Source organism: Ursus arctos, unplaced genomic scaffold (genome assembly GCF_023065955.2).
Source record: "Ursus arctos isolate Adak ecotype North America unplaced genomic scaffold, UrsArc2.0 scaffold_4, whole genome shotgun sequence".
Lineage (NCBI taxonomy): Eukaryota > Metazoa > Chordata > Mammalia > Carnivora > Ursidae > Ursus > Ursus arctos.
Genome location: NW_026623056.1, coordinates 49,586,126 through 50,037,402, shown reverse-complemented (window position 1 = coordinate 50,037,402; position 451,277 = coordinate 49,586,126). Strand labels below are relative to the sequence as shown.

The window sequence follows — 451,277 nt, the reverse complement described above, 5'->3', positions numbered from 1 at the left end:
ACTTGTTGGGCTCCTGGAGGAGGCTGGTCACCAGAGAGACCAAGTTATAATTCAAAGCTTGGAACCTTCAGCCCCACTCCCCATCTTCCAGGAAGGGGAAAGGAGCTGGAGGTTAAGTGAATGATGAGTCACACCTACATGATGAAGCCTCCATAAACAACCCCAAAGTGTGGTGTTCAGAAAGCTTCCAGGTTGGGGGACACATCCACATGTCTGCAGGGTGGCACACTCAATTCCACAGAGACAGAAGTTCCTGTGCTTGGGACCATTCTGGACCTCACGCCTATCTTCATCTTTCTGTTCATCTGTATCTTTTATATAAGAAACCCATATACATAAGCATTTCTCTCAGTTCTATGAGCTGTTCTAGCAAATGATCAAATCCAACAAGGGGGTCATGGGAAACTCTGATTATAGCCGGTAGGTCAGAAGTACAGGTGACAACCTGGAATCTTTGGCATCTGAGGTGGAAGGTGGGCAGTCTTATAGGACCGAGCTCTTAACCTCTGGGGTTTGTGCTACCTCAGGTTAGCATTAGAACTGAATTGAATCATAGGACACCCAACTGGTGTGGTGTCACAGAGAATTGCTTGATGTGTGGAAAACCCACACACCAGGTGTCAGAAGCATGGTGAGTGAGGTATTAGTGTGAGCGTAAAGAAGAAATACAGGAGCAGTTTTCCCAGAATATATGTAATCTATTCTAAATCTAATGGGTTTAGCACTGCATACTGTTATAACTGAAGAGACAGTTAGTGAACTGGAAGTTTCACCCTGAAGGTAAACACGAAGAGATAAAAGGATAGAAAATAATGAAAAGGCTATTGAAGACACTGTGACATCAGAATAAAGATAGACACTGAGCAGTGGAGCAGAACATGAAGTCCTAAAATTGCCCCATAAACTTGGGTTTATGATAGAGCTATCACTGCAGATTACTGGAGAAAGGAAAGACTGTTTAAATGAATGATGCTAGGACTACTGTTTATCCAAGAGAAAAAGTGAAATTGGATTCAACCCTGACACCATATACATAAATCAAATCTAGATGGACTCATGTTAATAAAATGAATTCCAAGGGAACCCTTGGTTTCACATAGATGTGAAAGTTGGTGGGGATGGGGAGGGGAGAGAGGGTGTTTCAGTGGTTGTTTATTGTGGACAAAATCACTATAAAGGTTCACTAGATAAATCAAGAAAAACACACTAGCAGAAAGATATCATGGTAACCCACCTGATTCATTTCTCCTCTGTCATTTTTGCTATTAAAATGTCATTTAATGCCAGATATCTGCCATTCCCCTAACTGGCAGTGCATCAGATCTCCATAGCATTCTTGAATTGAATTCTCCGGCCCCATCTTGGAGTTACTCAATCAGAACCTCTGGGAGGTAGTACCCAGGAATTTGTATTTTTAATAAATCTTTGCAGGGAATTCCACCAGAATTGGGAACCACCATCCCAGATCATTATTAGGTCTAAGAATTCATCGAGAAAATAGAAGTTTCAAGACAGGAATGCCATCAAATCTCATTGTAATGATGTGGCCCTGCTTCCATCAGATTGTATCTCCCCATTAGCTCTGGATCTCCAAATGTTCCAGCATTTGGCTTGGGGCCTTAGTTTGCTGACTTTTTGTATCTGTTGCCAGAAAGAAAGCTGACTTGGGAAACAAACTTATCAGGTTGCTTAGGAAGTAAAACAATCAGAGTAAAGGAAGTTCAAATTCAGTCAGATCTTCTATATATTGTCAGTGTCTACTGTGCCAGGTACTGTTTGTGGTCCTGGGGCCACAGTGGTGAATAGGAAAGATGCAATTCTAATCCCCAAGAAGGTGATAAGAGATGAATAAAGCATTTAAGAGGAGTGACATAATGATTCTGACGACTTTCTGTGTGGAAGCAAGACTGAGGTGGAACAAGAGAAAATGCCAAGAGAAAAGCAGGTTAGAAGACTATTACAGTGGCTCGGAAGAGAGATGATTAGCTCAGACCAAGGTTGTAGTGGTGGAAGTGATGAGAAGGTTGGTTAAATGATTAGATTTGGGGTATATTTTGGAGATAGATCCCTCCAAACTTAGCAATGAATCAGATGACAATGCAATAAGGAGGACGATGCTGCCACTTACTGAAGTGGAAGAGGTTATAAGGTAAAAGGGGTTGGGATCCAGGGCACAAGAGGAAGACTGATCCATAAGATCAGGGACAGTGGGAAAGTGAACTCCCATGGGAAAGGCAGCAGAACTGTCTGGAAGCTTTGAGTGTCATCTGAGATGTTGGGTCATTAATTGGAATTCTTAGTGAGTTCTTAAATAGCACCTAATTTAACTCTACTGAAAATGTCTTTTTCCTATAAGTGGATTTTTCCCTTATCTTTTAACTTATGTAAATAAATATTATTAAATACCACAAAAATATATGTAACATACCTATAAATTAGAAAGCATAAGAATTTTTTAAAATTTTATTTATTTGAGAGAGAGAGACAGAATGAGAGAGAGCACAAGAGGGGGTAGGGTCAGAGGGAGAAACAGACTCCCCGCTGAGCAGGGAGCCCGATGGGGGACTGGATCCTGCTACTCCAGGATTATGACCTGAGCAGTCACTTAACCAACTGAGCCACCCAGGTGCCCTATAAAGCATAAGAATTTAATGCACATCTATGAACTCTTCACTCTACCTAAGTTGGACATTTGCCAATAACTTACATTACCTTTGTTCTTCTTAATCCTATCACCTGGTTACTCCATATGGTAAATTTTGTGCTTACCACTCTTTCTTTAAAATTGCATGTGTACTTTTTGATCTAAACAATTCTTGGTTTTCCCTGTATTTGAACTTTATAAAATGACATCTGGCATTTTTAAACTCACCATTATGTTTCCAAAGTATATCCACGTAATTATGTGTGTTGATTCATTTCCCATGCTTAACTGTAGGCTATACTATAATGTAGTTATCCATTTTCCTATAGAAACACATTTTGGATGTTTCCACTTTTTTGCTATTACTAACAATGCTGCTGTGAATATTCTATAGTATCCAAGAGTTTCCCAAGTGTGTATATTTAGGAGTGGAAATTGCTGGATCATAGGTGTGTAGGTTTACTTCTACAAGATTGTGCCAAATTGCTTTTCCAAGTGGTTATTACCGATTTACATTCACACTAGTAAGGTAAAGGAATGCCCATTGATGCATGTACTTTCTAGAATTTGGTAATGTTAGACTTCCTTAATTTTGTCAATTTACTGCATGAAAAACAGTATCTCATTGTGGTCTCTTTTTTATTTCCCAGGTTAGTAGGAGACAGAACATCATTTCATATGTTTATTGGTCATGACACTTCCTCTTCCATACTCGTGTTTCTTATCTAACTTTACTTTTCAATAACCCATCAATCCTATCTCTGCCACTTCACGTTGAAGGTAAAACAAGAAGTACTGTAGGTCTTTTACCTGTAGTTAAGCAGCAACTGACTCGCTTCTCTCGTTCCACAAAATGCGGTGGGAAACACAATGGAGGAGGGTGTAAAGGAAACCGCAGACTGTCAACTCTCCGGACCACTAGAGTCTTTTCGTGGGCGAGCCCTTCCGGACCAATCAACATTTTCTCAGTCCATACTGTATAAAAAGAGCAGTACACAAATCTACAGCAAAGGCTCAACATTCATGGTCATGAATTCTTGCGCACGTTTCCCAAGAGCAAACTATCCACAAAGGCGCCCCAACATAGACACACAAACGAAAACACACCCACGTGCTCTGCTCTTCTCCCGCTGATCAAGTTTTTTGAAACCGAACAGAGAAAAATTGTCTTAGCATCCTGTTTCACACTTTCGTCAATAGCTTTTCGGCAAAAAAGAAAAGAAAAGTAAACAAAAGGTTTTGAAAAAGTTGAAAAGATAATCTTTTTGGTGTTTTTTCTTTCTTTTTTTTTTTTTTTTTGCATTTTCTTGTCTTTATGCTTTTGTGAGGATTTATTTTGAGTTACCAGACAGAGCCTGCTCATCAGCGCTTGTGTGGAAACTGCGACCAGATGGGCGCAGTGGCTGGGGAGGCGGGGCGGAGGTGTGACGTCATTGCCGCGGGGCGGAGGCGACAGTGTCTGAGGAGAGGCTCCGCGTGCGAGCAGCCAGTGCTGGCCGACCTCCCGGCTTGGAGGCGGCGAGAATACCTGCGACTGCCCGCTTTCCCTTGGTGGTCCGCTCACAACTAGTCCCGCCTGGAGATGGCAGATGATCTTGGAGACGAGTGGTGGGAGAACCAGCCCGCAGGAGCAGCCGGCAGCCCAGGTACCCATTCTGCCCGCGCGGGTGCGGGGCCTCCCCTGACCCCCCACCCTCACCCCTGCGTCCTTCGGTGAGCCTCGGCTCGGGCCAGCCTCTGACGGTCACGGCGTATGGCCCCTCGGTGGTGTGCCCAGCTGTGGGAGCGTGGGACCACTGCGGAGGAAGTGGCGCGACAGCCTTATTACTAGGTGAAACAGTGTGACTTTAACTCAGGTCTGCCCGCCTCTCAGGAAGGACACTTTTCCAAGCTTTTCTTTTTACATATTTCTTAATAGATAAGAGATTTTTCGTGAATTCAGGGAGTTTGCGTGTAGCGGTTAAGGGTAACTCCTGGGTTAGGTCAGACCGCTTCTGTTTAGATCGCGACTCTGGCCCCTCTAATACTGCTTCGGCTCCTTTTCCTCACCTGTAAATTAAGGATAATAATGCCAACTTCATTAGATTGTTCTGAAGATAAATAAACATAATACAAATGAAGCACTTTAGCACAGTGCTTGGCACATAATATGTGCGAGGTACATATAAGCTATGGTTTTTCTTGCTATCATCATTATCGTGTTATTTGAACTATTAAAGCCTGAAGGAGGTTTAGATAGAGATCATCCTTTTGAACTCAACCATTTTACAGAAGAGGAACATGAGACCTAAAGATATCAAGTAACTTGACAATTTCACATAGCTAGTTGGCGTCAGAAACAAGACTAGAATTTAGTTAACACAATTCAAACAACTTACTATGCTACGTGTACCCACTGCTAATGCAGTGAATATTTTATCCTTAAGTAGATAGCATTAAGTAACTCCTCGCCACAGGCTGACTTTGAACCTTTCAGCTTCCATGAGGCTTAATATACAGTTATGTTTTTTAATCATTCTTCAAAGTCTACCTCTTTTCTCTACCAGATTCTAAGATTTTTTAAGGACAAAACCAAAGTCTGATCCATGTCATGTAATCCAGCAGGCCCTGTACATGATTGACACTTGGTACATATTTGTTGCAAACATTAATTCTGAAATATGTGTTGTGAAGTGTCCATTAAAGCTGCAAAATTCTACACCATTGTTTCCAGAAGGGTAGCCTTCAGGTACAAACTGAGTATATGTCATTTTTAAAAAGGTAGCCAGTGTAATACTTCCTTCATTAAACTTCCTGACTCTGTTGCTACTTTGTTTCTAGGAAATACCTCTTGAAGTGTAGCGTTCCACATTTACTTTAGTAACCCTTCCCACCCCTCAACTCAGGTGTTTAAAGCTGTATTTTATGGTGTGATTTAAGTATAGAAGTTATTTAAGAAATAATTGAATTCCTTTTGAGTGGTAAAGGGGATCCTATTTTTTGATTCTAGCCCTGCCTCTTGCCTATTACCAGCCGTATGTCTCTCAAGTTAGTCACCCTTTAGAAGGAAAGAAATTAACATGTATGAGTGTCTATTATGTGCCAGATATTTTCATAAACACAAATTCATTTAATCTTCATAGTATGTTTACAAGATAAGTATTACTTTCATTTTTATAGATGAGAAACTGAGAAAAGTTCTGTAATGTTCTTAGAAACCCACAGAAAGAAGGAGATCTGGGAAGAGGTTACAAAGTGTGCCTGAGTTTCAAAGTCATACTTTATCCACTTTTACAATGTGGGTTTACCAGGCCTCAGTATCATGATCTGTAAAATGAGGGGTCCCTAGAGATCATCTTTTTAAGGGTTTTAACCAACCAACAGTTCTAAGCATTGGATCTGTAGCCTTCTTCATGTAAGTTACCAGGATTCCCATCAAGATAGTATGTTAGAGTCACCCTGCGCCTTAGATTCCTTCTAGCTCTAAGATTAACATTTCAAACTTGCTGACTTTAAAAGTATCAGGGGCATTTGCTTTGTTAACTGCTTTTAAGTATAGTGGGTGTATAAAAGTCCTTAAGATATGCTTGATTATTTGTCAGTGATTTGCCTAAATAATCTGTATAGTATATCTAATTCAGAAGAAATCAAAACTGAACCAATTCAGATTTCCTGATCTACTTATGTTAATGGGGGAAAAGATCAGCCTAAAATGTGTGAACTGTATTTTGTTTTGAAGGTCATAGGAGAAATAGTGCCTTAAGTTAGAGAAAAGAAAGATAGTTGTAATGATGCCTTTATTTCTGTTGTGTGCTATGCTACTTGCTTATAAAAGTAAACATCTTTCCTTACCATCTGTTTTCTATTCACACTTATGGTAGCAAGAAGCACTTAGCCATTTATTCAACAATCTACATCTACAACAAAAGTTCAACATTCATGCTCATGAATTCTTATGCATGTTTTCTAAAAGCAAACTATACAAACGTACAGATTCCCAAACACTGATGCACACTATGTATAACATCTGTCTAATATATCCGGTTATCTATTTATTGTCTAAGGAAATGTAGTTTTTGCTTGTCTCATGTCTTAGATGTGATAAGTAACTCAGAGACTCTTACTAACGCTCTTGATCTACATATGATCCTTTTTTGCATACATCCTTCGCTATTCAGGACTTATACTCTCGTGCTAGAATCCTGCATTGTACTGGAGCCCAACATGGGACCTGGCACCTGGTGTTTGGGAGATATTAGCTGAATAAATGCATGCATGTGTGCTAGATGCTACAGAGTTCTTGGTGATCATGTATGTAGATAGCCTTATAATTTCTCACCCAATTAAATATTTTTTAAGAATGAAAGGCCATGCTATTAGAATTTTTCTGGGACTGTCCTAGTCTACCTGGGATGTCACCCTATTGACATCATTGTTGGTAATTGGAGTCATGGTCCAGGATAAGACAACTTAGAGTTGTGTTTGCTGAAAAGTGTGCAGCCAGTGTGCTCAGGTAACAGAGCATAGGGGTCATCTAATGGCACCTGACATTTCATTTTACTTATTTCCTTATTCCCTGCATACCTTAAGAAATTATTTGAGGTGACTTATAGTAAACAATACATGCATTAGAATCATAATTGCAAAACCTTAATGCCAAAGTGAACAGATACAATGCCTGAGGTTTCATTTAGTTGACCGGACTGGGTACTTTCTCAGTATGTTGCTTGAAAATTTAGAATGTCATTCCCAGCAGGGATTTTGTTACTTAGGGAGCAGAGCCAAGAGTTTTTGCAGTTGGAGTTGGTCACTTGATCATTCGCTTACTGAAGAGAATATTGATTGTTTTCCCTTTTTATTCCAATAATATGCCTATTAAGTACCAGGTCAAGTGTCCAGCAGGTAGCGGGGTATATGAATCTGGAGCTCCAGGGTTGAGTCAAGGCTAGAGATGAGAGATTTAGGAATGACTGGCACGTGTATAGTTTACTTTTTTTTCCCAAGATTTTATTTATTTATTTAGAGAGAGAGGGAGCAGGGGAGGGACAGAAAGAGAGAGAGAGTCTCAAGCAGAGTCCCTGCTGAGTGTGGATCCTGGCAAGGCTTGATCTCAAGACCCTGAGATCATGACCTGATCTGAAATCAAGAGTCAGACACTCAACCGACTGAGCCACCCAGGCACCCCTACAGCCTAATCTGCCAAATCCCCAGTCTCTATTTTTTTGAGGAGGGTTTTTCAAATGTTTCCCTAGCTTATTCTGAATCTTTGATTTCATCTCTTACCAAGCATCTAACTAGAAAACTGAAGTGTGAACACACTTCTATGTAGTGTAGGGAGACTGTAGATAATAATACCAACTTGCATTTGTTGAGTGGTGGTTATGTGCCAGATATTATTTTGATTGCTTTATGTGTACTAGTTCATTTAATCTTCACAAGTACACCATGACATACTTACTATTATCCCCATTTTATAGGTGAGGAAATTGAGGCACTAAGTGGTTAAGTGATTTGCCCAATGTATTTAGTTGGTAAGTGGGGAGGCTGTGACTCATAGGCAGGCAATCTGAAACCAGTCTGTGCACTTAAATTTCTCGAGGATAATTGTTCTGATTATCAATGGTAAGAATCTCATCTCTAAAATAACAATCCTTTATCAATTAAAAGAGGCTCATAATTTATAGACCCTTTTGTTTATATATATCATTTTTATGAAATTGTGTCTATTAACTCTTACTCTCCTAAAGCTTCCTCTTCTAAAGAGCATTGATTACTCAGAGATACAAATAAGCAGGTTTGTATCATTGGGCTTTAAGAACAATCTTCACCAGGAAGTCAAACTTGATCCTAGAGCTCAAGACTCACACTCCTGTCTGTCTTCTTGAAGTCTGCTTGTTTACTAGGAATGTTGAAGGCAAATGAAAGCCAACTACTTACACAAAGAAAGGCCCTCCTATCCGATCTATCAAGTCTTAGTCTTTAGCTCTAAGACACCCTGAATGCTCTTTTTCCATTTCTCTCCTCTGTTAACTCCATCAGAGTACATGTTATCATCCTCACTTGCCTTAACTACTGCAGTAAATGCCTAACAGGGCTCCCGGTTTCTGTCTTGTCCCTCTTTGGACTCTGCTTCAATTAGCAGCCAGAGTGATCAGATCTCATTCCTGCGTAAACCCTCCAGTGGCTTCCATCTAACAGATGTAATACAACCCAGGTTACTTATCAGGACTGATATCTGCCACATCTTCTACTACTTACTCCCCTCTAATTTATGCTCTTCCACCCACACCACCCTTTATTTTGTACCTCAACAGGCCAAGTTCATTCTGTCTTTGCCCTTTGCAATAGGTGTCCCTTTTTCTTTCTGGGCTCTCCTGTATTTCAAATGGCTAGCCTTTTCTTAGAACATGAAGACCTCAGTTCAGACATCACCAAAAGAGAAGTATTTCCGGGTCAGCCAGTCTAGAGTAGCCAATCTAGTTGCTCTGTTACATTATCACTTTATGGTAATTCTCAGCAGAGCACTTATCACCAACTATTATTTGCCTTGTTAAAATATTACATTTGCTAATAGATTACATTTCCTTGTTAAATTATTACATTTTGGTATGATCCCCCATACTAGGATATAAGCTTCATGTGAGCAGGGATTTGTTTATCTAGTTCTTTGCTGTATACTCAGTGCCTAGAGTAGTATCTGTGTCCTTGGAAGGCACTCATTAGGAATTTGCTCATTAAGTAATTGATTGTTAATGTTTCATAGCCACATCTTGAAGACCTCAGAATAGGAGTTCCACATCTAAAGAAATTTAGTTCACTGGAAGAATTGTCAAAATCTTGCTCAGGCTTTTGACAGATTTGACAGGTGCTACTTCTCTCTTTCTGAAAATACATTGAAAATCCTTGTTGTGTAACTGTGTCTACTAACCCTTTATTCTAACCATATTTGAATTTAGTTTTATAAATTTTGTTTTGAAAGGGGAAAACAGACTTTTGCTTTCTAATGAGCTGATAATTCCTAGTAGTGACAGCTTTTGTTACCTAGAGTCAATGTGATTGTTCATTTTGTTTGAGATTGCTGAAATGAGCATTTAAATTTTTTGTTGTTGTTGTATTATCATTTTATGGTATCTCCTTCAAATCACATTGCTTTATCTATGCTGAATTTCTCCTAGAAATGATGAAGTAGGGGAATACCTTGGATCTTTTAAACCTGAATTATTCAAGTGTTTGATTTCTTCCCCTCTTCTCACACCGTTAGACCTTTACAGTATTAATTTTACCTATAGGCAGCCATGCATAGTAGATGTAAAGTAGTAATAAAACATTGCCCCTGCATATAGAATTCAGACTTGGAATATTTGTAGTACATTTTGATAACATACAACAGAGAATCAACTTCAAAATCATTTATTGAACTCTCATGCTTGGCTCTATTTTAGACATCGTAGTGGAATTAGAGGATAAACATATGCTTGCATTGTGGAATTTATATATCAATGTGGTTCAACCAAAATGCAAGTAATATTACTTTAAGACAGATGTTCAAGGGCAAAAAACAGGGACAGGATAAATTTTTTAAAATGAGAGGAAGGAAAGAAGAAAGAGCACATGCTACATCAATAGTCAGTGTTCTGTACTTGAAGACTGTGTAACGAAATGGACCCACAGAGAACCTACATAGTCTTTTACTTTATACAATTTCAATGGTTTTTACAAGTAATTAAACAAGTGGTTCTTGACAACAGTTGTAAGTGTTTAAAGGTACAAATTTATGCATCTTTCTCCAACTACATGCGTAGTAGTTCTGCTATAGTTTGGCTAAATGTCTGTGAATCTCTTGAAAAATACCAGGAATTTGGAAGGCCTAGAAATACTTCCATTTCCCCTCTCAGATTCAACAGCAACATTATTTTGTGGCATAAATCCTTTCACCTGTTCTTATCTGATGTTCTTTAGTTGAACACTTTAGTGCATTCATAGAATTATACATTTTACTAAATGTGTCACAAACCGCTTGAGATATAGTTTCCCTGTTTTCATCAGCTTTTAAAGAATTCTTAGTTCTTAAATTACTAGTATTTTTTAAATTAGTTGATTAAGCTCTTAAGCTCTTGTTCCTGAGTTCCTTGCTAGTCTAATTCACACTAGACCAGAGATCAGAAACTTTCTTTGTAAAAAGCCAGATAGTAAGTATTTTAGGCTTTGCTGTCCGGTCACTGTCACAACTACTCGACACTGCCATTGTAGCATAAAAGCAAGCATACGTAATAAATATGTAAACAAATGACGTATGGCTGTGTTCCAATAAAACATTTCTTGTAATTTTCACATTTTGTAAAATATTCGTCTGATTGATTTTCTATTGTTTAAAAATGTAAATACTATTCTTAACTTGCAGGACAACGGAGACAGTGGGCTGAATTTGATCTGCGGCCTGCAGTTTGCATACCCCTGCCCCAGATTCAGTGTCAGAACCTGAGTTGTATGTCACATGTCCCCTAGAACAGGAATTTGAAACATATCCCAGAGAAAATTGTGTTTTACAACAAATACTGCATTACTTAGTCCATCATTATCAGTCATATATTAGATCAGTCACATTTCTGTTAAAAATCAGATACTTTATTCCAAGTAGTTAAAAGGAGATTAGTTCAGAAATCACTGAAGGTAAATAAATGAAGGGCTGAGGAAACCCTCCCGCAATAAAGTATCAGGTTATTAAAAGTCTTGTTACAAATTGAATTTGTTTTTATTCACTTGGATTTTTATCTGCTTTCTTTAAAAAACTTAGTAAAGTTCCTCCAGAATTAGGATAGCTCCTTTTATTTTTACTGATTTTCAGAGGGGCCACATTTCTGCAGAAATAGGATTATTCTCAGGAAACAGGATTCTTTATGTTTCACTTGTGTTATAGATCAAATGCCATTTTATTGAACTCCAAATAGTATTCCCAGTTCTAAGCTACTTATGCATTTTTATTGTGTTACATATTGCTTTAAAATAAGTATGATTTTTGGTTGGCAATCCTCTTGTTAAAATAGACTTTGTTATTTTAAAGACTTTTGTCTTATTGGGATTAGAACTGTTACCATTTAAATATGGGTTTCTGATGCTTGCCATAGATCTGTCACTATTTTCCGACTCTTTTTTAGTACTTTATACAATATCTTGTCCTTCTTTTTTTGCTTCTCCTGAATTTATGCCAGCTTGGCATGAAAATTTAATAAGTCTCCTAACCAAGGAGAAAACAATGTAAAAATATCGAACATACAACATATTTTGTGCTCTTCCTTCAAGGTAAAAACGTTCCCAGGGTCTTTTGTTTTTCTGGGAGTATTTCATGCTTGTTTTTCCTGTTTTACGCTTCTTTTCAGTCTGTTTGGTTTCCACTATAGGAGGTCCGGTGTTATTTCTTTCCATTAGCATAATTATCAGTCTTGAATGTCAGTCACCTGGCATAACTGCTTTTCCTCACCCTGTCATATACCACTGCCATCTCTTAGCAATTTTCTCACTTACGTCTTGACTGAATGGTCCTTCTTTCTGTCATTCATTCATCCTCTGTTCATTTAACATTACCTGCATATTGCAGACACAACACTAAGCACCCTACACATTTTCCCACTGCACCATTCACCTGTTACTACCCTGCACTTCCTTCTGAACTGTTTTTCTTGTATGTTTGTGTTAGAATTTCATCACCTTTCTTTGTAGTCCGCTTCCTCCCACTATTTCTCTTACTCCTTTTCAACTTAGACTTTTCCATTTCAGGCTTTTAATTCACGTGACCTTCCCTAGTTTCTTCCTCTGCCACTTGCCTTTTGGGACTGCTGCACATCATCCATCTCTTTGGCTTGCATTGCTCAGTGCTACCCAGACTTCCAGCTCCTTCTCCTCCTTGAAATTGGAGTGAGTCCAGGGATATTTGTACAGTGACATGAGCACATTGAAGCAGGCTTTGCTGGATGAGTATGGAGAATGGCAGTTCCTTTGCTTCTATTCTGCTGGCTCCATCCCAGGATGCTGGCTAAAGCACTGTCCTTCCAGGATTTCTTCCAGGATCATGTCTCCAGTTCTCGGTGCAGGATCACAGAGAAGCTTGCATCATCCTCTTCATAGAACTTTTTTTTTTTCCCGACTGAAGCTTTGTGCAATATAACCGTGTCTTGTGTCAGAAATGCCTTGTCTAATAACATTATTGTGTTGCTCTGTTCACACTGAATTACAGACATACCTTTCTCTGAACTCTGTGAGAGAGTTTTAAGTGTGATGAAAATAATTACTTTAGTTTAATACTGTCAGAGGCCTGAGTCCCATCTTGTAGATGACTGGTCAAATTCAGTCATGGGTTATCAGAACTGGAAGGAACCTGAAGAATTATTCCGTTCTCCTGTTTTACATATGAGAAACTCAAGACTCAGACTGATGAGTGCCAAGCTCATTGTCAAATGAGTAAAAAGCTAGGATTGGAATTTGAGTCTTTTGCTGAATCAACTGTGTTTTTCTGTAGCACTGATTCAGAGAAGTGATGTGATTAAAGAATGTCTGATGAGATGATAAATTGTTGTCTTTGTTTTTTTTAAACAGCTAGGACAGTGATTCTTGTCTCCCTAAAAGGTCTCAGTATTAGTGACCTTTGACTCTTAAAAGTCCTGATTGCTTTAGAAAGCAAAAATACCCATCTACAGTGGTTTTCGTGATAAACCTAGCAATATGATTCCATGGCCTGTCAACTTACTAAAGAAGTGAGACAGAAGACTAAGTGCCAGCAGTCAAGTGTCCATATTATACCTGTGATTATCAGGCCCGTCACACAAAGGATGTGTTCACCCATTACTCATTTTGTTGTTCCTTTCTTCCTTGTACTAAGAATTACCACTTTTTTTTTCTTTCTCCTCGTGTAAAGAAATCATAGTTTTAGACCTTAAAGTATGGTTTTAATTGTCCTGCCATTTTGATGGAAATAATCAGATTTTCTTGAAGGAGATTAGGAATTCTTGCTAGCATATCTTCTTAGCAAAATATGATTCAATAAAGTTCTGTGAAATGAAAGAGTTCCTTCTGAGTTCACCAGAAAACTTTTGAGCTGTTCTCATGAATTCAGTCCTATCCCATCCTAATGATAGATGGTCCAGCTTTGGGCTGGATTTTAAGTAGAATGAGGTATTGGAAGGATTTGGCCTGTTTGTGTGTATATGCATATACACACATATAGGTAAAGTAAATGTGAATGTGCTGCTCTTTCAGGATGCTATTCACCAGGTCCAGCAAACTGTGAATGAACTATTTGTCATTTTGCTGCTTCACCATTTCTTAGAGAGATGACCTTTCCTCTTTGGCCTTCATACTGGTACTTTTAGGTTTCCAGGTATTTCTGTAGGTGGATGTATCCAGATAGTGCATTGGCATGACTTACCTCTTCCCTCCCATGTGGAGAAAAGTGTTAGAGGTGACAGTCCTTATGATGTGTAGCTTCCCACAGCCAGTGTAGTGACTGGGCTTATCCATAGGCCCTGGGGGAGCTTTAGGGAAAAGCTTAGTGTTGACTGTAGATTTTGGTTTAGGGATCCGTGTTGGGATTCTCTGCTTGCATACCTCCTTGATCTTGAATTAAACAGAAGAACAAAAGGTAATTAATGGTACAGTTTGTGGAGAAGCAGACATTGTTCAGCTTGGAGTATTTGGCTTCTTTGGAAGCACTAGGTTCTGGGGCTACATCAGATTAAAGACCGTCAAGTTGAAGAAAAAAATTTAGTAAAGCAATTCTGCCAACATGTGTTGAGTGTGTGCTGTGTGCAAGGCCCTCAACCCAGTAGATAGCACTAAATACAGAGATAAATTGCTTTTTGGCAATCATAGTATAGTGGGAAATAAGCAAGAGGAGTGTCCCAAATTAATCTCAAAGGGTCATGAGATTGTCAAAGAAAGATTAATTTCAACCAAGGGGGTCTAAGAGAGCTTCATGAAGAAAGTAGCATTTGACTTGGGCCTCTAAAGAATTAGGATTTTTAATAGCAGGAATGGGAGGTCATTCTAGAGTAAAGGAATACTTTTGGCAGCAGGATGAGGGAATAATTTTTGGTAGTGTCCTTGAGATAGGAAATCGGACACAGTTGAGAAGTGGAGTGACTTCAAATTAGGTTGTATTTGACAGGTGAAATGGGACTGTGGAGTGGGCCTAGAGAGGGAAAATTGTACCTGATTCTATAGACTGTACGTGCTAGAGGGGATGGAGAGGAATAGGAAGGACAAAGGCTGGGGGAAGACATATTGTGGAGGTAGAATTGTATTAATATTTGTTCCTGTTAATATATGGAGAGTGAGAGAGGAGTCACAGGTTGACTGATCTGGACTGGAAGGGTGGTTGTGGAGTGTGAAAGAGTGTGATTGAGTTCACATTCACTTAAAATTACACTCTTATTTTCATTTATTAAGGAAAAATACTCTTGGATAAGAATACTTGTTAGTAAAGAGATGGGAAAAAGTTCTCAGCTGACTGTAGTTCTCCCATTATAATCCACAGTTGCTGGTGATGATTATTTTCTCCCTCTTTGGTTTCATCATCCTTTCTTTCCTATGAGCTCAAAAATAAAAATCTTTTGAAAATGCATTGCAGTTTTCATCATAGATTACTAATATTGGTTTTATGGTAACCCTTCTTATATTGTTTTTCATTCTACAGAAACTTGTTTCCATGTTTTTATTGTACTGATAAAGTGCAGTTAAGTCTCTTTATGTAAACATTTAGTTAATTAAAATGCCCTTTAACTTTTAAAGCAACCATATTTAGACTTTCAAATAAACAGTATGTAGACTTAGCTAAAAATATGAGGATTGCTAGAAGAGTTTTTGGACTTTCGTATTATTGACTTTTTAAAAAATACTTAATCCTAAACATGGCAAGTGAGATGTTCATACTCTGGTATCAGTCTCCTCCTTATGTAGATGGTATTCCTACCTTTCAACCTGTCCTCATGGTCTCATCTTCAGTGCTAAAATGCTCATTCAACATTTTTTTACCTCTCAAGTAGGCAGAACCTTTTTAAAAAAGAATAATAAAACCCAATGCCCAGTAAAGGTGTGGTGAGATGGGCGACCTCAGTGATGATTACAGTAGTAGTTTGGTAGAGTGTATCAAGATACCTAAAACTCACACTCTGTGACTCATTCGTTTTATCACTAGGAATCTTTTCTAGGAAATAATCAGAGATGTAGGCAAGGCTATTCATTTTTTGCATTATTTATAACAAAAGTTTACACTATATATTATACTATAATGACATGAAAGTATTATACTGTCTTGAAATGATACTTTTGAAGATACAGGAAAATGCTTATTCAGAAATGTTAAAAGCAAGATTAAAATCTATATATGTGCTTCAACTATGTATGTTTGAAGAGAAAATACTAGAAGAAAATATACCAGTGGTGTCAGTGGATAACTGGTTAGTGAAGTTATAGGTGTTTTTTATTTTTCTTCTATTTTCTATATTTTCTACATTTTCTGCAACAAATATACAATTAGAAAAAGCATAAGTTATATTAAGAGATTTAAAAAAAGAAGGAAACACTTCAGAGATCAGAACATTTATGTGAATATCAACCATATTTTCCCAACCATGAGCAGTAGCAGCTGCAAATGAAATCAGTGATGGACTAATTCAAGTTATCTGATCTTGTCACCATAGCATTAATAACAGCCTTTCCAAGATAGGTTTCTGCAATGTCCTTTTACTTTGTCAAGATTTAGATTGGTTCCCCTATTGTACAAAAATCTGTTGGAATCCTATTTAAATTGTAGATTCCTGGGCCTTCCCCCTAGAAATTGTAATTCATTTGTCTATGGATGTGCCCAGACACCCTCATTTTTAATAAAATCTCAGGGTGATTCATCTGATGCAGGTGGTCAGCCTGCCACACTTTGAGAAACAGTGCCATAGTTGAACCTCCTTTAGAAGTAAGTTTTAAGTTGTGGGGTGCCTGACAGGCTCGGCTGGGGGGGGCGGGGCTTGGACTCTTGATCTTGGGGTTGTAAGTTCGAGTCCTGCATTGGGTTTATTTTAAAAATTACTTAAAAATAAAATCTTAAAGGGGCGCCCGGGTGGTGCAATCGATTAAACATTCGACTCTTGGTTTCTGCTCAGGTCATCATCTCAGGGTCATGAGATCCAGCCCCATGTGGGGCTCTGGGCTCAGCATAGAGTCTGCTTGGGTTTCACTCTCCCTCCCCCTTTGCCTCCCCCACACTTGCACACTTTCTTTCTTTTTCTCTCTCTCTCTCTAAAATAAGCAAATCTTTTTTTAAAAAATCTTTAAAAAAAAGAAAAGAAAGAAGAAATAAGCTTTAAATTTTCTTTCACCTGGAACTCTGGCCTGCCTGGGTGTGGGAGGTTCAATGGTTTTCATCAACCTGTGAGGCTTTTAAAACACTGCAGATGTCCACATCCCATCTTAGAACCTTTTGACTCTAATTGTCTAGGAGTGTGGAATATGGGCGTGTGAATTTTTAATGAGCACCGCAGGTTATTCAGAACTGAAATCCCTGTGATAAACCAATTGGTATGGGACACAATATTGGTGGGGCTTGTTTGTTTTAAGCTATGTTGTTATGCTTTGGTGAAGACAACGTGGCTTGGGATGATGGTCATTGGTAGGGGTCAGTTGCCAGAAAGTTACTGGACTCCCATTGTTTCTAGACCAGTGATGGTGCAAGCCAATTTTATGTTTTCTTGTTAACTCTGATTTCACTACATAGTTTTTACCACTAGATGGCAGCAAAAGCTAGTTATTTTATTAGAACACGCCTAAATGTCATTCGCCAATCTTCTAAAAATGATGCTGTGGGTTTTTTATTTTTTCCTGTATGAATTTTATATTTGGACATATTTCAGTAAATGAGGTATGGAGCTTTAAAATATGTCATCTCTTGGATCATTTTTATAGAACATTATGTCAAATAGAAAGTTTTATCCAAATTTGGAGTGCATATTGCGGGCAGAATCTATGCATATGTCTGTTTAAGACCACACAGTAAATGTTCTACTCAGAGTTGGAGGCTCCTGGGTTTCATCAGAAAGCAGATGTCTTGGAGGAGATTAAGCTAGTTGGAAAGCTCATTCATAGAAGAAAAGATTTTTTTTTTTTTCAATGTTTAACTCAGTTCAACATGGAGATTGGGATTTGGAATGGATTACGGGTCTGAAAGATGCCAAATTTAGTGACGCAGAGGCATTGGTTTTATCTAGGGAGCAGTAGAAAGAAAAGGAGTATATGTGTGGAATGTATTCACTAAATTCTTAAAATGTTGGTTTATTTGGTCCATAGTTTCTAAAAAGAAACCCAAGCAATCTACAAGACTCCCTGGTTACAAGTCATTAAATGACATTGAGCCTTTGTGACCAAAAGAAGTGCAGAAAGGTGAAAATGTTTTCAGTTTTATTTGAAGTCTTAATTACATAGCCTAATTTCTCCTTGATGCTTGTGCTCTTTCATATTATCATGGAGGATAAGCATCTGAAAGCATACCAGAACAAAATCAGCATTTATGGGGAAGCTATTAGATCTTAGTTAGACAGATGGAGTCAGGATGTTCCCTTTTCTGTAAATGAAATTAATTTTGTAAGTACTTAGAACTTTCTGAAGATATATTGGCAACATATTGTCTAAGAATAGACAATATGTTCCCTCTGGAGTGTTCCTGACTCCAAGGACTGCACAGCCCCTCAATACACCTTTAGCTCTAGAAGTTGAAAGTCTCAAGGCTCCCAAAGACCTCCTATCATTTTTATTTGTGGTTATTGGGGTGATACAGGGTGGGGGCAGATTCAGTGCTGCCTGACTCCCTCAGGGACCCAGCTGTGTTACCAGAAAAACAATATTTTGTATTTTTGTTTTTATCTCTTTTTAATGGGAAAGTGCATAAGTGACTATGATAGATGTGGTGATGAAAAGGAGGAAATGATGAACTGGAAAAAAATCTTTGAAATATTATTGCCTTCATTTCTTTTGTCTTTTGTATTGTTTGGTAAATCACGACTAATTTGTATAAAGAAAAAAAATGGAAATGACAGATAATGAATCTGGCAGATAGCCTAGAGTTTCATAAACTTCTTTGGCTTTTTTCTCTTGATTTTCTCAGAACTTCCTCGTTATACAATAAAACGTTATCACTATAGATTTTACAGTTTTATATGGTAAGAGGGCCTTCAAAAGGAAAGTCTATAGTTGGATTTGCTCATTCCTATTAACCTCCTGTGAGAAAACATTTGGTTTTAAATAGAGTTGTAGTGCTATGATTTCTATTAAAGAGTTGTCTGGTTTCTGAGGAGGTTAGAGGAAATTGATGCCTTTATTTTATAATGTAATATGGTTTATGGTCATACCTAGTTACATCCCAATCTCTGTGTGGTAATTACAGCATGGGAAGTGAGGAAAATCCAAGAATAAACACTGAAATACAGTTTTCAAAAATCTTTCCTAACCTAGTTGCTTCCAGTTTGTGCCCAGACACATAGTATCACATATAGAAATAGTATGCTAAAGTAAAATATACTAACCTTGAACTGTTGTCTTCCTTGTTTGTCCCCTTTCTTTTCTTTTTTTTTTTTAAGATTTTATTTTTAAGTAATTTCTACATCCATTGTGGAGCTCAAACTTACAGCTGAGATCAAGAGTCGCAAGCTCTACCGACTGAGCTAGCCAGGCGCCCTGTCCCCTTTCTTTTTATTCCTCTGTCAGATTTTTTATCTCAGGTTTTTGTTTTTTTCTTTTTTGGTACTCTTCCAACCCCTTCTTTCTTATTTCTTCATTTGCACCCATTTAAGTTTTTTCAATTGTTCATGGGCTTACATTTTATAATAGCCTTGGGTTAGCAGTTAGAGCAGAGGCTGTGATGCCAGATAGACTTGGGTCTGCATTCTGGTTCTGGTACCAACTAGCTCTGTGTCCTGAGGCAAGCCATTTAGCTATTTAGACTTCAGTTTCCTCATCTGTAATACTTATCTGGGGATTTGAGTATTACTTTCATGTTCTTTGGGGAGTAGGAAAGACCCTGGCCCATCAAAGTTCCAGATAAGTGTTTGTTGTTACTAAGGGTAATGTTAATGTTAATGTTATTGGAGACATGTTAGCAAGCATAGGAGTTGAGGCAGCCGACCAAGCAGTACTGTGTCTACTGGGCCATGTTTCTAAGCAATTCTGACCCAGAAAAGGATCCCTTCACACAACCTTTTCCTTCTTTATCCTACTTGGTCTGGTCATCATCTTTCTTTTTTAGAGTATCTGAAAACATACTATTTTCTACTTTTTCTTCTTTTCCTATCTTTTAATTGAAAAAGGAAATGAAGTCCTTTGGCCCTGACACTGTGAGTCTATGAAAAGAACAAATGCAAGCCAGCTATGACCACCAGGTATGTTGTTAGCCATGTGAGCCTTTGTTGAACACCTACCAGCAGTGTTTAAGTCCTGGGTAATGTAGTACAGTGGTTTTTGAACTTTATAAGCCCAAGAATGAACCAGGCAGATTGTTTAAATGTGGATTTCCTGCATTGGTTTTCATACGTCGAGGCATGTGGAAATCTGTGGAGTCCTGAGTGATTCTTACAAAGGTGATCAGTGACTGCATTTAAGAAACATTGATATAAGAGTTTCAAAAATAAATGACAGTGGATTCTTGCTCTCAAGAGATTATAGTATAGGAGGGATAACAAATAATTATAAAAAAGAGGCAAAATAAAGTGCTATAATAGAGGTACAAACAGAAGTATTTTGGAAACTCAGAGGAAGATTGTGAAAAGTAAGGAAGGTTTTCCAGAGGAATTGGCATTTGAGATAGGAGTGAGATTTCAATAGGAGGAACAAAGAGAGAAGTTTATTCTAGCCCTAGGAATAGAATGAGCAAGGTACAAGGTAAGAAAGCTCAATGGTATGTGGAAGGATGGTCAGTACCGTGTTCTGGTGAGGATACAGGGATTATCCAGCTTCAAAGGGAGTTGAGGCAAGAGATGGAGGCCTGCTAGAAAGTTTGGACTTTGGATACTCAGTAATGTAAGTGTGAAGTGAGTGCTATTTTTGGTGGTGGTGGGGTTGAGAGGACTGGAGAATTGCCATGATTAGGAAGTATTGTAGAAAGATCACTAGCAACATGAGTGAGTATTGGATTAAAGATGTGATGGGTTAAATGCAATAGATAACTGCCTTATACTACGATCTGTACTGAGGTCTGGATTTGGGGAGTAGTAGCACAGACACAAGGGGGAGGGCAGAGAAAGAAATACCAGGGCAGAGTGGCTGACTAGATCTGGGGAGTAAGCAGAAAAGTGGAGAATGGCTCCCAGATGTTGAACCTTGGAACAAGGAAGGTAGTGGACCATCATCAGAAGTAAGACAAAAAGCAACCCAAAAGCAGCAGTGCAGTGGGGTGTGGACACATGCCAAGTTTGAAGTGTAGCTGGATCTTCCATCCACTGTTCGGTAGGCACTGAAAACTTGGGAGATCTTGCTTTGAGAATCATCATGAGAGAAATTGTTGATACCATTCAAGTGGCTAAGAACCCAAGGGGAAAATGTAATTCCTCTTCACCTGCCAATCTCTTATTCTACGACAGCTAATTCTACATTCCTTTCCAGAGCCTGAGAAGTAAATTTTATTGGGCCCTATTCTGTGCGTGCACACCCACCCCCAAATCTCCCCCCTCCCACCCTCCACTTCGCCTGGCCCTGCCACAAGGCTACCAATCTTACTGTTAAGAGTGTAACTAGTTCTGAGAGCAACCCTGTACTGGAGGCATTTCTTCCCAGTTCTTGAACGATGCATAGTGATTGAATTGTTATCCAGGCACTGATTGGCTAGCAGGGGGAAAGGAAATTCTGTCCCTGTCCCCCAGTGACCAGGCTGGTCCCTCTGCCATTGTGTCTGGGCTGAGCAGACAGATTACATAAATTTGTATTCTGGGGGGGAATCTGCCAGTCCTTGGCACAGGGGCGAAGTTCAGTAATTACAGGATGGCTCCCCCTAGAGCACGTTTCCTTCCTCATTGGCAGTCTGAGAAAACTTGGAGTAGGGCCATAGTTGATAGATTGGCCTAAAAAAATAGTAATAATTGTCCATTGTTCTCCCCAGTCCACTCATTACACTTCTTAGAAGCTAAAATCAGCGGCCCTGGCATTTATATTTTCCAAAATTTTTATAATAAATATGTATTATTCTTAGAATCAGAAAAAAGTTTTATGTAAAAAGAATAGTGTTGCTTATGCCTGTCACTATGAGAGATGTCATCCTTCTTCACTGAGATCCTTACCCAGTGACCACCTCCTTGTTACCCTGAAGAGATTGATTGGTGTTTAAATGTTTCTTGTGTTATGGACCTTTTGGGGATCTGTCGCAATTTTTAGTTAACTCCTCTTTCTATAAAACTGTAATTTTCTGAAGCCTAATATCAATGAATTCAGGTAAGAACATCATTAAAAGGCAAAGAACAGAAAAGGGATAGCCCTTTCTTTCTTTCTTTCTTTTTTTTTTTTTTTTTTTTTATGAGAAGGAGAAAAGCAGCCAACTCACTAATAATGAAGGATAGTAATTTGTTCTTGAGGAATTGTGAGTTGTTTGCAGAGTGGCTGCATTGAAGCAAGTGTTTTTATGCATGTAATTGTTTAGGAGAGATACATTGAAGACCAACTTGAAGACTTTCTCTAAAATGGCAATTTTATTTGTGATGTTTCCTTGGTTTACAGTTATTTAATCCTGAATTTAGGGACTGACAAGGTTGAACCCTAACACTTTTCCCCCTGAGCTGGGAAGATAAATAGTGCTGCTTCTTCTTCTTCTTTTTTTTTTTTTCTTTAAGGTGATTTTGGGACCATTATTCTTCCCTTTTAAAATATGGTGTTGCTTGAGAAACGGAAATCCTAAATTAGGGTATACCATCCAGGAAGATTTTCCAGTCTTCTGTGAAGGCAGAAGTCCCACTACCCCTGGGCTAAGTTGGTGGTGCTTGTCTTTATGGCGGCTAGACTTTGATCCTTTGATTGCCTTTTCTGGAGGTTTTGGGTCACTGTTAGGACCATCGAGGCAGCTACTTACTTACAAGCTTTGATGGGCATGGTCGTGATGCTCCCTCTGTGGATCATTTTTATTCACTTCTGATGCTTTGCTCTCCAGCCACCTCTGAGCCAATCAGGTACCTCATACTCCAAGCTCATTCTGCATGCGTGGCATTTTCCTGATGAGGAGGAATTATGTTTCTCCTTGGCCTTGTTTTCTCCCAATGCCCTAGCCACAGCTCATCCCCAAGTCCATCTTCCCCATGCCTGCCCATTTATGTGAGGTGTGGTCTCTCACATTCATAATCTCTTATTCCCCTAACAGTAACCTCAGGGAGATGGGAGGAGTTGGAAGGGGAGCCAGATCCCTCTGGACTGTGGTGGTCATGGAAGGTTTCAGAAAAGGTAGGGCTTGAGCCAGACTTTTCAGTGTAAGTCACTTGATGAGAGAAGAGAAAATTATCCATGTAGAGCAGTGGGGAGGAGGTAGAGGAAAGTCCTGTGTATATTTAGGGGCATTTCAAGTGTTCTGGCTAAAACGGCAGACTTTTGAGACAAGAGTACAGGGATGTAATGTTAGGCAACCTGTCTATGTCCTTAAGTGGAGAGGTTCAAATGCAATTTATTGCATTACACTTATACTGCGGTAGCTTCTCAGAGTGTGTCTATGGAAAGAGAATGGGACAATATAACTAGATTTGTGTTATAATGGTCTCATTCTTGTCACATACTAACAGAACAACCTGAAGCAGTTTTCCTTACATCTCAGATTAAAATTTTTCATCTCTAAAATTGTGAAGATACCTACTTTATAGGGTTGTTGTGAAATAAGTGTATAAAGGATTAGTTGCTTCCATTATCTCACTTTTCTGAGGTGAGATAGAATGCTTCCTAGCATTGTATTCAAGGCTTTTCACAGTCTTAACAGGATCAGGCCCTTCGAGACTTACCCCTGCTGCAACCATCTCAGCTGCAGCTGCACTGCACTGCTCATTGTTCCTTGAACATTGTTTTCTTCCTCTCCTATCTGCCCTCACACCTCTGCTCTTGTGGGTACCTCCCTGGCACACCTTTTGTCCTCTCTTTATCCTCCTCTCCCTCATCTCCCAGCCCCTGCTCGAGTCTCATCTATTTATGAAACTTAACCCCCAAACCTTGCCCCCAGAATAACGTGTTCCTCCTCCAAATTCCTGTAGTACTTACTATCCATAGAATTCTGTTTCTGTGTTCTACTCTTAATTACCTTTTAAGGTAGTTCTCAACTCCCACCCTAGATTCTAAATCTTATACTTGCATAACTGCCTTACACAGCAATGAGTAATATTAGGTGCTTCATAAATATTTTTGGTTCATTCTTGTAGCTAATTTGTTGAAGAATGAAGAAAGCTTATATTCTAATAGAAGACATTGTACCTGTGGTTATAAGCTACTGCAGAGGGAATTGGAACTTCTCAGAGAGGACTCTTTGGAAAGGTCTAAACAGTAAAGGGTTATCTCTTAAGTTCTTAGGAATCCTCCTGAAACCCATTTTTCACCCACTAAGGCAAATGTGGTTGGTTCTCTAGACTTTTCTTTACTTCTCTTGAAGGCATGTGAGAAATGGAAAGCTCATCTGAAAACTCAGGTTTATAATATGTCATTGAAAGAAACAAAGGTACAATATATTAACACAAATATAAATGTCAAATACACACGTGCTTTGGGCTGATCTGTCAAATTAGTGGAAACAATCCTTATGCAACTAGAGTCTTCAGTGCAGATTTTTAAAATCCTTTGAGGCTTATGTTTAGTCAGATTCAAGATTTTCATCTCTACATACCAGAATAAGACTTTTCAAATGAGCTGTTAAATTTTTCCCACAGCAAGTCCTGTAAAAGAGGAACTGGCTTATAGAGTTAGTCCATCTCCCTAATGTAGTGGTTCTCAAATGGAGGTGATTTTACCCCCCAGAGAACATTTGGCTATGCCAGGAGCCATTTTTGTTTGTCACAGTTGGGGGGTGCTGCTTGGCATCTAGTGGGTAGAAGCCAAGAATGCTCCTAGACATCCTGGAGGGCACAGGACATCCTTCCACAACAAAGAATCATCAGATCCAAACTGTCAATAGGCCTGAGGTTGAGAAAGTTTGCTCTAATAAGAAAAGAGTTGATATGTTGAGGATTAAAAGGCTAATTCATAGAATCTTAAAGAAGAAAACACATCTTTGGAGACCATTTAGTAGTTAGGACATCTACAAGTGGGAAAATGAGGAAGAAGATATTTAATTCCTGAAAGGAAACTTATGCAGATAATTGATTTATTTATTTATCCAACCTTACTTCCCAAAGGAATTTTAAGCAATTTAAAAAGAGTATCAAGACTTGGGAGAGAATTCAGAAATCACTGGAAATTAGAACTAGATATGATCTTAGAGATCACCAAGTCCAGTTCTCTTTATTTCACAAAAATTAAATGACTTTTCTAGGGCCCCACAGCTGACTGGGAAGGGCATGAACTGGAACCTGATTTTGTTTGCTGGCCTCAAATGTTCCCTCCCACCCCATCACTCCACTTCTCTAAATCTTTCCTTGGTCTATTTCAAGCCTCAATTGCTCTGTGAAGCCTTGTTAATCTAGTGTAGTCCTGCTTAATCTCTAGTTTACTGTGTGAATTTAGTTTGCACTTGATTAAATGTTATCTAATACTCTTTTGTTTCTTGTCTCCTTTCCTTGCTCAGAATAATAAGTGCTTTAAGGGCAGTGCATCTTTTGTCTCCATACCTACCCCAGTGTCGGGTAGAAGGTGGGCAGTTCAGTACGTCAGTATCAGTGGATTAACCACTTGTGTCCATGTGGTGCTTTGAAGAGAAGACACCAGGCATGTCACTGAGACATATGAGTGGCATGTCAGTTAGTGAACCCATTCCATCTTCGCAGAGGCCTAAGGAATGCAAAGTGAAACAGCTTTGGAGGTCTGTAGGGCCTGTATACATTGTTAGTTATGCAAAGAAGACTAGGTTTTCAAACGCAAAATAGAACTCAGAGGAAAAAAAAAATCCTAGATAACGTTACAAAAATATCATACAGGACCATTTGGCTACAGGGGGAAAAGGAACTTACTAAAATAAGAAAACTAAAAAAGCGTTCAAAAACTGCCTTAATCGGCAAATTTTATTTCTCTTGATCAATAATTTTCTAAAAAAAAGTGAGATTTTAAAATGAAGCTACAAGTAAAGAAGATTTTCCCTAGGATAGCTGACTGTAGCCCAGAATACATTTTTATGGCACCATTTTAAATGTAAAAACTGGTATCCTGATGGAATGTTGACAGATTTATATGTGCTACCATATGAATAGTGTTAAAATTCATTATCAAATGATAAAGTACTTTGAAGTGTTGACCAATTAACTGGCTGGACTCCCTAAGGATTCCTTACCCCACAGTGTGGCCTTTGGGGGATGCCTGCTCTGATATATTTCACTGCCCAGTGGAAGGGTCCATCAGTTGGAAAGGAAAATGAATTTAAGGGGGCTTAAGATTGGGGACTTTATTGAACCACTTATCTTCCTTGCTCTTTCTTGGCATTTGCTCCACTGTGCCCTAAGGTGAATGGAGTCCTTTGTTTTGGTTCATCCAGGCTGCTCTCTCTAATGTGTGTTCTGGACCATTCCCAAGAAATGCTGTAGGGTTATGGAGGGCTTGGGATCTGAGGGAGAAACAGCTTGTAGGTGTCAGACAGCCTGCTACTGCTCGGCTAAAGATTCAGGCATCTATGCTTTGCTACAGTTGTAAAACTAGGAACTTTCCTACCTTGTAAAATGGTAGTTTTTATTAAGCTTTTCTTCTGAATGAAAAGAAAACCTGGGGCATGAGCTTTCTATTTGTCATGCCAGCCACTAGAGGGCAGAATAGTCATACTTCCTTGGACAGGTGTAATTCATTCTGATAGAGCAGGACTATCATCAGAACGCATTTGCTAATGTTTATCAATGTAGGAATTTCTAGAACAGTGGAATTCCTACTTTAGGGTGCATACTAATCAGCAGAGGAATTTGTTAGAAGTGCAGCTTCCTGCGTCCTACCCTCGGATATTCTTATACATGTATCTTGGATTTTACTTTGAGAAACACAGATCTTAATGTTTTGGGCATGCATTTTTGCCTGATTATGTTTTCTCTTAGGATTGCAAAGCAAAATGATTTTTGGAGGGAAAAACAATAACCAGAAGTCAAGGTATAGGGAAATTAGAATGTTGTTAAAGATCTTTCCCTGCCTTTGTCTAATAAGTTTCAAAGGAGACTCACTCTGTAAAGATTCAGAATCAAAGAAGCTACCAAAAACATGTTTTTGTCTGGAGTTCTACGTCAGTCAATAAAGATCATCAAATCCTTAGGCTTCAAGTCTAAGAATTTTTTAATGAAATATACCTTTTATGAGCATCTTATTGTACAACTTAATTTTTATCCTTTGGGTGTCATGAAGACCTATGTCCTAATGTCTTGGCATTGTGAAGTATAGTTGTGAAGACCTTCTGAGTAGATTTATGTAATCCTGTCTTCATCTTGAACATATAGAGAACTTCCTTTATATGTAAAGTTCCAACTATAATAATATACATTGTCCTAGTAAGGGTGATGGTTTTATTTTTGCCATTGCCCCCGGGGAACAGAGGCATCCTCAGGGAAAGTTTTACCACTGTTCTTAAAAGGACAGAAGAATATGGAAAATCATTTAAATCTATGGTAGGATGCTATAGCTTAAAAAATTAAAGAGATAGGGGAACTGAGTAAAATGAAAATTGGTTCTGAAGCTGCGACTTCAGATGAAAGGAAAGGAAAGGAAAGGAAAGGAAAGGAAAGGAAAGGAAAGGAAAGGAAGATGTTTTGTCAGATCTATATAAAAACCATCTTCTATGAGTCTCTCATGGGCCTCCTTCTTCCAGGAAAACAAACTTCCACCCTCATTTATCTCGTATAAAGATTTCCCAGTGTCAGTTCCTTCCTCCTTCCTAGCTTTCAGTGTTCTTCTGTGATTATATACAAATGAAAAAGAAAGTTCTATAACCTTTCAAACATACACACGGATATAAAAATTTAATTTTGAGGGGCACCTGGGTGACTCAGTCAGTTAAGCATCTGCCTTCAGCTCCGGTCACGATCCCAGGGTCCTGGGATTAAGCAGGGAGCCTGCTTCTTCCTTTCCCTCTCCCCCTGCTTGTGCACTCCCTCTCTCTCTCTCCCTGTTAAATAAATAAAATCTTTAGAAAAAAATAAAAATTTAATTTTAAATTAAGGACCAAAAGTCTAGAATGTGTGAATGGGAAGATGTTCATTTTTAATGTGTGATTTTATGGAAAGGGTAAGATGCTTTTTTTTTTTCCAGAAATGATGCTGTTTTTACCATAAATTTTAATTAGTAACACTTTTAATAATCTATATATGTTATTAATATGACAGCGTTCCTAAATTCTGATGGTGATGTGAATTATTATACTGAAGTAATCCTCCCAGTAGAGGAACCTCTAAAAGAGGTTCAGTTCCTTGAAAGTCCAGTAAACTTCTAGTAATGTTAACCACTTGGGATGCCTATTTGTAGTAAATATCTAGAGCAGATGATGAAATGAGAATTTGTGCATTGTAATCATGGAGCATAGATCCTGTGGTGTTAACTTTATTGTAGAGAATTGTTCTGGCTCATATGAGAAACTGAATCCTTACAAAAGGAATGAACTATTGAAGAGCCCAGAGCTTTTCATACTGTTAGTTACAGGTGTGCCAGAAATGAATCTCCCCTCAGCAGTTGGGGCAGCATATTTTCTCTCTGTACCATTATGTGACAAAGGTTGGGAAGCACTGCAAAGACTTTGTTCTTTCACTCTTTCTACTTTCTGTCACGCTCCAAAATGTTACTTGTACCCCCTCGTGATTATTATCTAGAAACGTATCTTATGCAGTAGCGTTATCAGTGTCTACTTTGAAAGATGTAAGTATGTAGTTTCTTCTAAAGTTCTAGCCCAGGGTCACTTAAAAATAAAAATAGTTTTGGGACGCCTGGGTGGCTTAGTAAGTTAGCATTTGTCTTTGGCTCAGGTCCTAATCTCAGGGTCCTAGGATAGAGCCCTGCGTCAGGCTCCCTGCTCAGAAGAGTGTCTGTTTCTCCCTCTACCTCCCCCCAGCCCCCGCTCCTCTTTCTCTCTGTCTTTCTCAAATAAATAAAATCTTTAACAAATAAATAAAAATAGTTTTGAAAAACATTTAGACCATCATGTATTTTGTAATATAGTTGGGTCACTGCCGATTCCCAAGATAAATGTGTTTAAACAGAAGCTTTCTCATTCATCACCAGCCTCAGCTTTCATCCAAATTTATTTAATGATGATGCAAGCCCACAGCATTGGTGTTGCAGTTCATCACCATGGAAATGTTTCTGTCAACAAATCCTCGCTTTGCTATCATGAAATTGATTTTGCAGGGAAAGGGAGGATAATTGTGGAAGATTCCTTTTACTTCTAAAGATCTTCACAGTTTGTCTGGGTGTCTAAATGAATTGTGTTTAAAATTAGTAGCTGGCAGTAAAATTGACCAAACTAAATTAACAGTTATAAGGTTGGAAAAGGAAAACTGGTAATGAACTATTTTGTCTGATTTTTTTTTTTTTTTTTTTTTTTTGAGTGTGACTTGGGGACCAGATTTGTAATTTAAAATGTTCCTCTGAAAACTATTGTTCTCTGCTATGGAACTATAGATCATTTTCAAAGAGTCCTATAAGGTAGGTATCAGAATTCTTAGGATGCTTGGAGTTTTTCTCACTTACCTTGTAAATGGCATAACAATAATCACAGAAGAAACTTTCCTCAACTAACATAATGTATGATTTTTAAAGAAAAAAATACACCTTTTCTATAACTTATGTTTGAAACCATCTTTGGCTTCTATTTGCTTGTTTAGAAGCGGGGGGGGGGGCGGGGAAATGCAATTACATTGTAAGCTTCTGAATGTAGCCGATTTACAAGCAAGGTAGGAAACACCTACCTTAAATAATCCAAACTATTTTGGGATCCAGATAGGAAAGAAAAACAAGAATGACATTTTTGCTTTGAAGCAGTGTTCAAGAGCATGTATCATAGTGGCTGATTTTAGGTTTGGATGATACATATGTTTTATGGGGGTTTTCACCTGTAGTAGAAATACAGTCAACTCTTGATTGTCGAGGTAACTTGTGTTTTCAAATGTGCTTTTTCTGGCTTCCTGTCACATTTCGAAGCCTTTTACTTTCAGCTCATATGTGCTTCTAAAAGCAAATTATTTAATATTATTTTATTAACTTAGTGTCAGTAAACATTTATTAGGTTCTCAATATGTGCTAAGCACTTTGCTGGGCACCAGGGATACTGAGGTACATCTCAAGCAGGAAGTTAAGTTAGCTCCTGAGAGAACTTACAGTTCACTTTAAAATCAAAGAGACATAAATTTTATTTATATGAACCACTTCCTCTTCCTCTAAAAACATGTAATCAGAAGTTGACTATAAATTGGAAGTGGGAAGTACGTCCTACTTGTTTTTAAGAAAGAATTAATAGACCTTATGAACAGGAAGTAAAATTCTATTATACATGCAAAAATATAACACAAAATGACCAAAAAAAAATTCAGCAAGCAATGGTAAAAATAACAAATTATTTACTGCTTTAAAATGTTAAAGTATTTCATCAAGACAAGTTGCAGTGAAATTAATGTGAGTTATGGAAAATGAAATACATTAAGATGTATTTATACAAGTGCAGACTAAATATTTTCCATACAGGTATGTAAATGAAAAGATATACAGTAAGTGCACACTTAATATGACTATTGCAGGCAACAGTTAGTTTCAGATACTCCTGGATAGTTCATGCACAAACCTTCCCAAAGTACAAGTTCAGTCAGTCTTTTGGGGGATGTGGAGGGATAATTAAAAAGGACTGAGTTCCTTGCAATAACATCACTATAGACTGGATGAGGGTGAGAGTCGTCAGTTATATATATTACTTACTGTAATTTGTGATTGTCGAGGAAGAGATGTGGCTGTTGGTGTAATAGTAATACTGCTGGTGACTTTATTGGTTGTTTTGTTTAGTGCCCCATTAGTTAAGCCTTGAGTTCGGTTATCCTGTGGTGGTGTTGAAGGGCTGGCAGGTCTCACGGGGCTGGCTACAGCTTGCATGTAAGGGCTTCCTAAGTGAATGTGGATTTTATTATCCTCAGTAGTTATCACACTTGAACTGTTGCTGTTTGAACGCTGAAACTGCCATGATGACTGTCGGTCAGGGGAGACTCTGAAAATCGCATGCTTGGCACTGATTTCTATCGGCTCTGGGGAACGTCCCTGCTCAGGAGAGCCTGCTGAACCAGTCACAGCCAAAACCTGAATAGGTGACATTGTCCTTTCCGGAGTTATAGAACCACAAGACTCTGGAGTCTGCGCTCTGGCAAAGGTTGCCATGGTAATTGGGGACATGCTTTGCTCTAAATTCATGAGGCCTTCAGCAGAAGTTTTGGATTTCACTGGTGTTATGGAGGCATTTTGGAGGATGGTTATCCTTTGCTTTGGGGTGCCACAGTTTGGTATCACTGCAGTGCTTGTGTAAGAGTGAGGACTCTCTGCAGTCGGACTTGTGATTTCAAGAGTGGCCGTGTTTTGGACATGGTCTGGAGTAACTTTTATATGAAGTGGTTGCCCAGGCGTGTGGCTTAGGACTAGATCTCCAGGTTGCATGAAGTTGCCATTGGGTTTAGTTTGTATTTTTCCATTCTGAGGATGGGTCTCCTTAGATTTCATCCACGGAATCCATAGTTTCCTGTTAACAGGACAGGGAGTAGATGAATTGCATTTGAAGGACAGCACGGATTCGTCGTCATTAGGGTCCTCATCGTGGTCCTCACTCTCCTCATACAACTGACCATTGATGACTGCTCGTTCCAGAGGAATGAGACTCTTGTAATCGGGCGGCTCATTGTCTGCTACTTCTGTCTGAACTTCTTTAGAAAATACTTGAGGGTCAGAGATGATTCTTCCATTGAGACTAGGCCGGAGGCTCTTACTAAAATGCCGGTACCTCTCTAACTCTTTAGTGAGGTTTTCAATCTCTCTTCCTAAATCTCTGTTCCTGTTTTCTTGTTGATTGAGTTTCTTTTGCAGAACTGAATGATCTCCTTGGAGATGACATATCAGGTCCTCTGTTGCCATGTATTCATGAATTTTCTCTTTCAGTGCGTCCACTTCTCTTGAGAGGTGCCCTGATTTAGCTTCTTCTTCTTGAAGCCTTTTGAAAAGCCATTGTTCATGGCTGGACTCTGTCTTTTCTGCTAACTTATACTTGTCAAGTTCCATTTTAACATGTTCCAGCTCTTCAGATAAAAATTGAGCTTTATCTCGTTCATTAGCATACCTTCGTTCTAGAGTCTCATACTCATCTTCTGTTTTCATAAGGTCATCCTCAATGGCTTTCATATCCTTTAACTTCAGTCTCAATCTTTCCACTTCTTGAGAGAGCTCTTTAATCTTATTGTTTTCTTGGTGTAATGCTGTTGTGGACTTACTAGAATCTTGATTTAATTTGTTTTTTAGGAAGTCTTTCTCAGTTGCTTCCAGTGATTGAAGCCTATTTTTCAACATATTAACTTTGGACAGGAGATCATTTCCTTTCTCTTCTTCTGCTTTCAGTTTGTTCTTTAGATCGTCTCTCTCCTTGGTGACACTGTACATTTTTTCTTCCACATCAGTTTTGGACTTCAGTGCCCTTTTTGTTTCCTCAATTAACTTCTCAGTAACTGTTGTCACTTTATTTTGCTCCATTTGAAGCTGAGAAGAAGCAGCTTGTAACTTATCTTCAGTTTGCTTTAATTTTTCACTCATTGTTTTCCTTTCATCTACCAGCATCACAGTCAACGTTTTCAGTTTAGTTAAATCCTCTTTTAGGGTGAATTCTGTCTTTTCCAGACGACTTTCAATGGCTTCTAGCTCTTTGATCCTTACTTTTAAACTCTCCAGTTCTTGAGACAACTGCTTTGTGGTCGTCCTTTCTTTTTCTAAATTGCATTTCAGAGAGTAACATTCTTGTTTGCTTTTGTTGAAGGCATCTTCTAATTTGTCCAGAGCCATAATCCTTTTATTGAGTTTTTCAACCTCGAGTTTGAAGTCTTTACTCTGTGATGTTTCCTTTTCGAGCCTCTTATTGAGATCTCTGCACTGCTCCTCCATTTTTATGAGTTCTTCATCCTTCCCTTCCATTTCTAGGACACGTTTCCTGAGCTCCTCCACCTCAGCCATGATACCGCAGTTTCCATATTCTCCCTTGTTGATTTTTTCTTTTATATCTTGCAGCTCCTCTTCTGCTTTTCGTAAAGACCTGTTTGTCTCTTCTAACTCATCAATTTGCCGGCTGAGTGCTGCCAGCTTTTGTCGAAGCTGGCGATTTTGGCTGTCTTCATTGGTGAGCTTTGCCATAATTGTTTCTTGCTTCTGGTGAAACTTTGTGGTCTGTGTCTGCAGTTCTTTCTCTAGTCTGGTTGCCTTCTGCTCTTCTTCCTGAACTCGGGTTTCAGCGAGGGCTAGTTTAGCATGTGTTTCCTTTGCACTTGTGGTTAGGTCTTGGATTTTCTCTCTTTGAAGGGCAAGCTGTGCCGTCAGCCTTTGTTGTTCATCCACCACCATCAAAGCAAAAGACTTCAGTTTGGTCAGCTCCTCTTTCAGGGCGGTGACCCTCTTTTCCTTTTCTTGCTCCTTCTTCTCCTGGGACTTGGTTTCTTGGTCAATCAGCTTTTTTAATCTGAAAAATACAAGAGTGCATTCTATTTTGTGATTGGTGCTTTAGTAACTTATCAGCTGTGATTAAACATTTGTGTAATTTAAAAAGATTGATCAGCTATACAGAATATGGAAAGGAATTCCTGAATTTGATTGGAGAGGAGAATCTTGTTAGTTATCTTGCTTTTTTGCTTTCACTACTCCCTCTCCCCCCACCCCTTGTTGATTGGTAATAGTTGTAGTTCACCAGGAGCCTTAGTGGAAGAGTAAACGTAAAAATAGTTGGTTTAAATTGCTTGTGTAACAGAACCAGTAGACAGTCTAGCCTGAAAGCTGTAAGAACAGAGTTTCAAGGTGACCTGGCTTCAATACTGGCCCTACTCTACCAGCTAATTAACCTAGGCAGTTATTTAATGTCCTTGAGCTTCAGTTTCCTGATATGAAAAATGTAGGCAATAATTGTATTATCTCAGTGGCCGTTTGTGAAAATTAAATGAGATAATTCTTCTAAGATTCTCATAGTGCTGGCACATAGTAAGCATTTGGTAAGTGTTGGTTATTCCTGTTGTCCTTATGAATGTGGCTGTGGTTACATTTATAAAAAGTTTTGCTTGAACAATTATAATATGTGGCACATTAAGCTTGGTGCTCAATTTCTTGATTCTTAATTGAGATAAAATTTTATTCACATTGCTTGGAAGTTATACACTTCACTGATGGGCCTTTCTACCAATTAAAACTTGGTTTACACTAGCATAACTTTGTGCCAGGAATCACTCACCTCACATATATCTTTATCCCCATGGTGACTGGCAGTTGAATGAGGGGAACTGAGAGGCATCTGAAGGGGTTTAGAGTTTTCATAACATACTGCAAGAGCACAGGATTTGATAGGAGAGAGTTTATTGATTAGTGTCAGATGCTAGAAATGATGGAGGAAAAACTATCAGGAACATAATAGTTCCCTTATAAATGAAGATTCTATTATAATGTTAGTTTTTTCTTTTACGTTTTAAATTTGTTGGCATAACAGGATGTCATTTTACATGTAATATAAATGATCTCTTCCACACACTTTTCTCCTCAGCAGTGAGGTCATAGTTTTAAATTTGTGGCACTCTTAATTACATTGGGAATGGGCTGATTATAGAGGATGTAATTACAGCTTTGCAGTATTGTTATACAGAAGCTAAAATAGAATGGAATCCCTGGAGTACTGAACTAAAGGACATGTCATGGGTGAAAAGTTTGTTTTCTGATCAAGCATAGACAGTTTATAATGTTTTACTATATCTTTTCTATGAATTAATTATCCAATGCATGTCTTTAATTCTTGCCATTAAACTTTATTTTTGAAAGTTGTTTAAGGATTTGTAAGGACATTTTAGAAGGAAACTAATTTGGAAGAGTCTTCTTGGAAAAGTCTTTCTTGAGATCCTAATCTGCTCTTTTCCTTAATTATGCTACATAAGAGGAACATGTCTAAAATAATTGTATGATGTAAGATTTCCCTTTTTTTTTTTTTTTTTTTTTTGTGGGGAGGATCCACTTTTATTTTTTCATTTAGAGAACCTGACAGGAGGCTGGTCTGAGGGCTGCAGCCTGTGAAATTCTAAAGAAGCTGAGCTGGATGCTGGGGTGAGGTTGATGATGATCTCGTCTACAGTCTTGGGAAGAGGCTTGCCCATGGCTTCTGGCCCTTTCCCACTCCCTATTTGAGACACCTGAGAAGAGAAAGATGGTGTCTCCTTCCTGAATGGTCATGAGACTTCACAACCCACTGGTAGATATGTCCACAGGCAAACTGCTTTGTGGTGAAATAGTTACAGAAACTTTGGCAAAGTGCTTCTTCCTCCCGCTTTAGCATTAGAATCATATTTAACAATGCGCTGAGCATAACTGCAGTGAAATATTTTCCCCTTTTTACATCACAGTTCTTAGAGTTTTATTAGAGAACAGTTTCACAAAAACTTTTCAGGATTTGTTTGCAACTTATTAAATAATACCATGTGCTATTTCATTTTCAGAAGGACATATATTTTCTTAGGATATAAAAAAGGGAAGATTATTTTGCAGTGAAATGAAAAAAGCATAAAAATAGAATGGTGATTAGTGAATCGTGGCAGAGCTGTAACTGGCAAAAAAAGACTGTGAAGAAGTTTAAATTGTTTCCATTGTGTTCATTGTTTTTGGCAGTAAGCATGATGCATCTTTTTCATCATGGTTGCAAGGTCATGTATCTTTGATGGTTTCTGGAAATCAGCTGGCATCCCCTTCTGTTCCCAAGCCCCAATACTACAAGGGAGGCACATAAAACTGATAATTTGAGTACATTTGCTCTCAGCAATTCCTTGCTACTTGTTTCCTAACAACTTGCTATTTCCCTGCCAGTCCCATAAGCACACCATAAGTCAACAGGCTAGTCAGGTAAGGCCTGTCAGGGAGGAAAATAGGAGTTTATATGCAGAAAAGAGTCATACTCCCAACCATCAACTCAGGAGCTTAGGGCCAGCAACCAGTGAGAACTGAGGATAGGAGAAAGGCCCTGACAGAACCTTCTCAGAGCCAGTTGGGTGCTGTAATGCTGTTACACACTGTGTATGTTTGTGTGTGTGTGTGTGTGTGTGTGTGTGTGTGTGTGTGTGTGTGTGTGAAAGAGAGAGAGAGAGAGAGAGAGAGAGAGAGAGAAGGAAGCTGATTAATACTACTGAATTGGAATTAGCACTTTTGGTATAGTCAAAGGGCTTACCCTAAATCATTCACTATTTCTTGCCTTGTATCAAGAAGGTTGAGTTTGAGGTTAGTTTATGGACTTGAAGAAAGGCATTTCTATGGAAAGTTAGCAGGTCCTTATAGGATTTGAAGCTGCAAGCCTGGCTCATACACAGTGCCCTAAATAAGGAAACTGATTGTCATACTGCTAATTACTAATGCAGGGATTTGTGTATGTGTGTGTGTGTGTGTGTGTGTGTGTGTGTGTGTGTGTCTTTTCTTTTTTCAAATGTATATGAATGCTTTCAGCAAATATTTGCCGTTAATTGTATTTTAGTCATTTGAGGTCCACGATCATGTATCCAAAACTTTTGAAGCTGAGTGTCTTCAAACTTACAGTTTTTCAAATTTTAGAAAGGCAGTAAGGAGCATATGTCATATATAACAGCTCCAGCAAGGCCTGTGGCACCACCTCCTAAGCAAACCTCTAAATACTTCTGCAGTGAACCATGTGAATAGTTATGCTAAGTGGGATAATTAAAATAATGAATAGCTTCACCTCTGTTCAGGCTTTGCTGCTAGATGATGAGTTCAGAGAAGAAGTTCAGCCACAGTTTGGAAAAGAATATTGCATAGTTCTTAGATTTTTTAAATTGCAGACAAGGGATTGTGGATGTGGAAAATGAAGGTATAGACTGTTGGTATCTTTTGGTAAGGAGGGTATGGAATTGAGGGTCTATGCCTGCTTTCTTCTTCAGTTGGATTGGGTTTTAAATGAAATAGTACCTTAATTTTCTGTCTCCATTATTTTTCTTTGCTTAGTAACAGGTTTTAGGCAGTGATGCTGACTGATCTTATAGGCTAATACAGATTGTCATTGACTGGGTTTGCTAGCAAAAGCACATAAATTATTTTGACAGCTTTTAACCAGGGTATATATAGTCTTGAAACTGCATAGACCTTGAGATGCAGAATGCCCAGATACAAAATTCATCCCCTCAGGGCTGTGTAGTCAAATTATTGTTCCTTTTTTCATGAATAGATCCAATTAACACACCTTTATATAGGGATGTTTGCATAATCTGTGCTAGGGGTTTCTCTAACCTCAGCACTATTGGCGTTTTGAGTCAAATGATTCTTTGTTGTGGGTGGCTGTGCTGTGCATTGTAAGATGTTGAGCAGCATCTTTGGTGTCAGCTCACTAGGTGCCAGTTGCAGCCCTCCTCTCCCCATTTGTGACAAACAAAAATGTCTCTAGACATTTGTTGCCCAGTGACTGGGGCATGAAATCACCCCTAGTTGAGAACAGTGAGTGTGTGTGCTTATGGACATTTATATTTTCAGTCTATCATTAGAGTCAGACTCTCCATCATTTTGCCTTACTCAGCTTTAGTTAAGCAGGTACATCTGAAAGTTCCCACCTGAGTTACACGTAATACCTGGTGATTATATCTTCCCTGCAAATGGCCGTTCTTTACCAGTGCTTCTCAGTTTAAGGTGCATTTGAATCACCTAGGAATCTTGTTAAATTTCAGCTGCCAATTCAGTAGATGGGGATGGGCCTCAAATTTTGCATTATATGAAGCTCCCTGGTGATGCCAGGACTGACTATGGGTAGCAAGGCTTTATTATTTACATGTTCTGCAAAAACAGTATTATGACTGAATATTAATTCAGCCAGTTATTCATTATTGATTATATCCCAATTTGTGGACATAGCTTCTACTCCTGACCTACAGGGCCATCCAGTTTTTTCACAGAGAACATCAGGTAGGAGACCAAGACTAAATTAGCTAAAACTTGTCCACACTACTGGAAAAAATGACTCAAGATACATATCACAGGTAGTGTATGAGTAGCTGAATTTTCACCTAAAAAGGGCAGTAAATAATTTGAGTTCCAGTTTGTGATTTTCCTGACCCAGCCCAAAGCTTTATATGCAGGAGACTATACTATAACCACCATTCTTTTTTAGTGTCGATGAGGTACTGCCAAGCACTGAAGTAAGTCTGCATCTGTTGGCTCTAATTCACATGGTAAACTTATAGGTTTTGGGATTATAATCTCTATTTTACAGCCATGAAAATTGAAGCTCAGAAAGGTCAGGAAGGTGCAAAGCCCAATGCCACACTGCCTCTCCAGCAAAGAACACAAACTATTACAATACTCAACCTGGTCTACACACAGTGTTTTTTTCAAGAAACATTCTCTGTGTTGGAGAAACTATCAACCTAAAGAAAAATTCTCTTAATCAGTGTGCTTGCATTCTTTTTAGTTCATATCTCATAGAGCAGCAGTTTCCAAATGTTTGCTCTTCAGTCTCCTAAAATAATTTTACTAAATTGTACAACTAGTTTGTTCATATAAAGAGTAGTCATAGCACTTCCTTTAGCAAATATTATCTACCTTTTCTCAGCTTGTTGAGATATAATTGACAAAACTGTAAGATATATAAATTAAACAACATGATGATTTGATATATATATATATATATATATATATATATATATATATATATATGAATTGTGAAAAGATTCCCACCAAGTTAACATATCCGTCACCTCACATATTCACCTTTTGTGTGTGCGAGAATGCTGAAGTTCTACTCTCTTAGCACATTTCACTTATACAATACAGGATTATCAACTGTAGTCACCATGTTATATATTAGATCCACAGACCTTACTCATCTTTAACTGAAAGTTTGTACCCTTTTTCCATCCTCTTCCTGTTTCCTGCCCCACCCCCACCCCGGCAACCACCTCTCTGCTTTCTATTTACATAAAGATCAGCCTTTTCTTTTTTTTCTTTGATCCCACATATAAGTGATACCATGCAGTATTTGTCTTTGTCTGTCTGGCTTATTTCACTTAACATAATGCCCCCGGGTTCTCTGTGTTGTTGCAAATAGCAGGATTTCCTTCTTTTTTAAGGCTGAATAATATTCCATCATATATATATGATATACATATCATATATATATATATCACATCACATTTTCTTTATTCATCTGTTGTAGACATTTCAGTTGCTTCCATACTTTGCCTATTGTGAATAATGCTGCAGTGAACATGAGAGTTGAGCTATCTCTTCAGGGATAGTGATTTCATTACCTTTGGATATATACCGAGAAGTGGGATTGCTAGATCATATGGTAGTTTTTAAAGATTTCTTGAAGAACCTCCATATTGTGTTCCATAGTGACTGTACCCATTTACATTCCCACCAACAGTGTACAGGAGTTCCCTTTTCTTCACATCCTTGCTAATATTTGTTACCTCTTGTCTTTTTGACAGTAGATAAGATGTGAGGTGATATTTCATTGTGGTTTGCATTTTCATTTCCCTGATGACTAGTGATGTCAAGCACCTTTTCAGGTACCTGTTAGCCATATGTATGTCTTCTTTGGGAAAATGTCTATTCAGGTTCTTTGCCCATTTTTTTAATTTATTTGGTTTTGTGCTATTGAGTTGTAGGAGTTCCTTATGTATTTTGGATATTAACCCCTTATAGGATATATCATTTGCAAGTATATTCTCCTATTCCATAGGTTACCTTTTTGTTTTGTTGACAGTTTCCTTGCTGTGTAGAAGCTTTTTAGTTTGATGGCGTTTCATTGTTTATTTTTGCTTTTTCTTCCCTTGCCTGAGGAGATATATCTAGAAAAATATTTTATGGCTGATATCAGAGAAATTACTACCCATGTTTTCTTCTAGGAGTTTTATGGTTTCATATCTCACATTTAGGTCTTTAATCCATTTTGAGTTCATTTTTGTGTATGGTGTAAGAGAACGGTCCAGTTTTCCCAGCACCATTTATTGAAGAGACTGCCTTTTCTCCATTGTGTATTTTGCCTCCTTTGTCATAGATTAATTGACCATATAAGTATAGGGTTTTTTCTTGGCCTATTCTGTTCCACTGATATGCCTGTCTGTTTTTGTGCCCGTGCCATACTGTTTTGATTACTACAGCTTTGTAGTAGATCTTGGAATCTGGGATTGTGATACCCCCAACTCTGTTATTTCTCAAGATTGCTTTGGCTATTCAGGGTCTTATGTGGCTCCATACAAATTGTGGTATTATTTGTTCTAGTTCTGTGAAAAATGTTGGTATTGTGATAGGGATTGCATTAAATCTGTAGATTGTTGTTAGTAGTAAGGACTTTGTAATAATATTGGTTCTTCCAATCCATAAGCACGAATATCTCTTTCCTTTTTTTGTGTCATCTTCTATTTCTCCCGTTAATCTTTTATAGTTTTGGAGTACAGGTCTTTTATCTCCTTTGCTTTTGGCATAAAATTCAAAAAGCATTGCTAAGACAGGGGAGGAGATTACCCACTATGTTTTCTTCTAGGAGTTTTATAGTTTCAGGTCTTACGCCCAAATCTTTAATCCATTTCCAGTTGATTTTTGTGTGTAATGTAAGATAGTGGTCCAGTTTAATCTTTTATATGTGAATATAGAGTTTCTTCAGAACCATTTATTGAAGAGATCCTTTCCCTACTGTATATTCTTGGCTCCTTTGTTGAAAATTAATTGGCCATATTGGGATTTTTGGGGGGGGGGCTCTCTTTTCTGTTCCGTAGATCTCTGTGTCTGCTTTTTATGCAAACACTATACTGTTTTGATTGCTGTAGCTTTGTGATATAGTTTGAAATCAAGGATGATGATGCCCCCAGCTTTGTTTTTCTTTCTCAAGATAGCTTTGGCTATTCAGGGTCTTTTGTGCTTACATATGTATTTTAGGATTGTTTTTTGTATTTCTGTGAAAAATGCCATAGGGATTTTGATAGAGATTACACTGAATCTGTAGATTGCTTTGGAAAGTATTATTCATTCTTCCAATCTGTGAACATGGAATATCTTTCTGTTTATTCCCATTTATTTATTTCGATGTCTTCTTCAGTTTATTTAATCAGTGTTTCACAGTTTTCACTGTGCAGATCTTTTACCTCCTTGGTTAAACTTATTTCTAAGTATTTTATTTGTTTTGCTGTTATTGTAAAATGGGACTGTTTTTCTTAATTCGTCTTTCTGATAGTTTGTTCTAAAAAGATTGTTAAAAACTAAGTGCCTCTTCACACATTTTAAAGCTGCCATCTACAAATTTCTAATCGAGGTTTAAATAACTGCAGAAGATATATATTAATATTTGCTATATAATCTAAAAGTCACCATTGGAAAACCAGTCACCTAAATCAGACATTCGGGGATAGTCTGACTTCATTTTTCAACTTAAGTAAATGTGTAAATACGTATCTCTTTGGCAATCATTTCACTCCTAAAAGAGATGAGGCACAACAGCTTGCCCTGAGTTGTTCCCAGATGAAGAAACAAGCACTGCTTCCTCCAGTGGTTCTGAAGCTGTTGCTGCTCTGCTCTCGTGGGACTCTCTCAGGAGTAAGTCTTTCTATAGTTGTCCCTTTGTCTGTGCTGTGCTCCAGAGAAGTTTCCATCCCAGGAAGATGCATTTGGTAAAATTTTAAGTTGGAAGACTGTTTTGAAAGGATTGTTGCAGAACTGAGAGCACAAGCACTTTTTCTGGCAGATCAGTTTTGGAAAGTATATTTGTGTGAATTGTGGATGTAGACGTTGATTCCTTTAAAGTTTTCCATGCTTATACTGCTGGAAAGTCTTTGTGTACCTTCGGGGTAGGTGTACCCCAGTCTGAAGACTATTGTCTTAGGGCACTTACATTCATGTTCACATACTGATAGCACAGGATTATAGGAATATTCACTGAATCCTGTCCAATAAAAACAGGTTGTGGAAGCTGGTTTTATGGACACAAATTGAGGTAGTTAAATCCAAACTAGCTTAAAGCAATGTCTTATTACAGCTTTTCTATTATGGCTTAGAACTGTTATAACTTACTGTGGTTTATCACTATTATTATGTGCAGTACCAGTTCCTTGTTTTTTCAAAAATATCACATCTGTCATCTTGAATGTTCTTTGGTACTAACCATAAGGCTGGTTCTTTATTACAAATTATACATTCAGAGGGTCTTTTTAGTTTTTATTTACATACACATATGTCAGCATACATGTGTGACTATATTTTATCTCCCCTGTGTGAGGCATTGAGTGTTAGGAATATTGATCATATAACACATATGAAACAGATGGTTTGTCTAAATGTTCTAATGCCAGTCATACCCATAATAATTCGTAATTTTCACCACTTTTTGATTTTGTCTTATTTATGTGCATTACAGTGAACCCTACTAAAATATAAGCTTCTTAATAATCGGGCACATATCTGATTCATTTGTTTCTTCTACAAATATGTCTACCACAAAGCCTTTACATGTGGAGGGTATCAAATGTTTTATTTGTTTACCAAAATGAGTGGTTTTTGAATGAAGGAAGGAATGAACAAATATACTTTCCTGTGGAAAATACTGTAGCATTGTCCTGAATAATTTTTATTCTTTCTTTAAAAGAAGATGCTCTAGTGTTTATTATGTGCATGGTTTTAACTTTTTAAGAAAATGAGGTGTAAATGGTTTTCCCATTGGTGTTTTCCAAGTACATTATTGGACTTTAGAAAGAATTGAGCCTCCTTCAGATTCCTACATTAGAACTATATGTGCTTGCTTGTTTGAGAAGAGAAATTGGTGGTAAATGTCCACCCTAGCCCCTCACTCTCCTTTGGTTATTTCATCTCTGCAAACAAAGGAGGAGTTCTTTTATTTTTTCCTTACAGTCCAGAGCTCTACCAGACAAAATATGTTTATTACACAAGCAATGTTAATCAGCAACAGCAAATGAAATTAGAAAGGAAATATTCATCTATAATCTGGCCACCCTAATACATCAATTATATTTCTACTTTTCCAGATTCTTCTCCAGTTTTTCTGACACCTGGCCCATATAAATAAATGTAGGGTCATTATCAAGCAATAAAACCAATTCCACAAGCCATTAATGGCATTGTGTTGTTTCTCTTAGCTGTAGAAATCAATATGTAAAGTAGGGAACAACTTCAGAGTCTGCTTACCTTCTCATCTGTCATTTTTAGGAGACACGTACTCGAGTCACTGTATTTATTATTTGGATCTTGAATTTAAATTTTTGATGTTATGTATATGATAAGACTTTTTCGTTTAATTTGCAAACAACAAAGGACTATAGTTCATACTGGGGCTATATTGAGATGAACAGGGGAGGGTTCTTTCCTGTTCTCAAAACATTTGTAGGCTGTTGGGAAAGAATGAGCAGGTAGTTCCAGTGCAATTCAGTAAAGATTCCAGGGCAATAGTTCTCAAACTTTTTGGTCTCATGACTCATTTATACTTTTAAAAATTATTGATGACTCTAAAGAGCTTTTGATTATATGATTTATATCTATCAATATTAATTGTATTAGAAACCCAGACTAAGATTTTGTTAATGTTTGTGTATTTATTCATTAAAAATAATAAGCCATTGTATACCAACATGTTTTATGAAAAATAACTTTTTCAAACCAAAAAACTAGTGGGAAGAGTTGCATTGTTTCCTGTTTCTGCAAATTCCAGTCTCTGGCTTAACTGAGGACAGCTGGTCTCAATTCTTTTTCACATATTCTATAAGCTGTCAGAACAGTGACCTCACAACACGTCATGTAGCCTCTAGAGAACTCCTTGTACTCTTGTAAGAGAATGAGAGTGAAAAAGGTACTGTTACTATAAAAATAACTTTGAACTTGCAGAGCTCTTGAAAGGGACCACACTTTGAGGACCATTTCTCTCGAGGACAGACAGTTGAAGCATAAATGACAAATATGTCTTTCTCTGGAAAAGCATCTAGTTTGGGCTGTCAGCTTCTGCAGTGAGTGAGCTCTTTATTTCATCCAGATTCACTGACCTAATCACTGCTCCAGTGTTTCCATCATTAATAAAATTAGTTGTTTGTTCCCTACCTTGGATTGGTAAAAGATCTCTGCCTTTAATATCTCTTTCCCAGTTCTTAGAAAAATCCTAAATGACAAAACTGTCTCCATAAGACATTTGTGTTTTGTTTGAAACCATAATTTGAAATAAGGTCATGGAAACCACTGAATTGCCTGGTTTTTAAAATGCATCATCCACAGTGCTGTGCAGACCAGCTGACATTTAATTCATTTCAGATCTTTATGAAGCAGTTACAGTGATCACCTACCATGTGCAAGGTACTGTGCTTGTTATTTGTCAGTTTCCGTTTTTCTGTCAAAACCTGGAAACCTGTATACTTGCATAGCTCTGGTCATAACTTATAATAATTTCCCATCAACAAACACATAGTGTGATGATAGCAAATTCTGTTTGGTCTTTTCTTAAGATATATGAAACATTGGACCTTTCATTCTAGTCCTAAGTGTGTAACTTCACTTTGATGGGCTTCAGTTTCTATATTTGCTTTTATTCTCCCAGAACTAGTTTAATACATTATGTTTTCTTCCCGACTTAACATGTTAATCACTAAAGCAGAAACTACATACATCACACTGTTTTATTCATTTTCGTATCTGCTCTAACGGCTGGACTTTGATAGTGTGGTTATGATTATATTCCACCATATCTTTTAGCAATTCTTATCTAATATATAATTTTAATTGTTGCATTGCATTGATAGCAGCTACATTCATAGTTAAATAACCCCAGAGCTCTAAGCAGTTTGCAGAGTAATTATATGCGAGTTTTGGAAAGCTTCCTTAGGTTGAGATAGGTTCTTGATAATCAGGCCTATAATTTACGTTTCTTTGGTCTACTCCCTTTTTCAATGGGACTTTTCACTGTTTAGTCTGATTTTTAGGAGCACTCATAAAACTATCTATGACCAGTCTTTTGTGCTGCTTCCTTTTATTTCTCTCACAAGTCAAAGGTTTTTTAAAAATTACAGCTACAGCATACCATAGTTATAATGTAATGCTCAATTCATTTGACTTGGTCAGCAAGATCTAGAAGAACAGTAACACTTTTTTTGGCATCTGCTAGCTGAATATGAGTGTACATCTGTGTCTGCTTTATGTCCTTGTTATTGAAGATCCTGTCATCATCATTGAGATCATTTAGAGACACCATAAATGGGTCCAGATCCAGCAAGCTGGATACTACTTTCCTTCATTGTGAAACAAGAATTGGGGCATGAAGTGACAGAGGAGGTTTTAGCTGGTGTCAGAGGAATATATTGTAAAAATGGTGCACCGTGATTCAGGACTTTGCATTATCTGAACAACTTTTTTTTGGATCCCCAGGGATTAGAGGAAGTGAAATAATAAGATGCAAATAGTCAAATGACCTATTATAAGGAGCTTGTGAGCTTTTAGCAGAAAATCAGGATCCTTACAGAAGCCAGTGAAACCCTCAAATTGGACAGAGGTACAGGGGTTGGAGCAAATCTCACTCTTTCTTAAAAACAGGAAAAAACCAAAAAAATTGAGTGAGACTGAGTGTCTCCTAGAAAGAAAAATTGCTGAAAGGTGTGGTTTCAGAACCAGAAAAAGGCCACTTTGAGAGCTCACAGGCACAGAGCTTGGGGAGTAAGGGCACAAGGAGAATATTTTCATTTTGAGACCATAGAATCTGGGCTAGAAAAGACTCCACACCCAGTCAAAGGGCCAGGTGGAGACTTGGAAAGGTGCTCAGTTTAGGCCTGGGAGAGGAAATAGGAACATGGAGGTGATGGTAAGGACAGCACATGTAAATCTGTACTAGGATAATTACTTAGAACCTGAGTTATGTGTTGTCTCTTCAGTGCTATATTGGAAGTTAAGGAGCTTTCTAGAAAGAACCATTGGATAATGGATGTTCACTTAATACCACTAGTCTTCTGCCTCTCCATCCCCCATTTTAATTATTCATATTAAAAAATATCTACTCAAATGGATTTTTCCCTTTGCTTTGCATATATTATAGCTAGAAAGGAGCTTTTAAAAAACCAATTACTGTGAATACACTGCTACACTAAAGAGCCTATTCTTTTTGTGTTCTTACCCCCTCACATACTCTGAATGAGGTTCTTAATTATTGAAAAAGATCCCTCAGATCAGTATTTTAACACTTTCTCTTTTTCAGACTTTTTATTTTGATTGCTTCTGTGCCAAAAACAAAACAAAACAAATACACACACACAAACTTAGCCTGTCTTTCATCAGATTGAGACTTCAGGTCCTTGGCTGACTGAGTTTTAGGTGGGCATCTCCCTGATCTTTTTAGGCCCACCTGGGCCAACCATAGCCATGATGCCTTCCCCTTGCTGCCTTGTCTCTCTCTCTAGAGAGAAGCATTCAAAAAACTATCCAGCATGTGATGCCTTTATTCCTGAGACTGCTTTGTCTGGGACACAGCATACAGAGCTGCCTTTAAGTTTAAGCTGGCGATGGTGGTGATAATATTGGGCTTGTTCTCAGGTTCCTAACACTTTAATTGTTTATCATTCTTTCCAATCCTTCCTCCCTCTTTCTGTGGTTGATTTTGTACTCTTTCTGATTTGTGTTCTTCTGTATCTTATCCTTTTGCGCTAAGGTAGCCTTCTTTAGAATAGCGCTGATGTCCTCCTTACTGCCCCAGCAGTAGATGGCAGTAAACACTGCAGGTAGGTGAGTGGCAAGGGACAGGCAGAATACCTGACAGGGAGCAAGTGTACTTGCCAACAATGCAGCACCAATGGAAAAGAGGCAATAGAAGGGAGGTAGGGTAGTGCTGGGGGAGAAATTCAGATTCTGGGGTTCAATTTTCAAGCCAGAGTTGAATCTTGGCTTTCCTGCTTCTATCTAGTATGACTGAGCAAGCAATTTAACTTCTACGAGTCTCACTTTCTTCATCTGTAGAATGGGGATAATACTGGAGACTCCCTCATAATAGTGTTGTTCTGAGGATTAAGTAAAACAATCCATATAAAAGCTCCTAGCATACTACCTGTCACAATATGTATCGGTTACTATTAGAAGTAGGAATCTGTGATGGTGAGGCAAAATAGAAGAGCACCTCAGCCACAATGGACTGGCCTAAAGTAGGAGTCACCTAGGAGAAAGAGTCAGAATGCATACTAGAATGAAATATATGATTACCTAATCTGTTTACCATGATCTACTTTCAGGCCTTTAATGGATCTTTTCAGCTACACACATAGTTAGCCACATTGACTGCCATTTTAGGCCAGGATTTCTCAGCCTTGACACCATCGACATTTTGGGCTGAATAATTCTTTGTTATGGGGGCTGTCCTGTGCATTGTAGGATGTTTAGCAACATCCCTGGCCTCTACCTACTGAATGCTGGAATAAGCCAGTAACCGCCAACTCAGTTGTCACAACCAATAGAGATCTCCCAACGTTGCAAAAAACCCGGGGACAAAAATCATCTTTAGTGGAGAACGACCATTTTAGGGCATAGGTAATTTTTGGAAAACTTCTATTAGATCTCTTTGTTAGCTTCTCTGGTATTCATACTCCTTTTCATTATCTTCTGCTCAAATGTATTTGGGATTAGCCAATATTTTCCATTTCTCTTTGGTTTACAGATCTGCTCCTCTTCTCCCTTCATGGAAAAGAATAATGTTGCGAATGTGCATTATTCAGTGAAATGCCAGCATATCACAATGGATGCTAGTAGTTCACCTTCCCAAAGCTTCTCTAATGTTCTGCTCATCTTACCCTTGTTTTTCGTTCCTTGAGTTTGAACATCCACTTTCTTTGCTGGGATCAGATACTCTTAGACTTGTCTACTTTGGGTACTCAGAGGCAGTGTGGGCTGACTGATTTGGTGCAGACCTGGAGGGAACAGTTTTTTTCTGTATATGCTGCTTCCTGCCAGGTATGTTTTCCCTAGTGAAAAATGTGGAGAAGACTGCTGAGGATGTTTTATAATGTTTTTTGTTGAGCAATTCAGAAAAAAATATAAAGTAACAGGTTGAAGAACACCCAAATCTGTCTGAGAAACAAGTTGTTTGAGGTTTTCATATTGTTATATAATTAACTTTGTAATTATTTTCTCAGTTTTCACTCTAAGCAAATCTGAACTTCAGTTTTGGATTGTAGATTAGCATTCTTAAGTATATAATACATATTTAAAAATATGTTTATTAAAAGGTAAACTGTGTCTTTCTCCCACCTCATCCTTCATCTACCCATACCCTTTTCCCAACCTATAACCACTGTACATATTTTCTCTTATAGGCACATCTAGAATGTCTTTATATGAGTAAAGAAGCAAATACAAATAAAGGTTCTTATTCTTCTTTATACAAGAAATAGCATTCTGTAACTGTTCGTCTGTCACCTTGATTTTTGCAGTTAAACATTTTCTTGGAGATCTTTCCATTACATCAGGATTCTTAAGCAGGGGTAGGAAAAAGGAATAAAAACCAGCATGACTGCTAAATAAAATCTTTACAACTCATGCTAAAGAAATTAAAATCTGTAGGCTTTTTTTTTAATCGAATAATATAGAGGGAGTCGTATACTTTTGCTGTTTTAAAACTTTTAAAATAAAAATTTAAAATAAAAAATAATTTAAAGATAAATTTTAATAGTAATATCATTTTATTATAATTCTTATAACAGCACTTTGACTATTGTATATCTGTCTTTAAAACATCTGTGTGTAGCATCTGTATTTTCTTAGTTGAGAAACTGAGGCCCAGGCAGACTGCATAACATGCAAGGCCATTGTTAATGGTAACCCTGGAACTGGAAGACTCCAATTCCCAACTACTATCCAGTGCAGGATTTAGCTTATTAGAAACAGACAAGCATATTGAAGGTCCACTCTTTGCCACTTGATCTTACTTAATCCTTATAACAATGTTATGAAGTATTATTTCCATTTTATAGATGAGGGTACAAACCAAAAAACTAGAATATAGTCAAGTTAAATAATTACCAAAGAGCACTGACTGCAAAGCACGTGTTCTTTTCACTTAAGCCAGGCTACATGCTAGAAAGCCGAGTACTGCTTTGAAACATGCATCCCATGGTTTTAGTGTTCATTTGTTCATTCCTGTACTCTCCACCCCAACCCACCTTGGCTCCTTGACTCCTCCTATCTTTGCTCACTCTGCTCCAGGCACACCACCTTCCTTGTTCCCTGAACACAACAGGGCCTGTGTTTTTTGTACTGGTTACCTCCCCAGGGAGCCACTCATCTCCCTCATCTCATCTAGTACCGTCTGGTATACTGTATTTTACTTATTTGATCATTGGCTGTCTCTCCTACTGGAATATAAACTTAATGTAAGTGGGTAGGTGTGTATATGTGTGTGTTTTATTCAATAACTGGCCAGTTTTTGTCAGTTTTATTCAATGCTATATTTTTAGTTCAGGAGCAGTACTTGGTACTTAATTGGTATTCAATAAATATTTGAACAAATACCTATTCTACTTTTGAACTGAGTACTATGTTAAGGATTAAGGTTGTAACTGTAAGCAGTGGACACATAGTAAGGACTTCTTTCCCTCCACAGTCAATGAATAAGTACCATTTATTGAGCAATTATTATATGCCATGTACCATGCTAGTCCTGGCAACAGTCATAGGAGGCAAGTATTATTGTCCTCATTTCACAACAAAAGCAATTAAGGCTCAAAAGTTAGATAATTTGCCAAAGGTTCTGCTGGTTAATTGGCAGAACCAGAATGCCAATATAGTTTTTACTCCAAATCCTGTTTCTCACCACCATGACATACATCCAGAGCTCCGATCTCATATATCTTATGTACCAGCCTCTCCACTCAGTAATTGTGTTGTAATATTCTGTCTGTCAAAGGCACAAAAAATCACTGCCACTTAAAATCCTCTGTTTTGTTACAGTATTTCTGTGTAGGTTCATGATTACTTTGAGCCTTGATGATGAGACATTAACAAATATTCTCTTAATCACTGTAATAATAAAGCAAGTTTAGTCATTTGGCATAAATTCATAAATATTTTTGGATGGTTTAAAAAATGTGACTTTGCCAGTAAAAACATCTCATGTTCCCCAGAGGAGGTGGGTTTGTCATAAATACCATTTCCGTTGAACATTTCAAGGAACTTAAAGTTCTCGGAAAATATTTTTAACAGACAGCCTTTTCTCAGGCAGACTTCAAGGGCATAATACTATATACCCTTAAAAGTGTGAGTGCATGTGCTTTATCTTATTAAGAATATTTATATGTATTTCTCTTATTATTCAAAATTCATTTGTATTTGAATGTTTCTTTTGTGTCTTAGTGGATTGAAGTAAACAGACATGGATTGTTTAGAAGAGCATTCTGATGCAGCTGCAGAATTTTCTTTGTTTTTAATCTCCATTAGTCCCTTTTTTTCTCTTCCCAGATCACAGGTTATTTTCACTCAGATATTGCAAATAGGTATTTTGGAGGATTAGTATATTCCTTTCCCTAAACATTTATTCTTTGGTGGGTTGCTTTTCTTTCTTGTATTTTCTCTCCTTTAAAAAGTTACAAAGAGCATATCCTTTTCCAAATCTTATTCTGAGCCAAAAAAAAAAAAAAAAAAAAAATTTTTTTTTAAGCCCCTAGTTCCTGTAAGTCTTTAAGAAAAAAAAAAAAAGAAAAGGCTTTCCTCTTTTATTTGGCTTTCATACATTAATTCACTGGTGTTCAGTTTGTCAGATTTAACATAAAAGGCCAAAGCAGAGAGCAGTCATGTGCCAGAATGGATGAGTTCACTGGTTTTCACCTCCTTGTAGTCTGGCTGCCTTTACAGAGGCAGTGGCTAACGTGGTATGCTTGGGAAACCAAACGTTTCCTAACTTGTTAGTGGGAAATTAAAACTTCAAAAATTTAGAAGCCACAACAATAGAGGCTTATATTTTATTGTGACTACTCAGTCACACGGTTTGCCATGAGAAATAGGCTAAATAGGAGCCACAAGAGTAAAAAGTGAAAACATTTTGATCCCTAGAAAATTCTACCCCCACCCCTTCCATTTTAGTTATAGTAAATCAGTAAATAAGGGACCAAGGAGCTACAAACATTTAATAGCACTGAATAGTAGTCACAGGTCAGGGCAATTGGAGGATGAAGGTTGATGCTTGGCTTGCCTTCCTGCTGAGCAAACAGTCAGATCATGAACCACAGCGAACATCCTCCATCTACCCTTACCCACTTTCCCTAGCTCATGAGGATGACTGATTTCTGTCTTCTCCATGATGTTTTAGAGAGCTAGAGCATGGGCCATACGCTCTAGCAAGTTTAATTACAGATAGGTGGGAACATTTTAATCTAGAATCCCTTGGAATGTAAATGACCATTTTTCTTGTGGTCTGTGTTTTGCATCCCCTTGTGTGCACTGTAAAAATTAAAATTATTTTGGTCATCTAAGCCTTGTTTAATTTTCCCTGACTGACAGTTACAAGCGTTTGGGTTAGATTTTCCTTTTCTGCCATTCCCGAGTATTGAGAAGACAGAATGCATGAACACAGAGTTTGACCCTATTTTCTCTTCTCTATGTTGGGTTCTTTTCAGATGAATGTGTCCTAGAGAATATTAACCTTATGTAGTAAGGGGCAATTCAATCAAGGTGTTATAGTGGTTAACAGCAGAGCTGCTAGAGGTGAAAGCAGTGACTTTACACTCTGCTTCCCTTGGCTTTGGGTCTGCTACTGATTTTGTTCCTCAGCAAGTTTCATCCATTTAGTTCTGTTTATCCCTGTGAGAAATCTGTTTGTGGCAGAATTAAAGAAAAGGCTGTTGTTGTATACCTTGTATATGGGCTATATGAATACCCATCCATTTCTGCCCTGACCATATCTGACTTAGTGATTTGAATTTTAAGAAAGGTCAAATTATTTCAGATTTGCAGTAGTTGAAAAAGTGTTTTTGAAAATACTGATTTCACTATTCTTCACTTTTAAAGTTCACTCATTCACAGCCAAAAACAAAGAAAAAAGCCAACCCCAATTTCCAAACAACAGAAAAGCCACTCTCAGAAGAGCTGTGTATGTAATGGACAGGGAATGCTGGACCAGAATGTGCTACTGAGTTAGCTCTATGACTTTGCCTTATCTGCCTATCACCTCAGCTGCAACATAGGGAAAGCTATACAATTTGATCTCTAAGGTTTACAAAGTCTTTGATGATGCTCAAATCTCAGTTCCACAGAATAAAAATCCCACAAACCTTTAAGCTCCTCTCCTCCCTTCTTTTTTGTATAGCATTGTGTACAAATTCATATGTTAAAAATGTATATTTTGTTTCATCAGAAGAGATTTATGACTTATCAAGGTCCCAATGGTTCATAACTACATGGGACCTTAATTAGAATTTCATGGGATTCAGATTTATTTTTGGTTCTTTATATGTCAAGTACTATCATTCAAGGTTATATAAGTATGCTGTAAAAATAAAGAAATAAATCTTTGCAGTGTCTGACACTTAAAATGTTATGCTAAATTTGAAAGTACACTAAAACTAAAAAATTAACACCTAAGAAGAAGTACTTATACTCTTAGGATTCTTTATTGTCTGTGGCTGTTCAGCTCATATTATAAGATTTGTCTTACCCACTTTTTTTTATTTGTGTGCCTCCCAAGCGTGGTAGGACTTCCAAAGTAAAACAGGGAGATTCCAGGCTAGCTTTTAATAAGCCTTTTGCTCTTTAGGCCTGTACTCAGCATCTTGTTTCTTATTTCAGGTGACTAAACACCCTTTGGAAAGCTCATGGGGGTGTCTCATAACAGGGATTCCCTTCTAGCAGGGAAATCAGAATAAAAGATAACCTTACTTTTCAGAGTAGCTGAGACACATGGATTTTCTCCAAAAGACTTAATCCTTTACTTCACTTTACGGCTGGGTATAAGAGAACATGAGCTCTTCCAGACTGCATCCTACAAAGCATCCCCTCTTTGGTGCTGAGGCAACCTCTTGTGCCTCAGCCTGTGGAACCCTATTTATAGTCCAGATGATGATAGAGCACCATCCTTGTGGGCAGACTGGCATAAGTAGAAGAATTATAGGTACCATTTACTGAGTGTCTACTATGGGTCCTGCATTGTGCCAACTGCTTTATTGTCACATTTAATCTTCACTTTAAGGAGATGACTTACTCTCTACATAAGTCCAGGTTGTTCTGAAGGCCATATACTGGATTTAAAAATCATAGTTTGGATGTTGGGATCCTGGATCAAGCCTTTTTTTTTTTTTTTTTTTTAAAAACACAAAAAACCTCAGATTCTCTTTCCATAGTAGACTTCCAAGAAATAAATCTGCCATCCTTTTTGGAATGCTCCATTCAGTAGCTTCCATTTATATTTCAGTTCCCTCTTTTTCTGTGAATGTTCCCTAACTTGTCTGGCTGACGCCCCCTTTCTAAGTCCCCAAAGCCCTTACAGTTTTGTGACACAAATACTTTATATTGTTTTATACCACTTCCTAATTTGTTTTTGGATATTGGTTTTTCTCTTGAACTAAGTCTAAGCTCCATGAAGGATTTGGTACCTCTGTATCCCCCTTGTGGGTTTGAATTCAGTATGTACTTGATGACCAAATGATTGAGAGGTGAGAAGAACCATTTCTTAGGGGAGCATAACTCTCTCTTGGGCTGAATGATACCTAAAGTTCTCAGAATTTGCTTATTATTAGAGCAGAAGAAGTAAAGTTTTGTTCCTCTTGTTCCTGTCACTTTTGAGGAGGGACAACCATTTAGTGAAATGAGGAATTCACTTGAAGACAAATTTAAATAAAGTCCAGATGGGGGAAGTCCAGCCAAAGAATCTTAACTTTGCCTGTGATTCTTTGCATCTACCCAGCCCAATGAATTTTATGGGATTGTAAGAAGAATTTTGTGAGGCATAATTTTAGGGGAAATGAGTAGAACCCCAAATCACTTGACAGAATTGTTCTCACCTTTATCTGAAAGATCTGTCTTGCCCTATTTATCTAGTTCCATGAAAGCCTAAAGGATAATATGCAACCTCAAACATAATGTATTTCTTTTAATAACATGAATGTTTAACTATCTTGATAATAAATGAATCAATATTATTTTTAAAGAATGATCTTCCCTTTAGCTGCAAAGGATTACTTCTCACAAAACTCCAGAGTGATTTACCTCCTCTGCCATTTCCAACTAACAGACTAACAAACCAAGGCTAAGGGACTTGGATAGCATCTCTATATGGCCCTTTGTCTTTAGCAAGAAGGAACTTTCTCTGCTCTTCTCAAGCTTCTAGGCCAAGCAGCACCTTCCTTTTCTTCACATGTAACAGCAGCAGTCGCTTGAGTCTTGTCAGCCCAAATGTGATGAATGTTTCACATTCCTTTTATGATTTCTGCTCAGAGATTTGTTTTTTGTTTTGGTTCGCTTAAAAAAGAATTTTTTAAAAAAAGAATTTTAAAAAGGGAGAAAAACTTAGTTCACCTTTAAACTTTTGTTCCAAGACTGACAGGCCATGAGATACAGTAAATCTGGCAGATTTGCTTCTGTCTGAGCCGCCCATCTTGAAGGGCTGACCTCATCTTTGAGGCTGTTCGTGGTGCAATGGTTTGGAGCTCTCACAGACTCAAATACCACAGTTCTGTTAATCTTTTCTCTGTGCTTAAGAGTGGACTTTTCCCCTCACATTCTTCCCATTTTCTTTAGCTAATTTTTCTATAATGATATGACCAGTAGTTTATATTTTTATATAGCCTTTGGTTCCAGTTAATCAGAGTACCCTTAGTGTTACTGCTTATTATTCTATCCTTCCCCAGTATTGAGAGATGCTTATGGTAGATGAGTGTTTCCTTTTTGTAGGTTTGTGGAAGCCGAAGCTATAGGAGGTTTACCCACGGAAGAGATAAGAAGACAAGATAGATAATAGAGACAAGAAGAGTGGAACTTGGATTTATGAACTATTACTCTTTAGTCTTACCATTGAGATAACACTCTTTGTCCATGCCAATTTAATATCATGAGTAAGTATGCAAGCAAGCTTGAAGATTGACTCTGTTCTGGTTGGTTTTGTTTTTTCTTCAGCAGTCCCACATTGTTCACCTTTACCTAATTTTTATGTACAGCTGACCTGTCTTACCTGTGTTGCTTTATCAGTCCATTAAAAAAAGAACAGGGACAGAACCATTGTGCAAGAACTGCTGGTGATCTTAGTCACTGTCAGCAACATGGGGCCCATGAGTGTTAGTAGGTGTACCTGGGTTAGTGACATGGTGTGGTGTGTGGAGAACTTAGTTGCTGGGCCTGTTGTCCTGCCTTGTGCTTAGCACAGTGCCTGAAAGATACTCAGTAAATGTTTGCTGCTGGGGAAGAGTTATAAGCCCTAGGCTGTCTTCAAAAGTTGACACTGGAATTAGCTAACTGATACTAGAGAAAAATCACTCCTTTTCTGTAAAACCTGGCAGATTCACTGAACTACCCACAGAAACTTCAGAATCAAAGTGTATGCTTCAGAAAAGGTAATCTGGTTTCTAGTTATGGCAAGGACAAGCTGTTTGGGCCCAATGACTGCATCTTGTAGGCCTTCGGCTGAGGCACAGAGATTAGGGAAAACAGGAACCTACCCTCCCTTAAGGACAAAAACCACTACACTCTCCTCATCCATATTTTGCTTGCCATCCATTCCATGCCCCACAGCTATTCACGGTACTCTTTCACCACCTTTATTGTCATTATTTGGGGGAGGAAGTTAAAGTGAGGCAGGCGGAAATAGGCAGAAAACAGAGAAGCATTTGACTTAGTCTGCCTAGATTTCACTGCTTTGACTTAATCTGAGCCTGATTTGTTTCCTGGTTTTTGTGTTTGTAGTCAGTTCTATGTGATTACTTCAGATAGTGGCAGAGATTTGTTTTAGGCTACTAAACCGAATCTCGACAAAGAGGCCCTTCGTAGCCCAGTGTCAAGAAATACTCTTTTCTTACTAAGTAAGGAGCTTCTAGGTTGTAATTTATTTGTTCGTACATTTATCCAACACCTTTCTTGTCCCAGTGACACACCTACTAACTATAGGGAGGTACTTTGCCAGGTGCTAGGAATAAAGTTGGTTGCAAAATTGACCCTCAAGGAGTCCCAGAGACAGATAATAGACAAATAAGCAGTTAATATGTAATTTAAAGTCATGTAGCAATGCATTGTGTGAAGGAAAGTAAAGCAAGGTAAGTATCACCAGGAGCTTACAGCCTTCATTAGTTACTTCCTCTGCAGTTTTTGAGGAGGTTGTTTTAAAGGCATTGAGTCACTTTGGGTTTTGAAAGGGAACCTGCGAGCTGGGGAGGTATGGAGAGTGCAGAATGCTTAGTTGGAAGATGCTGAGAAGAGGTCAGTTGTCAAGTTGTGGTTCAGACCTAAATGTCTTTGACACAGAGCATAAATTCTTTCAGGGGAGCCGCTCAGCTTCTAAGCAAAGTGAGCTCTGCCACCGGAGGACCTTTAAGTACAGTTGTTTTCTTTGTCTTCCCTTTATCACCTCCCTTCCATTGTAATAGCCTGGTTGAACTCTACAGTTTTTAACTCCCTCCTTTCCCCTTGCCTTCTTACTGCTTATACTTATGAACAAGAACTTTGAACCTTTCTGCTTTCTTTTTTTAATGGGTTTTATATCCAAATTAACACCTCTAGTGCCAGGGCTTCTTCTGGGGCTTCTGCCCTCATCTTTTCCTAGCACTAATTTAAGGAGAAAGCAAAGGCTGTAGTCCAAGAATGCAGGGGGCCCTGGCTCTGCCTCTGAGTAACTGTCTCTGTGCCAAGTCACACTGTGAACATCACTTTCTTTTGTAAGGTGAGGCATTTGGATCAGATGGCCTCCAAGGGTTCTTACAGCTATAAAGCTCTGTGGACATTCCTTGCCAGAGAGAGTATGTGTACATTCTTGGGGGCCTAGAGCATCCCATTGTCCGTATAGAAAAACTTACAAGTTTCTTCTCAAACTCACATCTGTGGAGTTGATGTTTATGTTCTCTTCTACTGCTAAAACTGTCCTTTAGGCTAGAATCAGAAGTTATAAACAAAAACAAGTTGGGTTAGGCTACACCTTTACCTGCCCTAATGGTACACTTACATACCTAATTCTTTACATACTTCCTTATCCGCCCCCCCCCACACACACACACATACACCATTCCTCAAGTTTGTCATTAAAAAATAGTAGTTGTATCTTTAAGAGTTAATCTGATTTTGGAGCGAATAGGGAATAGGAATGTGAGGATGGTCAGACTGGAAGAACACTGCTAATGTGTTATTCTCTGTTTTGGGGCTCAGAATTAACACTGCTCCTGTCCTATCTTAATCTGCTAAAGCATGTGAGAGAAGAAGCATGAAAAGGGAATGCTTCTCCCATATCTGAAAAAGAACCAAGGGACTTTCCTTGGAGAATCTTTCCACTTTTGTTTTGCTCAGCTTTCCCCATCAGAGGTAATGTTAGTACAGAAGACAGCCAGGGAGAGAGCATCTCAACTCTGCTTTTTAAGAAAAAGAGGGATGTAGGAGGGCTTACAACAGTGTTGGAATGATCCGCTAGGAATTAGTGCACCTAACATTCGAAGTAGAAACTGACCAGCACATATTAAACATAAGTGATTGAGTTGGCGGGCCTCTAAATACTGTAGTGATGGCAGAAAGAGCCATAGAAATATTTCTTTAAAGTGTGTGATGCTGGCTGCTTATGCAGTGTCTCTTCATCTTTAAATCCTTATTTAAAACATGATTTACAGAAACTGACCAGATTAAATTGAAGCTACATTCATAGTCAAAGACATACTAAGTAAACTTTAAAAATCATTTAAAATTAATGACATACCCAAGAGAATAAGGTAAGATGTGTCAGATTTTTCAAATATAATGACCGGCTATGTGAACATCAGATTTCAGAACATGAAGCAGGTAGAGACCAATACTGCCTTACATCTTCTGGTTATTATGCCACAATATCCGGTTGTTGTTTTTTTACAAGTCGTTGTCCTCCTGCCTCCCTTCCTTTTCCCCTTAAAGAGGAGGCTATATTTTTTTCTCTATTCACCTTGTAAAAGCATTCACTTTGCCCTGAAACATTAGATATAGACAGAACATGACCTAAGAAGAAAATGGAATTTTATTCTTGGTTCTCCATTTTCACTCTTTTACCTCAAAATCCATTTATTACCAAAGTCACTTTTTTTTTGGGGGGGGGGGCAAGGGGCAGCAAAGAACCCTAAAATAAAATTCATAGCTTTTTGAGAAGGTAAATTTATGGGAATTGCAACTGGACTTGAAAATTAAGAAGTTCAAAGCTTGATTTGTGTTTTCATATTGGCGCTTTTCTATAGACTCCATCACAACATTAGGAAAATATCACAAAAATACCAGTGCTTCACATTTAAGTTTAATTGCCATAAAGGGACAAATGAATTTATTAAGTGTAAAATTAATATGTGCTTTATTTGGAAATGTAAAAATTTACATTCATTCTATCGAAAACATTTTTTCTATCGTATAGATTGTCTCAAGGACTAATGCTCATTCAGAGAGCCCAATGTGTGATAACATATCCACGATAAATCTTGTTTAACTTTCAGTTTTAAAAGGGTCTTAATGGGTGATTTGTTCTTTGAACCATGCTTTATAGTTAATAAATGGAAAAAAGTGTGGAATATTGAAGTGTGTCATTTAAAGATTTTTAAAAAATGATGCTTGCCTATTTAAAAAAAATGCAGACCCTGGGAAACACAGCTGTTAGAGCTTTAATAGAGGTTATGATTTTCAACAGTTGAGCTATAGTTTATGGTGCAGATGGCACTCTGGGTATAGCTGAAACAATAATTGATGGTTTCTGTTTCCCTGCTCTTCTATCAGTTCCAAAAGAGTGGAATACCTTTTTACCAAAGCAAGAATTTTTCCGTTTCCAATTATAGCCTATATCAAATAAACAGCTTTTCTATTGCATATTTCATACTTCACAGTGACCTGGGTGTTGGCCCCTCTTTCTTCTCATTATGGTAGGCTTCCCTAGATTTGAAATAATAGTTTTAGGGAAATCCTACTTTTCTGTACTAACCTACAGTTTATATAGCCTATCTTCAGACCAAATAACATATAATTTTTCTTTTAGAATCCTGAAACCAAAATCTTGCATTGCTCCAAACAAAATTAGCAAACAAAACAAAACAAAACTTCTATGAAGCAAAAGTAGTAGGCACCAATATTATATGCTTTAAAATACTTAACCACAGGAATTACTAGAAACAGATAAATCCTGAATTTGGGGCATATAAAAAATGCTGTTTCAAATTATAAATAAAATACAGAGGCTATTGAAAAAGGGAAATAATTGTCATACATTTCTTAAGTTTTATTTTACAGTATATGTTCAGAACAAATGAAGTTTGAGTGATAAATGATTTTTTCATCTATTCCAATGTTTCAAACATGACATAGCATATTTTCTTTTTGAACTCTTCTAATTTTTATTCTGAAAAGCAAAGTAAAATATGCAGATGTTCATCCAGGTGTTCAATTATCATATGGTAACGGTTCATTTATAGCAATAGCTTGTTCAGGGTTTAGATGTAACTTAAAGTTAAAAATGCCACTGATTAACAAAATTCTTCTACAGGCTTTACCTTTTAAATTAGCATTTCTACATAACAAACTATTGTCCAAAATATTACTCTAGAGAAACTAGCATTATCTTTAATTTTCAGTGCAGTTTGTCATTTATCCATTGATTGGAGTTGAAGTAAAGAGTTGGGACTCAAAATTATGAGTTATGTACATGTACAAATTGACAAATGGCTTTTAAGACAGATTAGAGTTTGTAAGATTTTTTTGAAGCCTAAAAAGTGTGTAACTTTTTAAGTTAGATTCATCCCAATTACAAGATGTATGTCTAACAGGGATTTTCTAGTCTTGAAGATTCACAAAGGGGAAGGGGTGAGAATCGGCACTAATAAATCCACTACCATGTGGCAGTGTTTCGCACTCTGCTCTTCTAAGACATAAGGGAATTCAAGTCCGAAGAGAGATAAGATCAGGAGATCGAGTTGTGGTATTACAATATATCCCCCCCCCCCCCCGCCCTTTCCCAGAGATTTCTCAACACAGGCAGGATTCAGTTGTGGCTCACTTGGAGAAAAGTATGTAATATATAGTAACTACCGCAGCACTCATCATTTAAAATCAAATCCCAAATCTGCTTTCTCCTTTGGAGTAAACTTTCTAGGTTTTGTGTGAGTTGGAGAAGGTTTGAACCTAGAGTTCATTGGACGCGCTTTTCGAAACCTGTCTGCAGTTCGTGATGCTGTTAACTTTAAAAGCCACCTACAGTCCTCCTGGCTCTCTGACAGCAGTGCCCCTTGCTGGAGCTGAGCGGCTCTCCCGGGCTTACCTGAGCTGCCTGCGCCGGGGCCGGGCGGGGGCCGGAGGGGGCCGCAGTCTCGCGGCGCTGCGAGCGGGCTGTGCGCGCTCCGGGAGTCGCCCGAACAATGCGAGCGGGGCGCCGAGCGCGCCCGGCCTAAGGGCGTTACGTCACTGCGCTGCCTTATAAGGCGCTCCGCGTGTGCGGCGCGGGCGGCGGAGGCGCCGGTGACAGCCAGATCCGCAGCGGCGGCGACGGCGCAGCAGCGGTATTGCGCCCCAGCTCCGCCGACGCTCGGACCGTGTGAACGGACAGTCGGTCCCCGGTTCCCCGCGGTGGGGAATGGGCGGCGGGCCCGGGACGCCGGCGCCCCCCTGCCTGGCTAACCAAGTCATTGGGAGTCATGGTCGATCAGTTAGTAACTTTTCTCCCTGGGGCTTTAAAGCTCCTGTTATTGCTTCAGATTCTTAAATGCACATCCTGTTATTCTTATTTAAACTTTTGTAAATACATTTTTGTTACATTTGTTTTCCTGGTTGCTGGGGGGAGGAGGGGGAGGGAGCCAGAGGCTTTTTTTTTTTTTTTTTTTTTTGGTTTTGGGTTTGTTTTTTGTTTGTTTGTTTTGTTTTTTTGTTTTTCTTGGAGACAACCCGGGGGTGATTTAGACTTTAAACCTTCTCTTTCCTTTTTGTAAAGAGTAGGGGTCCTCAGAGGATAGTATTTTATTTCCTGATGATGTAACTACCAAACAATTCTTCAAGTGATGATGGGAAGGCCAGATGAAATCTTATTTTTTCAGTGTTTTTCCTGAAAGAACCTCCTAGTTCCTCATTTCTGCGTGCCTGTGTTTTAACGAAGTAGTTCAAACTAATGTTTATTTGTCAGGGAAAGTATTTATTAAAAAAAAATAAATGTTTTGTGCTGTACTTTCAAGGCAGAGTATAAAAATAGAACTTGAGGACCAGTTCTAATCCATTTGTTCTCTTCTACCAGCAAACAAAGGCATGAGAACAAAAAAAGAAACCGATCAAATATGACTGAATTAAGCCTCTAGTATGGGGCAGATTTACTTTTATAAATTCTTTTTCTGGGAAATGAGAATTAGCCTCCTAATTATTTTGCACATTAACAAGAGACGTAATCTCTGAAGTTGCAGCCAACTAGATGAATCTGCTAAGTAAATTAGGGACGTGGGTGCCTTATTTACAAGCTTCAAATGAATTGAGTAGTTTAATGACTTGAGTCTATTTAACTCTTTTTAAATAAACATTAAAATAGGATTGCTTCTTATTATGATGTACATAGGTTATAGAGTTACTGTTTTCATTTTGTCAAACAATAATGAAAATAGTTTGTTACTTTTCCTTAGTTTGGAGTAGAGAAAGGCTGGTTGTAGAGAACATATAGTTAGTGCAAATGGTGAAAAAAATACAACGCACAAAAACGTGTGTCATCTTTGCTTAACTGTGGGCTCACTTAGGTAGTTCTTCTAGATTACTCTCTACTGAGAAGCCTGTTAAACTTCTGCTTTTTATATATACTATTTTGAGAAGTCAATGAGCTTAAAATTTTAAATTTGATTTGCACTTTCATATTAACATTTTAGATATTGGTTTGTTAGTTTTGTTATTCTACCTAATAGTGTTGAAGTGTATTTGAATCTTTTTATCTCATTTTCCCTGTACTTATTAAATATGTTTTTGAGACTTTTATGCTAGATTGATTTATTACAAATGAGATAAAATGATTGTTGTGCAAGTTGCATAAACACCGCATCTCAGCTTCAAACTGGTAACAAAGTATCTATCCAAAGCCAGCATTTTTGTAACTGGTTTTGCCTCCTTTCCCCTCTGATAGGTACAGAGGTTTCCTAACATTGGACTCTTCTTTCCCATGTTTTTGCACTCGTGCTTTGCATTTATTTCCATATTTTTGATTTCCAACTTCCCCTGTAAAATATGTCAGCATAATTTCCTCCTTTTCTTTAACTGCAGTAGCTGAAGAACAGAGAAGTTAAGTGGATACAACATTTTTCTAGGGTTATGAAGCGAGAGAAAAAAGAACTAGAACTCCTGCTCCTTGTGTGCCTTGCCTGGTGCTGTGTTACTCGTGGAAGCCGTTATCTCTGACCCAACTATGACTCAGCATTCCGACTGAGATCATGGTGTATACCACTCTTCAGGAACCAATAATAACATTTGTTGAGCTTTTAGTTCATGCTAGTCACTGTGCTTAGTGTTCTACAAGTACTCCGTCATTGTAAGGTAGTATTAGTCATACTCTTCAGATGAAGAAACACATTTGGAAGGGTAAAATGGCTCGATCAAGGTCATACTGCTAATAAAGTAACAAATGTAGTGATTTGAACCCATGTTTATATATATAGCCTTAGTCTTCTCTTAATGATTTGCTCAGAATCTCTCGGAAGTGTCAGTAATGAAATGCTCGGATTAGTTGAGAAGTTTCTAGAAAACTTTATTGTCCAGACTGAATGTTGAACTAGGAAAACCAAGACTGACCTTTGTAGGCCACCCACCAGAGCCACCCTAATTATGCACTGAATAACCCTAAGGAGGTCATTCACGTTGGAGTCATCATGGATTTGTATATTGACTAAGACAACTTTTTTGAGGATGTTGGCAACAAGTTTTGGTCTAATAAAATTAGAATATTATGACAAATTTCCAACAGATGAAAGTCAAGGGTCTTGAGCAGGGGGGATCTTTATCTGACACAGGAGCACCCCAAGTCTTGTATTGGAAACTCCAACCAGCCATTGGTATTATGTTCTACTGGCCACATGAGTCCACAAGTAGACTTTTATTTCCTCTCCCTTCCTATGAACATTCTCTTTGAGATGTAATTTTTATTTTCTTGGCTTCTGACATATATTTATCAAAAGAATAGGGTTATGACCATTGTGCCTCAGTCTTGGCTGAGAAAATTTTACTTCCTTTTTTACTGAAAATTTTATTGTCCAATTGCTATATGAATCTTCTCATTTTTTTTTTAAATTTTACTTATTTATTTGACAGAGAGAGACAGCCAGTGAGAGAGGGAACACAAGCAGAGGGGAGTGGGAGAGGAAGAAGCAGGCTCCCAGTGGAGTAGGGAGCCCGATGCAGGGCTCAATCCCATGACCCTGGGATCATGACCTGAGCCAAAGGCAGACACTTAATGACTGAGCCATCCAGGGGCCCCTGAATCTTCTCATTTTATAATCCAAAATTTCCTACAAATAAGTATAATTACAAATTAAAGTCCTTTCTATAATGAGTAATTTAAATTTATGATCTAAATCAGTATAGCTTTAAGTTGTTTTTCGGAAATGATTCAAAGGAATTTTTCTTCCAATCTAATTGCTTTCTAATGAGGAAGAAGGGTTGTAGGCAACAAGGGTGGAAACTAGAATGTATTGATTTAATTGAACTATACGAATCACTCTTGTTAGATTAGTCAGAAACAGTTGAATGTCAGCAATTTCTCATGGTTCAAGTTAATGCCAGGAGTTCAATACAATGACCACAGCAACCGATGTTATTAGCAATGTACACAATATTGTCATTTAACTGTTTAAAAATACCATTAACATGTTACTAAGCATGTTAAAGCCAGTTTCTCTTTGTGAAGTGACCACTCGTACTTTCTTTCATGTCCTGTCTCCCTGCCTTTCTTTCTTCTTGTGACTGATGAAGTCTTTTCGTCATCCAAATAAGTACAAGAGTGTTCATAATTAACTGCACCTTTCTTCCAGCTGCGCACAATTTTTACTACTGCTTCTTTCATCAGTTCAGGGGTGATGTGCACTGTTCCCTGGAAGCTCTGTTGGAATTTATGGGATAGTAACACTAATTTTGAATGTGATATGTTTAGTCCTTTGCTTCTATAAAATAATGTATGTGAAAACACTATAACACACAGAGGAAAACAGTTCTTCTCACGGGCATAGTCCTATATAAGAAACTGAGCATAGTAGGGACAGATCCAGGATGGCATGGGGAAAGGCAGAGTTCTGTGGTCTTGCATTTCATTAGGCTGCAGTTGGATTGGTCAGAGTGTGAGCCTTTGGCATTAAAGTATTCCACCTCAGGGAACATTCTGATACCTCACTGGCAGGCTTCTTGCAAAGCAGCTTTGTCTGTGAGCATTGGGCTAGCCTGCCCTGTGTCCAGTGCTGATCTCTCCTCTGCTGCTACACAACTTAAGAGGAAGGGACTGAGCACCACTGGTGGGCAGAGGTAGAATGTAGAGCCAAAAGGGAAGTCTGAGGGCAAAAGCACCTTCTCTCCATGCCAAGAACAATCAGCTTCCTTTTTTCTTTTTTTTAAATAGCATTTTATTTTATTTTTTAAGTAGGCTTCATGGCCAACCTAGGGCTTGAAATCACAACCCTGAGATTAAGAGTCACACACGCTACCCATTGAGCTAGGCAGGCACCCTAACAATCAGTTTTCTAACCTGTTCCTTTCACTCTTCTTTCTGTTGCCCGGGTGTCTTCTGCCTAGTTTTGTACATATAAGTGCCCACACAAAATCTACCACATCTCCAGGCAGCACAGCACTTGCACTGTGCATCTAGAGCCTTTCACCAACAATTAATGGGTTACACTGAACCCGGATTTGCATAGAGACCCAGTTGCTGTTATCTGCAGCCCAAATCTCCAGTCCCCTGTAGTCCTTGAAGTTTACAGAAGCCCTTCAACTATTCCTATTCATACTTCGGCTGACTTTGATTTTACAACAGGAACTAATACCCTTGAGAGCGAAGTCAGGCTGATTACAGCAACAGTGTCAGTGGTAATACAGTAGTAATAGAGAATGGGAAACCTGTTACTAACATGATTTTTTGTGGCTTTGAAAATCAATTTTAGAACAGTTCAGCGCCCATGATAATTTGGAAAATGCAGAAAAGTAGAAAAGACATTTTACATCTAGTCCTACCTCATGAATACTGCCAACTATTAACAATTAGATGTACAATTGACCCCTAAACAGGCTTGAACTGCATGGGTCCACTTATATGCAGACTTTTTACAGTGCAGTACTGTAAATGTATTTTCCTTATGATTTTATTAATAATATATTTTTCTTTAGCATACTTTATCACAAGAATGCAATATATAATATGTATACAAAATATGTGTTAATTATGTTATTAGTAAGGCTTCTGTTCGATGGTAGGTTATTAGTAGTTAAGTTTGGGGGAGGCAAATTTATATGCAGATTTTTGACTGCACAGGATTCAGTGCCCCTAATCCCCACATTATTTAAGGGTCAACTGCACTATGTTCCCTTTTAATCTTTTTATAAACATTTATAAAACATCTTTGTTTTCCCACTATGGGCCATATGTGTGTATTGTGTCTTTTTATCTTTGTATATTTTAATCATATTCATTGCTTTTCTGTAGACAGTGGGTGATTTGAAAGCGTATATTTGCATATTGTCCCTAGAAAAGGTGGTCACAAAGCCAACCACTGCCTGCTATAGTTTTTTTCCTCAACAAGTGAAGCAGCACAGTCTACATTTAATAGAGACTCTCCTGTTATTCCAGGAACCTCCTGTTCTTGGGTTACACGGGATGCTATGACTTGGCTATGGGACTCCAGTGAGCGTGCCAGTAGGTGAGCAGAATGACTTGGAGAGAATAAAGAATTGATAATATGACGCACCATAAGATTATTAAATGGGAAGCTGGAAAAGCCTGCTCTTTAGGTCTAGTCCATTTGCTTATTTATTTCTGCAAACATTTTGCGTTTCCTTGGTAACTAATAATAGTTTTGAGAAACTGTTAAACTCACAAGTATTACTGCAGAAGTAAAAAAATCCTCGAATCACAGAAATTAGAGACAGAAAAGACCTATTAGGTCATCTTTTTTGTCCCTTGCCAGTACAGATTGTTCTCAGTGCTTTGTCCAGTCCCTCTTTAAAGGGACCTTGTCTAATAGTTTGTACCCCATGTTTTTTTTAAGTAGTTCATTTTTAAAGAAAATAGTCCAACAGACTCTAATTGTGGAGCTTGATTTCAGGCTAAATATTTATAGAGAAAGACCTATGGGCTCAAAGTACAGTTGAACAGATTTTATTTGTTGGAAGTTACTGGTATAGTTTAGGATGTCATTGGAATAGTTGATTAAGGGTGAAAAACAGATGGTAAGTTGACTTTATGTGTTTTTGTTTATCCCTGGATGCTCAAATATAGCAACACATGAGGCTAAACTTTTAATATAAACTCACTGAAATGGGTCTAGAAGGCCCGAGGAAATAAAGCATTTAGAAAGTAAAGTTAGAGTAAATGGTACATTCCAAGATTATATTTATGAAAGAGACATTTTATACGCTCCCTTCCTGTCCCCAATGCTGGTTTGTCCATTATTTACAGGTAATTATTGCTTGATATGAAGATGGCTTCTAGCTGTAAAATCCCCTCAATCAAGTAATTTCTTCCAAACCCCAGAAGGACAGAATAAAACTGTCTCATAGAGCAGTTACTGATGGTGTTATAGACTAAATGCTTCAATTCCCTGTATTATGGCTAAAGATCTCTTCATTGGGAAAAATGATGAACAGAAAAATAAGAAATGTGCTTTGAGTTTTATTTCGAAGGATGATCGTTTCCTAAAAGCTCATGTTAGGGTGTAAAAGGCCTTAGAAAATACTTACTTTACTTATTGCCATCCCTTGTTCCCCCTTTTTATTTTTTTATTTTTATTTTTTAAAGATTTTATTTATTTATTTGACAGGGAGAGAGACAGCGAGAGAGGGAACACAAGCAAGGGGAGTGGGAGAGGGAGAAGCAGGTTTCCCGCCAAGTGGGGAGCCCGATGCAGGGCTTAGTCCCAGGACCCTGGGATCATGACCTGAGCAGAAGGCAGATGCTTAAGGACTGAGCCACCCAGGTGCCCCCCCACCCCCTTTTTAAACAGATGAGATAATTGGACCTCAGAGAGGTTAAAGGACTTGTCCTGAGGTCAAAAATAAATTGGTGACCCAGCCAACTATGTTTTACAGGTCTGCATATCTCTTTTGGGAAACAAGAAAAATAAAAAATGGCTTAATTAAACAATGTCATTAGAAGTGTCAGAAAGAATATGTCTGAAATTATAATTAATATTAGAATAATTTACCCAGATTTATACTAACTACAGAAATAATTTGGAACATTAATGAGCTAGTTATCCACTTTATGGGTGAAAAATATAGTATTTTTGTTGCATTTCTTTTAAATTGAAGATCTGTGTATGGCTGGTAATCAACTCAGACCACTAAGATTGGCCATGGGTTGACAACTCCAGCCAAAAATTTAATGGAGAGATCCGAGCTTTTAATATTAATTCTGTGCTCTCGTTTAACACCGTTGTCTCGCATGCATGCCAAATGGTCATTCTGTACATGAGAAATGCTATTACAATTTATGTCACTAGACATTTACATCATAAAATACAGGTTGGAAGGGATGTCGAAAGTCTTGTGTTCACCCTTAGATTGAATTCTCTCATGAGTGAGAACTTCAACTTTCTTTCCAGGAGTTGGTGCTTGCACGTCCAGTCGTCCATCATTAGTCAGCACTGAATAGCTCCAGGGATTTTTTACTTCCTCAACAAGTCCGTTCCATTCCAAACTGAAAACTGGCTTCCTCTAACTTCTACTGACTATTCCTGGTCTTTCCAGGGAGTCATATTGAATACATGGCTTTGACATGACAGTGTTTAAGATATTTGAAGACAATTTGTCCTGAATCTTAAACTGTTCCTATCTTTATAATTTGAGTCTTTTCATACTCTGTCTCTAAAAGTTTGGTGCTCAGAGTGAACAAATTACTTCAGAATATCAGGATTATCTTCCCTTTTACAGACTGTGTGTGAAGTCTTTTGCATTTTCTTAGCATTTTCTGGTAACTACATCAGACTACTGTGTCATTGAGCTTGCTGATCACCAGCCTCCTAATGACCAACTACCTACCTAAGTATTTTCATCATCTGCTGCTTTTATGATACAAATTAATCCCTTCTATCCTCTGCTGGTTTTGTTTGTATTACATCTTTGTTATAATAACAACAGTAGATGACACATTTAATGTTTAATAGATGCCATGCAATATATGTTTTACATGTAATATCGCCTTTGATCCACATAATGACCCTGCAGGATAGAGAACTGAGGAACAGAGAGATGAAGTAACCTGTCCAACATCACAGAGCTAGTAAATAGAGGCACCAGGGTTTCAGTTGTAGACTGACTTCAGCAAACTCTGGTAGAAGTCATATTCAGTGTCTTGTAGTAGGATTTGAACTTAGGGGATAAAGACTATAACAGAGAGGCGTAGAACTTTGTGTCTCTCTTATCTGCCACCTAGTTCACTGTGCTTGCACTATGGGATGGTAGAGTGAGAATAGATCTTGGAGAAAATCTGGTCAACCACCTCATCTTATAGTTCATATAAATGAAAGTCACACTGTGCAGTATTCTGTTCAGAAATACCCAGATAGGGCAGAGCTCAGGCCCGAATATGGTGTCTTTTCTACTAAAGAACTCTAAGGGATTTCTGCTTTGTACAATTTTCTCTCTCCTTGCCTCCTCTTCCCTTCTTCCCATCCATCCATCCTCCCTCCCTCCCTTCTCCCTCCTTTCCTTCCTTCCTCTCTCCTTTCCTCCCTCCCTTCCTTCCTTCCTTCCTTCCTTCCTTCCTTCCTTCCTTCCTTCCTCCCTCCCTCCCTCCCTCCCTCCCTCCCTCCCTTCCTTCTTCTCTCCCTCTCTAATTGTTTGTGGCACTGTAAGCATTAACACAACAATAATATTAATAGAAACCACATTAAAATGATCGCTTAAAATCCTATAATACCATGTTTTAAACTTTTTTCATTTATTGCCAACTTCTGAATCTATAAGTTCTTTATCTTTTTAGATTATGACATAAATTTAAAACTTTTATCAACTATATTCTCAATCCTCTGATTTAAGTTTCACGGCTCAAATATGCCACTTCTATAAAGAAGATCCAGGGAATGGGAAGGGAGGGGAAAGGAATTACTACCATTTATTGAGAGCCTACTATGTGCCAATCACTGCCTTGCCCTCTGCCTTGATATCTCAGATCTCCTTCCTGCTTTTTGAGATTTTGTATGAGGGCTGGAACAATAATACGCCATACAGAGTAGATATTCCATAAACCTTATGAATGAGGATGAATAGAAGAGATTGTTTTGAATCCAGCAGGAGAAGGAGGTAATGATCATTCATTCCCGATTACTTCCATTCATTGACTGTTAGCTTTTGACTCATTTTATGTGCCATTTATTTAACAGCTCCATTGAGACAAATGCATGTGCAAGATGCTATGGGATACAATTTACAGTGATAGATTATGTCCTTGTGCTTTTATATCAAGTGAATACTAATTAAGTCTTGATCTAGAAACTATTCTTTCTTTCATTTAATCAAATTTCTTTAATTCCCTTGACAATATTTGCTAAGGAAATTTCCCCTTGGGGTATATTTAACTATGCAAATGGGAAAAACTTTGTCATGATACTGCTCTGACAGTCCACAGAGTTGAAGAATAAAAACTTCAAGAGCAGAGTCCCTTCTCAAGCAATCAGCTACGGCCAAACAGTGGCTTCTTGGCAATCATAACTTAAAATAGTGCTGATTGCTTTTTAAACATAATTCTAATGAATACTATTGAGTTTTAAAACATGCAGAATCAACTTTCAGTTACTCCAAATGGTTACTGCCCTAGTGATGCCAAAATGTCTAAGTCCCAACCCAGTTATTAGCACTGGAAACTGGAGGATCACTGATGTTGACTCTCAGTGACCTCAAATTTAGACTCTGAGATTTGTATTCAAGTGTTGATGTATTCTGATAAGATTGACATAAGTACAGGTTTATCGTATGATTGATTGTTAATTTGTGTCATTACTATACTATGCCATTTAGAGTATGCTGTAAATTAATTTTTAAGTATATCTTATAATTATCTTATAAATAACCCAGTTACATTTCATCATCTTACCTTTGTTTCTTAGAAATTAAGAGTTCTTTGTTAAATGCAAGGGTTTAAACTTGAACAGGAGTTCATAAACTTACAATTGGCATTTCTTTCTTTTTCTAAATATATAACGGACTCAAAATAGGAAAGTGGCTTAGGTCTCAGTTCACCTCTGAGAGGTGCTAACTTTTGGTTAAAAACAGTCTCCATCCAGGCATGCATGTATGCATCCCTCTATCCATCCATCCATTTGTCCTCTATCTATAGCTACCATTTACTAAAAACCTATGGAACAGATGTCTCCCTGCTCAACACACACACACACACACACAACACATGTACACATGCAGGCTTTCCTGTACACTCACCAACAATTACAAGAGGAAATGGAAAACAGTGGAACTCAACTGTTTAGATCAGGAATGGGAATCTATTTCCCAAAGGCTAAGTGGAATATCTTTTCATCTAGTCATGGTGACCTTTAATAACTAATACCACTTTTTGTGCACAAGGATTATCAGCAGTCATTTATGCCAATATGTTAGTAGTAGGATGGGCGGGAAGGTGATTGGCATTGATGCATGGCTTCTACATGTACAACATTTAAAAACATTTATGCTCTCGAGAAGATAAAAAGGCTTGTATTCTTCAATTAGGTAGTGCCAATGAGAAAATATTATTAAAATTCCTGGAGGAGGAAGAACACCTTTGTTCATAATATTTGCTTATTGCAATATAATTAAGTAGGTAAAAAAGACACAATATTTCCCCCTCTTAATTGAAGAAGGTGAAATATTTAAAGGGAATACTGTGTGGGGGGCGTGTAATTTATAGTTACATAAGAGTTAGGCCTAGACTGCATCTACTATATTCTTTCAAGAGGCACTCAGCAACTATTTTTTAAGCATCTTCTGTGTCTATTTATCACTATGCCGAGTTCATGGCAAGAGAGGCAGAGAGTATAAAGCATGGCCCTACCCAGATTTTGATGGGGTAGATAAACAAATGAACAAAAGCCAAAAAACAATTAACATTAAGTTGGGATGCTAAGTTTGGTGAAGGAAGAATTTTTGTAAAAGTATCAGTTAGGTCTAGAAATATCTGGAAGTTCTTCATATCAGAAGTTAAAGTTCATCTGGACCTTCAAGGGTAATTAAAGAATTTCAGGAAGGAGAATGGTAGAGCAAAGGAACCCTGGATTGAATGGTGTCACTGACTGGCTCTTGTTGCTCACTGCTGACCCTCTACAGGGAGTTGTGCAAGTGGTAGATATTGCAGCCCTAGAGGAGAAGGTGATCACGTAGGATGGGGCCAGACTATAAGTGGGTCTTCTAATTCAAGCACTGTGATTTGGATTTCAATTTAATGTTATAGACAACATGGTGCCATTGGCAGTTTTTGAGCAGTTGAGTAATATATTGAAAGCAATTTTAAATGAATCATGACAGTGTTGTTTTTCAATTGTATATTGAAGTGTAATATATAAATATGTAATAGAATCAAGAGTGCTGCAACTTTGTCATATAGTAATGCGTCTTTTAGGTATAATCTTTGGAGAAGTGAGGGTATGGAGCAGCCTCTATTTTGAAAACATTTTAAAGGTCTTCTCTGAAAATCAAAATAAAATAGATGTATGATGGTTTAATTAAATAAGATAATTTATTTTAGTCTTATTGAATATTAGCATGGCTGTTCAAATAATGGCTCTCTTGAGCTATTTACTTGACTAGTAATTATAATTTATCAAAGATACTTCCCAGAGAAAAAGTCAGTAGTTGGATAAAGATCTTCCAAGGCTGCTTATCTCTCTCTCTCTGTCTGTCTCTCTCTCTCTCTCACACACACACACACACACACACACACACACACACACACACAACTCTGAATATGAATCACCGAATGAATGAATGAATGAATGAATGAATTGATTTGTTTGCTTGTTTGTCCATTCATTTTAATGAGGCAGAGGAGCCTGTGTGATCCATTATTGAAAACGGTGGGAGGGTCTTTATGTTTTAGGTACACCTTCTTAACTATTTAGCTATCAGTAATTTTATTTGCTGATTGTGAATGATAAAGTTAAGAAAAGAATCTTCTCAGAATGCTTTTTTGTTGAAACAGACACTTTTTCATCTTCTAAGGATAGAAATTCTGATTGTTTTCTTTGGGTCAGTTTCAGTATTTCATGAATTTTATTACTTAGAATAGCTGTGCTAAGAACTATAGTTCGTTCCTGCTACCTCATGATTTCATTGGGCTTTCATCTTTCTGTTGGGTTCATGAGTTATTTAGAACTGCTTCTTAATTTTTAAACATGTATTTTTGGGTAGAGGGAGAGATCTTTTCATCACTCATTACATTATGGTCAGAAAATACAGTCAGTGTGTTATCTACCTTTTGACGTTTTTTAAGATTTGCTTTATGGTCTCATTGGGTGGTTGGTTTTCATACAAGTTCACTATCTGCTTGAAGAGAGTGTAGTGTGTATTCTGTAGGAATTAAGAACAGTATTCTCTATGTAGTAAACTTGCTTATTGTGTTGTTAGAATCTTCTACAACCTGACTGATTTTTGGCTGCTTGATTTATTAACAGCTATGAGAGGTGTGTTAGAATCTTCCACTATGATGATGGATTAGTCTGTCCTTGTGTTTCTGTCAATTCTTGCTTTACATATTTGAGACCATATTTTTAGATGCATGTAAGTTCAAACTATTTCTCAGAAATGGAATTTCTTTGCATAAAAATAATGACTATAGATCTTTCCACCTTAAAGTCCCTTTTGTCTCATATTAACATAGCTGTGTAACCTTTCTTTTTGGTTAGTAGTTGCCTGATGATATCTTTTTTCCAACCTCTTTTCAGCTTTACTATATTCTTATGTTCCAGTGAGTCACTTATAAACAGCATGCAGTTGGGAATTATTATTCTTAGAATTGTTTTAATCCAGTCTGACAATCTTTGTCTTTTAACATGACCATTTAGTTTGTATTACAGTGATTATTGATTTATTTGGATTTACTTTTGCCATCTTACCTGATGGTTCTATTTTTCACCACCTTTTTTACTGTCGTTATTTTATTTCTTAGCTTCTTTTGAATTTTATTTTTACTTATTTTCTCTTTCTTTACTTTGGAAGTTAGACACTATTCCTCTTCTATTAGGAATTAATTGGCCTGTAAATTCTACCTCACAAGTTAAAGTTATCAGGCTAAAGCTGAATCAGCATTTTAATCCTTCTCCAAAAACTTAAATCATTTCGGAATACTTTAATTCTGAGGATAGCCTCCAATTTATAATCTACTTGTCTTATGTTGTCTTATATTTTAGTTTCTTTTTTAATTCCACAAGATTTTATTACCATCTTTTATTGTTATTTTAATCAATGTTGGTTTAGATGCACCAACCTATTTACCACTTTCTTTCCTCATCATTCCTTCTTTTTTTCCAGACTTCCATCTGGGATCACTTTCCTTCAATCTGAATGTATACTTTTGAAGTTCCTTTAGTGGAAGTCTGCTCTTTGCACACTCTCTCTTTTTATTTATTTGAATGTCTTTATTTTACCCTTGTTCTTAGGAAGATTTTTACTGAGTGGACACTTCTAGGTTGATACTGTTTTCTGTCAGCACATTGAAGTTATTATTCTACTTACTTCTGGCTTTCCATGTTAATGTTGAAAAGTCAGTCATTGATCTACGTGTCATTCCTATTCTCTCTGGCTGCTTTTTTGATTTTGCCCTCATCTTTGATATTCTGCAATTTCATTATGATGTACTCCAGTACAGATTTCCTGTGTCCTTTCTGGGTTTCATTGAGATTCCTGAATCTGTGAATTGGTGTCTTTCTTAAGTTCTAGAAAATTGTCAGCCAATGTTAACTTGACAAATATAGCTTCTGAATAATTTTTTTCTTTCTTTACCTTGTAAAACTGAGACACGTATTAGACTGTCTTACTCTGTTCCTCATATCCCTTTAACTACTTTTTCAGTTGTTTTATCTCTTTAGTTCTCCTGGCTGCATTTTGTAATTTCTTCAGATTTTTCTTCTAGTTCAGTAATTCTCATTGCTGATATGCAATTACATTTTTCATTTATAAAAGTTTCACTTTTTTTTTTTCTAATTTGTTTAGTCTTTTATAGTCTGTTACTTTTCTAACTAGAAATTTCTAACTAGAAATTTCAATCCCTTTTTTATCTTCAACATATTAAGTATGGTTTACATGCTGTCTGATAATTTAGATATCTGAAATCCTTTATTTATCAGCGGCTCTGATTCTGTTGTCTTTTCTCTGGCTTTCAATCATTGTGCATTATTTTTTAGTGTGTTCAGATTTTTAAATATGAACTCATATATCAGAACTCTATTTGTGGGAATTCTTTGAACCCTGGGTTGAAGGTGGCTTTCTCTAGGGAGGATTTACATTTGTTTTTGCCAGATGCCAGGGGGTATTTTCAGTCTAGAATCTCTAGACCCAGGGTTTTTTGTTTTTTGTTTTTGGACCACCCAGTTAGTATGAATTTGGGCTGCCAGTTCTCCTGTGGGCCAACTTGTTACTATAAATTCTCAGTGGAGTTTATTTCTCCCTCTATTCCAAATGCTATAGTTCAAGGAAAGCAGTTTTCCTAAGAGTGCCAGAGGTTGGTTTTGTTTCTAGGTCACCTTTACATTCATGGTTTAGCTTTTTGCAATCCCAGCTTTATGTAGGGTTGAGAGGACCCTGGGCTTTCTCCTCTGTGCCCTCTGATGCCATAAAAACTAAAATATAAGTTCACAGAATTCAGAAAATGCTCTCAAAGCAATAGCTGGTACTTTATTTACCTTGCTGAGTTTTCACTTTTATTCAGTCTTTAACCTTCGAATATTCCTTAATAACTTGTTGTCTCAAGGATGCATATTTTTAAATATTTTATTCATTTTATTTAGCACTTCGGGTGTTTTGGTGGTGATGATATTGTTTAGGAGTTTTTTTTTAGTAAGACGAGCTTAGAGTAGCTAATCAGTTTCAACATTGGAATTGGACATTAGCACAATATAATCTAATAGTGAAAATCAACCTGAAAACTATGTAGGAAATATTTCAGATTAATATGTTAGAGCCACTTGTTTGTTCCTTTATGCTAAGAAATGGAGTTTTAGCTTACCTCTGCATTTCTATTCACTATTCAGTATACTAGTTGGCTACCAGTGATTTTTCAGATGCCAAATAATATAAACATTGTCTCAAATATAAGCTCAATTTTTAGCAAAACATTTTAACTTTTAGTCTTTGTTAGGTCCATACATTAATAGGAACATAGGTCTGCTGTCTAGAGTAGCTATGATCCACTTGCACTTACTAGTTACATTTATATCAAATTAATTATTTTCCTGATTTTTCACACTTAGTTTAGGCAAACACATATTAGTCGGAGCCGAGTGTAAAGAGAGATAGTCTAAGAGAGTTAAAGGAAGCTTCCTCTATACTTTTACTGAACCACTGTGGGAAATTGGGTATTACTGAAGTCTCATTCCAAGTGCTTCAGAGAGAAATTATTCTTATGGGAATGATACCACTTTCAGGAAGGTAGCCCCATCTTACACTCAGGAGCTTTTCACAGAGCACTAGGCAAGTCTCTAATTTTGTATAGAATAACATGTAATGTAAGATAGCTTTGCATCTTGGAAGAACTCCCACGATATAGTGACTTTAATTTGTTTGCCTCCATTGAGAACTGTCCTGAAAATAGCGCTCCAGGTCCTCCAAGTAGTCTAGAATGTGAGTAACCAAAAGGAAATGATACGTTAGCTAGGGTGCTTCCAGCCGCAATCACAGAAAACCTGGACTCCCTTTGCCTCAAACAATGGCAAAATATATCATCTTATAACAAAAAATCCAAACTTGGGACAGGCTTCAGACATGAGATGTTGCCTCTGCCATCTGGTTTCTTTGGCTCTGGCCTTTTCCCCTAGGTGGTTTCATCATCACGCTTGTAGCAAAATGGCCTCAGCAGTTCCAGGCATCACATCCAGAGGAGGATCACATGCATCACCCAGAGGTAGAATAGGAACCATCTTTTCTGGGTTCTCCTAAGGAGCTGGCAGCCCTTCCCATAACTGTCTCCACCGCCCCATCTCCAAAGTCTTGTCCTTTTATCTTATTGTCTAGAACTGTCAGAAGAAAGGAGAGTAACATAGACCAATTAGATTTTACTCCTGACCTGGACATAGTGTCAACACTCATGTAAGTCATGTGGGTTCAATGGATTATTATTACAAGTTCTCTTTTGTATAAATTCTGAGTATGCTATTGACCTATAATTATCTCTATAAAGAGTATGGAGACCCCCATTGATGCTAACCCCAGAAAGAGCTGCAGAGATGCTGTGCTCAGCACTTTTCAGAAATACTGACAGACTGGGTGAATTGCACGAATAAACTCATTCAGCAGGTCTGGACCTTCGTATTGCTCTCTTTAAATTGATCCATGACCTATACCGTACATAGTTGTGAGTGAGTAGCCCATTGTTCTATTAAAGTGAACTTTAAGGCCAAAATAAAACGTTAGGAAACTCTCATATTTGAAATTCTATTTTGTCCTGATGATGTATGACTTCTTTTTTTTCTGGCCAAAAAATTAGAGGTGATTAGGATTAAAGCTTTATGGCATTTAAACCTATCCATCTTCAAAACTAAAACGTTACTATAGTTTTGGGGAGGAAAAATCCCCACTGATTTTCCAATCCTTGCCATTATTTTATAGACTCTTTATCCTTAGCCTTTAGTAGCTAAGAACCATTAGATGTAGTGCTTTATTTGTAAAGTCAGAAATTTATTGTTTCCTGTAGAAAGTGAATATTAATATTGTGTCACTTGTTGATCTTTTTCTTTAGACATACGCTAGCATTTTTCTATGGGCTAAATTTATATTCTGTTCTTATAGAATATTAAATCTGTTTGACAAAATGAAATTAGGCCTCTTTAACTCCACTGACTCCGTTGAAGCTATATGTGGAAAATTGTTTAGCTCACGTGAAGAGCATTATATCTCTAATTTTAGGGTCAATGTAATGTTTCATGAACTTTGAGGATATGGTGTTCGTGCTTCTTAAGAATCTCAGCTTTAAGTAATAATGAAATTCGTCATTAGCTCATGTTTCTATATGTATAGTTGTGATGTAGACGTTCATGTAGTAAGCCTACTTACTTGCTTTCTTCCTAGATTGTTCCCTGCTCTTAATTCACTATCATTCTTTTAGCCTTAAAAAATAGAAATTAGTTTTAGAATGGAGACAAAATAGTAGTAACAAAATTGAAGAGATTCAATGGATAGAAATGTTATTAAGGGTTCTGCTGGCAATGTTTTCTGATTTTGCTAAAGCCTAAACTTCCTGATTAGAATAAAAAGGTCACCTGCCTAATGCTATTTATTGGGATGTTACCATATTTTATTGTCAGATCATTGCTTTTTTGATATGATTAGGTGACCAAATTTGTTGTAAATATCACAGAAACCATATTTCTGTTCATGTATTTTTATTCATCTTTGTTCAGTAGTTAGATAAATGTGAGGGCATGCATGTACGTACAAGTATTTGTTACATGTGTGTGCATTTGCCTTATTACTGTATTGCAGTTGCTTTATCCTCAGCGAGGAGTTGGAGGAATGAGATCCTGAAGATGATTTTCAGGAGGAAATGACTTGGAAGTTTTTAACAATTGGGTGAATAAGTCTGCAGCCCTCATCCCAAGTCAGATTTTCATGTTTTGTGACCTTGGTTAGCTTTCATACAATAAAACCTACAGGCTGTTCCCAAAGAAGAGGTGGAGGGCTACAATGATGACTGTGGCTTAGGACTGACAATGCCTTACTTAGATGAATGCAGGATGCCCTGTGTATCTGTTCTTTCAAGGTGTTTCGATGAGCATATCTGGGGTCTATCAAGACACATCCTTTTGCTTTCAGTTGTCTCCATTTCTAACAACATTTTAATTTTTTTTAAAGATTTACTTATTTGAGAGATAGAGAGTGTGAGCGGGGAGAGGGGCAGAGAGAGGAGACAAGCAGACTCTCCACCCTGCAGGGAGCCCAGTGGGGCTCCATCCCAGGACCCTGAGATCACGACCTGAGTGAAACCAAGAGTCGGATGCTCAACTGACTGAGCCACCCAGGCACCCCAGTAACAAAATTTTTAGAATCTAGGTATTTTTTGAATGCTAAGTTAAAAAATATGTTGTCCATTTTGTAGAATTTCAAGTCTTCTCTCCAAAGATTAGATCATAGCTAAGGTATGAGGTTTTATGGATTGTTTTCTATCATAGCAGACATTTAAGAATTATGTAGTTTGCCTGATGAAAGAAGATAGCTACTTGTTTTAGTGTAAGTTATCAGAGTTGGCTGTCTTTGTAAAGTAACCTCTAACTGCTTTAATCTGCACATGGAATCCTTTATGCTTTGTAGATAACTGATTTATATTTAAATAGAAGTAGAGTTCTGTGCTAATTGAAAATGAGTTTTGTTGACCAACATCCCTTTATAGAATACGTAGGTATTTTAAAATAAAATTAGATTTTACCACCAACCCCAAAGGCATTTTGAAGGTAAAAAATCTACTCCCTCTTTGCTGAATCCACAGATTTTTCTATTAACTTCTTTACAGCTCTCTTTTTATTGACTATACATTCAGCATTCATTTATTAAGTACCTACTACGTTAAATGAAACGTATTTGATGGGAGGAAAGCCATTTAACATAGAAGCAGCATATATAATCTTCAGTAAACTTAGTTCCTTTCCTCTCTGCTATTATATCCCAAGTTTTGTGCTATATGGTGGAAAATAAAACAAATCACCTGCTTCGAGGAATTTATAGCTGGGGTTAATTGGAGAGGTGTTAATATGGAAGGGGAGATAGACGTTAAAAACTAAGCGAATTACACAAGGTGCATAAATAAAGTGCCCTTTCTGTGCAGAGGAAGAAATTCTACATCTGGAAAGGTGTGAGAGAAGGTGGCACTTAAAGAGTTCAGGTAAAGTCCCATCCCATTTGCTCCCCTGTTGCGGATGCTAAAGATGTACAGTCACTAAGGAGCAACTGGTCTGGTGTCAGGTCTGAACAGGGCAGGAAGGTGGGGGCAGTGGGGTAGGGTGGTTTCCACTGGCTACATTACTCTCGTGTGCTGTTCTCATCATTCCATGAATAACCATTTCTTCTTATTTGTTTTTTATGCTTTTAAAGCCTGTGTTGCTTATGGGTTCTTTTGCTCATGGAAGAAATTTGTGATAATTTTGAATTTAGATAGATCTTAGGGCAAATTTTGTGTTCTTCCAGCAAAAAGTGAATACTTTAATCTTCAAAATGCAGAAGTTTCCCCATTTTGAAAAAAGACTTTCAAAGTTTCATTTGTAAGATATTTCCTCATAGAAACAATGTTACCAAGTAGAGAGTTGATTCCTAGACTAGTACAAGGAGGCTTACTAAACCCATAATAAAGCCGAAAACCTATATTTAGGTTGTTGCAATGGTTTGGTGATATTGTAATACAGTAATATCACAGCTCACAAGATTTATTCATAATGTGATTATTACAGCATGTGGCGGGGAACAGTATTCATGCAAATGTGTAGAGTTTAAACTGTATTTCGGGTCAGCTAACTTTTTGTGGACTAGCTCGGAACCTATGTTTTACATAAAACATGATATTTGTTAGCAAATGTGTTCCAGGTTCCCACTTTGGATTCCAGGTGAATACCTCCCTGCCATATCCATGGCAGCCCTTGGCCAGCCAGCCTGAAGAAAATTAAGTAGCTCTGGAAATACTCTTGCCCTGCAGGTGTCATCCTTTTGAGCAGAATGTGGGCTGGCTTTTTATAGAGAGGGAACATTCACAAGTCAGGTGTTCATAACCCAGAGAATGCCTGTATGCATTTTATGTGGCCAGAATGGTTACACTTAATGTATTTTATTCTTAACTCTCCCAGGTTCAAGCATGATAGCATGTTCTTTTGGGCAACTTGCAGTTACCCATGTTCACTACTGGAAAAGCTGAAAACATCCCCCTTTAAATAAAGGATGAATCATAATTCAACTAGGTTTGCAGTTGGCTTCATAGAGTTAGTGACTTGTTTTGTTTTTTTAAACATATCCTAAAACATGATTGGTAATATTTGTGGGTTCTTCAAAGTATTCTTTTCCTTTCTGCTCATGGACAAGAGCTTATTTTTTGGCCTGTCTCCTTTTCCACAAGAAGCAAAGATCCTGGTATTGTGTGCCAGATACAGTTTAAGGAATTTAGTTCAACAATAACATTACTATTAATGTTTTACTATTTACTATTTACTATTAATTCAGAGCAATATTTCTTGACCTATAGATGGATTTTAGTAAGCCAAAAGAGGATAATCAGTGCAGACTGAAATAGGCGTTTGTTTCTTCTTAGTGTTACATATAACACCAGACTTCCACATTTTATCTTCCTAAATCTCCTTCATCTTTGGTAGAAAACCCCTTCCTCTTAACTAATCTCCATGGTGTTTTCTTCTCTTGATGCAGGGCAATCAATCCCCAAGCAACCCGAGCCCATGGAACAGGTGCAGGTGCCTTGTTAAAAGATGGTGGTTAAATGTTGGGTAAACTCTAGCAGTGATTGTTGGAAAAGAAAAGAATGTTATTATTTGCTGAGGGTTTGACAAAGAAGCCCCTCGCCTATGTTTGACCAATCTCTAAGCTGTAAAGATAGGCTTTTTGTAGAGGAGACATGCGGCTCAGTAGAAGAGAGAACCATTTGCTTCTATAGGTAATTGTTATTCTGTATTCTAAGGCATGAGTCACAGATGTCTTTATGATTACACATTCCTCCCAGCATATGAGAAATACACTTTAGAGAAAAGGAAGTTAAGAGAAAACAGAAGTGTGAATAACTGCTAATGGTGCTCTCTCTGGCTCCATTCCGTCTGCCATTTCATCATACATAAAGGGTAGTTCAGAGATTCTTTCCTGGCAAGTAAGTGGCAACATATGTTTGAAACAGTGAATGGAAACTATAGGGAGAAAATGACAGGCATATGGCAATAGGAAGGCAAGGGAAAATTTGTTGCCCTAATGTTAGCCACGTAATTGGTATGGTCTTCCATAGAAGGGCTGTTTTACTTTAAAAGTCTGCATGCCCCATTAGTACAGCATTTCTGTATGTGGAATGTATATATTTTCTAGGTTTGTTTTGTTTTGTTTTTTTCATAAGTGGCTGTCACATTGAGCTATTGAAGCTCCATACAGAGTTCTTGAGAGAAATGTTCCCAAAGGGGGAAAAAGTGGGGAAGCACTTAAGAACAATCACTTTGAAGGGCTAAGAACAGAGGAATGGGTCCCAAATTCTGTCTTCAAGCATTCTCTTCTTTTAAATAATTCTACAATGACAATGTTTATAATTCATTTGTTTCCATAGCAACTAAATCTTTGGTCAATGGGTTGAGATTCCAAAAGTTACCTTAAAGGACACAAGTTTGTTACACATTGTGAAAGCACAGTGATTTACTTTTCTTTTTTAAGATTATATTTATTTGAAAGAAAGAGAGAGAGACAGAGCACCAGCAGAGGGAGGGGCAGAGGGAGAGGGAAAAGCAGACTCCCCCCCTGAGTTGGGAGCCTGAGGTGGAGCTCAGTCCTAGGACCCTGAGATCATGACCTGAGCTGAAGTCAAACGCTTAGCCAACTAAGCCACCCAGGCACCCCAGCACAATGATTTACTTTGAAAAAATAATTTTCTTAACAGAAAAATATTAATGTACACTAAAGGCACTGAAGTCCATTTCCACTTGTATGTTATACAAGGCTATTAGTTAGGAAATGTGTTTCCAGTCTTTAAAATTTAATTATAGTCTATTGTTTTATTAGAGAAAAGTGTTAGAAAGAAACATAATTTTTCAGAACAAATTTTTTTTTCTTTTATTTGCTCAGAAATGATTATGACAGTATCATTAGACTTTGTGTTTCTAAGATTTAGTTAACTGCTTAATAAGACTTCTGTTCAGGGCACCTGAGTGGCTCAGTCGGTTGTGTCTGCCTTGGGCTCAGGACATGATCCTTGGGTCCTGGGATTGAGCCCCAGGTCTGGCTCTCTGCTCAGCAGGGAGCCTCCTTCTCCCTCTCCTTCTTCCTGTGGCTCCCCCTACTTGTGCTCTCTCTCTCTCTGTCAAATAAATAAATCTTAAAAAAAAAATTTTGTTCAGATTGTGGGGAAAAAATCAAATGGTGTTATTATTGATTTGGGACTTGACAATGAATGATGTTATCATGAACAAAGGACTTATTAACATGTATGTATCTGTAAATATGATTTAAACATGACAATTCTGCAAAACCCAACTGTTTCATACCTTCTCTCACAATATCCTACTTTACTATGACTGGTATAATTGGTATGATTTTTTACATCTGGTCTCATGCTTTAAAAATGGGGATACCTAAGAGAGTAATCTAAACAAAATGTTTTATTTGTAGTTACAAATTTCTATATACAATTGACCCTTGAACAAGGCAAGGATTAGAGGCACTAACCCCCTGCACAGTCAAAAATCCACACATAACTTTTAACTCCCCCCCAAATTTAATTGCTAACAGCCTGTTGTTGACAGGAAGCCTTACTGATAACATAAACAGTGATAAACACATATTTTTTTAATGTTATATGTATCAGATACTGTATTCTCAAAGTAAAGTAAGCTAGAAAAAAGTATTAAGAAAATCATAAAGAATAGAAAACATATTTGCAGTATCAAACTGTATTTATTGGGGAAAGAAGTCTATGTGTAAGTGGACCTGCACAGTTTAAACACAAGTTTTTCAAGGGTCAACTATATATTTACATGTAATATAAAACAGAACATGGCAGAGAGAATACATGACTAAGTTTTATAGCCTGCCCACTACCAATTTTTGTACCACTTAAAAGCTAAGAATTCTTTTTACATTTTTAAATAGTTGAAAATGTCAAAATAAGGATAATATTCCATGATATGTGAAAATGACATGAAATTTAAATTTTAAGTGTCCATAAGATTTTATTGGAACACAGCCACACCTATTTGTTTACATATTATGTATGGCTTCTTTCCTCTTCCAACAGCAGAATTGAGTAGTTGTAACAAGACCGTCTGGCCTGCAAAGCCTTAAATATTTACCACCTGGCCCTTTATTGAAAACGTTTGCTGGGGTGCCTGGGTGGCTCAGTCGTTAAGCGTCTGCCTTTGGCTCAGGGCATAATCCTGGTGTTCTGGGGTCGAGCCCCACATTGGGCTTCTCCACTGGAAGCCTGTTCCTTCCTCTCCCACTCCCCCTGCTTGTGTTCCCTCTCTCGCTGGCTGTCTCTCTCTCTGTCAAATAAATAAAAATCTTAAAAAAAAAAAAAAGTTTTCTGACCACTATTCTATATGTTTAGTAATAAAGTTTAAAACAAAGCAGGCAAAAGGCAACCACAAGTTTACATTTTTATATATCTCAACTAATGTGTGTTAATTTGTCTGAACCAAATTTTGACTTTTCTGTACTGTTTTTTTTTTTTACATCTTGAATAATTTATATTATCTGAAGATTAATATTATTGCCAAGATAATGGATGAGTTTTGGTGGAGTACTGAAGTGATATGCTATATTTGAGGGAAAATCTAGAATAGTGAAAATAGGAAAACAAAATTTAGTTTCTGAGACTAATGGGAAGCAGTGAGGTTCTAAACTGATTATATCTAGTTTTCTATTTTCCTATCATACCACTTTCTCTTATTCTACCTTGCCCAGAAGGAGGATATCAGGGACGGGTGGTGAGGATCACAGGAGGATTCCATAAGAGCCCCCCCCCCCCATTGCATGTCAAAGCATTCTGATTAAGTGCATGTGGCAAAACACACCACCATGAAAATATCCAGCGTTCATGACTAAATGAAGTTTTCCTTGTCTCTAATCACCTTGAATAATTGAGGACTGACTGTATTAAGAAAAGATATCCTACCTCCAATATGGATTCCTCATACTAATAGTAGGTTTAATATTCTGGGTTTTTTTTTTTTTAATTTCTTGAATTAGCCATCGAAATATATTTTAAATAGACTTAGTCTAATTTATCAGACTCTCAAAACAGACAGAAGGCTTGGTTTAAATGTTGCTTATTTGAGAATTTAGATGTGATACATTATTATTTTTGTTGCATATTTGGACAGTTTAAAAAAGATTGTCAAGAAAAAGTAGCTGTATTTCTTTATTGTAGATAGCATTATTTTTAGAGGTGTGTTGTGAGTATATGGAATGAAAAATATTTCAAATAAATTGTTCCACATGGAATTACACAATGCCCAGGGGCTATGTTTGCTCTGATTCTTTATGTCTAATCTCATATTTTCCAAAATCTCCTCTTTTAAAAATAGAAACCTAGAAAGGTCAGCTGGCAAAATTTTTCTTTTGTAGTGATAAATTTATAACAGATGGACTTTTGACATGCATATACTTATACATAAAAATGTGTATACATTTTTCACATCAATGTAGTAGTTTTTGTTTATTTTAATGTGTCTTGGTCTATCACACAAGAATATCAGAAAAAGGTGTAATTAAATGAGAAATATTTCATGAACACTTCATCTGAGTCTTTGAGTCTGAAACTCTCATAGAAGTTTAGGTATATTTCAAGCTGCTCTGTTGTAAGATGGGTATTAATATTAAAATGAATCCAATTTCTGTTGGTATTTCAGATCACCTGGGAAGGGCTAAACACACACAGAGTTAAAATGTAATTACTCCTTTTATTTAAGGCCTGAGAGACAGCTACAATGGATGTGTTTTGGTTCTATTAGATGGAGATTTTATGTGTGAATTTATTTAGAGGAACTCATTTTTTTCCATCTAAAAATAGTATTTTAAGAGAAGGTAGTTTCTGGTGTTCATTGATCTTTATTTTGCAGCATTATATATAAAAATTCTGTTCAATCATATTTTGCTTAAAAATTTTATTTATTTATTTTAGAAAGAGAGCTCGCAGGCACACAAGTGGAGGGAGGGTCAGAGGGAGAGGGAGGAAGAGAGACTCTCAAAAACACTCCCCGCTGCACAGGGAGTTCAACACCAGGCTCAGTCCCAGGACCCTGAGATCGTGACCTGAGCTGAAACCAAGAGTTGGACACTTAACCAACTGAGCCACCCAAGTGCCCCTGTTCAATTTTATTTTGAACGTAACATTTGAAAACTTTATAGTTTTCAAAAACAGATTGCTGGCTTCCAGTACCAAAATTATTATACTTTGCAGATGTTAAGGACATTTTTGCTGTGATACATCCTTTTAGCCTTATTGAGCATTACTCATGCACTGGAGTTAAAAATGGAAATCACATATTTTAAGACCATATAGGAAATATTCCACCTAATTCTTTATACAAAGAAGTTGTCCATGAATTATATTGACTGTATAATTAAAATAATTAGAAGTTACTGTATATAAAGGTTTTAGGTATTTGTGAAATCTGTGTGGTAGCTGTTGTGATAACTGCTGTTGCTTTTTTCCTAGCAGTTTCCTAGCCTCTATTGCATTCCTCAACAAAATATTTCTAAGATAAAGTGTGAGGAATAACACTAAAGGTGCACTATTCCTGCACCTGAAATTCCTGAAATTGTTCCTGAAATTGTTATGATGAACATTTTGGACTCCCATCTCCATCTCTAATGTGACTCCACTATGGTCCACCTTCAGCGCATCTTTCATTAATGCACATTAACATCCCAGGGATGATAAGCAAGGCTCTACAGTCAGACTCCCTGCATTTGGTCTTTAGTTCTTCATTTACCAGTTATGTAACCTCTCTGTGCCTCTCTTTCCTCATCTATAAAACGAGGATAATGGGAGTACCTTCCTCATTCAGTTGTTGTGAATATTAGAGTTATGGCCTATAAGTACTTAAAGAAGCACCTATACATATTAAGAATTCAACTACTTAGCTCTCATTATACATTCCTAAGATACCATCTGTGGTGTCCTGGTTGTACTGGATCTTCCAAACCCTCTTAATTCTATAGTCAGAACCAAATTGGCAGTATTTTAGGATGAACTAAATGTAAATGTACATGAAAGCTTTATGAAAATTTAGAATCTAACACCCATCTACAACAGGACTGGCACATAGTAGGCACTCAGTAAATATTTAGAGAATTAATGAATTAAAAATTAAAAATACTGTACATATATAATCGTGATGTCATTCTTAAAATTCATGACTAAATTCTAAATCAAAGCCATTCAGTTCTTAAATTTAGGAGAGATCATTTAACTCTCATCTATGTTAATGAGGTGTGAATAACAAAGATGGTGATGATGAGGATATTAATAATAATATATACCTGGCATTTACTCTGAGTAAAATACTAAACACTTTATATGTACATAAATTAATTCATTTAATCTTGGCAGCAATCTATAAGGTAGATATTGCTATTATCCCTATTGAATAGATGAAGAAACTGAGTCTGAGAGGTTATAAATAACTAGGCTTCAAACCTAGAAAGTTTGGCTCCAGAATCCATGCTCTTAAGTCTTTGTTATAAATAAGCTATAATTTCATAATAGTTATTTAGTCCAATCTTTTTTTCCCTACTTACTGCTTATCAGAACAACCATATAATACCAAAAGTACTAGTCCTTGCCTAGTCCTGCCTCTTTCTGCTCTCCCACACAAGTCAAAAGCACTGATACTCAGGGGCGCCTGGGTGGCTCAGTCGTTAAGTGTCTGCCTTTGGCTCAGGTCATGATCCCAGCGTTCTGGGATTGAGCCCACATCAGGCTCCCTGCTCAGTGGGAAGCCTGCTTCTCCCTCTCCCACTCCCCCTGCTTGTGTTCCCTCTCTCGCTGCCTCTCTCTCTGTCAAATAAATAAATAAAATCTTAAAAAAAAAAAAAAAAAGCACTGATATTCAAACTGTGCTGCAGACTGGAGTTACCTGGGGGTTTTCAGTGCTTTTGATGCCTAGGTCTTAGAGATTCTGACTTCAAAGATGCACACTGGGTATCAGAATTTTTAAAAGCCCTCCTGGTAATTCTAATATTTAGCACGGTTTTAGTCCACTGGTCTAAAGGGAAATTAAATTGGTGTGGGCCCTAGAGCATGCCTGAGGAGTCAGGACATAAAGGTAGTAGGATCTGGACCCTTGAGCATCCAGGAGTTGAAACTCAAGCCAGTTTGCATTGTTTCTTGTTGAGAGTTGTTTCCTTTGCACACAAGGAATACTGGTTGGAAATACCAGGTGATAGTGGATTCAGAATTTACCCAGGGAATAAGTTGTGTATACTATTCTTTTAATTTGTTAAAAAAAAAAAAATCAAGTGTTAGCATTGGTTTAGTTTTGGGCCTTAAATGGCCATTGAAAATTCTAAGGAAACTTATTTGGAAAAACAAAATGGCTACAAGTGGGACTAGGATAGTGCTTTCTTTTAGGGTTATGAGCTTATTGCTCCAATGAGAAGAGTAGACTAGCTTTACTAAACTGTTTAGGAAAATTGATATTTATTTCAAATGTTTATGGCTTATCATCTCAGAAGATTAATGCCAAATCCTCAAAAATGTAGTGACGAGCGATGACTCATTTGAGCTCATGTCAAAACAATGCGCTTTTGTAATTTGCCTGTCTCTGGGGAAGCTATTAAACACTAAACAAAATGCCTCAGAATGAAACTGATTGAGGTTTTAAATTATGTGCTTTTGCTTGGCTATTAGCCAGAGTTCTTTGGGAAAACTCACTGCACATCAAGAGCTGTGATTTGTGCTGACAATGATACTACATAGTTTATGCTGCTTCAGTACCAGTGGTGTGTATTCTAAAGTTAAATAGTCAAACAAAGCTCAGTCTTTGTGGTAAACAATTTGTGTTAACTCTACTCTCTGCCATGTGATTTTTTTCTTTGTAAACTTTGGATGGGATATACCTAATGGATAAGATATTTTTGTCTGGATTATCTTGTTGACAAATAGCAGAGATTCCAACAGGCTAAAGAATAGTTATTATATATATGTATTTTAAGATTTATATATTTGTTTCCTTGTAAATAGTACCATATATCTTGTCTCTAGTAGAGCTCAGCATAGTGTTTTGCATGTAGCAGATACACAAAATATATGTTGTTGATAATAATGATACCAATAAACAAAACATAAAGAGTGGTTTTTAATTTCCTATGGTCTGTCTGCCAGTACTACATGAGGCTTTTTAAAAGTCAGTGTTAAGCTAACTACATTTTATTTTTCAGGAGCAAAATATTTAAATGACTGGCTTGCTTTCACTGACCTCCTAAGTAATGAGGATATCTACAATGTTAGATTAGATATTTTTTTTAGATTGGATAAAGAAACACTTTTATTGGGGTGCCTGGGTGGCTCAGCCAGTTAAGTGTCCCAACTCTTGATCTCGGCTCAGGTCTCAATCTCAGGGTCATGAGTTCAAGCCCTACACTGTTTAATAAATAAATAAATAAATAAATAAATAAATAAATAAATAAATAATAACAGCAAAACTTCTATCCGTATAATCAACTCTTAATATTAGTAACCAAGATATTCGTAGTACCATGTGGCACTTTTTGAGAGGCAGTTGGGGACATGGTCTCCTGACAACCAAATGTATGGGACCACTCATGACCATTTATATCACATTCAGCACACCTAGGAAAGAGTAGGTGCTCAATAGATATTTGCTGAATTGAACAGATGGTCTACTCATACTCATCTCTTATGCTGTAAGAATCAGTTTCTTTTTTTTTTTTTTAAGATTTTATTTATTTATGTGACAGAGAGACAGCCAGCGAGAGAGGGAACACAGCAGGGGAGAGGGAGAGGAAGAAGCAGGCTCCCAGCCGAGGAGCCCGATGTGGGACTCGATCCCGGAACGCCAGGATCACGCCCTGAGCCGAAGGCAGACGCTTAACGACTGCGCTACCCAGGCGCCCCAAGAATCAGTTTCTTTATGGGGCACCTGGGTGACTCAGTAGGTTAAGCATCTGACTCTAGATTTCTGCTCAGGTCATGATCGCAGGGTCGTTGAGATCAAGCCACATGTCAGGCTCCATGCTGGGCATGAAACCTTAAGATTCTTTCTCTCTCTCTTCCTCTGCCCCTCATCTCTCCCCGACTCGCTTATGCCCTCTCTGTCTCCCCCCAAAAGAAAAAAAGAATCTATTTCTTCACATGCAGTTTCGTAAAAGGACATGGAAAAGGTAATGAAAATTAAATGACTTCAGGTGATTCTATAGCATGGTGATAGATATCTTCCCTAGGGAAGTTATCCTGATGTGTATCTAGTTATCAGCAAGTTGCATTTGAAAACTATAGTTTCAATCCAGGGAAGAAACCTTAGATTACCATTAGTTGTTACCAGTAGACACTGACTGCCAGAAGGGTTAATAAATCAGCAAAATGCCAGTTAGGGATTCAAGCTAAGTTAATAGCATGATCTTATTTTTGATTAAAAATGTAGTATATCCACATCTTATGCTTTCTGCCATTCTACTTACCTGTCTTGATAAAGGTTTAATAACCAGAGTCGAAGTTTTCACACAGTGCAAACAAAATGGTAATGAGATGACTTCCATTGGAAGGCAGTCAAAAATTTAGATTGTAAATTACAAACATTAAAATGGAAGAAAGGCTATATTAAAGTCATAATTAGTGTGGCAGGGCAAACACATTCTTGTTCACCTAAACTTAGAATTGTTAGAATCAGAGTCTTGAAGGAAGTGCTTGTACTCAATGAACAGTGCACTAGAGGCTGTATCACTTCAAAGTTAAGAATACATAGAGACAAATTTCAGACTGCTCTGTTCTGTTCACCTCCTTGCCCGTTTCTGCCTATGCGTCCTTAAGCACCCTATTTCTCTTCCCTAGCCTCAGTTCCTTCATCTGTTAAATACTGCTAATAAGAGTACCTATTTTTGTAGCGGTGTTCTGAGGGTTAAGGATTGGGTGAAAAGCACTTAAAACAGTGGCTGGCATATAGTAAGCCTGGTGTGTGTGTGTGTGTGTGTGTGTGTGTGTGTGTGTACATGTGCTTGTTTTAAAGCATTTGCCATATTGTTTGGGTGGGCTATAAAAGAAATAGGTTTAGAAGAATTTGACAGACTTATGGAAGAAATCCAGAATTGTCTATTAAGAGTAATTTGTCTTTTAAGGTTGCATCTTCACAGGCCCCTTACATGGCTTCCTTGGCTGCCACCCTCAGGGACAGGGACCCTGGTTTAGTTGCATCAGTGACCTGACCCAAAAAAGTATTTGTTTTTACTAAGATGCTTCACACAGAAAACTATGCAATGCTTCTTTCTTATTTCCCAGGCTGAAATAATGAAATAAGGATAAAACTATAGTCCCCTGCTGCTTCATTTACTTGTACTAATTTGTCCTAAATGAAAAACTCTTCATTTAGTAATAGAAAAGTATGGCTTCAAGTAATAGAAACAAGCCCAAGCTAATTGAGTTAAGCAAGATCTTTGGCCAGGAAAAGTAACTATTGAGATATGCATCTTGTTTTTCCAAACAAATGCTCCTACTTCAGAATCTGAGTAGGCCTTAATTCATTTACCTGGTTTGAGTTGCCCAGTTTTCAGACAACCACTCTACATTTCTGGCAGCAACGAATGTTTTTGTTATTGTTACGCTTAATGATAAGTGTGTGGTTTTTATTCTCACTATAAACAAAGGTCTGTGAGGACCATAGACCAGATTGTTTCACCATTACAATGTGCCTATTTTGTTATTTCCATCATTTGCTAGTATTTTGTTCCTAATCTTGGAGTAGATCTTTCAGTAGGGAGAGAGAAAAACTGCTTTCCAGTCAAGTATTTATTTATAACTACTTTAAGTAGTAGAACCTGCCTGATAAAAATTTATTCAGTTTCTATCAGGGCAGTTTTTTGGGCACTGTTTTTTAATGACCAGATTAAAATAGGACCTTTAAAAATAGGTTTAACATGCTCCTTTAAAATAGGATATTCCATTAAAATGATGTCAAAGAGTCTTCCAAACATTAATTTTTGTTCATTTGACATCTTTCTGTTCCAAACCTTGGAAGTCTAAAGGTTTTCTTTTGCAATTTTCCCTTATTTCTTTCTTCTTTTTTTTTTTTTTTTTTAATGGCTGCTCATTGCTTCTCAGTCAACCTGAAATTCAGGCTTATTTTAACTCCCATCATTGCCTGTAGTGAATACCTCCTCCTTGCCTCCCATGCCCACTTGTCTTCTTTAGAACTTGGCAGTACTTGTCCTCTGTTATTCCAGCATCCTTAGTCTCATTTGGCTCTTTTCCCTCAATTTCATTGTTTCTACAAGTGACCAGCCTACCTCTTCCCTTACAGTTCCTGACAAGCTTCTTGAAAGAATATTACCACACACAGCGCTCACCACCCTCTTTGGATACTTGAAATCTGGTTTCAGCACCTGCCATTCTGATGGAATTGTTCTCTCAGAGGTCATTGGTGACTTCATCATCAGACACAGCAGTCTGTATCCTCTCCTACTTCATCCTCTAACATCATCCTCTCCTACTTCCCAATGCCAGTTAACACAGTTAACTGCTTACCCACTCCTTGAAATGCTCCCTTTGGCTTCCAAGACACTGGGCTCTCCCAAATTCTTTTTCTGTATCACAGACTGCTTCTTTTCCAACTTCCTTGGTGGCTTATCCTCCTTTTCTTATACTCTAAATGTTGGCACTTGCTAGGAAAAGCCAGACCTTTGCTTTCTAAACTACTTACTCCTTGGTATTCTAATCTGTTCCTACTGTTTCAGCTTTCTTCTCTACACTAAAACCGCCACATCTTTAAGATTAGCCACTGCTTGCCTGACTCCTTTCTAGCCCCATCTTGCAGTTACTCCTAGAAGTCCCACCAGTTTCTCAAGCACAGCATTCCAAAACTGCCTATCCCAGCCTTTCAATTGCTGTTATTAGGACCAATCTTCTTGTCACCAAGGCTTGTAAGAGTTACTGAGTCTGGTCATTTCTACCTCTTACATCTTCAGATTGTGTAACATACTTCATGTTACAAATTAGAAGCATTATTTTTCCATTTTTCTCTTTGAGGTATAATTTGTATTTAGTAATGTGCACAAACATTAAGTCTACAGAGTGGTAAGTTTTTACATATATAAATACCTGTAAACTCTATCCAGATCAAAATATAGAATATGTCCAGGGTCCTAGCAGGCCTCCTTGGTGCCACCTTCCTATTGATATCCCAGGAGGCAACCACCATTTTGACCTCTGTTACCATAGATTAATTTTGTCAGTTTTGAACTTAATGTAAATGGATTCTCATATTAGTGGAAATTCAACTTCATATAAATGGAATTTTATATTGCCACCAGAAAGACATGCAAATTCCACTTGCTGCACTTCCTCATCACCACTTGATGTTGTCCTTTTAGTTTTAGCGTTTCTGGTAGGGGTATAGTGCTATCTCATTATAGTTTTAATTTGCATTTGTGTGATGATTAATAACATTGAACTTTTCAGATGCTTATTTGGATATCCTCTATCATGAAATCTCTCTCTTTTTTTAAGATTTTATTTATTTGGGAGATAGAGACAGAGACAGTGACAGAGATCACGAGCAAGTGGGGAGGAGAGGGAGAAGCAGGCTTCCTGCTCCACGGAAGAGGGAGCCCGATGTGGGGCTCGATCCCAGGACCCTGGGATCATGACCTGAGCCAAAGGCAGATGCTTAACCAACTGAGCCACTCAGGTGGCCCAATCATGAAATGTCTTTTAGGTCTTTTTCTTTTTTATATTGGGTTGTCAGTCTTTTTTTTTTTTTTAATTGATTCAGAGTTCTTTATATATTCTGAATGTTGGTCTTTGTTTGTTATACATATGTCCATATCTTCTCCCAATCTGTGGCTTGCCCTTTCATCTGATTATTGTTGCATTTTGATTAACGGGAGTTATTAATTTTAATAAGGTACAGTTTATTAATCTTTTATGATTGTTGCTTTTTCTGTCCTTTTCAAGAAATCTTTACCTTCTTCAAAATTGTGAAAATAAACTGAGGCTCAGAGAGGTTAAGTGGTTTGTGCTAAGATTGTGGCAGGCTGTTAGTTGTCTTTAAAACATCAATTGGCTCTTTCTTCTTGGCCATATATGGCTGTCCATCCAGTCATTTCTAGCTTGCCCTGTTTTGGGAAGTGGCTATGTGAGTTTGGATTAGATCAATAGAATATAAATAGAAGAGATCGTCATCTCCAACTTGAAAACAAGGTATCTTTCATGTGTTTTACCTTTCCCTCCACCCTCTTCACCCCCACCATGTACTGTAACATAGACATAATAGAATTTCAGTTCTGATCATATAGATGAAGACAATACTCTGAATGATCCCATGGAACAGAACTCATTTAAGTTTATTAAAAAATATTTAAAAATTATTTTAATAATATAAGTAGCTCAGATGCTACCTTTTCCTTCAAGCCATTCCTGCTCCTCTAATTAGTATTCATCTCCCCCCACCCCTCGCCTGAATGTTTTTCTGCTCCTGAGGACAGGGAATATTTGTTTGGTCTACTGCTTTGCAAGTGGTAAGCATTTGGTAAGCATTTTGAAATAAATGAATAAATAAACTAGATGATAAGTGAATTTTTCAGAAGCTAAAACTATATATTTAAAATTAAGAAATATTGATCTGGTCATGCAGTGAGTGTAGCCTGAGAAGTTCTCTCTCCACATTGGTTCTGTGCCTTTGCTGCAATGAGGTTCTGACTCAGGAGTTCTTAATCAGCAGATTGGCTGTGCTGTATCACTTTCATCTTCTGTAACATAGCGTATGCACCTGGATATGTTGGTACTATTTACTGGCATAGTATGACCATGACCTCATTTGGCCTTTTAGCACACAGGCCCTTTCTGATTGCTATACAGTGAGAAAAGGCTCACATGGAAAAAGAGATGCTATTTTCTATTTGAAGCAAATGATTTGACTTAGACAACTACGTGACAACTGGCTTTACTTGGATTCTCTTGGCACTTTTAAAGAACATTTGAACCGTATTTGAGATGCTGTTGTGTTCCTACCTTCAAATACAACAGTTAGAGATTCTGATTCAGTATGTTTGAGGTTGGGCCCAGAAATACACACTTTTAAATAGTTCCCCTGGCAACTCTAATGATAACTTACTTAATTTTGGGAACCAGTGGAGGAGAAGGGCTAAGAGCTCAGATTCAAAAGTCAGAAAGAATCCTGATTCTTCTCTATACTTAACCAGCAGTGTCACTTTGGGAAAATTTTGTAGTGTCTTTAAGGTTCAGTTTGATTATCTGAATATTATGTGGACAATAACAGGACCTACTTTCAAACAATGTTATGAGGATTAAAGTAGATAATCCATCTAATATGCTTAGCACAGTGTTTGACAGTTAATATTCAGTAAAATGTAACTAACCATTACTAATATTATTGTCACTAATTATCAAGTTCTTTATAAGGGATCTTTCTTGGGACACCTGGGTGACTCGGTTGGGTGTCCAACTCTTGGTTTCAGCTGTGGTCATGATCTCATGGGTCATGGATCCACACTCAGCATTGAGTCTCCTTGAGATTCTCTCTCTCCCTTTGCCCCTCACCCCCCCAAATAAATAAATAAATATTTAACAAAAAATAAGGGATCTTTCTTTGTATTGTTTTTGTATAGAGTGTACAAAATAGAATCTACTATCTCTACAAAGAAAGGATTATGTGTGTGGGTGTGTGGTCTTTCTCTTAATGAGTTCTCAGTATTAGGTATTTAAAGTTCTGTATGGGCTTACTCTGACCCCAGTTCCTCCTCCTCAATAATTCACCAAGTAGCCATTCTGTGCTTTTATTATTATTATTATTATTATTATTATTATTATTATTATTGAGGGACTATTACTGTTGTGTTTGTACATGCACACCCATGCACACGTGTGTGTGTGTGTGTGTGTGTGTGTGTGTGTGGTGTATATTACCAAAAGATGCTTACTTGGAAAATTTAAGAACTGAATGTTCTAGTGCAGCATTTCTCAATTAGATAGTTAACATGTCATAATTTAGGGGCTGGAATTGAGACTGTGGTTAAATCAAATGCAGAGGGCCACCTTTTAAGTTCTGGTCTCTCCTTATAAAATTCTCTATCTGCTTCAACATCAGAAAACAGAACAGAGCTAATCTGAGCTAGGGTTTGGTGATGCTACCTACAAAATAAACTGAGTTTTGATGTGTGTTGTGTTTCATATATTCAAGGAAGTGTGATGTGGAATCCTTGGGGCAGAAGGGAGGAACTGGGAGTGGGGAGAGTCATGGTATCCAAAGGTTTTAGAGCCACTCCCTTGCACTTAGTTATTTGTTATGAATTTACTCCCAAAGGTAACAGTAAATAATGAAAAGTTAAACTTTGGAGCAGAAATACTCTTTCATGGCAGGGACAAGATCTCTTTAAGTAAAGCAGAAACTCACCAGGGCAAGAGAATGGGTGGATTCACCTGAAGAGCCTTCTTTACATAAAGAAGTATTAGTGTTGCTAAGAATAGGGTGTCAAAAAAGGAATAAATAATCTTTGGGTCCATGTGTTGTATGCCTTTCATCTGCATGGATGAAAAAGTCCTTAATTCTGCAAATTTTGGTTAACTCTTATAGCTGCTATCAGTTCTAGTTAATTTAAGTAACTTTGACTTATTTTTTTTTATTATGTTTGCATTCCACTGTCTATTGAATTCTCAAATAACCTGGAGAGTAGGTGATGAGAGTCGTGGTCTACAAGTCTCACACTTCAGTGAACTATTCACAGTGAGTGTTCATTTATCATTGTCAACGAAGAGCTGTCGTCATCTGACCGGAATGGATGAGAAATTTCAGTTGTTGGGACAACAAGAGTATTTAGAACTGAAATTTCAATTAGAAATGAGGTTGATTAGTTAACAGTTAAGGGCCTCATTTTGGGGTCAGATTACCCTCATTGCTTTTTCAAGTATTAGACATTCTTAGTTATTTAGAACTCATGGAATTCTTAATAGAGTTGGTTTACATATAATTTCTACTCTTTCACTCATATGAGTTTAAATCTTCTCTAAAAACCTGTATGGATTTCGGAGGCTTAGAGAGGATTAAAAAGCTATAAAATTTTAAATAACTTCATCCAGTGAGCATGTTTACCTAAATGTGTCATCAAACTTCTCAGTTTTCTGGTTAGAGAACCGGTTTGGGACAGGCTGACTCACACTGTCGACTGATAGAATGCAAACACATTCAGAATTCTTCTGGCGAGACTAATGCAACAAAAACAGAGTTCTGTGAGCTTTTAGAGGTGAAGTGTTTCATTTCTCTAATAAATCTTCCTATCACTAAGAGCTTTCAAAAGAAACAAATACATGTCTTCACAGTTGTTAGGTGCTGGGTGAGGTGGCAGAGGCATACTACTGTATCCAATACCCTGTGCCACTGTTATTTTACTTTGAACTTTGGTCTTCTTCCCTAATTTGTCTACTTACTTTTTTTAATTGAAGTATAATTAACATGCAATGTTATATTAGTTTCAGGTGTACAATATAGTGATTTAACTTTTTTATGTATTGTAAAATGATAACTTTAATAAGTCTAGTTACCACCCATCACTATACAAAGTTAATACGCTATTATTGACTGTCTTCCTTCATGCTGTATATTACATCTCCATGACTTACTTATTTTATAACTGGAAGTTTATACTTCTTGATCCCCTTCACCCATTTTGTCCCCCAACCCCCAACCACCAATCTGTTCTCTGTATCTCTGACTTGGTTTGGTTTGGTTTTGTTTGTTTTGTGTTTTAGATTACACGTGTAAGTGAACTCTTGTGGTATTTGTCTTTCTCTGTCTGATTTATTTCACTTAGCATAATACCCTCAAGGTTCGTCCATGTTGTCACAAATGACACCCCTTCCCACTCTTGAAGGAAATAATTTTTAAAGGTAATCTGGGAAATATTAGTAGTCTGCCCTTCAATTAATAAAAGCAATGCTCTGGAATTCTAGATATTATCCCCATATGTAAATAAACATTTTACTGGGTTTGTATTTCACTTTTAATCATTAGATCACAAATTCTTTGCCTAAATAGTTATTCACATTCTTTTCAATTACCCCTTGTGCAAGGAAGGTAGCTAGCAAGAATATTTCTGCCCATTTTGAAGATTAAAACATCTGTACAGAACTCAAGTTTTTTTATTTTTTTTATCAAGTTTGCTCAACAAATTTGGGGGCAACTCCAAAGATAGCCAAAGACAGTGATATTCTCTAAGACAGTGATACTCTCTATGTAAGGTTTGCTGAGTAGCTCTTTTCAAGGGTGAAGGGATGGAGATTGGAATGTCTTCTTGGCAGAGTTCAGGGTACAGTCAAAATAAATAGACGTTCCTGTTCCTTTCTCTTTTCCAGGTAGTTATATCTCATTGCCATTTGTTCAGCTGTTGCTGTAATTAACCAATTTTAGGCTGGGCAAAAGAGATTAGGTAGCACGGTGTACACCCACACCTCTTTTTCTGAGATTTAGGATGGAATGAGTTTTTCCATTTACTTTAGCCAAATGGACACATACTTCTCCAATCCCATTTTGCTATAAAGTAAGTCTTTATCAGGTAGTTGTACAGTAATAGAAAACATGGAATCCATTTCTGAAGGCCCTATCCCCCTTCGTATTTTGCTTATAGTTGTTGTTTTCTGGTTGTCGTTAATATTATTATTGTTATGCTCTTTCCAAACTTGACTCTGGACACACCTAACATAATGCTTTGTGTATGCTGTGGGTGCTCTGACAAATTCCCGATGGTGGTTGAGATTTTTCTGCACAACGCATTTCTCTTGGTTTCAGGATAAAGAGGAAACATGGGGTAATGGCACAAGGTCTGCACAACCTAGCCCTCCCCTACTCATCCTCAACAGAGACAATTCCACTAACTTGTCTTTTTCATTCCTTTGTATTTGCGGGTGCAGTTTTCTGCCTGAAATATCCTTTCCCCTCTTCTCTGCTTGATGAGAGTCTGCTCGGACATCAAGTTAATTGCTCCCTGATAGGTTAGATGCCTTCCCGTTCCCTCCAGGAGGAATTAATCCATGCCTCAGATGGGATCCATGAGTACTCTGTATACGCTTCAGTTGCAGCCCACCTTTAACTACCTCATACTACTTATGTTTTCTACTCGGGCCTCAAAGACAGGATCTATATCTTACTCTTTATTTTTGTCCCCAGTTCTTAGTTTCATGCATAGTGTTAGGTTAAATGAATGTCAATGAGTGAATAAATGGATAACAGATACCCCCTTTTTCCCTTTCTCATATAGAATAAAATGCTCTTTCTCCTTTTTTTCCCCCAAAATAATCATTTGCCTTTGATCATTTCCCTTTGGGATATCCCCAGTAGCCTATTTCCAAGTCTCTAACCTTTGGTTCCTGAATATGATTTGTCATTAAAGGGCCTTCCTTTGTAAAGTTTTAGAAAACAGCTAACCTGTATCTCATGAGAAATAACCTTTATCATTAACAGTTTTATCCTTTTTATGGCTGAACAAAACTGAAAGGATATAACTTGACTGATAGGGATTGTGTTGAATCTCTAGATCAATCTGGGGGCTATTACCCATATTACAGTATGAAGTGTTTTGATCCATAAATATGGGATGTCTTTCCATTTATTAGGTCTTCTTTCATTTCTGTTAACATTGTTTTGTAGTTTAAGAGTTCAAGTCCTAAGCTTCTTTTGTTTAATTTATTCCCCAAGTGTTTTTTTCTTTTGCTGCTATTGTAGATGGAATTGTTTCTTAATTTAATTTTAGTTTGCTTGTTGCTACTGTACAGAAATACAAATGATTTTCGTATATTGATCTTGTATACTGCAACTTTGCTGAGCTCATTTATTAGTTCTAGGAGATTTCTTAGTGGATTTCTTAGGATCTAATTATTATCATTAGTATATCATTGTATTAGTTTAATATCCAAAGCAAAAGATGTTCAGAGATTTTTCATCTTTCCTAAAAGGCAAAACACCCGTTTTATTTTGTAGGATTGTATGTTAGCTATTTTATCCACACCTAGATCTAAGTTTTTATGATGATTTTTAAAAATATTTTATTTTTAAGTTATCTCTACACCCAACATGGGATTCAAAGTTACAACCCCGAGATCAAGAGTCACACGCTGTACTGACTGAGCCAGCCAGGCACCCTTTTTATGATGATTTTATGTGCTACTTTATATGTTTGTATCTTCTATCTTAATTCGATATTTTGAAGACAAACTTTATTTCATCTATCAACTGTGTTAGCATATTAAAACTTATCTGTTAAGATATAGTTTTACTGTAAGATTTGGAGTAGTTTAGAAAAGAAAAAAGTTATCTATATGATTTTCTCTGAAAGAAGAAGGTGGCCATAGATGGACAGTGATTCGCATAGTCATATAGTTTTACCTTTTATTTTGCTTTATTTCTGATTCTCCAGAAAATATCTAAGGACAATTTGGAGTTCATGGATCATGAACTTCATGTTCATGTCCTTCACCTCAATGACAGTACCCTGTCCAAATAAGCATCCTCCCTTGTATTTGGGAAAGCATAAAGAAAGTGTATATCATCTTTTGCTGCTTTGATTCTTCAGGGGTCATTTTGTTCACTTCATCAGGCGACTGCTGCAGATAAGTATAAATTTCATTTGAACTGCAGGAGCTGCTGCTCTTGGATCAAATCCCTGCTTCTGTTGCTTTTACAGCCTTGCTCTGCTAGGAAATCTGAAGGCCTGGGGAAGGTGCTAACAAGTACTTGGGTGGGATCTGTAAACCTGACTCTAAGAAGTGTCTCAGTGCTGCCCTCCTCTTCCCACTGCAACTACAGTCTTCTGTGATGTCTTCAGGGTCCTGCATAAAGACTTTTTTTCTTGTGGGTTTTAGTTCCTTATTATTCAAAAAGCAAAAACTCAAAGTTACCAATGACTGACTTATTTCTGAAAGATTATTGGAATTAAGAGGCATCTGAAGTCATTGAGAATCAATTCGTTGAACAATGTTTAATAGACCCAAAAAAGGGAATATAATCTAAAGCCCATATATGGGGCCTGGCTAAATGAACTGCATCTATAAAATGAAATAATATGCAGCCACTTAAAAAAAAAAGGTAGGAAGAATATAGTATGATCTCCTTCATGAATTGCTGATATAGGCTTATAATATTTTTTTAGAAAATGCACAGGAAACTGTTAACTATGGATTACTTTGGGGAGTAGGAAGTGAAATGAAAGGAAGGTCTTAATTTTCATTTTATACTTTTCTGTTCATTTAAATTTTCTATTTTCATATGTTATTTGTTCACTTATTTGTTTTTTAGTTATTTCAAACACATATAAAATTAGAGGTAATGGTATAATGAACCCCCATGTGTTCCTCATGCAGGTTCAGTTTCTATCAACTCCTGGCCAGTCTTGTTTCTTCTGTACCACCCTACTGAACGGTAACAGAATATACCATTCTAAAATATGCCTCTTTGGCATAAAGATGACTTTGAATTGATTATTTTGAGAAATAGCAGATGCAGAAGTTCTGAAAACAAGAGTAGAGTTAACCTTTTGTAAGAGAAATTTACACTTATGGAGGAACTCTCTATTTGTAAGGTATCTCTCTCTCAGTACCAGGAAGAGAAGGATGACTAAATCACAAGACAGTCTTACCAGTGGAGAAGGCACCTTACCCTTGCTTTTTGTGGTAACTTCCCTTAACAAGCTGCTTTTTGCTTTTTGCTTTTAGCTGAAGATGGTATTTAAGGTTCCGGCTTAAGTCATCTTGTAGAGTTACTCATTATCCCTGGTTATTTCCCATGTATATACTTGAGGTATACATGTTAATAAACTTCAGTTTGTTTTTTCTCATGTTAACCTGTCTTTTATTACAGGGGAGGTGGGGGTCTCAGCCAAGAACTCAGAAGGATAGAGAGGAAATTATTTTTCTTCCCCTACAATATGCTCCCTACTCTAAATTATTTTGAAGCAAATCTCATTCTGTCATTTCATTTTAAAATATCTTCAGACTATATATCTGAAAGAATGATTTTTTAAAATATACATCACAACACCATTAACACACCTAACATTAGAAATAATTCTTTCATATTCTGAAATATTCCAGGGTTCAAATTTTCTGATTCCCTCCACCCCCCTTCTATAGTGTCTTCAAATCAAGATTCAAATAAGATCATCCATTACATTTTCTGGAAATGTTTAAATTTCTTTTAACTTATAAACTTCCCCTTGATATTTTCCCCTTGCATATTATTTACATCATTTGTTAATGGAACCAGGCTGTTTGTTACACAGAATTCTCACAATATTGATTTTGCTAGTTGTACCCCTATGTTGTCATTTTATTGCTTTGGTTTAAAAAAATATATATTTACATATATATTTGATTTTGAAGAAATTTAATGTTTCTGTATTCGTTCAGCGATGTAGAAAAGATGGAAGGAAGTTCCTATCTATGGATCAATATAAAAACATTTAGAAGCATGAAGCAGAATAACACATTTCTCTTGCACCAAAGAGCAGGGGATCTTTGGGAGAGGTCTACACTAAAAACAACAGCTCCTTTGAAGTCCCTATAGCTGCTGCTACCAATTACAGTGTTCGTGTTAGTGAGTATGTTTGGAGAGAGTAATACATTTATTTATTCTGTGAATACCAATTGGGCACTGTCTGTGAGGGGCTAAGGCTATAGAGATAAACAAAACAAGAAGTCTTTGCTGTCCTGGAGCTTAGACACAAGTGTGTAAGTGGGGAGGAGACAGACAAGAAGCCATGATAAACAGGCTTCTTCATCTCGTCTGTATTGTGTCCAGTGCTTATCATTCTGATTCAGTATATATCTGCTGTTATAGGGTCCAAAGAACATGTGTCCTCTTTCCTCATCATATATATCCTATTCTCCAAAGCTGGATTTCTCAATCTGTCTTCTCCATTTCTGGATCAACCATGTTCTAGGGCCTGTTTCTTATTTCTTGGTGATATTGAGGTGATTATTCAGAAAACTGACTAGATGGACTTGAGCTTTGCAGGTTTTCAAGGTCTCCACCATTCCCTATTGCATACATCCAGCCTGTTCCTCTCATTTATCTTACCCTGTTGGCCCCTGAGGGCATTTGAGGTTGAGGACTGTACCCCCCCCCTTAACCTTTTATGTTTCAGATATATTTTAAATGAAAGTAATTACTAATGAATATAGCATCTGTGAGGAAGTTTGAATGGGCTATCTTCAATTTAATAAAAGCAGAATTTGAACATTGTTTCTGAAACATTTTAGAAGATGGATTCATCTGAATCATCTATATTTGTATGTTTATACTATCCCCCCTCCATCCCCTTCTTTGATATGTATCTGAAGTACAAAGAAACTAACCAACTTTTTGCGGGTCCTTTGCACGATTTGGTGGGTTATGAGTGCTCAGCCATCGTGCAAGAAAAGTTTGTTCTGAAACCACAAATCTCCTTGGGTTCCTGAGATTTCTCTCTGGAACTGAAAGTGGAAACTAAGTGACTGCCCATCATGTCTCCCTAACAAACAAAATAAAATCAGTCTCAAAAAATACAGGCCTATTTAGAGGAGACAGGGAAGCATGTTTCAAGATTAAACTCTTCCAGTTTAGAATTCAGTTCCTGCCATCCAGAGATTTTTGTGATGAAGTTTTATCTGATTTGCTCTGTTTTGTTATTATTGAGGCATGACTCACTTAGAATTCAACACAGATGAAAATTAAGGAGTTATTTTTTTTTCCTTCCAACATTTTTGTTATTCTGTGCCTCTTACTTTGTTTATTGATAAAAATCTTAGGCCTCAAAGGAATGGTGAGAATAAGCCACTGAATTCTTCTGCATGAAGAAGCCACAGGAGTTCTCCATCTGGGTCTCCACAAATAAACACACAAAAAGACCATTCATTTAATCGAAATGCTGTCCTAACAGCTTAGACTATCATGTTTGAAAGTATGGCTATAGAACAACTGGCATGTTCTTGAATAGATTATTAGCTGGAGTTTTGATTAGTTAGCAAATCTGTTTAGAAAAGAAGTAATTTGACATAAAGCAAATGACAGATGTGCTCCACAGGGAAATGCTTTTTCTTTTTAATTGTCATTTATATTGGGTCCTCACTATTGACACTACTGGTAAATATTTGATTTTGAGATCTCTGATATCTTTGAAGGATATGTTCACTAAACAGTGTTGTGGCAGCCACATGTGATTCTCTTTTTTCTGTATTGTTTCTTTACTGCATATATTCCAGTGTTTGTTATGGCCTGACAAGCCTTGAGTGTCATTATTTTCTCAACAACAACAACAAAAATGCATTATATAGGGATGCCTGGGTGACTCAGTTGGCTAAGTGTCTGTCTCTTGATTTCAGCTCAGGTCATGATCTCAGGGTTGTGAGATCAAGCCCTGCTTCAGGCTCCATGCTGGGCTTGGAACCTGTCTCTCTCTCCCTCTCCCTCTGCCCCTCCCCTTTTAAATGCATGATATAAAGTGACAAAACTATAAACTAGAAATCACTTATCTTTAAGAAAACTCAAACTCATCCTCATTAATTCTGCTAACATGTTTCTTCTGAAACATCTTTTTTCCTTTTTTTTTTTTTTTAAGATTTTATATATTGAAAGAGAGAGCGAGTGTGCAAACCTGGGGAGGGGCAGAGGGAGAGGGAGAATTCCAAGCAGACTCAGCACTGAGCATGGAGCCCAGTGAGGGGCCAGATGCAGGGCTCAGTTCTATGACCCTGAGATCATGACCTGAGCCGAAATCAAGAGTTGGATACTTAACTGACTGAGCCATCCAGACGCCCTTATATCATGCATTTTTGTTGTTGTTATTGAGTAAATATGACATTCAGGATGTTCTAAAACATCCTCTGAAGAAATATGAATTACCTGTACTCCAGGCATCTCAAATATTTCAAGCTGTTACTGGGAAATTGTTAAAATAAATGGGAAAATGCTGTGGGCATAAATATATGTGCATGATAAATAGGAAATGTGAGAAAGCGAGAATTTGCAAGTAGAAATTGAGTTAAATAGGAGAAATTGGTATGAAATTTTCACACACTTAGAATCAACTGAATTTTTAGAGGCAGAATTTGACAAAGTGACTTTTGGATTCCACAATGTTAAACAAATCAAACTTGTCAGGACCATGGAAGGCCAGTACTGTAAGTGTTACAAACTATTGTTGAATCTGTCATGTGGTGGGAAAGGTGAGCCAGGATTCTGGATTTGGACTCTATAAAGCATGGCATGGGGGGCGCCTGGGTGGCACAGCGGTTAAGCGTCTGCCTTCGGCTCAGGGCGCGATCCCGGTGTTATGGGATCGAGCCCCACATCAGGCTCTTCCGCTATGAGCCTGCTTCTTTCTCTCCCACTCCCCCTGCTTGTGTTCCCTCTCTCGCTGGCTGTCTCTATCTCTGTCGAATAAATAAATAAAATCTTTAAAAAAAAAAAAAAGCATGGCATGGGATTGTATGGAGAGAGGAGGGTTCAGACCTTAAAAAGAAGCAAACAGAAACAGTCTTTGGAAGATCAGTGATGCTAGGCCATCCAAACCTGAATTTGGTAGGGAAGAAGAAATATACTGAAATGATATTGACAACAGCAAAATACTCTTTCAAGAAAATGTTAGGTTTGTATTTTTGATGATAGATTAGAATTTTTTTCTTCAGAAGTAACACATCTCTAAAATCAAAGCCCAAGTCAGTGGGAAAATCTGATTCATGTTACTAACATCCACTTTACATATTTTTTGACATCAAGTCATGTTTAAAATGAGGTCAGATTCAAGATTAGTTCCAGGCAAAGTTATAAAGTAAGAAATGGGTACACTCCTTCATTGCTAGTAATAATGTAAACAATCTATTTATAGGACAAATTAGCTACAGTTTTCAAAATCCTTAAAAGGTTCATAACTTTGACCCACATCTAAGGATTTATTCTAAGGCAACAATTAAGAAGATATAAAAATTAATTGAAGTATGAGGCTATTGGTCATAGTGTTCCTTATAAAAGTGAAAAAGTGGAAGGTATCTAAATGCCAACAATAGGGAATTTATTAAATAAATTACATCTGTATGATACAGCAGAAGTCATGCTCTTGAAAATTATGGTATAGAGAAGTAGTTGGTAATTTAGGAGGATGTTCATGATGTTTTTGTTAGTGAATAGAAACAGGGTACGAAAACTGTGAAAAATATGAATTGAGAGAGTTGTTTTGGTTAATGTTTCTACTGTTTTTCAACTTTAAAATCCCCTTTTGGGATCTTTCTTTCCTCCAGTGCCTTGATAAAGGATCTGCCTTCTTTTATATCTGCTTTCTCTGGGATAATCCCAAAGCTCTCAGGCTTGTTCTTCTTCACCTATCAAAATTGGCGCATATGTATATATATATATATATATATATATATATATATATACACACACACACATATATACAAACACACACACAGATTATTCTCCACAGCTAGACTAAGTGAAGAGAATTAATCCAGAAGCTAATTTATGGTAAGATATTAATGTAAAATTATGGTTAAAGTTTAACAACTTTTCTTACATTTCAGTCACTTATTCAACAAATATTTATTGTACTTCTCAATACTTTGGACCTTGCAGGAGACTGTGAACTGCAGGAGAAACTGTGAACAACACAAATCAAATATAGGTCCCCTTACCTGGTAGTGGGAATATTTGATTCTCCACAATCATTTTAGGCCAGAAGGTTTGATTGTGTGGGAATGTTGTGACATTGGCAGGCCTGAAGAACAGTGGAATCTTCTGGTGCACTTAGAGACTGCCCTATTGCATGAGTCTTAATTTCACATACGTGCTAGCCTGTGCTCTTCATAATTCCATTGCATTAACATTTCTGCTTTTTCTAGGTAAAATGATTTCTAAAAGGGAGAACTAGGTCTCCATAGTTTAAAAGAAAAAAAAATTTCCTTGAGTAGTGTATTGCTCGCTCAGTGTTAGATCATTAGGCCGTTTAGTAATACCTCTACTCTGAAGGAAAGAAGGTATAAGCAGCTTTAGAGAATGATCCCTCCTTTGTGCAGCCTCAGTGTTCTCTGTTGTCATCACACCTGTAACACAACATTACACTGTTTTTATGTCTGTCTCTTCTATACTGAAGGGTATGCCCCCTTGAAAGCTCCTATTCATCATCACGTCCTTACCATCCACTCAGTATAGGGTCTAATTAAATGCCTTCCTGAAAATCAAAAAAATGCCCAGTGTGGCACTGAGTATGTAAATAAACTACCTTAAAGAACGGCAAATTTGAAGAAAGATGCTAGTGCTTACTGAGTGCTTCCTGTGTGTTAGACACCATACTTAGCACTTCCTATGCATTTTGTGATTTAGTAATTCCAAAAACTATGAGATCCATATCATTTTTTTAACAGATAGTGAAACTGAGATTAAATAGGTTAAGAACTTTGTTCAAGGTCAAATAGCTAGTGAGAGGATGGGACCATGGCGCTTAGACTTTTGTTATTCTAACTCCAAAGTCTATACTTTTTAATTCCAATAGCCTACACCCTTCCAAGATAATGCTTTTTTGTGCAAGTGATGTTTACTCCTCATTTACTCATCATTTATGCCAGGCATCTCCATCCTCATAGCTGGCTGTTTGGCTTTATCTTCTCATAAGGGAATAATATACTTGCCAGGAAAATTTATCTGCAAGTTGCAAATGCAGGGTACAGTTTCATTCTAATGTTCCACCTTAATTTCCATTTATGAGGCAAAAATTTCCATTTTGACATGGTGTAATGACTTCTTTCTCTTTGTATTTTATAGTCAGGTGAACAGAAGTTTGAGGTTGCCTTTCCCCATTCAATCTTTGGCTTCCTGTTCTGTAGGGCTGTTGAACTAGTAGCTGTGAACTGGTTGGATGTGTTTATCCAGTGCTTACTGTATGTCCTCCATTCTACTAGGGTTAAGCTGGCTGTTGAATAATTACAGTCCTTACTATCCTTTTTGCCTGATTTTCCATAATATTGCAACAGTAGTGTCAGTACCACAGAGTGAATGCTTGAATCTTCTTTGAATCATCTACATATTATTTGTGAGTGTCTTGCCTTTTCAACTGTATTATTATAATTATGTCTTAAAATTCTTCTGGACCCTCCACAACACCAAGCACAAAACTCCAGTATATAGTAATGATTCTAGGGAGAATAGCACCAAATATGTTATCAGGAGAGCTAGCTTCTAGTCTGGCTTTACTACTATTTAACAGCAAGATTTTGTCCTTTCTTATGAGGACTTGATGAGCCTCACTTTTCTCAATTCAAAAGTCAGAAGGTTGGTCTAAATTATTAGGTCTTTTCTAGTTTAAATTCGGGATTCAGAGACTTCTGTATTTTTTTGTAGTTATTTGATTGATCGATTCTTTGTAGTGGCATTAACAGGAATAGAAACGTCGTAAATTGACCTGGATTTGCAAAGATGATACTAGGTTCAGTTTTGAATATGTGACATTCGAGAAGGGTATGGTGTACCTAAATCTAGATATTGTTTAAGAATGGAAATACAGACTTGGATTTGAAGTTGGAAGAGGAACTGTCATTCTCCCTCTTTTGATAGTAAGAGTTAGAATCATAGGGTTAAAGTAAAAGGTACTTATTTAAATCAATCACATAACCATAGGTTTTTAGATCTGAAAGAGAAATACACATCATATGGCCTATCCCATTTGTTTTATACACAAGATTGGAGAAATGGAATTTTCCCAAAGTTACACACTAGCTACAGATCTAGTCTGTAGACCAGAGTCCCCTATCTCCAAGCCTCTGCTTCATCCCTCACTGTTTGTTAGGTTTCCTCTTTGACTGCTTTGTAACATGTATAATATTCTTTTGTGAGTAATAAATTCACTAATTGTTCATCCAAATACAGACCCAAAATTATTTGTAAAATTTGGCTCAGCTTTCTGGGAGAGAACAGCAGTCAAAACACAGTATCATTACTATATCTGAATTTTGACCTCTGTAATTAAATGGTATTATATGAAAAGCACTGAATTGTGTACTTATAAGGTACGATTTTGTGACATCTGTTGAAAGCTAAGTTATGGTGTATCATCCTAAATTGTGTTCAGTACCTTTATGAGGTAATTAATTTCTCTGCATCCCTGCCCAGATCCTCTGTTAGGTCTGGAGTGTATGAACAGTTGTGATAATCTATAGAGTTATGATACTGAAGTAAATGTTTGTGGTGGGTCTCCATTTTGTTCTGATAAAGAACTGGATATCCATGACAAAGGTCAAATGGAGATCTGGCATCTATTTCACTACTTGCAAGACATAGTCTCAAGAATATGTAATATAATTCCTTGCCAGAAAACTGGAAGGAAATGATTGCATTTGAGTACAATGTATTCTATAACAATAGTTTAGTGTGCATGAAATTTAAAACTGCTGGTTTTCTAAATATGATTTTTTAAAAGTAGATTTAGCTTATTTATTTTTTAAAACATTATACCCGTTATGTCATACTTTATGGGATAATCTTAAACGCTGAGATTTAAGACCAAAGAAGGTAAAAATTCTAATGGCAATGGTTGCAAGATATTGAATTCTCCAGTAAAGTACTCTAGTTTAATGTGTTTGTTGATTTCTCCTGAATGTTCTATTTTCATGAGCATTTCATGTTATTATGTCATTTTACTGTAAAGGTGCCTTTTTTCCCCATCCATCATGATTTCATAGTACCTTAGAAGCATCAGTAACAAGCCTTAAGGTCTGCAGTGGTGTCTCTGTTTTCCATATGCACAAATTAGTCAAGGTTTTATATATATCTACCTCCTTCACATAGTGCCGCCCACAGGACTTGGCATGTAGCAGGCATTTAATTGTTGTTGCTGGGGGGGGGGGGGGTTGTTTGTTTTTTGGTTTTGGGTTTGTTTGTTTGTTTGTTTGTTTGAGTGATTATATGAATGAATGGCATGCAGTACAAACTAGCTAACTAATTAAACTAACTAAAAAATTAGATAAATAAACTCATTCATTTACATATATATGAGGGAGGTATCCAAAGCCTCTAAAAAAGAAGATTTGATGTTTTTGACAAAAGCCTTTAAAAGTACTCACATATAGGGATGCCTGGCTGACTCAGTTGGAGGAGCATGTGACTCTTGATCCTGGGGTCACGAGTTCGAGCCCCACGTTGGGTGTAGAAATTACTTAAATAAATAAACTTAAAAAAAAAAAGTACTCAGATACTCTCAGTTAACAGGAAGGTCAATATGGCTCAATTTTTCAGTTACCTTGTCTGATGCAATCTGCAGAATAGGCCTGTCATAATAGAGAAGGGATGATGATGGAAATCTTTCTTTATAAAGTTCCCTCAGCCAAAGGAGAGGTAGAAGTGCTTTGTTCTTTGCTAAAACCTGAACCAGAAAAGACTTAGCCCAAGGAGTGGTCAAGGCAGCAACCCTTGAAGCTGGGTTCCTGGTGACTTTCCTTGAAAGACCATTCTGCCTCCTGAGCCACTGTTTTACCTAGTAACATTTAGGCAGGACAGGAATAAGAAATTAATTCTACCTGTGACTGCTTCTTCACTATGTGGCTTTGGAGAAGCCAGCATTTGAACTCCTGCTTTATAAAGTCTAAGAATCAGTGCTAACCTATTTGGCCAAGATATTATGAAAAGTAATTTAAGGCTTTAAAAAAAAATTCACTGTTGAAGCCACATTTTTATACAGAGTTGCCGTAGTATTTGTTTCCACTTTAGTGGTTACTTCAAGGCCCGAAATGCAGTAACATGTATGGTTAATATACATGGTTTGTTTTTGTATTCTAAAAAAGAATGCATGGTTTCAAAAAAAAAAAAAAAAAGGAAACTTTTTTTTTTTCTTCACAGCCTTTTCCCCCACTGAAACTGAAAAAGGAAAAAGAAATTATGCAAGCTTTTTTGAAAGTACAGACAAATTTGGCATTTCACTTATGGGAAAATTTTGCAAAATTGTACTGACTAAAAGTGATTTTTGTTTTGGCTTTCCTGTGAAGCCATCCAGAAAGGTCAAAAATTACTGGCATTGCTTTTGTATAAAACATTTCACATAGACTCCACTTGTAATTCAGCCAAGTACATAATTCAGGTCATCGGTGACACACATATCCACACATTGGAGCTGGTCAGTGAACAGAAAGTGGTCATGAAATGTGGATAATATTACTTTATGGACAGACCAAACTGCACAGATTACAGCAAAGGAAACTTTGCATTAACATGCTTGGGAACGGTTTCCTGAGCTGATCCCTCCCCCATCCTCCCTCAGTGGGAAAACCAATTGTTTACTGATTACCACAACGACATCATTTGGCAAACATTTTGGCCTAAACTCAATCTGTGACATCAGTCTCCTTTAGGGTTTTCCACATAAAACAAATTCTCCAAAGAAAACACAGAAATTGAGCCTAAATTTGAAATCCATTATTACACCCTTTAAGGTCTCTTTAACTTATCTCAATTATGTATTTCTTAATTTTTATTTTATTTCCAAGTAGATATTATCCAACACTTAACAACTGCAAAATATTCACAGTGTCTTTTCAGAGTTTCAGTCAGATAGTCCTTTCTAGTTATCCTCACCCAACTCCCTTTTTATGGGGGGTATGATGTCTGTCTTTGTTTCTCTGTACTGCGGGTCACTGATTTGGGAGTGGTTTCCATCACTTTGTTTGAGGAAGGAAGTAAACATTATTCTTTGACCCCTTCGGACAAGTTCATCTTGCTTTTGTGAAAAGTGGCCGTGTGCTGAAGAGGAAGTACTCTCACTAAAGTTAGAAGGACTCCGTGATGGTGCACATGTTTTGTCATTTGTCAGAGAATGAAACAAATGAGTGGTATTTCACTCTTATGTAAGCACCTACTCTGCATGTATTTGCTTGAAATTATTAGAGTTTTCCCCCACTTTTCTGTTTTGTTAGGTGGGTTCATGTGATATTTTGATGCAAATGGCCCTAAAGCAGGTTGAAATCCTGAGGCCCACAGTCTCCCTGTTGAAGGTGGGGGAGCAGGAAGGACCAGTATAACAAGAGTGCCAAGATAATGGGAGTTGTGATGTTGTATGGGCAGAGTAGGGCAAGAATTGTAGGGCAAGAATTGTCTGTGTGTCATGTGAATTGAGAATAGGTTTAACATTCTCATATCCAAAGAGTTCCATCTGGAAGCTGTTCCTTGGCAAACAGAAATAGGTGAGTATTCTCATATCTTCTGGAATGGCTGCTACACAGGAATGAGAGTTACTCCAGTCACTTTTTCCTATTTTTGGTAATAGCATGTTCACTTTCATTATTCTTTAAGATAAAGAAACTTTGTGTCCAAAGGGTAAAAAACATGATCTTTTAAATTCTTCCTCTTAAGCCCCTTTGATAGATGTAGAAATGCCATTCTTAATATATTGATTCCATGGGATACAATTTACATTCATCTCACTGTTTTCCTTTTCCTTTAGCACATGGCCTTTATTCCCACTGAATTTTTCTCCCCATTTCTCAGCGTTGTTCTCTTTGCTCTCTCTTGGTTTAAGTAATCATCACCTCCCAGCATTACTTTCTGGATAGTCCTTCTAAGCCTTCTACCAGAAGATAGTTGAGGTACAACAGTAAGTATTAAAACTGTACCTCAGACAGCCCTCTACATTCCTACCCTAAATCTGTATTGTCTTGCCTTCTTTGTTAATGTGGTAACCCCCTGGGCAGGGACAACCAGTACCTCTTTGTTCTATGGCAGGCAGCACTCTAACCATGATCAATAAATGTTCATAATAATGAAAGATGAAAGGAAGTATCTGTGTTCAGCAAGTTAGTGCCAAATAAGTATGGAGGCCAAATGAGGCTACGGGTGCCAAACCACAGGGGTTCAAAATAATATTTAATATAACATTGTCTCATTGAATAACAAATCTTACATTGTAATGTCTGAGTCAAATCTTCCCTTGGTGCCAGACTTCTCATACTCCTTTAATCTTTCCCTCAAGATATTTCAAGTTCATGAGGCTCAAGGTAACAAGACACCCCCTACCCCCGACCATGTAGTGAGTAGAAAACAAACCTCCTGATGAATGTGGAAAAAACGTAACTGGATGTGAGGGCCATGGATTCTCTGGGAATCTGACCAAGTGTCTACCATGAAGTGCACTGAAAAGAAATGAAAGTTTGCCATTAACCTAGCTATTGTGTAACTTTAGTTACCTAGCTAAAATATGAATTAGAAGTCTTTAGAAAAAGCACTAAGGCTACTAATATTTTAGAAAAGGGAGGTCACAAGTAATTATTTTTTTCTGCATCTTTCTGTGACTATTAGAGTGCAACACCATCAGCTCTGTAACTCATAAAAGAAGTACACATGGAATAACAAAAGTGAAATGACAGTTCAGTGAAATTTGACATTACAAAGATTGGTTATTTCCTATCTTTGTATTATAGAGCCTTAATTGTCCTTTCTATTTCAAATGGATACTCATACTTTCTAAGGTGATTCAGAACAGAGGGGAAAATGGAGCAAAATAATCTGCCCTTCATATGGTTATAAAATGTTTACCAACCAATCTCTCCTTTTTTGCAGCCAAACTTCTCAAAATAATAGTTCACATTTTAAGCTTCTTTGTTCTCATTTCTTATTTATTCTTCAAAGCATTGTGATTTGGTTACTGCCCTCACTATTTTATTGAAGGGGCTCATTAAGTTTCCCAGTCTCTTCCTTGTTTCTAAATCCTGAGATATTTTCTTCTCCTCTTCCGTATTACTTGAAAGTCTTTCCTTATTTGGTTTCTTTGCTTTCTTTCTCTTCTGATTCTTCTAACACTCTACCATTCTTTCTCATCTTTCTTTCTTGACGCCTTTTCCTCCAGAAAACAGCCAGCCATTGGTTTTTCTAGAGTTCCTTCTCAGAATTCTCTCTCCTCACCATATCAGCACTCATAGCTTCAGCTATCACCAGCTGCAAATCCACACCACCAGCCCAACATTTTCCAGACCTGTATTTCCAATTGTATGTTGTTTATTTAGATACATCATTCTCCCCACCGGACATCAGAATACCACCAGGTACCTCGTACCGGACGTGTCTAAAACAAGACCTGCGCCCACTTTTGAACCATCTCCTTCACCAACAAAAAGCTGTGCACCATTTCTATATTTTGTACCTTGGCGAATAGCTGGGAGTGCTTCTCAAAACTCCCTGATTTCTTCCTCTGCTCTTCAGTCTCATTAGTCACTCATTAGTATTGACTGTACATCATAAATATTTACTTGTTCACACCTTCTTCTCTCTAACCCCATAGCTATTGGAACATATACCTTCCCCCATTCTAAAGCTCCTGTCTTTGCTCCTTGTTGCCTTAATGGTTCTTCAAGAAAGCATACCTGTTCAACTCATTTCTCTTCTCACAGTTTGTCATTTGCCCCTTCTTGCCAACAGTATAAAATCCATCTGCTTATGGCTAGCCTTTCCTTTTCTCATCCTGCAATTACACCCTGTCTATATTCATCTTGAGTTCCCTCACTACCCATACTATTTTCTTACCTCTATGCTGTGACACTTATTTCTACCCCTGCCTTGTATATAGTTTCCATTCTTGTTTGCATAGGGACTAGACCCCTGTTACCTCACCTGTGCAGTTTTCACAGGGCACTCCCTTGCAGAATTAGGTGCCCAGCATTTATGTTCCCATAGTTTTTATCATACCTGGTTATTCTTGCATTATATTCATATTATCTTTAAACATATCATCTTCCTCCCTCTGGACCATGAGATCTTTAAGAGCAGAAGCTCTGGCATATTCATCCTTGTATCCCTGGTATAATGTTGAGCCCATAGTGAAAGGTTAGTAAGAGTTTGCAGAATGAATCATTGTCTTGTCCAAAGTAGCCTTACCTTTCACATTCCTGTTCTAGTAAGCCTATGAATTCATCACTCTTCTCCATGTATTCTTTATGTTTTCTCTTTTCTTCCTCCAACTCCAGTATGGTTTGCCTATGAGATTTTTCTGCCATTAAAAGCTGTTCCAGGATTCGTCTATGAGATTCTTTATGTTTTTCCATGACTTTGTCCAACTATAAAAGAAAATACATGTATAGTATGTTAACTGCAAACCCTTCAAAATACCACCATCTTTCATTCAGTGTTTTAGAAATGTCTAAGTTTTAGAAGGAGAAATGAACCACGAGAGACTATGGACTCTGGGAAACAAACTGAGGGCTTCAGAGGAGAGAGGGGTGGGGGATTGGGATAGGCTAGTGATGGGTATTAAGGAGGGCACATATTGCATGATGCACTGGGTGTTATATGCAAATAATGAATCATGGAACACTACATCAAAAACTAAGGATGTACTGTATGATGACTAACATAATAAAAAATTATTATTAAAAAAAAGAAATGTCTAAGTTCGACTAAGTAATTTGGCAATGGATTTCTGATCTTTTTGTTTGTTTTTTTATCATTACTCTCGTTTATTGATACTTTTTGATGCATTTCAACACAAATATAATCTTTTTATTGTCATTGGTTTTTTTTCCCCCAGAGAGAATAATTGGTGCCTCTGTAGATATCAGAATAATTTCTCCATAGCCCTTTTCTGACACTTCCTCCTCTTTCCAGAAAAACCTTGTCAGAGGAATGACATAAAGAAAAGGAATCCTTGCATAATGTTTGATTCTGAGACAACCTAACTGGTCTTCTGCCCCTGCCCTCCCTATAGTAGGCCTGTTTTTCATCATATTATGCATCAAGGTGTTTGCATATTTTAAAAATTCTTATTAATCAATTATCTGTTGGTTATGTAGTATTAACGTGAACAGATGTCAACACCAAGTCCTTTCCGCTTTCTGTGGCCTACTTACATCACTGTTCTAAAATGATCACGCTTTGGCTGACTTCATGTGTTTGTCTTCCCTACTAGGCTGTGAACTCCCTGAAGGCAGGGCCTACATTGAATTTTTAAAAATTCTTAGCATATACATAAAAAACAATGGAATCTTGCCATTTGCAACAACATGGATGGTTGTAGAGAGTATAATGCTAAGCAACATAAGCCAGTCAGAGAAAGGCAAATACCATATGATTTCATTTGTATGTGGAATTTAAGAAACAAAACAAAGGAGGGAGGGGACAAACCAAAAAACAGACTCTTAACCATAGAGAACAAAGGGTTACCGGAGGGGAAGTTGGAGGGTGGGGAATGGTGAAATAGGTGAAGGGGATTAGGTGTTCACTTGTCTTGATGAGCACAGAAATAAATCCATGCTTACAGGGTCAATTAATCTATGATAAATGAGGCAAGAACATACAATGGGGAAAAGACAGTCTCTTCAACAATTGGTGCTGAGAAAGCTGAAGAACTATATGCAAAAGAATGAAACTAAACCACTTTCTAACACTACACACAAACACACACACACGCACAACCTCAAAATGCGTTGAACACCTAAGGGTGAGACCTGAAACCATAAAACCCCCAGAAGAGAACACAGGCAGTAGTTTCTTTGACATCAGCTGTAGCAACATTTTTCTAGATATGTGTTTTAAGGCAAGGGAAACAAAAGCAAAAATAAACTATTGAGACTACATCAAAATAAAAAGCTTTTGCACAGTGAAGGAAACCATGAACAAAACAAAAAGGCAACCTACTCAATGGGAGAAGATATTTAAATATCTTGATATCAAATATCAAAGATATTTGATAAGGGGTGAATATTCAAAATATATGAAGAACTTATACAACTCCCCCCCCCCCTGAAAAAAAAGGTAGGGGCAATCCCATTGAAAAACAGACAGAGGACCTGAATAGAAATTTTTCCAAAAAGCCATTAAAATGATCACAGACACATGAAAAGATGCTCAACATCACTAATTGAGAGGGAAATGCATATCAAAATGACAATGAGATATCACCTTATACCTGTCAGAATGACTAAAATAAAAAAGACAAGAATAACAATTGTTGTTGAGGATATAGAGAAAAAGGAACCCTAATGCACTGCTGGTGGGAATGTAAATTGGTACAGATACTGTGGAAAGCAGCATGGAGGTTCCTCAAGAAGTCATAAATAGAAATAGCATATGATCCAATAATTCCACTACTGGGAAAACAAAAACACAAGTTCAAAAGTATATATGCACCCCTATGTTTATTGCAGCATTACTTACTATTATTTATAGCAAAGATATGAAAGCAGCCTAAGTGTCCATTGGTAGATTAATGGATAAAAAAGATATCACCATATATATTATTTTTTAAAAAAAGCCACAATGGAATATTATGCAGCCATAAAAAGGGATGAGGGGTTTTTTTTGTTTTTTTGTTTTGTTTTGTTTTTTTGTCATTTGCATACTATGGACAGACCTAGAGGATATTTTGCTAAGGGAAATAAGTCAGACTGAGACAAATACCATATGATTTCATTCATATGTGAAATCTAAAAAACAAAGCAAATGAGTAAACAAAAAGCAGAATCAAACCATATATAAATACAGAGAATAAACTGATGGCAGCTAGAGGGAAGGACGGTAGGGGGATGGGCAAAATGGGCCAGGAGGAATGTGAGATACAGGCTTCCAGTTAAGGAATGAGTAAGTCATGGGAATAAAAGGCACAGCATAGGGAATATAGTCAATGATATTGTAATAGTGCTGTATGGTGACAGATGGTAGCTACACTTGCGGTGAGCATAGTATAACATATGGAGATGTTGAATCACTCTGTTGTACACCTGAAACTAACATAGTATTGTGTGTCAACTATACTCAAATAAAAAAGAATTGTTTTAAAGACCTTTGTCTTTTTTTCATTTTTACTTACCCTCCGTCTTCCTTTCATTTCAGGTAATTTTGGAGATGCTATGGATATTTTGAGGGTCTTGATAATAGGAAATTCATTGGCTTCACAGTCACTTTTATGTATAGTCTAGCTATTGTTAGCCATCTTAGTGTAGGAAATGCCAGCTTACCCAGCTATTGTTAAATAAGGGTGAAAGGCCAGAGATTATTTTCCAAAATGAATATGTCCTTTGGTTCCCAGCACTGGAAGTTTGTGGATTGACAGAAGAAAGTTTCAAAATATATGGAGCCAGAAGATAGTCAGTGAAAATTTCCTTTTTAGTTCCTGGCTTCAGAATTTCTACTTCTATGTAAGCTCATTACTTCCATGTAAGCTCATCCATGTATTAAAGAGTATGTTAGATATTTAACATTTTTATGTACTTTTTAGTGATATAATGTCACCGGATATGTAGTCCACAATGTTACTGAAATGGAATTCCTTTATGTTCTACCTGCCTAACCTGTACTCATCCTCTGGGTCTTGGGTTTCCTGATTCTTCTATCTAAATTTGATATTCCATTATACTCTCTCATAGTGCTTTGTGGTTTTCACTATATAAATCAGTATTATGTGTAATTGTATACTTGTTTGTGTGATCATTTGTTGTCTGTCACTCTGTTAGACATTAAATACACCAAGGACATTAGGCACAATTATTTTTATTCATTAGCTCTTCAACAAAAATTAAGTAAAAGAATAAAATGAACTCTGAAAGCTAAATTTTACAGTTACTTAAAATAAGTACTTTAAGAATTGCCCTTAGGTGATGATAATAGGGTATGCAGATTCTTTTATTATAGTACCTTGATAAATCCAAAATGTTATATTTTTCCTTGCTATCTTTTTTGGAAGAACTAAGAATATCTTAGGCAATTAACTCTGTCTTTCTTAAGGTAACTTCTAGTATAGAACCCTAGGTTGGAAATGAATAGGAGGTTGAAACTGTTGTAGACTCTGCGTTTTTACATCTTCCCTTTCTCTTGACAACCCAGCTGCCCCCTCTCCCCATTCCTGTTCTTTGTTCTAGCTCACAGGCCTCTACCAGTTTTTTCATCTTAAGTCGGTATTCCTACCATGTGATATAACTCAGAGCAGTTAGGTCTTCTAAGCTATTTTGCCTTAAGAATAGATAAGTCCCCTTTGGTTTACTGTAGAAATGGTTGAGATTTATACATTTTTCAAAAAGAATATTGTGAAGAAAATAAAAATTCAGGGGATATTAATACCTCAGGATGGGAAAAAGCAAAAGAATAATTATTTAGCATGCAGATCCTTATTCTGCTATAACTTGGGTACGGCCATGGATGGTCTCAGTAGGAAAACTGTCTAGGGAATCCTATTTAAAATTCTCCCTTATTGTTTATTCTCTGGGTACTTCCCGTTCTCCTATTATTCCTAGATAGAAGAAGAGGGTAGACAACTGGATTGTAGGGTAGGTAGAGTTATGTGGGCTTCAAGGAATGGGTAGACTCGTAGCTGAGGAGAGCAATCTATAAGGCAGAAGTAAAAGGCAAAAGAAGAAAAGGGGACACATCATGGAAGTGGGAATGTGAGAAGTCTGTATTTGTAAGGGAGTATTTATGTGTATGTGTTGTGAAAGTAATCAAATAAGATTGGATTTATAAGGGGCTAAATTGTGGGTAACTTTCAGGGACAAGCATTTGTAGAGAGTCAGGGTATTTCCAATTTTGCATGTGTGCAATAGGATTATTGTGAAACTAAAACTTTCCTAGTGATTTTAGCATAAGTTAGGAATCATTCTGTTCATTTCACACTGAGGTGTTGAGGGTTTGTGCCGTTTGTGGAGTTTTGTCAGGATATACTCAGTTATCATCAATTTGCATTTGCACTTATATGAGTTGGGGAATTTGTGCCTAATGCTGTTTCACAGTCACTATGTTGGGAGCCAGGACACATTTTTAACACTCTTGACTTGAATGCAGCTTCAGCTCCTCTTTCTAAAATTTGGATTAAAGTGCAAGTCAACAGACTTTGGGTGGTCTCATCCTTACCCCTCAGAGAAGCAGATCCATATGACCAAACTCCTTCACAATTTGGCAAGACAGTAGTCATCTCTCATGAGACACCCAAGACGAGAATAGCAAGGACATTAGAGGTCAGTCCTGAGATAGGTTGCCAGAACTTATGTGGGGGAAATTTGTCCAAAACTTGGTTTCAGTCTCTCCAGCCTTAACTCATGCTCCTAGTTGTTTCCTTTTTATAAAAATGAAAAATTATGAAATTTTCCACTGAGGTCTCAGAGGAAAAAAGGAGAATAAAATAAGGATGCCAAAGAGTTTTAGAAATGTCAGCAAGTAAAAGAGCAAGCAGTGCCGCATCTTTGTCCAGTGGTGGCCATGTTGAGACTTTTCATCTTTGCTGTTGTCATTGCTGGGCACACTTGATGAAGGAGAGATCTTTGCTGTCATTAAGCTTTTGAAGAAAAAAGAGGATAGCACTCATCTAAAACATATGCTTTCTAAAACTCCATATCTTGGACAATGCTTCAGGTGATTTCCATTCATGCTCAAAATTTCTGTGACATAATACCTCAGTGTTTTTAAAGAAATTAACCTCTATGCTTGAAGTTTATCTGTTTTTATTATAACCTGTATAGCCTTCAAGTCCCCATATGTGTTGTCCCTTGTGTGCATGTGTATGTGTGCACATGTGTGTGTCTGAGTGTCTGTGTCTCTGTGTGTATGTGAGAGAGAGAGAGAAAATCTCTTGTATTTGTCAGCTTTCAGCCTGATGTTAAGAAACAAACCTAGTGGAAACATCCTATCTATGATTTGTTCTCCTTTTCTTTCCTGTAGAACATGCAGTATTTATCTGCCTTGGGTAGATTTTAAATGTGTGAGAACATAAAACTGTAAATAATCAAAAAAGAATTATACGTCACGTTCACCTTCCAGGCCTAGTGCTTGGCTGGCTAGTGAACTTTTCCACCTTCCAGGTGCACAGCCCTGATGTGATACATACCTCATTCATTGGTTTTTCATAGATGTCCTCCTGCCAAGGGGCAGATTTTGCTTGAAAAGCATCTCGCTGGAGAGCCTCTAACACCTTTTTTGGAGTGACAAAACCATACTGAGCTTCCAGCAAAGCCAAGTCCATTTTTTCAGCCTTCAAAATGCCTATGACTTCATCTCGAGCCTGTAGGAACAAAAGCCATTTCAGAAAGCTTGCTTTATCTACCAGCAGTTTCTGAAAGTGATTTCTTCTGAGAGTTGAGTGGTTTTTTTCCTTATATTTCAAATATAAACAAATCATATTTGTTTATAGCACCTTTTACAAAAGGCAGTAAAATTATGTCCCTTCATCCTTCTTATAATCTAATTACACGTTAATACTGTTTTCAACATGAGCAGTATACAACACTGAGGGGACCCAACATTTTTTATTGTTTGAAGTAGTTAACATGATACCCTTAATTGGACTGACATTTGCATTTTAAGGGGTAGGAAATAAGACTTTCCTATATGTGTGGTAGCTGTTTTTAGTTTTTTATGTAGGTTAATAATGTTAGGGCAGGTCTAGGAGCCAATTTACATGGGGTATAAATGTGCCTCTTGTTATTTAAGCCAATCTGGAAGTCACTGTTACTCATACATGCCTGTGTACTGAAGCTCATGAGCAGCATGGGCAGAGGATGTGATCTTTCACATGATGCATGCCAGTTGCATGTCATAATGACAGCCCTTTCAGATATGATTAATTGCCCTTTCAGTTGGCAGAAGAGAATTCTGTATATGTGTACTTTCTTTCATCTACATACAGGTATGAACCACAGCTAATCTATTTCCATGGCAGCATACACACCAAACTCACAAGCAGCCTTCTCTTTGAACTTGGAGATAATTCTAACCCAGCTGACCTGCAGCTCTCCTTCCAGAATGCTCAGAAGAAATAATAGGTCATCTCTTGAGAGGTCTTCTCCGTCATGACCGATACCACCGTGTGACTTAGGACAGGGAAGAATTGCATCTGACTCACTGGTGGGGTCTTCGTCTTGCTGTTTCTGCTTCATGTCCTCAGGCCCTTGGAAACCATGGTCTTTACTATGTCTTGGAAATTGCTTTTGGGCTGAGCCCTCTGTGTCATTGCTTCTGGAACGCATTCTTTAAAGCCTGGAAAGAAGGAAAACAATTTGTACCTCTTAATGGAAGTAGAGTTTTAATATGGGGACCTATTACTGCTTTAACAGGTCTGCACTCTTTCTGTATTTACTACAGCCAAAGACTCGATCTTTCTGAGGTCTACAGCAGAGAACAGCATTAGTAGATTCATAAATCACAGTTTTATTTACACTTCTGTTTTTAAAATCAACATTTTAAAAAAGGTGTTCTGCTTTGATTAAGGCCACTATGTCCATGGGTAAACAGACTATATTTGAACTTCATCCACCAAGTATTTCAAGTCAGGCATCCAGGTCATACTTCTGACCACAGCCTAAGTGTTTACTTGAGTTAAGATGTACTTAACATAATTGTAAAATGGTAAATTTGCTAATTGTTCTAACTTTCTGCAGATTCACATTATAGTATTTCCTTTGGAAGTTTTAAAATTTTTTTTGAAATTTCTTAGTCTTTGGTGCTTTAAAACAGAAGCATCAGAATTACTGCTAGAAAATCTGTTGGGTTACTTTGTTTTGACAATAAAGTCTAGTATTAAAGGAATGAAGGCTTGGTCCCTGGCTATATCCCTGACATTCTGCTAAAATTACAGATCTGTCCTTGGATACATCAAGGATTTATAGCTAGGACACTCATCTTCAAAATAGGAGCAATCCTGCCTATAGTAGTTGGCCATTATGGAAACAAAATAAATTCATATTTGAGGGACACATTAGCTCACATCTGATTATATAATTATCCAAATTAATTTATAAGAGCAAGAAAAATTGTTCCACCTTTGAGTTTTAATGAAAAGACAAATATCAATTGAGCTTATAGTCTACTTTAATGGTGTACAGAGTATTAATTTTACTCCTAAAATCTTGAAACTTTTATAATCTTAGTGCCTTGCTTTTAGGTTATAATATTTCTTTTTTTCCCCATACAGTCTATAATAATATTTCTTTAAAAAGATAATATTGCTGGGACACTTGGCTGGCTCAGTCAATGGAATGTGTGACTCTTGATCTTGGGGTTGTGAGTTCAAGCTTCACATTGGGTATAGAGATTACTTAAAAATAAAAATATATATATTAAAAAAATAGTATTTCTTCAAAGATCTGTAAAACTAAAGCATACAGTAAAGTGTGGGAAGTATAATGAACCACTACATGCTACCACACAAATTCATAAAATCTTAATTTACTGTATATGTTAGAAAACAATTTTTTAATGTGAAGTATTATAGATACAGTTGAAGCTCCCTGTTTATCTCTTCCTTAACCTATTCTCTATGCTTCCCACCCCAAAAGTAACTATCTTGAATTTGGTATGTATTCCCATACATGTTTTATACTTTTTTTAAACATGTGTATATATATATTGCTGAACAATATGTAGTATGGAGATTTGCATATTTTCAAACCTCATCTAAATAGCATATTGAATATATATTGCTGAAACATGCTTTTTCATTCTGTATTTTCTAGATTCTTCCTTGTTCCATTTTACTTTAGTTTGTATATTTTGATTGCTATATAGTATTTCATTATGTGACTAGTCCACCATTTACTTATACATTTTACTCTCAATGAATGTTTAAAGAGTTTATTTTTCAGTATTAGAAAAAATGCTTCAATGAATATTACATTTTTTTCCTATGTACATGCATTTCTCTGGGAATATTCTTTAGGACATAGGAGTGGGATTTTAGGACTGTGAAGTATGTGTTCTCTCAACATTACTAGGGATTATTGCTCCTCTAAGCGGAATACCAATTGACAGCAGAGTATTGTTTCATATCTTCATCAACACTTCCTATTATTGAATTTATAGTTTTTCCCATTTTGATAAATGAAATGGTATCTGACTTTTTAATATTCCATTGTATATATTTAATTTGCATCCTATAATTTTTAGTGAGATGGGCATCCTTTTTTGTGTTGAAAGGCCATTTAGGTTTCTTCATAAATTGCTTGTTCATGATCTTTGCTCATTTTTCTTTTGTGTTGGTTGTCTCTCTCTCTTACAGATTTGTAGAATTTCTTTACATATTATATACAATTACCATTTTGTTGATTATATGTTTTACTATTACCTTTTCTGGTCTGTAGCTTACATTTTCACTTTATTTATTGTATTTTATGGTATGGAAATTTTAGATTTTAATTTAGTCAAATTTATCAAATTTTAAATTAGTTTTTCTTTTCTCATAATTTGCATTAGAAACCAAAACTTGATCAGTGGCAGTATAAAAGAGTGTGAAGACCACGGACTCTAGGACCATACTCCCTGAGTTTAAATCCCTACTCCATTATTTATTAGCTGTAAAACTTTGGGCAAGTAACTTACTACCTCTATGCTTCACTTTTCTCATCTATACAATGGGGATAAGAGTAGTAGAATGTTTGTAACCTAAAGTTGCTATGAGGATTACATGTCAACACATGTCAAGTGTCTGCAACATGACTGGTATAAAATTAGCACTCTAAATAAATATTATCTTTTATTAACATTATTATTAACTTTATTTTTATTACCAAAATTGTAAAGTGAATCTATATTACCTTTATAGTTAGGGGGAAAATTCAAGAAGAAAAGCAAGTATATTCAATTATCTCTTTCATCTAATGAGATGTGAAGTATGAATACAGAAGGAAAAAGAAAAAGATTGAAAGAATAGCTTTGTGTTTTTGCTGGGTACTCTGTTTAATAAGTGATTCTTACCAGGGGCACCTGGGTGGCTCAGTCAGTTAGGCATCTGACTCTTGATTTCGACTCAGGCCATGATCCCAGGGTAGTGGGATCAAGCCCCATGTCAGGCTCCACGTCCATGCTTAGTGGGGAGTCTGCTTGAGAATTCTCTCTCTCCTTCTCCCACTGCCCCTCCCCCACTTCAAGTGCACACAGTCACTTTCTCTCTCAGATAAATAAATAAATAAATCTTAAAAAAGAGAGAGAGGGAAGTGATTCTCAACAGCCCCAGACTGCTGGCACCACTTGAGAGCCCTGAGTGTCAGAATAGTTTAGAAACCGTGAGGACTTCTGAGCCAGCCAGCTAGGCTTTGTTCATCCCTCCACTCATACTGCACCAAGCATTTATTGAAAGTCCACTGTGTGTCATGTACTAAATTGGTTATTTGTGGTATGGCTTCCTTACTTCCCTTAATACAAATGATACACTTTTACTCAAAAGGTTTATAGAAAAAATTCCTAAAACTGGGTTAATGAGAAGTGCACTGAACTAGACAGAAGTCAAATGAAAAGAACTCAGTCACAAATCAGCTGTGGAACTTAGTTAAAACATTGACCCTTTGTGAGCCCAGTATCCCTAGTTGTGACGTGAGGGACATAGGGAGGTGATGTCAATAACCCCTTTTCCCTTTGAGATATAATAATTCTTGCCAGTATGCCTTTCTTCTAGCATAGGCTATGAATAGTGTATTTAGAAGAGATGGATTTGTGGATCTTCATCTTATAGAAATCCACAGAAATCTAAATGCTTCATGTGGATGTGCAGTAAACGAGGTCTGATGATTTCCACCAAGAAAGAGGTTATAGTTAAACAAGATCCTGGCTAATAGAATCCAATACTACATTAAAAGGATTATCCATCATGACCAAGTGGGATTCATACCTGGGATGCAAGCGTGGTTCAACATTCGCAAATCGATCAGCATGATACATCATATCAACAAGACTCAGGAACCATATGATCCTCTCAATTGATCCAGAAAAAGCATTTGACAAAATACAGCATCCTTTCCTGATTAAAACCCTTCAGAGTGTAGGAATAGAGGGTACATTTCTCAATCTCATAAAAGCCATCTATGAAAAGCCTACAGCAAATATTCTCAATGGGGAAAAGCTGGAAGCCTTTCCCTTAAGATCAGGAACACTACAAGGATGCCCACTCTCGCCACTATTATTCAACAAAGTACTAGAAGTCCTTGCAACAGCAATCAGACAACAAAAAGGGATAAAAGGTATCCAAATCGGCAAGGAAGAAGTCAAACTGTCTCTCTTCACAGATGACATGATACTCTATATGGAAAACCCAAAAGAATCCACGCCCAAACTATTAGAAGTTATAGAGCAATTCAGTAATGTGGCAGGATACCAAATCAATTCTCAGAAATCAGTTGCATTTCTCTACACGAATAATGAGACTGAAGAAAGAGAAATTAGGGAATCCATCCCATTTACAATAGCACCAAACACCATACGTTACCTTGGAATTAACTTAACCAGAGACGTAAAGGATCTATATTCTAGAAACTATAAATCACTCTTGAAAGACATTGAGGAAGACACAAAAAGATGGAAAAATATTCCATGCTCATGGATCAGAAGAATTAACATAGTTAAAATGTCCATGCTACCCAGAGCAATCTACACTTTCAGTGCTATCCCGATCAAAATACCGATGACATTTTTCAAAGAACCGAAACAAATAGGCATTAAATTTGTATGGAACCAGAAAAGGCCCCAAATCGCCAAGGGAAAAACAAAGCTGGGGGCATCACAATGCTGGATTTCGAGCTGTACTACAAAGCTGTGATCACAAAGACAGCATGGTACTGGCACAAAAACAGACACATAGACCAATGGAACAGAATAGAGAACCCAGAAATGGACCCTCGGCTCTTTGGGCAACTAATCTTTGATAAAGCAGGAAAACACATCCAGTGGAAAAAAGACAGTCTCTTCAATAAATGGTGCTGGCAAAATTGGACAGCTACATGCAAAAGAATGAAACGTGACCTCGCTCTCACACCATACACAAAGATAAACTCCAAATGGATGAAAGACCTCGATGTGAGACAGGAATCCATCAAAATCCTAGAGGAGAACATAGGCAGCAATCTCTACGACATCGGCCAAAGCAACCTTTTTCAAGACACATCTCCAATGGCAAGAGAAACAAAAGATAAAATGAACTTGAGGGACTTCATCAAGATAAAAAGCTTCTGCACAGCCAAGGAAACAGTCAAAAAAAACTAAGAGGCAGCCCACGGAATGGGAGAAGATATTTGCAAATGATGATACAGAAAAAATACTGGTATCCAAGATCTACAAAGAACTTCTCAAACTCAATATGTGAGAAACAAATAAACAAATCATAAAATGGGCAGAAGATATGAACAGACACTTTTCCAATGATGACATAGAAATGGCTAACAGACACATGAAAAAATGTTCAAAATCATTAGCCATCAGGGAAATTCAAATCAAAACCACACTAAGATACCACCTTACACCAGTTAGAATAGCAAAAATTGACAAGGCAAGAAACAACAATTGCTGGAGAGGATGTGCAGAAAGGGGATCCCTCCTACATTGTTGGTGGGAATGCAAGTTGGTACAGCTACTCTGGAAAACAGTGTGGAGGTCCCTTAAAAAGTTAAAAATTGAGCTACCCTATGACCCAGCCATTGCACTACTGGGTATTTACCCCAAAGATACAGACGTAATGAAGAGAAGGGCCATATGCACCCCAATGTTCATAGCAGCATTGTCCACAATAGCCAAATCGTGGAAGGAACCGAGATGCCCTTCAACAGATGACTGGATTAAGAAGTTGTGGTCCATATATACAATGGAATATTACTCAGCTATCAGAAAGAACGAGTTCTCAACATTTGCTGCAACATGGATGGCACTGGAGGAGATAATGCTAAGTGAAATAAGTCAAGCAGAGAAAGACAATTATTATATGATTTCTCTCATCTATGGAACATAACAACTAGGAAGATCGCTAGGGGAAGAAAGGGATAAAGAAAGGGGGATAATCAGAAGGGGGAATGAAACATGAGAGACTATGGACTCTGAGAAACAAACTGAGGGCTTCAGAGGGGAAGGGATGTGGGAGAATGGGATAGACTGGTGATGGGTAGTAAGGAGGGCACTTATTGCATGGTGCACTGGGTGTTATATGCAACTAATGAATCATCAAACTTTACATCAGAAACCAGGGATGTACTGTATGGTAACTAACATAATATAATTAAAAAAACATTAAAATTAAAAAAAAGAGGTTATAGTTAAAAGACAATTCTTAAGGAAATAATCCCAGTGCTAATTTTCAGCTGAGAATTGTTTTTCTAAGTTTGCACAGCTAATAACTGGCAGAACTGGGATCTCAATCCAGGCAACCTGGCTCCAGAACCTGTACTCTAAAAATCATGCCATAATGCATTGTCCTGTACTGCCAAAGACAAACAGTTACAGACACATTGCCTGGAATGAATATAGACACCCTATCTGAAACATGCTTAAAGTCTTGCTAAGTAATTACAGTACAGATGAACAATGATCTGTGATAGTAGTTATCACAGATTCTTCCCTAGATAGCCAAGGAAGAATTCATTTATTTGAGAAAAGCAAAGCATAGAAAAGTATATTTTTTGTATAGGGATGGAAGGTTGAGGATCTGTGGGAGATACGACTGTGGAAAACCCCATTATATGTATATTTATGTATATATAAATAATGTTTATATATTATGCTATGTACCTTATGAAAACATGCATATAGTGTATGATATGAAAACATCCAAAAATGAAAATGAAAAATAGTAATTAAAAAATAAACATATCTAATTATTTTTTCCTACCCCACTGGGTTGTCTTGAACATTCCAGGAAGACCCTTGTTCTGGCCTGTAGGAATAATGGCAGGTTCTTAACATAGACTAGATATATTTAAAACAGATATTGTGCTAGCTTCAACAACACATATACTAAAAAATTGGTAAAACAGGTAAATATTAAGTGCCACTTCATTTATAGATACATTCACCCATGAAGGACAGGGCCACCCATTTCTTCTGTTATTAATCTCCATTTATTTAGGTCTCCCATAGGGTATTTGACCTGATGTTTCATACATCATGGGTATTCCACAAGGCGACTGGTTTCTTCTTCTACTTTGTGGCCTACATCAAAATTTAGGTGGTGGCTAAATACCAATAGTTAAAAATTTTGTGGTTCATTCTGCAGCTTACGTCATCTTGAAGCTCACCTAGGCCTTGATGGTCTAAGATGGGCTTATTCACATTTCTGTCTGTCAGCTATTTGGACTAGTAGACCTCAGCTGGATCATCTTATCTCTGCTCCACATGGGCTCTCAACCTCTGATAGGCTAGACAAGGGTTCCCCACATGGTGGTCTCAGGGCAGCATTTCAAGAGTATGACAGCTGAAATTTTAAGGCCATGTTCTTATTGTCAAGAGAACGTCACAAGGCCAACCCCAATTCAAGAAGTGGAGTCAGAGATTTCACCTCTTGATTGTTGGAGCTGCAAGGTCACATTGCAGAGGAATAGAAAGAGTTGGGAAGTCAACTACAGCCATTTTTTAAAAACTGTAGGTGTACAACACTTACAGATTCAGATTTTCATGAAAATTGAATAAATGTCTAGTTTTTCTTTTGTTGTTGTTGTCGTTTTTAAGTAGGCTCCACACCCAGCATGGAGCGCAACCCAGGGCTTGAGCTCACAACCCTGAGATCAAGACCTGAGATCAAGAGTCAAATGCTTAACCAACTGAGCCACCCAGGCGCCCCTAAATGTCTAGTTAAAAGGGGTAAAATATGCTTTACTTCTTTCAGTTTCTTGGAAGCATAAGGTTTTGTGAGGGGGGGGCGTTAATGATTTCTATTGTGTATTCCTGTGCTTTCTCTTACCCACATATTCGTATGGGGAGCAATAGCCCTTTTTTTAAAAAAAATTATTTATTTGAGAGAAAGGGAGAACGCTTGAGCATGAGCAGGGGAGGGGCAGAGGAAGAGAGACAAGCAGACTCCCCGAAGAGCAAGGAGCCCAGGGCTTAATCCCAGGACCCTGAGATCATGACCTGAGCCAAAGTCAGACACTTAACCTACTGAGCCTCCCAGGTGCCCCAACAGTAGTCTATTAATAAGAATCAACTTGTATTCTTCTGCTAATCAATAAGGATTCCTCTGGATTAATTTTACCCAAGGTGTGCCTTCCAGAATTACAAGATAGTGTAAGCTTCTATTAAGAAAAGTAGTTTAATAAGCATTTCTCATAAGTACCCTTTGAGTTAAAGGCAAGCCGAGCTGCTACAGAAAACTTGAATGAAACTCTGTATATATATCCCAGCTTCCTTTGACTCATTTTGAGGTGGGTTAGGTGAAATCTTTCAGGAAACCACAAGTGCTTTGGTAATGATGATATTTATAAATGATAAAAAGGAATGACCTAAAATATTTTGATACTTTGCTTATTCTTTTTTAAAGTGATTAGAGTTTTTCGAAGACTGATAATCCTCTTTGGGGGCTGGGGTTGGTGGCATCAACATTCTTGACGGCATGCACATTGGATTTGTGAACAGGTCATCGTGTGCAGACTTCTGGTCTACTGAGGTGTTATATGTCTCCACATGTTTACAGTGGTGGAGTTTCCTTGCCCTTGTGCCAACAACCACAAAATGATCAGTAATGAGAAGTAATTAAGTATGGAGAGGAAGAAAACAAAGACATGAATTTCATGATACTTCATGCTTTATATTATCAGTGACTTCATTGTTTGTCTTGGCAAAATTTTAATGCATCTGTGCTTTGCCCAGGGGTGTGTACTGAGGAAAAGAAATATTTTGTAATAGCAACAGTGGTTTGGGATTTTCAGGTTACCCTCCCCCCCCCCAAAAAAAGGAATGGAAAGTTGCTTTTGTTTATACGAAATAATGATGCCTTGCTCTTTTCATAAAGTGCTAGCAGTAACATAATGTCTAATGGTTTTGGAAAGAGAAATCCTGCTTAGTTGTCAGTTTAACACAGTGCAACACATTATCTGTGACTATCATAGCCATAGAATGGCAGCCCTCAGGAGTGTAAGAGAGTGATAGACTGGGATTCAGGAAACCTGGCTTCTGATCTCAGCTCTGCTTTTAATTAGCCAGACTCTGGGTTGTCACTTATAAAATGAGGATGTTGGGCTAGGTTGGCCCTAAGAGATCATTTAGGCTGGAACAAGGACCAGGGGTTCTTTCCCTTGACCTCTATCCTGTTCCTCACGCCCTAACAGATCCCCTGACAGTAGGATTGGGGCTTGAGACTAGATGATCTCCGAGGTCCTGGGGCTTCCCACTTTGGAACTCTGTGATTCTCTGTTGTGTTGTATCTATGGATACAAATACAGTTCATTTGGCCCTGAGAAGCAGATTCTGTTTTGTTTTCCTATGTGGTGACCTCGGTCAGTTTTTCTTGGGTTTAAGCTGGTTGAAATCATGGTGGATCTTTGGTAAGGATGTGTCTATGCAGGAGAAGGACAAGTAAAGAATTTGCAGCTATTTACTTAATTTAGTTAAGGAAATAGCCAAATGTAAATAGTGGCTTATTCAGCTTCCAATACACACAAACTTCTAGCCAACTCCTTATTATAAAAATTAAATTTTCTTTCTTCTCCTACCGATCGGTAGGAGAATAAAGGGGAGAAGAAAGGGGGGGTTAAATAGAAGGGGGAATGAACCATGAGAGACTGTGGACTCTGGGAAACAAACTAAGGGCTTCAGAGAGGAGGGGGTGGGGGGAATGGGATAGGCTGGTGACGGGTAGTAAGGAGGGCACGTATTGCATGGTGCACTGGGTGTTATACGCAAGTAATGAATCATGGAACTTTACATCAAAAACTAGGGACGTACTGTATGGTGACTAACATAATATAATAAAAAATATTATTAAAAAAATAAATAAACCCAATACAAGCACAAAAAATAAATAAATAAATGTTGATTTTTCTTAATCATTCTTTACTAATTTTAGATATCAAAAAATGCTTACTATACATAATCACCCGGTGCTGTTTAGACATAATTTTGTCTCCATGTACCTGTTTATTTTCCTCTTTGAATGTTGGAAAAGAGGACATTTTACTTGTATAAAGGAAAAGCCTCAATAAATGAAATTATTTTTGGTCTTGATCACTTACTATGATACTGAGTTAGCTGATCAAAACTCCAACTTAGGGAAGAAAATAATAGTAATAGCGATAGCTTATTCCGTATTTACCAAATATAGGCCTGTTCTAAATGCTTTCCTTTGATTAACTCAGTTAGTCTTCACAAAACTGTTATTCATCCTCATTTTGCAGAGGAGAAGACTGAGGCTTGTAGCTGTTAGGTAATTTGCTGAGCTCATACAGCTAGAAAGTAGCACATCCTAACTTGGGCAGACTGGACCCAAAGTGCCCAGCAAATTACTATGCTCTGTCTATTTAGGATCTTATAAGAAGACACACATAGTAAAGGAAAAAATCCTAGTTCAGCATTAAGTTATTCACAAACATTTACGAAGTACCTACTGTACAGGTATTGTGCTAGGTAATTTGTTCTAGTTTATTTTTATACCTGGGTATGGCATAGGCAGAGCATAATAGAAGGAGTATGAGATTGTGGAATTACAAAGGTCTGGGCTTAAATCATAGCTTCAATAAGTTAGCTCTGTCTAGACCACACGTGGTTACTAAACCTCCCTGAGCCTTCAAATACAAAATGGAAGTAAGGGTACCTGGTATAATAGATTTATTATTCATGCTTTGTGAGCAAAGTCCCTGTTTATGTCTGTATTCCTAGTTCCCAACAGATTTGTACATCAGCAGGAATTCACTGAATGATTGAATCATGCAATCCTCAGCAGAGCTGGTTGGCTCTGAGTAGGAACTGCTTCATTGTAAAGATGATTCATCTGGCTAGAAAGTTAGAAAAACAGTATCAGGTGTACCTCTTTTTGTTGCACTTCATTTATTGTGCTTTGCAGATACTGCACTTTTTACAAGTTGAAGGTTTGTGGCACCTCTGTTGAGAAAGTCTATTGGCACTATTTTTCTAATAGCAGTTACTTTATGTCTCATGGTCACATTTTGGTAATTCTTGCAATATTTCAGGCCTTTTCATAACAATTATATTATTATGGTGATCTGTGGTCAGTGATCTTTGATGTTAGTATTGTAATTATTTGGGGGCAGCTCTAACCCACACCCATGATGAACTCAATCAGTGTATGTTGTGTGTGTCCTGACTGCTCCACCAATCAGCCATTTCTCTGTCTCCCTGTCCTGAGGTCTCCCTATTCTCTGAGGCACAGTATTGAAATTTATCCAGTAGTAACACTATAATGGCCTCTAAGTATTCAAGTGAAAGGAAGTATTGCATGTATCTCTATAGAATGACTAAGCTTAGTGAGGAAGGCATGTTGCAAACGGAAAGGCTGAAACCTAGGCCCCTGTGCCAAACAGTTAGTCAAGTTGTGAATGCAAAAGAAAAGTTCGTGAAGAAAATTTAAAGTGCTTACTCTAGTGAACACATGAATTGATAAGGAAACAAAACAGCCATATTGCTGATATGGAGAAAGTTTTAGTGGTCTAGTTAGAAGATTACGCCAGCCCACAACCTTTTGGTGAGTCAAAACCTTGTCGAGAACAAGGCACTAACTTGTTTGAATTCTCTAAAGACTGAGAGAGGTGAGGAAGCTGCAGAAGAAAAGTTGGAGGCTAGTAGATGGTTCATGAGGTTTAAGGAAAGAAACCATCTCCATAACATAAAAGTGCCAGGTGACGCAGCAAATTGTCCAGAAGATCTAGCTAAGATCACTAATGAAGGTGGCTGCACTGAACATCAGATTTTCAGTGGAGATGAAACAGCCTTCTATTGGAAGAAGATGCCATCTAGGACCTTCATAGCTAGGAAGGAGAAATCAATGCCTGGCTTTAAAAACTTCAAAGGACAAGCTGACTCTTTTAAGGGCTACTACAGCTGGTGACTTTAAGTTGAAACCAGTGCTTATTTACCATTCCAAAAATTCCTAGGGCCCTTAAGAATTATGCTATAAATGGAATAAAAAAGCCTGGATGGTAGCACGTCTGTTGACAACATGGTTTACTTAATGTTTTAAGCCCACTGTTGAGACCTACTGCTCATAAAAAGAGATTCCTTTCAAAATATGACTGTTCAGTTGATCTGTGTGTCTGTTTTTGTACCAGTACCACACTGTCTTGATGATTACAGCTTTGTCATTGATCTTGAAGTCCAGAATTGTGATGCCACCGGTTTTGGTTTTCTTTTTCAACATTCCTTTGGCTATTCGGGGTCTTTTCTGGTTTCATACAATATCCATGTCCATTTTTGACTCTTGTGTTCTTTACAGTTACTGTTCTGATGCTCTTGCAAAATATAGTTCAGCTTCAGGAAGATTCACAAAAAGGACCTTTGACAAATACAGGTTTCTGGTAACCTTAAGATCATAAAACTAAACTATGAATTTCCAGAACTTATGAAAAAGCTGCATTTAAACAGAACAAAAAGTAATAACGTGGAACTGAATGAATTCAGGAAAATGATGATTGGGTTTTTGTTTGTTTGTTTTTAAGAAAAAAGGTGAGCGTTTTTAATGACTCCTGTTCAAAACACTGTTGTTCCCCCCCCCCCAAGTTTGCTTTTCCACATTTAAGGAAATTTTTTCTATTAAGATATCTGCAGGGGCGCCTGGGTGGCTCAGTCAGTTGAGTGTCTGCCTTCGGCTCTGGTCCCGATCCCAGGGTCCTGGGATGGAGCCCCACGTCGTTGGGCTCCCTGCTCAGTGGGGAGCCTGCTTCTCCCTCTCCTTCCTGCTCATGCTCTCTCTCACTATCTGTCTGTTGGTCTCTGAAATAAATAAATAAATAAATAAATAAATAAATAAATAAATAAAATCTTTAAAAAAAAAGATATCTACAACTTACAGAAATTTGATAAAAATGTTCTTTTGTAAACAAATTCAAATACTTACCTTTTCTCCATACCTGTAACCCTCCAGGATTCTTTTAGGGCAATCATAAAATATTTTTATTTCTTTTATGGCAATTATAAATTATTTGCATAAGTTCAGTGGGAATCTTGTTTTCCTTGTAACAAGACACCATTGGAAAGTTTGGTTCTATTACCAAGGCTTTGACTGGAATGGCATTTTTTTTTTCAGATTTTATTTTTTAAGTAATCTCTGCACCCAACATGGGGCTCGAACTCACCACCCCGAGATCAAGAGTCATGCTCTTGGCACGACTAGGTGGCTCAGTTGTTAAGCGTCTGACTTCAGCTTGGGTCATGATCCTGGGGTCCTGGCATGGAATCCCTCACCGGGGCTCCCCACTCGGCAGGAAGCCTGCATCTCCCTCTCCCACTCACCCTGCTTGTGTTCCCTCTCTCGCTGTGTCTCTCTCTCTGTCAAATAAATGAAACCTTAAAAAAAGAAATGAAGGGGGGGGAAAACATATGACTGTTCATTGACACTGCATCTGGTCACCCAAGAGCTCTGATGGAGATGTGCAATGAGATGATTGTTGTTTTCATACCTGCTAACACAGCATCCATTCTGCAGCCCATGAATCAAGGAGTAATTTTTTTTTAAAGATTTATTTACTTTTAGAGAAAGTGTGAGCAGGGGAGGGGCAGAGGGAGAGGGAGAGAAGCAGACTCCCTGCTGAGTGGGGAGCCCAATGTGGGGCTCTATCCCAGGACCCTGAGTTGATAGCCTGAGCCAAAATCAAGAGCCAGACACTTAACCGAGCCACCCAGGTACCCCTGATCAAGGAGTAATTTTGACTTTCAAGTCTTATTATTTAAGAGATAGATTTTGTAAGACTATAGCTGCCCTATTTAGTGATTCCCCTGATGAATATGGGCAAAGTACATTGAAAACCTTCTGAACACCATCAAGAACATTCATCATTAATGAGAAGAGGGTATCAACATTAACAAGAATTTGGAAGAAGTCGATTACAACCCTCATGGATGACTTTGAGAAGTTCAAGACTTTAGTAGAGGAAGCAACTGCAGATGTGGTGGAAACAGCAAGTAGAATTAGAAGTGGCATCTGAAGAAGTGACTGAATTGCTGCAAGCTCATGATAAAACTTTCACTGCTGATGAGTTGCTTCTTACGGATGAGCAAAGAAAGTGGTTTCTGGAGATAAAATCTACTCCTAGTGAAGATGCTGTGAAGATTGTTGTAATGACAACAAAGGATTTAGAATATTTCATAAACTTAGTTGATAAAGCAGCAGATTTGAAAGGATTAACTCTAATTTTGAAAGAAATTCTAATGTGGGTAAAATGCTGTCAAACAACATCACCTGCTAGAGAGAAATCCTTCATAAAAGGAAGAGTGCATTGTTGTCTTATTTTAAGAAATTACCACAGCAATCCCAGCCTTCAGAAACTACCGTCCTGGTCAGTCAGCAGCCATCAACATTGAGGCAAGACCTTCCACCAGCAAAAAGATTACAACTCGCTGAAAGCTCAGATGATGGTTAGCCTTTTTTAGCAATAAATAAAGTATTTTTTAATTAAGGTGTATACATTATTTTTTTTAGACATAATGCTACTACACACTTAATAGATTACAGTATAATGTAAACTGGAACACCAGAAAATTTATTTGACTCACTTTATTGCAATATTCCCTTTATTAGGGTGATCTGGAACTGAACCTGAATCTCTGATGTATGCCTGTACTGAGAAACTAGTAAGTAGCTCATATGTATAGACCTCTTACCACAGGCCAAGTGCAGTTGTTTTAAGTGCTTTGTTTTACCTTATTTAATCTTAGAGTTTTAGCCTGAAGTAAATGCTGTTAAGAAAAGGCTTGGTAAAGGTAAATTAAGGGTGGAGACTCTTACAGGAGATATCAAAGACAAATGACTATCAGTATCAAGGTAGTGCCGGTGCCTATACAAAGTACAGAGTGTGGGTGTATGTGCACACACTGTGTGAAGAAGTGACTCTAGATCCCCAGGACTTACCAGAAATCTCCAGTTAATGTCACTGAATTTTAAAAATGTTTGATCATATATACCCTGACCTTAGGCCTCCCTTACCCCCACCTTCCCACATACACACATAAAATGAACTGAAGATACACTGTATGCCATCTGTTTATTTGACAGCGTATTTAACAATCATTAGTTCTGATTTTATGTATGTGACATCTTGTATGTAGCAGTGTCATTTAAATTCGGTTCAGTAGGAAATTTGAGGTGAATTATTCTGATGACAAGATGGCTACATAATGCAGAGTGAGCCTGTGCTAACTGTAGGATGCTCATCTCCAAGGGACAGAGCTGGCAGTGATCCAGGGCCTAAAATTTGAATGTATTTAACATCCCGTACTTTGCTTAATTTAGGGAACATGCTGTCTGCTAGCTTTACATTTCCACTTGGATTTCCCATCTTTCTGCATGGAACTATTCAGCTATAACTTAGTTCCCTCAAAGGGGAATGGAAAGAGATGTAGTAAGATTATGGGGTTCCCAGCAGAGCTGGTTGAGCCCTTAATATTAACTGTCTCATGGTAAATGTGATTCATCTATGAAAATACTGGCTATAAATAGATGTTAATAGTGCCCAGTTGCAAAACAGCCAGGTTGTGCTAGCATGGCCACATTAGGGAAAAAAATCTTGTTGAGTATTTTATTTGGTTTCTCTTAAAATAAAAAATAAAAATTTCTTTCCTTTTATTGCCCTAGCCACCCACATTTGAAGACACTAAATTCAGCCAACTGCAGTAAAGCTATCTGATGGCTAAAAAAAGACACATTGAAAACCAGATAACCTAATTTAGCATTGGCCCCTTTATTTTTTTTTTTTCCTTCTATTTTCAGTAAAAGTCATTGAAACATTTCCTTAATGGTATTTTTCCTTGTAGGGAGAGCATGGACAAGGCTTCAGAGACAGGAATGGAAGTTGGAGGTCGGGGTGGGGGGATTCAGGCCCATATTCCCAACAATTCTGTGTCCTCATAGAAAGTCAAAGTCACAGAAAGAGAAGAATCAAATATAAGGTTTAGAAGGCAGTGTAGTAGTCATCTCATCCATCCCCACCACAGTAGCCAGCAATCAGTGTTTTCTCTTACCACCTGCTCAGTTGTTATGCAGCTCTAAGTGTCAGAAAGTACTTCCTTGTGAGCTGAAATCCAACTCCCAGGAACTTCATGCATTTATCCTGCTTTTGCCTCCAGAGCTAAATCAAACAAGGCTATTCCTTGTGTCACACCATTCTTCGTTCAATGGGAAGGGCTCTATTCTTTTTTCCAAATGAAACATTCTCAGCTTCTTCAATGACTTCTCATACCAAGTTGCCTAGTCTGTCACCCAGCATATGGTCTCACACACACATTTTGATTATACCCCATTAGACCTACCTACTCTTCATTAGGCCAGGTTGTTTCTTAAAGAAATGCATGAAATAGTCGGGCGTAATTTCCCAGATATTAAACACAATGAAAGTAGTGAATTGGTGAGTGTATATATTTAGGGAAGATCTCAGTAGTTCTTCTGATGTTGGATTTCAATTTGAATTTTAAGTGTAGATCTAGAAATTTGATAGTAGACATTTATTGAAGACTTATTCCAGTTTAGCTTATCAGGTGAGTGCTTATAATAATACTTTCATGTGTACATTGCTTGATACATGAGTAGATAGGTGATTATCCTGTTTTGCAGTATAAGGAGTATGAGATTCAGAAAACTTAAATAACTTTGGCTAATAAATTTGGATCAAAGATGATGCAAACTTAGGCCTTCTGACACCTCTTTCTCTCCAGGCTCATGCTAAATTAATCAAAGCTCACACTTTTTGTTGTTGTTGTTGTTGTTGTTGTTGTTTTAAGCTTGTTCTTTGGTTGGGGCGCCTGGGTGGCACAGCAGTTGAGCATCTGCCTTCGGCTCAGGGTGTGATCCCGGCGTTCTGGGATCGAGCCCCACATCAGGCTCCTCCGCTATGAGCCTCCTTCTTCCTCTCCCACTCCCCCTGCTTGTGTTCCCTCTCTTGCTGGCTATCTCTATCTCTGTCAAATAAATAAATAAAATCTTTAAAAAAAAAAAAAAAAAAAGCTTGTTCTTTGGTTGCTTGTCCACTAAGTGCTGTAGTCAGAAAAGCTGCTACACTGTAGATACAGAATAAACAGTCTGCCAATGAGGTCTAATAGAGCAGACTTACATCATGGCTTTTCTTAGCTGTGTGTTCTGAAGAAAGGACAAAAAGAAATATAAAAATCTCAGAGTATAAATAGTTGATTTATCCAAATTTTCCATTACAAATCAGTGGCTCTTTAAAGATTCTTTTCTCATTTAAGGTTGACACAGGGTTGGGAATGTTTTCCAGATCTTTGTGGAATAGAACAGAAAAAGAAAATTATTTAAATATAGTCCAGATTAGCTTTAAATACATTTCTAAATGCCACACTCACAGCACTAGGTCAGAGCTCTTGAAAATCATATGATTCTTTTAACAGTTTTCAAACTACATCACTTTTCATATTTTTTCCAACTCTGTTCTCTGGTTTTTCTTAGAAGTACAGTGATATTGAGCCAGTCATTTAACCTTCCTATTCTCTTTGAATTTTTGTCCCTTTGGCTCTTGGAACGAGTTTTGTCAGATCCCTTATTCTGCAGCTGAGGCCCAGGGAGGTTAACTGATGTGCCCATGGTCATGCCTAGAGCCAGCCCCAGAATCCAGATCTTGCCTACAGCTCTGTTGATGTTTCCACAGCAACAGTACATTTTCGGAAACCGACTCCTATTTCTTCCAGCTCTGGGAAGATATGAATCCTAAAAGATACAAATGCATCTTTGAGAGTACCCAAAGTCTCCCACAAATTTTATTTTTCTCAACCTTTTCTTTACCCACTAGGTGACTATAGGCCTGAGAATGCCTTTAAGGGCTTCTCTTGGCTAGACCAACCCAGCATAATAAAGAGCTCAGAGGTGAACAAGAGGTTCAGAGATCGAAAGTTCACGTCTGTAGATTTTAACATGACTTTTTTCTTTTCTATTCTTTTATCTAAGGACCTGTGACTAGAATAGTGACTAGAGTAGAGAGATTGTTATAGAGAAAAATGTTGCAACTGGTAAAGTCCCTGAGCTGTGTTCAACCTTGTAGTGATTTTACTTCCCCTTTCCCAACATTTCCCTGTGCTCAGTATATCTTCCTGTAATTTGGGGGAAGTTTAACTCCTTGCCTCCCAGGCATAGAAGTGTAGTCTGACACATTTATAATTTCTCTTATTAGAGGAAAAGAAGGAAACTGACTTTTGTAAAACTCCAGTTCTCTGCCAAATGATATGATTCATACTTTCTATTCTTTACCTCTTTTTAAAAATTCAGATACATGGAGTTAGTATTATTCTGCTTGTTTTACAGAAAAAAAAACTGAAGTGTTGAGAAGTACACAGCTTAGTGTGGTAAAAATATAGGTTCATGATTAAATACAAAATACCAATAAATACTATAAATCATGTCCACTGTACAAAGTGTTTTGGGAGCATTTGAGAGGAAATGACTACTCCACCAAAGGGACTCAGTGAAAGCACCTCAGAGGGAAGTTGGGCCTTGGAGGATAGGTGTCCAAGTCATATGTACAGATTGAAGATAGATGAAAAACACAGCATGTAGTGAGTATCAAATCATCCTTATGGCTGAAGCCAAGGAGGTGTCCATTGGTGAAAGGTGAGGATAGAAAGGTGAACCTTGGGCACGTGTAAGGCTGTTCACCACAGGGCTGTTCATAGTAATGAAGATGAAACAACAAAGTATCCAACAAATAGTAGAGAATAATTAAATAAATCCATGGAATATACAGTACTGGCCATTTAGGCCACCAGCAAAAGTCAAATTTTCAAAGAATATTTAATAACATAGGAAAATATTTTCAAAGTATAATGATATGTTTAAAAATTTTTTTTTTGGAAGAAGAGACTAATTTATTCAGTCACACTGCTTTCACATTTTAGAGGCTTTTTTCAGAAGAGAAAAAAGGATGAATGAGACGAAGCCTTGAAAGTCATTAACAAAGCAATAAAAGGTTACCTTAGTAGTAGTTGATGTGATTATCCCTGGGGTATAAAAAAAGAAGACCAAGGAAATTTGAATGTGGACTATGTATTAGATGATGTTAAGAGATGATGTTAAGAAGTTATTGTTAATTTTGTTATATGTATTGATGGCATTGTATTTATATGGGAGAATGTCTTTTTTTTATTTCTCCAGATACCTAATGAAGTATCTAAGTGTGAAATGACATAATATCCTGGGCTTTACTTTTAAGTACTCCAGGAAAAATAAAAGCATGGTGTAAAGTAAAGTAAATATGACAAGGTTTTGAGGATTGTTGAAGATGGGGATGGGTACATGGGCTTTACTATATTCTTCGTACTTTTTGTATATTCGGGAATGTTCATAATAAAAGATTTAAAAAGAAAGCATCAGGGACAACATAGTATTGGATGCATAAACATTTTAAGAAATGATTCTTTTTAGAAAGAAAAAAAAAGAGTGCAATGTGAAAAAAAAAAAAAAAGAAAGGAGGCATCAAGGATTGTGTGTCAGGCAGACAGGGAAGCCGAAAAGTGGGCTATATCCCAGGAGCAAAGCAAAAATTATTTCAAAGAGGAGAAAGTTGCTGTGACCTCATTTTAACAGCGTTGACACTGGTCAGAACAGTTTTGGAACTCCACTTTTTAGTTTTTTATTTTGGAATATCCCTCAGCTATGGCAAATTCTGGTCCATTGAAAACTGAATTTGACTTCTGATAATGGGGAAAAGTTTTTGAAACCAAATCTAGTGAATCAAGTCAGAGTTTGGGTCAATTAATACTGTTTTTGGTCAAGGAACCAAATGTGACCTTAAAATAATGGGGTTAGCTTTTGTACGTGGCCTTTGAAAGGGTTTTGAAGACATTTCCAGTGTATGTCAGCCGTGGCACTCTTTCAGAATAAGCTTTATAAAGGAAAATCTTTGACAAAACGACATGTTTGAATTTATAAATTAGGGCTTTTGTTTTGTTTTTAGTATTCCATCTACTCTAGTTACGTATCAAATCTTTGGTGTCCTAGAGCTTCTGGTTGTTCTTTAGAATCCCAATATAAGCAAAATAGTAGGAAATAGCATGGTGTACGGGAGGACGAGGAGCACAGTCTTTGGGGCCAGCCAGGCTGAATCACAGCACTGCCTCCATCACTGCATGCTGTGCAGTTTGACCCAATTTACTTCATTTCTTTAGGACTCTGTCTTGCAGGGTTATTGGGAAGATGTGAGATCATGTGTGTGAAGTACTATGCCCAGTGCCTGGCATATGACAGGAATGTAAAACATCCTGGTGGAGATACAATTATACAATTTTATCTGTTGGTTCATCGCATATGCCTTCCCTCTTATGATGAGATAAGAAATAACTAATGGATTTTAGCATCATGAGGAGAGTATATTACTCAGCCTTACTTGCTGAACAGGGGTAGTTCTTTTAGTCAATGCTAAACTGGTATTTTCAGAGAGTGAGTAATTTCGTGCCTTGCCAAGCTGGAGAGTGGCAAACTGAAGAAATTGGGTTTGGCCAGGAACTGGTGCCTGTTATTTAGCAGAGAGGCAATAGGGAATTATGATCCTGGCAGTTTGGAGGGGCTTAACATAAAGTGACTGGCTTCTTGGTCCCAACTGGCCATAACTATTCCTCACAAGGTGATGAAGAGCACTGATTCAAAAAGGTATGCTTACCCATGTTCTCATTAGCATGTCTCTTCTACCAACATGACTTTTAAAATCATTTCTAACACAGCATTACACAGCAGCAACACAAAACTTACTATCTTGTGGCTGGGCACTGTGCTAAGGCACTTTATACTCATTATTCCCTTTTTTGCATGCACTATCAGGCAGGTACTTGTAGTCTGTGCTTTATGGGAGAGTTTCAAGAGGTTAAGTCTATCCGCTTCAGACCACAGAACTGGTAAGTGACACAGCAGGAATTCCAATTGGCTTCAGAGCCCACCCAGTCTTTGCAAGCCTACATTCTATTGCCTGAATTCTTTCTCATTTGGAATAATGCTCTGTTTAAACATGGGAGACACACCTTCTCAGCATTCATGGTACAATTTTGACTACGTCAGCAAAATTGAAAAGGTCAGTCAGCTCAAAGGACCTGCATCATGACAAGGTGATAGGACAGGAGAACATAGCACCAGGAAGAGAGAAAAAAAATGTCTGGACTTGGTCTGAAATGAGGGCACAGTGTGAATTAAGGTCATGCTCCTTTGCTCCTCTCCATTATTCAACTTATTCTAGGTGGTAGGAAAGAAGTTGTTAATAAGGCTGGAGGTCTGCATGAAGGAGCATCAGAAAGCATCAGGAAAACCACATGCAGCCACACTTGCCCTGGGTAGTGTGGCTTTGACTAGACCCTGTAAGTTTGGATCAAACTGCTTTCAGGATTCTTCAAATTGACATCTGGGCTCTCCTCATGTCCTCTGCTATATGGGTCAACCAAGCCGTTTCTGAAGCTTCTAGGCCCATTATCTGTATGAAGGAGTGCTTTTCAGTGCTCTTTGTTTAGTACAGAGCCCCCATTCCAGCTCTGTTGAATAGATCTAGACTTCAGATGCTCCAGAGTCCATGGGGTTGGGATAGATTGAGCTTGGGGTTTTTACCCACCATGTGTGCTTCCATATAGCCCTTTGTTGGGAAGTGCCCAAGGCAGCCAAGAGTGCATGTTGATCGAGGAGGTTGGCTGCTGCTAGGAGTTATAAGTAAATAAATGGATATCAGAAGCTTACAACTAAGGGGGAGAGACAAAGCTTCATTACCCTCCCTTGAGCATGTTGCTTTGGATGTTTTGGTAATGATTGTGAAGCATTTACACACAGACTAAACTAAGCTCTTTGTGTTCTTTGTGAGGTGGAGAGCTTGCCAAGTCAATTTCAGCATGCAAAGCCCAGACAATTATTCTTTTGGCACTTATGGGCCACCCCTGTTTCTTTGGGGTTGGGGGCGGGCAGCCTAATGACACAGGAAGGCTTTATAAGGAAAGAGAAGGCACCTTTATCCCATACTTTTTAGACAAGAACCCCCTCCCCTCCATATCAGGGTTCTCATGTCCCTACTTCTATGCTAAACCTCTGTCACAGAGCCAACAGAAGAAACCCGTGGGCTCAGAAGTGCCACACGCACTTCCGTGCCCACAGTGTGTGACTCATTCATAGCTGTTTTCATTTCTTCTGCTTAGCACCTCACCATGAAATTGTGTATTTCTTTTATAAGTGTGTGATAGTTGTATTTCAAGTGATAACCTTGGGAAAGATAAAGTTCTCGAGATTATGGTCTTCGTTCATTATATATTATATGCTTTGCAGCAGTGGTTCTCAACATGTAAACCTTTAACCCCTGGGAGCTTTCAAAATTGTCAAAGGGTTCTTCCAATCTGTATTCCAAAAACATTCATATTGATGTGTTCCCAGAATAGCTATGGATACTATTGTGATTGATGGCATACAAGTCATTTAAATATTTTCTGAATTTGTTGTAGGCCTTCTTGGTTATATCTTTTTTCAGTCTGTCAGTAGGAAAAGCTACAAGTACTGTGAATGGGGAATTAGGAAACTTTTTGTTATGAAAAAGGAATTCTCATCCTGGAAAGGATGGATAAACAGTGTTCAAAGGTCTTTGTTTTAGCAGCTAAATGTGAGGCTCCTGTTTTTTTGTTATTGAACCTTTCAGTGCTATGATTTCCCTGATCCACATGGTTTCATGTCTGGATCAGAATTCCCTGTGAGTTGCACTTGCAGCTGAGGAGTGGGCTGAAGGCATTTCGCCCCACAGACTGTTGATCTTAAAAATTAAAGGGTGCTTTTTTTTTTTTTTTTTTTTTTTAGTGTCATTAGAGACTTCTTGTATCCACCCTACTCTCTTTGATACGAGTTACAGTACATACCATAATTACTTTCAGGTGAGAAACGATTTCAGTTTGCCTTAGTGGTGGCTACATGCTGAGGCCTGCATCCAGAGTGTTCTTTTTTTTAACCTTCAGTAGAGACTGCTGCTTCCAGCACATTGGCTATAGTTTTAAATTGAAGTTTGCTGGCTCTATAATATAAAGCACCAAATTGCCAAGTGCAGGCACTTTCTCCATCAGAGGAATGCAGCACATTCATTGCACAGGTGCTAACACTTGCCTTCCTTCTGCTATGAGTGCTTTATTATTGTTGTTTTCTTCTCCCTTTTCTGTCAGCATTTCCCTTTTTTAAATAAAAAAATTTAAGTAATATGTCACATATGTGAAGCACTGAAAATGAGGAAGCAGGCATAAAGAATAAAAAAATTTATCCTTAATCCAACCATGCTGAGATTCCTACTCTTCATCTTTTTCTATTGCTTCTTGTAGGCTTTCTTCTTTTCTGTGTCTTTTATAATGTGCTTGTTGTTTTGGGAACAGTAGCCATTGTCATTATTCTTCCATGCCACAATTTCTAATAGCTGCGTAGTACTTCATTGTATGACGGTGCTATTATTCATGTAATCATTCTCCTCTTACTGAATGTTTAATCATCATCTTCTAGGTCCTTCCTTCTCTTCTCCCCCCACTTTCATCTTGGAGCCCTATGGATCTAGAAGGAATCCAGAGGTAACAAGGAACCTTGACCACTTACCTCGACTTTAACTGGCCGGAATCCATTAGAACTGTCCTTGGCTCAGAATAATATCTGTTGGTTGTTTTAAATTCATGATTTTGGACTCTGCAGGATTTAATCACAGTTCATAATTGCTATTCTATCTCCTCTCTGAATTCTTTCCCCTTTACCAAATTAAAAATATGAAATTGTTTGAACGCTTTTTAATACAAGGTAAAAATTTTCACAATATATGTAAATCAAACCATCATGCTGTATGCCTTAAATTTACATAGTCATGTATGTTAGTTATTTCTGAATAACACTGGGAAAAAAAGAAAGTAAAAAAAATATAAATACAAAAATCCTAAGAGGGGTGGCTCAGTCAGTTAAGCATCCAACTCTTTATTTTGGCTCAGATGATGCTCTCAGGTTCGTGAGATCAAGCCCGGAGTTGGGCTTCATGCTCGGCCAGGAGTCTGCTTGAGATTTTCTCCCTCACCCTCTCTCTGCCCCTCCCCCACCTCTCTCTCTGAAAGAAAGAAAGAAATCTTTGAAAAAGAAAGAAATCATAAGAGACTATTAGAGTAGACCACTGTATTACCTCTTCAAGCCCTGAAAGTTGAGAATTTGGAAATGAAATTGAAATTGGAATAGGTATCCAAGTAATTCATCTTTAACAGTGAAAAGACATTTATTTTCACAAGTGTTTTTCTCTTCGTGGAAGAGACTGCTATTACGTTTACAGATTACTTCATTGCATAGACTTTAATTCAAAAGATGAGAATCAGGCTTGGGGAATATATTTCTGACAAAAATAAAAGCAAAGCTGTGTAGACATTGGTGATGGTAAGATAAGAAATATTTTTTCCTTTTAAGGCAACAGCATTCTGTTTCTGATCTCTAAAGTGACTATGTCATCATGTTAATATTCCTTTGTTATCAAGAGACAGTACTTTGTGTGTAAAACATGGTTACCAAGCAATGTACGAAAAGTTAAATTGTTACATGGCTTAGGATGTGCAGAGAAGGACCAAATTGGCTTAGAAAACTGTCTCAGAATCATAAAACATCTTCAGAGTTGGAAGAGCATGGAGATGGGTTTGCCTGGCTCTTCCCAGCAGGCACTGGGGAGGGGCACCTTCTCTGTACAGCCTCCCTGACAAGCAGACATCTGCTCTATGATTGTTCATTTTTCATAATTATATGGTCTTAACTTGGCCAATTCTTTCATGTGTCCCGAATTCTTTTGCCATTTTATTTCCCAGGATGCTGTTATTAGGTGAATGCCATCTGATAATATAAATTATGGTGAGTAAATTTCAAAGACTTGGGAGGAACATTTCCTAAATATGAAGCAAGGAAACTCCCCCCCCCCCAACCCCTCCACCAAACTGAGTAAATGACCAGAGTGATTTATCATTAAGGGTACAACTAAACAGGGATGCCTGGGTGGCTCAGTCGGTTAAGCAGCTGCCTTTGTCTCAGGTCATGAGTCCAGAGTCCTGGGATCGAGTTCCACATTGGGCTCCCTGCGTGGCGGGGAGCCTACTTCTCCTTCTGCTTGCCACTCCCCCTGCTTGCTCTCTCTCTTTCTCGCTGGCAAATAAATAAATAAAATTTTTTTTTAAAGTGTACAACTAAACAAAAGTTTCCTATTGTAAGCTCCTGGTTCTACAACTGCTGAGGCTAGGCCTACAAAGAAACCTTAAGCTGTTTCCCCAAACTCTGTTTTGATGTATTAGTAGTATTCTGTTTGTTTTTAATAAGATAACTTTAAATAAGACCTTTCATAATTGGTTATTGGCTTCTTGCTTAATTATTTAAATATCCTTTAGATTTTTATCCTTCAATTTTTTCTGAATGCTTAGTTGTATAGCACGGTTTGGTTCTTCATTTGGGGAAGCCAGGAATCCATGACTATATTTTTACCCATAATACTATCTTAAATAGGCCACTTCACTCTCAGTGCCTTTCATCAGTTGAAAGAAGGAAAAATAAACAATAGCAACCTTGGGCTCTTTCTGGGAGCACTAACATAGTTATTTGTTTTACTAAAAGGTACAGAGGAATACAAGGTGCTTAAGTTAGTATTTCCTAATCAAAAAGGTATAATAACACACTTTAAAGTTGATTAGAGTTACACAATACATTCGTAGTGGTTCTTTAAGCAATTCTATAGCTAAACTATAATTTTTAAGTCTTCTGAGTTCTGGGGATCAGAGTGAGACTAATTTTGTCTGTAGAAATAATTTCTTCCTTTGGTATTGCTAATCTCACCCTCCAAACCAGTCACAGTGATTACCAATGACATACTTAGCAGCTGGGTATGCCCCATACACCCACATCTTGGGAAGAGGGGGGTATCAGCTGATTTCTGTTGTTGTCATTGTTCTTTTAATTTACAAATGTTCTTGACTATGTCATGAAATATTATCTGGAATAACTTTTTATTTTATAATCAAAAGTAAGTCTCTACTTTTGACTTATGTATTTTTGTTACCTGCTTTAGAAGATTGGGGTTAAGGTCATTTTAAGGTATTAGTCATTGAGTCATTAGGTTAGAGAACAAAAGTCGGTGAAGTTTACAAAGCACTGTAAGTCAACAAGGAGGCACCTACTATAATTGCAGATAAGACTTTTTCTACCTTTACTTCCTTATCTATATCTTCTATTGCTGATTACCCTGGTTTCCCTGTTTCATAATGTACATCAGAAATAGACTATATTATTGGAAAGGAGGAAAACAGTATCAGAGTTCCTGCTAAACTTTAGAAGCTTTAACATCATCTTACTGAATTTTCATGACAACTCTTTGATAGACATCTGATTATTCTCATTTTTACAAATGGGAAAACTAGAACTCAAAAAAAGTTAAGTAACTTGTCCAAGGTCACACAGTTAAGTGGCTGAGCCATGGTTTACCTGTCTTGTTCTTGGGACTTTTGCACTTCTCTTTATTACCTTCTGTTTTCACGAGTTTCCCCTGGTGCCTTCCCTTGCCTTTCAGCTACAAAATGCTGTTCATCAAATAGTATAATTAAAGCTGAAAAATGTACTGTTCCCAGCAGGAAACAGATCATGGCTGTGTGACTATCCCTATCCAACACAATTCCTGATATCCACCTCTCCAGACGGAAAGAGGGTTGGAAGCAGCCCACATAATTCTCTTTATACATGTTTAATACTTGGCTACTTAGTAAATTCTTTTTGTTTGTTGCTTTTTAATTTATTTTATTATTTTCCCCAGGTTTTTTTTTTTTTTTGAGATGTAATTGACTTATTAGTTTAAAATGTACAAGTAAATTCTTTATTGTTTTCCTTTCTTTTCTTTTCTATTTTTTCTCTTATTGAATAGAATGATGAAGACTTAGGTGATACTCAGAATAAAGCCTTGTTTTGGCTCAGGATTTTAAAAGGAAAGAAAGAAAAAACTATCCATGAAGATAATAGTGGCCCTAGGGGGAGACTATCACCCAGGGATTACAAGGTTTAACTTTGCCCTTAGAATAATTAAAAACTCATTAATAGGATTTTCAAGGCCCTGCTTGGTCTGGCTCACAATTTCACCTCAGACTCTTCCCTTCTTCACTCTTTCTGCTCCAAATATGCTGGCCTGCTTTTAGTAGCTTATACCTGCCGTTATCCCTCCTACCCCTGGACCTTTGCCCATGTTGTGTTTGCCTGCACCTCTTTCCTCTGCTATTTATTTGGCTAACTCCTCCTGCTCAGCCCTCAACCCTCAGCTCTAGAAACACTTGCTTGAGAAGACTTCCCTGACCTTTTTGACTAAGCCATAATTCCATTATACACTCTAGTGGCACCATGACTTCTTTCTTGCGCCACTTAACAGCAGCAATTTTACGTACATCTGTGTTATCTAAATAATTTCAGCCTCCTCTACTGGACTGTTAATTCCATGAATGCAGTACATACTGTCTTTGCTCACCCTTATATTTCTGGTACTTTGCACATAGTGCATAATTATTCTTTTGAATGAATGAATGAATGAATCAATCAATCATTGATTTTGTCTCATCATCAAATGGCCAGATTTTATTTTAACCTAGTCTCCATGCCAAAATTCACATGGACTTAACCTAGCAGAGTTCATATATTTACAAAGCTGTTGGATAGTAGACAAGCAATGGATATAATGGATGTAATGTTGGATATAATGACATTCAGTGACTGATTGTCCAAAAGGTGCCCTTAGGTCAGAAGCCAGCAAACATTTTCTGGAAAGGGCCAGACAGGACATTTTTTAGGCTTTGTGGGCCATTCAGTTTCTGTCAGAACTACTCAGTCTGTCCCACCAGAAAGCAGCCATAGAGCAATGCACAAATGAGTGGCCGTGACTGTGTTCCAATGAAACTTTATTAACCAAAATAGCCATATTTTGCTGACCCGTGCATTAGATGTTGTTATGAAACATTTATGAGGGATTCTATGAATAAGTTGATCAGAAAGAGTAATTCCCCAGGGGCGCCTGGGTGGCGCAGTCGTTAAGCGTCTGCCTTCAGCTCAGGGTGTGATCCCAGTGTTCTGGGATCAAGCCCCGCATTGGGCTCCTCCGCTGAGAGCCTGCTTCTTCCACTCCCACCCCCCTGCCTGTGTTCCCTCTCTCGCTGGCTGTCTCTCTCTCTCTCTCTGTCAAATAAATAAATAAAATCTTAAAAAAAAAAAAAAGGAAGAGTAATTCCCCACCCCTTTGTATGAAATTTGTTTACAAAGTCATTACTTATCCCAGAGGGATATGTATAATTGTGCATAAGATGTAGGGTCAACTCTGAAGCTGTTACATAGAAATTAAATAGAAGAGAGAGATGTGGCACAGACACCACCAGAAGCTGTGAGAGCTGTGATATTACATAGACCACAGTCTCCTGTAGATGTGATTTCTTCATTGATTTAATAAGGAGAATAAGAAGCAATTCCTATTTGAGATCTGGTGTTGTCTCTGATTACAAAATTTGTGCCCTAAATCAAACTAGGACAACTTCAGTGGAATTTTTTTTGGCTTTAGCTAGATGTCTAAATTATTTTTATAATGAGCAAATTACGGTATTACATTGAGGAATTTGAATAGTTTCCTCAACTGTTCTTCAGCAGTCATTTTGTTCAATCCAGGAAACAGAAGAATTTTCCTGCTGATTTTACCCCCAAACCCAGAAATTTCCAGCTCTTAGAACCTGTTGAAAGAACTCAGGATCTGGGGGGTGGGAAGGGGAAGAAAGAATTCAGTATCTGTGTGGATCCTGGTTGGCTTGGTCATTCAGGAACAGAAGCCACTTGGAATGGATCATTTATATTCTCAGTTTATTAAGCTTCCAGTGCTAGAAAAGACTGGAATAACAGTTCTTATAGAAATAGATACACAGCTTTCAAACATATACAAACACATAGAACTATGGAGGAAGTACAAATTTCCTCTTCCCACCCCAAATTTCCTTATAATGTCTATGCTTACTAGTTTTTTGTGTTTTTTTTTTTTCTATTTACCAATTTTGAGTGAAGAAGAAAGAAACACCTAGGTCTTTTACTAAATTTCTCATTAATCTTCCTGAGAGGAAACATAAAAAACTTTCTCATGTATTTAATTTGAAGAAGTTGAGGTAGTTGAGAATGTTAATTTTTACATTTTGAATTGTTTTTCTTCTGCATAGTGACAAAGAGAACACTATAAAAGTGTATCCCCAAAATGGGCAAGAGAATTATACATAGATTTGGAAAGAATACAGAATGACATTTTGTTGATTTTTTTTTGGGTATTGAACTGGGTGGTATATGAAGGTAAATTTTCCAACAACTGCTGTTTTTCCTGTGTCAGAGCTTTCTTTTTTTAGTAACATTTTGATGGATATTTTTAAAGGTAATCCATACTTCCTGCTTGAAGTTCAGTGTGGTGTTTATGAACACACTTGAGGGTATTAAATAATATCTTTTTGTATTTTCTTTTCTACCTCCTCTATGTCAAATTATAACCAGACATTTATTTGCTCCTCTTACCCACACTATTTCTGTTTTTTTTTTCTAGATCTATCATGCACTAAAAAATCAGGTTATGAATGAGGTTCTAACGTGTGAGTAGTATTGTTGGTGTGGAGGTTTTGAGAGACCCATTTGAGGTATAGATGCTTTTACCTCTTTTTGTCTGTATTGAAGTTGTATAAAAATTGTCCCAGAAAGGTAGCAGTTTATCTGTCTCTATTTCATGACACACATTACCTTTGACTGGGGTCCTAAATCTCTACATTCAAAAGAATAAATCCAGCCCGTCTCTTCTAAGAGGACTTTATTAGCATGTTTGTAAGGGCCCTCCCCATTGTCCTGCTCATAGGAAGATGCTATAAATATCTTTGAAACACTTCTTACTCATCATTTCTACAGGAAGGCTTTTTTCATAGATATGAAACTACAGTGGTAGCCTTCCTAGGAATTCAGTTGATACTGATCGAGAACTACCTTAAGCATCCACATGAGCAATTGGCCACCTTGTTCAGTTATACCCTTTTATGGGGACTTGTCTTCTCTTTGATGCCATGGAATAAGAAGGCAACAAGGCACACCTCCCACACTGACCTGCTCTGTGGCTAACCAGGACCTCCTTTCCCACATAGTAGACCTCTTAAACCTCCCCTGCAGTCTTCCTAGAAGTCACATTCCATATTTTTGTTGTACTCTTAAGAAAATTATCATGTGACCCTCAAAGAGGAATAGGAGATGGCATCTTGGTTTATAGCAGCCTTAGGCTAAGTAAGCTCTTTATGAGGAATCAGCTCACTTATTCCTTCAGTATCTCTGGGAGGTATAGATACTTTTTTTCTTCGTATTTTATAGGGGAAGAAATTGAGAAGTGACATACAGCCTGATGTCACATAACTAACAAGTAGCAGAACAGGGCTTTTTGCCCATATCATCTGATTCCACAGCTCAGGTTCTTTCTAGTAGCTTACAGTAACCCCAAGAAGGAAAAACAGATTTCATGGCAGATGTGCTTTGAGCCAATATCTCACGTAATCCTCCCATCTACCCTGTGAGGTAGGTATGTAATTGTTCCCAGTTTACACATAGATGTGTGATTATGTGAGATTAAAGAACCTACTGATGATAGTTACACATCAGTTAATGGCAAAATCAGTACAGGAACTCACACTCTACTTGGCTGTCAGCTTCTCTCAACCTCAATTTCCTCATTGTAAAATAAGAATAAAAATGGCTCCAATGTATTAGGATTATTGTAAATAAATGAAATAATGTCAAAATGAAATAATCCTTATAAAGTGCTTAGCATAGTGCCTAGCACATAATAACCCCTCAATAAATGTTAGCTGTAGTTAGTTCAGGACAGCAAAAGCAAAATCACTTTGAATAGAAAAATCCTGCCATTCCACTATTTTATTTGATTCTTACAAAGGTTCTGTTATATTAATAGTAAATGAAAGGGTGTCTTCTCTCACTTAAAACAAAAGTTAGCTCAAGTGCTGGGTAATTTGTCCTTCATCACCTAAGCTCTATTACACAAGTAGTTTCAAGGTCCCTTCCAATTCTGTAACTGTACCATTCTAGTGATGGAGAGCTGTTTTTTCTATTAAGAAATCTTAAGTTAGAACTCAGATACTCTCTACAGTAATGAAGTGGTATGTTCACACAGAGGACAGAACAGATCCCATTAACAAAGCTGAGTACAGACTTTGATGTCAGAGTTGTAAATGACAAGGAGTATAAACAGTGAGGCCTTTGGAATATTTGTTTCTCAGGAAAGATACAGCATTTTTAAGATGGAAAACAAAGCCCAGATAATTGATTTTTTTTTTTTTTTAGCAAAGGCATTTAAGAAAATATTTGTTTTGTGCTTGGGGATAATAGAATACAAGTAATTATTAAACCGGAATTTAGTGGCCCAATTTGAATCAAGAAACCAGTTCACCAGAATAGTTCCCAGAAATGCTTGAGGACTCTAACAAGATATACAGCCACAGTCAGAAGATGTGTTGCTTGTGAAAGCCTATGAAAGTTTTGTTTCTGTCATATTTCCCTGGAGCTCTGTTAGTTTTGGCCTGCCTAACTCACTGGTGATCATAAAAATTACATCCTCAAGCATTGATGGTCAAGATCTCTCAGTACCAATATGTGGAATCACTTCATTTCATATGGGGCATGGTTATATACCTTCCTCATTAGTATATCCTGGAGGGCAATGACATGGAGTTCCCGATGGCCAGTTCCCCGTTCTCACTTTACAGATAGGACTGTTAATACCTTAAGCAACTCCCTCACCGGGAAACTGCTCCCCCCTTCCCTGGGACTAAATACATCTTCTTTCTCCTCCTTTGTATCCTATGTATACCTCTATCGTAGAGCTTGCTACATTGCCTTATGGTTTGTTTACTTGCCTGACTTCCTGACTAGACCCTGGAGTCCTTGGCTAGGCCTGCATGGTGCCTGGAACTTTGGAGTTGCTCAGTAAATGTTCAATGACTAACTGATTGACCAATCTAAAGAACTTATCTTTAAGCTTCCCGTTTCAAATGGGCCTTTACTATCAATAATAGTTTCATTCATTTCTTTGTTGGCTCTGCTTCCTAAACCATGATTCCAAACCTTTTCCACTGTTCCCATTCCCCCAGCCAGTCTTGACCTTCATAAATTATCATCCTTTGTTTCTCCCCCTCCCTCCAACCCCTCCTAACCTCTCCCCTTCTTCATACATTTTCTTCTCTTCGTGCCTTAAAAGGATGTTCCTCTTGGTTTCCCAGTCTGTCCCTTTATCTGAGCTTTGGATCATAGGCATCGTCTCTGGAATCTTTCCCTATCAGATACCTCCTTCCCCTTGTGTACCTGCAGTTTCTTTCTCTTCTATAACTTCATAACATGTCCAAAGATCCCATTTTCTAATAAAATCTTTGCTTTCATTACTCTCCTCTCTAACTACCTGTTTCTCAATGAACTCAATGAGTTCATTGCCTGAACTCATGCTATTAGTGTCTTAACTTCCCATCCCCTACCTATAGTCCAGATTCTGCCCTCACTAGTAGTTTCCTAATTTCCAAATCTAGGAAATTCTTCTTAGTTTTCATGCTCCTGCCCAGGAGTCTAGCTGGATTTAATAATGCTATCTTTCTCCCAGCTATCCAGGCTAGAAATCTCCAGGCCATTTTCCACTCCCCCTTTCTTTTTCTTTTTTCTTTTTTAGTAATAGGATGGATTTTTTTAATTTTTATTTTTTTTAAGATTTTTTATTTATTTGACAGAGAGAGACACAGCGAGAGAGGGAACACAAGCAAGGGGAGTGGGAGAGCTGGAGAAGCAGGCTTCCCGCTGAGCAGGGAGCACTCCCCCTCTCTTCTTAATATATTCCCCTCCGTAAGAATAAAAGTACTTGTGTTTATATTTGTAAGTTTATTTTTCACATGCTATACAACAAAAGCTGCTGCATAAAGCAGCAGAGCGATTCTAAAACATTCACCAGGGCGTTCTGATTTGGCAGTGTGATGTTGGTACAAGCAAAAGGCCAAGACAGTGAGAAAGTATGGAAAGCAATGAAAGTAGTGAATGAACCGCATGTATGTAGTGTATGCACAGCAGCCTATTCTTAAAAATTCTGATTTCCACACATTCTAAGCACTTACAGAAAGTATCTAGGCCAAACCAATCAAGACTTGGAGCCAGAATGTTCTGGTTTTTCACAAATAGTTATGACATTTTTTTAAATGTTAACACAAAATTTATGTATTATGTATTTACATATATATATAGGATCCTCTTTATGTTTCAGTGTGGTAATATCAGAAGCCTCTAAAGGAAAAAAGCAGTGCTTTTAATCACTTCGTCAGTACGGTCATGTAATTGGAATTTTCCCCCTCTGGGCCTCCTGTGAACCTCTGCAGTGTGGTTCCACCCTCACATTGGAAGTTAAGCTGTTATAGTCAAACTGCCCATCACTGTCCTTGTTCTTTTACAAAACGGAGCCGTCTGCCCCCTTGATCTGGTTTACCCTTATACTGTGTGAGTTTGGCTCTTTTTTTTTTTTTTTTAATAGAATGAAGAAGGTTTAATTTGAATTTAAGAAATAGTAAGAGAAAGAAAAGTAATCAGCTTCCCAGTGTCTGTTTTACTTGCCCCCACTTGGTCAGAGCCATGAAGATAAGAACTATGGCTTGTTACACTGACCATGAAGAAGTCGTGTGTTACTGAGGCCCAGCAGGAAAAGTGCTTACATAGGACTTGATCCTACCTTTCACAGAACTTATAGAGAAAGGAGATATTTGTAAACCTAGAAGAATTGTGCCATGCTTTATGTACCACAGGAGAGTTTTCCCCAAACTTTAAATATTCAAGTTTTTGTATAAATATAAAAAAAAAAAAACAAGAAGAATTAGTTTACTTAATTTTTGTCTGATTTTAATTCATTCTATGGGTTGCATCAATTCCAGGTGTTAATTTTCTCGTGCAGACTGACAAGTTGATTTAGTAATCCATTGACCAAAAGGCTATAGCCCATAAAGAGGGTTTAGAGAAGTTAGGAACGAAATTAGTTGTAATAAAAACACTTTATTTTTAATAGACTCCAAAGATAGAGCAATAGTGAGTCTCCAGTGAATTATCAAGTCAGCTTCCAGAGGGTATGGGATAATCATGTAGAGAACAATGACAGGAAAGGATTGTACTAATATAATTTTTTTAGAATTACGCAACAATAAGACTATGAGCATGGTTCCCTGGCTGAGACCCCAAGCTCATTTACTGCAGTAGGAATAAGTTTCGGACCACCCTTAGGAGGTGCGGAGGAATGGCATTGTGCATGCATGTCTGTGCCTCTTGCAGAAAGAATGTTGGGATTATGCCTAGTTTTTTCATCTTTCACTTTTTCGTGCCTCCCTCCTTCCTTCATACGTTAATTGTCCACAGTGTGCACAGTGTCATGCCACTCGTTATTACGGTGATGGACTCCACCATGACCTGGGTTAAATTCAACATCGGAAAAATATTGGTAACCCACCCTGCTGGGTACCAGAGGCAAGCAGTTCTTTTCTCTCCAAACAAAATCGTTGAGATTGTCCGTGTGTTTTTCTAGCTAGATTAGTTGCCTTTGCACACATGGTTTTAGTTATTCCTCTCATGAATGCTAGGAGATAGGTTTTAGGATCCCCATTTTACCGCTGAGGAAACTAAGGCTCAGAAAAGTGGCAGGACTTGGATAATAATAATACTAATGTCAATCCAAAAACTGTAACTCCCAGTCCAGCCCTCTTTCCACAGCTGCTCCTCAGTTATGCAGCCCAGGTATTTGAAATATTTGGACACTTGTAGATGCAGCATTTCTGGTGAGTAATATAAAAGCCCTGCGGCTGTCCCAAGTTACAGTGTGAAATGAGATTGCCTCCCCCTCCTCCCTAACTCCTGCAGGTCTTGCCCAAATTATTCTTGGGTCTCTTCCTCTATCCCTCTGTCTTTCAGTCATTTTGCCTCCCTCCTAATCATTAGCTTACGCTCTGGGGTGGAGGAGTTGGGAAACTGGGATGGGGGAGGGGAGGACCACTTTCACATTTAAGGGCTATTGTTCATGCTTCCTTTTGAATGATGTAGTAGTTTCTGTTTCTCATTTTATGTTTGCTTACTGTCTGAATCCATGTCAATTTATGTGCCCTTGGCTCTGAACCACCGTTTATATATTTTTGTGTTGTTAATATTTTTAATTGGTGTTTTTAAAGTAGATGTACTCTGCGTGTTTGGCAGACCAACAAAGTGGAACGTAAAAAGAGTTGGTTTTTTTAAGTAACCATATAAGGTGAAAAGTCCCCTTTTGTGTGGGTGCATGTGTGCGTGTGTGCAGATTGCAGGTTTTATCAGGCACGATATTCGTTAATATTTATTGTAACAGTTTACAGTGTGGCCCCTTGAGTCCCTCTGGATTATGCACAGCCCGAATGAGGTAACCTTGGAAAATGCAATAAATCTAAAGTTGAAACCACTTTAATGGGAAGTTGCTTGAAAGTTGTAAAGTTAAATTGCCTCCTTCAGGATGAAGGAGGTAGTGTGGAGAATGCCCCAGGGGACCTGGATTTGCCTCTTACTGGTCTTGTCCCCTGTGTTGGAATGCTGGGTTTGGGGTTGGATTACTTTGTTTTATTTAAAACCACTGACTATTCTTTTGCCGCAGTACTGCATGGCGTGTTAGGCCCGTGGTAGCATTAATATATGACCTTTGATCTCTTTTATATATCTGGGGCAACTCTTAACCCTACGTATGTATACTCAGGTGCTCAGAAGTAGAATTTTATTAGTCACAGAATCTTAACTTTGCAAGGAGACTGGGCATCACTCAATTCATTTTTGCTGGGCCCTGTGTGAACCCCTCCAATTATATGCAGCTGAATACTGACCAAGGTATCTCATGCTCTGGGTTTTAGAAAGTTCTTCATCACATTGTTTTGAAATGTGGTTCCCCAGAGCCAACACCTTTGGTCCTGGTACCTCTTTTTAAAGCTACATGGAATAAATATTCTCCTTCCATGATATTTGAAGGTGTTTTGAAAACAGTGACAGTGATCTTGTCTTGTCCCCTATTTAGTTGTCAAATATCTCTAGATCTGTCAAACTATTTTCTTATGTCCTAACTCATTTGTCTGTTTGTAGGGTACAAACTTTATGTTAGACACAGCTAGAAACTAGGGAAGCATTGAGAACAAAATAGGCTGTCATTCCTGCATTTGGGGAACTTCTGGTGTAATTAATAACAGAATGTTAAGGGCTAGAGAGGGGCACCAAGTCAGCCTTGGGGATTGGGGATTGAGGGTATCTTTCTGGAGGATGCATCATATAATCAAAGTTCAGAAGAATACTGCGAGTCCCCCAAGGGAGCAGGATAAATGAGAGAGGAAGGTATTCTAGGTAGAAGGACAAGCTTTTGGAAAGGCTGAAGGTAAGAGAGTATGTAGGAAGTTGAGGGAAGTGAGAGTGGTTCAGTCTGGGTGAGATACTGTCTGGGGAGGCAGTGAGTGGGGATAAAGATGCAGAAGTGCTAGAGCAGAAAGCAGGACTGACAGGTGGTGGGGTGGGGAGATGAGGTCAGACATTACAAGAAAATAGAGAATGATAGTGCTGATTAGAAAAGGTATTTATTGTTCTCTTGGTTACACAATAACTATGGGAAACATAGGTTCTAAGATGAGGTCATATAGGTTTGGAAATATTTTGCATATTATGCTTTGTTGTTAGAGAAACAATGTATTCAATCCTTAATTAGGATTAGACAGACATGGCTCATTCAGTAGCAAGACCATCTCCCCAACAATATATTTGGAGAAATAAGAGGAAGAAAGAGATAATACAGTTTTAACATTTTTATTACTGTGAGAATATTTGGGTGACTTCCATACATAGAACAACATCGGTAACAGTAATAGTAAACAGTTATAGAGCACAATGGACCTGGCCCTGTTATACTAACAAATTTAATACCCACATGAGGTAAATGTTGTCCCCAGATGCAGAGAGTTTAAATAACTTGCCATAAGTTAGAAAGCTCAGTATTTGATTTAGATCTTAAGAACATGTGGGGGAAGATTTAGGTTATAGATAAAGGACATTTACTGAGCCTGCAAAATTATGGCTCCTGCCTGGTGTTGATGGTCACAACCACATACTTACTGGTGTGGTCGTGATCAGTGTAAAAGCAAATATTCACCAATCCACAGTACATGCCTTACCCAAAGGCATTGCTGTTTAGAGGAGATCACACTCCGGATGGCTTTCAGGAGTTGGCCTGCGTTTTACTAGCAGTTGTGGCTGCCTGCAGCTCCAGTTGATTTCCCTGCCTCCTGCCACTGTCAAAGAAGAGTTTAGCCTGCCTAAAGACGATAGGAAAATTAGAGTAACAGTGAATCAGGTAAGATTTGAAATACCCTTACTTCTAGGGAGACAGAATTTCCTAGCAGTGTTGCCAGGTCAGGCCAGTTAATGCTGGCAACCATGAATATACAGTTGCCCCAGCTTTCAAGCATGTGTGATTTTTCTCTAAGGTTGATTGATTTCTGTTTTAGGTGTGTGCAGGCAAGTGCTTCCTGGGGACAGAAGGGATAAAGATAACTGAGAGAGGTTGAAGTAACGGTCCATGGAGTGATGAACCTATGCTGCGAGATAGGAAAAAAAGTGAAAGTAGGAATGGGTTGGTCCATAAGGATCCAGCAGAGGAAAAAAGAGTTTAGGGTCCCTATGGGTCCAGAAAGAAGTGAGGTAGGAGCAAAAAAGAAGCATTGGAAAGGTAGCAAAGAATGTTGAGTGAGTAGGGTATTTGAATTTTTTTTCAAAGAATACGCTTAGCAATCCTCCTCTCCTTGATCAGTGTTCTCTGAATATACATCAGTGTGTTAAGGACTTAACTGAAATGTATCATAACCGAAAATGTAAAATAGGCCAGGACACAGCTGTTAGGTAAAACCAAGGTGAAGCTGATATCTTGATTACACATGATTTTTTAATAATCTTCGAACCCATGTTTGAATATTTGAACATGGTGATTTTTCTGTTGCATGATTACATAAAAGCAGAGGTCATAGACTAGTTCTGTGATGCAAATTTACATTGTAGATTTACATGCCCAGTGGGAGGTGCCACAAGGAGTTATACACAACGATAATTCTCAATCCTCTGACTCATTACAATTCAGTTAGATTCTGTATTTACTCATTACTGTTTATCTTCATTAATAATCCTATCTCTAGCTGGATTACAAATTCCTTGGGAATAGGGGTAATGTCTGTGTCTGTCTCTAAGTTTCCCTTTCATTACCTAGCTCTGTATGAGGTATGTGGGGCTCACAGACATAGGGATCTCTAGTTGGATCAGCACTTAAAGAAGATCAAGACCAATCTATTTCTGTTACAGGTGAGGCAATCAAGGGCCTGATCTGCTGAAGATTTGGGGCAGGCTTAGTGAGGAGACCTGAGCCCCACCCAAATTCCCATCTCTGCTTTTTGTACCATATCATGTCCATGCAGCTCACTGAATCAGGTTCTTGCAGTGATCTGTGTGTGTGTCAGGAACCAAAAGTAAGTGTTCCCTAAGCTAGTGCTCCCCAACCTATGTTTCCTATTATGACTCACAGAGAAAATGGTGATGTTTATTTAGGACATTAGGGTAAACAGAGGATGCTTTTAGAGTGCAACTGAAGCAGAGTCCCTAAGAACAGTGGCCCAGGTACTGCCAGGCTGCCCAGGGGGAACATATCTTCATACACCACTCATCCACTCCATTTCTAGCAACTATTGGAAAACACTTCCCTAAGTTAACGTTATATCACTGGGATACCAGTTCCATAGTGCACAGGTACAATAACTTCCCTGGCTTAAAATTTCGTGTATGAGCATTGTTCTTCAAACAAAAAAGAAACATGACTCTCTTTATTTATTTATTGGAGTACCTAATATGTTTACAAAAATCTGTATCTGTAAATAAATTATGATAAATTATAAATTTACAAAATATATTTATAAATGAATGTATTTTCTAGAAATTACCTTGGAAGATTACTCTGGTCCAGGAGAATATGTTTTCTGAGGAAATATAAATTCTACTAATCAAACATGTCAAACTAGTCCCCACTGTGAGAGGAAGGATATGAACTTATTAAATTGTGAAACAACAAATATATTAGTCAGGTATTTTTCTTTTGAAGCTAAGTAGTTCATGACCTTCTTTCTTGTGTTCTTCATATATGTGGGAGTTTTATAATTTTTTATCAGTGATGAAAGGTTGGAATAAGTTTTTATCCGTGCAGGCTGTCGCATTTATCTGTATTGCTCACTCGGGTGCTATGGCATGTGCTCCTTCCAGCATTGTGTTTTCTGTGGAAATAGCACATGTTCTCTCAAGGTCGTGATTGATTTTCCAGACCTTTAAAGTCAAGATAAATAATAAAGTTGTAGCTCTGCATTTCTCCCAGATATTTGTCTGAATTTGTTTATATTTTAACAGAGAAATTGGTATTTACAGGGATATCTCACACAATATCTCTTAAAACAGATAAATTTAAAAAATCACAATTCATAGGTAAATAAGTCCTTAGAGAAATTGTTTCTTCACTAGCGAATAGATTGGGAAGACAACTAAGCAGTCTGCATAGACTGGGCTTGGGAGCTTGAAAGGAAGAACTGGGAGTTTAAATGGTAGACTCTGGGCAGATCTCCTAGGGTAAAATAGGCTCCACCACCACTAGCCCTTCCTTTCTGCACCTCCCATCCCACCTAGCCAGAAAGTCTGCTGATACAGATACTACTCTGAAGCTTCAAAATGCCATTTGAACGTGATGACATCTTGAATCAAACTGTAGATATGGAGGGCAGGGCACTGAGTAACAGTAATAATGGTAGCGCCATTTATTAAATGTTTATAAAGTTAATAGTGATCAGCAAGCCTAGTCCGTCAGATTTCAGCACTAGGCTGCATGGTCACTCTTCCTGGTAGAAGGGTGGATCAGTTACTGAGGGTCATTGGAGGCAGAGAAGAGGGCAAAGAGAGGAGCTCAATGAACCCGGAATAGTTGTTTTTGATCTCAAGTCTAGGACAGGACAGGAGGAGCACAGCTCAGTGTAAAATGAGATGCAGTTTTTAAAATAAACATGGAAATGGATTACTACTCCTTCCCCTTCCCACGACTAGGGCATGAGTACAGTGGTACATTTGAGCCGGGCCTTACTGGCTCATGACTGGTAAATTTTCAAGAACTTAATGAACTGTTTATTAAAAGCAGTCATTATTGAAAATTAAATTATTATAATTGCAGTTAAATGAGTTCTTCAAAACAAAGATAACAAGTGCTCAAAATTCATCACTTCCTAATTATTTTACTACATTGTGCTCTTGAGGTTATTTATGTCTGTTCTCTTCCCAGCTCCATGTTCAGTGATGTCATTTTGGTAGCTTGAAATTAGCCATCATGGGAATACTTGCACCATGGAAATCAGATGTTGATCAGGATTTTTTTTTCCAGAGAGCCAGTTGTTAACTATTTACCAGCACACCACTGGAAGTTATGATTATGTGCCAACCAGTGGGAAGTACAAATGTGGTTTTTAATCTTAGTAGAACTCAGTCTGTTGTCTCTAGGTTATAAATCTTCATCCTACTCTTTGCTGCTTTCCTAGACTGAGGTTAATTCAAAACAAAGGCCTCATGAATTTCCAGGTTCCTTCCCCTCTGTTTCCACTGCATCTTTGCCTGCTAGCCATTAAAGCTAGTATCTCAGCAAATTGTGATAGATTACATTTCTGTCCATCTCTGAATCCTGTGTAGAATATACAGTCAGTCCTTTATCAGTTATTAATAAATGATGTGGTATGCCCTTCCATAGGATCTAAACATACCAGCTGTAGCACTTTCACAAACTTGCACCTCTCCTTAAATATAGGAAACAAGTTACTGGGTTTTTTGGCAAAGAAAAGTTTTGCTCCCCCTCATTTTCCTTCTCTTCTTTATCTTCTTCACTTTCTTACTCTCTTTTCCCACAACAAAAAATCACAACAAAATTGTGATTTTGTTGTTGTTCTTATATAAAGTTTTAGGGCACAAAACTAGATATAATTCAGTCTAGCAGATTTCTGTTTCTTTGTAAATGATTGCTGTTGTGCAGGGCCCATCAAAATAATTTGGAGACTTAGAATTGCCCTAATAAATGTACTGTGTTATATTTGAGAAACTATTTGGAGAGTGGGATCTCTGTTAAGTTATATGGATCACCTGTGCTCGATGTAACTGCAGAGTGAATTCAGTGGAGCATGCTATACTTGGACAATACAGCAGTTTACTTGAACTGAATTAACTCAAGCAGGCAGAGCTCTGGCCTGCCTTGATGGAGACCCCTGAATAGAAGTTACATGGACTATGCCTGACTGAACTTCAGTACTACCCCAGATGCTGCACGGGTGGAGGATTAAATGGCTGCGAGGTGACCATCGTGTTCTCTTTTGGTTCCCTTTTGCAAAGGAAAAATTGATGGGGGAAAGAATGTTGGGACAAGAACAGACCAAAAACGGAAGGATAAAATTCTTAGACTCTCTTCACACCCTCAGAAAGACACTGAAAAGCTTGGCTTAGATCTGGCAGTGAATACAAGCACAGGACTCTTGAAGTATATTCTTGGCTTTTACCATTACCTCTGACTTTGAGCAAATCAACCGACTTCTCTGCCTGTGAAATAATATTCCCTCTGACATAAATACTTACCCCATGAGGTTATCTAGAGGATAATATTAGTAATAATGTCTTGTGTTTACATCATTCCTTTCAGAGGGCTCAAAGCATTTTATACACATTGAGATTGAAGCTTCTTATGAGAAATGAATATAAGTATTTAATTTTGGGGAAATGAATTTAGGTCATAAGAGGCTGGGTTTAACACATTATAGGAAGGCGTGTTTTCCATAGTGATCTACTGGGTCAAATGAATTTTTTTTCTAAAAGTCCCAACTTTCCTCATTGTTTTATGAATTGAGGAAATACAGTGAGTCCATATACATGGATGGGAGATCCTACCTTTATGATTAGAGTGGTGGTCTCTCGTGACATATCCAGAGCTTAAAGAACAGTAAGAACATCTTTGATAACATTTTTTTGGATCCTGGTTGTAGCATAAAGACACCTGGGAAATCTTAGCCCTGAACTACAGAACCCCAATAAAGGATTCCAGAGTTGGAAGATGTAAATATGGGAATGTTTTTTCTGTTAATTTCAGCTCAATTCAACCAATATTTCTTGATTGCCTATTATATACATGATTTTGAGGGATGTGATGAAAGAGACATAGCATGTGCAGAAATTTAAACTGGCATTAGCAAAGCAAGGGGAATGATAATTACAAGTAGTTGTATGCAGTATTACGAGGGAAAGTTAGAAAAGTATCACAGTATTTTAGGTTTTTAAAGAGGGGAAAGATTATATCTATCTGAGTAATCACAAACATTTATTACCTGTGTACCAAGTAGTCTGCTGTTCATTGGAGAGACCCTAATCCCTGCTCTGGAGATCTGGTGGGGAAGACAAGTACAAATAGGTGGTTTTAGCTCATCCTAGTCAATACTGTAATCAAAGGTCCTTAGCCCTGCATGGGAATTTAGAAAGGCTTCTTGGAAGGCAAGACTTCTCTTAAAGCCTTAAAAATTGAAATGAACATGGGAAGGTAATTACAGGCTAGACAATTAGCATGTCCAGAGGTCATCAGTGTTTAGTCTTCTTTCAACAGAAAATGGCAAACTATAGAAAGTTTGGTATTATTATAACCTAAAGTTTAATTGGGGGTAGTAGTGAGAAATAAGTCTTAAGATAAGGACTTGTCCTGCTGTCTTGTTTACTGATGAATACTAGTATGAAGTGTAGGTCATTAATAAATACTGTTTAGAAAAAAAAAACTGAATGAATGATATGTTGGGTTTAAGTCACTGTGGGCCATCCAAGTAAATAAATACGGCAGGCATTGGGTGAGAATCTGGGCTGGGAATACAGATTAGGAAGTGGTATCAGTGGTATTTAAAATCAAGAACAGATGAGACTGTATAAGTAGAGTATATGGAATGAGCAGAGCAAAGTACCAAAGGTGAAACCTTGAGGAATACAAATATTCAAGGGGCAAACAAAAGTAGAGAAACCCATGAGGGAGTCTAGAATGGAAAAGTCCAAGAAATTAGAAAAGTGAAAGAGAGACTTGATACATGTTCATCAGGTAAGGCATTTCAGATTTATCGGTGTTCTCATGAGAGTTTTCAGTGCAATGGTAAGGCAAAAGCCAGATTTTGACTTCTTTTTGGGTAAATAGAAAGGGTGAAAAAGTTTAGAGAGTGAGCATAAATCTCTCTTTCAAGTCACTTGGCTTAGAAGAGAAGGAAGGGTGTGGTCACTAAAGGGCAACCCAGGTTCAAGAAGCAAAAAAAAAAAAATTTTTTTTTTAATATGATGAAAAATTTAAATAGGCTTCTGGACTTAGGGAAAAGAGCAAATAGAGAGCGGTTGAAGATTGAGGATATAGAGGATAATTGACATAACAAGGTTCTAGAAGAGATGAAAGAATATTGAGACCATGTGTAGAGAGCAGGGACTTGAACCAGAGGAAGGTTACCTTATCCTCTGGACTGGAAGAGTGTGTGCAAGGATGGGTTCAGAGATATCAGGGGAGGGGGGAAGGATGTGGAAATAAAGTATGTGTAATTGTCTCAATGAAGTAGAAGACGATGTCATCTGCAGAGAAGGATGTGGCATCAGTTGGAGTCTTGAGCGTGATGACAGTTTAGAAACATTGCTGAGTGAAATAAGAGCAAGCTAAGCAAGGATGAGTAAGAGATTGAACAGAATTGATGGCCTACTTGAGACTGAGGATGCAAATTTATAGTGACACCACTGTGAAAGCTGATTTTCTCCAACTATGTTCAGTAGCTGTGTCATAGAAATATAGAAAGTATATTTTTTAATTGATCCAATTAATCTTGTAATGAGGTTTTGGAACAAGGGAAACAAAGTCAGAGGTCCAATGCATTTGAAGATATTAGTGAAAAAGTGGTATGGGTCGTGAGCCTTTCTCTCCCAGTTGTGTTTAGCAGTGAGGCCAAGATTGTGTTTAGCAGTGAGGCCAAGAGAGGGGTCAAGAAACTATGGTTTTGGGGCGCCTGGGTGGCACAGCGGTTGAGCGTCTGCCTTCGGCTCAGGGCGTGATCCCGGCGTTCTGGGATCGAGCCCCACATCAGGCTCCTCTGCTATGAGCCTGCTTCTCCCTCTCCCACTCCCCCTGCTTGTGTTCCCTCTCTCACTGGCTGTCTCTATCTCTGTCAAATAAATAAATAAAATCTTTAAAAAAAAAAAAAAAAAGAAACTATGGTTTTCCTGGGATTGAAGAGCAGAGGTGGTGAGAACAAAGGCATGAGAGGACTGGAAAAATCAGAGATTGTGGTCATCTTCAGATATTACATGGGAAGCAGTTCCACTTGATAATCAGTTCCAGGACATGACCTTGGATGTGGTTGACCCTGGATGTGAAGAAGGTGAGAAATTGGATGGATTGTCTAGATGGATGGTAATGTCACCCAATATGGTGAGTGAAGAACGGAGATGTTAAAGATAATAGCCAAGTGCCCTAGTCTTGAATAAATGTTGCAAAGGGACCAGGAGATTGGTAAGGGGACATCAGTGTGATATAAACCTCAACAAATAGGGGCTGTTACACCAGAGGCATTAGGGGGTAATGGTTTAGAAACATCTAGGTTCTACATCTAGGAGAAGAAATAACACTTTTTGAGTGTCTGCTATTTGTTGGCATTGTTTTAAATGTTTGGTTGAACCATAAGAATTTGCTGATATTTGAGCATTTTGAGCATTTGCTGATATTTGAGCATAAAAATGGCAGTTTCATATTGTAACCTCATACTTCGCACGTATTAACTCATTCTTTCTCACAACGACCTTCTGAAGTACATTACCACTTAGCAGCTAACGAAGCAGAAACATAGAAATAATAACTAACTTGCCCGAGGTCCTCTGATAAGTAGTAGAGCCCAGTTTCAGACCTTGGTGGTCTCACTCCAGAGACTGCAGTCTCTCTCTCTCTCTCTGAGTAGGGAATACCTACCTTACCCCCACTGCCCTTTAAGCCTTGCAGTGTGCGAGGTGTGTGAGACCGAACTCCTCTTGCTTATAATAATAAATTGAGATAAATTCCGTAAAAGAAATGAACATGGTTTCCTAGTTATTCCTGAAGTCTCATACCTATATGCTTTGTGTTTCCCTACCTCTTTCTCTGTGTTTTTCCCTTCACTCCCAAATCTCCTAATGGCAGAATACTTTCTCCACCTCCTTGCCTAACTGAAACCTAGTATGTTCATGGTTTCCTTTTAGGAGTTTACTAATGGACAAGCAGGGGAGGGAATTCTAGACATTACACACTACAAGGTTACAAGATTCTGGAAAAGAGCAAGGAACACAGTTCATTCAGAAAACAAGACATTCTGTATGTGGGATATGGATCAGAATGGTAAAAGAAGTAGAGTTTGTAAGAGAGAGTGACAGAAGTAAAGTAAGAAGCTGGGGTGAGTGAGTCTTGAAGGACTTTTTACCACTTTAAAGAACTTAAACATTATCCTCTGTGCTGTAAAGAACTTAAACATTATCCTCTATGCTGTACCCAGGCACTGAAAGATTTTAAGCAGCAAAAGACCATGAACAAATTATAGATAAATGTCAGCGAGGATGCAGTTAAAGGGGGAAAAGATTAGAGGAAGAAAGATGAGCTAGGAAGCTGTTGCAGTCATCCATGTGAAGGAGTATATGCTTAGCAGTGGTCCTAGCCACGTGACTGAAGAAGAGGGGTGTTTTCACAAGATACTTAACAGCAGGAATTGGCAGGTTTTGGTGTCTAAGAGAGTGTGGGTTACTGGAACCGATAACTGAGATCACCACACAAGAAAAAGCTGACTTGGAAGGAAAGATGAGAAGTCCTTTTTTCTGTATATTGAGTCTGAGATGTCTGTAGAACCCAGGTAAGAATATAAGTCTTGGATTCAGGAACCAGGTCTCACAACGGATGCAGATGAAAATATGTTGGCATCGCTGGATCTATCTGAACCTCACTTCTACAGTTGCTACTTCCCCATTAGTATCTGTCCTGTAGCCACTCCTAATCTAAGTTACTACAAGAGTGTGGGAACTGTGTCCTAGGTGGGCTATAGCTTTGAGCCGTTTCCTTCATCAGGGCCTTACTCTGTGGAGTTATGTGAAGGCCTGGGGTAGAGTCTTGGGGAGCAGAGTAGCTTCCTAGCTTGAATGAATGATTGATCACTTTGGGCCCTCTGGATTTAGGTCATCCTAAAAAGCCACCTGTACAATCTTTGGTGGGTCTTGTACAAGTAGAATCATATAGACCTAGTTCCTAGCCTAAGTATATGTAGCCTAGATAAAAAATGTGTGTTAGGCATATAATTAGCACACTGACAGGGAGTATATGCAACAAATGGGTAAAGTGGTTAAATATCAGTAATATAGTCTGGCTAAACAGTACATGAATCAGTATAAATATTATTAATGAGAGGGACCTGGTTCTGACAGGAAAAGGATAATAATAGTGCAGAGACAAAAAGGTACAGACAAATATGCAAAGTATGGGAAATATTTTCAAAAATATCAAATATCAAAAAATTCAAAAATATCAAATATTTTCATGGGTTTATTAATTTGATAAGGAATAGGAAGAAATCCAGTCTTTGCTTTCCCTTAGGTTGAAATAAACTTGACCCAATGGGAGTACTCTAGTCCTCTTCATTTGCTGAACTTACTTAGATTCCAGGGATTTGCATGTGGAAAACTAATGCCATGGCAGGATTACCAGACTGTAAATTCATCAAGAAGTCTGATGATATCATAAACCGTGAGAAGCCAGTGTCCTGCAGCAGCATCAGAAACCTCCCAGTTTGATTTAGCACTAGTAATCCATTTTATTCCTTTCCATTAGTTATTACAATAATAACAGATTGGCGACACAGTCCCATTTTCTGCCTCTAGTGCTGTCTACTGCTGGGCACAGCTGCTCCCAGTCATTCTTTCCAGTGTAAATAACAGTTCATGTTTCCACAGGCTGTCGCGAGATCTTTCTATGCTTGTGAAATAAGCCCATGTCACCACCCTTTTGGAGAAGATTGAAGGTACCAGTGAAGCCAGGGAACTGCATAAGAAAGCCAGAGTTGCACCCCCTCCCTAAGATATGTTTTTTTGCTCTTCAAGACATTTAGATTGACCGGGTGTTAATGATGTGAATTTCCATGAGTGTGGGGCAAGAAAATTCTATCACTTTCATCTGTCCACGCAGGCTTTTTACTTTAGAACTTTTTCTTTCATGTTAGATGTAAATAATGAACTCCTTTGTTGTGAGAGGGTATGTTACAGGCAGTAAACACTTCAGCAAAGAGCATCTTTTGATCTTCACGCCTATGGCAATAAAAGCCAAGAGCCAGAAACAGGCCAGAGAATTTGGAGCAGAAACCACTAAATGCTTCCCTTTTATCTAGTCACAAAATTAGGTGCAGAACTATAATAGTACTGGATGGAATGACAATTTTTAAGAAAGATGAAGGGCAAAATGAGGCTACCTATAAAAAAAGCTGAAGTTTGGGGCGCCTGGGTGGCTGAATCAGTTAAGCATCTGCCTTCACCTCAGATCATGATCCCAGGGTCCTGGGATTGAACCCACGTTGTATCAGACTCTGCTCAGCCGGGAGGCTGCTTCTGCCTCTCCCTCTACTGCTTCTCTTGCTTGTGCTTTTTGACTCTCATTCTCTTTCAAATAAATAAATGAAATCTTTTTTTAAAAAAGCTGAAGTTTGGATTTCAAGATTTGTTTAGAACTCAGTGAATTCTGTGAGAAATTAGAGACATTATGTAAACACAGCATAAAGAAAATGAATAAAAATGTTTCTCTCTCTTCCTGTGATCTCTATAAGGAATTAGTGGATGTGTTAAAAACTTCTAAATACTGGTTTGAGAAATCATTTTTAAAAAGAGGTCAGTAAGTAAACAATGATTTTTTTGTAAATGCAGAGAAACATATTTGAAAAACAGGTTTATTTTAATACCTGAATTCTGTAAATCCCATTTCAATATGAGTGTTAATTCAGTCTTTCCAAATATTGAACTATATATACATTCATATAAAACAGAAATATAAAATACACAGGTCTAAATACATATGCAAATTTTGTTTATTTTGACATTTTTTAAGATTTTAATTATTTGTTATTCATTTGAGGAGGAGGAGGAGCGCAGGAGCAAGAACATGAGTAGGGGAAGGAGCAGAGGGAGAGGAACAAGCTGACTCCACGCAGAGTGCAGAGCCCAAGGTGGGGCTCCATCTCACCACCCTGAGATCATGACCTGAGCTGAAATCAAGAGTCAGGCGTTTAACTGACTGAGCCACCTAGGTGTCCCTATTTTATTTATTTATTTTTTAGTTTTGTTTTGTTTTTAATTTGAGTATAGTTGAGTCACAATGTTACATTAGTTTCAGGTGTTATTTTGACATTTAAAATCCTACTGCCAGATCTTATTGGTAGACATTTAATGTCTGCTTAATTATATGGTACTTACCAACATCTCTGCCTTCAGTCTTAGAGAATTCATACTCACTCACATCCTGCAGCTAAGTAATAGACTGAAATTAACACCCCCCCATCATGGTTAGGAGAATAATGGACACACTACTCACTTGAGACAGAAATGCCTTTGCACTTAAACTAACCCTGTTTACGTGTACATCCTTCCCCAGTTTGGGTAGTAGTGAGCAAGGCAGAAATTTTGGATGCAGGCATCCTGTCAGATGTTTAGTACCTCTTTTCCTAAGCCTGGTGTTTGGGGTCTGGCAGGGGTGGGGGTGTGTGTGTGCACAGATTTGCTCTAAAGTTTAGCTGTCCTTGATTAATAATGTATAATTGATAACTTGTAAAGCATCCTACATAGTTTACAATTGTATTTTATCCCAGTTTCTTGTGGTCTGCAGTTCCAAATAGCAGGCTGAATAGTTCTGTGATAGAAGGAAATCTGAAACTATGGACCATATTCCTTCCAAGCTTAGGACCAAGAAGGTTCTCTGAATATTTTTCAGACACAGATTGGGGAACTGTGCTCCATTTTAATGGTCTTTTAATTTGAAAGTTAAACTCAGTCCTTCTAATTGCTTGTAGATATTGGACAATAAGAATATTTCCATTGGATGATATGGAGAGGACAATTTATCATTGAAAGATTTGTCATTTTTATCTTAGCTGAATTGGGTGCCAATATATACAGTTTGTGCTTTCATGCACAGGTTGATTTATTATGGTGTGGACCTGCAGTTTTTAGTGGGCTTCGTAAAGCTGGATATTTCTTTGTAACTTCAGTAAAGTTTTTTTGTTTGTTTTGCCTTGTTGACTTTAAGGCTAACACTGTCAGGTCAAACAAGTTAGAAAGCAAGAATAAAAACCCAAATTAGGAGGAAAGAGCCTATCATTTTCTGACATATAATTAAAATTCATTCAATTATATTCAGCTGAAGATTATATCTTACCCCTCAGGAGGCGAGATGAACTAATAATGAGTGCATGAAGCAAGCTTCAAGGAGATAGACAATGGACATTGCAGTGTTCTCTTTTCCACCTCTGGGCATCGGCTCAGGTGTCTGGCACACCTGGGTGGATTCAGCTCCACCACTTCCTAACTCTGTAAACGTGAGCATGTTCTTCAACCTTTTCAAATGTGTAAAACCAGAAAATAGTAGCATCCTTACAGGTTTGTTAAGACAAGCCTATGAAATAAGAACATCAGTAGTAACAATCAATAATATTGAATGTCTGCTAATGTCCCAGGAACTGTGCTGAATATCTTAGATGATCTCAGTTAAGCCAGTGAAGGACTTTTTACTTAGCAGGCTTTCAACTTGCACCTGCTTCTCCTCTTCCCCATCCCAAGTTTGCCAGATGCCTTAAGTGAAAGTGATATCTCTTACTTGTCCATGTATTACTTCACCCATTCATTTGTGCATCTATCCAACAAATGCATAATGAATTCCTTTTAGTTCCAGAAACTATTCTAAGTGCTGGAGATACAGCAGTGAGTGACCAAAAGAGACAGTCTCTGCTGTTGTACATTCTAGTTCAGGAGACTGACAATGGACAGGCAAATGAATTTTAAAAATATAATATTTCATGTAGTAATGAGTGCTATGGAAAAAATAAATAAGCTAGAATAAGCAGATAGAAGGTGACCCCAGTACCAGGAGACACAGAGAAAAAGCAAGTTCTATTTTAGATAGATTAGTCTAGGGAAAGAGACATTTCAGCATTTCTGAGTATATTCATGTCACGTCATACCAAAAGTAACATTCTTACTCAGATGTGGAAGTCAAATATACAGTGAGTTGTAGGAAGAAAATTTTAAAAAATCAACAACATACGTTATTGCATATTTTCTTTGGGCTAGCAAGCAAACGGTAATACAGTGTCTTATATAGGTATAAAGCTCTTAGAAAGTAGAGCATAGTGAGGCTATATAAATATGTGCTGCTATTTGAAGAGAGTAAAAAGGACCTGTGACCTTTACATATAGTACACATTCCTGCTTATAACTAAACAACAATCATACAGAAATCATACATAAAGATAGAAGCGTATGGTGATATGATGTCATTAGATGATATGGGTAAATTATTAAGCCATGTCAAAAACAAATATATTGACAGCATGAACTTGGGAACAGTAACTCCACAAGGGAACTGCAGCTAGATTACTAGATTGCTGGGTCTAGGCTTTTCTCCAAAAACTAACAGTCTCAGCCCAGTGGTTTTCTTTTAGCGCTTTAAAGAAGGCACGTATTGCAAGGAGCACTGGGTGTTATAGGCAAACAATGAATCATGGAACACTACATCAAAAACTAATGAAGTACTGTATGGTGACTAACATAACATAATAAATAAATAAAAATAAAGAAGTCACTTCATTGTCTTCTGGCTTGCATAGTTTATGGCAAAAAGTTGCTACAATTCTTATCTTTGTTCCTCCTTACATAATGTGTCTTTTCTTTTTCTTTCTTTTTCTGACTGCCTTCAGATTTCCTCATTATTTTTAGTTTTCAGTAGTTTGAATGTATTATTTTGTTGTTGTTTATCCTACTCAGGGTTCTCTGGGTTTCTTGGACTTCTGGCTGATGTCTTTCATTGTTTTTTAGAAAAATTTTGACATTGTTCCTTCAAACATTTCTTCTGTCTTGTTCTCTTCTGTTCGTAGGGTTTTTTTTTTTTTTTGGTTTCCCACCCTGCCCCCATCTTTCTCATCAGAACTTGGTGGAAGTCCCAGGAGGAGAGTCTGGAAGTGGGTTTGAACACCCTTATGATTGTAGCTTCTAAGAATCCTGTATTCTCACTCTAACCTATAATTGTCCTTTAGCAATATCTTAAATATTTAGCAGAATTCTTAGCTGCATATAGTAGCTGGTGTCTCTTGCTCTGTGTTCTGCCACAGGTGGTGAGCCAGTCCACAGGTTCCAAATTTCTTTGGAAGATCCTTAGACTTCAGGCTGTTTACCCTATGAACTCAGCTCTCCAGGCTCAAGGAATGTTACATTTTATATTTTATTCGGCTTTTTCTTCTTTTTAGGGTGTGGCATTCTTTCCAACTTTCTATATGCTAGGTGGAATCAGAGTTCTAGTCCGGTGATTTTTAAACTCTTCTATTGAGGGGTGCCTGGGTGGCTCAGTTGGTTGAGCATCCGACTCTTGATTTTGGCTCAGATCATGATCTCAGGGTCATGAGATCAAGCCCCACATTAGGCTCAGCACTCAGCAGAGAGTCTGCGTGAGATTTTCTCTCTCTCCCTCTGTCCCTTACCCCACTCACATTCTCTCTCTCAAATAAATCTTTTTAATTAACTAATTAATTAAACTGTTCTATTGATGTGCTTCAGGAATTCTATAAACATGTGGTTCAAATTTTATTTTACAAATATTTTACCTGTCTAGAAATTTTAATAAATCATTAAAATGTCTTATATACTGAAGTCATCATATTGGAGAACTACCAACTTAAATAACTATGTTGTTCTGTTAATTTGTTTTGTTGGGGTTTTTTAAGACTTCATAAAGTCTGCCACCAGTTCACATTAACTTGAATACCAGCATAAACTTGAATAGGAAGGGTGTGTCTCTGCATACCCAAAAGCAGCCCCATGTATATCCACACATGTAAAATTGCAAAAGCAAAGGTCACTATTGGTAAGCGCAAATACACAACAGTCAATTAAATGTCAGACAGTATCAATAACACCTACCTTCACACACACACTTGTTACTTATGCAGTAACAAGTGAGTGGCTAGTATGCTACACCATGACATTACAGTATGAGCACATATTGTTCTTTTCTTGATATACATATAAATGTAAGCAGTTTTTAAATATTTATAATAATTCTACTTTGAGGCAAAAAAAGTCTTACTATATCTGTTTCAAGCCTTTCAATTAATTAGATTGGCTTTTTTAAAAAACTTTAATTTTTATAAAAGTGAAAACTGCCTTTATCTGTTTAAATAAACAGGTTCTGCATAATGTTTGGTTTTCAAGAAAGAATTCCACTGCCAAAATACACATGCCCTCACCCTAGCCCCCAAAATAAATTTAATTTTCACTGGCTTGTTAGAAAGAATAATAATAATAATGGCAAACACTTAAACAGAACTTACAACAATTCACATACTTTTCTAAGAATTTTACATATATGTTATTTAATTTAATCTTTATACCAACCCTATGAAGTAGGTACTGTTATCATCCCCACTGATCACATAAGGGAAACAGGCACGTGGTATATATGAGAGCACACAGTTAATAAACAACACACCCAGGAGTCAAACCTAGGCAGTCTGGTTCCAGAGTGTGGGTTTCTCACCGTGAACTGTACTGGTAGAATGTTAAAGTGGAAGTCTGATTTCACTGTGAATTTTTCTTTCTTTCTCCTATACGATATATGTCTCTCTCTTTCTCTTCCTTTCTCTCACCCCACCCCTGTCTCTGTCCCTCAGTCTCTCTTCTTTTCTCTAGCTATACTTCCATTTCTTTAAGTGATAAATGTGTCAGTTACGCTTCGGGGTACGATGATACTTAATAAGTTAACTACTTTTAAAAGTACTTTAAGGGTCAGAAAGTAAAGGCCAAACGACTGTAGCATAATTGTGGAAAACAGCTTGGTTTGGGTCTGTTCCTATTTTCTTTTCTGAGTGAATTTATGATATTGTGTATACCAACAGTCTTATCCTACTGTCTCCACTTGCTACTGTGGACATTTTCATTTATTCTTCATTGAACAGATTCTCACTGAACATTCCCTAGGTGCCAGAGGCACTGGGTGGCATGGACTGGGAGATTAAGTAGCTTAAGACCTGGCCCCCTGCTTGTAGGCATTCTCTGCCCAGGTCACAGGTCTTGACGCTCCCAGTTGAAGTGTTGTGTGTGCTTAAGTGACAGTCAAAATTTTTGCTTTGAAAGAAAAGCCCCTAAAGAATAGTATTTAATTTTAATAGTTATTGTTTGGGGCTTGGGCGTTTTTAAATGAAAAGTTAATATTTCTAGGGTGAAGAAATTAAGCAAAGTGACTTTTATTTTTTTAAGTTAAAGCAGCATTTTAGAACAGTCAGGTCATTGAGAATCATATTAAGTCAAACCCTTAGTAACTGGAACTTAAAAGGACTTTAAAATTACTCTTGAGGTATGCCTATTGGTTTTATTTTTGCTGAACATGGAAGAATGGAAAGGAGAGAAAAGCCACATTGCATCTAATGCTGTCATACATTCTTTCCGTAGTCCCAGGTATCTCCATTCTGAAAGTCACCTGGTAGTCTACCTAGATGTAAAACATTTCAAAGCAGTCAAAAATGGACACTTTCCTAGAAAGCCATATTTTGCAGAAAACATATTTGAAGGGTGCCTGGATGTCTCAGTCAGTTAAGCTTTCAACTCCTGATTTCGGCTCAGGTCATGATCTAAGGGTGGTGAGGTTGAGAGCCCCACATTGGGCTCCATGCTCAGCAGAGAGTCTGCTTGGGATTCTCTCTCTCTTCCTCTGCCCCTCCCCATGCTCACACTCTCTCCAAATACATACATACATACATACATACATACATACATACATACATACATAAAATCTTACACACACACTTGAAATTTTCCCGTCTTAAAAGACTAGATCTATGAGCTTGCAGTTCTTAAGGATTAGATGGTAGTATTTTTTTTTTAAGATTTTATTTTTAAGTAATCTCTACACCCAGCATGGGGCTCAGACTTGCAACCCTGAGATCAAAAGACCCATGCTCCACTGACCGAGCCAGCCAGGCACCCCCTAGGTGGTAATATTAAACATAAATATATACTTAGAAAAATCATATTTCTTTCAAAGACTGGCCTTCATTATTTAGTATATACAGCATAAATTGAAGATATTCTCTACACATACTTAAGAAAATTCCCTTTATTCATAATTTGACAATTTTTTGCCTTTTTGTTGGCTATTATTTTTCTATAGGAAAATTTTGCTGAATTTTTTTCCACATAATGATAGAGAAACCTAACCACATTGTGCAACCTTGTTAAATGAATGAAAAATGTGAACATTTTCATGATAGTGTGATTTGTTACTATAGAGCATTTCAGAATTACTAGTGCTAAATATTAAAACCTGTGTCAGTTTGAGATAAGAGCAGTATACATAGGATCTACTACTTCTGGTGAACTTCTCCAAAAGTCATTTTCTAATTGTTTGGTTTGAGAGTGCTAATGAAAGTGGTCCTGATGAGTTTGCAGATGAAGTGGAGACCAGTGTAAGTTACTGTAATGACCTGAGTCCAGGAGAGCCAGAAACTGAATCTCCTGAGTTGAGAGTAAATGTTTACCAGAGGCTCCACACCTTTTACTCCAGCCAACAAATGTGAAGAGAGATGGTCAAATGTGGAGATTTTCTGCTCTTTCTTGTCTTCTTGATAGAACAGCATGGGCACTGGCATGGAAGGATGAAGCAACCTGGCATGAACTGTACCCCGTTCTGTTGTAAGGACCATAGGGCCAAAGGAGCAGGTGGGCAACATAGCATGGAAAGAAAGTCTGTCACACACTGCGACTGACCATCCCAGAGACAATGGAAAACCAGAGAAGAGATTTGGACCAGGAAATAACATAACATGAATGGCTTCACATTTTTGAAAGGTCCTTCCAGCGGCTGAGTGGAGAGTAAATTAGAGAGATCTGAGGCAGGGGAACAAATTAAAGGTATGTTGCAGTGCTTCAGTATGATATGAGGAAGGCTTATAGGCCGTGCAAGTGGAGTCAGAAAGAAGTTGGATGGATTGAATATAAGAGGTGAAGAAAGATCGTAAATATGCCTAAATGATTTGTTTTCATGGGCCTTTGAAAGGAATAAAATTCTTTGGTGTCCCCATGGAATACACTTCAACAACGAAAAAAAATTGTTGATTTTAACTTAGAGATCCTAAAATGTATAGCAAAAATAATAAAATATGTTAACCAAGCTATTTAACTTCTACATTTTATCAGAAAAATAATAGAGTGGAAGCTTTTGAATGGAGCATGACGCAGCTGAGATCAGGACCGTTAGGTGGGTTTCTTTATGGACCAGTTAGCATATTTTGTTTGATGGCCTAATCCTAGCCAGTCATTTTATAAATGTGGGTGGAATAAGGAGGAAATTATTACTAGAAAGCCAGTTCAAAGCACATTATATGCATATATACATCATTAACCTAAAAGAAAAAAAAAAACTGCAACAAAAATAGAGGCCAAGCTTTCCATGTGCAAATTATTATGTCAGCTGGTCCTCTTTAAGATTAATATTTCATTTTGAAGTCCCTCATAATTCCACCTAAAGTCATTCATTACATAAAATAAGAAATGGACATTTAAAAAGAAAACACATTTTTAAACCTACCTCTGGAAAATATTAGAAATAAATTCTTAATAGTAAAGTATTTAGAATTTGTATACTCAGAATAGTACATCAATATAAAATGGCATCTTCAGTAATTCCCTTGTGGGAACAAAATAAAAATTCTCAAATCTTACCATTTCCTAGAAACTATTTAAGATGAGAAAAAAATAAGAATGACCCCAAATTCCACTGTGTTCTCTCTTTATGACCATCTTTTGAGGCAACACTAAAAAGGCTCTTGATATATGGCTCAAAGTTAAAAGATGCTAATCAAATTTATCAGAGTGGAAAGATTCTAAAGATATTATATCATGTTCACTTTTCTAATTGAATAATTTCTGTGTGGGAACTAAAGTTCAAGGTGATGAGCCAGCCTTAGAGTCTAGTCATTCATAAATAGAAATGGTGTGTTTTTCTTTCCCTGTTGTTTTTTTTTTTAACTCAATCTCATGAAAAATAAGAGAAAATCCTTTCTTTATGAAAATTCCTCTGAAAATGGCAGTATTTTAAAAAGGGAAAGATTAAACCTGTCATTTTTGGGGAGTTACATATCATCTATACACATCACTACAAAAGTCATTTAAATACTGTTAGCTTTTTATTCTTGCAACCAACATTTATGGAACAATGACAATATTCATAGCACTGGTCTAGTGCTGTGGAGATATAAAGATGAATGGGATGTGGTCCTTCCCAGCCCTGAAAGAGGGCACAGTTCAGTTGGGAGACAAGATAAGTTCACAAATAACTATACTAAGAGGTTGAATTTGTCTAGTGCCCCTCCCCCAAAAAGAGATATAAAGTACTATAAAGAGTGAGGTAGAAAACTCATTTGTGATTAAGAGAATCTAGAACATTATCCTGAGGATAACGGCATTTAGTTGAGTCTTAAAGAATGGGTAGGAATTGTTAAAACAGCATTGTAGGATAGGGAATTCTGAGCAAAGATTACTTAGAAGTTGGAAAGTAGAGGATATGTCTTAGAAATAATGAGAAGCCTACTTCAGTTGAAGGAGTATGGGTAGTTAAGTGAGATTTACAGTACCCTAGAGCTTTGGAGGTCTTTGGCATTTATTGGACACTCGGAGCAAGTTTAGCTAAATGGTTAAGAGTCTAGGAGCTAGAGCCAAATTGCCGGGTTTTGAGACCTGGTGCTACTAAATTTTAACTGTGTGCCTTTGAACAAATTATTTAACCTCTCTATCTCAGCTTGCTCATCCATGATATCTGAAACTCTTACATTAGGTTTTTTGAAATTCAGAATTTTTCAACTTTTAGAAAGATCATTTGTGCAGTAATTAGATGAGTTAGATAACCTCCCCAACACGGTTTGAGGCAGTGCCTCATAAACAACACATTTGTTTTTCCACGGCAGGTGATATGAGAATTTATAAGTGAAGTAAAAATGATAAGTGTTCTTTTTTTGTTTGTTTTTGTTTTAAAGATTTTATTTATTTATTTGACAGAGAGAAACAGCCAACGAGAGAGGGAACACAAGCAGGGGGAGTGAGAGAGGAAGAAGCAGGCTCCCAGCAAAGCAGGGAGCCCGATGTGGGGCTTGATCCCAGGACCCTGGGATCACACCCTGAGCCAAAGGCAGACACTTAACGACTGAGCCACCCAGCCACCCCAAAATGATAAATATTCTTATATGCATTTAGTTCAGGTTTTATACAAATGAATTTGTTACAAGCTTATTTTTAAAACTACTGGATTTCACTACTTTTTCAGTAGATTTCGGAATTGTACGTAAGGGATTTGCGGGCCTATAGTAGTAACATAATTGTAAGATGGTTGTGAGAAGCAAACATGACAGTATATGCACCAATCCTGGCACTTCGTAAGTATCCATTGTTAATCTTTTTGCATTATTGGGTGCAAATGACATGAGACAGTAAGTGGCATGTCCAAGGTCTCTAGCAATTCAGCAGTATACCAGGATAGGAACCACCCAGGCCAGTGCTTCTTTCTTATGCCATGCTAGAGTACTCTCCGGTAGTAGAAAGCATTCAATACTGGCTAAGTACTATGTATCCTTCCAGCCAAATGAAGTATAATGAATATTGGTAGAATACTGAGAAGGAAGAGTTACTGGGCTTGTTAATGAGATATAGGGGTTAGAGAGGAGGCAAAGATGATCCCAAGAATTCAAGAACAAATGACCTCCTCCGTTTGTGTGGGTACATACACCCCAAACTGTCAAAACATTGCCCCATGCATTGCACTGATGAGCCTCACAAGAACTCTGTGCTGACGTATGGCGCTTATAGCTTTTTGACACCTGGCCCTAGTTCTTTCACACCTCCTTACATTTAATCATGCTGCCTCCACTGCCACAGCTGTAGCCTCCTGGCAAACTCCAACTTAATCCTCAGGACTAAGTTGAATTTTACCTCTTCAGTTAAGCCTTCCTTAAATTAATTAGGAAGAGTCAAACCCTCCTTCCTTCAGGCTTCTTTGGCACTGGTATCTGTCAGTCTGTCACAGCATCAGCAGGTTGCTATAGCTCCTCATCTATCTGTATATTCTGTCTCCCTACTCATTCTCAATATTATTCTCAGCACTCATAATGGTACACAGTTGGCATTTAATACAGATTTAATGAATTTACGAATCCCCATTTTACAAGTGGAAAATTCAGAGTGCTTCAATAGCATGTTCAACACTGTGCAGTTTAGTTGGAATTGGGAGTTAAACCAGATCTACCTGATTCCAAAGTCCATGTTATTTTCTCCTCTTCCTTCTAAAGGAAGAAGTTTGTGTAGGTGTTTATTTACACATGCACAGGGAATAAATACTAGTGAAGGTCCAAGCATAGTGATTTTTGTATTATATTTTTCTGACAAATACAATATGCTCTTTCAGTCATTTATAAATAAGTATAAATAAAGTTGACATTTTTTTAATGGTTGCTAAATAGTCTTATTGTTTCTATAAACCTAATAATGATCATTGGCTTAAAACACTAAAACAATATGGAGAGATGAAAAGAAGTTGGTAAAAATCACCCAAGATCCACTACACAGAAATAACCTCCAATAAGATGTTAATGAGCTTCATTCTAGGTATTTCTCATGCATTCTAGACCTGTGTTTGCAATTTATATAAGTGGGATGTGATGGTATTTCTAAAAAAAAAAAATAATAATAGAAGGAGATTTTTACCTTCAATATACATTTTAGTGTAATCTTCTTAACTTAAAAAAACTCAGACATGGGGAAACTTTCAGGGCTCTGGACCAATTGTTCACACTCTGCCTAAAATTCTGTCCCCCAGAGCCACTCAGCTAATATTCTAGACTCCTAGCTTTGCTCAGGGCTGATATTTTCAGTGAATCCCACCTGACCAGCCCACCCCCACTCTTCCAGTCCTCTCTCAGACTGCTCTTCCTTTTTTTTTCCTACAACACTTACCACCTTCTAATCTGTAGTATCATTTAATTGCTTATTGTATGATTTATTATCTGTTTCTCCCACTAGAATATCAGCTCCATAGAGTTGGGGATTTTATCTTTTTTGTTCATTGACTTATCTGTTTTGTCTCTTGTACATGTTGTTCATCATATACATGAAGAGATACATGAAGACTTAGAGCAATGCCCAGCACACACGCATTCAATAGAAATTTGTCAGATGAATGAATATGTTACAGAAGAGTTCTGAATACAATTTTCTGGCTAGTTAATTGAGACTTTGTCATCCCCTTACTTAGTAAATCTATATGAGCTAATACGTTTTTTACTTTTTAGTGAACTGGACAGTTATTTAGAGCTGCAGATATCTTCCATTTTCACTGAAAAGACAACTCATTGGCCCTGGCTATTCCTGTATGTTTCTGAACCTACTACTATTAGGAAGTTATTACATAGAAACTAAAGAATTTGGCTGAGAATATATGAAATATATTTCATATTGGAACATATAGTATCCTGCACTAAAGTGCATCATAGTTGATTAAGACCTTTTGTTCTATGGACATTTTAATCATTCTAGAGTCTAGGATGCTTCATACTTAATCAGAATTCAGAGCAAATAATTCTCCATGTTTTATTTTAGTATTACTTGGTAGTACTTGTTGTATAATTGGAAAGATTCTATTCCTATGAAGACATGTAGAAATTTGGGGTAGAACTTCATAGAAGTATTTTGATAATGTACTTTAGTATATGTTCTTTAAAATCATATGCAAGTGCACATTTTTCCATTTATTTGCTGTACAGTGATGTCTTTTCTTACGCCAGTCATGCTTATTATACATTTCAAATCCACCAATTTGATCTGAGGCTGTGTGTTTATCAGTGAGTGCAAAATTTCATTCAGGTAATTTTTAAAACTATTTTTGAATCATCAAAATGTTCAATCATGGAAGCAACCAGAGCACTGTTCATTTGCATGACTCTTGTTAATGCCATATGTAGCATTTCATAGAATGATCCTTCCTCATTTTTCAAAAATGTGCTTATAAAATTTGTGATGACATTTGAACAGCCCAACTCTATGAAATGGTAATTTATACAACAATAAAAAATAAATAAATCCATGTATTGTGGGCTTGTAGTTGAAGGCATCTGTGTTAAGCATGTTTTTTACTTCAAAGTATCATATACAATGCTGTATGATACTGTGTAGCACAGACTGTTTTGAAGTATCCTCCCATTAGCTGTGCTTTGTACCCACTCTAAGAATATGAGGGATGATACTATTCTATGTCCCTCAGAAATGATAAACACAATAATGAATATATCAAGAATGCCTTTCTTCCAGAGGATTCAGACATTTGTACAGCCATTATGTCACTTGCTTTTAGTGCCTTTTGAAAAGAATTTCTCATGGACATTGTTTTCTAACTTCTCTGAATTATTGGAATAGCCAAGAAAGATGTCTCTAGAATTGATGTAGAGAAAGTGAAGCATCACATTATTTACCTAGAATCTCCATTCCCAGCTGTTCAAATCAGTATTCCATGTGATTCTACAGTAGTCTTGAGAAAAGTTGAAATCAGAGGATGAAAGCAAAGGAGAACAGACCATCCAATGGAATGATTTTAGAATGTAGATTAACTTGCCAAAAGAAGTGAGAGCACGGATTTGGTCTGAAAACAGGCTGGAGGAAGATAAGAGAGGGAAAAGACAAAAACAAAACAAACAACAACAATAACAAAAATGCCTGTACTACATTTTGTAAATCAGTTACCTAATAGATTTTCTTTTATTGTTGGCTAATCTCTTGATCTCTGTGACATGTTCATCAGCATGAAAAAAGGATGTGTGTGTCTGTATATGTGTGTGTTCAGTACAAAGCACATGGTAAAATAAAACTTAAGTTGTATATTCAGGTATGAAATAATTGATCCGTATTTCTTCTTGGCTTAAGCAAATTTTTTTAAAGATTTTATTTATTTGTGTATTTATTTATTTGAGAGAGAGAGCACTTGCAGAGCCAGGGGAGGGGCTGGGGGGAGGGAGAGGGACAAGCAGACTCCCACGCTGAGTGTGGAGCGTGGGGGCCGATCAGGACCCTAAGATCATGACTTGAGCGGAAACCAAGAGTCCGGTGCTAAACTGACTGAACCACCCAGGCGCCCCTTAAGCAGATTTTTTAAAAGTGAAATTGGAATGTGATTGTTTGGGAGCCAAAAATGCATTCTTTGAGTACAATTTTACTAGTAGCAATTCATTTATTTATTATGTAGGATGTCTTGACAAACCAAATTAAAGGTTATATTTTATCTTCTCCACAAGCAATCTAGAGCCAAGAATGAAAACCACACAATATATTTTTAGGATTAAACCATTTATTACTGATAGATAATGGCAGAGCAGAAACAGAAGGCACCAGTTAGTCTGCATTAGCTCATGAGCCCTGGATAACTTTTTTGTGAACTCTAAAAATTTGTGAAATTCTATCACTTGCATTAAGTTTCTGATAAATTTCTGATGTGGTCAGTTGTCCTCTATCCCTGGTCACTGCAAGTCCTTCTGCACACTGCCAAGGGGTTTCTATTCTCAGAGGATATTTGCCAAGAATTTCCCCCTTAGGGTGCTTTTTAGAAAGAATGAGCACCTTAGCCAAATAAACTATGCCTCCTTTCAGGCCAACCACTTAAACCACTATGAGGGAGGGATCCCTTCATGTAGAAAGGAAAGAGTTGTGTGGTAAGAATAGAAAAACCTGTTTTTTACTTAGAATCCTGCCTGATTGAGAAGCTAAGTATATGACAAAATCAAGAATCATATATACAGCTAATATTTATTGAGGGCATTCTGTGTTGTCAAACACCAGCCCAAAACACAGTGTACAGAATAAAAATTAAAATAGTCCCATAATTCTCTGCATTTATGAAATAATGCATTTAGATCTGGGTACCATATTTTAAAAGGAATATTTAAGAAACAGATGACCACAGTGATAAGGAATTTGGACAAATGGGATTCCAGAGTTAAATAAGTTGAGGATACTACTCTTAGAAGAAAAGATTTAGTGGGAACAAAGTAAATCTTGTTAAATAAAAATATTTAAAGGTTTTGCCATGAGGAAGGTATAGGGGAAGGGGATGCAGGACAAATGTAGTTAAGAATAGCAAATTCAATGTCTTTTTCTTTTTTTTTTTTTAAGATTTATTTATTTTAAAAGGGAGAGCACACGTAGCAGGTGGGGGGGGAGCAGCAGAGGGAGAAAATCTCAGGCAGATTCCCTGCTAAGCGCAGAGCCTGATGGATGCAGGGCTCCATCTCAGGACCCTGAGATCATGACCTGAGCCAAAATCAAGAGTCAGAGGCTTAACTGACAGTGCCACCCAGATGCCCCAACTGTGTCTTAAAAAAAAAAAAAAAAAAAATAGACTACCAAAAGTAAAGCTCAGTAAGACTTGGGTTAATTAGAATAAAGGGAGGATTGAGTGAGAAATCATCCTAGGTGAGGTCATAGTTTCAAAATAAGATTGAGAAGTACTGTTTTAGAACATTTAAAGAGCTCCAAAAATGGAATCAGTTGTCTAGTAAGATAATCAGTCTCAAGAAACAAGGTAGCCAAACCATGCTTTTTAAAAATAAGTCTGAATTTTCTCTTAAAATCATAAGAAGAGCTTTGTTTCAAAGGCTATTTCTGAGTCCTATTGCATATATACATGAAGCACATTGAAGGCTAAAGCCATTGTGACCACAGAACTCATTTGTATCACAATGCTTTAATTCTTATATGACCTCATAAGATACAGTTTGCACATGGGCCAAAGTCAATAGAAAGCAATGTATTCCCAGATGAATTGATTGCTATGAGACATTAGAATTTCTTTCATATGTGTTTTAAGTTTTATAAGAGTCTACAGGGTAGAAAATTTAAATCATTTTTATTTTACTAAGAACCAAATATCCCAAATGGATCAAAATTATAAGATGTAAAGGTAACTTACATCAACAGGATGGTTGATAAATGGGGCCTATGTATCAGTATGTAAATTGGTTGTGATATATCTTTATCAGATGGTTTTTCATGAAGCTTACTACATTAAATATATGGCCCTCCATTCCATGGCCATAAAGATATACCACAGTAAAATAAAGAGAATAATGATATATGTGTGCTTGGTGGCTTTTGTACTATTTAAAAGAAAAGAAAAAATCTATCACCAGCACTGATTATTTTTAACAACACAATTTGAGAAGTGCTCATTAAGGTTAGTCTTTCTAAAAATTCCTAGTGAAAGAAAACAGAGGTGGTAGCTACATAAGTTGCAGAACTTACTCGAGTTTGGTTGATCAGTATGTTTACGTTTTTCTAATGGGGAGAATTGAGATGTTAGTTTGTCAAAGAGAGGAATTACAGGTAGCAGAGGGAGAGGGAGAGAAATTGAGATAATATGAAGTGGTAATGGATATGGGCCCAAGAACTCTAATAACAAGGAGGAGAATGGCTCTTCCTCTAGTTAAGTGGCTGTCAGTGGGGGATACCTTTGCCCTCCAGAGTACATTTGGCAACTCTGGTGACAGTTTTGGTTGTCACAACAGGGTTGGTTGGTGCTGTGGCATCTGGTGAATAGAGAGGCCAGGGATGCTGCTAAACATCCTTCAGTGCACATGACACCCCCCACAACAGAGGGATTATCCAGTCCAAAATGTGTATAGTGCCATGGTTGAGAAATCCTGATCTAGTTGAAAGAGGAAGAATGTACTAGGAAACTGTACAAAGAAATATGTAGGTACAAGAGATTTAAACTAAAGAAGCTTGAACCCTGTAGCCTTAATCTTATTCAAGTAGAAAGCCACGTGGCTGACAATTCCAACAGTTTTGTTATTAAAATGAATCAAAAGTCAGAATTGGGGTGCCTGCCTGGCTCAGTCAGCAGAGCATGCAACTGTTGATCTCAGGGTTGTAAGTTCAAGGCCCATATTGGGTATGGAGATTACTTAAAAATAAAATCTTTTAAAAAAAAGTCAGAGTTACTTTAGCACCATCTTAAGACCTCAGTTATTTTCTTCATGGGTGCATGTAATAAAAGTATTTTGAAATTCCATTTTAAATTGCATGCATATGTCCAATGAACAAGTCAGCAAAAATGCTTTTGTTAACTTAAAAATAACACTCTAGCAGTAAACATTTCATTAACTTGATCTGGCAAACAATAATGCACATAGTTTTAAAACAAAGCTGCCAATCTCTCATCCTGTTGGACTCTTAAAAGATTTTGAGGCTGGTATTCTTCCAGGCAATTATTCTGTTTCTGAGGAATAGCTATATTTTGCTAATTGAATCAAAGTAAAAAGAGAGCTGGTACACCAGGATGCAAAGATAAGCTGTAATTTCATTGTTGGTCAATACATGCTTCATAATAATCTTGTTTTTACTTGTTCTATTTCAATAACTTTTTTATTCTATAATAAATTAATAAAAACTTAAAGAATTATTATGAGATCTTTCGATTTTAATCCAAACCATACTTTTTTTTAGAAGTCTGAAGTTTCAGTCTTCTGAATTTTTCTTATAAGAAAAGCTTTATTTATTTATTTATTTATTTATTTATTTATTTATTTATTTTAGATTTTATTTATTTACTTAAGAGAAAGGGAGAGAGCACAAGCAGGGGGAGCATCAGAGGGAGAGGGAGAAGCAGGGTCCCCACTGAGCAAGGAGCCGATGTGGGGCTCCGATCCCAGGACCCCAGGATCATGACCTGAGCCAAAGGCAGATGCTTAACCGACTGAGCCACCCAGGTGCCCTGGAAAAGCTTTGTTTTATTTTATTTTTTTTTAAAGATTTTTATTTATTTATTTGACAGAGATAGAGACAGCCAGCAAGAGAGGGAACACAAGCAGGGCGAGTGGGAGAGGAAGAAGCAGGCTCATAGCAGAGGAGCCTGATGTGGGGCTCGATCTCATAACACCAGGATCACGCCCTGAGCCGAAGGCAGACGCTTAACCGCTGTGCCACACAGGCGCCCCAAAGCTTTGTTTTAAAAACCATTTCTAGGGGCACCTGGGTGGATCAATTGGTTAAGCATCCAACTCTTGGTTTCTGCTCAGGTCACGATCTCGAGGTTATGGGATCAAGCCCCACAACTGGTCCCACGTTCAGTGTAGAGACTGCTTGTCCCTCTCCCTCTGCTCCTCCCCCCACCTGTGCACGCTCTCTCTCTCTCTCTCCGTCTCTCAAATAAGTAAATAAATAAAATCTTTAAAGAAAATAAAAGCTATTTCTAAAGTCATATTGCACATTTTTTAGTACAGTTCTGACTAGCAGCTAGATGGTACAAATGAAAAAAATTCTTACTATTTGCTTCCTGCAAACATGGAAAAGTGGAATTGTCTGGACTGCCTCTATAGTTTTTACAGAAACATCTGTTATAATAACACATTAACTCCCACCATTGACCAGTTATTTTTGAGACCAGTTCTTCCATTTTGTGATTTATGCCTTGTCCCAAATCTGTCCGGAGCCTTCATTCCCCTGGCTTCTATCTTGATTTCTGTTAAAACTTGTTTTGGAGTACCAAGTAATTGGGAACTGTCTGTGTTTCCAAATATCTATATGGAATTGTTAGAGGTGTGGTATAACTGTGTTTATACAGAGCAGGTACATTTTGTCATGGATTACAAAGGAAAAATTAGGGTTTTTGGGTTTTTTTCTCAAATTCTTCAGTCTAAAATCAGAGTAAACTAGCTTAACATTTAGCTATTGGTTCACACTTTGTAGAACACTTTCATATATGTTATCTTATTTGGATCTCACAATAACTGTATGAAGGGAGTATTATGACTATCTTGGACATAAATGAACTATAAATTTGAGATTTATGCCTCCAAAGCTCACAAAGTCCAAAGTGAGCCTGTGGAAATTAACAGCCGGGTGTTCTGATTCCTGCCTTGTGTGCTCCATTTCCTAGTTCTGTTCTGTGTTCCTAGGGACTCCAGGCCACATGACTAGGATTCTGGGTAACAAACATAGGGGTGGGAGGGGGACCTGAGGGATGAAATGGGAAAATCCCCCAGATAGGAAGACTATCTCTTCCTGTCTAATAACCCATTTACTGTACTCCTCCCCCATTTTTCTGGAGCCCCAGGACCACAACACCTGTTTTGGCCAGTTTCCCCAGTTGACTCCAGCTCTTGATTCCATTCCTTGGTCTAAGCTGTGACCCTGTTCTCTTAATCCTCCTGTTCCTGCATTTTTCACTGCTCCTGAAAGCTGCTCTGCCTTTATAAAGAAACATCTTTAAATGGTGGAAGTGAGTTTCTTAAAAACTCATAGCAGTTTTTAAGAAATATTCATCTATTTAGTCTCCTCCCTTTCCTGCAGAAAAGCATTTAAGGTACAAAGAGTAAGGTAATCATGTTTTAATATTGTAGTATGTTATTGATATTTTAATATTAAAAGTTAGGCATTAATGTGACAGAAAGGAAAGTGGAAATAACAAGCTTTTACTTATTCAGGCTAGTTTTACCAAAACTCATGACTATACATAGTCAGTCTCAAGATTCCAGGTGAATAAAGAAACTAGAGTAGTTCTAGAGCACTTGGCACCAGCTTACTAGTGGAAGAGTGAATCATACCTAACAAGAGCAGTAATGCCAGTGTTTTATTTCTGGATGTAATATTAAGAAGGCTGTCTTAAAATCTCATAAAATTATTATTTTTGCAATTCTGTTTTTTCGTTTGTGTGTTTGGATGTGAGAGAGAAAGAAATACATTGAACTAATATTTTTCCAAGCAGCTATTACATACCGGATACTGCTCTAAGCACTAGATACACAGTGATGAACGAAACAGAAAGTGCCAGCCCTAATGGCATTTCCACTGGAAAGTGAGTAAGGTGGTCAAGAGAGAAGAGAAAGGCAAAAACAGATATAGACGTCATATTTCCATATCAGAATTTGAACTAGCAACCACAGCTGAACCATGGTACATCAGAGAACTTAACATTGATTCATTCACCCACCCACTCACCATCCCACCAGACTTAATATGAGAGCTTTTAGGCACTTGCTAAGATCTGAAGTGATAACAAAGTAAACAGGGGAAAGGATGAGCAAAATGGGTGAAGGGAAGTAGGAGATATAGCCTTCCAGTTATGGAATAAATAAGTCTGGGAATAAAAGGCACAGAATAGGGAAATATAGTCAATGATATTATGATAGTGTCGTATGGTGACAGATGATAGCTACACTTGTGGTAAGCGTAGCATAATGAATAGAAAAGTTGAATCACTGTTGTATACCTGAAACTGATATAACATTGTATGTCAACCATACTCAAATTAAAAAAAAAAAAATTTAAGTGAGCAGGGAGTGTTCAATTCCCCTAATCCCAATCACACCTCCTCTCAAATTCAAATCAACAAATACTTATTGAAAACCTGTTATGTGCTCCAACAGATTTTTAGTCCTGGCTACAATTAGAATTACTGGTGAGGCTTTTAAAAATACAATTGCTTATGTTCCCCATAAAGCCAATTAAATCAGAATTTTGGGAGTGATATCCTGGCATCAGTATTTTTCCAGAGCTTCCTGGTATAATTCTGATATACGGTCAGAGTTGAAAACCCATTTCCCATCTGATGCCCAAAGGGAGAAAAGAACAAAAAAGTAAGAAAAAAAAAAATACAAACATGCATCCATGTTTATAAAAGATACTGTCTTTCTGGAATTCCATAAAGAAGGGGAAGAGGAGCAAATACTTGTACCTTCATATTTTTATCTTGGGATCTAGCCCTGCATTGGGCTCCCTGCTCAGCAGGGGGTCTGCTTCTTCCTCTGCCTTTCCCCCTACTTGTGCTCTTTCTCTCTCTATCATTCACTCTCTCTCAAATAAATAAATAAAATCTTTTTAAAAATGTCTATGTTACCCAAAGCAATCTACACATTTAATGCAATCCCTGTCAAAATACCAACCACATTTTTCACAGAGCTAGAACAAGCAATCCAGAAATTTATATGGAACCACAAAAGACCCAAATAGCCAAAGCAATCCTGAAAAAGAAAAGCAAAGCTGGAGGAATCATGATGCTGGACATCAAGCTATGTTACAAAGCTGTAGTCATCCAGACATTATCAGATAAAGGGCTGGTATCCAAAATCTATAAAGAACTTATCAAATCATGAACACCCAAAGAACAAACAATCCAATCAAGAAATGGGCAGAAGACATGAATCGACATTTCTCCAAAGAAGACATACAAATGGCCAACAGACACATGAAAAAATCCTCAACATCACCCAGCATCAGGGAAATACAAATTAAAACCGCAATGAGATACCACCTCACCCCAGTCAGAATGGCTAAAATTAACAAGTCAGGAAACAATGGATGTTGGCAAGGATGCAGAGAAAGGGGAACCCTTCTACAGCGTTGGTGGGAATGCAAGCTGGTGCAGCCACTCTGGAAAACAGTATGGAGGTTCCTCAAAAAGTTGAAAATAGAGCTACCTTATGACCCAGCACTTGCACTACTGGGTATTTACCTCAAAGATACAAATGTAGTGATCTGAAGGGGCACCTGCACCCCAATGTTTATAGTGGCAATGTCCACAATAGCCAAACTATGGAAAGAGCCCAGATGTCCATCAACAAATGAATGGATAAAGAAGATGTGGTATATATATGCAATGGAATATTACACAGTCATCAAAAAATGAAATCTTGCCATTTGCAATGACATGGATGGAACTAGAGGGTATTATGTTAAATGAAATAAGTCAATCAGAGAAAGACAATTATCATATGATCTCACTGATATGTGGAATTTAAGAAAAAAGGCAGAGGATCATAGGGGAAGAGAGGAAAAAATGAAACAAGACAAAACCAGAAGGGAGACAAACCCGTCCAGAGAGAGAGAAGTTTGGGCTCTTAATCTCAGGAAACAAACTGAGGGTTGCTGGAGGGGAGGGGGGTGGGGGGATGGAGAGGCTGAGTGATGGACACTGGGGAGGAGGGTATGTGTTGTGGTGAGTGCTGTGTGTTGTATAAGACTCATGAATCACAGACCTGTACCCCTGAAACAAGTAATACATTATATGTTAATTTAAAACAAAACAAAAAAACAAAAAACAGGGATAAGGAGAAAGCTTCCTCAACTTTCCTCCACCTCCTCACAGCCAATTTGTCCTCTAGCCGCTTCCCTGTATCTGTCCTTTCCTTTCTCCAATAGGATCTCCTCCCTGTCTACAACTCATTTATTCTTCAGCCCACACTTGGGCTCCCGCCACAGATGTCATGGTCAGCACCCTCATAGTTACACCCAGTGTACACTTTCTCCCTTCATTTATCTTCACCTTTCAACAACATTTAACACTATAGATCACTCTGTCCATCTTGAATAATTTCTTTCCTTGCCTTCTGTGACCCCTTTTGTTTTCTACTTCTAGGACCGCTTTTGCTCAAACCGCTTTCCTGACTCATCTTCTGTCCACCTCTTAAATATCTTTACTTCCCAGAGTTTTATTCCCAGCTCTTTTGCTCTCCATTTTGTCAGATAATTTTGTTTATTCTTGGCCTTAGCCCCTGGTATGTTGGAGTCAGCTCCTAAGGACCAGTTATACACGTCTTTTCTCAGTTTATTCATTGATCATCATGTTGGTAGCTTGAAATTGACCAAGGTGGGAGTATTTATGCCACAGAAATCAGTAAATGCTGCAAATCAGGGAGGTTTGGGTTTTGGGGGTTTTGTTTTTTTTCTAAGAGCTAGCTTAATAGCACACCACTGGCTTTAGTAATGATGTAAATGCTGCCAAGTCTCAAACCTGTGTCTCACACTTTCTGAGCTCCAGCCAAGATTTCCAACTGATTTCTGGCCAGTTCCTTTTGAATGCCCAAATGAAACTCATTTTCTTCTTCCAAACCAGCCCTCATCTGCACTAGTCCATGCTTTGGCTAATGACCCCACCATTCTCCTGTCATCCTTGTAGGAAGCCCAAACTTCTCTCTCTCTCTGGACATGTATCTAATTGATTGGGATGGATGGATGGATAGATAGATAGATAGATAGATAGATAGATAGATAGATATCTCCACCTTGTTTCACAGAAAATTTAAGTTATCTGAACAATACCTATGATAGGACAGGACAGAATAATTTCTCTCACAGCGATAGTAAAGGAGGGGATCTGGGCAAAAGAGAAATAAGCACAAGAAAAATAGATGAACTCATCTCTCACACTCAAGTGAGATGGGTGTGTAAAACACAGGCCACGAAGTCCAGCCAGCTACATCCTGTCAGTTAAGTCAACATCCTGAATTGCTCTGGATCCATCTTTGCCAGCAATGCAGTGTCACAGCCTCTCTATCCACCTTCCCTGCCCCCAGACTTACTGCTTTCCCACCCTCCCATTCACTTCCCATAATGCTTCCAGAGAGGTGATTCTTAAATCCAAATCTGATTCTATCATACCGTCTTTCCCTTCAGCTTAGAAACTTAAGAGTAGTTCTCCACTGCCGTGGGACAAAGTCTAAACACACACCCAGAGGAAACCTCTACCAGATTTTTGGTTCATCCTTTGGTTCATCCCAGACATCACTCCTCTTTGAAGTCTTCCCTGACTCCCATAGGCCTTCTTCCACTCTATATTTATATCCCTCATAGCTGTCTTATTTGATTCAATTTACAGTTGTGGAATGCTTACTTTATGCCATTAATTGTATTTGGTATTGAAGATACAGACTTAGATAGTCCTTGTGTTTTAAGGACCTCTAGTTGAAAAAACATATTTAAGCAAAGTGTGGAAAATGAAATAAGCTCTACACAGTAGAAGAGATTGCAAGGTACAGAGGTAATAGGAAGAATAGGAACACTGTCTCATTGCACATATCACATTCTAATGTGATTATTACTTGTGTTTCTCTCCCATTGGAATGGGAGGCATATATATCCCAGGTACCACAATGGGAAGTACAGAGTAAGTGTGCAATGATAGGTGTTTGTTGGATGGTTGGATGGATGGATGGACGGATGGATGGATGAAAAGAAATTTCAACAACTGCCTAAGATTATTTAGAAGATTATCAACAATTCCAGCGGCCCTTACTTTCCTTATCGTGTTACCAATTTTATTTAGAATTGGGTGGATAGAGGTATATAAATATGAGAACATGTATACCTTTATAACACTATAAGCTAAATCTGCCATGGGAACTTCTGTTTGTGTTTCAGCCAGTTTTGAATCTGTTAGCTGGTCAGGGAGGAGCTCAGGGCCTAGCCTTTTCAGTCAGCCCTTTGCTAAATACATCAAAGAAGTCTGTCTCTTGATGGTTCATTTGCTTTACATCTTGCCAGAGGCTCCGGCAAAAGGTCCCAATTAAAAGATCTATGTGTTTCTGTGGTCTCTTGCTCAGCGGTAAGGGGAGAATCCCCAGGGCTTCATCACTTCACCAAACAATGCATTCAGTTAATCCTACTAGATTAAAACAAAAAAGCCCCACACATTCTAAAACTTTATAGTTTGGTTTCATCCACAGTTGCATCCCCCTAATCTCTGAAGGACTCTGTTTATGCTGATATAAAAATGTCTAGACTCTAGTACAGTGGTTCTCAGTCGTGGAAAGAAGAAAGAAAGAAAGAAAGAAAGAAAGAAAGAAAGAAAGAAAGAAAGAAAGAAAGAAAGAAAGAAAGAAAGAAAGAAAGAAAGAAAGAAAGAAGAGGGAGGGAGGGAGGGAGGGAGGGAGGGAGGGAGGGAGGGAGGGAGGGAGGGAGGAAGGAAGGAAGGAAGGAAGGGAGGAAGAAAGGAAGGAAGGAAGAAGGAAGGAAGGAAGGAAGGAAGGAAGGAAGAGAGGGAGGGAGGAAAGAAAGAAAGAAAGAAAGAAAGAAAGAAAGAAAGAAAGAAAGAAAGAAAGAAAGAAAGAAAGAAAGAAAGAAAGAGAAGGAAGGAAAGAAAGAAAGGGAGAGAAAGAGAAAGAAAGGAAAAGAAAAGAAAAAAGAGAAAAGAGAAAAGAAAAGAGGGAAGGGGAAGGCAAAGCAGTCAATACCAGACTCCACCTTCAGAGAGTTACTGGCTCCTAGCAGGGCCCAGGCATCAGTATTTTTTTAAAGTGACCCAGTTGATTTTAATGTGTAACCAGGATTTGAGAACACTGAGTCAAGACCAGTGTTCTTAGCCTAGAATTTAATTCACAAGACTCCCGCCTTCTTATCCTTGAGGTCTGTACCTAAATGTTAACTTTCTCAATAGGGTTTTACCCATTACCCTGCCACTCAGAGAATTTACCACAATCTGAAAGTAACTTGTGTATTTATGTTTTTCTGGTTTATTATCTGTCCCTCCTACTAGGTTAGGATAAGATATTTATTGGCCTCTTCTGTTGAGTGAATGTGAGCTATAAATCTAAGAATATGTGTGACTGCTGCGATGCTGAGTCAACAGAGGGGAAAAGGGAATTGGAAGAAAGAGTAAAAGCAGGTGAAAGTTTAAAAGCAAGTAATACTGTATTTAGAAGAGAATTACAGAAAGCCTCAGTAAATGATTCAAGTCAAGACATAGTTCTAAATTGCAGTACCACAGATTGCCTACCTGTAACACTTCTTTATGACAGAAAAACGAAACACCTCTTTATTCACAAAGTAATATATGCTTGTAAAAAATTCAAATAACACTGCTGAAAGTGAAACTTCTAACACCCCCTCCCCCATATTCCAGGAGTAACCATTGGTTATAATTTAGTGTTTATCATTTAAAGTATTTTATAATGTGTACACAAATAATATACAGGCTGGTTAAAACAGAATTGAACACTTTCAAAAATGTATTTCTCAGTAACTAGGTTGTATATAAATATGTAGTCAAGGCCTGGAGCTGCCCTGTGGCAAGACATCTGTGAGGGTAATGTGATGATTTAGTGCAAACTACATTTTCATAAGATAATCTAGTTACTGAGTGATAGATTTTTTTTAAAAGCGTTCAGCTTCTTTTGAATCATCCTGTATTTTACACACATACAAACACTCACACACACATTCCAAAAATGGATTCTTATTGTACCTATTAATGAAGGTTCGTTGTTTTAGAGGTGAGTTTTCCTCCCAAAATTGAGACTTAGATTTAACTTGTTTTAAGTGGGGACTCCTGGGTGGCTCAGTGGGCCTTTGGCTCAGGTCATGATCCCAGAGTCCTGCATCAGGCTTCTTGCTCTGCAGGGGGCCAGCTTCTCCCTCTGCCTGCCATTCCCCCTGTTTGTGTGTGTGTGTGTGTGTGTGTGTGTGTGTGTGTGTGCGCGCTCTGTCTCTAACAAATAAATAAATAATTTTATAAATAAATAAATAAGTTGTTTTGGGTGGTGATAAATTTAGTGGTACCTTCTTATTTTATCACCTTTCAGCTATTTGGAAACATACTAGTTTAACAGCAAATTATGCAGGCCAAATCCAACCCTGCACCTATTTTCATAAATGAAGTTTTATTACAACACTGCTATGCTTATTTGTTCACATAAAACCTATAGCTACTTCTGTGCTGTAATGGTAGAGTTGAGTAGTTGCAACAGAAACCATATAGTCAAAAAAAAAAGAAGAAGAAAAAGAAAAAGGAAAGAAAAGAAAAGCAAGAAACCATATAGTCCACAAAATCTAAAATATCTACTATCTGGTTCTCTAGTTGGCTAATTCCTACCCTAGTTGATCAAAGAGATTAAACCATCAGTAAGCAATCAGAACAAACCATTTGAACCCAGTGTATGAGAATATGTTGATTCTACACTTCTAGCTAAAAAAAGAGTGGAATGTACTTGTCTGATTGCTTTTAATAGGAAGGAGGTTGGCCAAAGCCTTGATAAGTGATAGTGAGGGAAGGAGTGGGGAAGCATGTTCCATCTAGCTGGGTCCTGTTTTCTTGTCAGGCAGCTCCCATCTTCTCTCTTTCTATTCTCTCCCCTCCCAAAGAGAACAGTGCTCATTAAAGATGTGGCCAAGATTTTCAGAATACCTGTAGGTTGAATCCTTTGAATTTAAACCAGTCTGCCTTGTCTTTGCTGCCAAGCTTTATAAATCATTTGGCTGAACAATTAAAGGGCTGGGCCCCTTGTTGAATGCTGCTCCAGGTGCTGAGGGGTGAGACCGCCCCCCGCCACTCAGAATGCAAGGTGGGGACCCCACAGGGTGATGGCTGTGAGAGAAGCACCACAAGCCATTTGGTTTTCATCTCCACTGGGCTTATCTATTCTCCCCCAATCCCAAATTTTGCTGGAAACGCCCCTCTCTGGAGATTGCATTGCAAATCTTCCAGTGATAGGTCTCTGAATTTGCCTTAGTCAGCTTTGGAAAAGTGTGTTGCCATAATAGGTGGAATACATTATGACAGGTCAGGCTTGCTGGGGACTGACCACCTCCTCCCTCATTGCTCTGTCTTGGTCTCTAATGAATGCCTCCTTCCTGTGGTACTGGTGTTAGTGAATTCACAAGTTGCTATCTCTTGGGTAAATCATGTACTGACTGGCCCTGAATTTGGTTTACAGCATCCCTCTCAGATTATGAATTATTTGGAGATTGGGTGCCCTTCTTCTACCCCTTCTTTCTTTTTTGCATCCCTTGCAATTCCTTATTGTTTGAACCATTGCCACTACTGAAAATAAGTGTTAATGTATTATATCCCAATGAGCATTGGCTTTTAAGCTTGTATGGTAGAATGTCCCTATAATCTCGGGTGTGAACATTCACATTTTCTAGAACCACCAGTTCCTACCTGCCACTTTATCCTTGCTTTCACAAGATTCACACACAGCTACATAGTTTCCTCATCATTCAGAGTGGGGATGGAGGTAGCCAAAAATTTGAATGATCTGTAACTGAGAACAAATAAGATTTTGTGTCTGCCTTGTACAACTGAATGTTTATCTGTCCATAGTATCTGTGTGATTAGCCTGAATTTTTAATGGTGAAATTGCAGAACTGAGAGGGACCTTGAAGATCATCTAATTGGGTAGATATAGAAGGGGCCTGTACAGCTAGAGTGACTTGTCCAAAATGATAAAGCCTAGTCCGTTAGACCTTAGATAGATGGCTTAATCTATAGTTACACATCCGACCCATAAGACTTCCCCTCTAAAGAGCAATTTAAACAAAGAGAAATTCCAGAAACTTCAGTTTGGATTCATATTGCTTTCTCTGATGAGTATGTGTGTGTTCTGAGGCTCTCTCTGCTGTCTGTAAATCAGACATTCTTGCTGGGTTGCATCAGATTCCAGGCGACATGATTGATGAAGAAAGGGCAGAGGAGAGATGACGTAATGGCTAGTGCAGCATTTACCTGCAAATTATCTCTAGCTGTGTACAGCTCAGTGTCTGTGTGACTCATGTACGGAGGCACTGCCATCCCTGTTATTCAGCACTGTAGCCTCACACTTACCTCACCCTATGTTTCTCTCCTTTTCTTGCCAAATCTGATTAGAAGCACTTTTGTTTTAAGCCAATGTTTATGAAGCCATAAGTGGACTTTGTACCAATGACCATGTGGAGAAAATAAAAGAATATTAGAACAAGAAAATTACATACTGGCTTGATCAAATCAACTTGATGTCTCTCTTAACTTACTTCCTAGCACCTATTATGTGCCCTCTACTGTCACTGCTGATAATTTTCTTCCTTATATGGCTAAGTTGTCTCTCAGCTTCAGTTTAACAGCTGACAGCAAACAAACCTATAGCAAGTGCCTACCTGTATCAGTGACTATGGCACATGCTTTCACATGTTCTTTTATTTGTAAATCTCAAAGCAGTTACTACTTGTACCCATTAGAGAGGTAAAGACACTCGCCCAGTTCGCTTAGCCAATATGTGTCAGAATTGGGACTGGAATCCTGGTCTCTTGACACCAAATATAGTACTTTTTCCACTACATCACTAGTGTCTTTGATTTATGTACTCAGGGAATTTCTGCAAGAAAAATGTTCATTTATCTCAGGTTGATCTTCATACTTGATATTGTATCTGCCTCAGTCCTTTGTTTATCCTTGGGGCACTAGAAGTCAAGAGTATGGGCATATATATGTTTATTGAACAACAGCCACTCAAGTTGTATGGTAGAGTTGTATCATATAAACACTAAATTTGCATGAATTCAACTACACCTGCTCAGAAAATGAATATAAAAAGAGAAGGAATCATAATTTACATTGTGCAGACAGTTCTATTCTGGTTATATTCAATGAATCCATGACTAGGAGTGAACCTGAGTTTAGGGGATGTGTATTGATTTTCCTCAGCCTGTGTCTGTTCCATGTTTTCTCTCAGAGTAAGCATCTTGCCTTGCTCAGTGTGCTGTTTTGTACAACATGTATCCTGTTGTTTCTTATGTACAACATGTACCCTGTTCTTTCTTATAATTCAACCAAGGATGGTAAGCTGTACCAGTGCTGGAGGAAAAGGCCACCTGGGTTATGCTTACTAAGAGATAGTATGTTGGCTTCTAGCATGGGGCCTTCCTAGGGGATTTTCAAGGTAATTTTGACACAACTTGATTTTTTTCCTTGATTTTTTCCCATATTCTTTGAAAAGCCTAAACCCCAAGTAAAGTCCAGCTCCTGTAGATTAACAATGGCTTGCATAAACCAGGCATGAAAACTTTTGTTTAGGTTGAACTGAAACTGTCTTGGGCTCAACAACATCGTGTATATTGGTGGCTAAACATATCTTCCATTTTCTGTTTGTTGTGCCAGGTTGGAAGGACTAATATCAAGCAGATCAAATACTCACTATGCCCATAAGAGAATAGTGTTGTTACTGAAACCAAGGGAGGAGAACCAACAGGAGGAAGAGTGTGATGAGATCACCCGAAAGAGTAATAGGGAGAGACAGAGGATTAAGAAAACCCCATTGAATATAGTCACAGGTGATTTTTGAGAGAATAGTTGTGATCAATCGTAAGGTCAGAAGCAAGACACAAGGAGTTAAGCATCATCTAATATCAGATCAGAATAGTCAGCAGGATATCATGCATCCAAGAAAGGGGCAGCAGAAAGAGAGGCCTGGGAATTGAGATCTGAGGACACGGGGTTGGTGACAATAATACATAAAAAGTAGGATTTGGAGGTTAAAAGCAGAGGCATGTGTTGTCATCAAGAATTCTGGCTTCTGAGCTTGTCTGAGATTCCCCCACTGGTGCTGGTGGAGAGCCAGCCTCTGAGGAAATAGAGGCAAGGAGAATTATTGATGTCTTGTGGCAAACAGCTTCTCATATCCCCCCACCCATTCCATATTGGATTTTATGCAGTTGTTACTTTTCTAAGTAGTTAGGTTCTAATTTTCTTGAAATTTGGGAAATCAAGCCTTGGGAAATCTGCAAGGCTGTCGCTGGATTGCAGAAGAGAGTGCCAGAAGTCAGCATTTGTAAATTAAAAGCCAGTAAAAGTTCAACTCTCATGAATAGAAAAATCAACTCATTCATAATACCAAACCCTCATCATATTCAAGGAAGTGGAGTTAAAACCAAGGCACCTCCCTTTCTTTCCTGTATTTGTGTAGCTAATAGCACCTTGCATTGTTAAAAGTGAAATCCTGTTGGTGATAATTTTCTTTCTCTCAGATTGCTCACTTTGTATTTTTGATTTACTATTTAGTGTGAACTCCAGGAGACTGCTTGACTACTGTCACTAAGAAACAAGCTGTCTTGGAGAAGTGAACCTGGGAGGCTAGGGTGCTCAATTAGGACAGAATCTCACAGTGGGGCCTCTCTGTCCCCACTCTATGTATATAAGAATTCCCTTGAAGGCTTATTAAAAATGTAGGTTCCAAGGCCCCACCTTAGACCAAATAAATATTAATCCATGATCAAATGTGGCTCAAGGATATGCATATTAATAAACAACCCTGAGGATTCTTATGAAACCTAAAATTTAAGAGCCACTGGATTAGGAAATGTGTGTATGGTGTAATAAACCAAATCCTAGAAAAGCAACCATTTACTAAATCAAATTCTTGTAATTCTAAAGTTAGATGTTATTATTATAACTATGGCTATGCATATTTGTCTTAATGAAAATTTATAAACCTCTTTGAAGCTCTTAGGAGAAAAATATAAAAACAAGGTACATGTAAAATGTTAGCAGTAGTAATAAATTAAACACCCTTGGATGTGAGAAAAAAGAGACTGCTATGAATTCAGAAAGGCTGTGTGTTTTGTGACATTTCTATCATTTCCCAAGAAGGGGAAGAGGTAAAAGGAGGGAAAAACACAAAGAAGCTTTCCTTGGCTTTGAAGATCCTAATCCTTTGTTCTACTTGCCTCCAAAATACAGCTGCTTCCTACTTACAGTCCCTTTGCCACAGGCCAGCTGTGTCTCATTCATTGCCACCTCCACTACTGCTTTTTCAACCCAGAACGAGAATAAAGAATAGTAGAAAAGAGAAAAGCAAATTAATATGAAATAGAGTTGAAGTTTTACAGAAAAGAGGGAGGCGAAGTTACTGGGTTCTAAAAAGACCTAACACCTTAGATCAGAAAACCCTTAGCCATAGCTCTCTGGGTGAAATCATTTGTCATAGTTATCAACTGTGTGGAACATAGGTGTATTTGGGAAATTGAGGGGTAAGGGCAGTAAGAGAGACTGGCTCCAGTTCCACTGTCCCTGTTGAAGTAACTTCAAACTAATCTCTCCCCCAGCCCTCATCTGTTCTTTGGCTCTTATTTAAATTTTGTTTTTGTTGTCTTTGAATTGTTTTCTTTGTATAAGTCATTTCTTAAATAATCCCTAAATTTCTTTGTTATTGGAACTGTTATGTACTTCACCAACACACTGCTTTCCACCTTCCCCATAATCATCACTACTACCCACAGAGGGATAAATTTGAGTCCCACCTTTCACCCCTTTTGATGAGGTGCTCATCTGTAATTTTGTGCCCTAAAGTCTCCTTAAAATGTATATATATTTTCTCTATATAGTCATGGAATCCATCGTTCAAATCCCAGACGTTTTAGCTTTATCCTTTTTCTATTTTTAAAACTCAGCTTTGGAATGATGAGAATCCAGCTTGTTTATCTTATATCTTCTCTTTCCAAGAAAATTCCAACTTGGGATGCACTCAGCCCTCAGCATAGTAACTCCTAGAATTTACTACTTCAGTTAAGAAATTAAAGCTAAGATTAAATGTTCCTGACTCTGTATTCAATCAAATAACCAAATTAATCGTTATACCATGGCAATCAAAGTAAGCAAGCATTCTTGATAGGTAGACCATGATGCATTGTCTTGAACTGGTGGATTACTAAAGCCCCTACAAGCTCTTAAAATTGAGCTGTCTCTAATGTGTATTATGAAGGATTTTTAAAAAACTGATTTTGGGGGGCACCTGAGTGGCTCAGTCCATTAGGCATCTAACTCTTGATTTCAGCTCAGGTCATGATCTCAGGGTGAGATCATGTGAGATCAAGCCCTGCATAGGGCTCCATGCTGGGTGTGGAGCCTGCTTAAGATTCTCTCTCTCCCTTTCCCTCTGTCCCTCCTCCCCTCCCCCAAAAAAGAAAACTGGTTTTTAAAGTATTTTTCTTTGGTCTTGTTTTGCGTACTCTTTATCCAAAATCTGAGCATATTCATCTTCATAATTCTTTCAGTATTTATTTACTGGCTTTCTTAGTGCCTTAGCTATTGTTTTCTATATGAGATTTACACCATCTTGTGGCCTATAATTCTCCCTGACTTGCTATGTTTCTTGTGTCCTTGGTATTCATTAGCCTATTGTCAGATGTTTGAAATGGGAAGAAAAGGAAAAATCACCTGTCATTTTCTGCTCCAAAGACCTTTATTACTTTTCCTCTTTTCTCTTCATGACCATTTGAGTCAATGATTTGAGTCTCTCAGACTTAGCCTCTTTATCTTTTATTTACTGAGATCAGAATATCCTATTGCTTAAATTTTTCATTTGACTAGAAAACCACGTAGAACACAGCCTTAGTGGCGTGTCCACAAAAATGATTTTTACCATGTTCACTGATCCATTTTGTATGAAATATCAAATTCTGGAGATCCATGCTTCTACATCCCCTACCTCAAAAAGATAGTGCAGTGGGAGAAACCAGATGACAAAGGATACAATCGTCCGGTTAGGAGAAATCAATAAAAAATCCATTATACAATGAAGAAGGGAATTAATTAATGACAAAATATACTTTCAGTTGGGTGGCTAAGGCACAGAGAAGCCTAGAACTGGCCCAGAATGTATACAGGTATTGCTGTATTTGCAATTCAAGGCCAACCTTCAAAGTGCTTTAAATCAGACAAGTGCTTCACTGATGGAAGCTAGAGTGTCGTGTAGGCAAAATGGGCCTGTTGCTTTGATAGTCATTGTTATGAATTATATAATATAAGACTGACAGGAATCATTGGAAAAGGTATATTATGTTAAAAAGATAGATATATTAACATCTGCTCTTAACAGGGAATTGGCAAGAGTTGGCCACTGAGGGAATAGAGTCAAAAGTCTGTTCGTATCTCTTGGTGAGCAGATTCTCATGACCTGTCACTCCCTGGGTATTGTATAGCATGGGATTATTAGTTTTCTAGGTAGTGAGGCTCTAATTTTCTTGCAATTGGGGAAACTGGGTCCTCCCTGGCGATTAGGGGTTGGAGTTGGTTTCCCCAGCACAACCTGGCCATGGGACCTATAGAAAGGATGTTGCCCTTCTCATCTACTAAGTTAGCATAATATTTTCCACCTTCTCAATCTTTGTACTAACATAATTACAATAAATTGCTGCTGCTCTTGAAGATAATCTCTGTTCTCACATCTGGGTTTAAGTCTTTCAGTAAAGCTGCTTAAGCAGTGGGGAGGAAAGAGCCTTTCCATAAAGTTAAGGTCTTTCCTGATAAAGGTAACTACTCCACCCCTGCTTCCCAATTAGATCCCCTGCCAGCAATAGCATAGACTTGAGCCAGTGCCAAATGTTTTAATACCATAAGGACTCACTTGATAAAGGCTGTGCATGGCAAAGAAAAAAAACAGCCGAAGTTCCCAAACTCAAATTTTCCAAGATTTCCATGTGAGATGCAGCCAGGGCACCCTTCATCTAATTGTTACCATGTGTTGCTGCAGTCATTGGTACCCTGCAATTCTCATTCTCCAGCACTTCTAGAGATTAGAAATTACAGGAAGTGCTAGCCATTTCAAGATGGAAATTTACTCTAGCTGCAGAGACTTTGGTCTTTGTGAAAAAGAAGTACAATAGCAAAGACAGGGAACAACTGTGAGACTGATATTGTGATCTTTCCAAATAATTAGTGAGTAATTATTAGTCAGTTAGCAGCATTGAGTGTCCCACATCATTGTTTCATTAATATTTAACATGTGTTTGCTAGCTCTACTTCCCCTATTGTTATAAATTCTACATAGGAAAAGGATTATTGTCTTGCTTGGGCACAGAAAGGAAATGCCAGCACTAAATAGTTGTTGGGTATCTGCCTAGTTGAAGCAAAATGATTTCATAGATCCCTGAGCAAAGAGAGATTAATTAATGATTAAGAATTACAAAGTACTCAGACCTTTCAGAAACCTGGAATACCTGTATAAATACAGGAAAGAGATATTTTTCTCTATTTGATTGACAGTGATTTTAGATCTCATTTATGTAGTTTTAGCTTCTGCATCCACCAAACTTTTACCACAGTTGCTAATGAATAATAACATTGACTGACTTAAGGAAGACTCAAAAGGAAAAATGAAAGATCTATGGCTGTTAAATATTGAAAGTCTCTAAAATGAGAATTCAGGTTGAGTGCAGGGACTGTATTAAGCAAGGCCTGTTTTCAACTTGACCACTCAACACTTTGCCTCCTGTTTAAAGAAATTAATGGATTTTAATGAAGCCTACTATATTACTTAAGAATATAAGATTCATCTTCAGTTCAGTTTATTCTCCTGTTGTCCTGAAACGAACTAAAGGCTAATAAAAATTTCCAAATAATTTCTGTGAGGAAGTTAGAGCTCACAGGAGTAGTAATAATATTGAGGGCATTAAAAGCAAGAACAGGACTACTTGCCCATGTTAGCAACCTGAGCAGTCAAAGGCATTAATGGACCATGAAAACTGGAGAGCTGGGGTGACTGTGGGTCAGAGCTAAGGTATATAGGCAAGCACAGTATAGGAGAAATTTTCATCACCTCCACTACACTGAGCCGTTTCTCTTGATAGAGCAAGCTCTTAGTTTCCCCCGGTGTTAATCTGGCACCTTTCATGAATATCAGTGTTCGCTTTGGAAAATAAAAAAAGCAAACAGCCAAAACATCTAAGTGTTAAGGGGGAAAGAAAATCAACAGAGGAAATTACAGTAGCAGTTGATACAGTGGCACCTTTTTCTTGAGTCATATGAGGTGAAGATATTTGAGTTTGCGGCTTTGACAGTCTCTTAAGGCAGTAGCCAGAGGTCTTGGGAGAGAAAGTGATATGCATACACTGCCACCGATTAGCTATGGCCTTTATACACACATGTGTCCACATTTTCAAAACTGGCCTGTTAAAAATATATATGAGAATCAAGTGATTTGAAAGTAAGTACCGCTTCCGTTCCCCATTGCTTTTGCTCCCAGTTTGCTATTTCCTTTCTAACATTAATTACTGTGTTTCTGAAGGAATTGGTGTTTCCTGCCTTGGTATAGTTTCTGTTTGTTTTGGATCATCCATCACTTGTTAAGATAAGATAGTTGCCATGTCTTTTTGGAATCTAGCATATCAAGAATTGAATATGACACAAGGTTCTCATTTTCTTCTGTCTCTCATTTTTAGGTAAGTCATCTGATTGGAGTGTCATTTCATTTGATGAAATTTTCCATTTCACCTGGTAAAGTATTACTTTTTTTATCAGAGGATGTAAACTTTCATTTTTGTGATTTCTCATTCTATATTTTCCCACAACACTGACCTCCATAGTATATTCTGTCTAGAAGGCAAGGAGTGAGAGTCACAGAATGAGAGAGAGAGAGAAAGAGAGAAGGTGGCCTGGGACACAAGGGAAAGGACATACAACTAAATATATTTATATGTAAAAAAAACAAAAACAAAAAACCACTATTGAAAGAAACCTACCTTTTCGTAGCTATTTTCATGAATTTTGCCTGTTAGAATTTCAGGAAGTAGAAGAGTTATTAAGTAGTCCCCCCTTACCTGCAGTTTCGCTTTCTGTGGTTTCAGTTACCTGTGGTTAGCCACAAGTCCAGAAGCAGATGATCTTCCTTCTGACATATAATCGGAAAGTCAACCCAACAACTATTTAGTGCTGGCATTTCCTTTCTGTGCCCAAGCAAGACAATAATCCTTTTCCTATGTAGAATTTATAACAATAGGGGAAGTAGAGCTAGCAAACACATGTTAGATATTAATGAAACAATGATGTAGGACACTCAATGCTGCTGACTAATAATTACTCACTAATTATTTGGAAAGATCACAATATCAGTCTCACAGTTGTTCTCTGTCTTTGCTATCGTACTTCTTTTTCACAAAGACCAAAGTCTCTGCAGCTAGAGTAAATTTCCATCTTGAAACGACTAGCACTTCCTGTAATTTCTAATCTAGAAGTGCTGGAGAATGAGAATTGCAGGGTACCAATGACTGCAGCAACACATGGTAACAATTAGATGAAGGGTGCCTTTGACACCCATGACAATGTGTACATCATTCACCTCACCTTGTCTCATCAGTAGGCATTTCATCATCTCATGTCATCACAGAAAGATCGATTATTATACAGTAAGATATTTTATGAGAAACCATATCACATAACTTGTATTACAGTATATTGTTATATTCTATTTTATTGTTAGTTATTATTGTTGATCTCTTACTGTGCCTAATTTATAAATTAAAGTTTATCATTGGTGTGTATGTATAAGGGGAAAGTATATACAGGTTCAGTACTATCCACAATGGGGCTCTTGGAACATATCCCCTGTGGATAAGATGGGACTACTGTATATTTAATTGTGTTTAGAAAGGATTGGGCTTACTTCAGAGAATCCAACCAAGTTTAGGGTAGTGGCTTTCCTGCTGTATTTGGTGAAAATCTGACATTCCTCAAAAGGTTGCTCTACATCTTGGGAAAAGCATTCCATATCATCTGAGAGAGCTTTTCTTTTGAATCGTTGTTTTAAGTCCTCAGGTATTTGTTCATTTTAAAATGCAGTTATTAAGTAGAAGCAAAATACACAATTTTAGAAGTACAAAACCAGGATTCTGTGTCACAGAGATGGTACCAGGGCTTATAGTCCATAATAATAGAAGACTGAAGCCTCCAAGAGTGAGTATAATGAGAGGGACAAAAGGACACATCATAACATCACATGGCTTTTCCCTGATGTTCTAGATCTTTTCACTAATAAGAATGATATCTGTATTTGGTACACTTCCTGCAAAAGTAGATGAATCAGGAATCCTAACAATTTGTTTTCCCTTGGGGGAATGTTTGTCTTTCCACAGAACCATGCACATATTGATCTATTGATAGATCTATTGAGCAGAGACTGAAAACTGTACTGCCAGCATCCTGCCTTTCCCAGTGTTTCTTCTGAAAGTCTTGTTTTCTTCTAGAGATTAACTTGATAAAAATATATAGCTTAAAATACCCAGAGAACCAGTAAGATGCCGTATTCCTTGGATTCTGCTACTGTGTTATCTCTTCCCTCTCCATAGTTTTAAATTTTTAAACTAAATACCTGGTTTTCGTAGTTACAAATCTTGTTGAGACCATGGAACATTGGTATTTATTGTTACTAATTGAGAGGCCTTGACAGTCCTTGGATATTGGATTGAAGTAGTGATAGGATGACATTGGCATTCTGTTCAAAAAGTTTAGTGGCTAAAACAAAGTTTCTTCTAGATCAGAAGTCTATTCCATCTCTACCTAGAGATAGGCCCCACCCAATAGGTCCAAGAGCATATAGGGTGGGGACAATTTCTATTCTGCAAAACATTCTGCTTCTGGTTGAGTGAATGAGCGGATGGATGACTTTTTTTTTTTTTAAAGATTTTATTTATTTATTCGACAGAGATAGAAACAGCCAGCGAGAGAGGGAACACAAGCAGGGGGAGTGGGAGAGGAAGAGGCAGGCTCATAGCAGAGGAGCCTGATGTGGGGCTAGATCCCATAACGCCGGGATCACGCCCTGAGCCGAAGGCAGACGCTTAACCGCTGTGCCACCCAGGCGACCCAGATGGATGACTTTTTAAATGAGAGTTTTAATAGTTTAATATTAGAGATATTTTTAAATGAAGAACTTCCCATTTTAGTAACAATTACCTTGTGTTTGGCAACATATGATATTGTAAGGATGCTTTCTCATACTAAGATTCTGATAATTCCCATATTAGTAATCATGTGGGTAAATTTTATTTCTTTTAAAAACCTTTGTGAAGGGAATGGTAAGTGGGAAGCAAGGGATGACTAGTATCCTTTAACTCGAAGTATTCAAAAAAATTAAAAATAAATAAAGGTGTTAGGATTTCTAACACTCTCATCTGTCTTTTATATTCCAAAAGGACCAAAATATCTAAAAATGCTTTCTGCCTTTTATATCTTTACACTAAGAAGGAAACTGGTAGACTTAATATGTTGTCAGCCATTCATAAGTTCTGCTAGATATGAATTATATAAAAATATATTAATTTGTGTGCTGTTTTCTCTTTTTCTTTCCTGAGAATTTCTCTGGTTTTCTCATTAATGTCATTAAAAGCCCAAAACCAAACAAAATATTTTTGTATTTCCCAAGAAATCAGTTATCCAAAGAAAAGTCCAGCATTCTCGTATTTTATAACTTTGGAGAAAATCAGGAGTTTTTTTTTAAGATTTATTTATTTATTTGAGAGAGAGAGCAAGTGGGGGTGGGGGAGGGGCAGAGGGAGAGAAAGTCTTAAGCAGACTCCACGGAGCCTGAAGTTGGGCTTGATCTCACAACCTGAGCCAAAACCAAGAGTTAGACACTTAACTGACTATGCCACCCAGGCACCCCAAAAATCAGGAGCTTTTTGAAAAATAACATGTCACTTAGTAGAGGGTAGGAGCATCTGGAAATAAGAATCCTCCCTGATATTATAAAGACTGGGAGAAGTTCTGATGCTTATGGAAGAATTTAGACTCCCCAGCCCCATGCCAAATTAAGTATTTCATACACTTAATTTAGTTTCAGTTCAGCTAAACTGTCATCAGAAAAGGCAGACACATGTGTTTTCCTCAATTATAAAATGAGTTGATATCAAGACCAAGACACCAGTGATGGATTGATTTCTGGATCCCCTAAGCATATTCTAGTAGTGGTCTCATTTCAGGCCCAATAAGTTGTGTTAGATAAAGTATGCAGAGATTGTTTGAAATTAAATTTAATAGAAAATGGAATGACCATATTTTTTGTTTCTTTTCTAAGTTCCTTCTAAGTAGTTGAATAATATTTTTAAAATATTCTCAGTCTCCAGTTCATTGCTTCTAGAATTCTCATGGTCCTTGAAACTAAATACTGTGATTATTGAGGTAAAAGTTCTATAGCTGTAACTGACATTACAGAAAAGAAACTGGCTCTTAAATTCTCTGTGCCTCAGTGTCCCCTTCTGTTTGCCCCCAGTGGACTGAAAGCCCCATGAATTTAGAGACTGACTGCTTTTGCTCATTTTTATACCTGTCACTGTTGCCATACTGTCTGGTACCTAGTAGGTACTCACTTAATATCTGATTACTTAGGGGAAGTACCATCAAATGTAAAGTCTCAATCACATGTGAGAGTTGTAAGGAATAATGAGATGATGTGTGAATGTCTGTGTGTGTGTGTGTGTGTGTATCCCAAACATAAGTCCTCAAAAATATTGTTTTTTAATCTGATTCATGCTAACCAAATTTACCAAAAAAGACTATCTTTCAAACTAGGATACCCCTGTTAATTTGTAGTGGATAACATCTTATACCTGATTTGAGAGCTAGAGTTGTTTCTATCCTTTAGTCTCTCCCTATTATTGATCAGGGTATATGTATGTATATACAGGGATGTATATAAGGCACCTAATTACAACTCAGAAATTGTTTGAACATGACATGAGAATAAAGGGAATAAATTAAAACAGGCTGATACTTCCCTTTCTTCATTCTAAGGTTTCTTCCAAATAATACCTCCCTTTGATATTTCCAGATACACTAAGAAGGTTTTATAACCCAGTTTGTTTTCTCTTAATCTGTGGGAGCCCTAATACCTCAGGCCAATCATTATCTGATTTTTTTTTAACATAGTTAATTTACTCCAAATGTATCACACTAATCATTTTGATTAAGAAGTGCCACCCAGGGGTGCCTGGGTGACTCAGTCAGTTAAGCATCCCACTCTTGATTCAGCTCAGGTCATGATCTCAGAGTCATGAGATTGAGGGCACCTCTCCCCCGCCCCACCCCAGGGTCAGGCTCAGCACTCAGGGGGGAGTCTGCTTGAGATTCTCTCTCGCTGTGCCCACCCACAATGCATGCATGCTCTCTCTCGCCCAAATAAATAAATAAATAAAATCTTTTTTTAAAAAAGGAAATGCCACTTATACTCATCTTTTTTTAAAAGATTTATTTATTCATCTAAGAGAGAGAGACAGAGACAGAGAGCAGTGGGGAGGGGCAAAGGGAGAGAGAGAAAGAGAGTCTCAAGCACTGAGTGCAGAGCTGGATGCAGGGCTTGATCCCATGACCCAGAAGCCACAAGCCGAAACCAAGAGTCACATGCCCAACAACTGCGCTACCCAGGCACTTCAATATACTCATCTTTTTGATACATTGACAGTCTCCCAACCAGCTTCAGTTTATATTTGTTTTCTGATCTTGTTTCCTGTTTTGATCTTGAAGTCTGCTTTGCTCTTTCTACCAATGTCTTGTTTTATGGAAAACAGTACCACTGGTGATCAAGAATCACTAATATGAGGGCTGATGTGATACTTATTCAGTACCATCGGTTTCCATAAATATGTATTAAATGCCTAGTGTGTGGGCATCCTGGGTTGTGATTCAACAACAGACAGCATGAGTCATAACCATTTGTGAGTTGTAAAATCAAAATCAGAGGCTCTCCCTGTGTTCTAGAATTCAATCCTCAGAACTAAAAGGATGAGCATGAGACATAGCCTTTGAAAACCCTGTTATGGTGCCCATCAGTGTTTCCCAACGTGTATTCTGTGGAACACCAATTCTGACGGATATGCTAGCAAAATCAAATTTAAGAAAAATAGCAATCAATATTCTTTTTTGGTCAGTGGATAACATTTTTATGTTATTGATTTTAGAGATTGATTTTAGAGAGAGAGAGCATGAGCAGGAGGGACAGAGGGAGAGGGAGAGAGAATCTCAGGCAGACTCCACACTGAGCACAGGGCTCGGTCTTACAACCCTGAGATCATGACCTGAGCCAAGATCAAGAATCAGTCATTCAACCAACTGCGCCACCCAGGCGTCCCGATAGCAGTTGTACTCTTGACGAACCACAGTGCAAATAAGATTAATGTGGTAGAAGCTCTAAAATGTCCTACACAAAGAAACAAGTTTAGCTTTGCTGAACTAACTTAATTCAGAATACACTTTAGAGAAAACTAAGAACAGTAATAACATCTTTAGAAGGTGATAATTCACTCATTTTATTGTTTTTATTTGTATATCCATTTCTCTTTCTAGACTCTGTGAAATTAAGAATTCTTGATTATTCTGTTCTGTTCTTCCTCTGTGCTATCCCCAACCCCTGGTAGGAAAAATATATGGAAGGAAGAAGGGGAAATAGGAAGGAAGGAGAGAACTCTGTGTGTGTGTGTGTGTGTGTGTGTGTGTGTGTGTGTGTGTTATCTGTCTTCGTTATTTGTCTATACAGAACTGTTGTGTAGTCCTTACATATTTTAAAGCTTTATGCCAATATGATAAAATGTGTTAATATTTATAGCAAGTTTATTATTATGTTACTTTATGTAATTACACAATATTTTTGATTCTATAACAAGTGAAAATGATTACTTGAGAAGTTAAGTATGGCCTATGGGTAATGGAGTTAAAATCTGTATTGGATGGGCGCCTGGGTGGCTCAGCCCATTAAGTGTCTGCCTTCGGTTCAGGTCATGGTCCCAGGGCCCTGGGATTGACCCCCACATCGGGCTCCCTGCTCAGTGGGGAGCCTGCTTCTCCCTCTGCTGCTCCCCCCTGCTTGTGCTCTCTCTCTCTCTGTCAAAGAAATAAATAATATCTTTAAAAAAAAATTTGTATTGGAAGAACTTTTTTATTTTACTTTAAATTATATATGTAAATTGCTATTTTTTGTCATATTTCCAAATTAGTTATTAAGTTTTAAAGTTTAAAGATTATACTCAGAAAAATAAGTTATGAAAATATTTGTACTATAGGAAAACCTCCACTCTTTAGAATCTTTGAATGGTGATTTTAAATAATAAAATTTTCTCAACACTTGGAGGCTGTTCCCCCAATACCATCATAAGCGCAAAACTTTAAAAATATATACTAGGTGAAAATTTTTCTGAAATATTTCCATTTCTTCTCTTTAAATGGACATATGTTGACCATAATTTAAACTTTTTTCAATGACCCAAGGTCATCATTCAGTTCACTTCATTTCAGCAGGTATTTGTTTAGCACCTCCTGTGTATGATGACCCCCCCAGGCCCTTTTGAATACCTCAGTCTATTTACCTCTGTACTAAACAGCTGCTGAATGCTGTGTTTGGGGCTCTTAGGTCAACTTTTTGTTGTCATTTTTCTGATTTCCTACCTGTGAAGACTGGCAGACTCCTGTGAGAGGGCCCTGCTCAACCTCCCTCCCAGATGTTATGCTTCTGATCTTCTGTGAGCAGGAAGCTAAGATAACCAGCCCTATGGATACACATTCAAATAAGAAGAGCACACTAGGAAGCTCTTAAAATGTGAAGTACATGAAATTTTACATTTTGGCTGCTCAAGAGTCCTTTTTGTCCTTTTGCTTGTTTTTGAAATCTCTTGACTTGTTCTAACATTTTAGATATGTAGAGAGTTGCTATAAACTTATCTAGCAGACATTTCCTTTATCCCTTTTCTTAATAGTTCTTCTAGAAGCAGATTCCGATTTTATAACACCACAGTCTATGTTATCCACTGACCAAGTGAGAATTAGTGTCTAAAATATTAATCAGAAATTTCCATCTAATTATAGTCCACAGCTTCCTTATGAACCATTTTATATTTGCCTGAGATGTCGTTTAATTTTGACCTATAATGGTTTTTTATTAGTTTTTTAGTTTTTCAAATTCACAGTTTGTGTGTGTGTGTGTGTGTATACATAAAATTCTTTTTTTCAACTTTTTATTTAAATTCTTGTTAATATATATGGTAAAATTTGTTTCATACCATAAAATTCTTAATAAAGACTTCCATAGCAGGCTCATTTTTATTTTCTCCTTTGTCAAAATGATGTGTCCTAAAAATGTCTTATTAAAAATCAGTATTTACAAAACATTTTTTAAATTATATGGCTCTATCTAACTTTCAGTTTAGCCAAAAATGAATTGAGTGCTGGAGAGAAGTGTGACCCCGTGTGTACATTATATAGACCTGCAAGAATTAATGTGTTGGAACAATAAAGCTGGATGATGTTTTTAGCACTTCCCAATGACCATGCTAATCATACCTGTACTACAATTACCTCTCCCATTATTAGTAACTGTTAGTTAGCTCATCACATCCTTTCAACCCTGTGTCCTATTTATGTGTTCTAAATATACCTGGCACCACCTTACCAAATAAGAACAAGAGGAAGCACCATGGTAATCAAAGAATGAAATTCCTCTGCATGCACTTTGTATTCCCAGCATATTGAGATCTTTTTTGAAGAGTCTGTTAATGAAGAAACTTGAGAATCCTTGGGTTATCTGCCATGTAAAGTTTAATTGTGGTATTTTGGTCTCCTTATTAAGGGCAGTAGCAGTTCTTTTTTTCTCTAAAATTATTTCTAGAATTCTAGAGTATAGCTATTGACTATCTTTCCATCCCTATTCTATTTAAAAGTCTTTTATTTTAAAACTATATATAAATGTAAGCTGATATGTGTTTTCATAAGAGTGTGAATCCCTTTATAATCTTTCTTTTAAGCCGTTATCACATTAAGGAGTAGGAATTTTCCTTATATTGTCATCTAACTTCATGCTTACTTTTTTTTTTTTTAATTCACTTGGAATTTATGGAAGAGAATTCTGGAAAGCTGCAGTGGTTCTTTGTTTTTTAGAGGAAGTGGCTAGCATGAGATTGAGGGCAGGAGTGTGGAGTAAGGAATTTGGCTTGAAACCTCTATATATTATATTTCACTTTTATTTTCTGAATAATATCTCTATTTTAGTAATCACCTTGGGTATTAGCCATGCAAGTTTTCTTATTCCCTGGAAAGCCTTACTATAATCAAGAATTTTGCCAGCATATCATATACCTTGTAATTTTATTTTCTAAAATTATGTGGCATTTAATGTCTTCATTTCCCTGCAACCTTTTAAAACCCTTGTATCTTCATTTATTTCATTACTCCCACACTCTCTATTTCATATCATTCTTTGCAATTCACTTTGCTATTCTGCAAATAAATCATTTGCAGATTTCCTAAAAGCTGGATTCTCTCTTATGGTCTAGTGTTGTGGTTTCTTAGTAGAAGACAACTTTACAGCCGGAAGCTGTAAGTTCCCCAAGTTCAAAATCTGTACAAGTTTACACTAGAAAACCAAAATATTCCCTCTGTAATCACTGACCTTCCAAAAGAAGATAGATGCCCCGGCATAGAAACATAATCAATCTGTTAGGCTCCGGGTATTTTGAAGTTCTGAAATACATCATATGAGACCCAGCATTATTTTGGCCATTCTTATTTGAGGGCTACAGATAGGGTGGTATCTTTTGCCAAGACCTAAAAGACATAAAAATATAAATTGAGAGGAAGGTAACCTTTATTTATTTTTTTTTAAGATTCATTTATTTATTTATTTTAGAGAGGGAGAGAGAGTGAGCTGGGGGTGGGGGGGAGGGAGAAGGAGAGAGAGAATCCACAAGCAGTGTCCCGGCTGAGCTCTGAGACTGAGGCAGCCTTAGATCCCAGGACCCTGAGATCATGACCTGAGCTGAAACTAAGAGTTGGCCACTTAACCAGCTGAGCTACCAGGAACCCCAGGAAGGTCGCCTTTCTGACGTTACTGTCACCAGAAGGAACAGCGGGTTAAAAATTAAAAATGACTGATAACGTTTTTTCAACGTCTTAAACTTTATTCATTTATCTTTAATGATTTAACTTGAAGTTTACCTAGCCAGTAAACATATTGCTATATACTTATTACTAAGAGCTATTTTAGGGAAACTTACTTGGCTGGCTCAGTTGGCAGAGCATGCAACACTTTATCTCGAGGTCATGAGTTTGAGTCCCATGTTGGGTGTAAAGATTACTTAAGAGAAAATAACATGTTTGTTTTTTTTTAAGGAGCTATTTTATTAGAAAATAATGAATAATTTTAATCTTTCTTCATTGCCTAGACCTCAAATCCCAAAACAGGTTTCCCCAGTTTACTGTTCTCACCTAGAAAATTGGAGAACGTAGTCATTCCAGTGTCACTGCTGTTCTAGGCATCGAATAAAATTGTTAAAAGCACTTGAGTTTTTGGTGACACACTCTAGAACTCTCATTATACATAATAAGCTCATTCTCTGGAGTTGCTAAGAAATGAAACTTAGGTTTTTGTGTCCTCAGCTGTGTTCTTCTTGGTCCATTGTTTCCTTCCAACTTAGGCATCTTTACCACCTTTACTCCAAGAAATAAGCTAATGGTATACAGGATTATGCAAAAAGCTCCAGGAGAGAAGAAACTCTTCCCCAAATTTCAGAATTGCCTCATTGGAGAGAAAATTTCTATAACATTTCATTTTATTCAGAGAATCTAAGTGTCAGAAAGAAGAAAGAGGCAGGAGAGGAGCTATTGAGCTCTTGAGTTTGAAGCAAGATCTATATTATGATCCCATTTAGAAAAGTACTGGCGCTCCATAAAGCAATGCTTTGAACAAATTAGTAAATTTTTTATCGAGTATCTTGGTCGCTAGTATTTTTAAAATCTTAGAAGAGACATGAGGATAATTCAATAGAAACAATGATACTTTATGAAACTCTGATCTGTTTAATGGAGAAGGAAGAATAGCTTGGTTGCTAGATCCAACACATCCTTGTGTGTGTCTGTCTGTCTGTCTGTCTGAGGGAATGAAAGAGGGAGAAAGGAAAGAAGAGAGGAGACATAAGACAAACATAGTTATATTAATCTTTTTCCACAAAGAATTGGTAATAGCTTGGAAACAAAACATCCAACAAAATTCACATAGGGATTTTAAATAAAAATAGAAAGGAAGAGAGGGGAAAGAATGGTATTAGAAAAAGTTTGGCTCTCTCAGGAATCCTACAGATCTTTTGATTCAGGTGCCGTAGCAGTAGCATTAAGAGTGGAGTCAAGGCACAGTTCTGTTCTAAGAAAAGAGTAGATCTTCCATTGGTCCTTCCATCCATTGCCAGCCCATATTGAACCAGTGCAGCAAGTCTACTGTCAGCCCTTAGGTTTCACGTGGCCTGTGCATTCATTCTAGCTCCCTTGGCTTTGCTGCATGCTTATGGCATGGCTCTGCCAGTGTTATTCCACTGCTTTGGAAAGGCCTGTGTATTCAACAGTTGCACATCCCATTTGAGGAGTAGCATTGAGCATGATTTTTGAAACCCCGCCTATGCATTTTATATTGGGGCTTGAGAATCCAGGCAGCCTTCAAAATACCGTTGTCAGTTTATTATTCTGTTGAACTCACAGGTGCTTCTGTAGGATGGACTCAGGTGAGGGACATCCAGAAACTGACTAAGCAAAGGTGAAAGGAAAGTGAAAGAAATTCCATTCTGTCTGACTCAAGGATAATAGGTAGAAAACCTGAAGATATTTTTCTTCGGTGTTCATCATGTATATCCATCATTTGTTCCCATTGTTATTTCCCTGCCCGGTTATTACTTGCATTTCTTCAGAAATATTAGCGTGTGAGCCCGGAGAGGCAGAGAATTGAGGGTGCTACACCAGAGTCTGAGAAAATTAAAAGTTTTTGACTGAGGTCCCACTTCTGAGCTCATGCTTTTTCATTACACTGTATTTGGCTGAAGATCTGATACTAGATGCACTGTAACCATTGCAAAGACAGTGTAATCTCTTCCTAGATTTTCACTGGTATTTTTGCCTGTTGTTAGAGTAGCCACACCTTTCCATGAGTTTTGGGTGTTTTAGCCATTTGGGAAAAAGAGAGCAGGGGGAAAGAAAGGAATTGGTGGTAGAGAGAATGGTGCCTGAAAATGGAAAGGTCGTAGATGAAAGTGGAGTATGTGTTACCTTCTGGCTCAGGCCAGGTGGTTGGGTGTGGATGTCATGTATGTCCCAGAGGAGTCACCCTACAGTGGTAATTCTCTCAGTTTAGCCACCACGGAGTATTGTTCCTTGTTTTTCTATAGTGCTTGTCAAAATGCTATGACAACTGGCTGGTTTTATGAAAACAGAGCCTGGCTCTCAAGAGACAGTGTGTCTGAAAGTCAAACATGGATGGCAGCCATTGGCACGCGAAGGAGTCAGAAACCACAGATTGTTTTCTCGTTGGATGAACAGCTTAAAGCAACGTAAACTTAATTGAAGAATTCCTTGAAAGTGAAGTCAGACTAAAAGAAATGCTCTAAGTCTATAATTTACTAAATGTGAAAGATCTGTAAGTGGTAATGAGACTAAAAGAGTTTGGGGGGAAAAAAGAGCATTTTTGTAAACAGATCTGGCTTGTATTATTGCCTAGGCAGTTTTAATTATTCGCTCTAATAATGTAGATCTGCAGAAGAATCTTTAATTAGGTAAAACTTGATTTATGGAGTTGGCCTCATATAAACCATGAGGTCATGGTGTGCTGCAGAAAATTACAGGCCTGGTCTTGACATTGAAAACTATTATTTCTACCTAGGACTACTCACGCTCTGCATGTCTTACTCTCACGAAACCAGAGCATCCTGTGTTCTCATTCGCAGTGTCCTTTGCCCAGGTAGATTCAACATATACTATTACTCATTAAGTAATTTGTCAAATATATATGTGAAAAAACTGAGGAGGCAGAGGCAGACTTTAACTACTAACTCTAGTAGTTAAAGAAATGTTTACTTCTTGAGAGCTTAGAGACCAAGTTGTGATCCAGAAATGGATTCATTCTCCCTTCAGCTGACAGACTGGCAGGGACATGTGAGACTGCCAGAGGTGGTATCTGTGTGTCTGTCTGCCTGTCCCTCCCACAAACCTAACCCCATCCTCCACTTTCCCTCTCCTTCCCTAGCCTCTTCCTGGGACGTTCTTTCAGTGTCATCAATGCCTGTTTCATCTGGTTTTAAAGAAGAGCAGGGGGCCTCTACAACATTTCACTGTGGTTCTTACTTCCCTCCCATTGCAGTAGAAGCCTTGATGTAGGGCCAAGGCCTTTTCTTTGATTATAGGTCTGCTGATTATAATTTCCTAACATTTTTCTCGCATTAATTATACCTTAATGATTGCATTTTCTATGGTTCCCCATTTCAATTTTGTTCAAGTAGAATAAGATTTAAGAAGGAATCCTAGATTTTAACAATTTATTTTCTATTCTTTTAGATTTGTCTAACTCATATCTGCCTTGATAGCTATTTTAAATGATAAGCCTTTGTCAGGTCTTCTCAAAGTGTTCAATGTTACTGCATAAAAACAACTCCTGCCTTCTCTGTCATACTTCATCACTTTACATAATATTTGATTAAATTATGTAATTACAATAACAAGTCCAACAGGCATAAACAGGTTTGGGAACAAATGTAATTGTTGAAACAGCTGGAAGAAGTGCATGGGGCATACTAAAGAATAGCCTTCTGGCCTTCAGGCTTCAGTGTTTAACTCAGTCCTGAGTTAAACAAAGGGACAGAATTGGGTAAGTGGAGTTCAGTTATGCGAACTTCTGAATCTGTACTCTCCACATTTTCTTCATTTTACAGGTGAGACCCAAGGTGGTTACATGACTTTCCAGGGTTATCAAACTAGTTGGTAGCCAACCTGGGTGTTCTGACTCTCAAACCAGAGTTTTCCCATGGTACCAGAGGAGGACTGATACCCTGACCCTTTATGAATGCAGGTTTATAGAGTGTACTTTGATTTATTACCACAAAGTGTCTGTCTTAATGCTTACTTTACCCATAGTTTTTATGTTACTAATTAACAAACATTTTTCTCTAAATTCTTCTTGATATCAAAACTGATCCTTCTTTATTATAGGGAGTTTAATCCAGGTCATGAAATTTAATCACTTTTTTCTTTAAATGACCATAATTAATAAGAGAGAGAGACTGCATGGAAGAATTTTTCGGTAGGGCTCGTCTCCCTTACCAGTCTATAGCCCCATACTGTTCATAGCTGCTCTTGTCCATCTAAAAGCAAATTTTTAAAGGGTGTAGGCCTCAGGGGCGCCTGGTGGCTCAGTTGGGTTAAGCATCTGCCTTCAGCTCAGGTCATGATCCCTGGGATTGAGTCCTGCATCAGGCTCCCTGCTCAGCGGGGAGCCTACTTCTCCCTCTCCCTCAGCTGCTCCCCCTGCTTGTGCTCTCTCTCTCTCTCTCTCTCTGTTAAATAAATAAATAAAATCTTTAAAAAAAAAATTTAAAGGGTGTAGACCTCAGACAAAGCTGCTTGTGGCAGCACTGTAAGGTTTATATGATCTCTTTCACAAACCGTATGTGCTCACTTTCCTAATATCAAATTGGAAAGACTTTTTTAAAAATCATTTTCCTTTTCCTGACCCTTTCTTTCAGTGCTTACCTCATGCCCCACCCTGTTTCGGAAAAGATTTGATACTGCCTAGTGTCAAAATGTACCTATAACTGGGCCGTTAAAATCAAAACCATTAGGATGAATTTGAAGGAAGGAGGAAAATGCTATACTCAAATCCTGAGGTAAAATGGTTTTGTTATTATTGAGCATTGTATTTAACTGAGCTTCCTCATAGACAAAACAAAACAAGACATTTGGGTATACGTATTTTTATTTGCTGAAGGGAAACATATCAGGTCTTCCACAGGGACATTATTACCAAGCACTTCATTCTAAGCCAATGACCCTTATGTAAATGAAGCTGAATAACCTCCTAGAGCAGGGTATTTGTTCACACATTAGATCTGGAGAAACCATACTATAGTCCAACTCCATTCTTGGTTGATGGGGAACAGAAGCCCAAAGCAGGTCAGTAATTTGCCAGTCAGCAGGCTTCTTGGCGATATTATCAGCCTGGAGCCAATGTCCCTTCTACTGACCAGGGTCTCAGAGCTCTGTTGTTTAGAAATCATGGGTATAGTGAGATCAGGTCCAGTCCAGATATGGTTCAGTACCATACCTCATTATTGGGCAGTGGGCACATGGACTGTCAAGTGAGTAGGATTTAGACTTGATGAAGTCAGAATATGCAGAAGAGGGTTTTCTTTTCAGGGGCTTCTCTTTTCACTGAGAAGGAAGACAGAGGGTGGACCTCTGTCATAGGTTGTTGTCAAATCACTATGGAGGAGAAAAACTAGAATAATGGCTGCTCTTTTTATACCTGTTTTAAAATAAATACTTTGTCAAAACTTTCTTTCTTACATCAGAATTTATGGCAAGGACTGTTGTATTGTAAGACAGTGAATTTATGAGAGAACTTTGGGCAGGGGTCTCAAACTCAAGCTATAAGCCAGCTGTTTATTTCCCAAAAGGCCAGGTAGGTATAAGACAACAGGGAGAGTGCCCCAAAGGGGGCAGCTGCTTCCCAGCTCCAGCTGATTTTTGTCTTGTGAAAAATACAGGTATACATTTGACCATTATCTTCTAGTGTTTTGAGAGAAGCTGAAAGTCTGATTATTAAGTCTTCTGATTTTAAATGCTGGCAACTTCCTTCTTACACATGCTCAAGCCAGAAACCTTGGAGTTGTCCTTGACTCCTCTCTTCCTTTCAAAACCTTCATCTAATCTACCTGCAAATCCTGTTGGGTCTATCCTCAATGTATATTCAGAATCTGATGACTTCTTACAGATCTCTGTTGCACTTCTATAGCCCAGACCACCACTATCTCTTCTCAGGATCACTGCAATAGCCTCCCAATTGGTCCCCCTTCAGTGCTTTCCTTCCCATAGGCAGAGGGGTATTGTTGAAGCATAACTCAGATCATGTTGCTCCTCTTTTCACAACCATCCAAAGGTTTCCCATCTCACTTAGCAAAGTCCAAAGTCCTCCCAATGCTCCATGAGGCTCTCTGACCTCACCTCTGCAGCCACAGTGGCCTCCTGTCTTTCCCTCAGATACATCTGCTCATTTCTTCATCATGACCTTTGCCTTTGCTCTTCCCTTGCCGGGAATGCTTTTCCCCAGGTATCTCCATGGCCCAATCACCTCCTCCAATCTCTTGCTCGAATGTCATCTCCGTAGGCCTTCCTTTGCCACACCATCTAAACTTGTAGCCACACACACACACCCTCCCTGTCTCCTTCTCGACTTTGTTTTGTCTTTAGTACATATTATGATCTCATATACTACGTATATTTCTTCTTTGTTACCTGCTTTCCACTTTAAAATATAAGTTCCAAAAGGGTAAGGACTTTTGTCTGTTTTTGTATATTTGTTCATTGCCGTATACTTAGAATCTAGAAATGTGTCTTACACATAGTAGGTGCTCAGTAAATGCTTGATGAATAAAGGAATCTAAATAACCAATTTCTTCAACTTTGGGCCAAATAGAACTCTTCAGTGGGCCATAACCATCCTATACCCTCTTTCACCTAGGGTCAAAAAGAAGAGTAAGCACTTCCCCAGCTGCACCTAGTAGCTTGTAGACAAGCACATAACTACATCATGACCCCTGCCCTGCTCAGCAAACCATGGAAGAGCTCTTCCACTCCACTCTACACATTGGGTTCTCCTGCTTCCACTCTGCTGAACTTTAGTACATGCTTATTGTTTTTATGCTAGAACACAGTTTTTCCCAATATATTGATGTTTAGAATATGGAAAATGTTATTCAAATTAGTTCAGCCTCCTGAGTGAATTTCCAAACCTCTGAAGGTAGGAAACATTTGAACAATATGACTTGCTTTCTCCACAAAACAGTGTTTAGAGTGAGACAAACAACAAGAGGAAGCACTACAAACAGAGGGTAAAGCATATGTGTAAAGACAGTCAGGTGGAAAAAGCCTTTGTGCTTTGGAAGAGAACAGGTGAAACTAGACTGGGAGAAATGGGAGCAAGGGGTAGGAAAAGACATTGGAGAGTTAGGCAGGACCAAATATTGTAGGCCAAGGTAAGCAGTTTGGGTGTTATTGTTAAAGTCCAATGGAAGACTCAGAAATCATTACTATGAACTATTTGTAGTGGTAATTTTTTAAATATAACTTTTTACTGAAGTATGACACATATACATCCTGGGGATGTTTTCAAGTAAGTTAGTCAATTGTTAGCAGTTATGTCAGCACCCAGACTGCCTTCCTTTTGTTTAAAAAAATTTTTTTGGACTTAAATAGCTGAAAAAACTAGTTAATTTTCACATTTATAACAAAAATGTGAAAGCTTATTTTAAAATATCTTACTAAAGGGGTACCTGGGTTTGAGCCCCGCATCAGTCTCCCCGCTCACCAGGGAATCTGCTTGTATCTCTCCCTCTGCCCCTCCCCCTGCTCGTGCTCTCTCTCTCTCTCTCAAATAAAAAAATAAAATCTTTAAAAAAAAATAAAAATAAAATATCTTACTAAAATAACTAAATTATTTGTATAGAAAATAAGTTTTGTTTTATTTATGTAACACTGTAGATTTTGGTTATGATTGTTCAATAAAGTAATGCTCCCCAGGCACAGTCTTTTTAATGGTATCTACTTTAGTTTCGTACATTAAGTGCTAAATGGTCATTAATTTTACTGTTGCGTTCGCAACTTTGCCAAGTTACTATCACATTGAAATACATAGCATTTTGCTTCTAAAAAATAATTATGTATACTTAGACTATACCAAATGTACATTAATTGCAGTTTTTATAAGAGGTATAACTTGTCCTTGAGCTCATGGTTTATTTGGCCTATGTATTCTAATAATAAAAAGGGATCAAATATTGAGCAGTTTACTAAGATTCCATAGAAGATAGAACAAGGCTCTTTTACTCTTTTAGTGCAGCATATGAGAACAGTAAAACATTACTGAAGTTGTTTTGGTTTTTCTTTTTTTTCTTTAACTTCAGAATTGTGCAAGCTAAACTGAGCCACTTAGAGGGATTTTGTAGCTTGACCTTGGCCATCTGATGACTAAAGAGGCAGATTCTAGCATGTGATAACATTTGAGATATGAATAGTCCAAGTGGAATCAAGCTATAGGTAATCTGGAAAACTGAGGTAAAGACCAAGTGTTAGGACTAAGTTTAGAAAGTCTTGGAACATTCAGAGGCAGCCCACTGTGACATAAGTGAGAACTATAAGAAGAAAAACTTAACAGCTCTTTGTAGCTTTCTCACAACTGATTTTCAGTAGCATTAAGTGGAAATTATACAAGTAGAAAAATAAAAAACTAGAAAGGACCATAGAGACCCTGTTTTACAGATGAGGAAACTGAGGCCCAGAAGGTACCAAAGACTTGTTCAGTGTCACACAACTGGAGTTAAGGTAGGGCTGAAGTTGGGATTTGGAGCTCCTATTTTCTAGCTCAGTATTCTTTTCCATACTTTCTTGGGCATTTTTTGACCGTATAGTCATTGAAGTTGTACCACAATAGAATGAGCTGGCTTGGGTGAAGAAGGGAACTCTGCCATCAGCAGTGAGTGATCGGGCAAAAACCGGACAGTGACTACCTGGCATGCATGCAGGGTTTCCATGAAGGGAACTTGTACTCCCAGTTCTCTAGGAGCTTTTCCAACTCTAATTTTAATGGAGTTTAGATACTTTCCATCGTATTTGTAATAGGTAATTATTTGTCCTCTCTACTTATAAAAATGATTGTTCACTTTCTTTAATGCTTGTGGTGTCCACTCTAGTCTTTTCTCGGAACCTGTCTTCCCTTTGACAACACCTGTTTCAAAGTTGCTTAGTAATTCAGTGTGACCAGAGAGCAGGCCAAGACTCTAAGCTCTGTTCATCACTTGAAATAATGAGTAATCACTGTACCTATAATTAATTTAAGCTTCTACATTAGACAAAAACCCAATAACTGATCTCATCTATGACACAAATACAAACTAGCTACATAGTTAGTGAAAGGGAGATCCATAGCATTGAAATCAATCAGCTTTCCTTTTGTGCTTCAGGGACTTGGAATGGTAAAAGCACTTGGTCAATCTGTAACCCAATACTTTTTAAAGTAAATTGTGATAAAATGTCTTTACTGTGCAATTATATATAGCCTATTCTTAGCTTAGAAATGAGAATTTATTGATTTGCATTATATTATTAAACGCATGAGAAGTAACTCTGATTAGAAATTTATTTGCCAACTGATAATGTCTGTGTCAATAGAAAATCTCTGCATACTGCTGTGTTTTTTTTTTTTTGCTGTATTTTGAATGTAAAATTATCTCTACCCATCCCGTCTCTATCCCTTTATCCAGTGTTAGAGCCTATTTTTTCTGCTATAATCTAGAAGGTAATTTACCAGACAGAAATATTTTTAGACCATGTGCTTAACAGTCATATTTATAATAGGGAACTTCCAGAAAACAAGTGATTTCATCTCCTGTGTCTTAAGGTAGCCCCTTTCTCCAGTGGAGACTTGGATGAATTATTCATTGTAGTAGATATGTGGTCACATCAAGGGTCCATCTCCAATGGGTTAAAACTGGGTTCTACACTTCCATTCTAAAGTCCTATGGGAAGGTTTCCAGTATCCTCATTCCCCTCATTTCCACTGACCCTGGATTGATTTGGGAGGTGGAGTGAGGGAGGAGATGGTGGTAGGGTTTCACGTACTGTAATAGTGACTTGGTAAAGCAGTGAAGAACTCTTTTTTTAAAACATGAAGGAAACTGAGAGCCCAACAAGGGAGAAGCCATGTTACAGAGAAGTTACATAATTGTCTAGAACCAACAAAACCTGAGACCTACATCTCCTGTATCCTGTGTGAGTTCTTTTTTTTTTTTTTTTTTTCATGGTGTCATTACACCCCTACTGAAAACTCAAGCTACGCTCTATTTCCTTTCCAAAGCTGACTGGACAGGAAGATTAGGCAGTGTATCTTATGTGAATTTGCCTTATTTTATCCCAAGAGAAAGACCTCCTAAGGCAGCGTTGATAAGCTTTTCCTATAAAAGGTCCGATAGTAAATATTTTAGGCTTTGTCAACCATATGGTCTCTGTAGCAACTACTCAGTTCTATCGTTGTAACACAAAAGCAGCCACAGGCAATACATGAACAAATAAGCAGGCTTTGTTCCATAAAACTGTATTTATGGGCACTGAAATTTAAGTTTTATGTATTTCTCATGTGTCATGAAAATTATCCTAATTTTGATTTTTTTTCCAGCCCTTTAAAAATGTAAAAATCATTCTTGTGTGCTATACAAAAATAGACTATGGGCCAGATTTTGGCCCACTAGCCATAGTTTGCTAACCCCTGCCCTAGGGGAATAAATATGAGAAGACTATAGGTGTTAAAACATGAAGAGATAGAATATGATACCTGAAGGACGGATGATTTAAGTGTGGTAGGGGAAATGACTGATGGGTATGCCTATGCAGCGACAGTAGATGGATGCCCTGACCCTTGATTCTATTTTAGGTAATCTCAGTTGGTACTAGGTCAAATTCCACATTCTTTATTTTGATTTACTGTCTTAAAATTTATGAAAGGCAGGTTTTAGCTGGCCTTAGAGAAGAAAAGCAGAAATAAGAAAAGGACATGTGACCTAGAGTTTACCATGTGGTATGCAGAGCCAATAGGACATTTTATTAGGAATGGCAGCTGGTGGTTTTCGTTATCAGTGAATCATAGGGAGGCTTGTCTGAGGCAGGGAGGAGGCAGTTAGCCATATTCCTCCTTAGCACAAACTACTGCATGTCATTGTAAAGCTCTCTGCCATGCTGAAAGAACCCATACAAATCTTTGTTTTTATGACATAAAAGCTATATTGGTAAACTTTAAATTAAAAAATCCCATAAACTCAAAACCATAAAGGACCATTTATTAAAACAGTATGAATGATTTACATGCAGTTGAATACAGCTTTTGTTGTTCTGTAGGTCAGCTCACCTATAACAATTGCGTAAGTGGTAGTGTGGTTGTTTGCAACAAACGAGTATTCATTATTATGATAATGATAATATAATTAACATTTTTTGAGCAGCTACTGTCTGCTGCCATCTAACTTACATTATCCCATTTATTCCCACAACAGCCCTGCAAGGTAGCTATTATTCTGTTAAAGATGAAATTGAGGCCCAGTCATATACACACAAAGTAGCAGGGCCGAATCTATGTGTCCCTGACATGAAAGTTAATGCTGTTTCCACTGTACCATTGCCATGATAAGAAATGTTGGGGGGGGGGGAATAGTTTGGAAATATCATCCTCAACTATATTGCTGACTATGTTAATTTTACTCTTTGTGGTTATTCTATAGTAACAGAATAATTTCAGCACCTTAAAACCTTGAAAAATCACACCAATTGTGTCTTCTAACATTTGTGGTTTGTGTATCCATTCATTGCTTACAGTTTCTAGGCAGCCTGCAACCTTGAACTATTCACTGTCTGAACTTGCCCTCAAAGAATTCTTCTTCCTGCCCTACCTCTATCAAGTGACAACCAATGAAAAACCCACAAGCTCAGCAGCTGCAGCTCTGGAAAGCTTCCATCAAAACCCTCATTCCCACATCCCCTTTGAAAATCACAGAGCTTGCTGTTATCTTCTTGAAGGTCATGACTAATGCTTATAAAACTTCCCTAGCAAACACTGTCTACAAGACCCGAATTCCTTAACTTGAACTCTATGGTAACTTACCTACACCAAAACATTTACTGCCCCTCAACTGTCCTACCCTAAATTCTTATCCCATAACCTAGAATGCAAATATTAGGATAGAAGCATTCTAAATAGTCAGTAGGAAAACTGGAAAGCTTAATGAATTTCAGAAAGTACCTCCTTGACACATCAGAAATGAATGAAAATCCCTGTTATATTGAGAATATGAAGTGACTTAGCCCTGTTCTAATCCATCTAAATTTTATTCTTTTATTTTTAAGATTTTATTTATTTGAGAGAGAGAGAAACCATGAACAGGGGAAGGGGAAAATCAGTCTCCCTGCTGAGCAGGGAGCCTGCTACAGGGCTCAATCCCAGGACCCCAGGATCATGACCTGAGCCAAAGGCAGACACCCAACCAACTGAGCCACCCAGGCACTCCTGTCTAAATTTTATTCTTTCCATGAATTGCTTTTAGGTCAAATATGCAGTATACCTGTCTCCGAGGAAACAATTTCATTTTTTTCTAAATGTGGAAATGTAGTATAAAGGTGGCTATTTTATGTATGACTGAGTGATAACCAAAATCCAGTTTTTAGGAGCCTTTTCAGATGTGAATCATGTTATTTAATCCAGATCTTTGAAACCACAAGCAGACACACAGTATGGATGTTTGATTGAAGAAATATGGTTGCTATTATTCACCCTGCTATGCTTTATTTTGCTTACATTAATGACCCATTAATATACTTAAGAAAAAAAGTAAAATTGCATCACCATCTATTGAAATTGACAGGACTGGATGCTGGTGATTATAGACACCAGACTCCATCAAGAAGTAATTTCCTAATGATCACAACATTGATTTTTCTAGACTGTCCCATGAGTATTTCCAGGAATTCAGGGAGAAAAAAAGCTGCAGCCAGGAGACAAATATGTGCTAATGTACCACTTATTGTCTGGAGAAAATATATGCTCATGGCAGCAGTAAGAAGTTATTTGGTCTGTATTTACTTATAACATACAGGCTGCAGAATATTAGCATTCTGATTGTGCCCAGACATAATAGAAAAGAATTCACCAGCACTTTCACACTAGCTTTAGTAAGGAATGCACCTTTGAATCAACATTGGTTAAAAGGTTGTCATTTAGTTCCAGTAACCCCAAAGGTTCTTTCTGTTGCCTAAATTATGGAGAAAATTATTTGGTGCCTTAAATCCCACCTGAATTGACTGCTCTGGGTCACTTCAGCATGTTTCCTTATCAGTAGAACTCAGCAGACATTTTTTGAAATATGACAAAATATCTACTATTTAGGTGAGATAGTGAATTCAGATCTGTGGTGGGTAAATGCTCATAATTCAAAAGAGACTTTCTTGAAATATTGTTGATAAAGAATACCAATGTCAGTTTTCCTAATGGAAAGGAAGGATATGCTTTATAAGCCAAGACTTTCTGTTAAATAAACAGCCTCAGGAGAATGTCCACTCTCATCTGTGAGCAGTGTATGCATGTAAATATATCTGTTTGAGGTGGGGTTTTTCCCCAAAGAATAAGATATCTCAGCGACTGTAATTTTTTACTTTCCCATATTAATATTTTGTTATTTAAGTATCAGAAAACAACTTGGGCTGGGGTGCCTGAGTGGCACAGTCGGTTAAGCGTCCGACTCTTAGTTTCAGCTCAGGTTATGATCTTAGGGTCCTAGGATCCACAATCTATAGGGAGTCTGCTTGAGATTTTCTCTCTCTGCCCTTCCCCCCATTTTCTCTCTCTCTCCCTCTCTTTCCCTCACACACACACACACACACACACACACACAAATAAATAAATCTGAAAAAAGAAAGAAAGAAAACAACTTGGGCTGTCAAGAAAAGCCATCTTCATATATTTCTGAAGCAAAATGCTAGGTTTTTGTCTTTCTCCAAGTAGCTCTAAGGCCTATTTATTTTTTAGGGGTTGTTCTGATATCATAAATATCTATTTAAAATGATTATCCAAATTTTTTTGTGTCTCAAGTTAGTGCTTCTAAGATTACATTAGTGGTGTGGCAGTTAAAACCATGGACATTTTCAAGTCCCTTAGACCGAATGTATTAAAAATTAAATTCATAAATAAATGAGCATTCTATAAGCATTTTTTTTTTCTTAAATTTTAAATGAAGAGGCATTCACATGAACCTGATACTGCGCTCTGGTTCCTGGTAATCCAAGTGCCTTGACTTTTTTTCACCCCACCAAACTAATAAATTTTGCCATAGGGGAAGCAGAAACTTGTTCTATTCAGTTAAGGGAGTATTTCTTGATTACCTTTAAATGTTTCATTTGTTTTCATATCACTGTTGTGTAACAGCTTTCCAAGGAAACTTTTTTTATCATCCCTTCTTTTTTATCCATTTTAATATTATATTTACTTAATCCATTATATCAAAATATTATAATTTCAACATGTAGTCAGTTCAAGACAACTATTAATGACATACATATTTTATTCTTTTTCTGTTCTCTGCTATATATTTTATACTTGGAGAATATCTTACTGTGAACTAGCAAGTGCTACTTCAAGTGCTCAGTACCACATGTGACCAACAGCTATCCAATTGAATGGCGCAGCTCTAGACCATGATACTCTAAGCAATATGGTAGGATCATGAACCTTCAGTGTTACTAATTTCCTTCAGAAAAATGTTATAAAACTAGGGAGATTTAAATAAACTAGAAAATTATTTGTTCTAACACCCATAAAATCAGAGGATATATCTAAAAGTATTTTGATATGATCACAACATTTGTAAAGCTCGATTATGTTTATGGGATTAAAGTGAATTTCTTAAATTTGGGGCAACCAAAAATAAATAAAATGCGAAGGGAAAATCATGGCCATATTCTTCAGAATAATTTTTAGTCCCTGCCCCCATATTCTAGGGATATATTAAAACTTTCCTACAAAAAGCACGGATCCTTTTTACTCAGGAGTTAAACATCTACTAATCTCTTAGTCAAAGGATCTTGCTGAATAAATGTGAATTGGTTGGACATTTTCCCCACTCTGTTAGCTAATACAGAATGGAAAGGAATTATTGTACGTGTTTCTGGGAATGACAACCTGCCCTATTCCTGTCACATGTATTTAGAACAATCTAGCCAGAGATTGGAATTTCAAATTATATATGGGGTCATCTGTCAGGATTCCAGAAAAAATAACTGGGAGACTTTGAGTTTCTATAAACAGAAATTTTAGAACAGCATAGCATTATGTTCATTAATTTTCCATTCTCTCTGAGGCCAAGGGTATCTAGGAAAATCTGACACAGAACTAGAGCAATATTCTCAAGCCACTTATATGTGAGAATAAATTAAAATATAACATCAGCTAAATTTTCTATGTGCTTATTGTGTTTAAGGAATAGATTTGAACTTTATTTATTTATTTATTTATTTATTTATTTATTTATTTGCATATGTATATATGGTATGGATGTATCTTTACATCCATTCCTCTCATTTCTCCCACCCCAGTCTCTGGCAATCACCAGTCTGTTCTCTGTATATATGAGCTTGTTTTGTTTTGTTTAAGATTCTGCGTATGAGAGATTATATGGTATTTGTCTTTTTCTGTCTGCCTTATTTCACTTAGCATAATGCCCTAGAGATCCATCAATGTTTTCCTGGTAGCCATTTAAATTATCTCATTATTATACAGAATTTCAAATATAGAGGAAAAAAAGGAACCCCCATGACAGCTGCAGGAGTCATCAACTCATGGCCATCTTTATTACATCTATATTCCTTTCCCCTCACTGGAAACCCTAGGCATCATGTAATTTCCATGGATTGTCTATTAGGTGATTTGAGCTTTGTTAGACTTTGAGGATAAAATGAATAAATAAGACATGGCCCTTGTTTTCAGAGATATCATCAACTCTATCTGGGGTAATAATGTTTAGTAGTCAATATAATTATAATGTAAGTTGATAACATAGACCCAAACACTAAAATACCTGAACCAGTTCTGAACATAGCAAAACCTAACATAAAAGGAATAACTATGGTATGAGTCCCTGGAACTATTTTTATGAAGACCTTTTTAAAGCATGAAAAATTTTCTGGTCCCATTCACTACAAGGGCCTTGAAACAGTGACACCCAGTAGCAGTGAGTACACATGGCACCAAGATTTTGGTTTCTAAATCTCTTTTCCCACCACAGGGAAACAGTGCTCCTTGGAGAAGTGGCTGACTTTCAGGGATGGGGGGAGGAAAACCAAGATGAGCCTTGAAACATCTTTTCATGCCCTCATATTAGGAAGTGCTCGAAAAATGATAGGGATATGTCAAAAGGACCCAGGAACCAGCTTGAAAGAATTCCCACAAATCTGGGACAATTCGAGCAACAAAGTAACTAATAATAATAATGAAATACAACTCATAAAATAAGAATCTGTGAGTTCATAATGAGGATAAATAAATAGATACTCCATGAATAAGAAGGAAAAGCTCTTTTTACAGTAAAATGGCAATTAAGAAATGTGGAATGAATGATAGGTTAGAAAATCATCATTGTGCATCCATCATGGTTACATTGATTCAAGCTAGAAGTATCAGTGGTTGCCAAAACTAGAAGTGAAAGTTAGTGAGGAACAGGGTATTTACATATCCCAGAGACTCTCCACCAATTACTTATTAATGGCCATAGGAAATAGTAGCTTTAGAGAGGAGAGACCTGGTAATAACACATTAACCAAGTGATCAAAATTACCATTACAAGTGATCAAATAAACTGACAGCATGTGTTTCTGGATGTTATGTATTGGATAAAAGACATCTGTGATATTCTTGCCCCTCAAAATGCATAATTAATTTAATATTAAGGAAATATCAGACAAAACCAAACTAAAAGATACTCTTAAGAAAATGTCAGTGTCCCAAAACATAAAAAAGAGCTGAGGACCTGTTTCAGATTAAAGAAAACCAAAGACATGTGAAAACTAAGTGGATCTGTGATCCTGGATTGTATCCTGAACTAGGAAAAAAAAAAAAAAAACACGCAAAAAGAACATTAGTGGGACGATTGAAAATATTTGAATTAGATTCTGGACTAAATAATATTGTTACTATGTAAGTTTCCTGATTTTGATTATTGCACTGCCATTAAGTAAGTGATTACCTTTGTTCTTAGGAACTATACTCATTGGTAGTATTTAGGGACAAAGGATATGATATCTACAACTTAATCAGATAGTTTAGAAAAACAAGTAATGTGTATATATGGAAAGAGAATAAAATACATAAGTAACAAAATTTTAACAACTGGTAAATCACTGGTGCATCAAAAAGTTTTTGTGCTGTTCTTGCAACTTTTCTCAAGTTTGAAGTTATTTCAAAATTAAATTTAAAATGCTAAAACAAAGCAAATATACACGTGCGCACACACAACAGTTATCTTCACTTTAAATAAAGCCAACTCAAAATATAGAAATCTTAAAGTCATACCCAAAAATAAACTAAGGAATATAAAATTGCTTTCTCCCAACAAATTTGCTATAGAAATTTTTTTTAATGGCAGTCTTCATGCTAAAATTATAAAATTTGGGACACCTGCGTAGCTCAGTCAGTTAGGCATCCGACTCTTGATTTCAGCTCAGGTCCTGATGTCAGGGGCGTGAAATCGAGCCATACATCAGGCTCTGTGCCGAGCAAGAAGCCTGCTTAAGATGCTCTCTCTCCCTCTCCCTCTGTCTCTCCCCCACCCCTGCTTGCACTCACTCTCTCTAAAAAACAAAATAAAATAAAAATGAAAAATAAAATTATAAAATTTAAAAAAAAGTAATAAACATTAAAACACAGTTTACCAAACCCCCATCTGTAAATTGAGGTATACCTGCATTTAGGTTTACCTCTGTCCTGGTAAGAGTCGCTGTATCCATCTGGCTTGCTTTGGAAAGCTTCTCATGTAGAGCTGCATATGAGTGCATGCTTAAATGTTTTTGAAGAAAATGGTGATAATAACCTGCCCCCAAAATACAGATAAGGCCTGTGCAGATCTGGGGCTCTACTTCAGATTTCTTTCTTCTAATTACCTGAGTAGCTTTTCTGGCCACACAAAACCACATTTTAGATCTGCTCCTTTCACTAACTAGCTCTGAACTTCTTGGGTTTTTCCTTTTCCTCTTTTCCTCTCATTAAAATATAAAAATTATAGAAATAATAAGAATAGTAATGAAGTAATGAGTCTATTTTTTTAGCCTATCCAGAAAATACTGCTTTACTAATCACAAAAAAATAATTAGATATTTAGTTATCCAAAAGCTGATTAGCTAAGACCCCATCTTTCCTTTTTTCCCCTTTTTCTACCATTTTGCTACTCACAGAGAATTGGAATAGAAAGTAGAAATAAGCAAAACTTGTCAGTCAAATCTAGTTTCTTAAAAACAGTTTGGTTTAATTTTAAAGTGAACAGATATTATCTGTAATGACAAAAGATTGGAAATAACCTAAATATACTTCCACAGGACTGTTTAATACTGATGAAATACAATGCCTTCAAAAACAAAGACTGGATGGTACTAATGTATTGATATGGGAAGACCCCCAAAGTATACTGTTAAATCCAAAAGCACAGTACAAAACAGTGTATATTGAATGCTACCATTTACATATACTAGAAGGAATAAAAAATATACACATATTTGTCTGCATATGTATAAAATGTCTCTGAAAAGATATATATGCACACAAAATTGTTTGCCCAAAGAGATGATAATTTGGTGTTGAGGAACATGTTCATTAATTTCAGCATTCATAGAGTTGAAAAACTCCTAAATTTAATCCTTATAGAAGAAAATAGAAATTTATACTTTTCACCCCTATTTTATTGCTATAGAAATTACTGTATACTTAATTATAATTGATAGTTCATCAAACACAAAGATGTTCCCAGATGTTTCACTGTAATGATGAAAACCATTACGCATTTCATCTGATTAAGTTAGTCTGGTTCACTTATTAACTAGATCTCAAAAAAACTTATCAACATTTTTTCTTAAGTGTTGTTGATCATAGGAGTAATAGCCTATGAAAAGTATATCACCTGCTACAGGAATATCAACAGCTGAAAAGTATAAAGCTGATTTCATTGGAGTTCTATCAAATATCAATTTCATTTAATACCCCATGGGGAGTAGAAGGATAAAACTTACTTCAAATTAGATAGTGTGAAATTTAACATTCCTCTAATATGTGGAATACCAGGAGTATCTGAGGAAAGCCAAAAACCAAATAAGACCTAGGAAATTTTTTAGAAATCCAATAGAATCTAAAAGACTGTCCTCCCTGGAGTTGATACTTTAATATATCACTAAGATCTCATACTTCCCTTAAACAGGATATTAAATGGCACATGGTAATTTTTCCCCTAATCGTTCCCTTTGTAGTTAACACTTTCTTTCTCCATCCACCGCATTTTATAAGTGGATAAATAGAATCACTCCAAGCAGTCTGAATGCTCCTTTTTCCTCCTGCATCTGCCAAAGTCAGTGAGAAGTAGGAACCTACGACAGTCTCTGGAACAGGTAACCATCTGTTACCACTTACAACATAAAATTCAACAAAGAGAAACTCTTCTCTTGTGGCTTATTTGCATATTTTATGGTTCTCCTGCTTAACTCTGTCTTTATGAAAGAAGAAAATCATTATTATTCAAATAAAGACTATTCATCCAGCCCATAGGTAGTATATTAAAGCTCTCTCCACTGAGAATTATTTCTATAGTTCCAGTTAATAACAGTGCATTTTTATAGGGAAGAGTACACAGATGTGACATTGGTGGTTTTAGAAAGGCCTTAGTTAGCATCAAGAAACAACTGTACATTTTTCCAGCAATCTTAGTAACGAAGTAATGATTTGTACTACCTTCTCCACATCTGCTCCTTACCCCCTTCATTTTTTTTTTTTTGCAGCACTTCTAGATGATTAATAAACTGAACATTCTTTGTATGCATTCTGACAGCCATGGGGACTATAAAGGTTGATAGTATACAACATCACCCAATGTTATCATGAAACACCTTGGATGTCCTATACCAGGGGGCTGTGTCATTTTGAGAGGTTGATGCTGGGAGTTTTATGGGTCCCTTGTCCTGTCATAGTCAAGTTGATATTTTCTCAGGCCATATAGTCCGTGGCTGGGTAGTGTCCCCTCAAGTCTGGATTATGTCTTTAAAGAAGTAATTTATTTGCTTTAGGGAAGAGTGTACAGTCTCATTATCTTAAAAAGAAAAGTCTCATTATCAAAAGTCAGAAGACGGTTTTAATAACCATTTCATTCATTCTACTATGAATTTTGCTGAAAGACCTATCCTAAAGCATGTCTCTGCGCCAAATCCCAAGTTTCACAGTTACCAAGTTGACTTTGTGAGCTTTTACATTTTCCATAGACAATTGGATGTGATCACAGAAGGATGATTGCCAAAGTTTTACTTCAACTCAGATATAACTAAATATAAGAAATCACTTACTGACACCTTTATTTTGCCTATCCCACCCTAAATCAGTATTTTGGGAAAAAATTATAGGATCTACAGAATGGTCTGCCTGTGTTCCAAGTTAATTTTGAGAATGGCTTTTTATGTCTGGTTTATAGTCTCTTTAGAAAAGCAAAATTATGACGGAAACACTGTGACATCCTAAGCTGCAACAAATGAGCTGTTCTTGAAGATAAATGTAACTTCATGTCTATGAGGCTAAATATTTACTTTCCAGATGATTTAGTATATCTTTGTTCCTTTCCACACTGAGCTTTTTCTTTCTGTGCATCCCTTCATCTCCAAGCTTTTTGTAGCCCTGTTTTATCAGTGTTTTGTGATGTTACAAAAAAGCAAAGAGTGTGAGGTCAAATTTTCCATTACATACCTCAACAGGAATGCCGGGGAACCTAGCCAAACTAAGTCTACAAAAAATAAAAATTACAGGAAAGATGATTCATTAATCAACAATTGCCCTACCAAAAAAATAGAATTAGTTGTATGTGTTTTGCTTTGGGAGCAGGGACTGAATGCAGACAGCCCAGCTATGGGGTTGAAATCGGGTATTTTATGACCATATGACATGATTTTAGATCTACTAGGGATCTTTTAAACTGTAAGAAAAACTCACTTTGTGCCTTGATTTCCCTCAGCTTTTTCTTCTCTCAAAATGAAAGTGTATCATATGCTAACCCCAGCTACAATGTGATTTAAAAAATAATGGCAGCAGAAAGAGACAATAGAAAGGCACAGCCTACAGTTCATGAAATGTCTTAGCCATTACCCATTCCTTCCTCTCTGTCACACAGTCTTTGTCACTTCCTTTCCTCTAACAGAATCCCCTTCTGCAGCCCTTGTCTTTCTTTGTCATAAATTCAGGATCTTTGTCCCTCCTTAAAACATTGTCAGATTAATAAAAATGCAGACTTTTGTCTTTAAAGTTATTATTAAATATTGAAGGAGCTGAAAAGGGCAAAAATTATGACACTGGAGGAAAAAATTAGTCACTGAAATTAAAAAGAGACCCCCAGCTCCATACAAAGAGAATTATCTAATCACAGAACTTTGTACCATAAACGTAAAATTCAAAGTGAAGCTTTATATTTTTGTATGAGAAATCAGTCCGTAACAAATACAGTGGCCTCTGTGACCAACCAATAATAGATACCATAAACTCTGTTATCTCATGTTTTCTTAGCCAACCCTTGTGTGCTCCTTCTTACTAATCAAAGAAAGGTGTTGTTATGGTCCTATATCATTTTACTACTAAGTGTATTTTATTTTAATTCTTTGAAAGATGGTACTCCTTGTGTGGTTCAGACACTATTATCCAGAGTATGTAATTAATCAGAGCAACTGCAACCATGTTGGATGACACTGAATTTACTGAAGATTTTTGTTGCCTTTTATGGAGAGCATGAAGGGGAAATTAAGAGCAGGTTGTTTTTTCTTTTGCCAAAAAGCTGATAACCCAGTTGTGATTACCACACAAAGGGACAGCAACATAAGAAATAAACTTTTTAAAGTTCCTAATACTTGAGTGTTTCTTGTGAGAAGCTGGGACATTTCAGGAAAAGAAATGGATTTAAGGAGAGGAAAAAAGCCAAAGTTCCCAGACCTTGACAACTAGGGCAAATGTAACAAGTCCACATTCGTTGTGGGAAAAAAGGGAAGTCTGCACTTTTTCAGAAGAAAACTTGACTGCATGAACAGAATCACAGAGATGAGGGTCCAATGTAGTCTGTGCTTCAAATTTATAGTCCACACCTTCTGTGCTCATCTCCTCACATCCATCCAAGGGTCATTGACAGACCACCCAGCAGCGGATGTTTTTAGAGTAGTAGATGTAGATTTGTGATGGAGGCAAACATCCTAGGTGTCAGATGGAAAACAGTTAACCCCCAGTCCTCAAATCCCAGAGAGGCTTTCTTTCAGGTATTTCTGGAGGCAAACATCCTAGGTGTCAGATGGAAAACAGTTAACCCCCAGTCCTCAAATCCCAGAGAGGCTTTCTTTCAGGTATTTCTAGTAGTCCATTCTTTACCCCATTCTGTGTTATCTGCACTACACTCTCAACACACACACAATATACACACTTAGAAGGAGGGAGAAGAGAGAAGATATATGCAGAAAACCACATCCAGTAAGTTTTCTTTCCCCTTAGATGAATATATTTGGTCATTTCAAAATCTCTCTGCCTTTGTTCTTTACAACTATATTAAAGATTTGTTCCCTTGGTTTTTAAATCTCATTTCATTCAGACTTACAGCAGCTCCACAATCTCTAAAGTCTTCTTTCTCTCAGCCACATCAGTTCTTCATTATGACAGCTCATGCAAGCCAGTTGATGTTTCTTATGTTACATGTGCTGTGGGAGACAGGTTTCTCCCAATCCCACCATACTCCCAAACCCCATTCCTTTCAACCATCTGTTCATCCATCAAGCCATTTGAGTCACTAAGGGCTTTGAGACTTGGGAAATTTACATCCCTGAAACTGATTATGGTATGTTGAATTTATAAAGAACTCTTCTGCTTTGCAAGATTTTAAGAGAATGAGTACTCTTGTTTACAAGACAGACAAGGTCTTTCACTGTATTGAGTTTATACCCTGGTTAGGGAAGTCAAAGAAAAGTAAACATTTAAATAAATATTTCCTTCGCAGTAAACATAAGAAGAAACCCTGGGGGACTCTAACTGAGTCAATGGAGCAGGGAAGACTGTTTTGTGAAATAATATTTAAATTGAGGCTCAAAGAATAGGCAAAAAAAGGGAAGAATGTAAGAGCATCACAGGTTGAAGGGCAGCTTGTTTTAAGACCCAAAGTCAGGAAGGAACTTGGTACAAAGTGGAAATGAGAAAAACTGAGCTAGACTGAAGCCCAATGACCAAGAGGAAAATGGAAAGATACAGAAGTAGAGGAACCAAGATTAAGCAGGGCCTGTTGGCACAGACAAGAATTTTGGCCTTCTCAAAGAGCAGTGAGTAGCCACTGACATGTTTTTTGGTTTTTTTGTTGGGTGGGGGTGCAGGGGGGACATGATTCAAACATGATATTCCTGTTTGAATCACTCTGTTGTATTTCATCACAGAATTGATGAGAGGAGTGAAAGAAGAAAATCAGTGAGACTAATGCCATTTTCTAAGTGAGAAATAATGGTAGCAGTCAATAGAGAAATGGATGGTTTCAAGACGGATTTGGAAGGTAGAGTTTACAAGACTTGGTGGCTGCTTGGATTGGTAGCATTACAGAAGACAAGAGTGTCACTGATGACTTTCAGTTTTCTAACATGAGGCGCTGTTTCCTGATGTGAGAACTTTTGAAGGAGTGCCTACCTCACCTATAGGTGGGGTTGGATAGGGGCAGGAATAGACCCCAAGGTTAGTTGTGGACATGTTTGATCTGAGATGCTTGTGATTCATCCAAGTGGAGATGTCATACATGTAACTGTAGAAACAGATTTCGAGCTCAGAAGAGAGATCTAGGTTGGAAATATAAATTGGGTAACACCTTCCAGATGATATTTGAAGCCATGAGTATGGATAAGATCACCTAGGAAGAGAGCGTGTTTTCAGAGGAGGGCCCAGGATGCCTCTCTGATCCTCAGTTGTCTCATCTAAAACATGGAAGTAATGATCTGTCTGTTCAAGGAGTTGAGACACATGCATATTGCATATTAGCTCTGTGTCCGGCCCACAGTCAGCACTCACTATATGGTAATTGCTATTATTACTACGGCTGGTAAAATCCCACAGCCTCATTCTCTGGAATGAGTTTGGACTAATTGACAGGAGAACGGAGAAGAAGAAATGAACATGAGTCTATAGGGATATATCTGATATTAAAACATTAGCTTTCATTGTGCCAGTGTTTTAGAATTTTTTTTTTCTAATTTTTATTTTCTAGACAGCCCTTCTCTTGCAAACAAGCTCCTATAATTCTTCCCATGAAAAATCAGGGGTCTTCATTTTTCTGAAGTGAGACTTTTGTGCCAGAATGACTTGTGAAGCTACCACCAGGTTCATCAGCTTGGCAGTTTTTCATCATTGTTGCTATAGTCACTGATGGATTTGTTAAGAAATATCTAAATATTCTTTTGGTAATATTTTTAGGAAGGCAAAGCCTTTACATTTCCAGACAGCAGCTTCGTTGTGAATGTGGGGAGACCACAGAACTGTAACACATTGCACATGTCGACAAGGCTGTCTGGGCTTCTTGGCATTACTAATGATGATAATAATCCCGCTTGGTAGAGGCAGACCCTCCCTGCAGCTGGTGTCCTTTCTGCGCAGGGATGAGGTCATTTGGTGGGGAGGGGGGAAATGGAGCTGGGAAGGATGAGAGAAAGAGAAGGGGAAGAAACTGTCATGTCTGCATTCTTGGTGGGAAAATAGAAACATATTTGCCACATGCTTGCTTATTTATTTTTTTAAGAAGAGGGAATGGAGAGGCAAGGGGATGGTGAGAAACTGTAACATGGTGACAGCTTGGTTTTCCCCCAAGCTGCAGAATTATCTGTATTCACAGTAACCAGCTAATCAAATCTCCACGGCACTGATAACCCTATGAATCTAATCTCTAGAATATTTGAAACTACTCAGAGCAGGATATTCCAGCAATTTAGATCCCAGTAACTACTTCAGAGTTGTATAAAAGCCCAATTCTAGACAGTCTGCTCCTCTTTCTGCAGCAAGTGTGTTTTAAAAAGAGAAATTCAGAATTATTGTTCCTTTGGCAATGTAGTTAAAGGCATCAGATCATTCGTCATCTAATTCTCAATGTTGTCACTGAAAACAAATAAACAGCCTATTTCAATTTACCAGTAGTAGTCAACTGGTACACCATAGGTTTATTTCTAGAACTTGTATTCATAAAGACTGTAGGATTTGGGGTTATTATAGTTGGTTGTTGTTGGGGGTTTTTTTGAGGGGAGGGCTTAGTGAAAGATAAGTCACTTTGGCATCCCAGGGTAAGATACTGACTTAGGCACAACCAGACAGTCACAATCAACCATTTGGCCATGGTTGCACAAGGTAATAGAAGTGAGTCAATTCTGATCAAATTGAAGAAATACTAAAGAGGCTCTCAAGATGTTTTTGAACCCTTCAGAGGCAAAGCCATGTCTGATTAGCTATTGCATCCCTAGTGCCTCAAGGAGGCCTGACACGAGGTGCTCAGTGAATGGTGAATGTGTGAATGAACCAGGGTGCCCATTACCCATGGTTGAGGACTTCTGCTGTTAGCAAGTATGAATGACCATGAGTAATTATGTGGAGGGAAAAATAATATTTTCTCCTAAATGCTGGAGAAACAGGCAGAAATCTAGTAAATCTATTAGCTGACTCTCAACAGTGCTCCTGACGTGAGTTTTCAAGATATGATATCATGAGGACTGGACTGAAACCTGGCCTTTCAACAGGCCATTAAAAGTTCTTAACTTCAATTTCCTCATCAGTATAATGGATAATAACACTTTCTCTGCCCCACCTCCTAGGGTTATTTTCAGCACTAAACCCTATTATGGAAGAGAAACTAATAAGAACCATGGAGGTGTTGTTATTGGTTTCTTTTGAGAAAGCTATATCCTTAAACTTTTTTTTAAGATTTTATTTATTTATTTGAGAGAGAGCACAAGCTGGGGGGGGGGGGCAGGGAGAAGAGAAGGAGTAGCAGACTCCCCACTGAGCAGGGATCCCGACAGACACAGACGTAGGGCTCAATCCCAGGACCCAGGGATCATGCCATGAGCTGAAAGCAGAGGCTTAACTGACTGAGCCACCCAGGCACCCTCCTTAAATGTTTTTAGAAGAAAGAAAAGATGTTTAATTCCTTGAAGAAAAGGTCCTTTAAAAGCATATTTAGTGGTGCTATTGTTGTTAATTGTTATTAACCCCTCTTGAACGTACATTTATTCAAAAAATAATGACAGCCCTCTACTCCCTTTCTGGAAAGTTTTGATGACTTGTCTTCAAATTTTATGAGTTTAAAAATCTAAAGTCTGACATCTTCTTTGAAAAAACCATTATTATTAATAGCCTCTGAAAACAGTAAGGGTTATGAAGCTACTGACTGCGTGTGATTAAGTGGTCACAAATAAAACACTGCTATTACCACATGTGAATTCTTTCCCTGAAGCTGGTGCCTCTACAAACAGTGATTCAACTACAGTTGTCTGTCATGGGACAATAGAATTGTCCTTGAAAGAGCACTGAATTTGAAGTCAAGAAACAGTGCCTCAGCCTTTCTACTAGGTCTTAATCAAACCATTTCACCTCCCTAGCCTCCTTAGCTTTCTCATTTCTTAACTGAAAGAGCATTCCATGGCTCTCCATCAGGGTTTTACTGCTTTCCCTAGAAGGCATTTGAAAAGAGTGAAGGCATTCTTGGTTGTCAAAATGACAGGGTGGGCAAAAAATGATAGGGTGGAGGTATACTGCTGGCATTTAGTGGGCAGAGGTGGGTCTGCTAAATTTTCTACAGTGAGCAAAGCAGACTCATGAAAGGAAGAATTGTCCCCCTACATCATAAATATGCCCTCCTAAGAAACACTGGACCAGAGCTTTTGAGAGTAAAAGGAGACACAGTTAATAATATAGGACTGTTTCAGGCAAACTGGGATATATGGACCATCGAGCTGCAATCCAAGTCAACTTTAGCTTACATTATCTTCCCACATTCTTGTCAGTCCTCTTCTCAAATGACAAGATCCCAAGCTTTGCTGAACAGCCATTATGGAAGGAGACAGACAAGTCTGGACCACATACCTTCCGTGGTCTCTATTTTACCAGGAAAACTAGCAGCAGAGTTAAAGTTAGCTCACTTATTCATCCCTGAATTTGGTTATGTTTTAGTTACAGAGCCCCCCTTATTTCTCCCCTTCCCTTACCCTCAGAGCCTTGGGCACTGCCACTCAAGTGTGGCAGCTGCCTGAAGCATTTGTTTGGGGTGGGTGGGGGAAGAGGAGGAAGGGAGAGTGGAGCCAGCTCTTCCCTGCAGCTGTAGCTAAGCAAAGCAAGCTGCCCACACAGACTGCTCACTCCATTTTAGGGGCCACCCTGAAGCCATATCTGTGGGTACAAAGTTACTATGACACATCGCACCATGGGGTGTGAAGGGAGAAACTGCTCATGGCAATGGAGGTGCCAGATGATTCTTAAACTACTTTTTGGACTCCCATTTAAAGAGGAAAAACATAACCCAATTCAGGAATCTTTTCTACTCTGTTGACACCTCAGCTAAAGAAAATAGTCAGATCCAGGTGAGTTTTATGTTACTCAGCTCCTGTGTGTGGACAAAGACTAGGATTCCAGTATTCCTGTCTAGCCCCAGGGTTTCTCCTAGTTAAATTTACTTTCAGCTTCTTAAATTGTATTTTACTCTTTAAAGAAAATCTGTTGCACAGAATTGTATAAGGCTTGACATAATGGTCTAAACTAATTGCTTAAATATGGACTTGGACAATTGTTGAAAAGCACTTTTGTTTGTGTCATGGAATGAAAGTTACCACATACACAATAGCCTGTTTTCAAACCTAAATGAGTTATGTCTTACAGGGAATAAAAGAGCATAGCAAAAAAAAAAAAAAAAAAAAAGGAATCAGGCATAAATGTTTTAGGCCAAAACAGAGTTGATGTCTAAATTCAACTGAAAAGAACTATAGAAATTTGCCTGACACTGACAGACAGCTCTCTTTTCTTTTTCTTCTTTTATTTCTTTTACCTTCCCGCCCTAGTATTTGAAGTTAAGCCTTTGGGAACATTTGGCTTCTGTACATTATAGAAAAGGGGCAAGTATAAGCCGTGGCAGCAAACAGACCAATCTCTTGTTGCATTTAGTACTCCTTCAGAGGAATATCATCTCTTTTAGGGACAAACAGACCCAATAAAGATCAGAAGTTAGGCCATTGCTTTTCTAACTTTCCCATGAAACCTTAGGGTTTTTCAGAACTTACCAAAGATGAAAGAGTCAGTTTGGAGAGAGCTTTTTAAATCACTCAGTGTTGTGAGGGAGGCTAATAAAGTACTAGAGGGTTATGTTTTTAAGAAAGTTTCTTCTTCTTCTTCTTCTTCTTTTTTTTTTAAAACAGGGTTTCTGTATTTGAAAGAGAGAGAGAGCAAGCACAAGTGGGGAGAGGAGCTGAGGGAGAGGGAGAAGCAGACTCCCCGCTGAGCAGGGAGCCTGGTGCAGGACTCAATCCCAAAAGGACTCTGGGATCACGCCCTGAGCCAAAGGCAGACGCTTAACGACTGAGCCACCCAGGTGCCCCCACAATCTGTTTTATTGCAGTTTTTTAAAATCCATTTTGATACCTCAATATATGCTATGCAATTAGACTAATCCAGAATCTTAAAAAAAGTCATAAATAATTTTATTTCAAAATTGAATAAATACTAAAAACTTACTGCTCACATTCCTGAAAACATACATTTTATTATGTTTTCTATATTACAAATATATAATCTATTTCCTATATCATATATTTATAAATATATATTTTATGTTAAATCATGTATTCATAACATGAAATACATTATAAAATATTTTACATATTTATACATAAATATATATTATAAATGTATAATAAATAACAAAATATCACAGAGGAGGTGCAGACAACTTACCAATACACCTTTAAATTATCTATAATATTTTCATGACATGTGTTATCTGTTAGGCTACCATTAATCAGAACTTGTTGTCTGAGAGTCCAGCTTGTACAGAGCTGACCAGGATCCAATGATATACACTTGTAATGAGCAGATGTTGTTGAATCTTTTCTTTTTTTTCTTTTTTTTTTAAAGATTTATTTATTAATTTATTTGAGAGAGAGAGAGAACACGAGTTGGGGGGGTGCAGAGGGAGAGAGAATCCTCAAGCAGACTACCTGCTGAGCGTGGAGCCTACCATAGGGCTCAAACTCGAGACCCTGAGATTATGACCTGAGCTGAAATCAAGAATCAGCTGCTTCACCGACTGAGCCACCCAGGCACCACATTTTTTTAAATCGTTTCTTGACATGTAATTGACTATGGCACATATGTGCTATGGTAATGTACTTCATTGCAGTTTTACCTGAGCAGACATCCACATTCCAGAAATCAACTAAATATTGATACAGAGCAATACCTTCCTAATGAACACCACATTTAAAAGAGATTCATTTATGTGTCCCAAATTGCAAGAGGAGCTTTTGGTCCAAGGTCTAGGTAGATGGTGGATAGTGGCTGTGGTAATGATCATTAGTGGTGATGTGTAGATGTGTATATGTATCCTACTAAAATTCAGTGCATCCAGTTGAAGGATGGGCCTTATGACATCATTTGTGCTGTTATTGTCACTTTGTTAACTGAATCTCTAAGTGAGACTAAGAAAGCCTCTCCTCCCTTTCTCTGGGCTTAAATTAGAAATTCCAGACTAGTATGGAAAAAGGGAATCTTAGGCATGAAGATACAAAACCAAAGAGAAAGTATTAACATTGAGGACCCATGGATAAATTAATGCTATATTTCTTCCTATAACCAAATTCAAAAATAATTGTATTTAAAAATTTTACAAAAACAAAAATGAAGGCACCCCCCTGCAGTAATCGTATAAACTTGTTTCAGTTCTTTCAGTTTTTTGTATTTGGAATGGGGCAAAGTTATAAATAAATTAATATTAATCTTATTCTTTACATTTATAAAATCTAAAATGCCTTGTAGTTATTTTCTATGGCTTGTTTTTTTCACAGAAAGGAAACTAGGTTGGGCAAGGATAAGATGACTGGAATTTTTTAAATCTGCAATGTGTAATTTCCCCTAAGTGAAATTAAATTTAGTTCAACTCTGAGATAAATGCTAAGTATGACACCACTGGAGTTGGAGTTCTCCGGCTCTCTATTTGGTTACCAGTCTTTATTCCTCATTTCTGTTCTCTCCAGAAACGAGAGTTTTCATGCTCTGTTGACCGTATGCTTCCTGTGCCTTTATCTCTTATACTCTACATATTGCTCCAATTTGGGCCATAATTGTAAGTCATTGTATAATTCACCATAGCAAGACTTCAATCCCAGAAGTGGCTTGAAAAGATATAGTTTCCTAGGGCTGCCATAACAAATTACCACAAATCGAATGGCTTATAACAAGAGAAATTTATTCTCTCACAGTTCTGGAGGCTAGAAGGCTGAAGTCAAGGTGTCAGCAGGGCTTTGCTTTCTCCAAAGACTCTGGAAGAATCCTTCCCTACCTCTTGTAGTGTCTGGTGGTTGTCAACAGTCCATGGGTGGTAGTGATGGTGGTAGTAACTCCAAAATCTGCCTCTGTCTTCACATGATTGTCTTCCTTCAGTGTGTAGTCTGTGTCCAAATTCCCTCTTCTAATAAGGACAGAAATCATTGTTTTCGGGCCCACCCTTATCCACTATGAGCTCATTGTATTTACATCTACAAAGACCATATTTCCAAATAAAGTCACATTCACAGTTTCCCAGTAAACATGAATGGGAGAAGGTGGGAAGACACACACCTGATATAGGTAGTAAGAATCTTTTTAAATTCTCTCACCTCCTTGAGCATTTAGGGGTCTGCACTTGAACATTTTTACTTATCTAGTCTCAAACAAAGCATTCATGAGCTTTCTTTCCTCTTGGGATGTAGTTATTTGTTTTTGCCGTATTGTCTCTTACCTGGAAATCTGTCCAAAGCCACAGAAACCCTAACTAATCAATTCTTTGGTCACTGCCATAGCATATGCTGAGTCTGTATCATTTTATAAAATTGCCCCTCAGGGCCCCGTTTTGTTCTCCAGTATTCATATGCAACTTCCTACTAAAATCAAAGTAAATTACATGCCAGTGTTTTCAAGCATGGATTCTGGCCCACTCTTAACTTCTTCCCAAATTCTATACTTTGTTCTTTATACATCTGGACATTAAGCTTACTTAAACTTGTGTAGTATTTTCCCCAAGGCATTAGCTGTGAAGAGCTACATTATCCCAGATTCTTTTACCACTTGAGCTTCCCTAGTATTCTAAAGGCTGGCCAAAGGTCAAATATTTGCATGCTTTCAAGATAGTATATAGTGTTTAAATCCCCTCCTTAACCAAAGATGCAGTTATACTGAAGAGAGGATCCAGGGCAAAGGTCACAAACTATCCCAGACACAATATTCCTTCCCAGTTATGTTTTCTTTGACCTGATGGTTTTTTTTTTAAAGAAATTGGATTAGTTGCTAACGAGAGCAGATATCACAAAGAAATCCAGGTATCTGGCTTTTCTTGAAAACTCAGAAGATCTGGCAACTTGAGGTTCACATTTCTGCAGCTGTCCCTTCAGACGTAGTGTGGGCTCTCACCTGCACAGTGGGCCAGTTTGGACTAAACCATTTCATTCATTTATGTTACCTATCTGGCTGTTGTTGGCATTTGAACTGTCCACCCCTGACCCAAGACTTAAGAATTCAACCTCCATTTTCTTCCTAATGTGGTTCAAATAACTGTATTGAACACACTGGGGCAAAGGAGAGCATATCATTGGTTTTCCTTCCTTCTGGTTTACACTATCTTTTGGCAGATTTCCACCAATACCCCCAAATTCAGTGGTAAAGTGCACACCTTAAGTCACAGTGCATTAGGATTCCATAGGCTTTCCCCACGTTTTTCTCACTGTCTCAGATGTTACAGTTGAATTCAAACTTAAGAACTGAAAATTTCAAAAGTAGAAGGTAATTTCAATATGTTATTCTGTTGAGGCTGGTTTTCATTAATCACAGCGCAGGCCCTTCCTGAAACTTTTAAATGTGCTTTCCTAGCCTGTGGAGCCTCTTATGGCCCTTTTTACTTATCCTTTCTGCTTCCATGTTTGGCCATTTACCCCTTTGTCCACATTATTCTGACTTCAGATTAGAATTGTCTTTCTGGAAGTCTCCTATCTAGATTCTTACCAGTGTCTTCCCTATAGTCATTGGTCTTGCCCTAAAGAACATCTCTGGGTAACCGCTATCCTGGGTTTAGGATCTCCCAGTTCTCCCTGTCTTATTCTCATCACATCAATTTCTTCTTACACTCATAGTGTTTCTGTAGAAGGCTGTCACCTCAACCACTGACCTGGGAATCCTGAATAATGCCTCTCTAGCTTTCTTGGAATCATCAGTATCACTAAAACACCCTCTTAGTTTTTCATTATCTCCAATGTCATTGGCACACTTGATTCATTCAGCCAATGATTATATTCACTATATGATTCATGTGGCTACATGGTCCTCTCCAGAATTCACAGGACATACTGTCGTGTTATGACAGTCACCACCTGATGGTAGGAAAACTCTAATTTGTGTTTCCTCATATTAGTAAATCCTAAAAAACCCATCTTTACCTTTATTTTAAAGCTTCTTGGAATTTCTGATTATAAAAATAACATGTTCATTATGGAGCATGTAGAAAATACACAAAAATACAAAGATAAAAATAAAAATTACCCATAACCGTACCACATAAAACCATTGTTAACATCTTGTTATGTTTATTTTCACATTTACATTTTAATCTCTTCCTGTCCCAGTTCTTTAGTTTTCAAACACTCTTGAGAGAAGGGTAATTTTTGTGACTAAATTTAGAGAAAAGAGTTATATAACCCAAGAAAAGTCTAGCCTTAATATTTCACAATGTTCTCAATATTGTACACATTCCTGCTTGTTTTATGTTAAAATATTTAGCCTTCTACAATATGATGAATATTGGGTTTTTTATCACTACCCCCCAAGGAGTGCAAAGATTATCTCTACAGTCCTCTCATTTTTCTGATAGGATAGATTGTATCATGGGCAGCCCATGTGCTAGAGCCCTGGCTTAGTCTTAGGCATTTGTCATGGACTGAATTATGTACCTTGCTACCCCAAGTTCATATAGTTGAAACCCTCCCTTTCCTCACAGTGTGATGGCATTAGGAAGTGGGGCCTTTAGGTGGTAATTAGGATTAAATGAGGTCATAGGGTAGAGTCCTCATGAATGGGATTAGTGCCCTTATAAAAATCATAATACAGATTGCTTCCTTTCTTGGCTCTTCACCATATGAGGATAGAGAAGTCAGCAGTCTGCAGTTGGAAGAGGGCCCTCACCAGAACTTGACCATGCTGACACCCTGATCTTGGACTTCCAGCCTCCAGAACTGTGACTAATGTCTGTTCTTTGTAAGCCACTCAGTCTGTGGTATTCTGTTATAGCAGCCCAAACCAAGACAGCATTCAAGGAAGAAGATCCTGACGGATCTGGCTGTAAAGACACAGATAAAAGAAGGTTCATATTTACCCAAGGTCATGAGTGCCTGATGGACCAAGATCTTAAGCTAGGGCTTGAAAGGGGGAAAATGTAGGCAATAGAGAAGAAAACTATTTAGGTGTATTTTATAATAGAAAAGTGTTAGGGTACCAAGAATTATTATTGGCTAAGAGTGTAGCAAGCCCCTAGGTGGAAACCAAGTCTGACTCAGCTCTGAGATTTTCTCACATTTTCAGCTGATAAACTGATGAATCTCCAGTACATCGTTCCATAAATATTGTTAAATATTCTAGACTTCACATTCACCTTTTAAAATTTTATGAGAGGCTTTAGAAACTTATTTAATAATCTAGAAACATCTATTTTAAACAACTGTAATTTAGTATTAAATTAAAAACAGTTGCTGAACTTACTAGCTGGTGTTACAAAGATAAGGAAAGTTCATAACATACTGTAGTTGAACTAAATAGCATCTAGGTGAGAAAAGCTTCTAGCACTTGCTGGCTTATGTGCTAGTGATTAGTAGTACAATTAACACAGCTAATGTTGAGTATATAGGCAGTTATAAACAAATGTCTCATTGCTTTGGACATCCATACAATCAGGTGACAGCTCCAGACCATTTAAAAAAAAAAAACAGGTGGTTTGTCTACAACTTTGGAGTAGCTCTATAAGAGTAAATGATGATTGGATTTCTCAGGGTGGCAGATTATAATGGGAAGCTCTGGACCTGGATTCAGGAAAACTGGTGCTGGCAGAGCCAACGTTTAGCTGTTATACTCTTTGCATAACATATGTTTTCTTTACTTCTCCCATGAACTAGATAAACTTTTCTAATATTCTGCAGCTTTGCATTCTCCACGTGTGTCTGATCATTCTACAGGAAATCAAGAATGCAGTGAGATATTACTTTAAGGAAAGATGATGTGATCTCTAGTACTGAACTTCTTGTCCAGCTTTAGGCATGTCAGTTTCAGATACTCATTACATCATCAGGGAAAAAGGCCAATAAAAGCCTAGACCTCTCAGGCTGTAGAATCTGCTTATAAATTGGAATGGACAGAGTAGCTGCGGTTTTTCCAAACTCATGTTCTTGGGTATTACTAAAATGCATTTTATGTGCTGCATCTTGTTAAAGTTTTCGTGATGTGTCCCTGTACAAGTCTGCTGGCCTCCTGCAAGCAGGGAATATGTCTTTGGTTATCTGTTACCAGTTAGCTCAGTTGATTAAAATCCAAGACTGTGGGATCAGGCTCCATATGGGACAGTTGGCTTCATGCAGAGCAGTCCCAGCTTGCCCAGCTGGTTCAGAAATGCATGCATTTGATCACAGAGGGAAGAAGTGTGAGTGTGACTGGCTCAGCATAACCTATTCCTCCTACTGGAAAATCACTCAGAGCCCATGTTCTTCTGACAGAGGTCATTGACCTCAACCTTGTTTAAATTTACCAACTGTGAGCACAATGCCATGCCAATTTATGTGGCATGATGACCTTTCACCCAACTAACCATATAAATCTTTCTACATTTTAAGAGATTCTGATGAAAATAGCTTGTTATTGGAGGCTCCCTGACAGGTGCTGTGCTAAGTATTCTGCATGCAATCTCTCACTCACACCTCAAAGTAATCCCATGGAATATGTACTATTTTTATTCTTTTGCGGTTGAGAAAACTATGGCCGGAAGAAGTTACCTGTCCCAGATCCACTGACTGGCAAAGCCAGGACTTCAATCTAAGTGTGTCTGACCCCAGAACTCATGCTCTGACCCACTCTACTGACTCTCTCGTGATACTACACAGTTTGGGATTTTAAATGATAAGCTCCTAATTATGGCATGAAACTTTCCACAATCAGATGCTTGTAAGTGGGTATGGGTTTTAAGTTGTAATTTCTTCAAATGAAAAATGAGGTCACCTCTTTTCTCAGACAGAGAAAATCTGACAAACAGTCAAGTGAGGCAGATGTCTGTTCTTGGATCCTTCTGTAAGTTTCCCATTAGTGACCTCCTCTCTGCCCCAGCAGCTTGAGGTACTCACATCCCAAATATAAAGCTTTGTTCAGCTTTAGTTCCTCAAACTTCTAATTCAAACACAAACTCCCATAGTGAACAAGTTGAAAATCTCTCCACTTTTCTTCTCTGAATCCCCCAGCATCTTACTATCAACTCAGTGCACTTTATACCCTCAAACCCAGAGGCATCAACAGATCAGTCAGACCAATTTTTCCTGATCTGCTCAGCAGTAGAACTGTAGAGGCTTTTCAGTAGAAGGGGCAAGGTATAAAATGTCTCCCGTTGGAACATTGAGTTAAGCCATGATTTGTCCCCTGGAGCTACAGTTTCATCTGTGAAGTTTAACTTAAAATTTAATCATTGAACAATGTGTTTAGTATTCTGGAACTCTGTTCTTCCTGACTTTCTGATCTTCACTCACACTTGAGTGAAAAGGGGCAGCTTGGATGCATGCAGAAGGCATTTGGTGCAAGTTCAGGAAAAGGTCCTTGGTAATATGCAGCTCTTACAGTGTATTTCTTTGGAGACTTTGTAAATGGACATGAAATGAAGGTTGCCTTTAGGATAATTTCTCTTCCCTCATCAGCAGTACAAAGTAAGACTCCAAAGTTCATGGTTTTCCTTTTAAAAAGGTCATAGTGACTCAATTCACTATTGACACAGTAAAGTATACTCAGAGTTGAAGGGCCTCTAGATAAATCTAAGTTGTTTCCATTGTCCACCTTCTGGGAAGCTATCATTTTAAAAACAAAATACCTCTTACAATTTTCTAAAAGAGCTTCATAAATCACTGCCTTTTGATGCTATTAAAGAACAAGGTCTTCCATTTCACATTCTTGAGATGCTATAAAACCCTTCACTCATGTGTCCTTACCCTGGCCTCTTTTTATCTTCATCTCACTGATCCATCGCTATCATCTGCTTCTTCACTTGTGGCCTTTCTTCCTTCCCTTCAGGAAATAGTTTTTCAGCACCTAGTATGTAAATAGCACTGTGCTAGTCACTGAGAAAGTGAAGGATGAAGATGAAGACAAAGGCCATGTCCTCCAAGGACTTAAAGTGTAGTTCAGAGGTTGTATGTTTAAATGGCAGGGGGAGACAGGAAGGTGTACAGGGGAGTGGAAAGAGGCCAGGTACAGGACAGAGGGGTGATTGGGACTATGCCAAAGTGGAAAGGACACAGCACCTCTGAAGGGATCAGTCATTATGCAGCTCCAGCTTATTGGAACCATCCTGGAATGCTGGCCCCACATTGTTAGAGCTTCCAGTTTGTCTAGAGAAGTCAGAAATCCAGATTTTTATTATGTGCCATCTCCAGGTTTTTTTTAAATGCTGGCAACTAATTCACATTCTTCAAAAACGTTGTGTAAGCCAAACAAAACATGTATGTGGGCTGAATTCAACCCATGGTCCTCTAATTTGGGGAGTTTTGGTCTGGTTAGTGAGGTAAATCACACATGTATGAAATCATTAATTTAAAATGCAGCCCATATGACTAAGAATCGTAATGAATGACACAGACTATTCCTGCTAGAGTTCAGAGAAAGGAGGACTGGGGAGATGGGACGATGATGGGCTCCAGGTGCTGTGGCCCCAGCTGTGCTGGGCATGTTGAAAGGCTGTGAGGAAACTGGAGGATATGTGTTGGGAATTTGGTTGACCCCTTGAGGTCTGGTGGTAGACAGCCTACAATGCCAGACTGGAGAGGTTGGGCTTTACCTTCTATGTCATGGGGAGCCACTGAGGATTTGCTGATGGGCAATTTTAGAAAATAAAATAAAATCTCTTGATGGGTAAAGGGGCAAAGTAGCATGCAAAGAGAAACCATCAGGAGACTCTTGCTACAGTGCTTTCCCCCGTTTTCCACTCCTCTTCCTCTTACACCCCTCTACAGCACATCCCAAAACTTCCCACCTAATGCACTTCTAAAAAAGAAGCCTCCCTCTGGCAGGGTAGCTTTGAAGTATGCCAGTGCCCTAAACCAGACCAATATAAAGAAATCGGACCACATTAGAGTAGCAAGGGGGAAGAAAACCCTTAGCTGTCACCTCTCATTGAGTAAAAACCACTGTTTAAAAAAGAAATAAGGCATGTCTTTGAGATATACAGATCTATCTAATACCAAGCTCTATCTAATACAGGGTACATATCTATGTGGCTCTAAAATGGGGATGGGAAGGTGCATAACTACATTCTCATTAGGTATACGAGTTACTTAGGAGTAGCTCAGCAGTAGTCACAGTCAGACCACATAAACACTTGGCCGTAACATTTATTAGCTTAATTTTCTTAAGGAGCCCATGGATGTGCATAGAGAAAATGGCCTTTCTTTTCAATCAAAGTGGAAAGGCACTATTAGAAAAAAAGGAAGAAAGGGCACAAAATTTTAGATATTAGAATATATAGTGATCTTCCAAATATACCTAAAGTACCTAAAATGAGTCATCCCTAAGTACCCAGTTGAGTGCATTTGTGAGATGATGGGCTCCCCTTGTGCATCATTGGATAGTTACCTGGGCCCCACCTCTGGACAGTGGGAGTTGGTTAGTCTAAGGTGGGCCAAACATACAGACTTTTGAAAATCTTCACAGGGGGTTCAGGACCCTACATGACTTTGCTTAGAGACTAGAATTTCAATGATTGGCCAAAGTAGGCAATTCTTAGTTATTCCAGACCTGATTATGCAGGGTGTTAATTTTCTAGGGCCCTTGTTTTACTTACTCTTCCTCTTTCTACTCATATTTTCATAATTTTATTTCTTATTAGTACTGTACCAGAGAATGAGAAGAGAAAGGGAAAAAAGCCAGAACTGGGTTTCCGTTTGTTTGTTTGTTTGTTTGTTTGTTTGTTTAAAGGTTTCTATTTATTTGAGAGAGAGAGAGAGAGAGAGCATGAGCTGGGAGGAAGGGCAGAAGGAGAGGGAGAAGCAGGCTTCCCACGAGCAGGGAGCCTGATGCGGGGCTTGATCCCAGGACCTTGGGATGCTTAACCGACTGAGCCACCCAGGTGCCTTGTTTTTTGTTGTTGTTTTTTTTTAAGAGTTATTTATTTATTTATTTGAGAGAAAGGGAGAGTACTAGAGGGAGTAGGGGGAAGAGGGAGAGGGAGAGAGGCAGACTCCCTGCTGAGCAGGGAGTCTGACACAGCAGGGCTTGATCTCAAGACCGAGAGATCATGACCTGAGTCGAAACCAAGAGTTGAACTCTTAACAGACTGAGCCATCCAGGCGCCCTAGAACAGTTTCTTAAAAAGTCATTTTACCATATAATAAGAGCAATAATAATAATAACAATACCAGTAACAACAGCTAGCACTTCTTAAACATTTATTACATTCCAGGCACTGCCTAAATGCTTTACACATATTAACTCATTTAATCCTCACCAACTGTATGAGGTACATGCCATTACCATCCCAATTTTGAGGTGTTAAAACTAAACCACAGAGAGGTTATTAAATTTACCTAATGTCTCACAATTTAGAAGGATCAGAAGCAGTATTTGAGGTCAAGAAGACTGACTCTGGAGCCTTCGCTTTTTTTTTTTTTTTTTTGGTAAAATATATAGAAGACATAAAATTATCATTTTAACCATTTTAAACTCCACAATTCAGTGGCATTAAGTCCACTGCATTGTCATACAACCAACAACACCACTATACCATCTCCAGAACTTTTTCATCTCCCCAAATTGAGAGCCTTCACTTTTAAACACCACTCTATAAACCTCCCCAATAGTACTTGAAGATCTGTAAATGTTCACTATTTGTGGTGGTTTTGTCTTCTTTTAACACAGAAGATTTAATATTTTTTCAGTCTTAGCATCCATTACTTTCCACTTGTCCTGTGTGCCACTGCATGTATCACACAGCCTGTCCCTGATACAGTCGGTTGCACCAGCCTATCCAAGCTTCAGACTGCTGCTATTTCTTCCGAGATATTTGTGTATTGGCACCTGCATGGGCAATGACAGTTACATCACTTCTTCTGGCTCTCCTTTGACATTGATTCTAAGATGCATCCTAATATCAGGGGCATCCGGGTGGCTCAGTCAGTTAAGCATCCAACTCTTGGTTTCAGCTCAGGTCATGATCTTGAGGTCATGTGATCAAGCCCCAAGTTGGGCTCCACAGTCAGCAGGGAGTTTGCTTGAGGTTCTCTCCCTCCCCCAGTCCCTCCCCCCATCTTTCTTTCTTTCTCTCAAATAAATAAATAAATCTTAAAAAAAAAAAAAAGATGCATCCTAATATCAAAAAACTTAAAACTATAAAAGTTTAATAGCCATGTATCTTACTTAGGCTTCCAGTCTTCCAGGCTCATACGTTGCTGTGAAGTAGCTTGTCCTGGCTCCTCAACATTCAGCCTACCACGACTGTGGTCCAAGGTTCATCCCTTCCAGCCTAGATTACTGTCATATCTGGTCTCCCAGTTCTGAATTTCCTGGACAAGCTGGACACCATGAAACCTATAATCTTGAGCAGCTTGTCTAGTCTCTCTGAGCCAGTAGACCTTTTGTTCAGTAGGAGAGGAGCATAGAATAGATAAGTTTCCTTTTGATTCATAAGACTAAGATTCTAAGAGTTCTTAGACATCTTCAGGATGAAGATGGAATTTGGAGGTCATTGCTGCTAAAATCAAAAGAACTTAAGCTAGATTAAACATTTCTTTGTCATTATTTTACCACTTGGCATCTTTTCTTTACTGCCGAGGTACCAGTGTCCTTACCTGCTGTTTCTTGGCCACCTAAAACCTTTTTACCCCAAGACTCCACCCCTTTTCTGCTTGTTCCCAAATAATCCCCAGTATTTCTTCTCCTTTTCCCTGTCTCCCCAGTTTAAAAAAAATGTAACAGAAAATTTAAAAATTGGCCCCATCCTTAATAATGATTTCACCAAATGATTAAAGATGTGAATGGCTTATTACTTTATATCTGAATAGCAATATTATTACTATAAGTGTAATTATTAATATATTATTTGAATACTTACTACTTAATTCAAGGAATTGTGACCTTAATATTCTCTTAATTTTCTTACATGTATGTACTAAAAGGAAGCTTATAAACAAAATTTAATGACTCCTGAATTTCTATCCCACCCTGAACAATTAGCACCTTAGGTGCAGGGATGAATACTTTCTTATCCATAGTTTGACAGTCTTTTAGAAGCTATTTTAAGGATTATTTTAATTTGGGGGCTTGACTTTTCATTAAAAAAAAAAAGTGAGGGTGACTGTGTTGTTCAGTCAGTTAAGTGTCCAATTCTTGATTTCGGCTCAGGTTGTGATCTCAGAGTTGTGAGATTGAGCACCACGCCCATCAGGTTCCACACTAGACGTGGAGCCTGCCTGGGATTCTCACTCTCCCTCTCTGTCCCTCTACGCACTCTCTCTCTTTCCCTCTGTTATTAAAAAAAAAAAAAAAAAAAAGTTGACTCACCAGTTTTTTGGTTTTGATTTTGTTTTTTGGGGTTGTCCTTGGTTTTTTGTTTTTTGTTTTTTTCCAATTTATAAGGTCCCAAGAAAAGAAGTCAGCCTACTTAAAACCTCATCGAAACTCTGGGCTTCAGGGAACAGAGGAAAACTAATTTTTAAAAGCATCTCATTTCTTCTCTCTGTAAAGAGGGCTCCAGTTAAAAAGATAAACTGATTTTTCTCTGTTATTTGAAGTATGGATAAGAAACCTAATCAAATGTTAAAATCTCTCCACTTGTTTCCCTAGACTGTCACAGATAAATAGCGTTGACAATAACCATTGCCCATACTGAGTGCTCACACCTTAGATTGGAAAATGTGCTTCTAATCCTCCTCTCAAAACTCAACTTTCTGAACCTTCTTGAAGCAGGTAGAAGAGCCCTTGTTTTATTTTGTTTTGCTTTTGGTTTGTTGCTTCTGATTTCAGAGATCTTAGAGGAATGGACATTTCAGAAGTGAGTTTGAGCCTGCTATAAGCCTTAAGGAGCCCTCTTTTCTTTCTAGAGTTACAGGATTTTCTTCTGAGAATCTTACTGGGATATGTTGGAGTGGAAAGACAGAGGATATATCAAAGTAAACATTGTATGAGCTTCTGCTTCGCAGTTTAATTTACAAAGTAGACAAAACCTCCGAGTATTTCCTGTATATCTTAAGGGACAAATTTGTCACCAGTTCTCCAGCCGCACTGCCCCTCTTTTTCCAACTACCCACCGCCCCCCACACACATACTTTTTTTTTTTTTTAACATTAAAGCTGCTCCTCAGATGTGGGACTGGTGTGTGTGTGTTTGCAAGCACCATGCTGGATTAAGTATGCTGTAACTTATTGGCTTAATTTATGGCATATAATCCGTTTTTCTTTTTTTTATGTTTTAACAAATGTAGCCCAATATTAAATATGGAGAATTTAAGAACCCCTTGGCTCTCTAGAGGATAGAAGTCCCTGGAGTGGAGGAAGGGAGACTAGCAGAGGGCTTGGAAAATGTTTACAGTTCTAAAGAAACTTGTGATTTCCACTTGCTGATTTTCTTTAGCCGCATATTCATTGAGGGCATGTTGGGAAATCGTACTCATACATAGGAACTTTTAATAAGTTCCGTGTTGCTATCTACATAAGATTTATTTTACCAAACAGCAATTTTTTTTAAAGAAATTCAGCAGTTTGATTTTCACACATTAAATAGTTGGTAGAGGGCAAATTTGAACAAAAAAAAAAACCTTAATAAACAAACAAACATGTATTCCTATCGCTGTTCATGTATGCATGGGATATCAGTCTACCAACATATGCATAGCAAAATGCTATGGTAAGCATTATGTGTGATATAAGAGAAAGAAGACACAGTTCTTGTTTTCCGGTAAGTCTGATAGGCTTGAGAACCATGAACCCAAATGACATGAGATAGAATATTGAAATTGATATACCTGATCTATATATTGAGGAATCTACTTGGTATGATGTGTTAATGGCAAGTAAATGTGGATCGCTGGCCCACTGCTACTCAAAGTGTAGTCTGAGAACTAGCTCATCAACATCAGATATGAGGATTCTCAGCAAGCCCCCAACCCCAGACCTCCTGAATTCAAATCTCCTGGGAGTGTGACCCAGCAATCACTGTTTCGAGAGGTTTTTATGTTTTAAGAGTCTCCCAACTAATCTTATGCTATTCAACTTTGAGAACCATTGTTCTTTTTTTTTTTTTTAAGATTTTATTTATTTATTTGACAGAGGTAGAGACAGCCAGCGAGAGAGGGAACACAAGCAGGGGGAGTGGGAGAGGAAGAAGCAGGCTCATAGCAGAGGAGGCTGATGTGGGGCTCGATCCCATAACGCCGGGATCATGCCCTGAGCCGAAAGCAGACGCTTAACCGCTGTGCCACCCAGGCGCCCCGAGAACCATTGTTCTAAACCGCAGTTCCCAAGCCCCTCCAGTCCTCATGGTGGGCATTATCATCCAAGTGACAAGTGAGGAAGTGGAAAGTCAGAGAGATAAGTAACTTTGCTAAAAGTCATACTGCTAACATTATAGCAGTCTGGAGTCAGTCCCGGTTCTGTTGTACCATTTCATAAATCTATACTCCTTCTTCTACTCCTGCTATCTCATCCTAGAAATTATTGCCAACCACTAAAGCCATTTTTCTAAAGATTTCCATCTTGGTTTTTAACTTTTCGTATTATTCTTTCTCCCTAATTTTACCACTGCTGTAGTGCCCATAGCTGTCATTGTGATGCTGAGGTGCAGATGACACTTTTGGTTTGTTTTCCTTGCCATGTCATCATCGTATGGTCTGTTAATATCACCAATGACCATGCTCTTATTCCTAATCAGTCCACCAGCATGTCAGTATGTATTCAGATTTGGCATGGGGAAGAAAACATCAATTTTGAAGTTGAATTCAATTTAACCAATAAGTATTTATTGTCCAACTATTTGCCTAATACTGTGCCCTGCACTATAAAGCCTTGATGCTGAGAAAGTGTTTCCTGGACCAGCAGGATATGCATATCAGGCCCCACCCTGGACCTTCTGAGTCAGAAATTCTGAGGATAGGGCCTAGTAATCTATTTTTAAAAGTCATCCAGATGATTCTAATGCACTGCTGTAAGAGACATGAGAAATTAGGGACATGGTCTTTACACTTAAAGAGCTTATCATCAGTTGTATCTTGCCCACTTATCAGAGACTAAATTCAGACTAGAGTTTCCAATAGCTAAGAGCTGATAGGGGTGTCATGATTTTGCTTTACTGTGTCTGCAAGATTCAGAAATGCCTCCTGCAGCTCTTTGTGGGTTTTTTTCTTCCTCTTTTAATGAAAGTCAATCATTCATTTATAAAACCACTTACAGAAACTTCAGTATGTTTCAGATGGCAATTACATTTTTTTCTCTCTCTAGGGGTCTCAGTTGCAAAGAATTCTTATAGAACAGAATTGTTTTGTTTATGTAGGCAGTCATTTGCCATGTGGGGAGCTTGAAAACAGACTAAATAAATGGTTTTGATAGTGATGTCATGGATAGTGGTGATTAAATCAAGGATAATGCAAAAAGCTGTGCTGCTTAAACAGCCCAGGCCCAGACCAATGCCCGAAATTCTGGGTCAGTTTAAAGGTTTTTGTGTAATTATATTTATAGCGAGTTACTCCTTATTTTCTCTCAGGATATTCTGCTTTAGGAGAAGTCTGTCTTCTTCAGGGAGATGACCGAAAATGTGTATACCACATAGATTGCCTGCTCAAGTGTGCTCTGTATATAGAAGAGCAGGCCTAGACTATGATTCAGTTATCAGTTGCAGGATCTCTAAAATGCACACTCTAGAAGCACCAGTCAGACAGAATACAGGAGATTTGCCTCTCAGTGGCCCTGCCTACATTTTCAAATCTTATTTGTGAAACGGGTAAATTTCCAGTGCTCAGGGGTGACCTAATTAGGGGATCCCTATTCAGAGTGAATTATACTAACCCTTTCACTTCTTGCCATTTTTCAGCATTGTCCCATTTCAAGTTATTTGGGTCTCTCCTGTGGGCCAGGTAAGAGTATAGGGAGAATGTGATGCTTATACCTTGGATAGCTTGTAACTAAGCAGCCTGGTGAGAGTTTTAATGTGTAGGAAAGGTCAAGGTTTTTGTAATATCTGTCGAATTCTGGGATCTGATTCATCCCATTCCTCCATTGGTATACATAACTGAGAATAGTGATTTGCAAATGAAGTTTGACCTAAAATGCTGTTAGATCATCTGAATTTTGCAGATATGTTATTCAAATACAGGTTTTTTGTTTTTTGTTTTTTTTCAGTGCTAATATAAGCCCTTACAGTGAAGGAAGAACACCTAGAATTCACAAGATTATCTAGGCTATCCAAGTCAGAAGGATACCAGTTTGTATAATAAACCAATCAATGATTAACTAGTTTAAAAGCTGTGTACTATGCACTGAATAGGGGATGAATAGTAATTTAAAATACAGTCCTTGTGGCCTCTGCCCAAGCCTTAAACCATATGAGCTGGTATTTCAAAGAGGCTTTGTTGGCCATCCAGGAAGCTTCTAGATTTAGTGCAGTAGAGAGGCACTGTGTGGAAGCATGATATAGTAAACAAAACCAGAGCCGTCCCTATATCCTCCAACTCATTTGTGCCCTTATGTCACTCTCTATCCCAATGACCCAGAGGCCTCACCAAGGATCCTTCAAGGGCCTGTTCAACACAATTCAAAACTCACAGGGGGTCCTAGAAGGAAGACAAACTCTAAAGTCAAAGAGACATGGCTCTACAACTAATGATGGGAATTTCAGAGTAACTGCTTCATAAAATTGGGGACAATTAAATGGAGCTGGTGTAAAAATACAAGGCAACTAGAGAAATGCACATTTAATCAAAGAAATACCATTTTTCCTATATCAAATTGGCAAATTTTGTTAATGATCATACCTGGTGTTGACAAAGGTACAGGGAAATAAGTGCTTTTGTACATTGCTGTTGGGAGTGTAAATTTCCTTTAAAACAATTTTGCAGTGTTATCATAAAGCTAAATAGATGAATGGGTGGATGGAAAAACACAGTTATAGATAGAATATCTTTGACCCAGCAATTACCTTTTAAGGTATTTATCCCAAAAAAAGTCATAAGGGACATGTATAAAGATTTAGGTACAAGGCTGTTTATCACACTATTGTTTATAATACTAAAAAACTAGAAGCGGTTAGCATAGGGCTGAAACTCTATAGGCATTGGATCAATACTACCTAACCTGGAACCCCCATCCACTGTTACTCCCACCACCATCCCTTCCAATGCAACCGCTAAGAAAACCATGGCTAAAAATGTTAAGTAACTTCTCCAAAAATCAACCAACCAAGATGAACACCAGAATTTCAGACTTTTAAAGAGTTCTGTGCCAGTTACTGCTTTGTCTCTATTTCATTAAAATCAAGAATGACTTGTGCAGGCTCATAATCCCTTATCTTTAGTACTGAAATCCAAAAGCATAAATTTGTGAAGTAGTTTTATACAAACTCATTTGACAACAAAACTTGATCTGAACCGACACAAGTTTATTTAGAGTCTAACCGTTTAGTGTGAAAATGCACATATCTTATTGGAAGAATATTAATGTTCAATTAGTGGACAGCAATGCATAATGTATGTACCCTTTCACCTTTCTAAAATCTGAAAACTTCTCAAGCACATGTGGCCCAGGAATTTCTGATGAGGTATTTTGGGCCTCTAGTTTCTTCTCCAGTGAGGAGAAATCAACATACCTGTTCAATGTGAAATGAACAGTGCTTAGGATATAGATTAATTTCTTTTTAACATTCCAGGGACAGAACCCAGTGCTTTATGTGACAGTGGATGTTTCTTTAGCCATACTTTTTTCTTAGTTGCTCCTAGTTTAGGTATTTACTATGTTGGGACCAGATATTAAATGTTCTCCCGAAGAGGGTTAGTTATGAGAATAGATTCAACTTCATCTAGAAGGGCCACTTACAGTGTTCTCTTATAGAAACCACCCAGCTTTTAGAGGTCCTGATTCAGATGACCTGACTATTAAGATGGACATGTAGTCAGCATGCAAGGGCCATATTTTATGTTCTTTATTTGAATGCTTTTATTTCCTGTTTGGACATTTCAAAGGAAACACGACTGGACTGTGGATGGCTAGGACAGCAGCAAAGATGAGCAGGGCTGTCCCTTTCTTCATGAACTTGCCATCACAGAGAGCACTGTTTCTCAGTGTTCTGTGTATACTGGAGAGAGTGAAGACATTTCTTCTTTTTGTGAATTCATGGATTATCTGTGGGTCCGAGAAACAAAGTTCAGCTCTCTCCACCCTCACCCAGCAGGTGGCACTGTGAAATAGAGGGATATGACAGTGCAGTGAGCTGCCTTTCTGCTCCACAAACCCAGTTATAACTTTAGCAAGTACCCACATGATTTTGGCATTTAATATATATCAGTTGAAATATTTGAAAGTCTCCTAAAGGTTCAGTGCCTCAAACAAGTTTTGTTTAATTTAGTTTCCAGTCTTCTGTAAAGCTCCAGCTTCCTTTATGATCAGCAGTGTCAAGTGCTCACACACTGTGACTCTAGCATTAGCAGAATTACTGTAGTCCTTTTTAAAGTGAACTTAACTTCTTTTTCTGCACCTGGATGTTAGAATGGATTCTTTCTTCCCATTTGTGGAGAAGGTTACACTCTCGTCTTCCAGGTGTTGGCCTTATTACGCCTTCTGCTTGGGTAAGAATCCATTAACTACTTTAGTGAGTTAACCAGTTTGTGGGACAGCCTTAAGAGAACCAGCCATTAGCTGCCTGTTCAGCTATCCTAACTCTGGGCAAGCAAAAGATTTAGAGAAAGAGAAGAAATAAGCAGTTTTGTCCCCCAGACCTTTCTTTTTGGAAGGACACTTTCCTCTTCTCTGATAGCGGTGTTTCAGAGTTCTGACACAGCAGGCAGTTGAACCAGTGTTACAGTCTGAAGACTATGGATTCCTTTAGGCTGCAGTCTCACGGGGCACCAGACAGTTTTTGCTTATAAGAACTTTCACTTCTTTTTCACAGACATTAATAGTTTCCTGGCACTGCCTTTCAGGAAATGTCGTCATGGTCTGGAGGAACCAATAAAAATACAAGTAACCTGTTTTGACAGATCTCTTTTCTGCCAGAAATTTCAGAATTGGAGGGGAGGGTGGATGACGAACCACTTCATTTGTGAAGGCGTAAGGAAAAATCGTCGATTTGCCGTAAGAGAGGGAGGTGATACCTGTCCTGAACATGAAATACAGAGAGCTGAAGCTATAAAGGAATTCCAGCTCACTTAGGCAAACTTTAAAAAAAAAATCTGGTTTGATAGAGCAGTTCAAGTCTTTAGTACGTTGAGAGATTTTTCCTTTTTCTCCTCATTTCAAACAGTACTTAGCTCTTTTGATCCTCAAATAGAAAACTCACGCATTAAAAATTAACATTTGATTATGGATGTACACATAGCATTGCCATAATGTATGCAGAAAAGAGGCCATGGCTTTGGTTTTTGGGGTTTTTTTTAAGATTTGTTTTTTTAATCTCTACACCAAACGTGGGGCTCGAACCCACAACCCGGAGATCAAGAGTGACCCAGCCAGGCACTCCAAGATGCCATGGGTTTGGATAATTATTACCAAGTGGTTAACATTAGATGCTCTTTGCTTATCTCTAATATGGCCAGAGCACAGATCTGCATCCCGCTAAGGTGAGAAAAATTGAATTAGTTTTGGGGGTTGTGGGGATGTCAGATGTTTCTTGCAAGTTTTTGAGAGAAGTTGATCACCATAATACTAAAAGAATGTAATGAAAGTAAAACTGATAAGATACTTCATAAATGATTGCTCTCTTCTTTTTTTTTTTTTTTTAAGATTTTATCTATTTGATAGAGTGAGTGTGCACACGCACACAAGCAGGAGGGAGGGGCAAAGGAAGAGAGAGAGACTCCTGCTGAGCAGGGAGCCCGATGTGGGGCTCAGTGTGAGGCTCGATCCCAGGAACCTGGGATCATGACCTGAGCTGAAGGCAGATGCTTAACCAACTGAGCCAGGCACCCCTGATTGCTCTCTTCTAACCAGTGAATTCAAAATACATTTTCACACTAGTGCTGATTTTGAATACTTCACTTTTTCTTAGGCCTAGAGTTTTAAATATTGCTTACTTTTCTAATCAGTCTAAGCTTCAACCTAAGTACATTGCAAGGTACATAACTTATAGATTAACCTTGTGCCAGTTTTGGAGAATCCAAAGTAGTAAGGTGTAAGCACCTTGTAGTAATAAGGTGCTGCCCCAAACCTATCAAAAGTTGTCTGTGAGTAAAGATTTCATATCAGCAATATTGTGGTTTTCTCTCTCTCTGGTTATTTTTATTAAACCCTCTCCTATGCAATACCCTTTTTTTAATTTAAAAAAAAAACTTTCATTTGTTTTTAGAGAGAAGCTACTATTTTTCTTGGTTGAACTAGCACTTCCAAATTTCCTTTTTGTGTCACGTCCCTATAATCGCCCCTATTTCAGACATATCACTATTGATTTATGTTGGGGAAGTAGGAAAAGAAATTTATTTTGTCTCACTGACTCCATCTTTTAATTAAAAACCTGCATTTGCTACGCAACTATTTGGATATGATGGAGAAACTTGCAGGTCAAAAAGAAAGTCGGAACAGGGATCGCCATCTTCTGTTACCTGGAGGGAACTCTCAGTTCAGTCCCTGCTAAGACTGTCAGCCTCTCCCATCTTGCCATTCCTGGTCCCAACCTGAGAAAAGCAGTCTAAGTAGCTATTGTTCTCTTCCTAACCCCACCCTATTTCAGAGCATTCGCTAAAACTTACCTAGAAGAAGGAATAGAAGAAGTTCAGAAAAGCCCAAGGGTTTGAGTCTTCCCTACTACTGATTCCAGTCAGAGCCAGTCCCATCTTTGATGTCCTAAGGCCAGATTTGGAGGCCAACTCTAGACAGATCTTTCTGCATAGGCCTTTTTCTCACCCTGCTTCAAAATTGCCCTTTCCTGGCCAAGGCTCTTCCTTCCCAAATGGTCTGTGTCTAGCTTTCCCTTCTGACTTCACTTCTCATCATCCTCTTTTTCCTGCCCTGTCTCTTTTCCTGTTAGCTGCCTCTGTCTCTTGGTTTCCTCCTAAAGAGATTTGCTGTGACAACTTTCAACCTGGAGAGGTGATTAAAATTCTCAAGGTTCACACTCATTGGGTGCCCAACTGCATTATTTCTTAAGTTTGAACCAATGATCTGTCAATCAGGTGTCTTCAAGGGGGCTTTACCATATCAACTAATTAATTACATTTTATAATTTGATATCTTGATCCACAGACTGAAACTGAAATACAGAGAACTCTTAGCTGCAGAGGTTCATGGGACTGTTTTTCCCTATGGCAAGCTAATTAGCACATGCCAGGATAAAATTCACCTCTGATGGCCTTAGGTACTGTCATTGTTCCAGATGAACAAGTTGGATTTAGCGCTCTCGAGTATTGCACACACTATATTTTAGGACTAAGCACTAGGCATTAAGCTCTGAACTGAAGGTCCACTGATCTTCACTTCAGATCTCATGTGCCAAGATCCTTCAGCTCTTATTTCTCCAGCCCGTGAATTATTCGGCGAGGAATGGAATGTGCCTAGAAATGATGAAGACCATTTTCTCAGTGGCCACCTGCCCCATTTGGTTCCCTGCATTTCCAAATCCAGACTAACTGGAGCATGGTCCTGAGAGCTCCCCTGGACTCAAGGTTGGGACTCAAATAACCAGAGTTTCCTCTGGCTGGCTTCTAGGCTTCTCTTCTACCTGTGGTCCTGGTTTCTGATTTTCTTTTGACTCTGATTCTATCAATTCAGTGTTTTGAATGATGCAGAAAAAAGTTTGCTGACCCCTACTGATAGCATACTGAAGCAAGCTTTCAAATCACTAATGTGCACATTTAAATACAAGTGAGGTATTTTTATTTGCAGTTTCCTAGGAACTGTTGGTGGGAGAGAAATGGGGAAGGGGGGGGCTTGTAGACCTACACTAAGAAAACAGGAATCTTGAGGTTTTCCTGTAGACCTTTAGTCCATGTTGGGCCAAGGGTACAAGAATGTGGATTCTGTGAGTAAATATCTTCATTTGGTGCATTTTGTTAGGGTATTGCAAAGGCAGGGAAATTTTCAGTGCCAAGCACTGACCTCAAAGCATCCTGGGAAATAAACTGCTGGTCTCCCTACTAACTTGACAACCAGTGTCCACTTTAACATTTAAAGTAGAGAGCAGGGTGCATGCTGGGTAAGACCTCCCTTTTGGTACCTCTGTGGGTTTTGGCACCAGGAAGACTTTATTAAGAATCCTTTCAGCTCACTTACTCTTCTTAAACTTGTATCCTTTTTCTTTTAAAGCTTTAGAGTTCAGCATTCCCTTTCTTCCCGTTGATTGCCCACTGATGTTCTCACACATAGAGGAAGTAGTGGTTTTCCTGTTTTCTTTCTGGGGGCATTCTGAGTACTGTGGTTCTCCTTTCCTTTTTTCAGTCCTGCATGTGAGTAAAAGCAAGTTGTCTTCACAATAAACTGCAGGAAAAGATTTGTGGGGGCTCTTTTTTCTTTTATTTTTGCCTTCCCTCCTCCACAACTGGAAAATATGAGGCAGATCCTGTTTATGTATGCTGCAACCTCAAAAGGAGCTGATATGCTGTTGTCATTAAAGAAGAATCCAGAGCTGTTTATCCTGCAGAGGAGTACCAGAACTCTTAAATCGGAAAGCCCCACTCTGGGCCCTCCAGGCAGACTGGGGGGAGCTCTTTGCCTCTCTCTCAAAGCTGTTCCAAAATGCAAGGCAAAGATTTCTGCTACTGAATCTTCTCCCTGCACTCTGTAAACAGACACAGTGTCCGCGTTGTGACTGTGTAAGAAATCCGGGACCTTCTTCCTTTGTATTAACTTTTTCTTTGAAATCTGTTTTCCAGAGGCCTTTTGCACTCTAAAACGTAACTTGAATGCATAATCTTCCTTCCATTCTCTTCTCTATGGATCTTTTATCATGTTCCAGAAATCCTTTTGAAGTCCATTCTATGACCAGTAAGTTTGGCAAATTGTAATAAAATGAGCTTTCTTTTTTCTGAAAACTAGTAAAAACTGTGCTTTGGGAATACATCTTTCTTTTGAAGTTACATTCTCAATCTTTTTTTAATCTCGTTTTCTCTGCACGTCAAACTTAGATTCTCTTTTATAATAATGATTTTTTTAAATAAAGCTGTCTTTACAAGGATATTTTAACCTGTTTTATTTTTCATGAATTATTTTACTGATCCATGTTAGTTCTGTTTTGTTTTGGTTTCCCTTGAGGTCAAATCCATATTCCCATTATAGGATTAGAAACCGTCAAACCAGAACTGGCCAACCTGAAAAACACTCTGGCCAGCTCTTTCTAAAAGACGCCATATCAATGCAACATGATTGCTTTTCAAATAACAAATTCGTCATGAGATGAGAGAATTATCCATAACATGCCAATTGCTCTCACAGAAAAAGTTACTGATACTACCTATAGTCTGGTTCTCATCCCTGTCTTTCACTTTCTAGGAATAAAAGGTTTATGATAATGAGGCAGATATTTCACATTTTTAAGCAAGCTTAGATGTAGGAAGGACCAAAACTTACTCTTTGAACCTCTCTTCCTTTTCTAAATTCTCTTTCCATGGAAACTTTATTATATTTTTTAAATCTTTTTTTTTCCTGATAGTCAAAGTAAAAGAAGATAGAAGTTAAATCTATTATAAATCAGAGAATCAAAAAAGTAGTGGAATTCTTCATGCTTCATTACCCCTTCTAATTACCCCCCCTTCTTTATCCTTTTCTTCTCCTACCGATCTTCCTAGTTCTTATGTTCCATAGATGAGAGAAACCATACGATAATTGTCTTTCATGAGAAACTATGGACTCTGAGAAGCAAACTGAGGGCTTCAGATGGAAAGGGGGTGGGGGAATGGGAAAGGCTGGTGATGGGTAGTAAGGAGGGCACGTATTGCATGGTGCACTGAGTGTTATACGCAACTAATGAATCATCAAACTTTACGTCAAAAACCAGGGATGTACTGTATGGTGACTAACATAATATAATAAAAAAATATTATTATAAAAAAAAGTAGTGGAATTCTAAAACTGTCACATGATTATGGAGATAGGAAGATGAGGGGTTCAGTTTAATTTATTTAAAACCCTGAGTAGCAGTTCTTGAGTTGTTGAAACAGTAAGTCTGTGAGAGTTGAAAAACTATAAGAAAAACCTCTGAATACAGGACATCCTGTGGTTCTCTTTGTCTACTTTACATGGCACTTATATTTAAAAATAATTTAGAATTTGGAAAGTTGATCTTCATGGTGCCATCACTCTGGTGGCCCAGAGGGAACATTTCCATTTACCATCTCATGCCCATCTCTTCTAAGATGGCAGATTCATAAGTAGGACCAAGAAGGTCTCAACCATTCCTAAAATCACCTGGTCACTCTTTTAAGATAACTTGGACAAGGCCAATGGGATTAAGCCAAACCCACCGATTAGCCTCAGGTTCCTGTTAGGGCCAGTTTCTCTGTCTTTTTCCTTCTAAGTGTCTGAGTGTTTTTTGGGAGGGTGTGGGGGAGACAGTGCAATGCACTGAAGGCCTTTCTGTTCAGAGTGTGATTTAACTTCACACATGTAAATATTATGTCATCTTAATCAGACGCTAGTCATTTTTTACTCCTGCTTCTGCCCGTGTTTTTCCTTTCTACTTCCTACCTAATCTTTGTTCTCTATTTTCTTTCATCTTCCATTCCTTATTACCCAAGAATTAAGTGAAGCAGTGGTTAGATTATGAATTAAATTCTCAGGAAAAAAAATACAATATGATAATAAAGGCAATTTGGGAAGATTTGGGAAGAGTTTCATTCCAGACTAGTGGTAACAGTCTTGGACCAGGAACTGGGACTTACTGGTGCCTGACCTTGGGTATCCTATCTCTCTGGGCCTCAGTTTCCTTATCTATAGAGAGAGGCCCTTAAACTCAGCAAGCTTCTCAGGCCAGTAGCCCTCGGGTATTAGGATTCAAGAGGGCTGTACTAGTAGGAGCTGAGAAATCTTTTTTAACAAGCTCTCCAGGCAGTTCTGAGTTACCTGGCCCTTGGAACTCACTTTGAAGACACCAAACTAGATCATCTCAAAGATCACTCCTTCTCTAAAATTATATGATTGTAAGTCTTCTTTCAACTACATGGCTTTGCAAAAGGCTGATGCTTCTGGTAAATTCACTTTTTCATCTGCCATATGTATAACTAAAATATATTTGTTAATAATCTTGCCTGGAACACCCTTAAAATGTAAACGGGGCGCCTGGCTGGCTCAGGTGGAAGAGCATGTGACTCTTGATTTCAGGGTCGTGAGTTCAAGCCCCATGTTGGATGTAGAGATTACCCAAAAAAGTAAATAAACTTCAAAACAAAAGAAAACAAATGTAAACAATGATTTTTTTAATTATATATTTTTTAGTAACCTCTACACCCAACATTGCGCTCAAACTCATAACCCCGAGAGCAAGAATCACATGCTCTTCCAACCGAGCCAGCCAGGTGCCCCAACAAAAATTTTGATCAGAGTTAAATACCTCTTTTTGTCACTGCCCAGCAGAGTTAATTCTATTTCATCCCTTGAATCGCTCATCATATGCCTATTTCTGTTAGTTTTTTATTTCCCTTTCAAAGGTCTCTCAAGTGCTTTTCATCTTCCCGAAAGACTGTTGAAATCCAAAGCAGAAGTCCAGGTGCTCACCCTCTTGGACCCAAGAACTGAGTTGGTTTTACTCACCTTTTTTTTTTTTTTTTTAACCACTTATGTGCATTTGCTGAAGCCCTCTGACAGGCAGCTTGACATAGACTTTATGTTTTGCTCTTTCTGTTACATTGCAAAATCTGTCTATTCAGTGGGTTACAATATCTATCCAGTTGCTTTTGACTTGCTTTTGAGGTTCCATCCAGTGAATGTCAATCTTCTGAGTAATTTTTTTCCTGGATGCTTGGACATCATTGTATTTTGCCGGACTGAACTCGATGTATACTCTACTATCCATACTTCTAATCTCCACAGATCTATTAATATTGTTTGGCCCCACTTCTGTCTCTCCTCACATCTCCACATTTATAAAGTGCCATCTGGGGAACTTATTAATGTAATGTCTACTCAAGTTTCCGAGTTTTTTCTCACTAGGCATCATGCAGACTTAGTGTTTTACAGCTCTGCTATTGCTTCTTACATGGCATTGCATCCTATACAATTAAGGATACAGTACAAAGGGTACTTTTCAAATTACAGTTTGGGCAGGAGATCCCTCTTCCCAGAAAACCTCTTGCTGTTCCATGTAGAAATCAAAAGTCTCATTTGCACACACACACACACACACACACACACACACACACACAAAGGGAAAAGAAGAACTCTCATTTACTTAGAGAGGCCTTTACAAGGCTGGCCAGGGGACGCTTACATAAGCTTGTTTGCAAATTCTGGTTAGGTCTTCCAGGGTCACAGACAGCTGTGTTTTGAAATTTGCGTCCTTTGAAAGAAGAGTGGATGCTGGAATAGTTCTTACTTGACATGCAAAGACCTTGGGAAAAACAGACATTCACACATTGTTCATAGGTTTTGAGCAAATGGCAACACACCATTGTGCAGAGACTCTGCCATTATCCCTGTGAGTTCCCAGTGATGCATGATATTTTTAAGTAGACCCTGAAGAAAGGATTAAAGTCTACTGTCTCCTAACAATCCGAAAAGCAGAAATGTTTGCACCTCTCTTAGAGTGTTTTGGGGCAGCAACCAGATTCAAAAAATAAAAGCAGTTAAACAAGTAGGTTGGATTAAGCCTTCTAGGAGTTTATAGAATAAAAAGTTAATGCAAGGCAGTGTAAATGCAAGATAAAGAGGATTTAGGTAAATGGAGAGGGGAGAAGAATAACATTCTAGGTAAAAGAATTATATATAAGATAACCTTCAGGGCACCTAGGTGTCTCAGTCGGTTAAGTGTCCAACTACTGATTTTGGCTCAGGTCATGATCTCGTGGGTCATGGGATCAAGTCCTGCATCGGACTCCACACTCAGCAGGGTTCTACTTGAAGATTCTCTCCCTCTGCCCCTTCTCCCACTCACTCTCTCAATTTCTCTCTCTGTCTCCCTAAAATAAATAAATAAATTTTTAACAAAATTTTTAAAAGAAGATAACCTTTATCCCTGACAGTTAACTTGGAATGTCTATAATACAGAACAAAATAAGTTCATTAAGAATAATAAATCTACTTTGTTGAGAGTTTTTATCACGAATGGATGTTGTACTTTGTCAGATGCTCTTTCTGCATGTATTGAGATGATCATATGATTTTTATCCTTTATCTTGTTAATGTGCTATATCATGTTGATTGATTTATGAATAATGAGAAGTGTTTTTAAAAGAATCGTAAGGAATGGTTAAAAGAGAGATTGGGGAAACCAGACTCTAAAATGGAATGTCAGTAGTATAATGACCGGCTAAAAGATTGTTAATTGTACTAACAGTATTAAATTATTCTATTTAGAATTTAGAATTGGGCTTTTTTTTTTTAAGATATTTATTTATTTAGTTATTTGTCCGAGGGAGAGAGCACAAGAGGGGGAAGTGGGGAGCCCAATGCAGGACTCGATCCCAGGATCCCAGGATCACAACCTGAACTGAAGACATATGCTTAACCGACTGAGCTACCCAGGTGCCCCCTACAGTATGAGTTTAGAATATAAATTTGTTTTAGGTCTGTGTTTGCAAAAGATAGTTACGTATTTCTGTCATTCACTTATTTAAGAAATATCTGTTGAGCAGTTTGGATGAGGAAGGCGTTCTTCTAGACGCTGTCAATAGTCAATGTTATATCCATTAGTCTTACTGATATTCTAGCTCCCCATTTGAGGCTTCCTAATTTTAGAAAAGAGTTGCAGGATTCTAGAACACTTTTATGGTCCATAATCCTTTCTTAGGATAGGGCTTCACTCTCTCAGGATTGGGGTTACCAAGAATCCAACTATCTTAACACAAGAGATGAAGATTCTTTAGTACAATTTACAATGCAACGTTTTTCATAATCCCTGCCTATCTCCTACCTAATCTTAATCAACACTGATTCAATTTAAGAAGACCTTCTTTTTTGTTGTTAGCAATAAAGGTGAGAACAGTGGATCACCTTTCATATAAAACAGGCTGTATACTGCCGTTCATTATTAACCAGACAATATACTGACGGTTAATTTATGTCCTTGGAAACCTAACAGTATTCATTTAAAACCCTATGTCATGCTCTTGGATAGACTTTATCTTATCTTTCAATGTCAGCCACTTAAAATTTGAGTCTGATTATACTTGGCACCTCATAGCTTCCAGTTATATTTGTGTAGAATGATCTCTCTTTAGGTAGTTTAGGGATTAGCAGCTCATGAAGATCCCAGTTGGGGCTGAGATATTCTTCTATCTTGGCCTCTGCACCCTAATTGTTGCCTCCTTGAAGCCTACATGCCAGTGTAATTTTATTAGTGTGACTGACCATCACAGAAAGTTCTCTAGAAGGTGAATTTTTATATACATTAACACAAGAAAATCATAGAATTTTTACCAAGATAGTCAAACTGACTATGTTACTATATCATATCATGTCTTTTTATTATTTTTATTATTAGTATCTTCTCTTTGTTGTTTTAGAATAGGATTTTGCAGCAGCAGCACTGATTACATTTTGTGCTGGATAAATCTTAGGGCGAGTTGTCCTGTACAATGTAGGATGTTTAGCAGCGTCTCTGGCCTCTACCCACTAAATGCCAGTAACATATTCCCACTGTGACAACTAAAAATGTCTCCATACATTGCCAAATGCCCCTTAGGGACAAAATCGCCTCTGATTGGGAACCATTTTAGAGTATGAGGAATGGCATATTTATACTTAAGACTTTTTGAAAAAGAACTGTCCCAATATCTTATGATATTTCCTCTCCATCTTTGAAAAAAGTACTGAATAACATTCTGAAAGTATAATTACACAGGACCAGCAAGCTTCTAGATACATATTTTTAGTTATACTGAATCTTTAGAATGAATTTGCAAAATACAAGAGCCTCTTGATTCTTCATTATGTTGTTTATAACAAGCCAAGAATGTTATTGTTAAAATAAGGAGTCATATACCATAAAATGTGCTGTGTAGAATTCACAGAATGGAGTCTGTGTTGTTTAATGTTCTGAAATTACATGTAAAAATAAATACTACTTACTACTTTAATAACTCATAGGCAAGAATTTGCAAATAGAGTATAGCAAAAACTAAAAGGAGCTCTCTATGCTGTTAGGGAGAACTTTTTTTATCATTGCAATGAGAAAACTCATTCATTAAACTTATAGCTTAAGGCTGGCAGTTAGTTAATGGCTTTTATTCTCGTCTATCATTAAGATATTATTCATTTCCAGAAATGTCTTGGAGAAGATGGCTCATAATATCTGGGTGAGGCATGAGCCAGCTATAAAGGCTCTTAACAGAACCATGGCATCCATGTTTTTGGTCAGAAGAATGCAGCTCTGGGAAAGAGTCCCCCAGGATAACTACTTTGTTGTTACATAATTAAGCTCCAACAGATTTTCTTTAGAGACTCTTTATAGACACCGCACAAACATACCCATTTTTTATACTCTTGCTTAAATTTATTGCTACATGTTTCTGCTTCTGTGAGGTCTACAAATGTCACAAAATCTGCTTGTCAGCATGATAGTCAAAGACTTAACCTTGTTGACTTAAGACACCACCTAGTTTGAAGAGATATAATTCACCCCTTGTGGTTTATTTTATGAGAATAACCTATTGTACATTCCAAATTCTATAGAATTAGCTTGCCTGTGGTTTTGAAATAAGAATAAATGGAGAAGTCTTGCCCTTGTGGTTTTAATGTTTAGAAAAGTTCAAGCTTAATCTAGTAATTTAGAATGTATATGTTTGACTAGCTATATTTATGAAATTACAATTCTTTAGCAGCAATTTAAAACTCTAAAAGTTATGTGTGGATTTTATTGTTCAGGGTCAGACATGTTGGCAGTCAATACCTGAGAGGGTCAAAGTTGTCTAGAAAATGATTCAAAGAAAGAATTTTTACAGAATCTCAAGAATGCTTGGGGTGTCTGGGTAGTTCAGTTGGTTGAGTGTTGGACTCTTGGTTTTGGCTCAGGTCGTGATCTCAGGGTCGGGGGATCAAGCCCCAAGTTGGGCTCCACGTTCAGCGCAGAGTCTGCTTGGGATTCTCTCCCTTTCCCTTTCTCTCCCCCTCTACCCTTCTCCCCACTCATGCTCTCTCTCTCTAAAATAAATAAATAAAATCTTTTTTAAAAAGAGTGCTTGAACCTGTAGCTACTTTTTTTTTAAGCCTTTACCAACTAGTTAATTGCCAAAGGATTATTTTAGATGGGCAGTTCTCAAAGTTTGTTTTCTCAAAGTATGTTGCCTGGAAAAGTGGCATTAATGTCACCTGGGAACTTATTCGAAATGAAAAATTTGGGGCCCAGCCCCAGAAACTCTAGGAGTGAGGCCCATAAACCTGTATTGTAACAAGCTCTCCAGGTACTTCTGATGCACACCAAAATTTGAAATCCATTGTTTTAAACTATCAGAATCATTGTGACTTTTTTTCCTGCCTGATTTGATGGTTGTCTCTGATGCCATAAAAGGCAGATGATTTTTGCTAAGAAGAAAATACTCTTTGCTTAGAAGCATACTTCTTTATCTCCTTTGAAATATAAGGTGTACATTTACTGTCACGTTTTTTAAAAAGTACTAGAATAATAAGGCTTAACTCCCTCTCCTTTAAGAATTCCTTTCTTACTATGTTTCCTAATTTAGGGGAAAATGACTGATTTTTACTGTATAGTAGCATCTTTTTATACATATGTTGTCCATTTGGGGCTATGCTTTTTCTAAGTACTTGTAATTTCTCGAAACTGCATGTCAATCCAAAAGTTTCTATTTCCTTTTGTCTAAAAAGCAAAAATGTTCCTATTCCTTCTTCTCTTATCACCAAGACCCCTCTATGGTCCTCTTCCATCCTACATATCGGCACAGCCCTAAGATGTGGGCAGATAACATCCTCAAACATAAGCTCTCCAACTCTCATGAGGAAACTAAGTACCTCTCCTCCAACTGAAATGTTTCTGAATTATTCTTCAGCCACCTCAGTGTTCTGTCATTTTTGTCTGTCATCTGAGAATCAGAGCTATGCATGTTGATGACCTCCTTCCTAAGTGGCCAAATAAATTACATATGTCTTTTATTCATTCAGTGTTTCTCTGGAGACCTGCATTAGCAGGAATGGAGGTGGTTACTTTTTCATGAAGAGTAACATACTCCCAGGTTGGATTTTAATGGATAACTTAGCTCCAGATTAGATTCTTTGGCATAAAGGTCACTACATTTAATATAAAAGGTCATGAGTTTAGTCACTGGCTAAGTTAATCAAATGGCTGCTGCAGTTCAAAAGTACGTCTGCATTTGGATAAAATATGATTTGTGTTAGAGAGCTAAACTTGACATTTGGTTTCTCCCAGGTAATAAAATAACTTTTAATGAAATAAACATGTACCTTTCAGCAGCAAACCTGCATAAAGGACATAGCATAGTTGCATTTCCTTACTGGCAGTGGTAGGAAATCTTTGATCTGCCACAGACTGCTTCATTTTATGCAATCTCAAATAGTTAACCTGTTGAGCTGATTACACAGAACAATTTGAAATCCATTGTCAGCACCACAGAAATGGTCACAAAGTTATGCTTGTTTGTACATCAACATCACTGATCACATCATTTCAAGTCCTGCTACCGAGAAAGACCTTTGATTCAGCTTCCACGTTTACACAGCCTCTCTTAGTTCTAACACTGTATAGGGCCCAAAACAAGCCCTACTCACATCTGTATTGTTATCATTCTCCCAGTACCTGGTCCCAGTTAACGCTCAATACTTGTTTAAAATTTAAATCGTAAATATTTAAAAATTATTCACCAAGCTAGTTTAAAATATCATGTCTATTCCTATGGATGATTACAACCATTTAGTGGTAAAACCTCTTTGAATTTTTGATAAACATCACTGGAGAGTTAGAGCAATGGTTGACCCATTTTTTCACTTTTTAAAAGTGAAATTCACTTTTTTGTATAGAGTTTTGTGATTTATAGTGGTATAATCATCATCACAATCAAAATACAGAATACTTTACCCCCAAAAGTTTGCTCTTGGTGGCTTTTTAAATTAACCCTTCTTCCCACTCTCAGCCCCTAGCAATTACTTTATTTTCTCCTCCTCTAATTTTCTTGAATGTGGTATCAGTAAAATCATAGCACTTTTAATATTTTTTTTCACTGTGTAATAGTCCATCATATAGATGTGCCACAGTTTGCTAATATACTCACCAGATGAAGGACATTGGGTTCTTTTCTATTTGGGGGAATTATGAGTAAAATCAACATAAATATTCATGGACAGATTTTTGTTTTAAGATTTTATTTATTTATTTGAGAGAGAGAGAGCGCGCACTAGCTGGAGGAGGGACAAAGGGAGAGGGGGAAGCAGACTCCCTGCTGAGCTGAGAGCATTCATGGACAGATTTTTAAGTGAACGGAACTTTTTGTTTCTCTGGGGTGTTTCTCTAGGAGTGAGATTACCGTACTTTATTGTAAAGTATATGTTTGACATTATAAGGGACTGCCAAACTGTTTTTCAAGGTGGTTGTACTATTTTCAGTTCCCCCAGGCAGTGTATGAGAATGCCAATTGCTCTAAATCCTCACCAGCAGCTAGTACTGTCTGGGTTTTTTGTCTGGTTGGTTTTGTTTGTTTTCTTTTGCTTTTTAGCCATTCTTATCTTCTTATGGTTTTAATTTGTATTTTTCTAATGACAGTGATGTGGAGCATCTTTTCATGTACTTATTTGTTATCCATGTATATTCTTTAGCAAAGCGTGTTTCAATCTTTGGCCCGTTTTTAAACTGCATTGTTTGTTTTCTTATTACTGGGTTTTGAAACTTATTAATGTGCCTTGAATGTTATATGTAAGTGGTGTGATGAATCACTAAGTCCTACTCCTAAAACTGATATTACGCTATATGTTAACTAGCTAGAATTTAAATAAGAACTTGAAACAAAAAAAAATGAAACTTATTTATATACTCTGAGTAGAAATCTTTTTCAGATCTATGATTTGCAAAGATTTATTTCCCTGTCTGTGGTTTGCCTTTTCCTTTTCTGAACAGTATCTTTCACAAAGGAGAAGTTTTTAATTTTGATAAAGCCCAGTTTATCAATGTTTTCTTTTATGGATTGTGCTTTTGATGTCATACCTAAGAAATGTTTACTGAACCCAAGGTCACAAAGATTTTTTTCCTCTTTTCAACTGGAAATTTTGAAGAATTATTCCTCTAGGTTTTTGCAGTTAAATCTGAGAGCTCGTTGGGATAGAGGAGGCAATAAAGAGGAGAGGCCCTCAATATGTATGTTCCCTGTACATCTCCTAACTGTTAAGTCAAAAGCTGGATTTGATATGGAAAAAATAGTTTCATATCTGAAATTAATCTAGGTTTCCACTCTAGTCTTAAGGCAGTATGGAATGAAAATCATCAATTATGAAATGAGAGCCCCCAAAATTTAAAATAATGCAATGGAGTAAGTTCTTAATTATCAATGGAAATATATCAAGGCATAACTCATACACGGGTGGATATGTTTTTGGTTTCAAGATAAATTTCTAAAACCTAAGTTATTCCCTTTCACATATCCAAAATATCAACACTTGTGGAAAATAAATATTGTATACATTGATAATTTATAATAAATTCCTGAGAAAATGGTTACATTTTCAAAACTGTTGGAACATACCAGTTCCCAAAGTCTTACAGGAGCACTAAGTTCTTATTCTTCCTTTTCTCTCCTCTGTAGACTTTTCTTTTTCCCTCTTCAATGCTTCCACTATTCTCCTGTTTCTCTTTCTAATCCTAACTTCATGTCCTTTTTGCCCTGAAATTTTTTTCTTCCTATTTTTCTTTCTCCGTCTTTTAAACCCCTTAATTCATTACAATGTGGAGTCAGTTTCAGTTTTCTCTAGGTAATAGTTATTAAATGAGGTATTTTCTTCCCTTTTGTCATTTAAACTTTAAAAAATACTTAAAAGAATTTTTTTTGGCCTCGAACTCAGTTTTTTAAAAGCACCAATTAAGTTACAGTTCACATGTGTGTGAATCAGTCGTGGTTGACACTCTCCTGAGAGAAAGTAACCTTTGATGAAATGAGGTTTCCTATCTCTGCTCTGTAAAGCTTCAGTATTACAAAGCACCATCAAGGATCATTTCATCTGTTTCCTGCTAGCAAAGTATCCCAGATTAAAAATTGATCCAATATAGTTAACATTGGGTGTCTAGACATGGCTACTTTGTTAATGCATTTCAGTATCTATCCCTTGTTTTCAGCGGCCTAAAGAAATTTAGTAATTTTATTGACTTGCTTTCCAGTTTTTTGGCTATATTTGCCCTACAGGAATTATTTTATTTATTAGGCTTCAGTTGCATTTTCGTAATACTACTACATACATATCCACAAGCTGAACTACCCAGGAAATTTACATGGCTGTATAATTCTTTCCTATATAATAATGGCTAATTTCTTAAAAGTTAAATTTCTTCTTTAGTTTTACTAACCTTATGCAAATAATGGATTTATTTAATTAAAAGCCTTAAAGAAGAGATGAAGATGGAGCTGTGAAGATTTTTCTGCATTCACCCATAGGTCAAAGTCTTATGTCAAGCAAAAAGCAATGAAGCAGAAAACATTTCTCTCTTTTTTAAAAGATTCTATTTATTTTATTTGAGAGAGAGAATTCTGGAGAGAGTGTTCACGAACTAGGGGAGGGACAGAGGGAGAGGGAGAGAATCTCAAGCAGACTCTGTGCTGAGCACCTCGATGCCAGGTCCCTGAGATCATGACCCAAGCCAAAACTAAGAGGCGGAGGCTCAACCGACTAAGCCATTCAGGAACCCCTGAAGCAGGAAACATTTCTAAAATAATCATGCTTTAGTTTAACAGAGTGGAATTAAGCTTTCTTAATTATGGTTCTTTATGTGGTAGTCAATGACTAAATCATTTTATTGATATCTTACCTTTAAGGGGAAAAATACCTTGCTACAGAAGAATTATAATATAAATACCAATTAGGCATTTGTATAAAGTAAGAGTTCATTGTTCCTTCATAATCTGGAAGGGAAGACACCCAGTGCATCACTGAGGAGGGTTTGGACAAACTTTTCAAGTAGAAACAGCTGAGTTCTAGTTTCCATTTTGCCACCTACTCACTAGCGGGCCAGCTGACCTGGAGCAAGTCAGCTAGTTTTTCATTTTACATTTTCTCAACCGAAAAATGTAGGGATTGAATTAGATGATCTCTAAAGTCTCATAGTTCTAAACAAAATTTGAGAAGGGTGGAATCTTTCCCACCCCACCCCAAAGCCAGCCAGTTTTACTCACAATAGAAGTGGATATATAACCACAGAAAACCTCATTCACATTTTCTCAAAGCTCTTTGCTCCACGGTTCTGTCTTTGTGGTGGCCCCACTGAGCTCCTTTCATGGAAGACTTGCTCCAGGGCAGTTGCTCCCTGGATGGTGAAGCGCTCTGTGAGAGCCACTTCTAGTAAAGCCCCAGGCATCTTTGTCAGCTTGGGTCCTGTGTGCAGCTGTTTCTATTGTTTTCTTCAAGATTCAAGTTTAATTGTCCTGCTCTTTAAGGCTTTAAGATAGTCAAGGGAACATTAGCTCACTGAAAATAATTGAAAACACCTTTTGGAAAAGTGCAGCTGGGAATGCAAGAGAGAGATTCAGTCATGCTCATCGCAGTTTTTCAGGGAAGAGGTTATTTCTCTACTTTTTAACATTTTCTAATAAATTTTGAGAAGCAGTTTTGATGAGGGAGCAGAAGGCTAGCTGAAGACAAAGCATAAGCTGACACCCTGCAACCTCCCATCACCCCCCATTCGTAGGTGGGACATATGTGACATTCTTCCAGGAAACTCCCGACTATCTTAATGTTAATACTTGCTAGAGGGGAAAACAGCCTTAACTTGACAGTGGCAAGGCCCCTAGTATCTTGGAGGTATCTCGTAGGTTGGTCCTCTTCAGCATAGGGAAGTTCTTTTGAAACCTCCCTTTTCCGTACTTCCCCCAGCTCCCGAGTGTATATATAATCAGCCACTCCTCAAGACTCTACTGCAACAGCTGTTTCTGCCCACGAGTCCTGTCCCAGGCTTTAATAAACCACCATTTTGCACCAAAGGTGTCTGAAGAATTGTTTCTTGGTTGGTGGCTCCAGACCTCACCCCACCAAACCTCACCTATATTCCAAAAACACACCAGTTTCACCTCAGATTTTCTGAGTCATAGACTTTCAGAGCAAGACAGATCATAGAGATGGGTGACTTGCCCAGGGCCTCCAGGATGGTAGATTGGCAAGCTGTTCCAGGATCTCTGCCTGGGCTCTTTCCCCTCCTTACCAGCCTCAGTCTTTCCAAAGCCAAGTAGACCATCCTGGGGTTGCAGTCATGCTCTCTCTAGCATTTCCTGTTGCCTCCCATGCCTCACTCCCAGCATGAGTTTTGTCAAAGGGAAGAATGAGGGCTACATAATTTAGCCCACTCAAATGCTAAGGAGAATTTCTCCAAAGGAACTGTACAGTTTGTCTCGCCTCTACTCTCTGGGGAGCTCTGTGTTGGTGTGCTAGTGTTCCAGGCCAGGTTCACCCCCAAAATACGGTATCTCCAATCCTCCCCAGAGCTGGCCTGCTTCATTCCATCCCATGTGGTCTAAAGCATATTTTAAGAAAACTTGAACTTAACATAGAAGTTTAAACACTTGCAAGGCAACTTGGGCTTACAAGTAATTTTAACCCAAGGTCATTTGGAAAATGCCATTCCTGGAACCCTATCTTTAAAGGGGAGGGAGGTGTATATGTGTGTATGTGAGTGTCCTCTTACCCAAAACAAAGTGCTTTAATAAATGAACAACTTAATTAGAAAGAGCTCATGTTTTGTAAGGGAAGAAGCACAGTGTGGGAAATTATGTAACAAGGAAAAAGCATCCAGTTTTAAAGATACTTAGCAGTATCTAACATATTCCTAAGTAGTAAGCATCATAAGTTATTCTGTCACTAGAAGTATAAACATTTAAGTGCCTGACTTATGTTTAAGGAAACATACTGGCTCCTCAATTTTCCAGATGATCTTTGTATTTGAATCCACTTGAACATCACAAATCCCTGTATCTTCCATCTCTGGAAGAGAATAAAAACGATATTGGAAAACTGACAGTTGTCTACCAATATCATTAGGCACAAGCTAAACTTTTTGTAGACATTTTCCAACATTTCCTTAAAACAAAATACTTTGGTATCTCCTTTCATGAATCATATGTTGTGATTCCATGTCAGACCTGAGTAATATTAATTGAAATTCTAAAGGCAATATAGTGTGGTAGTTAAGCATTCAGGTTCTGGGGCCAGAATCCTCAGTAGAATCTTAACTCTGACCTTTAATAGCTGTATGTTCTAGGGCAAGTTGCTTAACTCCTCTGGGCCTCGTTTGTGCCACATCTGTAAATTGGGGATAAGCTATCATTATCTACCCCATAGGGTTGTTATGAGCAGGGTCTTCAAAAATGTACTCCCAAAATAATTAGAAAAAAACTATATACTTCCTGGGGTGCCTGGGTGGCTTAGTTGGTTAGCATCTACCTTCAGCTCAGGTCATGATCCCAGGTTCCTGGGATCAAGCCCCTCATCAGGATCCCTGCTCGGCGGGGAGTCTGCTTCTCCCTCTCCCTCTGCTTCACCCCCTAATAGTGCTCTCATTCACTCTTTCAAATAACTAAATAAAATCTTTAAAAAAAAACTATATACTTCCTCACACATTTTTAGGTTGAAAATCTAAAACTTTTCACCATTGGTTTCAGAGGTTACTTTGATAAAGGACAGAAAGGAATAAATACTGTATAACATGAAATAAGGTGAGATTTGGTATGGCTGACATAGTGACATGATTAAAAAAAATACAGCATCCTTTAGAATTCAGTGACTAAGTATCAGAAAAAATTGTTACATTAGTATTAAAATCATAGTTCTATTCTTCTCATGAGACAGACTCACTTCAGGTATAACTGCTGGAACTTTCTGGTCAAATTCCATTTAGTTTGGCTGTCCATAAATATTCTCTTGGAAACACAGAACTTCATGTATGGATCAAGCCTCATGCTGAATGTCCCATATTTTGGGAATCTGTGATTTCATAAGTACCTTGAGAGATTAGAGTTACTGGATAACTAAAGAAATGGAATACAGAATGGAAAGAATTAAAATGTAAGGTTTAAAAAGGCAGTAATAGTTCATTTTAAACACTTTATGCACTAGCCACTGGATCCTTTAAAACATCAAAGTCAGGACAGAGACCCCTGACCTAACATGTCACCAGGTATGCTAAGTTAGACAGTTCATGTCATTAGAGCTTACTTCTGTGCTTATAGCTGATGTCTTCCTTAACTTTTTAATTACCAGAACAATATTGCAGAAAAAGTCAGATAACCCAAAAAAAGAAAATAGAAGTCATCGATTCACTACGACCTATAGGTAAAGATTCTGATACATGTTTTCTCATTCTTTTTCTTATGTAAAAACCAAAATTTATAATTCCGTTTTTTTAAACTTTTCACTTTGAGATAATTATAGATTCATATGAAAGTGTAAGAACTAATATGAGGAGATCCCACATATCCTTTGCCCAGTTTCCCCCAATGGCATTATCTTGCAAAACTATAGTACAATATCACAACCATTGATATTAATGTTGATGCAGTCAATACAAAACATTCCCATCACCACAAGGATGGTGACTTTTTATAGCTACAACCATTTCCCTCCCACCTCCACCACCTCCTTAAACCCTCGCAAACACTATTCTGTTCTCCATTTCTATAATTTTTTCATTTCAAGAGTGTTTTGTGAATGGAATCATATAGTATATAGTCTTTTGGGATTGAGTTTTTCCACTCAGCATAATTCTCTGGAGATTCATCTGGGTTGTTGTCTGTATTTATAGTTTGTTCCTTTTATTTACTGAGTAATATTCTACATATAGGTATAACCATACCATTCACCGTTAAATAGCATTGGGTTGTTTCCAGTTTGGGGCTATTATAAATAAACCTGCCATAAACATTTGTGTAAGGCTGTCATTTGAAGAAGAGTTTTCATTTCTCTAGGATAGATGTCCAGAAGTACAATTACATGATCATATTTTAGTTTTTAAGAAACTGCCAAACTTTTCCAGAGTGACAGTATCAATTTACATTCCTGTCAACAATGTATGAGTGATCTAGGTTCTCTGAATCCTTACCAGCATTTGTTATCGTCACCATTTTTTAATTTTAAGTATTCTGATAGGCATTTAGTAATATTTCATTTTGGTTTTAACTTGCATTTCCCTAATGGTTAATGATATGGAATATTTTTTCATGTGCCTGTTTGCCATCTGTATATCTACTTTAGTGAAATGTCTGTTCATATCTTTTGCCCATTTTCTAATTGATTGTTTTTTTGTTTTGGGGGGGGGGGTTTACTGTTAAATTTTGGGGGTTCTTTATATATTCTAGATAGTTGTCCTTTGTCAGATATGTGGTTTGCAAATATTTGTTCCCAATTTCAAGATTGTCCTTTCACCCTCTCCAAGGGATCTTTCATGGAGCTTAAGTTTTTTATTTTAATTAAATCTAATTTATCCTTTTTGCCTTTTATGGATTTTGGTTTTGATGTCAAATATAGGAACTCTGCCTAGACCTAAGTTCCAAAGATTTTTTTTTCTAAGAGTCTTATAGTTTTGTATTTTACATATAAGTCCATGATCTATTTAGAGTTAATTTTTTGCTCAAAGTAGTAGACTTAGGCTGCAGTTTTGGTTTTTTTGTTTTGTTTTGTTGGGTTGGTTTGTTTGTTTGTTTGTTTTTGGCCCTCTGGATGTCCCAACTGCTCTAACACCATTTGTTGAAAAGGCCTGTCTTTTTTTTTTTTTTTTTTTTTTTTGATTGATTGAGTTGATTTTGAGCCTTTGTCAAGGCATATTTGCGCAAGTCTAAATCTGGGTTCTCTGTTCTGTTCCAATGATCCTTGTGTCTTATCCCTCTATCAATACACACAGTTTTGATTACTATATCCATGTAAATCTTGAAATAAGGTACACTGATTCCAGCATTTCTTTCTTCTTTTTCAACATTGTTTTAGCTATTCTAGCTCCTTTACCTTTCCATATAAATTTTAGAATTGTCTATATCTACAAGAAAATTTTGCTGGAATTTTGATTAGAATGCATTAAACCTGTATATCAATTAGGGGCAAATCAGCATATTTCCTATGTTCAGTATTTCAATCCATGATCATAGTATGTCTCTCCATTTATTTAGATCTTTGATGTCTTTCATCAGCATTTTATAGTTATCAGCATACAAGTACCATACATGTTTTGTTAAATTTACATGTAAAAGTGGAATCACACTGTTCCAAACCAACTTTTTTCATAAAAATGTATATTATAAACATTTTCCAAATCACAAGTTATTTCAACATAATTTTTAATTGACTCATATAATTAGTTCTGGATTTTAATATTCTTGGTTATTTAGCTAATGTCAGAAGATTTATTACTTGGTTTTTAAATTTTTCCCAACTTGCGACTAGGGCCTCCATTTCAACAAAACATTCAGCTCTTATTCTTGCTACATTCTAAGTTGCAATGGCTTTTTTGCATTTTTTCCTTTTTTTTTTTTTTTAGGATTTCATTTATTTATTTGACAGAGGAAAGAGAGAGCACAGGCAGAGGGAGGGGGAGAAGCAGGCTCCCCACTGAGCAGAGAGCCCAATGTGGGGCTCCATCCCAGGACCGTGGGATCTTGACCTGGGCCGAAGGCAGACACTTAACCAACTGAGCCACCCAGGCGTCCCGCATTTTTTTTTCTGTCCAACTTTGTGTAATATTTTTACCTAGTAGAAACCTTTATCAGTTGATTTGTTGATTCTTAAAATTTTATCAACAATGGTGTAGCCTATCAGATAATAATTTTTAATATTTAGCTAGGCATAATGATGATATTTGCTACATTGCTATTTGAAAGATCTAGTAAAATCAGTTTAGCAAGAAGACAATGGGTCAGTGACTACTTTGACCCTTAACTGTGCTATAATTTGTTATTGCCAAGTCATTGGCCTTTTCTGTGCTAGCTGCAGCACAACCCACTGAAAGCCCACCTATATGTCCCTCACACTGACAAGAGGTAAGAAAAGTAAAGTGATTTTTATTTTGGTGGTGAGATGCTTCAGGAGAAGGACATAATGAGATGGAATAAGCACTTTGTTTTAGAGCCAAAAAAATCTGTGTTTGAATCCCAGTTCTATCATTTACCAGCTTTTTGACCTTACTGATTCTCTCAGACTAAGGCAAGTTACTGATTCTCTCAGACTAAGAGTCCTCATTTTTAATATCTGTAAGGTAATCATAACACCTACCTTACAACATTCTTAGAATTAAATAAGTTACTGCATCAAACTATTCGTAAATGTTAGCTGTCATTGTCATTTATTTTTTGTTTGTTTTCTTCTTTTATTTTTTTATTATTTTGTATTATTATGTTCAGTTAGCCAGCATATAGTACATCATTAGTTTTGATGTAGTGTTCAATGATTCATTATTTGCAGTTGCATATAACACCCAGTGTGAACTTTAGCTCTTGCTGCCCATAAATGTTGATACATGCCAAGGAAGCTTTCCTGTACTATGGATATTTTGTGCATATCTCTCTTCTTACTAGAGTATAAGTGCCTAGAACCCTGAAAACTTTGTATCCCTTGGCATCTAGCACAGCAGAACTTTTCTAAAGAATGTTGAATTTCACAAAAATCCTTGCCATATACAGGAGTGGAAACTTACCATGAAAAGAAGCCATTAACTATAATCTCTTTTTAAAAATGACTTCCTTAAATTAGGAAAACATTTTAAAGACCACAAATGACGACCCAGATAAGAAAGATTTTTTACTCACTCCGTGAAAACTAGACACTTCACAGTTTGGGACTGTGAATCAGATTCCAGTTAAGAACTTACAGATTTAGCCATTTATAGGATGTGGCATGGAGTGGTTCAGGAAGCAATTTTTGTTCTGCCAATTGCAGGACTCTTCTTTATATATTAAAAGGAAGTTTTCAAATTTCTGCCAATTATCATTTTTCATTGGTAACCCAGAGGAGTTTTGAATTGTCATTTTGTGGGCTTTATCGGGAAGCTTAAATCCAGGATTTAATTAATCAGAGAACACAAGGTTGGGTTTCTGCATTTTCCAGATTTGAAATCTATTTAATGTGACTAATAGAACAAATATTTATCATCTTAGTGTTCACACTGGGGGCAATGAAATATAACATTACATAATTCTTTTCAGAAGATCCTGAGAGTTTAATGGATAGTCAGAAGACCTTTGGGAACCCAGAGAAGCATAATCCTCTCAGAACTATGCATATGTGCATAAGATGAGTAAGCTATCATCTTTCCAAATTTTCTTTCCAGTTTTCACAAAAAACAAGTATACAAGGGCAAGGGAGGTAGGGAAAGAAGAGGGCTGTTATTATAGCTGGGATGATAAGAAAAGCCCCAGCTGGCCTGTAGATGATATAACTTGCAAGTGTTTGCTGTGGTCTAACCACATAACCTTGATTGCAATGTTTCTACCTTCCTAAGGTGATCATTAAATAAAATAATAAAGAAGCATGTTGTAAGCCCTAAAAAACTGTACAAATGTACCATGTTAACCATTCCATAAATAATTATTAAACACCCACTGTATACCAGAGTCTGTCCTAGGGATAAAGATAAAAAGTCAAATAAGATAGGTCTCTAGCAGGGGCACCTGGGTGGCTCAGTCAGTTAAGTGTCTGCCTTTGGCTCAGGTCATGATCCCAGAGTCCTGGGATTGAGTCCCACATCGGGCTCCCTGCTCAGCAGGAAGTGTGCTTCTCCCTCTGCCTGCCTCTCTCCCTGCTTGTGTGCTCTCTCTCTCTCTGTCAAATAAATAAAATCTTTTTTAAAAAGGAAAAAAAAGATAGGTCTCTAGCAGTGAGGAACCAATAGCTTACCAAGGAAAGACAGACTCATGAACCACTTAAGTACAGTGAAGTATCATAGGTGTGCAGAGGGAGAATATTCCAGGTATAGCTGTGGAATTGGATTGCTAAGGGGAACTATGCACAGGGTTTTGGAGTCGAGAAACTCTAAAGCCACATTGTTGTAAAGACCATCCATGTTCAAGTTGAGGGAACATCAGGAGGGAAACTGGGTCAAAAAAGTTTGACCCAGTTGCCAAAGCCCTTATTAAATAGGTGGAATGATGGGGAGAGGTCAGAAAGTGGCAGAACTAGGGGGGCGCCTGGGTGGCTCAGTTGTTAGCGTCTGCCTTCGGCTAGGGTCATGATCCAAGGGTTCTGGGATTGAACCCCACATCAGGCTCCCTGCTCAGAGGGAAGCCTGCTTCTCCCTCTCCCACTCCCCCTGATTGTGTTCCCTCTCTCACTGTGTGTCTCTCTGTCAAATAAATAAAATCTTTAAAAAAAAGAAAAAGAAAGAAAGGAAGAAAGCAAGCAAGCGACAGAACTAGGAACTGGACAGATGTGGTATAGAGCAATAACATGAGCTCTAGGGAGAAAGGGTTTTGATATGATAATTGAAAGAAATGGCCTGGAAGTAGCACTGCGGGGCCTGGAAAATGGTACCATCCCAGGCCTAGTGCTTGGGCTGTGAGAGCATGAACTGTCTTCTCAGAAGAGGCTGAGAGGTTAAATGTCCTGGAGGCAGGGTTGTCTGTCCTGGAGGAAGGCAGAACAGGAGGGGGGAGAAGGAACTGTGAGAAGGGTAAGGATGCAGGGGTCCAATAACAGTAATATGTATCATTCACTGTGCACCTAGGATGTGGTAGGTACTGTACTTGGCTGTTTTATGCATTTAATCCTCACAGGACACTACAAACTAATTGCTATCATCTGGATTTTACAGATGAGGGCGTAAGGCGTAAGAGAGGGCATATACATTAGTTAGGGGCACGCAGCAAATCTACTTTAGGATCACTGAACCCAGATCTACATGAGTGTAAAGCTGTGCTTTTGCACTGTTCCACGTGCCTTCAGAGAGAGCACCATGGGAGGGATTTGAAGGGCAGTCAGAGGGGATGGCAAGAACCCGAGGGAGGAAGCCGCACTAAATGGGAGTGGAAATACAATAGAAGAGAACGCTGTTAACCAGAGATGCTTGTGGTTTTACTGGTGGATGAGAATGCCAGGGCTATGAGAACTGGAGTCGCTTAGACCTCTAGCGGAGTCTTAGACCCGGTGAATTTAACCATTTTCTTGCTCCAGGTTTAGGTAGAACACTGCTGTGAAGGTGTCCTGGTGTCTTTTGAGGAGAATTCTCTCAGGCAGTTAGTGAAGGGATGGGGGTGGGGAGAGTGTTGTTCTGAAGAGGCTTAGCTTCCTGAGGTGTCAGTCTTTTAGCACAGGTAATGGAGAGCAGAGAAGGAAATGTGGGCTGACACTGGCCTCTCATTTGCATGCAGGGTGGGAGCCGATCAGATTTTAGGGAACCTTGGCCACTTTGTACTTGGGGACATCTGGAGCTATGTGGTACAAATTGGAATTTTTATTGGACTGTGGTGAAAAAAATAGGTGGCAGTTTACCAGTTACTGTCCAAGACAGCTTTATAACAGAGACTGGGAAAGGAAATATTTTTGCCATCCAGGCACGGCTAATGTCCCACTTCCCTTTACAAAGGGACACAATGTTACAAATGAAATGGCAACTCCCAGTAGCGCATACAGAGAGGTAATGCATTGACTGTGGGCACAGGCCAGGACTAGAGACTTTTTTGGAAGCAAGCTTTCATCCTTTGGGAGAGAAGTAGTCCAACTCTGCAGCTGGTAAGAGTAGCCTCAAGGGGGATCAGGTTAGGAGGAGCAAAGAAAAGGCAGAGGGTAAGCAACTCAAAAGCTATGACTTTCACAACCTTGCTTTCACTAAAGTGCTTCCACTGGAATTCTGGATTTATTAAAAATAAATATGCCCTTCAAAGTAACACATGTGCATCTGATCCAGTCTATCGCAGGAGTGATTGGGGCAGTGAGAGAATAAATAAATGTCCTCGGAAAGAGGATGATAAAGAAAAAAGAAGGGGAAGTAGCTTTAAAAGCCTTCAGTTTGTATAAGATGCTTGTAGAAATTGGATCCTTACTGTAAATGTGATTTCTGCGACTCCGCAGGTAGAAATTCTATTTTCACTTTGAACCATGTCAGCACTTTATCTGTACCTCTCTTATGACACTTTTCGTATTTTACACTGCTTAAAAGTTTTTATGTTTTTCCTACTGCTACTAAACTGATAATTCCTCAAGGGCAAGGATAGTGCCGATTACATTCTGTATCCCCCCACAATGCTTTGCCTTTAGTAGCTACTCAGTGTTCTGGGTAGTCCAAGGACACTATGATTCCTCTGAATTTGTTACCTCTTTACTTGGCTGCCAAAGACATCACTTTGCAAAGCCAGCCTTATCCTTTTTCTGGGATCAGGGACTAAAGTATTTTAAAAGTGTTTTAGGGATGCCTGGGTGGCTCAGTTACGGGTATAACTTCTGCTCAGGTCGTGATCTCAGGGTCCTCAGGCTCTGTGCTAAGTGGGGAGTCTGCTTATCCCTCTGCACCTTCCTTCCCCCCCATTCTCTCTCTCTCTCTCTCTCTCTCTCAAATAAATCTTTAAAATGTTTTATAATGCTTTGAGTATGTAGGAGAAATACTTTCTTTGGGGAATATTGCTAAGCCCTCTCATGAAAAATAGCCTTTCCATCTACCTCCCAGTTCTGCCAGAGCAGAACAGATTGGCAAAGGTAGTTCAGAGGAAAAAGCAATGTAATGCCTTCTGCTCATGGCTGTGCAGGTGCCCGTGGAGGAGGAAAATGTATGGTGGTTGATGGGTGGGATGCTACATGCTATAAAAATGGAGCCAACCAACTGAACAGGGGTGCATAGATTTAGACTTTATGAAATACCTTCCCCAGTTTTTATACAGTCCCGTGTACTCTGTGATCCTGGGCCAGCAGTCTTTTTTTTTTTTTTTTTAAGATTTTATTTATTTGGGTGGGGGGAGGGGCAGAGGGAGAGGGAAAAAGAGAATCCCAAGCAAAATCTTCCTTGAGCACGGAATCTGATGCAGGGCTTGATCTCATGACCCTGAGATCATGACTTGAACCAAAATCAAGAGTCAGGTGCTTAACCAACTGAGCCACCCAGGCACCCAGGCCAGGAGCCTCTAAGAGGAAACTGGTGATGAGAATCTCACAACATAAGCAGAGTGAGTGGCCCTTTAAGAGTGGCCCCCTCAGATAGTGAAGAAGGCAACAGCTCAGAATGGCAGCAAGAGCAGTAGGAATGGCAAGAGCTGGCCAGAAAACACATGTGGTACTCTCAGTCCTGAGCAGAACAGCTCCATTCTGCAGGCTGCTCCTGCTCCTTTGGGGACTGCTACGCAGGTATTAGCTTGGAACAAAACCAGTGACATGATAGCCATTTTAATTTTTGCAAAATCTGCTTAAGCATGCGTCCCTGACTGTGAGTCTTTAAGGGTTTGTTACTCAAATCTTCCTTTGAAAATTGGAAGCACTGATTGGGCAGGTAACAGCAATCATTGTGAGTATAGAGCAAAAAGGAAGCCTGTATAGTGAAGGATAGGAAGGTGCATGTTGGCTGCTGGCATGGACTCTGTTAGAAGCCCTAGAGTGGTCTCTTCCAGGGGCTATTACAGACTTCCCCCTGGGAAATATAAACAGGAAAACATTAGGGTTTGGCCTGACTAGCTTTATAATAAGCATGTTTGTTCAAATAAATTATTATATTAAGATGAATCTGTTTCTTCTACCCTAAAGAAAAGAGTTTTTATATCCTGAGTGTTGGAGATATTATCAGTAGAAGAGCTTATCTTTATATAAACATCAACCCCTGTGGAGCACAGACAGATCTGCCAAGATTCCCAGTAGGTTGTTTAATCAGCTGCATTAATGCAGAGGTTTTCAGTTAGTAGAATTGTCCATTTTCACCCCTTATTTGCTTGTAGATCCAGAGACCAGGTCACCAAATTTGAGCTCCTAAACATCCTCTGAGGAGAGGTGGCTTCTCGTTTCCCTGAAATGAAGATAAGTGCTGTCTATGTGTGTTCGGGCTGGAGAGAGCAGCCTGGAGTGAAGGTAGCTCTCTCTACCTGCGCCACCATCAGTCACGCCAAGTTGCAGGGTGGGGACTGCATAGAAACTTGTTCAGGCAGAGCATTCAGATGGACTGGTTGGATGCCCCTCCACTGAATGGCTCACTCTAACCTCTGCCTGAAGCAAGAAACAGAAGACCAAGATGACATAGCTGTGGTCACACAAAGCCTATTAACTACATTGGTTGTCTTTGTTTATTAAAGAATTCTTAGATTCTTTTTTTTTTTTTTGAAACAAAAAATTTGAACCACATTTTGTTTGAGACACTCCAGAGAGATGTAGCAATGTGGTTACCATTTTACAAACATTTAAACAAAACTGTTAGCAGTTTATAACTTTGTTTAAAGAACAATGGTTTGGAGCACAGGCCTGTCTTAGCAAGACCCAGAGGACAGTGACCAAGGCAGAGAAGAATCCAGGGCAGAGCTGGCTGACTAAGGCTTGCTTTTGCAAAGCCCAGGAATCCAAATATTAGGGTTGAGGTTCTCTTACCATTTTGCAGTAGTAGCAGTGAATTTGGCCCTGTTGCTTTGGTGATTTATGCCAATGCCCTCAGCTTGTTAGCTCTCTTCAAATAGAAGAGAAATTCAGGAAAAGTGGGGATGAAAACAGTCCCCTCTGTTATTTTCCCTTACCTCAGAGACTGGCCAGCTGAGTACCACCATTTTTAGCACAGCTCGTTCATTGCCCAGGGGTTGCCATCCTTGTTTCTTCCCTTCCCTATAAAGTGACTTTATAGTCACTTCTCTCTGTAACAGTCAGAACCTTACCTGTACTTTTTCTTCTAAAGATTTTGTTTATTTATTTGAGAGTGCTTTCATTCTAATTTTTTTATTAAAATATCTGCCTTTATCTGTCTTCTCATGATACAATTTACATTTATAATAAACTTCATTTACAAGTTATTTCTTCTACTCTTAGTGGGCTCTAGCTATTGCTCTTTTAGCCTTGTCTCAGCAGTGTTCACATGAACACCTAACAAGAAGTGTTTAAGTCTCATAAACACTCCTCGAAAAGTATACAACTATTTATGCCTACACCAGTTTTTCTAGCCTTTTTACAAAGCTGAGTTAGCAAATAATGTATTCGCCTACCAAAGATCAAAATTGAAATAGCCTATAATTGAAACTGACCAATAATACTGATTTTTGGGAAGCAACATTCAGCTTCCAAGTACATGAAACACGTACGTATTATAGGAATTTAGCCTAGTAATATCCTTTGACACATGCTTTTTTAAAACTCAGTTTACACTCAAGGAAGGCATTTCTTTTGGATCAATTGCAATTTCAATCAGAGAACTTCATAGCTTACATGTAATACTGTGACTAAAATGTTAACTAATTCTGGGGCAAAGGGAATTCCAGGAAGACTGTAATCATTGAAAAGAGTAGTTAAAGGGCTGTAAGATTAACCATTTTTAACCTAAAACACAGCATTTCTCATATACCCTTGAAGCAGTACTGACAAGTATTTCCTGGAGATTAATGACAGTCTCAGTTAATGGGCTGAGGGAAGGTCATTAATCCTTACACAAAGTCAGTTTGGAAAGCAGAAATGAAAAACAAGTGCAAGGTCGAGGTGATGGAATCCCAGGAGATGTTTCAAAAGATTAGTTCCCTTTTCAGTAAGCCCATACTTACTACTGTTCTCACTCTCCCTTGTCCACATGGCATACCTCAGACTCAGGTTTTCAACCTTCTGGGATGTAATTAAGCTTCTGAAAATGCCTTGTAATCTCTCCTTCCACCAAACAAAACCCTGTTTATCAATGAGCTTCCTCTTCTCACTGTTTCTTAAAACCATCTTGGAAGTCATTTATTTTACATAGCTTCTTGCCATCAAATGCATTTTACTGGTTTAGATAGAGTTGTGCTTGGGAGTCTAGAATATAAAAAACCAAGGCAGTTAGAATATACCTCCTATGGGTTTTGATTAGATAAATATCCATGTGTGCTATACATATGATATGCAGAAAATATGAAATTACTATCAGGGGAAGGCTGGGATTGATGGAACAGTCAGAACTAGATACCACTTCAGCAAATCAAAAGAGGTGGACTCATCTAAAGGACACAGAAACAAGTTGTACAATCAGGATACTATTACAAGCAGAAGTCCAGGCTTCCAGACTGTAGAACACCCCCAGGGACGTATACTAGCAGATGATGATGTCAGACTTTGTGGAAGCTCAGTCTTCCTATAGGCCAGCCTGCACCCATTTTGCATGTTGGCTAATCTGTATCTGTTCCAACAACCCTCCCGTCTGGCCAGATTTATCAATCTCAGGATTATGCAAGATAGTGTATGCCTTCTGAAGCAAGAAGGACTCTGGTAGAAATAGAGCAAAATGGTGGCGGAGAATCTAGAGCCATGTGGTGAAAGATTGTACCAATGAACCCCACTCTGGTTCTTTACCCAAAGAGTTGTTGAGAGCTGGAGAATGATTCTTAGTTGAAAAAAGGAGATCTGCCTTCATGCGTGGGCATCATCTTCTGTAACAGTGTTTCCCCGGTGAGCGTTTTAGGATCCAGAAGCTTGCACCCTTGCCTGTTGCTCACCTTCCTCACCTTCCTTCCTGAAAGCTTCTTTTGGAATCCTTCAGATAAGTTAAACCCCATTGAATTCACTCAAGTAGTGTCTGATTGTTCCACTCATCCCAGCCAATACTCTGATTCCTATAGTATGTTTTCATATGTTTGGAAAATTTTAAATACCAGAGGTTATTTTGCTGCTTAAAAAGAATAAAAACTACTGAAAATTAATAAGGTAGCAGAAATGTGCTAAAGGAAACTCTAAGAAAAATGTTTTCTGGTCACTAGGGCAAAGGGTAGAAATGCAGAAGCCCAATTAAAATGGCAACTGGCATTTTGCCACTAACATGTATCTGATCTAACTCTAAAAGCATAAGATCCTTGTCAATTTTGTGAAAGAGCCAAGAGATGTAAATTTGTAGCTACCAGCTGAAACTGAACTACTGTTTTAGTGCTTCAAGTACAGGTGAAAATCCTTATGTTCTTCCATACTGTTACAAAAAAATAAATAAATAAATCCTTGTTTATATACAGATTAGTTCCACTAGACCTAGCTGGACCTTTTGAGTTCTCTTTTCAACCGAAATTGCCTTCCTTGTACAAATGAACTATCCAGATGTGGAAAGGAACATAATAATAAAATTATGTGCCAAAATAACTAGATTATTTAGGTCATGATTGCAGTTTTATAATACCATCTGGGAAAATTACTAAGTGCATGTGAATTTGAGGTAAACTAAAGTTTTTCTGCCTTCAGTAGGCATTATTGCCTCTTGGCACTTTGTTGGTAGTGGAATTTCCTAGTCACTTTGCTTATTTTAAGGGTGATGGATCCACAACTGTGTAATGGTTGAACTGGAGCCTTCCTTCCACTTCCATTTGACGGTTATTTAATGCATCAGTACAGTCTTTCTGAAATTTGACCTAGCTGCTTAACAATAGGATAGTAAAACTTGTTTTGTGTGTACAAACGCTCTTTCCAAATTAGGAAAAAACAAATAAAACCCTGTAGAAGTGCCTCATTTTAAAAGGAGTAATTTAATACTGTACTGTTAACATTCTCCCATGGTAGTGTTACATAAATAATTACTGCTACACAGGAAGAGTCATTTCCCATTCTGGAATAATTTGCGCGCATTTAGGAATTTCATTGTCTCCTCAGTATCTTCTGGGCTATAGGCCCATAAATTATCACATTTTGAGTATGGAACTTCCATACATGATTTAAATTTTATGGGAGGAAAGAGCAAGAGAATCGAAAAAAAAAAAAAAGAGTTACTTGCTAATGGCTAGGGAATCTCAGGGAAAGGAAAAGGATATTTCTAGTTTTTTTTTTTAATGTAGATCAGGGAAATTTATGGTTTGCTTTTAATAATCAGCTTTCTGGGTTTATTTTTTAAATGCTAACAGCACAAAATTTGGTATTTTAAATTCATACAGTCTGTGCATGTGTAGTGTCTAGAGCAGTGATTCTTAGGGTCCTGAAGAAAACACATTATTTAAATGCTAGTTCCCTGGGTTTCTAGATTTGGTCTAGAAGACTTCTTAATTTGGTCCGGGGGATCCAAAGTTTCATGTCTGTGTGTTTTCTGGGTCCTTGTAGCATTTATTCATTTCTCAGTAGGACCTGGCATACCACATTTTCAAGACTAAATTTTGTTAGAACACTAACATAGTGCATAACACTATGGTGTGCGTTTTCTGTGTTAATAATAATGATGATAGCTCCTATTATGAACACTTACTATGTGACACTAACTGTATTCAACACTTTATATTTCTCATTTAGTGCACCCAACAAGGCAAGTACAGTTAGTATCTCCATTTTATGATTAAGGAAACTTAAGGCCTTGAGACGTTAAGTAACTTGAAGATCACACAGAGCTGGAATGAGGACCGTGATGACATCTGGGAAAATCTCCACTCTTAGGCATTATGTATGGTGATAATGAACACATCTATTTATAGGTTTAGTTCTAAATGGTGTTTTGTTTGGTAATGATGTTTTCCATTCAGACAGCCCTTACTCTGATCTAGTGGTTGGGTATTGCTTCTTATCTAGATGCTACTATAATTCTGAGATCAACGTTTGACTATAGGACCCAAGAAGGTGCTTGGCATTGTTTGTTACATAAATAAGTAAACAAATGAATACACTTGTGTCCTTACCAAACATGGTCTGGGTCATCTTTTATTTTTGTGATTCCCCTCCATACTGGGTATAGGTGGTAGTGGTAGTGGTGGCGGCAGCAGTGACTGTCAGTTTTGGCAGATACAGGACATACAATAACGTTTACTGACTACTAACATCAGCTGATATTCCCTTGTAATTGCATATTTGTCAGAAGCCAGCATTTTTTGGCCAATTTCTCAACACATTTGGAAGGCAGCTACTTGAAATATTTTACATTGTTTTTTTGTTCCATGGATTTTTTTCATTAGACAGTATAATTTTAACAGCCTGTGTTACACAAGAGTAGTTAGTTGAATTTCTGTAGGTTGATCGTTGTTTACTATCTCTTGAAAACACGCATATGTCTCTGCCTATGACTAGTTCTGAGACCTTGGGAAAACTTTCTCAAGCCTCCATTTTTCATCTGTAAAATGAGGAGGGTGGGCTATATCAGTTATTTTAGAGGGATTCCTTTTCCTTTATTTTAGTACCCTGTAATTTCTTTTTTTCTTCCCCCCGCCCCCCGCACTGAAAACCTACAAGAACTCCAATACATCAACATCAAAGAAGAGTATGCTGGTTGAAGTTTTGAGTAGAAGGCTTTAATATAAAGCCACACAGATGGTGATCCCTAACATCTTTTTTTCATTTATTTTATTAAGGTATGATTTACTTGCAGTAAAATTCACCCTTTATAGCGTACAGTTCTGCAAATTTTGACAACTCATACAATCATGTTATAGTCAAGACATTGAGCAGTTCCATCACCTCAAAACGTTTTCTCTCACCCCTTTCTGAGTCAGCCCCTCCCCTGAGGACCAGCTGCTGGCAACCACTGATCTGTTTTATGTCTCTTTAGTCTTTCATTTTCCACACTGGCATGTAAATGGATTCATTCAGTATTTACCTTTTTGGGTCTGAGTTCTTCTACTTAGCATAATGCTTCTGAAGTTCATCCATATTGTTGTATGTATTCTTAGTGTTGTTGAGTAGTAATTCATTGTATGAATGTACTATATAATGGATAATGTATTCATTCACTAGATGAAGGATATTTGTATTGTTCCCAGTTTTTGGCAATTACAAATGAAACCACTATTAATATTGTTGCTTAACATTTTAAGGTTAGCGATGTGTCAGTTAGTTGTTAAATTGTATTAACATCAAATTCAAGAATCATGGAGGAAAGAGATGGACACTGCAGTCTACATCTGCAAATATGTTTCATTATGACCTTCCCCCCAAATCCAAGATAGAGTCCTTAGTAACCTCTTTACCCATACCCACCCTTCAAAAAGTTGGTAACTGTTTTAGCTGTAGCTAAGGCACAGATTGAGTAGTTTATAAATAGCAGAAATTTATTGCTCAAAGTTCTGAGGATTAGAAGTTTGAGATCAGGGTGGTCAGGTAAGGGTCCTCTTCCAGGTCACCAACTTCTCATTTTCTCACAAAGTGGAAGGGGCTGGGGTGTCCTCTAGGGCCTCTTTTTATAAGGGCATTCATGAGGGCTCATGACTTAAACATCTCCCAAAATCTTTACCTTCTAATTCCACCACATTTGGGGGTTAAGATTTCAACATATGGATTTGATGGGACACATTCAGACCACAGAGGTAACCATTTTTACTCTTCTTGTTTGGAGAGGAAATATGAGGACATGTCATCTGAAGTAGAGCTAGTGCCAAGATAAATCAAATAAAATCACGAATAGACCTCTGGTAGTTCAGGGAACTTGAAGACTGGAGCTAAAACATCTCGTGCCCCACATTCCCATACAGTGGAATATCTCTATAATCTTGAAGTCTTGGTTTTGGTTGTTTTCAATGGGGAACTGGGCAAATCCACTGGGAAACTTGAACTCTCCAAGCTTCAATATGATGCTCTGTTATTGTGCTTTGAAATATTCTTTTGTGTTAGGAAGGGTGAAAGTTTATAAATAGATCATTCCTGTGACCAAACCCCTATCTCACTGGCCCATTTGCTCCTTGAGCAAGAAGTCTGCCACGTGTACAGTGTGCCAGACTGAGGATTAGGGCACTTAGTTTCTTATACCCCATTCCTTACAGCAATAAACATCTGTAGTTTAGTCATTTCAGATGTTTGTTCTCCTCCATTTAGGGTGACTAACCACCCTGGTTTTCCCAGCACTGTCCTGGTTTTAGCACTGAAACTCCTGGATTTTTGGAACTCCCCGGTCCCAGGTGCACCTGGAAAATTGGTTATCCTTTATGGTCCCAGAGTTCCCAGAGTTGGATCCAAGCAGCAGATCCCAACACCTCTGCTTGGCTCCTGAACCATACAAATGTATTTTTTAAACTAAGAATGGGCAGTTCTAGTTCTGATGCATGAATGTATGGTAGACCATTAGAGAAACTTTCAGTAGACCAGGGAAGATCTATATAAATTTTAGAAGAATTTGCAGATACTTAGCTTAAAACATTTTTGAAAGAAAGGATTTTTGCTTTGTATTGCTTTTGCTTTTGTTTTAATTCTGTGAACCGTCAGCAAATGGATGAGTCTTATAGGATACCTTTCTCTAATTGTCAAAGTTCAAGTAGTAAATCACAGTTTGATATTGTCAGACAGTCCTAAATGTTCCTAATACACATGGTATCCTTGTCAGCAATATTACAAGCATAATAAGTAGAATATAGAGTTACATTAATGGGACTTAGCACAAATAGTTATATATTGTTCTAACTCTAGCCAAATGAATTTTATTTGTTCTTTCATATTTTAAACAAAATTTGTCAAACAAGAATTAGGATGAAAAATGTCAGTGATCTTTTTAATTCGAGTACTAAACACATTTAACTTATTTCGGGAACAAGTCTCCATCTCAATCACAGGCTTTTCTACCCTAATATAAAGTTATTTTTAATTGGTTGGGGAAAAATACAATAATAAGATTTTAAATTCTAAACTACAAACTGCACCTGCTTAGGATCTAAAACTGAAATGGAAAACACAAGGCTTAACCCCACATGCTCCCTGATCAAATGCAAAAAGTTCTTAAAATAGCTTCATGTGAAGATGTTCAGAGCAGCTGAAAACCAAGATGTTGGTGTCCCTACTTACAACCTGGCAGCTTATTACCATGGCTCAGAGGCAGCTGCCCCTGTCTCTTTCTGTTTCACGGCCAGGAGCATCAGTTCTAAGGAGAAGCAAAGAATCAGCCTCTGCTTTATCTATGTTGCTATCATCCCCTGAATTCTACTTTCCTAGTCAAGAGATTGTCCCTAGATCCACCGTGAAGACCTGTGACATTCTTTCCAAGCTACTAACATGAGGGGGAAAGTTTCCAAACAAACTTAAATAGGTATATAATAAATTCCAGGAAATATATAAGAAAGAAATGAAGTCTTGTGTATTTGATGGGTCATAGCTGTTAAGAGACAGTAACAGTTATGTGTGGTATCTTACACACTGCTACCTTCAGTAGCTTAGCTATCAGCAGATCAGTGTGCTCTCTCAAAATTCATTGGAAAGACCTTCTTCATTTACTTAAGACTGTTCTGTTCAGCTCCACTTACCTTACTATAGCTCTCAGTTAACCATGTTTACTGTTTTTTCCTGTAGAGAATTTTTTCCTGGGATATTCTCTTAGTGTGATAAAATGCTTCTCTCAAGGGCCGACTTATGTTTCCATCAGAAGCAGGATCTGGACTGGTGGATAATTGGTATGACCTGATGAGACAGTGTTTTATGTTGCCAGGCTGGTGGCACTAACCAGCAGTTTAAAATTCCATTTGCATTCACATGTAGGTAAATATACTGATACACTGTTCCTGTGCTAAAAAGAAGAAAGCAGTGGCTTACATCTCTTTTAGCAGCTAAACTGATTTTTCAAGGGCCAGAGGAAAGAACTGTGGGGTGAGTACCTAGAAGGGAAATGGAGGCAAGAAGAGAATTGGGTTGGGGGAAGGCCTGAAGCTCTCCTCCGTCAGTAAACTTTCCAGTTGGCTGCTATCATCTTCAGACAGTAGAGTTTGGAGCTGTGAATACTCATATTGAAAACTCAGGTGTTTACTGTTCTTTCATTTGAGAAATTACTTATGAGACTGTGCATTAGAGAGAAAATTAGCTGTGCTAATCCCTTAGGTGTCTAAAACCTGGTTTTTCCATCTGCTGAACAGGGGATAGATAATACCTGCCTTTTCTATCACACAGGGTCACTATAGAATCAAGTGAGTGACTGATAATTGAATTCTGTTAACAATGTAAACACCTCATGGGGTAAAATGACATTGTTGTTATGATTAAGGCCACCATAAAAAGTCTCCTCAGGGTGAGAAACACGGTACTGCCGTTCTTTCATATGTAGTCTCCAGTGACATACTGTCTCTGTCAAACAGATTAGACAGAAATTTCTTGAACTTCTGTCAGATTTGAACCCCAGATAGCTATGAGGCTATAATGCAGATTTTGTTCTGATGTCTTCCTTAGAGACTTCCTGTCTGACCCAATTCTGAAGAAGCAAACAGTATCAGTTATGTGAACCTTTTATGTTTAACATCTATAGCTTGGAATAGAAATGTCAACATCCTTCAAAGAAGGCTCAAGTATTTCTACTAAAATGTATATACCAACCTGGTTATTTGATGCTGAATTGGTCTCTGGAATTGTCTCCATACCTTGAAGACACTAAATAACCCTGTATAAAGTAGGGAGGAAAGTTTTCTGGTCCTAAACTTTTAATCAGAAGTGAGAAACAAAATACTTACCATGGTAAGCAATGCATAATATACGGGTTCAGATCACTAGTCATCAGCCCCTCAGTGAAGATCCCTATGTTCAGGGCATAAAAAAACCATGTTTGCCTTATTCACTGCTGTATCCCCAGTAACCTAGCACATAGTAAGACCTGACACGTAGTAGGCACTCTAAAAATATTTGCTGAATGAATGAACAAATGAACAAACAAATTAAGCTCTTTACTATGAAAAAGTTTCCCCTAATTGTAACGAAACAAATAATGTTCTGTGCTCAGCATGAATGCTTATTTAATGCTAATGGTCACTAGTTCTATTCTAAGAAAAATAAAAGGAACTAATATTTTTTTCTTTAAATGTTTTTTAATGCAACATATTGGAGAGGTGAGTCATGTATTTCAGTCATAATGAAAATTTTGCTTCAGGGTAAGATGATAATATGGACTCTGTTCTGATGAAAAGACTACAAGACCCTTTACTTTTATTTTTTCCCATCCTTGGACCTGCCCAACTCTTGGAAAGTTGCAATATCAGTCTCCTGTAATAGTGCTCTATCAAATGCACCATCAGTGTGAAAACACAATAAAGTATTTCCATCTCCAGTGACGATGCCACCTAGCTAAGACTAGTTCTTGGCTAACAAATTATTTGATTCAATACCAGTTAAGGCAAAAAAAGACAATTACATGTGGACAGAAGCTAGACTGTTTAAAAAATTGCACTACCTTTGCTAATAAGAGTAATTTTATTTGCCCCAGATTTTTGATAGTTCAGTTTTGCATTGGTTATTGTAAGAACCCAAACCCTACATTCTTTTGGGAAATTATTTGGAAAATTCTCATCACAGTGACTTGTCTTAATTGTTCTGCATCTTTGTTTTAAAGAAATGGAAATAGCCCATGAAAATTATTGCTGCCTGTAGAAATGTTCAATAGCAAACAGCTCTTAAAGTGTTTATGCTGATTTTTAATTAAGTGTAATGGGAGTTTCATAATAATGTTAACTGATAACAGTAGAGATATATTTACTTGGAATATTTGTTTTTGAGGGATAGAAGATTGATATATTGGTAAGTTTCATCATAGAAAAAGCATTTTCAATTATAGCTAGAGGAATATTTTCATAAATTGAAAGAATTCTCTCTAGTAGCACACTACCCTATGTCCTACTTTATACAAACCTAATACACAGGTGGAATATGGTTAAGTGTTGCCAAGCAATATTTGTATTGCATTTCTTGTAATCTTCCCAAGATTTGCACAGATATTGAAAAGACATGTGATCATCAATTACCATTGAGAGAAAACAAATAACTAACTATATCACAAGCATTTTAGCTGAACATGTATCTTTGTTGAATGGAGCTCCCATATTCAAAACTACGGAGGCACCCTAAACATTGAATAATATTCCCATAGGACAAGTACAGTGAGCAGAACTCTCTCTGGCATCATTTGGCAACAACCTTGCATCATTTACCATTGACAGTGAGATGTGCCCATAGATATCCAATCATAGTATTTGGGTTCATAGGTATTTCCCAAGATCTTCTAAAAACCCTACCTCAAAAAATATCCTCCTGTTCTCTGACCCCCATTTATCGAAAAATGTGAACAGAAGTAAAGGGAAAAAATGCAATCTAGTTGCCATGTTAAGATGCTGGTTTCTTCTGTCTTTCCATGAAAAAAGAATTCCTCCTCTCCAATGCAGTATACTTCTCCATTTTCATCACATTTTGATGGGTTCAAAGTTATATATTGATCATTCACAGCAGTTTATAAAAGCAAGTTGTTACAAGGAAAGTCATTTACCCAAACCTATCTTTTTTATCTTTTTGACCATATCTCTTACTCTTAGAGGATAACAATTTCGAATTTCATTTTGGTCTTCTCTCATACCTACCAGGTTTAGCAAAACTTACCTACTCTCAAGACAGTTCCTCTATTTTGCAAGTGGCTCTTACTCATATTAGCCTAAAAGTCAATCATCTGTTGTAAGCTCTTAATCGTACCTGAGATTTACTATAACCCCTTGTTTAATATCCAGAAGATCCTGCTCCTAGATGTTGGATACTGTGGAAACATCCCCCTAAAGCCTCTTCTGAGCAGCGATAGGGACACTTACCTTACTGTGCAGGAGGCACCTTCGCTTGATTATGCCCGATAGTTCTCTCTTCTCATCCCCACCAAAATCCAATAGTGGAATCCAGGGACCAACAACAATGTTTTCTTCTTTTCTTTTTGGACACTCTTTCAGTTTTTGTTTTGTGGGCTACAAAGCCACGGAAAGTTTGCAACCAGAGGCCACTGAAAGTTCTGCAAAGGAGAGGCAGTGGGAAGCCCAGTACTGACTGGGCCCAAACACTAAATATAATCCTCTTCCCTCTCCGGGCAGTGTCCTTCATACTCTGAAGACAGGCAACCTTGCCGAATCCCTCACCCTACGGCTTGCCAGTCTCCACAGAAGAAAGGGTCTAACTGAAGTGGGCTGTAGGATGAGGCGACGCAAAAACCGAAAGCCATCTGCCCAGAACAGACAAGTAGAGGCAGGTATAGGCTCTGTGAGCGAGTCTGTGTGTATGTGTGTGTGTTCGCATGCCTGTGCCCAGCAGCTGCTCTTGAGATTAGAAGACACCACCCATTGGCAGGCAGCTCTGAAACACCCTCTTGGGTAATTTCAAATTCATATTGCACATCTTGGCTGAGAGAAGAAACCTCCCAGGACAATCTGGGTCCCTTTCTCTGCCTTGTCACTGTCCCAAATACACTGTGAACCACAGTCAGCAGTGGCAGCATCTTAGAAATAAATGCCCAGATGGACATTAAATTGTACCTTATTTTGTACCCTGCAACCATGAACTGATGCAAGCCTTGTTTGAGATTTAAGTAATAAGGGCATGACCTCTTCTTGACAGTTGTAACCCAAGGCGCTGTAGAGATTCACTATTATTAACGCAATGTTGAACTTTAACTTGAATGCCTGCCTGTTCCATTCAGTGTCATATGAGATGTGACTACGAAGTGCTGAGGAAGCTCCAGAGCAACATCCAAATGTAGGATGTTATTTATTATTATTAATCAAGTTTTTTGTTTTATATTATTCAGGTGTTAAGAGAAATCTCATACCTTACTTTGCTAAAATTTGAAGAAACTAATTTTCTCTAAGTGGTATTACTTGTTCCTATTGGAGGAGGAGGGGCAGGAAGACAGAGCTTGTTCATTTGCTCAGCAAGTATGCATTGCATCACCAATTAGGTATCAGGTCCTCTACCAGATAAGCCCACCACCGTCCAGGTGCTGAATCTGTACATTATTTAATCCTCACAACATCCCTCTAAGTAAGTCCTATATTGGTGATCAAATGAAAAGACAAAGCTGAAAATAAATAAGTAACATCCCTAGAGTCTCACGGATGGTAAATACCAGACTGGAAACTCAGAATTGGATTTGAGTTACTCCATAACCCATACTCTTTATTTTTAACTTTAACATAGAAATAATTTAAACTTACAGAAAAAACAATAGAATAGTAAAGAATTCGCATATATTTTCACCCAGGTTTTCCAGTTTTTAACATTTTACCACATTTGCTTTCTTCCTCTCCTCCTTCCTTCACCCTCCCCATCTCCCTCCCATGTGTTTATATGTGTGCATACATTTTTCTGAATCAATTCATATACTTTAGTGTGATTATCCTTAAAGACAAGTACAGTCTTCTTTTTTCCCTTTATTGAGATATAATTGACATGTAACATTATATTCGTGTCAGGTGTACAGTATAATGATTTGAGTTCACTCTTAAAATAACCACAGTATAACAGTCAAATTCAGTAAACTAACAATGATACAATATTACTTTCTAATCCATGGTTTCCATTCAACTTTTCACCAAATGTCTCATTAATATCCTTTATAGGGGAAAAAATTCTTTTTTCTTTTGGACAGGATGATATGTTGCATTTAGTTGTCATGTTTCTGGTTCAATCTCGAATAGTTCTTTGGTCTTTATGTTTTGTCATGTGATGGTTTGAAGAGTATGTTTTGTAAAATGTTCCTCAATTTAGGTGTGTGTGATGTTTTCTCATTACAAAACTGAGTTTGTGCATTTTTTGGCAGGAATATCACAGAAGCAATGCTATATTCTTATAATATCACAAGACACATAAATAGATATACCATGTCCATACCAACCCCACTTGGTTAAGGTGGTGTCTGCCAGATATCTCCACTGTGAAGTTACACTTTTTCTGTTTGTAATGAATAAATATTTTATGGGAAGATACTTGAAGAATATGTAAATATATTGCTCCTAACTAAACTTTCTGTCATAACAAAGAGCTTTCCCTTCCCCCATCTACTTTTGTGTTCATTTATATCAATACGTACTTTTAGATTTCTGTTTTATTCAGTGGGTTATAATCCATTAATATCATTATTTTGATACCAGAATGATCTCAGATTTGGTCAGTGGGAGACCCTTCAAGCTGACTCTTGTGTTCTTTTGACAAATCCTCATCATTTTCTGAGTACTTTCTTACTTTCTGGCACAAGAAAATGTACCATATGCATCTTGTGCCTTCTCTACCCAGCCCCAAATTAGCCATATCTTCCAGGAGATCTGGGTCCATTGTGGGAAAACAGTATATAGAAACTGAGATCTGGGCATTGGGTGTGCTCACTGGGCTAGGTGTGCTCATTGTTTCTAGACCCTCTAAGCCCAAAGAGCAAGGAAATAGACAGGCACACACCTGTTGTTATATCTATTATGCGCTCTCTCCCCCTCTCCGTCTCTCTGTATTAAGTACTAGGAGATCACATTGATAGCTCCAGTTCCAATCTAACATAGGGGCAATCTAGCTTTTACTCTTTTCATGTTTATAACTTTACACATTTGTAGCTGGGGATAGCCTGGTTTCTCTTATCCTCAAACTATTAACTTATTTGCTCATTGCCCATGGAACCAACCTTCCAACCCTGCTGGCTGGTTCTTCAGCCCTACAATTTTTTTGCCCCATCAGTCCTAATCCCTCAAGAAAATGGCTTTTGATAACTCTTGTGCCAGAATGTAAGAAAGTGATTCAGGAAGTCCTAACCCTATACTTTTCGCTAGACTCTTAACAGTTATTACTATTGATGTCTTCACGGTGTTGAGAGAGATGTAAAGTACTAGTTCTCAAAAATATGGTGAGGTTTAAACTAATTTGCTTATTTGTTTTTTCTGTTTCTATGAATTGTAAAAAGAAATGGGCTCTCCTTAGCAGAGCTGGATCACAGGACATCAGAGACAGTATTCCCTGGGCATACCTCACTTTTTCTTCACTCAGATCCTGGGTCCCATCCTTCCCACTGTCCTCTCCCCATCCCAGTGGATTATGTTCTTCCATAGTGCTCCCAGGGCTTAAATGCACCTTACCCTCAATCCATATCATTTTAAGTGCCAACATATTTGTCTCTCCCTTGCTAGACCGGGTGTTCCTGGAGTGCAGAATGCACCTTTCAGCATTGTAGCCCCGCCCCTAGTACACAGTCAGTGCACAATAAGCACGTATTAGGTGGAGGAAACATCACCAAACACCTTGATCTTAGTGGACAAAGGAAAAAAACCTCTCTAGAATAAAGCAACTTTATAACAGCATCTCAGTAAGCTGAATGGGAAAGAAATAAGAAAAGCACACATATTAAAGCCATCAGTCATTTTTAAATTGCAGGACTTTAAATTCCTTTCCTAACAGACATTTTATCAGCAGTAAATTGGTGGATTTAAATTTCAATATATTACCCTTTCCTTCATGTTCCCTAAGAATGGAATTAATGATTTACACGTAAAAATGAAAGGTCTGGATAATCAAAAAATAGAAAAATATCTTCAAGTACATAAGTCTGATTAGGAAAACCTGGCATAATGAAGGGTGCCCCTCACTTCTTTGAAACCCACCTGTGGACAATGTTTTTGGAATTATATATATTTTAGGGTTTCACATTTTTCTAAAGTGAAAATGATACTAATAGGTTAACTTTTGAAAAAAGAAAGATGAGGAAAACATGTTCTTGAGTTCTGAATCTTGTTGTTGCAAATAATTTGTACTCTTTGGTTTCCAGGGGCTATTTCTCCATATACTTTACAAATGCCAAATACCAGGTGGCAGCTGTTTTAGCTCTAGGACATTCCTCAAGTGTCCTGCTTTCATGTCGTTATGTAATGCTTTTCTCTTCACATGGCTATCCTCGTTCAGTGGCCTTGTCGAGGTCTATCACTGCGTAGCTCTCTTCACTTTTGCATCTATATTACTTTTCCAAATGGGCACTGGTTCTCTGAAAACTAGAGGAAAAGGAGAGAAGAAATAATTCCAACAACATCTCAGATTGGACCAATATTTTCTTCTTGGCTAAAAGTTCCTTTGTGAACAGGAAAATACATGAGTTGAAGCTTTTCTCCCTTCTCAACCCTTCTTTTCTTTAAAAATGTTATTTCATCCTAGTCTCATTTTCCTTAACTGCACATCTTATAGATACGTTGTGTCAGCAGAGAACTTGCTTAATTTTTCAGCTCAAATTTTGCCTTCATAACTGTTATCTCTGATAACCTAAAGGACAGGTATATGCCCATAAGCACAATTTTCACTTCACTTCAAGAGATATTTCCTGAGTGCCCATAATATGCTATGCTCTGTGCTAGGTCTTGATACTATAAAGATAAAATAAAATGCTGCCCTGTCCCTGTCCTTCAAATATTCACAGTCTAGTAGGAGAGGCACATGTCAAAATTCTAATTTTAATGGGCTGAGCATTGTAACAGGGGGCTAAACATAATGCTGAGTCTTCCTAAACTGGAGGTCAAGGAAGGTGCACAGGGTGAAGGTGGGGGGTGGGGCTATTTGAACTGGACACCTTGGGGGAGGAGGAGTTGGTTTCTGCCAGGGAAAGTATAAGAAGGCGGGCATTCTAGGGAGGGGACATGATGTGAGCACAAGTGCACTGGCAATCAAACATGTGATGGGCTCAGCAATGGCGAGTTGCTCCCATGCCTGGAGCACAGGGGTATGGTGTCCAGTTTTGTACTGTGTAAAGTGGAATATTTATTTGGGCCAGAATGTTAAGGGCCTGGGATACTTTGATGCTAGATGTTAATTACCCTGTAGACAGTGAGGGGTCACCAGTAGCATTTTAGCAGAAAATTATAGACAGGAAGGTATAGTGGGAAATCCACAGGATTTGGAACCAGAGGCCTTTTTCTGAGACTCTGGAATGTTTCACCTGAGAAGGAACTCAGAGCTCATCTAATTTTAGCCACTAGTTTTACTCATGAAAATTGTGTGACTCAGCTATAACTTTCACACCACTTGGTGCCCTCTATTTGACAGAAAGCCTTAGAGACGCCTCTATGCCAACAGCTTCCCTAAAGTGATCCCTGGGTTTAAACAAGGTTATCCCTGTGCCCTGAAGGGATGACAAGTGTCACCCCTATGCAGTTTTACTGATGAAGGATGCTGGGACCTCAGAGGCCAACCTAGAGAGGAAATGAGGAATAGGGGAGACTGGCGCAGCCTGGGGACCAGTGGCATACCTGACAATGGGGTATTTCAACCAGCAGAGATAACCTGAGGAGGTAGCTGCAACGTGATTCCAAGTGAGCTACCTGGGTTGAGGCCATTCCCAAGCAGCAGTCGTGGACTGGGGAGTGGAAGACATGGAAAGATGAGAATTATCCAAGGAAGCTAAACCCCATCCAAATAAACTAGGTGCTGAGCAGAGCTATAGTCCTAGTGGAGAAGTCAAACACACTGAGGAAACCAGAGGGAAAAACTGGTCCTAAGCGTTGAGCAGATCAGGAGGTGGTTGGAGAAAGGCTGCTGTTTATCCACTGGCAAGTACCAGGGCTGCTCTGGACCCTCCAGAGAACATCTCTAGGCAGGAAAACATTTCTAGGCACCTTTTTATGGTGTGGCCAGGCTCCTGCTAGTTTAGACTTGTTTCTCCAAGAACTAGGCAGATTACAGCCTAAAGACTCGAGATCTTCCCTTTTAGCCCCTGGACAGGTTTGAGAAAGCAGGGACTAACACCCAGGTACTTCTGAGTTTCCAGGCAATCCGTGGTTTGGCATCCCAGGCCAGAGCCAAATGGCAGGGAGACAAGAGTGTTCCACTGGGACTAGCTTCACAATAACCTCCCAGGAATACATTGTGGTATTCATTCCCAGTGTTCTGGTGCTTGATTTAAAGGTTCTTTTGTAATTTTGCTTAAGAAACACCATACTACATATATAATAGCAACTCTGCTTCCAACCACAAATATCTTTAAATGAGAAAGGGCTAATCTCCCCCATATTCAAAACGCAATGTGTGCCAAACCTTGTGTTTTAAAACAGTCATCTTGAATCTTTCTAATTGTAGCCATAAGTTAGTGCTCCATTCTCTCAGCCTCTCAAGTTCAGTCAGGGTGGCCCTGGTTAAAATGAATACATGAAAAACCTCTAATAGAAATCTAACATTTACAGTAATATAATAGTATTCGTGGTAGTAAAATCATAAAATAAAATAAAAAGAGTTCCCTCTTATGTTTTTTTTTTAATTTACTATTTGCAATTGTATTCATTCATTTACTCAACAATTATTTCTTATATGTCTGCTGTGTCCAGCCACTATCCTGAGTGCTAGGAATATGATATTTAAAAAGCAGATATATTGGCTCCTGCCATCTTGGAATTTAAGTCTATGGGTCTATTCATAAAATAAAAATAAGTTGTTATTTTTATTTATTTATTTATTTTAAATATATTTTTAAAATTTTTATCAAATATTAAATTTATTTGATCAAGTCTATCAAATAAACAGAAGTTAATAAATCAGCTAGTTACAACTTGTGATAGTTCTATGTAGAAAGTAAGAGAAAATCAGGGCAGAGAACAAAGAGGAAAGGGAGGGCCTACTTTATATGGCAGAGGAGACCTCTGACAAGGTGATATTTAAGCTGAGACCTGAGTAACAGGAGGGAGTTAGACCAGAAGAAATAGTCGAGGTAAGAGAACAGTAAGCATAAAGGCTCTGAGGGGAGAAAGGAATTGGTATGTTGTAGGAACCCCATCCTCACAGGATGTCACTGTGGCTGGGGTATAGCGGGAGACGGCAGAGGTAGTGCAGGACCAGTCACGGCGGGGGGACAGGAACTGGTAGGAAGCGAGGTGTTAGTGTAAAAGCAAACTGCTGTGGATTTTTAATCTGGAGAGTTACATAATCCTATCTACATTTTAAAAAGATCTTTCTGGCTCTCATGTGGTGAGTGGAGGGAATCAGAGTGGTTACTGGGGGACAAACACTGCCCGAGCAAGATTCTGCCAAACGGTTGCTCTGGGGTCATCCCTGGGTGGTGACCCAGGAATTCATGGACTCAAGGCAACTTGTCATTACTTTTTCTTCACTGCTTTTCCCCTAAATGCCCAAATCATTTCATTGCCTCGTGGTTAGTGGAAGAAAAGATGCCAGAAGCACTGCCTTTTGTCAGAAGCAGTCAGGTGAGCCGTTCGGGTAGGGTCCTGGTCCTAAAGCTTTTTTGTTAGAACCTTACATGTCATTTTCCCTTTGCAAGTTTGTGAAACTTACGCCTTCTGACCACTGTTCTTGAACTTTGTTCCTGGTACACAGAAAGGATTCAGTAAATGTTTGCTAAATTGACTTGACTTTGATTCCCAGTGGTATGAATAGAGAGGGAGAATTAGAAAGGCCGATGGGATCCTCTGCTTCCTCTCTGAAGTTGGTGTATATCAGTGGGCAACCATGGCTCTTAAACAGTATTTTCAATCTATGGTGAATATAGGTCAGAGATGACTAAAATGATTCTCTGATAGAATAAAAGGTGCTGTGTACATGCAAAATTTTTTTAAAGTGCATCTGGTTAGTTTAATCTGGCTGGAAAAAAAATCACTATTTCTTTCATGTTTCAGTTACTCAAATATGGCTAAAAATGTGCTTTGGAGACTTTCCAAAATAAAAACTCTGGAGGTGAAAGAAATTCCAGCCCCAACAATAACTTGGAAGTTGGAATAGTAACTGTTTTTTCAACTGTCTTAACTCTGTCACCAACACTATGATGATTTGATTACATGTGACAAGTCTGGTTTCTGGCCATTAAACTGCACACTTCAGCTACAGGCACCAGTCTTTCCCTTCTTTTCTTTCAACCATGTGTCAATCAGGGGCAGAAATGAGAACAATGGGAGAAAGCAAGAGGCTGGGGAGCTCAGGCCTTCCCATTGACCCACAGGTCACAGCTGGTGCCCCTAACCTTCTCAGCAGCCTCTTGTGACCAAAAGTCTGCAGCAAACTCGTCTTAGGGTGTTCCTCTCCCTGTCCTCACAGTCCTCAACACCCAGTGTTGTTATTCAGGTGCTATTTGCTTGCTTGAACATCAAGGACATCCAGGAAGGGGAAGCACATCCCCAAAGGGCAAAGGGCCAGATGGGAGCCATGTGAGAGCAGAGGGGACAGCAGTCTTCTTTGAGGTCATGGATATAACACTCTTGGTGCAGTGCCTGGCACAGAACAGAATCACTCGACGTATGGTGACAGCAGCTGCTGCCGCTGTTATTTTTATTATTGGTGGCAGTAATTTATAAATTGATTGGATGTGTATGAGTCTTACACTGTCAGATAGCAGCTTTCAGCCTCACCTCTTTCCACTCTGTTCCTTACCCTCACCAACCTTTCAGGCACTACTCTTAAGTAAAGGCTGTTGTCCTAATTTACTCCTATATTTTAGAGTCATTCCTATTCATGGTACTCTTATTATTCCAACATCTCCATCTGGCAGTTGCCATTCCTTCTTATTGCCACTTCCAATGTCTTTATCTGGGAGGAGATAAATCTTTAGAAGTCCAAAGGTACATACCTACATGTGTCATACCTACATGTGTCACTCTAGCCACATAGTTCATGCCCTGGATTCCTCCTCTTCCCCATACAAAGAGTAGTTTTGTTACCATCTTACCTCAGGGCTTCTCATAACAGAACATAACTCAGTTAATTTCTTCAGTCATCTTTTGCACTTTACTGAAGAGCTCTGTGATCTCAGGTGCCTCATTTTGCTGGAAAGGGAGGGACATGGCACATCTGATCCCTCACTTAGGCAGGAAATAATCATTTCAATTAGGGGCCTGGGAAACACATCTATTTGCAAAAGGAGTTGCTATTTCTCTGGCAGTCTGCTTCCTTCCGTCTGCCCCCAAGCCCACCCTTGGAAGTCATGGCAAGGCATCTCTCTCAATGAAATAAATATTGTCATAGGTCAAGTAATTAGCGGGCAGAATTATGTTTGGGCTGTAACCTGACTCTAATTGCTGACCTCAGAGAATTAATTTCACATGACATAGCACCTTAGTTGTGTACTAGCTTAGGAGTATCCACTCATCTCTCCCTTTCAGCCAGATCACTTTTTCTATTTCTGGGCTTGTTGTGTCAATGAGTCAGGTGGCCCAGACTCTTCCTGTGGATGAAAGGGGCACTCCTGACTTGGATGTATTTTCTGCATATATAAATTATAAAAAGGAAAAACTCTGTGTCTGTTCCTTGGCATAAAAGTAAGGGAATCTGGAGGGTTGAGTAAGGAAAGCATAAAATAGCCAATATAAATAAACCCTGGCCCTGGGCCTGAATGCAACAAGATGTACAGCATAGAAAGTGACATTCAGAAATAATGCTTTTCTGTATTAAAAACAGTCATCATAAGGAATGTAAAATGTAAAAGATCAGGCTAATATTTGCCACCAAGTCCTTATCATGAAGTTGAAAAAATTTACAAAGTAAGATAAAACATCTCTATGAAGACCTGTTTCTATATCACGGTAGGTGAGGTTTTGTCTCTTCTCCTAGAGCAAGTGTGGAAAAAGTCACCCTGCTCATCTCCATGGGTTTTGAAACTGTTTCAGCAACAAATGAGTTGTTCACTGAGGTCTCATGCTTTGATTTTTGTAAAAGGAATTTGCTACCTGACTTCAGAGAAATTGCATAGTTTTCATGTTCTTTAAAACATGACATGGTAGATTCTCTCGTATACTAAAAAGACAGTGTGAAAACCAAAATCACCTTTTAAGGCCTAGTTCAAAGCTGGTAAATTATCAAAGAAAATTGCTGCGCATTATAACTTGTGTTGATATTATTAAGAACCAAAAATGGTTGTACTTCTCCTGATTAATTGATTGTTTTATTGTTGTTACTGTTTTAGCCTGTGGCTATTCTGAATAGTGTGACAAGGTTTCCTTTTTCTCACTGGCTCCTAAAAACTTAGAATTAAATTTGTGTCCAGTCAATAGTAAATATATAGGTCATCATGACATCTTTATTGTAACTCTTGGATTGATTTCAGGTCTAATTATTATTTTTCTCATATTCACTCCCACTTTTAACTTATACTGCCTTATTTTTCTGTAACCTTGTAAGCTGCCTTAAATCTTTTCTAGAATAAGATGGCCCACAGTGGACTATTTTTTAAAACTGAAAGAAGTTGGGCAGAGCAGGAAAGAGGGAACCAAGGGGAAAAAGCAGCTGGCAAACTATACAAATGTCAGCAACTTAAACCTCAGCTTCCTCGTCTGTAAAATACAGACCTCCAGCATTTTTGTGGGGCTCAAAAGTATTTTTAGATAACAAATATGAACACACTTTATGGATTACAGAACTCTGTGCAGCTTTGTTGTGATTATTTTAAAGCCATTATTAATTAAGGCATTTATGTAGTGCCAAGCTCTTGATCCAATCTTCATTTCCATCCAGTAGAAGGACCTTCCCTAGGAAGTGTCTTTTCTGAGAGCAGAGCCCAGCCTCTTCTGAGAGTCTTCTTGGAGGTCTCCTCCAGCAGAGACCCATACTCCTCAAGAGCAACACAGAGGCAATAGTTTCTCTATAAGAATGGCTCTGAAAACCTCTGAGCCTGACAGAGTTCTGTACCTGAGCCATTCCAGGGACCAGGAAACCTAGATTAGGGCCTGAAAAATATCTGGCCAGCGAATCCTATTTACCTCAATGTGTCAGCATCGCTGGGATGGTTGATGTGGGCATCTGCACAAAACTCCACAGTACACGTCCCTCCACTGCATAAATGTTCCCTTTTATATTTGGGGACCCCAAGAGTACCCCATCTCCGGCTTAGAAATTTATAGAACCATCATCTACTTGTTGACCTAATCCCAAAATTAGAACCTCTTGGCAGGGGGAAATTTATGGAATGGAGAGTATAGGGACAAGCCCTTGGTGATCACTGCCTAGCCATTGTTATTAATGAGCTTGTTAGAAATAGTTCTGCTCTCAAGTAAATTGAGGCAGGAAAGAAAGACTAAGAACTACAGCCCAAATGATCCACTCTTGTCAGAGGATAATGTAGATTTTTAAAGTAGATTGTGGTCAGGTAAAGCTTCCCATAGATCCCATCAGCATCATGATCAGGGCAGACTCCCCAGTGTGGCATAGAACAGGCAGTGCACTCTTGAGGATGAGAGAGAGCCTTAGCTATCTGTGGGTACGCTTGCTCCCCTGCATAGTGGCCGAGGGGCCTGGGCCAGACCCCACACCTTGCCATACCTTGGCTCTAAAAAATGGAGATTAAGTTAAACTGTACATGTAAAGTGCAGAGCACTGGGGTACTAGGGGGTAGGAGAGGGAAGGGGTGATCTTTACAGTCTGGGCCCAGCCCTCCTTCAGAGTTTCATTTCCCCCAGCACACCTGTGTGCACCTCACCCAGAAGGACTTCCCCCAGCCCTCTCATGTCTGTGACTTTGCACATGTTGTTCTAGAATGCTCTTTCTTTCCTGGATTGTGCGTTGAACTCCTGCTCTTTCTTCAACATTCAGATGAGATTCACTTCTTTCTGAACGCCCTTACTAATAGGCACCAACAGATCGTCCCACTAGCAGGATGCAGGGTTCTGTCCTCCTTGTCCCCCCTAATGCTGTATACTCTGCACTCCATTTTCATTGTTTGTATAAGATTTATTATTAGGTATTATGTTTTTCGTTTAAAAAACAAAGAAATTCCAATTTATCCTAAAAAGAAAATGATAACATATGGTAGAGAAGCTGTTAACGTTTTTTACAACTTTAAACACCATTAGAAATCGCATGTTGTGAAAGACAAGCCAAGACAGCTAAATGCATATTTTTCATTGAGGTATAATTTACCCTTACTGAAGTACTCATATCTTAAGTGTACTATTTAATCAGTTTTGACCAAGACCTAGTACATTTCAGTCACACCTGAAAATTCCAGGAAGGCCCTTTCCTGTCCGTAACCCCATCCCATCCTGCCACATAGTAGCAACTACTGATAGGATTTCTGTCATTTGTGTTAATGTTGCCCACTCTAGAACTTCATATAAATGGAATCATACAGGATATACTTTGTTGTATCCTGCTTCTTTCACTCAGTAATGCTTTTGAGACTCATCCATGTTGCTTGCATTTATCAGTAGTCCATTCCTTTAAATGTTTAGTAGTATTTCATCATACAAATACACCAAAATTTATTTAACTGTTTCCTATTGATGCCATCTATCACATTGTGGTTTTTTTATTTTAATGTTTAAATTATACAGTAAAATTAGCCTTTTTTTCTTTTGGCGTGTAAGTCTGTGAATTTTAACACACATATAGACTTGTGTGACCACCACAATCAGTATACAGACAGAACTTTGTTCTGTCTAAGAAATCTTAGGTCTTTTTTTTTTTTTCACAAAAATAATGATTTTATGATTGTAAGAAATGCTAAAGAGTACAGTCTGGTGATTGCCACTTGAAAGACTACATTGAGTCACACAAAATGAGTAATCTCCCATAAAAGGAGTTCAGCAAATGTTTAATTATACTAAAAATATTACTGCTGGTAAGTTTGAACATGGAAATTAAAAGGAAAAAGTTAAGCATGCTTCTTTGTCTGTTACCTATTTCTATATTCCAGAAGTCTAAAATTCTCCCCCAGAGTCTCTAATATATTTTCCAGGTATTCTTAACTTTATAAGGATCCTCTACACTATATTTAGAGAAACTCAATATTCACACTGTTACTCTTGACTGAGGTTTCAGTTTCCAGCTTTTCCCTAAACCAGTGTCATCTTTATCTAAAATTTGTTTTACTAAAGCCATTAATATTGCAAGTGATACTTGGTTCTTGTAGCTAGTGCCTTCCCTAGAGCATATTTAGTTCTTTTCAGCTTCAACTCTTTCTTTTTTTCCCTTCAGTGTTTATTGGTGTTTCCTTATTCATTAATCACAATACTGAAATGACTCTCTATATATCCTTTATATCCTCTTAATTTCACCCACCAGGACATTATCTCTTACAAATTGATCACTTTGCCAGTTTCATGTCACATTTCTTTAAGCAAATAAATGTTCTCCATATGCTTAGCATATACTCCTGAGCCCTGTAGCCTATTACACCTTTTAAAACAGAAATGGGGAAACAGCTGTTTCTCAATTCCTGTAAAGTATGTCCTGTTTTATAGATCACACTGAGCAGCTCTATTTTGATGTCTGCAATATTACTTGGTCCTTGAAATTGTGACTTTCCTGGACCTGAATTTTCCCTCTCACATTTGGGAAAGAGAGATTAATTCTACTAGTTGTTTCATTGTGCTATACAGGCCATGGGGTCTTCTCTGTCATTTATTTTGGTAGCTACTGAAGGTCTCACATGGAAGAAATGCCTTCTTCCTTACAGCACAACAAAGTTTTGAACTCTTAAGATTGATATTGTGTGGTTATCTCATTTAGTGTTTCAGAAGATGTAGATTGAATATATCTGTGGATTCTGTGCTACATGCAGAACAAACAAGGATAAAAGAACACCCTGCTCTCAGGTAGCCCACCGTCCAGTAGAGGGGACAGGTGCAATGTGATTATTATTCTGATCAAAGGATACCTAAGCTGTAACTACCGAAAGGAAGAGTTGGCAAACTATGGCCTGAGATGGCTGCCTGTTTTCATATAAAAACTTTTTTTTAAAGATCCTGTTTATTTATTTGAGAAAGAGAGAGCGAGCGCGCACAAGTGGGGGGAGGGGCAGAGGGAGAGAGAGACACAGACTCCCTGCTGAACAGGGAGCTTGACGACTTGGGGCTCAATCCCAGGACCCTGGGATCATGACCTGAGCCAAAGGCAGATGCTTAACCAACTGAGCCACCCAGATGCCCCTATATATAAAGTTTTGTTGTAACATAACCATACCCACTCATTTACATATTTTCAATGGATGCTTTCATTCAAAGTGTAGGTCTGACAGAGATCATATGGCTCACAAACCTAACATATTAACTACCTTGTCCTCTAATAAAAAAATTTGCCAGCTCCTGGCTTAGAAGAAGAAACATCAAGAAAGTATAGGTCACCAAAGAATAGGGTAGTAGAGAACCTTGGAGGATGCCAGCATTTTAAGGGCTAAGTACAAGAAAAGAGTGCATGAAGTGATGGGTTGAGAACCAAACTATAGTGTGCCAGAAAACAAAGGAAGAGTGTCAGAAAGTGGAGGGTTGACATCAATGTCAAATGCCCCAGCACAATCAAGTAAAATGATGGTCATGATGACCTTTTCCTGAGAGTTTATTTGTGTGCCAGACTCTGTGCTAAGCTATTTACATTCATTATGTCAGCACTCCGTGTAACAACCCTATAAGGTAATCCTATAATATCCCCATTTTATAGATGAGGAAACTAAGGCATAGAATGAACAAGTAATTTTTCCAAGGCCACACAACTTTAAATGGCAGAGGTGGAGTTCTAATCCAGGGAGCCTGACTCTAAAGAGCCTATATTTTTAATTCCTGTGCCATATCCAATTTTACAATTAGGAAATCATTGGTGTCCCTAGCAAGAAGAATTTCAGTGGTGCGATGTAGGTGGAAGAATGCCCATAGAAGACTCATAGGCAGATCAATGGATGGATTGATGCAGTGGATGCTAGGGTCTAGCATATGTATGATTTGTGTTATAATTAAATGAAAGTACTATAACAAGACAATGAGGAAGGGAAGAATCATTCAGGAAGATGTTAGGACTATTGATTAAATATTTGAAAAGATACTGAGTTAGAACTTCACTTTATATTATGCAATGAAAAGCTAGTCCATAGGATTTAAGTTAAATGTTTAAAAAAAAAAAAAAGATTAAGCCGTACAAAAAGATTAGATGAAAGTATCTACTTTGGGATGGGAAGAACTTTCCAAAGCATAATTGCTTTGAAAAAAAATATATTTGATTTCTTTATAATTTAAGACATCTATAGATCAAAAATAATTTTAAAAGTTAAAAGATAAGATAATCTGGAATCTTCATTAAGATGGTGGAGTAGGAGGATCCTGACCTCACTTCCTCCCATGGACACACCAAGGTTCCAACTATGTATAGAGTGACCCTCTGAGAACAATCTGAAGACAAACAGAATAGCTCTTCTGCAGCTAAAGATATAAAGAAAAAACCACATTGACAAGAATAAGAGTGGCAGTAACATGGTCTGGTTAGGACCCATATCTCTGACACGGTGACTCAAAAGCTGGAGGGACATCACAGGCATGATGGAGGTCTCCCTGGGGAGTAAGGGGTTCAAGCCCCACATTGGGTATCCATCCCTGACCTGAGGACCGGCACTAGAAAGAGGAGCCCCCATAACATCTGGTTTTAAAAATAAGTGGGTCTTAACTCTGGGAGAACTGGAGAACTGGAGGGCTGTTGGAAATCAAAACTCTTTTTCTTAAAGGGTCTGTGCACAAACTCAGTCAAACCAAGACCCAGCACAGAGGCAGCAATTTGATAAGTGCCTGGGATATAAATGAAAGAGATTTGTTGACTAACATTAGAGTATGTTCCAGAGGGGAAAGGATCTGTAGGAACTTTCTCTGAGAACAGAAGTCCTGACAGGCACCATTTTTCTTGCCTTTCCTCTGCCTATCCGGCCTGACACTGACAGACGCTCATTCTGACACTCTCCATCTACCTTGCTAGCACTGCTTCCCCTGCAGACCATCCCCGCTCAACCCATCTACTCCAGCAGGTGACCCTCCAAAGCAGCTCCTGTCCTACCACACCCAGCAATGGCCATGGCCAGGACTGGCATCCTGCAAAATTCCTACCCACTCCCCCACAGCCTCTGGGTGACCTCAGCAAAGACTGGCATCCCCCCAAAGTGGCTGGTGCCCGGGGGAGCCAGTTCCAGCCACCAGTGTGCCCACAGCAATTGTGGCCCAGACACAACAGGAGGGCACACATAGCCCCTATGAGACACCCCTAGAGTGCCTGGTTTTGGTGACCAGGGGCATGGCAAATGGATCATGCTTCTGGGCCCACAGGATACCTTCTGCATAAGGCCACTCCTTCAAAACCAAGACACCTAGCTGATCAACCTAATACTAGAAACAAAGAATCAGGCAAAATGAGGAAATGACAGAATATGTTCCAAACAAAGAACAAGACAAAACCTCAGAAAAAGAACTAAATAAAACAGAGATAAGCAATCTACATGATAAAGAGTTCAAAGTAATGATCATACACATTCTCACTGAACTCAGGAAAAGAATAGATAGGCACAGTGAGAGCTTCAACAAAGAGATAGAAAATATAAAAAAGAAAAAAATCAGAACAGAAGACTACAATAACTGAAATGAAAAATACATCAGAGGGAAACAACAGCAGATTAAAGAATGCAGAAGAATGGATCAGCGATCTGGAAGAGGGTCATGGAAATCATCCAAGCTGAGCAGCAAAAAGAAAAAGAATTTTGAAAATGAGGATATTTTAAGGGACCCTTGGGACAACATCAGACATACTAACATTCACATGACAGTAGTCCCAGAAAGAGAAGAGAAAGAGAAAGGGGCAGAAAATGTATTTGAAGAAATAACAGCTGAAAAATTCCCTAACCTGGGGAAGGAAACAGACATTCAGGTCCAAGAAGTACAGAGCCTCAAACAAGATGAACTGAAAGAGATTCACACTAATACTAACTAAAATCTCAAAAATTAAAGGTAAGGAAAGAATCACAGAGTAAGAGAAAAGCAACTAGTTACGTACAAGGGAATACCCATAAGGCTATCAGCTGATTTTTCAGCAGAAACTTTGCAGAACAGAAAGGAGTGGCATGATCTATTCAAAGTGCTGAAAGGAAAGTCTACAACCAGGAATACTGTACCTGGCAAGGTTATCATTCAGAATTGAAGGAGCGGTAAAGAGTTTCCCAATCAAACAAAAGTTAAAGGAGTTCATCACCACTAAACTGGCTTTATAAGAAATGTTAAAGGGACTTCTTTAAGTGGAAGAGAAAAGGCCAGAACTAGAAGTAGGAAAATTATGAAAGAAAAATTTTGCTGGTAAAAGCAAACATATAGTAAAGGACTTATATCATCAAGCACTTATAAAGCTAGTATGAATATTAAAAGACAAAAATCATAAGATCCACTGTTTCTACAATAATTAAGGGAAACAAAATCTCTTAAGCTGTAAAATATGACATCAAAAAGTTAAAAATTGAGCTACCCTATGATCCAGCCATTGCACGACTGGGTATTTACCCCAAAGATACAGACGTAGCGAAGAGAAGGGCCATATGCACCCCAATGTTCATAGCAGCTCTGTCCACAATAGCTAAATCGTGGAAGGAGCCGAGATGCCCTTCAACAGATGACTGGATTAAGAAGTTGTGGTCTATATATACAATGGAATATTACTCCGCTATCAAAAAGAATGATTTCTCAACATTTGCTGCAACATGGACGGGACTGGAGGAGATAATGCTAAGTGAAATAAGTCAAGCAGAGAAAGACAATTATCATATGGTTTCTGTCATCTATGGAACATAAAAACTAGGAAGATCAGTAGGAGAAGAAAGGGATAAAGAAAGGGGGGTAATCAGAAGGGGGAATGAAGCATGAGAGACTATGGCCTCTGAGAAACAAACTGAGGTGAGGGCTTCAGAGGGGAGGGGGGTGGGGGAACGGGAAAGGCTGGTGATGGGTAGGAAGGAGGGCACGTATTGCATGGTGCACTGGGTGTTATACGCAACTAATGAATCATGGAACTTTACATCAAAAACCAGGGATGTACTGTATGGTGACTAACATAATATAATAAAAAATATTATAATAAAAAAATTGGGGTAGAATGTAGTGCTTTAAAAATGTGTTCAAACTTAAGCAACTGTCAACTTAAAATATAATGCTGTATACATACAGTGTTATATACATATCTCATGGTGGCAACAATAGTACATACACAAAAAATAAAGAGAAGGAATCTAAACATAACACTAAAGAAAGTCATCAAATCACAAGGAAAGAGAGCAAGAGAAGAATAAAGGAACAGAAGAGCTGTAAAAACAACCAGGAAACAATTAACAAAATGGTATGACAACATACCTATCAATAATTACTTGAAGCATAAATGGACTAAATGCCCCAGTCAAAAGACAGAGGATGACTGACTGGATTTTTAAAAAACCATCTATATGCTGCCTACATGAGATTCACTTCAGACCTAAAGGCACACAGAATGAAAGTGAAAGGATGGCAAAATATATTACATACAAATGAAAATGAAAAGAAAGCTGAGGTAACAGTACTTATATTGGACAAAATAGACTTTAATACAAAGATTGTAACGAGACAAAGAAGGGAATTACATAATGATAACAGGATCAATCTAACAAGAGGATATAACAATTGTAAATTTCTATGCCCATGACCTAAAAACAACTAAATATATAGAGTAGATATTAAAAGAAATGAAAAAGGAAATTGACAGTACTACAGTAATAGTAGGGGACTTTAATACCCCACTTATATCAATGAATCATTCAGACAGAAAGTTAATAAGGAAATAGTGGCTTTAAATGACATATTAGATCAGATGGACTGAATAGAGACATAGAAATCATTTCATCCAAGAACAGCAGAATACACATTCTTTTCAAGGGTATATGGAATGTTCTCCAGGATAGATCACAGGTTAGGCCACAAAACAAGTCTTAATAAATTAAGAAGATTGAAATTCATATCAAACATCTTTTCTGACCACAATAATATGAAACTAGAAATCAATTACAAGGAAAAAAACTGTATAAAACACAACACATGGAAGCTTCACAGCATGCTACTAAACAACCAATGGGCCAATAAAAATATCAGAGGAAATAAAAAAATAACTTGAGACACATGAAAATGGAAACACAATTTTCTAAAATGTATGGGACATAGCAAAAGCAGTTCTAAGACAGAAGTTTATAGTAATACAGGTCTACCTCAAGAAACAAGAAAAATCTAAAAACAATCTAACCTTACATCTAAAGGAACTAGAAAAAGAACAAACAAAACCTAAAGTTAGTAGAAGGAATAAAAATTAGAGCAGAAATCAATGAAGTAGAAACAACAACAACAAAAATTCATGAGACTAAGAGCTGGTTATTTGAAAGAACAAACAAGATTGATAAACTTTCTGACTCATCAAGAAAATCAGACTCATCAAGAAAAAGAAGGCCCAAATAAATAAAATCAGAAATGAAAAAGAAATTATAACTGACACCACATAAATACAAAGGATTGTAAGAGACTACTATGAACAATTATATACCAATAAAATAGATTACCTAGAAGAAATTTATAAATTTCTGAAAACACACAATCTTCCAAGAGTGAATCAGGAAGAAAGAGAAAATCTAAACAGATCAATTACTAGTAATGGGATTGAATCAGTAATCAAAAAGACTTCCAACAAACAAAAGTCCAGGACCAGATGGCCTCACAGGTAAATTCTACCAGACATTTAAAGAAGAGGTAATACCTATTCTTCTCAAACTATTTAAAAAATTAAAGAGTAAGGAATGCTTCCAAATTCATCCTACAAGGCCAGCAATACCCTGATACCAAAACCAGAGAGACACTATGGAAAAAGGAAATTACAGGCCAGTATCCTTGGTGAACAAAGATGCAGAAATACTCAACAAAATATTGGCAAATCAAATTCAGCAATAATACATCAAAAGGATTATACACCATGATCAAGTGGGATTTATTCTAGGGATGCAAGGATGATTCAATATCTATAAGTCAATCAACACAATATACCACATAAGCAAAATGAAAGATAAAAAATCATATTATTATCTCAAAAGATTCAGAAGAATCATTTGACAAAGTTCAGCATTCATTTTAAACTCTCTCAATAAAGTGTAAAGAGAGCATACCTCAGCATAATAAGGGCTGTATATTTAAAAAACCCCACAGCTAAAATCATACTCAGTGGTGAGAAGCAGAAAGCCTTTCTTCTAAGATCAGAATCAAGACACAGATGCCTACTCTCACCACTTCTATTCAACATAGTACTGGAAGTCCTAGCCACAACAGTTGAACAAGAAAGAGAAATAAAAGGTATCCAACTTGGTAAGAAAGAAATAAAACTGTCACCATTGGTAGAAGATGTGTTACTGTATGTAGAAAACCCTAAACACTCCACACACACATACACGCACACACACACACACACACAGACGGAAAAAAAAACTATTAGAAATTTTGCAGGTTTCAAAATCAGTATACAAAAATCTGTTGTGTTTCTATACACTAATAATGAACTACCAGAAAGAGAAATAAATAAAACAATTCGGTTTACAATTGCATAAAAAGAAAAAAAAATAACTAGGAATAAATTTAACCAAGGAGGTGAAAGTTTTCAGGGGTACTCTGAAAGCTATAAGACATTAATGAAAGAAAGTGAAGATGACACAACTAAGTAAAAAGAAATATCATGCTCATGGATTAGAAAAATTAATGTTGTTGAAATATGCTTATTACACAGAGCAATCTATGGATTCAGTGCAAGCCCTTTCAAAATACAATAGTATTTTTCACAGAACTAGAACAAAAGACCCTGAAGAGCCAAACTGAGAAAGAAGAACAAAGCTGGAGGTATCATGCTACCAGATTTCAAAGCGTACTTTAAAGCTATCATAATCAAAACAGTATGGTACTGGCATAAAAACAGACATGTAAATCCATGGAACAGAATAGAGACCCCAGAAATAAAACCATAATTATATGGTCAGTTAATCTATGGCAGACGAGGCAAGAATATACAATAGAGAAAAGGTAGTCTCTTTAACAAATGGTATTGGGAAAACTAGAATGAATCAAACTAGACCACTGTCTTACAGAATATACAAAATTAAATTTAAAATGGTTTAAAAACATCAGTGTAAGACCTGAAACCATACAACTCCTAAAAGAAAACATAACCAGTAAATATATAAAGAACTCATACCAAAATACACCCAAAAAGCCAACAATTCAATTTAAAAATAAGCTGAGGACTTGAATTGACATTTTTTCAAAGAAGATACACAGATGGCCAACAGGTACATGAAAGGATGCTTGCCATTACTAATCAGGGAAATGCACATCAAAACCACAATGAGACATCATCTCACACCTGTCAGATGGCTTGTATCCAAAAGACAAGATATAACTAGTGTTGGTGAGGATGTGGAGAGAAAGGAATGTTAGTGAGAATGTAAATTGGCACAGCCACTATGGAGATTGGTGCAGCCAGTATGGAGGTTCCTCAAAAAATAAAAATAGAACTACCATGTGATCCAGTCATTCCTCTTCCGGCTATTTACACAAAGAGAACAAAAATACCAATTTGAAAAGATACGTGCATCCTTATGTGTGTCACGGCATTTTTTACAAAAGATATGGAAGGAACCTAAGTGTCCATCAATAGGTGAATAGGTAAAGAAGATGTGGTATATATAATCATAATGGAGTATTATTCAGCCATAAAACAATCTTGCCTATGTAGATGGACCTAGAGGGTATTGTGTCAAGTGAAATAAGGCAGAGACAAATACCATATGATTTCACTTGTATGTGGAATCTAAAAAACAAAACAAACAAACAGACTCATAGATGCAGAGACTCATAAAGAACAAACTGGTGGTTGCCAGAAAGGAGAGGTTGGAGGATGGGTGAAATAGTTGAAAGGGATTAACAGGTACAAACTTCCAGTTATAAATAAGTCACAGAGATGTAAAGTAGAGCACAGGGAATATAAACAATAATGTTGTAATAACTTCGTATGGTACAGATGGTAACTAGACTAATCATGGTGATCATTTCATAATCTATATAAATGTCAAATCACTATGTTGCACACCTAAGACTAGTATATTGTATGTTAACTATACTTCAATTAATAAAAAAAAAGATCTGACAACTTTAACCTCAACATTAAAAGACTCATACAAATTGATAAGGAAACATTAAAACCCTTCTTGACAAATGAATAAAGGTTAAAAATATTCTATTCATATAAGAAATACTACATGGCTTATAAAAAGAGTAAAATATTCCTTCAGTCATAACCAAATGAATGCAAATTAAAATGCCTATTGGCATTTTACCTATTGGCAATGTTTAAAAATTCAGTACTTGCTGGAGTGTGATGAAACAGGTTTGAGGGGGGCGGTTTATAGATGTTGATGACTTACAAATTGACCTAAAACATTCTGGAAAACAGTTAAGACCCTTAAAGAACATACATACAGAGAGGGAGACAAACCATGAGAGACTGTAGACTCACAGAAACAAACTGAGGGTTATAGAAGAAGGGGGGATGGGATAACCAGGTGATGGTAATTAAGGAGGGCATGTGTTGTGATGAGCACTGGGTGTTATATGCAGCTAATGAATCATTGAACACTACATCAAAAATTAATGATGTGCTATGTGTTGACTAATGGAACATAATAAAAAAAATTAAATAAATAACATATATACCTTATTACAATGTAACTTCCCTTTTGAAATCTAATAGTAATACATAAAATCTAATCAGAAATACATAAAATCTTTTTTACTTTTATTTTTTTTATTTTTTTATAATAATTTTTTATTATGTTATGTTAGTCTCCATACAGTACATCCCTAGTTTTTTATGTAAAGTTCCATGATTCATTACTAGCATATAACACCCAGTGCACCATGCAATATGTGCCCTCCTTACTACCCATCACCAGCCTATCCCATTCCCCCACCCCCCTCCCCTCTGAAGCCCTCAGTTTGTTTCCCAGAGTCCATAGTCTCTCATGCTTCATTCCCCCTTCTGTTTACCCCCCTTTCTTCTTCCCTTTCTTCTCCTACCAATCTTCCTACTTCTTATGTTCCATAAATGAGTGAAACTATATGATAATTGTTTTTCTCTGCTTGACTTATTTCGCTTAGCATTGTCTCCTCCAGTCCCATCCATGTTGCAACAAATGTTGAGAAATTTTTCTTTTTGATGGCTGAGTAATATTCCATTGAATATATGTACCACAACTTCTTAATCCAGTCATCTGTTGAAGGGCATCTCGGCTCCTTCCACAATTTAGCTATTGTGGACAATGCTGCTATGAACATTGGGGTGCATATGGCCCTTCTCTTCACTACGTCTGTATCTTTGGGGTAAATACCCAGTAGTGCAATGGCTGGATCATAGGGTAGCTCAATTTTTAACTTTTTAAGGGACCTCCACACTGGTTTCCAGAGTGGCTGTCCCAACTTGCATTCCCACCAACAATGTAAGAGGGATCCCCTTTCTCCACATCCTCTCCAACATTTGTTGTTTCCTGCCTTATCCATTTTTGCCATTCTAACTGGCGTAAGGTGGTATCTCAATGTAGTTTTGATTTGAATTTCCCTGATGGCTAATGATTTTGAACATTTTTTCATGTGTCTGTTAGCCATTTGTATGTCTTCATTGGAAAAGTGTCTGTTCATATCTCCTGCCCATTTTTTGATTTGATTATTTGTTTCTCGTGTATTGAGTTTGAGAAATTCTTTGTAGATCTTGGATACCAGTCTTTTATCTGTAGTGTCATTTGCAAATATATTCTCCCATTCTGTGGGCTGCCTTAGTTTTTTTGATTGTTTCCTTGGCTGTGAAGAAGCTTTTTATCTTGATGAAGTCCCACAAGTTCATTTTTTCTTTTGTTTCTCTTGTCTTTGGAGATGTGTCATGAAAAAAGTTGCTGTGGCCGATGTCAAAGAGGTTGCTGCCTATGTTCTCCTCTAGGATTTTGATGGATTTCTGTCTCACATCGAGGTCTTTCATCCATTTGGAGTTTATCTTTGTGTATGGTGTGAGAGAGTGGTCAAGTTTCATTCTTTTGCATGTAGCTGTCCAATTTTCCCAGCACCATTTATTGAAGAGACTTTTTTCCACTGGATGTTTTTTCCTGCTTTGTTGAAGATTAGTTTCCCAAAGAGCCGAGGGTCCATTTCTGGGTTCTCTATTCTGTTCCATTGGTCTTTGCGTCTGTTTTTGTGCCAGTACCATGCTGTCTTTATGATCACAGCTTTTTAGTATAGCTTGAAATCCGGCATTGTGATGCCCCCCAGCTTTGTTTTTCCTTTTCCACAATTCCTTGGTGATTCGGGGCCTTTTCTGGTTCCACATAAATTTAAGGGCTGTTTGTTCCAGTTCTTTGAAAAATGTCATTGGTATTTTGATCAGGATGGTATTGAAAGTGTAGATTGCTCTGGGTAGTATAGACATTTTAACTATGTTAATTCTTCCGATCCAAGAAATACATAAAATCTTAAAATATATTACAAAGGCAAAATATTGGAAATAATGTAAGTAATGATAGAATAACAAATAGAGTATAGGTGAACAAAGGCAACAAAAATGTTTTTCAAGGGGCATCTGGGTGGCACAGTCAGTTAAGCATCTACCTTTAGCTCAGGTCATGATCCCAGGGTCCTGGGATCGAGCCCTGCATTGGGCTCCCTGCTTAGCAGGGAGCCTGCTTCTCCCTCTCTCTCTCTCTGCCTACTATTCCCCCTGCTTATGCTCGCTCTCTCTCTCTCAAATAAATAAATAAAATCTTTTTAAAAAAATGTTCTTCAAGACTACTGACATGAGAAAGTACTCATAATATTAAAGGTACAGTACTTATGTAAGATATGTAATTTCAAATATGGAAAGTTGTATGCATATGTGTACACCTATATACATATACACAGAGACAGAACAAAAGGCAGAAGTGAATGTTTCAAAATTATAATAATGGATCTTTTGTTCTATTGGGGCCATCTTTTTATAATGATACCAAATTTTCTGAAATTTCCACAATTACTATATATTACTCTTATGTCAGGGAAAAGTGTTAAAAAAATTTTTTTAATGATGACCTCACCAAATTGGCAATATAGAATTGACAAAATCAAGTCTTGCTTTAGCCTTTTTTATTTATTCACTCCATGAGACTGTTACATCTCAGTTTTATCCCATGCTATCATGTAAAACCTCAGAATTATGGTTCTTAAAGATCATTCCAAACATAAAGCCTGTATATTTCCCATGTAGTTGGTAATTAGTTGATAAGTTAATATCCTAAGGTTTGGTTTCTAGTTGGAAACTAGAAGGATGATGCAAATAAAGTACCTTGTTCTAACCTACACAAAAAGGCAGGTAATTTCTGGCTTTTTCCACTGAAAAGCTTTGTAAGAAAGTTAAGCATTCTGATGCAGGGCATGTGAACATTACACCCACCTTTAATGACTCACAAGATGTACATTAAGGACATACATTAAGTAATCCAATAGGTGGTTGAAGTCTCTGAAGGCTATAGGGCAGTCTTAACAGAAACAGTGTGCTTTTACATTGTAACATTCTCTTCCTTGGGATCACACTTTATAACAAGGGTGAGTGGGTAGCAGGTCTAGCTGTAGCCTCATAGGCTTTTTCCTTATGAAATTTCTGTTCAGGGACATGATGTAACTTGCATACCCATATAACAGGCCATGTTCACCTATATTTTTTAAAATGTTAACCTATCCCTCTATACTTCAACATTCTACCTCACTCTGGAAATTTTGACATGTCCAGGGTATATAGCATTCTTAATAGAAATTGGCCTGAACCAGAAGAGAATCATAAATCACAGCACTATGACTTCATCAGTCCACAAATGAGAAAACTGGCATAAAGTAAGTGATTTTCCCAAGATCACAAAAGTTGGAAGTAGAATGTAAGCCTTCTAGGACCTCTTTCATCACTCCTCTACACTGGCGCTTCCCAAAATGTGTACACAAAGTACTGTTCTGGGAGCTGTTAACAGTTGTGCTGCAGAGTTCAGGGGTGAAATAAGCCTAAGGGTGACTTCATTTCCATTCTCACACTTGGAGAACAGTAATGCATATTAATATATTAAAGAATAAGACAGATACCAAACCAGATGGGATGTGGGAATGAAAAGCATAAGCCAGAAATAGTCTAGCAAACCAGGATATACTTTCTGCCCCGCTCAAATGTGGGATAGAAGCAAGGATGGTGAGGGAGAATTAGTTACTGACAGATAACCTAGACTAACTGGGTATTTTTGGTGTTGGGTTTTATTTTGGAGAAGGGGAGCTGCTCACATGCATCAGCTTCTGCTCCGGTTAGATGAGTGTATTCAAATTTAAGAACATACATTATTATGTTCAGCTGGGCTCTCTGCACAAAGCCCCATGGATTCCAATATCCTGATTAGAGACCAGTACCACCAGAGAGCTGTAAAGTTTGCTTTTCAAGTTAGAGGAGCAGTATTGCATAGGGGTTAAGGGACCTTGAATTAGGACTGCCTAGATCCAGATCCTGGCTCTCTCATAACCTTGGGCAAGTGCCTCAGTTTCCACCTCTGTAAAAGACATTGTAATAACAGTACCCATCTCATAAGATTGATATGCAGATTAAATGTGTTAATGTACGTAGAGCATTTAGAACAGCGTCCTGCACAAAATAAGGACTGTGTAAGACTTTTTATCATTATTATTAGTTTCTATTCCAGGAACAGAGAATTTATATAACAGTGCTTCCAAAGGTATCAAGTATGCTCATCCAATAAACATAATAATTCTATTAAGACCCAAAATGCTACTGCCAGCACCCATGGCTCTACTTACCTGACTCTGACTGCAAAAGCTGACCAGAAAAGGTTAAGTTGAAATTACTCATAGTTTGAAAACTAACTCCCAAATATGTAAATGTACCAACGTTTAAATTAAAAAGGAAGAAGGCTGAACTCTTAACATTCAAAAGACTGAAGTTGAGGTCATCTTGCCCAAGTTGACTTACCTATTTTTTTAATCTAAAAAGAAAATAAGATTTTTTTAAATGCCTTATTGTTGGACAGAAACCGGCCAGGTAGCTGTTCCGCCTGCAGTGTTGTCCTCTGATATCGGCATGATCTTCACTGCATTTTTGTAACTTAAAGGTAGGACAGGTCCTGTGGCACCATGATTTTTTACGTTAAAGGTCCCTTTCTTTGTTACTGTGGCTCAGGCTTAAGTGTGAGAGGTCACACAAAAGGTCAGGTTCCTGTGGATCTGAGTGGGCTGGTGGTTACTGAGGAACTCTGCATTTTTTAGAAGGAAGGCAGGAAGGGAGGGAGGAAGGGAGGGAAGGCCTGAAGGAGGGAAGGAGGGAAAAAGAAAAGTATTAACTAACTTGAAGATTTAGTTTTGCTGACATGAAACTGGCAACAGAAATTTTGTAGCATTTAAGTTCTCCACAAAAAGAGGTGAAACATTTTTTCTTCAGCTATGCACTTTTGAAATGATCTTACTGGTCTCGGTACTTTGCTTTCAAAGTAAAGTACTTTTTCTTTACTTTTTCTTTGAGTTTCAGGACCCATCAAGCTTCTCCAGTTCAGAGTTTTGCAAGCATCTCATTCTAGATTTACTAACTTTAAAGTTTTCTTTGGGAATTGGCAGCATATTTTGTAAGCAAAGTTTGGATCTGTTGCTAGGGACATCTTCAGCTATGAAAATAAGAGCATTATTAGAATGTAGAGTAAGCCGTAGCAGTTGCCACTAGACATGGCAAAATTAAAGGGGAGAAGGAACCCCCCCCCACACTCCCCATTCCAACTCATAATGACAAGACTTCTGATAGAATCAACTCGCAGAGATTTGCATTTAGAAGCGTTTGTTTTGTCAAATCCTGTGGAGAGGAGGAAAAGAGCCTGAGAGAAGGAAAAGGTAGATCATGCCTAGTTTCTTGCAGTATATGAGATTGAGAAGCCAAAAAAGGAAAAGATGGTAGCTAGGAAAAACAGAACAAAACAAAACTAGAGAAGCATATGCCAGGTTAAACATAGGTTAAACATAAAGCCTGATGAACCACCACAAGCCTGTGGAAGACTTTGAATTGGCCAGTCCCTGCACCTGGACCTGGGACTTTGTGGCCAGGAAAGGCTAGGAGACTGAAGGTTGAGCCTGCCCAAGCATCTCTGAACAGCTGCTCTCAAAGCAATCAGGTGCCATGAATTGAGCACAACAGGCTTGGCCTCAGGTTTGCTGCTCCTCCTGCCACCTATCACTGAATTCTTCATTTGCAGATCCTGTTCTCCTTTTCTCCCCTTTTTCCTTTTTCCACATTTTCCTTTCTAAGTTAAAGTAGTTGCAACTTTAAGTTGCTAGATTAAAGCCCTAAAATAGTCTTGTTTCTACTTCTGGAGGATGAATTGAGTTGAATTTTGGAGGATGGGGTAAGGTTTTAATAGAGAAGCAGAGATGACAAGGATAAAGGGAGAGGTAGCATTCTGAACAGTTAAAGTAAATGAGAGATACACTTACAGATGGTATAATTCTTTTCTGGCATGACCTACTTGATTATAAGTCCTTATTTTTTAGTCTTGTGATGGCTGTAGTCATTATTTTGAAAAGTGTACAAAGCAATAAAGGATGGAACATGACCACTGTTAGTATAAGTGGAGTCAGAATGAAGAGCCCCTTCTTTCATTGGATGTACTTTCACTGTTTGTCCTTCCCTTCCTCTCCCCTCACCTTCCCTGTCTGCTGCTTTGCCAGTTTGGCCTTTAGGGCCTTCACTGAGTTCACTCTTCATAGGGTCGTATTCTTTGGATGTGGGAATTGTGTTCTTTCTTAGTGATGCTGGTGGGAGTCCCTTAATGAGCTGGGAACAAGGTTCTTGAAGAATAGTTCCCAGTCCTACTTCGCCTAGCCAAATAAAACATTCTGGCTCTTAGGGATGAGTAATTTTAGCAAAACACTTTAGACTGTTGAAGTACAGCTGTGTCTCCAGTATTATTTTTCAGCATGTGTAGTTAGATTTCCCAGAGAACAGCTGACCCCTCTAGAAATGTAGAACACCCCCTCAAATAAGTGAAATTGAACTAAACTAAACAAGATGCATTTTTAAAAACTGAGTCACAACTTAATGCTAAAAGGAATAATTCAGCCAACAAGAAGTTGTAATGATTCTAAACTTGCCTGCACCTAATATACCTATGAGATATGTAAATAAAAATTGGTAGAATTGCTAGAAAACATGGACTGATTCAAAATAAGAGTGGGAGGTGTTAATGCACATGTCAATTATTGATAATTAAAACAAAAATATACATATAAAACATATATTTGAAAAACATAATTAACGGGTTTATCTCTGATCATATGTAGAACTCTGCACCTAACAATCAGAAATTATATATTCTATTCAGAAATGCTTTAAAACACTTTTTAATTGTTAAGGTACTAGGTCAGGGCCTGGACCAAATTTGGCGCATGGACCAAATTCAGCCAGGATGTGTTTCTGTAAATAGTTTACCAGAACACAGCCATGCCCATTCATTTATGTATTGTCTAGGGCTGCTTTTGCACAACAGCAAAGTTCGAGTAGTTACTGACAGAGACCTTATTGCTTTGCAAACCGTATACCTATTCACTATACGGTCCTTACCTAAAAAGTTCACTGGTCCCTGTGCTAGAAAATAAAGCAAGTCTGGGGCACTTGGGTGGCTCAGCCATTAAACATCTGCCTTCGGCTCAGGTCGTGATCCCAAGGTCCTGGGATGGAGCCCCACATTGAGCCCACATCAGGCTCCCTGGTTGGCGGGGAGCCTGCTTCTCCCTACCCCGCTGCCTGCCACTCCCTCTGCTTCTGCTCACTCTCTCTCTGTCAAATAAATAAAAATAAAATCTTTTAAAAAAAAGAAAAGAAAGCAAGTCTTAACAAATATCAAAGAATTGATATGCAAGACATTTTTCTAACCACAATAACAAAAAAATGATAACTAAAAAATCTGTTTGGAAATTTAAAAATATACTTCCAAATAACTCATTAGTCAAAGAAAAATCATTATGGAAACTTTTAAAATATTTAGAATTAAATGATTATGAAAATGCTATACCTTTAAAACATACAGTATTCAACTTAAGTTATATTTAGGGAAAATGTATAGGCTTAATGCTTAAATCAGAAAAAAGAAAGCTTAGTGAGCTAAATATCCAACCACAAAGATGAGAAAACCCATAGAGTAAACCCAAAGAAACTAAAGAACATTAGTGCAGTAGAAATCAAAGATGGCAACAGAAAACATCTATAAATACAAAACCTGGTTGTTTGTTTGTTTGTTTGTTTGTTTTAAAGACCTCTCCACAGTTGAACAAGAAAAAATAAGGTGCAAATTAAAAACAGAAGACAAGAAAAAGGGGACATAGCCACATACAATGATCAATCCCAATAAATTTGAAAAGTTAGATAAAATCGCCAGAAAATTTTCACTTACCAAAACTGAATTAAAAATAAATAGAAAAACCTGGATAATCATATAACCATTAGAAACTGAAGCATTTGTTAAAACATACCCATAGAAAGAATACTACACTCTGCTTGTTTTATTGACACATTTTACCTACTATCAGGGTATCTGATTTTAAAAGTCTGCATAAATATTAAGGTATTTTATTTTAAAAGTCTACATAAAATTTTAAACCCCCCCCCAAAAAAACTGTTATTAAAAAAGAAATATATCATGACCAACTGGGATTTATCCTAAGGATAATATAAACAGTTTAACGAGCCTATTTTTATAATTCACCACATTAACAGATTATAGGAGAAATCCCATATGATCATCTCAATAAATGCAAAAACAAAAAGCATTGCATTAATTCTAACACATATTCATGATTTTAAACAAACTCTTAGCAATCAAGGAATAGAAGGAAACGTCATTGGGGCACCTGGGTTGGTCAGTAGGTTAAGCGTCCGACTCTTGATTTTGACTCAGGTCATGATCTCAAGGTCCTGAGATGGAACCCAGCATCTGGCTCTGCGCTCAGCTTGAGATTCTCTCTCCCTCTCCCTTTGCCCTGCTCATGCTCTCTCTCTGTTTCTCAAATAAATAAATAAATCTTAAAAAAAAAAAAAAGGAAACATCATTAAGCTGTAAGCACCATCTTTTCATACAAAGGTAGTAAGCTGTTAAAATTGTGGAATCTGGGATTTAAATCCCAGCTCTGCCAGTTAGTTATTAGTTCTGTGACATTGCATTAAGTGTTACAAATTGTTTAATGAAAGTTAGTTCTATCGTTTTTTCAAAGTCAGGTTGATTGAGGATTAATTTACGTTCAGTATAATTAACCCTTTTTGTGTACAGTTCTATGAATTTTGACTGATGAATAAATATGGTTCTGTAACAACCAAAGTTAAGATATACAACATTTCCATCACCCCTGAGAAGTCTCCCATCTCTAGTCCCCAGTAACAATTCCTCTGTTGTTCCTTTAATTTTGCCTTTTCCAGAATGTTAAATAAATGGAATCACACATTATGTAGCCTCCTTAATCTGGTGTGTCTTTCATTTAGCATCATGCCTTTGAAATTTATCCATTGCTGTTGTGTGTTTCAGTAGTTTGCTTTGTTGAGAAACTGTGAGAATTAATAGAGTTCAACGGGTCACTAGCAAGCACAGATCAAGGTTTTTGTGAGACCTGAGCTTATACCATTTAAGCGGCTCTCTCTTAAAAAAGAATACAAAATCACTGATATAAAATTAGATATGAAAGTAGTTGTTTTGAATAAGAAATCACAACAGTACTGCTGCAAACACAGGAATTCTGAAATTTTTTATTGTATTTGTCCCCACCAAATAAGAAAAACATTTGTGTGTTTCCTTGAAAACTATATAAAATGCACCATCTACTGTGTTTCTACAAAAAAAAAAAAAAAAAATGGGAACCTAGTCATCTGCTTATAGTTTTACATTTTTGATGATTGGAAGGATTTTCCACTGACTAGTTTTTGGTTTCATCCATCCCGATCCTGGTTTCTTCTCCAGTGCCCACATAGTTCTTGGGAAGGGTGCTACAGGTGTGTTTGTGTCATGATCTACAGCCTCTGGCCCTGCACACTTTGTCAGGGTGTCTGGTGAGTTGGCACAGGGTAGTAGGAGTATTCCTGGGAGCATTCTTACACTAGGACAGCTAGCAGTAATTTAACTGTGGACTATATGATTGTGAACCATATAATATTGCATTAAACTCAAAACTAAATGCTTGTCCAACCAACTTCTCTAACTGGATCCCCAGAATGTTCACTTCCACTTCAACACCACTCACTACGGGATATGTGAAAGAGGTGAATTCTGAGTAGAAATACACAGTGGTACACTTATTTTAACCACAATATATCTTTCTTTTGCAAATTTTCTTAGAAAAATTAACTGTATGATCCATTGCCAAGGGCCTTCCCAGGGCCTAGAAGGGTTTCATGAAAGCAAGTGCTTTGAAGCTTGAAATTGCTGGGAAATTGGACTTCCAATACTTCTCATAAAGAAGATGAAGGCAGGGTTTGAAAGAAAGAGGAAATATGTGCAACTTTTTAATTTTGCTTGCTCTCTTTGCTTTGGGTTGAAAAGGGACAGTATACTTGACCCCTTTACTGGAAGAAGAATTCAACCAGTTCCAACTGGTGGTATATTTTTTTTTCTTTTTTCTTTTTATTTTTTTTTCAGTATACCCTGAGGAAGTAGAGGATGAGACTACCCCGTCTTCTTGTCTCCACTCCACAGGCCCTATCATCCACTGGGACTAATTAGCATAGGTCTGGCTTAACCTCCTCAAATGCCAGCAGTTCTAGAGAAACCTGGGAGCTGGAGCCAGTCTGGGTAGGTTGGATCCCATACTTTTCTTTTAATACTTTCTTAATGGAAATCACAGAACTAGCATCCTTAATTTCAAAAAAGCAGTTTTCTCTTTTGGAACCAAAAAACATCACAGGCTAAAGAAACAACTAATTTATTCAACCTACAGTGATATGAGATGATCTCATTTTATATGTTAAAAGGTTTCAGATGAAATAATTTTTTTGGCTCAGAAAGTACAGATTTACAGCATTTGGTTAACAAGGTATTTTAAATATTTCTCATGGGTTTTTGTTACATAAGAGTCACATACCTTTAGGGGCACCTGGGTGGCTCAGTCGTTAAGTGTCTGCCTTCGGCTCAGGGCGCGATCCCGGGGTTCTGGGATCAAGCCCCACGTCAGGCTCCTCCACGGGAAGCCTGTTTCTTCCTCTCCCACTCCCCCTGCTTGTGTTCCCTCTCTCACTGGCAATCTCTCTCTCTGTCAAATAAATAAATAAATAAATAAATAAATAAATAAATAATCTTAAAAAAAAAAAAAAGAGTCACATACCTATAAAAATATGTTATTTTCAACTATATTGCTTAAATACAGACTGTACTTTTCAGTTATCAGATTCTGAGAATTGGAGGAATACAGAATTGAGAATTTTTTTTATTTTTAAAAATTTATTGTGATAAAATATACATAAAATCAAGCATTTTAAACATTTTAAGTATTAGATTTTGGTGACATGAAGTACATTCACATTGTTGTGCAATCATCACAACTATCCACTTTCAGAACTTTTTCATTCTCTGTTCTGTAACTCTGTACCCATCAAACAATAATTCATTATTTCACCCTCCCTCCCAGCCCCTGGTAGCCACTGTTTTACTTTCTGTGTCTATGAATTTGACTACTCTAGGAACCTCATATTAGTGGAATCACACAACATTTGTCCTTTTGTGTCTGGTTTATTTCACTTAGCATAATGGCTTCAAGGTTCATCTACGCTGTAGCATGTACCAGAATTTCATTCTTTTTAAAGGCCATATAATATTCCACTATATACCACATTTTGTTTATCCATTCACCCATTGATAGATATTTGGGTAATTTCCACCTTTTGGCTGTTGTGAATAATGCTGCTATGAAAATGGGTGTACAAATATCTATTTGAGTCCCTGCTTTCAGTTGTTCTGGATATATGCCCAGAAGAGGAATTGTTTATCAAATAATAATTCTATATTTGAATTTGGGAAGAAGCACCATACTGTTTCCCACAGAAGCTGCGCCATTTTACATTCCCACAAAGAGTACACAAGGGTTCCAATTTCTCCACATCCTCGCCAACACTTGCTTTTGTTTTTGATAGTAGCCATCCTTTTTTTTAATTATTATTATAATATTTTTTATTATATTATGTTAGTCACCATACAGTACATCCCTGGTCTGTGATGTAAAGTTCCATGATTCATTAGTTTCGTATAACATCCAGTGCACCATGCAATACATGCCCTCCTTACTACCCATCACCAGTCTGTCCCATTCCCCCACCCCCCCTCCCCTCTGAAGCCCTCAGTTTCTTTCTCAGAGGCCATAGTCTCTCATGCTCCATTCCCCCTTCTGATTACCCCCCTTTCTTTATCCCTTTCTTCCCCTACCAATCTTCCTAGTTCTTATTTTCCATAGATGAGAGAAATCATATGATAATTGTCTTTCTCTGCTTGACTTATTTCGCTTAGCATTATCTCCTCCAGTGCCGTCCATTTGCAGCAAATGTTGAGAAATCGTTCTTTTTGATGGCTGAGTAATATTCCATTGTATATATGGACCACAACTTCTTAATCCAGTCATCTGTTGAAGGGCATCTCGGCTCCTTCCACGATTTAGCTATTGTGGACAGCTGCTATGAACATTGGGGTGCATATGGCCCTTCTCTTCACTATGTCTGTATCTTTGGGGTAAATACCCAGTCGTGCAATGGCTGGATCATAGGGTAGCTCAATTTTTAACTTTTTAAGGGATCTCCACACTGTTTTCCAGAGTGGCTGTACCAACTTGCATTCCCACCAACAATGTAAGAGGGATCCCCTTTCTCCACATCCTCTCCAACAATTGTTGTTTCCTGCCTTGTCAATTTTTGCCATTCTAACTGGTGTAAGGTGGTATCTCAATGTGGTTTTGATTTGAATTTCCCCGATGGCTAATGATTTTGAACATTTTTTCATGTGTCTGTTAGCCATTTGTATGTCATCATTGGAAAAGTGTCTGTTCATATCTTCTGCCCATTTTATGATTTATTTGTTTCTTGTGTATTGAGTTTGAGAAGTTCTTTGTAGATCTTGGATACCAGTCTTTTATCTGTAGTGTCACTTGTGAATATCTTCTCCCATTCTGTGGGCTGCCTCTTAGTTTTTTTGACTGTTTCCTTGGCTGTGAAGAAGCTTTTTATCTTGATGAAGTCCCACAAGTTCATTTTTTCTTTTGTTTCTCTTGTCTTTGGAGATGTGTCATGAAAAAAGTTGTTGTGGCCGATGTCAAAGAGGTTGCTGCCTATGTTCTCCTCTAGGATTTTGATGGATTCCTGTCTCACATCGAGGTCTTTCATCCATTTGGAGTTTATTTTTGTGTATGGTGTGAGAGAGTGGTCAAGTTTCATTCTTTTGCATGTAGCTGTCCAATTTTCCCAGCACCATTTATTGAAGAGACTGTCTTTTTTCCACTGGATGTTTTTTCCTGCTTTATCGAAGATTAGTTGGTCAAAGAGCCGAGGGTCCATTTCTGAGTTCTCTATTCTGTTCCATTGGTCTATGCGTCTGTTTTTGTGCCAGTACCACGCTGTCCTTATGATCACAGCTTTTTAGTATAGTTTGAAATCTGGCATTGTGATGCCCCCAGCTTTGTTTTTCCTTTTCAACACTTCCTTGGCAATTCGTGGCCTTTTCTGCTTCCACATAAATTTAAGGGCTGTTTGTTCCAGTTCTTTGAAAATTGTCATTGGTATTTTGATCGGGATAGCATTGAAAGTGTAGATTGCTCTGGGTAGCATAGACATTTTAACTATGTTAATTCTTCCAATCCATGAGCATGGAATATTTTTCCATCTTTTTGTGTCTTCTTCAATATTGGTCTTTCAAGAGTGATTTGTAGTTTCTAGAATATAGTTCCTTTACGTCTCTGGTTAAGTTAATTCCAAGGCGATGTATGATTTTTGGTGCTATTGTAAATGGGATGGATTCCCTAATTTCTCTTTCTTCAGTCTCATTGTTCGCGTATAGAAATGCAACTGATTCCTGAGCATTGATTTGGTATCCCGCCACATTACTGAATTGCTCTATAACTTCTAATAGTTTGGGAGTGGATTCTTTTGGGTTTTCCATATAGAGTATCATGTCATCTGCGAAGAGTGACAGTTTGACTTCTTCTTTGCCTATTTGGATACCTTTTATCCCTTTTTGTTGTCTGATTGCTGTTGCAAGGACTTCTAGTACTATGTTGAATAATAATGGCAAGAGTGGGCATCCTTGTCGTGTTTCTGATCTTAAGGGAAAGGCTTCCAGCTTTTCCCATTGAGAATGATATTTGCTGTAGGCTTTTCATAGATGGTTTTTATGAGATTGAGGAATGTACCCTTTATCCCTACACTCTGAAGGGTTTTAATCAGGAAAGGATGCTGTATTTTGTCAAATACTTTTTCTGCATCTATTGAGAGGATCATATGATTTCTGGCTTTTTTCTTGCTGATATGATCTGTCACACTGATAGATTTGCAAAAGTTGAACTACCCTTGCATCCCAGGGATGGTCATGATGGATAATCCTTTTAATGTACTGTTGGATCCTATTAGCCAGGATCTTGTTGAGAATTTTGGCGTCCATATTCATGAGGGAAATCAGTCTGTAATTCTCCTTTTTGATGGGGTGTTTGCCTGGTTTGGGGATCAAGGTAATATTGGCCTCATAGAATGAGTTTGGTAGTTTTCCTTTTTGTTTCTATTTTTTGAAACAGCTTCAGAAGAATAGGTATTATTTCTTCTTTGAATGTGTGGTAGAATTCCCCGGGGAATCCATCAGGCCCTGGAGTCTTGTTTTTCAGAAGTTTTTTTTTTTTTTTAAAGATTTTATTTATTTATTCGACAGGATAGAGACCGCCAGCGAGAGAGGGAACACAAGCAGGGGGAGTGGGAGAGGAAGAAGCAAGCTCACAGCGGAGGAGCCTGATGTGGGGCTCGATCCCGTAACGCGAGGATCACGCCCTGAGCCGAAGGCAGACGCTTAACCGCTGTGCCACCCTGGCGCCCCTTTCAGAAGGTTTTTAATCACTGCTTCATTCTCTTCATAATTAATTGGTCTGTTTAAAAAATCAATTTCTTCCTGTTTCAGTCTTGGTAGTTTATAGGTTTCCAGGAAGGCATCCATCTCTTCCAGGTTGTTTAATTTATTGGCATAAAGCTGTTGATAAAAGTTTCTAATGATCCTTACTATTTCATTGGTGTTGGTTGTGACCTCTCCCTTTTCATTCATAATTTTATTAATTTGGGTCCTTTCTCTATTCTTTTGGATAAGCCTTACCGGTAGCTTATCTATCTTATTTATTCTTTCAAAGAACCAGCTTCTAGTTCCTTTGATCTGCTCCACTGTGCTCCTGGTTTCTAATTCATTGATCTCTGCTCTAACCTTGATCAACTGCTTTCTCATGCGTGGATTAGGCATGTTCTTCTGTTGCTGTTCCAGCTTCTTGAGGTGAGAATATAAAAACTGCATTTTAGATTTTTCTATTCTTTTGAGTGAGGCTTGGATGGCTATGTATTTTCCCCTTAGGACTGCCTTTGCAGTGTCCCATCGGTTTTGGACTGTTGTGTTTTCATTCTCGTTGGTCTCCATAAATTGTTTAAATTGATTTTTAATTTCCTGGTTTATCGAATCATTCTTGAGCAGGATGGTTCTTAGTTTCCAAGTGTTTGAGTTTCTTCCAAATTTTTCCTTGTGGTTGAGTTCCAATTTCAAAGCATTGTGGTCTGAGAATATGCAGGGAATAATTTCAGTCTTTTGGTATCGGTTGAGACCTGTTTTGTGACCCAGAGCATGGTCTATTCTTGAGAATGTTCCATGCGCATTAGAATAGAATGAGTATTCTTTGGTTCTGGGGTGTAGTGTTCTATATATATCTATGAGGTACAACTCATCTAGTATGGCATTCAAAGCTCTTGTTTCTTTGTTGATTTTCTGCTTAGGTGATCTATCTATTGCTGATAGTGGAGTGTTGAGGTCCCCTACTACTAATGTATTTTTATCTATATGTCTCTTTATTCTGGTTAAGAGTTGGCTTGTGTATCTTGCTACTCCCCTGTTGGGGGCATATATATTTATAATTGTCATATCCACTTGTTGGATACATACTTTAAGAATAATATAGTGCCCTTCTGTATCTCTAACCATAGTCTTTAGTTTAAAATCCAATCTGTCTGATATGATTGCTACCCTACCTTTCTTTTGAGGTCCATTGGCATGAAAGATGGTATTCCGTCCCTTTACTTTCAGTCTGGATGTATCTTTAGGTTCAAAATGAGTCTCTTGTAGACAGCAAATGGATGGGTCATGTCTTTTTATCCAATCTGCAACCCTGTGGCATCTTATGGGAGCATTTAGGCCATTTACATTGAGACTGATTATTGAGAGATATGATTTTAATGATGCCATGTTGCCTGTAAAGTCTTTGTTTCTATAGATTGTGACACTCTGTTCTGTATCACTCTTGGGGCCTTTTTACTTTTATAGAACCCCCCTTAATATCTCCTGTAGGGCTGGTTTCGTGGTTACAAAATTGGTCAGTGACTGACGATTCTGTAAGGTCTTTATCTCTCCATCAATTCTGAATGACAGCCTTGCTGGATAAAGGATCCTTGGCTGCATGTTTTTTCTGAAAGAGCTTTAAAAATGCCCCCCCAACCCTTTCTCTCATTCCAGGTCTGTGTTGACAGGTCTGACGTAATTCTGATACCTTTGCCTTGGTACGTGAGAAATTTCTTTGCCCTGGCCGCTTTCAATACTGTATCCTTGGATCTAATATTTGCGAATTGCATTATGACGTGATGTGGCGTATGTTTGTCGTGGTTGAGCTTGGGAGGGGTCCTCTCTGCCTCTTGGACACGAATGCTTGTTTCCTTTGCTAGATTAGGGAAGTTTTCAGCTACAATTTGTTCAAATATCTCTTCTAGACCTCTGTTTTTCTCCATCCCCTTGGGGATGCCAATGATTCTGACATTGGAACGTTTCATTGAGTCAGTAATCTCCCGTAACCTACATTCTTGAGATTGGATATTTTTGAGCCAAGTTTCTGTTTTAGCTTTCTCTTCTACTAACCCATCCTCCAATTCGCCGATTTGTTCTTCTGCCTCATTCACCCTGGCCGTCAGAGCATCTAGTTTTGACTGCATTTGATTCATAGTATTTTTTTATTTCTGCCAGATTGCTCTCACTTCTGCCCTTAGAGATTCTATATTCTCGTTAATATTTTCGTTAATATTTTTTTCAAGTCTACACATCATTTTGACCATTGTTACTCTGAACTCCATTTCTGATAACTTGGTTATATCCATATCCATTAGTTCCGTGGCAGAGGCCACAGACTCATTGTCTTTTCTTTGCTGGGGGGGATTTGTCCTTCTTGTCATTATGATGAGGAGAGGTTGCGGGGTTGTCCAGAGCCCAAATTATTGACCGGGGCCCAGGCCGTGCGCCCTCATTTTATAGGGACCTTAGGGATGTGGGCTTCTTGATTTTTCAGCCTGCCTTCTGGGGGAGGGGCCTGCCACACTGATACTCAGGCAACCCTGTTTGGGTAGAGTCTCCGCGTTCCCTGCGAGGGGGATGGGGATGGGCACACTGTGAGCCGGTATTTCCAGGCTTTTGTTTTCTGGCGGCTTTCCCTGGTGGTTTGCTGTACCTCTTCTGAGAGTCAGAGCAGCAGCGGCCGAATCCTAGCCTCTGTCTCAGAACAGAGGGATTGCAGTCCGCTCTCCACTGGGCTCTTCTGGCCACTTTAACTCTTTTTCTGCTGGTGCTCCTAAGCCCTGCAGCGTCCTGGGTTGTGCACCCCACACGCAGCGTCCCAGCACTCACTTCCAGGGCCGGCGTGTCTCTGTCCTTTGTGTTTCTTACACCGCCAGCCACCTGCCGCCAGCCGCCCCCGCGCGCTCCGGAGCTCCCGGTCTCCATCTGGTTGCGCGCGTTCCCAGGCTCACCGGTCTCAGTCCGCTGTCTCGTGGGTGCCGGTCCGCGAGTCCGCCCGCTCCCCTGTGCATGTGGCTACCACTTCCCAGTGCCCCAACACAGTGGCTCCCTCCCCCTTCCATTTATCTTCTGATATCTGTTCGCAGATTCACAGCTCCCCGCTTTGTACCTCAATACTCATTGCTGGAAATGTTCATTTGTAGAGATCCAGATGTATCTTCCTGCGTCTCAGGCTGATTCTGTGGGTGTTCAGGCTGGTCTGGTACCTATCCAGCTCGACTCAGGGGACCAGCTGAAAAAGGGGACCCCTACTCCTCCACCATCTTAACTCCCCAATGAGAATTTTTTTAAAGCATTATTGGAGTTTTAAATATATCGGGGCTTGATCCTGACATTTATTTATTTGCATTTTATCCATTTTATCTTAACGTGATTTTTAAAGTTAATAAAAGAAGATTTGTATAAGTGGTTTAATGTTTTATGTGGAGAAAAAAAATATTGCTTTTATAATGAAAATATAAATGAAGCAGTAGGTATGGGGGGAGTGCTTTTTATTTTTAATCAACACCGGGCTAAGTACTTGGATCGCATGGGTACCCTTACCATGTTTATGGTTCCCCAGAGAGAATGCCTAACCTATGTGCAATATCTGTACACACTATATGGAAGGATACAATTATATGCTGATTTACAAGATAAGTGTAGAAGTGTTGGCGACAATAGGAAGGAGGAGGGCTGTGTCATCAGCCAAGGCTTCCCTGAAAGATCCCAGATGAAGATGGATTGGAGGATGTTAAGAGAAAGGAGCCTCCATGGATAGAAGCCAATATATGAAATTTCATAGGATTAAAGGTGGCTTTGATTGGGAAAGAAATTCCCCAGGTGGGGTTGCCAGATTTAGCAAATAAAAATGCATGCCACCTCATTAAATTCAAATTTCAGATAAGCAATGAATAACTTTAATACTGTATAGAAATCTCCCATGCAATATATGGGACATACTTAGACTAACAAATTTTTTGATAATTTTTGTTTTTTTTTTTTTTAATTTAATCTGGTAAGCTTACCTGGGGAGCTTTTATTTTTGAAGACTCCTTCATGGCCTCCCTGGGTTGAATTTCTAAATTCTGCATTTCTCTGAACCCAGCTGCCTTCTTGGCTATCCTAGTCAGAACAGCAGTGACAGGGATATCCCAGCAGCAGGATGGTACTCTAGTCTGGTCCACAGCCAACCACACACCTGTTGGCTTTTCCAGCATAATAATTTTGGGCTTCCTGAAGAAAAGGATGGATTTCCTTTAAACACTTTTTTAATTAAACTTTTTCATTATGAAACCATTTTAGATTCATATGCAATTTTAGGAAACAATATACAGAGAGATCACATATATCCTTTACCCAGATTCCCCCAATGGTAACAACTTTGCAAAACTGTATGTGTATGTAAATGGTAACAAGGACATTGAGATTGGTACAGTTAGGAAGCCGAACATTTCCATCCTCATAAGAATCCTTCTTGTTGCCCTTTTTGTAGCCACACCCACTTCCCCCTAACTGTACTCCCCTCTTAACTCCTTGAGACCACTGTTTTCTCCATTTCTCTGATTTTGTCATTTCAAGAATGATGTATAAATGGAATCACACAGTATGTAACCTTTTGGGATTGGCTTTTTTCAGTAAGAATAATTCTCTGGAAATTTATCTAGGTTGTTGTGTGTATTAATAGTTTATTCCTTTTTATTGCTGATTAGTATTCTATAGTATGTCTAACCATTCACCTATTGAATGACATCTGAGTTTTTTCCAGCTTTTGACTATTATAAATAATAAATAAAGCTACTATAAACATTTCTGGACAGTTTGTTGTACAAACTTAAGTTTTTGTTTCTCTGGAATAAATGCCCAGGAGTGCAATTGTTGTGTTGTATAGTAGTTGTATGTTTAAATGTTCTAAGGAACTGCCAAACTTCTTTCCTTTTGTGGAATGGAAGTGGCTGTACCATCTTCCATTCTCACTTGCAGTGAATGAAAATCCAGTTTCTCTGCATCCTCACCAGCATTTGGTGTTGACACTATTTTTAATGCTAGCCATTGATAGATTTGTACTGATATCTTGTAACTTTAATTAGTATTTCCCAAGGGGCTAATGATATGGAACATATTTTCATATACTTACTTTTCAGTGAATGTCTGTTCATATCTTTTGCCATTTCCTAATTCACTTTTCTAGTTTTTTAGTGTCCAATTTTGAGAATTCTTTATATTGTTTAGTAACTGGTCTGTCCTTTGTTAGATAAGTGGTTTGCAAATATTTCTCTCTGTGTGTAGCTTGTTTTTTTTTTTTTTTTTTTTGCATCCTCTTAACAGGATCTTTGCAAAGCAGAAGTTTTCAATTTTGATAAAGCCTAACATCAATTATTCTTTTTATTGATTATACTTTTAGTTGCAAAATTAAGAACTTTGCCTAACCCTAGAGCCTAAAGCTTTTCTCCTTCTTTTTCTAAAGGTTTCAGAGTTTTACATTTTACATTTATGCTTATGATCCTTTTGAGGTGAGTTTGTATAAGGTCTAAAACTTGGGTAAGGGTTAATTTTTCTGCCTATGGATTTTTTCCCTATTTGTTGAAAAGGTTATTTTTCTTCCATTGAATTGCCTTTGTTAAAAATCAGTTGGGTGTATTTGTGTGGGTCTTTCTCTTGGTCTGTATTCTATTCCATTCGTTTATGTCTGTTCCTATTCCAATACCACACAATCTTAATTATTGTAGCTATATAATAAGTCTTGAAATCATTTTAACTATTCTAGTTCCTTTCCCATTCTACATAAATTTTAGAATAATCTGTATATATCTACAGAAAAATCTTGCTGGGATTTTGATAGAAATTATGTTAAACCTGTATGTCAATTTGGGGAAAACTGGCATCTTTACCATGGTTAGCCTTCCAATCTATGAAGATGATATGTCTCCTTGTTTATTTAGGTCTTCTTTGATTTCTTTCATCAGTGTTTTATAGTCTTCAGCATGAAAGTCTTGTACATGTTTTGTTAAATTTACACCTAAGTATTTTAGGGTTTTTTTTTTTTTTTTAGCAATTGTAAATGGTATTGTATTTTTACTTTTTGTGTTCATATGTTCATATTTTGTGTTCATATTACACTGATTAAAAGTTCTAGCTCTATATTGAATAATTCTGGTTAGAGCAGACATCCATGCCTTGTTCCCAATCAGGGAGAAAGCATTCAGTCTTTCATTATTAAGTATAATATTTGTTTTAAGTTTTTTATACATACTATTTATCAGTTTCTTTTAAATTTGTTATTTTATGTCCTAGAATATGATCTATCTTGGGGCACCTGGGTGGCTCAGTCATTAAGCGTCTGCCTTCGGCTCAGGGTGTGATCCCAGAGTCCTGGGATTGAGCCCCACATCAGGCTCCTCTGCTGGGAGCTTGCTTCTTCCTCTCCCACTCCCCCTGCTTGTGTTCCCTCGCTCGCTGGCTGTTTCTCTCTCTGTGTCAAATAAAGAAAATCTTTTAAAAAAAATAGAATATGATCTATCTTAGGATATGCTCCATAACATTTTTTTTAAGATTTTATTTATTCATTTGAGAGAGAGAGAGCCAGCGTGAGAGGGAACACAAGCAGGGGGAGTAGGAGAGGAAGAAGCAGGCTCCCAGCAGAAGAGCCTGATGCAGGGCTTGATCCCAGAACACCGGGATCATGCCCTAAGCTGAAGGCAGATGCTTAACGACTGAGCCACCCAGGCTCCCCATGTTCCATAACATTTAAAAAGAATGTGTATTCTGTTGAGTGGAGTGTTGAGTGTAAATGTTGACCAGATCCTATTGGTTAATGGTTATCACTTAGTTCTTCTATATCGTTGCTGATTTTCTGTCTAGTCATTCTCAGTTCTTGTGAGAGGACTGTTGAACTTTGCAACTGAACTGTACTTTTGTCTGTTTCTTCTTTCATTTCTGTCAGATTTTGCTTCATTTTGTAGCTCTGTTGTTTTGTGCATACACATTAAGGATCGCTGTGTCTTCTTGACAGAACCACCCTTTTATCATTATATAATGTCCTCTTTCTCTGGTAATTTTCTTTACTCTGAAGTCATTTATCTGATATTAATATAGCCACTCTGCTTTCTTTTTATCAATATTTGTATGTTGGGGCACCTGAGTGGCTCAGTCAGTTAAGCATCTGCCTTCAGCTCAGGTCATGATCCCAGGGTACTGGGATCGAGCCCAACATCGGGCTCCCTGCTCAGTGGGGAGCTTGCTTCTCCCTCTCCCTCTGCCCCTCTCCCCTGCTTGTGCTCTCTCTCACTTTCTCTCTCAAATAAATAAATAAAATCTTTTTAAAAATATATATCTGGGGCACCTGGGTGGCTCAGTTAGTTAAGTGTCTGCCTTCAGCTCAGGTCATGATCCCAGGGTCCTAGGATTGAGCCCCGGTCGACCTCTCTGCTCAGTGGAAAGCCTGCTTCTCCCTCTCCCTCTGCCTGCCCTTCTGCCTACCCCTCTGCTTGCTGCTTCACCTGCTTATATCCTCTCTCTGTCAAATAAATAAATAAAATCTTTAAAAATATATATTTGTTCATTAAATTTTTTCCATCATTTTGCTTTCAACTTGTTATGTTGTTATATTTGAGGTAAGTTTCTTGTAAATAGCATATAGTTAGGTCATGTTTTCTAATCTACTCTGTCAATCTCTGTCTTTACATTTGTATTTTTAGGCCGTTTACATTAATGTAATTTTTGATAGGTAAGGGTTTAACTCTACCATTTTATTCTGTTTTTTTCTGTTTGCTGTTTTTAATTTCTCTATTTTCTCTTTCTTGCCTTCCTGTAGGTTATTTGAACATTTTTAGAATTCTATTTTGATTTATCTTAGTGCTTGTGAGTGTACTCCTTTGTGTAGCCTTTTAAGTGGTTGCTAAAACGACTAGGGTAGGTGTGGCCTTTTTACCACTGAGCAATATGGAAAGTGATGACTCTCTACTAATCCTTCTCTAACACCATCCTAGTGGCGAGGGAGAGGTGGACTTCATTGTTGCCCAGAGGAGATGGAATTCAAGGCTTACCATGTGGTCTCTATTGATACTGCATTGGTGGTGGTAGTGATAGGAGGAAAGAACAGGGGTTTGTTATTACCCTTAAGGGATGAAAATCCTTTTTGGTGTTCAATCACAGCTTGCTCATCTCTGATACCACCCTGGTAGGAGGTGGAGGAGTTGGGGTGCCTCATTACAGCCTGGCAAGGGTGGCAGTCTAGGCTCCCTACTCAGCCTTTGCTAATGGGGGCAAGGCTGCAGTTTTTTAGTGTTTGGAGTCAAAGAGTTTTTATCTAAACATTTTCAGTCTTGCTAGGTGGCCTCTTTCCTGGTCATTTTGTTAAACAGAACAGATGTTTGTTGGGGCTTTTTTTGTCTGCTCCCATTGGCATTTCCAAGTTATGGCTTCTTTAACCCCAAGCCTGAGATAATGAGGCAAAAAGAAAACCCAGGGAGTTAACTGCTATTATATTGTCCCTTATACCCCAAAGTCCCAAAGTGCCTTCTTCTCTCTACCTTTCAGAGACTGCCTATATTTTTTTATATATAAGGTCCAGGATTCTTAGCTGTACTTAGTAGAAGAAATATGAAAAAATACTACTACTACTACTACTACTACTGCTGCTACTAATAGTACCTTTCTGGAAGCAGAAATTCTATAAATACTTTTAATGCCAACATAATCAATTAAAAGCTCTATTAATCTCCTACCTGCTTTATTCCATGGGTAGAATCCATTTTTTTCACGCTATACAGTTAAAAGTATATGTCTTAATCAGAGTTCCCTAGAAAAACAGAACTGATAGGAGATACATAGACCTATATCTTTATCTATATTTATCCAAATATAAAAGAGGGAGTTGGGGTGCATATGGCCCTTCTCTTCACTATGTCTGTATCTTTGGGGTAAATACCCAGTCGTGCAATGGCTGGATCATAGGGTAGCTCAATTTTTAACTTTTTAAGGGACCTCCACACTGGTTTCCAAAGTGGCTGTACCAACTTGCATTCCCACCAACAATGTAAGAGGGATCCCCTTTCTCCACATCCTCTCCAACATTTGTTGTTTCCTGCCTTGTCCATTTTTGCCATTCTAACTGGCGTAAGGTAGTATCTCAATGTGGTTTTGATTTGAATTTCCCTGATGGCTAATGATTTTGAACATTTTTTCATGTGCGTTAGCCATTTGTATGTCTTCGTTGGAAATTGTCTGTTCATATCTCCTGCCCATTTTTTGATTTGTTTATTTGTTTCTTGTGTATTGAGTTTGAGTTCTTTGTAGATCTTGGATACCAGTCTTTTATCTGTAGTGTCATTTGCAAATATCTTCTCCCATTCTGTGGGCTACCTCTTAGTTTTTTTGACTGTTTCCTTGGCTGTGAAGAAGCTTTTTATCTTGATGAAGTTCAGTTTTTCTTTTGTTTCTCTTGCCTTTGGAGATGTGTCATGAAAAAAGTTGCTGTGGCCGATGTCAAAGAGGTTGCTGCCTATGTTCTTCTCTAGGATTTTGATGGATTCCTGTCTCACATCGAGGTCTTTCATCCATTTGGAGTTTATTTTTGTGTATGGTGTGAGAGAGTGGTCAAGTTTCATTCTTTTGCATGTAGCTGTCCAATTTTCCCAGTACCATTTATTGAAGAGACTGTCTTTTTTCCACTGGATGTTTTTTCCTGCTTTGTTGAAGATTAGTTTCCCAAAGAGGCGAGGGTCCATTTCTGGGTTCTCTATTCTGTTCCATTGGTCTATGTGTCTGTTTTTGTGCCAGTACCATGCTGTCTTTATGATCACATCTTTGTAGTACAGCTCAAAATCGGGCATTGTGATGCCCCCAGCTTTGTTTTTCCTTTTCAACAATTCCTTGGCAATTCAGGGCCTTTTCTGGTTCCACACAAATTTAAGGGCTGTTTGTTCCAGTTCTTTGAAAAATGTCATTGGTATTTTGATCAGGATGGTATTGAAAGTGTAGATTGCTCTGGGTAGCATGGACATTTTAACTATGTTAATTCTTCCGATCAATGAGCATGGAATATTTTTCCATCTTTTTGTGTCTTCCTCGATGTCTTTCAAGAGTGATTTATAGTTTCTAGAATATAGGTCCTTTACGTCTCGGTTAAGTTAATTCCAAGGCAACATATGGTGTTTGGTGCTATTGTAAATGGGATGGATTCCCTAATTTCTCTTTCTTCAGTCTCATTGTTCGTGTATAGAAATGCAACTGATTTCTGATTTTGTATTCCGCCACATTACTGAATTGCTCTATAACTTCTAGTAGTTTGGGGGTGTTCATAGCAGCATTGTCCACAATAGCTAAATTGTGGAAGGAGCCGAGATGCCCTTCAACAGATGACTGGATTAAGAAATTGTGGTCCATATATACAATGGAATATTACTCAGCCATCAAAAAGAACGATTTCTCAACATTTGCTGCAACATGGACAGGACTGGAGGAGATAATGCTAAGCAAAATAAGTCAAGCAGAGAAAGACAATTATGATATGATTTCTCTCATCTATGGAACATAAGAAGTAGGAAGATCAGTAGGAGAAGAAAGGGATAAAGAAAGGGGGGGGTAAACAGAAGGGGGAATGAACCATGAGAGACTGTGGACTCTGAGAAACAAACTGAGGGCTTCAGAGGGGAGGGGGATGGGGCACTGGTATAGGCTGGTCATGGGTATTAAGGAGGGCATGTATCGCATGGTGCACTGGGTGTTATACGCAAGTAATGAATCATGGAAGTTTACCTCAAGAACTAGGGATGTACTGTATGGTGACTAACATAATATAATTTAAAAAATATTATCATAAAAAGAAAAAAAAAAAGAGGGAGTTGGCCTGGCAAATCCCAGTATCTACAGTGTGAATTGGCAAGCTGGAACCCAGATTCCAATCCTAGTCAGAAGGCCTGAGAACAAGGACAGCTGATGGTGTAGTTCTAGTCTGAAGGCTGGCAGGCTCTAGATGCAGGAAGAGCTGATGTTTCAGTTCAAGTCCAAAGGCAGAAAAAATTCTGTTACTCAGCAGAGGTTCAGCCTTTTTGTTCTATTCAGGTCTTCATCTAATGAGGCCCAGAAGGAAATCTGCTTTATTCAGTCTACCATTCAAATGTTAATCTCATCCAAAAACATCCTCACAGAAACACCCAGAATAATGTTTGACCAAATATCTGGGTACCCTGTGACCCAACCAAGATGATACATAAAATTAACCACTACAGTGTGCAAACATTTAAAAGCACAGGATTACCAGGTTGGTTAATTTGGACCTAACTATGAATTTTGACCAAGGTTGCTCACAAATTCACATTTTGGGCTGACTTCGATATACATAGACAAATTCAAAGAGAATGAGTAAAGCCTTTTAAAGATTCAAAATGCATTTAAAGAGAGCAACCACTTGGGAAAACTGGACAGCAGCAACATGCAGAAGAATGAAACTGGACCACTTTCTTATACCATACACAAAAATAAATTCAAAATGGATGAAAGACCTAAATGTGAGATAGGAAATCATCACAATCCTAGAGGAGAACACAGGCAGAAACCTCTTTGGCTGTAGCAGCTTCTTACTAGACACATCGCCAGAGGCAAGGGAATTGAAAGCAAAAAGGAATATTGGGACTTCATCAAGATAAAAACTTCTGCACAGTGAAGGAAACAATCAACAAAGGTACCCTACGGAATGGGAAAAGATATTTGCAAATGACATATAAGATAAAGGGTTAGTATCCAAAATCTATAAAGAACTTATCAAACTCAACACCCAAAAAACAAATAATCCAGTTAAGAAATCTACAGAAGACGTGAATAGGTATTTTTCCAAAGAAGACATCCAGATAGCTAACAGACACATGAAAAGATGTTCAGATCACTCATCCTCAAGGAAGAACAAATCAAAACCATGCTGAGATACCACCTCACACCTGTCAGAATGGCTAAAATTAACAACGCAAGAACAACAGGTGTTGGTGAGGATGCAGAGAATAGGGAACTCTCTTGCACTGTTGGTGGGAATGCAAACTGGTGCAGACACTCTGGAGAACAGTATGGAGATTCCTCAAAAATTTAAAAATAGAGCTACCCTACAATCCAGCAATTGCACTATAAGGTATTTAACCTAAAGGATACAAAAATACAGATTCAAAGGGGTACATGCACCCCGATGTTTATAGCAGCATTATCAACAATAGCCAAACTATGGAGAGGGCCCAAGTGTCCATCAACTGATGAATGGATAAAGAAGAGGTAGGTGTATACACACACACACACACACACACACACACACACACACACACAGTGAAATATTACTCAGCCATCAAAAAATGAAATCTTGCCATTTGCAGTGACATGGATGGAGCTAGAGTGTATTATGCTAAATGAAATGTCAGTGAGAGAAAGACAATACCATATGCTCTCACTCATGTGGAATTTAAGAAAGAAAACAGATGAACATATAGGAAGGGGAGAAAGAAAAAAAAGGGGGAGAGGGAAATAAACCATAAGAAACTCTAAACTATAGAGAAAAAACTGAGGGTTGATGGGGGGAGTTGGGTGGGGGATGGGCTAGATGGGTGATAGGTATTAAGGAGGGCACTTGCTGTGAAGAGTGCTGGGTGTTGTACATAAGTGATGATTCATTGACTTCTACTCCAGAAACCAATATTGCACTGTATGTTCACTAACTAAAATTTAAATTTAAAAAAAAGCAATAGGGATTTGATAGATAGATAGATAGGTAGATGATAGATAGATAGATAGATAGATAGATGATAGATAGATAGATAGATAGATAGATAGATAGATAGATAGATAAGGAGAGCAACCACTAAAATCTGGAAGGCAGTATGGCATTATGGGAAGTAAGAGACTATAGTTGCTATGTTTCTTCAGTGGAGCTTTATAAACAAAAAAAACTGTTAAAACTTTTATTTTTCCTGACTCTTAGAGTAAGAATTTATTTTTCCATTGTTGAAAGATAGAAAAAAAATTTAAAATAAGTGTTTCTCATGATCTATAATCTTTTTGTCAGAGTCTCTTAACATTCCCCCTCGGGCTAGCACGCAGGTGTCAAGAGCTACTGTTTTTCAGGGCAGGCAGTAGCACCTGTGTAGAAGACGTTGGACTCAAATAGATCTGGGTTCCCAGGTGTGTGACCTGGGGCAAATTGCTTTACCCCTCTGAACAGCAATATTCTTATCCAAAAATGAAGAGTTTAATATTTGTAAAATCAGTTTAAGTGCTCCATAATTAAACATTCTCAGAAGTTAGACATCTAGATAATCTTCAGCTTTGCAGTTTCATAAATAAGACTGACATCTTGGTGCTTAAATCTCTGTATTTTGGATTGTTTCCTTGAATTCAGCTTCTTAGAAGTAGAATTACTGAGTCAAGGGACAGAACCTTCTAGAAAGATGGTACCAAGATTGCACTATCAATGGGAGAAAGAGATGCTTTTCTAATTTTTAAACTTTATATTTTGTAGAAGCATCAGATGGTGAAGGAGAAGGAGACCCAGAAATGACGCAGCAAGAGACAGCTCCAGTTCCTGCCCTGTTAAGGAAAACCAAACAGGTGACAGTACTGTAGGAGTCACAACTGTTAAATTCTGGAATCAGCTTCTTCTACCCCTCTACAGTATTCCCTGTTCTTTAACATCAGTTGTTGGTGGAATTTGAGGGAAAGTTTTATCTTCTTTGCGTTGCTTCATTAATGATAAACAAGCAAGGTCTATTTTCCCCCTAATATTTTTTTCAATATAAATGTATTTTACAGTAATGATATCTTAGATTCTTGTACCACATTTTTACCAAAGATCCAGTAGTACTCTTTTTGGTATGGTTCCTAGGAGAAGACAAATAGCATAAAAATATGTAAAATTACCTCTCATACCAGTGCATGATTACAGTACCATGCCATGCTGCCAGCAGGTTCCCAGGGTCTCATGTCTACCTAACATGAGTTATGGTCCATTGTATGAATATTTGTCAGGGGATTTCTACCTTCAATATTACCAAAACTGGTCATGTGATACACTTTGCTTCCTGAACTACAACCTTTCATTTCCTTCTTAATTTTTCTACTGGCCACTCACATCCATTTGCAGCTTTTTCACATTATGTATCCCTCAAACCTGATCGGTAACCATGTGTGATTTGTAAAAGGATTATCTACTGTCAGACTAAAATTATCATCTTCTTCATAGCAATGATTTGTGGTCTTATTACTATTGTAAGCGGCCCTAAACTCATTCCACAAGAGTGTGACTCTACCCAGTTTGTAACCAGGGTCAGGATAAGTGTGAGAATCAGTTTACCTACAAGCTGTGCGACCTTGAGTAAGTTAAACTCTCTGTGCCTCGGACTCCTCATTGGTAAAATGGTAATAATAAGTATATTTTCTTCACAGAGTTGCAGTAGAGATTAAATAGCTAATACTTTGGACACCTGGGTGGCTCAGTTGGTTAAAAGTCTGCCTTCGGCTCAAATCATGATCCCAGGGTCCTGGGATGGAGTCCCACATTGGGCTCCTTGCTCAGCGAGGAGCCTGCTTCTCCCTCTGCCTGCTGCTCCCCTTGCTTGTGCACTCTCCCACGCTCTCTCTCAGATAGATAGATAGATAGATAGATAGATAGATAGATAGATAGATATAAATAGCTAATACCTGTTAAGCACTTCAAACAGTTGTTGGCAAAGAGTAAGCACCAAAGTGATAATCATTATAGTAAATAACTATATTTTGTTATTTTTTCCTGGTGGGAGGGGGGAATACAGAAAGATATACATATTGAATATGTAATCATCTCAGTTTTCTCTCCAGCCATTAACTATTTTGCTCCAAGGCTGTATATCAGTTTTAGGTTTTGTTTTTTCTTTTTGCTATTATTTTATTTTTTTTATTCAACTGTAATTAACATACAGTGTTATATTAATTTCATGTGTACAATATAATGATTCAACAATTCTGTGCATGACTTACTGCCATGGTAAGTGTACTCTTAATCCCCTTCACCTATTTCACCCATTCTCCCACCTACCTCCCCTTTGGCAACCACCAGTTTGTTCTCTAGAGTTAAGAGTCTGTTTTTTGGCTTATCTCTTTTTTTTCTCTTTGTTCCTTTGTTTTGTTTCTTTAATTCTATATATGAGTGAAATCATATGGTATTTGTCTTTCTCTGACTGACCTTATTTCACTTAACATTATACCCTCTAGGTCCATCCATGTTGTTACTAATGGCAAGATTTCATTCTTTTTTATGGCTGAGTAACATTACATTGTGTGTGTGTGTGTGTGTGTGTGCGCGCGCGCGTGCGCGTGTGTGTGTGTGTGTGACATCTTCTTTTTCCATTCGTCTATGGATGGACCCTTGGGTTGCTTCCATATCTTGGCTATTATACGTAATGCTGCAGTAAAGATAGGGGTACATGTGTCTTTTTGAATTAGTGTTTTTGTTTTCTTTGGATAAATACCCAGTAGGGGAATTACTGGATGATATGGTAATTCTGGTTTTAATTTTTTGAGGAACATCCATACTGTTTTCCAAGTGGTTGCACCAGCTTGCATTCTCACCAACAGTGCAGGAAGGTTCCTTTTTCTCCACATCTTTGTCAACACTTGTTATTTCTTGTGTGTTTTATTTTAGCCATTCTAACAGTCGTGAGGTGATATCTCATTGTGGTTTTGATTTACAGTTTCCTGATGATTGGTGATATTGAGCATCTTTTCATGGGTCTCTTGACCATCTGTATGTTTACTTTGGAAAAATATCTGCTTATATCCTCTGCCCATTTTTACTTGGATTATTTGGGGGTTTTGGTATTGAGTTTGTATAAGTTATTTATACATTTTGAATGTTAAGTTTTTATTGGATATATCATTTTCAGACATCTCCCATTCAGTAGGGTGTCTTTTTGTTTTATTGATGATTTGCTTCTCTGTGCAAAAGCTTTTTATCTTGATATAGTCCCAATAGTTTGATTTTGCTTTTGTTTCCCTACCCAAAGGAGACATATCTAGAAAAATATTTCTATAGCTGATGTCAAAGAGATAACTGCCTGTGTTTTCCTCTCGGAATCTTATGCTTACAAGTCTCACGTTTAGATCGTTAATCCATTTTTAGTTTATTTTTGTGTATAGAGTAAAAAAGTGGTCAGGTTTTATTTTTGTCAGGTAACTGTCCAGTTTTCCTAACACCATTTGTTAAAGAGACAGTCTTTTTCCCATTGCATATTCTTGCCTCCTTGTCATAGATTATTTGACCGTAAAAACATAGGTTTATTTCTGGGCTCTGTATTTTGTTCCACTGATCTACTGTTTTTGTGCCAGTACCATACCATTTTGATCACTATAGCTTTGTCGTATGTCTTGAAATCTGGGATTGCAGTATCTCTAATTTTGTTCTTTTTCAAGATTGCTTTGGTTATTCAGGGTCTTTTGTGGTTCCACACAAATTTAGGATTATTTATTCTAGTTTTGTGGAAAATGTTGGTATTTTAATAGGGATTGTGTTAAATCTGTAGATTGCTTTGGGTAATATGGAAATTTTAACAATATTTGTTCTCCTAATCCATGAATATGGAATATTTTACCATTTGTTTGTATCTTCTTCAATTTCCTTTATCAATGTTTTACAGTTTTCAGAGTATAAGTCTTTCACCTCCATGGTTAAGTTTATTCCTAGGCATTTTATTATTTTTGGTGAAATTGTAAATAGGTTTATTTTCTTAATTTTTCTTTCTGCTACTTCATTATTGGTGTATAGAAATGCAACAGATTTCTGTATATTACTTTTGTATCCTGCTACTTTACTGAATTCATTTATCAGTTCTAGTAGTTTTTTGGTGGAGTCTTCCAGGTTTTCTATATAGAGTATCATGTCACCTGGAAATACTGGAAGTTTCCTTACCAATTTTGATGTCTATTTCTTTTTCTTGCCTGATTGCTATGGCTAGGACCTCCAGTACTATGTTAATAAAAGTGGTGAGAATAGATATCCTCGTCTTGTTCCTGAACTTAGAGGAAAAGCTCCCAGTTTTTCACAATTGAGTATGATGTTTGTTGTGGGTTTTTCTTATATGGGCTTTATTATGTTGAGGTATGTTCCCTCTAAACATACTTTGTTAAGAGTTTTTTTTTTAATAATAATTTTATTTTATTATATTATATTATGTTAGTCACCATACAGTACATCCCTAATTTTTGATGTAAAGTTCCATGATTCATTACTTCCATATAACACCCAGTGCACCATGCAAATCGTGCCCTCCTTAATACCCATCACCAGCCTATCCCAGTCCCCCACCCCCACCCCTTTGAAGCCCTCTGAAGTTTGTTTCCCAGAGTCCATAGTCTCTCATGGTTCATTCCCCTTTCTGTTTACCCCCCCCTTTTTTTATCCTTTTCTTCTCCTACCTATCATCCTACTTCTTATGTTCCATAGATGAGTGAAATCATATGATAATTGTCTTTCTCTGCTTGACTTATTTCACTTAGCATTATCTCCTCCAGTCCCATCCATGTTGCAGCAAATGTTGAGAAATCATTCTTTTTGATGGGTGAGTAATATTCCATCGTATATATGGACCAAATCTTCTTAATCCAGTCATCTGTTGAAGGGCATCTCGGCTCCTTCCACAATTTAGCTATTGTGGACAATGCTGCTATGAATATTGGGGTGCATGTGTCCCTTCTCTTCACTATGTCTGTATCTTTGGGGTAAATACCCAGTAGTGCAATTGCTGAATCATAGGGTAGCTCAATTTTTAACTTTTTAAGGGACCTCCACACTGGTTTCCAAAGTGGCTGTACCAACTTGCATTCCCACCAACAGTGTAAGAGGGATCCCCTTTCTCCACATCCTCTCCAACATTTGTTGTTTCCTGCCTTGTCCATTTTTGCCATTCTAACTGGCGTAAGGTGGTATCTCAATGTGGTTTTGATTTGAATTTCCCTGATGGCTAATGATTTTGAACATTTTTCCATGTGTCTGTTAGCCATTTGTATGTCTTCATTGGAAACGTGTCTGTTCATGATCATGTGCTGGGTCACAAAACAGGTCTCAGCCGATACCAAAAGACTGAAATTATTCCCTGCATATTCTCAGACCACAGTGCTTTGAAATTGGAACTCAACCACAAGGAAAAATTTGGAAAAAACTCAAACACTTGGAAACAAAGAACCATCCTGCTCAAGAATGATTTGATAAACCAGGAAATTAAAAATCAATTTAAACAATTTATGGAGACCAACGAGAATGAAAACACAACGGTCCAAAACTGATGGGACACTGCAAAGGCAGTCCTAAAGGGAAAATACATAGCCATCCAAGCCTCACTCAAATGAGAATAGAAAAATCTAAAATGCAGTTTTTATATTCTCACCTCAAGAAGCTGGAACAGCAACAGAAGAACAGGCCTAATCCAAGCACGAGAAAGCAGTTGATCAAGATTAGAGCAGAGATCAATGAATTAGAAACCAGGAGCACAGTGGAGCAGATCAACAGAACTAGAAGCTGGTTCTTTGAAAGAATAAATAAGATAGATAAGCTACCGGTAAGGCTTATCCAAAAGAATAGAGAAAGGACCCAAATTAATAAAATTATGAATGAAAAGGGAGAGGTCACAACCAACACCAATGAAATAGGAAGGATCATTAGAAACTTTTATCAACAGCTTTATGCCAATAAATTAAACAACCTGGAAGAGATGGATGCCTTCCTGGAAACCTATAAACTACCAAGACTGAAACAGGAAGAAATTGATTTTTTAAACAGACCAATTAATTATGAAGAGAATGAAGCAGTGATTAAAAACCTTCTGAAAAACAAGACTCCAGGGCCTGATGGATTCCCCGGGGAATTCTACCACACATTCAAAGCAGAAATAATACCTATTCTTCTAAAGCTGTTTCAAAAAATAGAAACAAAAGGAAAACTACCAAACTCATTCTATGAGGCCAATATTGCCTTGATCCCCAAACCAGACAAAGACCCCATCAAAAAGGAGAATTACAGACTGATTTCCCTCATGAATATGGATGCCAAAATTCTCAACAAGATCCTGGCTAATAGGATCCAACAGTACATTAAAAGGATTATCCATCATGACCAAGTGGGATTCATCCCTGGGATGCAAGGGTGGTTCAACATTCACAAATTTATCAGTGTGATAGATTATATCAGCAAGAAGAAAGCCAGAAATCATATGATCCTCTCAATAGATGCAGAAAAAGCATTTGACAAAATACAGCATCCTTTCTTGATTAAAACCCTTCAGAGTGTAGGGATAAAGGGTACATTCCTCAATCTCATAAAAACCATCTATGAAAAGCCTACAGCAAATATCATTCTCAATGGGGAAAAGCTGGAAGCCTTTCCCTTAAGATCAGGAACAAGACAAGGATGCCCTCTCTCACCATTGTTGAGAGTTTTTTTTATCATGAATGGATGGTTGTACTTTGTCAAAAGCTTTTTCTGTATCTGTTGAAATGATCATATGGTTTTTATCCTTTCTCTTGTTGATGTGATGTATCATGTTGATTGATTTGAGAATACTGAACCACCCTGCATCCCAGGAATAAATTCCGCCTGGTTGTGGTGAGTCATCTTTTTTAACATACTGTTCGTTTTGGTTTGCTAATATTTTGTTGAGGATTTTTGCATCTATGTTTATCCGAGATATTAGCCAACAGTTCTCTTTTTTAGTAGTGTCTTTATGTGGTTTTGGTATCCCAGTAATGCTGGTCTCATAGAATGAATCTGGATGCATGCCTTCTTCTTGTAGTTTTTAGAAGAGTTTGAGAAGAAAGGGTATTAACTCTTCTGTAAATGTTTGGTAGAATTCACCTGTGAAGCCATCTGGTCTGGGACTTTTATTTGTTGGGGGCTTTTTGAATACTGATTTAAATTCATTGCCAGTAATCAGTCTGTTCAGATTTTCTATTTCTTCCTGATTCAGTTTTGGGAAGTTATATGTTTCTAGGAATTTATCCATTTTCCTCTAGGTTTTCCAATTTGTTGGCATATAATTTCTCATAATATTCTCTTATAATCATTTGTATTTCTGTAGTGTCAGTTGTTATTTCTCCTCTTTCATTTCTGACTTGATTTGTGTGTTCTCTCTCATTTTTGATGAGTCTGGCTAATGGTTTATCAATTTTGTTGGATCTTTTCAAATAACCAGCCCTGGGTTCATTAATCTGTTCTGTTGTTTTCTGAGTCTTTATTTCATTTATTTCTGCCATAATCTATATTTCCTTCCTTCAACTGGCTTTAGGCTTCATTTGTTTTTTTCCTCACTCCTTTAGGTCTAAGGTTAGGTTGTTTATTTGGGATTTTTCTTGCTTATTAAGGAAGGCCTACATTGCTACAATCTTCCCTCTTCAATAGTTTTGCTCCATTCCAAAGATTTTGGATGGTTGTATTTTCATTTTCATTTGTTTCCCTTTATTTTTTTATTTCCTCTTTGATTTCTTGGTTGACCCATTCATTGTTTAGTAGCATGTTATATAACCTTCGTGTATTTGTGTTCTTTCCAGATTTTTTCTTGTGATTGATTTCTCGTTTCATACCATTATAGTCAGAGAAGATGCATGGTATGATTTTAATCTTTCTCTGGGTTATTTTCTTTGTTCATTGCACTGATGTGGCTGCTCCTTGGGGGTGTAGCCATAGGATGAAGTGAGCTTAGGATCCTCTTACTCTGCCATCTTCCCAGACTCCCTCCTCAGTTTTAGTTTCAACCATTCCTTCAGAGGCCTACAGGTTAACATCCTTAGCCTTTTGATTTATTTCACCAAGGTGGAATTTAATTTTACCTTAGCTTATCCCACTGAGCCTTCTTTGACCTTTGCCTCTGTAGTACCTACCTATAGAACTTGTTTCCAAATATCTTTCTTTAGACCCCCATTGGCTTTCTTTTTCCTTACTTTCTTTCTTGATTTTCTTCTTGCTAGTTTCTCACTTTTTCAGGATTCACTAGAGAAAAACTAAATTTGCCCAAGTCTCTACCTTTACTTCTTTTTATGGTCTTTTTATCCACATTGCTAAATTTCCACCTTTTTAAAGCTCCTTCTTTCCTTGGCTCTTCTTTTCCTACAACCATGAAGTTAGATAAATGACAGAGAATCATAGGAAGAAGAGGGAAAAGAGGGAGAGGAGAAAGTGAAATACATTCCCATTTCTGTGAGCATTCACCTATCTTTTGTCAATCTAGGTTTGAACAATAATAAAGATCATTTATTGAGCACTCTCCACAAGCACTGTGCAAGACACCATGACTCAAATGATCATATGAAGTAGGGAATACCCTATGCCCTGTAGGGAGGTAGGGAGTACCCCACTTTACAAATTACCTGAGACTCACAGAAATGGGTTCTGGGAATCTTGTCCCACTTGGCTGGCTGTGAGCCAGGTGCTGAGGATCATGCTGCTTTTCACCTATCCTTTTTTCACCTGTCCCTTCTCTTTCACTTTAGGAAAATTGGATTCACCATGTCCTCATGTGCTTTTTTGGTCACATGCCATTGCTATTTTCTGCCAAGAAAAAATTACAAAAGTTTAAGATTGTACTGCCCATTTTAACCACCTTCCTCTTGCTCTCATTTCATTAACTACCAAATTACTTTAAAGCATCCAACTCTGAGGTGGACAGAATGCCCTTACCCCTTTTTCCAAGTCTGTCCTAATATCTCTGGCCAGAGACCTCACAAGGAAATCTTCTTGTGACCCACTGCCTCATATGAGTGTTGTTCGTCTAGCTCCTGGTTCCCACACCAGGCTGTATACCTCTAGGACAGAGTCTAACTGTGCATCTCCACAGCACCTAGCACAGAACCTCACCCCAAACTGGCACTCATTATTTGTGAAATGAAAGAATGGGTGACTATACCAAGATCCTAGTTTTTTCACCACTCTTCCCATCTTGGCCCTTTGTGTCCCCACTTGTAAGCCATCTATTACCCACAGGAGTTTCTTAGACTCTGGTGACCCAGTGTCCCTCTTCCAGCCCCCTCCTTGATTGAGCTGGGATCTCTGTTCCACTGCCCTTGACTACCCAAACTGCCTCACTTTCTCCTCTGCGGATTCCCCATCCTCTCTCTCCAGCTACTCTTCTCCCTCTGGAAATCATCTCACCACCCCAAGGATGACCTTCTTATTGGCAGGCTGACTTTTCTTCAGTCCTTCTAGAGTTGTTCACATACATAGAGCTTGAGTCTCCAATTTGTTCAAAAGTGACTTGGGGGCCAGGGTTTCTTTTGTGTTCACTACAGTACCTAGCATGGTGCTAGGCACTTGATTCATTTGACAGATGTAACAGGGTATTTGTTTTTTAATAGTAACTAGTACATTTTTTCCCTGGATCAAAATGGTGAAAAAAGAAATTATTTTGTGCTATGTTTAAGTTTTGAACATTTTTTTCAAATTTGCTTCATTGTATTACTGTTCTTTTTTTTTTTTTTTAAAGATTTTATTTATTTACTTGAGAGAGAGAGTGAGTGCATGAGCGGGGTGCAGAGGAACAGAGAGAAGCAAACTCCCCACTGAGCAGGGAACCCAGTGCTGGGGCTCAATCCCAGGATCTGAGATCATGACCTGAGCCGAAGGCAGACCCTTAACGACTGAGCCATGCAGGTGCCCTGCTTTGCTGTTCTTTAAGGGGTTTTTTATACTTGTGTAGGAACTTTCTGGCATTATGCTGCCAGCTGTAATATGCATTTAGCCTTAAATATCAATAGGTAAGAGTATATATTGAGTTAGATCATGTTCCCTCCTTTGCCATAGCCAGGCCTCACATTTCTGTTACTGAGTCCATGCCTCCTCCCATCTGTTCAGTATTTTCAAGCAGCAGATTTATAACTTTATAAAAGTTTTTTACCCATGCAACTACATCATCTCTAGCAACCATTGCACATCTAAATAATCATCCTTGGCCTCCTTAATAATGTAAGTATAAAGATTTGCCAACACTTCTTTTTTTCCAGATATTGCTTCCAAAAAAGTGATGAATTCCCTACTTCTTGAGATTGCATCACCCTCTTCCCTCCTCAACATCAGTCACTTCAGAGCCAACCCTAGTGACTTTGTAATTATGGTTCCCAGAATATAATTCCTTATGAGGGGTTTTGTGACTTTTCATTGATGCCTCCATGATGTCAATAGCCGTTGTTCCGTGACCCATCCTCTCTCCCTCAGAAACCACACTGGGCATCTTTTTTTTAAGGTAGCCTTTTGCTTAGGTCCTCAGATCATAAAGGACTCTTCAGTAAGAGTACTTATCCTTTTCCGTCTTTACTCACCTTTCTCAACTATTGTATTTTCTTAATATTTATTTATGTGAGCATTGATCATTTCATTTCTTCCCCACTCTTCATCTTCAAGATTATTCTTAGGACACCTGGGTGGCTCAGTCAGTTAAGCATCCGACTCTTGGTTTCAGCTCAGGTCTTGATCTCAGGGTCTGAGATCAAGCCCTGCATCAGGCTCCATGCTCAGCACAGCCTCTGTTCAAGTTTCTCTCTCCCTCTCCCTCTGCCCCTTCCTCACTCTCTCAAATAAATAGACAAATCTTAAAAAAAAAAAAAAAAATCAAGTCAGTAATTCAAAAGGTGGGAATGAATACCTGGAGATCATTGGTAGCTATCCTGGAATCTGGCTTCCGTGGTCTGCCCTCTGGCCCCCAGTGATGTATATCCCTCCCATATGCATAACATATTCACCCCTCACAAGGAAAGCATAAGTCCCCTCCCTTTACAGTATAAGCTCAGTGCCTAGAATTTCATTGTCTAAATCAGGCATTTGAGGGTCCTCAGGTTTAGTTCCTTAAGTATAGCTCCTTGAGTACATTTCTTCTCAACCTGGGAAACAAAAGATATACAAGCATAGAATAACCTATAGACATTTCTACTCAAGTAGTTGGCACAAGGAGTCATTGGTCCCACAGCATTTGAAAATGTTGGGAGTTTCTTTATTAAGTCTAAAGGCCCAGGTTCCTAAGGTCCTTCCATGGTTCTCAGCTCTGCTTTTTTGGGTTCTTTGTGTTGCCCTCTGAGTCATCCTTCCCTTTTTTTTTTTTTTTCTTTCTTTCTTTTTTTTTTTTTTTTTTTTTTTTAATGAAAGGTAGCTTGTATTTGCAATGGAACAGTTCTTTCATCCTGCTTCTTGACAGTAAAATTCTCAGGGTTCAAAGACTTTGCCTCATTTTATTCCATCTCTCACCTTCTCAGCTCAAACTAGAGGTATTTCTGAATACCTCTAATTTGTCTGAATATATAACACCTTTAAGTATTTTATAGGTCTTCTGTGGTTCTTCTTAGGGTTTACTCCAGTGAGCAGAAGTTACACCCACAAATCTTTTCCAGATAAACTTTTCTCTTCCATGGACCCCTGCTTAGATAATGGAGGGACGGTACCCCCTTAAACTTCCTAGAGGCATGTTTGAATCTGTGAGACACACTTAATTTCTTTAAAGAGCTCTTATGTGACTGAATAGTACTCTGAGGTACCACCTTTGTTCTTTCTGAGGTCTTAATGGATTTGCACTCATATACCTTGACTTCTTGGATAGTCCTTCTTTCAATTAAACTTCTTCCTTTTCCATTTTACTAGAAGCCACAGAAGAAATTAGGTGACAACTTCAACACTATTAGGATCTCCTTTGCTGGATTACCCATAGCATTAGACAGATATTCTATTTTGCACATAACTGCAGACAGTATTGCTAAACTTTGCACCACTACATAACAAAGATTCCCTTTCCTCCAGCTTTTAGCTATTTTTCGTATTTGCTAACATATAGTTTATACTGCTGTTTTTTGAGTTATCAGCTCCTGACATGATCTGTTCACTGCTTGAGGTAGCATATGAAGACACAGCTCTCCCATCTACCCTGTATTCCCTCCCTGACTGCTAATGCCCCTGCTAACACAATTATCACATTTTGGGTGAAACAGTTGTCAATATCTCACAATCATGACCACAGAACTACTGTTCAGTGCTGAGGAGGGGAAACCTATAATCATTCCTCCTTTATTATACAACTCTTTGTTTTCATGGCAATAATAATTACCTCATTTCTTCATTTGCCTAGCTTGTTGTGTTCCTACTGTTAATTGTTCCCATATATTCCAATATCTTTTCCACATGTCCATGAATAATATTTTCCATATGCTCAAATAGATCACTCATTGTTCCTCTCTGAAGGCCTCTATACACCTATTCCACTCTGAATTGGTTATTCTCTTTGTCTGTTGAGCAATTGAAATTTCTCTTTACTGTTCCTTCAACACTCTCCTGGATTAGTTTTCTTATTTGCTGAATTCCATATCTTTCTCTTTCTTGGTTTAGCCCTTTATTTTGCTGGAATACAGCCTTTAGTATCTATGGATAGGAAGTCAATTTTTTTAAGACCTTAAATACCTGAAAATACCTTAATTTACTCTTAACTTGACCCATAGTTTGGCTGGGTATAAAAGTTTAATTTGTAAATAAATTTTCCTCATAACTTTGAAGGCATTGTTCCATTAAGTCCTAGCAGGCTTATTGCTATTGCAAGGTCCAACACAATTCTTCTGGACTCTGTATTTTGTAAGTTACTGTTTTTCTTTTTGGAAATTTTGTCTTTTTTTGTCCATGATCTGAAATTTCACAATGATCCTCCTCATTGTGGATATTTTTCATATTCATTATGGTGTATACATAATAAGCTTTCAGTTTAGAGTTTCATATTCTAGAAAGTTTCCTTCAGTTCTGGAAAGTTTTTCTTGTGTTATTTCTTTGATCACTTCTTTCCCAGTGTTTTATATGGTCCCTTTTTCTGTAATACCTTTTATTGGGATGTTGAGTCTCTTGGGCTGATTCTCTATCTAATATTCTTATCATTTTTCATCTTTTTGGGAGATTTCCTTTATCTTTATCTTTATCATCTTTATCTTTATCTTTATCTTCAAGGCTTCCTCCTACATTTTTATTCCAGTTTTCTTGTTTGTTTTCTTTTTTGTCTCATGGCTGAAAATCTTCCCTTATCTTTCTGAGAGTATTAATTGTAATTGTTTTGAACCGTTTATCTTTTTGTTGTTTATTTGCTCTCATGTTGGACTTATCTTAGCTGTCTATTCATATTAAAAAGAGAGACACTAAAAAGCTGATGGAATATTTTTGTGCATATGTGAGGCTTGTTGCTTAGTGAACTTCGTAGCAGGGTAATGGGATAGCAAGCTGTATTTACTATGCTCACCAAAAGTCACTGTCTTATGGCACTTCTCTTAGTCCATTTCATTTTTCCAGAGAAAAATTCTGTAGGCTCCTGCATACAATATATAAGCCTGGCTCAAGACATTTGAAATAGGGACAGGAAAAGGAAGTGAGTCTCAGTTTCTGTCCTGTCTTCCCTGTGCCAGATTTCTTGGTCCTCTTGTTCTCTCCAGAGAATAAACCTCCTGTCTGCTGCCAGGAAGAGCAAGATGAGAGTAAGCTGTAATCAGATAGTTGCTTGGCTTCCTGGGCAGGGGATACAGCCTGGTGGGAGGTGGGAAGGAGGCTAATCATTCTAAATATAAACTTTCAGTCAACGTCCTTTTAAACCCTTCACTCTCTGTTGTACCTTGTGTCTGCAACTACTGAACCCTTTCAGAGTCCAACAGGTCAAACAACCTCACTGACCGTTAGCTTCCACCTCTCCAGAAACCTAGGTGCTAGTTCTACCTTTCTGCTAAGTCACTTCCATCCAATTTCAACCATTTTCCATTTCCCAAAATGTTGAAATCTCTCCACTACTATTGTTCTCTCCTGATTTCATGGTCCTTATAAATTTATACCTTTTTCAGTTGCCTTCATTTTTAGTTTAGTGGCATTTTTGAGGTTGATTTGCCATGTTTGACTAGAAGAATCGTTCTTAAAGGATATAATTTTTGACACTTTAAGGAATTGAGAATATGCCTCAAATGCTTAACTTAAAGATTAATTTTTTTCATCTATATTTCTAAATATTTAAACTACATATTTAAGCTACACTTTAAAAAATCACTAGATTTCATGTAAAGAAATGAAATTACTTATCAACTGTCAAAGACATAACACTGTTGAAATTGGTTTTCAGGAATTGTTAGCTAGTCTGGCCTGAGTCTTCTATATCTTTTCACCTAGTTTCTCTGAAGGTAAACATCAGTATTTGTAAGGCAGCTGGCTAAATTTAGGAATTTTTAACAAAATGGATTTGTATTTCTTCATAAAGCCATCTCACCTCTGTTGAAGTTGCCCCTATAAACTTAGCTTCTTCATTACTGCCCATCCTCAACCACATAAGGCAACTGCTCCCAGAAAGCAAATAATATACTGTATTTCCTTTAGGATGATCTAAAAATTTGAACCTAACATTTAAACCTCATGCAGTATCTTAACTAAAACGGTTCATCAAGAATGTTTCTTTTTTCCTATGCATGATTCATAATTACATGCTTATTTTTTCTTCCAGAATTGGACAGTCCATATTCCTATAACCAAACTCATTTCCAGATTTAATTTATGTCATGTTAGAGTTAATTGCTTTGTAAACCTAACATAAATACAACCTTGCACATTGAACATACTGTTAGCCATCTCATTTGCTAAATAACAAAATGGAACAGGTTTCTACATCTGATTCCCAAAAACCTTGATACTGGTGACAAGATACTACAGTATGCCTTGAGGGATCCACTAATCACATCCAGACCTTTGCCTTACAAGCATGAACTGGATGTTGGCCTGGCCTGTATTTGGACTCTTATGACCATCTGGCAGCTTCTGCGACATATTAGTGGCCTTGGCCCAGTTTCTAATTGGCATGTACCAGCATCAAATTGGCATGTATCTGCATCCACAAGACAGCTTAACTTTCTAAATAACAGAGGTCATAATATCTTTCTTTTCTTTAGCTATGATGCAATTGCTTTTGGCAGGTTTTTGCTTTAACTGAGAAGAAGCTAAAATTTCAAGATTCACACGTTACTTTAATCCTGAACCTTTGAATCTGCTTTTCTACTAACTGAAACGGAGTCTAGAAACTGCTGGTCCTGGCTCCATGTCTTGAAGAAATTATGTAAATATATATGTATAGATCTACCTTTGTGTGTGTGTGTGTGTATTTCTGGCTTCAAGCCATAGACATTCTTAATCTGCAGGCTGTCTTCAAATTTTAATAGAAAGTTTCATCTGTAATCATTTTAAACACAGCCAGTAGAGACAAGATTGTTTTAGTTAGTAGTTTACCAGCTTAAACTGAGTACTTTCTAGTTGGAATGGAAACTTAATCCAGGAAAAACTCAGAATAAGTTTTCACTCATATTTTATATCTTACTTGGCAACTTGTTTGAAAATGTTGCATAAAAGAACCAGCACAGGAAACATTTTATATTCCTGCTTATGATTAATAAATATGGAATCTGAGGTATTCTATTTTATAAATCAAGGTCTTAATCCAAATCTCCTGTTTTTCTACATAAAAAAAAAACCCTCAGGGTAAAAATAGCACTAAACTATATAGGGTACTCAAGGGTCAAGGCAACAGGCAAAATTGATTACTCGGAATTCCATTGTGCTGAGACTTTTGTCAGACCATCAGCAGAAACATTCATTTTGTAGTCACTATAGATAAGGCATTTGGTGCAGCTGGTTTTATAAAAATGTAAGTAAATATGTCCTACTTCAGTTTTTTCAATGCTTCTTGAAAGAAGAAAGGAATAAATAACAAAATAGTAAACCAATGACTTGGAAATACAGGCTCACACATTGCTAGTTCATGGAAAATGCCAGTCACACTAATCAAATACTTTCTTAGCCCGTCTTAATTTTAATCACATCTATTTCTGCCTGTATTTTATAAACCTGGCCACTGTCCTCAATCTTTAATACCCTGCACCACCACTTCAAACACACATATACACTCACTCACACATTTTGACCTTTGTTCAAAGATTTTCCAGTCTCAAGTTTGATTTTCTCAAATTCCTTCAGCCCAATCCCTGCCTAATAGCCTATTGGTTTTCTGGCATCACTGTCTGTATAATATTACCAAGATACTGTGGAGAATACATGTATGGCCTAAGTACTTTGGGGTTCCTACCATTATTTGACACCTCATCATGCTAAGATGAAAATTTCCTCATCTGTATCTCTTTACAGCCTAAAGAATGTTTCTTGATACAACCAAAGGAAACAAAAGAAGGTGCTACCAAGACAAGGAGGAGAAGAAAGGTATTATTAATACTTTCTTACAATTTTCTTACAACCCCAGGTGATTTACCTCACATTTCTATATAATGTACTTTGATGAGGCAATATGTTGTAATTCCCACTTAAGAGATTGTAAGATTCAGTGAGGTTTGGTGACTTTCCTAAGATCACTAGCGTTAAGTGTTTTGTTGGATCTAAAAATAAATTCTTCTGATTCCTATTTCAGTCTTGTGGAGCACCAAACATCTTTGTTACCCACCTTTGTTTTCATCATTTTCATTGTTGTTAAAAGATAGACATGGATTTCTAAGTCTAGAAGGAGCCCAAAGCTGTCTGGCCCTTCAGGTTCTGCCCAAGGAAAGAAATTTACCAACTTTCTTTTCATATCCATTTCAGTTTTTTAAACCTTATATCTTAGAGAATTAATAAAAAGAAAATAATAACCAGATGACAGTAGTATAAGGCATTTCTGACCATAATTTGGAAACATAATTTAAAGCAAAAGGCTCCCCTTACATTTTAATACTTGTCTATGAGTGTACGGAAGACTCTGTTGCTCCTATACAGACTTTCTTATGGCTCAACCTTGGAGAAAGTGTGGTTAGCTTTGACCTTCCACCACAGTTGTGAAAACAGCAGTGTAATTCTCTCCCTGCCAAGAAGGTCTACTGCTGAATTCAGCAGAGGAAATATGATTGGGATTAGAGGAAAGAAGATGGATTCAAACCAATTACTTAACAGCAAGCTTTTAGAAAGTTAAGAGTATGTGTGCATATGTTTTCTTTGCTCACAAATGGCCAAAGAGAAAGATGGGAGATGCCAAATTGGCTGAGGTTTGGCAAGTCCTTAAAGAAGTGACTTTAACTTCTCTTTGATAGTTTGTACACTAATGGCCTTCAGGAGTGTTAAGTTCTTGGTGGCTCAAGGTCAAAACTCTAGCTAGATATTTTAGCCTTGGCTGAGGTCATGCTAAAATGTGCCTACTGATGACATATTTTTAAAGTTAATTCATTTGACAGAACTTTGACCATTCTTGGCAATCGTATAGAAATGAGGATGTTGTGGATGGAGTTGAAAAGGTGGGGGTGGGGAGTGGCTCTTTCTGGATCTTTGGCAAAACATTAGAAGGAAATGAGAAGGGACGTTTATGATGAAAATTAACTGAGCAGTGATGTGTTCCTAGTACATTGCAGGCACTCAGTAAATGCTACACAAATGAATCCAAATCAAAATAGATGCTGTAGAGTTATTCCTGTTCTGTTTTCCATGGGGCCACTTCAAGACTCTCTCCCAAGACTTGACAATCGAGAGTCTACAGTCCTCCTTTGCAGTGGGTTCCAATGCTCAGATTACTCCTGCAGGTTTTACCTTAATCCCAGAAACCCAAACTGAGAGTGCCTTAAAAACCAGGTTAGGCAAAAAATTCTCAAAATTCTACTCTCAGGAATAAAAATCATCAAAGGATTAAAGAGAAGTTTCCACAGCAACAAGATTTCTTGACTTTTAACAGAAAATAATGTCCTATTATGGAGACTCCTACAGAAATTTCAGTTCTCCTGGAAGCCATAGACCAAGAGTTACAAGGAGACTTTTAGATCACCATTCATTTTTCAAAGCAGTTGTATCCAAAAAGTATTTATTAAGTTTTTTCAAGTGTATTTATTAGAACTCACATTTATATCAGCTATCACCAAAATCTGTGTGCAGTTTAAGTACCAGAAGATTCTCAGCTATTCTAAGCTAACGTCATTCTAAAATCTACCTTCCTGGGGTTTTTTTCTTCCTTCTCATGTCTTAGAAGAAAATTACTGATGTTCTTGCAAAATCAGAGCCAAAACCAGGGACCCCTGAAGACCTACAGAAGTTGATGAAGGACTATTACAGCACCAATCACTCAGTGATAGAATTAGAAGAACTAAACCTACCAGGTACAGCCAGACTTGTTTGGTTTTTTTCCTCCCTTTTTTCTCGTTACTATTCTGAAGTTAGTCATTTAGCAGGACTGGTGTTATTGCTATCAACTTTCCTGATGAGGAGGAGCAAAAAGGTTCATCTTTCCTCCACTCTATATGTTATGGCTTAGGTATCTCTGCCAGTGAATCAATGTATTTTCCACATGCTAATACTCCTTTCCTCAACCTCATAGTTTTACCTTTTGAATGATTTCTTTATTAAGATGCTAAACAGTATTTGTGCAATCTAAAGAAAGATTTGTAGTTGCTTTTTTTTTTTTTTTGAAAAAGCTAATTGTTCAGTGTGGTTTTTTGTTGTTTTTTTTTTTAGCATTCTTCAAGGAGTAAGAATCCCCAGTTGAGGATAGAAGTTAAATTAAAATAAACATAAAGCTCACAATTAAAAGCATAGATATGAAACATTAGTTTACTCACCCTTTATAGGCAAGAACTTTAGGGTTTTTTTTTTTTTTAAGATTTATCTAGTTATTTGAGAAAGAGTGCGCATGGGCTCTCTTGGGGGTGGGGAGTGGGAGGAGGGGGAAGAGGGAAAGAATCTCCAGCAGGCTCTATGCTGAGCTGGGAGCCCAGTGGCCAGTCAGGGGCTTGATGCGAGGCTCAGTCTCATAACCCATGAGATCATGACCTGAGCTAAAACCAAGAATCAGACACTCAACCAGCTGAGCCACCCAGGCACCCCAACTTTAGCTTTAATAAGCATCTTAGTTTTGTTGTCCTTATCACAGATTTCTAGCTACAGTTTTGTTTTTATGGTAGTGTTTTGGGTCCCAGGCCAGACTTTTTCAAGCAAACCATCTAAAGATAGGAATAAAATTCCACATTTTTAGCAAAGCTGACACCTCGCCCCAAGTGATTCTTAAACCTTCTATTGTTTAAGATCTGCTGCCTTTGAATATTTATAATCAAGTTTAAAAGATATTGCAAATTCTTAAAACAACTGATTTTAATTAATTTGAAAATTCTGGTACATCCTGTAACTCTTTGGGGCAGAGATTAAAGAGATGTTGTTACAAAATCAAACCACACAAGGTTTGGGTCCCACTCTTTCAGACGAGCTATTTATAGATTACCAGGGATGTCTAATTACTGCTGTTGGAAAAAGTCAAGGGTAGCTTGATTTCCCTTTTCCGTTACAACTGTATACTTTCTAGAGGCTTAAGGAGCTGAAAAACATCCCGTTCCCTGCATTTTTATATTTCCTTTGTGATGTGCTTTAAAAAAAAAAAAGGACGTTGAGTTTGGAAACAGGAGTGCGTGCCCCTGTCTGTTTCTTTTCCAAAAGGAATACCCTTTAGGGAACTTAAGGAGTGCATTTCCACATGAGTAAGATACGGAGTTTTAGACACAAAGCCCACACGGCTCCAACGGCAGTTAGAAACCACTTCTCTCCGGGCATAGTTCCTTTGAGAAGAGCTATGTCCTGACTGCTGTATTGCAGGAACAAAGTGTTATAACAAAACTGCTGAAAGTTGAACTGAAGTTTGACTCAGTGGTTGCTTTATCCTTCTAGTTCCTTGTTAGGGTACACCTTCAACTCAGGAAGGATTTGTGAAATAGTGGGATCGCTGCTACTCTGTATACTTATGGAATATCATAAATCTCTGTATACTTATGGAATATCATATCATTAATTTTCTAACATTATAGAGATACCGAGGTCCGAAGAAACCTTTAAGAGTCATTTGAGTTCCATAGTGAGTTTACATTATATTATTGCTCTGTTACAGTTCAGTTATATAGTTAAACAAGAATGTATGGTCATGGCTTAGTTTAGGAAGGAAGGAAAATGTTAAAAATATTTTTATAGACAAAAAGAACAGGTTTTCATTTTCAGTTGAGAAATTAGGCCATGCTGAGACACAGTGAATAAGGCATCGCGAGAACGTTTAGGAGAAAAGACCCTGGTTTGCTACATATGAAACCAAGAACAGAGAGGAAATCCACAGTAGGTGAGAGGAGGGACACACTGTGGGTTATTTGTAACAGGCAGAGGCAGGGGCGTAAATATAAGGTGAATATAGATAATGAAGTACTGTTCTATTAGTTTGCTGAGTGTCTAACTTGGTTTTGATTTGAGGTTATTTGTGTCTGTAGGGCAGGAACATGTCTTTTCAATTACTGTTGTTCACTGTACATTGTTAATGTCATACACATGGGTATTTAATTAGTTTTGAGGCAGGAATTTCTTGGAGTTAACTCAGCGGTGCTCCTGAGAGCTGCAGTGTGGTTTAGATTGGTGCTAAATGCCTATAGGCTAGCAGCAACTGAATCACCTAAGAACTTAAAACGCAAATTCCCAGGCCCACCCTCCAAGGAATTCTGACTTACTAAGAAAAGGAGTCCGTCCTAGGAATCTCTATCTTTTGTAAAGACTCCAGGTGAGTCTGATCATATCCAGGCTTGGGAAATTACAGTTTAAAAGGCCATCAAAGGCTCTACAGCTGTATAGGAAGCAACATCTTTGAAGTTAGTTAATTCACATAATGTGAGTTATATATGACTCAGCATATATTAATATCATTTAATTTAGTAATAGTGTACTCCCTAGCACTCTTCTGTGTTTATAGAAAAACTTTTTCTTGTAGAAAGAATTAGAATAATAAACATGATGTTGCTTTTTTACACAGCTCAAGTACAGAGTTAATAATACTTCATAATTGCTAGACTTGGTTGAGCCAGGCCCCTATATGTTATTTTAGTGTTACATTGTCTTTTACTCTGGTGTTGTGTTGTGTTATTTTGATGCATTATCCCCACTCCTCTTCAATCCACACTCTCTTTACTTTCCCCATAGCATACACTCTAATGTATTAATACATGCTTTTAAATATGTGTATGTGCTCATAAAATGTCATGTTATTGTATGTGTGTACATTTAACAACTTATCTAAATGATGTGCTGAACTTCTCATTCTGTCTCTTTCCTCACTGAGCACTTTTTTGAGATATGCCTGTATGGCTTTATGCACATCAAGTTCATTGCTTCTAAATGCTGTATAGTATGCCACTGATTTAATCTACCACGTAGTGGTCAGCCATTTTCTCAGATATGGACACCTAGGTTGCTTCCTGCTCCCCCCTATCACAAATAATGATAGGATGAATATACTTGTGTATATCTCTTTATAGACCACGTAAGAATTTCTTTCCATTATTTACTCAGGAGTATAATCATGGGGTCATAGAGTGTACACAATTTAATTTTACTACTTTCCAGAATAGCTATTACCAGTTTACACCTCCACCTACATTTCACAAGAGGTTTGTCACCCTACATTCTTGACAATACACGGTATTACACATCTTTCTAACAACTGTCATTCTAATGTGTGTGTGAAATTACCTCATCATCGTAATATGCAATTCTATGATGACTAGTGAGTTTGAGCCTCTCTACATAGATTCGTTAGCTATTTCCCCTTTACCTTTGTATATTGCCTATCCCATGGGTTTGAAAAAATAAACATGCTTCATTAGTCCTTTGAATGATACAACAAGCTTCTGTTTCACTGCTCTCAGAAATTACGGACGGTTAAAAGCTAACTTGCTCTTATTGCTGCTGTTGTTTTAAATACTGGACAACACTTTAAAATATATAATGAGCCCCTATTCACTAATGTTTTACAACCTTATTTAAGAAGACGCCATTCACAATGAATCTATTTTGATCGTGTGTGTTTGTAAAACCCTCTACAAAGCATGTTTGTCATATTCTAGACTCCTGTTTCCTCAAGGCCAATGATTTGACGCATAGTCTTTCATCATACCTAAAAGAAAGTAAGTAAACTATGATTTTCTTTTAAGTTATTCACCAAGTTGTTCTTAATCCATTGAAACATAAGATCCATTTCGTTAAAATAAAAACTTTTAAAACTACATTTAAAAGCAAAACTTTCCACCTCAAATGGATTTGAAATGTAGGTTTTTCTTAAGGTACATCTTGATATTAATTTCTGTTTATTTAAGTTTATTCTTATTTTGCTCTGGTTTTGAGAATTTGAATTTTGGTCTCATTTGTGGTTTATAATACATTAGAAGTAATAGGGGCGCCTGGGTAGCGCAGTCGTTAAAGCGTCTGCCTTCGGCTCAGGGCGTGATCCCGGCGTTATGGGATCGAGCCCCACATCAGGCTCCTCCGCTGTGAGCCTGCTTCTTCCTCTCCCACTCCCCCTGCTGTGTTCCCTCTCTCGCTGGCTGTCTCTCTGTCACATAAATAAATAAAAAAAAAAATCTTTATAATACATTAGAAGTATTGGTATAGGAATCCAGAGAATAATTAGTGTTCTAGTTCCAAGTCTCTTACTAATTTGCTGTTTGACCTGGGACAAGTCACTGAGTATTCTTCTGGGATTTGATTTTATTACCTGAAAGATAAGGAAGTTGGACATGTGAACTTTATTCTAGCTGTAAAATTCTGAAATTCTGTTCGTATCCTCAAAACTCAGAACATGGCTATTGCACAATCTAATTCCGTCTTTTCAATATTTATTGTGTGTAGCCAGTAATAAGCCAGATTATTCATATTAAGTAGTCATCTATTTGTGGCTAACAATGAAATAGTTTAGATATAGAGATTTAACATTCTTCTTTCAAACTCAAATCAGTTCTGATAGCATTCAACTTGAGTTCATAAACCTTCCTCCACCAAAAATTCAGCAAGTATAAAAGTAGGTTATAGTAGAATCAACCTCACTGGTTTATGAGAACTAAACAGTGTCTGTGTTTAATATATGCTTGCTATTATTTTAATTAATTTTAATGTCATTTGCATTTTTTTATGTTGAGTATTTCTTTAAAATTTAACATTATTGAATTTTCCTATTTAGTCTTTGCCATGAAGCATCAAACATAAATTATCAAAAATGTATTAGTCCAAACTTTTTTATTTTTATATTTTTATTATTTATTATTATTATTAATTTATATTATTTTTTATTATTCCAAACTTTTTTTTTTGGTCCTAAAACTAGTCACATTTAGCTACTTGGCATATTCTGTGTTTTGTGTTACAAGTTAATGATATTTCATTTTAATCTAATATCTTGAATAACCAGAGAATAGAATTGGGACAATACCCATTATATTTTACTTTAATTAAACACTAACAAGAGTAATTGGAGAATACTCAACTCTAGGGGCCTAAATAAACAAGGGCCCTATTTTTGCTATATTTAGAGTAATATTTTTCTTATGGTATTTTTTTCAGTCTGCCCTAAGTGGGTAAAACTTCGGAAAAACCATAATGAGAAGAAATCAGTCCTGATGCTGATCATCTGCAGCTCTGCTGTCCGAGCTTTGGAGCTCATTAGGTTGGACACTTCACCTATTCATTTCATAAATGTTTTCTGAGTAAATGATATGTGTCAAGTTGGTATGTTCTATATGCTGGAGATATAACAATGAACAAAACAGACAGATCCCTTCTTTCATGGAACTTATTTCTAGTGAGGGAGACAGGCAATGAACAAATAAATATACATTATAATGTCAGGTAGTGTTAAATTATATAAGAAAAAATAAAGCATGGCCAAAGGATAGAGGGGATTGGAGGGCTACTTTTAAAAGCGTTGTCACAGTGGCATTTGAGCCAGACATAAACAAAGAGAAGGAGAATGCCAAGCAGGTACCTAGAAGAAGAGCATTCCAGAGTGGACAGTAAGCATAAAAGTCCCTGAGATGCAATGCTATTGGAAGATTTTGAGCAGAGGAGTCACATGATCTGAATAATCATTCTAAAGGATCACTTTGGCTTCTGTGTGGAGAACACACGTTATAGAGGGCAAGAGTAAAAGCAAGGAAATAATATAAGCAATAACCAGTTGGAAACATTAATGGAAGAAAAGATCTCATTTAAAATAATAACAAGAAAAAAAATAGAACACCAAGTAATAAACCTACCAAAATCTATATAAAGAAAATATTACATAAGCAACTCAGATCTTTTTTTGAAGAGGCGGTGGAAGCAGGGAAGGGCAGAGGGAGAAGAAGAGAGAGAATCTTAAGCAGGCTCCATGCCCAGTGCAGAGCCTGATGTGGGGCTCCATCTCACAACCCTGAGATCATGACCTGAGCCAAAATCCATAGTCAGATGCTTAACCTACTGAGCCGCCTGGTGCCCCACAACTCAGAAGATCTTGAACAAAAGGGCATACAATATTGCTGAATAGGAAGAATCATTGTAGGGACACCTGGGTGGCTCAGTCGGTTAAGCATCTGCTTTTGGCTCAGGTCATGATCCCAGGGTTCTGGGATTGAGTCCTGTATCAGCTCCCCCCTCAGCTTCTGCTCCTCTCTCTCCCTCTGCCACTGTCCCTGCTTGTACTTGCTTGTTCTCTGTGTGTCAAATAAATAAATAAAATCTTCAAAAAAAAAAAAAAAGAGTCAATGTTGTAAAGATGTCTGTTTTACCTAGAATAATCTATAAATTTCACAGACTCCCAATGAAAGTCCAATAGAATTGGTTTTCTAACTCGATAAGCTAAAGTTCAAAGATCAGCTATAGTTCTAAGTTCGTAAGAGAAAATACAGAAGAAAAAAATAACCTGGGGAAATCCTAAAAAGGAATATTAGTGAGAGGAACTATACCTGTAGTATCTACCAGATTACCAATAGATATATGTTACCAGGTCTCACTAATTAAAACAGTATCGAACTGGCATGTGCATGACAGATCAGACTAGTGGAACAGGATTGGAAGTTCAGAAATAGGCCCATATGCATATGAAAACATAGCATATGGCAAAGGTGACAAAACAGTTGGGAAAGATGGATTATTTAATAAAGGGTGTTGGAATAACTGGGTAGCCATCTGGAAAAGTAAAGTTGGATCCCTATCTCACTTCTCATACCAAGGTAAATTCCAAATGGACTAAAAATTTAAATATAAAAATTATGTTTTGAAGATAATTTGTCAGTGTTTAGCAAGTGCTTTCACATACCTCTTCATTTACTGTAGTTTTTGTAGAAAAAACAAAAAGTCTACCCCTGGATCAGTGGTAACATTGAGCTTTCGGAGAAGAGCCATCAGAGTAAATTGGAATTTACTGGAACTAGCCCTCTTCCAGGGCGGGCTCTGCAGCAGGCTTTGACAGGAGACAAAACAAAGGAAAATCCAAGTCCTTTGAGAAGGACTTGGGAAAATAAATTGAGAAATAAACTTGAGAAAATAAATTAAGGTGCAAAAGTAGACTCTCGGTAGTTATTTAGCATCTATTTTTCTAAATGAACTAATCTGATTACAAATTTAGGAAAGTAGTTTTTAAGTTCTTCAAACTCTCCTTTCCCCATGAGGCACATACATTAAATTGTGTCACACCGGCTCTTAGTAAAACGAAAGTGTTTCTTCCAACTGTTTCTGGGCCAGCGGTACTTGTGGTTCTGAAATCATAGTAGTTCAGATTGACTTTTCAGTGTTTTAGAAACTACCACCACAGAACTCTTTTCAGATTCAAACATTAATGGCAAAGAGGTTGGCCTGGAGATGGCCTCTTAAAAACAAGCTGCCACATTGATTTGAGCTTTGACTGTACATAATACCTTTCCGAAGGGCATAAAAGCACTGTGTTGTCATACTTCATTTACCAATTCTGTGTTCTTCTGTGTCTTTGGTAATTTTATGATCCACTACAAGGTTAGGTGATTTGCAAAAAAGGATTTCTGAGCTAGCACAACAAGCCCTGTTCATAAAGACTAATGGTGAATAATTCTAACTTTTGTAAGAATATCTGTTCTTTTGAGGACCATGAATTAATGTTAAATATGTTCCCTAAACTGTCTTCCTGGTTAACCTTACAGTGGAAAGCTTATGTATGAGTAAAAGTCAAGTACAACAGAACCTACATAGTATAATTTACTATCTTGCAAATTCATATATTCCTACCATCAATAATATTTCAAGCAGATTCCCATGTTCTATTCCCAAACATCAATTAAAGGATTGATTGTTCTTTTATACCTATTGATACCAGGAGCATTTCTACATATAAAATTTTGCAGAAAAGCTCACTCTGCAAAGTAAAAAGAAAGTGGGAGATTGCTCTGATTGAAGGACATAAGCCTTTTTTCTCCCTGTCAGCTCATTCCCAGCAACCCACCATGGCAGTCACATACAAACTTTTGTAGATGCCTTTGGGCTCCACAGAGCACAGGCTGACATCACTGCTCCAAGGTTGTATTTCTTGCAACCAAATTTTGTATGAGAACTATACTGCAGAGTTTAACAGTAAATTCTCTGCCAGGGACCTGAAATACAGAAATTCTGTATTACAAATGAAGGGCAGATCCATATGTTTCAGTTATCAACGAAACCTAAGTAAAGTTAACCTTGTATATGAAAAGTAGAAGCCAACCCAGATATGTGCCTGAATAAAAGGCTTCCTCACTTTCCTTCCAGAGATGGGCTGACCTGAAAATCTCAGAAGTTGCTTATAGTTATGTGCTCATAGTTACACACATAAATGCATATATTCTCTTTAAAGCAAGACATGATACTTAAGTAGTCAAGGTGGCCTGCAATGAATAAGTTTTCTTAGGCATTAATCTTTTTTTATTAATCTTTTTTTTTTCATTAGGTCAATGACAGCATTCAGAGGAGACAGCAAAGTTATGAAATTATTTGCAAAACACATAAAGGTAAGCAAGGGCCTATGGTTCTTGATGGGTGTTGTAAGTTATACTTAAGGACCACTTCTAGCTTTTTCTTATCTCCTTAGCAGCTGTTTTCTTTGGTGCCTCCTTATATAACATATTTAACAACTGTTCTGGTGTTCTTTACGTTCCATGCCTTTGCATGCCCACCTGCCCTTGCATGCCCACCTGCCCCAACAACAGTCGCTACTCCTCTATGCTCCAAAATTCTTGCACAGAAGCTGAGGTTTGACCCCTGGGTTCTTTGAAGATTTACCAATTTTACAGAGTGATGCTTTTCTATCTTGATGTTAATTAACCTTCTTTGCACTGGAAGTTGAGCCTAAACAAGAGTAGCCCCATTTGCTTTTTTACTTCTTTAACTTTTAGATAAAGTGCCTATGATTGCAATTTCTAATGACTCTTCTTTTCTTTCATCCTTCTGTCTTGGAATAAATAGGTCCAGGAGCAGGTAAAGTTGCTGGAGAAGCGTGTTGTGCACCTGGGTGTAGGAACACCAGGGAGAATTAAAGAACTCATTAAACAAGGTATGAAGAGAGGCACTGATATCCCTACTGAGAGCTGGGACTTTCCCTTACCCCCATGTGAGTTTAGGAAACCACATTTGTGATGTAGTGAAACCAAATTTCTGTGTTAATCCGGGAGTTGGAAATAGTCTTTTGCTGATAAAGCTAGCCAACAGTATAGTACAATAGAGAATAGTAAGGATTGTGGCAAACTGCGGTTATGTGCCCACCTAAACACATTTAAATTACAGTTGCTTTAAGCTGGTTAGTGGATCCACAATTCATTTCACTAATTTGCAACCTCTAGAATTTGTAGAGCTGGATGAGTTGAGTATTTCCCTCTTAATTAATTGAATCTTGGTTCCCTAAGACTGCCATTTCAGTTGAGGGCTTTTACATAAAACTTGGTGAAACAAGAATGCAGTTTCTATGGATGAAATATAGGTATTCTAGAATATTTCTCCCAAATGCATTTCTCTTTTAGTACTTTACCCAGAAAGTATTCCAGACAGCATCCACCAATGGGTTTTTATAATTTGTTGGCTCTCTCAAAGTAAGTAGCTCAAAACCTGTTAATCTGCTGATGATCTTATTACCTGTTTTACCTGCCAGACCAATTAAACATTTCTTTTCAATACTCATTTCCAAATCACTTATTTAATATACTAATAGAACTTTGTTTTATAACTGGAGCTACTCCTAGATTTTTTTATATACCTAAAAGAAATGGGTTCATCAATGTAATGACTCAGTGTAGAGATGGGCATTTGCCAAGAAGCAAACAAAAGCTTAAAATACTAATGTTTCTTTCCAAATAAAAGCCATGCAGGACTAAATGAACCCACTATATGCAAAAGGCTGTGCAATTACAAAGAAGTAACAAACTTAGCAGCCCCAGACAAGGAAAGGAATCATATTTTTTGAGTTCATACTTGCAGTGTCAACCCTAAACACTCTTAGGTATCTCATTAAATATTTATGGCACCCATGAAGGCTAGCATTTTTATTTCTTATATGCTCTCCCCCAGTCTCTCAGTCTAGGCCTTCCTAGTCCAGAGCTTTTCCCCCTCAAGGAGTTCCTGATCCTTGAAGAAATAAATATACATAGAAGGAGATTGACAACGTGAGCAATGCCAAGGGCTAAATAGCACTTCCAAGTCCTATAGGAATTGAAATACATTGTTATGGAGGCTAAATCTGTATGGAAGGCTTTAGAAAGAAAAGGGTCTTTAACTGATCTTTAAAGTATGAGAAGGATTAAAATAGGATCTTGAAGTATGGAGATGTGAGAAAAGCAATCAGAAATGGGAGAACTGCTGAATCAGACGAGGGCAGGCAGATACACATGATTGAGATACAGTGTTGAGGTTACAATCCTCTATTATGGATTCAGTCCAGAGTCAAATCCCAGGTCCAGCAACTGACCAGTTCAGTGACCTTGGCAAGTTACTTAACCTCCCTAAATCTGTTTCTGTATTCAAATGACAGGGATAGTGGTCATATCTTCCTCAAAGGATCGGTATGATAATAAAATGCCAATAAAGAGTTTGGCACAATGAGTTTCACACCCTAAAAAATCAAATGCTAGTTTTTATTTTTATTAAAGAGACCACCTTTCTTGGTTGGAAACTTCATGGGCTTTTGTAGCTGGTGATTCAACTGGAAAGAAAGTCAGAGTGTGGAAGGAGAATCTTGAACACTAAGCTGAAGACTTTGGATTTTTGCCTTATGAACATGGGAGGGCATTGAAGTGAAGGAACAGATGAGAGGTGCTCACAGAAAATCTATGAGACAGAGTTGGGAGAGATTGGCTGGGCAGCAAGAGAGCCCAGGGGTGAACCCTGCCTCTCCCACAGCTCTTAGCCAGAGATTCACCTCACCCCTCCCTTGAATCCAGATGGTTCTTTGTGTGTCACCAGGCACCCCATGCAATAGGGTCACTCTTCTCCATATTTAAAAGAGAGAAAGGGAGAGAGAGAAAACAAAGCTCTACAGATTGTTGAAATTTAATTTCCATAGAGTTGTGAGGTCTCAGTGTGAAAGCTTATTTTATTTCAGAAGTGGAAAAATCATTTAAGGAGCTGTTGATTTTTTGTAATACATGAAAATAACATACTTCTGATTCTGATTTGATGAATGTTCATTAACCACACAGGTGTTAGGCAATATACAAAGCATTTAAAGAGAACAATTTCAGGGGCGCCTGGGTGGCTCAGTCGGTTGAGCCTCTGCCTTTAGCTCAGGTCATGATCCCAGGGTCCTGGGATCGAGCCCCACATCCGGCTCCCTGCTCAGCAGGGAGTCTGCTTCTCCCTCTCCCTCTGCCCCTCCCCCCACCTCGCTCATACTCTGTCTCTGTCTCTCTCTCTCAAATAAATAAATAAAATCTTAAAAACAGAAAGGGGGGGGAGAACAATTCCAGCACTCTAGAAACCAGAAATCTAACAAAGCAAAACAAATGGCACATACTCATTTTATGTAGCTGTTTATGACTTAAGATGTTTATATATATGATGTATTAAGGAAAGTTTCCAGACTTCCAAAGATATCCCATGACATTGGGATCTGTACAATTATAGACAGAAGTATATTGTTTTAATTTAATAATGAAGGAGATTTTCTAACCGTAAGAGAAGAAAAGAAAAGAAGTCACTTTAGAGATAATCACCTGTCAGTTAATATTAAATATATTTCCTTTAGTCTTTTTTCCTATGCATTTATATATTTATTTTTATAAGTGGAGATCAAACTGTATATCAAAATTTTATAACTTGTCTTTTCCACTTAATATATCTTTTTTAACTCTGTTTTTTAAAGATTTTATTTATTTAACATAGAGAGAGCAAGAGAGCACAGGCAGGGGGAGCCGCAGAGGAAGACGGAGAAGCAGGCTCCCTGATGAGCAGGGAGCCCGGCGTGGGGCTCCATCCCAGTACCCTGGGATCATGACCTGAGCTGAAGGCAGATGCTTAACCGACTGAACCACCCAGGGGCCCCTCTGCTTAAGACAACTTATGAGAACTTTCTTTATCATGAAATAGCTTTAATTTTTCATTTTTAATGGAAAATTTTCAATTTTAATATTCTACTGTTTTTTTAGAGTTTTATTGAGACATAATTGACATATAACATTGTATTAATCTAGTGTGTACAATATAATGACTTTATACATATATAGTGAAATGATTACCACAATAAGTTTGGTTAACATCGATCACCTCAAATAGCTATAAATTTTTTTCTTGAGATGAGAACTCTTAAGATCTACTCTCTTAGCACCTTTCAGATGTACAATGCAATATTAACTACAGTCACTGTACAGCACAGTACGACCCCAGAACATATTTACCTTACAACTGGAAGTTTTTACCTTTTGACCACCTTCACCCATTTTCCCCAACTCCCCCACCTTTGAGAACCACCAATGTGTTCTCTGTATCTATAAGTTAGGGTTTTTAGGATCCACATATAAGTGAGATCATACAGTATTTGTCCTTTTCTGTCTGACTTATTTCATTTAGCATAATGCCCCCAAGACTCATCCCTGTTATCACAAATGACAAGACTTCCTTCCTTTTATGGCTGAGTAATATTCCTCTGTGTGTGTGTGTGTGTGTGTGTGTGTGTGTGTGTGACATTTTCTTTCTTCATTCATTTATTGATGGACACTGAGGGTTGTTTCCATGTCTTGGCTATTATAAATAATGCTGTGGTACCATAGGGGTGCAGATATCTTTTTGAAACACTGAGTTTATTTCCTTTGGGTATATGCCTAGAAGTGGAATTGCTGGAGCATATGGTGATTCTGTTTTCAATTCTTGAGAGTTCTTCCATTCTGTTTTCCATAGTGGCTGCACCAATTTGCATTCCCACCAACACTACATAACAGGTCCCTTTTCTCCACATCCTCTTCAGCACTTACTAATTTCTTGTGGGGTTTTTTGGTAATAGCCATTCTAATAGGTGTGAGGTCATATTTCATTCTGGTTTTAAATTGCATTTCCCTGATGATTAGTGATACTGAGCACCTTTTCATGCACCTGTTGGCCATTTGGATGTCTTCATTGGAAAAATATCTATTCATTTCCTCTATTTTTAAATCAGATTGGTGTTTTTTGCCACTTATCTGCAGAAGTTTTGTATATATTTTGGATATTTATCCCCAGTTATTTTTTTTTTTTTAGCAATTCAATTATGGTAGGATACCTGGATTATTTCTAATTTTTTGCTATTATAAATAATACTGCAATGATCATCTTTGCAAGTAACTATATTTCTTTCTTTTTTTTAAGATTTTGTTTTTAAGTAATCTCTACACCTAATGTGGGGTTCGAACTTACAACACCAAGATCAAGAGTCACATACTCTACCGACTGAGCTAGTCTGGTGCCCCATTAACTATATTTAAGTTTCTGGTGTATTTATTGGGATTGTCATAGAAAGAAAATCATTTTATCAAATAGTAAGCATTTTAAAGCTCCTATTATATAATTCTCAAGCGCCTTCCTGAGAAGCTGTACCTGTTTGCTCTCCCACCAATAGTAAGTTATTTTTAAGGGAAGATTACCAACCCATTGTCCTTCTCAATTTATCATTTTTAATTTTGCAGAGAGAATTTTATTTCTTTTAAGATTTTATTTATTTATTTGAGAGAGAGAGAGATTGAGAGCAAGAATGAGGGTGGGGTGAGGGGCAGAGGGAGAAGCAGACTCCCCACTGAGCAGGGAGCCTGATGTGGGGGGGCTTGATCCCAGATTCAGCCCCCACTGAGAACCCCACAGAGAGAATTTTAAATAAGAGGCATTATAGGAGCACCTGGTTACTCAGTTGGTTAAGTGTCTGACTCTTGATTTCAGCTCAGGTCATGATCTCAGGGTTGTGGGATTGAGCCTTGCGTCAGGGCACACTCAGTACAGAGTCTGCTTGAATTGAGATTCTCTCTCTCTGCCTATGCCCTTCCCCACCACTCGGGCGCGCACGCACACTCACTCTCTCTTTAAATAAGTAAATAAATAAAATCTTTAAATAAGAGGCATTATAATTATAAGAAGAATGAAAGTCTTTTGGGCAGAAGGGGAAATATTGAAATAATCACAGAGAAAAGTTGAGGGGAAGTGCTGCAGAGTAAAGGAAGGCTTCAGTTATATTTCCACATGTAACATGAAACAGCTTGGGGCAATGGAAAGAACATGGGGAGTGGGAAAAACTGTGTCCAACTCTGAGACCTCTGAGGAACAGACAATCCCTGAAGTCCCCTCCAGCCCCACATTCCATAATTGTCTCTAAGATACATAGGAAGACAGTGGAAATGGAGTCCTTAAGTGGTTTACTAGTCTTCTCAAATGATAACAGACTTTGAATAGAGCCTGTTCATATTTACTTCCTTTTCTGTCTAAAATTAAGCCCCAAACCCCAGCCTCATCCTTCTGTCCATTCACCTCCTTATAGTCATTCACACTCCATTGGCCTCACCTCCTCTGAGGGGCCACTACCCAGACTGCGGGATCCATCTTATCAAATTCCTCTCAGGAATGAGACTTCGCCCTCTGGGGTTTCATGAAATGGAGGTTTGAGATTGTTTCTTTGCCAGCACTTGAGCAATTGACAAGCTTAGCAGCTTCTCTGCTTCCCTAGAATCGGTGATAAGATTGTAAGGAAAGCAGTCTCAGAGTGCTGCATTTATTTTCCATCAGGCAAGGGCTGGCTGCATTCAGTGTGTAAAGATTAGCTGCTGGAGGAGAGTATGGCAAATGAAGCAAAAAGCAACCAGGAGACTAAAAAGTCATTTGAATAAGCTTATGTCATGAGGTCTTTGCTGTAGCAACTCTCTGTGTTTCTTTCAGGTGGCCTTAATTTGAACCCCTTAAAGTTTCTGGTTTTTGACTGGAACTGGAGAGATCAGAAGTTGAGGAGAATGATGGACATTCCCGAGGTACCGTGTAACCAGCAATTGCCTTTAATCTTTTTTCTTCAACTTGAACTTGAGTTCAAACACAGTAATAAAGTCTTTGACAAGGGGAGCCAGCACATTCTGGCCATTGAAATGATTTCTATCTTTTAACTCTGAAGTTACTGCAATTATAGAGTCCATCTCACCCCCTTAGAGCTAACTATATCCTTTCCATGTGTTTTATAGGAATCAGCTTTGTTTCTCCATTACATGACCAATGGCCTCTGCCCCACTGGGGACCACATCTATACTGTACCTTTGAGAAACAGGAGGATCTGGAGGACTTGGCACATTTTTGTGTGCCTTGCTTTAGAGACAATAGTCATCTTTGTCTTTCATCCTTACAAATGCATGAGGAAGTAGGGGCACAAACTTGCCGCATGGCCTGCATCTCCCATACCCAAAAAGTCGTTTAATATAGAAGGCTATTTTGTTTTTGTTTTTGTGGGGAAATTATTTTGATGTCTCGGTGGATTAAAACTGATTGAATGCCTTTGTGGCCACAGCAGCAGCTCATTCTATATTTATGAAAGTAATCCATTATCATCAAAATGTGAAAAATTGATTTGCCACCTACTGTGTATCATGGGGCTAATTTTTCAATCTAGCCCAATGTTTAGAAGTATCTGTTGGAGAGAAAAAGGTTTATCCAATAATAAAAATGGCTGCCAGTCACCAGCCTAATTAATTATGGCAGTAACTATCAAAGATATTTGGAATTAATCCTCCAAACATGATGAATAAATTAATTTACCACATAAAACTATATCCCCAGAATGACCAACCTGATTAATGATTGTTCCGTGAGTTAAATCAGACATCAGTGCAGGTTAAAAGACAATTTTTTCAGTTTCTCACACACACACACACACACACACACACACACACACCTGTGTCCTGAACTGATTGGTTTTTAAAAACCAGACTATGGACTATGAGAAACAAACTGAGGGCTTCAGAGGGGAGGGGGTGGGGGAATGGGATAGGCTGGTGATGGGTAGTAAGGAGGGCACGTATTGCATGGTGCACTGGGTGTTATACGCAACTAATGAATCATCGAACTTTACATCAAAAACCAGGGATATACTGTATGGTGACTAACATAATATAATAAAAAATATTATTATAAAAAATAAATAAAAAATAAATAAAAAATAAAAACCAGTTCAACAAATTTGATGTTAGGCACATAAGTCCATATTTGATTATTTCAGTTATAATGTGAAATCTGAGTAATCCACTGTAAGTTTTCTAATTATAATAATGAGAAATTGTGTCAAAGAAAAAACCTTCTCATCCAGTTGTTTGTATTATGTTGATGTCATCATTATCAGCTGTCCTATATTGAAATACATGTGCAATCTAGCCATACTTTGGGTATTTTCAAACACCTTTGTATAAGATTTTTTTACGAGATTTTATTTTGAATGGTTACAAAAGGGCCCTTTAATGAAACAGATGTTTTTATTTAGTACCTCTTCCTTTACTTAAGTAAATATTTCAATTCTGAATAAAACACAAGTTAGGATTTTTGCTCTCCCTGATTCTGGTCATAACAGCTACACAAATACCAGGAAGTCCAGATGGTTGAATTTACTTACCAAGACCATCTTTTCTTGATCTTAACCTTTTCTTTTTTTTTCTTTTCCTTTTCTTTCATTTAGATTAGAAAGGAGGTTTTTGAACTTCTGGAAATGGGAGTCCTCAGTCTGTGCAAGTCTGAATCTTTGAAGCTGGGCCTTTTCTAAGTCTGGGTCCTAATGAAAATTCCGGTTTTTATGGTGGGATTTGCATCTCATTTAATAGCTCTGGAATATTGCAAGGACTCAGTAAATATCAGCTATTGTTTAATTATGTTAATTGCATCACCAGATGAATCACTAGAAATTTTTGGTGGAGATTCTTTGACAAAAATGAAGCTGTCTTTTGCCAACTTCTCTGTATAATAAAGTATCAACAGCTTGTGTATGATTTTTGCTGAGCAGACTGAATTTTTCTTTCACCAACTGGCCTCTGATATTACTTTACAGAAGGGAAAGAGCATCTGGACAACCTTAGCCAAGCCACCTCCCTCTCTGAGCCTCGGTTTCGGCAGCTGCAAAATGGGAATGGTATCTCCTAGGATTGTTGAGGCTTCCATGTGACGATATCGTGGAACAGACTTCTAAACTGAAGCCTGGTCCCAGTGTGAAGGGTGTAGTGGTAGTGATAGAAAGAGTTGCAGGTGTATATGGCACTTTGCAAATATATGAAAGATAACAATATAACTACAACTATCTTAATTATTCTGTACCTTTTTATCTTAAAATAATCTCGCATTTACAGAAAATGTCTGGAAATGCCTAGGGAAGCTGTTTATACAGCGTTAGAGAGAAATGAAAGCAAGGACTTAAAAAATTACTCTCTGAAATTTCTCATGATACCACCATATAACAGCTGCTGGCAAATTGTCATATCCATATCAATCTAGAACTGTGGGTCTTCAACCAGGGCCAATTTTGCCCCACAGGGGCCATTTGCTGTGTCTCGAGACATATTTGGTTGTCACAAGTGGAAGGATACTACTTGCATCCAGTGGGGAGTTGTGACTGGCAGTTATTCAGTAGGTAGCATTCTTTAGCCAAGGATACCGCTCAACATTCTGCCATCCTACAGGACAGACCCCACAATAAAAAAGTATCTGGCCCAAAATACTAATCAGTAGTACTGAGGTTAAGGAAAACCAGTTCTAGAAGCTTGAAAAGCAGACTATATGAAGTATATCTATATGTTTGAAGTAGGTTTATTTAGAAGACAAATATGTAATTATAAAAGTATCTGTAAAGTGAGATCTGGCCATCTCAGGAATGTATTCACCTAATACCTGTGATGGTTAATTTTATGTCAACTTGACTGGGCCAGGGGTTGCCCAGATAGTTGAGCAATTATTATTCTGCGTGGTTTTTTGTGAGGATGTTTTTGGATGAGGTTAACATTTACATGGGTGGGCTCGAGTAAAGCAGATTGCCCTCCCTAATGTGGGTGGGCCTCATCCTGTCTGTTGAAAGCCTAAATAGAACAAAAGGTTGACACTGCCCACCCCCCACGCACCCTCCACAAACCACTCCCCCCCGCCAAATAAGTGAGAATTCTGATTCCAACTGAAACATTGGCTCTTCCTGTCTGATAGCCTTCATACTGGGACCTCAGCTCTTCCTGATTTTACAGCGCGTTTTGGCCTTTAGACTCAAACCGAGACATCAGCTCTGCAGATTTTGGACTTGCCAGCCTCCTCCATAACCACGTGAGCCGATTCCTTCTAATAAAATCTCTTTACATACCTCCAATTAATTTTGTTTCTCTGGAGAACCTTGACTAATATACTAAATGAAAGTTCCTTCTATTTTGAGATTTTGGTTAGTTTGGTTTTGTTGTTTTATAAAAAGCCTAAGAAATTATGTCCTTACAGATTTGTTACTATAATGACCCTTTTGCTAGGTGTTATCTGTGTAGTATAATCCCACCCAATGTTGGACCAAGTTCCTAGGCGGCCTGATTATTTTGTACCCAACCACGCGCATATAATCTAATCTTATACACTGTTGCTGCATTTTAAAACACAAGTTCTTGACCATGTTTATTTAGTAAAACAAATAGTAGATGTGAATTAGAAGGGTTCGCTGCCATCTTCTCACACAAGGCTGATACCAGCAGCTATACTTGTCATAGTCTCCAAGCCAGATTCAAGTGATATGCTGAAAATTTCCCCCTCGTATTTGCTTTTCCTAGTTTTGCAAGTGGAAAACTTTGACTCTGAGTTGGATACCATCTAGTGTAAGTATTTGCATTTATTTTTATGCTTTTAAGCTAGGTACACCTGCCAAAGTCATTGCCTTCTTTAATATAAAAATAGTCCAGGGGCATCTGGGTGGCTCCATCAGTTAAGCATCTGACTCTTGATTTTGGCCAGGTCATGATCTCAGGGTTATGATATCGAGCTCTGCATCAGGCTCCACGCTGTGTTTGGAACCCACTTAAGATTCTCTGTCTCCCTCTCTTTCTGCCCCTCCCTTAAAAAAAATAAAATGAAATAAAAATAAAAATATTCCAGCATGGCTTCTCTGCCTAATGTTAAAAAAAAAAAAGGAAGATTAGAAACTTGCCTATTTTTTTAAATCCTAAGTCTATATCTTAAATACATTGTAAAGAAAAGGTAATTATTAACAGCCTAATGAAATGTTAGGGAATTTCTGATAAATGAGAAAAAACCCAAACCAAACTAATAATACCATATTGCAATATTGAACATTTAATCGATTATCTATCTTCCCGTTCCTTTCTCTTGCCTCATTTGAGCAACTCCAAAGCACATGCTTGGAAAAAGTTTAGGAGGAGGTGTTTTTAATGTGCATTTTCTACCAGAGTCTCTCTTATGGATGAAAAAATTGGCAGCTGCTGAGATTAGACATCTGTGTTCCACAATCCCTGTTTGCTTCCCTCTTCCTCATTATCACAAGTAGCAAAGTTAGTTGTAATGTGAGAGCATTCTTCCAACTCAATTTATATTTACGTTAGAAGCTGCCGCATTTGGAAAAAAGCTGATAGCTCTTTTATTTTTTGTATTAATCTCCAAGGCTTTAGGCAAGTTCTCAAAGATAAATCCATTTTCCCCCTTTCAGGAAGGGCTTGCCTTGAATTAGTCACCACATCCCAGAAATAGCCAATTATAACTGCTTCCCAATGTTGCCAGATGTTGCTCTGTGCAGACCCTGCTGGGGACTATTCCTCCTAGGCATGGCATTTAGCACAGGTTTTTTGAGCCTAAAGTAAAATATACCAATGGCTGATTGAAGAGAGCTGTGCTCCTGCTGAATATCAAGTTCAGTTAGGGAATAAGTCTGGGAAGCAGACTGGAACTACAAAGGAAAGTTCACATAATGCTTAATTTAGTATTACCATTATGCACCATTACTATGGGTAATAATGTATAAATGCCTCAGAAGTATATCTCAGTTACCCGCAGGACCAAAATGAAGAGGACATCCGAGGACGGCCAGTCCAAATTGCCAGACAACACTGCCTTGAAGCAGCAGCAGTTGCCTGCCTACCGGCTACAGCTCTCAGCCACTGGAGTCCTCTCTTGCTTTTTTGCCACAGGAGTATTCTGCCTTGGTATGGGCATCATCCTTATATTGTCTGCAAAGAGTATCAAGGAAATAGAGGTTTGTCCCATCTCACATTTGTAATGCAGATTCTAAGAATTTTCAGCTTTGGGACTATAAATGAGTGACCAGTTTGAGAACACAGCCCCTTAATAGACGAGACTAGAACATCCCTTTTCAGTCAGCTGGTGCAGGTGGTGGCAGCCTCTGTATGTTGGCTTTATTCATCCCTACTCCCTCTTGAGGACAATCACTCTCACACTGGTCTGCTCAGCCATTCATTTACAGGAGCCTGGCAAAGTCAGAAGTTTTTTTAAGCTGGCGGAGTACTGACCAAGGATTGATAGAGAGAGGTAGGAGGTGGAGAGGCAGGGTCAAATGACTGCCAGATGCCCGTGAATCATATGGATAAAAAGTAAAGGCACAAAGATGTCTTCAATTTTGTCCCACTTTCAAGCATTGTGTCTTTCCCTTTGCAAATGAACTCCCTCTGAGATCATTACTTTAATCTAGGAAAGGCAAGAACCCGAATCTTTCTGGCCAAAAGCTGAAGCTAAGGGCATACCCTCCCTCCATTACAAGCCTTTGTTAATTTGATTAACAAGCTGTTAAAGAATTAGAATCTGAGAAGCTGGTTGGGGGGGTGGGGGGACATTAAGAGTGAGGCTAAGGTTAGATCAGCCTTGCCCACATTCAATCTAACAAATTAAGCAAATGTTTAATTCAAATCAGCTCTGAGCAGATTACTGGGCATCCCAGACTATGACCTCCACCCTGAAGGCAGCCATGGAAAGCTCTCCCAACATGGCCAGCAGCAAAGTTATGAAGGCCAAGTCTGTCAACATTGACTTAACATTCATGAGTGTCTGAAAGTGCTGAGAGATCTGTTGGGTTTGCAAATGCGTGAGATAAGAAAGAGTTGACTCCTGCCCTCAATGAACTAATGATAGAGTAGGTAAGGTATGTGTGATAAGAACAGAGAGCTCAGCCATGGTTGCCTTGTTCACCACAACCGCAACGCCTTCCTTGCACATTGCCCAGTACATAATAGGCACAAACTTAGTGAAAGAATGGATTAGGGCAAATAGGACTTTAAAGAAGAAAACGCCATTTCAGGTCCCACTCCTCCTACCAAACCACACTGCTCTAATGCCTTTCCACTTATATTTTCTGCTTCCAGCTCCCAGCAGTTTATCTCCCCAGGAATTAAATGCCCTTAGGTCCTTTTGAGTCCTCCAGTGTGAGATGTAAACCACCAGGCCCCACCAACTAGCATATGCAAAATGGCAGGAGAAAATTAAACTTGCCTTATTGAAGAGCATAGCATAAGTAGCTTACAAGGTTGTTAGATTTCCACAAACAGCTCATCCTATTTACTTTTCTATTTTCTTCTTCACCAACCCCTTTCTTTCTGGTGTCTCCCCCCTTCCCATGTCTTCCTTGCTTCTTCCCTTCTGGTTATCCACCCTTACCCACTGTGAAGTGCAGCCTCCATTAAGAGGCAGCCATTGCTAAGTGTCACCTCACACATGTGAAGGGAACCTCACTCCATGGTTCGCGGAGGCCACTCTGCAAACAACTTTCAACAGAGTGATTTTTATCATGTTAAGGAGATTTTCCAATAGACTTTTATTTCTAGTCACTTAGGACAGGACTATTTCTAACATTTTGCTTTTATCTGAGAAAGCCAAAACCACTGTGATAGTGAGATCCTCTTTTGCACATGGTTGTATTTCGTTATATTGGGTGGTAAGATGAAGTGCATACCCCAGGCCAGTGTGGTCAAGCACAGACCTAGTAGAAGAGTTCTGAGTGGTTTTCGTGTTCTCACTTAGCCCTGGGCTACAACAAGGAAGTGACTTTTTTCCAGTTCACTTTAAGCAAGAATGATTATTTCTGCCTCTCCAAAATTCTATGCGGAGCAAGCAGAATGTGATCTTTGATGTCATTTTAGAGCTATAGGTTTACAAGGCCATTCAAGACAGTAGATCAGAGATATGTTTTCCTCATAAATTGTTATTTATCTTATTATTAATTTTTCCATCTTCAATCACCTATTTCACCCATCCCTCCGCCTCCTCCTCTCTGGTAACCACCAGTTTGTTCTCTATAGTTAAGAGTCTGGTTTTTTTTGTTTGTTTGTTTCTCTCTTTTTTCCTTTGCATATTTGTTTTGCTTCTTAAATTCTGCTTATGAGTGAAATCATGTGGTATTTGTCTTTCTCTGACTTAGTTCATTTAGCATAATACTCTCTAGCTCCAGGGGTGCCTGAGTGGCTCAGTCAGTTAAGTGTCTGACTCTTGATTTCCACTCAGGTCACGATCATAAGGGTATGAGATCAAGCCCTGCATCAGGCTCTGAGCTCAGTGGAGTCTGCTTGAGATTCTCTCTATCCCTCTTCCTCTGCCTCTCCCCCCACTCTCACTCTTTTTAAATAAATAAATAAATAAATAAATAAATAAATAAATAAATAAATAAAATCTTTAAAAAATACTTTCTAGTTCCATCCACATCATTGCAAAAGGCAAGATTTCCTTCTTTTTGATGGCTGAGTAATATTCCATTATATTTATTTATATATACGTATATATAAATAATATGTATATATATATCACCTCTTATTTATCTATTCATCAGTCTGTGGACACTTGGTCTGCTTCTGTAGTTTGGCTACCTCATAAAACTTTTAGAACTAGAAAGCACCTTAGATATCATCTAGTCAAAGATTATTTGATCATGAAACGCATTTTTTTCTAATTCTGCACTAATAGAATCCATGGAATAGAATGAATACTGCTAGAAGAAGCTCACAAATCAATTAATTGCTAGATAAAATGATGCTGATGAACAAAATGTGGGCCCTGAGGTTAAGTATTTAACTCAAGGTCAAAGACTGACTGAACTGAACCCCAGTTTCCTCAGTCACAATCCAGTGTGCTGTCAGTTATGATACAGCCCTGTTCTTTAAAGCTTTTTAAAAATTAGAATGCAGTTTCACAAACAGAAAGCACATCAATATTTTCCAAAATGATAGTTCAAGCCTTGCTGTGTATTTAAAGAATGATTTAAAAATACATACATACATAAAATAAAGAATGATTTAAGTAAATATAAGCATTTAAATACAATTAAGTAGCCTTTTGGCTAATCTTTAATTTAGCCTAACACTGCATATTTGGCTTCAGAACTGGTGGTTTGCAAGGATTAAAAAAATCCTGTCTTTCTTGTTAGTCTTCCTTCCCAAAGAATCCTAAATCTTGGCAGTTTACCAAGGAGAAGGCCACTCCCTTGCTTTCCTGCTCTTCCCCATTCTCATAATCTAATTATTCTTCAACACAGTAAGGAAAGAGCAGAGGGGGAAGTACACAGCCTCTGTGGCTCTCCGTGAGCCTTCCTTCCTTAAGCTTCTTCCAGTATCTTCGCATAACTGAGGCTCTTAGCCAGAGCTCATAGGATTTGCTCATTTGGAACACACCACCCTTTTTGAAAGAGTCCACAATACCATTTTAAACAGAATTTAACTTTTAAAAGACACAGAATGTGATAACATTTTAAAATCAGAATTATTCCACAAAATCAATAACCCTGCATTTTGGAAGCCTTTCTTTTTCTGTGTTTGGTTCTTTTTAATAACTTCCTCTAGATGTCATGTAGAAAAATTCATTAGTATAAATATTTTCCATACAATAGAATGGAAAAACAGTGAAGTGACTTCCCCATAAAGCTGATTAGCCTCAGGCCATAGGCCCAGTTCTCGTGAGTCATTGTCTAATACTTTCCTAATGACACCTCTTTATGATCGAGACATAAGCCTACGTCACAACAGGTTACATAAATATACAATAGAAACACTGAATTCTAGGTCAGTGGCAAAGTACTGCCAGGTATGAAAATGAGAGACTGTAAAAGGGCCCACTTCTCCCAAGCATCTGCAGAAACACTTTTTCCTAACAGTGGACTATCCTTCATTCATGTCCCAGAGTCCGTGCCCTTGACACACAGAGCTTGAAGACTTAGGTGGACTCAGGACTTGATTTTTAAAATATGAACTCATGTAATTTTTAATTAGTAATTGTTCTTTTCCCTGCCTGACAGATTAAATACACAAAAATCTGTGGAAATTGTGCAAAACTGCGAGAAGATGCCACTAATTTTGACAAAGAATGCACCTGCTCTATTCCGTTTTACCTTTCAGAGACAATGCAGGTAAGTGAAATTCAAGAGTCTTCAATTAGCTGTACACTGATCTACTCCTATTTCACACTTGGCAGTAAATTCATGATTTCCACCAAGTGCTTTCCAAAACTGAAAATACAAAAAATAAAGCAGAGTACTGGTAAGGGAACTTTGAAAGTGTTGAGTTCATGCACGACTCTTCCCCCTAATTTTTTACCTTGGAATATTATTCTTCTCCTTTGTTTCTAAGTTTCCAGACTCTTTACCTTCCCAACTTTGTAACATAATTCTTAATATCAATCAGGCAGGTTTTATTCCAAATGTCAACAAAAGAGGAGACCATAGAGATCATTGAATCATTGAATCTAACCACCCATTTTAGAGTGAGAAAATTAATGGGCTGAGAGGTTAAGTGACTTCCACAAGGTTAATGTCAGGGGTCACACACCTGCTGTCCCCTATTCTCTCCCTTTCCCCTCCCCCTCAAGTCATTCTACATTTGCAACTGCCTAATCCCTAAGGCAACTCCTGGCCTGGCTGTCAGGCATTGTGAGAAATGTGAAAGAATTATTAAAAGAAGTCCCTGCTCTTGGGCTGATTAAAGTCTCATGTTAGTCCGGGTCCTCTGAGAAGCAGATGCCAAGACAGGATTAGACATGCAAGAGATTTATTGGGGTAACTGCCTGTGAGAGAAAATGGGGAGAGAGCCAGAGGAGGCCGGGAGAGCTGTCAGATCACAATACAGCTCTGACCCCTGTGAAGAAATGGGGAGGGAAGGAAGGGAGGAAGTTAGGAAGAAAGGTCTTACACTGCAGTATATTCTTTAGGAAGTTTCAGCAAGGCCAACAGTATATTCTTTAGGAAGTTTCAGCAAGGCCAACAGAAAGTTCCTGAAGGAGTCTGCCTCAGTGTCCCTCCTATGCTCAGCCATTGGGAGCAGCCAGGGGCAGCATGGCCTTGATGCAAACACAAGATGATTTCAGAGCATGACACCCGAGGTTATCCTTCAATTACTGTCCCTGTAGGAGGGAACCCCAGAGGTACCTCTTTAGGGCCTCTGCAATTTGGTTGGCAGTCAAGACAACCAAATAAATGAAAAATTGTATTCCTTTCAACTCCTCAAAGTTCCTGTCCTGTCATCTAGACTCCACACCTTTCCCCCCCACAGTGTCTTCCTCCCTGACCTGGTTGATCCCCTTTATAGATGACTTTGCATGGGATGAATCCGAGTATGGGCAGGCTTTCACTTGAGCTTCCCATTGAGCATTCCCCTTGAGCTTCCCACCTCAAGACCCTGCTTCCACCTCAAACTCAGCTGGTCCCAAACTAAACTCATCATCATCTCCTGGAAAACCCTCCTTACTTCCCTTCCTGGTAAAGATCCCATCACCAAGAGTCCAAACTTTCCTCTTTGACTTTACCCTGCCAACTCCTTTTTCATCTCAGCCTCTGATGTGTGGACACTGTTCTTCAATCCATCTTTCCAACCACCCTATTGTCCTCTTCATTTCTTTTGGCATTGCCTCAGTTCAGGCCTCCTGGTCCAGTATCAGAGCTACCTAATTGCACTCCTGCCTTTGCCTTCCCCTACTTTAAACCAGCTGTTATTTGCAAAATAAGTTCACCATCCTCCTCACCCCCAAAAAAGCACTCTTTCAGATTGCTGTTCAACCATCTGAAGCCCAGCTACCTTTACATAAAAACAGGAAGGAGACCTTGTACTCCTGCCAGCTGACCAACTTACTTTCCCGTGATACAACTCTATGTTTCTGCTGTTGTTTTGCCTAGAAAGTCTCCCCACTCACTGCCACTTGTTTTAAACCCCTAACATCCCTAGGCATTCCTTGACCCTCCTTTTCACTCCTTTCTCCAACAACAGTTTGCCCAGATTTGTATCCAATGAACTTATTAAAATCAGTGGTATAAAAATATCCTGCAGACTCATTTCCTCTACTTATAGGAACCTCCCTGAGGATAGGGACCATGCTTAACCTGTTACATCACAACTACCTACTCGAAAGTATCTGCACTATACACTCAAACTTCCCCCCCCCACCCTCCCTTTACCACAGGTAAACTACCCCAGTTCCTTTCTGCGGGCTTATCTCTACTTGTACATAGATGCTATCTTTTCTTGCCTTTGTAAGGACTTAACTCAGAGTTCTGTCCTCTCTTATATCATCAGCTTTTCTTTCTACTCAATCATTCCCAGCATACAGACAGACAGAATATTTCACTTATCTTCAAACAAACGAACCGCTCTTCTATTCTTCCCATTTCCCTGCCAGCTATTTGCCCATTTCTTACTTCCCATTAGTAGGAAATCTCAGAAGAGTTGTCTGTATTAGCTACTTCCAGTTCCTCTCTTCTCATTGTCTCTTAAACCCACTCCAATCAGGTTTCAGCAGTCAGACCTTAGTGCCTTGTCACTCATTGGACATAGGTGATCACTCCTTTATCCTCAACATACTTTCTTCTCTTAGCTTTAAAAATACTACACTGTCTTGGTTTTCCTCCTAGCCCCCTGGTTGCCCTTCTTTGGTTCCTTTGCTGTTCTTCCTATTTTCCCCCAAACTCCTTATGTTGAGATAGGCAGCACTTTAGTCCTAGTCTTTAGTCTTCTCCTCTCTCTATTCACTTTTTTGGAAATGTCATCTACCTCCAGACTTTAGGTGCCATCTCTTGCCAACACCATTTTGTATCTGTAGCCCAAACATCTCTTCCAAACCCACACTTGTATGTCCAGCTTCCTTCCTAATGTCACCACGTGGATATCTAATAGATAGCTAAAGGTCAGCATTTCCAAAACTGAATTCCCGGTTTCCACTTCTCCCCTTATCCACCTCACCACCCCCCAACCCCACAAAAAAAACCTAATCCATCCAAAGACTTCTCAATCTCAGTTGAAAACAACTCCATCCTTCTTGTGCGCAGGCCAAAAGCCTAGGAGTCATTTGTGACTCCTTTTATTCTCCACACTTCACATCCAATGCATCCTGTTGGCTCTACGTTCAGAATATCTCCAGGGTCTGTCCACTTCTCCCACTTCTTCTGCTACTACCCAGCTCCATGCTGTGTTCACCTCTCACTTAGATTTGTGACATAGCCTCCTAACAGGTCTCCCTGCTTGTATCCATGTCTCAACATAGTGACCAAAGTGAGTTTTTCTTTTTTAAGATGTATTTATTTATTTGAGAGAGAGAGAGAAGGGAGGGGCAGAGGGAGAGAGAATCTCAGGCAGATTCCAGGCTGAGCACAGAGACCAACACAGGGCTCAATCTCACGACCCTGAGATCATGACCTGAGCCGAAACCAAGAGTTGGCTGCTCAACCATCTGTGCCACCCAGGCACCACCCAGGCGCCCCCAGGGTGAGCATTTTAAAGCTGAAGTCATATGTTATTCCTTTACTCAAAAATCCCTGCAGTGGGGGCACCCAGCTGGCTCAGTTGGACAAGCTTGCAACTCTTGATCTCAGGGTCATGAGTTTGAGCCCCACATTGGGAGTAGAGATTACTAATAAATAAATAAACTTAAAAAAAAAATTCCTAACAGCTACTCTTTCCACTCAGTGAAAAACCTCAAGTCCCTACAAGGCATTGCATGATTTGGCTTCTTACTTCCTCTCTGACCTAATCCCTACATTCTCTTCCCCCAACCCCACTCCCACCACACTGGACTTCTCACTTATTCAACAAGTCAGGCATTCTCTTGCCTTGCCCCCCTGATATTCACTTGGCCAACTCCCCTACCTACTTCAGGTCTTGGTTCAACCCTCACCTCAATAAGGCCTACACTGGCAGTCCTATTTCACACTACAACCTGTCGATTCACCCCACTCTTGTAACACTCCTGATCCTTGTTAACTTGCTATGATTTCAATTTTTTCCATAGTACTTATCACCTAATATACCATATAAATTAATAGTCTATAATATGTATTATTTATTGTCCATCTTGCACTATTGTGTCCCAAGCACCTATGACAATGCCTGACACACTGTAGGTGCTCAATTAATATTTGTTGAATGAACATATGAAACTTCACTTCCTCCACAGTGTGTAACACAGTATATTTATGTGGTAGATGCTCAGAAAATGTTGAAAGATTAAATGAATGGAGGAAAGATAAAGTGCTAAGTTATATAACTTTATGTTCTAGGAAGCTTCAGTTTTATGTGACCCTTTCTAATTTCTCTCTTGATCCCAAATGAAAGCATGTTGGCATTAGTAATATTCTGAATACATCCATACTGATTATGGCTAGTGCTAAGCAATTTTGTGAGTAAGTCAGATATAAACTATAAGGAAATTACTGAGTTGTACTTGGATTATAAGTGATATCTATATAAAGTCAATGAGGGAGGTTTTATGCATGTGTTCTTATAGGTCAAAATTCTAGTTCTCTGTATGTTTGCCCTTTATTGCCTTCCTCAACTCACCGTGCTGAGTTAGTGTTAGTTTGTGTCACCTAAAGGGCAGAAATAGACTCATAAACACAGAGAACGAGCTGCTGATGGCCAGAGGGGAGGGGGTTGAGGCCTGGGAAGAATGGGTAGAAGGGGAGCGGGAGGAGATACAAGCTTACAGTTATGTAATGAATAAGTCACGGGCCATCATAGGGATGATGATGAATAAGGCACATCATAGGGAACATAGTCAATGGTATTGTTATAGCATTGTATGGTGACAGATGGTAGCTACACGTGTGGTTTAGACTTCGTCAAATCACTATTTTGTGCACCTGAAGCTAATGTAACATTGTGTATCAACTATACTTCAATTGAAAATTTCAAGAAAGTTGGTGTTGCCGAATTTTGGCAGGAAGGCAGGGGATGCTTTAAACAATAGAAAACTATTCTTTCACAGTTCTGGAAGTCAAAAGTCTGAAATCAAGGTGTAACAGAGTCGATTCCTTCTTGGAGGCTCAGAGTACTTGCATATTTGAGGAAAAAAATCAAAAGATAAAATCTTAAGGACTACAGTTTTCATCTGTCTGTGTACTTTGAAACCTTAAAGTCAAATAGATGTTACCAGCTGCTAACCATTCCTTTCAGGCAATGACTTTCTCATAAAAATCCAACCAAACTAGTTAGTGCAACCACAGAGCCTTCGGTTCACCAGTCAGCACACATTACACATGCTAGGCAATGAGTTCACGCAAGACTGCCTTAAACTAGGAATCCTGCACGGAGTGCCACTGAATTTAAAGAGAAGAAACACCATAAAGTGCCTTATGCCTCTAGGACCAATAAAAAAGATGATGATCTGGGAGGCCTCGTTAAGCTAAATCTTGGACAAAGAATCACTGAAAAAAGGTTATTAAAACACTTCTGTCCCTGGTGTGGTAAGTGTTCTCTGACTGTTTATTTTGTCATTTATGTGAATGCATCACTTTGGGTAAGTAAAATTCTCTTTTTAGCTTCCAAGAAAATGTATGGTAAATTCCACTCTGTGGGTTTCATATTTTCTATAGTTATGGGTCAACAATAGAGGTTCCCTCGTTGGGTGAGGAAATATAATCAGTCATTCCCGCTATGCCTGGCTTGTTCGCCTTCACACCCATGCTCTCTGTTTATGACGTTGTGGCCTGCCGCTTTGTCATGACCCAACCTCTCCCCTTCTCGGTGTTCCAGACACTTTTCTTGTACAAGTGACTAAGTTCTTAAGCCTTTGTTAAGTTTTCTGTAAATGGCCACATTTACCATGACCTTTCTTTCCAGCCTGCCCTGAGTACCAGCATACTTTTCCACACTCATCCTCTTACAGGTCTTTAGAGTGAGACCAGAAGCCTTTCCAAAGTGCCATTTTTCATAATATAAGCAAATCAATTGACTCAGGAGATTGTAAAAAAATATGCTTGTATTTCTAGCACTGAATATAGCACCTAACATATGGGGAGCACTTAATAAAGGCCTTCATCTTTTTGGATTCAGGCCTTCATTATTTTGGAGGTAGGTAGAATATTAATTATAAACAGCCACATTGACATTTCCATTTGCATCATATGTGCCATTAGTAAAATCTGTATCAAGTCTGCCTGGAGAATGTTGGTATGTCACCAGAAAGGTAAGCATGATGGTAGCCTATGACTAGGGAGCCTCCTAGGGTAGCATACATGAAAAGGATCATCTCTCATGGCAACAAGGTGACTTACTGCCAAGGTGAAAATCACCTTTCTTTCAGATCCATGAATCATTCTATTCCCTCTTTTTTTGTCCATAACAAATGGTTCACTATTTCTTGAGCAAGGGCTGTGTGCCAGGTACTGTACTAGATTCTAGGGATAGAAAGACAAAGACCCGTGGAGCCAGACCACAAGGAGCTAACCTCATATCTTTCACATGCACCCAGATGGCTCCAGCTTCAAATATGTTCAAGGACTTGGTTTGAAATCATTGACTTTGATGCCTACCACAACCCCTAGGCAAGCATTTTTCCTGCTATTGCTAGGGAATAACGATATTTGCAGCATCAATTTTATATATTGAGATACAAAACCTGGTTTTAAAATTTTTTCATGGCAGGAGCATAAGTAACCCTTACAAAAACATTCAAAATATGTTATTTGGTGATTTTAATAATTCTGTGTAGATGAGGATTTTCCAATACTAATTTTTTAAAATGATTTCTTGGGTTTCTGCTTGATAGAAAGAAACTTTCAGTTCCTATCAATTCTTTCTGAGGTGCTTTTTACTATAAAAATCGTGTCCATGTTTATTAATATTCCAGTTAATTCTTCTTGGTTTTCTCCTTTTACAGGGTAATGTTTATATGTACTACAAATTGTATGGCTTCTATCAGAATCTCTATCGATATATTCTATCCAGAAGTAATAGCCAACTTGTGGGTACAGACTTAAAGGTAAGGCTTTATTTAATTTGGTATAATACTCTTTTTTTTTAACCAAGTAGATCTTTAAGTCTAAAAGAGGTTATGGGAAAGTAAACTAAAAACCTAAAGTTTTATAAGACAGGAATGCTCATTTCATTCTTGCGTAAAATGAAGGGGCTGGGTAATCAATGTATCTGCTATTGAGAGGAGAGGTTTCCCTCTTCAGAACAGTAATATGAATCTTGTCCAATTAAATGGTTATCCTTTCATGCATCAACCACTCTGATAGTAACCTTGAGTGGTTGGTCTCAGTCCAGTTCCCTGTATATCTACCATTGTCCTTCCTATAATTCAGGACTTCACTCCAGCCAAGTATAAGGAAATTGAGCGCTACTTGATTGATTAAAAGCCTTTGGTTTAATTAAATACCCTTTCACTCCTAGGATTATAAAATTTTACTCTTGATAGATGATACTGACCAAACTAGCAAAAAAAAAAAAAAAAAAAAAAAAAACTAGAAGGAAACCTTTTCCATACTGAGATTGTTATATGAAAGTGATAATCAAATGATTTTTTAGCAAACACTCTTTTAAAACTATATTCTGGTAGTTAGGTGGATGGATTCCCTATGACAAGTCATCTAGTATATAGACTCACTACCATTTGCATCATTTTCAGAATATGAATTACACTCCAAAAAAAAGAAGGTCTGATGTTTTCTGGTGTAGGTGTAGTGTGATATTTAGCAGAGCCCACAAATTAAGTTCCTTCCTACAGACATATTTAGTATGTTATATATTGTTAATAAGGAAAAAAAACTACACACACACACACACACACACACGCACACACACATGCAATCTCCAAAACACAAAAATTTCCTAGTCTAAGTGAGCCAGAAGTCTGGGAAAAACAGGTAGCAGTCCATAATCTTGTTATGTGTCAATAAATTAGTGTGGATTGATTTACATTGCCAGTGTTGTCACTTTTAACATTCAGAGAGTTTACCAAAGCATTTCTTTTTACTGTATCATCTTGCATCCAGGATGTTGGAAACTGTGCTCCATTTAGCAAGTCCCACGATGGGACTCCCATTGCTCCTTGTGGTGCTATTGCCAACAGCATATTCAACGGTAGGTGACTTTTCCTCTCTCCATGGTGTGCCTTTTCGTAAGCGTGTAATAACCTACATGTCCAGAAGATCACCTCTGCAACTGAGTAGCAGTTCAAAAAAAAAAATTGCGTATACATTATCCACTGACTTACAGTATTTCATTTGCAAATAACTTCTCCCTTACCAGAGATTTGAAGTAGTTAGGGAACATGAGCTAAATGGAGCTTGAGAGTATTTTCCAATAATTGGGGCCTTGGCAAGAAAAAGAATAGTTTTCTAATTCCAAGATCTATTACATGTAGGCATGTTGAGAGTCTGCTAAAACCCTAGTTTATTTTTCAACTGTGTCTGGTTTTGTGCTTTGAAGTGGGGCAAAAATGCTTGCTTGTGTCTCTAGCACAATTTTTAATTTCCTTGCAGATACCATTATTCTTTCATACAAACTTAATTCATCTATACCTATCAAAGTCCCAATGCTAAGAAGTGGAATTACATGGTGGACAGATAAGTATGTCAAGTTTCAGAATCCAAGTTCCATTAATCTTTCTAGCGCATTTGCAGGTAAGACCCATATATTAGCTAAATATTCTTATCTTTTTATAAAAACTTTTTTATGTGTGAGGAAATGTTTATGATACCTCCTTCTTTACTTATTTGCTGACCTCCCTATTGCTCTGACTTTCCCTACCTGTGGACATCCTCATCACATACCTATCAGAATCATGAAATGATTGGTGCCCTGGTTCCTTTCAGTTTATGTTAGGAAAAAGGCAATGTTTTAAGAAAGTTGTTTCTTCATTTATAATTAGGATGACCGTGTAATTTATTGTCCAAACTGGTGCACTTTTGAGAGTGAAAGGGGGCACTAGAATAACTGAAGTTATATATTTATTTGAAATTTGTATTTATTGATCAATAAATTGACATTACTATATTGGTGGACCTATAAAATAATTCCATTACGAACTATTTTAAAAAGCAACTCTCTCAAAAATTAAAATAACATATCTGTGTATATTAAACCAACTAAAAAAACTACTTTATTATTTAAAAATTAAAAGATAACATAAGCAGAATAATTATTCTAGTTATATATAGTCACATATTTTAATCAGTTTCTTGGCCTTATCTGTCTTCATTACATGCCCCTGTATTTTTCCAATGAATTTGTTCTTTTTATTATATTTTAAAATATTTTATTAAAATATTATTTTTAATTTTTTCACAAAATTATCTGCAGTCTTTTTTGAAGTTGAACTTTATGGTTAATCAGTTTGACGCTGTTGGCATCTTTAATTGATTCTCCTCTTTTAACCCTAATATTTTTTTTTAATTGAGAAGATATCTATAGGTGCTGAGGTACCTATCATGCTCATAGCCAATTTTACTAAATGGAGGATATTTCCATTTTCAATTTTTTTGTATTGAAATACACTAGTATTATAACCTAAATATTTTCATAAACACTGTCTTTTTACTTCACATTTTTTTCTATCTCTGTTCCTTCTAAGTGTATTCCTAAATTTAGATGCTACAAAATCTTAAACCTTCTTGATATCATTTAATTTTGGTAGAGAAAAAAATTTTTTTAAGATTTTATTTATTTATTTGAGAGAGACTGAGAGAGAGAAGGAGAGAAAGCATGAGCAGGGGTGAAGGGCAGAGGGAGAGGGAGAAGCAGACTCCCCACTGAGCAGGGAGCCTGATGTGGGACTCAATTCCAGGACCGTGGGATCATGACCTGAGCCGAAGGCAAGCACCAACTGAGCCACCAGGCACCCTAGAGAAAAGATTTTATTCAGTTGAAAACAGGAGCTCCATCAAAAGAGTTTTTACCTAAGTTGAAATATTCTAAAGTACAATTGTAGAATTTAAAAATTAAATTCGTCCACATTTTGAACTCTCATTATATAATATATTCAGTTATTCCCATGTTTTCATAGGGGTAAATTTTAATATCTTCTTGTTTGCAAGATTGGCTTTCAATAATTACAACTCACTAAATCAAAAACTAAAGTTTTTCGGCATTCCATATTTTGGATACTTTGTTTAAAATTGTTAAACTATTTTGACTAAAGTTCAACCAAAAGTTAGAGACTCGTTTACCAAAATGTTTGGATCATTGGGATCATCATAGTTCTTCACAGGCTCAAACATTTCTAAAATTCTGGTTGATGATGCATAACAAAGACAGACCACATATACTACCATCCTGAAGTATTGCTTTTATTTATCAGCCATATTATTGTAAAAATTTTACAGTTCAGTTTCTCTAACTGTGATAATACAAAAATATTTTAATTTGCATAACTACAGCTCTTCTTTTGATTAGTAAAAAATTGTAGCTTGTTTGGTTGTAATTACAAATTATGTAGGTACCACAGCCAATTTGAAGTACATTGATCTGTACATTTATTGATTTATCAAGAACATTATCTTTATTCTGATGTGTTCCACCAAATTTGTATTCATGTTATCATTACAAAACCAAAAAACTTAACTTGATTTTAGATTTTTTAGCTGAATTTATAGTAATATTTATTATAATGTTAGAGTTTTCATCTTTCAAGATTGAACATCAAAAAACTTTGCTTTGATTCCATGAAAAGTCAAACCAAAAAATTCAAACCATTATTATAATTAACTGATTTTCTATTTTGAAGCATTTGAAGACACTGATGTGAAACTGGCCTCATTTAACTGTATGCAAAGTTCTTTTTGTACTAATGGAGGCAACACATTAAAGCTTTCCTTTGTTTACCAAAAAAAAAAAATCTAATAAAAAATTGAAACTAGAAGGAAGCTTATTTGATCTAAATGAAAAGTCATGCTCACATAATGACATATAAATGGACCTTCTGTAGCTACCTGAGGTAAAGCATTGTCTTTGGATGTACTCTTAAAAATAACCACAAACTTCTGAAGTAGATTCTGATGTTCTTCAGCAGATTTATGTCTTTTAATTTTCCCTGGGTCTTTCACATCACAATGGTTCCCTTGTGCAGTAAATGTCAACCAACACTGCAAGTTTCACATTCATCAACTCTCTCAAGAAACTGTACTTAATTTTACATTAAACATACATGTTCTATTTTTTAGCTCTTTACAGGTTAAAGACTTACTAGCAAATAAAAACTGATATCAAACAATAAAAGTTATATATTTGTACCATATAATAAATAGTAAAACCACAGTTGAAACAGACTTCAAACCTGTGCTCAGCAAGACCGTTCCGCATCTGTTTCCCACACCGTGTCATGTATGTGTAACATAACCTTTAATTTCCTTCATTTCCCACTGATCCCACTGACTTGTAGGCTGGCAGCTTCGTGCATCTCACAGGCCAACACAGAGGCCATGACCTAACTTGCTGGAGTGTCAAACAGCTGGTAGGGGTCACAGGAATTTTATGTTTTAATTGAAAGGATCTCTGGTTATCCTTCATTAATCACATGTTAAAGTAAGCATTCCATTCACTGCACATGGGTATTTCACATACTACTAGCTAAGACCATGGCTGGAAGGTGGAAGGATGAAATTATACATACATTATTTGTTTGGGATAAATGCTAAGTCAGATGGGATAACAGACAACAGACATAAGCTGGGACTATCTTAGACAAACTGGCATATATGGTCACTGTACCTATGTTTGAATCCCTAGTTTTTGAAAGGAAGTTGGCAACATTCTATTGTTTTGTCTTGCCACATAACCTCAGACCTACAACACAAAGGGTCCTTGGTGTTCTCTTATCTCCTGCTACACTTTGTTCTTACCTTTACTGTAAGAGCTACCACATTATCCTATAATTATCTATTTGAATACTTGTCATCCCCACTTCAGTCTGTGAATTCCTTGAGGAGAGTAGGAAGTTTTGTATCCCCGGCGCTTGATACATAGTGAGGAATCATGAAATGCTTATTGTTGAATGAATGGATAAATACAAATGACCCAACTTGGAAAAGGAAGAAAGATGGTGCCTCTTAGAACACACTTCACATACTCTCTGGAAATGGCATGAAGTGGGATCAGGGGTTGGTAGGGAAAGGCATGCTTGAACTTACATTTTTAACAAGCTCCCTGGGTGATTAGGATGTCAGTGTCCTATAGGACATGTTGCCTTGGGGCATGAGCTCATGAGAGGGTGAGGTCCACAGTGGAGGTACCAAAGGCAATTCCAATTTTCATTAAAATTCTTCTAGCAACAGTGATTGAAATTTTGGGAAGGCCAAAATAGGTGAGCTCCATGATATTTGCTGAGGAAGTTTCTTCAGCAAAGGATTTTTTTCCAAAGGAAGTTTAAGTGTACAAACATACTTCAACAGATTAATCCAACCAAACTTAGCACTTGCTTTTACAAGTACCATGCTTAGAAAACAGGATGGGTTTCTTTTAAAAGAAAATAGTTTAGTCAATTGAGTTGAGAAAGAGTGGTTTCATCTTTTGCATTTGGATTCTACAAATACTAGAACCAACTGTCTAGAATGAAAAAGTTCATTAAACAATTTTCTCTTATTGACTAGTTCTTTAAAATTCAGTATGGATTTTATTATCTTCTGTCACTTTTCATTGGAATCACTCATTCCTTTAGCAAGCATCTATTTGAATGCCTGCTATGTGCCAGGCACTAGACTAAATGCCAGTGAAAAAAAGACACTGTATTGAAGAGTCTCTTGTATAGTGGAAAAGACAGAGAAGCCCACCATGCTAAAGTGGGAAGTATGAGAATGAGAGTAAATTCAACAGACTCATTTCCTGACACTGGCCCTCCCCCCTTGCTTCCAACGTTCCTACAACACCAAAACCTACTAGGCCTCCTGGCTTTAGAACAGGCTTGTAACACCTTTGCTCTCTGCCTCTCCCCTTTACCAATTCCTCCTCCTTTCTTCCAACTTTGAGCTCTTAGGCACATTGTTGCAGAGAATATTTATTTAACACAGTCTTCATGCACATACATGATTATTTCCTTAGAATAAATTTCTGGAAGTAGAATTTCTAGGCCAAAATATATGTAAAATATATTAAAGCTTTTGATGCATGCTCCTAGATTGCCGGTGATGTTATTAATCCACACATCTATCTGCTCCGTACAAGAGTTCCTGTTTCCACTGCATCATCAATTGTTTCACTCTTTTCTTTACCTGTTACCCAAGTTTTAGGTGAAATGATCATATCTTGTTTTAATTTCCTGTCTTTAAATTATTAGTGAAGCAAATGAAGACAGTCCCTATGATGCTATCCCTGAATCCAACCACTATTATCCTTTTGCTCTATTTTTTCAGTGCTTTTTATGCATTTAATATAATTGAACACATAATATACATATAATTTGATATTCTGTTCTTTTTTAACCCTATGTCAAGTCATCATTATTTCCCGCACATTTCCTTAGAATTTTTATAATCCATTATTTTTAATGGTTGCATACTTAGGTAGCTTATACACACGCACTTTTTTTAAAGTCTTAATTTTTATTTCTCTTTACTCAAGAATGCAAAAGTTATTTCATTCTCTCTATTCTAAGGAAAACTGAAGGGTGTAGATGATTTTTCTCAACCGTGTCAATGATTTTCCTCCCACAGGGACCACAAAGCCCCCATGCTGGGCTAAGCCTGTCTATGAACTGGATGGAGAGGACCCAGGAAACAATGGCTTCCTCAATGATGACTTCATTGTGTGGATGCGGACAGCCGCATTTCCCACTTTCAAAAAACTCTACCGTCGACTCAATCGGATACAGTACTTTATTGAAGGCTTGCCTGCTGGTAACTATAGTTTCAACATTACCTATAGTATCCTTTTATACCACTCTTCTTCCTGAGGGTGAAGGAAAATCAGCATCCATCTGGCTACTAGTTGTTGAATTATTTCATTTTGTACTCTTCTACTCTACAATCTAATCTGTATATATAAAGTAGAAATATATAGTTCTTTTACAGGTAATATGTCACTTGTTACCATAGAGCTGTTTGTCTCCACTTTATATAATCAAATGAGTGCTTTTCTTTCTTTCTTTCTTTCTTTCTTTTTAGGAATAACAGTTAATAGCAGTGTCAGGTAAGTAGGGATGGATAAATAAGGGAGGACTATTTCTATCCCCCAAGAAAGAGTAAATACCAGTGGGCCTAGAAATGTATAACAGAAAGAGGAAGGCTATTATGTGGGATGGGATGAGGTAGAGGACCAGGGATATAAGAGAGAGCAATTTGATAAGTAGTAAATTTAGAATATGTGCTAAAAATAATAAAAACTGAGAGACACTGTAGAACCTTTTATTCTAAACAAAAGTGTAGACCAAGGGAGCCTTGGACTCAAGACACAGGTGCAGTCCATCCAACCCACGTGAGGCACGTTATAAGCTCTGCTCTGTAACGCTGTGTTCTTCCGTCTCTTTGATAACAAGCCAGCTAGTAGGAGTCAGTGCCTTGGTTATGGACATAGGGTCAAGTCAGGAGTCACATGTTTTAATGTGAGATTCTGAATTTTTTCACTTAATTCAAAAATAGAAATGTAACTCTTGACTTAAAAAAAAGATTTAACTTCAAAATAACACCAGACACTATCTTTAAAAAATTATATATTTATACACAGTCTCAGGGCTACTGACTAGGAGGTGTTCGTGGGACCCCCAGCAGGCCAGAGTATCTAACCACAAAACTGTCTACCTCCTTAGTTCCTTTATGTCTCAGGGAGCTTGAATGAGAAATACTTTGGAATAAGTGAATGACTGTATGTGCTCCAGTTCCTTGCTCCATCTTTTCTTTTCTATCCCAGAGTGTGGACATCTCCATTCTGACAGGGGAGGGGAACATTCCTCAGTCAGAGATGCCCCCATTGATGTGACACCATCTCTATTTCTCAGCTTGTTGCCACCTTTTTGTTCACTGATCAGGAGTACGGTTTGCCTTCAGTTCATTCATTTTCATTTCTCCCTAAATAAAAATGAAAGCCACAGACTTGTTTTTCTTATGCAGCATCATACATACAGATCAAAGAGTAAACCATAGAATATTACCTTTTTAAGAGGATTTCAGCAAGCCCCCCCCCCAAAATTTGAGATTGAAAGTTGCTTGACAGTGGTCTCCCAAATTAGACCTTCTTTTTTTTCTTTTTTTAAATAATTGTTTGTTATGTTATGTTAGTCACCATACAGTACATCCTTAGTTTTTGATGTAGCGTTCCATGATTCATTGCGTGTAACACCAGTGCTCCGTGCAAATTAGGCCTTCTGATTCCAACTTCGTCTATGAATCCCTTATCAGTAGAGCAGTTAGAGTTGCAATCACAAAACAGGAAGAAAAAACCTATCAAATACTGCTGCCTTCACAATGCATGACAGGGAGTTTGCGTTGAGGGAAGCATAAGAGAGTCCATGTTCCAAACAAAGGAGACACTGTTTCTCCTCTGGGGTCAAGCTCCCCTTGGGTGACTTCATTCAGTCGTATTTTAATGCTGGTGACTCTCAAGTCTAATCTCGCAGGCAGAACCTAGATCCTTAGCTTCCGTCCTACACTTGCACTACTGGAGGTAAGCCCTGGTGTGAGTAGTACCCAGCCTGCTTCATGGCCTGGCTGCCACGCAAGCAGAAGGACTAAATCTGAGCTGCAGCAAACACCTACCACTCCTAAGGGGAAAAAGATGTTCTGTGTATGAGGAAAAGACCTTCTTAATGGAACTGAGGAAAGAGAAAACAGGCAGCTGGGTCAAGGTGGCACGCAGGGACCTGGCGACAGTGAGGAATTTTGATGGAAAAGAGAAAACTTGATTCCTAACCAGTTTCTCTGTGCCTTTAAATCACATGTTGCCAAGTGACTCGAGGCCTTTTAAGAGCTTTGCTGGGAAATGCCGCTGTCCTGTGCCGTTGCTATGAGAAGTCTTTATTTGTTTATTAGTTTGGTTTACAAAAGGCACCAGATGTTTAAAAACCTCAGGCCACATGCACAATCAAAATGACATCATTAAAATGCTAATGATAGCAAACCCACTTCAAACATATTCTCTCTCCCCAGCAGTGAGGGATGTTTGCCTTTTCAAAACCCAAATGAATGCACCACCTTTAGCTTTCCCACCAAAAATGTTTTGCCATATATCTCATTATTTTTTCTTCTTCACTCGTCTTAAAGAATTTTCTCTAAGGTACAAATTCAAACCTTAGTCTATGAAAGACTTTAGCCTACCCTGGGTCTCCTGATGCACAAAATTTTAGGTTTGCCGTAGAGCACATCTGTATTCTTTTCATTTCCTTGGGTCTGCCAAAAAAATGAAATATATTTGTCCATTTTTTTAGTTGTCTGTAAGTCAGTCTGATCTATTTGTGTCAGAAGGCTTATTTTTACTTAATTTCATTCCAGCAAGATACAACATTGGTAAAGATTAGATAATATGAAGTTGAACATTCAACCATTTTTTTTAACCTACAAACAACAATTTTATATGGTTTAGTCTAATGTATTTAGGATACACAGTGGTAGAGCTGACAAGTGTTGAAACAGATCCTTAACAGGTCTTCTTGTCTTAGATTTTCCAGTAACAAGGTTCAAAGGAGAAAAATCAGTTGTTCTTTCCACCCTGACATGGAGTGGAGGCAGTAGTCTTTTCTTAGGTCTCGTCTACACGGTGACAGGAGCGGTGACATGGTTGGCCTCTTTTTCCATGATGGCAGTTCACTTGACGCTGAAAGACAGGAAAGTGCTCTTCATCCAGCAGTAAAGTCAAGTTTTAAGAAGAAGAGCAGAAACCACAGAAATGGACAATGAAGTAACAGAGCCAAAGATTTCTGACAAGAAATGACTGGGATATTTCATCAAGGGGAACTGGATTGACTGACCAAGTACAATCCCAAATAAATAAATAATGAGAGATTCAGAGTGAAGAAGAGGAGGAAGACAGGGAGGAAGAGGAGGAGGAGGAAAAGGCATCGTTATATATAGTGAGATGTCCTTGGAATGGGGAAGATAAATCATCTTTGAGTTCTAAACCAGGTCTCGGGTATTTATTTGAAGCCCTTGTGCCTAAAGGTCGGTGAATGCCTAGGAGAGAGTGCCATCATTAGACAAGAGTAAGTAAGCCTGGGGTCCCCAAGATTAGGTGAATTCTTTTAACCTCTATCAGGCTCAGACCATGAGTCTTCATTGCTTGGTCGAAGTTTTAGACTTTCTAACAATTGTTAAGCATGTAATTGAGCAATCAGGATGATTTTTGAAAACTTATTTATTCAGTGTTCCCTTTTCTCTATGGATTCAAAACTAAGTTTTCTCTGCTAAGAAAATACCAAGCAAAGATTGTGGAGTGCCCTGAACACCCACAATACAGCAATACACCAAAAAGAAAGGCCAGAGGGTTCCCTGAAGTTATTCATGTAGCCAAGAGGAAAGCACTGAAAGTTACTGATTCTCTCAAAAGTTGTATTCAGCATTTAAGGGCACAAAACAATTTTCAAACTTATTGGGATGACATATTCTGGAATGCAAATGATGACATGTATTTATGATACTTGAAATACATGTGTTGAGGGAGCTTTTCAGGGTCCATGTGAAAATGTTTGAATTCCTGGGATGCCTGGGTTGCATCTGCCTTCAGTTCCGGTCATGATCCCAGGGTCTAGGGTTCGAGTTCCACATCAGGTTCTTTGCTCAGCAGGGAGCCTGCTTCTCCCTCTGCCCCTCCCTCCGGTCGTCTGGGTGCTCCCTCTCTCTCTTGCTCTCTCTCTCTCTGACAAATAAAGTCTTTATTTAAAAAAATGTTTGAATTCCAAAGGTACCTTAAAGGAGACTGAACAAAGTACTTGGTAAAGCTGCCAGGGGAAGAGTCCCCACAGATTTGTGTACATAGATCTGAATACTATACTTTAAAAAACATGTTTATATTTCTTTTTTAAGTTGGAAGAATCTTTACTCTGTGATGTCTCTAGGAGAATTTTCATTTGTTAAAGAAAAATACAGTACCAACACATATTTGTCTCTTTAGCAGCCAAGAGGACATTTCTTTGTTGCAACTTTCTGCATTTACCACACAGTTGAGTACTTTCTCAAAAAGACCAAATTTCAAGTTCCAATGCTGAAATCCCAGAATCCCTCCCCTTTCTCACCTTCCATCTGTAACCAGTGACCTCTGGTATCCAAATGTGGTGGGGCCAAATAATGCCTTACCTCCCACCCCAAAGATAGCTACGGCCTAATCCCAGAACCAGTGAATGTTACTTTAGATGTCAAAAGAGACTTTGCAGATGTGATTAAATTAAGGGTATTGTATGGGGAGATTATCCTGGATTACCTGGGTGGGCCCAATGTAACTGTGTGGGTCCTTATAAGAAGCAGGAGATCAGAAGAGTAGCAGGAATGTGGCAATGGAAACAAGAGACTGAAATGATACAAGGAAGGAACTATGATCCAAAGAATGTAAGCGGCGTCTAGAAGCTGAAAAAAGCAGGAAACTCCCCTGAAGCCTTCAGAAGTCCTGCTGACATCTTGATTTGAGACTTCTGACCCCCAGAACTGTAAGAGAATGAATTTATGTTGTTTTAAGCACTGAGTGTGTGGTAATTTGTTATAGCAGTCATAGAAAACTAATATACTAGGGGCTGGCACTGTTCATGTCTCCTGGGCAATTGTTTCTCAAGTTTAGGTGAACTACCCAGGGCAGAGGGCTAAGAGAGAACAGAGCTCACACCTGAATGAGGCTATTGACCTCAGATCTTGGACTCTCACCTTCTAGTCCACACTCCTCAGTTATGGTGCTGATTGGAAAAAGGCATGAACACATTTGCTGCGTCTCAGTTTTGTTTGTCGGCATATAGAATGCTGTATTTGTTAAGGTTCTCCAGAGAAACAGGACCGTGTGCATGCGCACACTTGACAAATGCAAAATCTGATGCAGGAGGCTGGCAGGCTGGAGGTTCAGGAAAGAGTTACAGTTCAAGCCAAAAGACAGTCTGCTGGAGAAACCAGAAAAGAGTCAGTGTTGCAGATGAATCCTGAAGTCTGTGTGCCGGAGAATTCCTTTTTGCTCAGGAGAGGTTAACTTTTTTTTGTCTTCAGACTTTCAACTGATTGGATGAAACCACTCACATTATAGAGGGCAGTCTGCTTTACTCAGTCTATCAATTTTTTTTTAATTTTGAGGCGGTTGGTGAGCCTGGCTGGCACGTGAGTGGAACGTGCAACTCTTTATCTCGGGGTTGTGAGTTCAAGCCCCACGTTGGGTGTACAGATTACTGAAAAATAAAAAATCTTTTAAAAAAATGTTTTGGGGAAATATCATTGTTTTATATTAAAACAGATATTAGGTGAATATATTCAAAAATACATAAACAAAAAGTATTATATGTGTTCTATTTAAATTTTATTGTCCATTAGTGTCATTTAAAAATTTTTTTTTTGTTTCAGTATAGTTGACGCACAGTAGTACTTACACAAGTTTCAGGTGTACAACAGAGTGATTCAGCATCTCCATATGTTATACTATGCTCACCGCAAGTGTAGTTACCATCTGTCACCATACAGCACTATTGCAATATCACTGACTGTATTCCCTGTGCTGTGCCTTTTATTTCTGTGACTTGTTTGTTCCATAACTGGAAACCTGTATCTCCCACTCCCTTCATCTGTTTTGTCCATCCACCCGCTGCACTTCCCTCTGGCAACCATCAGTTTGTTCTCTGTATTTATAGGTCTGATTCTGCTCTTTGTTTGTTTATTCATTTGTTTTGTTTTTTAGGTGCCGCATATGAGTGAAATCATATGGAATTTGTCTTTTGCAGTCTGACTTATTTCACTTAGCATAATGTCCTTTAAGTCCATCCAGGTTGTTGTAAATGGCAAGATCTCATTCTTTTTTTTATGGCTGAGGAGGAATATATACACATCTTTTTTATCCATTCATCAATCAGTGGGCATTTAGGTTGCATCCATATCTTGGCTATTATAAATAATGCTGCAATAAACATAGGGGTGCAGATATCTTTCAAATTAGTGTTTTTGTTTTCTTTGGGTAAATACCCAGTAGTAGGATTACTGGATTATATGGTATTTATGCAGCCTCACCAACATTTGTCATTTCCTGACTTGTTAATTTTAGCCATTCTGATAAGTCTGAGGTGGGATCTTATCATGATTTTGCTTTGTATTGCTCTGATGATGAGTGATTCTGAACATCTTTTCATGTGTCTGCTAGCTATCTGTATGTCTTCTTTGGAAAAATGTCTAATCATATCTTTGGCCCATTTCTTAACTGGATTATTTCTTGGATAGATTAACTTGATAAATTCTTTTTTTTATTATAATAATATTTTTTATTATATTATGTTAGTCACCATATAGTATAAGTTCTTTATAGGTTTCGAATACTAACCCTTTATCCGATATGTCATTTGCAGCCCATTTTTTAGCGTGATTGTTTTTTGGTGTTGAGTTGAATAAGTTCTTTATATATTTTGAATATTAACCCCTTTATGGATATATCATTTGCAAGTCTCTTCTCTCATTCAGTAGGTTGCCTTTTTTGTCTTGTTGACAGTTTCCTTTTTGTCTTGTTGATGGTTTCCTTTGCTGTGTAAAAGCTTTTTATTTGATATAATCCCAGTAGTTTATTTTTGCTTTTGTTTCCCTTGCCTTAAAAGACATATCTAGAAAAATGTTGCTACAGCTGATGTCAAAGAAACTACTGCCTGTGTTCTCTTCTGGGGATTTTATGGTTTCAGGTCTCACATTTAGGTCTTTAATCCGTGTTAAGTTAATGCGTGTATGTGTGTGTGTGTGTCTGCATGCATATGTATGGTGTTAGAACGTGGTCCAGTTTCATTTCTTTGCATGTAGCTGTCCAGTTTTCCCAACATCATTTATTGAAGAGACTCTTTTTTCTTTGTTATATACTCCTGCCTCCTTTGTCACAGATTACTTGTCGATCTACCAATTTAAATGTTAAGTCTCATCCCAAAATGCCCTTCCAGAAACATCCAGAATAATGTTTGACCAAATACACCATAGCCCAATTAACTTGATACATAAAATTAATCACCACAGAAGGCATCTGCATTCACTAAGTAATCAAGTCTTTTCCCAAAAAAGTACTACTCATTTCATTTTATACAGGAGTTGGCTCAATGGAAAAAACCTATACAAAACCTAAGTCTATCTACAAGAAACTAAACTATTTAAGAACTATGAGTCACTGGAATTTATGACAGAATGGAGATGTGAGCGTATTCCTTTTTTCTGCTTCACCACAAGTCAACAAGCCCAACCAGTTAGTCTTTGCAAGACATTCACCCTGCTATAAAATCTGGGAGCCATCTTCCTCCTCCTTGTTAGGGTAAAAGTATCATTGTTTACAATTTACTCCCTACTCACAATGGGAAACTTGATTTCTCTGATTTTCTCTTCTCTCCCCCATCATCGTGCTCTTGTCTTCTTCCTCTACTTTTCTAATTCTTCATCTTTTGTTTTTGTGAGTAGGTGAAGGCTTGGAAAAACTAGGTGGTACTCTACTCTTTCTCCAACTCCTGGAAACAATTCTGGAATGAGAAAAAGTGAGCACGAGATCAAGAGAGACAAGAATAAAAATGAGAATCAGTGAGAGCTTGTGAGTGAGTGTGTGTGTTCATGCATGTGTTAGAGTGTGACTATTTAGAAACTTTATTGGTGTTTTGAGGTGCTTTAATTTATGTGTATATTCTAAGTGCATAGGCAAAGACAGCAGGTATAAAATTGGGTAGGATTGAAATTATGGGTATATAAAAATATAGAGTTGAACTTTATTTGAAATTTACCAATTAAACCCCTACCTTGTGTGACAAATTCACAATGCTGAAGATACCAAAATGAGTCAGTTGGGGCTCTTGTTCTCAAGGGACTCAACTCACATGGATTTTTGTGTCCTTTTGAACCTACTCATGCTTGTCCCACGCAATTGAGCTTGAATCCCACACTGACCTCCATAGGTTTCTTTCAGTTTCTTGAATGTCAGTGTGCCTCCCTCTCCCAGAAGGAAGAGGGATCATGCTCCCCCAAGGCGGACCCAGCTTCCAACTCCCTCTATGTGATCCCAGAACACCTAAGTCCATCATGGGCACAGAACAGTGTGTAAGTTAATGAAAACCGCCTGACTTGGTCACAACAACATAATCTGTCCCAGCCTGCACTAAGGCCTTCCTAATGAAGGCTGGTTTTTCATCTGGTCTGTTTAATGGTAAAGGCTCTATTAACCAAATGTTAATAAAAGAAACCCAGCTTCAGATAGCTGCTGGTGGTTTTCCTTTGCAGTGTATCCAGCAGAATCCCACAGCAGCATGGTCTGTGGCTGTCAACATTTTTTTGTCTATGAATGTTCATCAATGATAGCACTGCAGAGCAGATTTCACCCGGCTTCGCCAATGGGTACAACACAGGGAAACCCATTCTCCCTTCTTGGAGCCAGGGGAGTCACTCAGGTGCTCAGCTCAGAGTGCCTCTCGTTAGGACTGGTTCACGAGTCCATTGCTAAATCAACCTTGGTTTGGCAAATAGAGCATAGCCCTTTTAAGTCTTTATTGCTACTAACCGGGTTTCTAAAAACTTTACTCCCCTTTTACCTGTTTACAGTGCCAGTATTTCATTGTCACTTCTCAGTTCATGCATTTTCAGATGAGCCCCGGCCCCTGTTTTATCTGCAACCCCCCACCGTGCCCCCTTAAAATAGCTATCTGGGAATATGATTAAAAGAGAAAGAGGTGAAATTGTGAGATTTGGATTACAGTGAATCAGCAGCAAGAGGAGCTCATTTAGGAAAAAAACTTTCCTCCAAAGGTTTGGACTTGTACAGTATCCCCATTCTAATCCTGTGGCAGTCCATGAAATGATTCAGAACCTGGATAGTAAAATAATGTTTTATAATGCATCTTCCTTTTTTGATTAGTGTGGAGCCTGTCTCCTGCTTCCAGAGGCAGGATACAGTTTTCTTATTCATTTTCACCATCGTTGGAATGGAAAAACTGAAGTCATTGCTCTGATGGCGAGAAACATCTTATGGTGCTCACAGAGCCAGCGTTTGGCACAGACAGGCACGGCGGTGCCTTTAGCTCCTTTTTTGATGCAAAGAGTTTCACGGCACTGTAACAGATGATTTTTAGTGCAGACTAACATTGTAGAAATAACTTATACTCTGTTGTGATTTTCTTTTTTGTTCTATAAAGATTTCTCAGTTTATTTTTTTAATTGAAATGTAGTTGACATTTCAGTTTCTTTTTTATAATCAACATCCATGGGCTGGCCATAAAAATGTATTCTTCAGTCTGAGGTCGGGAACTTTCTTGAGAGGTCAAAAAGTTTGTGGAAACTAGAACTGCAGAATTCCAAAAAGTAGGTTAGGGTGAAAGAGACAAGCAGTGCTTTTGTTTAGGAAAGGTGAATAAAGTTTCTGGATTTCCACCTTTCTTTTAAAGCTGGAGAGTGAGGAAGGAAACCTGAGGGGGGAGAAAGGGTGAAACAAAACAAAGAAATGAGGATGGAGCCCTTTATGTGCCCGGTCCAGTTAGATGAGCCTTACCCACATTACCGCGTTTCATCTCTACAACAATGGGATGAGGCAGATCTGTTACCCTCCCAGAAGTTATTTCCCTTACCCTCCTTCCCCCTGTCAAAGCTCATTTCACGTGATAAATATAAAAATGCTAATACATATTTTAACTTCAAGTAGGAATAACCAAGGGACCCAGTTCTGACTAAAGGACTTAAGAGAAAGCTGTTAGGGGAATTCGGGAAAAGATTTTCCTCCAAAACAAAAAAAGAAGGATACCTGAGAAAAGATTTGTCACCTTCCCTTCCCCTTGCTTCCTACTTATGAATGCAGTTTTAGGAGGACATGATGCCATCTTACAACCAAGAGGAAAAAACTCTTGAGAGCCAAAATTTTTTCATTTTTTCATACTGAGGATAGTAGAATGAAGGATGGAAAGAACTGAATTCTTCATGACATTGTTGAGACCACTGATTCAGTGACTTGGAACCACTTGCCTCTAGAGAACTTTCTATGTGAGATAAGAAAGCCCCTTATTATTTCAGCCACTTTTAGCTGGATGCTAATGGATAAAATATGACCATTTCCATTTTACTCTACTAGATGTGTTTCATCTAACAGACCAAATATTAACTCACTGGCCATCACAGTGGAAACAAAGCATAATTGCTTTATAATCTGCTGGAAATCATCTCTTGCACAGTCATGCCATTTTCAGCTTAATATATTTTCTCCTCGCTGTCCTTCATGTGTGGATGATAGCATGTAGTAGTCCATTAAATGACCATGTACCACACAGATCGTAACCTTGCTTCCTATTATTTCTTGTGACCCAGTCACTAAAAGATTGGTCCCAGTCCTCAACCATTACTCTTATAATTTGGCTAACATTCTTCTCAGCAGACTGATAGAAGTTCGGAGACTGATGCTCTGAGGCTGATACAACATACTGAGTCTATGATAACGGTCTCCTACCATGATGACGATACTAGGCTCATGGTTTAAGATGATTCTGCTGTTGAAAATGATGGCTAACAAAGTCGTCAGTCACACTTAAGCTTCTGCTCACAGATCTAACATGTTACACACTGTATGACATTCTCAAAAAGACAAAATTATAGTAATAACGAAGATTAACGATTGCCAGGAATTCAAGATAGGGGGAGGATGTGACAATAAAGGGATAGAATTCAAAAGGTAATGGAACTCTTCCATATCCTGATCATGGTGGTAGTCACATGAATCTGTACATGTGTTTATTCATAGAACTGTACACTACTAAAAAAGTTAATTTTACTGTATGATAATTTAGAAATTAAATCCATCCCCCAAAAATGGTTTCTAGACAGTCATAGATAAGTCTAAATTGGTTTATTTTGTCTTCTAATTGTTAGCAAGAAAGAAGGGATGCTATAGTTAGTTATTTCTGGGCTTAAGAAATAGTAGCCAGGTGATGGAAGGGGAATATCTCTATCTGACTGATGCAACTAAAAACAGTGATTCACTTTCCTAAGAAGTATGCAAGAGAACAATCTATGAAATAAAACTGTAATTTTAATTGCTGAGGCCTCTCCCGGTATCTTTTGGGCTGAGAATCAGAATCATTTCCCAGGTTACAAAATCTCAGGGTCCATGATCTCAATCGATGCATGAAAAACATTTGACAAAATTTAACACCTTTCATAATAAAATGCTCAACACACTAGGAATAGATAAAAATTACCTCAACGTAATGAAAGCCATATATGAAAATCCCACAGCTAACATCATACTCAATGGTGAAAAAATGAAACCTTTTCCTCTAAGATCAGGGACAAGATAAGGATGTCCACTACGAAATTCACCACTTCTATTCAATGCAGTACTGGAAGTTCTAGCCAGAGCAATTAGGCAAGAAAAAGAAAATAAATAAATGGCATACAAATTGGAAAGGAAGAAATAAAATTATCCCTGTTCACAAGTGACAAGATCTTTTATGTAGGAAATCTTGTCACACACACACACACACACACACACACACACACACACACCTTCCACCACATACAAAAATTATATTAAAAAATGGATCAAAGACCTACGTGTGAGAGCTAAAACTATAAAACTCTTGGAAGAAAACATTGGAGAAAAACTTCATGACATTGGATTTGACAATGATTTCTTGGATATGACACCAAAAGCACAGGCAAGAAAAAAATAGATAAATTGGACTTTACCAAAATTAAGAGCTTTTTTGCATAAAAAGACTATCAACAGATTGAAAAGATAACCCCCAGAATGGGAGAAAATATTCACAAATTATGTATCTGATAAGGGATTAATATCCATAATATATTTTTAAATGTTACATCTCAACAAAAAAAATCCAATTTAAAATGGGCAAAGCACTTCAATAGACATCTCCAAAGAAGATATACAAATGACCACTAAGCACGGGAAAAGATGCTTGATATCTAGTCATCAGGGAAATTCAAATCATAACCACAGTGAGAGATCACTTCGTACCCGTTAGGATGGCTATTATCCAAGAACAAACAAACAAAAACAAAACAATAACTGTTGGCAAGGATGTGAAAAAAGTAGAACTCATTGCTGGTGGAAATGTAAAATGGTGCAGCTACTATGGAAAATGGTATGGTGATTTTTCAAGAAAATAGAAGTAGAATTACAATATGATCCAGCAATAATACACACACACACACACACACACACACACACAGAGACCATAATAATACACTATAGTACACTATAATATACACCGTAGTACATAATTATATGTATTATAACAGCCTTATTATATAATTATTGTAATTCTAACACATGCTACAATATGGATAAACCTAGAAGACATTATGCTACCTCAAATAATCCAGTCACAAAAGGACAAATATTGTATGATTCCACTTATAGGAGATACCTGGAGTCATCAAACTCAGAGATAGAAAGTAGAATAGTAACCGGGGCTGGGGGCAGGGGGGAGTTCTGGAGATGGAAGGTGGAGATAGTTGCACAACAGTATGAATGTACTTAATGGCACTGAACTATACACTTAAAAATGGTTAAAAAGGTGAATTTTATGTTGTATATATTTTACCACCACAATCACAAAGTCTCAGGGTCAGTGTGCCGTGCTTGGAATTTAGAATGACAGATCCTGAAAACCCATTTTGAGTGGCTTTTACATGTGTGCTAAGCATTTGAACAAGCCAAATATCACAAAGAGATGGAGTGATGATGGCTGTAGCTTTCAGCTGCAGTATCTTGCAATAAGTTAGGACAGCTGCTTGTTGTGTGAGATTCCTATCTTGCTAGTTTCATTGGAAATGAACAGTCGCCACATCAATAGGGAATTTTATTAACCAGGGTTTACTCGGTTCACTGAAACAGTCCCATTATTTAACCACTCAGAAAGTCCTTCAGCCACAGACATCTTATGTCACTACATCACCGAATAGAAGATGCTCTGTAGATAACTTTTAATACAAGGAATGCATTCTCCTGGGAATACACTGGAGCCTCCACATGGCCCTTAGGAAGACACTGACCTCTTTGAAACTAGGACTGCGAGATTCAGGGGTCTGGGGGTGACTTCCAGTTGCACAGATTCTTTTGAACTCTGGTTCTCAAGAAAGACTGAAGAAATCATCGGAAGACCTAAAATAGAATCTGTCACATACCAGTCCTATGAGACAATGCATGATCTTGCAGAGGCACTAAGAAGAAGGAAGACAGATATTCTGGGCCTCTTCTAATGTGATTTATTGGCTTCTAGAGACTCAAAGACTGTGGAAAAATTTTCCTATAGGATTAGAATATATAGACCTATTGGACTCTGTTAAACGGAAAATAATAGTTAAATCTGAGGATCAGGACTACACCAGCATAAAGAAGGAGTTTGTGACTCCCCAGACTCCTTCCAGCAGCTCAGATACCATCAGTCTCCCAGCCAATGCAGAGACAAAGTCTGTATTTCAAGATTTTCATCTTTGACCTCGTTCTAAAACATAAAACAGCCTTGTCAGGTTTTAGATGGCCTATAGATTCATGCAAGCTTCTTCAGTTCACAGTAGTGAAAGTTTCCCATATGGACAGAGGTCAATTCTTGATCTCCAGAATCCTCAATATGTTATTCTCAAGGCAGCTGCCTTCTTCCTGGGCTCTTATAAATTAGCTGTGCACTTTCTGGGATCAACCACATCCTTGGAAAACTGACTGCAGCTCATCCAAGAAACTTGGCCTCCATTCTGTTCTCTCCAGAGACAGCTGTGTGAAAATTTCAGGAGCAATAACTCAGGCAGAGGGTCCTCTGTGGTCAGCAGAGCCCCAAATTTGGATAAGGTTTCACTTGAATATTCATTGGTGTTAGCAGTTTGGCAAAAGTAGGAAAGGATTCCTAATTCCATGGGGTCAAATATCCTTCCTGAAACTAAAATGGAAAAGATGGACTGACTCATGGAAAGGATTTTGTGATAAACCTAATGTCCTGGGGCCACTTTCATAATAGTAACTCCTCTTCTCATCACTTACTTCCCTTGTGTGTCTCTTGAATAATATCATTTTCAAGGATTTAATAAAAATTTCTTTGTCAGCAGCCCAAGTCAAAGCCTCTAGAGGAATTGGTATGTTGTTTGAAAAATCCAGGGCCCTCAGTTCTAATGAAGTATAGGAATAAAGAGAATATAAGGAACAAGATGTCTCCTGGGGACAGCCTGAAGCCAACAGCAACCTGGGATTGGTATTAAGAGACATCAGCCCAATGGAGATATTTATACAGACTGGGAGTAGATGATATTAGTTATTACATATACAGATGGCAAGTAAGCATACGAAAGGATGCTCAATATTGATATGTCATTAGGGAATTGCAAGTTAAAACAATGATGAGATGCCACTACACACCTCTTCGATGGCTAAAATCCAAACACGGACAATATCAAATGCTGACGGTAAAAAAAATAATAATAAAATAAAATAAAAATTTAAAAATCAGTGATTGCCAAGGGTTTGAGAAAGGTAAGATGAATGGATAGAGCACAGAGGATTTTTAGGAAGCCTATGGGAACTTTCTATACTTTCTGCTTAATTTTTCTGTAAGTCTAAAATTTCTCTAAAAAACAAAGTCTGTTAAAAATGAGAGAGAGCTGCTGATGAAAGGGGTAGCAACAGCTATCTGCATGAAGACAGGGCCAGACAGATTGGCATCCTCTCAGTCATGGAAAGCATTTGCATCATTGTTAAATGGGAACCAAAGTGAGGTTTCTCAAAATAAGGTCCAAGAGCCATCTCCATCAGATCAGTAGGTTAAATGCAGATTCCTGGGCCCTGGACCAGACTATTGAATCAAAGTCTCTTGAAGTCAGACCTGGAAAACTGCATTTAGAATATTCCAGGATACCTATGCACTTTAAGGTTTGGAACCCATTAGTGTACACTGTACCAATCTCCTGATTGTTTAATCATTGGTATCCTTTTTTTTCTTTTTTGCACATATGGAGTAATAAAGAGAAAATGTCCATTAAATTCTTATCAAATATCTGTAACAAGCTTATGAATAAGGGGGATAGAGATGGGAAGACTGGGATGGACACAAAATGAGGCTGATGAACAAGGTGTTTGGAGAAGATTCTCAGCCTGCCTCAATTAGAAATGACCCAGTGAAAGACAGCTCATGAACTTTGAGTCAAGTGATTTCCAGGAATAACTGTGAAAACACACTAGCCCCCCCATTCTCCCCCCGCAAAAACCCTAAACCAAAACAAAAACCCAGATAAAGAAACAAGAATATGAAAGATGAGTATTTTCCATCACAAATGTTACATTCATATATATTTGACCCTTGAACAATGTGGAGGATTATGAGAGACAAACTTCCCTCACCCCACACAGTCAAAAACCTGCGTATAACTTTTGACAACCTCAAAATGTAATTACTAATAGCCTACTGTTTGTTAAAAGCCTTACCAATAAAATAGTCGATTAACACATATTTTGTATATGTATTATATACTGTATTCTTTCAATAAAGTAAGCTAGAGAAAAGAAAATGTTAAGAAGGAAGAGAAATTACATTCAGAGTACCATACTGTAAAAAAAATCTGCATTGTAAGTGGATGCATGCACTTAAACCCACGTTGTTCAAGGCTCAATTGTATTTGCCACATTGTGATTTTCTTTCCACTTGAATAAATTACTATAATTGTAACCTAAGACTGAGGTAACACTGTAAATGAAAGTGCAATCGGAGGGAGAATAAACTGTCTTGCTCATTTGACCTCCATCCACTTGTGTAACAAAGTAAGGTCCTTTTATGTTTATATTTGCTTCATTATTGCTATTTTAGCACTTACAGCCAGATGTGTACCTGACTCCTTCACTAGGCTGTGAACTATTTAAAGGCTCTTATTTACCTATGGGCTCTCAGTGTCAGACGCACAGAAGGTATTTTACAAATACTTCATTAAAAGTGGGGTTGTATAAATGAGAGTAACTGAGTAAAACCTCATTGATTTAAAGCAAGTGGAGGGGGAAACTGAGGTAGTAGGAAGATTAGGGCCAGCACCTGCAAAAATTGAGGAGGAAGATGGCACTTGGTCGCCAATGTTCCCAGAGTTTGAGCATTTTGGTCAGATCACAGAATAGACCCACAGTTGTATTTCCTCTGCCGGTAACCACAGCCATTGCTAAGATTAGGCTTTTCCCTTCCTCTCCTCTATCCAACATTGCTCCTGTTCTCACAAAAATAAAAACAAAAACACCTTTAGTAGAACTACTCAAAATGCCCACAAAGTCAGGTGTAGAGAAGGGGAGAAGTCAGACAGTGAACATAAAAGAAATCAGATGAATTCTGTTCTTAGTGTTTGAGTTACTGACTTTGCATGGGAAATTAAATTTGCATTTCAGGTATTTGCTGTGTGCTAAATTTTCCTGGCCTGTGGTACAAAGTTTAGCTTCTCCATGTTTTCCAAATTGGGAGAAATTAGTCTGTTGTCGGTGGAATTAAGGGGTATAATTAGCATTCCTGAGAAACACTCAAGTAAAATTAGGGAAGTTTGATACAGTTTGGTTATTGAGCTTACTTTTGTTTGGCCTAACAAAGGCAAAGCTTAATTAACGCTGCTCCAGAGAGCAGTAACAGTCCAGCGAGGAGCTGTAAGTAATGAAGTGATCTTCACAGTGTTACATTCGAGTCACCTTAAATTACTTTGGAACAAGACAGACTAGTAAAATAAAATTGGGAAACATCTTGCATTTGGAGGAGATTTATGCTTTATGAAATTATTTTATGTAAATTAAACCTCAAAAGAGAAAATACCAAGTGTTGGCAAAGATGTGTCGCAATCAGATGTCTCATAAATTACTTGTTAACTGGATCAACTATTTTTGAATAATTGTTTGGCTAATCTATTAAAACCAAGCATACATATAAGCTATGACCAAGCAATCCCAATTCTAGGTGTATACCCAACAAAAATGAATAGATTTCTTTTCCAACTCATAAAGCCAGAAGTGAAAACTACCCAAATGATACCACCTCACACCCAAATGTCCATCAACAGAAAATATAGAAATAAATTGCAATATTTTCATAAAACTGAATACCATACAGCAAGGAAAAGGAATGATCCATAACTGCACACTATATGGATGAATCTCATTAATATACTGTTGAGTGAAACAACTCAGGCATAAAGGAGCGCATAGTGTGAGCCCTTTTGTAGAAAGTTCAAGCACAGGCAAAATCTGTAGTATTAGAAGTCAGGATAGTGAATACTCTTTTGGCAGAGGAGCAGTGACTTGAAGGGATATGAAGGCTGTTTCTAAGGTATGGTGACATCTGCCTCTTCTCTTGTATGTTTATTACATGAGCATGTCCAGTTCGTAAAGATTCACGAAGATATATACACTTACTACGTGCACTTTTCTCTATAGTAGACTCCAATAAGATTTTGTTTTTAATCTCAGTTGATTACCAAATCCTAGGAAGTTGTCAAGCATTATCATGTCTCTACTTTATAAACGAAAAAATAAATGAGGTAAAGAGAAAACAAATGACATTTTCAAAGTACTTAAGTTACTTTTCACTTTGTTAGCCAGAGCCAAAACAGTGCTTTATTGTATTGAAGGTGAAGAAATGCTGTGCTTTGTGTTAGCTGTGATTTTTTCCCCTCTTCGTAGGAAGTAGTGCTTTATAATAGTAAGTTACTAATTATACCAACATCTCATACACCCCAATATGTTGAGTTTGATAAATTCTTTATAGATCTTGGATACACCCTACATATCTCATACACCCCAATATGTAGGGTGTATCCAAGATCTATAAAGAATTTATCAAACTCAACACCCAAAGAACAAATAATCCAATCAAGTAATGGGCAGAAGACACGAACAGACATTTCTCCAAAGAAGACATACAAATGGCCAACAGACACATGAAGAAATGATCCACATCACTTTGGGAAATACAAATCAAAACACCATGAGATACCACCTCACACCAGTCAGAATGGTTAAAATTAACAGGACAGGAAACAACAAATGTTGGCAAGGATGAGGAAAAAGGGGAACCCTCCTACGCTGTTGGTGGGAATGCAAGCTGGTGCAGCCACTCTGGGAAATACTATGGAGGTTCCTCAAGAAGTTAAAAATAGAGCTACCCTATGACCCGGCCCCAAGAATACAAATGTAGTTATCCAAAGGATCCAAACTATAAACCAATGTTCATAGCAGCAATGTCCACAATAGCCAAACTATGGAAAGAACTATGGATAGAGCCAAGATGTCCATCGGCAGATGAATGGATAAAGAAGATGTGGTATATATACAATGGAATATTACTCAGCCACCAGAAAGGATGGATACTTACCATTTACATTGACATGGATGGAACTGGAAGGTGTTATGCTGAGTGAAATAAGTCAATCAGAGAAAGACAATTTTCATGTGGTTTCACTCATATGTGGAATATAAGAAACAGTGCAGAGAATCCTAGGGGAAGGGAGGGGAAAACTGAATGGGAAGCAATCAGAGAGGGAGAAAAACCATGAGAGACTCTTAACTATAGGAGACAAACTGAGGGTTGCTGGAGGGGAGGTGGGTGGGGAATGGGGTAATTGGATGATGGGCATTAAGGAGAGCACATGATGGGATGAGCACTGGGTATTATATGCAACTGATGAATTACTGAATTCTACATCTGAAACTAATGATGATCTATCTATATGTTGGCTAATTGAATTTTAATTAATTAATTAAAGGGGACTAATATAACACTATGTTAACAGCTGGAATGAAAATAAAAACTTAAAAGGAGTAAAAATAAATAAATAAATATTTATTTATTTATTATTAAAAAAATAATAAAATAAAATATTTTTTCTTGCTGAAAAGCCAATAATTATAATCATCTCAAGTTATTTTTGAAAAATTTTAAACAACTAAAATCACAACATTTAGCACAATAACTACTTTCATATTATCTTCCAGGTGACTAAGTGTATTGTATTTATATTACAGTAATCCTAAGGTATGTATTTTTTGGGTAATATTTCTTTTTAAATGACAATGCCAAGATTATACATGCTCCCTGAAATATTTTCAAGTAATAGAAGTATATAAAGGAAAAGGAAAAGTGTACCTCTCCACTCCCACTCAGAAGTAAGCACTGTTAAATACATCCACTTTTTTCCTTATACACTTATACATACACACCTACTATTTTTTCTCTTGTCGCTACCACTTAACATTTTGTGGTAAACATTTTCCAATGTTTCTGCATAATTGCTATTTTATTTTATTTTTTATTTTTTTTTTAGAGGTGGGGAGGGGGAAAGGAAGAGGGAGAGGGAGAGGGAGAATCTCAAGCAGGCTCCATGTCTAGTATGGAGTCCTGTGGAGGCTCAATCTCACAATCCTGAGATGATGACCTGAGCGGAAATCAGGAGTCAGATGCTTAACTGGCTGAGCCACCAAGATGCCCCCATAATTGCTATTTTAAGGCTACATAGCATTCCTTTCTGTGCATGTAGTAATCAGGGCTCTTAATTATATCAGAAACCCAACTTGAGCTAGCTTAAAAAAACAGAGACTTAATGGCTTGAGTAACTGGTGTGGGCATGGGTGGGAGAGATGTTAGGTGTGACTGGAGCCAGGGCTCAAACAATGTTTTCAGGAATGTGCCAGCTCTGTCTCTTCATCTCTTGCCTCTGCTCGTGTATTGGCCTTAGTTGGTCTTAGCTGGGCTTTCTCTATGTGGCTGACGATGCTAGGGTTTTATTTGTCTGGTCCTTGACCATAGAGGCAAGAAGAGACCTGCCTGACTCATTCTAAAGGAAAAGTCATAGGAAAGGACTTTTACTGGCTCATCCCTAAACCAATCACTGTGGGCTGTGATGGGTAATCTGATTGGTTGCCTTGGGTCATGTGCCTACCATTAGGTTTAGGAGAGATAAAGGAAGTGATTAGGGGAGCAATCAGCCTGGCAGCCATAAATAATACCTTTCACAGATACTAAATTCTGGGCTTTCAGGTTCAGTATTTTGTTTGGTATTGATAACCTTGAGAACATGTTCAAGGATCTTACTTCTATAGGACTTTTTTCTTTATGAAAAGGTATTTGAAGTGTAATTCCTGGATCAAAGAGTATCTAACAGACATTCCTATAGTTCTCGCTATATGTTGCCTTATTTTTTTGCAAAAGAATTGTACCAAAGAAATCGCTTCTAAAAAATGCAGTCCTATTAAAAATTTAAAGTCCATTTATTAGTTCAACAAATACTTGTTTAGCTATGTGCCAGGCCATATATCCATTTTCAGTTACCAAAATGATTCCTTTTCATTCAAAAACTTTATTCAAATTAACTTTACAGACATAATATAAATTGTAATCTGAGGCCTCATCACCCACCAGCTGGTTACTTCATTTCCCTGAGTTTTGCTTTGCTCATCTCTGAATGAGACTATCTGCCAAACTCTCTCCTCAGGGCCACTGAGGTGATCAAAGATGGAGGACGAGGGGACCAGGAGACAAGGTGCTCAAGAAGTGATGAGAAGGTTTTGAGGAGGCAATGGGGTGAATGTGATAGGAAATTTAAAAACCGAAAAAATAAGTGTGTTAAACTGTAAAGCATCATAGGAATGTAAGATATTATTATGATTGGGAGGGTGCTTCAATAGCAGCTTTTTTTTCATATAAGTACAGCATAAAATTATAACTGTGGAATATAAAACTGGGTTTTGAAATTCTGTCACCACTTTTGCAAAAAAAAAAACATAAGGAAAATGCATTTCTGAAAATGCCTCTCCCTTTAACTAGAAGTTCTTGTTACATTATGACCATTTTATTAAACATGTAGATGAAATGATAAGTTAATAAAAACAAGTGGATAAAGTCACATAGGTTGCTAACTTCCCTCCAGATATGAGTTATATTAATGAGCAAGAATTTATCATGTAAGACATGAAACACAAGACATGTGAATTGTATTCAGGTTTTAGCATTGGCTAAGCTTTTTCAGAGTTAGAGCCATAGGTTTTTTTGTCCCCTATGACTGAAAGCAGCCTTAGAGATCATTTAGTTCGACTGCCTCACTTTACAGATTATTTTGGTTTCATTGCTTTAGCAGAAACTTTCAATATATGCTTTTCTTTGGTTAATACCCATCTTTTTTTTTTTTTTTACTCATCTATTTCTAAAAGACATGTTGTGGCTATTTTTGAAAGGTACTTAAATAAGGAAACCATTAGAATTATTACAGAGCAGTCCAAATTGTTTAGGAAAACATTTTCATTATGGAATCACAAGATTTAAAAATAGTTGGCATTTACACTGAAACGTTCATAAAATGTCTTGTGAATGAAGGTCTCATTAATCTCTAAAATGCATTCACAGTTGTTTGGTTCCGTTATAAGTAGTTGTGGGAATGGAAATCTAGAATCTCAACTCTGTCGTTCAATTTCAATATACGGTTTAAAGATTTGCATACCAGTGGGAACTACAAAGCTGTCCAGAAGCTTCTTTCTGGGGCTTGCCATATAGTGTACACTACTATGAAATGCTATTCGTTGACTAAAAGCCAATTCTAGCAGAAAGGAAAATTAAGAGCTTAATTATCATTTTCTGCTAAATGTCATTTGTTTAACTCATGCTTTATAATTTTGTCTCCACTTTTAGCGTATGCAAATATCTTTCTCATGGTAAGAAATAGAAGGCTTATGGAATTCAACTGACACCCAAATGATGCTCAAACACAATACCTTTTGCAGAACCACAGATGACCTCACTTTAAGGTAAGAAGACAATTATAAGAGATGTTTGAAGAGGAAGCAGAAAATTCATGAACTAGCCAATTATCCTCCTATAACATTAGCTACATTCTTTAGAAGTAAATAAAGCAAGTGACAACGATAGTTACTGTTCGTGGTTTTGATTGAAGTATGGTGTGGAGGATCATTTTCTTCTAATTTAAATTTTATTCTTACAATTGTTGTGAGGCCTTGGGCAGTTGACAACACTTAATACAGACAGAGCCACATGACATAGCCACAAAGTGTACAGGCTTAGAGTTGAACAGACTTGGGTTTGAGCCTTGACACTGACCTTTCACTTGTTGGTTCTGTCACTTATCTCACCCCTTATCTAACGTATACTGAGCATCATCTATGTATCAGGCATTGCTTGGGAAGTGAAACTACAAAGCTACAGAAATTAATCAGACATGATATTTGCCCTCAAGGACTTATATTTAGTGGCAAGAAATAGGCAACAGATAAATCTACAAAACAAGACTATTAAAACCTACAAAATGGGAATGCTGTGAGGATTAAATGAGACGACATACATAAAATATCTGATACTGGCCCTAGCATGCGATAGGCATATAACAAGTTTAGTTTTTACTCATTCAATTACTTATTCATTTGACAATTTTTTAGTGCCAAATAAGTTTATGGCACTGTTCTGGGTATTGAACAAGAGTCAGGGTAGTATCACCGAGCCATATAAAACTTGGAGGGAGAAGAGTGGAAGCCAGTGTTTCAACTACATAGATATCTCTGGCACAAGGAAGCATTGGATAAATGTCAGTTATCTCCCACAAGTTAGGTAAGTGCAAAGGGAGACAATAAGAATTGGATAAAAGTATTGCTTCAGTAAATGCCTTGATTAAATTGGCTGTCATGGAAGTGTAGTTTACCATTCAGGAGATTTACAAGCATTTCTCCAATAAGACTTATCACTCAGGCTTTGGAGGAAAGTAGACTGTGGGGTGACTCAAAATCAGAAATCAATCAGACAAGCATTGGGGAAGGCAACATTAAAATGCCAGATCTTGAGTCCAAGCTGATGAATTTTGCTACTGAGACAAGAGAGATCGGGAAGAGGCTACTATCAAGACAGGAGGGGATAGAGGAGTAGAGGTAAGGGAGGCTGAGAGGAGCATGCTCGGCACCCAGAGAGAAAGCGGACAGGACCAAAGGACAGAACTTTGTGGTCAGAGAAATGGAACTCGTAATCTCAAGGTGTAACCCGTTCTCTGTCTCAAGTGGTGGTCCCAGGTAGAGTCATATTAGGGGCCAGTTGTGACAGACATCAGATACGCTATTCAGGTCTTCCTTTTCAAGAAAGAATCTGGTACTGAGCTTCAAGAAGTGCAGGAGGCTGTTAGCTCCTTCAGGATCAGCTCTGCGTTGGACCTGAGTTCATACTCTTCCATTGGGTGGCCCCCAAACAATGACTGATCAAGGCAGTGGTACAAGGAACTAGCCATTCCCATCCAACACACACTCCTTGAACTGCCCACCATCACTCTGCTGCTCCCTTGGAATAGCAGAGGAAGCATTGCAGTCTGACCCGAATCCTGCTTACTCCCCTTTCGTTTTACAGGTGTTACTCCCCAAGAAAACCTTTTGTACCCTTAACTCCATCTTACCATCTGTTGCCAAAAGAACCCATCTATAAACTTTTAAGTCTTGTCACATATATTCTTATTTTATCCTCATAGTGACCAAGGTGGTAGAGGTAGTAAGAGCACCCACGCTCTTACTTACAAATGGAAAAACGGAAACCCAGAACACTTAAATAACTTGTGTTTACACTGTTAGGGTGTGCCAAAGTGTGCCAAAATTTCCTCCGAATCTTTTCCAAGGCTAGTGCTCTTTACCTTGGAGATATTAAGAATAATGAGTGGCAATAAAAAATGCTAAAGGAAGCCCCAACTGAGTCTCTGCCAAACTTTGTAGAATTAGCATGAGGTTGAAATGTAAAACATCATTGTAGGGAAAAACAATCCCATACTTATAGTAGTACATTTTGACTAAAGAAGAGGAGAATTAAAAATTATTTAAAAAATTTATTTCTATCCTACTCTCATTTTAAGGGTTGCTTTTCTGTATATTTATGAGGATCTTCTTAAGAGTCTTTCAGGGGTTCCTTTGCCATCAGTGCTTCAGACCAGAGTCTGGTAATTTCCATGTCCAAAGGAAGTAGTACAATACCCTTTTGAACTCACACTAGCTATTTAACTATAAACAAAGTAATTTACAAATAACCGTTCCTTTGTTGAAATCTGATCATTTATTTTTTTCTTCTTTCTTTTGAATTTTGAAATAATAAAACACAAAACAAATTCATGATCATTAAAATGAAATTTGAGAAATATAGTATACAGCTGGAAATAAAGGTCACCCATAATGCCACTGCTGTATTTTGGCTTTAGACCTTTTTTGTCTTCTACCAGTCTGTTCACATATGTACATTCATTCCCTTACCCTAACCTTAACAACACATGACACCCTGGAGGTCGTGACTATACTTCAACCCAGAAAGTTCATACAATTCCAAGATCCTTTATATTGACAGGTGATGAAGTCACTGAAATCCGCCTCTTATTCACAAATGAATTAACAATATGTAACTTCTTAAATTTCAGATCTCGCAGAATTAGACCCCAAACTCAGTTCCTCTATGTTTATTTTTTGTGTTAAATCCTTGGATGCTACCACTGTGGTCCTTGATTGAAGGGAAAGCATCTGAAAGGTGACTTGGATGGCCTTTGCCAATGAAGAAAGTTTCACCTTTTAGATAGTATCCTGATCATGGAGGCTCCTGACTCCCCCACCTTTGAGGTCAAGCTCTGAAGCCAAGTCGAACCAGACTGGATTCTTGAAGTGGACCTGGACTGGAACGAACCTCCTGGAAACACTAGGACAAATCAGCTGTGGGGGGCAAGGTTTTGAACAAGAACCATGTCTAGGTGACCCTGTCCAGTGGTGACTCATCGCAGGTAAGATTCCCATTTGCTTGAAGTTCAGTGTTGGGATAGAGGATCTCTGTCCTAGAAGTGACTTGTGCGGTGGCACGTGACTGGGAGAACGAAGTACTTGCTAAGGTGATACCACTGGCTTTTATGTCACACCAGCCTGTGCGTCTGGACAATGTGACGAACGTAGCTAAGTCACAGAAGTAGTTTTCTATACAACATTTCAAAATTTGAGATGATTAAAAAAAAGGAATATGAAATCAGAAGTACAGAGTTAGGGAAAGAAGCTGGTAAAATATGACAGGCACCCACCGAATCAAAAGCTCTTCTCCACCAAAGAAGGCCCAAGCGGTCTTCCTCAAACTGCATCACTTCCCAGGTTGCACCTCGCAAGTCTCTGGGTCTTTTAAGGGAGCCTGGCAGCCAAGTTGCACCAGCCGGTCCCCATTGAAGTTACATGAGTGCCACCTAGTGTCACTTGTTAAAGCTGAAATGGGCTTAGATGGATCTCTTAGATAGACCTTCAATTTACCTGATCTGAAGAAAGCAAAGTCCTGAGCACAGAGGTGATTTCAGCAGGCTGCATCCATCCGATTAGAGGCTGAGCCAGGCCTGGGATTTGGTTGTCTTGCTTTACAGTTTCAACTGGTGGTAACCTCTGGAGTTTGGGAGTCAGGAGTTCTGGTAGCTGGACTGTGCCAAAGAATAAAGCATAATCTTCCAGGGCCTCAGGTGCCCCGTACATTAAACTCCTAAAATAATATTTCCTTGTTCTTAAAGTCTGAGACACATGAGTGACAGAGAGCAGAATCTGAAAATTAGCATAGGCATTTCATCAGCTCCGCTCCTCCATAACCACTGACCTTAATCCAGGTGTCAAGTAATTAAATTATTTCCTACAAGCAAGTGCTCTGGCCTAAAGTCATCAGCCTTAATCCAGGGAAGATGCCTCCGCTATCGCCTTTTAGGCTTTCTGCCTTCAGCCTCCAGCTTTTCAAATAAAGGAGGTGACACCATCTGAGACCAGTGCCATTGGACCCATTCAGGCATTGATCTCCAGAAGTCAGGTGTTTTCCAGTTCTCCAAGTAGAGCTGTTTCAAGAGTAATCTAGGCCAGTGGTTCTTTTTTTTTTTTTTTTAAGATTTTATTCATTTATTGGACAGAGAGAGACACAGTGTGAAAGGGAACACAAGCAGGGGGAGTGGAAGAGGAAGAAGCAGATTCCCCGCTGAGCAGGGAGCCTGATGCGGGGCTCGATCCCAGGACTTTGGGATCATGACCTGAGCTGAAGGAAGATGCTTAACGACTGAGCCACCCAGGCGGCCCTCGGCGGGTGGTTCTTACTGCTGCCTGCACATTAGCATCACCCAAGGGACTTTTAGGGTACCACTGTTCTTGGGTATGACCCTAGACCAGCAGAGTCAGAATCCTGGGGGTGAAGTTCCCACATTGTTGTGTGTGGTTTTTGTTAAACTACCTGGGTTATTCCAATGTTCAGAAGATTGAAAATCACGGGGATTGGCTGAGCTTGCGCTAAATAAGAGAATAGAAGCTAAAAGTAGGAACGGTGGGAGTTAGATAAGCTCATTCCACCCAGGGTCTCGAACAGAACTGGGTATATACTAAAGGCTCAGTAAAGGACTATAGAAAGGCACTTGTCCAAAGGAAATGATATAATAATACCGAAGGTGTTCACTGTCTACTCACGTCTGGATTCTCTTACCTCCCTGCATAGGAAACATATGCGAAGAACCACAAGTAAACTTAACAGTAAGAGAAGCAGGTAGACAAGCCAATATAGAGCAGGAAGAAATGTTTCAAAACATGAATATTATTGAAATATATCTCACCCTCTGCTTTCCTTCCCTTGTCCCATTTTTAATTTCTTAATTCTCCTTTTCAAATCACATATAGTGTATCTAACGACACATAGAATTAAAGGGCCAGGGCCTGCCACATTCCAAAACGCTGCCCTATTACTTCTCTGAGCAGTGACATTTGAACTGAGATGCGAAGTAAGAGTAGGTTGTATGTATGTTGGGATCTGAGTGTGTGTAAGGGTGAGGGGATTCTTCAGGGCAGAGACAGCATGAGCAAAGGCCATATGTTGAAGGCTTATTAAAGGAACACAGAGGAAACCAGTGTGAGGGGGAGGGGATGAAAGAGACTAGAACGTTCTGGAGATGCCAAACCAGGCAGAGCCTTGCCCATTAGTTTTCATATAAGGTACCATTTTCTCTCATGCATTAAGTCCATTGCATTTTTTCCTGCTTGCGTTGATCTATTTTTCTTTTTTTTTATTTTAAGATTTATTTATTTATTTGAAAGAGAGAGAGAGAGCGTACAAGAGTGAGGAGGAGGGGCAGAGGAGGAGAGAGAAACCCAAGCAGACTCCACACTGACCGCAGAACCCAATGCGGGCTCGATCTCATGACCCTGAGGTCAGGTTTCACCTGAGCTGAAACCAAGAGTTGCATGCTTAACCCACTGCACCACCCAGGCGCCCCTGCTTTGATCTACTTTTATGACCTCACCTTCAGTATCAGTGACTGTTACTCCTTAAGAACTGCTGACCTCCTTAAGAAAATCTATAAGTGGCTTTTCTAAAATTCAAAACCTTTATTCTTATTAAACATAATACACACATAAAGTGAACGTTCCCCCAAGTCCTACCCACCAAAAACTATCATGGTTAATAATTCTACAAATTTGTTTAGGGTAACCTTCTCAGGTCCACTCCCCCCCCCTTTGGGAGCTTTGTACTATCACTTTACTATCACTCAATAATTTTTGCCTGGGTGGCTCAGTGAAAGGTCTGCCTTCAGCTCAGGTCATGGTCTCAGGGTCCTGGGATCAAGCCCTGCATCGGGTTCCCTGCTCAGCAGGGAGTCTGCTTCTCCCTCTGCCCCTCACCCCACTCTTGTGCTCTCTCTCACTCTTTCTCTCCTCTCTCTCTCTCAGATAAATAAAATCTTAAAAAAATAATAAAAATTAAAAAATGAAATGTTTAACACAATTCCCAGGGAGTAGAAGTGACTTGCCATTTGACCCAGCTTTTTCAGGCTATGTCGAACCAGAACATACATCAATGGAATATTGCTAGTGGTTGGGAGGAAATGTTTAAGAGTTTTATTTTTTATTAAATTTTTTTCAGCATTATTGAGGTATAATTCACAAATAAAATTTAGAAGTTATTTAAAGTATACATGGTGATAATTTGATATATATATATATATATATATATATGCATCATAAAAGGATTCCTCACATCTAGTTGGCACATCCGACAATTTGTTTTTATGATTGACATCTTACTTTGTCAGTATACATAGCTTTACCTCATTCTGTTTTAGCAGTGACATGTTATTTCATCAAATAGATGTACCATTCAATGATGGACAATTAGGTTGACTCCAATTTTTTGCCATTACAAGCCAAACAACACATCAGTGAGCATCCTTGTATATACTTTTGCTCAATTGTTCAAATATCTCTGTAAGATAGATTCCAAAGGATATACATATTTTGGATGATGAGTATTTCCAAATTCCCATCCAAAAATGTTACACGAATTCACCTCTCATGGTGGCATGAGAGTGCTCGTTGCCCTTCTCTGTCTCCTGATCTGCTACCTCTTATCTTATAGAAAGAACAAGAATCAGAATTTTACCAAATTCAATACAATTTTTTGGGCCATGGCCCAGTTTACAACTGCCAATGTACCCCATTTCCAACCAACCTCTATCTCAAACAGATCCTCCTCCTGAGAGCTCTGTTTCTGCTGTGACCATCATCTATCATCTGCACCATCCCCCCTCCCTTTCTTGTCTCTCATAATCTCTCTTTTCCCATAAACTTTCTCATTTGTATTACTTTTCTTCCAGCTCTGTGGCTAATATCCCCATTTAGGTTCTTACTGCCTCTTGCCTGACCTATCTTCAATCCGGTCCACCTTCAGTCCAACCTGAACTCATGTCTACATTCACCTTTGTGAAACTCTCTCCTCAGAGTCCTCTCTGAGATTTTCTCTTATTTGAGAACGTTCAGTGGCTCTTCATTCTCTACCAAATCCTGACTGAGCTGTCTGTCCTATCACTGGCCTGCTCTTCCAACCACCAATATGACTGGTGCTTTTTTGCATTTGATCAAAATCACTCCCTCCCTAGAGTGTTTCCATATCTTGGCCTACCTGAACACTATCTATCCAGGTGAACCACAAAGATATCTGGGGAAAGAGCTTTCCAGATAAAGGGAATGTTAGGGTTGCAGATTATATAGAGCCTCATTGGGCACTGTAAAGTGTCCTATGACTAGGCAAAATTTAAGCATCAACCTTATATAGGAATATAGGCTTTGCCTCTGCTGACAAATTATCATTAAATACTTTGTACAAGTCCATGATTTTTAAGATAATAATGTTTTTATAGCAGAAAGAAATTCTTTGCTTCGGGCTAAAAATGATGGCATAAGATTTTGCCTCACTCTGGGAGAATTTCATTAAGCTGAAGCAGAAACATCCAATCACACCTAATTGTGATATATAATGAAGACCTTAAAGTAATGTCTCCCTCTTCTTCATCTTTTGTGTGTCTTCATTAACTTATTTTCCCATTTAATACAAATATGACAAGCATTTCTACTTCTAAAGTGCTTCTTAAATCATGATGATAGAAAACCACTTGCCTATTTAATTTACCTTAAATTCAGATTTCATATTCATTCAATTCTAATTCATAGGGTTGTTGGGAGGATGAAATGAATTAATTAATGGAAGTGCTTAGAACAATACTTGGGGTAGGAGTTAAGATGGCGGAGGAGTAGGGGTCCCCTTTTTCAGCTGGTCCCCTGAGTCAAGCTGGATAGGTACCAGACCAGCCTGAACATCCACGGAATCAGCCTGAGACTCAGGAAGATACATCTGGATCTCTACAAATGAACATCTCCAGCTCTGAATATTGAGGTACAAAGTGGGGAGCCATGAATCCGTGCACAGATCCTGGAAGATAAACGTAAGGAGGAGGGAGCCACCGCGTTTGGGTGCCGGGAAGCGGTTGCCACCTGCATGGGGTGGGGGGGGACTCGCGGACCAGCACCCACGAGAGAGCGGACTGAGACCGTGAGCCCGGGAGCGCGCGACCAGTCCGAAAACCGGAGCTCCAGAGGGTGCGCGAACCACACTGAAACGGAGCTCCGGGAGCGCACGGGGGCAGCTGGCGGCTGGCAGTGTTAGAAACACAAAGGACAGAGACGCGCCAGCCCTGGAAGTGACAACTGGGACACCGGGTGTGCAGTGCACATCCCGGGATGCTGCAGGGTTGAGCAGCACCAACAGAAACAGAGTTAAAGTGGCCAGAACATCAGTGGAGAATGGTCTGCGATCCCTCTGTTCTGAGACAGAGGCTGGGATTCAGCCACTGCTGCTCTGAGTCTCAGAAGAGGCAGAGCAAACCACCAGGGAAAGCCACTGGAGAACAAAAGCCTGGAAATACCGGCTCACAGTGTGCCCATCCTCATCCTCCCTTGCAGGGGACATGGAGACTCTACCCAAACAGGGTTGCCTGAGTATCGGCGTGGCAGGCCCCTCCCCCAGAAGGCAGGCTGAAAAATCAAGAAGCCCACATCCCTAAGGTCCCTATAAAACAAGGGCACATGGCCTGGGTCCCAGTCAATAATTTGGGCTCTGGACAACCCCGCAACCTCTCCTCATCAGAATGACGAGAAGGACAAATCCCCCCCAGCAAAGAAAAGACAATGAGTCTGTTGCCTCTGCCACAGAACTAATGGATATGGATATAACCAAATTATCAGAAATGGAGTTCAGAGTAACAATGGTCAAGATGATGTGTAGACTTGAAAAAAATATTAACGAAAATACTAACGAGAATATAGAATCTCTAAGGGCGGAAATGAGAGCGAATCTGGCAGAAATTAAAAATACTATGAATCAAATGTAGTCAAAACTAGAGGCTCTGACGGCCAGGGTGAATGAGGCAGAAGAACGTATCGGCGAATTGGAGGATGGGTTAGTAGAAGAAAAAGCTAAAATAGAATCTGGACTCAAAAAAATCCACGCACAGGAATTAGGTTACGGGAGATTATTGACTCAATGAAAAGTTCCAATGTCAAAATCATCAGCATCCCCAAGGGGGTGGAGAAAAACAGAGGTCTAGAAGAGATATTTGAACAAATTGTAGCTGAAAACTTCCCTAATCTAGCAAAGGAAACAAGCTTTCATGTCCAAGAGGCAGAGAGGACCCCTCCCAAGCTCAACCATGACAAACCGACGCCACGTCACATCATAGAGCAATTTGCAAATATTAGATCCAAGGATACAGTATTAAAAGCAGCCAGGGCAAAGAAATTTCTCACGTACCAAGGCAAAGGTATCAGAATTACGTCAGACCTGTCTACACAGACCTGGAATGAGAGAAAGGGTTGGGGGGCATTTTTAAAGCTCTTTCAGAGAAAAACATGCAGCCAGGGATCCTTTATCCAGCAAGGCTGTCATTCAGAATTGATGGAGAGATAAAGACCTTCCAGGATTGCCAGTCACTGACCAATTTCGTAACGATGAAAACAGCCTTACAGGAGATATTAAGGGGGGTTCTATAAAGGTAAAAAGGCCCCAAGAGTGATACAGAACAGAAAGTCACAATCTATAGAAACAAAGACTTTACAGGCAACATGGCATCATTAAAATCATATCTCTCAATAATCACTCTTAATGTGAATGGCCTAAATGCTCCCATAAGACGCCACAGGGTTGCAGATTGGATAAAAAGACATGACCCATCCATTTGCTGTCTACAAGAGACTCATTTTGAACCTAAAGATACATCCAGACTAAAGGTAAAGGAATGGAATACAATCTTTCATGTCAATGGACCTCAAAAGAAAGCTGGGGTAGCAATTCTCATATCAGACAGATTGGATTTTAAACTAAAGACTATGGTTAGAGATACAGAAGGGCACTATATTATTCTTAAAGTATGTATCCAACAAGTGGATATGACAATTATAAATATATATGCCCCCAACAGGGGAGCAGCAAGATACACAAGGCAAATCTTAACCAGAATAAAGAGACATATAGATAAAAATACGTTAGTAGTAGGGGACCTCAACACTCCACTATCAGCAATAGATAGATCACCTAAGCAGAAAATCAACAAAGAAACAAGAGCTTTGAATGCCATACTAGATGAGTTGTACCTCATAGATATATATAGAACACTACACCCCAGAACCAAAGAATACTCATTCTATTCTAATGCGCATGGAACATTCTCAAGAATAGACCATGCTCTGGGTCACAAAACAGGTCTCAACCGATACCAAAAGTATTATGAAATTATTCCCCGCATATTCTCAGACCACAATGCTTTGAAATTGGAACTCAACCACAAGGAAAAATTTGGAAGAAACTCAAACACTTGGAAACTAAGAACCATCCTGCTCAATAATGATTCAATACACCAGGAAATCAAAAATCAATTTAAACAATTTATGGAGGCCAATGAGAATGAAAACACAACGGTCCAAAACCGATGGGACACTGCAAAGGCAGTCCTAAGGGGAAAATACATAGCCATCCAAGCCTCACTCAAATGAGAATAGAAAAATCTAAAATGCAGTTTTTATATTCTCACCTCAAGAAGCTAGAACAGCAAAGGAAGAACAGGCCTAATCCACGCACGAGAAAGCAGTTGATCAAGATTAGAGCAGAGATCAATGAATTAGAAACCAGGAGCACAGTAGAGCAGATCAACAGAACTAGAAGCTGGTTCTTTGAAAGAATAAATAAGATAGATAAGCTACTGGTAAGACTTATCCAAAAGAATAGAGAAAGGACCCAAATTAATAAAATTATGAATGAAAAGGGAGAGGTCACAACCAACGCCAATGAAATAGGAAGGATCATTAGAAACTTTTATCAACAGCTTTATGCCAATAAATTAAACAACCTGGAAGAGATGGATGCCTTCCTGGAAACCTATAAACTACCAAGACTGAAACAGGAAGAAATTGATTTTTTAAACAGACCAATTAATTATGAAGTGATTGAAGCAGTGATTAAAAACCTTCTGAAAAACAAGACTCCAGGGCCTGATGGATTCCCCGGGGAATTCTACCACACATTCAAAGAAGAAATAATACCTATTCTTCTGAAGCTGTTTCAAAAATAGAAACAAAAGGAAACCTACCAAACTCGTTCTATGAGGCCAATATTACCTTGATCCCCAAACCAGGCAAACACCCCATCAAAAAGGAGAATTACAGACCAATATCCCTCAGAATATGGATGCCAAAATTCTCAACAAGATCCTAGCTAATAGGATCCAATAGTACATTAAAAGGATTATCCATCATAACCAAGTGGGATTCATCCCTGGGATGCAAGGGTGGTTCAATATTCGCAAATCTATTAGTGTGATAGATCATATCAACAAGAAAAGAGTCAAGAACCATATGATCCTCTAAATAGATGCAGAAAAAGCATTTGACAAAATACAGCATCCTTTCTTGATTAAAACCCTTCAGAGTGTAGGGATAGAGGGTACATTCTTCAATCTCATAAAAACCATCTATGAAAAGCCTACAGCAAATATCATTCTCAATGGGGAAAAGCTGGAAGCCTTTCCCTTAAGATCAGGAACATGACAAGGATGCCCACTCTCGCCATTATTATTCAACATAGTACTAGAGGTCCTTGCAACAGCAATCAGACAACAAAAAGGGATAAAAGGTATCCAAATTGGCAAAGCAGAAGTCAAACTGTCTGTCTTCACAGATGACATGATACTGTATATGGAAAACCCAAAAGAATCCACCCCCAAACTACTAGAAGTTATAGAGCAATTCAGTAATGTGGCAGAATACCAAATCAGTGCTCAGAAATCAGTTGCATTTCTCTACACGAATAATGAGACTGAAGAAAGAGAAATTAGGGAATCCATCCCATTTACAATAGCACCAAAAACCATACATTGCCTTGGAATTAACTTAACCAGAGACATAAAGGATCTATATTCTAGAAACTATAAATCACTCTTGAAAGACATTGAGGAAGACACAAAAAGATGGAAAAATATTCCATGCTCATGGATCGGAAGAATTAACATAGTTAAAATGTCCATGCTACCCAGAGCAATCTACACTTTCAATGCCATCCTGATCAAAATACCAATGACATTTTTCAAAGAACTGGAACAAACAGCCCTTAAATTTGTATGGAACCAGAAAAGGCCACGAATCGCCAAGGAATTGTTGAAAAGGAAAAACAAAGCTGGGGGCATCACAATTCCCGATTTTGAGCTGTACTATAAAGCTGTGATCACAAAGAAAGCATGGTACCGGCACAAAAACAGACACATAGACCAATAGAACAGAATAGAGAACCCAGAAATGGACCCTTGGCTCTTTGGGCAACTAATCTTTGATAAAGCAGGAAAAAACATCCAGTGGAAAAAAGACAGTCTCTTCAATAAATGGTGCTGGCAAAATTGGACAGCTACATGCAAAAGAATGAAACTTGACCACTCTCTCACACCATACACAAAGATAAACTCCAAATGGATGAAAGACCTCGATGTGAGACAGGAATCCATCAAAATCCTAGAGGAGAACATAGGCAGCAACCTCTACGACATCGGCCAAAGCAACATTTTTCATGACACATCTCCAAAGGCAAGAGAAACAAAAGATAAAATGAACTTGTGGGACTTCATCAAGATAAAAAGCTTCTGCACAGCCAAGGAAACAGTCAAAAAAACTAAGAGGCAGCCCACGGAATAGGAGAATATATATGCAAATGACACTACAGATAAAAGACTTGTATCCAAGATCTACAAAGAACTTCTCAAACTCAATACAAATAAACAAATCAAACAAATAATCAAATCAAAAAATGGGCAGAAGATATGAACAGACACTTTTCCAATGAAGACATACAAATGGCTAACAGACACATGAAAAAATGTTCAAAATCATTAGCCATCAGGGAAATTCAAATCAAAACCACACTAAGATACCACCTTACGCCAGTTAGAATGGCAAAAATTGACAAGGCAAGAAACAGCAATTGTTGGAGAGGATGGGAGAAAGGGGATCCATCCTACATTGTTGGCGGGAATGCAAGTTGGTACAGCCACTCTGGAAAACAGTGTGGAGGTCCCTTAAAAGTTAAAAATTGAGCTACCCTATGATCCAGCCATTTCACTACTGGGTATTTACCCCAAAGATACAGACGTAGTGAAGAGAAGGACCATATGCACCCCAATGTTCATAGCAGCATTGTCCACAATAGCTAAATCGTGGAAGGAGCCAAGATGCCCTTCAACAGATGACTGGATTAAGAAGATGTGGTCCATATATACAATGGAATATTACTCAGCTATCAAAAAGAACTATTTCTCAACATTTGCTGCAACATGGATGGGACTGGAGGAGATAATGCTAAGTGAAATAAGTCAAGGATAGAAAGACAATTATCATATGGTTTCTCTCATCTATGGAACATAAGAACTAGGAAGATCAGTAGGGGAAGAAAGGGATAAAGAAAGGGAGGTTAAACAGAAGGGGAAATGAACCATGAGAGACTGTGGGTTTCAGAGGGGAGAGGGTGGGGGAATGGGATAGACTGGTGATGGGTAGTAAGGAGGGCACGTATTGCATGGTGCACTGGATGTTATACGCAACTAATGAATCATCGAACTTTACATCAAAAACCAGGGATGTACTGTATGGTGACTAACATAATATAATAAAAAATGTTATTATAATAAAAAAAAAGAACAATACTTGGCACAGTGTAAATGCCCTATAAGTGTTTGCAGTAATAATTTTATATGTATATATATTCTACATTCATTCACTTATTCATACAGCAAATTACAGCGATATATCCAGTATTATGCCAGGCACTGGAAATGTAAACATATTAAACTGTTTGCAGGAATCTCATCGCTACTGGAGAAAACAAATATATAAACACATAATTAAAGTGTGATAAATGCAGTGATTGAGGTGTATTTACGGGGAAGTGGTAGCAAAAGGCAGAAACGAATAATTTTGCTTGAGAGAAAGTTGCAGAGAAAATGCCACTCAAGTGCTAAGGCTAGGAGTAACCAGTTAAGAGAAGTTAGTAGAAAGTGACAAGAGGAAATAAGCTTTTAACAGACATAAAGTCACAGAGCACCAGGGTATATCTGAGGCCTTATGGAGTCACTGATGTACATGTTATAAGGGAAGAAAGTAAAGTATTTGCGATTACGACAGGATTGTATCATTGATAAAGAATTTGAACTTTTTTGTAGAGAATGGTGAGCAACTAAAGGATTTGAGGTAGATTTCCATTTTAGAAAATATGCAGCAAGAGGCACAAATTCAAATACCTGTGAGGACCAAGCAATTAACAAATGTGTAAATTGAAAAAACAAAAACAAATGTGTAAATTGGGGTATGGTCTAAAGTGATGGGGGAGCAATGGGGGAACCGAAAAGTGTATAAAGACATTCAAGTGATTAAAGATAACAACAGGGGCACTTGGCTGGCTCAGTCCGTAGAGCATGGGACCCTGGATCTCAGGGTTGTGAGTTGATCCCCACACTGAGTTTGGAGATTACTTAACAATAAAATCTTTAAAAAATTATAATTAAAATTAAAAATAACAACAAAATAAAAGCTGCTAAGTAAATCCAGTCTGAACTCCTGGTGTAGAGGCTTTTGACTGTTTGGGGAAAAGTGGAAGAAGGTAGAGACTAATTAAGGAATCCCTTCATATAAAACATAACAAGGAACAAAAGCAAGAGAAAAGCTGCAGGGGTGAAGAAGGAGGACCCGACCGAACTATGTTTAGGGAAGAAAAAAATCCATAGACCCTGATGACCTATGGAAAGGAAGAAGGAAAGAAGCTAGAATAATTTTCAAGTTTCTGGCTTAGATGACTGGAAATATGATAAAACAGAAATGGTGAGGACTGGGAAGCAGGTAGACATGATGAGTTGGTTTTAGAAATGTTGAGTTTGGAGTGTTTGTGGGTCATTCACGTGTAAGCTTCCAGTAGATGGCTAGATTTACAGATCGAAAGTACAAAAGAAAGGCTAGGGCTAAAAATACAGATATGGGAGTTATCAGGTTATACGTAGGAATTAACAACAGAGATGTAGTTGATATCGTACAGAATAAAAGTGTGAGAAAAATTATACAGAAGAAATTTTTTAATCTAAATTTTAAAAATGTTTTGTATCTGTGGTCACTTTCATATTCATTATATCCTAAGAATTCTTTTTATTTAATTTTGTATTATTCTTTTTTTTAAGATTTTATTTATTTGAGAGAGAGATAGTGACGGAGATAGCGAGAGAGAGCACAAGTGGGAAGGAGAGGGAGAAGCAGGCTCCCGCTGAGCAGGGAGCCCAAAGTGGGGCTCAATCCCAGGACCCTGGGATCATGACCTGAGCCGAAGGCAGACACTGAACCGATTGAGCCACCCAGGCATCCCAACTTTGTATTCTTCTTAAATGAATTTGGCATGTAGAAATGACAGTGATAATATGTGCAACTCAGCATGGGTACTGGAGAAACCAGCCTGGAAATAACACGGTCATAGAAAATGTAACATACCTGTATTTCTTACACATATTGTTAAAAGCATTTATCATGTAACTACATTCAATTACCTTAGATGGTTCTTTGCTAACTATTTTATTTGGCAAGACATACACCTAAAAAGGGTATGAGGTGAATGGAGACAGATCAGACATAAAAAATAGCACAGCCATTGTCTAAGAATACTGTTTATAGATTGTGTGTGTGAACTCACCAAAAGTAGTAAGTTTTTAAAATTTAGGCTAGTTCCAGCTAACAAATTGTTTACTATCCCTATTTCCAACCAGCAGTGACTCAACCCTAATAAAAGCCCTTTGTCTGGAATATTTGAGAACAAACCTGGAATGAGGAAAGGGTGAAACAGGCTCCCACATTAAAACATAACAATCCCAGACTCAGGAATGGGTCAATCCCCACCAAAATGTTTACTTTGGGTCCATCTACGTAACCTATTAAGAATCAACTTTGTTTAGCAAAGACAACTACCAGAAGGATAATGAAGAAATACTATAGTTTCCAGGTCTTTTTAAAAATCACTGTTTGCTTAACACTTTTAAGTGAATTAAAAGCAGATGTTGAAATTGTTGCCAACTGTTGACTTGTCATTTGTGAATGGAAATTAACTTGGTTTTTTTCATCATTAAATTAAATGTTAGGCTTCACTAGTTTAAGGAATCATGGAATGCAGGTCCTAATGGGATTTTAAAGTTACAAATAACTGAGGTAATTTTTATAATTGTGAAGACTTTTATCCTTGTAAGATAAAAAGAAAAATTCCTGGGCAAGTTTGGAATTCTGAAACTCAAAAATCAGTATTTTGAAACAGATATCAATATTTTAATATTCAACAAGAAATTCTAGATACCACCTATACTTTCACCCCTACATTTGGTGTAATGGAGGCTACAAAAGAACTTCAAAGTGGTTATCATTCTCAGAGTGAAAGAGTACAAGATGCTGTATGACCCACGACCCACATGAGGGGGCCTGTTAATAGTCCTTCACAAGTACAGAGGAGGAATGGCTCAAGGAGAACTGAGATGATATGGGCAGGGACCTCAGGGGCAAGTTGGCTGGACAACGATGGATGTACAGGATTTAATATTACCTCAAGTGACAGGTTATAAGAGGGCTCTCAGCAAGTCTTGCCTTTGGGTATTCAAGCTTTTTTGTAGCTGACCTGTTTAACCAATAGGATATTGGTTGAACAGAGCTGATCTCTATAACCAACAGGATACTGCAGAAATGATGGGTGTGTGACTTTTGAGGCTAGGTCATTAAAAAATACTGTGGCTTCAGTCTTGGTCTCTATTAAACTCTCACTCTAGGGGAAGCCAGGCTCCATGTTGAGAGGACATTCAAGCAGCCCACGGAAAGACTTATTTGGAGAGGACCCTGGGCCTCCCGCCAATAGTCAGCACCAACTTGCCAGGCACATGCGTGAGGCACCACAGACGTAAATCCTCCAGCCCCAGTGAAGCCTTCAGATGACTATATAACTACAAACCTGGCCAATATCTGGACTAACCTCAAGAGACCATGACCCAGAACATCCACTTACCTGCTTCTAAATTCCTGACCCACAGAAATTGTGAGATAATGAATGTTCTAGGACATAGAGTTTTGGGGTGATTTTTAATGTAGCAATAGATTAATACAATTTAACAGGTCTTCATCTTCACCTAGGAATGCATGAAAATCAAGAGGCGATTGCTGAAACATGAATAAGGGAACGAGAGCTAGCATCATTTCTCTCATTAAAAGAAATGTTATAATAATATTATAATGAAAAGTGAAATAAACTCTACTACACTAACATAACAATTGACCACACAGATGAGTTCACAATACCTACCTGCCTCAATCCCAACCAGCTGTATAGGTGAATGACTTTATCCATTCAAAAATACTTCAAAAAAAAAAAAAAAACCTTAGTTCATTTAACAAATATTTATTGAGAATAAACTATGTGTCAAAATATGAATTAAGTACACATAAAATATAAATTACATAATTATATGGCATAGAATAGCAAGTAATAGATGAAAAATATTTTTGTTTTTTTATAGTTTCATTTAAAACCAAGAGACTTAAATTTTTCCTTTATAAAAATTGCAACTTGATTTTGTCCAAGGATAATATGGCATAATTCTACACCTTCTTATTTGGGTGTGGGGATACAATTAGTTGCACAAATGGAGGCAGGTAACATACTCTATGTGGATGACTGGGTGTGCATTTTTTGGACACGCATCTTGGAATGGCTGCACTATCCACTATTCCAGACGGTCACCACTATCGGCATCACCTTAGCCCAGCACTGGGTCTATAAAAAAAGAGATTCTAACTCCCTCTGCTCCAGAGGGATATAGAGAAGTACAAGAACAGAAAGAGTTCCTAGTATTATTGATGAAATCTTCTTAAAATTAGGAAAAAAGAGAAATGTAAGAAAATACAGACAGATGATTTCTTCTTTATCTCTTGAAAGGGCTTTTTTTTTTTTTTTTCAGGGCAGAGATCCACTACTAGAATTTAAAAAATTCTACTTGTAGTTCCAGGCTATTTTTTTTAAAGCACATAACAATTGGGGTAAATGGCAGGACTATGAGATTTTTTTAAGCATAAAATACTCGGAAGTTATACCCATAAAAATTTGCAGCCTGCTAGAAAATGTTCTGTGGCCATAGCATGGTCCTTGTCATTTCAGGAAGTGAGGTGTGTTGGGGAAAATGTGGACAAACGAGATTCAGAGCAAGAAGAAGAGCTTATGATAACAAACCCATCAGCAAGGGGGTCAGTACTAACTCAGCAGCCTGGAGTTCAACAACCCAGTGTGGTGTTTGTCCTTCCAGAAGATGAGACAAGGTGAGGGTAAAGTGTAGATAACCCTGACCCAGAGCAAGAAAAGAGGAGAAAGGGCTTGTGGGCAGAGGACTCACTACCACTGAGATCTGTGGTAACTGCAGCTTGGATATTAACAAGCAGAACATGAGCAAACACTATACACTGTGGAAAGTAAACCAGTAGAACCTGTTCAAGAAAGAGGAACTAAAGGCATAGCAAGTTTCAAAGGCTTCACCAACAGAGTTACCACTGGAGGAAGAGGACGTCATCTTGGTGAGTATCATGAACTCAGAGTGAACTCAGCAGAACACAGAACAGCTTGATGAGTAAAGAACAAATGATATAACTCCAGAAAATATTATCATTAACCAATTTCAAGTGAGATCTTGTCCCCAATGGGTTATATATTAATATCATGTTGACCCTATCTGGGACTGGCTACAGAATTTGTGAGGGGTCATATACAAAAAGAAAACAAGAGACCTCCTTGTTCCAAAATCATTAGGAATTTCAAAATAGCAATAGCAGAGCACTAAACCAAGTGCAGGGCCCTTCTAAGCACCAGGTCTCGTGCTGTTGCCCAGGTTGCAAGCTCATGAAGCTGACCCTGGCCCTATTAAAAAGAGTGGAAGTCAGAAGTTTTGAATTTACTTCTACAAAGTGAAGAACTGCTTGAAATGTCAAGTGACATATTTTTAATGAAATAATATTTTTACCATACAGAGTATAAAGCGATCACTGATTTAATTATACTAAACATGAATTACAATTGAGGATTAGAAACATCTTAACCAGTAAACAACTGCTTGTCAAGTCACTGATAAAATAGTTTTTTTTTTATGTTGACACATTTTTAAAAAAGATTTTATTTATTTATTTGACAGAGAGAGAGAGTGAGAGCACAAGTGGAGGGAGTGGCAGAGGGAGATCCTCACTTGGTGCGGGGGTGGGGAGACTCTGGATCCCAGGACCCCAGCATCAGGACCTGAGCTAAAGGCAGACACTTAACTGACTGAGCCACCCAGGTGCCCCAACATAATAGTTTTTTTTTTTTTTAAAGATTTTATTTATTTATTTGACAGAGAGAGAGACAGCCAGCGAGAGAGGGAACACAAGCAGGGGGAGTGGGAGAGGAAGAAGCAGGCTCATAGCAGAGGAGCCTGATGTGGGGCTCGATCCCATAACGCCGGGATCACGCCCTGAGCCGAAGGCAGACGCTTAACTGCTGTGCCACCCAGGCGCCCCCCAACATAATAGTTTTTAAAACCATTTTAGAAAAGCTTCTGAAAACCCACCAACAATTGAAGGGACACAGTGGAGGTCTTGAAGTTAGGATGGTAAATTGACCTAGATTCATGCCTTTTATTCTTTTTGATGGTTGTCATCAAAACCCTCATTACATTTTTTTAAAATATTTTATTTATTTATTTGACAGAGAGACACAGCCAGCGAGAAATGGAACACAGGCAGGGGGAGTGGGAGAGGAAGCAGGCTCCCCGCACCGGAGCCTCATGTGGGGCTCGATCCCCGGACTCTGGGATCACGCCCTGAGCCGAAGGCAGAGGCTTAACGACTGAGCCACCCAGGTATCCCCCTCATTCCATGTTAAAAGAAATTTTCCCCAAAGAAGGATTGAACATCATGCAAAGATCCTGGGCTTGAAAGTGGGTGTAATAACATGTGGCTCTGCATCATCCCCCTTTTGGGAAGAGAGTAAACATGTTTTTGGTTGTTAATGAAATGGCTGGACTATGCTTTCTGCTTGCTTACTTTAGTCAAATAGTTTTAAAATTATGAAAAATTCTGTATACCAAAGTACAGACTCTATGAAAAATATTGGACACCTACTGTACTACACTTCTCAGCTCTTAAGAAACAAAATATTAAAAATATAACTGAAGCCATTTCTACCCCTTTCCCCAAATGTAATTCTGAGAACTGCAGAACTTTCCGCAGATAACAACTCATCCAAACCTCTGCACTAAGAGACTTGACCAAACTCTAGCATGGTTTCTAGCAACTTAACACCATGTCCCTAGGAGGACTCTAGCCCCCCATGGAGATCCAGCACCTCATTAAAATGCCTGATTGAAAAAGTTCAACTGCCAGGAGAATTCACTTTTCGTTCTAGCCAATCCCAATGATAGGTTCCTGACCTCTCTTTCTTGATGCATTTATTAGAAAGGGCTTACAACTGTGAATATGTTTCTCTTACAACTTAACTTCTCAAGGACCTGAGAGTCATTTCTTTGAAATGTAATCATCAGGAATGATAGGGCCACTGTCTCCCAGCCTCTGTGGGAGGATAGAATCCTAACTTCAAAAATTGCCAGCTAGCAGACACAGCGGGCCTAATCACAATCCACGGGCTCTTTGTAATTTTTCACTTCTCTGACTCTAATGAGCCCCCACTCTCTCTACTCCCTCATTCTCCCTTTAAAACCTCTAATCACCTCTGCACCAATTGGAATGGAGCACAGCTCTTTCCCCTACTGTCAGTAGTTTCTGAATAAAATCTGTTTTCACTGCTATAACTAATGTCTGGCTGTATGAGAAATAGCATTCCCGTTTTTCTATCCGTCCCCTTCATTTTAAAAATCACATAAGTATCTATTCATGAACATATTGTATTGCCTATTTTTAACACCAACTATAAATGACACCATACCTTACCTAACCTTCTGCAATCTGTTTTGTCCATTTAACATTGTATTTTTCAGATTTATTCATATTGCTACATGCATCTCTACTTCATCTGTGTTGGTTCCAGGGCTTGCAAAAGCATTTCCCTAGGTCCATCCTCCTGAGCTTGTGCCCACCAGGAATGGTCAAGGGGAGACAAAAGACTAGTGCTTTGATGGTGGTGGTGTGGACCGAGCTTGGATGTGGAGGCCAAGGTGCCCATACCTGTGGAGTGAGCAGGAATGGAAGAAGGGTGGGAAGAGAAGAAACGTGGCAGCTCTTTCTGGAACTCCAGGAGTTCTAGAAATCTAGATTTGGATTTGACCTTCCAGATTATTAGGAAGATATATATATAAAGGCGGGAGGTTGGAGCATATTTCCTTTATTTTTAGCGC

At 38.0% G+C, this 451,277-nt stretch overlaps 3 protein-coding genes and 1 long non-coding RNA gene across 31 annotated transcripts; 3 read left to right on the top strand and 1 right to left on the bottom strand.

Annotated features, from left to right (window-relative positions):
- The first annotated feature begins 4,058 nt into the window (after positions 1-4,058).
- CMSS1 (cms1 ribosomal small subunit homolog) lies at positions 4,059-386,709 on the top strand. Of its 8 annotated transcripts, none has more exons than XM_057306731.1 (11): positions 4,079-4,290; positions 204,434-204,488; positions 351,944-352,032; positions 367,613-367,684; positions 369,462-369,591; positions 373,354-373,413; positions 374,843-374,945; positions 378,207-378,267; positions 378,722-378,809; positions 384,632-384,720; positions 386,403-386,709. In XM_057306731.1, the coding sequence occupies exons 1-11, from the start codon at positions 4,234-4,236 to the stop codon at positions 386,484-386,486; spliced, it is 888 nt and encodes a 295-aa protein (XP_057162714.1). In that variant the 5' UTR covers positions 4,079-4,233; the 3' UTR covers positions 386,487-386,709. The 8 variants fall into 8 exon arrangements, with proteins under 8 accessions (XP_026347794.2, XP_057162714.1, XP_057162719.1 ...); XM_057306732.1 differs by lacking the exon at positions 4,079-4,290 and adding an exon at positions 135,823-135,861; XM_026492009.4 differs by lacking the exon at positions 204,434-204,488 and having other exon boundaries at positions 4,059-4,290.
- On the bottom strand, positions 10,018-301,852 carry FILIP1L (filamin A interacting protein 1 like). Of its 20 annotated transcripts, none has more exons than XM_048215270.2 (9): positions 301,385-301,493; positions 299,273-299,336; positions 244,403-244,531; positions 213,418-213,572; positions 121,107-121,359; positions 120,212-120,385; positions 114,283-114,461; positions 30,677-33,452; positions 10,018-14,230 (listed from the first exon to the last, which is right to left on the bottom strand). In XM_048215270.2, exons 5-9 carry the CDS (start codon positions 121,347-121,349, stop codon positions 14,039-14,041), a joined length of 3,564 nt encoding a protein of 1,187 aa, XP_048071227.1. In that variant the 5' UTR covers positions 121,350-121,359; positions 213,418-213,572; positions 244,403-244,531; positions 299,273-299,336; positions 301,385-301,493; the 3' UTR covers positions 10,018-14,038. The 20 variants fall into 20 exon arrangements, with proteins under 20 accessions (XP_048071227.1, XP_057162708.1, XP_057162711.1 ...); XM_057306725.1 differs by lacking the exon at positions 213,418-213,572 and adding an exon at positions 133,275-134,004; XM_057306728.1 differs by lacking the exon at positions 244,403-244,531 and adding an exon at positions 133,275-134,004.
- Positions 386,710-388,954: 2,245 nt separating the features above from the next.
- Positions 388,955-412,529, top strand: LOC113250527 (cell cycle control protein 50C-like). Its single transcript, XM_057306730.1, has 7 exons — positions 388,955-389,939; positions 393,975-394,085; positions 400,817-400,918; positions 401,934-402,021; positions 402,423-402,563; positions 407,586-407,795; positions 410,522-412,529. Exons 1-7 carry the CDS (start codon positions 389,709-389,711, stop codon positions 410,710-410,712), a joined length of 1,074 nt encoding a protein of 357 aa, XP_057162713.1. The 5' UTR covers positions 388,955-389,708; the 3' UTR covers positions 410,713-412,529.
- Positions 412,530-428,392: 15,863 nt separating this feature from the next.
- Positions 428,393-447,016, top strand: LOC130542638 (uncharacterized). 2 transcript variants are annotated; one of them, XR_008957321.1, is made up of 3 exons: positions 429,278-429,777; positions 432,417-432,770; positions 446,685-447,016. It is a non-coding gene; the product is annotated as an uncharacterized LOC130542638 (long non-coding RNA). The 2 variants fall into 2 exon arrangements; XR_008957320.1 differs by lacking the exon at positions 446,685-447,016 and having other exon boundaries at positions 428,393-429,777; positions 432,417-433,648.
- Positions 447,017-451,277: the final 4,261 nt, after the last annotated feature.

What these genes read in the sequence shown, in the direction of transcription:
- CMSS1 (XM_057306731.1), top strand. Translation starts at nt 4,234, where the DNA reads ATGATCTTGGAGACGAGTGGTGGGAGAACCAGCCCGCAGGAGCAGCCG. An exon ending in AGAAGAACTAAACCTACCAG is followed by an intron (nt 369,592 to 373,353) that starts GTACAGCCAGAC and finishes GTCATATTCTAG; the next exon opens with ACTCCTGTTTCCTCAAGGCC. An exon ending in TATTTGCAAAACACATAAAG is followed by an intron (nt 378,268 to 378,721) that starts GTAAGCAAGGGC and finishes TGGAATAAATAG; the next exon opens with GTCCAGGAGCAGGTAAAGTT.
- FILIP1L (XM_044381485.3), bottom strand. Translation starts at nt 121,349, where the DNA reads ATGCGTTCCAGAAGCAATGACACAGAGGGCTCAGCCCAAAAGCAATTT. An exon ending in ATGAAAAACCAATGAATGAG is followed by an intron (nt 114,462 to 120,211) that starts GTATGTATCACA and finishes TTTCTTTTATAG; the next exon opens with TTGGACAAAGTCATGGAAAA. An exon ending in CTAGAACAGGAATGTGAAAG is followed by an intron (nt 33,453 to 114,282) that starts GTAAGGCTACTT and finishes TGTATTTTTCAG; the next exon opens with ATTAAAAAAGCTGATTGACC.
- LOC113250527 (XM_057306730.1), top strand. Translation starts at nt 389,709, where the DNA reads ATGCCTCAGAAGTATATCTCAGTTACCCGCAGGACCAAAATGAAGAGG. An exon ending in ACCTTTCAGAGACAATGCAG is followed by an intron (nt 394,086 to 400,816) that starts GTAAGTGAAATT and finishes CTCCTTTTACAG; the next exon opens with GGTAATGTTTATATGTACTA. An exon ending in TCTTTCTAGCGCATTTGCAG is followed by an intron (nt 402,564 to 407,585) that starts GTAAGACCCATA and finishes TTCCTCCCACAG; the next exon opens with GGACCACAAAGCCCCCATGC.